We start from the raw sequence: 576716 nt of genomic DNA on the forward strand, positions 1-576716 counted from the left end.
AACTTCCAATGGTTAAAGTTATTTTCAGGAGAGTAAGAGGTAGTATGGCTGCCAAATTTACACGTGACATTGTAGTTAATTACCATTGGCACAGTGATGGTGCATGCTGTGGAAAAGAAGGGATCAAATGGGTTATTTGGCCAATTTTCATTTAGAATAAGAATACAAAGAGTACAAAGAAGATGTATTTAGCCCACAAGCCAATGTAGCTGAAGAGATTAATAGTTCTTCATTTTTGTTTGACTTTGTTTTGATGTAGGGGAAAAAGAAAACAGTAAGACAGCCCAGTCAATTTCTTATTGACAAATATCAGTTTGTACAGGTATGATGGGTTTCTCCCCGGTTGCATTAGAAACTAAAGATCTTTACTCACTCTTCCTGTGGGAGATAGTTGCACTATTCAATATTTAACACTTTACAACATTTGGCAATGTAAAAATAAGTAGTTTGGTAAATTCACAGTGTTCCCACTTCTGTCAATGTTGGATTCCACTGTAAATTCATTACTTACCACACAACCACTCAAAGAACTAAGGCCAGAAGTGCAAGTTACAGTGGAAGTTTCATCCTCAGAGGCATCTGCTATTGCTTAGTATGATCTCTTATTTCCAAAAGCAGTTTTTGTTCCATTGGCTAATTACCTTTATAATTCAAAATGTCCTTCCTGTATCTTTCAACTTAGTCTAGCTAGAACTTGTTTACTTCTTGTGTCTTTTCTGAGGGATTAAAGAGCCCTTAAGTACCTAGTATTTTCTGCCTGTGAAGGCTCTTATCCATCATAATCAAATCATCCCTTGGAGCTAAACAGATTGACCTCTTTAGGGCTGTAGTCCTAATGAAGAAAACCCCCAAACATTTCTAGGTATAAGCTCCCTTTTGAGTCTTCTCTGTACCTTCTTAATTTCTTAATAACTGTCAAGAAATGTCCTTCTCCTTTTAACACTTGTAAATTTTATATATATAGTAGGTATACAAAAATATATGATAAAACCAAAGCCATACATTATAGCCACACATTAGGAGCTGAAATGTACATAAGAACTTTTAACACATTTATGTAATCAGCAACAGCAAGAATTCTGCCTAAGTATTTTATTTTACAAACTTTTCCACATTATGATTGATAGAAATCTAGAACTGTTTTCTGACAATGCCTGATGTTAACATGGCTTTAGGTTTTACTGCCTTATGCCCTTTTGCAGGTTGTTCTGGTGAACCTGTTGATATGCATTGTGGTTTTCTACACTGTATACTATGTGGTCCTATCAGTGTGCTTTGCAGTATTCAGGTAAGATTTCCCTGTCTTTAGTCTAATATGCTGGAATACTAAAACTGGATATCATGGGTAGAGATATGCCTGTTTAAAGGGAGGATCCAGAATGGAGGCATCCTGTCCCAGTTATTCTGTGAACATATTTTTAAAATTCAGTTGAATTCTTGCACCTGAACCTTCTTTCAAATGCACAAATTGGCAAATGGAGACTCAAAATTAATATAAAATGTTCTAATATTCTTCCTTGCAGTTGCACCATGCAAATTAATGAATGGAAGAGAAAAGATGACATGAAAGCATGGAAAATAAAGATTTTATAGTCAATGAAAAAGATAAATTATATCTCCTTAGAAAGTTATTGATTAGCATGCATAGCACCAAACTTCTTAAATAAAAGTGAGCAAGGGCAAAACTGCAACTCAGAATGGGACTTAGAGAGCTTAAAAAACCCCAGAGTATTCCATCTGAGACCCTATTTTAAAACACCCATAATGTCATATAATCACGAAGACATTCCTAAAGTTCTCTGGTTAAATTTATTCATTTTGTTTTCACAGGATTAAAATGTTGGATGGTTTGGCACCTTTTGATTTTAAGACAAATCCCTCATGGATTAACCCATATTATTTAGGTAACTGAAGTTTGTTTATTTTTTTTCCCTCAGTCAAGAAAATATATTGTATGTGGATGTAAACTTGTCTTCCAATGGACAGTATTTTCAAGCTGTTTTAGTAATACCAATTATTTCTGCATTTTAACTACACTGCAATTAAATGTTTATGCATCTTGCCAGCACTTCTCATTTCTGTGCAGCTACTTAACATTCAAGTGAATTTTAGGCTTTTGTTGAGTTCTTCTTCTGATCTTGCATCATCAGAAGAAAATGTTCTACTTTTCCAGGATGCTTTATTTTCATTATAGAACAATTACCTATTCTCCATCAAGTTCCTCCACCAAGTTGTTTAATTTAATTTTTATACTGCAGCAAATTTCTTATGAATCACTGGGTCCAGATCTGAGAAACAGGTCACATTCAACTAATAGCAATTTTTCTTTGGTAATGCTTGAATACAGTGGGCATGAAAATATCAGGAATCAATGGTAGCTCAATCCCAAAACGTATCTTTATATATCCTAATACAAATTTCTGTAATTTGTCTGAAGCTCTCAAAATATATTCTTTTTCCTAAACTGTCATTCCAAAAAAATTACATGCATATGAAAAATTTTACCAGACTTCTGATCTATTTTACAGAGGCAAACCTCATAATCTGTCAGTAAAATACGTAAACCTTAAAAGTAAATTGGTTAGTTTGTAGGTTAAAAGAGTAGTAAAAATTCATGGATGTTTGTACAGTGTCAATACTGATTTCAGATGAAGAAAGAACATTCTGTTATAGCAGTGGAGAAGGAAATTAAAGCATATTCCATTGGAATTATTTTTCAGGACCCAAATGTAATTACTGTATCTCAATATGATTTTTTCCCCAAAAATTCAATCAGTTAGTTTGATGCAACATGTTTACATGCCAAAGACAGCAGCTATGTCATACCACCAATTAGTAGTCCATCCTCCTTTCTGTCCATCCATGGAAATAACATGGAAACACAGAACATAAGAGCATCTGTTTAAAATCTCAGGGCATAGAGCCCTTAGATTGTCTGAAGATGCCTGAATAATGTTGCAAGTAAGAATTTGTTTACTTAGGAGTTTCACTCATTCTTGTCAAAAACAGAATTCTCTCTTAAGATAAGTTCAAAATAAAGATGGAAATCAGCTCAGAATTGAGGTATCCTTCCTAGGCCAGTTTTGTAAAAATGTTTCCAGGGCATTTGTCTACATTAAACACACTTTCTAAATTACAAAATTAGTGGCATAATTTAAAGGGATTCTATCTTCATTAAATATAATAAACAAAAAATACAATAATGCATTGTGAAACATTAACTTTTTTAAAGTGTTATTTCTCACTTTCCTAACCACATGGGGTTTTTCCAGTTATTTTTTTCTTATTTTTCTTATGATTTTTTTAACTGCTCATTGAAAGATCTATCATACAGTGGGGAGTAATAGACTCTAAATAAAAGAATGAAACTGAAAGGCACAAAATGCTGCCAAAGTAAATTTCACTGTATAAATTGAGTGAAAAAAAAAAAAGAAATATGTTCTATCTACTGGCAGTTACAGCAAACATAGAGATTATGTTACTGCAACAGTAAGAGAAATAAATAATTCCAATAAAAATGTTACTCTTATATGCCTGTGTACTTAAAAAGTAGAACAAATTGCACTTAGATGGACAATTATGCGCATTACAAACTCCTGTTTGTGGCCTGTTGTATGTGAACTCAGGACTAAAGCTAGAGGAGACATCACATATTTTCCATTCAGCCCCTTGCTATCCCATGTAGCCACACAGCTATCAGCACTGAGGAAAGCCAGGCTCCTGCTTCTATGGCTGCTTGGCCTCTGCTCACCCTGTAGGCTCTCTGCTCACCCTGTAGGCTCTCTGCTCTATCTCCCGTTCTATGCCTTGTCTCTAAAGTGTTCTGAGATAAAGAGATATAGATACATATATTTTGGTACATACACTATATAAATATATGATGCAATGAAGGGAGGAAGCCATGAAGTTTCTTACCAAACATAACCCCTTAACCACACAATTTTGTTTTGGTTGAGAAAAAATTTACCTATGTCAGTATCAGCCAAATCTATTTGGCACCATACACAAAGAGTGTGGATGGTCCCTAAGGAAAATTTTCATCAAATTTCTCCTCTCGACTACATAAATTGGTCATAGTCCTATTACTGGTCATAATCCTATTACTACATGTTTTTACATAAAATATATGAAATTTTGAAGTCTGTAGGCAAATCAGGATACAACCCATGCAGATGTCTGTGGCAAAAAAAATTATCTTTGTAATGAAAACATAAGCATAATATTTCATAGAATCATAGAATCACAGATCCATTTAGGTTGGAAAAGACCTTTAAGATCATCAAGTCCAACCATCAATCTGGCACAACCACCATGTTGAAGCTCAGCATTAAACCATGTCCTCAAATATCATATCCACATGCTTTTTTAAACACTTCCAGGGATGGAGACTCCACCACTTCCATGGGCAGTTCCAATGTTTTAGAACATTTTCTGTGAAAAAAAATTTCCTAATACCCCAATCTAAACCTCCCCTGGTACAACTTATGGCCATTTCTGCTCCTCCTGTTGCTTGTTCATTGGGAGAAAAGACCAATCCCTGCCTGGCTAAAGCTTCCTTTCAGGCAGTTTAAGAGTAAAATAAGATCTCCCTGAGCCTCCTTTTCCCCAGGCTGAACACCCCCAGCTCCCTCAGCTGCTCCTCAAAAGGCTTGTGTTCCAGATCCTTCCACAGCTCCACTGCCCTTCTCTGCACTCTCCAGCACTTCAATGTCTGTCTTATGGTGAGGGGCCCAAAACTGAACTCAGTGATCTTGTAAGAAAATCTGCGTAACTATGTCAGGTATTTTAATTTCTTATTGCTATCATTCTGAATATGAGAAGAAGTCTTTCAAAACTGTGTTTGGTGAAAATATCCTATTTCATTTACAGTTCTTGTGATATCCTTGGAAATAACTTTCTTCATTTGTGGTCTGCTGTTTGCTCTGGTTGTGGAAGAATGGGTTTGGGATTATGCTGTAACAGTTACTATTATTCATATCATCGTAACTTCAGTTGGTAAGTAGGTTTACAGCTAAATATTTGCATAGTATCACAAGTTGAAGGACAAATCAGCTATGATTCATCTTATGTATTACTGGACTGACTTAATTTTCCTTAAATCTAAATAAATATATATCCCTATTTTCCATCCATTTGTCCCAGGCCTCTATTTAAATCCTCCTATTTAAGACTTAATTCTGGATTTGTTGCAGAATTTTAAACCACTATATTCTTATTTAAAAATCTGAGGTTTAGTTTTATTCTAACACTTCATATCCAACAAATGCAGCCTAGATACAATTTCTGCATTTGGGAGGTTTGTTTTTTTTAAACCAAGATATTAATATTTGTTCATGTCGGGACACTTGAGGAAATACTCATTAACACTTTAGCTCAATTTTGGAGTAAAAAGGAGTTTTGCTTCAGCAAAGTCATTGCAAAAATTTTAAGTTAGATCATTTGAACTAACTCAATGAGGAAAATGATACATTTTCCACTGAAACCTTTTCCCCCCTGAAACTCTTCTCCTTAAAGGAAAGGAAAAGAATTAGCTTCTGTAAATGAGTCTCATCATCACTTTTGGACAGCACCTAGTAATCTGCTCTCTCTTCTCGTGGCTAATTAGGAAATATATTTTAACTCCATCCTTGCCAGACTCCATTTTGGTGTTCTTTTCTCTGAAAACAATCAGCTTATTATGTTTATTCTGGAATTTAGAAAAAGACAAATATTTTTGACAAATTAGGACTCCCTCCCTACTGTATAGTAATTAATCTTCCATTTTCCATTGCTTCGTCCATTTGTCTTTTAGAACTTTATACAGATGGGAGATTCCCCTCTTCCCATGGCAAATTAAGCCAAAGACCGACAGAGATTTCATCTGAAAAAATTAAGCATAATTTCTCGTCTACTGAATTTGTTTTTCTGAAATTTAAACTACTGGTATTCCTCATTAATAGTTTTTGTATTTGCATGTCCATCTTCAGAGCCATCAGGGATTGGCTGTGCTGGACATGGTGGTAGCTTCCAGCAGCTTCTCACAGGAGCCATCTTTGTGACTCCCCCACTACTGAAAACTAAACCAAGCAAAACCAGCACACTGTGCCAGAGGGATAACTTGTGGTGTGCAGCCCCAGCAGGTCTGTCACACATGGCATTGCCCATTACTCACAAAATGTCAGGCAGATTCGTTTACTTGGATCACAGCAATATGTGGGCACTCTCTCAGGAAAAGTGTCCCTGTAGGGTTAAACTGTGTACAGGTAAATAATAAAAAAGGCATTTCTTCTGTACAGTGCCTAAGAGGTCCATTTAGCACAGGTTTAATAGGTTTAGACTTGCCTTCCAGTGGATCCCCCACCCAGTTAAGTTTGGTCAAGTACCTGAATGGCCAGGACCTAAGGCATTTGCCATTACAATATATGTAAAATATATAATCTTGAAACAAAACTAAGCAGACCTTTGATAACACAGTGCACTGCTTACATGTCCCCATTTTTATTGGTTAAAAATTTACATTTCTACTTTTCTTCTTCTTGCAGTTATGTCTGAATTCCCCCTGATGTTACACTGGTGGCTGGCATTGGGTATAATTACATTCTTTAAAGTTTAAGTTGCTAAAATCTGTGTAGAAAATTAGTACTTATAGTATGAATTGTTTTTATTGAATATCTGTTGCCTCACTAATTTGAGAATTGTCAACACCTAAAGAAAAAATATAGGCTTTTCATTCATACTTCTTTTAATGACACAGGTAAATAATGGTGAACTACAATTTACCTCACCTCAAAAAATCTTCTCTTTTAAGGCCAGAATGTGCTCAGCTTACATTAGTCTTGCAAACAAACAGGAGACACGACTTGAAATGTCATGATTAAGTCCTGACTAATCAAACTCTCTCAATTCAGGTGTCAAAAAGACAATTGTCCAAACTAGTCTTTCTTGATACGCTTTATAATCAATGGGAAAACCGGGTACCTTCAGAGGCAAGTTTTATAAATGTTATGTACAGGAATTTATGATAGATAAGATCAATTTCAATCATCACATTTCCTCAATGTGAATGGCAAACTTACATTTCTGAATGTTTAATTTTCTGTAAAATTAGAAGCATAGATTTTTACACGAAAAATATATTATCTTGAAAAATAGTAGTTAAGGGAAAAGGACTGGCTTCTGTTCTTCTATGATGGATAACAAGGATCAACTGCTGCAAAAAGTTCCTAAATGATGGGGAGAGACAAATAAATTCCCTATCCTACAACTGGTTTTGCATCAGCAGCTGCTGGGGCTGATATCTTTGTAAGTAGTTAAAGCTTTGGGCAAAATGTTTAAGTAGGAAGTAGGAAGGCCTTTTTTTTTTTAATTGAAGATAAAAAGAATGATGGTTTAAAATTTTATCATAAAGTTTGTATTCCACTATAACAATTAATACAAAACAGCCATATATTTTCTTTCAGGATCTGGAGTAATTTCAATGATTTGTGGAGGACAGATTTTGGCATACTACTTGTTCAAAGACAACTTCATTTACCCAATTCTAGATGATTTTTGAAAAGGAATATTAGAACTTGCCTTTATCTCTATATGAACTCTATTGTTTCATTAATCAATGCAATTAAAATGAATTGAAGTTACCAACTGTCTAATTGTAAGGTTAGTAATTCTCTTACCAGACCTGTTGTATCTTATGTTTTTTGGCAATGTCATCACTTTCAGCTTTTGTATGTACATTTTTCATTAAACAAGTAATTAGATACACTGTCTCTTTTTAAAAACCAAGAAGCCGTAAGGAGGATTAGAGCAATGACAAACATTCCGGCAAAATCCTACAAGGAAAAGGAAAACATTTATTTGAATGCAATGCTTTCAGGTTGCCTGTTATCTGTAGCATTTTATGAAATGATGACTCTAATTTAGGCTGCTATCTGACCTCTCAAAAGCACTGCAAAACTTTAAAGTCACCCTATCTGGCATAAATCACTGTAGCTTTAAAGCAGTCTTTACTGACAAACTCCTGGCAAAGAAGAATCAGGGAACAGCACATACCTCTGCATCTCATTCCATCTTAAAGCTCTCACTTAGAAGCTGACCAAGACAATGGGAGGCAGACCTGCAATCGCAAATGTTGGGTTGACCCTCTTGCTTGCAGGGATGCTACAGACAAGTGTTTTCTACAAAAGCTTCAGGCTACTCTGGTTTTTGCTAATGACCCATTTATGGTCTGGCTGTGCTGAAAGGAGGAAAGGCAAATGCTACTGTCAGGCACTTTTCTACAAATCTTTCTTCCCCACCTACCAGTGGCTGACACCAAAGTAGGGCTTTATGGGTAGTGGTAATTAAAAACAACAAACAAACCATAGTAGTGGCTTCAATTTGCTCTTTATGTCTTTAATCATAATAAATTTGTAACAGGAAAATTGTGAGATGGCAACTTAGTCTTAAATATAAAATACAGTGATTGGATTTCAACTGCAGTTTGCTTGGAAGAGCAAGACTAGATTGCTTTTTGCACAGGAGTGCTAAATGTTGCTTTTGCCTTAATCTCACTCAACAGATAATGCCTCTGAAGAATCAGTCCCCTGTTGATGTAATCAAATATCTTGATATTTATTGCAAGTTTTAATATTTTTCAATTAAGCTTCAGTACTGAAAGTACATATACAGTGAGAAACACCTTTCAGAAGACTCCCAAAAGAATGAGTTTGTTTCTCATGAATGACAGATATGTAAGTCATTTTAGAGACAACCCAAATATGTAAAACCATAGCACTGAATAGATGTAGACTTTAGAAATTTTTCAGCATAATATGCTACATAATGAAGTCAGAAAGAATAATTCTGGAGAGTGAATGAACTGACTTGCAAACCTTCAGTAACATAACTGTCCAGATAACTGATACTATAGTTTGGAAAATGTTTGGACACTTCTAGGCTTGTTTCATTTCAGAACTACAGAAATGGATGGGAAGGAAGTAAGGTCTAATGTAAATTCATACCTCTGTTCTTTACCAAGTTTGTGTGTGTAGGTAGTGTGCCATGTGGCAGAACATGAGTGGATTAGATATAAAGTTAATCCACGGGTGGAACATGTTTCTATTTTTAACTTGACAGGATTTTCCTCTACATGTGTCAGCCCAGCTGTATCTTTTAGTAGCTCTGCTGCCCAGTCTCAACATTTTTAACTTTTATTTTCTATTTAAAATCTTAAATCACTGACAAGAAATACCTTCAGACTAATATGAAGAGTGTTTTAGTCCCAGTATTTCTTCAAAGCACATACAACTAAGCCAGTAGTAGAAAACCAATCACATCAGCACCTCGGTCAAGGATTAAAAGCATTAGTCCAGCTACTAGAGGGTCATTAGGTTTCTGCATTACTTTCAGATATGGAATTGTGAGACAATTCCCAACATTATTTATTTCACATTTTTCATCACTTCTATGTTGCGCCCAATGATAAATATTACACCTAATGTTAAAGGGTAGGCAAATTTCATATTTTGCAAATAAATATTCATCATATAAACAACGTGAACTGTATCAGTGTGGGCATAACCTGCTTAGAAGCCTTCAGATATAATATTTAATGCTATGTGATTCCTAACTGAGGTACCAAAACAGTACTTTTGAATATGACAAACCTGGCTGTTTCTGGAACAAAAATAAAGTGTCCTACTAGAGCAATTTGCATGTGGCTAATTGATAACAGTCAAGTGAGTGAAGGTGGGAAAGAAGAGCTGCTGGAGGAGACAAAGTGCATTGTATGTGCTTCCCATTTATGATCTGCTGAAGACGGCAAGAAAAGAGCGCTGCAGGAAGCAGAAGGAAAATGGAGAAAACAACAACAGGGACATGTGTTTGGAAAAAGGGAACATTAAAGCAAGAAATGAGAATAGAGAAACAGACAAGATCAGTGAAAGGAGAAAAAAATCTGCAGACTGAACTTGTAGCAGTGGAGTCTCTTGACATGAGACTCGTATGCCACTTGTACGCAGCAATCTGTTTCTCTGCTGATGTACGTATGATTCTAGAACAGGTGGTCTCCACATCCATAGTTACAAGCATCATCTGTGATATTATGCTTGTCGTTTCTGCCCCAGGATTTTCAGAATTCTTTGCTCCCTGACTCAGCCAGTCACAGGAATATTGTCTAATTTAGTTGGTGTGGGTTTAGTGTTATTTAATCCCTTGTGAAACAGTCCAGCAGTCACAAGTTTGGACATTCCCAGGTATCAGTGGGGTGTAATCAGTCTAGAAAACATTGCAAGCAGATGGAGACTTCATCCACTTCCAGGCAGAGTTTGCAGGGAAGATTAGAAGCTGCAAACAGAAATCAATGGAACAGTACACAAATAGCATACCTTAAAAATACCATACCTAGAGTAATTTTAAGATTTCTTTTCAAAGGCAAGGAACTCCTTTTCATCATGTCCAGCCACCTACTGAGACAGATTATAGCTCTCAGTTCAGCCTTCTCTCTAAAGTGCTCTGCATTCATCTTTGTTCCAAATGGTGAAGTATCTTTCTTGTAACAAAAAACATGAGTGAAATGAGGGAGGTGTTTTGAGACCCTAAGCATGTATCCCTAGGCTAATGCTTAGGAAAGTGGCTAATGCCACTGCCTTCAATGTAATGTCAAAAGGCAAACCCATTAAAAAACTTGCTCTGGAACCAACAAACTAACTCAATCATGTAAAAACAGTCAAACTACAGAGTACAGGAAACATTATGATTTTTAGTTGGCATTTTTTGCAAAAATATAGGTTAAATACTTATAATTTCCTAGTGAAGTAAAGAGTTGGTTATTACAAACTAAGCCTGTCATTTTTCCAGCTCTGTAAATTGCTTGATCAACATTTCCATCTCTTTTGTATTCAAACTTTAAAAAGCAAGCAAAACAAAACCCTACAGTACTCATTATTTCTGTATTCCTAAAAATACCAACAACTGGGGCACCAATAAATACAGAAAACACAGTATGAATAATACTGGATTACCAGCAGTGTAGATGAGTCACCTGCAGTCTCCTTCATTGAATTCCTGTGGCCCACAGGCTTTTGACCGAGTAAGCTTTGTTAAACTGAGAAAAGATGTGAAAGCCTTACACATTCTTTATTTCATCATCTGGTATGCATGTTGACACACCATAAAGTTAGATCCTTGTTAATCTCCACAGGTATTTAAAGCTTTATTTAAATATTTTGTGTCTTCCAAATGTGACGTACTTGGAACACTTATTTCTTGGCTTAAGATCCTGTGTAATGATCCATCTGCTCAGTAATGTCTAATACTCTAATCTCTCTTTTTTTGTGAGCTAATCATGGCCCCAGACAGCATGTACTCTCTCATTAGATGTCAGAGAGGATAAAGGTCTTAGGAATGGTTATAAAATTTGATGGTGTAATTAATACCTTTATTATTGGCTTTAAAACTTTTAGTGGGAGGCTATGTCCCAACCTCTCCTCTGCTTAAGGAGATTGATATGGATCCCTTTACAGTTGCTCCTCAGATGCACCAGGACAATTATGCCTGTTTTGTAGGGCAAGCATGCTCTGTGATGGACTTAGGTCATGCTCCATCCATTCTCCAATTCAGGGGACAGAAGGAATACCTTGCAGTCCTCTCCCCATTCATACACTCAGGTTTTCTCTGCCAGCAAGGGTGAAGGAAGGGAAAGATATGTACTTAGGTTTTGTCCTGACATAGCATGGCATGGGCTTGGACTGGGAATTTGGGATGCAATGCTGTGACACCAATTTCCACAACGAAAACCTGAGGAAAAGCTTTGGCCTCAATCTTTTCAGGTGCCCAACTCCTAGAAAACAGTTGCACTCAGATGGAAGGATGATGGTTGAAACTGAAGCCTGTAAGGAAGAGGCAAATTACTTTACATCCTTGTTGTCATTGTCCTAAAATATAGTTAAAGCCGTATCTGTTCCTTGCATGCCGGTGAAAATAAATCCTAATAGGAGATTGTTTGCTGTGCACTTGAAAAAAGATCTGTAAAGAAAGGGCTGACTCCTGCTCCAAAGCAAAGATCCCATTATATCTATTGGAATAATACTCTAAGGGAGACCACTTCTATGTATCCAGATGCTCACTCAGAGCAACCTTGTCACCAGATTTTCAACATCCAAAGATGTGTTTTAAAAAAACCATGGGTTGTGGCAAAACGCTCAAATACATTAAGAATTACCAATTTCCTAGCACTGTTTAGAAAACTTTCAATTCAAATTACACCTAGATCAATAGCTTTCGAAATATACTGAAAAAAGAGCTTTGACTCGCTTTCTAAACCTTGATAGGGTGCCACACAAATAAGTACCATTAAAATTGACAGACAAGATCAATGTGTTTGATATTCCATGTGGTATGAACTGACAAAACTTGTGGATATCAGCAAATTCAACAGAAAAACACATTTACATCAATTCAAATGTAATATTTAAAAACAAGCTGAATTCTAAGGTATCGTTTTAACACAACTTCTCTGGAAAATTATAGCAAATCCTACGAAAGTCGGAGTATTCCTTAGTACACTCCCAGGAGAGAGAAAGGCAGGCAGTGAAAGAGTGGCAAAGGCAGATGGAAGAAGGTGTTTCAAGAATGTAACAGCTTCAATACTCAGGAAGAATGAAAGAGAACGTAAAGGATGCAAGCCGAGTTATTTACCTTGGATCAATTTTCCATTCTAATTAGAGATGTGTTGGTAGCTAGTCCTGGCAAAACTTTTTAGTAAATCAATGATACACAAAAATTTATTGTAAGATGCCCAAAACCATCAGTGCACACAGCTGACTGAGTTTCACTTGAAAAAGAAAAAGTTGAAGGGTGTCAATGTCAGTTCATTTTAGTCCCATTAGATCTCAGGTGTTCAGGTCAAACTCCCAAGGGTACCAGCAATGACAGTGGAGACATTGGATCTAAAACAGTGAACTCCCTAGATCACCTGAATTCATCAGTCAATTATTTGGTATGCTATGCTTTACAGCAGTTTTTAAAGCATCCAATCCTTGCTTTAGAAATAAATTTTATTTCCTGAACTTTTGCCATTGAAACATTTATTAAAAAATGCAAGTTGTAATTGAAAAACAACTACTGTTTTTCCATTGTCAGGAAATGAACCAACATTGTGTCTTCAAGTTTCGAGCAAATAAAGTCAGTTTTGAATAAAAATAAAATTGCATTGAACTGAAATTTTCTCACCAAAATCTGCTTAGACCAGAAGGCAATTTTTTTGGAAAAAAAAAAATCCCAAATGATAATGTTTCAGACCTTATTTGTTGTATGTATTTTTAGAATGTGTTATGTATCACTAGATAACATTTGCAGACTGTTCCAGTTGCCGAGGTAACTATGTTATTTTAATGATCAGCAGAGAGGATCATTATGTAAAACATTATGTTAATTTCAAACATGGAAAATTGATGTCTTGCTGTTACCTTGAAGCTGCACCTTTATTTTTTTTCCCCGCAAAGTGCCTTTTTCTATGAAAATTAATGGTATAGCTAAGTGCTTGAGTGTCCTTTTCAGAGTGATTCAGGTTGGCTTTGGAGGCAAAGAAAGCAAAAAAATACATTTGACAGCCAACTAATGGCAGATAAAGAAATTCAAAGCACCATATTTTTTACAGAAAGATTATAGGAAAACTAATTTCATATATTCTTAATAAACATGGACAATGGGTAGGAATTCTAGGAAAGCTTATATGTAATTTTATTTTCAACTATGAAATATATTATTGATTAGTTAAGGAAAGCAAATAGTAAAGCAAATTTAAGTACTGTTTATGATAAAGTGTATGTATTGTCCATAATACAGACCATCTGATGAAGATACTAAAAACTTGACATTAAATTTTTGCTGCTTTTATTAGATTACGTGTTTATTAGTTAACTAGATTATACCAACAGTACAAATGCCATGCACTTATGACTCTATTGCAATCACAAATGCTCTTTCTGAACCTGCAGTGAGAACCTTGCTGATGTTAGCAGTTCATGGTGCATTTCTGTTGTCAAACCCACTTTATCCATAAAAAAATTCAAAATTTTCCAAACTATGTTTCACATAAATTTCAGGGTTCATAATGACAACTGCTGCTACATAGCACACCAGCCTCACAATGGCAAATTGTCTCAGGCTACCAAATGCAAGTCAGTTTTGTCACCAGAATCTTCTTTCGCCTCTTCTCTGAAGTTCTGCCTGCAGATTGTGTTAAATTATGTACACTTCATTTTCTAGGTGAAAGTGGATGCTTTTATGTATAAGAATATGATATGCCAAAGACATCTGAGAGCTTGGATATTCTCCTGACACTTCATCATAATCACCTGAACCATTTTAGAGCCAGTGAACTCTTTTGACAATACTGAAAGTGCATTTTGATGGAGTCTATATTTATATGGACTGTACCTCTTCATTCCATGGAGCTTACTCAAATCCCTTCCCAAGGATTTCCTCTGCAGGCAAAACTCTGACTTCAAAAGGTGGTAGCTTTTTTTCAGATTCTTTAACCATAATTACACCTAATACATTGGTCTCCTGTTTTAACCTCACTACCCTGACATGCTTGCCTGGCATGCTGGGGTTTGGCAATTTGTGCACATCCCAATGAGGATTGCAAGTGGAAAATGTAAGAATGGGGAAAAAAAACGCAAACCAGAATTGTATTAAATCAACCAGATACTGTAAAAAGAACATACGATGACACAGCTAGGAATAAGCCATCTATTAGCTAATAGGATTAGGAATTAATTTCCCCCTTTCAACAGCTTACGTCTCATTTGTCCACTATGGGTGACCAAATACTTTATCCTGAAAAGCTTTGCTTTCATCCTTAGCATGGTGAATGTAGTGAGCTAAATTTTCAATCCTTGGAATTATGGAAAATTTTCTGATGGATAGCTTTCTGCTAGAAAATGCTGATTAAACAAAATCTGAAAATTCTTTTTGCAGAAATCTGTTGGCAGAATATTATCAAAATACATGTCTTACCCTTTTGACTACTGAAATATACCTGATGATGATGCAAAAATAATTGAAGTCAAACAATGGAATAAAGTGAAGCAATACTGAAACAAAACTCCTGAAGTGTATGTTTTATTTCAAATATTTTTAAAGGTCCTTTTAGAAATTGTAAAACAGACTTTTCAGGATTTTTTGTTTCATGGAAAGTTTAAATTCTTTCAGGGAAAAAAAATTGAATATGTAAGATCAATTTTTAGTCTAGCAAGGCAATTCAAATATTTTTAGGAACAAACAGTTTAAATTTTAACAGCATTTTTAGATCACTGCTACATCAGATTGTTGATCTTTCTGAAAGAAAAAATTCTTACATGGATAAATACAAGCATTAAATTAGCAAATAAATGTTACTTAATAAATTCTAGTAAGAGCTAACCAATTTAAAAAAAAATATGAAAGGGGAATCATTAAGTCCAAAAAAAAGCCAACAGTGCTAAACCTGCTAGAGATGAAACACTACCTCTGCACCACTCCACTGGTGGAGCAGAGCTGTAAATGGTGGAGAGAGTAGCACAGAGGATGAGAACAAGTTAGCAAGTGAAGGACACATATTTTGGAGCTCTAACTGACATGAGCTGAGAAATACGGGAAGTACAGAAAGAATCTATAGACAGTAAAGTAATGACCGATGAAACAACAAACTTGAAGGTGTGGGATATAAAAAAAAAAATGTACAATGAGATAAAAATATCCAAGTTGCAGTATTTACCAACAAAAAACCAAAAAACAACTCTATTTTGACTACCTGCATCATCTCTGATCTGTTTACAGAATCTGTATTCTGTCTGATGCATCAACCCCACCGCCAAAACAAAAAACACTTTTCTCACAGGAAGGATACAGTCAAGAATATGATGACAGAAATGATTAGACCACAGCAAACCACAAGAGTTACTCTATGGGACTTTTCAAGCAGTTCTTCCTAGAAAAACTGAAATAAAATTTACCATAGCCAGCTTACTTCAAGAGGGTATGGCATGTATGTATATAGACTAAATATATGTATGTATATGCATATAAATATATATAGACACACATATATGGATCAATAATAGCTTACAGGTACAACCTTCTAATTTATGTGAAACATTTAAATTGTACCTTTGTGGCACTACTTACTTCTAAGCCATCCACAGACCACAAATACTTCCTGGTGGGCTGGAAACATTTCATGTGCTGTGGCTTATTTTTGTTTATAAGTTTCAGTAGTTTGAATGTTATCTACACAGTGAAATCCTTCATTTGAGTAAGTCATTTCATCAAGCATTCTGAGTCAGAAAACATGAAACATAGTTTTGTGTGCAAGTTTTCTTCATACATGATAACGTGTGCATTATGAATGTCTTTGAATTACACTTAACACACACAACTTTTTCGAGAGTCTTGTGTTGTTCAGTGTCCAGGATGGATGCACAAGGAGGGGAAAATATAGCTGAATGGATGCTCTTAATTTGGAGTGAAGCAGAAACTAAATAAATAATATTCAAAGATTTGGAAATGTGGATTTAGTCTTCTAATCGCCTGTGCTGTGATCATCTAGGCAGATCTTCATGGCAATTTTCTCCATAGCCCAAATCAAACAGACGTGGAGATTACTTATTTGTAGTTTATACGAGGAAGTCATCCATTGTGGAGATGAAATTTCAAGAGATTCAAGAGATTCAAGAGTAATGCTTTGTATAGGTAATTTCAGTGTTTCAGTACCCTTATGGTAACAGCAATGGTGTTTCATTGCTCCCAGCCCGAATTTGTCAGCCTTCTGCTTCAGTCCTTTTGGTACTTATGTCTGGTAGATTAAAGAACTATGACAAATCCTGCTGCGTAAACGCTAACACGCCACAATCAAATCACTTCCCCGTTCTCTGCTGAGCTCAGTGGAGCGAAGACATGGGTTTTGTACGGCGAGGCAGGATGCCCAGGCCAACAACCACCCCCTTGCCCCTCGTTCGGCTCTTCCCCGCTGAGCAGCGTTTGAGAGAGGCACCGTGCGGATCTCAGCCGTGCCACACGCTGGGACGGGACAGGTTTCCCCCTCCCGCGGGGCACTGTCACCTTACTTCTCCGCCCCGCCCGTGTTCCCCGCACGCTCCCTTTCCCTTCACCCCTCGGCCCGACCGCAGCGCTGCCACGGTGTCCCCGCCACCGCTGGCGCTCAGCGGAGCGGGCAGGACCGCCCCGACGGCGGGGATTCCCCGCGCTCTGCCCTCGCCAAGACGCACCGGACACACGGCCCCGCTGCCCCTCAGCACCGTCCCGGGCCCCGCTGCCCCTCAGAGCCAGCCCCGGGCCCCATTGCCCCTCAGAGCCAGCCCCGGGCCCCGCCGCCCCTCAGCACCGCCCCGCCGCCCGACTCGGCCGCCGCTGGCGCTGCCCCCCCGGGCTGTGCGGCCGGAGCAGGGGGCGAGGTCGGGCGGTGCCGGGGGGGCACAGCCCCGCCTCTGTCCGGGCGGGCCGAGCGCTACGCTGCAGGGCGGGCGCGGCCGAGTGTCCGCGGGGTGGTGACAGCGCGGGCAGGGGACAGCTGAGGGGCGAAGCCGCTGCCGCCCGAGGGGCCGAGAGCGGTGAAGCGGCAGCGAGGAGCCGCTGACGGAGGAGTCCCCGGGTTGCGGCTCCCTCCTCTCGCGCGTCCCTCCCGGCCCCGAGGCGGCGGCGGGGAAGGTGACCCGGGAAGATGGTGACCGTGGTGACGAAGCTGGTGCACTACCTGCACCTGAGGTAAGGGCGGGCGAGCGCGGCCGCCGCGCTGCTCCTCCCGCCGGGCGCTACAGCCAGGAGGGATCGCGGCGCGGGGCGGGGGCGACTGGCAGTGGCGGGGATGTCACCGCGGTGGCAGCGTGTCCTGCCGCGGCCGGGCGCTCCCCGCCGCACTCCGTCCGCTCCGCTCCCCGGCGCGTCGGGCTCTTTGCAGCCGCTCCGCCAAGCGCGTCTTGCGGCACCGCAGGACAGCGAGGCGCGGTTGTGGAAAAAGCCCCTTCTTAGTCTAAAGTCTGAAAAGTTGGTGTCCCTACAGTGTTGTGTAGCGTAATTATAGTAGCGTGGATTAGACAAATTGCATATTTAGTCTTTTTTTTATATACAGCTCCTGTCAAGATACGTTACTAAGCCGTTTGTCCAGTACCATCTATTCTAATTAGAATTTCCCGATAAATACAAATATTTTTGCACTGAGCGGAGAGAAAGCAAAAAAGTGCTCACTCCCGATGATGTTCCGCTTGTATTTTGTTTTTAGTTTTTCTCCTGTATATGAAGATTTAATGCACATCAAAACACTTGATGAAAAACTGAAGGAAAATGTATTAAGAGTAGCAAACAGAAATTTAATTTGTGAACACAATGATATTTTAGTGCATTTCCACTGAAGGCTGTTCTGAGAGCTGATTTAATGATTTAATTTTTTCCAAGTTAGCCATAGGAATGAGTGGGGAAAAAGGGCAATCAATTGTACTGTGGCTTTTTGTTGGTATGAATTAAGACTTGATTCCTAGAAAATCTGAAGTCTATAGATATTTTTTAAACAATTATTAAAATAATAACGCTTTGACATCAATTGCATGAGAGAAGCATGTAATATCACCTGTTTTACCTCTGTTTTTTCACTAATTTAACTGCTATGATTGTTAAACTTATCCTGCAAGTCTGACCAAAATCAAAGCTCTAATTTTGTAAATTTGTGTGGTTTTAGACTGCATTACTTTGCTGGGCAAATAGAGACTCTCTTCTGTTGTTCTCTAACAGTGATTATTTGTTGAAAGGCATATTCCTGCTGGTTTTGAACCATGGCTTCATGGCTCTATTTGCTTTATAAACATCAGACTAAAAAAAAAATCTCAGCCTCAAAAAGATTATAATATAAAGGGAATTAGAAAACAACAACTAATGCAGACAGCTGAGTGAATGCAGCAAAGCAATAAAGGTATGTTCTTTACCCAACAGCAGCCTGATCACTGCCAAGTGTTTTGTAGGTATCATTGGAAAAGATGCAAAAAGGCTGGTAAGTTCAATAAACTTAAAGGATGCTCTTCTCATGCTGGATGAGCATCAAGGGATTGAGAAATAGTGAAGAGCATATCTGAAAGTTTAATAAATGCCTGGTCAGTGCCCTGGCGGAAGGCAGAATTAAAGTAATTGAGTATTGGGTGAACGAAGTCTATAAAATTAGGGAAGATGTTAAGAAGTCAATCAGTTTGCTTTTGTAGGAGAAGCAGGGCTATTGGAGATATGACTGAAAAGGGATAGAGTAAATCCAAAATTTGAAAAATGAAGGTTATTAGTCCTGAATGAACATGATTAAGGACAAATTTCCATTTGTAAATGCTAAACAAGAGGATAGCTACTTCACTGAGTATTGCTGGAGTGGTAAATAGAGGCAGTATCTGTCAGGATATAAATGAGCAACAGGTGTTCCCTAAAACCAGTACCCATCAGCAGGACAGGCAAAATTTGCATGTTTGGTCATTTTAGTGATACTGTAGGCTTAAAAAATGGATTGATTTTAGCAAGATCACGTAATACCTTATGTCCATTCATACCACGAAATCATGATCAATAGTGGATGGATGTTTCAATCAGTATCAGTCAGACATAAACAATTACTATTAGGCATTACCAGGTGCTTATTATTTGCTTCCCTTAGTAAGTGACTAGCAATATAAAAATGAATCCAGAAAACAGTAATGTAGAAATGAGTGATACATATGAAATTATCACATATTTTTGAAATTCTGTGATTTCTGGTTAAATAATTTTAGTAGGCTTCTGGATAGCCATGCAATAATATTTTTTTTTTTACTAGTCATGAGAATGGAAGTAGCTAAAAACCGATTAACAGCAAGGAATCCAAAAAAATAAGCTGTCAGACTGAGTTAAGAATATTTACGTAGCTGGTGTGCTGGGAAAAATGCTTATCCTCAGCATTATGCCTTTTTCTCACCCTAGGCAGAAATGCTAAGGGTCAGTTGTAACTCCTGTATTCCTTGTAAGTTCTTAACCACTGAGTCTGGTCCATGTTATTAATTTTAAGGTTCTGCCACAGTTAAGTGAATAAATACCATGCTAATTTATAATAAGAAAAATATATTTAATCATTAAAAATTGTACTTCATAAATTTCTAAGAATGCAGTTTGTGACAAGATTAGACTATGCCAGTAAAATAGTACACCTGGCAGCCCCAAACAATTACTATAAGATCCTTAGAGAATAGTAACTATGCCCTTAATTCAGTACTTACTGAATTAAGATTGTAGATAATTAATTCAAATCACTTTAGGACTTGCACAGTTAGCAGAAATATGGACATCATAGGAACCTGTCTTTGAATATGACACCTTGCAAAACACAGGATCCTGAAGCTACAGGGATAATATTAAAACCTTGGGCACTATATAACTATTCTAAAAAGTCCCCTTTCTGATAATGAGAAGTAAATATGCTGAAATACAATGCTCATAATGCTAGAAGAAATGATGTAGCAGTACTTGGTCTCTTATACTTACCTCAACTAATTGACCCTCATAGAGGATGGTTCTGTACCATTTAAACCACATTTAGCTGAGTCATAAATTTCTAATTAGTTTGAGTCAGACAAAAGCAGGCTCACTGAATGGGAATGGATCAGCCAAGAACTAATCGTAAAAATATGAAATTAGGTTCTCAGCAAGGCAAGATGCTTTCATATAAATATACTTTGTGTAATTATCTCTACATAAGTAAAGATAGTGTACCAAGTGAAAGCAGAGCAGTGCACCAAAAAAAAAAAAAAAGAGAGAAGTGCTTCTTGAGAACAACAAACAAAGGAGATGGCAGCAGATAGAGCAGTTCCCAATGACAACACCAGGCAGCACAAGCAAACTGAAGACAAAGATGTAGACTTATGAATGTAAGACATTCATGAGGAGAGTGAACATTCGATGATACCAAGGAGGTTTCTACAGTAAATTGTATTGCAGAAGTTCAAACTGAAGCTTGGCTGGTGTAGCTCTTGATTTTAGGAAGTGCAAATGCTTAAGTTATGTGTGTGGAAAAGTGCAGTCCCAGGCTTGAAATGCTATTTTGGAGGTTCAGTTTTTTTGTCAATTAATTATTAATTTTCACAACCTGCCTCTGAGAGTAGTCACATGAAATGCAACAAGACTTTCAGTTGAAGCAGCAATTAATAAGACTATTTTGGAGCTGTCATGAGATTCCTGCTTTTCTATATTAAATTTTTGTGTCTTTTTAAGTTGTCCAGCAAAAAAACTTCTGCTAATTCTGCCAGTTACATCTTACATCATCCCTCTGATTACACATCCCTCCCATCTTTACACTCACCAAAAGATCTCACTTAGGTTGTGAAGCTTTGGAATGTGCATGAACTTAATTATCTGCTTCTTAAAAATTCATGGTTTGGGTCTGCATCGTTTAAGATGTGGCTGATGGACTGAATCCTGCCTGAGGAACTTTCCTATCTGGCCTGGCACATTTTTCTTAAAGAAGCCTCAGTTCAAGAACTTTGGACAAAACTCTGTACTGATGCTAGTCCAACACCTCAGGATGTGGTGGTGCAAGGTTAGCTTGAGGAAGGAGCATCTTTCCTTATCATCTCTCCTGAGAGGGTGAAGAAGCAGAGGAAGGAACAGAGCTACCTCATGCTTAGAGGTCCCACAGAGGTTGAAGCTGTGGCTATTGCTGTTACAAGCACCCAGTCTGGGCCTCTTGGTTCAGCATTCCTGGCTACCATGCTAGCACACAGTGTTTCCCTGTGAAACTTTTTTCAGAAGTTTCATGTCTCTCTTAGAGCATCCTGGGGAACTGTGATGATTTTTGGGCTTGGTGCTAGTGTGGCCATCCCTGATAGTCAGGTAAAGGACACAGGGTTCTGCTGAGTGCTGCAAGTGAGGTAATAGAACACAGATATTATTTTATGACTCTTTATACTCTTGCAGTAGCATACACATGGTCTGCATGGACCATTGGCTGGTCTTTTATTCTTTCCAGCCCCTCCTCCCCCCTCAAGCCAAAGGTATACTTGTAGATGATTTTGTTTAATTTGTAAAATTACAGATTAAAACAATTATCATATTGGGACACATAGACTTGATGTTGTCAACTTCTGAAGTTCTTGACTTAATTTTCTTTTAAAAGCTTAAGATGTCCTTAACATTTTTTTTTATATTTAGCGTAGCCATTCTCTATTATTCATTATACCCTGGTGTGGGAACACAACACATAGGGATGCCAAGCTGAAAAGAACTTTCTGTCTCTCTGAGTGCTACCTTGCAGCTTATAAAACAGCCACTGTCTTTAATCCACTTCATAAACATATCAAACTTTTTTAAAGATTAGGCTGTTTGTTCTTCTTGATGGGTGTGCTGGAAACTTGCTCCTCTTGATATGTAGAAGTGAATTTCCTATTTTCTACCTACAGTTGCCAATGGAGATTTTCTACATATTTCTTTTATACTGACATTGTCTATGAAACAAAATTGATTTTCCTACCCAAGATATGTATGTTCATGAGTCCTCACAAACAGCAATTTAATTGCTGCTTCTTAGCTGCTCACGCTCAGTAGATTCTGCTCTTTTCCAAGGGATTGCCCACATTTGAACACATCTTTCTCGATTATAAGTGATTTGAAGTGACATTATAATTTTAATTAATGTGTGATCAATGCCTGTGATGATATCAAAAGTCTGCTATCTAGCCTGATACAGCTAGGTCTACACAGAACTGCCTATGCCTTTTTTATTGCTGTACAACACTGTGTTTGATGGTTGCCTTATGACCAATTAGTATCTGTCATTTCAAACTGATGAGTCCCCTGGCTTATAGCATAAAATCTAGTTATTAAGTCTGTTAAATCCATGCACTTGTGTATGATTTGTATTTTTTCAGTCCTTTCATTAATCCATTTTTCCTGTATGATATTCTGGGCTTTCTCTAAATCGATATCCTTAATTTTATAATATCAGTAAATTTCGCATGCTTCTTTCTGTACAAAAATTATGAATGAAAGTGTTAAGTAATAAGATCATTAGTAAGAGAGAACCTGGAGAGATTTTAATAGAAAGGCTCCTCCAATTCATCAGTTTGCTTTTCAGTGTAATGTATTGCTGTGTCTTTCCAGATAAGTCTTTCCCCAGTTTACAAACTTGCACTGTTCCCACTCTCCTGTTTGTTTAGTTGTGTATGTAGTTATGGTCCTTATGTGTTACAGTATCAAATGCAATACTGAAGACCACACAGGATAGGTCTCCTGCACCCCCCCCATCCTTTTCACAAGTTATTTTATTATTGAAATCTGTATTTACCTTGGTAAAGGTAAATAATACCTTGTATTTTTGCCAGTTTTCCATTTGCCTGTGTGTCTCAAAATATCCTTTCCTTTGAAACTCTTAAAATAGACTTGTACACTCTCCAGCTCAGAGTAACAGGTGTAAAGTTGCCAGTTTTTCAGTTTTTCTCTTCCTCCATTAGATTTATGTTATGTTGACATTCTCTGGTAATATGGCATCACTTGAGCTGATAGATTTTTGTAATCACTCACTATTGAATTCTTTGGGAAATTATTTCAATATCTGGGGCAGATGATTATCTATTCTGCCTGCCTTAATTTTATCGAACCTTAAAAACTTTGCTTCTGTCTTGTATACAATGTAGTGTCATCCACAGATTATCAGGAGTTGTCTGGCTTTTTGTCATTATCCTGAAAAGTATTGAGTCAGGAAGTTTTGGGGTGGCTGTGCCAACATTATCATTGATCTCAAGCTCATTCTTACTGCGCAGCAACCTCACTGCTATTTAATTTCTTTTTTTCTCTGTACTGTTGAAGAATAGTATACATAGGTATATGTATATATAGCTAGGTGTCAAGACTTGTCAACTGTCAAGAGTCAGCTTGACTTTTGGCAATTCTTACTTTATCCCTGCATTTTTGACTTTGAGACAGAGCTTTCTCATCATCCCTTGCTGCCCCTCCCTTCCCCCTCCTTTCAATTGTCAGTGATCTTTCTGGAGCTGCCAACGCTTCTCCTTCAGAAGATACTGAACATCTGAGAAGCCTGTGGCGAGGCTGTGGAACAGAGAACTCAAGGTCTTAGGCTTGGGAATCATCTATGTGTAAGCCTGAACTCTTATTTTTATTTTAAAGTGATATGCAATGAAAAAAAGCATGCAATAAGCAAAATGCTGTTTGCAACTACCTGCTATTTAAAGTCATCAATTCAGCCAATTTTGACTAAAAAGGATTCTAAAGGATTGTATTCCAGCTCTGCAAAGAAGTCATCCTCTTCCATCAGCACTTTTGGCTCAAAAAAAGGATATTTGTTCATCGCTGCTTTGAAATGGCTTAAGCCATTTTCTGACCAATCTATGATAAATGATAAATGACAAAAAAATTCTCAAAGTGAATTAAGAGTGTCAACCCAGCAGTTTCCCCTCAATTGAACTTGATCTTTGACTAAAGAAGGCTATCACCAATGTTTTGTTATCATTTAATTTCTCACCATTCCTCTCCATGTGATACCTTCTGGAAACCACACAAAGGTGGGAGGATTAGCAGACCCCGGGGAACATGCCCTGGGACACTCAACATTTCAGCTTTTCACCAGGCTTGCCAGATGCAACCAAAAGGAAGAGAGACACTTGTACTGTTTAGAGGTGGAAGGTGACCCTTGCCACTAAGGAGTGTCTCCTCTGTCTGATACTACCTGTCAAACGAGGCATGGTCTTGGCTGGGTAGCCCATGTGGTGGCTTCTCTAACTCTGGAAAGGAGATGGCTGCAGTAACTGTGAAGTTGTTTACCCTCATTGTGTTACGGAGTACAACAGTAAGTGTGGCATACACATAGACCTTCATTCCCTCACTCTTCCTGCTCAGATGCTTGTTTCCTTCAGTCCTTCCTGACATAACCTCTCAGGAAAACTGACTGCAGTAAGAATTGGAAAGCCTTATATTACCTTTTTTTTTTTCCCTGCAAGAATGATCTTAATAAATAAAATAAAATAAAATAATAAAATCAATGGGTACTTGATTTCTATCATGTAATAAGTATAAATTTTTTATCAGCCTCATTCCTCCTTTCAAAACTTCCTTCATAGTCTCTGGCCAACAGAAGGAGCCAGTGTGGCCATCAGAGTCCATCAGCTTGGAGGGAAGGATTGCATCATTTCAATAATTTTTCTTTCTGGACCACAAAGATTAAAATAAGAAGCAGAGCTGTATAAAGCAAAATTTGAGATGTCAGAGATTTAAAGCAGGAGCTTGGATACAGTGAGACTTAATAGAAAGTCAGCTAAAGAAAAAAATACAGACAAGCACATTTACTTACTAGAAGCCAGAAAGAGCTCTTAGCCACTATGTGTCCCACTGAGCTGCAGAAATTTGAATAGTTATCGGATAGAGGAATTAGAAATAAAGACATTTTGTGGAATTACTGATATGTAAGTCAAGAAGTGTCATGGCAAGAACTTGGTGACTTTGAGAAAAAACAGCATGTAATTGCAGCTGTAAAAAAAAAAAAATCTTCCTAGGGAGCATAGTAACAAATAAGATGAGGAAAGAAATGCATGCTAATGCTCATGCCATTAAAAATGTCCATCTAGATTGAAAAGCAGAATGCAAGAAAGAGCAAAAAAAGGGTCAAGAATGACATGTGGAGGCAAGCTCAACACAAGGCTGTCCAGCAAAAATGTCATGGCCATTCAATACATTTAATGGCTTTAAGAACAGAAATGCTTATACTTCGTGTCTGCTGAAAAATAAGCTTGAAGTCAAGACAAATATTATTTATGGAGCTACAATTTCTGGTTTTTTCTTCCTTGCATCCAGTCAAGTCTAAACAAAGGTATTTTTTCTTATTTTATTTGGTTCTGTTTTCAAAGTTGGAGTGTCTTTAGGTGGTGAATTGGTGAATCTCCTCATGCTCTTAGTAAAGGGATGCACTGACATCATTGACTTTATAATAACTTCTGAGGCAAAATCAAATGGCTCGGGGGTTTACACAAAGTAATGAGAGCCAGACCTACATACCCCTGTTTACATGTTTCTTTACCTTCATTTCCTTCTGCAGAATTGAGATTTCCTCTAGAAAAAATGAGAGGATCCCTCCCCCTCTCTACAGGTGCAAACCAAGCCCTGTAGTCCATTCTATAACACTGTACAATTGTTAGATTTTTCTCCAAATCCCAGGTTTGGGGACACTGCAGCAAATAGTAAGTGCAAGAGCAGAGCTGATCTATCATGTATTTTTCCTGTAGGAAATTTTAGTTCTGTGAAAAGATTTTTGGTCCTCTCTATTCTTCCCAGTAGAGAAACATATGGCCCTGCATTTGGTGGCCAGCACAGGTGACAGATTAACATGTCCAATAGATACTACATTTTGCTGTTATGACAGTAAGTGCTATTAGACCTGGGCATAATGAGACAAGAGATTTCATAGCCAGAGAAAAGCATATATTCTCTACAAGTCAGGGACATGGTATTGATTTATAATATACATATATAAGATAGAATGGTTTATATCTCCAATAATCTTTAAAGGCTGCCATCTGCCTCTAGACAAACTTAAGAAGGAAACTTAATTTGGATGAAAACCTGCTTGGATACTTAATTCAGTTAAGGGATCAATTTCTAATAAAATTGAAGGATTGGCATGTGTGATAATCCTTTGAACTACCTGCAGCAGGAAATTTGTCCTTAGCTTTTCTTCCCCACAATGCCACACTAGCTCACAGCTTTCTGGTAAGTGATATGCCCAGTAAGGTCCATAAAAGCTGGCTGAAACAAAATTGAAAGAATTTTAAAATTACTGTTGTTGTAATATTAATAACAGCAGTAAAACTCATAAAAATATAGATAATAATAATAAAAGAACATAAAAATATGTCATAGTGATATGAGGTAAGTAGATGTTTTTAAGATTCATTTAAAAATAAGAATTATGAATGCATGCACATGGACATATATTCATTAGAAATGGGATAGACAGACATGAAATGAGGACAGAACAGAGGTGTTTAAGTAAATGTCACTTTGAAATGTCTTAGTCTTTCAGACCTGTGTTTCTGCTCCCAAACAAAAGCAGTTTCCATGCAATGAAAACTGACTCCCCCTGCACTCTGTGCTCTTAGTAATTTCCCTTGAACTCTCTCACACAGCAGAGTATATGGTCCAGATCAATTTGATAAATAGGAAATCATAATGAGGTGTTTATAATAGATTTAAGTGCAGTAAAGGATGTTATGTTTTCTTTCAAGGTGTCTTTAGAGCTAATGCAGAGATACCATTTTAACATTCTGGGCTTTGCGGTGTTGTCAATTTAACGGTTTACATCAGATTTGTAAATCCTTCATGACATTTTTATTAAAGGAAATATTACTTCATCTACTACACTGCTAACAACAGCATATCATTTCCCTAGGTAAGTGAGAAGTTCAGACCGGTGTTAGAGCTTAGCTACATTAGCCATTTGTGGTGAAAGAAAAGCCTCTATTAATGCTTATGCACTAGGATTAAGATGACTCCAATGCCATAATCCTTCCTGTCAGACTATTGGAATCATGCTACCATCTGACAACAGCTGTTTCCTTCCTAATCTGATGGGAAAAAAAAAGGTGGTAGATTGTTACTTGCCATTACAAGCTTAGTCATTCCATTTTATGTTTTAGTAAATATGAACAGTGTATCATAATAAAACCCTCTTAAATGTATCCATGTGTTACACATACTATAGTCTTGTTTATTTTTGTCCACTGCTTTAGTGAGTACCCAAAGAACCAACAGACATTGTTCTGCACCAGGAGTTTATTTTTAGTTCTGTAGTTAGGAACAGCAGGATCCAAAACTTGTCATGAGGAAAAAACCCAGGCATTTGGGGCACGTAAGAAAAATGAGTAAGTATTGCATGTCGTGACACTTTGTAATCACTACTTTTGGCAGAAGGCCAAGCATGCAGTTCACACAGCCTTTTGAGATACTTGAGCTGGAAGGTCCTGCTTTGGAACTGAATATCAGGCTGACATCTCTGCATTTCCTGACAGCTGCTGCTTTCAAAACACAAAAATACATTTGCCTCACCTATTCCCTGAGCTTCAAATTGTTGGGGTACTTAGGCAAAGCTTGTAGTTCTGAAACTCACCCATGAGAATCTGGTTTGAACGCTGTTGGATCAAGGTCCCATTATAGGTGCTGGTTTGACTGGTATGCCCACATGTATTGAATACATTTGGTACTGGAGAGAAAAGCTTGCTAAATGACAAAGTGTTCCTTGAAAGTGAAGACTGAGCATTTGTATTCTTTTTTAACAAAAAATATCCTTTTGACTTTGGTGATGCACAGAATAGTGATCACTGTCAGCTGTGAAGCTGGAGAATTTAACCTGGAGATCCTGTCCTTTATGTATGTTTTTTGAGTTTAGCTTGGGAACACAATGGAATTCAGACATGGATAAAGGGGAATAAAAAAAGGGTTGCACTAAAAATCATGCAAATAATTCTGTACCTTTCAAGATTATAAACTTTATTATAATTTCAGGTGAAATCCTTTGAATAGAAAACACAGATGTCAATATTTACAAGAACAATGGAAGCTACAGAAGGCACTAGGTTTGCACCCACCATTACCCAGCACTGTGTGTATGTGTACTGTAGATCACCCCAAGGATACAAATCTGTCTAATACACAGGAAAGGGGAGAAGGATTATGTGAGTGTCAGATTAGGAACTATTATACTCTGATCCAGACAATTATTGTAAACAATCCTAATTATTGATGGCAGAAATACTCAAAGTCATCTCAGAACTTCCAGCAGCAGAAAACCCAGATTCTAGGGAAAATGGACTCATGTCCAAAATCTCCCAAAATGCACCTGCTGTAGCCCAGTAGCTGTTGAGGGAAGTGAAAAAAAACCCTGCTGTCCATTTTGCAAAACACAAAATATTTTTAGGAGCAGGATAGAAAGGAAAAATGGTCCTGCTCTCCTGTCTACTCTTCCTATCAGATATGTACTGTGAGAAACAAAATTCCTTAATGTTTGAAATTGATGAAGTTTGATTAATTTGTAATTCAGAGGATCTTTGAACCCACTCTTTATTAGCTAAGAGTAAAGCTGTGATTGTTAACTTAGCAAATCACTTGATTCTGCACTTCTCCTTTGTGTTAGCTGCATCCTTTGCATGCAAAGACAAATAGTTGGGATGAAATAAAAAAACCGTAAGCCCTAATAGATAAAATTAAATATTGCAGGTATTTTTATTACACTGCAGAATGTATGAATAGTGATCAAGTGTTTAGGAATGAAATTGAAGGAAACAAGATGTGGAATTCTCTGCTTATATTAAAGATCTGCTGTGCAAACTGTATTTAATACCATCTTCAAACAGATGAGTTCTTGGGAATATTCTCAAGGGGATTTCTTTTATTTGCACCATCTACCTTGGTTAAATCTGAAGTAAATACAGTTTATTTAAAATTCATTCTTAGGTTTCAGTCCTGCTGACTCAAACATAACACCAAAACCAAATTATCAGCAGGACAGTCTTTGGGCATCAGTATGAGCTGGATTACAAGCTCTGGGGACGGCTGTGAATGTAATTTTTCGAAGGACGTAGGACCTGATAATATATACTGGCATTTTACAGTGAGAACAGATTTTTTTTTTAGACAGTCTTCTAATCCAGAGGTGTTCTAAATATTTTTATTTTTTACTGTAGCAAAATGCATTTGACAGTTTTTATTCATTAACTCAAAATATCACTTAGAAATTCAGAGCGATGCAGATGCCTTTCTGTTTGTCCACTGACGTTCTTGATATTTACATTTCCAATCAGGGCATAAACACAACAGTTTCACTGACTAAAGTACACTGTTAAAATTTAAATGCATGTTTATTTTGTGAATACATAATTCAGTGAATTAAGATAACACTGAACATCCACTATCAGCTAGGAACTTGGCTTGCAATTTAGACAGGGCCTGTGCTCTGCAGATAAGTACGCTGTCAGTGTTACTCTGTGTTTAAAAGGTTTCAGCTACAGGGGTTAGAGTTGAAGAATTGCTTCATTTCTGCAGAGCTGGAGCAGGCCAGCCTGTACATCACAAGATCCATGGTTAGGACTGAGTTCCTGAGAATTATTTGTGACAGCTGCATGTTAAATGTGATCCAGATTTCCTTGAAAGATGATGTTTTTAAATCTAATCAGGAAATTGTATCGTCAGAAAGTTCCATAAGTTTAATGATAAATTAAATATGATGTGTTACTTTTTAAAAGTTATTTTTTAAAACAATGTATAATAAAGATCCTTTTGCTAGTATCCTATATACTGAGAAATAATTTCTATTTTTTGTCATTCACATGCACTTACAATACTTCCACTGTTGCAAGGAACAAGAATTATTTTAAATTGTGGTCTATTTGAACATAAAAGTAACTCTACTGGTTTGGACAGAAAGTCCATCTACCTGGTATCCTACTTATTTAAAAGACACCCATAAAAGAGTTTTAAAAAAGGGGCAACATTCCCAATACTTTCACCAGCTTGCAGCCATATGCTGCCAGGCAATTCCTGAGCCAGATGTTCTTTCTGTGTGTTTAGCAATAGCTCCATGGATATATATTCCACTAACATGTCTGGTCTTGCCAAGATCTTGTGTAAGGTTTTAGCTTCACCAGCATCCTGTGGCAAGCAATAATGCTGTGTAATGACACATTCTGTGAAATGCCACCCCCTTCAGTTTGCTTTGAATCAGCTTCTTCATTGTAGTCACTGTTAATTCCCCTTAGTGCAGGTGCTAGAAGAGATGGTGAGCAATCCATTGATATAACTCTTTTTTTCTCCTTGGAGGTTTGTATCTTAGTAAATTAATTCCCTTTTTTCACCTGTAGACCACCTTCTCTACTCTCTATGAGCTCTTTGTGGCTTTTTAAAATTGATCCTATAATTACAGTAGCCTGCAGTCAAATCACTAGGATTACTTGTATTAGCAAGGCATATTCAACCAAGTCCTGAATTAGAAATGGTATTTAATATTGTTTAAATCTGAATATTGTTTGAACATAAACACAGCTTCCACTGTATTTTGTTTGGATGTTTGGGACAATCAACCTCTTAACAAAAACCCTGATCTAACTGTACAATTTAGGCCAATACTTGTTTTATTAGTAATGCACATTGTTTGCTTCAGTAAGAATATGTTACTCCAAAAGAGTTTGCCATGTACTTTTATGACTTAAAAGTCTTTCTGACATACACCAAGTGTAGTGCAGTAAATGCTGCTGGGAGATTTGTAAGTATATTCCCAGTATTCTTCTGTACTTTGCAATATGTCTATAATCTGAGAATGGTACTTAATCATCTATTCCAACACTTCTGTACTTTCAGACACTAAATGTGAATAATACAAAATATAGTACACGCAGTGGGTCCTTGCAAAGCAACTGTGATGAAGCTTTATTTTAAAATTTTGCCCATGCTTTTCATTAAAGTACTTATCTGCAGCCAAGAGAATAGGAAATTAGGTTGACTAAAATAGGTACAATAGTCTGAGCTGAATAGTTAAAAGTAGGGAATTCTACTGATTAAAGCAGGGTACTTGAAACATGGTAACATCCTAAAGTTATTACTGTTTCACAGCTTGTTGGCAGCTAAAAAATTATGTACCTGCTTCAAGGGGAAAAACAACATTCTAGTTTTGCCCATGTGAATAGTACTTTAGGCAGCACTTAAGACATTTAAAACTATTATGGTTATATATTGTACTATATATTTCTCCATAGTGTTATAGCACACATTATATGTTGGGCTGATTCCTTGTGACAATATCTTCCCATGATTACTGTAATGAAATGCACATTGGATAGATAATAACCTGATGCTTTCACAAATAGATAACTCTGAAACTGGGGCTAGGAAAAGGCAAAATCTTCAGTTTGAAAACTCCTCTTATGAGCATCTGCTCTTAGAGTAATAACAATCTTTTGTAGCAATTTTGTCTTGTCTTTTAGTGATGCTCCAAAGCAACTGAATGGAAGAAATGAACAGACTTAGGGGAAAAAAAAAAAAAAGAAGAAGAAAGAATTATTTTGGCAGGCATGCAGCTTTTTCCTGCTTAACTGTTTATTCATGGCCAGGATCCCCAAAACCATCATAGAGACATGTGGTGTTTGTGCTGTTGCTTTAGTAAAACTAAAACTAATAGAAGGTTCAATGGCTGAAGAATAAATTTTCTAATTTTTTGAAGTGCTTTTTGGACTTTTACACTCCTAAAAACCAGCCCATTTCAGTGAGAAATGTGGATTTTTAGAAATAATAGCTATACTAGAAAAAGCCCTACTGTGGCTGCAATAGAAAAGCACTTCATATTGCTACAGCTACCTAAATACCTGAGCAGATATTAAATGTTACAAGTACTCTTATATTGATAAAATTTATCTACACTAGTGTGTTTTTTCTGTACCCATTCTGGAAGAGTCCAACTGGTAAAATTAAAGTGTAGAAAGCTGTAGTGAGAAACTTCCATTCCCTAATTCTTCTAATTCCTTTGGGAAGTGCTCAAAACTTGGGTACTTTTGACAAGTGCTGTGGAGGGAATAATAGTACATTAATCCTTATGTAATTTCACATAGCTGTTTCCTTCTCCTGTCTGTTTTGGGGTTTTTTTTACCCAAAAGAAAGAGTCCTCTAATTTTTTTACCATAGTGCTATTTCTTAAAAGACCTCTCTAGTACGAAGAATGAGGTTGAAATAAATCAGAAGGTGATCTAAGCAAAAAATGCAGAAAGAGAGCAGAATAAGAAAATATTAGTTGTCCCATAATTATCCCCCAATGAAAAAATCCCAACAAAGAAACCACAAGGAAAAAGCAATTTAAATACTTAAACATTGCAAATCTCTTATGAATTCAAAACCCAGAGAGCAAACAATTCACTCATGAATTTATTCATTTGTTCCTCAGAAGACAATTTACAAGTCCAAATCCAGGCTGGTGTACCATCCAGCTCCAGCGGCACCAGGAGAGGGAACTGAAGTCTTGGTAGGAGCTACCCTGGTGCTCAGCTCTCCTGCATCCCCTCAGAGAGGAGCGTAAAGGAGATCAAGTTATAAATGACTGTCTGTCATTTATAACCCCACTTCCCAAATCTTTTTCAGCCTTTGATGAAGTCAGGCTACCTTCTTCCCAAGCAGTTTTGATCTCCGCTATGGAAAGATAACTTCCTGTTCTACAATGTAGGCATTTACCATATAATTTAACAATTTGCCTTTTATCTGTTTATCAATACTTACCATCTCTGTTGCCATTAAACAATCCATGGTAATGCTTATAAGCAATTAGAAAATTTGGAGTGCTGATCATTATATATCTGCCTATACAGGCAATGAGGGAGAAAAAATTCCTTGCATAATAGTTGAGGTTTGCTTGTTTGTGGCCTGTATGCTGGTTTTGCCATGCTTCTGGTTTGTCCTTCACCTTGCGGCTTGAGAAAAGCAAAACACAAACAATATGATTTTCATGTGACTGCTACTTGATTGTCCCTAACCAGCTAAGCTAACAGAAATGTGATTTTATGGTATTTATTAATAACACTCTTATAATTCTGAGAAAATTATATGTCTCCTGGAGTGGAGGTACTTGTGTATAGTTGAAGCTTTTGTACATCAGCCAGCAGGTGATGAAAACTTCTACAGATTATTATCCCCTCATGCACTTCTGTAAGGTGTTCCAAAACAAAGGTAAAATAATTAGGTGCTAAATCCCCTCAAGAGCAGAAGAACTCCTGGAATTAGAGGTATCTTCTTCGTAATATTTTCCACCAAATTTCATTGTCATTCGTGCTCACATACAAGGTGAGTCCCCTTCTCAATGAGAATTTGTGAAATACTCAAATTACTCAAAGTGCTCACTTCTTGTATTTCAGTTTTAAAGATGGTAGATGATGTGTTTGGAAAAAGTGGTGAAACCAGAAGTTTACATAGCTGGTTTACTATACTGGGATTGTTAAAATCCATAATTACTGATAAAGACATGATAGTCTGGCTGGAAATTATGTACCCCTTCAAAAATGTTACTTTTCATTAACACAAAATGCAATCTTCAACCCTTTGCCTCTGTCTGTCTCTCATTCACAGTATATAGAGTAGTACCGCGCTGTCTTTTGTGGTCACAAAATGATGGAAAAGAGATGCTGATGATTCTTTGATATTTTAAATAATTTGTCCCATGGTAAAAGATGGATGGAGTCATCTAAATTCTGAGATGGAAATATTACTAACCAGATTATAGTGCCTTCTTCCAATTTGTTTTTTATATTTAGTAAAAAATACTCTTCTCAAAGGAGACAATTGTCCCACTCCGCTCTGCACTGGGGCAGCCTCACCTTGAGTGCTGTGCGCAGTTTCAGGCACCACAATATAAAAAAGACATTGAGTCGTTAGAGAGCATCCAAAGAAGGGCCATGAGAATGGTGAAAGGTCTTGAGGGGAAGCCACATGAGGAGCAGCTGAGGGCACTTGGTCTGTTCAGCCTGGAGAAAAGGCGACTGAGGGGAGACCTCTTTGCAGTTACAACTTCCTCATGAGAGGAAGAGGAGGGGCAGCACTGATCTCTTCTCTGTGGTGACCAGAGACAGGACCTGAGGAAATGGCCTGAAACTGAATCAGGGGAGGTTTAGATTAGGTATCCGGAAAAGGTTTTTCACTCAGAGTGTGGTTGAGCACTGAACAGCTTCCCCAGGGAAAGGGGGTGATAGTGTATAAGGGATAGTGTTCCCTGATTCTGGGAATTACTCCCTGTCCCTGAGAAAAATGCATTCTTCCACTGATGCAAGTTAGTAGCACTGCTCCCGTTGATTTTCAAGTGCCAAGATGTAACTAAGGGCAGCCAAGAGCTGCAGATGGTCTTTCTCATCAAAGGCCAAACACCAATGCAGCTGCATGTTGTTACTGCTCACTCTGACCCCACTTCCCTGTGGCAGCCATATGGCTTGGAACCATTCCCTGTGTACTCTTCCCTCTTGCAGGATACACGTGCGCATCCTCCTCTGAGAACCACACCACTTCCCCAGAATGGTTTTTTGTCATTCACTCTAGTTGTGATTTTGTTTGTGAATGTATTAATTTCTCCCAGTGAGCCCATGATTGTATTTGATAGACTGAAATATCAGGAGAGCTGATCATAGATGCCCGTAATATTTATGTTTACATATATGTACATTTGCATTGCTTTCGACATATTCATCCACATTTAAGAGTTACTTCAGCTTCTCTTTTACTTTTTTTTTTTTCCTTTCTGGACATATGGTGAACAGCATTGTACATAGTGTGAGTTATTAAATAGTAAGATATTAAAGTAAATCAAAGCAAATCTAACCACTATAACATAAATACAATATTTAGGGGTGAATATCTTCCAAGTGAACTGCAAATGTTATGCTTTTCCTGCAGAAACTACACTATAATATCCTGATGTAGGCAAATGTTCAAGTTTAGCCTTCTGTAACTCCAGCAATTGCTTCCAAAATACACAGCAGTGGTAGTATATTCTTGCCTTGTAATTCTGCAGCTTTGTCTGAACCTTGCTCTACAAACATATCACAATTTCTTTGCAAAGATGAGCAAATTAGTGCAAATTTATTACATTTAGTCAATTGTGGCTGGCACAAATGTACTCTTAGAGTACTAAGGCCTTATGGGCTACAGATTTGATGCCTTGTTTAAAACTATTTGTGACTTGTGTGTGTGGCTATGCATCAGCCTAGAGATACTCCTCATGAACTTTATAGTTATTGCTTGGTACATGGTGCTACAGAACAACTGTAATAGTGCTGTGAGTTTTTATTATTCTTGGTGTATGACTGGTATTTTTTCAGCACAAAACTTCAAATATTTATTTCTTGTACAAATTTTTCTGCGAGTATTGATGTAATTTTCCTTGCAGTTGTTATTCATGACAGTTACTTTTGAGTACCTATGAAGAGTAAATAAATAGCATCAGAAGTACTATCACAAACAATCTATCATCATTGTCAGAGCTATTTTATACAAAAGATGTAAAAAAAAAATTGATTGTATGAAATGAACCTGGTAAGCTCATGAAAAGGCAAAACAAGCAAGAATGTGGGAACTTCCTTCTTTCTGATTTGTCTGTGATACTTGCAAACATGGTTTTAAGAGATATGGTCCCATTAAGATGGTATATCTTAAACAGTAGTTGGGATCTCACGTGTAGTTAAAGTAGGGTGCCCTTCTTTTGGATTTTAATTAAATTTGTGGAAAATGCATCTCTGAGTTAATATGAACCATTTTTAAAATCCATATTGAATTCAGAAGATTGTTTCCATTCAAAATAGCAAAAATAACACTGACATCTTGAAATATTCCATATTGAGTGGCTGAATTTGCAGTGTAAAATGTGAGAGAAGGAAACACTTTTCTAAGATTTGTTTGGAATGAAAGAAGATGATGCAAAATGAATATTTTTGTCAGTAAGAAAGAACTAAGAATATTTTGCATTGTGTTAACTTGAAGTTTTATTGGGTATTCTTCAACCCTTATAGAGAAGTGGTTTTCTTTCTTACAGCCCATGACTCATGCAATTGTTCCTTTCTTTGTTCTGAAGCATTTTTCCTTGGTGCATAATGACATTTCTGGATCGCTCTGGCTTGCTCAGTTTAGGATTGTGTCACAATTTTCATGAGCTTCTCTGACTGACTAAACTCTTCTCCTTTGTGGCTGCTCTGTTTTACTTCACCAGATGTTTTTGTGCTGCAGCTTCAGCTGTGAGCAAATCTGCAGGCAACAGCAAAATTAGAAGGGTAAGGAAGAAAAGAGCTCCCAGTCAATGTGCTGACTGACTTAGGTAACGTGTGTGGGAGAGAGCATGGTTTCAGCTTTGTAGCCAGATGCAGACTGAAAAAACTATCCTGACCCTACTCAAGCCTGATCTAAAGTAGGGGGTGGGGATGGTGGTAACTGACACAGGCCCTGAACCTGAGTGATGGATGCAGCCTGTCTTTAAAGCAACAAATCATGCCATTTATTTCCAAGTGTGTTCTCTGCACGTGCTAGCACCCTCTCCATCTCTCTTGATGAAACTGCAGCTGATGAGTTCATCAGTTGTTACATCACAACTACTGGATAGAGGGGTCTACTTCCTGATCTACAGAAGAAGAGAGATGGGCTTGTTAGCTACAGGGGTCTTCTCCACTCCTGCCTCTTCAGTGGGTTTGGGGCTGGCTGCAATGTCCAAGAGAACAGAGAAATCCAGGATTTCTGGCCTTCATGACAGCACCCTCTCAACAACAAAGTGAATGTTCCCTTCCACTCAGAAGTATAGTACTGAGAAGACATGTCAGAAGGAGCTTCCTCTGTGTGCTTTGATGTCCAAGGCAGTCAGCAGGTCTGCTCCAACTGTATCAGACAATGCATCATGTTCAGATCAGTCATAGAAGGGATTATAAACACCGATGTGAGAAGCAGCCATGAGAAAAGCTGATGTTTTCCACAATACTGTGCTTGTGATCTAATCAAGAAATTATCTGTGATGTACAAAGTCCCAGTTGCTCTACAGAGTTCAGGGTCCCCATTCTTGAGCAAGATCAGTTCAAATTGAAACAGATGCAGGAAGAGTCAACAAGGAGTCAGAAGAATGGAAGATCTTTCTCCAAAAGAGAACAAAAAGCATAGTGTGTTTAAGGCAGAAAAACTTTTTTAAGGGTTATACAGCTGCCTTGTATAAATTGTGTAAAACACAATTGAACAGAAACATGAGATACCATTCACCAAAATTTTTATTTTATTCATCTTTTTTCATATTTCGATTTTCCATTTTTCAAATGCTAGTAGAGTGTATCTATCTCTGCAGTAAATGTATTCGGTGTGCATCACATTTAGGGAATGCTTTGGGAGAATTAGAACAGGCAAGGTCATTATATTCTGAAAATACAACCACATTTTCATAATTAGTGGCATATGTGAAGCAGTTGTTTATAAACTCAAAGTTGTATCAAAATTAGCTCAAGAAAAAGGGGTAATTGTGAGTTATCAATGAAAATCCCTTAGTCCCCAACATTCATGCTGACTCTCCCCTTTCCCAAAGAGGCATGAAACATCAGTTGTAGTATTCAGTTTTTCCCAAAAGTCTTATACCTCATATGGAGATGCTATAAAATGCACTGGATTTATCCTTAGTTCTCTGAGCTTGAGGATACAGAATCCATGCCATTTTATCCCTATTAAATCACACACCAAATGAAAGTAAATGTAGTGATGTAACAGGAGATCATTGGCTGCATTTTTTGGTACCTTTCAATGTAATTGAACATATGGAGAATAATCCTAATAAATAGCTAGATATTATTAGCCCTGTTATATGGATTCCCTGTTACAGGGAAAGGGAAGCAAGAATTGATATGAGGGTTGGTGCAAGGTCACGCTACAAATAGACGTGGATAAAATACCTCTACAGAAACAGATATATCTCTCTGGGTAAAATTCAGCAGCTGTCTGACCATGAGCAAAAACATAAGGCAGATGAGAACCTCAGCAGCTCAATCCCCGTGCCGTGATTTACATAAGGTAAGCAGATGGGTAGCAATAGGCGAGATCTGAATTTCTCCAGAGAAAGCATTCAAGAAAAGCCAAACAGGGTAAACTAGAACAAATTCAAGTGCTCATTAGTCTTCATTTGGATAATCTCAAAAGCAGCACTGGTAGTTACTATTTCATCTTTTACAAAGTCATGGAATTAAGTATTACCAAAGCAGCCACCAGAGTGCACCAGATGCATTTTAGAGCGACTCGCAAAAAAGCGAGCAACCTAAGAACTGTTACTCCCTTTTCTTGTGGTCTTCTTGTGGTTTTGTTATGGGAAACGAATCAGCTCTTTAAATGTGTGTGTGGAGGGCAGTGAGGAAGAAGGTGAAGACTCAGAAAACTGGGAAGGTGTCACTGCTCTTACCTGTGCCCATATCCTTGCAGTTGCTTCAGTGACAATTGTGTCTTACTAAATTCCCCCATGTATTGAACTGCTACCTGATAGTACTGGATATATTTTTTTAAGAAAAAAATCCTATGAAAATTTGAATATAGGTTACACATTAGCTTCCGGGGTGAGACAATAAGAAATGTTCACCAAGTGGTGGCTAGCAAACGTTACCAGCTTTCTGTGTACACATGTGACTTCATCCCCACCTTTGCTATTCAGGGATGTGTAAGCTGATCTGGAACACCTCCTACGTATCTGTACTGTACATTTTGAAATACTGACTACTCCACATTGTGTATGCCATATGGTGAACATTACATCTTCCATATTTTGAAGGGCAACACAAAAGCATTAAAGGTGACGCTTATCAGACAGATGTGCACATCTGCATGTGACCTACTCATGTAGTCAGCCTTTCTAGTCAGTGGAAATAAATGGGCAATTCTGGCACATGATTTGCCTTTATGTGCTAAAGTGGAGGTCTAACATAAGGCAGAAGATTTTACCCTCTAAAAGTGCATTTCTTTCACACACTCTCAATGGAATGTAAAATCAGTTGCATGGCTGTAGACATCAAGAGTTAAGTAACCTGTAATATACATTTTTCTATTTCTAGAGTTGATTATTAATAGCTGCAGAACACTTTTCACATAGGTCGTTCTTTGGATAGTGGAAGGCTGCAACACATGAAATGCAAAGCTTAATACGGGTTAGATTTCATTTTACAGTATATAAACAATGTTGCATTTCATGTCTTTTCTGGCTGCTGGCTGGGACCCTAGACACATCACTTGGACAATGCTAGCTCTGCCATTTATTTTCAATGTGAATTAGGTGAGTGAGCAGATGAGACATTTTCTGCTCAATTTAAAACCCAACTGAACAAATGCTGGAATAGATAATAGAAGGGAAAGGTTGAAACTCTCCTCAATTAAAAATATACCTTAAAAGTCCAGTTATACTTTTACTTTAGCACTGCACTCATTGTCAAAATGCTCTTGGACAGGGGGATTTACAGACCTTAGCAGGAACAAATCCATCTACTGCCACTGAAGTCAGCCTATGAATTTAAATTTATCAGCTGACTTCTTAGTATTTCCTCAAGCCAATTCTTCTCAGTGGGTCGCATTTTTACTTGCTGATAATTAACACATCATTAGGAACATGGAAGGTGAAAAATCGCCTAACACATATTTTGAAAGAATAATCATATATTTATACAAAATATGAAAATCAGTGTGATTTATTTTTTTATTTGTGAATATTTTAAAAATGAAAATAAATCTCTCTGCAGCAAAGAGTCAAAAGCATATGTTGAACACATGCATATTCAAACCCTGTAAAGCAGCGATGAAGGATGGCACTGCTGAGAAGTTCTCTTTTTAGCAGTTGTTTTGTAAAGAGAGCACTAAGCATGAGAACCCTGCATAGTGTGCTTGGCTTTGGTGACTGATTATATTGAGTGTAAAGGCAGTGCATGACATTTTAATCTAAATATTTAACCTCTGTGAAGGTGTCTTGGATTCTGTAACAAGATAGATTGATTTGTATTCTTTCTTAATAATATCCTTTTAGCACATAAACCTATATGGTTCAAATGGTGCATTCTTACCTAGTTGATTATAGAGTTATAGAATGGTTTGAGTTGGAAGTGACCTTAAAGACCATGTAGTTCCAACCCTCCTGCCATGAACAGGGATGCCACTCACTAGATCGAGTTGCTCAGGGCCCTATCCAATCTGGCCTTGAACACTTCCATAAATGGGGCATCTACAGTGTCTCTGGGCAACCTGTTCCAGTGCTTCACTACCCTCTTAGTAAAGATTTTCTTCCTAACATCTAATTTAAACCTGCCTGCTTTCTCTTTAAAACTATTGTCCCTTGTTCTGTCACTATCTGCCTATATTAAAAATCCCTCTCCCTCCTTTTTAAAAGCCTATTTAAGGTACTGGAAGGCCTCAATGAGGTCTCCTCAAAGCTTTCTTTTCTCTATGAACAACCTTATTTTTCAAATTAAGCATGCCTGGACCTTATTAAGAACAAAAATATTAATTGCAAGCTCAGGAGTTAATGATGATTTAGTCAGATTTCGGCAGAAGATATATCAGTGAAAGAAAGTAGTGATATTTGTGTCAGTTTAGAGCGACAATACATCTGTAGGTCAAAATTATCTATTTGTCTATAGTGTAACTTGGGAATAATTTAATCAAAGAAAACCAAGCTGGTGTTATGCTGTCATAACAGAACTGAGTTTGATCCTATCAAGTATAGGAAAATGTGTGTCTAGAACTAAACACCTAAATCCACTTCTATGTTTGAAGTGCATCATAATAAAGACAGAGGTAAGGAGGGAATCAATATGTCTTGTGGCTTTATCAGTAATTTAATCCCTGTTCTCATTTTTTAATATAACTTTCTTCTTTCTAGCTCCTTTTCTCACCCTCCTTGTGATATAAAAGCTTTCTTACTTCTTACTCTTCAGCTGACTGGTGCAAACTCATTCTAAATTTTGCTTTTCTTAATCTCCCCCCCCACCCCAAACAAGGCAGGTTCTTCCCCTTCTCCATTTGCAGCAAAATTGTCTTTTGAGCAGCCCCTAGTGACACCACGTTGACTACATCTTTTTTCTGCATTCTTCTTTTTACAACAGGGGTGCAGCATACTGTAGTCTGCCTTAATTATGATGTGTTTTAAGATGCTTATCAAAGAAAAAGCAGTTTACATTTTTGTTTTTATAGCACCTAATATATATTTAGTTTGGGCAAAGGGCTTTCAAAAGCATTCATTAGACATGGAATGCTCTAAATGCTTTACTTTCATTTCTGTTATATTTTAGTTATTTTTTAAAGGAAGTTTTATAACTAACTGGGGTATTTGGCATGCAACCAATTAGCCGAAGCTTTAGACATGGCCAGGTCCTAAGGACTCTGGTATTTACATTTAGTTCTTTTGGTTTAGTTTAAAAGAAAATAATTGGGTCCCTCAGAAAATAATTTTGCATTCTGCATATGCTGTTTAACAATTAACCACATATGCATTTCAAGAAAGAGCCAAAGGCACCAGCAGATAGGAGTACTAACACATTAATAGGATGTTTTCTCACCTTATGCTGATGTGTTTCTAACATGAGCAGTGAAAATGGAAGAGTCTTGTCTGTGCGTTTATGGGAGAAGTTAGGCTAATTTTTGCCTTTTGGACACAGCCTGAGATGTAGAGAAAGTGCAATATCTTTGCAGTAGGAGTACAGGGAAATCTTTTCACAGTCCTAAGTTTTGCAGTGGTTTCATGTCCTTGTTTTTGTGAATGTGTAGGCACATGCAGACAATTAGTCTCAGTGCTCTTGGTGCATACTGCTTGCTTAAACTGTTGTAGCCACAGTACTAAACCATTTCTGAAGCTGAACTGAAGCTGTTCCTTCTCTTTTACTCATTCCCTTTGGAAAAGGAGAACATCTGTGGAGGTGAGGCAGCTTTTTCCCTGTGCATTGTAAATATTAAACAATTTAAGAATTACATAGTTTAAAAATTACCTATTCCTTATTCTAATTTATATGCATACCGTATCTCTTGTTACTAATGTCTACTTTTTAATAAACTGGGTTTTTTAAATTTCATATGAAAATTTTGATTAAAAATTAGCAATACAAAAAATATTTTCGCCAAAACACCTTGGCTAGCTGCCTACAGATAAAACATCTTACACAAACCATGGAAGAGGTGGGCCTTATTGAAACACACCCCACCTTCAATAATTTATATGAATTTAAAACTAAGGCAACACTTGACCCTCAGGTATGTGAGAGCTGAAAAGGCAACTCTGTAATTCCTGGCCTATCGAACATCAGTTTTCCCATGCTTGTAATGTTGGGACTCTTAAAATTTAATGGCAACTTTACCCTTTTTAAAGAAATCAGGACTTCTTCTTTGGCACTCTGCAGAAGTCCATCATCAACAGCAAAATTCAGTTATGTCTGACTATGACCCCTCCAAAGTCACCAGCTGTAAGTATCAAGGACTCTAGAGGACAAACTGATCTTGCTCAAACATTTCCAGCAGTTCCGCCCGTTTGCCCCTCTGCTGGTACCAACTTACAGTGACCGTAGGATGAGATTTCTGTGCTGCTCCTGCTTGGCAGCTCTGTGCTGGAGAACAGCTGCACAGAAAACTGCATGGTCTATCCACAACCTTTCATAGAGTGTTCCAGTTTAGGTGTACAAGGTTTAAATGAATGAAGGTTCAGAGCTTGATACCTGTGCGCTCCGGAACACCTCACAGAGCCCAGCACTGAACTTTGCAGATGTTTAACTGCAAGCAAAGCAGTTACATGATTTGTTTTGAAAGGAAAAAAGCAACCACAATGCAATTTAGACTCATACTGAAGATGATCCATTCAGTTATAGAACAAACAGATAATAATTCAGACAAATCATATGCATATGTGAACGAGGGTACAAATTACAAACCTAAATAGCCTATGCACATTTACATGTTGCCATGGAAAAAAACAAACAGGTTTGAGTGTTGTGTTACAGGCCTTGCCTACCAATTCAAAACTAGTATCCAGGTAGTGAGTCCCATCTCATCAGAGCGTGTGCCGAGGCACAGAGAAGGCTTTGCCCACCAAAAAGGCCGACAAAATGCTGCCATGCTCTGGCTGTCACTGGTTGATAGAGCATGACTTGGGGCTTATGGCGGCTGCTTTAAGGCCCAGCAGCTCTGAGGCAGCTGCCAGCAGTGTCCTTGCTTGACGCTATGCCCTGTTGTGATTTTTATAACGACAGTTCGTCATTTGAAGAAATTAACTATTGTTTGTTTGTTTGAAAAGTTCAAGCACTCACTGAATAATGGTGCGATTCAGTGAGATGGATAACGTACAAAGCAAACGATGAACACGTTCTTTTTCTTCTTGCCGTATCGCACTTGCCACACGGAGCAGTTCGCCCGTGGCAGCTGACTCGGGGCTGAAAGGGCAGCGACTTTTCTTTAGTTGACGGGTTTCTCTGCGACACCTTCAAACAAACTCCAGCCCGCCCGGAGGACGCTGGTTTCCCACAGCCCACGGCGTGTGGAAGCGCCCGGAGCGGTACCGCGGGCGCGGCACAGGGCGGGCACCGCTCCCGGCGGCCGCTCGCTCCCGCAGTCCAGCCCGCGGGGCTCCCGAGCCGGGAGGAGGGGCACAGCCCCGCCGGGCCGCAGGAAGCGCTGCCGTCACCCGGCCCTGCCCCGCCGCGCTGCCGGCGGGAGGCTGGGCCGCGCCGGGCCGTAGCCGGGCCGCCCCGCTCCGCCTCGGTGTGTCCAGAAGGGATGCGGCGGCGAGCGCCATGAGCTGGCGGTCCGGCTCCCGCGGCGTGGTCCTCACCGCCTACCACCCCAGCGGCGGGGCCGGCGACGCCCCCGGCGGGTGAGTGGAGGTGCGGGAATGAGGGAGGGAGGGAGGACGCTGCCCGCGGCAGGTGCGCTCGGCGGGGCGGCTCCGGCTGTCGCGCCGCGGAGGAGGAGCGCAGTTGGCTCAGCGGGAACCTGTTGCGCGGGAGAAGGGCTTTTCTCAGGCCCCGGGGCTAAAGGGTTTGCCCGTTTCTGCGCCGTGTCCCGCAGCTCCCAAATGGTTTTTCCTTTGTTGGTGTGGTTGGTTGGTTGGGTTTTCTTCCACCCCTTTCTGTAATACGCTCCGCGCGTCGTGGAAACCCCAGGCGTTTTGCTGGTCCGCCGAGAGCCGGGTGCAAACAGCAGCCGCCAGCTGTTGTTAAGGCGTTTGTATCCAACAACAGTCCCGTGGCCGCCCGGGTGCGTTGTGTCGGTGTTAAGCTCGAGCTCTTCTGCTCGGTGCGGTTTTCGGCTCGGAGCGGGAAGGCTTTGTGGGTCGCAGCTGTGAGCGCTGTCCCATGGCCTCGGGGGCGCTGGATCTCAGCGTCTTTGGGATCAGGCTCTTTGTGGGATGCAGAGCATAGATTTTCCTATAACCTCCTTGTGCTTTACTACTTTGTATCTTTGTAATTTGCTGCCTTTTTTTTTTTTTTTTTTTTTTTTTTAATGCGCTTAATGGGAGGAAGGTGCAGACAAAATGTTTTAAAGCATTTGTCATTGAAACTGATAATGGGCAAGAATCCAGTTTCACATACATGAAGGCTGAGGACCTCCTAGTGCCTCACAGCACATGTTTGATATAGGCAGAAGTCACTGCTGGCTTTTCCATAGCAATGACCAGAGGCACTGCTGTGCAAAGGACCGACTTTTGTCTTTATGGCCCATTCAGTCTTGCTTCTTCTTGCTGAAACTGTCAACAAAGGTCCTATTGATAAAGACAGGACTTTTAATAATGCTGCAAAGCCATCTGAAACTGGGAAGGTATTGAAACTAGCATAGGAAGAGCATGTGTGATCAAAGAGATTATAGTCTGATTAAAATATTGAAATGAAATAGAAGGAAGTACAGTGGGTCACCTTGGACAAAAGACAACTGATGCATTATGACCTGTCACACCAGGAGTCCACAACAGAAGCAAGGACAGAACTGAGAAATGCCTCCTACCCCATGTTAGAACCGCAAAGCCATGCTGCTCTTTTTATTGATATACTTTCTTCTCCATAACTAATGTTATTTATCAGCTTCACTTGATGTCCTGATGTCCTCTTGGCTACATCTGTAAGGACTCTGCAGACCTCGCCATTTCCAATGGAATGCAAAATATGTATATTTTTGCAAGAAATCGCAAAATCCACAAACTTCTCTGTTATTGTTTGTGGTGTTTCTTTGCCTCTCATAACTTTCCTCAAACTCCCCATGGAGGAGGAGGGATAAGATAAAAAATGCTTTCCCTGCTCCGTGGAATAACTTCTGAGTAAAGATCTGTGTCTCTGTAGACTGTTAGAATCAGTTCCCCCTTTTTCACCCGTAGCTGCATGGATACATGGCTCTAAGCAGCAGACTCAGCGCCTAGAGGCCCTGGACACAAACAAAGACTTGGGGCCCTCTCTGTGTCTTAAGAAAATTGTCTCCTGTGCTAATGCCACACCATGAGGAGCAGCAGTCTCATGAGATTTCAACTCCTCTGCAGCTGCTTCTGTGGATAGCCTCCTGGGTAAACTGGGACATTGCCAAGCGAGTAATAGCAATCCTTCACAAATTTGTCTGGTTTGGGATTACGATAAGGGGAAATAAATGTGAAAAGTGGTCTCACTTCTGTAATTGTAGGAGACAAATGTGCATGTTTCATCTGTGCAGAACAGAGGATTCCCACAGTTAGTTTGCCTGAGGTCCACCCTGGCAGTATTACAGCTTTCCAGGCCATGCACATTTGACACTTAGCTCATTAAACCAAAATCCGAAAGGATACCTCTCTGGCTTTCTGCTGTGCCACTCTGTATTTGAACCTTAGGTTTGTTTCTCCTGTTTTCGTGAACTCTCAATTCCATGGTCCTGGTTGACCCGCTTGCTCCTACTGTGCATTCCCAATGTCTTCCCACTTCCGAAGTGGGAGAGACTAGGAGCGTTTTCATGGGAACAGAGAGGTAGTGGAATAGCCACTTGTTCTCTTTTGATCTTTTTAAAAATAAACAAAACTTTTCTGAAATGTTTTAACATTTCTGTAGGATTTCTCTCCCACCCGTGCCCCCGCGTTACTCTAGCTACTTTTCTTTGTCAACATTCCCAAGATGTGCAGAACTGCATTATATTAATAATGCCCAAACACATAATTCTGAAATATTTTATGGAAATAAATTCTTCCGTTGTACTCTTCACAGTGTGTAAGTGCACCAGTTCTAAAGTCCCAATTTGTATTTTGTTACTGATGTGAAATGGAGCTTATTTTGCCTTTTAAAAAAATAACAAAATGAGATCAACTTTCAATATCTAGGTTAGCATCTCTCTGCTAATTTGAAAACCTTGTGGTTTTTAACAGGAGAATACTTGGAAGCAGTGTAATACACTGCCAGCTGTAATGAAGCCGCCCTTTTGGAAAGATTAATAGAGAAACTATGTTGAATTATCTTTTTCATAGGCATTCAAAAAATGCGAGTTAGAAATTGCTTTATCTTTGGTGGGAAGTGTGGCACTGGTACATCCTGGAAAAAGCAGTATGTTGGCTGCGCTCCCAAGAAGTCACAACGTAGGAAAGAAAGGGCTATGCTTCCTATCCATTGTTTTCTTTCCTTCAGGCAGATGAGAACTCTTGCTTCGTAAGAATTACAATTTTACTGATCTAATAGATTGTTGAGCTGATTGTCTGTTCTGGGTCTTTTTGGCCCTTTAAAGGCACAATGAGCCCGTGAAATAATTACTTTTTGTAAAGGCTTACCTAATCATTGGTTTGGTAGGCTAAAATCTAGAACAGCCTCAGTGTGATTACTTCCAAGTTTGTCAATTTAGGAATATTGCCTTAACAGTGATGATGCACAATATAGCATAGTAGCTGCTGTCTTTGCCATAGAGGAGTTTATTTTGCATTTTGCTTTAAAGTAGGAGTTAAAGGATTATCTTCATATGGTGTAGATATTGGTTGTGGGTGACTTCTGTGATCTATTTAAATATTTGTCATAAGAACTTTCTCAGAGAAATCAAAAAGGCAGAATACACAGTATCAAATTCAGTTGTATTAGCTTTCTTTTCCATATTGCTTTAATTTGCTTGCTTTCCAGTTTTAACCTATTAGATTCAGTAATGCCTTATTGGCTGTCCTGCTATTTGCATTTCAGTGCCATCTCCTTTTCTTTACAATATCCAGGCATAAAATTTTAAATAATTTCTTCTTGACCTTCCCATGGAACCATTTGTTGTTATATGGGCTGTGGAAACCAAGAGTAAATCAGATAGGTTTCAGTCCAAAGCTCTGTTTTAGTGACTGACTGTAGGTATGCCACCCTCATACATGTGAAATCCAAACCTGTAAGCATAGGTTTCCAGTGCCATTTAGGTTCCTGGGGAACTTTACCCCATCTACTTTGGCAGAAAGCACCACAGGTCGTGTGCATATTTGCCAGCCGCATGTAGGTGTTTCAGATAACAACATTCTTCTCATATGGCTGTGTGGGCTTACCCTCAGGCAATCAAATGTCATCCAGAGAGTCTTCTACAGGACTGTTTCTGTCCTGAAGAGTGAGTGAATGTGTGTGTATGCAAATACATGTATGTAAAAATGTTTTTGGAATGTGATTATATGGCTGAGACCAAGCCTGGAGTATTCAGTGCATGGGGAACAGATTTATAACAAGTGAATGCATGCAGTGTGCATGCAGAACTAACTGTACTAACACACCAGTGTGTGAGGCAAATAAACTTCTGCTGCATGGCATTTTCAAGAGCCAAGCCTAAAATGCAAGCTGAGTAATAGATAAATGATTCTGCATGTGTTGGCCATTGGAAGTTGAGTTACTTTCTTCTTCATATCTCTCTCCTATTTGGGATGCTGCTATTTTGTGTTGTCTCCTGTGCTGTGCCAGCTTGGCATGTGACAGCCTCTCTGTTTCCAGTGAGTCACTGTGCTTGCTCACCAGCATGTGCACTTTTGCTGCCACTTCAGTGCACTGCATTAAACTGACACTGGAAGACCAGTTTGAATTTTGAAGCTTTGCAAGCCAGTGCCTGTTTAACTTCATATGCTTCCAAAGAGCCTGTAAAGCTTCACATTACTGATAATTTAGGAAAGACTCCAATGTTTCACAGTGCCTAGGACTGTGAAAGGAGGCTGCTCCTCCTCAGAGGCTCTGCAGTTATATGCATTCTCCTTTCTTTGCCTTATTTAAGTCTTGCATTTGGTTTGCTAGTACTCACTTGCAAAATTAGAACAATGAGTTGAGTTTCCCTGAGGTGGAACTAAACCCCGGGCCAGTTCTGGAAAAGAGTGTTGTGAGAGAGAGGATTGCTGCCACTTCAGGTCTGCTGTTTTAAATGACACCTGCTAGTCAGGGCATGCAGCCCCTGAGCTTCACTGTCCTGCTTTGTTACTGAATCCACCTAATTTTGGGAGACACCAGCTGAAGCTTGGGTCTATGTAGCAGTGAAACCAGGCAGTCTCAGCTGGTTTTGTTGTAGAGAAGTGCCCCTTTTTGTGGGTTACTGTATAAAATATTTAATTTTATGTATCTTTTTTAATATGGGCTTTACAGACGTAATAGTGGTAGCATATGTGTTCACTTTGGGGATGGGTGACAAGTGAGGGACATAAAATATTTGGGATTTTCTACAGACAACTGTGGTCTAAATCACTCACTGATCTCTGAGTAAAAACCCCAAATTATAGGTGTCCTTTGAGTGTGTAGAAATAACAAAGACTTCTGCTGTGAATTGCCCACAATATATGATTTTTTTCAAACATTGACCATAATAGACATTACAGATCACATGTACAAGTGGAGTTTATTCTTTCCTTACCAGAATAATCTGCCTCCTTCTTTGTTCAAATGTTTGTTCAGTTTAATCTGAACTCTTAATAGTTCGTCTCTGAAGCCAAGAAGAAATCTAGTAGTAAGCATGAAATCATACTTTTTTTCAAGGTCATTTTCATCTCCTTTATTTCAGAGAGAAAAGTTCTCATTCCTTTCCCCCTCTTGTCCTACCAGTGACTCACTCTTGGAATTGAAAACCAGTGAAATCCTGTATAAAGGAGTAAAGTACTGTGAGGGATACATATAATGCTCAGTGTACAAGCAGCAAACTCACAAGCTGATTACTCACAGCTGCCTTAAGTTGGTGGAGTATTTTGCAATTTCATTTGCAATCTGTTTGCGCAGAAGGGATTCCAGGTCCCCTCCATCATCACACGAATTGTTTTTCCTAGCCCCTGTAACCTTTCGTGATGCCAGTATATGGATGTCTCAGCATAGTACCTTCCATGTGTTGCTTTGCTTCTACAAAAGCAGAAAGAACTATCTGCAAAGCAAAGGTCTGTCCCACTACAAATGACTTTACAAAACCATCACAGTCTTTTTATATGGTACAGGTTTTACATGAGCACAGTCTTCATCTAAATGCATTGGGAAAATCTTTCCTGCCTTGGGTCTGCCTGCTACTTTGAACAATGTTTATTGTCCATTGCTTACCAACGTCTTCAGATAGAACTGACGGGCACCAAGGCACTAAATTGCTTTATTTAGGATTGCTTTTGTGTCTTTTGTACTTCATGCAGGTATAAATATGGAGTATGCAGCAGACCCTTAAAATGTGTTGCTTGGTTACTGATGTATTAATCCCAGTAACTCAATCTACTGACAGCAAGATGTGGTGTCCCAATATTTCCTGCTTCCTTGATTCTGGATTCCTGCTTCATGGTGTTCCCTATCCCCCAGTTTGCACCTTATTTCTTTGAATTTATCTTGCTCTTGCATTTGGCTCCTGCTATATCTTTCCAATCCATTAGAAAGCCTTCCTAGTTACCCATGGTCAGCTTTCTGTTTAATTTTATCTTATGAGAGGAGCAAATGATTCTCTTTGAGCCTTTGTTTCTACGGTCTGAAAATCCTTTTTGTGACACTTTTCTTCAGCATTTTCAGCATCTGTCTTTGCCTCTGCCATCCTGTTTTGTTTCTCCTTCACCCCCCAGCCTGATTTACATGCAGTGCTTCAGTGTCAATCTCATGAGTGTCACCTACACAGGTAAAATCACTTCCTTGCTGCTGATTACCACCGTAGCCAATTGTATACACTGCAGTCGTGCCATCTTGTTTTTCTAAGAATCCTGGTGGAACTCCCTTCAATTTGCACGTTGTTTCTGAGCCCTAGATCTGCTGAAGCTCTTTCAGTGAGGTCCTCGTTGTGCAGACATGGTCACTGATTCTTACACTTAGACATCTGTTCAGCATCTGTCAGTGTGATAAAACAACATTAATTCAACAAGCCCAGTTCAGTAGGTGACTTAGATTATGATATGTCATGGGTGTAGATTTGATTTAATGTCCTTCACTATCAGTGCAAACAGTCTATTAAGTTCTATTTTGGGTCAGACAGACCTGTGAATAGATGAAAACAAGAATAACTCTCCTCAATCAGTGGAGCTACATAGCATAAAAGAGGAAAATAAGTGCCCTCTGTATATAGGCTTTCTTTTTTGTTTTAATAACTTACAGAGTATGAGATGACATGCTTGTCTAGCTATTAGGAATGGGAAACTTAAAGGCCTTTTGAATATTTTAATTACAGGCTTTCCCTTTTTTGCTTCAGTGTGCACAAATCGGGATGATACTGAGCATAACACAATATATTACTAGATGTGCTGCTATAAGCATGTAGACTTGATGCAAAATTGGAATAGAACTGAACTTCTGATCAGCAAAGTTCCGGAGGAGCTAAGTCTGAACTCCAGCATTCTAAGTGTGGCATCAAACAAATAGTGAATTGTTTCTTTGAGTTCTTTTTCTTTGATGAGCAGAATTGTTAAACTTGGTTTTGAATAAGTCTAATGGCATTTTCGGTTTGCTGATATTGGCACTAGTTTAAAATGTTATAAACTATTATTGCCAGGATTTTACTCTTGTTTTGTAACTGTTACTCATGAAGCAGGAGCTGAAAGCTGTAAGGTTTAAAAGGTTGCTCATATATATCTGGGTAACATTTGCAGTGCCAGCACCCTTCTTTATTTTTGGTGCTTTTTTCACTGGAGTTACTAAAAGTGAACCTTCAAATTTTTTTTGTTTCTGAAATGCTACTGCTGAAGGGAGGCTGTAATTACAGTAAGTGATACAGCAAGGTTCCTGCTGTGAGCAATGTTGCAGATTCGGCTACGCATGACTCACTGACTGTCATTCCAGACTCCTCAGTAAATCTGCTTGGCCAGGGAAGAAAAATTCCCCACTCATAAGCTTTGGGTACTTGAAATGTGCCAACAGGCTATTTTGCAAGGGCTGCTGGTTTTGCAGTGAGCCCACCTCTGCCTTGGAGTCGTGATCTCAAAATAATCATGTTCAGGCACGGATTTAAATACTCATAGCCAAATAAATAGGAAAAAAAAAAAGAGGAGTTTTTTTTTTTTTAGTATTTGGATGTGTAAGAAATAGACTTTATTTTTTTCATAAGCAGAATTTTAGCCATCATTTTCTGAGGTGTGTTTGTGATGATATCCTGAGCAGCGTATGGGATGAGCACCTCTGCAGTCCCAAAAAAGCTGGAGTTATGAACGTATTCTTTGGTCATTGTTTTGTGCTTGCTCTCTTGAATTACAGCAGAATAAAAGCATGCACAGAAATAGTTACTTACCTGGTCATATTTTCATGTGAGGGTAAGCTGCTCAATATTCCCTCTTCTGTGGCTGTTCCCTGCCCTTCCTGATGCAGCATCCCAATCCTGTAAGACTAGAAATGATTTCTTGATTATTTCACATGTTTTGTTTGTCATCTTTCTACAATAGCCTTCCTTCCTGGGGAGGCTTCTTAGGCCAAAGGATGTCAATAAAAATATGTTAAAATATTTCCTCCACAGGGCTCCCAATATGCTAGGGGAGCTTAAAATGGTTTGGGGTGAAGTATTTGAAGAGGAGTAAGTCTCAGTGTTTTTAGCATACTTAGAATAGTGGTTGAAGGTACACCACACATGAGAAAGCAACAAAATAAAAATAGTGTTTTCTTCAGCAAATAAATACCTTATTGTGCATACTCAGTGCCAAACTGCAGCAGAACAGTTAACATGTTTTGCTTGATTTAGCATCAGTACAAATCTTCAATTTACAACTCCTCCAATGCTTCTTCCAGTCCAGCAGTCCATAAACCACTCAGACAGCTTTTGCTCTGGCTTTGGGAGGTCAGATATTTTGAATTCATGTCCCTATTTGAAAAACAAGAAAATAATTAGGATGATGTGTGAGAATCGTTTGCTCAGTGTTTAGCAATAAGTGCTTAGTAAAGTACATTGCTCAATTTTAAGTGTTTTTAATCAGTTGGTGGTTTTTAGCAGATTTGTATGTAATTGTCAGAACAATGGTGGGACTCAAGGGCACTGATGAAGTGTCATCTCTATCAGAAATCCTCTGCCTTTAATAAAATACAACAGCGAGGTCCAGGAGTATCCTGTATCCAGAGGTAACAGGGAGCTTTGCCCCTGGATTAAGAAGGTGGAAGGTTAGATTTTAGGTGCACAAATACAGCAGAAAGTTCTTGTAGGCTTGCAGTAGCCCAAGAATTCATGTAATACTTGTGGTTATAGCTGTAATTATGAGTCTGTGATCCCAGATACAAAGCAAGGGGCTTGGAACAATAACTAGAAGCTTTGGCTGCTGAACAGAGAGGAAGCCCTGTCAGGGCTGTCACACACACACAGCTGTGGCTCAGTGCCCTGTCACGGCAGGACACCAGAGCTATGGTTACCACAGGCCAGTAGAAAATGCTTTCTTTCTCAGCAGTTGCTAAGAGGATGAGAGATCTAACAGTTCCATAGTGTAGCTTCTGGAGCCTCACAGCCTGCTTGCCTTTGCCATAGCTAGATAAAGGGAACACTGATAATGGTGATATCACTGTGGGAGTGGTCATCCCCATCATTATAATTCCATCCAGAGTGTGGGCTTTAATGTCCTGCTAGACTCATTCGGGTGGCTTGGCTCTGTTATCTTCTCCTGAGAAGGCTGTATTTCAGATGGACTTTAGGAATATCTTCTTATTCTGTTGGAAGGAGACAATGTTTAATGAAACTTTTTCTTTCATCTCAGAGTGTCTCCTAAGGCTTGTTCTGAACCACCAGAAGACTTGATGTGGAGTGATGGTAGGTGCAGGTCATGGTCATACTAGGCTGAGATAAATGGGGACTGAAAAGAATGGGGAACACCACTGAAAGTAGTTTCTTTCCATCTCTCACTTAAACCTTCCTAATATTTTTATTACCCTGACATAGGCATTTCTGAAGTAGGTTGAGCTGGATTAACAGAAAAATCTGACTAAAAGCAATATTTTTTGCAAGTGTTGTTTTTGGGCAGATTAGTTCTGTAACCTAACTCAGCAAGTTACTGCATCAGTGATGGTGTTGGCACAAGGGGAGTGAAGGAAACTCACAGGAAAGGGGGGCTTGACAGAATCCTCTGGCAGCAGCCTGCTTCTGTGCCAGCTTAATGTGATCACTGTGGGGCTGTGATTTGACAAGCTAACTCATTTTTATGAGCCCTAGTAGTGGCTATGGCCACATTCTGTGAGAGGCTCGTCTGTTATAATTTAGCTCCATTGGTTCAGTTATTTTGAAAAGATATTTGATGGCTTAACTTCGTACTGACAGGTTTTTAGTCAGTTCAGGTACAGCTTGTCCTTTAACAACCACTCTAAAGCTGGCGTAAGCTTCATCTCCAGCTCATTTAGTCCTGACTCATGCTGTTCAGTGATTCAGTCATGTGCACAGCCTTCACCTGCAAAGGGCAGGCTGTGATGTGAGAATGGATCCTTGGAATCCAGGTGTGTTGCACTGGAGGGAACACCTGCACTGCTTGTGCAGAGCTGCTGATAACCTGCCTTCCCCTCATTGTCTGCACGTGTCACCGTGCAGCCTGCCTCACCCAAGGAAACAAAAGCCCATCTTGGATTCCCACACACTTTAATGAGGTAAATGAAAGTGCAGTTTCTGAATTAGGTTTGGTCATCCATTGATAAGCTCTTAAAAGCTTGTTGATCTGTGCCTTGTTTAAACACACCTTTCTTTGCTCTGAACTTTGCACTAGAGAGATTGCTTTGGTTTCTTAGTGCCCAAAGTAGTGCATGAAAACAGTATTGGGAACAAGAAGTATAATCAGAATAGCTCGCATAATTTCCCATAGGAAACAACACCTAACTTTTCAGTAATATTTCTGGTTTAAGAGTAAAAAAGACTAAGATATTAAATATCCAGGACATTTTACAAATATAAGTAATTGATAACATTATGTACTAATGAAAGTATCCAAGCATCTGTTCAGTGCCTGTTTTCCACTTTCTGAGGAGGGCTTTTACACTGTGATACTTGTTCTCTTTGGAGGTGAAAGCTAAGGAAGGGACTGTATTTGCTTGAGCTTCTTATTGTGGATGGTACATAAAAGAACAAACTAGCACAGAACCCTTTTTTCTCCTACTGAGTAGGAGCAGCTGATGAAAGCTTATGGGGAACGATGAGCTTCATGCTGAGAAAGCTGGTATTTGGCACTTTGGACTTGAAATTATGAAGATGTATGGCATTAAAATTAGTGTGATTTGTCACAGTGTTTTGGTTTTTGGGTCTTGCTTGAGTTTTTGAAGAGACTGTTTGTGAAAGCTTTGTCATCCTGCATTAGCGAGTATAAGGAAAACATTCACTTACATATTTTTGCTCACTGTCTGTTTGCAGAACTACTTGATACAGATCTCAGTAAACACAGACCTCAGTAGAGCTTGTTAAAATTTCTCTCCATTTAAAACACATGTATATACTTAATCTCTGACATTCAGATGAGGCATAAATTCAGTTTTGATTGCGTAACTTTGAAGAAGTTGCTAAGTGAGATCCAGTTAATTAGCAGGTGAGAGTTAACTAGGATGCAAAGATCCTGAATCTAGAGCCAGACTGTTGGTCAGCACAGGGCTGTGCATGGGATGGGATGGAACAGGATGAAACAGGGTAACAGTGCACTCAGCATAAGCAGCCTTAAGTGACAGTTTATTCAAACCTTTCAAGCTGAGTACTGTAATCTCAGCTTGTGTGTAAAAGTGTAGGAGCCTGGAGCCAGGTTCTTGGCTATCTTTTAGCAATAGGAGTGTTTCTTCCTGTATGAATGCTGGGTTTTCTCCTGGAAAACAGATTACTGGGCTGTGCTGAGTGGTGGCACATCTGCATTGCAAGTGTGGCCCAGACTGGTAGCCCAGCATCAGCATCATCTCATCAGAGAGATGTGTAGCTGTATTCATGTGAGTTTGAGCTTAGGCTGAGAAAGTTTCCCTTCATCCTGCCTTGGTCTTTAGCTTTTGGATTTTGTTTTTCCCCCCTGATATGGTAGGGTGTGGACACAGGTGCACAACCTCTGATTCTGGACAAGGTTGATGCCTTTTGTACCATACTCTGTTATGTTAGTCTCAGGTTTTTTGAGCCCATATTTCTTTCTCACCCTCCAAGTTTTGTCACATAAATATAAAAATGAATAAAGTATAAAAAATATAAAAATATTAAAAATATAATTCAATTTTGATCCAAAGGAGTTTCAATAGTTAAGATATATTTCCCCGGGTAAATTATCTTGCACAAATCATTAGGAAGAGATACTGTTCTTATTAAATGGAAGAATCAAGGTCATATCTGCTGTCCTGGTTTCAGCTGGGAGAGAGTTAATTTTCCTCTTAGTGGCTGGCACAGTACAAGAATAATGTCAATAACACACTGATATTTTAGTTGTTGCTTGGTAGTGCTTACTGTAAGTCAAGGACTTTTCAGTTTCCTGTGCTCTGCTAGCAAGCAGGTGCACAAGAAGCAGGGAGGGAGCATGGCCAGGACAGCTGACCTGAACTGGATAAAGGGATATTCCATACCATAGAGTGTCATGTTCAGTGTATAAACTGGGGGGAGTTGACCAGGAGGGGCTTATCACTGCTCAGGCATGGGCTGGGCGTTGGTCAGTGGGTGGTGATCAACTCTATTGTGCAGCACTTAAGTCTCCCACAATATTATGTGATTTTTGAAAAAAACCCAAAACAAATAAAAACTTTGTTCTTAAGACTATTTGTGATGTTGAAAGTCTGGAAATGAAAAATAACTGGACATTTTCTCACTTTACACACCGTTGTTCCTATAGTTTCACAGGCTGTTCACCTGTCACTTTCATGCAAAACTTTGAAGGTCACTTACTCAAGTAAGTTGCTCCATTATACCACCATACTGTTGACATGAGAAAGTATTCTCTGTTTCTGTTTCATAGAAACCTTACTTTTGAAGGACTCTGGAATTGCTAAACATGATTTGTACTTATCCTTTTTCTTTCTTTCTTTTTTTTTTTGTATTGCTAATTTTTTAATTGAAAGATACATTTATGCCGGTATAGTCATTGTATCATTATGGAATGATTTTCTCTCTGGTGTTAAGGACTTTTAGTCACTTACCTGTAGTTTAAGTTATAGCAAGATTCTTCTGAAAGCTGATGAAATTGATCTGAGTCAAAATATTAGTATGAATTTTTTTACTTAAGGTGGAAAATTAAAACTGTTCAGGTGAGCATACCTAAGATGCTTTTGTAAGTAGGATAAATACTTGGCACAGTAACCAGTGAGGGAATTGTAGTATTTTAAAACTTTGATTTTTATTGTTAACTATTACTTTGGTTGTGTGCCTTGTTGTTAGCTAGCCAGAGGTGATCCTTTGTCCCATTTCAAGCTTCTGCTCTCACAAGCAACCATTGCTAGTACTTTAAACAAGGAAATGACTTAAAATAACTCCCAATGTGCCTTGTCATCTTCAAGAAAAAGGCATTAATTTATTGATTTGTAAGCTGCCCTGTAGCTGACCTCACTAGCTCTGAGGTGCAGAGTGTGAGTTTCCCAGGTCTTCCTCCTTCAGCCAGGGTCTGCTGGCCTCTGATTCTTTGGTTTGATAGTTTGGAAGAAGGGCAAGATGTCTGGCATATCCAGCTGTGGCAGGCTAGTGGGCAGATGTGTCTGTCTATACACTGGTTCCCTTAAAAGATTCTTTGCAACAGGATGCATTAGGATACCTAATTACCACTGGGATTAAATGGCATTAAGGAAAAGATAATGACAAGGTCCATTCCAAGTCCTTTGTACAGTTCTGAGAATTCGAGTCTTCTGCTGTGTCAGGATTAATGAGCAATATTTTGTGGGAAGTGGCTTAACTATTCTGAGGGTGACTGTGTTCCTTTTGGATGTCGGCTGGTAGAAGAAAGCCTAGCTGTTGGCTAGAGGTGCAGTGCTGAGGTGATGCTGATGCTGTTTCCATGGATGTAGACCCATCACTGTTTCTGAACAAAGAATTATTCTCTGCTGTGGCCTCAGAGAGTTAATTTTTGCACTAGGCTGGTGGCATGATTCAGTTGTATGTTTAGTTGGCTCTGCTTGATGTTATCACATGATCCTCTGGGAGTCTTGGTAGCAATTTCCCACTTAATCTCTCCTAGTAAAGAGACACCTTTGCCCTTCCTCTGAATTGGACTGGATGTGCAACAGGCTGGCTGCCTTACTGCTTGTGCTGTGTTGGTGGAGTCTGACGGTAAGGATGGGGAGATCCCAGGGTCTGGCACGTGGTTCTTTTAGGGTGTGGGTTTAGGCTGCTCCGAGAAGTGTTGGCCTCATGTGAGGTGAGGTGGCCTGGAGCTGTCAGGCTTGGGGGCACCCCTTGGTGTACTCTGAGGTTGCACAGGTGTGAAGCTTGTGTGAACAAAGAAGGAACTGGAGCCAAAGCACTGCCCTGGCACTCTTGGTGAAGAGGCAGCTTCAGTGTATTACCTCATTGTTTAAAACAATAGTGGTAGTAAAGGTCACATTTATTCTGAGAGGGCATTGTACAAATAATTCTAACTGATTTACTTCCTAGTGAGGTGTTATGAGACAGCAAAAAAGGGGAAATTTAGTCAGTTGCCTAGAGGGCACAGTTAATGAATATATCCCTAAATTCCTCACTGGACCTTCCTGACTTTCAAAGATGAGCACCTCTGGTGAAAACACAAAACAAGGGTGGCAGAAGCTATAAAATAGACACACCAGTTTTGCATTTATAGAACTGGGAATTGAGAAAATAGTATTATTTATGTATGCAGGCATTTGTCCTTCTTTAAGAGTCTCCTTTTCATCTTTATGTTAAAATGTGTTATAAATTTCCTGTTACAGAGTTTCTGCATCAATTACTATTGCTCTGTTGACTTTCATTGTGGGTTTTAAACCCTTTTCATGCTGACAAGTGTGTGATTCCATTTCTGTGTCAGGCTGTCAGCACTTCTATAGTTCTTTACAAATTACTTTGTCCAGGTGCCTTATTTTGGCAAAGGAATTATTCTTTATCCTCTGAGATAGAATTGGCTACTTACACGATCAAATATTTCTTGTATCCACATAAACTTTTAAGATTGCAAGTGTGCATTTTCAGTGCAGACAGTATTAAAAAACAGTTTACTTTAATACCTCTGGTAGTAAGGGACTTAACTATGTCACCCTGCCTGAGCTCAGAGGATTTATTTGTCACCCAGCTCTGACCCAGAGGTGTTCAGTCCCCTCATCACCTCCCCTGCACTGTTGCTATGTACTCATTCCCTATTTATTAAGGTGTATTAGTGAGCACTTCAGTGCTGGAAAGCCAGTAGGATCCTGCCCAGAATGGGGAGGTGTCATGAGGGCTGAGGACAGGACAGGGTGGTCACACAGTGCAGCTGGGAAGTTGGGAGTGAAGGACTCATGAGGTGCCCTGCAGCTTCTGCTCTAGTTTGCCTCACACCTGGTTCCCTTTGCTATCTAGAAATTCTCTGCTCTGTGTACCAAGGTCAGGCTCATTCAGGGTGCCTTCCTTTCCTCCACCCACCCACTCCCTGCCCTTTCCCCCTGAATTGTAGGCTTAGGTCACTGTCATAATACAATGTTTTCAATTTAATTGAAATGGAGTTTTCATGTGTGACTTAATATTGCATGCAGCAAATGTTTTTTATTTTCCTGTGTACATATTATATCGTATAAGAACATATGGTATTCATTTGTAGATGTGTCTCATAATGGGAAGTACAGCTGTCTAGCATGAGGAGCTTGGTCCTGTAACTAAAAATCATGGATAGCAATGCTCAAGAGTGCTTTAACATTGCTCTTGTTCTTCTGTACACAGTGTGTATGCACATGGCAAAAGAAAATATGAATTTGTGTTTATGGAAGCATCTGCATTTAGTTTGTGCCTTCTGCATATGGTTTGTGCCTTCAGGTTTAATGTGTTGCATGTGAAGCATTGTATTTCATTTTCCTTGATTATTTCTGGGGTCTGTAATTGTACCTACTTAGTATTACAAATAGGTGCTATTTTTGCCCTGTTTATGCAAAGGAGTATGTCTGAAGTTGCAGCTGGGATAGAACCTCTATATACATGGGGAAAGTACAATGTCATTTGTACTTGCATTTTTTGCTGGCAGTTAGCCCTCAATTGAAGTGACTTGTTTGGAAATGCAGAGTAAGTGTTAGGGCTAATATTAGTGATGCAATGATTTTGAAAAGCCAAATTCATGTTGTTTGATGTAACTGATTCATATAATCAAAAATAGACTGATATCTTTTTGGAACAATAATAATGGAAAATGTAAGCAGCTCAAAAACCACATTAGGCACCTGTATGTTGACTTAGAAACCAGTTTCTTTCATGTTTGGAAGATGCTGGTAAAGAAAAGGGTGTTGCTTAGGGAGGAAAACAAAGGATTTTCCTAAATAATTTGCATTAGGAGATATGATCTAGATAATTTGTAAATCTAAAAATGGAGGGTTTTTTTTTAAAACTCATTACCTGTATTTAACATTGAAAAACCAGAATTCTTACAGTCCCCATCTGCATCCTCGTTGATGAGTACAACTTAAACTAAACTTGGTAAGAGCTCTTTTGCTTTTCTGTTTTTTTTTCCCTCATTTTACTAGTAGCACTTTTTCTTTTCAGCTACAGAGCAAGTTGTGACTGTCAGATTTCCCTTTCTGACCAGACTTGTGCACTTCCTCTTGCTGCCTTAAAATATGACAGCAGTCTTCCCTGACCATGTTAAGTTTTCATTAGCTCGCTGCCTAGGTACCCACATGGAATGGAGACTGCTTACACCAAAAAGAACCACATTCAAAAGTAAAAGAACAAAGAAATGGAATGCTGATAGTGGAAATGAGAAACAGGGACTATATGTGTGAAATCATGATCAACCAATAATAAAATACATATATGACGTGATACATATAAGATGTGTTTTTTAGGGTTTGTTTTTAATTTTGGACAGCTGTTTCTGTTAAATGATTGATATTTAATTTGTATGTTTTGTTTATTTTTTCTTTATTTCCAGTGTTTGTTTCATGTCTGTATTCCCTCTGTTGTTTGGTTTGTATTATGTCCTCTTTCCCCCCCCTGCTGCTGGAACAAAACAAAAGCTCTTTCAAATCCTTTCCCTTGAAGTTTTATTTTTGTATTCAAGTCGTGGTGCTCAGAGCTTGTGGACAGGTAGCACAGTAGTGAACCCTGTGGCAGGCCACCTTTCAAACTTGCACATGAAGACATCTGTATATTCAGACTGGTTGCTGTACATCTGCATTTTTAATTAGTAAGGGGAGGGACATATCTATGCATACAAGTACCAGTAAAGCTTTGAAGGGGCCTTGGTTGAAAAAAACCTCATGTTTTTGTTTTTCTGCTGGTGTTCAGAAAACAGAGGTGGTAACAAAGGGTGAGAGGGAAAAAGAAAATCTGTGATCCTGCGCTGCTTCCTGCTTGCTTGGTTGCCTACTGACATTTAAGAGCTACCCAAAAAATGAGGAGGGAAGGAATATATCAATGTAATTTCATTTTGCTTGGTGGGTTCTTTGCATGGTCATAGGGCACTTAAGCCTTTGGAAGTGCTCGTTAACATAGGTAACAGAGCATAGGTTAGCATAGGTCTGCAGTACTCTTACTGCAGACAGTGCAGCTGTTGCACCCCAGGAACAGGTATTTCTCAGGACTATTTGCTTAGAAGAAGGAATCTGGTGGGAAAGGAGACATTGCAAAGACTCACAGGTTTAGCAGTTGCCCTGAAAGATAAAAAGTAAGGATTGTGACTGGGTGCCTTTTTCTTTCGCTAAGGTGACAGCAGACTTTTCCGCTGCCCTCTTTGTGCGGTGGGTCTGGGGGAGGGCATGTGGTGAAAACAGCTGGATCAGGGCACATCTGCATTGCCCTTTGCTCCTGCTGTGGCATACCCTGCCTGGCTCCTGCTAGAGGAATTTATCAGAGTGGGTTTGCCTCATGTGCAGAGACATGTACAGCACTGTGTGTTAGCTCCTCTAGCAGTGGGTGAAATCCCAGCCGAGCTTTTGAAGCTGTTTGCAAATTCCACTTTTCCTTATGATGAGCTTGAACTAAACCCAGATAGTCCATTCCATGCAGCATCCTTGAGGCCTCCCTCTCTCCTATCACCGGTCTTTAAGCACCTCTCTGATGTTTTGCTTCTGAACAGACCTGTATCCCTCAGAATCCTTGAGCGCTGGCCCACCTTGCACATGCTGCTCTCCTCAGCCCTTCCTGCTTCTTCCTCTCCCTCTCTTGTCCAGCTTCTCTGAAACCACCTTTGTCTGCTTTGTCTTGCTGAGTCTTTGTTGGTGGTTTGTTTGGACAATGGAAAGACTTTCATTACAAAAGGTCTTTAGATTCCTGCATGAATTTCCTTGTTTGGGAATGCTCATAAAAATTCATTTACGATTTATTCTGAATGTAAGGATTATATTGTAATAAATTGACTGTGAATGTGTGCCAATTTCCTTCAAGCATAAACAAAATTACTTAATTGCGCTGTAAGCCTTATATTTGCAAGTAACAGGGTTATAGGCCTAACTAAGAGGTCCTTTAAAATGGTAAGAGCTAATGATTTTAGAGAACTAATTGCTTTTAAAGGCACAAAAGTAACTCCAGTATCCTTTCATGGCTGTAACTGTACAAAGTGCTCTTGGTATTTGCCAGGATATCTTAAATCAGGCTTTGTTGCCATGCTTATTTTTTTCCAGTGTGAAAAGAAAAATAAATTATTTAAATCTTTCCTCTCTGCCTCTCAATAATGGAATTACAAATACTGTATCTGTTTCACTTCCTGGTTTATTCTCTTTGATATTTGTGGAGCCTGAAGTGATCTCACCCAGGCTTTATTCCATTCTTTGGGATAAGATTAGTTTCAGTGGTTCTCTCAGAAGTATTACAGAAAAAAGTGTATTTTAAAATGTGTATTATATGCTTGAGTATTTTCCCAATAAGCAGCATGAGGGTGGTTACAGAGAACATATTTTGCATACATTTTTATCATTAATATGAATCGTAGAGAATGAAAAGAATCAAAACTGCAGAGGAAAACATCTGTGCCCATATGAAGCCAGGTGATACAGAAGGCATTTGGAAGGAATGAGAAAGGTAGGTCAGTTGACCATGGGACAGAGCCAAAAATGTGACAAAGGAGATTCAAGTGAGGCCCTTCCTTTCCTTATTTTCCTAGCTGTAGAATTTTATTTTTTTTTAATATAGCTTTAAACACAATTAGGGTTGAATATAAGGGAAATATACTGCGTGTTTGTTGAGTTTGGAAATTGACTTCTGTTTTCATGCTGTGGGACTTGGGATTCTGTGAGGTTTTTCAGCTCTTCCAAAGGTGTACATGACTTGCAAATCTGCTCCTAATGTGGTGCTACTTTTGTGATTTTACCTATACAGGTCACCCACATTCCCATGTTCCCTTGTTTTCCCTTCTGGAGGATTTTGCTCTCCCAGGAATAGCTACCTCTCTTTCTAAAGTGTATGATTTTGAACAGAAATTGATATGTATGGGGAAAAAAAACCAGGAATGTGAATCCTAAGCATCTGAGAGTCTTCATTCAAACAAGAACTAAGAAGGTCAGAATGACAGCACCTGAGACAATGTGGTCTACTTCATTTTGTCAATACAGAAGTAAAATCAAAACCAATTTCTTGTGATACTTCTTCTCAGTTTAGCTAAACTGTGGTAATTTTATTGCAAGTCTGATAATATGTTATGTCATGATATTTTTGCATTTTAAATAATCTCCAAATCTGAGTCAGTGACACTCGTATTTCTCTAAAAGAAATAAAAAGGTTTCTGCTTTTTATGGTTGGAGAATAAAGGCAGAAGCATGCAATGAGTTGAACAGCTTGGACGCTGGAATACAGCAGTCCCCCCAGTAACAAGGAAACAGAGCTGGTGCAGTCATTTTTTTTGTGGGGAGAGGCTTTATTGCTTTACTTGTCAATCCTGAATTCTTCCTCACTTTGTATGGAGTGGAACAAGGTCATGTTTTTCCTGATACAACCTGAGATGACATAGCAAATAACTCCTTTGGCAACTGTTCAAAAGTGTGTATGTTTTAGTTCTAGCATCTCTTCTGTTAATAAATCATTTCACATCATAAATCGTACATGGGGCACCAGTGATCTGTGTCAGAACCACAGAATCACAGGATGTGCTGAGTTGGAAGGGTCCCACAAGGATCATTGAGTCCAACTCCTGGCCCTGCACAGGACAGCCCAAGAGTCACACCATGTACCTGAGAGCATTTTCCAAACACTTCTTGAACCCTGTCAGGCTTGGTGCTGTGACCACTGCCCTGGGGAGCCTGTTCCCATCCCCAACCATCCTATGGGTGAAGGTCCTTTTCCTGATACCCAGCCTAAACCTCCCCTGGCAAAACTTCAGGCCATTCCCTCAGGTCCTGTCTCTGGTCACCACAGAGAAGAGATCAGTGCTGCCCCTCCTCTTCCTCTTGTGAGGAAGTTGTAACTGTGGTGAGGTCTCCCCTCAGTCTCCTCCAGTCTGAACAGACTAAATGACCTCAATCGCACCTCATATGGCTTCCCCTCAAGGCTCTTCACCATCTTCATTGCTCTCCTTTGGATGATCTCTAATAGCTTAGTATTATTCTTATGTTGCCATGACCAAAACTGCACACAATATTCAAGGTGAACTTATTATTCATTTTAGATAGACTATGTATCAGCTTACCATAATTATAATTTATCTCGTTGGAAATAGAAAATAGAGTCTTAATGACCATGTAGGAACATGACGTGCTGTTAAAGGAAATGTCGTGAAATATTTTAATCTTCTTAGAAGTGCTGCATATAGTTCAGGCAGATTAAGTTTTGGCATTGCATTTGGAATCTCCCATTTCTGGTACAGTGGATTAGAATATTAAGGGTAATAGCCTGTGCCATTGCCACAATTTCCTTCCTGTTTTCTTCAGTGACAGACTGGGGCTGGAAAAATAGTAAGGTTATGTGCATGAAGGTAAAAAAAAAAAAATCATATAAATAGTAATGAGGATGTGGCTGGAAGCAGTACTGTGTGTGTGTGTGTGTGTATGTATACATTTATATGTGTGTGTATATATATATATGTATATATACACACACTTTTTAAACTTAGAGTCTGACAACCCTAACTTTGGCCTGTTTTGTATTCGTTATTCATGGAGGGGTTTAAAATGCCTGTTGATGGGGTTTTCTGGACTTTTGGTTTTGTTTGGTTTCAGTTTCCTTTGTTGGTTTTTGTTGTTGTTGTTGTTGTTAATCTCCAGAGCAGTTTTGAGCAGGTATTAACAGCAGCTGATGGTATTACAAAAAAATCCTGAGAGACCTGATTCTCTTTGCTCAGGCTTTTTTATGCTCATTTAGAAAGTGAGTACTATTTTATACCCTCTCTGCAATCACTTTGTTCTCTTTGGAAAGAAAACAGAGCTTTACCTCAGCTTCTACTTCTCTGGCTCTTTTTTTTTTTTTGGAGCTTAAGGAGGATTTGGGGAAGTTTGATTGCAGTTGACATTCAAAATGTTCCATAAGGTCACAGAGTAGCCAAAATGAAACTATTTAATTTGGGAGAGAAGTAATGCTAAGAGTCACTTCACAAAACATACTGAAAATTGTGTGCTTCCTTACTGTTATTGCAGGAGAGTTTGCAATCAGTCATGGAAAGAGCAAATGTCACAAAAGGTAGAAAAGAAAGGATGCAGCTGTTGCAACAGATGACAAGATTTAGGAGGTGGAATAAAGAGCAGTCATACAAGCCCAGACTGAAGTTTCTCTAATGCCTTGTATAAGTTATGAAGCACTTTAAAGGTGGTAAGAAATATTTTTGCATTGTTCCAGACACCAAATGTCCAGACTTGGGTCTTGCTCAAGGGTTACCTGTTACTTGTGAAAGGTTGTGATACTGGCTTTTGTTTGATGAGAGGTTTTAACTGTCAATTAAATAGACTCTTTTTAATATGCTAAGTCTTATAAAAAGATGAAGACATTTTCATTTTCAAAAAACATTTTACCTTCATTTAGGTAGTGTCACTACTCTACGGCTTTATGCAAAATTCAGTTATTGTAGGACAACCTGCTTTGATGGGCACATCAGTTCCAATTTGATCTCTTTTTAAACAGAAGAAGACTTTGAAAAATGCTTAAAACTGCACTACAAAATGCTGGTTACTATGTGAAGGGGTGTTGTGTCAAAAGTGGCTCAAAAATTAGGTTGAAACCATTAGAATAAGTGATTTGGTAATAAAAAAGATCTACAGCTTTGCCAAGATGCCTTTCAGGTAAGCACCATGGCTATAGGACGGTCTGGCGATCACTTCCTAGGCCAGTGATCCAGCCAAGAATGGGGAGCTGAAGCCAGGCAACTGCTGTAGGCATTGGATTAGAGCTTTCTTGATTAATTCAGTTAAGAAGTTTTTGCATCTTGTGGTGCTGTGTGTGTTCTTGAAAGGAGGGGAGGGATGGGGAGAGCTTTGGGTTTAGGAGCTTGACTTATTCCCACACTTCTTGTAGCTCAGCATTCAGAATCAGAAGTGGGACAGGGGATCACACTGTTTCCTTCTCCTTATCTGTTTAGTTGTTTAGATTAGACAGGATTTAAGAATTCCTGTATTTATGTTTAAGGGCACAGCATCTCATGGATGTGATTGCTCAGTAAATTGTTTTCAAAATGAGCCACAGTACTCACAGGCATTTATTTTTGTTGTTTCAATCTAGCTAGCCTTTGTACAAATTTGCAACAATTTACACAGATTACTGTACTTTGTAACTCCTATGTCAACAAGATAATTGCTCTTTGAGAGTGCTATTTTATTTATAGCCACAGTGATGAGTCTGTCACAAACCCACAACAGCAAAGCTTCCTTTTATCTGTCTTGCAGTATGCCATGGGGTCAGATCTCAATCTTTAACACTCAGTGGTCCAGTGGTGAAAGACTCCAGAGATCTGAGAATTATTTTTGTTTCTGTCACTGATTTACACCATGAGTTTGAGCAGCAGGCTTCACCTCTCCGAGCCAATTACCCACTCCCTTTTCCCCCCCTCTTGCAGTCTTTGTGTGTTTTGTTTATCAGGTTAGCACATCTAAGCACATGTTGGTGTGATGGCCAGAATCAGTGATCCTCACTATCAGCTCAATGTATGGCTTCAATAATACTGCTAATATCTTTTATGACTCTCTTTGCATGGGCATTTCTGAAGTTGCTGCTGTATTGTAGTAGCAGTCAGATGTGGTTTTGTTATTTTGTATAACTCTAAGTAAAGTGCCAGTTTATTGCAGTGCCAGAAAATGTATCTGAAGGGCAGCGATGCTCAAGACATTGCCTGTGCAAGAATTCCAATAGCAATGGTTAATGGCTAGGATTTAAAGATGCTTTTAAGGCCAAATGTTGTATTTTCAGTGTACAGCTCAAGGATGTGTAATAGTTCAGTTTGACAAATAATTACATCACTTGATATTGAGGTTTAAGCTCAGCCAGCAATCAAGCACCACTGAGCCACTTACTCATTCCCCCATCAATGGGACTGGGGAGAGAATTAGAAGGGTAAAAGCTAGAAAATTCATGGGTTTGAGATAGAGACAGTTTAAGGGGGAAGCAAAAGCTGTGCACACAAGCAAAGCAAAACAGGAATTTAATTCCCTGTGTCCCATGGCCAGGCAGGTGTGCACATGTAACAGTTACTTGGGAAGACAAACACCATCACTCCAAGTGTCCCCCACCCCCTTCTCTTTCCTGCCCCACTTTACATACAGAGCACTTTACATACTTTACATACAGAGCACCTAACACAGAGCATGATTTCATATGGTCTGGAATATCCCTTCAGTTAGTTTGGGTCAGCTGTCCCAGCTGTGTCTCTTCCCAACTTCCCATCCACACCAACATCCCTGCCAGTGTGACAGTACAAAAAGCAGAAAAGGCCATAACACAAAAACAATAACAAAATAGCAGTGACAAAACCCTCCATGTTATCAACCCTGTGTTCAGCACAAATTCAAAACACAGCCATATCCCAGTCACCATGAAGAGAATTAACTACCCCAAACCCAGCACACTTAATAATGCAATTTTCTGTTATCAATATTGGAAATTGGCTGATAAAAATAAATGTTTGGGAAACTCTCAGTCTTGCAGAACATTGAATTAAAATCAGTTTTGTTTGGCAACTGTGGAAAAGGACCATTTCTCTTTAACCCCAAAGAACTGAATCTGAATTGAGATTGGACCCAGTAATTAAGCTGATGGCCTTTTCCCTGGTTGCTCTCATGACACTTTTTATAGGTGTGAAAGTTTTTATTCAGGAAGGATCCACGTCTGAATTTTGAACTCCAAAATTTGGCAGAAGTGGGTAAGAAAAGGATCATCCATACAGAAATTCCTAAATTACAGGCTGAAAAAGCATTTCCCTCTTCTCTCTTTCACTTGTATTTCATCCAGTGTTGCATTTTTTTTCCCAATGAGAAAATAGCAGATTACAGAAACTGGTGTCTTTTTGCTTTATGCTGGTACAGTATTTAGTAGCTGGACTTTGTCCTCTCCTAGAGTCAGTGAGCATTCCTGCAATAATCCTGTTAGGGGAACTGCACATCTCTTTTAGCAGTGTTAACAGTTGTTCAACAGTACATTTGCATTCCCTAGTTTCTATGACCATGAGTATCCTTGCACTTAGTATTTCTGCCTTTCAGTATATTTACACATCTAATACATGAATACCCATATGTATAGTACATAAGAATACCATACAGTTATGGTGCATATACAGTTATGTTTGTATAGCGATGTAAAAATATCATACTCAGATCCAAAATTAGTGGTTAGCACTACAAAAATGACAAAGGTGTTATTTTTTCTCATCATTCACTGTATTAGAACACAACACAGTCCTTCATTCTGAAATGAGAAAAATGGGATTAAGGACAAAATTTGCTTTCTGAAAAGTGAATTTATCTGAAATGCCATTGGAAGTGCACATTACTAACTGATTCATCTCTAGCTGTTGTAGTTTACACAGAACAAATAACAGTTATGAACTGCTAAAAAGTCAGTGAAACAGACGGGAGATTTAGTTTTCACAGGGAAGAAGATAAGGAATAAAGACAGCTGCACTATTATAAGGTATTTATTGATGAAATCAAAATCAGGTTGACAGAGCTTCAAAAGAAGCACATTTTTATTATAGCATAAATCAATGATTAATGTAGAAAGTCATATTTGCTTAAAGGCTGAGGAAGAACACAGTTTGTCACAAAAGAAAAGGCTGTGAAGAAAACATCAGTTCTCCTCCCTTAAGTACTTGCCACAACATGAAGCACACCAGTACTTAGTAAAATAACCCAAATATGGTTTCTTTCCTTGTAATGAATGGTGTTCATTAAAAGAACTGTTTTTAATGGCTCTTTCCTGGAAGACCTGGAGTGCTTTGTCTTGCATTCTTGATGTTGTAATAAAAAAATGCACTTCTGGTGGGTGGGACAAGAAGATTAGGTCTGGTAAGACACTACAATAGCAATACTGAAGAATGGGTTTTATACCTAGGGGCTCTGTTTTGTACTGAGATAAACAGGCAAAAATCTCATCAGCTGCAAAGGGTAGTGTCTGAGTATCAGAGGTCAGACCTGACTGTGCCATTTGAAAATGAGAGTATTGCACTGCTCCCTGTAAAGCTATTTGAAGAGTAAACTATTTACAAGTGGGTGAAAATAGATGTTAATAAGATTTTAATGGAGTTTGAGTGTGTTGTTAGTGAAGACCTTAATAAAATATGAGTTTTCTGGGGGTGAAGAAACTGCTGGTGAGTAAGCTTGCCATTTAGTCATCTGAAATGCTTGAAAATTGCTTCTGTGTGACTATGACTGTGTGCGTTCGCAGTTTCTTACATTTTCTAGGGGGAAAAAAGAGATCTCCTTTAAGATACTTGTGAAAGGCAGCTGCATTTTTCAAATTTTAAATAGATGAACTTGATACCTGAAAACAACAATGTACTGGGGAAGTAACCTATTTTCTGCAACTGCAATAATAGCTTTTTTTTTTTTTAATTTCCTACTGATAGTTTTTTGGAAAGCAGTCTTCTACAAAATTTCAAAGTTTGTAAGATGGGGCATTTGAAATACTTCAAAAATAATTTTTAATGAGTCTATAAATGTGGAATTAATTATTTTTAAAAAGATATCTCTCAGATTCCTTATAATACTATTACTAAAACAGATTGCTTTTCCCCTTCTCATCTCTCTTGTTCTTGGCCTTAACATGTTTCCACCTGTGCATTTCTATTGTGTAATATGCAATGAGTGCTTACTAAGCCAAAGTTTGGAGAAGGATTGAATTTAGTGGAAGGTCACAGCAGAAAACCCATATTCTTGCTCTTGTCAATAGATATCTAAATATAAAAATCTTAATTGGCGGCCTATTTTTCCATATGCTATGAAATTTTAAAATTATTTTTCTCATCTACACCAAGCCTGTGGTATCAAGACTGTCCTCATTATCTTCAAAAGGTCATGTTTGTGCCTTTTTGTAGGCAGGGAGAGGTTCGTATGAAAGACACAGATGAAGATGCCTGGAGCCACTGCTGTGCAGACAACGCACCAAATACTGCTTCAGTGTTACCTTTCTCTGGTGGAGGATGAAACCTTGGTGGAGAAACCTTGAACCAAGTGAAGTGAAAAAAAGATCTGATCTACTCTGTCAGCTGGAACTTTAGCAGTTGAGCCTCTCTCTGTCTTAGCCTACGAAAATGTGAATTGTCACTATGGACAAATGCAGATGGCTTTGAAAGAGTTTGCCGTCTGAACAGAAACTGGGGACCTATAGGGAGTTGGTTGAGTCTGATGAGGGAAGACAGGGACTCAGTGGGTGGAGTGGGAGTGATTTGGCACTCGGCTTGTGAGGAGCCCAAGCATTGCTGGGGCTGGGGCTGAGGCTGGCATCTGAGAATTGGCCTAAAGCAACATGGATGTTGAAGGAGAGATTCAAACCTTCACAGCAGAGTAGTGAGGTTTCTGCATGAATATTTCTTTTCAGGATCCCCTGGTCACTGATGTCCTTCTGTCTTGGAGGTCTTTCACAACAAGACGTGGCAGATCTTAGGAGTTGCAGTATTGGTTTGTTCAGGAGGGATGGAAAGGTCAGGCCATGAGGAGTCTTACAAGGAAAGCTGCTTATGTTTGGTCGAGCAGAGCAGCCCTGTGACCAGAGACTGAAGGGCAGAGTGCTGTCTCTGACAGTTAATGGAGTGTTTGTAATGTACAGCAAATGTTCACAGGACCCTGAAAATGGCCTTGAGTGCTCTGTGCTGAGTGTCAGCTGTGCAGTTCAGGACACCGGCTTCTCTTCTCAGAGGCAGAACTTAGCCTGGGGAAGGTGACAAGCCTGGCTTTTATAGAAGGATTGGGTGACCTCTGCTCAGTCAGCATGGCACAGAGCCGCGGCATATTGCAGCCTAACCCACCTCAGCCTGCCAGAGCCCCTCAAAGTGCATGCTTGTAATGCATTCAGTCTGTTAGTTTTTTTTCATGGTGTGTGGTGGTGGTTAAATTTCAGCTGAGGTGGATCGGTGAGAGCAGGTTGTTTCAAAGGTAAAAGGCCACCCAAGAGCTGCTGAGCAGCTCCACAGGGTTAAAATGAGTGATGATAAGCTGAAATACGACCTCCTTCAGGCAGCAGTTCAAGTGTGCAGAGTGTTTGTGAGAGAGACCCAGTCTGCTCTGAGCACCTCCAGCTGAAGGAGGAGGAAAGGCTGGTCAAGAGTTGGGAAGTCTGACCTGCTTTGACCACACTCATCACCCAGGTTGCCTGCTGGGGACACTTCTGTGTCTCCATGAACGTCTTTCTGCAGTGATTAGTGTTGAATTCACAAACAGCACAGGTCACACATGGGACACACCTGTCAGGAGCAGTTTAAGAACTGAGGTAGCTGCACAGAGAAATTGTATTTATTGAGTAACATGCACTACTAGCATGATGGTGTTATTGCCATTGATGCAAAAGCTAAACAGTCCTTAATGGTTTGTTTTTTTCCCCTGGGCTTTCAAGTAAGGGCAGGTTAAGCAGTGGTGTTGAGGTGTGTGTTAGCTCGGTGATTAATTGTCATTTATTAACTTGCACTTGGAACAGAGACAGGGTGGGTAGAAACTCATAGTCCTTCCATAAAGCTCTTTACTTGTAAAGGCAAAGTCCATATGGTTAGTATTTCTTATCAGAGAATCAAGCATGTATGGTGTGAAAGGATTTGTGACTTGGACACACAAGGAGTTTATTTTCAGAGAGAAAGGCAGGGCTTTTTTACCTAGGGGCAGCTAACAAGCATCAGTTGTCCTGAGATAAAATGTAAGGACAAGAGACTCTCATTTTAGTACTATGTAAACCTGCCAAGTCAGCTAGATAGGAAGGTAGGATTTAATTTACTGTGTTTACATTGTGATAAATCCACAATGTTTTGATTTTTTTTCCTTTAGGAAAAATGATTTCTTTGATTTTTTTCCTTTAGGAACAAGTGGTACTTATTAATTAACCCCAAATCATGTCTTCTTTTTTAGAATATGGTGACAAATTCAGAGGTATTGGACTCTAAATCTCTTCCTGAAATACAAAGAAGCTGCTATTTTTTAATACAGGAAGGAAGAATTTTGATATACTGTTGCGGTAGTAGAGTAACTTAGTTTAGAAAAAGATCACTGAAAATCATCATGGCAAATCTTACCTATACAAAAAGTAGGGATAACTCTGAAGTTAAATCAGGTTGCTGCTACTCATGTAATCAACTAATGCTCTGAATCAGCTTGTGGCTTGATTTGGTGTATTTGACTGTAAGGGTGACCTGTAATTTCAATGACATCATTACAACTTTTGTCCTTTTAGAGTTGAATTCTTTACTAGGTTAGTGGTCATTTTTGGCAGTGACTTAATGAGGTCAAAATGCGACCTAGAAGTTTCAGCTTATTGGGGTTTTTTTTCTAGCTGCAGCTGTACTTAAGATGAAAGATCCCTTTTGGAAGCCTTAGCAATATACATTTGGCTGGGTGAAACAAAAACTAGTAATGTCAAACTGTAAAAATGGCAAACTTTGGGTCAAAGAGGGAGCAAGATAGAAACAAGTAGTTTCTATGGTCTTTATTAAACATTTGGACTCACCAGTTTACTTCACAAACTGTAACTGCAGTAATTCTACATTGTCCTTTCCCAGCTGTAACTAAGATCATACATACCAGCATAAATATTAATAAAAAGTAAAAGAATAGAAAAGGGAAGCAGTAATTGTACTGTGAAGCTGTAAGAATTTACTCAGGCAGAAAGGCACTTTTGAAAAATTCTTTAAGTGGTGATTCTCGGAAGACACATGCCAAGAATTTCGTGGACCTGGCTGTTGAGAGTTGAGTTAAGGGTTTGTGTAATGAGGATAACTGGAACTTGGATTCATTATTTCCTTTTTTAGGACTGACTCCCGTGCTGTTCTATGTGGGACATACGTAGAGCAGAAATATTCAATTGAAAATATATTCCAGATACTAAAAGTGATTTTTAATATCTTGGTTTGCTTGTTGACAGTGGATTTGCTTTGATACTTCGACACAATTCATGTTACCTTCACACATATTATTACATCCTGTATCTGTTATGCTAACCAAGACTTTCTTTTTGATTTGTGCTCATAGCCGTCGGTCTGGACAGTATACAATGAACCATGACCATTCCAAGAAGATCCCTGATGGAGCATCATTTGACCGCTCAGGATCCCAGGACTCCTTGGATGAACTGTCTATGGATGACTACTGGAAAGAACTTGAAAACATCCATGAAACCAGAGGAAATAATCACGAAGAACGAGTAGCACTTGTAGTGAAAGAGCCAGATGGTAATGGAATCCGTTCTGTGAATGTTCATCATTGTGCTGATTTAGGGGTTTTTCTTCAAGTGTTATTTCAAGAGATGGCACCCACCTAACACAGATTAGAAAAAGGATGTCACTTTTCTGAACATCTGTTTTTAAAATTCTGTTGCCTCTGATGCATATCACCAGAAACAGGCAGTGCCCTGAAAGAGAGTTTTATCAGAGACAAGTAAAAGGCTGGTTTTCCTTTGAATGGTATTTGCAGAATATCAGAAAGGTGCCTATACTTGCAAATCACAACAGTTGAAACTTTATTTGCAGTTTACTGTTGAACTAACTTACCCTTTTGCTCTTTGTGTATGTTGTTCGTTATTGTAGCTATTGTGGATAGAAACCTCACGCTTTAGAAGACAAGCCAATGATTAACCGGTTTAAGTTTAGTGAGTAACTTTCTACACTTGTAACTATTGTGATTGCTCAGTTGTACTATTTTTGTTTCTCAGAAGCATGAATTATGGGCCACTCCTTGGGGCATGGTCTTAGAGGTTGGGCAATCTTTTTTTTTTTTTTTTTTGTCTCAGCTAGAAGAGGAATGATGTCCTTAATTCCAATTTTCTTTCAAAAATTATTTTTTAACAATGCAGCATCTGCCTCTCTCTCATTCTTACAAGAGACCCACAGTCTTAGTAAATTAAAATGGTGAACTTGGCATTTTGGTATGGCCTCCACAAGAGTGAGAAGAATGTGCTCCATGAGCTTTCAAAAGGATTTGCACTTCAGCCTCCTTAAGCATTTTGAAATGTCACTGTTCTGATGAGCATAACGACGTGGCCCCTGGAGAAAGCAGAAAGGCTCCCAACCCTTGCCACTGTGGAGCCATGGGGCTTTCAGAGCAGCAGAGCTCATTGTTCTGCAGTGCATGAGCCTCTTCTCTCACCGCAGCTCACTGATGAGGCTGTGCCTGTATGCTCTGCACCCCCAGCCCTACCATTCCCACTGGTTTTGTATCCAGCCTTCTTCCCCCAGATACTGCTGCTGGCTCTGGCATGAAGCCCGAGTGAGTCAGCACAGTTGAGTTATCAGCTCGAGCAGATGTTTCTATGCCCCACACCTTGTACAGCACCTGTCTTGGGTGTGAGTATTCCTGAGTGTGTGGGATGCTGCACCTGGCTGATGGACCTGCCTGGGCAGGGGCTGGCCTGAAACTCAGCCATGCAAAAGCAAGGCAGGGGAGAGAGGAGAGGTACCTTGCTCACAGCTGCTCTGCAGAATGGGTGTAGCCCTTCTTTCCAGCCCAGAAAATAAAACCTGAGAGTTTTGTCAGAGGCTCAGCCTTTGGCTGTGCAGCCATAGCAAAATTCATACTTAAATTTTGGTGTCTGTTTTCTGGATGCTGCTAATATTAAGGTGCCCACTTAGACATGTGCTGGACATAGTGGTAAAATGCAATCAGTAGTGAAGTTGACATGCCAGCTTTGAAGTATTTTCAGATATCTGATAAATGGAAATATTGTTTGAACATTTGAGAGGGTTGTTGGCATTCAGCACAACCTCAGCTGCTACAGACAGAACTTAGTGTTTTATAGAAAATATCATTAGGGAGATACGGATTTCAGAAGCAGAAGCTTTTGCCATCGGTGACAATATTTAATAGCTTTCTCCTCTTTCATGTGCAGTGATCTGTTAATAAAGAATACCTTATCAGCTCTAAGACTAAAACAAAAATTGTTTTGTGGCTCCAGCAGGCTGGAGACCATGTCATAAGAACTGATGAAAAAATAGCATTAAGGTGACTCCTGTAGGCTGGTTTGTCCTTCATTAAATTGAGCTAGTGGAGGGCTGTAGGATTAATGTATCAAGAAAAGTGGGCAGAACGATGTCAGTAAGGGAGCTGAAAAGATTGAGTATTGAACTAAAAATCAATGAAGCAGCAATGATCTGGCTTTCAGACTTCCCCATACAAATTTTTATCCATGTACATTTATAAAATGGTATATGATTTTATTGGAAGTGCTGTAGATTATTATAAAGATTGCCACATAGCAATCTGTATTTGATTAACTACTTTAAAAGCTTTGATATCATTTATTAAACCTTTTGAGGCTCTTTAGAAACAATAGCTTTTTTCCAAGCTGCGACAGTGTAAGTAATTCCTAATTGTGTATCCCCATAGTACTTTTCTGTGAATTATATTAACTGTATCATGCCATTAACATCCAGTGTGCTTGGCAGTACTGAAAAGCCAATGTTTATGCCTTTTTCTGTTCAACTTGCTCAGAGGGAGAACTGGAAGAAGAATGGCTGAAGGAGGCAGGTCTGTCAAATCTGTTTGGAGAGAGCTCTGGCGACTCCCTGGAAAGCATGGTGTTTTTATCCACGCTGACCCGAACCCAGAAAGCTGCAGTGGAAAAGCGAGTAGAGACTGTCACACAAACCATGAGGAAAAAAAACAAACAGCACCAGATTCCTGATGTCAGAGACATCTTCAGGCTACAAAATGACTCAAAGGGACAAGTGAGTTCCTGCCTGTTGTTTTGTTTGATTCTGGCAGAGAGGAGAGGGACATGTATGGAGGGGGGGAGAGGAGAGTGGCACTCAAAAGGGATATTTCCAGAAGATTTATGTTAAACTTTTCACTGATTTCCAAGGGAATTTTTCACTAAATTTGCAGGAATGATGTTTGTCCAGATTTGACATTGCATTAAACAGTTTTAGTATTTATAAAGAAGTATGTATGTTTGCCTCATCTTACTTGGAGATGGTGAATAAAACCACCGCTCCATGGTCAAGATATTAATCTGAATTAATTTTCGCACAGCTGCAAAACTCATGACAACAACCTTCCTAAGAGCTGCCAAAAGCCCACTTTTACCTTTGAGGGGTTACCTCTTACTGGTGCTTTTGTTTGTTTGTTTATTTTAAAAAACGGGGTGGGGGGGGGAAGGGACATCAGCCTAACCTTTTTGGTTTTGGCTAGATCTTTATGCCTGTCAGCTGGGGTCTTAAACCCCATAGTAACTCGCAGGGCCTATGTGTGTGTTAAACTGTGTCTGGGAAGTTGCTCTGACAGGCCCTTAAGGGTCCCAGTTTCCTGTCATGGGATAATGAAGAGAATTCCTCTCCCATATGCAGGAAAGGGGAAGGAGGGAAATGGAGACTATGATTAGAATTCCTTTCCCATGGAGAAGGGTATGTGTCTTGTCTGCTCCCTCAGAGCACTGAGATCTTCAGTCATAAGAATGAGAGCTGATGGAAGTGCGTGACTGGTTTACCTGACCTCAGCTCTGTCCCTTGTTCTCACTGCTGACGCTGCCATTCAGTGCAGTGGTTGTGGTGGTGGAAAGCACAGCAAATTTTGAGGGCGTTTAACTTCCTTCTTCCCTCAACAGCTTCCCCTCCTTCAGCAACTCCTTTTAAACTCAGTTGAAGTGAAATGTAGTGGGAGAAGTGGTGTATTCTGGAGGCACAGCTTCCCTTTCACTGTTCTGCTTTGCCTGTGGTTGCAGAAGAGATATTAACTCCATAAAAGCTTTCTGGGATCTGATTTGTAATTTACCTTAAAATTACAAGATCTAATAGCAGAGCAATTTAGGTAAAATACCATGTAGCTCAAAGCAGTACAGTTTCTCTTTCAAGTGTGTTATTTCGGTAAAGCACAAGAAACATTCATGTCCTGTATATAACCTTCTCACTCTAATATTTGAAAATCCTATGTCATGGAGTTTGGTAGATTTTTGTTTCTCTTAAACAACATGTTTTGGTGGTGAAGACACCACTAAGAAGTAATGCAAGCAGACAAATGATTGTAGGCATTTAAGATGTATAAAATTCCTAAGATGGTTAAAATATTTATTAAATATGGAAATATTTAGAAGAAAAGTAATTCTAAACCTGTCTCCTTGTCAGAAATAAAGTAATACAAGTACAGATCCTCAAACCTGTACTTTATTCCTTTCTCCAAAGGAAGATAATTATTCAGAAACCATTGCTTGTAGTTATTCATCAATCTGTCACCAAAAGTCTGTAGTGAAGTAGCTTCCACTACCTCCCTAGGTAACTTGTCTCAATGCTTTGTTACTCTCCCATCATTAGAAAGCTTTTTATGTAACAAAAGAGTACTGAAGCCACCTGCAGCTGTATGAAGTCATTCCAGTTGAATAATAGCCTCCAAAAATCCTGTAACCTCCCTTCATCTGGAGGAAAGCAGGAGGAAAGGTAAAACAATAATGTGGATGTTTTGCATCAACACAACAATTGTGTTGATGTTTCTCCTAAATTTCCTGCCATATTCCCAAAGAGAAGCTAGAGTTTTGATAACTTGACAACTTCCCAGTCTGCTTCTGCTGCTTTGTGAAGCAGGCAATTTTCTGGGCAATTGTGCTAACTTCTTCCTCCTCTCAAGATCCCTGATTTAGAAAAAAAGAAGTGAATATACAGAGTGTGCCAATAGGAGTGATCTTTAAAACCTGAATTTGTCTTCTCAGTAAGTATGGAGATATAAATTGCTTGAGTAAAATACAATTAGAAATAGAGAGTGCTAAACATTCATTGTTAATTTGAGTTGCCAAAAATAGAATGAAAATTATATGTGGACAAAGATGTATGTATGTATACCCATATATATGGGCATAGATTTTCTACATGTTCTGAAATATTTTTGTCTGTAGTAGGTGTCATCCAGTTCACAGAATGTGTCACATCTTGAGACTGGGTAGGGCAGCACTGTAGAAAGGAGAGGATAGTTCAAATAGTTTTCTGTTTTTCATCTCTTCAAAGTGTCCTGGTTTTGCTGTTAGAAATCTAAGCTGTAAGCACAGATATTGATGTCAGGCTGCCCTGCAAAAGGGATGGGATTGCTCTCTAGGGGAGGCAACCATGTAAGCTTTTTCAAGAGGAAGGAATTTGGTCTGAGTCAATCAAAATGTCTCCTCCAGATTCCCTTTCCAGTGCAAACTACAGCTTCGGGTCAGACTGCATTTTCTTCTTCTTCTTTACCACTCTGGAAAATAAAGTCCTTCACTTGCTTAGCCTTCTAGGAAGAAGAAGAATTGACTTGATTACTTCTTTTTTAATTACCCATTTTTCAGACTTGGCAAGGGGTTTTCTGCTGAAACACAGGGATGTGCTTTTGCATATCCCTGAATTGCAGCAGTGTCTGTTCTAATCCTGCACAGAGGCCAAGGAGTTTCTACAACCATGCACTAGTTTTTATAGGTGTGGATATTTATTGTTCCTTTCTTAGGTCTGTGATGGAAGTGAACCTTCAACTGTGAGCACAAGTGAAAACAAAAATGAAACACACGATGGAACAAAAGGTAATGCCAAATTACTCTCTATTTTATTTGCTTTTCTTTTGGTTTGTTGGTGTTCATCTACACAGGCTACTATATGGGTCCATATTTTAAGTAACTTTTCAACAAAATAAATTAAAATGAGAAACCTCTTCCAGACTGCATTTTTGATGTGTAAAAATTTACATGTGCCTGGAAGTAGTGTCCTTTGAGCCACCTGAGAAACCCTGTTTATTACTCGAGATCATCTTATAATAAAGCTATCTAGGAGATGTCTCCTCTCATAGTTTGTGCTCAGGTCTTTTCTGATCCCTAATTTATCCCTTGTGGTCTATCTCTGCTGTACAGTACAGGAGATGAAGGCCTATGCATAAACTCATCAGTGCATACAAAAGAATAAAACCAAATGGACTATGAGCAAAAAAAAAGGAGAACTGGCTGGACTATAAGCATCAAAAAAACTGTAAGAGCTGTCTATATATTTGTAGCTCAAATTAAAAGAAAAGCAGGGATTAAAGAAGAAAGGTTGTTCACCTTTTCATGGAAAATGGAAATGAAATAGCATTCTGTGCGTACAGGTTGTGTTCAATGGTGTGTTATCACACGAGAGCTGCAGTACCCATGGAAGACCCTTTCCTCTCACTGCCAGGATAGTACATCACAGAAGTCCTTAGCTGATTCCATAGTTTCTGTTTTGAGAGTATGAATTTCGATTAAAGACTTTGACAGAGCTTTCTGCTGTTCTTCAGGTCCAGTAATAAAAGTGGCTGTCCTGCATTGTGTTAGGTTTTTTCAAAGTAAGGGTTGCACTATGTCTGTTTTACCACCCTACCCACCCCTGTAGAGATCAGGTTATTCACTGGCAGCCATTTAAGCTTTAAGATGCTGAATTGTTACTCTGCTTTGTTTATATGTTGCCCTTTTTTTCTTCTGGGGAACTGGACAGTACACAGATGTTACTCTGAACCCTATACCCCCGTTAGCAGGCAGATCAAGTTACCTGTGGCAAGTTAGTTAGCTGTAATTAAGACACCAAATAAAGTTCAGTTCTAGAATACTGACCAGTAGCATTTTGAAAATATTGTTACTTTAGAATTAGACTTGGAAAACAGCAATGGACAATACAGAATGTGCATGGAAGTTGTAGTGGGAGACATGAATATAAACCAGCCCTGAATAACACCAAATCTGTGTGTTTCCAGACGTGTGTATGTCCCTCTTGCCCTCCCAGCAAACCTCACTCCAATAAGAACAGTAAAAAAATTGGGAGGACTGCCAGACTGCTGGTTCAGCACAAGGAAGGAAGAGATGCCTGGTGCTTGTGTCAATAAACTTCACTGTAGGATTCAGAGCTGGAAAATTACCAAGCAATTATTACAGAGTTTTTATCACATCTGGTTCTTTTTTTTCCTCATGGCCCTGATGAACCCTTCAGAAATGGGAAGTTCTGAAAGGCAAATCCCATATGGTAGCTTTCCTCAGCACAGATTGTGATGTGGATGGCAAATGCAGCCTGCTTGCATCCTGGTACACTCCTGCTCTAGTCAACATGCTACAGTGGGCTCTGCTCCCAAGATTTGAGCAGGAAGGAAAAATCATTTCAATTCGCAGTCAAATAATGGAAGTTTGGTGGTGTTAAAAGCACCACACCTGTTTCATTGCTGTGCTGTGATCTTTCCTCCAGAATGATGAGCAAATTAGTGTTATACAAACAGTGTATGAATTTAAGACAAAAAGTAAACAGTGCCTCATATTTCAGAGGTACTAAATATTTATGAAATCCAAATCCAAGCACATTATTTTAAAATGGAAACCTTCTTTGACACAGAAGTAGTCCCAGTTTTATATGGGGAAATATGAACATCATCTCAGACATTATTACAAAAAGCTTAAATTGAGATGCCTTAAAATTGTTATGGTAAAAACCCTCTTGGTCATACTCCAAAGATGGTAGCTCTGTTTCTAATGGGATATTTGAGTGCTGCATTCCCAACTGCTTCTGCCAGACTGAAGGTGTTAGTGGTTTGCCCTTAGAGCACACCTGGGCTGTGTGAACTCGTGCTTACTTTTCCTTTCTTACCAGTCCAACACGCCTTGTATCTTGACTAAATAATGTATGCAAACTCACAGAATAATAACTGCTTTTGTTTTGTGAAGATATGGAGTGTGTCTACAGGAAACAAAAAGAAAATTCAGAATCATGTATTAATCACTCAAAAGGCATTATCATTTTAACAATCCATGACACTCACTAAAGGCCTGCAAAGCTAGCGATATGTTCAACAGATACAAAAGAAAAGAAGTAATTTTCTTTGGAATCCTGTGAAAAGGAGTAAATAATTGTGTTGGTTGCGACCTCTCAAGAAATACAAAGGAAATAATAAAACATATGAAAAGCTAAATACTTATTAGTGTAAATAGGGGAGTAGGGGTTTACTATGACTGCAGTTGTCTTTCTGAACATAGAATTAGCTACAGGGGAAGAATAATACATGAAACCTCTGTATAAGGGCAATTTCAAAGCATAACAATGAAGGAATTGTGTTAACTGGGTGTAATATGAGGGTAAAGAGCAGTAATGTTTGCTTCTTGATAGGGGGGAAAGAAACTGAAATGTGGTTGTGTTTTTTAATTAAAGAGTTTGTTTTTGCATTTCATTTTACATGATAAATGAGGATCCTGTAGCTGAAGTAATAGTGTCAGTGAAATGATTACAGAGTTTTTTATTTTCAATTTATAGCCATGTATGTAGTAGCATTATAACAAAATGCTTTGTCAGTCAAAGAAAAAAAATCATTCTGCCCTTGCAATTGTAAATTAAGATCTGTCAGCTTAGCTCCATTGTTCTATACTCAAGATTCTCTAGCAAAACTAGGATGTAGCATGGTTGACACTTGCACTGTTCCTTGTTTTATTCCTGAAGGATTCCCATCATTTTATGTGATCTTTAAATAGCTCTGTGAACTAAGGAAAGGGTACAGAACTCATGTAAAATATGGTTTCCACTTTCTCATAGACAATATTTACATTTTTCTGTATCACACTTGCATTTCTCTCATTAAATATTGCATGTAGTTGGCAGGTTGGCAGAACACCAAGGCTACTTCCTCTTACAGCTGCTGCCTAGTTCAGGAATGTAGAACAATAGGGGCAAATCTATACAGCCAAGAAGAAACTCCCCACAACAGCAGCATTTCCAGACCTTTAAAATGTGCAGAGCAGTACTCAGACATCTGCTTTACATGACACCTTCGCATGAGCAGAGGACTGAAACTGGAGCTACTGCTTTTTTGTTTGTTAACATCAGATCCCTCCTAGGCTGGTAGGAAAGTATGTAGGTCAGGTGTAGGCTACATTAGCATGACAAAAGTTTTAGGGGACGGGAAAGTGCTTTCATTCAGGTCAGGTGCATTGAACAGTTTACATGATATATACAGATATATACACAGGGAGGCCAAGAATCGGAGTCAGGGATGAATTTGACCTTGGGTATGTTTGCCTATTGAGGACTCAGATATCCCTTTACCAAAAGGTGCAGCTCTAGTTTCAAGATCAGCTTAATCTTTAGCGGATGCCCTAGGCATTTTGGGGTCTGTGGAAAGTAAGCAGAAGCCTCTCTGGAAAAAGCAAGTGATGAGTAATACAACCGGCAGAATTTGAAAATGTTCTATTCTCCTTCTCTCAGCATTGCTTGGTTGCAGGTAGAGTCTAAGTTTTAACTCAAATCCACCTTCTCTCTCCGAAAGTGTCTCAGCTTAGGTAAGTACTTTGACATGGGAGTGGTTGTGTAAAGCACTGTGGCTTAGCAGAAAGTGGCTGTGGTGGCTTCAGCCGTTTGCATGTCTGTCAAGTCCCCTGAGTTTGGCCCTGGCTGACTGAGGTTATTTTCAGGACTTGCTCTAAGGAATGTCAGATAATAGTCTTAGTTTTGTGTTTCTCATGAGATGCAGATATAATTTAGAAAAAATTGTCAAGTTGGTGTAATTTTTTTAAACTTCCTTCTTCATACATTGTTTGGTTTGCATGCATGCGGCTCAGTTCTTTTACAGACCACTGATACTATCAGTGGAGAACAGCACTTCCCTGACTCCTCTTAATCAGCCCATCTGCAGGCCTTCCCCTTCTTTAGGATCAGCTTTTGCTGTACCTGTAACTATTTCCTGGGAACTGTTTTCTGTCTTGGCCTAGGGTAGTTATTCCAGGCCAAACAAAAATTTCCCACAGCAATGTAAAAAATTAGTTTATGATGTTACACAACATTCTTACACTGAAACACATGCACTGCTCATGGTTCTCCTTCTCAACTCATGCCCATTTCCATCCACTTTTCCTGCCCTTGTAGTATATTAGCTTTGAACAGACTGCAGTTTCCTGTGAGTAGGAGCCAGTGGCAGAATCATGGTCGTAGGACTAGGGAAGTGATTCTTCCTCTGTACTCAGCATTGGAGAGGCTACATGTCAAGTTCTGTGTCCAGTTCTGAACCCCTCAGTTCAGGAAGGGCATTGAGGGGCTGGAGCACGTCCAGAGGAAGCTAACAGAGCTGGTGAAAGGTCTACAGAGTAAGTCTTATGAGGAGAGGCTGATGGAGCTGGGGTTGTTTAGCCTGGAGAAAAGAAGGCTCAGGGGGATCTTATCAGTCCCTACAACTGCCTGAAAGGAGGCTGTAGCCAGGTGGGTGTTGGTCTATTTACCCAGGCAAACAGCAGCAGGACAGGAGGAAATGGCCTCAAGCCGTGCCAGGAGACATTTAGGTTGGACATTAAGGAGAAGTTCTTCACAGAAAGGCTGGTGAGATATTGGAGTGGACTGCCCAGGGAGGTTGTGGAGTCCCTGGAGGTGTTTAAGGAAAGACTGGACACGGCACTCAGTGCTATGGTGTAGTTGACATGGTGGTGTTTGGTCATAGGTTGGACTTCATGATCTCAAAGGTCTTTTCTAACCAAATTGATTCTGTGACTTTTTTTGTAGTACTGAAGCCTGGAAACCTTCTGTGATTCTGTACAAGGAACAAGTAATGTCTTGTACAAGGAACAAGTAATGTCTTGTACAAGGAACCTAGTCCTTGATGTATCCTTTTGGATATACATTGTTAGAGAGATGGTGGAGAGGCTGAAAACTTTCTTAGGCTTTGATGCTTTGTATTAAGTAGTGTTTTTTACAATATAATTCTCCTCTTGCTTCTTTCATGATACATTTTAACTTCAGACTAAAAGCAGTGGTTGATTTACTGTGAAACTGGGAAACTTCTTTTTCAAAAGCAGAACTACCTCTCCTTTTTTTGATTCTTCATTTCTTTAACAAAAAATGTTCTAAATTTGTCTAGTGTTTGAGTCCCTTAAGGAACAAAGAAAGAGAAGTAAGGCCATTGTTGTGTACTTAGTTCTTCCCTGTATCATTGAAACATGCCCAAACAGTTTTGAGGAATCCTCAGACTGAGGTGAGAACAGGAATGATGGAACAAAGATATGATCTGTATACTCCCTGTTATGCCCAGATGTTAATGCTTTGGATCACAGAGGGCACATTCTCTTTAGCTTTTGAAATTTTAACAGCAGAAAAAATTGCTGATTTGTTTGTAGGATGGTCCAGTCTTTGAGGTTGGAAAGTGTTTGATGGCAAGAAACTTCTGATGTCAAAGCTCTTTGGCTCTGCAAGATTCTGGAAGTCTGCTGTTTGTGGTGGATTGCTCTATCTTTTCATAATAGCTAAATAGGAGAGAAAACCCCATGCCTTGGCAAAATTATTGAAGAAAACCTACAAAAGCTGAACTCTTGTCAGTAGCTAAGTTTTCAACTGGTATAAAAACTATAGAAAACAGGGACTTTGCAACCATAAAGTCCATTGCTTGCACAGCATTTACTTCTGCTTGGTTTAAAACTTACTCTCATGCACTGAGTGGTGCTCCATTGTGCTGCTCTTGATTTTTGGCATTTTTTTAATGGTGTTTTCAGGTCCAAAGTTCAGTCTTGGAACAGATGAGCAGAATAGCCTGCTTGAAGACATGCCATCTTCAGACACTGACATCAATTTGGAGATATCATTTGCAGAGCAGGCAGCTAATCTCAAAGACAGCTCAGTAGGCAAAATGTGCAGAGGTGGAGGGGGTGACACTCTTCTTCCGGTAGGTGTTTCTTATTTATTCTGCTTTTTCTTTTTTTTAACTTTTTTTTTAACTGGAGGTACTGTCTGGGTGATATTTTTCTGATGGTGAATTAGAGTTAGAAGAACATTGTCAGATTCAGCTTTGAAGAGATAGAGCTTCTCAAGGTATCTAATTTTTGGACATAGTATGCTCAATAACATGAAAAAAACCTACATTTATGCCTGTTTATGTACTTATGTGTCTGACAAAATCCACTCTATGTGTGAGCAATAATGAACTGGTAATATTAAGCTGGAAAAGTGGCTTAGTGGTAGCTGTACATAAACTGTATCCTTGCTTCATTTGTTTACAGCCCCTTCTCCTATTATCTGAGGTGAGATGCTTTACTTCTAATAATAAGCTCAGTTGTAATTTAAAGAGGGTTAGTGGATGCCTGTAGAAACCTTGTGCAGTTGTCCAGTGCAGGTAGGTGAGGGATGAGAATGAAGAACAGAATTGTCTTTAGAAATAAGAGGTCTGAAGTCAAATGGCAGGAAATTAAGGACTAATTTGAACTCAGTTTTTCTTTCCAACTCTTAATTATAAAAGGCTCTTTCTGAATGAATCCATACAAATGTAAAAGAAAATCCTCCAAGGGATTTTGTTGTTGATCCTCAGAAGTCTTTGAGGATCTCTCTGTGCCAAACAATTTATGAACATGCAGTTACATATGACGTGTAAACTAATGACTGGTGTGAAAATTGTCTTTTTTTTTCAACGCTGTATGCAAACATGTCTGAGTAAACACAATTTCTGAAGTAATGTTTCCCAGTTCTTCAAACACTTCATTTAGATAAGGACATGTGCAGTTCTTCAAGTAGTAATTACCCCATGTATCCTAGTTTAAACATTATAAACCAGACTTTAATGGATATTTAGAGATGGATTCTAAAGTGTTTGAGTCATGTTTCTCTGATGCAGCCTATAACAAGGAGATAAAAGCTATGCTCCAACTTCTGTGTATATGCATATATATATGCATAATACATACATTATAATTATGTGAAGGATTGCTCAAAGAAATGGCTATGGGATTTCTTCTTCAGTTACAAAAGGAGCTGCAAAATGATAGGAAAAGAAAGGGAGTTACCTGTTCAAATCTACAATTATTTGTTCATCATTGACAGCTATTTTTAAACAGACATGTTTGTGCAAGTCAATGAAAGCTCACAGTGGGGAGCTGACTGCATATCTACCTCCATTTGTAAATTATGTTTAGGTTTTACTATGTGCCCTTGTAGTCATATACCATAACCAGCAATTAATCTGTGCTGTTGCTGGGTTTGTACAGGGTAAGAAAATAATTCAGGAGTATAATATGTCTTTCCAAGTGGAAAGGTTGCCTTGTCAACCTTCCTGCTTTGAGTCATGCATACTAGAAGCCTGCTGGTGAGAGATGGAGTTAGAAAGCTCAGTGAGTTGGGAAGTCCTTCTCCCTTACAACTAAATTCCTTACATTGATTCCTGACTGCAGCCTCTGTCTATCCAGTGCAGTAGAAATGAGCCATAATTAAGTATCCTCCATCCCCAAGAAGAGAACCCCTTTATTATTATTTATGTGACTGTCAAATATCTTATTTTCTGTGCATGAGTGCAAAGTGATTTATATCCTGATTGCATGTGCATAGGATTGCTCATGGACTGCCATTTCCACCACTGTAAACGGGCAAAGGATGTAGAAGGTGGAAGGGTGTGTAGGTGATTGCAAGCAGGACAAATCCAGACTCCTCTTGGAGATACCAACAAAAAGGAAAATGTTTTATGGACACAAGTGACTAATGGGGAAATTTTATTTTGCAAAGTTAAGAAATTCCCCATGAGAGCATTCCACACTGAAATGGGTTCCTGCTGGGGTTACTGGGAATTTTCAAAATTAATTTGAGCAGCACAACAAGCAACCCAATCAGACTTTGAATTTAGCCTTGCTCTGAGCAGCAATTGAATTAGATGACCTCCAGAAAACTGGGAACCTAAATCTTCCTATAATTTTAGGATCATTTGCTTTTTAACCTGTTTGGAGGATTCTCCCATGATTTAGTCTGTAACAGCAGGCTTCATGATGAAAGGTTGTACCCTGAAGGAAGCACAGCCTTTGAGCTAAGTAATTTGTCGTGACTTGGGTTATTCACCCTGCTGCAAATCTCTGCTTTTAGAATTTCAGACTGCCGAAGGACAAAACAGGTACCACAAAGATTGGTGACCTAGCCCCTCAGGACATGAAGAAAGTCTATTCTTTAGCACTGATTGAATTAACTGCTCTCTATGACATACTTGGGACAGAATTCAAGCAGCAAAAAGCTGTAAAAATCAAAACCAAAGGTAAGTTGGTGTTTTGCATTCTGAACCAATTGCATCTGTTTAATCCAACAAAACAAATGCACCCAGTTCTTTATGGTTTTCCAGCACAAAATTTGTATATAGTATATAAACAGTAACGCAAGTCCTGAGCAACATTTAATTTTACACCTTAACTCAAGGCATGCTTTAAACAAGTTCAGTGACATAATATCTCCAGCTTTTTGTCTATAGTTAAAACTCAAGACAGTCACTGAGCAGATAAACTAAGGAGTGAAACTATCTTAATAGCATGCTATGCAGCAAGAGTTGCTTCCCTGAAGTTTGTGTATGTTGATTTATTCCCAAAGAGCATGTGCATGTGCTCTTGGTGAGTATACTTTTCCTGATTTCCTGGAGGTGGCTGCTGGTCTACTTTCACAGTTGGACTCAGTGATCTTAAAGGTCTTTTTCAGCCTAAATAATTCTGTCATTCTGTGAGTCTACCTGATGTTTTTGCTTTTGTTGCCCTAGGTGGGAGATGCTGGGTGCTTTTGTTGCCTGTTTCCTATTCTGTCTGGCACAAACTTTCCTGTGCCATATAGCCTTGTCCATCCAGTATTTACTTAGGCTATAATGCAGTTGTTATGCTGAATGGCATCATATAAAGTGGAAGATTTAAACTGTTGCAAAGGAGGCAGAGACAGCTGCAACGTCACTTTATTCTGCAAGCCATTGGAGCATATGTGTGATCACAGTGCTTTTCTTGGGAGTATAGAAAACATGGAAATCAGTTTCAAGATGCTAGAGGTTTTCAGCGCTTTGTTTGGTTTTTGTATTTTTGGCTTCTGCTAAATGCTTTACAAGAGCCTGAAATGTGTTACCAGTTAATCACAAGCCTGCTTTTGCCAAAACTCTGTTGTCAAGGTTCAGTGAATGTGACAGTGCGATAGCTCACTTTAAATAATTGAAAGCAACAGAGAGCATTGAGAGATACACAGCAAGGTACAATAGATTCTTCTTCACTTTACCGTAGCAATAAATAGCTTTTTTAATGCAAAAGGCATACACAGAAACATCTACAAGACCTTGATGACTTGAATGCATTTTCTTCTTGCAAAAGTGCTTGTGCTGTCACTAATAAATAGAGACAAAGCACTTTATTCTCTTGTATTTTGGGTCTTAGTTTTAACTGCTTCTTCTTAAAAAATTAATTGTTAATTGAATTTCACTCTCAGCATTATTATCTGAATAGCAGGCATTCATAAAACATTGAATTGATTAACAACTTTTTTAAAAGGTTGAAAGGATGGGCTAGACTCATGGCAATATGTAGGAAATTGACAATGATGTCACCCTTTCTGCCGAGCAATCTGCTTTTGCAATGTACTGCCTTTGGTGCCTTGTTGCTCTGTCTGACCCTTACTCTTCACCCCTGAAGTGTTGTTTGGCCAATTGAATCATACACTGATGGGTCTGTTAGCTTTCCCCTTTGTGCTTGAGTATGTAAAGATGATGAAAACATCATTCTTCTGGGGAATGCTGTGCTGTGCCCAGCCATGCCTTTTTATTGACCTCCGGGAGTTTGTTTTTTCAACTCCATCTCAATGGAAACTTTTATTATTGACACGATCTTCAAGATAATAAAGCTATGGGGGTATGGATGTTTCCTGTATGTATGAGTCCCTTGTATTTTATAGGTAGACTTTTTATGCTGACAGAGATACAAGAACTTCTGGTTTGGCACTGAAATTGATCTTTCTTTGACACGTATATTTCCTCAAAGGCTGACAGGTTTTTTTAGTAATTGCATCTGTTCTGTGTTCAATATTGGCAGGGCATCATACCAAGCAGCAGTTTTTAACTACATGTATTGTTATATGCTGTTCCAGAAGAATTGCACATGCAGCAATTATCAGTACTTCCAACAGAGAAGTTCTGTGTCAGCAGACTTTGGGTTAGTCATTATTAGCATAGCTGTCTGGTCATCACTTGTATTCACCTGGGCCATAACACGAGAGTCCCATTTATGTGAAGACTAAGGTGGGTTTGTCATCAGGGCTAAATTAACTGCAACTGAATTCCTTTAAAAAAAGATGGAATTGGCTTAGCCCTATCATAAAAGTTAATTTCAAACCAAGAATTAACTGTACTTTTGCCTTTTTTAGAAAAAACCAAACCTTTGGCAAGTTGGTTATCTTGCTATTCTGCCAGTGCTGTATAATTCAAATGCACAGGAGTTGAAAAGCTATTATTGCCAAACACTTACAGAGAAAAGTGTTCAGAGTAACTCTGGGTGATAATTGTATTTGTCTCATTTTAGTGACCAAGTTCTGGATATTTTAGTCATGCCATTTCCACCTTAACTGTAACAACTTGCATTGAGTGATGAAGATCTGCATGGCAGGGTCATCATCACACCCATTCTGCAAACCAGAACTATGCAGATGGTTCATTTATGCTGTTCGCTTTACTGTGCTGCAGAATGTGTGGATGGAAATTTGAAGTCAAAACAGAAGACTCCTGAGGAAGAGATGATGAACCCTTTTAGGCAGAATGTTTTGTGTAATAACTTGATTGACGAAGACAGTAAAACACTTTAAACAAAAGGTCAATAGCTCTGAATGTATTGAATAGAGTTACTGCTTCAGAAATGTTGCTGCTTTGGAAATGGGTTTATGCCAGTATCACATGTACTGGAAGAGATGTGGATAATATCTCAGTTTCTTTTGCTTTATTCTTCAGACTCTGGCTTGTTTGGTGTCCCACTGTCACTTTTACTGGAACAGGATCAGAAGAAGGTCCCAGGAACCAAGATCCCACTGATTTTTCAAAAGGTAAATAGACGTGAAGAAGTTAACTTTTTGCATATGTGTAAGTGACAAAAACATAACATTTTGTCCTGTAGCATTTATTTGCTTCCTGTGGCAGTTTTCAGTATAACACTAATCCATCCAAGTTATTGTAACTTTTATTTGCAGCTTTACTTACTAATTCGGTAATTGTGATACTTTGCTTTGTATCAGACGTATTTTGAATTAAAGAAATAAACTCACAAGGCTGGTGCTTTTCCAGAAGGCTGCTTGTGTTAGTTCATGGGGGTATGCTTTGACCCATATCAGGTCATGGTAATGGGGGAGATAATTGAAAAGATGATGGAGACCCTGGATTTACTGCCCACACATAGCATGTCTCATTTCATGAGAAAAAAAAAAAACAAACCACTGTGTGTGGACCTGTCCTAACACTGACAGACTGACAGAAACTCAGTGCTCTATCATCACCATTTCAGTCTGTTTCTGGATGCGTTTGTTATTTTTTGAGAAACAGAAATCTCAAAGTAATTTTGCATCATGATCTGAAAACTACTGCTGTGTCATTCATGCCAGAAATTACTTCCTCAGGATCATAAAAACACATTTCTGGAAAATATGCTATTTACAAACTAAGAAATCAAATTGCAAACATTGATTGATCACTCTGCTATCCCAGCAACATCGAAAGTTCTACGTAAACATAATTTATAGATGTGATTTGTTTTGCAAGGTGCAGACATCATTTGGAATACAGTCTTTCTTCAAATGAGAATATGAAAATAAAAAGTTTCCCATTTCTTCTTCCTGTTCTCTACAGCATGGTCTTTCCAAGAATAGGGGATTTATATAAAGTGCAAGAAAGAGCAATTTTGTTCATTTTGCTTTTTTTATTAATTCATAAATGTACCTTGTTTATCAATGAAATGAAACAAAGCAAGGTAACAGGAAGGCTGCTTAATTAAAAATAAAAGTACGCCTAGTTTTTATTTCATTGAGGGATTTAAATTAAAAACAATGACATAATTTAGTAAGGGATTTTCCAGCTGGAAAGTCTGACCATAATACCAATGCATGTATCTCCATCAGAAATTTCTGCTGACATTAATTCTGGTCTCTAGCCTGCTAATAAAGCCATGCAAAGGAGCTCTGATAGAGATGAAGAGGGAGCAGGAGGTTGGTGGTGTGTGCCAAGGGGGCACCTGTGAGTGAGTGTTTGTGAAGGAGTCATGCCCCCAGTCCTTGCCTTCCCCAGAAGTGGTGATGATGGCAGGTCACACACTGCCCACAGCATCTTTGTGCCCAGCAGATGATGTGGGCTGTGAGTGGCAGCCACCGATCTGATGTAAGCCAGGTACAGTGTGAATTGGATGGGGCCAGTTAGCACTTTTTATTATTTTTTTTAACCATGCAAAACGCACTTGGGTGACACTTGTAGTGCTGTTTTCTAACTTCTTGGGGTTTTTTGTCTGATCTTTTTTATGGCATTTTTCTGTTACATAAATACAATGGTAGGTAAACTCCCTTTAATTTCTGTAACTAGAAAAAACACAACTGTGTTGCATAATTTTTCTTACTCAGGAGCTGATGCAGGAAGGCATGTAACAAAGGCACTGCCCTAGTTAAACATCGTGGGAACTATTTGTGCTAAAATTATGTCATCAGGTTGTGACGTTTGCAGATTTCTTTTGAATTCTCTAAAATCCATCCTTCAGTGAATACTTCCAGGCATATCTTTTAGAGAAAAAAAATGATATGGGTTTTCAGTACTTGCAAATTTATCCATGTGAAGGGTTGCAGACTTTTGAGTTTGTTAGGAGAATGTCAGAATTTGCAAATCAGAGGCTTCTTTAAAACCTAGAACTTAGTTCTCCTCTAGAGTATTTATGAGAATGTTACTTAATTATTTTTATTTGGAGACATTTTAACAACGGCAGTAATTGGGATGTAATTTTGAAGCCACAGTAATTTTTAAATAGAATTCTTTGGTCTTCAGAGGAGTCTTGAAGGAGGTAAAAACATATACAGTTTTCTTTTTTAATAAAATAGACAAACTCTTCTTTATTAGTATTCATAAAGAAAGGTAAGAACCACCTTAAAGTCTTCTTCTACAGCAACTGTAATCCATTTGCAAACTGTGTTTGGGCCTCTGCTTGTTACATATGCATATGCACAGAGAGAAATACAAGCATAAAGGCTCCAATATATGAGAACTGTCTGCCAGTAATTTTTAATTGGCATCTTTGTTCATGCCAGTTTGGTTTGTGTTTGACAGCTGATTGCCCAGATAGAAGAGACAACTCTGGAAACAGAAGGACTTCTTAGAATACCAGGAGTTGCGACAAGAGTAAAGGTAAAATATTGCATAGGTTATTAACATCCTGCAAAATGTATCTCTGCTGATTATATTTTGTCATACAAATATTTTTTGTTACACAAATATTCAAAAACAGAAAGCAAAATCTCTTTACAAAGAAAACTGAAATATATTAGCCAGAGACATGATGGTTTCACCCAGTGTAGTTTTGGGGGGAAGATTGGAGTTCAAGTTTGAAGGACAGTCAAAGCTACATTTCAAATTCAAGTTGTGCCAAAATCTCATTAATTCTTGGCAGGAGCTTTCCAGCCTTTTGCTTTTTCCCTGAACCAGCTTAATCATCTGAACAGTTCATACACGGTCTTTCCACCCCAGGAGGAAGCTTTTCTCTGGCATTGTGAGCCTTTTTTAATAGCTAGACTTAACCTGTGTTGCAGGGCAAGGCAGGCAGCATGCACTGAAGAACCTCTCACATTTATTTTTATGAACAGCAATATAAGCGCTCGGCTCACTGCGCACAATCTTGTTAGGCACGTCTGTGCACACCGACACTTCGCAGGGTGAGTGCCAATTTCATGCAGACTCTTCCCCAGCATTTGCCTTAATGCAGGGAGCTAAATACACAGTATGATTCATGCCAAGACTCAATGTGTTAAAAAGACGGTCTGAACTGGCCCGAAATTCTAAACAGAAAGGACCATTTAAGTGGATTCAGCTGTCCAAAGACGTCTGCCAGCCTCTGTTGTGTAGAACTCGGTCCAGCTGCTGGTTCATTAGGAACAACTAAAAGAAGGGAATATTATGGAAATTGGTTTTGTTTATTTACTGGTAACTAAGATACTAATTTTTTTTCAATTTTCTTCCTTTCTTTATTTTGAACTTCTCATCAGTTCTGCAAACTGGAATGATTTCTTAGTGATTTTGTTTATTTGTTTTCTCTTTGATTTTATTAGCTTAATACAATTTCCCAGGCAGTGGATCATTCATTCTTTGGCTTTCATTTATTTTTTACCTCTCTATTTGCAGGAACTACTTTAAATTAAGCAATAGTTTTGTTAGCAAATATGTTAAGTTCTTGTTCAAAAAGAAAATGTAAAAAAACCTAAAGAATTTATCATACTAAAGGACTGAAGTTTTCTCTTAATTTTCTTAAACTGGAAAAAAAAGTGTCTTTTTCTCATTATATAGTTTTATAGAAAGACATAGAAAAATACTTTGCTATCATATTCTATAGATTTTAGAGTTACTATTAAAAATGCATTGGATATACCCCATAGTCAAATACATTTAGTTTAAAATGTAAGCACTGGAGCACTAGGACACATAGTTGGAATTTCTGCCTTTGCCTCTCATATAAAATAATTGTCTCTATATGTTTAATACTGAATTTGCTGCAGTGATTTGGTCTGAATGTGGATGGAGAAGCTGATGAGCCTCAGGGGGAGAATTTTCATCTCTGTTTCTAAAGCTAGCTATTTTGATGGTCAGGAAATCATACCCACTTGACTTAAGACATCTGAGTTATGACTGTTGCACCTTTGAACCTCCAGTGGAGTCAATGGAGACAGAAGATCTCTCTGGTGGACAGTTGAGAACATCCAACTTTTATATCAAACTAAGTGTCCACATTTTCTTTGGGAATAGATTCATTTAACATTTGGACAAAGTTAAATTTAATGAGAATGGTGTCTTAAAAATGTATCTAATATCCTCTCTTCAATGTGCCCTTCTTGTCCAGATAAACAATTATTGCCATGTTTTTCCACAGCACATATTTTACAAAACAAGTCAGTGCCTCTGTCCTCTTTTTCTGTCCAGAGTAAGTGAGGCAGAAGCAGGGAGGGACCTGTGAGAGGTGCCTCAGAGCCCCTGACCCTATACTGAGGTTACTTCTCACTCCGCCAGACTAGGAAATAAGTGGGTGTGAGATCAGGACTGATGCGTAGCAGTGAATGAAGAAGGAGTTTTGCAGCCTGTTCCCATTTGTGCATCTGTGACAGCCCAGTAATGGCACTGCCATGGGAGCAGGGCAGGTGTAGTATGGTAGTGTCTGCTGCCAACAGTATCCCACCCTTTCCCAACCCCAGAGTATGACCTTCCACTGTGACTTTCAGTGCCGTTTATTCTGCTGGATAACCTCATGATCTGCAGGACAGTCCCCTTCCACGCAGGACATGTTTGATTCCCAGTGCTAGGCAAAGCTGTATGTGCCCAGCAACATGGAATTCCCTGAGGATGGCAAGGTATTCAGCTATTCAGTTACACAAATCGTTCCCTGTGTTTTAAAAAGAGAACCAGCCTCACCTTAGTGTATATTTTGATAAGAAGCTGTGTGTCAACACACATAATTGCCTTACTTGTTTATGAAAATGGCCGTGTATGCATTACAGCAAAACCCTTGGGTAGTAGTTTCAGAATTGCTCCGTATATCAGACAAGTCTTAATATTTGGGTGGAGGGGAAGTCATGACCCTTATGTGCTTGAGTACAATATCTGTTTCTTACTGTATATTCCATATGGCCCTGACTCAGGAACATGGGATTTCTTCCCATATGATTTGACTGCTGCCTATTACTGTGTGTTTGCTTGCAGTGCTTCGGATCTCAAATTTATCTTTTTTGTAGCAAAAGACCAGCAGCAGCTGGAGTTAAGTGATATTTCAGATCTCCTTTTCCTCCTCCCCTTCAAAGTGTGGAAAGTATTGCTGTGTGTGTAACGCTTGTATGACTTCCAGCAGCCAAGTAATACTGGTGCTCTCTGTATCTACTGCCTTTCAGGGTCTTTGCCAAGAACTGGAAGCAAAATTTTATGAAGGGACTTTCAACTGGGAAAACGTAAAGCAACATGATGCAGCAAGTCTTTTAAAACTCTTCATCCGTGAGCTGCCTCAGCCACTCCTCACTGTAGAATATCTCAAAGCTTTCCAAGATGTGCAGAGTGAGTAATGTCCTTTCTGTCTCTGATGAAAGAATTGATACCCATGCAGATAAGTGCCTCTTTGCTGTCATACAAATTGAGTAACAACAATATGAGTTCTCCTGTGAAAAGATAGGCATAATTTTGCTAATGTACAAATAATATCTTTCATGTAACAACTATTTTAATGGCTTACACATATAATGAAAGCATATTTTCACTTCCTAATGTTTCTGATAGTAGTTAGGAGGTATACAAAGGTTATACGGAAAATGTATATGACAGGATCAGCTTATAAATAGTGTTTGCTTCAAAGGAAAACCACAATAAAGATAAAGAGTTCTCCAGGAAATACAACAGATGATAATTTATAGTGTTTAGGGTCCTTTATGCATTTATAAAAGGAAGAGTTAGAGCAGAACAGTCAAAACTGCTGATCATCTGTGGTCCCTTGAGATCAGCAAGTTCTTGTGAAAATGTCTTCCTTGCCAACTGGTCACCAAGAGAGAAAACATAGCGACTGTAACTAAGAGAGAGTGGCTTGGTGGTAATGAATCCGGAGAGAGAACCCACATGCATTAACTCCCCAGTCAACACAGGGGGTTATTGTCCCCTTGTCTGCAGACAATGGCTCATTTCTAAGAGGGCCTTTCATATAATCACAGAATATTCTGAGTTGGAAGGGACCCACAAGGATCAACAAGTCCAGTTCTTAAATGCATGGTCCATATGGGGATCAAACCATCAACCTTGGCATTATGAGCACCATGCTTCAACCAATTGAGCTAAAGTCAGAGCCAGAGAATTCCCATGGACAGGGAGTCTTATAAATATTCTTAAAAACCACAGACTATGTCAAGTCTCCCAGCTGTGAGCTGCCTTTCAATACCATTGGGTTGGTTGGAGGAGGGGGCTGGAGCTTTGGCCTGCTACATGGTGGTGTTGATTTTGCAATACTGAGTGTCAGGTTAAAACTGGCCAGAACACTTTCAGATGGTGCTGGCAGCAAACAGGTCCACAAGGTTGTTCCATTTACTGGATAGTGATTGGAGCCAGGAGGGTTTCTGCTTGTGCTCCTGAGCTGTCTAAAAGCTTGTGTGGTTTTACTTACCCAGAAATACTCATGTGCGAGGATCCAAACCACTTTCTACATTGAACCACAGGATTTGCTTCAAAACATAGCACTTCATAGCCTCCCATTGTTAAATTGTCTGTCTTGTTGGTTACATGTAATAAGATTAGGTGGCAGAGGAAAAGGACCATCTTTGTGACAGTGATCTGTGTTTTTCATGATACTGTGACTAAGAAGTGTGGTTAGTATTAAATATTTAAGCAACATAATTTGAACAATTTAAGTGATGTAAGCAGCTAAAATTCAGTTGTTACTTAGGTGAGCAGACAAAAACTCCTGATTTAAGTAATAAATTTTAATTGGTTTGCAATTGTATTTTTGCTTACTTTCCTGGGAAAAGATTGCTTTTTGAACATTATGACATATACTGTTTTGAATTTAAACCTTACTTTTAGCGTACGTCTTTCTAAAGCAGATAGATACACTGCTCTCACTACTTGATGTTTTAAGTGGCTATACAATTTGCCACTCATTTATTCAGATCCTTAATTTTTAGTATGGTCGAAAGCAATCAGCAAGGTGGGGAATTTTTTTTATTTCATCAATGAACTTATACTTTTGTTTGGCGGCGTTTCCCGAGTTGATTTGGATGAAATGTATTTGAAATAGCAATTCATTTGGAATCCCAGTAGGATGCATGAGAACAGCCCTGTTGAATTTTCAAATAGTGTGATAAAACTGTGTTGAGCAGGCGCCTCCTTCCTCACTTGTTTTATGTATGGCCTGATGCATTAGGAATCTTCTGAGAAGACATGCCAGAGCATGTAATCTAAAGCATGACAGGAGGAAGTTTATCATAAGTGACAAATGTGAGAAAGTTGGGGCTTTCTGTACTGCCGAAACATAGGAGCTCTTCTAGGAGATGGAGGAGTGTAAGGATGCACTCAGTGTGCAGCTTGGGTGAATGATGCACCACTGAGCAATTGGTAAAAGGCAGAACCAATGTTACTTTTCTTTAATTATAGCTTGCCTCACTCTGCTGGTGATTCGTGTTAAGCTTCTCTGCTCTTGGTTTTATCTGCGCTGGTTTGCCGTCTCAGCTGCTGCTGGTTATGTTGCTGGAGACCTGCCTTACTTAGGAACATGTGGTATTCATTCTGTGTGGGTGATTTGGGAGATCATGCAACTGTGAAGGCAACCAGAGAAACTGTGAAAGCAGTGTTGAATATACCCTTTCATGTTGGGGCACAGGCTCAGAAAGGGAAGAACCGTTAGCTATTCCTTCTTGTAGCATTGCAAAATAAAGAAGAAATCACAAGGCATCTAGAAAACATTGCCAAAAGACTGCTGAGTCACACAGCAACTGAATCCTAAAAGAACATTTGGAAATGAGTATCAGAAAACCAGGATCTGCCAGTCCTTTGTCATACTATGATAATTAGCCATGTGTATGCATTCAGCATTTTGCAAGAGCTTTCAACTTTGAAATCATGCTTTTTGAAGAGTACAAATAACAATTTCAAAATACTGAGGTCCATGTGCTTTACTGGCAGATCTCCCAACAAGGAAACAGCAACTGCAAGCTTTGAATCTTTTGGTTATTCTTCTACCTGAAGCAAACAGAGACACCCTGAAGGTTAGAATTTTTAATACTATTTTCCTGCATAAATATTTTGTATGTTTCTGTGAATCCACTGTGATGAATGCTGTTGTTTTTTTAACATTAATTTTTTTTTTCAGTTCAAAGTTAATGCTGAAACTAGTAATTATTTTTTCCTCCCATATTTCGCATAACTTTGGGAGGAAAACAAAAAAACAATTTAGGGCCCTAATTCCTCCCAAATGACTTTTAAGAATGTGACTTGAAATTTTTCCAGGAGATTGCAATAGTAATCTCCCAGTAAGTAACCTTTTCTCTTAGAAGTTTTGCTCCCTTTTTTTTTTTGCAGCAGTCAGTATTTCCAGTGCAGAAAGTAAACAGTGTTAGAATACAATGAATGTGAATTTCCTTTTATGAAGTGGGTTTAGCTCTTCATTTTTATTCCTCACTTTTTTGTGTGCTATTTGTTTCTGCTCTCAATAAACTAGAAATTTACACTTCCTGTTGCTATTTGTAGCGTGTTACATGGATTGGATCTTCCAATTTGCGCTTGTCCTTTTGCAGCAGATCTTCAAATGTTTTTTTTGGAATACGCTTACTGTTAAAACTGTTACAATCAAGAATGAATGCAGGATTTGTGTAGGATGCATAACATCATCTATTGCAGGCAAAAAATCCTATTAGGTCTTATTGTTCAAACAAGACTTTATTTTTGAGTTTGTTTATTGTGTGGAGGCAGTCAAGAAGGCTCCTGAGTTGAGCTACAAATATCTGGAACTGAATTAATTGAAAATTGCCAGTTTCTAACTGGCTACCTGTCATTCACAATGCAGTGCTTTAGTCATTAATTGCTTTCCTTACAGAATTAGCCACTCCGTGTTTCCATAACCATGACAGCTGGCACTATTGTGTTCACTTTCAATTTAAGAAATGCCAACAGTAATGTCTTCACACAAGCATCTGTGGGATGCTACTTATGCACCTACAAAGGTTTTGAAAAAAATCTTACTGTGCAGGGCCTCAAGGTCACATGAATGCTTTTGCAAATGTTAGCCACAGAACCAACAAGAATGTTTTACTTCATTACTTGAAGGAAGCAAAACTTGCATTACCATTCTGTGAATAAATATATTCACACTTCTATTATTGATTGCTTTAAATGTGGTTTTATTAGGAATTAAGAGCTTTTTCAAAAAATATATAACATCACGTTTCACTCATATGTTCATTTTCAGCTCTGCACATGCTTCAGTTTTCATATGCAGAGTTGAGCTGTAATTTCTGCTCTTCTTTCAGGTACTGCTTGAATTCCTCCAAAGGGTGATTGATCACCGAGACAAAAATAAAATGACGTTAAAGAATGTTGCGATGGTGATGGCCCCAAACCTTTTCACGTTTCACGGGTTTGGCTCAAAGACTATTGAACAAAGCGAGTTTGTTATGGCAGCTGGGACAGCAAACGTCATGCGCTTTATGATTCAGTACCAAAAACTTCTCTGGACAGTAAGTGTGTTTTTAAGGGGGGGGCAGAGGATGATAAATTGCACAACAAGGTATCTGAATAGGGAAGTCATGTGAAGCTACATCCATGATATAGAGAAGGATCAGACCGATCCAGCTGGGTTCTTGCTCATAGGTGACTCTTATGGGAGCAAAACAAAAATATTACATCTCACATTAAGCTCTGATGGTCAAAGTTTTAATATTGTATGTACTACATGTGTACTCAAAAATAAGTCCTTGAGGGATATTCACATTTGATCTATCAGTATACATTGCGATGGGCAATTCTTTTTGACTTAGAGATATTACCAGGAAACACAGTATTTTAACTCATTGTCCTTTTGGGCCCAACTTAATATTATATAAAACATGTTTTGATAAAACCTGAAGTTGTGTCATGGTCTTAAGCAAACTTCTAGCTTAGACAAAGTGGACAAGTTGGAGGTTTGTTTTCCATCAGCAACTTGAAACAATTTTGACCTTTGCTGCATGTGAGGAGAAGTAATTATCACCGTTTTACACACTAAGTGTCACGTGATTTTTTTGGCAGAGAGAAATAAAAACACTGTATGATTCCACCTCTCTTCCCCTAAGAGCTTATTGCATAGAATATTGTATCACAAATTGAGTGGTTTTAAAATTGTTTCACAGTTTTATATTATTTGAATCTTCAGTTATTACTGTAAAGAAGTAGTATTTTGAGTTCTGCCTGATAATCTGGGCATTTACAAAGTTTTGGTAAGCTAGTCAGTTAAGAAAATCATGTAGTTATTTGTGCTTACTCTCTGTATTTGTCTAGATTCCGAAGTTTATTGTTAACCAAGTGAGGAAACAAAATACTGAAAGCCAGAAGAAGGAAAAAAAGGACAAAGCTATGAAGAAACTTCTGAAAAAGATGGCATATGACCGGGAAAAGCATGAGAAACAGGAGAAAACTCCTAATGATGTAAGGAAACATATGTCTGAAATGCTTTATTAATAGGACCATAATTTTTAGTGAAAAAATGGATGTAGCAGAGGGGATATGTACACTTATTTAACTGAGAAATCCAATAGATAGCAAGTTAATGTGGATTTCATAGGTTTTGGGTTACTGGCATGACACATTTAGAGGATTGTACTGTTTTTTTGTTTGTTTTCACAGATTTTCCAGAATATTTCTATTCTGAAAAATTATATCCCACAGGTTGTTTCAGTTTGGACATCTGAAATAAGTATGCATTAGATCTGTGTCTGTAGAGACAGCAAGTGTTGTGACAAGACTCAATATTACTGAACCCACATTTAGGTGTTGTGTTGCTCAGTGAAAGTCACAGCAGACCATGTGTTTACTTAAAAATTAAATATCTAGATTTCACTACTTGATATTTGGAAGTGTTTGGAAACAAATCTAGCATTAATTCTTCCATCTGCAGGAGTTCCAAAACCACTGAACTCTCAGTCTTTAGCGAGAACGTGCACAATTTGCCAAACCCAGGAAACCCCACAGGATGAAACAAACGTGAAAAACGGATAAACTGCTTCTTATGCAGCTGTTGTCCAAGTGGCTTATCCCAACTTATCCCAGTCTATATAATCCACAGTTCAGTATCTGTCCTTTAGGCAATTGGATTCGGCCAGACCCATCAGTGATGTCAAGGCATAAATTTCAGCGTGACACATTTCACACATTCTTTAAAGTACAAAAGTCCTGTGGCAATTATAGTGTTAATTTTTTCTAGAGTTCAGAAAGATTTTAGCTGAACTATTCCCACTGGCATCAAAACTTTAAAAATACATCTCATTCATGTTGAAATTGTTTATAATTTTTATAATTACAATTTTTTGAAACTTTTTAGCCTTTTGAAACTTTCATAACAATATGATACCTTAATTAGAAAGCATTTGAAGTACATTATTCCAAAGTTAGTTTAAATACACAAACGGGTAATACCAAGTACATGTATTCTGATAACATAATGGATATGTATCAGATGTGGGTGGTGTGAGAATCTCGTATTTGGGTGTTATGAAAATACCCCCTTGTGGGTTGGAGTCACAATGAAGATTCTGGTGAGGTAGAGTCATCTTGTGGTCGCTGGTAGAAATGCAGTGCTCTGAGCAGTCTGGTTTTCTTACCAAGTGTGTGTATGTTAGACTGTTACAAAATAAAGGGCTGTCGTATTCTCATAAAGGCATTTTTTAAGGTTTTCAGTCAAAACAAATAGAATGTGGCAAAGGAATATGCTGTATATCCAGAATCCGCTGGAAACTTATATTTCAGCGTTCCTACCTCATTTTGTATGCAGTATTTGCTATATATGTTTAATGTCCAAAATTAATTAATTCCCCAAGCATCACTTTGCCTTACTTTCATATCTGTCCATATTAAGGAATCTTTACACAGAATGAGTTACACACAATTTTAAAATAAAGCTAATTAAACATTGGAATCCATTTTTCTTGGTCTAATAAAAAAAGAATTCTTTTAATTCAATTCAGTTGAGTTATGATGACACTTAATGCTGCCATCCTGTGTTCAACATAGAAATAACAGCAAATACACTGAAATAAGTAAATGCGTTGCAAGTTCAGATATTGGAATTTTTTTTATAATTTGGTGCAGAGAGATGTCTTTTTAATCCACTGGGGAGTTAGGGCTGAGGTCTTTTAGAGTAAATTATGCCTTTCTAATCCACTGGGGAGCTAGAACTGAAGCTTTGTGTAATACATTCTTACTCAAATGTAAATGTAAAGTTACTATTCAATAATTTTCTTTAAGCCCTAGAATTCTGTGGGGATTTTCTTCAAAATTAAATGGCACAATTTTTTTACAAATCCTTCATGCTCATTTCAAGCATTCAGTAATTTTGGGCGCTTGAGAACATATTACTCTTAAAATCATATTCACAAATTGATAAGGCTTCATTGTGAATGACAATTTTATACATTTTTCCAAGGAAAAAACCAACTCATTCTTTAAGGAAAATTTACTTGTTTGGGGTTTTTTTCTCCCCAATTTTCAATTTATACTGCTTTATTTTAAAAATGAGGTTACTTTTCCTGTGCAGTTCCTGAAATACATTTCAGTATTAGATGGTAAGTGAGGCACCCAGACTTGTGGTGAATTCCCACTCCAGTGAAACCTGTTTGAAACTTTCAAGACCTAATTATCTTGTGTGCTGCTGAATAAAACCTAAGGAAAAGTTTCTATTTTCTAGCATTTGCTGTAGCACCCCACATGATTAGACATAGATGGACAGAGCCTGAGTCACTTCCATACTCTCCAGAAATAACTCAGGATCTGCATTCTTAATAGCAGCTCAGCTGGATAAAATTTCATCTTAGCTCTGATAAGGCCTCTCTATCAATCACATTTCCCCTTTTGAGACAGAGGTTAAATAGCATTTACTGCAAACTTCAGGTGAGATCTCTGTACAGTACTGAGAGTGGTTAATATTAGAGGGCTTGTGAGGGTTAATTGCTTTTTGGGATACCTATGCATACCTATGGCCCCAAGTCAGTGTTAGGGATTAAGTCTTTATGCTGTGTTGGGCTGAATAATGCTCTAGACAGGCAAAGAAAATGCCCTCAGGACTGGAAATTTACCTACTGCCTTTGGCCAGATTTATACCATCTGTCATTGTATTCCTCTGTATGGTGCAATTGTTCCAGAAAAGGGAGTGGTCATGTGAGCAGCACAGCGCGATGCACTGGGCTGAGCTACTGCAGGTTGGAAAAACCATTGTATCCCATGGCCCTTCTGCTTGTATGATCTGTTTGCATTTACACAGAGTAACATTCCTGACTCCTGCTGAATTTGTCACTCACTGCAGTGCCAGATTACTTACTAAAAAAAATTGCTACCTGCTAAATCCTTTCTCTTTGTATGATTTTCCAGATTTTTGTCCCAAACTAGGTGCAATATCTTGCAGTGCAAAGACAACAACTGTGGCTAGCACAGGTCTTTCCCATGAGAATTCTTTTTGTGTTTTAGAAACAAAGATAAAGTTTGGATGTTATTAAAAATAGTGTCTCAAGATTTGGACAGTGCAGGCCTGGCCAGTCAGGCCTAGGGGGAGGTTTCTGGCTGACCAATCTGGGTGACCTTTGAAAACTCTATCTATATGTTGGATTCAAACAATAAAGTACTTTTTTCTATGCCACGCTGAGAATGGGGGCTTTCCTTCTCTGCTAGCAGCTCAACAGCGACAAACAACTGCTTGGAGTTTCTTTCAGACTTTGTCTCCCATGTAGCAAGAACCTTTTGAAAATCAGTTTTGTTCTTCATAATGTTCATGCCCCATTCCTGCTCAGTATAATTTGCACATTTAATAAGTATATATAGTATTCCACTGTTAGTGAAATTATTGTGCGGTCATTTAATTTCTCTCTGCATGTAGAGTGAAAAATATTTAAGTGTGTAATGAAAAATGGAATGGAGGAAACTGGGAGAGACCCATCCCAGATTCTATAGGCAGTCAGCTGCTTTTTGTGATATATAGATTCAAATCCCTCTGAAAAGAAAGGGCTTGAAAGAAGATTAGTATCTCACTGGTGACTGCTGTGCCTGCTGCAGACTAAACGTTGTAGGGCAGTGTATTTTTCATCAATTAAGGATGTAATGTCTTCAGTTTTTTTAAGAGTGCAAGTACCTAATTCAGCGAGGGGTTGCAGTGTTTTAAATCTGACCTGAGAGGGCCTTTGAGGCAGACAAGGGAATTCGCAAACTGAGTAGTGTAGGTGATCCACTCTTCAGTGTGTTGTCAATCCTCTCACAGGTTCATGGCTTATATGTTGGGATGTGCAGCCCCTAATTTGGATGTTTTGAACTGTGCTGTGCAGAGAAAAGGTCCTTCTGTCGTTCAGCTCTTGGAGGCTTTAGGCTACATTTTCTTTCCCATCAACTTGCACAGTGTATGGGCTAGGGGATGCTCAGGTTCTGTTCTCTCTAGTTTGGCAGCATGAACGTATTGTGCAGCTGAGCATGATTTCTCCTGGAAATGCAGGTGGTGAAAGTGGCAAAATGCATTAATTAGCTGAGCTAATAATGATTCTCTGTGAATAAACAAAGTAATTATTCTCTTTGATCTCTGACCATAATGTTAGAGCTCTGTGGACATTTCTTGTTCTTTCTCTCATATACTCAAAGCAGACTGCTTTTTAAATAATTTATCATATGCCTGTTGTGTAGAAAAAAAAAAAAAAAGTTATCCAGCTGAAAGTAGGAGAAACTCCACTAAAATCAACTGAGAAAAAATTATAAAGAACTGTATACAAAAATGAAAGCTAGTTTAAATTTACCATTCTGAATTTGATGGAAGACCAGTTAGGGACATCTATAAATAATCATTTCATCCATAAAAATTTCATTTCTGTTTGACAGGATCTTAAACGTTTGGAAGGAGGCAGAAAGATTTTTAGCAGAATTTACTACCTAGCAGATGGCTACAGACACTGTTTCCATAGGTGGAGGCCCTAAAGAACAGATTTGACAAATTTAGAGATAAATCTAGGGGAAATCTCATAGAGATCTCTTGCAATCTTATGAATCTTTGATTCCACAATTACTACATAGCAAATTCTCAATATTATGATCCTTAATGCTTTAGACAGAAATAGTTATGATGTCTAGTATTTTTAAATTGATAAATAATAAGACTGGATACAAAAGTATTGTTTGGTTAAAATTGCTTACCATAACTCATCATTTGTATAGTAATGAGATTTCAGCTTTCTCAGGAAGCTGTTCTTCTGAATCTGCTCATGTTTTTACTTGTTCTATATTCATTTTACTCTGATGGTTTCAGAGAAGCTATTCTAGATCCACAGGTGCCCAGATTTATTCATTGATTATGGAAGAAGAAATGTTCAGCCTTGCAGTTGGGTAAATGGAGGGGTGTGGGTTGGGAAAGAAGAGAATGAACTGTCAACCTTGAATAATCAACCTTGAATACAGAGACTCTTACTTTCTTTTCCTATCAAAATGAGTACATTTGGGTAAATGATAATGTAATACAAATAGAAAAATTTTCAGGAACAGAAATTAGAACCTTATTCACAAATAAATTATGCCTTTTATAACTTCAAAGGTCACGAACCTGCAAGTTGAACAGAAAAGCTGTCCTTTGGAGCCCTCCTTCTCTGTAGCTAATATGGTTAATATTCATCATCAAGGATTTGTGGGTTAAAATAAAATACAAATCCATTATATAGTCAGACCTGCAGGCTGGCTAGCTGAATATATTCTGGACAATAAGAAATAGGGAGAAAAAGCTGCAGTAGTGAATATCTGGTTTTTAAAAAAATGAAATTTACAAAGAGAAAAGAAGAATCACTTAAAGTAGACTGATCTATGAATACTTTGTGTTTTCTTTCTTTTTTGGCAGGAAGTTCAGATTAAATGGAACTGGAAAGGTTTCTTCCAGAAGTTTTTGGAGAGGGTCAGTGCAGGGGCATTGCCTGGTTTTCATGCCTGCAGCAAGACTTCTCCATATCAATGTCATATGCTTCTTAAGATACCAAAGCGTGTTCTTAATACAGCATAATTGTTGTTGTTATTCTTAACATCTTTGAAAAATAATTAAACACTACTGTTCTTTTGTGCTGAAGTTCTCCCTGTTGTTAAGAAGAGCTTTGAAGGTCGGATGTAATTTACTGCACTGCTGTGTAGTTACGGTGTGTTTGTAGTGAAGTGTAGTAGATAGTGAAGTACAGAGCACTGTACTTACTTATTGCATACTGTATTTTGAGAAGCTCATCAAAGCCAGCTGCTAGCAGCTTTGTTCCAACGCTCTTATTGCTTTGCAGACTGATGTTCCTCAGGGAGTGATACGGGTGCAAGCGCCTCATCTTTCCAAAGTTTCCATGGCAATACAGCTGACAGAAGAACTGAAAGCCAGTGATATAGTAGCCAGGTTTCTCAGCCAGAAAAGGTATAAACATGTCTTTGTTTTGTTATCATTTTGGGAGAAGTGTCTCTTCATTTATTATATCAAGAAAAAAGTTTTAAAATGCTTGAAGTCCAGGTCAGTTCATGAACTTTTTGGCTGAATTTAGCCATCAAAATACACGCTTGAGGAATTAACGCTTCTGACATCATTAAAGCTCAGGAAGCCTTCAGGAATACATGAGTGCTGATAGTAAAAAATTAATTGCTATTTAATCTGATGGGTCAGGAATAGTTTTTTAATTTTCTGGGGACAAGTCAGAAGGGAACTCCAAGAAAACAAAGGATTGAAGAAAGGAGAAAGAAAATATTTTTTAAAATAATGCATTTGTATATGACAGCATAACAGGTATTGGAGTATAATGATGTGCAAATATCATGCACGTGAAATGATTTAAAAAGAAAACAACATTTTAGTCATTCAATTCCATTTAGAAAGGGAGAAATTTTAATCAGTCTTTTGAAAAAAAACAAAACACATATGTTAATCATATGTAACTATTCAGCCATAGCAATAATATTGTAACTAGTTGAGATTAAGAAGCTGCTTTTTCCTAAATGCTGTTTTTAGAGGTTTACACCATTGTCAGAAAGTTATTTTCTGGCTGGGCTTTAGCATATATTATTACAATTTAACAATGAGAATAATAGAGTCCCTTTGTAATACAGGGACTTTATTCTTCCACCGTCTGTTTTTTACTTCTTTTAGTTGCAGTACAATTAAAACCAGCAAGAATGTGGTTTCTCCCACCCAACCATAACGCTTTTTCTGAAATATGGAGTATTTGAGGGAAATACTTATTTTTGCAGCAGCGGTAAAAGAAAAATCAGAGGGTAAATATCAAGCTACTTGCTAATGACAAAGAAATTCTTCTCTAACACCGCAGTTTCTTCACATTTATCTTATTTTCCCTTTTCTGTAGTGTATTGCTCATTTGCAGGACTGTTCATTTGCACTAGTGTGCAAGGGTATTCTTGTTCACTGACTGTATCAATAAGCATACACACAAAGGAGTTGTGACAGGGACACTGCTGATCTTAATTAGCATAACTTCTCCCAGACATGTCTAGGTGGCTGATCTACAAGCTCCTTCATAATATCATCATTCATTGTGTTCTGTTCCTTACAGCGGAAATGTCCAAACACTCAAGAGAGAAGAGGTCTTCCTTTATGAAATAGGAGGAAATATTGGTAAGAGTGGCTTCTGAACAACTTCTTTTGATAGCATAAGATTCCTTGGCACATTGTCCATGGGCTTCACTGTGGCTGCATTTTTATTCATGTTCCTAGTTCTCCCTGACACTAAGGCAGACAGTTAACCTTGTGGAGAAGGCAGCAGAGATGTTGGTGTGATCATTATATTAGTAGTATCTTATCATCTGTCCCACAGGAAGTTGGCAGCTGTAACAAATGTTGCTGATATGTATGTACAGTGAATAAGCACAGAAAGGTTGGATACAAAGGTGCTTGAAGTTCATCTTATTCATCTCTTTGTATTGAGGCATAATAAGTGAACTTACAGTCCTTCGTGTTCTGCATTTGAGTGTCACTTGCAGGTTCCTGTGAGGGGAAAAAATTGCTCAGGCAGAAAGATGATTGTGTGATAAATTTTTCCAACAGTCTTTCCTGCTCTGCCTATTCCAGACCCCTTTGATTAAAGTAAATAGCAGGTCAGCAAAGTTAATGCCAAAGATAATTTTGAACACAGTTCTGAAATTTTCTTTCACAAATGCAAAAGTATTTTTGCATAAGGAATCAGTTTTTAATCACAGTATTTTTCATATACTCAGGAAAATAAAAAGAGAACTAGAAAACAGTAGTAGATTGGACTTATATTTACTTTTTCCTCAACTGTGACCTGTTATATTTATTTGAAGTTATAAAATTATGTGCAGTACTTCTGTCCTCTGCAAGTTTAAATCCCGTATGTAAATTGCTACTTGTAGCATTTTTCTTTTTTACCTAATCACTATTATAAATCAAATTTTTTTTGCACATGTATCTAAACCAAAAGACTTAATTAAAAATAGCAATTCTCTGTTTCCTGCAACAGGTATGTTTTAGTATTTTTACTCAGTCTGATGGCAAAAAAAGAGAAGAAATTGCCAAGATAGCTGGATGCCAGATAAACATATTATATGTTCTCTTGCAAATCCAGTGTGTACATACATTTCCTATGCCTGTTAAAGCAGGTTGCTATCCCAGATGTAAGACTTTCTTGAAGAAGAGGAATATCTTGTTTATTGTACAGAGGTGTAATCATTGCAAAAAAAAGAAAAAAGGGTTTTGTAACACAATTCCAGTGAAACTGGAACAACCTACTCTTACTTTAAACATGTGACAGATATTATACTTCTCGTGGAGAAAGTGCATAAGTAGTTGCAGATTTGTTTTGTTATGACATGGGTTAGAAAGCTCAGGTGTTTTTTCTGTCAGAATGGTTTATTTCCAGAGAATTTCAATTTTAATCAGTCCTTACTAGTCCTTGCTAATTCTCTCAGTTAAGGTAAGAGAACCTCACTGCCTTTAACCTGCCATACAGGTTTAAGTAAACCAGCTATCCTGACCTTTGCTGTCTGTCTCTCTGCCCCACGTGCTTGACTCACGTAGAGGGAGCCCAAAAGCAAGATGACTCAAGGAGCTCATGGCACACTCATATCCTTATGCTTATGCCCATGATTGTGACACACACAGTGCTGTGATCCTGTCCCCTAGCAGATGGAGCTGCTGAGATCTCCAGATATTTTTTGAGTACTCAGTACACTGTGGGGTTCCAGGGCACTAAATGGGACTTCTACCACTGCTTTGTGCCCAGGACTGGCTGGATAGGGACATGGCAAAGCACTATCCCCGTGCTCTCACTGCCTGAACATGCTGCATGGTGTGGAGGAGAGGGCCTAGTTCAGCAACATGGGCAGTACTGGTCACAGAGGTTTGGATTAAAATCCTGGAGAGAGCAGATGGAAGCTGCGCCTGGTTGAGCAGGGAGTCTTGCCTGCTCTGCAAAAGGAGTCCAAAGAGCTGGCAGACAAACTCAGCTGCAGCATTCCACCTGTGCTTGTGTCCTGTCAGGAGTGCAAGTACTGGAAACATCTGTCTGGCATGAGCCATCCACCCTAGCCACTGGCACAGAGGAGTAGAAGAGGGGCTGTGATGTAGAGCTGCAAATGCATGAGATAATGCTTTGCCTGTAGGGGAATGGGAAGAGTGTGCTGGATCAGCAAATGCTATTTTCATCATAGCTACTAGACATAAATTAATTGCTTGTAATGCACCAAGAACACTGTACTACTTTCCCCTGCTAGGACAGCAACTATTACAAGTGCTATGCAGAACAGCTGACTTAAGATGAGCAGGATAGGGAGTAATATCTTAGCAAGGAAAAGCCTTTCACAAACTTAGCATTTAAAAATGGGGAAATAACCTGAAATTTTAATGGGCTTCTATGAAAAGGTGAACATTTTTTTTTTATATAATCAAGAGAGGAGCAGGATATTGCTCCTGTTTTCCTAAGCCCTCACAGAGGAGAGCTCCTATCTGCATGGTCTGTGTGAAGAATCTAACCTAGAATGTGCCACAGGGGTAGAACAGCCATCCCCTCCTTCCTTCTTCCTCTTGTTCTCCTTTCTCCTTGAGGCAGACAGGAAGGGTAAGAGCACTTCCAACTTTTATTTGCATTGTCCTTTGTTAAACACCACAGAGAGACCTTGAAAATGTATGTGGAATAAAACAGTAACAGGAACTTTGAAAGTTGTTTCTCTTTCAGTACTGGTGTAACCACCTGTCCTTTCTGTTTCTAGGAGAGCGCTGCCTTGATGATGATACCTACATGAAGGACCTATACCAGCTCAACCCAAATGCTGAGTGGGTTATAAAACCTAAGCAGAACTAAGCTCACAACTAATGGCAAAACCCCCAATCAGTGGACTTACGTTGTCAGGCTGAATGTTTTGAAGGGATTGGGTGTCCTTTCAGCATTCAACCATTGTTTATATTAATGGAACTTCATCCAGTTAAAAAAAAAAAAAACAAACAAAAAAACCCAAAAACAATGGTGACCCAACAGTGATAACCAGTAAACTTTCAGTTTTACTTGCAGCAAAATTTTGGAGATAGCACAGTTTTCCCACTCATGTTTGAAATGAACATAAGTACCTTATATATTTTATATATAAGTACCTTAAATATTTTAATGGCACTAATCTACCTCCCATCTGGTAGGTCTTGTTTAAGAAGAATTTATTTTTCAAACAGGTGTTTATCCTCTTTATATTAGAGATCTACAATCTGTTTGTGTAGCATTTTGTGTTTGTATAGGTCTTTTCAATCCTAGTACAATAGAGAACCAAATCCCGATCAGCACTTCTGAATGGTACAGTATTAAAAATACCTAACCCAGTCATATGAATTTCCCAAGTAAGTGTGAATTTCACAGGAAAAAAACTGCAACGCAATATGTTTTGTCTTTGGAAATCCTAGTTTAAAGTTTGATGAAGACTATTTAAAAACAACTGTGAAAATGCTTTCTATGCAGCTTTTTTGCTAGATCTTTTAAGTAATTTTATTCTTATTCCAGTTGATTGTACTCTTGAGATTATTTTAAAAAAAGGAAAGAAAAAGCAAAGAAAGGATCATGTAACAAGGTGAGTCTTTTTAAAGCTCACTACTCTTGGCATTGTCCTTTCTGGCATATTGTCATGCACTAGAAAGACCTGCTAGGTTTTTCAGCAGTGATATGCAGCCATGTTACATACACTGATTTCAGGTTTTTTGGACATCTGATAGATTGAGTTTTGTGAACTGCCAAAACTTTTCAATTACTAGCACAATAAAAACTTTCAGGAAAAATAAGATAACTGTGGAAGGAAACTGTAGTTTAAATTTCATGGGTAGCAAACCACTAAACCTTTTACTTAAAACCAGTGTAAGGTTCTGCTGTGGATATTACTTGCCATCATCTTTTTATCTGGTCTATCCAAGACGAGGCTAGAAATCAATTTCTGATTTCCCTGATGCTGATGGATGCTGTCTAAACTACTTCAAAAATTAATAGTCCAACAGAGAACTATTGCAAATTCATCCCTTTCCCGGGAAGGACTGAAAGCTCCCCGTGGAATTCACTGATAATGAATTATAGACTGATGAGGCTTGTTGCAACACAAATAGCTGTGGCCTGGAGCTCCAAAGCCCCAGTCCCACAGCACTTTGGGCTCACTAGCTTGTGTATCACTTTACAGTTTATTTGTAAACTAGCTCAGCTGTGCTCAAGTGTTTACACCGGCGTGCTGACTACCTGAAGTAACTACTGTGAAATTGTATCCTCAGAATGAAATACTTTTTGTCAATGCACACACAGAATTATATTGACCTCATAAAGAATATTCTACATACAATCAAGGACCAAATTACATTTCTTTTTACGTGATCAAAGCTGATTAAAAGAATAGAGGACCTTTCTGCTGAGCTTTGGATATAGGTCCTGACTGTGTTAACAAAGTAACCACTGGAACTCTCCCTTTTATATACAAACATTGAAATAGAATTCTGAATGAAAAATTAAACATCTGCTGATTAGTTATCCACAGCATGTGAACAATTTTGGGACCATTTGTATTTATTGTTTCTTAGAGTCAAAGGCTGTCTTCATATGAAGAGGAAGCACTGGTTGGTTCTGAAAAGCAGGATGAGTGAAACAGGAAATTGTTCTGATGTGACTGTACTGCCCTCGATGCTCCATCTACCTGGGTGTCCCCACGTGGTATAGCACTGTGCCACTATGGGCAAATCCTCTAAGACAAATTATGTTTGTCTATAGAACAAACCACAATCCCTGTTCTTCAAATGTAAGAAATAGAGTAGCAAAACAGTACAGTGCTTAGGTAAACATTTATGAATCTAGTATAATAAATATAAAGGGGTTTTCTGACATGTAATACAAAAATGATGTGTGTTTTCATAATACATTATAGTTCTGTAAAAGATTTCTTGTTACTGGAACTCTAGGTGTTATTTTAATCAGGAGAAAAGTGCAGATGATAGGAACAGCTGTTCCTAACATTTTCAGTATAAAATTGCAACCAACCTGTGGTTATGATCTCTTAAATAACTTTGGTTTTGGTTTAGTGCCATTATGTTTTTTTAATTTAAAAACGTTCTTTTGTAATTAAATATTGTTTTTTCTGACTTCTTTTCTCATTCAAATTCTTATATTTGTGCATAAAACATACCCAAATGACACTAGGTGATGATTATTCTGTAATTTCACATTTTACATCTTTGTAGAGAACTTGTCATTTTGTGATGTCAAGAGACATTAACTTAAAGTCTTGGAGAAGTTTAGAACTTTGCTGTAATTGTAATACGCCTTTGCTAAATCTGTAGTATAGCAATTACTGGACATATGTGAAGGAACAGGAGACTTCTCAGCACTTATTGAAAATACTGCCTCTTAATTCCTCATAATTAAGTAATTAAATTAAGGTACAAGTGGGACATCCAAAACACTCAGGTAAGCTGATAAAATTTTTTTATAATTAAAAAGACAATGCTGCATTAGTTGTTTATTTGGGGTAATTTGGCAGGCCACCATTGTTTGACTGATGACTTGGGAAACACATATGCAGGGTGTTTTTCACCCAGCTGACAGATTAATGATTTGCAAGCTAAGTGTGCAACCCTGTGCAGGCAGAGGACTGGGGACTGAGGAGAGGAAGGAGTGGGGAAGTAGGCGATGGTCCCTCTTACCACTGCCTGGATGTTGTGGAGCATGTAAGGCTGCTTTTGTGCTCAAAAATCATCTGATGTATATTGGGGGAGGAAGAGGAAAGGTCCACAATTCTTGTATGGGGTGTAGACACATTCCTCACACTGCCTGTCCTTCCTCAAAGACTGCAGAGTTTGCACTCGTTCCATAGCCTCCTGTTCTTCCCCACCTTGAGTGAAGCACATGCACCATCCCTGGATCTCCATGGGTGCCAGGAGGAAAGCTGTGATCCCAAACACCTGCCCCCTGTGTGAGCAGCAGTGAGGCAGGTTTATCTCACATTGCAAGTCATCAAGCAGTGTCTGTGAGCATTCCACTGAGGTTTCAAGAAGACAGTAGGGGGGCAGGAAGATGAATGGGTCTGGATGCGTTGGAAATACTGGTTGAGTTTCTGTCAGGTCTTTCAATATGCAGTGGCATGACTGAGATGAATTCAAGGATAAGGAGATGCACTTTTTGGCAGTGAGCACCAATGAAGAAGGAAATGTTTGAGAAAGGTCTGCTTGAAACTTTTCCCAGACCATTATTTCTTTGTCAGACATTCTTAAAAGCAATAGAAGTGTCCAGTGGAACACACTCTCTTCCTAAGTACTGAATTAAATTGCAGCAGCAAGCTAACTTGGCGAAAGATTGCTAAAGGAATAATTTCCTCAGTATCACACTTAAATATACCTTAGTATTAGTTTTCTCTTGTGCTTTTATCTTTAAAAGGTTGCAGCCATTCAAAAAGTATAAAATGTGTATGTGCTAGTCTTAAAGCAATATTTATAATAATATTTTTATGTGGAGTAATGCTTTAAAGATATTCATACCACTGTGTTTATACACAGACCACATCTGAGGTAGGTAAGTACCTATCATCCCCATTTAACAGATTGGAAAAGTGTTCATAAATGGCTGGCTTGTGGCTAGAAAGGGTGAAATCAATCTGATTTGTAAAAACCAAATATGACAATCCGAAAATTGCTTTAAAAATCTACTATATTGCCAGTAACTGCAGTATAGCAATCACGAATATGGCTTCAGGGGATTCTTTTAATAAATACAATGCTGTAATTTTTAGCTGGGTTTCCAAAGGAAATTTATCTGGGGTAATCTTGCTACCTTTGTGTGTGTCTTCCCCTAATTACTTTTGAATCTGTTGGCAGACTTTAGTAATTTTTGGCAAATGCAGTGGGAGGGAAGGCATGTGTCAAAAAATAATTAAGCTTCTACGAGCTTCATAAAAGTAGGTAGTAGGAGTCCTAGGTTCAGTGGGGAAATGACAGCATAAGCTCCATTTTTATTTAGGCACCAGAACATAAGCATGAGAGAAACCATGCACATGCTCTGGCCATGGAGGAAGGCCTGTGCATGGAGCTCACAGCCAGCCAGTAGGATTTGGCATCAGGCCTTTGGAGGCCTGAGAAAGCACTTGCTTGTGTTTCCACCTGCTTTCTGAACCTCCTTGGTTGTCGTGATCTGGGTGATTGTTGCTGAAGCTGCAGTTCTCCTGGGCTGGCTTTTGGGGTGCAGCCTCTGCAACTTCTGGTTAGTACAACTCGTGGCCATAGCCTCCTTATGGACTGAGCTCCTTTCCAGCCTGAGCTGGACCTGCAGCTGAGGGCATTGACACTGGTGAAGTGGATAGTAGTACCTCTCATCTTCTGCTTGTAGGGCTGTTGGGAATTACCTTCCCCCTGGGGAATAATCTGATCTAAAACTGGGCAGTATCAAAGGATAGCCTTCACTTGCAGGTTTTAAACCATCATGGGAATGGTGGTGGAATGGAACTTGCCATTCGTGAATCATATGGAAGTGGTGGTGATAGTGATTCAAAAGCCCTGCAGATATTACCATGTCTTGATACTCCATTTTGGGATGACTGAAAGGATCCTTCATCATCCCTGTGCCACTGTAAAACTAACTAATGCTCATTTGCACTGAGAGCCGCAGTCTCTGTGTTTCACCTATCGAATGAGCTTTGCCCTGTGTGTTGCCACTGTGTGTCTGTAATGCGGTTACTCCTGACAACAAATTGTCCTGGTTGCCGTGAGCAGTCTGCTCACATGCTGTGTCGCTAGATCAGGTCTGCAGGGCAGCCAGTTCTGTGCTTCTTTCCCATGGGATTCCCATGCCTTCCGAGCGGTGACACAGCCCCCTGGTTATCTGCACACGAGGATGTGTCTGCCGCCCGCTGTCACTCACCGCCTGCCGGGCCGAGCGGAGGGTCAGTCCTACAGCACGCACTTCTCTGTTCCATGTCCCAGGGCAGCCCTCGGGGACAGAAATCCCAGGAAGCGGCTGTATCTCGGTGTCCTGGCTTTCCCCCGCTGCTCTATCCGTGTTTTCATTCCCGGGGCGGGGGCGGCGGCAGGTGGCGGTGCGGGGCTGCGCTCCGCCCTGCTCCGCTCTGTGCGGAGGGGACAGCACAAACTCCACTCTTATTTAGCACCGGAGCAGAGGCGTGAGAGAGACCGTACACACGGTCTGGCTGTGGAGGAATGCTGTGCTTGGAGCTCACAGCCAGCCAGCGGGATTTGGCAGCAGGGCGTTTGGAGCGGCGTTTGGAGCTCCGTTTGGAGAAGTGGCCGCCGTGTATTCCTGTCTGCTTTCATGCCATCCGTCCTGGCAGCTGCGCCAAGTTATGCATTCAGCTCAATGCACTTTTCTCATGCTGCGGCTCATGCAGTACATAACTGATGTATCTGAGATGGTGCTTCAGGCAGGGACAACTTTGATGTCCAGTCCTCTAGACACAGTGAAACTGTGAGTAGAGAAAGGTTTGCACAGCAGAAAATCGCAGGCTTGAGAAGATTATTGGATATCCCTTGCTGGTTATCGAGATGCAGATGTACAACACACTCCAAATGATCCAGATTAAACGAAGGAACACGTAATTGCTTAGAAACATCTGAGGTTTTCCAAACCCTGAACTGCATTGGATTAGGAATTGGAAACTGGTTTCTTGCTTATTCACTTTTCCCCCTAGTCTGAGACGAACTTTTTGTTTTAAATCTTGCCGCCTTCTGATTTTTGACTTAGTTGAAATTTATAGTATGTCTTACCTAATTTAGTTGTCTTGGTTATATTCTAATATGTTCCCACGTTGTGCTCTGTTAGTTGCAAGGCAAATGAGCTTCTGATCCCTTATTCTGGATGTTCCTCCTCTGCTACAGTCTGCCAGAAGCAGTCTTTATTCATAACTCTCCTTCAGGCTGTGCAAAGAGAGTTTCTTCCAGCAGGAACCTGAGTAGGTGCAGTAGTGCTGAGGCTGTCGTGGGGCTTTGCATGTCTGTGAAAGACAGAGCAGAGAGGTGCCCACTGAAGTATTCCAGTCTGCCTGCTGTGCATTGGCCTCATTCAGTGCAGCGTTTTCGTTCCATGACAGCAAAATCTTAGGATGCAGCCAGATGATATCCATTTGGAATACTGCTGATCTTGAAATAAGTAGGTTTTTTTTGGGTTATGATAGGACTGAAACCTTACTGTGCAACCTTGGAGTACTGGCAAAAATATCTGCTGGTGCTTTTAACATGCCATTGTGAACTGAAAAAAAAATTCCTCTCATTGCGTTTAGCATTTAGCAATGAGAGAACAGACAATTCTGATATAGTTAGAAGTTCAGTTACGTTTTTGAAAAAAGGTAGAAAAAAGATCAGAAAACATACTATGCAAAAACCTTTTAAATGGTTCAATTTTTTCTACCAAGGTGATGCGTTTTTATTTTTTATAGATCTCTGCTGAGAGGTTATCCTACTTCTTCTTACATTTTTGCCTTGGCTAGATGGTAGAAGAAAATGTGAGAGAATTACTCTGTTGATAGTTTGGGGTTTTTTACTTAATAAAAGTGTTTTTGTTGAAGTATTGTTCAGGTAATGATAAGCCATTATTTGAACATGAAATGGAGTACTTCAGAAGAGGATTCTTATTTATTCTTATTCCCTCTGAATTGAGAAAATGTTACAGCCAAGTCTGTAGACCAAATGTGTCTGTCCTTCCATGCAGAGCTTTTTCACCCAAGGTCTTCTCAGAAGAATCAGAAGAAAATGCCCACATTCCCCACTCTGGAATGAGGAGATGTTCTCCTGTAGGTGGTGTTGCTGGCACTCAAAGGCGGGCATGAGAACAGCATGAGGCTGAGCGGAGTTTTTTTCCTTTTTTTCTTTTTCTTTTTTTCTTTTTAAATTGGCTAATTTTTCTCATGTAATGCTCTTGTTGTTGGGAATAATGAAAATTATTGTGAAAGCTCAGCATAAATAGGCTTTTTCTGTACAACCACAATGTGGGTGTTTGGGGTTTGTGAATAGAATACACAGGATTGCAGTACTCTGCTTTGAATTTTTTCCAAAGAATCTCTAAGTTGCTTATATCAAATCCGCTTGGATCATTATAAAGAGGAATTGAGCAAGTACAAAAATACTTGCTAAACCAGTGAGAAACCATTGGTAAAGCTAGGAACAAAATATGTTTTTTTTCTGCCAGTACACCTGTGGCTGTGGCACAGTAAATTTTAAGAACACTTTGTTCTGGAAAAGACTAATTAGTGAATAAACTGTGCAAGTAGCTGCATAATTAGATATGCTGATAATGGCAGGGCTGGGATCCGAGGTCAGTCTATTAGGCACCATCTTACAAGTCTGTGTACTGGTGGGATGTCCTTTAGGTTACAAAATAACTTCCTGGAGATTCCTTAAGAAATACTGAGTGTGAGCAATCCTGTTTAGAATAGCTATTCTTAACTTGTCTATACCCATACTGTAGGTAATTTTAGCCCTTCTACTCTCCTAGAAGGCTCTTTAGCATTTGAGCAGTCAGTAGAAAAAGTCCACCCTTATGGTGTTTCCATCTGTGCCAGTGTGCTTCACATCCACTATGTACAGAGCAAAAGGCCAGAAATAATATTCATCTATGCAACCCCAGAAAGCATAGCTGCTCCAAACAAGTATGTTTTAAGGAGGAGCTGGTGTTCTCGAGGGATGCTCCAAAAGGCATTCCTGAGCACGGGGAGTCTTGGTCTGTATGCTTAGGAGTGTTTGCTGCTGGAAGTGTTTCTGTAGGCTGTGTTGAAGGATGACCCCCTACTTCTCCAGCATTGCTGAGTGAGTGTGAAGTGACTGCCTGTTTCTGGAGTGAAATGACCTCATGCATGCCATTAGCAGAATTGGCAGAGTGATTAGCGCTGGCTGCTTCAGCATGATGTCATTGGACTTGGAAAGCTCTGATGAAGTTTCAGCTTGTGTGTAGGCATTCGCTGTGACTTGCCACTTCACCCTCTCATCTCTAAATCAAAGTTGGAGTTCTTCGGCAAAGTGTGTGGGCTGTAAGAACGTCTGCATTTGGCCAAATTGAAGGTCTGAATAGCTTTGTTACCTGCCTATCTGTGAAGGTGGTCAGCAGAGGATGTATGAGGGAGGACTGAAGCACTGGACAAGAACAAGCACAGAACAAGTCATAATTCCCTGGTATGCTTTCTTGGTTATCTTGTCACTTCCCTGGGTTCAGTAGCCATTACAGAATCAAAGAATATCCTGACTGGGAAGGATCCATTAGGATCACCAAAGTCCAACTCCTGGCACTGCCCAGGACAGCCCCAGGAATCACACCTGAGGTTTACTCAGGTAATGAAGTTTAGTGAGGTTTACTTCCACTAATTTTTATAATTATTTTTGGATCCCTGTAAACACATTGCATTCAGTCTGTCCTACGGGAGGGAGTAGGTTTCGTGGTGTAACTAAATTGTCCCTTTGGCAGGAATTTCTTTGCCCAAGGAACAACCCTTCATGTTTATCTTTTCCATGCTGCTTATGGTTTCACAGATCCTGACTGTCCTCTCCTCTGGTCAGAGTAACAGCTCTTTTTATTGTCCTGTGTGTGGAAGCCATTGCAGAACTTTGGTCATTTTTCTTATTCTTCTTAAACCTTTTCTTACTCTGTTCTGTCTTCTCAGGTAAGGGGAAATCAGATACATACCTTGCACTTACATCTTACCAGGAGTGGGACATTAATTCTGTTTTTCTCTGTATCTTGATGACTTCTGATACTTGCTTGGTTTGTTGTTGTTGTTTTGCTGGTTTTGTGTTTTGGTGGTTTTTTGTTTTGTTTTGGCTTTTTTTTTTCTATTTTAATCACTGAGTCAACGTTTTCTTAGTTATTAATGCAGTGATCTTTCATGTCCAGTGCTAGTTCAGATTCAATCACTGTGAATGCAGTATGAGAATTTTTCTCATTTTCTCAGTTGCTGTATACTTGACGCTGAATTTCATCTGCCATTTTTTTGCCAGTCACAAGGTCAGCAGTATCATGAGGTCTATCTGAAGCTCTCTACAGTTTGTTTCTTTAAAGCCTTCAATAATTCAGTGTCAGTAACCTACCTTATCAGCTCATTGAGATCACTTGAGATCAGGTGTATGTTGAACAGCATGGGCTCAAAGTACTACACTGGTGACCTGCTTGCAACGTAGACTGTGCATTCTTTCCTTTTCTTTCTTGTCTTTTAAACTTGTTTATCCATGTGAACACCTTTTTTTGTCTCTCTTTCTTTTTCTTTTCCATGGCAACTTAATTAAGAAATTTGATGTTTATTTTTTTTTGTGTGTTTTTCTTATGCACATGCTTATAAAATTCCTCAAAAAGTCTCCAATAGGCTCATGAGTCATGACTTTATAAAAGAATTGTGTTACTTTCAGTAAGGGGTTACTACAGTTGACAATTCAGCTGTGTCATACTTGAGCTCTGTTTAATTTGTGGGTGAAGACCATCTGGTGCTGGTAATTAGCCAGTGTTATTTTTCTCAATTTGTGCTACAATGTTTTACTGAAATTCAGTGTGAGATAACTCCTCTGGAGTCACTCCTGTAAATCCTGAAGAGGTAATATATAGTCACAGAATGGCTTGGGTCAGAAGGGACCTTGAAGTTCATCAAGTTCCAACCCTCCTGTCAAGGGCAGGGATGTCACTCATTAGACCATGTTGTTCAGAGCCCCATCCAACCTGCTCTTGAACATTTCCAGGGATTGTGCATCTATAGCTTCTCTGGTCAACCTGTTCCAGTGCCTCACTACCCTCACAGTAAAGAATTTTTTTCCTAACATCTAATCTAAACCTACCCTCTTTCCATTTAAAATCATTACCCTTTGTCCTGTCACTATCTGTGTGTATAAAAAGTTCCTTTCCCTCCTTTTTTAAGTCCCCTGAGGTATTGGAAGGCCTCAGTAAGCTCTCCCTGGAGCCTGCTCCTCTTCAGGTGTAATAACCCCAGCTCTCCCAGCCTGTCTTCACTGGAGACATGCTCCAGCCCTCTGATCATTTGTGTAACTCCATGGATCCAACAGGTCCATGTCCTTCCTGTGCTGGGGGCCCAGAGCTGATGCAGCACTGCAGGTGAGGTCTCACCAGAGCAGAGCAGAGGGGCAGAATCCTCTCGCTCATCCTGCTGGCCACACTGCTTTTGATGCAGCCCAGGACACAACTGGGTTTCTGGGCTGCAAGTACACACTGTTGCAGATGATGCAACAATGTGAAAGATAGATGCAGAAAATTAATTTCGTTTTTCTGTTGTGTCTTCTTTGGTTGCTTCATTTACACCTTAATTATTGGTCCTACAGATTGCTGTCAGACCTCTTACCTACTACTGAGGAAAGAGTAACTGGTTTTATGCCAGTTTAGCACATTGTTCCTCAAAAGCCCTTCTTGGGCTGCTGTGTGCTCGCTGTAATCTTACATCAGATATGACAATGAGTGTGTGGGTTTGGTTTAATTTTTTTTAAATGTATTTCCTAGATGGACATGTCTTTAAATTGTCAAGGAATTCATTCTTTTTTTAGAATGATTGAATAACAAAAGGGTTAAATATATTAATTCAGTTAGCCTTAGTATTTCTGCCACTTGCAAACACTTTAACTGCTGACATGTCTTTGGAGTTTATTTTTTTAAATAGCTGCTTTTTCCCCCCCTTTTTATTTAGTCTCACTTAAAGAAAATGTGATTGTATGAAATGTGGGAAGGTACTTTGCTGCTCCTGCAGTTCAGTGTATCTGGGGAGTAGCAGAATGAATCTCTGCAGCATTTGCAACAAGATCCTGCATATTCCTCAGAACCAAGTCAGGAATTGCTTTGCCTCTTCTGTGCATTTTCTGAGTAATTGCTCTGCAAGGCAATTATTTATGTGTTTCAATGTGTAGCTTCATATCTTACACAGTGCATCAGCGCAGGGATATTTGGCACCCTGATTGTTCAGCTTGCAGCCTCTCTGACCTCCAGGCCTCTTTCAGGATATGACTCTAGCTGTGCTCATGGTTGGTCCCATGTACCAAATTCTTCCTCTCTCTCTGCCTAGACCTGGAGTCCAGTGGAGCTTAGCCTAGCCCAGACTCTACAGAGTCCTGGGGCCCTTGAGGAATCACTGTTACCTCTGGCTTCTAAGCTGTGCCTGGGCTGCTTTTCTGTTTTGCAGTATGCAGGGTATTTGTTTTGAGGCTGCTGCCATGATTGGCATTTTGGATATTATTTGGAGGAGCAGCAGATTTGGCCTGCTCCTTTGCACCAGTATGGTACATAGCACATAGTGAAGGGAGTTAAAGAGTGTCCAGATCCCTACTGAGTTTGCCTTTGAATGGAAATGCCTCTACTGCTACTAAATATATATTTATGTAAATTTTGCTTCAGCAGTATCAGTGGAGCTTTAATACCTTTCTATTCTCCTCTAACACCTTCCCTTTGCTCTACTCAAAGGATCTGATTGCCACATGTGGGCAGCTCTGCTTTTCTTTGCCTTTTAACTATTTTGCTTTTAAGCTTTGCTGCCATTCTCTGTTGGGCTCCTTGATGGAGTAGCTCCCACTTCACAAAGGCACATCAATTCTCTCCTGGAATTCAGGTAAAGAGAAAGTGTCTGGGGCTCTGACACCGTAGCAGCCTGACAGTTTAATGTCACGGTGTGCTTTGGTAAACCAAGGCAGGAGCATCTGTGCTCTCTAGATAGCATTTTGTAACCATTTATCATGGTTTGCAAAGTACATTTTTTTTGTTTTCTTTCCCTCCCCCCAGTTGTGCAGTTACGGTGTCTCTGGAGATGGAGGATTTTCTGGCTCAAAGGCTGTATTAGGAGTGCCAGTGGGAGTTTTGAAGCATTCACTCCTCTCACTCCAGTTTGCATTCAAGGCTCCAGGTCGCATTTGAAACAGCAGAAAACCTTCCCACCATCTCTTCCCCTGCAAAGAGCTTGCTGCAAGGGCGACTGCTTAAGATCCAAATGAGCAAGAGACTCATTCTTTTAAGGAGAATGAGCGTCTCTGAATGAGCGTTCAGTGGTGTGCCCAGGGGGGTCAGTACTGCATCCCTCCAGGGTGTGTGTGTTTTGATGGGGTACCTCAGGGCAGCATTTCAGAAACTGAGTCTCACTGGACTGTTGTCTTTCTTGTCAAGGTTTTGTTCTGACACTGGTCCTCTGCTTCTTCTCAATTTAATTATTAATTACTACTTTAAAAACCCTATTTTGATAGAATACAATGCTCTCCTCTTGAACTGTTTGAAACCAAGTGTAGGTCAAACCTAGAGATAACCTCTTTTTGTCCCTCCCATCTAGAAACACCATAATTCCTTTCCCACCTGATTCTGTTTTCTATTTTTCTTTTCCTTCCACCCCTTTTGTTGTGTTCCAGTCCATCCATGCTGTTTCAGCATCGCAGTGACCTTAAAGGCAGCCACGCCATGAGAAAGGAGGACGGGCAGCTGTTGTAACTCCACAGTTTAGCTGCCACAGACATTCAGTCCATTCAGAGACTGCAAACCATCAGCAGTCCTTTGCCTTTAAGCTTTGTCTCTTCATTCTCCTAAATGATCATCCAAAAAGCTGCTTAGAAATGTTAAACGACTGCTGTAATTACCCAGTCTTTCCTAAATCCTTTTTCATCTTTGTCACATTTGCCACAGATGCCGTTTATTTCTCAATGAAGGAGCATAGGCACAAATTATCTGTTCTTGAGCTATTAATTTATTTCTCCTCTGACCTTCTGTACCACTTTTAAGTATTTACGGTGTCAGGAATGCCTCACTGGTTTCAGCATTGCTTTTATCTGCCTTTGTCTTCATTTAATTTAATTGGTCCCCTATCAATGCACCTCCTGTCTACCCTCTGGCAAGGGCGTGTGAGAACAAGGAAAAAGTAGTTTTTAGTGTTGGATACAGATACTAATCTCAGAAGTTATGGTAATGGCCAGGTCTTCAGTGCAGAGCCCTAATTGTACCCTTTGGTTTAGTGTAAAAATTTGATTTAAATGGGAGGTGTGCAGCAATTCCAGAAGACTGAGGGCAATTTGATGCAAAATTTGAAGAGAACTATTAAATCTATTTAAAATACTATTTCTGAAGTAGATACCTCTGCAAATTTGCCCTAATAGAGCAATTCCTTGTGCCCCTTCTCCCAGGAATAGATTGTTGTTACTCCCCTTCAGAATGTCCTCAGAATGTAGCCAGCTGCCTGTGAAAACAAAGAAAGCCAACAACAAAAAAAACCCCGAAAAAGTTGACTAATCTTATGTCAGAAGAACGGAAAACATGAAGTAAGCAGAATTATTCAACCTAGTTGTCTCTGGGGCCTCACTGAAGTTTATTAAGGAGCAGAAGGGCAAGTTCTAACTTTCCTGGACCAGATTTTCTTAAGAATTTAGTATATTACCAGCTGTCTTCTTAATACTGGATGTGTCACACTGCAGACATGGTTCTGAGTGTGTAGTTTGTCCCTGTTTTCCCCAAAACTGTGATCCCACATACTTATTAAACAGTGACACCTAAACAATGAGAGGCTGATTGGCAAACAATAATTAGTCTTTGTGGTAATCAATTTATAGTAAATAACAGCTTTTCTTTTTCTCTCCCAGTATTTAGCAAATTATTTGGCATAGTTTGCTATAAAGTTTTCACAAAATAGTTTAAATTTTGTATTCACTCATTCATTTTATAGCTGTCATGTGGAAAATACTTCCTTTTTGTATTGTATTGGAATGTCTTTGGGAGCTGGAGGCAAATAACTGGTCAAGCAATTTCCAAACATAGACACTTGACCACGTTTTTAGATGGTTACTTTTTCAAAATTTCTGTGCCCTTGTCTCTAAATCTACTTGTTTATGTTTGGATTTCACATTCTAGCAGAATCTATTAAAAGCAAATCAAAGCAAAACCACCCACCTGTATTGAACAAATATCAACAGTACCCTGCAGTCCAGAAGTGTGCACTTTGAATAGCCTTGCATGGCAGAGTGAGCTTCTTGTTTTCTTTGCTCAGCACTGTAGAAAATGAGATTATGTCTCAGTTCTGTAGGTCTGAAAAAGATTTAAACAAAGATTTATGCTGTGAAGTGTAATCCAAAATGAAGTAACCTCATTCCTTGTTTTGTTACGTGAGCAGAAGGGAACATTCACTGAAACTGAACACTGAAATCAATATCAATCAAAATGAGTATTTGAACATTTATATAAATAACAAGGTCCTGATGATGTAGTAAAGTAAGGAAAATTTGAACTTGCTTATTACATGGTTTGGACTGTATGTTAGTTTGTTCAGCTGGAAGTGACAGAGGCTGACATTGGACCTTGTTTGCTTTGAGCTGAACAAGATCAGCTTCTCCACAAATCTCTCTGAAGAGGTGGAGGTTGGTGTTGTTTGTTCTGTTGGGAAGAGGCTCTCCCTGCTCACTCTGGGCCTCACAGATATATAGGGCACAGCAGGCTGACAGAAATAACTAAGAAGGAAGTAGTTTTGGGCATAATGAAAAGAGCTGGGAAAGGTGCGTATAGGTATTCATCTCTTTTTATAAACTCTCTTGTGTTATATGGATGCCCCTGATATGGATGCCTTCATCTTCCTGAAAGATGAAGTGACAAAGATTTTTTTTTTTTTTTCATAATTTCCATATCTTAGGAAAAAGTGGGATCAAGGCCAGTCTATGAGAAAGTCTGCTGTGTTGAAACTTCAGAAGAGAGCTCCTTCTCCTTGCGCAGTTGGTATTGGCTATTCTATTGCCAGAGGCATGACTGAGTCGGGTCATCCATGGGGACAGACATCCATGGGGACCCTGTCAGCCTTTGGCAGTGTCCTTAAACCTAACACGGATATGTCAGTGGCTGCCTTCTATGTGTGCCTGTAGATGGAGCCTGACTGAAATTGACAATTCATGTGTCCTAACGAGCCGCTGATGTCTCACAGTGCAAGAAGCTGATAGAAATCATAAACAGTATTGGCAGTGGTGACAGGGCAAGATTAGACCCTTTGGAGTAACACGAGCTAGGTACAGTCTTTGTACCTTTCTTGAGCTGTTGTTCTTGGAGGAATTGCTGGGGGCCAATGGAGGCACGATGGAGGCACAATGGAGGCATGGAGAACTGACAAACTCTCAAGGCTGTGGCAGAGATGGAGCCAGCATCTCTTACTCATCTCTTACTTACTTGCTATTTAGGGGGAAACATTCTGCTCCCCATCCCTGTTCCCCCTCCAGTGGTGGAGCACTGCTATTTATGAGAATGTATCAGAAGGGAAAATCATTCAAACCTTCCAATAAGAATTGTAACAACAAAATCAGTCTGTTCTTACTTCTGCATACAATTGCAGCAATATGCATGAAAGAAGGAATATTTATGAAATGCACACTGAATAGAGCTTTGTTACGTATTAGTAACACTTCCAGATCTTCATCATTAGACTAGATCAAGCTGCAATAATATAGGGGATGCCATAGATATTGTCCTTTGTACCAGTGACATGATCTTGCTGCAATTGTAGTTCAGGGTGGGTTGAATTGCAGATTTCTCATAATGAAAAAGAGTTGAGATGCAGATTGAGACACAAAACCTCTTTCTGCAAAGATTCCCAGACATCAGCTTGCTTAAAAATTAGTACAAAAGAGATAGAGAGCTACATTTATTCAGACTTTTAAAATTTCTCTTATGAATACAATATTTCCCAATGTCTGCCAACTCTGCACCTTTCATGGCCCTTTCAGATCCTTAGAAAAAAGAAAGGTTTTCTTACTTAGGAAAGTAAGAAAAAAATTCTCTTCAAGTATTTGGTACTCATTCACTCAAGGATTTGCCATTGCTTTAAAGAGACGAAAGCTGTGCTAGCCTTTAATTCTGCATCTGAGATGCCCTGACTTGCGGCATGGAACAGAGACTGTATAGTTCCAATTTTTTTGTTAATATGGAGGTTCTCACCTGGTGTCTCTGAACACCAGACTGAAAATCAACCATGGAACATCTTAAAGAAGGAATGTCAGTAAAAGGTGTTTCTGACATGATATTAAGTGGAATTACTTAAATTTAAAATGCACTGTAAGTCAAAGCCATCGAGGAGGCTCTACAGCATTCAAATGGTTTCCTTTTCTTCTCAATGTAGTTGATGCTATTCTGTTATTCTCTGTGGGTGTGGATCTGTAGAGAACTTCGTAATAACTCTTACTTCCAGCTGACAATCTGGTATGTTTATGGTACAACACTGAAGAGAGAAAGATAACCCTATTTGCTGCTCTATATGTTATTTCTATTTAAGCAATGAAATATGCAGTGTACAAATATGTAAAAATTTCTAGTGGCATCTGGCAGTTTCCAAAAAATGGGTAGGGAGACAGTTGGAAAAGAGTATAATCAAATTGTTTGTACATCTGGAGCATTTACCACAGAAGTGTTCCTGTCCTTCTCATCCTGTCACACTGTTATTTCTATAGTTAGAAATATAAAGTATACTGAAGTGAGTTTTATTTCAGTGGTATCTGACCACTCTGATTTCTCATGTGCTTGTAATGCAACTCTCTCCATATCTTTATGTGCTTTCACAGTAAGATGGCAAACAGTTTTTGTCTTCTGGCCACCATTCAAATTAAGTTTGCAATGTATTAAAAACAAAATTATTTTCACTTGCTTGAAGTAATTTCTAGAACAAGAAGTATTAAAATACATAAAAGAAGCATTGAGAGATAGTGCTTGCAGACTTACTTGCTAGTTTGTTTTCTGCTGATGAAAGAAATGGATCTTACTTGTTTTTTTTAAAATGCATTTATATTGCTTTTAGCAGGAGCAGCAGCAGTAAAAAAGCCACTACTCATTACTACCTTGTCAAGCAGAACAACTTTCTTTCTTATTAGAAAATAATCTAATTCTCTTTTACCTGAAATAACTGTATGTGAGGACTAATGAATTGTTCAAAACTTTCACTCCTGCACATATATAATCCAGAAAATAGTTTGTTATTTTCCAGCATTGTTTTCTTGGTTCTAAGGAGCCCTTCCATTGGGCTTGCGAGTATATTTTGGCAGTCTGTTTGCAGAAATATTGGAGAAATATAGCTAATATGATGATATTAATGCAAACTGACATGCACAGAAATTTATGTCAGAAAAATGAAGCAGGGGACCTTGCTGTAGGGTTATATGGCAAGCAAATCCATCTTTCAAACTGTGGCTGAATTTGCGAAGTGTGAATGGTAATTAAAGTTGGCTCACTCAGTCCCCAAAGCAGAGCACCTCAGAAGGACTTGGTTTTTCAGTAGAGCAGGCCTCAGATGAGGCCTGTTATCAACTAGTTAATCAACTATTTATTGATTAACACTTCTTGCTGTGTCCCAAGCTGGGCATCTAGAGGCAGTCACAGTCATTAGTTGTTTATGAAAAGCCTTAGCCAGTCTGGGATCCATGAATGAAATCACTGTAGATGTGCTGAATTGTGTTTCTTTGGTGACAGAGAAGGTGGAAACAGCAGAAATATTGATCATTTTGACTCTGAAAGAGGATTCTTCTCCACAATATGCTGGAATAAAGAAGTTTAATGTACGTAGAACTTTGAGCCACTCCCATGTCACCTTTATCTCCCCCGACTTCTAACCAACCAGGATAGCTTTCCAGGTGATCAGCACAGGAGACTTGCCTTTCCAGGCTGTGGGAAAGAGCAGAATTGTGCCAGTGGTGGCACCAGTAAAGGCTCTTCAGGAGGCAAGCCAATACAAGGACCTGTTGCCCTTCTTCCCCTCACACTGGTACCACCCAGTTCAAACTAGAAGAAAAAGGCTGGTCCTGAGCATCTGTGGAGGGGAGGAAATGAAGTTTCAGTTCCATCTTGTTTGTTGGGGCTTCAGCTTTGTCACAGTGCTCTTGGAGCAGTGCCAGCATTGCTGCAAGCCTGAGCAAGTTCAGAGAGGCAGAAAGGCAAGGCTTACATTCAATATATCAGACACATGATGAATTGCCTTCTCCTTCTGAAGGGGCTAAACAGTGTTTGATTTTTTATTGATAACTAGGAAGGAGAGAATGGTCCAGCAATCTCTCTTGGCAGGCGAGGGAGACCAGAGTGTTCTTCTTGCAGGTGGGCAAGACCCAAGCTGGGCAGTGCCTGCTTGCATAGTTCCATCCTAATCCAGCCTCTGATGCTTGCAGAAAAAGAAGCACTGTGACAAGCTTAACACGTGCTGAAAGTACAATAATTGTGCTTTAGTCAGCTGGCATTACTTTAAACAGTCTCTTAGAACAAAATAGGGGGATTGAATAGAGTGTCTGATAGTGAATTGCAAGAGGACAGTTTAGGAAGGCAGCAATACAATGGTTGCTACTGACTGGAGTCTTACTCACAGTGAATTAATTCCAATATATTTGCCTCTTTATTTGATTCCACAGTGTTTCCTCTAATTGCATCATTGCCTTGGAGGGACAGTAGCTCTTCATCAGCTCGTTCAAATTGGGTCTGGAGACAATGTGAAAAAATGTTGTCTCCTTTAGAGTGAAAGAAGCCAACTAGAAAAAACACCAGTTCCTTAATGCTGCTGCTCATTACCCGTGAAGAGAATGATTGTAGCTGTACTGCTACAATGGCTCACTCCCCCATGCCCTTGCCTCTCCAGTCACACTAAATGGGCTTCAAGGCAAGGGAGTGAGTGATGAATATTTATTCTGTTTATTACTTTGAAACAGTGCTAACCATAAGCAGATCAGCAAGAGACAGACTGGCAGTGTGTGTGTGTGTAACTGCTGTGAAAAATGAAGAACAGGCACCATTGCTAAATAAATTTGTTCTTGTTTGTTGCTGTAGACACGAATGCCTGGTTTTGAGGGAAGGCACATGGGGAAAGAGAGGGGTTGAATTATATTGAATTAATTTTATGTTTTAAGCCAACACTGCTATGTACTGTGCAGGTGTAAGAGGGTTTGCCGGGTATGCAGGCCTTCTTTAGAGTCACTTGGTTGGCAGCTGTCTTCCCACAACCGGAGAGGGGAACATGAGGTTATATTTAAGTTTTGTGTCATATGAGGTTACATTTTTATGAGATGTCCATGTGCTTGAAGAGCTTGTGTGGCTGATGACAGCATGGTAATGGCAGCATTGGCAGCAGTCCAGGAGGAAAAACCAGCATACACACACACATATACCCCCTTCACACACTTTCCCCCTCACTCCCACACACCCCTCCCTTGCTTTAACCTCCTGAAAATCTGCAGCTATATCATCTCTTTGATGAGATGGTGATTTTTGGAGATGTACTCAAGTATCTTATCTCATAGATGTGTCATGGCTACAGCATATTCTCCTTTAGCAATTTCCAGCCTCCCAATGTAGTTGTAGATCACACTGTACTTTAGCCCCTAATAAGCAAGGTAATGCCAATGGCATACACTCTTGAGGAGAAAAGAAAGTGGTAAGAACACTACAGCTCATTTTTGTTTTCTAGATCCATAGCACCCCCTGTGCTTCAGGTGAGTTGGCTTTGAACAGGGGACTTCTGAGAGGTAATTGGTTTTCCATAAAGGATGGAACAACAGCTGATGATGGATTTCGATAAACCTCTGACTTTACTGGAATTAAAGCAGTAACACTGCTGTGGCTTTCTTTATGGCTTTGCTGGTTCTTTACATCATTTATTTCCTTAGGATACAGCAACTTAATGCATGAAATTCCCCTAGTGCCCATCCTGTCCTAATTGCAACTGGCATATATCCAGAATTTAAAGTCTTTGAGACTGGGGTCTGTGAAAGATATGATTAATCCTGGATCTATTCCAGTGGGTATATTCTACTATACTATTTACTTGACTATGATTTCCATATAAAGAAAATGAAAAATCAGAAGAAAGCTCAGTATAGAAAAGTAGTACATTTTCTAAGAAGCCTTAACTGACTAAAGATACCAAGTCCTAGACCCAGGAACTTCCATTCACAGTATTTAGAAATCCTGTTTTCCCTCATTTACCAGAGAAGAACCTTGATGAGTGGCCTGACTAGGATTTATGTGCCATTTTTAGGCAAGGTAGACATAGTAAATATTAACTGCAAAGTTAGTAAACAAAATAAACAGGATGCGTTCAGACTTCCTAATTTTAGTGTTTAGATTTCTACAGTTTCAGTCCAGCAGACAGAATTCCCTCAGTGACTGCTGTTTGAAGAAATACTTTCATAAAAGTTTTCTCTGCTGTCACTCAAAGTTGCCTCCCCTCTTACCTCCTGTTCCCTCGCCTGCCTGCCTTGGCAGTGTCCCTTTCCTCTTTTTTTTAATCCCAGTACCTGGGTGAGGACCTGTCATACAAAATGTTGGCCACATACACAAATCTTTATAAGAAGTGTTGCCTTCTGGCAATTTTTTCTACTGCCAAGGAAGAATGTCAGTAGAAATTAATTTATTAATTAATCCTTAACAGAAATATTAAAAGCAGTAATAGTAGTTACAAAGCACTGGTAATTCCTAGACCCTTCGTGTTCTTGTCAGCTGCACTAGGGAGAGTTGAGACCCCAGGCAATATGGAATCATTTCTGTCACAGGACACCCTTCTTTTGTCATTTCTGTCTCTGTTGAGGGCCAATCTATATGGAGTTACTCAGGCATGTCTGAGGAAAATCTATCTTTGGTAGACCTGTACATAACTCTTTGACATGTTATCTTGGAAGCCACAAGAGAGTCTTGCTTTTTGGTTTTTTTGATGGAAATTAGCAGACAGGGAACTGAAGATAGAAATTTCAAAGGACAAACAAAGAAAATAGAATGGTGTTGTTGCATTGGAAAACTTAATTTCCTGGTTTTATGGGTTTGCCATAGATGAGCTCTTCATAGTCAGCCTAAATTATGACATTTGGTTGTTAACAAAAAAACAGATGAGTTAATATTCCTAAAGCATCTTAAAGACAAGTACTTCATAAATAACACTATTTTTAAACTATTTTGTATTAAAAACTTGGTGGTTGTTACCAAAATTAGTCTGCAAGTTTAAGGATTTCATTTCTGGCTATATATTTGTTTTACACATATCAGCGAAAGACGTTTGCTGTCTTACTAATTTTGATAAGACTTTTTTTCTTCATGATGACTAGATACATGAAATTTAAATTTTAGCTCTGAATGAACTTGGACATTTAACTTCCCTTGCATCATAGCTTGAAGGTGTAATCACAATAGTAACTTCTAGTGAGATTACTCAGTGTAGCAGTACTGCCCTGCAGTAATAATTCTTCAATCCCTTTTGGGTGAATCCTGATTTGGGCATCCCACATAAAGAGGCTGAACGTCCTCTTGCCAGTGTGTTCATTTTTGGTTGCTTTGCAATTGCAAATCAGTGTCCCTTTCTAAGCACTGAGTCAGAGGCAGATAAGTCTGACTCAGTTGTATTTGCACTGCTGAATTAAATATGGTGACACAATGATTTTATGACCTTTTCTGCAGCAGATCTCGTCTGCTAGCTGATTGAGATCTTTGTGGTTGAGATATTTCAGGTTGAGGTCTTTGGCCTAGCTAACATATGCATTAACAGGGATATTCAAATGTATCTTTCTCCACTGCTTCCTTTTTATTACACTGGAAAATGAGCTTTAGTTGCAGTACTTGATAAAGCTATGAATGCCTCTTGCCCTTCTGTTTAGAGGGGAAAAAACATTAGAGCCCTCAGACTGGCTAATGAAATAGAGGGAGAAACATGGTCATTAGCTGGAGTGGTGGTTGGCTCCTGAGCCAACTTTTCCTCTGTAAGGAAGCATTTGATGCTCTTAGGAGACTTGCTTATTTCAGTGGATAATGGTTCTGTTTATTGAGTTTGCGCAAATGCATTTGATTTAGTCAATTTAGGCTCTGCATTTAAGCAAATTACAACTTAGGACTCGATCAGCAAGAGGTAAATTAGTTTGAACGCATATAAAAGGATCTTGCTGAGGGTAAATTTACAGTCAAACCATTACATGGAAATCATAATGTGCAGCACACGTCAGGTTTGATAAATGAAGCAGGACTGTAAAATTGCCCTTATCTTGAAGTGTGCTTGCATTTAGCCAGCTACAGAGCTCAAGTGCTTGTTATGTCTGCTGTCTTGAACTGGCTCAAGAGAGAGAAATCTCTCCAAAGCTGGAATTACTACATTTAAAAAAGACAAGAAGAATCTTTTCAAGTATGTAAGCTACCCAGCTCTTCTTCCTCTGCTCCTTGGTCTCCTGCTCAGTGCAACACTTGCCAAGTACAGGCATGGAGTGCTGATGCCTATTAGGGAAAGGCATTATCCCAGGAGAAACCGTGTGCACAAACACAAATGGGGAATTACTGCCTAGGCCATTGCTCTGCAAATATGAGAGAGTGAACTAGGCACCCTCTTCAAGCCCTTTCTACTGAGAGGTGGAGGCTTTTGATTGTTTGGGGTTTTCTTTGCTGTGAGATTGTTTCCTCCAGAGCTAGAGCATCCACACGTGTTTCAAGACTATCCCCCGTGGTACAAGAAAAAAATTATTTTACTTTCTTAATTGCCTGAAATTAGCCATATAATAAATGGCAGAAAAATCAGGTGGACAAACAGTTTTTGATTTGTAATTCAGATTTTTTTTTTAAATTTTGAGAATATGCAATATCTAAGAAGAAAGAAACCTTGATATTCTGAAGGTGACTGATTATCTGATTATCCGTGCAAAATACTACCAGACAGAACTGTCAGTTTTTATATACCAAAAAGCAGAATATTACAAAAAGAAATGATTCATTAAAAACACCATGGAAAAGAGAAAGGCCAGATAAAGATTTTCAGTTTCAAAAATGTTTGGTGGGGGGGATAGAAGACAGTCCATGAACTAGGCAGCTAAATGGTAAACTTAATTCTCCATCTGTTCTAGTACTTTTAACAGTTTCTAAGCAGCAGCAACATCCAATGTCTTTTATGGAATCACATTTTAGAGACTTCACAACCCAACGTGCCACTGCCAGCTGGTGTTTGAAAGCACACTCCTGCTGCAGTTCAGTTTGTAAGACTGCTTGGAGGCTTAAAATAGCAGATACCTTATGGACAATGCATACAACGGTGTGCTGGTGTACTGTGGCCATGCTTGCCTCCGTCTGGCACTGAATGTGTTTGCACCTCACCAACTTGTCCTTAGAGCCACAGTATGGATGAGCGTTGAGGTTACTCTATCTCTTTAAACCTTACTTGTCAGGTTTTAAGTGGTTGTTTTGGATTATTTGGTTATTTTGGATTAAGTGGTTAAATTGGATTTTGATCACTGATGACTACTTAATCCTTCTGTAATGTAACTGGAATGCAGCGCTGCTGTCTTTACTTTGTATTTTCAAGTGTAATATCTGGATATAGGGTTCTTTCCCTCTCTGTTTTCCCTTTGTAGGATGGCCAATAGCAACTTAATAGCATAGGAAACAGCCTTGAATTTTCTGGCCCATAGTAATTTAGAAACACTGTTCAAAAATCTGCTTAGACACATAAACATTAACTGCTTGTTGAATAGTCGTAATCTTCAGGAGAGTAAACAGTCAAAAATATACAGACACAAGGAGTAGTTTTTTGGGTTTTTTTACATTCTTTCATTTACATGAGAAAAGCCAGAAGCAAACCACAGTGAGTTATTTTGTATCTGGCCCTGGTGCAGATTAATTACTCCTATCTGTAGCAACCTTCTTCTCTGCCCTGCTGTAATGACATTCCTGACCTTCTTATCTCACTGCTGTCCCTTTGGCTGCATGAATGCTACTCTCGTTCAGAGATGTGATTTCAGTGTTTTGCATGTTGTAACCTTTTCCTTCAGTGTGCACCAGCTGTATGCAGCATCAGGTGAAAGCTGGGTTTTATAATTTAGGGCAACCCACTGCTGCAAGTAGATTTTGTCTGGGGAGTTCACTCTTCTGCCCAGCTGTCCATGGCCTGGAGGAGATGCAGTAGAGCATTAACAATACCCTGGCCCTTTGACCTTGAGACTTTGCACCAGGCAGTGGTTTTGTAAGAGTAGTCAAGAAGTTACTTAGATTTTCCTACTTGCCTTAGTACCAGTGAATTCTCAACCAATCTAATCAGTTATTCAAGCCAAATTCACCCTCTTTGTTAAACCTTCTATTATTTAATGGGGAGATTTGTTCAGATTGTCAAAATGGACTGAATAGTAGCAATGATTTAGCCATTAACAGAAAGAAATGGGCTTGAGGGAATACACGTGCAAGATTTATATCTCACTTTCCTAATGCTGCAGCTCTGTGAGAAGGATGTAAGAGGTTGTGCTTGTAGCTTGGGTTTAGTGTTCAGGTGTTGTTTTTTGGGGTTTTTTTTGTGGAAAAGGAAAGGAGCTACTAATGTTTGGTATTACCTGGGTCCAGAAGTTTTTGCCTAAGCTAGGTTCTGCTGTATTCCATCAAGAGTAACTCTACTACTGGGTGCTGTAGTGCATTGCAGCAGAGCTACTAAGTCTAATTGGGAAGAAAAGTTTTAGCAGTGGCATTAAGTGAAACAGAGCACCCAGGGTGGCAGCAGGGCTGTCTGCAGCTTCTGCAGTAAATAAAGTTTGCTGCTTACTGGTGGCTGGCACAGTCAGCCTATGCAGCCCTGCTGTTCCAGTTGATGGATCAAGCTTATAATTTGAATTCTGGGGCAGTAGGGGCCAGAAGAGCTCTGGAGGTGGTATTTGCAGACACAGTGAAGGACAGCCTGTAGTTTCCTCTGGTCATTTGAAGTAGAAACTCTAGTCTGATGGGTGTATCAATAACAGTTTGACATGACATCATTTGTTTTTAAGCAGCAATATTTCTTTGCAGCTGAAGGTTTATTTTCCTCTCAACATAATTTTCCACAAGGCAGAGAAACAACAAACCAAGAAAAAAATAAGAGGAGCAGTGACTTTCCCTTAAGCAAATATAACATAAAACCAGAATCTTTAAAAAAGGAATGAAATAGAGCTGTTGCTTGAACAGGTGCTAAATAAGAAACACTAGAATAAGCTGTAATATTTGCATCTTTCCTGGATCTTCAAGTAGTTTAAACTGTTGCAAACTGTAGAGGTGTCATTCTTTGCTATCTTAGGCCAGTCTACACCTCCAGGCACCCCAGTGCTTGAGATGACTCTAACTTCATATAATTCAAAGTTGTGGAGAAAAGGACTCTCTGGTTTTTCCACCTCACCCTCTGCCTCTGGGGGTCACAGGAGTCCACGCCACCCTATGTGCTTCATTCCCTCAATGCAGAGAGATGGGCAGTTTCTCATCTCCCAGAGAGCCATTCTGTTAACATGAAACTCAGTGAAAGAGCAAGGCCTTTGGCTGTTTAAATGAAATTCATGTTGTATTGCAGTACAGAATTGTAATGAAAAAACACAGGAAATGTAGCCACTCTAGGGCCTGAACTGCCAGTCATCCTTCCTTGCTCATGCCAGCTAGAAGAACCAAAGTTGTCAAAATAAATTATGTTTAAAAGGGGAGATGTCACAGCAGATTATTCAGCTTTCCAGAAATTTTTGTAATACTATATATCATAAAAGATAGTCTTTGAAACTCTAGACACCTACTTTCATTATTATCTTCATTACAGAATGATAGATAAATGCTGGGCAGGCAGGAAGCATCTGTTTAATTTTGTACTCAAACATACTTTTAAAAAAGGTGGGGTAAAAGGAGGGGACTCTAGCATGAGGAGAGTTTTGTACAGTTCTCTTCAAAATAAGTGAAGAATCAAGTCCATAGTCAAGTGAGAACTGTAAGATAGGTGTTAGATTTGGGCTAAAGAATGATTTTGGTCATGTTGGTCCCTGTGGGAGCATTAAAAATATATGAGAGCATTGACTGCTGGAGATTTTTCCCTAGGGTTTTCTTCCTTTGCTTAAATTAGATATTTTTTCTGAAGTGCTGTCATTTTATGCTATGTTGCCCACTAAATTTGAACAGGAAAGGGTTTTTTTTGGAGTTGAAACAGATGGGTAAGTAATATTGGGAATTATCTGGGACTTCAGGTATCTGAAGAAATTATTTGTACCCTTGAGTATAAAGAATAACACCATAGAAATATATAACCTGAATAATTTGGTGTCTTGTTTCAGTTTCATGGCATGACACATCAGCTGTGTATTTAAGAAATTATTTTGAAGAAAGGTCTCTGTGTTTTTGTGTCTCTTTATGAAGCCTGAAAAGGTGACAGTGATAATCCTTTCTAAATATTTACACCTGAAGTTCACCCTATGTGTATACTCTAAGACTTGATGGATGACTGACTGATGAAAAGAACTGGTAGACTTTTGTCATTAGGAAATGCAGATGATAAAAAGAAAAAAAGGTTAAAAATCCAGTGAGGATATTTTCAGAAGAGTTTTATTTGCTTTCATAAAATCTTAGACACCTGAAAACTGCAAGGTCTTCTGAAAAGTTTAAAAACTTGTGTGTATATGGGCATTCAGAACTTTTGGTGGTTCTTCAGTAAATGTGTTCTTATGAAAGGTATGGCATACACTCTTCTTAATGGTCAGAACCAAGTCAGTGAGAAATTTAACTTGCAGGTACTAAGGAAACCCTCAGCAGACATCTAAGACTGCCCAGAAGCTGAACAAGGGAAGGCCTAGAACTGACATTCCTGCTGGTTCCTCTGAGAAAAGAGAGACAGAAGAAATGGTTTGATTTTTTTAACATTTTAAGTTTTTCTTGTGCATTCTAAAGAAAAATAGTAAGCCGGAAAAAGGTTTTCTTTATAAGCTTCTTTAAAGAGCTGAAAGTATGATTTAATAGAATGAAAAAGGAAATTATTCTTTACAAAGATTTTAAGTTGAGAATTGCTTGTATTTAAAATCAAAAACATAGTAGTTCAACATAGCAGGTGGCCCAAATGATGAGGGATTTGTCTCATTCAGAGTGATGATTCATCATAAATGCCTAAAAGTGACATCACTCAACAAGATCAGTTTTAAAACAATTTTAAAAACACCTGGATGTGAGGTTTGTCTTGGAGTTTAGCAGCAGAGTATTTAAAGTGTGAGGGGAAAAAAAAGGCAGTCAAAACTTCTGTATGCAAAATATACACCAAAATAAGGTTTAAAATAGTTGTGCCTTGTAGATGTGTATTAGTTTGCAGTCTTGAATTGGAAAGGTGTTCAAGTTGCATCGTTCCCAGCACAGTCAGCAGTGGCACAATCTCTAGCAGTTGCATATGACTCTGAGGCTCACAACCTGCTGGTTTCAGGCAATTTTGGTTGTTATCTGGAATCTGAGAAGCTATTAATCTCTAGGATGGCAAAAGGGAGTAACAAGGAGCTGGGATCATTCCCAGATGCTCTGCTGAATCTTCAAAGGCAGAAAGCTTTATTAACAGTACTTGGTGCATCCACTCACTGATCTATGAAAACAAATTAGTCAGGTTTTTCTGTTTCCTTTTAGCTTGTCTATTTGCTGAAGTAGCTGTTGTTTCAGCCTACTGAGTGTATTTCCTTTAGCAGCGGACAGCAGATGGTTGATTTTTTCCACTTGAAAGTTCAAGAAATGTAATAATGTGCATTGTTTCATTGTTTTTGCTGTGTCCCACGCATTCCTGGAAGGTCATGCAAGAGAGAAATAACAGAGCAAAGAACATAAAGGCTTCTCTTTTTCTTTTTTCCCATTCCAATACTTTTATTCAGAAACTCCAGTAATTGTTTCAAAGGCAAAGACATATTTATGTGAAAGACCATTGCTGATGCAGCACTGACCAGAGCAGTGGCAATTTCCTGCCTCTGAGGCTGGGCATGGTTTAACTCTAGGTTCAGTTGTTTAAATTTCCCTTGTGTCTTCAAGTCTGCCCCCAAAGAAACCCCCAAACTGACCCCAAAAACTTTGCAATCAAGTTTGGGTTAAGAAAGAATCCAACATGTTGAGCAGAATCTAGAGGCTAGGAAATATGCCCAGGTAGTGTAGTGGGCCAACAATTTGCTGTTGCGTGTTGTGAGAAATTTGTAACAATAACATTGTCTTGGGGCTTCATTTGTTTATATTTTTTAAGGCTTTTGGAAATACTCAACTGTATTTGAAGTGCTATGGCCTGCTTTTCTTGAGCTGCTCAAACTACCCTGAAATATTACAGGGATGAGGGTAGGCATAAAGAATAAAATGGAAACACATGAATATTTTACAGTGTGCTCGTTAGAAGCACAACCATGTAGAAGTTAAAGACAGTACATGTCCAATAATTAGGCTTTTTCAGAGACAAATGCATGCTTTACTAATTCTTAGCACTTTGAACATGGGTAACACTGCGCAGCCATTAACTGTTTTTTAACATTAAGGGCCAGCTGCAACTAAAACTAGAATACTTGCTGAAGGCAATTACTTCACAACTTCACAGGAGTTAGATGGTTTTTCTTCAGGTGTATCTGACTGATGTAGATTTCCCAAACCATTACAGTGCCAGTATACATATTTATTACCATCTCTTTAATGCACTTTCCCAGTGTAAATGTTTTTTTATTTTTTTCCTCCCATGGCATCTTAAAGAAACATTGTATGCCAAAAAGGCCTTTTGTAAAATACAAAGCACTCCTGCAAGATTGCTTGCTGGCAAGCACAAATTTTTCAGCTAGCCTATGCACCAATTTTGGAGCTGCCTTTATTTTAGTAATGTCAGAAATTCTGAAAATGTGTATTCAAGACTTTTTGTGGGCAGAACAAAATAATTTTAAAAACCTCTTTCATTTAATTGCATGGTTGTGCTACCTTACTGCCAGGGTTGTTCTGTTGTTCTTTTTCCTTTTGTGTAGATAGTGTTTTTTTACATTTGTACAGCAGCTGCATGTCCAGTTCTGCATGTCCAATCACTTTGCAAAACTACAGTTTAACAACTTGAAACGATCCACAGGAAACATAATCCACACTTCAGTGATGATTTCATAGTCTTCTAAAACAGACAAAGCACAGGGAAAATCCATAGGATTTGGCATTTCAGTGAGAATCTAGGAAGCAACTTTCCTCTCTCCATCTATATTTAAACTGCTATCCACATAGCACTATAAATTTTATTAAAGGAGGATTTGGGGTGGCTTCTGCATTCAGTATTCCTGACAAAATGACAGCACCAAGCAGAAGCAGTAGAGTTGAACTTTGGAAGCTGCTTTTACGGTACGAATTCCATTAATAGATAACACTGTGGGATCAGTGGTAGCTGTTGCACTAATAATCTATAGAATGTTCCTGCTTCACCTCTATTCTGCTCCAAGTGTCAAGATCTCATCTTCCTTTAGAAATCTGGTTTGTTATTTTTGCTATGTGTAACTTCAATATCATGTGGGAGAGAGCAGCAATGTCAAACTTTATTTATTAAGGATAATTTAAAGCTGTATTTCAAGGTAAGTAATAGAACCCGGTCCTACTCCCTCCTTTAGAGACTCAATGTACCAACACCAAAAAACTTAATCTCTGTTAAAATTCAATGCTGTTCAAATGACACAGCAGAGATTTTAGGTGCAACATATTTTCGTCAATAATGCCCAATAAATTAACTAAGTACTAACATTTTCCTTCCTGCATGTGGTTCCACAGCTATAGCATGACAGCAGCCATATAGACTACATACAATTTTTAGTTTCTCAGTGAAACTTCATGGGAAGTATTATGATCAGAAAAGTTTCCTAAAAGCTCTTGGGAGTGACCTAAGCATAATTTTTTGAAGCAACTTAATGTGCTAATGAAGGATAAAGTTGTACATGCACACAAGTGCATTGTATTTAGAATTGTTAAGGAATACAGGTTTAGAGATCTACTTCACCAAAAGCATTTAGGGAGCATTTCAAAGAGTTGGACTGGATGATCCTTGAGATATGCTGTGATTCTGTGTCCCATAAAAAAGGAACACTCAGCAAAATACGTAGTCTCACTCATCACAAGAATGATAAACCATTTCCATTTCAAGCTATAGGGAAAGAGACAAAAAACTCACTGTTCTACTCCCTCAATGAAGGGGGTGGGGGGAAGGGATTAATTAATGTATTCCTGGGAGGTACATTGAAATAGCCATTGGAATATACCACAAACACTACTCAAATACTTGCATAAAGACATTTTATTATAAATGCAATGTAGATATAGATTTTTTTTTGTTTTTTGAATCTGAGTTGCTTATATAAACAGCCCCATACTGGCTGAATGACAGTTAGTCTGCAGGGCATGACAGTGGCTGGACACCCTTCAGCTCCAAAGCTTTGCTAAAGTTAATCTCTTGAGGTTTTGCAGTACCCTTGGTGAGCTTCAGAAATCGAATACATCCTTTAAAACGGATATTAGTCGTCAGCCCAAACTGGGTCACACCATCTGAAGGAGCGAAAAAAATGAAAAAGGAATTACATTAGTTTGAGTTGATACTTAATTTTGTTCTTTGAGAGTCCTGCATGAGAACAGGTGTCCTCAACAATATATGGATGAGGGTTTTTTTGCTGTATATATTCATTATTAAAAAATTACAAACATTATGAGTAAATATGATGAACGCTCATGTCAGATAACAATCCAGACTTCTTTTCTTTTCTTTTTCCATCCTACTCTGACAGTGGCAGAAACTGAACACATATAAGCTGCCACTGTAACCCATGTATGCAGCTTGCTACCTACAAAGGGTGTACAACGCACACATGCTGGTCTGCAGATATTCAACTTCTCGAGCTATTTATCTGCAAATTAATAGTAGAAAAAAAAAATGCCAAAATGGATGCAATTCTCAGCCCTAACATCACAAGAAAGCCAGTTCCTCAGGATGGATTTCAGATGTTATTTACAGACTGGTTTTGACAGTTTTTAAGTATTCTTTTTTTCCCCTTGCTGATAATAAAGCCAGGGGTGTGAGTACATCTTTTCCACTAATGAAGGAGGGGATGGAAGTAAGGGTGGTTTGACTGGGAAGCTGAAAAGATTTATCTGAACTGCTTAAAATTTGTGGCTCAACTTGTTTCTCAGTGTTCTTCCAAGTAAAAAAGTGGCTACAGGGATGAACTTTGATACAAATCTATGTGATTGATAAGGTAAGAGTTGCAGAAGTAACTTTACACTTGTAGAGAGTGTCTGGCCATAGCATTATCCTGTTTCACAGAGGATAAGATGGCTGCAGCCATCTGTCTCTCCTTGCACAGGGAAGAGGGATACCAGGAGATGAACACTAGCTCTTATGGATACCCAGGAATCCATATTCTTGTCCACACTATGGTGGTGAAAATTTTCTCTACACGAAAATTCTCCATCAGCTAATTCTAGCTGGTTTACAACTGTTTTGCACTGTTTATGCAGCCAGGAAAACCTTCAAGAGGACTGGAAAATACAAATACTAATTTTACAAAACTCTGTGATAGTGTATTTCAAATGTGTGATGTAGCTGTCTAGGTATTGGGAATGTTAAAACAAATCCTGGATAAGCTAGACTGGACAGCAAAAGAAGAGTGATGTGTTCCTACGTGCAATAAGTTTACTAAATAATTTAATAACTTGCCATGTGGCTGAACTCACAAATGTCAGTTCAACCTGATGTAAGTTTGCACAGATTGCAGTGTTACTGTGATTTGTGTCTCTCCTCTTGATACCCAGTCCAGAATGAGATAGTAACTCCATCTGCAGTGTTTTTTCAGTGCTGGCTCATATGCTAGAATCTTGTTTTGTTATAAAAAGGCTGCCACAAAGCCGTTCTCCTTCTGCCACAAAGTTGTTGGTCTTTATCAACACTCACTGTGACTGAAGTAAAACTCTCATATCTCAGTACACAGGACAATTTTTTAAAATGTTCCAAGGCTTGGGAGAGGAGGCTTTTTGGATGCACTGTGTCACACAGAGTGGGGGAAAAGAACAACTTCCAGAAAATAATTTAGGAATTAACTAACTCAAGGGTGTCTTGCCGTGGACCTCAGTATGCACTAGAGCATACACATACTGCAAACATACTTTGCTTTTTAGTGTTCAAGCTAGAGGGAAAATTCATTATAAATGCAACAAAATTGGTACTTTGTAAAACTATTAACTGTATTTTCAGAAAGTAAACTGTTGTTGGACTTATTGACTGTCTATGAAGAGATGAATACTAGCATTCATTATCAGCTCAGTGGAAGATGAAGCCAGCTACAGAGCTCAGCCCAATTCTCAATACTGTTCAACTACCTCTGCATAAAGCAAGCTCCCTTGAGGGCTTCCAGAATACTGATTAGCAAATGCAGATTATGTTTTTTTTTCCCCTTTGAAACCCAGCAGACCACAAGCAAAGGCATTAATCAGAAAAAGATGGTGTCTTCTTACCTCTCTGTGCAAGCTGTCGTTCATTTATATTCCTCAGTTCCTCAGGTTTTACAGGCTGATTTAAACACACAGTGCCCTGCCCCCTCAAGGGAATATATACATATTTTGCTGTTCTTAAGTTAAATTTAAATATGCCAAATGCTGCTACTACTGCAACATAACTATTGTGCTATTGCTAAACAGAAAGTTTTAAGAGGGAGGCTGTGTGTGTGAGCAGCAGAAGGCAGAAAGTCTGTCTGATGCTCTGTGACAGTGCCTACATTTGAAACAGCCCAGGGGTATCTGTGAGAGTCTCTTGTTGCAGAACTTCTTGTTCTGAAATGCAGCTGAATGCAGAAATGAGCATCCATGCCAACTGATACAAACTTGGGCTGTTTTACCCATCATCTTTAGCACACTAGTCCTAATTACACTTAAGCCATCACCAAGGCAGTGTTACTGGAGCATAAGTAAAGCACAATTTGTGTGTTGCACGCTCACCAGGATAACCTCCAACAAAGAGAGGGTCGTTAGTGTCTGCAGAGGTCGAGGCTCTGTTAGGGCTGTCAGTCTCCACCTGTCTGCCATCCACAGTCAGCTCTAAGTGGTGTTTGATTTTGTTTGCAAGAACCCTGTGCCACTGTCCATCACACAGGCTGCCCGGTGCCTCAGGCTCGTAGACAGCAGAGAATCGCCCTGCACCATTGTCAACGTGAAACATCACCTGAAAAGGATGGCATAGAAGTCAGCAAGTTTATAAAACAGTTCCACAGTTCTTTTTGTTTGTTTGAGGTCAACATGGTTTGACTGTCCATACCAAAGCTCTGACACTAAACTCTGTGTGGATTGCTGTCCCTCTGGGATCTGGGCTCTATCACTGAGCTAAACACAAGTGGAAATATGCAAAATTGCTTTCTAAGTTGTCATTTTCCCTTTGTTTTGGTCTTAGTTTTAGGGTGTTTTACATACCTCCAAAAACTTTATAGTGACAGAATAATGACTGGTTTTTCAGACTGTGAACTGAAGGATATCCACAAAAGAAACTAGCATTATTAATGACAAAACCTTTCCTCAAAACTTCTTAAATGGTCACTAATTTAAGACCGGACGTTGCAGTTTGTGGGACTCAGAAGTTATGGAATCTTTTAAAATACCTTTTCAAAGTGTAAGAGCCTCTAGGTGTATGGAAAGTTGCAAGTGTTGCTCTCCTTCAAGAACCCTGATATAGTTTGGTACACCTTGAGAACAGGGTAGTAACCTTGCGTTTAAACAACCTGTGCTGTCTAAAACCAGTCTTTATGAAGAGACAAAACTGCTTTGCTACTCACTTTTCCACCTACTAATTCGATGCCAAGCCCATCCATTTTCTGGCTGCTGACTCCTAGGAGAACACCATTCATTCGTGTTGTACGGAATTCAAATTCCACAAGCAGGTCTGTTCCCACTCTGTATGCACCAACTTGGAGAGAAAAGGGGAAGCACAATAAAATGAAGCATCTAATATATTATTCCTAATAATCATCACACAAAGTGTGCTGAGAGAAAGGTGAAGTAACTAACTCAGCACTGTTAATGCACTCCTTTTCATGTGAAACCATGTAAATAACTTTTATTGAGATTATGCTTAGTGCAAGACCTGGCTAGGAAGTCATATAGTCTCTCCTTAGGTGAGATAACTAAAAATTATCAGTGGGAGTTTCAAATATTGGTCTCACTTTGGCTCCAGCCAACAGGAGTTAGGTAACACTGGGAGTTTTTGAAAGCAGAATCTCTTCTTTCTCTGCTCTTTGACTATCACCAGAATTGTTCATTACCTGTTTTGGCAAAGCCTGTTCCATCGAAGTATGTTCCTTCCTGTGCACTGACAAAGCATTTTCCAACATTGAAGCTGGAAGTTGGATTATCCAGGTTAACAGGTGATTCTGTCATTTTAAAATTCCTGATGCAGCCATCAATGCTATGGAGGACCTGCAGCCAATATTTCAAACAAAATGTAAAACTATGAGAAGCACGACTAAAGTATGCAATCAACGAGTGTATTTCCTCTGCTTTTCTGCTGGATTTATGGAGCTGAATAAAACTTGAATTTTACGTGGCTAATCCTTAATATCTGATTGTAATTGGAATCTACTCTTAGTCATACTGAGGATGAATTACATTACTTTTCAGAGATGTGATCTGAGTCATATCTATTTGGCTTAATGGAGAAGACATAAAATAATACACCGCATAATGAAACATAGCAAATTACATCAGCAATGCAGGAATTTAATGGCCTATACTTTGCCTTTTTAATTGACTAGGTTATGGGCTTTGCAAGTGGATGAAGATAGCGGATATAGCTCTCTGGGCTGCTGGTAATTTTACTAGGTGGGTTTTCTTTTTTTCTTTCCTTTAATCACTACTGTGGGCCTAATGTTGCATGGTAAGCCAGAGGTAATGCAGGTAACATCACTACTGAAATGAACAAAGCCTCTATGTAAAGGTTGTTGACTGCCCATAGTCTGATGGCTGCAGTGATCAGGGCCACTCAGCTGGCCAGAGAGGCAGCTGGAGGTGGGCAATGTGCTCAGGCAGGTGGATGTGGAGGCTCCTGTGCAGGGCAGCAAACTGCAGCTCCAGTTTGGCTTCTGCACTGGGCACACATGACTGTGACCCCCAGAGGGTGTCTGGGCACACTTGGAACAGTGGTATAAGTACCCACGATCCTGCCTGGGGCAGGACTTGCTCCTGGTGTGACCAGGGCATCCCAGTGGGACCTCTGGAAGCCACTGGCATCTCCTCCAGAGTTCTCCCTCCCTTTTCCCCTCCACGGTCTGCAGAAGCTGCATTTTGGTTCTCGGATTCAGACAGAGGCTTTGATCTTTGACTTAAAGAGTAAGGAAAATCTATCCCTGATACCAGTGGGAGAGAGGAAAATGATAGAACATGTACTTTGAGGAAGAAAAAGAAGATATATTCATAAACAGTGCAGTAGAAAGGAGGAAAATAAATATCAGTGTATAAAATTCAGCCTAGAAATATGCACATATTGTACATATGAAATACAAAAAGGATAAAGGCACACCTGCAGAGAGAAATTTTGACTCTGCACACTACCTCCTCTAACAATATTCTGACTCGTAATTGGAAAGAATTTCCAAGAATTTATTTTCTTTTAAATCAAAGCTGCATGTACTGTGAAATTATATAGCTTACTACAGCTAAATACACCTCTACAGTATTTTCATGAGAACTTGAGCAATATCAATGAATAAATTCAGTTCTGAGCTGAACAATGCTTTCTGTCAGATTCTTCATAAATAGACTTTTCTGTAATTTCAGAGTAAAAGTCACCTCCAGATCACCAAATTTTGTTTAAAAAAAGAGAAATGCCAGAAAACAAAATAAATCTTCACTGCAAGAATAAATCACAGAAATGTAAGATTTGTAGATAATTCGATAACATTCTCTAACGTTACAATTTTCTTTTCCCTACGGAAAAGCAAAGTTTTGAGTGCTTAAAATGTGACATCTGCTGAAGCTAAATAAGTGGGTATCAGTTTTCTACACTGAAAAAGAAGCCAACCCACCTATGTGAACATAATAGATTACTGTCTAAAAAGGCTAATGTGTTTTTAAAGGAAAGCCCTAACTAAGGTAACACACTCTTTCAAGTTAGTTTGCTTCAGAGCATTTACATCATGACACAAGACTGTCTCATACATCACCGTGTATCTTACTGAGAGTGACTCGAAGGCAAGCACTGGTTTTTACATGACATTTGAAGTCACAGCTTCATTAAAACCTCAAAGCAAACAAGACTGTCAGGACCTGACATGACTCTTATTGCCAGACTAAACCATTTATCTGCATGGGTTCCTTCTATTAGCTCTGAATAATAGCAATAGGTAAGGACTTAGTGTCATCTTTCTCCTCAGATTACTATTTGTAAATTGCAGATATATTTCAAAGAACGTAATTTGATACTACTAGGAATTATATGTTGTGGGTAGTTAAGTGTTGCTTTTGTTCTTCAGTGCCTCAGATTTGGTTTGGTAAATCCAAATGATCAGTAAATTTGCCTCAATTTGGGCTTTCTGCACAATCTATTATTTACTGAGAAACATGATCATACAGGTCAGTTTTCTTTATGGAATACAACTCTCAGATATAGAGTCAATCTATCTGTGAGTCAATACAGGAACTTAAGCAGGATCTAGGAATTCCTTTTCTGTATTTATTTTGTCTACCTGAAGAAGGGGACTCTTGCCTGTCCATGGACTGATATTTTCCAATCCATAAACATCTTGGTACAATTGTATTTATTCATGTGCAGCTTCTTTGGGAGTCTGTTTTGTTTCCAGATTTATGCTTTGCCTCCTTTTTATGGATTCTCTGTAACTACCCAGGATGAACCCAGACATAGCTCCTACTGACTTTTTATTTTATTGTGTGTCTGAATTGTGCTGCACTAGATGTCTAATTTGTTGTTTGCTATAATTAAATTCACTCAAGTTCTGGCTTCTGCTTTGAAAGAACCCTCTGCACAGACAGCAAAAGAAAGCATGGAAGAGGTTTTCCTCCCATTCTGGCACTAGTGTATCTCAGGAGCTTGGAAGGGCATCAGTGAGATGACTGGCATGCACTTGTGCTGATAGATGCAGTAAATGGCCTGGGTGAGAGAATACAGTGTTCCTAGTAAACTCTACAAAATTTAGGCCAAAATGATATTTATTTCTCTGGGCTCTCTGTTCATCATCTTCCATGTCAGCATGGAAGCTGGGCATTTGAACCAAACAGTGATAATTTGGTATAGGCACAATTCATTTGGAAACACAAAGAGACAACAGAATTTTCATGGTCTTTCAAAACACACTCTCTGCTCTTTTAGTAATAACACAAAATTGATTATTCAGTAAGCAGCAGTACTACTGGCTACTTTGTCCAGGGTAATTTTGGCTTCTGCTGCTCCTTGCAGGAGATTCTTTCACTGTTTATTAGCATTTGCTTCTAGATTAATTACAGCCAAGAGAAAGGGCAGGTGGTACTCAGGAACCTTTACTCTAGCTGTGCAGTGATCCAAATGGATACAAGTGTATGGAACTTTCTGCTTTTCCAAAGAGTAAATAACTGCTATTTCTATTTCTATTTTTTTTAACTTTTTTTTTATTAACTGGATTCTGAGTCAGATCTTTCCACTGAAAGAAGGTGTACCTCCACTAAGGTCCATTTTATCCATATTCTTGAGCAGTCTGAGGGAAAAGCAAGACAAAACAAAACTGGGAAAACATTGGTACAAACAAGACATACTTAAGGACTATAAGTTAACTTAAACGAAGTTGCTTACCGGACCAATTCTCCTGGTTGTGTAGTTAATGGGCAATCCTCCCACATACAGCATTCCTACCACATCCAATATATCAGCCTTCTTGGGGCTCACAGTCCTGTTTGAAACACCATCTACTATGAGGTTTCCTTCTTGCTTCACCCGCATTACTTTAATCTAGAAAGACACAAAAGTGCAATACAATTATAGATAGTTTTCTGACAACCAAGCATTTCCAGATTGTAACTAATCTTACAGTCCAAAATATATAACAATACAGGAGAAAGTAGTAGGAGTGGTTACAGAAGTACCATGGCAGCAACTATGGATAACATTTATGCAACAAAGCTCCTGAGCCAGGCTTTTTGCCAACCTCTGACAGTCTTTTAATTGCATCTGGGTAAGAAAGCATCATGGCTATTATTTATTAGAATTACTGAAAAGACTTGAGATTCCTTTAAAATGTTGCATTGTTATGCTATGGTAGGCATGGCACAGTGTTTTTTTCCCTGGAATCAGACAGCAATTTTAAGTACTGAGAACAGATAAGTACTTCAGAATAAATGCTGAATGTTATGGCACTGACTGCAAATCTTTATAGCAGCACATGTTTGCAGACAATATTGAGTTTATGATTCCACTAGCTTGGACATGCCTCAGATCATAGTTCATGCTAGAGTAAATATAATTCCAACTATGTTCTGTTGGTATTATGGCTTCTGCTCAGAAAAATGGGCTGTGAATCGCATGGAGGGAGTGCAGTTGCTGGAGAGCTGAGGAAATTCTAGGCCAGTGTCTTTCCAAAGGTTTATACTGAAATCTCTATAAATCAGTACAGTAATGGTTCTGCATAAAAAATGGATAAATGTACAATGCATCATGAATGTTAGCAGATTTCTAAACAGCACAGTAGTTGGCTCACCAGAGCAGCAAAGAGAGACAAACAGCATTTTCTGGTTTTTCTTTAGCATGGCTGCTTCTGCTCCTCTGTGACAGCTTATCTGTCATGCAGTAGGAATGACTGAATGCTGACAAGGGTGGCCTGAAGGTGAGGGCCTGAACGTGGTGTTTACAGGCAACTGTAAATGTGAGATGGATAACTACACCTTGGGCAGAAGGAAGATTAGGTGAGTGAGACAGGAACTGGGAACAGACATTCTTACAGAAGACCTAAACAAACAGCAGGATAGCAGCAACACCAAGTGGTGTTGTTCTGTAGGCCTGATGGAAATGTTTTAACCTAAATCATTCCAAATGGAGAAAAGGTTGTCACTAAAAGGGTTATTTTAAGAAGGCCCTGCTTTCTCACAAACAAAGACTGTGGTCTTTTCCTAAAAACATAGCCTTCCCTCCTCCCACTTCTCTTTTTTTTTTTGGATGCTTTTTGGGAACTGTGACTTTGTCTCCATTCTCCCCTACAGAAACAAGATGTACTACAAGGGGCTCTCTCTTCTGGAGTGCCAAGCTGTATGCCCAAAGAGCACAATCTTCCATTAAGAAATATATGCTCCATTTAGTTCTCCTAGAATAAAGAGAAAATGGCTAAAGAAGCAAAAGCATCTCTTCTGTATGTACAGAGGGAATAGCAGAAAGGGGCCTTGGTCTACTGCCAGTGCTCCTAGGCATTATATGAAAGAGATAAATGATCACTACAACTTCATTTTTTCCTCCATATGAAATACCTTGGTGTAGAGCAGTTGCTATCATCAAAAAGTTCATGACTAAAAATCTCATGAAAATAAAAATCCTGGAAAACAGAGTGGGAAAGAGGCAATTAAAGGGTAAGAGAAAATGCAATTAGATTTTTTTTTCTCATTTGGGGATGAGATGTGGATGCTGAATTTCTGAATATCTGTACAAAATTCAATGTAACTTATAGGATATAAATTCAACCCATAGTTACATGTATACTCTTCTTCTCTGTCTTTAATGGTGCCTTCTAGTATGTCACCTAATGAATACACTGTGTGTCTGTTGTCCTTGGCCCAGTAAATAGTAAATTTCATGGCTGTGATATTATTCCTTCTCTTAGCATCCAAATGCCACAGGCATTGCATATAATGCTCCCTCTCATAAAGTCACAGAAGGCACTGCCAAATACATCCATGAATATCATATTTATTCCCTACTGAATTAATAATCCAGGGAAGGTTTACTTACATGTTACTTCTTTTTTTTTCCCTTTGTTCTTAGCACTCTGGCTTAACAATGACATTATTAATGTAGAAACAACTGGTTTTAATGATGTATTCCATCATTGTGAGCTGATACTCACATGAGCCCTATTAAGCAGGAAGGAACATTTTCTGCTGTTCTTTACTATACATGGGACATATTTTAAATATGTTCAGAAATATGTGTTTCCTGAAGGATAAATTTCTGTGTACCAGTGCATCTGACACAAATTTTGCTAGATGACTTCTTTTCGCCCCAGAAAATCCTGGTTGTAAAGTTTGGCTTCTACATTTTGCAAATACCTTAAGGCAAAAGAAATCTCACTCTTAGCATTACAAATAATAATTTAGCATGAGAGACTATTATACCTGGTGCCATTGGCCATCATTTATTTTGTTGGAAATCACTGTGTTGGTGTCTCCACTCCCCAGATCATAACTGAAGTAAGGCAGACCATTCTTTATCTGGACTGTAGCAAAATCAGCATGGTTGATGCGGGCCATATAAAACAGCAAGCCAGAATCTGCTGTTGTTCGAACTTCAAATTCAATTGTAAGCCTAGAAATCAAACATACAGGAAACTGTAACAAAGGAATAGATATTTGGATCAGGTGGTAAACAAATTCACCTGCTTTACCTTTTTGTGTTTTTCTAAAAAGATTTTATACAGTTAGTCGCCAATTTTACTTGTCCATTAGCATTCAAGAAAAATAATTTGGTTATATGCAAATTGCATTTCTCACGTATCTGATCCCTGACATGTGAACATTCATTGGTTCTTTGCTGTGGAGATACAAAACTACAATCTTGGTATGGAATTTCAAGATATAATTCTCAGCTGCAGCTGTAGCAGCCAGAAAATCCCAACACTTGTAACATTCCAGCAGTGTTATCCATCATCCACACACATAATGCTCACAAAGAGAAGAGAGCTGTAGTGACAGCTGGCAAATGCTGAGTTTCTAATGAGTTGTATTGCCTGAAGACAGGTTGCAAAACTTTTAAAGACGCAGAGAGAAGAGTTTACAATGAAGATATAAAACACTTACTCTGATTTCTCCTGGGAGAAAATGAGGCTGTGTCTGAGCAAACCTGCCGACCCCTTGGACAGAATGGTTGAAAACCTTCTCTACAGCAAAGAAGCTGTGAAGAAATTACTTAGATTCTCTAATGTGAAGGTTGTACTGGCAACACATCACTAACCTTGCTCAAGCTGAGCTGCAAAGCCAGTACATGAAAGCAGCTGATAATATAAATGTGAAAAATTGTTGCATGGAAATGATCAGTCCAGGATCACTTCTAGTTTTCTAAAATTAGCATATGTGGAAATATGTGGTGCAACATCTTTATAGGAATAAGTAAGTGTGAGGCTAATGGATTTGGAAATTTTAAGCAGCAAAATTGCCTTGTGGCGTGACATGGCACATTTGTAAATGACCATGTGCCTTCAGAGCAAAAACGAACAACTAGCAAGTTCTAGCTTCACAGGTCCATTAAAAAAAGCTGTATTTTCATAAACAGTTCATAGAATTCCTTTGTATGTCAACATCCACATGTATATATTGTTATACTTTGGAGTGACAATGTCATTTTTCCTGTTCATTGTGCAAGCTCGATCTTAACGACTGGAAGAAAGGGGAAAACAGTTTTACTTATTAAAAGAAATTATCAGGTTACTGAACAAAAAACCTTTCTTCTAAGAAAGCAATCTATGGACTCAATTGCATGACCTGGTTCCATTATTCTGTTTGATTTTTTGCAAATCAGCCTGGGATCTGTGTGTGCCCAAACCTGTACAGAGAGGTAAACTGCTTTTGTGAGAGCTACTTAGGTGGACAATTCATTGCCTAGATTTTGTATTTTAATGCTTTTTTAGGTTTGCTTAATAAAATTAATTAGTCATGAGATGTGATCTTTTTTGGATTATGTCCATAGTATTAGGAGATGCCTTTGAGAGAATTAGGAGGGGCATTTTATTTTGACATTATCCCATTCAAACTCACTGCTGAAACAAACAACATACCTGTTCTTCACTTTGGTGTCATCAAATGCAACTGCAATGTGGCTGTTCCTTGAGAGACCAAACTGCTTGCCACCCTCTAAGATGGGTGGTTCTGTGTCAGCAGCACAGGAATCCTGCAAAATATACAGCAATTATACAAGCTTCATATTTTCTATCTGTCTCAGCTGTGCATATGCTGGGAGTCTTCCAACAGCTCAGAACTGAGAATATTCCACCTGGTCTAGAGACTGGCCCTGCAATTTTCCAGGGTGCTGATGTCTCATCACACCAGCTAAAGTTATAAACCAGTATGACAGGAACTTGGTGTAAAAGCAGAGCTCATTAAGCTGGCTGTAAAAGCAAATAAAGGTAATATATGAACATTGCTGCTTTCATGCTTTCACCAGTGGACATTTACAAGAGTCTTAAGTGATTTCCCGGCAGCTCAGTGTATTCTTAGCTCACATAGCTGAGTTTTACACAGTAGGATGCCCTCTTACGGAAATGAAGCCAGATTTAAGTTTTAAAGGGATGCTTTGTTGTCAACTTGAAATCTAGACACCTTAAAAATAATGAGTTAAAAGTAGTTTCAGATCCTGCAGCTGTCAATGAGTCCTTCATTTTACATCTCTATATTGTTTTACAACTTTATTCTTTGCTTAATGTGCTGTTGAAAGGCCCCCACAAACAATCAGGGAATCCAAAAAGCTGATGGATTGATGTAACAACTGTTGAACTCCCCCAGCTGTCTAATGTAGAGACATTACCCAGGCTGTAAAGAAAGAAACCCCTCCCTGTCGTTCCACTTCTATTAATCTTGAAGTGGTGCAACAATGCAAGGTAAAATATCTTCTGTCCACTACAATCTTCTCCTTTTAATTTCACCAGGTCTTTTAATCTCTGGTCCTAAAGCTCTTGTATGGGGGTGCCTGGGGCAATGCGAGACCACGGTAATTACCGGCTTCTACTCATGTCTGGCTTTCGCCTCCCACTGAGAGTATTGTGAAGAAACTACTCAAAGGATCTAACTCAACTCAATATCAGACAATACCGCTGGGAAAGAAACAAACTTTGATAGCTGCAAGCTCTGTTTTTAAGCACTGTGACTGCTATCATTTTGGATTGGTGACAGTCTCTTATTTGAGCCCTGACTCAGCATGGACCTGCAAAGCACAAGGTGGGGTGCCTTGCTGACAGAGTTCTTTCTCTGAAACATTTTGAAAATGTCATGAATTGCTTAAGCACTGAGATTTCAACGGCAAAGAGGAAATTTCTTTCCCCCCTCACTCGGTTTTTCAGTAATGTTGTATTTTTTGCTTTCACGCATCACAAAAATCTTCGTAACAGTGTAGAGCACTTCTAAAATATATTTTTCCATAATGAATGCTCTGGTTTAAATATGACAGAGTAGAACACCATGCACATCAACACAAGAACAATTGATCCATCAATATGAAATGGAGGCAGAAAACAGGGAAAATTCACCAGGACCAAGGAAGGTTATGAATGTATGATACCAGTCTTTCAGTGATCATCAAAAAGGAAATAAAAATCATATTCCCATAATGCAGGGTAAAGTTTAAAATTATTTTAAGTTTTACAGGCTTATTTAGAAGTTTAACAACTATATTAGTAACAATTTTATGTATATAATACCTTCAGTAACCTTTGGGCTTGCTAAAATTTGCAGATAGGGAATAACAACTGATACTGGAAAGAGCTGGAAAATACATTCACACACCTTTCTCTGGCACACTTTTACATTTGACATGATAAAAAGAGATATTCTGACAGTAAATTCAATCCTAGGCTGGTATATGTTAGTAAAGGGTCTGACCCTGACACAAGTTGCTCCCCAGCATCAGCAAACACTGTAGTTTTATTTCATTCCAGCAGGATGACTGTAAGAAAGGGCAAGGAGTGTGGGAGTGTGTCCAACACACCATGGTGGTTGAAATCATAGCATACACTGATTATTTACTAATAACTACTTACAACAGTAAGTATTCATTAAGCTGATGTGGAAAAGTCGGCAAAAGAAAAAGGAATCAGTAGGGAGTATTTACAAAACTTCCATATTTTAATCACAAGACCGTGTCTGCTTTTGCTTTATCTAAGGACAGCCAGCTTCACAGCTTTCACAAGACTGCACTAAATGGATCATCAGCCTGTATTAAAATTTCTCAGCTTTGTTTTTTGAGTAATGGCCTTAATATGTCCTGGCTGCCTAATAATCTCCCACATTACATGAGAGCCTGAACTCTTCAGCTGCTCTTTACTTCAGTCTTGTAAGATGTCAGGGACTTGACTGGTAGGTCAAGAAGCTCGGTGTGTATAGCAGTGGAAATGAAGAACAGAAAAGGCCATGGTGGACTGTCACACATTCTCCATATTCTTACTTGCTGTTTTAGTAACTACAAAGAAAGGAATTAGTAGGAAAAGGGAGCAGTGAAGCAGTCCCCACAGGTCACTGAGTACTGTTAATAACACAATGCAGAAACGCGCGGATCAAAAGCGGAAGATACCGTCATGGAGTCAAATGCAGCAGTAATGCTGGCGCTCTTCGTTTCAGCAGCAAGCGAGCCCTGGGAGGCAGGGAATAATGTGAGGCAGAAGCAGCAGTTACCCACTGTTGAGGAACATTATGGCATTCATAGCAAGCAGCAGCTGATGGTGGCTGGTGTATTTCCCAGCTGTCCTACTTCTGGATCTTGTGTTTAGTACAGAGTAGGTTTTTTTCTCTTTTGGGATTCAACTGCCCTCCTGTTTTACATGCAGCTGGATGCATGTAGATAAAAAAGGTCCTAAAAGGACTTAAATAGAATATAAACCTTATTTAAGCCTCTTTTGTGAAAATACTTTTTTCTGCTGTACATTTTCCATTTACAGTCCTTCTACACTGAGATTCTGTATAATTTACTGTCATATAAGTGCCATCTCATATGAGTGCTTCCTCGTTACCAGACTGTAGTTGCTTTGTTGCAACAGTCCCCTGAAAAATACTTTGAAGAATTCATTAATATGAATGTAACAACTATCAAAAAGCTTGCCTTATTTAAAGTAGTTTCAAGCATAGTAAAACATACTAAAATAGCCTTCAGCATACTAAAACAGTTTCATTATTTCCAAGAGAGAACTGGAGTGATGGTGTTTTATTTAGATTTTTATTTTGAATTCCTGTTTTAAATTATCATTGCTCCAGATTTTCATAAACAAAACTCACCTAGTTACAATGGAACTAGTTTCTGATATTAATGAGTAGATCTATTACTCTCAATTTTGCTATTTTAAAAGTTAGTGTTTATAGTCTTAGAAAGTGTGCACTTACTCTTGCATGCTCTTCTGTGTTTTTTTATTTTGTTTATAAGGTTTGATCAAGGGATACTATGACTGCATTCTTTCACAACAGTGAGTATGAAACCAGATAATCCTTTTTACCTTGTTGTTGCCTGGTTCCTTACCTTTCTGTAGTAGACTGACTGCCCTGCAAGTTTGCGTTCAGCTCCAAACAGCAAAGCTGCACTGGAGCCCTTGTGCTGCAACTACTCCACCTTGTGGGAACGAACCACAACCGCTGCCCTGGAGCACTGAGAGGCAAATGTTTGCAGCTGTGGGGCTTGGGGCACAGCAATAACTGAGATGGAGCTTGCCTCTCTTGAACCCAAGGCTCCCATTTCCATGCATGTGATGTGGAGATTTCAGTAGTGCCTGAAAAGTCCTTCTAGATAAAACTGTGCCATATATACCTGGCTAACAAAGGTGGTCATGTATCTCAAATGTAATTACAGTTCTTAACTTTCCAAAACTGTCTTTTATTGAAGTGTAAATTCTGATAATGTAAACAGGCTCCTAACAGGGGAATGTGAAATCTTTTCACACCACTTTGAAACCTCCCTGATACTGAACTACAGCATGAATAAACCTGTCAGTTGTATTCAGGTCTCAAAAATGCAAATAATTTTCCCTTCAATAATATCTTCCAGTGTATGTATTATTCATTTGAATAGTCAGATGTGTAAACATATGTTTTGTGAACAGTAAAATGTTGCATCAAGTTATGAAACTACTACACTTATGAGAAAAGAAGTCTCTTCCTTAAATTTTGTTCTATAAGACTGCTTGCCACTATCGAGCTGTTTATTTCTGGTAACAACAGTTGAGCTCAATTTAGCAGTGGCTGTGGTTTCATTTTGTAATTCTCCTGACTAAAGTTATGAAATAGCAGTGGAGGAATTGCCATATCAAATAGGCCTCCTGGTTTATCTATTTCTTCATCCTGTCACTGACATGGCTGTTATCATGCACATCAGAGAACAGCACAAGAAATATTTTAATGAAACGGATTTCCCATGGGAAAATTCCCTTCTAACCCCAAGCAGATATTGCTTGGCTTACATCCTGAAGTGTAAGGGTTTAAGGCTAAGCATGCAAGCCAAAGAATTCTAAGGCTATCTCATTTTTCAAATTACTGTTGTGATAATCCAAACAAATAATATCAACGAATTTTTCATTATCCACAGGTTTTACTGACCTGCAACAAGGTATTCCATTTACAGTATCAAGCTGAATTGTTACTATTTTTGTGGCAGAGTGCTTCATTATTCTTGATGAATAGCCTTTCAAATTTGCCTGGAAAAAGAAACTTTTCAAACTCTACCTGACTGAAGTGATTTATACTTACAAGTGCAGACAATAGAGATGGTGTTGGAGGAGGAGAAGTAGGAGGAATTCTTGGCCCTTCTTTCTCCCCATTAGTGTCTGGTTCAGGTTGGACCAGAACTGTTGCACGAGTTGGTTTATCTTCATCCTCAGGTGGCCTAACTTCTGGTTCTAGTGTGGGACATCGGCCAATGTCTGCATTTTCAAAGGACACAGGTCGAGCAAAGTCCATGGGGCTGAGAACACACAAAAAGAGTGATGTCTGTTATTAGTTTTTCTGCCTTTTTACCATCCATTTATAAAGAACAGCTATATGCTGCAGTGTAATTTCACTTCACAGGACACAAAAGCCAGGACTCATCCTTTAGAAATAGATGCAGGTACAGAAGGACACTTAAACTAGAGGCAATAATATGACCATTGGCTTTCCTTCCTCCAGGCAGTGCAGAGAGACAGGCATCCTCTTTGGCAAACATTACAGGCCTACAGAGTTTCAATGGTATTGCAGAGAAGTCCTTTTCTCTGATGTGGAGTCATAAAATCCAAATTTAGGTAATTCAGATATGTGGAAGAAAGATTTAGATGGAAACTTTCTATAGAGGTTTTATTTCATTCATCATTGCCTTTCCTTTTACTTAAATGTTCCTTTCAGATTACTGCACTTTCTACAAAGTAAATGGATTCCCATGGTGGTTCTCAGAATTTTGACTTCTCTTGGAAGTCAACCTTACCTAAAATAGTGTGTTGTAGAACACCATAAATACCTATAGCTGACACACATCTTACTGCAGTGCTACTGTTGAATTTCTCTGATTTCATGGATAAACAGACAGTATTGGCTTTTATGTAAAACAGTTAATTATTTGCATAGCCTATGAAGCATATATTATAGACAAAAAAAGGAAGGGCATATTAAGAAAACAAACAGATCATATTCTAGGATTTGCTGCCAGTATGATTCATTGCAACAATGAACTTTCTTCTGGCAACCAGGGTTGTTAACCAGATCTCATTAACCAGGCATTTGTTGGCATCATTGAGACTTACGTGGCATTAATGACAAGATTCCATATGCAGCCCTCAAATGGTGGTATGTTTCTGACAGGAGCAGTGTGAAACTGAGAAGAAGTACCCCCCACAAAGAGTTTCCTGACAGAGATGGGCTGGTCTGATGGCAACCTCTGAGTCTGGACTTTGTCTTCATCGACTTGAACAGTGAACATCCTGTGAAAAAGATTTGAAAGCAAAGAAATACATAATTTCCTCAGGTTATTGCTTCTATTGAAATCACCCCTTTTTAGGCCCCATTTGTTCCTACACCAGCTGTAACAATGAGCAACTCAAATCATGTAATTGGCAGCTCACATTAAATGCATATTAACCACTAGAGCAGTTTCAGCTGCTGCTGTGCTTCCTTGGTCATTGTTTGACAAAGCCTGGTAAAACTGTGCTGCGGAGGGGTGATAATGTCAGACTGTGGCTGCAGAGGAAGAAGTGGTTTGTGGTGTGGCAAAACTGACACGGTAAGGGATGAGCTGGCTGTACTGTGATGGTAGATATAATCAACTTCAGCTCAGCATGCAGTCACATTTTGTTTGGACTCCTAATTTCCCTGTTATCTTCTTGCTGGGGCACAACCATACACACTGCTCTGACTGTGGGATCAACTGCAGGCATACAGTACAGTTTTTAAAGATCTGGTAGCTTTTTCTGGGGAAGATGGTAGAGTAGGAAAATTGCTGATTGTTTACCAGGTACTGATACAGGTGCTATAATTCATTCCCATGGGCATTTCACATGGCACAAGCCAAAGACAAAGCAGTCCTGTGGTTACTGTTAAGGTTGAAGGGAGGAAGGTAGGAGCCTCTGAAGCACAGCACCACTACTGACCAATCAGTTTCTGGCAAATAAACTCCCTTTTGTCAACTGTAAAATTATATGGCACTCCAATATTTTTACTTAACTATAATTACAAATGCTAGCAACTGAATATTGAAAATGTTTATTGAAAAGAGGCCTGTTTTCAAATATAAAATGCTTGGCTTTGTTACTTACACACATCCTAGACAGAACTGGATAGTGACTCAAGCACTTGAATTACATAAGTGCTGTACTACACACAAATTTTCCAGTTTCCTCATAGTTTTGGATGAATTAATTTGGTCTGGAAAGAGTGAGAAATGTGAATAATTTTGGAAAGGGATCAAGAAAGTAGGTATTAAAAGACTTATCTTTCAGGACAATCCCTATGATATCTCCCAGACCCTTCAGCAGCTGAAACAGGAGGAGAGAGATTTCTCTGGAGGCAGTTCAGAGCAAAAGACTAATTTAGGTTCTATGAAGTGTCCCAGAGAGGTCACTACCCTTGTCTGCCTTCAGAAGAAATGTAGGGAAATCAGACTGTCAGGACTCGAGTTATCCACTGTGCTGCTGCATCTTAGCCATGGCTAACCATGGTAAACATTTTGGGTCCAAGCAGAAGCATGCAATTATGTACATTAGTCTTCAACAGTATTGTATTTCATTATTTTATGAAAAATTATCTCTCTGCAGAGTTTTCAGATCGTTCCTCACATTTTAAAAAATAAAGCTGGAGTTCATGATGAGCAGAGGAAGGTGATGCTGTGCTGATTTGTTGTCTTTTTCTTTTATATAACTTTTATATACTCTCTATATTCTTAGCACACATATTTGCAGCTTTTGTAACCTATTACTGTAACTTAGTTCCAGTATTTTTCTAGGCAGACAGACTAAACATAGTAAAAACCTCCCAGCTGCAGGCCTGAAGCCCCTATGCTATCTTGGTTCTCCACAGAAACCAAGGCTGAAATCAGTTCCTTGAGATGTATTTTTGTAAACAGGGTTCAAGCCTCATCCAAGGATGGAGAATCTAGAAGGTAACACAACTGGGGGGACATTCTTCATTTATTAAGTTTCTTATTGGGGAATCTTTGTCAGATGCTAATTTGCAAACTCTATAAAAATTGTATATGCATCACACATGGTGTACATCTTCAATGTTTTCCACCTTGATGAATTGTGCACTGAAGGATCCTTATTAAAAGAGGTAACCCCTTTTTATCCCCTTAATTGTGTCTGGCTCATAATTCTAGGACCAGAGAAAAAGGCCTCAAAGGGTTAATCTTAATTTATGTCTTTTCACATTCATTTCAGGTTACAGAAACTTCAGAGTTCAGGCAACTTGTTTTGTAACAAAGCTACTTTGAAAACACAGAGGTCTCATCTGAACAAGCATCATCACTGGTGCCATTGTACAGCAATTTTGCCGTGATGTACTCTCACATGTGCTCTCATAAGGTCAAGCTACTGTACTCACTATAGCACTGCATAAAAGAACTTTGTTGCTTAGAGCTTGTTATTATCATCTGCATATTTGTGTTCTGCCACAGTGACACAAAATGTATCACAAAATGCAGTCACCCATTTCCAAAATAACGTTTTCCTCCAAAGCATTTATGGTTTGACTTTGATAGTCACCAAAGTAGAGGAGACTAGTGGAGACAGTATTTATGAGAGGTTTTTTAACAATACAATTGAAATTCAGTCAGAAAATTATACACACAGGAAAGCAAATAACAGAGAGGACAGAAGGCTACCTCAGGACTAGACAGGAATGGTCTGTCAAGAAGGCTGCAGTGTTGTGGGGGTAAGAGGGTGAAGTGGATAAGTGACTTTTCTAACATGCTGGATATCACCTCTTCTTTCTGATTTCTTTTAACAGCACAGAACATTGTGCATACTGCACTAATCCAGTAAATGTCTGTACAGGATGCAGGCATTTGTAAATTCAAATATCCATAATAAACCCTGCTTGAAGCAAGGGCTAATTATGATGCCTACACACTACAGTAGTGCTGTTTCTAATCCCTTTCTGAATGAGGAAGTGTAATAAGAAATGTTTACAATGTCTGAGAAAGGGCAAACGAATTCAAGTGAAATTCAGTGTAGAACAACATTGTCTGAGAAGGTCTGCAATGGCTTTTCCAATAAGGAAAGCAGGACTGTGTGTTTTCACTGTTTTATCATATTTAGATGGCATCTTGAAAAGGCTACAGGCTGCTGTGCTGTTGCAATTTATACCATTTCAAAGTGGTGTTTTTCTACATGTCCTGAAAAGGTAATTTACTGCACTGCAGCAGAATTTCTCATCCACGGATTTTTTAATAAAATATATTTGCCAATAATCAGGAGGTTAAAGATGCCAGCTCAGACAAATGCAGGTCTCTGGAGAAACAGGCTGGTAGCCTAGCAAAGCACATAAACCTAGCTCTTCAGAACACCAGGAACTTATTTCTAAGAATTTTTGGATAATGATGGAATTGCACTGGTGTTTTTTTTTTTGTCTCAGCAGAAGCATTAACATGGCTGTCCAGAGCCATCAATACATTTGCTTTGTTGGATTAGCTGTGCTGTGTGGTCTGTAGCACTTCTAGGTGTTTGTTACCCTCGGGCTCGTTCAATCCGGATGGAATGTGCTCTGCCGTCGTGAAACTCGCCAGCCTCTGGTCGGATGGTGATTCGGTGGGGATCCCGGAGCCCAGTGGAGATGTGCACTTCCAGCCGACCTCTGTTCAGGAACACAGCATAGTAGGCCTGCAAAGTGTATGTTGGTTTGAAAAGGGAAGTTACATTTGGAAAGAAATTATTTCACTTAGTTTTACATGAGTGTGTATGTTTTGTTGTTTTACACTGGATTTTAATTTGCTCACCATAGACAAGACACTGCTGTTTTAGTTCCACTGCTATACTCTGACTCTGGCATTTTTATAATGAGAAAGGGGTAAAACAAGGTCATGCTGGAAAACATCAACAAAAGATTCAACTCTCTATCTATTTTCAGGGAAGTATGGAGACTTCTAACCTACAATTCTTCTGATTTTTGCTGTTACAAGACCTGCTCTTAAACTCATCAGGCCCTGAAGTGCATTGATCTCAGCTTGAAGTTTGTATTTGGAGGGCTGGCAAATCATGCCCATAGTTACTCCAGCACCAATATAATATTGTGGCAGATTTCAGGATCTAAACTCCAGTTACTATAGCAATAAGTGGTCATGTTCACTTCTGTGACCTGACGAGCTGGGAAATGATAAAGGAGCCCCTGCCCTGAAGTTAATGTCACACAGGTGAGCCATGACAATGTGCTGTCACCAAAGTGTGTTACTCCAGGTCACTGACAACTCTCTTCCAAAATAGGCAGAAAGGATAATAATGAAATATCATTTCCCAGAAGTCCTGAACAAAGAATGCATCAAAACAGTCTGTTTATTGCTGTTGTAGTGTGTCTGTCTGTCTGTCAGGATTTTAATCAAAATTTCATCAAGATTTGAATAATTTCGAACAGCAATCACACTTTTACCAGTCACTCAGGCACTGTGGACTTATACAGCAAATTTGTGTTTTATGAGAGAAAAGGGGAGGCAGAAGCACTCAAGTCTTAAATTCCACAGCAGTGATCCCAAACAAGAGGCTTATCGTACACTGTGTTCATCAGCTTTCTTTTTCCTTTTGGTCTCAGGGAAATTGAAATGATCATTATTTATGTCTCTATGAACGGGAGTGAGAGAGTTTCCAATCATTAATAGTGTATAAGTAGTCCTCAAAGTGAGTGAAGAACAGTATTCTCTAATATTTAGCTTTCGTTAAAAAACCCAACATGGAAGGTAACAAAAAACAATATCTGCTGCTTAGCAACGAGCAGTGGTTGCCTTACTGTAAATCTGTAAGAGAAACAATTTCTCTGAGGGAAAAAAAAATTCTGAGCTTCTATTAGATTCTTTGTCAGATAAAGGGTAACATTAGAAATGATTTATTCCCAGTTATTGAATTTTAACTTCAGCATAAACATTTGACAGTGTCTGGAAACAAACTGAGGAAATTCAGTAAAATTGTGGGTTTTCTTTATCTCTTGCCAGGTTCCTCATACCTGTCCTGTCTGTCTGCGCTTTCTCCTCAGAGGGGAAGCTTTCCTTGCAGAGTGCCTGCGCTTCCTCCTGGGGGGAACAATTGTGCCACTTGTGCCAAACAAGATGATCCCAGACTCATTCCTGGTGCTGAAGGAGAGATTGATTTCCATGCCCACGTCAAAGGAGACAGGCTGCAGTTCCACAAAACCTGGCTTGGAGAAGCTAACTGTGTGAATGTTCTGTAGGAAGGAGAGGACAGGAAAGCAGAATTAAAAGCGAGAGTATGAACGCACAGGAAGATTTCTTAACTAAAATAATAAACTGTGTAAATATAACTAGTGTGAAAAGATGGAAAGTAATAATAAACACTTAGCAATTTACTCCTCAAAGTGTTCTGCAAACACCAATTTACCTGTTTACATCTGTCATCATTTAGTATATTTGTGGAATCCTGTCTTACAGGAAGGCAAATTCCAGTTTTATGTCAATATATCCTCTTGGATTAAAAATAACTACTCAAGGTTGGTTTTTTTTTATATTAATGTTTTCCATTTAGTTGATATCGCTGAATTTTGCTTTTAAATCTATACAATAGGTAATAACCAATGTGAATGTAAACTAGATTTTATTATTTGTCAAACGTGCTGAGAAAATACTTTTCATTGATCAGTCACTATTGCTTCACTAAGCACCACTGCTTTCTTGGTTACTCAGAGTCATAAATGAAGCACTTGTTGCACATGGCCCAACTCTTTGGATATTGGTAGTCATTAACAGGATTTAAAGAGTATATTATGTCATCAAATAATAAATCAGTGCATACTCCCGAAGATTTTCTATCATTGCTGTCAACTTATGTATTCTTCCAGATGTGTAAGACTAGTCTATAGAAACAGTGACTTTTTCTAAAGTAGTGCACCATATTTTCAGTATGGTAGAATTGTTTTCAGGTCCAGACATAAAATATTATGCCAGATAAAATCATTGCTGGTGGTGCTCACCTTTCTCTGAAATCTGAGGACATTTAAACAATTGAACACACATCCAGTCTTTATCCTTTATTTTTGCTTTACTTCTTTTTAATTTTCCTACGTATCTTGTTTGTACAGTAATTTGTACAATTAGAATTTTTGTTTCCCCAACAAGAGGGTTAATCCAATTAGATTTCATACTCTGAGACCTCAACTGCTACAAAATAATGTGAAAAGCAGAATACTTTCTAAGATTCATAGCAACAGAAGAAAATTAACACAGTGATCCTTCTTTCCTGTTCCAATAAGAATCTACTATAAATCAAAACAAATATGAGCCCCTCTATCAAATTTTTTGCTGAAACCGAATCGGTAAGATTTAAAAGCTGCTTGTTTATGGTTTAGCTTTACCACAAACTTGAAATCTTAAAATATGTATCTCATAACATATCTAGTCTAATATCCTGAGTCCTACTGTTGTGTACGTTTTGCTCTGATGAAAGCAGAGGTACAACAGATAAATACAGCAAAATAGGGCCCCTGTCTTTATTTTGGCCTGGCCAAGCTCCAATTACTGTTCAAAGTAAATTTTTAATGTTTTGTAGAAAAAAAAAAAACATTTGGAGAGCATTAGGTTAACAACAACTCATTCAGATTTACTGTAGTGGTATCTGATATGGAACTCTAGATCATCCATCTGCTTGCAAAACTATCTTAAACAGTACAGATTTCCAGGGAAGAAATACAAACTATTTATTGGGAGATTGGGGTCACTGGAAGTATTTTTTTAAATACAAAGGTTTTCCTTTTCCATGGAAAATTACTACATTCTCTCCAAAATCTCAGGTCAGATTCCTTGAATTCTATATGCACTGAAAAGCTGTTAATTGCAAGCAGAAACAATTGAAAATAAATGGACCTGAGTGCATTTAAAGCTAAAATAACAACACCAATTTTGCACATTCTCAGTGATCAGTAAGAAATGTGCCTTCCACCTCAGTGGTAGCTCATGACAGTAAGTATTCATACCTGAGGTTTTACGTAGTGAATGACTTTACAATAACAATTAAAAAATATTTTAAATCCTTGGGTTTTATGTGCATAATTTTTTTTTAGTTTTTGCAATGTTGTCAGTGCCTATCCTCATTAATGTCAATAATTCCCATTTTAATCAGCTGAAACAAAGCTAAATCACTGCTAAGCAGTTCAGAAAATCCCTTTAGGGATAGGGATATCAGAAGTGGCCAGGGATACTGTGCAAGAAGTTCGGGTCTGAAAAACAGGTCTACTTGCTGATCAGACTTGTTCATCTCTCTTTCTCTTAAATGTAACTGTTTGGATTTTAAGGTTATATTCCAATCTAAGGAATATACCATATACAATTAATCTATTATGCCATAAAATCAGAAGCCCGAAAACACTGATATACATTAATGCCAAAATATGTGGAAATCAGACTAACCTCTAGCGTGCATCCTTTGGTTAGACCAACAAAATCAGGACTACTCAATATGTTATAAGGTGTCCTTGAAATTTCAATGTCTTTGAGGCAACCTGTGTATTTCTCTAAGTTCACTTCAGGCCTAAAAAACATTTAGAAGTACAATGTATTTTCAAAAATACAGTTTAGGGAGAACAGTCAGCCAGACACACATACATACACTTCAGATGCACAGATGCTTGATTTTTATTTTTATTTTAATCACACACATACACTGAAATGAATAAATGTTGCCTTCTACCGTCTATCAGCACACATTGCCCTATGCCTTGCATCACTCAAAGGTGTAACAGGAGGCTCATCTCATCTCCAATTGACAACAGTCCCCTTCTCAATTTTTTCTTTCTTTTCTTCAAGGGTTTTTGGTTAGTTGTTTGTTTTGGTTTTGGTTGTTTTGTGTTTTTCCTTTAGTAAAGGAGTGCTATCAATCACCTTTGGTGTTAAAATGCAGTGAGCTATGAAATAAGGAAGTTGTTGCTCTTTAGGCAAAGTAGAAAGATGCAAGCTAGGAAATCATAACAGTAAGGAGAGACCTTAACTGGAAGACATTTTTCATTCCTCTTTTTGCATGATAGATCCAATGAAATAGGAACTTAAACAGCATGCAAACATTTTGAATAAAGTTTTTACCAATATGCTTCAGGATGGTAATCAGGTGGTCTGATATTTATGTTATATTTCCAGTATCTTTTTAATGAAAACTGCTGCATATTTTCTTAGGACACAGCAATACAGCTGACTTTTTCAGTTAAATAAAACAAAGCACTTCGGTTTATCCAAGACAGGAAAATATTGCAACAGAATTCAAGTTCCATGTGCGACTCATCAGCTGGCTGATGAGAAGAAATGAGAATCCTGTTGAAAACAACACCAAAGCTATCATTCTTGATTGCAAAATTGTGATTTCCCAGGCCTGGGAACACCAGAGTGAGACCATAACTGCTGGTAACACCCGAACCAGGCTTGCCAGAAGAAAAGCCTTACAGTCACTTAAAAAAAAAAAAGCTGCCATTCATACCACGGAGAGTAAATCCCAACAGAAAAAAAACCCAAACCCCACTATTTAATTCACAAAAAATATTACCCATGAGTGTTTACTAGAATATCTGACTAGTATGAACAACTCAAAGAGAGAAAAATTTATTTGGGAAATAAATAAGGAGTTAAAACTGGGGTAGGGCGGGGAAAGGGAAAAGCAACAAACACTTCAGTTCCCTGGAAAGAAAGAAAATATTTTGAAGAATATTAATTACAAAATAAAACCAGTTTGCACAGATACTAATCAGCTGCATGTTTTGGCACTGAAAGCCATTTTGCATTATAGCCAACCTAGCAAGCGTGATGGCATATTAGTACCCTCTGCATAAGTTAAAGCAAGCATCTGGTTTACTAAAATGATCCATATGCTGCTTTATTTACAGTCAAGTAGCTATGGTCACCTTTCATTTTTAATTTTTTTCCCTAGCTCTTCTCCAGTTCCTTTACGGACTTATCTTCCCAGTGGAAGAACAGTTTTGCTGTTATCATTGTCAGTGGTGCCCACAGTCTCCTGTCTTTGCTATCTAGAAACCATTCTTGCTACTACCCTTTCCTGCCTTGTCCGGTGACAGACTGCCCTCATCCTGTCCTGTCACAAGCAGTTGCTGTTATCTCACAATTCCCACCCCTTATCACAGAATCACAGAATGGGTGAGGTTGGAAGGGACCACCATGGGTCGTCTGGCTCAACCTCTTTGCAAACACTGAACACTTGCTTGTTGTTTTCTTAAGACTTCCTTTTTTCCCTTCCAAAATATACCAAACAAGGCCCAAGTTCACTGAGATCTTGCATAAATCTTTGTTTGGTTTTTTGTTTTGGGGTTTTTTTTTTTTTGTTTATTTGTTCTTTTTTTGCCAAGACAGGGCCAGTTTTGAGGGAAAACAAATGACAATTTCTGGAGCTTGAGAGGAAATAATTTTTCTGAGGATTGGGGTAGGGGGGTGGGGTGAAGTTGTATTTTTCCAATTCAAGCCAGGAATTAGGCTGCAAAATACAGTGTAGTTCAGTTCATAGCTGAGCATACCAAAGCAAAAGCAATGGTTTAAATAGCTGCAAACTGAAAACACAGCCAGAAATAGGTGACCTCCCCTCTCTCCCCCTCATCCTGCTGTTATAATGAGAAGTGGCAAATTTCACAAAAACCTCCACCTTTGCTTTCATGCTCTCCTCAGTAACTCCTTCACTGCCTCGGAGCACAGCGCTCCTCACCTCACCTGGAACTACACTGCTCTTACAGCCAGAGGTTGGAGCCAAAGTCAGCATCACAGCTGGCTGGAGCTCTGCCTCCGAGGCATTGTGGTGTCACCAGCAGAACACAGCTGAAGTCAGCAGCTGCGTGAGGACAGCAGAAGTTGCTTGTGCAGGTGTGTGCACAGCGTGGATGTGCTGGCGGTGAGCACTGGGAGCAGCTTTGCTGGCTGTGGCAGGAGCAGCTTTGCTGGCTGAACTGAGAGCCCTGGCGTAGCAGCTGCTCTAAACGCTGCCCACACACTGCTGCTGAGGTGCCACCCGAGCTTGCAAGCTGCACTTACTAAACACATGCAAGTCATGCAAGTAATCTGATTGTTTTTTACCTTGCTTTCATACTGGGGTGAGAAAGAAACACAAAAAAAAAAAAAAAAAAAAGAAAACAACAAAATCGCATTAATTGTAGCAAATGATACTTCTTGTATTGTTGTTCCATGATACTCATTAGCAGATGTACACCGTTTACAAAACAACATATAATAAAAGGTGAGATTCTATGGACACTATCAGGCTGTAACAATTAAGAAGTTTACTCTGCAAACAGCTACCTTAAAATGTAATTCATCAGAGGGCTTCTATAACTTGGTACTATACTTGGTCATGACCAAAAGCAAACCATGTAAAAGAATTTGGCAGAACTGACATGACCTGATAATTACAAAGTCACGGATACCTCAGTGTCTATTGTTTGCAGTAGCTCAGCTTTGCCCTAATCCCCCTTTCACTACTTTTGATTCTAATTTACCATAACATTAATCTTGCCTCAGGCACTGATGAATCATAGCTGTAGGCAAAATGGTTACCACAGGTCAAAGTAGCTGTGGTACACTGATTTTCTGGGCAACCACAAAGGAAGTGGAAGATAATTGCTCTAGACATTTTGTTATGCACTGGTGTGATTTCAGAATTACATAATACAATGTTATATTTCATGAGTAAAATAGATCTTAGATCTTTTCAGTGCTGGGTGATTTGACATCAGAGGTCAATTATTATCCTAATAAATTAACAAATATGTCCATTCTTCTAGTTGCAGAAGAGTCTGTGTATTAAACACAACAGTTCCTTGTGCACAAGACTACTTCAAGGCTCTCATTATGCCATGTAGTTAAAGCTGACATAGATTAATGGGCTTGTTTCTGTGTTGCTCATCGGTTCATTGTAGCACAGAATTCTCTTGTTCTTGTCATTGCAAAACTGCTGAATATTCATTTAAACTTTAAGTAAGATTTTTGGTCTATTTAAAGGCATGTAACAAAGTCACTAAACCTGAGTATCCCTTATCCCATTTCTTCAGTTTGTTTAAGCTGAAGTTAACATTTACAAATATTACTATGCAATACTTAACAAATAATTAACTGGGAATTTTATTTGTGTAGGAAATTTAGGACCAGATTTCTGAAAGGAAAAGGTTGTCATATTTCATTCTACTTACATTAAATATATCAAGAGTATAGTATCATTTACTTTGAGTTCTGAATACAGGAGGACTTTTATCTAAGGAGACCAGTAACTAATATCTACAAATAATTTTAAATTATATATAAGCAAAATATTTTAATACATATTTAAAGTATACTGACACTGATTATACAAAAGCATGAATACCCATTAAGCAGTAATCCCTTGAGGAGTAGTTTGTAGGTCAATTTTTCTACTCATGCACAAAGTAAACACTTGTCCTTAATTTTGTGGAGGTATGGAGCCAATTCTCTGAATCTGCTGTCACAAATTCTATGCATCAAATAAATAAATACTTAAAAAGTGAGCTACATCATGGTTCTTGCACAGGATCAGAAAGATGTGCTGCACTGCAAATGTTACTTCCATTGTATCTGTGTAAGGTGAGCTGTGTGAAATACATAACATATGCAAATAAAGCACTATTCTGCTGTGGCAGTACAGCATACATTGGGAATTCACCCATTCGCTTACTGCAAGTGAACTTGAGGAATGAATGCAGAGAATAAGATTACACTGTATTTACATCCCCTCACCAAGGCTAAGGAAATTAGTTTGAGCCACGTTACCTTAGATTTCTCAGGGTTGGCAATCCCCCAAAATATATTTTCTCATGCCCTTTTAAGTTGAGTCCAAAGTGACTGCCTGGAGAAGTTGTTGCTATGGTCTCTTCTTCATTGGTGTCTACATCTACAATTGATATGTTGGCTAAAAGACATTTGAGATTAGTTACAAAATATCAGTCATGAGCAATGATGTCTTAACGTAAGAAACCAACAGAGAAATATTTGCAGGCTTAGCAGGTGAGGGAAGAGGCAAGGAGGGCTGTATTTTGCAATTAAGACACTGGATTTCCACATTGTCAATTATGGGCAGGGGAAGAATGCTGAATGCTGCACTTACCTCTGTTTCCATAACAACCTGAAAAGCTATGGCAATTCTGTATGCTTTATTTTTATATATTCTCTAAACCTGTTTCAATTTGATGCCTTCTTTGTGTCACTGTAATTTGGAGTTAACACTTCAGGACAAAGTCATGACAAGAGATCGTTTTACATTTAATTTGTGATCTCAGTCCAAAGACTGCCACTTGAACAGGATTTTTTAGTGTAAGAGTTTGTTAAGCATTGCCCTTATCTGCCTTAGAGACTGGTGATCAGTCACTCTAAACCATTTTCAAACCCAAAGCAGTCAGTTGCTGTCATGTCTAATCTCAGTCTGGAGTCAACGATGCACTACGTACAACCATCCTATTTAGGTGCTTGTTCCATGTATATTTTTAGTGTATGGATTAATAAAGAATATAAGGTTCAATAAAAGAGATGTGACAGTGAAAAATGCTGAGCAGGCCCCAAGATAGATAGGGATGTTCTACCATAGGGGTGAAAAGAAAGGATTTCTTTCCTTCCTTCTCTGAGAATTGAATAGGGACAGACTTTCTGCTACACTTTACCAAAACCAGATTAATTTTCCTTTAATTCCTTTACCTGTATTTTCTTTATAAACACATGATGTTCGAATGCTATTGATAAATTACAATTACAGGACACTGTATTTTATCTTAATACCTCCTGGGTTAAACATGAACTAAAATAACTGGCTAGCAGTGAGGCATTCCTCCTCTAAAGGTGCAGCAAACCTGCAAGTAAGATCTTTAAATTATTTTGGGCACTGTCTCAACTCCCAAATCTACTTCAGCCAAATAACAAGGGAGAGGGACTGTGTGTGAGGTGTGAGAGCCAGGCAGAGAGCTGGCACTGCAGAGGGCAGAGGCAGAGGAATGTGTTTAGGGGCTTGTGGTAACCCTGAAGATTCAGAATGCAGGAAAAATTCAAAATGCAAAAGCACAGAGTATGTCACAGTTGCCATAAATAAAAAATTCTACCAGCCCTATAACCAGATTACAAAACAAAAAAAGGGTTTTGCCAGCATGATAATCAGTGTTTTTTGTGATCAAATGCCACCACTTCAATTTTGTGCCAGTAACAGGTTAAAGAATTAGTAGAACTTCTGGAGATGTTCCCAGTTATTTCCATGCAGATTCAGTTTAGGGCACACATCATTAGGGAAGACAAAGTAGTGTTTCTAGGGAGATACTGCACTATCAGTACTAAAGTCACTGCTTTTTAAAGCACTTTGGTATATGCTGAGCATGAAAGGACTGTACCTCGTGAAAGTTATTTCTGGCCTAACAAAAATCACACAGGTGTGTTTCATGATTTGGAACAACACCAGGGAACTGATGAAAAGGCTTCTTTTTTCCCCACTCAGAAGAATTTTAGAATGCAATTTATGTAACCATAAAAAAGAATTATGCCTGAAAAATAGGCTACCTGTTCATAAAGGTCTGTTTGACAGTGCAATCACTCACATGCAACTCAACACACCTATAATCTAAACAAAAGGAGTTGCTAGATCACTAGAATTTATAATTCCCATAGCATCTCCCCTGTGATTAGATGGCTAGCTGTACTGCACAGGTGACTTGAAAAGTCATGGGTGCTGACACCACGGGAACTTACCTTGCTTTTGAATTCTTGACAACGTGAAAGATTTCCATCTGCCATCATTATGATTTTGGCTGCTGATAACCGAAGCTGTACCTGAACCCAGGTCGTAGCTGACTTTTATACGTCCACCACTGAGTTCTACACTCATGAAGTCCTTCTGTTAATGAAAAGGATTAGATACACTATTATGATTCTTGTTCATTTTGGTAAGTGGTATAAGACATTAAATAAACATTTTCCAATTATGGGAGAAAACGGACAATTCTTTTCAAGCTTTAAAAAAGCCCCACAACTTATGCATTTACTACTCAGGACTCCCATGTACAAAAGTCTGATGCCAAGTTCTTTTTTTCCCTTTTATTCTCTTCTGTATTGCTAATTTAGTTGGAATTTTGCCAGCATCTTAGCTGGAGTTTTGATGGGATAGTTGTACATTTATTTTCTTAGATTGAAGATAAAAGTAGATAATTACCTGAAACTAATACTCAGCCTTGAGTATATATATCTGCATTATAGTTATTTATTGCATACCTCATCTAGATCTAAACTTGCAAGGTAGAAAACAAAAATATTAAAGATGGTAAACAGGACATGTTTTACCAGATTTCCAGGGAGTAATCTATGGAAGCAACAGAGCAACACAGAGATGGAGACACAGAGAGCTATGAACTCTTGTATTTTCATCAACCACTGACACTAGTTTCCAAGCAGCAACTGGACATGGCTGAGTGGAGCAATGATATATGCTGCACTGTCTATGGAAAAAGAGCTGGCAGGATACAAAGAGCAAAACAAATAGCCCAGGGAACTGGACATTATGAAAGCCATTAAATGAGTAATGGTGGAACTATGGCCCAGCATGTAAATGTACCAGAGAAATTTTTATTATAATTTTTCTCATGGCCAGTTCCACCTTTTCTCAGGGTACAATTGAACAAACTTAGCATTCTAGTTGCTTAGGCAGGTCTATCCATGCATCATTAGAAAGAGCATCCTCAAAGTTTTTATGCACTGGGACAGTATTGTAAGAGACAAAATACATCAGGGATCAGCTGCCTGTGTTTTTCAGAATTCAAGTAAATAATTTTTTTGTAGAAAACTACATAAATTATGAATAATTATATAAAATCTAAAATAATTACATTAATTATACTTTCAATATTCAATTATAAAAGTTCATTAGAAAAACTACATAAATACTTCATTATCATAATAAAATACTAGCTTTTGCTATAGTCAGTCAGGAGGAGCACCCTCCTCCTTGATAACTCCAGCTATTTCGATAATTCTTTCCAAAATACAGGAATCTGAAATAAGACTGATTTACACACAATTTAAAAAAAAATAGTGAGTGCTCAGTAATTCTTCAAGACATCAGTGTAAACTACTGTACATAACTTCTGGCCCATATGAAAAGGCTAAGGGAAGGACTCTGTTCCTTGTCAGTCATGCAAATCAATATGGATCAGAGATGCTGAAGATGAGTTATTCAGATCTGTACAGGTGCCTTTATAAATAATTTCTGCCTGCTATCCACACACACTTGATTCTGTGTGTGAATAAAAACTTTGAACAACTTTATAACAGATGTTTCTATTCTCTGTTTTAGCTGTAAGAGGCACCATTCGTAGATCTTGGAAAAACACCATCACTATTACATCTTACGTGTTGCACCACCTCCCCTTTAATCCCACTCACGTAAAACATAAACATTTTCTTTGTATCAGTAGGATATCTACAAAAGACTTGTCTCTTCCCATATTTCCTTTGCCACCATGCTATGATATTTTAAACTATGGTTAGACAAACACAACTGAAAATGTTAACACACATAAATATTTGGGATAAAGGAAAATTAATTAATAATTTTAGAAAAGCTGGAGTTCTCCCCAGACTAACATAATGATCCCCATTCAGTAAACATTAGGTAGTCAACCTCCATGCTATAACACCATCTTCACTTGGCCAGCAGTGAAGCATCATACCAGGCAACATCACACCAGGACTGTGGTACATTAAATTACTAATTGTTTTCATGATCTGATGGTATAAGTCACTGCAAAGATGGCATGAAACCTGCAAGGAGCATAGAGGTTAGCTGGCTGTTCTTACCAAATCATCAGTAGCAAGATACATCAGCAGGGCATTTGATGAGAAGGTCCTGAACTTGAAGGTGACTGTGGAAATATTGGGGTTCCAGCGGATTGGGCGGCTCACCATGGCATAGCTGTCACCATCAAACTGCACCGTCCCTTCACTGTCTGCCACCTGTGGGCTGAAAAGGGACAATTCCAACCATTTTCCTTTGCCATGTGAAGTTAAAAGACAAAAGTGCAGGGCTAAGGAAGTGTGGGGACACCTCCTGGGAGTCTGCCTCAACTTGGTTTGATTTCTTATCAAACCTCCCACTGACAGGGACAGGATTTCCCATTCTATTTTGAGAATACAAACACCTTTCTCCTGTGGTGTCTCTGCTCACTACCCTGCTGGCTTTGGAAGCCACCTGGAGGCACTGGACTCTGCTCTATGCCACATAAGAAGTGCAGGCACCCACACCACAGCTGTCCATGAGCCACACTCAGTCCCACTGTGGTTCTCATGCTCTCTCCTGCTTTGACTGGGTGTCAGGAGCCCTTTTATCATGGCACTGTTACTCCATCTCAATTCTGAAAACTGATACTCATCTCAACTCTGACCACATTTACAACCCAGACTGGCTGCTTCCCCTCTCAGTATAACTACAATGTAACTTCTGCTGTAGCTGTGAAAATTCCTCCTGTGGAAATTCCTGCTACTTAGCACTGAATATAATGTCACTCCCTAAAGAAGTGTGAGAAACAGTCAGTTCTTTACCTACCTGACAGAACATCCTTTGCAGTCGCCTTCGATATCCCTGAAGTTCCAGAGTCCTATGGGTTTGCTGTCTAGAAAGGTTTCACCCATGCAGCCAGTGAAGGTGGTGACTCTTACAGCATCTGACTTCTGCAACAGAAAACACAAACCTCCTTAGAACTGAATTTAAAGTGAACTACCGTTTCTGAAAACATAACTGATACAAAAACCATAAAAATAATTATCATATACAATACCATATAAAATTATAAAAAACTACCCCCATAAGGTGCTTTTTAATATTTTAAATATCAAGACTAGTAATTAATCTGAGAAGCCTTCCTACAGAACAACTGATCAGTGAAAATGTTATAGGCAGAAAAAGTCCTGAAGAACAAGGAGTTGCTCTGGCATTCACTGTCAGCTTTCCTGGCTGTTCAGAGAGCTCCCTGCTCTCACCTTATCAAGGCCTAGCTCGGTTTTCATTTAACACTTTCAAGAAATTACTATGAGCAATCTTGCCCACAACACAATTAGCAAAGTGTTTCTCTTGTAATGCTCAAAACCCTGGAAACCGAGCAGACCATCCAAGCTAAAAGACTCAGAACTCCACTGTTACACCTGTAAAGTTCATCCTGAATTTTGGATGCAGAAAAAAGTACAGATGGCAAAGCAATTAAAACACATGTCTCATCAAAACTCATTAAGGTAGGGTCATGCACATATAGTAATGCTCATTAGAGCATAACATGGTACCATGATGAAGGTAGTAATAATTGACAGTACACAGAGTACTCAGCTCAAAATTATCCTTCTAAAAATACCCTGATTCATTTAAATTTCAGTTCATCAATATGAGCTGATTAAAAATCTATATACTTAGCTATTTGAGATAGACAAACACCTGCTGTTTTTACAGCAATTACAAATATTAAGATCTTGTAAGAGATCATGAAGAAGTGTAATTTGAAAATACTCAAGGAAAAGTATGACTCCAAAGACTTAATGTGCTACTGATATTTCCCAGGGTAATTGGAAAGGTTTTAATTAGCAACAAGTATGAACTTAATGTCACTTTTAAGAAATTCATAACATCTAAGTATCAAAGTCTTCTACACAAGTCAGATGAAAGATTTTTTTAAAAGCTGAAAATGGACTTTCTTTATGAAAGAAATGCAGAGATGCATGCAAAAAGGGATGTGGACAAAACCAAAGCACTCCAAACCCCAATAATATGAAAAAGCAGATTTCTGAGTAAAAGACTTAAGATATATTAGTGATCTTGATTACATGTCCAAAGCACTGCATAGTTTTAGAAAAGTCTTGGTTAAGGTCTCCATTTTGTGAGCCTTACAACTGTACCACATGATCACAGAAATTAACTGAAGTTGTATTTTAATTCAGAGACTGTATTTGAACAAAAAAAAAAAATCTGTCACTGTAAATTGCAAATATAGCAGCCATCCCAAACTTACAACAGACTGCCTTCCTACCGCTGCCCTTGTCTTTATTTACCTGGAGGAAAAAGAATTCAGGAAGATTTTCCTGACTAAGATGAAAAAATAGAGAGTTCTTCAGAAAATATTGGGACAACCCTTACTGAGGTTGAAAATAGCTTTAGAGTAAAAAAAGTTCTCTGAGTTCACTATTTGGAAAAGTCTAAATTTTAGATTCTTTTCAAATGCTAAAATATTGATCAGGATGAGAATAGTTAATTTAAATTGTTTTGTAAAGAATGACATTGGAAAATAAGTGCAAATTAGCTTTTATTGGAGAACATTTTTTAAAAAGATTTCCATCTATTCTATTTGGCATAAATCTTCTATTCATCCCATGATGTTTAGCAAGGCAAAAGAAGTCATCAGGAAAATGAACAGACAAAAAAAAGAGAAAATAGATCAGGGGTATGATGCAGATCACAGTTAAAAAGATGGGTAGTACAGGGGAGGAAACTGGAACGAAAATGAAGAAAATAAAGCAGAAACACCAAAAGTAGACTGCAAAGCAACAACAAAATTTGTCCACACAAACAGCCAGCTAACACAGTAACACCAGACAAGGCATTACCTTAATTTTTTCAGTTAAACCACCAACAAACAGCACAGCATTAACATCTACATCCAGAATGGTATATCCAGGTGGGGAGACAGCACTGAATGTGGTTGGCACAATGCTGGCTTTAGGACCGTCAAGAGCTCGCACTGATATTGTGCCATTTCTCCCAGTCCTAGAAATTTCAAAAAAATAATTTAAGCATAAAAAGTCAGTAGTCACAACAAACATAGGGAAACTCTATTTTATATGGTGCCTTTTAACAGAAGCACACATGACTGACCTGATTATGCTTCACTTTGATACAAATGAACAGATATTTATGTCTGTGTGAGTAGAAGACATGATCACAGAATGAGATTTGCTCCTCACCTGAATGTCCTTTTTGAAAAAAAATTCAGCATATATATGACATGAACCTTGCATTGACTAAAACTAAGAATGTTTATTCAATTATATTTGAACTGAAATGAAGTGATAGAGTATTTCAGTTTCCTTCACTGTGAGGCACAGAATTTGCATTTCCTGAAGTGGAATTGTCAGGTTGCTTTTCAAACAGGCAAAAACACCATTATGTTCAAGAATATTACCTCATTGTCCTCTATGAATCACATCCAATATTGATGGTAACACAACAACAGTGGACTTTGCCATTTATTAACAGTTTCTGCATCAGTTTGTTTTCTACTCCTTTGGTTATATTAATGTAGTAACTGACACAGAAGGAGTTTGCTGACATATTTTTACAACAGAAGGAACACAGTGTGGAGAGATATAATTCCTCTGAGTCTTTCAGGTGTATAGAAAGGTATTTCAAAGAAAACTTGAATGATTTGAATCCATTAAAATAATTTGCTTAATATTACTTTAGCTTACAGTGGTATGGATAGTAGCTTTCCACAGAAAGCTTACTACTTAATGGAAGTAAACTATTAAGCATTTATAATCACACCATAAATGAATGCTTCATCCCACACAAACCAGAATCAACACAGGACTGCAGGTAAATGATTGAAAGTTGCTCCCTCAGTAGTCTTGGGTGAATCCCATGCCCATGGATTTGTGTGGGTCTAAGGTGCAACTGGTTTATAGTAAAAGGTTTATTAATGTGAAGCCCTTTAAGGGATAAAAATTTTCAATGTAATAGTTCTTGAAAGACTAAAAGTTGCTAGAAACTTTTCTTAAACTGCTGAAATCTGATGCTTTCTGAAAGAAAGTTATTGACACTTTCAGTCTATGTTGTGCTGAAATCAGGATTACAGTTTAAAAACACTCAAGTGCTATAATGCAAAAGTCTCTGAGCAGACTGACACTTTTTAGGGTGTCTAATAATTCACAAATACTACAGATGTCTTTCATCTTCAAACAGACTGAAATGCTAACAATGGAGTCTCTTCTATAAATAATTCTCTCTTATTAAGGAAGGACAATGTAGCTTAAAGAAAGATCTTGGCTAACTTGACAGCAAAAAGACATTGCTATCCTGTGCATGACAAGTCATCAGGTTAGAAGATATTGTTCTAGTGATAGTCAGTTCTGTAAAACTGGATTACAGAGGATATACCAGCACTATGTGGCTGATATGCAAAAAGGCACTGATAGGGCACCAAACTGGGAGGAGCTGTTGGCTCCCTCAAGGGCAGAGAGGCCCTGTAGAGAGACCTCTACAAACTATAGGGATGGGTGATCACCAACCATACGGAATTTGACAAGGGCAAGGGCTGGGTTCTGCACTTGGGATGGAGCAGCCCTGGTTGTGTGTATAGACTGGGGAATGAGAGGCTGGAGAACAGCCCTGCAGAAAGGAACCTGGGGGTCCTGGTTGATGGCAAGTTGATCATGAGTCAGCAGTGCCCTGGCTGCCAGGAGGGCCAAACATGTCCTGGGGGGCATCAGGCACAGCATTGCCGGCCAGGCAAGGGAGGGGATTGTCCAGCTCTGCTCTGCTCTGCCCTGGGGCAGCCTCACCTTGAATATTGTGTGCAGTTTTGGGTACCACAGCATAAGATAGACATCAAGGTATTAGTATCCCAAACAGGGCCACATTCAAAGCAGGAATGGTGAAAGGTCTGGAAGGGAAGCCTAACGAGGAGCTGAGGTCACTTAGTTTGGTCAGCCTGAAGGAGACTGAGAGGAGAACTCATTTCAAATGTCAGCATACTCATGAGGGGAAATGGAGGGCCAGGCCTTGATCTATTTAGCCCTGTGATCAGTGACAGGATTTGAGAAAACAGCATGAAGCTGAGTCAGGGGAGGCTTAGGTTGGATATCAGAAAAAGGTTTTCCATCCAGAGGGTGGTTGGGCACTGGAACAGGCTCCTCAGGGAAGCAGTCACAGCACCAAGCCTGGCAGAGTTCAAGAAGCGCTTGGACAGTGCTCTCAGGCACATGGTGTGACTCCTGGGATGTTCTGTGCAGGGCCAGGAGTTGAACTCGCTGATCCTGATGGGTCCCTCCAACTCAGCATATTCTATAGTTCTGTGAGAAGTTTATGTAATGTCATGCAGTGTTTGCTCCTAAGGAGACACATGATATAAATGAGATGATTTTTGCAAGTCATCAGCATCAAATTTTAAAATACCACATAGTAAACTCTATTCCTTGACCCTTTGAAAGCACAGAAAACCTTCATTGAAAAGCATGGCTTATATTTGCTACAGTAGTTTAAGACTGAATTCTTGCTGAGCTAAACTGGATGTGTCTACTGTGAACTTGTGATTCAGGCATCTTTTGTCCTCAAAGGAAGGGCACTGCTTAAAGTCTGTCATTAACAATCAAAACAATGGTAATATTTAAATCACAGTTGATTAAAATCACAACTAATCAGGTCCTACTCCTAACTGAGGCCTGCTGAAGTCAAGTAACACTGATCTAGTGAGTCTCAAAAATATTCTCTCATCCATTTGATTCTCTCACAAAATTGACATTATTTGCATGTCGTAAATCTGCTCTAAATAATTTTGTCACGTACTGTTATGCCAGATTTTCCTTTGTTAACTGATACTTGGATTGATTGCAATTCTTGATGCCAATTAGATTTTCTTCTGTAAGCAGGTAAATAATTTTTAAGTGAATTTACTAAATTCCAAAGCATAAGGAATTAATTAAAAAAGTCCTATAGGAAAAATACCAAATTTTCTTCAATTCCATTAAAAAGAATTCAAAGTATTTCCATTATATGGAAATAATATACATTATTATAATATACTCTGAATATACAATAAAATGCAAAGGATTGGTAGGCATTAAATAAAAAAAGGTAATGAAAATTAAAAGTGTTGCTGGAAAAGCGATGCAGTAATTATCAATTTAGTCTAGCTGACTGGAAATTTTGGTGCATGTATCAACTGACCACCTCAGGTCATTACTCAACAGTCATATTTAGATTTCATTCAGAATGCTGAGTGAACTTGAGAATTTTCCAACCTCCGTGCCACAACATTTTTACGGCTCTTTGGGATCCTTGATTAAGAATGGCTATCAACCTATGGTGGGTTTAACACCATATCATTATTATTGTCAGTCCTTGTCACCACTGAAAATAATGGCAAAATTCAGCAGGGCCAGAGTTTCATCTTATATCCACATGCTAAGCAGATGCCCTGCTCCAGCTGCTCAGGTAGCTTTGTCAGGCTGGAAAAGTCTGTGGCTGGAACTGAGCAGAAATTTGGAGAAAATCTGTGAGGGAATGAAATGAGTAAAACCCTCCAACAGCTTACGAAGGGAGTTAGAGGAGAGCTATTAAATGGAGTAAAATGTTCAGAGTTGAAGACTCTTCTGTAGGATATGTGATTTGTGAAGTCTGCCTTAAGAATGCAAAATCAGTCCCAAGCTTTTCATCTTAATCCCACAAATCCAGCTAATGCCTCTGAAATGTAATTCTCCTAAACACTGCTCTGTACTTCTGATTTGTGCAGCTGTAATCATTCTAAATTGCTGATCCAGCACTCTGTTTGAAACTAATGGCATGCACATCCTATATATCCAGAACAACCAGCTAATAGGTAATGGGCTTTTGTAGGATGTGTGAATTTTATACCATGGCCTGGCTCCATATTCTGCTGAAGCAGCTTTCTTGTAAATGAAAGCCTGGCATTACTGTGTCATGAAGCTGCTTTGGTATGCATAATATGAACTGGTGGAGATTTCAACAATTTATATTGTACCCCAGTTTTTATTTTCCTAGCAGTAAGGTTTCATTAAGCCAGCTTCTGGAAACCATGCCATAATTTTATTTAATTCTCTGCTCTGAATGGCTGATTTCTGTGATTTCACTAAATTATTTAAACTGGATGCCATTTCCTCCTCTGGGAGCTATGCATGTAACCAGAATTAGAGTGCTTTGTTTTATTCCTCCTTCATTCTCTCATTCTCTAACTATGTTATCCATTCTATGTTTAATACTATGTGAAATTAACTGTAATGATGCAGGAGAAATTACTCAGCTTTCTATCAAATTACAATACAGATGATGTTATCTTAATTAGAAAGATCTATTCAAGATAAAGGCTATAAAGTTATGCAATCCTTATGCTGTGATTACTAGGCCATATGCCATGTGTTTCTATTTGAATACAAAATATAAGCTTCAACTAACAAATTCAAGATTTGAATATTTACATATCTATATTTCTAAAGTTCAAAAGAATAAAACAGCTGATCTCAAATTACAAAATATATTTTAACTTTCCGGAATATCTCCTCCTTCAATTTGCATGAACTGAATCTTTTATAAATATTTCCAGTTTGATGAGACATTTTGCCTACAGAAACGGCATTCTGAGTGAGAATCGAGATACTGTTGTGTGACAGACCATTCATTTGCAGTACTGTATCAAGACCAGAAATTCAGAAAAGCTGCTCCTCTCTAAAATTCGAGGAGAAAAGAATAGTAGTTATTCAAGTGCCAAAACCTGCAACTGATTTTAAAAGACAAGAAGACAATCAATAGAGTGATAGATAAAAAAAAGGGAATAAATATAAGCAGTGATAGATTGTTGATGCTAGAGGGGAAATATGTGATTAAAGTAAATTCCTGACACAGAAAAATTGACATTTCAATAGTAATTGTAGTGTATACACTTTTGGTACTAATGGATGCAGGTTCAAAAGATTTTGTTAAACCAGACTAGAATTTCTCATCTTAGCCATTTTTTCTAAAATCTTGGAAGTGAAATATATACTTACCTAGAGGCTTCAATCCGGTACCAAAACCCATCATCAATGGTCAGATCTGGATACTCCACCCGTCCAACTCCAGATCCCACATCCCACAGGAAGCTCACCTTGCCCTTGCGCATCTCTATGGCCAAGAAGTCAGTCTACATGCAAAATATGAAAATAGAAGTGATCTCATACTTTAATTAAGAAAGTTTTCCAGAACTTTTCACATTTCAGAAAGACTAATGAGGCATCAGAAACCCATATGTAGACAGACAGTAGAGTATTAACATTAATTCTCACATTGCTCTAAAATGAGACTCTTTTCCCTGTTTTTATTGATTGAAACAAAGAATCTAAGCCAAAGACAGCAAATTATTTCTCTCAGTGATATGCCATAAATGACTGCCAGAGTTACAGAAATATTAATATTGCAGCCATCAACAGAAGGATTTAACTTGGAGGAACACTGTGAAGCATCCATTGGATGGCAGAATGATGCTGGGATGCCATCTAGCCTTTGCATTTTGTATTAGGTAAATAAAATACATAGTTCAAAATGTTGGAAATAAAATACTTTTTCCATTTAGTGAATTATTATTGCTTATTCTAGAAGACTGTCTGCTATAGGCCTCATGGGAAACCGAATCATTCACCATTATTATGCTTGAAATTGTAGTCTTGACTTAAAATTACAATAAATAGGAGCTTTGACAGATGCAATATGATTAGCTACTTCATTCTCAAGGGAAAACCCACAACCAACTCCAAAATTACTCTGGTTGCACTGTGAATTTTAAAGCTCTAATGTAGTTCATGTACAAGCCTGCTACTTCATATCTAGTTAAAATAAAGATTTATGTAAAAAATGTGCTGGTCATATTTTAGGAATCTCTATATTAATACCAAACACAGTAAATGTCTAGATTATCTTAGACCCTCTACTACTGCTTTGAAGCCTCTAAGAGGAAAAAAGAGCCTTTCTCATCTTCTATACTTGTCAGTAGTCTGATTTGATTGAGCAACTCTGACATGAAAAGAAGGAGATAGACTCACAAACTTGGCACTTCCAAGGTAAAAAAGCAGATTGTCAGCAACTACAGTCTTCACATTGACAATGACAGTGTTGTATGTTCCCTTCTTTATTTCTGGTCTGTATGTGCGAATACAATTGCCTCCAGAGGACACGGACACTTTGATCTTAAAAAAAAAAAAAAAGCAGTGCAGAAAGAATTCAGTTAACTGCTTATTATTACAGAATTAACTATAGATGCTTCCAAATAATCATAAAACTACTTCACTTTCTTTTTTCCCTTCACATTTTTTTGTTATATGTACCAGGGAGTTGCTTGGATATGCGAAGAAGGTAAAAATGGAATTTTCTTTCTGGGGTTGCTTGTTAAAAGGAAATAACATCTCTTTCTGGCATTCTCACTTAAAGGATGAACTGTGTAGATTAAAAATAACTAGAAGATATACTGGTCTAATGCAAGTAACAGTGGAATTCTAGCAGTACAGACATTCCATAAGTAGAACACACAGCTAGGAAAATAAGCAGCTCTCCTGAAGGAATTACAGCATATTGTTGTTGGGTAGTCAGAATTATCTACTTTTCTCTTGTAATGTCCTTGATTATGCCAATTTAAGACACCTTTTCACAATTATTTTTAAACCAACACTTATGTCTATCACTGCTTTTACATAGTCCCTAATGGAGTTGGCATTCATAACTAAGTTTTATTTCCACAGATGAGTGACATATGCATTTGGTACATGTGCTGATTTCCTCAGGCTCTGAGCACAGACAAAAAACACTTTACTGTTTGCTTTCATAATGCCAGCACAGACATAATGACAGTACAATAGTGTTTCAATCCCAGCTAGACATGTTTATTCATTAGAAGAAATGTACATAATGGTATCATCTTATGCTTAGGGCAAATCTGCTAAAAAGGAGACCTATTATAGGACCAAACTCATAATTTCCTTATCTCAGAAATGCTGAGCAGTTAAATACTTCAAAGCCTTCAGAGAAAAGATGAATGTACCAAACATATCATTACTGTAGCCTGTCTTTCTCTTCTGTGCAAATTTCATCACGTATGTGGAATATACCTCTTTACCAATATCCTATTATTTCGTAGATTATTTTTACCAACTATTCTTCAACCATTTTTGAGCAAGATTTCTCAAGTACCATCTACAAGATTTTTTTCCTTTGCTGTTTAGGTCACAAGCTGAATAACCTTAGTATTAACCAGATGTTCCTCGAGTTGACAGTATTAGTGAATCAGGGAGATGGACTCCAAACTCACTAAATGGACCAGAAATATATTCTTAACTCAAGTTCAAGTCCTCAGTGCTGCTACTGGACAGAGAAAAATAAAAAATAGGGGAAAAGCAGATATACTCAGCAATTTCAGTGAGTCTGAGATGGTGTCATTCTTGAGCAATATAAGTTCTATGAAATGAAATCAGGGGCTTAATATCAGTGCTGAAGCAGAAAAATACATTTTCGTTTTCACAAAAAATCAATAATATTGTGACTCTTCTGCTGTACCATCACCTACAATACTTCTTAAAAATAACCTTTTGAGATCCATTGCTACAGATGTTATTCATTTAACAAGTGCATGCTTTAAATGAAGAAACAAGACACACAGTGAAAAATCATCAGAATATTCTTTTTATCTGAGAAATTATTCTCCCTTATTTGCTCTCTTTACACATGTTTAGAATTAGGAAGGATTCACACTGTAGAAAAGAAATAAAAAAGTAGAAAATAAAATCCCATCAATACTCAAAAGGTCATTTTTTTAAGAAATTGGACTTACCGAATTGGCTTGCTTCCGAGCTTGGTTTATCAGCTCTTTTATCTGAGAAATGTTTTTCCCTAAGTTATCCTGAAGTTCTTTGATTGGCTTGATTTTATCTAACAGACGATCTGCTTCCTTTTCTAGGTTTTTAATACTGGAATCTGCATCAGCAACTTCATAAGAAAGAACAAGGCAGAGCTTTAGAGAATAATGTCAGAGACTAACTATACAATAAACAAAATCCAAGAAAATTCTGCATACATAATGCTCAGGCGATTGTAAAGGCTACTATGAGGTACACACAGGCCAGGAAGCAACCTAAACAGAATAAGGTAATTTCAGAACATTTAGAATCAAGTTAAAGTAGCAATAAGAGCAAACACTGGTGTTAAAGCAGGATGTTGGAGATGTAACTGTGCTTCAGGTCAGAATGATAGTTATGGAAAACATTTCCTGTAGCAGAATACATTTATGAAAGAAATATTTGCTTCTTTCAAAAAAGTCCTCCAATTTTGAAGAAAAATTCTAGATTAATGAAAACTGGTTAGTTTCCATTAGTAATTCGTGAAATTACTGGGTTAAAATTAACTTGAAATGAATTCTTACACTAACTATAAAGGGCACAAATACAAAAGGGTTTTATTTTGGTCACAAGCTTAAAATTCTGTATGTTACTGAGAGCAGGTTTAAAAACAGTGGCAGTAAAATGCAAATGTTTTATTTTATTTTTTTTTTCAGATTAACTAAGTAATTTTACAAGGATATTTTTGCCTCTCTTTTTCTTTAAGCCCCAAATTCCTTTTTTGCCTCTCAACATACAACTAGTGAATACTACCCTCTCTTTGACAACTCAACAGATCTACAGATTGCAACACTTGGCTCGCATGAGGGTGTGGGTGACACTGAAAGGGACAAACATGCATTTACCAAAAAGAAGCATATTACATGAAAACAATAGTAATAATCACAGCAACAAAAATAATTCTTAGATAAAGCACGAAAAACTGCATATCTAGTTTTTTGACCCAAACATTCATACCAAAACCTTCAAGATTCTTCTTAAGGTTTCATGTAAGTTAAACTAGCGACCAAGTCACTTTATCTCAAAGTTTTCAAAAAGTAACTATTTAGCTATTTCAATGAATGTGAAACATATAGCACCATGCAGAAGCTGTGGTGGTAAGCAGTGAATCATTGTTTACTGGAAAACGCACAGTAAAAGCTGCAAGTAAGAAAAATGTACATACAGATTTCTGCAGGCAAGATATGGAGAGAAAGAAAAGAGAAAAAACAGAGGATAACATAAGAGACAGAAGATAACATACGATAATGTTTTGAAGACCTAAACAGAAATGTAAAGTAAGGGACAGCATGAGTCTATAAATAACTCTTTACCTTTTAAATATTGCATATCTATCAAAATGAGAATTCCGGGCTTGAATTCTGACATAGAAGAGAGGCTATGCCTACTTATGCATGTAGTCTAGATATGAGTGCCAGCATACTCACTTTATACATCTGGGATGGTTCACCCTACATTACTTTAATCTCATTCTGTAATCTGAGTATCCATTAACATTTGGAGAATGATGGAAGTGTACTTCTGGAGAACATCTTACAGTTTAGCTTTATCTGACATGAAACAGTTTGCAAGTGTTAAGACCACTCTTGAATGCAAACAGAATAATGGTGACTAGGGACAATCAAGAAATTAAATTTTAAATTATCACTCCTAATCTCAACTAAAATGCTAATGTACACACAGGCTCAGAATACTTGTGCTGAGACAGATGGCCTAGCAGATTCAGCAGTGCCAAGAAATGACTGCTTTAAGACTGCTTCTCTGTTATTTCTCACTACCCTGCAAGAGGTTACTCTGCAAGAGACCTTAAAGATCTGCTGGTCTTATAACCCCCTGTAATCTCACCACACTATTTCACTCAATAACTAGTTTTCATATTGTCTAAACTTGTATGGATCAGTCAGCCCAGTGGGAACTGTACTGTGGCTCACACATGTATCTCAGCTGATGAGGGATGGGGAACTTGCAGTGAGCAGGCAGTGACAAACAGCCACTGGGATTAACTTCTTTCACTAGTGCAGCAACAGTTGGAAGAGGATATTTGTCCATAGAATGAGAATGACAGCTTCCTAAACTGTACGTTTTTAGATGCCCAGCTTCATCAAGCTGACAACAATCCGAGGAGCCCAGAATAGCTGAGAAATTAGTTCTTCAGTCATTTTCCAAAGACACTCTAGTTCTGTGGCTATATACTCCTATATGATATGTACGGTCTAGCAGTCTACCATAAAATGTATTGCAATCTAGAATTCATTTTAGTCCATCCTGACCAAAGTGAAAATGCAGAAGTAATTGTCACATTTAATAACAGAATTCATGGCAAAAAAAAAAAAAAGAAAAAGGAAAAAATCAGACAAAACCCCGTTCCCAGAATCTTATTTCTTTCTTTAAGTGTCTTCAGTGTTCTACCAAAAATAGTAATGTATATGAAAGAAGTCATGCATTTCTCCCAGGACTGATTATCTGATTGACTGAAGACAGAATTAGTGCAGGGTATTTTTCTTGAATCAGACAGTGAATTGCCAGTCAGAATCTTTGATTTTTCTCCTCCTAAGTACTTTAAGAAGTAGTCTGAGGAACAAATCTATCCATTACATGTTCATCCTGCTGACATTAGCTTTTCTTCCAACTACTAGCACTAGTCTTTAAGATTTAAAATTCTTTTCACAGAATCACATGATTTTTAGGGTTTGAAGGGGTCTCTGGTCACTTTTCACATATAAGAAGCCCAGAAAATTGAAGTGATGGAGAGCCCTTTTTTCCCAGCATACTACAGTAATGCTATATAAGTGTAATTCTGGAGTGTCTCTGTTTCATTTTGAGATATGAAATGAAAACCACAAACTGAAAAAAACCCACTACCAAACAACCCAGAAAAGATCTTACTGTTCTTGATAGGATCCTTCACAACTGCATTTGTTTTGGCCACATCGTCTGTAAGTTTACTGTAATTTTTTCTCAATCCCAAGAGATTCCGATTGAGGTCTTTAATCTGGGCCAGGACGTCATTTGCAGTATCGTTGGCTTGTCTCGCTTTGTCTTTGGCTGCCTGTACCTTTATAGCTGTATCTGTAGGTAGAAAACAATAATGAAATTATCGACCAGAGCACAGAAGTAATTTTTTGAGTCAAGATATACTATACCTATGCTCCAAAAACCTCCACCCTTATTTCTGAAGTTGTGGCTCTGAAAAACCATCAAAATACAACAGTACCTCAGAAATACGACTGAATTTTTAATAACCCATTATCATTGTCAGGCCTGACAAGAGAAAGAAAAGAAAACCCTGATTGCCTTTTTTCACTTCCTTTTTTCACCATATCTGGGTAGTTATTTTTGGCATCATTATTAGAGGTCACGCACTTTTCTGGCTGAGTGAAAGTTGGAGTTACTGTGTTACTTCCCTCTATTAGTCCTACAAATTATTTTCAGCCACACTTCAATTATGCCATCCCTGCCCATGTGGGTCCTCGCCCCACATGTGATCTGTCTATCTCGTTCTGAATCTTTCTGCTTTTATCTGACTATTAGTATAGCAGGGACACAAGAATTATTAGTTTAAGCTGCTCTCTGCTTTCTTGAATCCTTGAACAAGATATATGACAGGGTCATTTTCTCCCCCTTTCTCATTTGATTATTTTCCTGTTGGACAACTAATTTACTGCATTTTCTTATCCATGCCATTTATTTGCTCTGAATTTCATTCTTGATACTCATCTGCTTATTTTTATGAGTGTCCTTGTGCCAAGAGCAAGCACCCTGTAACTCTAATCTGCCAAGAGTTTATTACATTGCTAACGATTGCATATTTCATATAACTTTTACTTGTTCCATATTTAGTATTCTGCGTCCTAAGGTTAAGAGGCCTTAGAGGTCCATTTCAGTTGACTGAGACATCTATCTGTGCACAAGAAGACAAATATCCACATCAATATCTGTGACCAAAACCCAAAATATAGTACATGATGAGCATGAAATATTAAAGAATTTATTTTGTGAATGCCTGATTTCAAGGATTATTAAATCTAAACCAAAACTTTTCAGTTAGCTGGAATCATAAAGCCACAAAAACATACAAAATGAATAGTAAGTTGTTTTTCATGCTAAGGGTTTACTTGCAGTCTGAACCTTCCAGACCATCAAAAATCAGAAGAATATAGGTTTTCTTCAGACACTTTTCTTATGGCTTAACTTCAGTTTATAAAATGCTCCTTGTAGAGATTCATAGCAAAATACGTTGAGTTAAAACTTTAAGTTTTTTAAAACATTGATTTTATCTTTCACTATCCATTATAATGAAACTGTGTTGTAGTTCCCTGTCCCTTGCTGTCACAATGCAATGTTGTTAACATCCCAGGACTCTGGGATTTTAATGAGTGATACATTTAAAAAATGAATAAAGTCTACCTAGAATGACAAAAGTGCACATGTGAAACACTGAAATATTAAAGGTAAATGACTCAAGCAATGATCCATTGGCAAAAGCAGCATGTTGCAATGCTGAGGTCAGATAATCCCCAAACTGCGGGGCAGAGCAGAGCGTTTGGGTGTTTGGTGGTGAAACCCCTGATTTGCATATCGAGGAGGACTTTAGTCACTCGAGGAGGACTAAAACAAAGTGACCTTTTTTTAGCAACAAGATGTTTTTTCCAGTCAAATAAGGAAAAAGGCTGATAACAAGCAAATCCTGTGGAGGTGGGATAATGCTTTTTATCATGCCAATATCCTACCTTACACACCTGGCTCAGGTGTGAAACTCCTTACACCAGGGGATGTACTGGGACATTCGCACATGGGCCTGAAGGTGTTCATCCCTTCTGATAAGGCTTAACTGGCACAACCATACCGGTTGGAGAAACAGCAGTTATGTCTTAGAAGGGGTTATAAACCATCAAAAACCTCAGATTCCTTTCTGTGACCTTCCACCAGAGGACAGCACATGATCCACGGTATTGCATCAAACAGCATAAAACTCCCCTCCAGGGCAGGTGCCTGGGTGTTCCCACCTGAACCTGAAGGCACCTTAATCTACTGAATTTTATGTTGTGTGGGCCTTTCCCCATCCTGGATGGATCACAACTGTGACCATCACTTTGATAAGGAACACCTAAATTGCAATAACTGTCTTGTTGATTGATCCACATGCAATGGTATCTTTCCTCCCCACTAACTACTCTTACCTTTTCTTTCTTCCTTCCTTTATTTTCCTTAAGTATTTTCTTACATGATATTTTTATACTTTTATATTGTTCTATTTCTATAGTTAATAACCAAAATGGTTATGTACCCCCCTTCTATTGAAACACAACTGTTCTGAAATAAACGTGCCATATAGATATGTATATATACATGTACATATACTTACATATACACATCTATCTGTCAATCTATTTATAAACACTGGTCATTCAGTATCATTTCACTCTAATCTGCCCCAGTGATCTATTAACAAGAACCTCAGTCACCCTTGCCTTCAGAGGTAGCTCTTAGGAGCAGAGCACTTCAGAGCCCATTGAGAAACACTTGTTTCAGTTCTAAGCAATTTACAGGCTAAAAAAGATTTACAACACCAAACAGCAGCTGGAAATGTGAGTGGGGTAGAAAGGTAAGACAAAACCCAGCAAATTTCACCCTGCTTTTTCTGTAAAGCCAGTAAGTCCTATTCTTCTTGGGTTAAATTACACTTATATAACATTTGAAATTACAGTGGCTCATTAAACAGTAGCTTCAAAAAGCTTTTTCACATATAAACAAAAGACTATTTGTCTCGGAGTGTATCATAATTGCTGATATCATAATTATTTTCTTTCAGAAACCTTCTGCAAACTGCAGAAGCATGGTACCTTTTACCATCCCAAAATTCGAACTGATATCATGTAACTGTTTTCAGTTCAGTTTTCTCTTACATTGCTCATCTTCGTCTTATAACAGCCACTGTTCAAAGTAGACCCAGTGTGGACACAGGCAAAGACTGATGAGCCAAATGCTAAGTGACAGAAAATGAAACAAAAGATCAGGACTGAGTCAAATGTTGCAACACTTTTCCAACTCACCATTTGGAATGGCTGACAGCTTTCCTAAGGTTTCATTCAAAGCTCCCAGGAGAATGGAATTCTTCTCATCAGCATCTTTCAGCCTGTTCTGTGTGCTGTCCAGATCATCACCCTTTTCTATAAAAAATGCATATGATACAGAAGCTTTAACTCTTTGTTTTCACTATCCTGTCTTTGCACATAATTTAAAATGCACCATAACAAGCAAACCATTTTTCACTGAGATATCAGACCGTGAAAATTAATCCAGCAGAACTTGTTGTGGAGTTCACCAATCATCTTCTTTGCTTTCTTTAAGTTACTTACTTCCATAGTATCTAAATGCTTGAGTTCCTTGTACTGTTGTATATTTATCATGGGTTTTTCAAAGGTGTGCAGAGGAAAGAACTCGTTACGATGTTATGATTTAGGCAAATTCACACAGTGATCCACTGATAGATTCAACAACTTTGATGTTAGCCATAGTTTTGATTCCTAGATTAAGCTACGTCTTTCTTCTTAAGGTCTTTGCCTGAGTTGAATGTGGTGTGAAAGAGACAAGATTGATTAGGCCAACTTGCTGTTACAATTACAGTGGCCAGAGCCTAGTTCTCTTGGATTCTCTCAAAGATGCTGACATAAGATCCAAGGAAAACACAACGTCATTGATTGTCAATATGAGATGAAAACACTAAGAGGTGATTATGAAATAAACAGTCTAAATTCTTTGAGAAAAGACCCATCTACTATCTAACATTCATAGTTAAGAATTTGCTCAAATCAAAGAACCAGTACAAATCAAAGGCAAAGGTGTGTCATATTTGGTACATTACAGTTGAAACTGATGTCCTCATTAACAAATCAGTTCCTATTTTTTACTTTGAATGAAAAATCACAGAGGGTCTTTTGAACAGTAGAGCAGAGCAACACAGCAACCTCAGAACTGAGATTCCAGCTAAGTCTTATGGCTATTGAAACAGACATTATTCCAAAATTCAGAAGTAAAGTTTGACACAAAGAAATGTAGTTAATGCTTAAACTACTATTGTAGTGGGCATTTTTCATTATTTCTTTGTATCAATATGAAGCTCTTTGGAACAGACAGCTGGTAATTCCTTACCTTAAAGGCATATCCTACTGGGAAACTAATTCAACATCACTGAGCCTGATAGCCGGAAGAGGAGAATAATTTGTAGAAAAGGATTTCAGGACACAAGCTATGACTGTGACCTTCAGGTATATGACAGGTTACTGAAAATAAACACCTATGTGGCTCACATTCCACAAATTCTAAAAAAGTATGGTTTCTTAAAATTAGGTGTGCAAGAAGCAATTTGTAAAGAGAAAAATCAAACAAAATTTATATTGCCTACAAGAAATTATTAATTAAAATTTCCAAGGCTATAGCAAGGCTGAAACAGCACACAGAATTTAAATGAGAGCTATACTTTTGTTGTTAGACCTTTTGAAATGACATTGAGGAAGAAATCTGTTTGCTTTATTTAAATTAGAGCAACACACAGGACTGCAGGAGTGCCTGGAGATAAGCTTCACTCCAGCAAAAGGTTCTGTAGAGGAACAGGACATTTGTGTGAACTGTGAGATGCACAGTTAACATTAGAATAAAGTTTGGAAGAATAGCATATATTACATGATAACTCATCTCCTTAAAAACAGCTTTACTTTTAAATGACAGGTTTTGTCCTCACTGCTGAATGAGGCTACTGGTAATGTGATATTGTTAAACCAGGATGAGCCCATGAGATTCTGGTCTTGTATGCTCTGAGATTTTATGTGAGTTCTCTTCTTGTTAAGTAATAATACCAACATAACTGCTTTAATTTCCGCCATTTCATTCTGAAATTACGGTCTGCCTGATAATTTCTTGGTATCTCTGGTTGGATGTTAGTGTTTATAAAGTGTGTCAATATTTCTGAGAAGTTAGACTCATTTATGGTGGTGGTGTTCTAACTCTGTAGCATACTTTTAAATTATCTCTTTTTCTTCTCTTTACTCTGCCATATCCAACATGCTAATTATCCCCTGGTTACGTTTCTGAAGAATCATGTTTCCAAACTTCTGTTTTCATCTTTGTAACCATAGCAGCAAACTGGTTTTTATGGAAATTAACAAAGGAAGTTTCCCTAAAGTTTCACTTCTAGAGAAACTGAATATTGAGATGCTACTTCTTAAATACTTTTTCTTTTAATTCCTCAAATACATTTTTACTGTGTGGGGTTTTTTAAACAACAATAATAAAGCCATAAATAAATGTTCCTACAGAGGCTCTTACACAAAGAGAAGTGAGGAGATACCATGTACCATGTCAGCTTTTCAAGGAAATTGTTCATTTTTCATAGAGATATTAAGTTTTAATTTGAAGGAACTTCTTATCTTGTAATCCAGATGGCCTCTTCACTAAGCACTGGAGTAATTTATTGCATGAATCACAAACTGAACTGACTTCATATCAGCTTTTCCACATCCTTTAATTATTAGCATTTATGAAAAAAGCTGGGGCAATGATTTGAATGCCTGAGATCCTCCAGTTAAGCACTGAAGTTAGTCAAAATACAGACAGCTACAATCTAAGTGTTTCTGAACTACTGAGCCTATCTGACTTGGAAGAGGTTAGTAGGTCTGCACTGAAAGATGCCAGCCACTGTCAACTCTCATTAAAGTGTAGGTTGAGGAGTATCATGAGAAATTTATCTCAATCCTGTTTCCACTTGATCAGCTCTGCACAGAGATGGCACAAGATGCCAATAAATGCACTGTTTGTTGTTCAAATCAGCAAAATCAGTCAAGCATTGCTGAAACTAAACCCTAAAGAGTAAGCAGGAACCTGGAGGACTTTGCATATATCAGCCTTTAGGTTTGCTGGTTTGGTTAACATGAGCAAAGATTTTCAATTTCTGTTTACATTAAACAGAGCATTACAGGATAAAGCATCATTCCTTATTCCTCTGAGTGAATAAACAGAAGTGAGTCAAATTAAAAAAAACCAAACAAACAACCCTGTGTGCATATGTTTCATCTTAAGATGAACTCAAGAATTTAGTTACTTACTGTTTATACAGAGGGATTTACAAAGAGACATGGTTTTACAAGTCTTTGCAGATGATACACATAGGTGACACTGGTTAACTGCTGATTATGTGCCAACATCATGATGGAACATATGTATCATGGAACACAGTGGAATCAGGTATCTCGTGATGGTATGGAGAATTGCAGTTTTTCCACATGAAACTCCAAGAAAACAGCAATAAGGCTATTCTACCAAATGCATGTATCCCAAAATCAGACAAAAGGTGGAAATCTACCAAGGAGCAACATCTGCATCTGTTTTTATTCACTGGAAACTGCAGAAATTAACTGACTGCTTTCTGACAACCCTTTCTGTTACCTTTGTATTACTTCTTCCAAATAGCATTCTTGCTCCCCATTGTCTTCTCATCCTATAAAGAGGAACATGGGTTGCAAGCTGAATTTTCTTTCCCCTAAACCAAGCAAGACTTAGAAACTGGCATTACTAGAGAAATGCAGCTAATTAAGTTAAACTTTTTAAAAAGAGTATTTTCAGCACTGACTGCAATAATCTGGTGAACGTCATATGCCAGGTCAGCAGAAAGAGCAAGCAGAAGAGAATACACAAACAAGGGATCTATCAGGTGAATATGTTGTCTATCAGCTGGAAAATGTTTTAGCTAAAAATATTCATGTGTTGTCAGACAAGACGAGTCCCCCTCGAGTTGTCAATTCTTAAGCAAAAGAAATTACATGAGCAGAATTTCAGTAGCCACCTGACAGCAGTCTCCAGCTGAAGAGGAGTTTATGCATCTTATTTTCACTTTTCATTGATCAGTTTTGACAAAGTCTGTATATAGTCCCAAATATACACTGGGATAAGTATATTTTTAAAACTCTAAATTCAAAATTATAAGGATGAAAAATTGCTCCTGGCAAACTGAAAAATCCCTCAAGACATAGAGAAAATGAAGCTAGAAGGCAGCAGCATTTACTCACTGGTAGCCAAAATTTCAAAATTCCATCTTAGCCACAGTACAACATACAGATTTTTCTTCTCTCACCAGGGTTATTCTTTCTAACTCCTAGCCCCGTAGAGAGAGAAATGACTAAATCTCCATTTTAATAGCTTCTGTCAGAAGCTTTGCTTTGTAAGGACTGCTTCAGCAGTCTTTGGTGGTAATATAAAACATTTTCATGATTAACAGCCATTTTATAACTCAGGTAATTGGCCACAAATCAGGTGAATGTCATAATGTAGGAAGAAAACACTCCCATCTCTATCATGGCCCAGGCGAGATTTTTGGAGTGTATATTAGTTGAGTGGCTTATGGGTCTTCATTACTTTAACTAATGTACTTCCTGTAGTGCAGACAGAGAAATTTTAAGCTAGTGATTACTTCTGTCTACCAGATCTTTACAGAGTGCCCATTAGCCATGCTGCACCTCCAGCTGAGGCTCTGAAAGGGTGGCTTTACGAGGCTTCTAAAGAAATATCCTTCTATTAGTTTGACACTGAACTCTCACTTTCTGTCATGGGAAAATCAAGACATCCAGAAGGGATTATGTTCATAATACTAATAACATTTGTTCTATGTTATTCACAACACTAATAATATCACCACTTCGGTGCAAAAGCAGAGTGGAGAATAGAAATCTGCCACTGCACTTTCTTCTTAGACATCTGCATTCTGGGTACAATGTTAACTGATCTCTATGGGTCGAGCTATGGAGCATGGACATGTTTTATTATGTGTAAAAAGGCATACCGTTCAAGTTCAGAATGTTTGTCTTTATGAAGCACTTTAAGATGTATTGGAGAGCATTAAGAAAGCTCCATGTCATTACCCTTCAGTTTGGGGCAAAAACATAGACAAAGATGTAATATGTGCATTTAAAGCACTGCTGCCTGCTTGCATTAAGTATGCTTTATGAATCTTTGGTCTGTCTGGACATTTGCTCCTGAATTATGAAACTGTTACCAACTTAAATTCTCACTGGTACCATGGAAAAATAACTTACTTTATTACAAAATTCTCTGCAGTAATGGTTGTAATGTATCTTGTCTCAGGGTTAAACTGAACAGTCTTGTGGACACAGGGAATTCATGTACATCCTCACAGACACACTGATTTAACTTGCTCTTGAAAACGGGGCACTGTGCTTTCCTCCATGGCACCTGCCTGGGGGGCACAGAGAGCTAAGGACTCCACTCCGAGGTGTCCAGTCTGCTCACTGGAACTCTGTGGCAGGGGAGAGGCAGTGAGGCCATTTTAGTGTTTTTTATACACCAGCCATGGCAAACAGCAGCAGTTTGCATTCCAGAAAGCATCCCTATTTTCTTCTACTCTCAGCCATGCTACTGAAATTGCACACTGGCCTCTTCTCATAGTCTTGTGATTTTCTCTAACATATTTCCTGAAATATGTTCCTCCAGCCCTAAATCTGTACCGAATCTGGCAGTAGAGAGTTGCAATAAAGAAGACCCTAAATATACATCCAAGATTTACAAGTAACTCAGACATGTTTCTTTCCCTCAGTTTGGCTACAAGAAAATAATGATGGTTTTCACTTTCAAACAGTGTATGACAGTGAAATGCAATTAATGACCTTATGAAGCAGTATGCTTTATGACCTTATTAAACATTATGTTTACTTGTTAACTAGTTCTGCAGTTGGAAATCCTAGAGCTGCCAAAACTAAATTAAAAATGTAGTAATAGCCAAAAGATGACTAAGCTGTATGGTTGTCCGCCTTTATGCTGCACGCTCTTCTTAATGTATCTCCCAGGAGGACAAAGAGAATTTTGTATGCAAAAACATGGAAGACAGGGCTTTGTCATGAAAATCTGTCTTGTTTATAATACAAAGTATTTTAACTAAGCTAGCAGGATGGGGAAGCTTCATGCATCATCTCTGTGACAAGTTTAAAACTTAGCCTCAAATACTTACTGTACGCGATTTTTCTGGTTCTGATGCACGAAACAAAAAACCCAAAAAAGCCCCCAAAAACCCAGTTTGATTTTTAGAACCTATGATGAACAAAACCCATCATACTGTAGCTATTTTTCCCCTTTTCTATATTTCTTCCAAGTCCTAAATCTGTTTTCTCCCACCAGTTTTCAAATGCTATCCTTCTTCCATCCTTGTGGATAACTCCAGGTTAACTCTATTATATCCTCAGCCAGTTCAATCAGACTGAACTATAATGCATTTAGTTTGAAAGAATTTTTCAAAAACTACAGTGACTGGACATAAACTTCTCAAAACATATACACTGAAATTTCAGATTACTAAAAGGATAGGATTACAGTGCACTAACTTAAAATAATCCACAAAATCATCAACTTGAACTTACTCTGTTTTGACTTAGTATTCAGATGGAAGACTTTCAAATAGTTGTACAGAGGACTCAGTTAACTGATCCTCCTCTCAGACATTACTATACCAGTGGCACAAACACTCTATGCTCCTAAATTGCTTTCTTTGTTATAGGTAAAAATAAAGTAATTAAAGCAGTAACATCTAACATTTTTCCCAAAGGCAGATGCACAAAACATAGCATTGGCCTACTCAAAAGTGGATAATTGTATCCTACTTATTTCCTCTCTGGTTTAGTAGAAATGAATTATTTTTTCAATTCCTTCCTAAGAGCACTGTGGAGAAAGAAGTATTGAGTACTGTTAAACAGATGCTTCATTAGTGCTGCAGTAAGTATTTTCTTACAGGAGCTATAAAACAATCTGTCTGGATAAAGACCCAAGAAATAAACTGGTTTTTGTTGTAATGATCATAAGACCATTTAATCACAGGCTCTGAACAAGTATTTGTCCAAAGATCATTTTGCTCCTTCTGACCAACAGCCATTCCTCACTGATGGTTATCTAAACTGTTTTCAAAGATTTTCAAAGGTCATTATCTCCCTAATCTTCTCAGTAATCAAATGCAGTACTTCTGTATTTTAATTACAATGAAGATTTGCCTAATATGTGATTGGTATCAGTGCATTTGAGATATGATAGTCCCATCTGCTTTGGAGAAACCTTGACATACTGAAGAATATTAAACCCTCTTGTTTATTTCTCTATCCACATTCTAAATCTATATTATTTCAATCTTTCTCCTCATCTCTCCTCTGCTAGATCACCAATTAGTCTTCATGGTGTTTTCAGAACTCTGCAAACCATCTCAGCCCTCATGAAGTTCAGTGCCCAACACTGTAGACAGCATCTCAGCTGAAGCACTAGAACCCCTGAACAGTGTGGAAGGATTGCTTCATGTGTTTTGGAAAGTGTGCACCTATTCATGCATTCCTCTGTGGCATCTGCCTTTACAACCTCTACCCAACAGATGATCCATGCAGCTCTTTAGTCTTGTTTTTGAGAAGTCCTACTCAGATAATTGTTCACCATTCTGCATTTCTGCAGCTCATTATTCATGTAAGACCTTCTATGTGTCTATACTGACTACTGTCCTACCTTCCCACACCATGGCATTCATCAGGAACACTCATTTCCTGATGAGAAAATACTGAGGACATGACACACACAGTCTGACCTGAATTACCAGATTTACATCTCACTGAACACCATGGCTCAAAACCTTATTTTTTTTCCCCAGCGGAAAATATTGAAGAGAAATTAGAGATGTTTTATTTTTCACTAGAAAGCCAAAGTATTTGGTTTGGAATCTACAAATCTTATTACTTAATCTGCAGTTAGACATTTATTGATGCTTTAGGAACATAGAAATCGTTTTGTGAATATGGAAGTTTTTCTCTACAGACATGCTTTGAGTCTTTTTTTTTTGTTTTCTTTTTGTTCTTTTAAAATAAATACTTAGCAATCCTTGCCCATTACTCTGTTTGTCAAACAGCTTCATTTGACCTCCTCATGGTTCCATTTTCAGGCAAAACACCTTTAGACATCTTCAAGAGGTGTATCTCTGCCTAGCATTGCAAAAACTGCTTTGTATTGACAAGAATAAAAACTTAATATTTGGTTTGATTTTGTACTAGATTTCTGCTAGAGCAAATCAGAATCAGAATTTCCATTGCCCTCTTCTCCCCACTTCCTCTTGCCCTTATTGCAGTTAGCAAGAGAAGACCTAAGCTTCCTCCTCCTCAGCCTTCTTGTAAAAAAAAATGGACAGAGAGGACAAGAATTCCTGCATAATGCCTGGACACAAAACAGGAGAATCTTCTTCACTGACACACTGTTCAATTTTAAATCAGTTAATGAATTACACTTTTCCTCCTGATATGGCTTCTTCACACCAGAAGCACAGCAGTCTCACAATGGGTTTTTTCTCTGTTTAGTGGGTCTGAATGCCATACACTGCACATACCTTTAACACCACTTTCTAACATCTTGGCTTCATTAAGGACCCTGAAGCTTTTCTGAAGAGAGCTCTTGGCGCCATCCTTCAACGATCCTTCAGGACCAGACGTCTGTAGACAAATAAGCAGTGTCAAACATACAGGAAAGTCTGAGGTCATAAAAGACAGATGAACATGATCTAAGTGAACAGTCATCTACATTTTAAATTCACATCAGTGTGCTCTGAATTACATCCCATTGCCATTTTATTGGTCTAAGGGAGCCAAAATAAAAAATTCTTTTTTTTTTCTTTTTTTTTTTTTTTAATGGGAAGTCAGATCCCCTTTGGAATACCAGAGATTAATTCAATTAAAGAGAGACAACGTTTACAGTGTTAAAGAAATGGGCTTGACTGTAAGAGAAAAACTATCCAAAACCAACAAACAAAACATATTTCAACTTAAACATGTATTTATCCTTTGAGCTACAGACAGAACACCATCCAGTACAGTATTTCTCTCTAACTGCAACTATAGAAATTTTAGAGGCCAGACTGGATCTGATGACTCTAATAATCACAACTGAGATTCATTTGTGGTTAAATTAAAGAAAATTAAAGAAAAAAAGAGTAAAGAAATAAGAAATAGAGTTTTAAAAGAAGGGCAAACTGCAGTTCATCTGAAAGAGTTTTATTACTAAGTAACCATCCTTCATCATATCATGCTACTTAAAGATCTTTCTTCTGAAAAACATCCATCTCTACCTTCAGTGCAGAGACTGATCAATAGATGGAATGATTTTTCTAAATTAGATTAGCATTTTCAGTCGGTAGGAAAAGCTCCAGGTTCTGAACCACTTACTGTTCAGTTTGTAAGACTGAACTCAGGTCACACATCATACTGAATACATTTCTTTGAGAATACTCCTGACAGCCTGATAACATTCTATATTAGTCATGGGTCATAGCCTCATAACTAGTATGTAATTAAGAAGCAGCTACTTTTCATTTTCCAGGGCAGATACATATACTCAAAAATTAACTGTGTGTCAATTAAATGACACAATTATTGCTGTTCATTATTTATGTAATGAGCAAGGCCAGAGGTGTCATTTCACATACTTCTGAAGCTCTGATATTTTTCAGTGATACTGTAAAATATATATACTTGCCATTTCTTTTAAAAAACTTAGAAATTGCTTTGGATACTTTCAAAATTCAGAACCAATTTTTCTTGGTATATGTTGCCATGTCACAGAGATATAGCTATTAAAGATTCCTTGTATTCAAATAGGATGTAAATGTAAGCTTTCACGTGCTTTTAAGAACTAAGGCACACATGATTGCCATTTTCCAAGCTCACCTGAAATATTAAGCAGTGTAGATATTCCTTTCAACAAGAATACAAACATATACATTCAAAAGATGAAGAAAATTACTTTCTTGTAGATTTTCTCTACTGCATAACAACAAGTAGCACTAGCAACAGAAAAATATAAAAAACCCCAGGAAAAAAATCAAAAAACTACCCAGTGAAGCAAAAGACTACTCCTGAAGGAAGAATGTTGGGCCAGATTTTGTGGCAGATGCACCTGTCAAACCAGATAATTTTTTAAAATTTCTTTTCCCACTAGCAACAGTACCCAGGGTATGATCACTCTGTGACCATGGACTTAAAAAATAAGGATTGTTGTTATTATTATTATATGACTAGGCATGGTTGACTGGCTGTTGAAGCAGCTTATAGTCAATTAAATGAAGTTGGAAGGACAGATTTACAATGCAAAACCAAGAAGTTCATCAAATCAGGGACAGTAATTGGACATATGCTTGCAATTAGTCAGAAACAGATTTCTGCATGAAGTAAATACTAGAAAAACCTTTTCAGAGAGAAATAAACTTGTACTGATTAAAAGCTTTATTTTATATTTTTTAAAAACAGTTTTGAAAATGAGGATTAATCAAGACATCTGATAGAAAATGTATTTTTTACTAGTTTTTCTTGTGGTTCATGAGATGTCAAGCTATGAAGCTGTCAGTAACTAAACCAAACATTTTATGATTTTGTGTAAGGTGAGCTTGTATGCTTTTGGTAAGCCTGGATTATGGTGGACCACTTTATGATTTAGTAGGATTTACAGCCAAGAGTCTTCAATGTTATTTTCTAACTTGGGACAAATACGGCAAAAAAAAAAAAAAGGATAAAAAAGAAAAACAAAAAAAGAAAAAAAAAGTGATTAAAAATAAATTTGAAAATTGCAGGGTCTCTGGAATCTAATTTGTTCTAATTCTGCCTCTTCCAGAGTGTCCATAACCTGTGGATAGTATCTTCATCTCCCTGTGCCTTTTTTTATGGCCCCTACCCTTGCCATGCAAACTCTGTGCAGTTTGAATCCCTGCTGCATCTTGTGGCAGAAGTGGGATCTCTTAATGTATCCAAACAGTGCTGTTTCAATCATGGTTTAGAGGCATAAATGCACTGGGGAAGTTTTGAGGATCACGAACTTACACAGGTACAAGGTTTTACAGGCCTTAGTGCTAATTCAGATCAGTTAAAAATAGTTCTGCCTTTTTCTTAAATTATTTTGTTTTTACATACATTTATATTGTGAAGTTTTCCATGTAAGAGTTAGGGTTACTCTCATTTCTACCAGTCCTGAAGATAGATACCAAAAATTTTATGAATGATTTGCACAACAGGACATCCTCACAAGGATGTCTAGGCAGCTTTATGCCATTCCAATGTAAGGAAATCCAGACACCCAACAGAACAGCTGGGGTACCACCTACAAAGAAAGTCAAAATCAAAGAAGGAAGCAGGACTCTAAACATTCGATGTGTCCCCTGTGCTTCCAGGTAGCAGCCTGTAAATCCTCTCTAAAAAGCCTAAGAATAATCACACTTTTTCAATATATACTGTAAAAGTATGATTCTGATCTGTGAGATGTGAGCAGAATCTGTTAACATGACTCCTTTCTAGTCAGGTACTGTCTTAGCTAAGTAATGGAATGCTGAAGCTGCCTGAATGCTAAAGATTTCTCATTTGTGATGAATTTATTTTGCTTTCAAAGGGGAGAGCAAATCCATCATAAAAAGCTCAGGAGGAATTTTTCTGTCATATTTTTAATACATTTTTTTTCAAGTCATTTATCAGACTTTCGGTAATCACTATGGATTTTAAGCATCTTTTCATTCATGCTTTTAGCGACATTAGCTTAATTTGAAAATGAAGTAATTTTCCCATTACAAACTAAAAACCAAAACCCCCCCTGAGATACCACTAAGGTTCTTGTAAATCCTTTGATCCAGTGACATACAGGATAGAACCTAAAACCAAAACCTGTCCCTACACTCCCTGGTTCATAAACCAGCTCGTTGCTGTAGGGAAACCCTTGTCCTCCTGCCCCAGCATTATACCTGGTGTGAATGGGAAAGGTGAGAATCAGGGATGCACGTGAGCTGCACCACTTTTCCCCATTATCTGCTAGCAGCTGGAGCTGGGAGTCTTTTACAGAAGACACTCATCCACAACAGCTCTCATAAAGAAGAGAACATGGCTCCATCTTTCAAAAGGAGGGGAAAGACATGAACTCTGTCTTCTACACAGGGTCCCCAGAGTAACTTCTCAGAAAGTTGGGGGACACAGTTTCTAGGGGTTTATCAGTCTGAGGGAGCTTAAATTCACAAATGCTGCTTTCTAGGAGACTGTTTGAACTACTGTGCTCCTGACAGCCGTGACTGAGGGTACATTCCTGCTCTTGTGTTGAAGCTCAGCTAAAAGCTCCTTGGGACCTCCAGAAAGTGGAACCCTGATTTACTTGGTTACCAGCTAAACATTTCACGTAGGGTGAGCAAAAATTCAACAGTCTTTTAATAAAAACAAGGAAACAGAATAGTGGAATGATGGCTGTAGTTCACGGCTGACATATTTTTAAAATCTGGTTCAAAATTCTCACATGATTATTTAAAAAATAACAGCTAAATCTATTGGTCTGAAGCAATTTGACAGTAAACCAGCAATGGCTTCTATATCAAGTCAATTACATTTAAAAGGCATCAGCTGCCTCAATTTTCTTCCTCATCAACTAGATCCCTGTTTCACATATACTGCTCAGAAAAAAACCAAGGTCCCCCTAATGAATACATGCAGTGGATATGCTGAAAACATCACCATAGTATTTTCATCTCTTTCTTTGCTACTCACTTGCTCCTATTTGCATCATATTGTCCATCTTGACCTCCATCACTTAAATTATATATCCCCTTTCTCTCTATACTATAATCACCCAGTGATATATACATTTTTGTCTCCATGCTGTAATTGCTAGCTTTGTTTCTTTACTGCTTTATGTGTCTTTTTTCCCACCTTTTCAATCCCTGAAACAGCTGCCTGTCTCATTCACTGCAAGTCACCAAAGGAGGAAAAGACAGCATGTATTAAATCCTAATAAGAAGGGGAAAAAAAATAAAAAAAGAAGGGCCAGGCCCTTATTTACTTCTGCAGTGTAATTAGGCATTCTGGTGAAACAAAGAACTATTTACAGAGAACTAGCACATCCTAATGTGTGAGGTGAATTTTTTCACCAAAAGAGAAATACAGTAATTCGTGTTATTTGAAAAACCACTGAAAATGTGAAGAGCCTAAAAATACTAAAATTTTTGTGCAGTGGCTAGATCCCTTTATCCCTCTGATGAATACATACCTTTACAGCATGTGATTGATTCTGCTGCTCTCATGATCCATTTGACTGAAGAAGCTCTCTGCAAGCTACCTTTATTTATACAGCACAAGTGCTGTAACTACAAGTTGTTTCTGTTCATCTATATGTTTCTGTATCAAACATAGATTCTGGCAATCTCATATTATACTCTCATTGCCCCATGTTTCTGTGTGCTATAAAGTGCATGTCTGTTGCTCTCTGACTAACTCCCACAAATGAGCCATTAACTCCTTTGATATTTGACATAAAAGATAATTTTGGCTATGCTCAGAATGTTTTCTGCTCACAGTATACTCATTGAGGAGCTGAGATCCTTATTATGACTCAGGCTGGAGAGCTGGCATTACCTTACAAACCTATTTTTAAAAGTTCTCTCCATTTTCTCTGAAAATTTGCATGTGCTACCTCATAGCGAGAATAAGATTTCTCTGCAAAACCTGGTAGAGTTCACAAAGTGAGTAAAACTTTCCACTCCCCTCCTACAAGTCTCCATTTCTAGAATTCTGGCCAGGTGCATGCAGTTCATCTGATGTGCAGAGAAGTGCCTCCAAGCATTTTCATGGAACTAGGTTGAAGAGTTAATTAAGGTACGGAGTTCTTTATATTTAATGAATGTATTGCGCACCTCTAAACTAGCATTATTGAATATCAAATAGCCTACACTCCTGACTCAAAGATGTTGGATTAAGCCATACACAGAGGCCAAAAGGTGGAAGACATAGGGAGGAAGGATAGTAAATACAACAGGGAATGAAAGTAAAGAACGTGCGTTAGGAACAAACAGGGATATTTTCTGAAGGTATATATAGCTCTGACAGGGGCAAAGCTTTCTGATCACAACACAAGAACATTTCATGGCAAAGGTCTTCACATAAAGTCCTAAGATAAGGTGTAGCATGCTCCACAGAAAACATAAACCTTCTCAATTTACTTGTTTTTCTTACCGCTTGCATAGCTTCATTTGCAAGAGCCTTGGCTTCCTTGGCAACTCTTTCAGCTTCGTCTGTGTTATCCTTGATGTTAGTATAAGCATTGAAAGCACGTGTGGCATTGAAAGAGAGGTTTTTGGCTTCTGTAAGGATTCTGTTGGGATGGGAAAAATAAACACACCATTAAACCTGCTATCAGAGCTCAGCAGAACAGAGTATCCTACTTTTTCAAACCCAATGGCCTGTATTTCTAGAGGCTATTTCTACAGTGTTTCTTTAGAGAGCAATGCTACGCTTCAGATTTCAGGAGATCTGGCATCATGTGTTTAATGGAATTCATATTTTATATGTGCAGAAAGACATAAAGAGCAATGTTTGCTGAAAGAGGAGGTTCTGCGAGATAAAAATAGATCAGACACTGAGAAAAGACAGCACTGTGCTTAGCGCTCTAATACACGTAACATATTCATAATGTGGGTTTCTAGGCTATGTGCTGAGCCAGGCAACTCGATGAAATTTGCCCTGTATGAACATGAAGGATCATCAAAGACATGTTTTACAGTAGAATCTCTGAACAACTAATTTCTTGGTCTGGCTGCCTAACACAGAATTGCTAGTTTTGAAGGGGATCTCAAGTCTAAACCAAATCCTAAATGCTAATTTTGCTGACCAAAATGAAAAACATAAGCAGTAATGTTCATATTGAATGCCATAAATAGATTAAAAGATAATTATAAACAGTTAATATTTGCTACTGCAGGGATAGAGCTCAGCTAACCTCTTTCCTAGGGGCATTTCTAGTCAGCAGGCTGGGGAAATAACTTTTCTTGCACTCTCTCTGTATGATATATTCAATCATTTTCTACGAAGAATTACTGCACCTACAGAGTGAACTTGAAGACAGCTATCTCAGTAGTCATTATGACCAGCGCCTATGTTGATTTTACTGAATAAAGTGTAAATGGGCTAAAATCCCCACTTGAACTGGGTAAGAATGGATCTGAACTTTTTTTGACTCTCTGGGAAATTCTCTAGCCATCCAGGTGTATGGCAATATAAGAGAGACAGGGACTCCTGCAGGACCTGTTCCAGCTTGTATAAAATAGTTATTGAGACAGTGTGTGTGGAAGAGAAGGAAATTCATCCCAGTAACTTATCTATTCTCTGGTTAACTGTGACAGCTGGGCTCCAATCCTCGCATCAATTACTTACTGATTTCTACAAAATGCCACAGGAAAGACAAAGTGGACAGAAGGTAGAGTCCCTGGACTCAACATGTAGTTAATAGAGGGAGAGAGATTCCCTTTAGGTTACTGCAGAAACTGCATGACTGAGCTGCCTCTCCATCACTCCCGGAAAATTGTATCTCCTTTCTCAAATACAGCTGGAGCTCACTAGGCTACTCTAAGTTTCTGTGATGCTCTGTTAGAGAAACATACAAACAATTTTTCTAGGTTAAATTCATGAATGGTTCTGTGTTCTATCACTCAAGAGAACATCCTCACTGTCAATCAATATACTATTTGAATCCTTAGAGGGCAACTGGAGAGAAAGGGCTCTCCCTCTGTTCCTCCTGTAAGAAGAAATAGTAATCTACAGCAAATCTAGTATTACCTGAAAGACACTCAGGTGCCAGTTGTGAAGATGGGTACAGTTTTTAATTCCTCAAATTGATAGAGACTGTATATGCCTGCAAAGTATAACTGTTTATTGTCAGTGTATGAAATAAACAGCTTTATCCTGATGTAGGATAAAGCACCATGGTATTTCTTTGTCATTTGAAGTTATGTATCTATCTGACTACATCAGAAATTTTAACTTTGAACAATCTACTTTTAGACATTATTTTTAATGTCCTTGATTCTGCATACTTTATTGTCTTTTTTGAGAAACAGAGGCCGATGTCTGGATCAGATACAGTTATACTGTTATATTGTTATAACATTTTAAACGCTACCCTAAACTCCTTAAGGAAAAGCTATCAACCTACATTAAGACAGAAGCACATACAAGCACCAATAAAAAAGTTTGATTTTGAACGGCTAAAAAGTTCTATCTCAAAACATGTCTTGCCAACATTTGATTAAGGAGGCATGATATCCTTTTTTGTCTCCATTTTCGCTCTTTCTTAGTTCCTTCATGACAACCTTCCATGTGTTTGGATATTTATATGTGGTTGCATGTCACTCCTTTTTTAGAAACAGTGTCCTTCAAATTCATTTTTATCTAGGAAACCACAGCTATCATTACTTTATGACTCCTCAAAACATATATTAGACTGGATATCTAGAGCCAGTAATTTTACAAGTATCAGAGATAATTTTCTGTCTTTTCCTCAAAATTACAGATGCTGGCAAGAAAAAACTCTGTTAAGCATCTGCTCACAGGTCCTCGGGATATTCAAGTCTTCAGGTAGACCTAAAAGATGTAAGCAGCGAAAAAGTAGTATATTGTTGATGTTTAAAAAAAAGTATCTTTTTTTTTTTTTCCATGCAGTGCTTTTATAAAATAATGTAACTCTGAAGCTATGCTGGGGACAGGTCCAACAGGCAGAATACCCATGACCTATTTCTGAGTATTATTATTGCAAATTACACTTACTATTTATGGTTTGCTCTCTTAAATGCATAGAATGCAATAAAACAAAAGATACCTGTCTCTTTCTCCCAAAAAATTCCAAAACCAACAAACCCTTGTTGTATGCTCTTTCCAGGAAACTACTTGCATGATGGGATATAAAGTATCATTCTTCTGAAAGGGCTGTAGTCATATAAATGAAGGACATTGCAATTCTCACTTATATTTAGGAATATGATAGTGGAAAACAGAAACAGAAGTTTCTGTACTTAGGTTTAAGCATTTTGGTCCAGGACATCTACTTGTTTTGGAAGAATGTTTTGAAACCAGTAGAGGAATTACTGTCCATCACTGTGGGGGATTTCTGACACCAAACAATGTAACATCACAATAATAGTCTCCTACCAAAGTAGTCATCTTAAAAAGGAAAATACTACTTGTTTTTAACAAAGGTGCATGAAAACATTCAGTGACCTCTTTAAGAAGAATTTCTATTTTTTTCACAATATAGCAGTAAGCATATAAGTTAAACTGAGCTATGAGTGCATCTGAGGGCATTTTTTGCTGTCCATGCAGCCTATAAGAATCACAAAATATTTGAAACCATTTACAAGAGATACACAAATCGACCAACTTCATAGTTGCATACTTGTGCAGATCACTGGTTATTTGTATACCCCCAGTGACAGACGTCAAAGGGAAAGAAGAGTGAACTTCAAGTTCTGTGAAGCAATTTTGCAAAGCTGCTTCATGATTTTAGTATTACCAGTGAGTGTCTGCCTTACCCATCCAGCACTGCAGAAGATTCATTCAGCTGGCCTGCATGGTTCTCAGCTTGCAACACCTTTTCTGGAAGCATCCTGTCACGAATTTCTTGCGATAAGTCATCTGTTTTATCTTTCAGCTGATCAGACATTGGCTGTATCTTATCTGCAACACCTTCTACATACTGAAAATGACAAAAGAAAAGCCTTTGAATTGCTGAATGTGAGCATTCTGTAGCCCTATTTATATATAATGGTGTTTTTCTTTTCCTGGTGAGTTATTATTTCAACTTACCCATGCATCAAAACTTCAGGGAACTAACACAGAAAGAGTAACAGGAATGGCTGTACTGGAAAGCAGAGAGGAGATAAAAAATATTCCAAGAGCTACTTGCTGCTCTTGAACTTCATAGAAACTTTTATTTTACAGTTAAGGAACTGCACAGTTTAAAAGCTTATAAACTCTGATTTGGATTTGTTTCCTAAATGTAGATGCATGCATCATTATATTAAATTGTTGCTGAGCCCTACAACAATAACTAATAAATGGCAGAAGTTTCATGTTTCAGGACCCTTTGAGTGACTACAATGTATTTTTGCTTTTTAAAGCATCTTGGTAAGAACTACAGATTTTGAAGACCTGCCATTCCTGTTCCAATAAGCTGTCTCAATATGTTTCCTTTCCCCTTTCTCCAAAGAGCATTTTCCCACTCATTATGACAAGCTTCAATGCATGTTGGAAATATCTCCAGAACCAATGATACTTCAAGATACTTTTTTTTTTTTTTGGTAGCTAAGGCACTGATCTCAAACTCTGCGGATAAAACTTTTAGGGCAGAAATTTCAAAAATATTATGCAAAATGAGAGTGCAATCCTCTCCTCTCCCTGATCTCTCTACACTTAAAATTATGGCCACAGGCAACAAATAATTTCTGAAGTTTCCCACTGATATACAGACAGAGTTTTTGTGGAGATAAATCTACATCTAGATTACAGAGTCGCAGTGAGATTGCGAATGGGTCTGCTGAAGCTGTAATTCTCAAGATAAAGTCAGTACCACAATCAGAATACCATATTTATAAATGGCAGAGTCCCTGAAACATTATGAGCTAGCTCATATGTAATCCAACAAATAATTTAAAACTCCAAGTTATTAATTTTTATATACCAGACTAGCTTTTCTGCCATACAGCAACTGAAAAAATAATTACCCCAAGTCAAATATTCCAATATTGAAAAACAAAATGAAAAATTAGGTGTTACTTCAATTATCTATTTTGTTTCCATAATGATTCTTCGTTGTACTAACTCTCAGGTAAGGATAATAAAATACTCACCTCTACACCTAGGCTGATGTTATTTGCAAGTTCATTGGCTTCATTAAGGATATCATTCCCTTCCTGAAGGGTTTTTTCAACATCCTGTCTGCCATCTTCTACAGCTTGCTTCCTTTTCTATGGGATGAGTTCACACAAAGAAAAAGACGAGTTGTTTACTAGAACAGTTCAAATGCCAGCATCTCAGAATAAGAGTGCATTTTGTCACCATGCCACAATGCCCCTTTCTGGAATTCTCTGGGCTCTCAGAGCTGAGACAGTGACAACAATAAAGCACATGTAAGGTATCTTTCCTTTGTCCTCCTATCCCCATCCTTGTATTACCCTCCCACATGGCAGGATATTTGTTCTGTAACACAGGCAATTGGGTGAGGTACTATTGCAAAATGAATCAGAAATTATAAATCCTAGCCATTACCCAGATGTGTAGGTTCCTCATTTTGTAAATCACCCTCTGACTATGAAGGAAAAAATTATAAATAGTATTCTGCTGCTTTCCTACTTTTGTCCACTGGTACTTCACTAACTGCTGAATGCAAAATAAAAGGTTTGGAGTAACCTAAGGATTCCTGCTTTTCCAACTAGTAAAACTACTGCATATTGTGGTGAGGATGGATTTCTGAATGAAGAATTGGCAATTTCCTGTGCAAGATCCATTGAGTATCCCAGATCAGTTTGATAGGAGGCCATGACAACCATGTGGGCAGGACTGCTGGAAAGGTACTCTGCCACAGTGATGCAGGGAATATTTTAAAAACTGAGAGAGCAGGTAATTTCTCCAACCTTTATCCATCCACCTTTGGGAAGAAAATGCACAGAACAGAGATCACTTAAATTTCTCAAATCACTGTATTTGCTTAATTCAATCATGCCCAGAAATCTCTGCTGAGAACAGAGGTCTCACAACTCTAACCTCATATTGTACTTCAGGTGAAAGCTCACTGAGATGCACAGTTGGAACATTTATCTTCATTAGGTTGACTCTGCTCTTTATGTCCTGGTTAAATGCTTGTTAATGTACAGTATAATATGCTCTTTAAGTCTCTGCAATATAAATTAAATCACAAGCAGACCCCTCTTCTATGAGTGAGATCATTTATAATAGCTACTAACTACAGAGGGTAGAGTCTGATTTATTACTCTGTAATATCCACATACCCCCTTCAGTTTTCTTCCCAGGGGAAGAGAGTGAGATGAAAGTGTAAGTTTTCCAGAAGCAGATATATGACAGGAAAGATTTTAACTGAACTCCTATTTAAATATTGAGCACATGATTTGAATTTTACATGACTATTTATACTGCGATGAATTTAATTTCCCTGAGAATAATAAATCCAATGTACCTTCCACAAAGCAGATGGTATTATTTCAATAAAGCTGGGGAGTAATTCTACTTTTAAAAGTCAATGCACTTCCTCATTCTGAGGAACATGTTCCCACTAAATTACATCAGATATAGTTATATTTTAATAATACTTTTATTTTGCTTGTATTTGTGTTTCAATATTTAATCATGCAAAGGTTCAATCTTGAATCAGAATTCAAGTAATCGAGGATAAAACTTGTCAGCACTCACCTCTAGAATGGTCATATTTTTTTGGTTGACTGCAGATAAATGATCAGCCTCCCAGATTTTACTTGCAGCTTCCCTTAGCAGATCTTGAGCATCATCAACTTTGCTGTGGTAGCTCGCCAGCTTGTCCCGAACCTCATTTTTGAGATCCTCATTTTTCTCACTGGGCTCACCAAATAATCTCTTCACCTTGTCCAAAAGATCTTCTGCATTCCTGCAATACATTGCCACCCTTGAAGACACTGTGTTCACACTGCCTATACCAAATAATCTGAATAGTCTCAATAATATGCAAATGAAATAGAAAAATTAAATCTCAAAGAAAATTAAATTCAATTAAGTCTCAAAGTAATTTTCGAGATGCTACATGCTTAATAAAGGGAGATGACAATTTTTAAGTCCTTTCTTAAAAGAGGTTTTTAAATTCCACTAAGATCCTATTTATGAAGCAGAAATTATTCAAATATCTTTCACTGAAGATGTTTTTTTTTTTCTCATTTTTTTCTGTAAATTTCCATTCTTGAGATCTGACTAGCAAAGTGAAGTTTTCTGAAACATTTCAACTTGTCTAAAAAATTTCCTTCACTCACATTAATGTGACATGTGGCACAAAGTGGTTTCCTACCTTGAACTGAGGAGGATTTGTAGATAGACCCAATTTCAAGCTGTCTTGAAGCAGACAACTGCTTTAGACTAGAGAGTCAAAAATCGTAAAGGCTTTCTTGTGAAATAAAAAAAAAACAAACCTGGATCCCTGGATTTATGACTTCCAGTAGTCAAAAAGTTTTGCTTATCTAAAATAAATTCTGGAATATTTTTAATGGACTTTTCTGACCCCAGTTTTAAGGGACTGGAGTCTTGTCAACTGTCTGCCTCCAATCAGCTTCACACAAGGCGACACCACTGTGTTAATCCAATGATATGTCAAGGACAGAAAACAAAAGAGGCACTTCAGGCACTTCCAAAATGATGCTTTAGAGATAAGAGAAATCTTAAGTAAACAGGAATCTGTAGGATAGATAATAACTACAGAAGAAATTTATCATATTTCCACCTAGGACAGATTAAGTCTTTCTTCCTGTTTCATTGTGTCAAAGTGTGGAAAACAAGAACTGTATTTTCTGAAAAACACTGTGGTTTGGCCTGCCTCCAGTCAGTTCCATTAGGAATCTTCTAAAAAGAAACATGTAAATAAATGCACACCAAAAAGATATAGGAAAGGAGGAAAAGATATGCTGACACTGGACATAATTTAGATGAAGGGTCTGAAGTGGAGCCAAGGAAAGCCAAATTGTTATCTTAGCTTTTGGATTTTCTGAGACAGATTGGGTCTTTTTTTCCCCATCAGTTCTGCCTTTGGTTTCGATGAAAAAAATTATTCTTATTTTGAATTCGCAACTTATGAGGACAAAATATTTAATCAAAAACTAAATCCCAATATTGACACCCTGTCACAGAAGTGTAGAAAGAAATTCAGGATTTCTCTCATACCTCCTCCATTATTCTTCTATAAGAAGCTCCTGTCTTACACTTCTGGCAAATTTTGACACCCTTATGACTCTGCAGTACTGGAGGAACAGTACAAACCAGATGGATTTCCTTTTTATTGCCTTGCCTCACAGAACAGTTCAAACTACTTATCTATCCAGTAGTCTACCTCAAAACTTCCTTGGTGCTCTACAGATAACACTTTTGTATTGATCTGTTGTGCATTTTTCCCTCTGCTCTTTCTAATGAAGTATGAGGCAATCTGTTCCATGCAATCCCTTGCTTTAGAATTTGTGTGTGGCTGGACTGCACCACATTTCTTGAAATACTCTCTTGCACATTTAAGCTGTGTTATTTTCACTGGATACCATCCTAGAAAAAGAATAAAACTATACAAAATGATTGAAGTTTTAGAAGAAACAATCACAGATCTGGTCTAACACCTGGAATGCTAGATGGTCTGGATCCTCAAAATGAGTGCAAGAGAACAAGCAAGACTAGAAATTGATGACAAAATTATTAAAACCCACCAACTGCATATTAGAGTCTAAATATGTTAGAACTGTCCTGCCAGGAGAAGAAATAAGGATTATAGTATCATGAATAGCATGGATAAGGTGATCAACTGTCTAATGTCTCTCCAAACACAAACATGAAAATGTCAGGAAGCAATGTCAAAACACAGGAGGTATATTTTCAAACACTCTATGGCTGGGTTATACAATTTATTCTCCCAGGAAACTGGATAACATAAGTTCACAGAGGCTCAAAAGCCATCAGAAAAATATGTGGAAGAAAAAGTTGCACAAAAATAAAGCTACTCAGCATACTAAACAGAAAGAGAGAATTCTGGCTCACAGCATCCCTTGATAGCAACTCAGTGGCATCTGAGAAAACATGTAGGAATGTTATAAAATAGTACAAAGTTTCTTTCATAAATATGAAAATCATGGCTGTTCAGAACAGCAACTTGTGTATTTCTCTATGTATTTCTTTTACAGAGAAATTATTGACTAATGTGCCATTTCAGTACACTAAGGCAATCAGATTACAGCCTGGATTTGAAAAGTTTGAAGGAAAATAGGGGAAAAAAACTGCATATGTAAGAGAAGCTTTGCCATCTATGAAAGCAAGGAGACTTTACTTCATTTGTCTTCTTCATTTAAGTTTTGAGAGTTTACTGAAAACAGGAGAGAATCCACTGACTCCTGTCATTCTGTTCTTGGACAAAATTCTGAAAACAGAATAAAATTCTGATAAAAGACATCTCACCAAAGCATAAGAATGATTAACTACTTCAAACTGATCACGAGGCTTGTAAGAGCCTTATTTTGTTCAAAAGTAAGTATTTCTAAATGGCTCTGTAGAGAATACATATGAGCACAGTGATCCACACACATACACATGTTCTAAGAATGATTAATTTTTCTTCATCTTTCTTCCTGGCAGAGCATATCCTTCCCACTACCTTACTACATTATTTAAACAGTTTTATAACATTTTTCTTTAAGAGGCAGTTTCACAAAACAACCTCTAGGGTCCTTTCTTGCCCACCTGTAATCCACAGTGCCTAATTTTCCTTCTGTTGAGTTCACTGCCAAAATTTCTTGGATCTCAGTGACTGCCTATAAAGAGGTAACCCTATCTTTAAAATAAACCATAAAACTTTGATTGAAATCAATGACTCTATTAATGTATCTCTTAGTATAAAATGTATTCCTTTATCTAGAAATTTAAACACTAGCTGTGGCTAGCACAGGTCTTTCCCATGAGAATTTTCTCCTGTGTTTCATAAACAAAGATAAAGTTTGGATGTTATTTAAAACAGTGTCTCGAGATTGGAACAGTTCAGGCCTGGCCAATCAGGCCTAGGGGGAGGTTTCTGACTGACCAATCTGGGTGACCTCTGAAAAGTCTATATAAGTTGGAATCAAAACAATAAAGCTCTTTTTTCTTGCCACGCTGAGAATCCGGGTCTTTTTCTCTGCTAGCGGCTCAACAGCGACAACTAGCTTTGTACATTTCAGGAAGAATGGAAGATGGAGAGAAGTTCTTTCCTTTAAAAAAGCCCTACTGCATTTTCTACTCTAGCTATTGGGCTAGAGTGGGAAATTATTTCATTCTAGCTTGACAGTTTCATGTTGGCTGTAGCATTTGAGGACTAATAACACCTTGTTTGAAGGGTCTTTCTCCAGCCTATCCTAAATTTGCAGACAGCACTTTCAAAGGTCTGGGTTAATTTTTCTCATCCCTATTTTTTCCTGGTTTATTTCTGTGTGTGACTAGAGAAGGCATAGAAGAGGCTCAGTGGAATCAGATGAAAAAGCAATAAAACTGCTCAAAAATAAGTTTGCAATATATTCTTTCTCAGGAGAACAGAAAGCAAAGCTATCAGAGTTATGGGAAGAAATACTGTACTGGCAGGATTTCCAGAAAATTATCTTGGTTTATAAAGTCTAAGATGGGCAGTGCAAATCTGATTCTATACTACTTGGAATTTTTAGCTAATCTTGTATTCTATTTACATCTCCTTAAAGTATGCACGCTCCTGATAACTGACATCTTCAGGCCTGAATAACTCCATCCCAGACAGTTTTCTGATCCATCACAACTTCAATGAACCATGTCACTGCTCTGCTGAACTCCCTGCTAGTTGTTTGCACTGATGAAGATCTAAGCAAAGCCCAGCTCTAGAAATATGCTTGGTCTTATTCCCACAGAAGTAACAGACTACCAGAACTTTAACTTCAAGCCAAGTATTTTTTCTGGATCAGATAAGTTTTCAGCATTTTGCAAAGTGCTTTAAAAACAGCTGCCAATATAATTATATATATATACAAATATTTACAAACAACTAAATAACCAAGCCCATGGCTTCTGAACTATGCCACGGAGAGGGGATATTCTGATCTGCACTATTCTAAACAGGGCAAAACACATTATTTTGAATGTCTACACTATTGAACAAACTTTGCACACAGATAATATTTTTATTAGACCAACTAGTTTTCCAGAAAAAAACCCCAGGCTTCCAGACAAAACTTTTAGTGCAAAAGCCATTAATCAGCTCTGAAGCAGAAGGTAAAAAAAAACTGATAAAAATTAGAATTCAATTAGAAATGTTGCTGGTACCTGTGGAGCAGAGAATTAGAGCAATTTCCTAGGGATTGCTTTCCACATATGTAAGCATTTCCAAAAATGCAAATGCTATATTAACAGATATGAAGTATGAGACTTTGCTTTCTTTCACATTTCTGTGAGCCTCAGCTAGAAAACTTGATTGGCAAACATGATAATTACATTTACAAGAGTCAGATATTGTCACTAGGATGTTGAAGACTGGGGTGTCTCTACTCACTTTAATTCCTCTTGAGCTATTTTTTCTGGCATACTGAGATCTCTATTTCTCATCTCTAGGAGCATTGCTTCAGCCTCGCTCTGCAGTTCTGGAAGACTCTTCTCCAAAGTCTCCTCTTGGGTTCTGAGTATCACATTCAGTTTTATAGCATCTTCATTTGCAGCTGCAGAGGACCAAAATACATTTATGTAAGGAGTTAGAAATTAGAAGAACAGAGATACTTTAAGTATCTGTCCATCAACTCTATCAGCAAGGAACACAGCTTGCACTGGTTATTTCTGCTGTGAAATATAAAGGATGGTTAATCCAATGATCAGTAACAAATGAAAAAGTCTTATATGTTTCATCAAACCTTTTATTATAGTTCACTTTTCAACACAATAATCAAAGAAGTCTTTATATCCAGTATAAGAACTACATTGCTCCCCTCCTCCTCCTCCTGAAAGTACAGGTTCACACTGAACCTTCAAAACACGCAGAAGATAATTTGCTATATTGCTTGCAGAATTAAGGGGCAGGCAGTACAAGCAATGAAAATTAGACTGAAATTACTTTTGGAGAACCTCAAAATATGTAATTTTTAGCATTCAGACTTAACAGTGCTAGGAAGAATAAACAATTGTGAAATTTTTGAATGACATGAAGCAGAAGAAGAGTGAAAGACACCCACAGCTGTCTAAACCCACTCGTGTTTAGAAGACAATATCCAGAAATGGAAAATAGGAATATATGAAGGACTGACTAAAATCTTTCTGCCATAGCACACCATAATATATAAGAATACACACTTTCAGAAGCAACTAGGTCATTTATGACTATCAGTTCCATCTTCAATTTTGAAAAGCACTGCTGCCTTTCCATAGGCACAGACCCCCCAGGTAATTGATTTGTCCAAAAAGGCACTGTTCGAAGTCACATGGGTACTTCTGAATATTTCAAAATAAATCTTTAATTAAAGAAATTAAAATCAGTCTTTCAAACTTCAAATAAATTACTATTTCATCTACACATCGCATAGGCTTAGAGCAAATTAAGAAGAAAATTCTAATCTAATGATGCCTTTGATTAGCTGGTGAGAACTGAGATTTGTAACTTTAATCATAAGTGGTTATGTGGGGGTCAGTGAGGTCTGGAAAAAGACTACACTTTGCTCAAATGGATCTTGGATCACTTCTATACGTACTATACTATGTATTATTACTAAGTTACCTCAGGCCAGGAATAGGTTTATATTAATTTTTTTTTTTTATTTCTGGAAAAAATAAATAGTGGGTAACCTCCCTGAATATTTACCTTAAAAGAGAAAACGAATATGTTATCTAAGCTTTTCTTAGGTTCAGAAAAATTCATACCTAGTTTTATCTTTCTCTTGTCCTAACCATGTTTTGTTTTGCATCTTGGTGTACTGCAAATACCAGAGTCCAGTGGTGGTAAAATGTTTGGGTGCACTGACACAGACAAATGTTAGGAAGTGCAAAGCAGGGAAATTCCATAGCTAAGAAGGAAAATTGGTTACAGGTACTTGGAAGTTCTGAAAGTCAGCAATCAGTTCAGTAGAAGTGGTCAGAGTATAATCATTAGAACAAATCACCACAAACTTCTCACTTTTAATGAGGAGTTTTGTCAGTTAGATAAAAGGTGTGAAGGAGAAGAAGGTAGCTGTGTTGTGAACCACCAGTGGCACCCAGCTGTAAAAAAAAGTTATTGGGACATTATTAGGAGAGCTGACAGGCAAGTTTTACTCCTTCTAAGAGCAAGACACTGAAGAAACCTCATTTCATGCTTTTTACCTGTGGTCAGAAAACAGGTAAAACATAATTTTAAAAGAGGAAGGGAAATTACATGAAGGTGAGTAGGAGATTTGGGAGAATACTCTTTTGTGTTATTCAGTCTAGAAAAATAGGGACCAAAGTGGAATATGATTCCTCTCTGCAAACATAGCTGGTGGAGGGGGAAGGAGAAGTACTAGGGAGAGGAAAAAAAATCTATTTGAATTAAAAAACAAGGTTTGCAAAAGAACACATGATGATAAACTAAACATGAATATTTTTTGCTAGAAATGTGAATGACTGAAATTATGATGAGTACTGAAACTATCTCCAATCCAGATTGTGTGTATTTGTGGAAACTACTTTGAAGATGAGGTTTAGAAAGTTTTTGATTGCAGGGGAGTGGACGCCTTAACCCAGAAAGTATCACTAAATCCTGTGCTCTTGGTATTTCATACATTTTACTTCTTGAAATGTTAACTTGGCCGCTAGGCAAACACATTGATTTTAAAGTCTTCGTCTATTTCTAAGATAATGCATAAATTTATTTCACCCCCTCAATGTTTTCTAACTCTGTATTTCCTACTGCTAAACCTGCTTGAGGAAATTTTTATTTGGGTTACAAACACTGGGCATAAATCTTGTAGAGTCAAAGAACTGGTTTTGCTCATCATCCCAAATTCATCCTAAAATATGAAGGACCTAGTCTTCTGTTTAAAAAAATTCTCAAAAACTTGCTCACATTTTCTTGTTGCTTTTCTCACATTTTTTTCTTATCAAAGCTACAAGTCCTAAAGATATCCTAAATTGCTGTTCAGTTCACTTCCAAAGCACGTACAGGGATGTGTTACATGAAAGGTAATATAAAATGTATTTTGTAGCACTTGGACAGATGTGGAAGTTTTCCCTTTCAATGAAATGGGTCTTCCAAACCATAGCTACTAAAATCAGTACTGCAGCAAAAATTTGGAGGAAGAGAGACCTGATAAATATTTTTCAAGCAAAAAAGCTGCCTGTATTTGCCAATTATTTTCATATTTTTCAGCCATTATCTTATTTAATAGCTGTATGCAATACATAGGTCTTGCTTCTTAAGGCCAGCAAAAATACTTTTTCTTTTAAGTATCTACTGCAGTGTAAGTGCAGTGAATCAGTCTGTGGAAGAGAGAGAGTTGGCTTAGCTCCATGCTTAGGTAGGGTTAGGAGTCACTTGCAAATTCCAAGCAGCAGATGTTCATTAACAGCAAGAAGTAATGCATTTTTGAAGTAAAGTTGGCGAATTAAGATAGAGCGTTAATGTACCAAGTGCTAAAATTACATCAAACTTTTTTACCAATACATATTTTTAACTACTTTGAAAATAAACAAAAGCTAAGCCCTGTTTGTTACTTCATCATAACAGCTGGTCAGATAACTGCAAAAATCCTGAAGGAATATGCTCAGATTTCTTTCAGTCTTTCTGCTAGTCATAATTACCAATACACTAAGTGTTTATATAAACTGCACGCACAGATTTGAAAAAAATCTGAAGACAGTTTATTGCCTTTTCTTCCCTCAAGATTTAAAGCACATGACATTTCTCAGCAAGTAAAATCTTCCTCACTGTCTCTCAGACCCTCTTCCCTCCAGTTTTCTTGAGAAACAACTTGAGTATTTTTCTTTTTCCAATACCTTCAGCAGCTTGGAGAATGCCTTTGACAAACTGTCCAAGAGATTTCGCTCTGTCATTAGTCCTCTCGGCATCCTGCCTGGTCTGCTCACCATCTGCTGTCACCTTGGTAGCCTGGCAATACAAATTCAGGAAAAATATAGTTAATGAACAGGACAAGGCTGCACTATGTTATACTCCTACTGGCTGGATCTACGTACAAAACTTTCCTCAGGCCAGAGGCAATCAATGAATTATTGATCAGATGCATGGGAAATGAAATACTCTGCTCAAGCACACAATTAAATTTTATTACCTTTTCCTTTAAATGGAAATTGGAAAGCTTTATTTTGGGTTCTTAGAACCCTACTTGTGTGCAGCAGCACACCAATGGAGACACGATGAAATTACCCACTGAATAACAATTTCTTTGCTTAAAGAAATGTTGTTTAGAACCTTTTAATAGATTCTTCAGGGAATACTTCCCATAGTTTCACAACTGTGTACTTTTCGATTGACAAAGTGCAGCAGGTATCATGACCTCTTTGCTTCTTCCCTGGAGGTATTCTCAGACAGTTCATGCCAACAAGCAAGAAGAACATTAAATCAATACATTAATTAGACCATGAAAGAGAGAGGGAAAAAAATAGTAGTTTTTTCAGGTCTAATGCTTGAAGTTGTTCATATACAACACATTGGGGTGCTCAGTAATATTTTAGCTTTGTGTTACTAAATGTTTTGTAATTGTATTAAATCACAGCAGCAGCAGGAAGACAGACATCTGCTGCAGACCTGAAAAACATGCTGAGGAAAGGAATCGTCTAAGGACATTCTACTTAGCTCCTGAGGCCCTTATTTACAAAATGGATCCTTTTTTATTACGAAGGTGAACATTTCAAGACACAGCTTGTTGAGCTGTACTGTAAAGTAAAAAAAAACCCAACAAAACAACCAACTAAAACCCTAGCTTTTTTTCTTTAGGGATTACATTCCCCAAAAATATCTCAAAATAAAAGGGCATTATGAACTTCTCAGTCTCTGTGAGATGACTAGAAGGTCAATAATTTAAAATGAGCTTAGGTTTTCCCTGACTTAAACTGCACAAATTGTTTCCCAGTTACAAAAAAACCCACACTTTTCAGTAACAGTCAAAGAGAAATAGTAGCACTTAAATGTATTTATTTTTGCCTGATTAGCTTCTAGATGGAAGCTCTCAATATACTTTAGGACAGCTGGGTTTCTGAAATGAAATCCCTGGCATTATCATCACTTACAGTTTTGGGCTACTTCAGAGTAGTTACTCTGAAAGTAATTTACACTGAAAGTAATTTATATGAAAATGGTTCAGGTAAATAAAATTATACAGGACAAATTAAGAACCCATACAGACTGGGGGGAGTTTGTTCTATTCCATCCCTCTATCAGTAGAAGAACATGTCTTTTCACACCTATACAGCTTTAATCATACTATTGATTACTTCCTCTAAGATTTACAAACCCTTTTTACCTGCCTGGATATAGAACTAAAATACTGTTACAGTGAGCCCTAAGAGGCAATTGGGACAGAAAAAATGCAAAAATTCCAAATGGTCTTGATGGACCACTGCTCTAAACCTGCTTGGCATTTCTGATGTCATTTAATTCTCCATGTAATTGAGAATACCTTATTATTTATTGTCAAACCCTCCACAAGCAGCCTTTTATTCTTTGAGTTTTATTTGCTTGGAATATTCACATTCAGTTTTATTATATTCTATAATATTTCTAAGTCCTTTGCTACAAATGGTGTTTTATAACTTACATATACCTTTCTTAGTTTTGATTACTTTTTCCACGTTCACGCTAATTCAAGTTGGCCACTTTAACCTCTCTATTTATGACTGAATAGCATGTACTACATTTTTGTGAAAATTAATCTGTCATTGAACAATTTTCATTTCCTTTCAGTGACAGTTCTCTTTAGTACTTAAATCCCATTCAGGTCCACTGAAAGCTTTCTGCATTTTGACAAAATTTGCTTTGCTGAAAAATAGGCTTTTGCTTCATTTATCTGGTCTAGCTTTAACTCTGTGAACCAAAATAAATGGCTAACATCCTTCATACTGTAGCTGGTCATTCCATGGCTAATTAAACATTTTCATTTGTTAATAAGCTCCTACTAATTTTCTACATATTCAACTTACTACAGTTCACCATTTCTATTTGGTTAGTTTCCAGCATCTCCTACCAGTTTAAACAGGCCAAACAAACTCTTTCTGTGGGAGCAATAAGGGTCAGGTGGACTGGACACAGAGCAAGGGTTTGGAATGAATCTTCAAGAAATCTGGACACAAGTAAGACTTTTTGGCATAAAGGAGATCCTTACCACGGAAATCCAGTAAAGGCAGTATTTGAGATCAGAGAATATGCTTTGGTGATGTGTACAGCTTATACTTAGTGATGGAGGTTCCATGAGAGGCTTTGTCCCAGTCTGGAGCAGCAAATTAAACTATAAGCAAATACTAGCAACTATGCACATGTTTTTATTTTGGTTTTGTTTCTATGTTTACTTAGTCTGAGGACTTAATCAAGCCTTAAGGAACTTGTCTAGATAGCAGTGTGAGGGTGTCCTACAGGAATTTCTCCACCTAGTGAGCTGGAGACCACAGAAAGAGGTGTAAACACAGACCTCACTGTACAGATGGAAGTTCTTGGCTCTCCCTCCAAATGTTTCCAGCTATTGCAAACTAAGTTGCCTCTGCTACTACTTCCAGAAATTTTCAAGTTTGAGAAATTCAGTACTTCAGGAGAAAGGTAAAAGTTTACAAAGACAAAAGAAGCATTTCAATCTAGATGAATGATTCTGATCCCTGTCTTCCTTGAAGGCTCTGAAGGTACCTAATTAGAAGGGAAGTGGGGGTTTTGACAAAATGCAGCAAACTGAAAGGAACTGAAGATCTCAGGTCTTCCTCTGGTGCTAGTTGTGGGAATGTGCATGCAAATATATGAACTTAGTGCAAGGAAGATGTGAGGATCTTCTATATGGCAAAGTAAATGAAGCACAGAATAATGTAAAAGAAGGGAAAGGAGTGCTGCACTGAAGTAAGAGATCATTGGTTGAAAAGAGACCACAGGGAAGCAAAATCCCCAAAGGTTTTGTAGTGACTAAATACTATTGTCTTGTATGTTTTATTTTTAAATCGTTAGAATTTTTTTCATGGAAATAGACTCCTCACCAATCCTCACCAGCCTTTTCCTTCATCAGTACTGGTTTCACTTTAAAAATATAGAGAGCCTACAAATGAGATACAGGGAAAGAATTTGGTATCCATGGTGGTACTACGTACTCCAAGTAGCAGCCACTATATAATCAGATGTATTTTCATTTGGAAATGAGACTTGAACACACTATATCAAGACTCACGCTTCTTTTTGGAACATTATTCTTATTTACAAACACAGAAAGGTAGGACCTGGCAACAGTTGCCAGTCCCCAAATTTAAAAACAACCCCACCCCAAAGTACTCCAAACAACTCTGTAAGGATAACTGGAAATAATATGGCTACTAAGTCATCACAGTGATGAAAAACTGAAGAAAAGGAGTGGTGACAATGTGGCCACTACAATAACTCCCCTAAGATTACACTTTTGAAATGCTTTTCCTTCCAAGAGTAGTCTACGGAAGGTCAGAATTTGCATTATTTCAGGTCATCTTTATGGGGGCAATTACAAAAGGATACCAAAAAGAGCAATATTAGAAGATGAAAAAAATTGTCTTAGCCTAAGATTTACAAATCTTAATAGAAGAAATATAATCTTCCCTACTTGTAGGGTTGACAAGGGTAAAAATTGCAGCTATACTTAAAACTCCACAGTTGCTTCTTGCAGAAAAATAAAAGATCAAATAGAAGTAGAAAAAACAAGCTTTCCCACAATGTGAGTATGTGCAGATACATATTTGTGTATGCAGACATGTGTGGGTTCCTACACAGGCAAACAAAGCACAAATCCTTTCTTACCCACTACCCAATTCAAAGTTGAATAAAATCCACACAAAGGAAACAGTTTTTCTGAGAATTTTAGTTCTGTAAACCATGTACAATTTAAAGACATGATGCTAAAACTGTATGGAGTTTATGTGATTCCCTGAGGTGTATGTTGATCAGTACAGTACTCCACAACTTTCCTTTTTGGGTCTTTCAACTCACAAACATGACTTTTGGTAGTTGACAACATGCTTTGCACAGCTTTAGTTATACTGAGGCTGGTTCGTTTCCCTCTTTTTTCTCCACTAGGTGGCGCAATTTATATTATTTTCTTAGACATTGTCTCTACTGACCAAAACAAGGTCTATATGGAAATAAAACTTTTGTAATAAAAAGAGTACATAGCACATCTCTTGAAATCCAGAAGACTCTAACTATCCTCATAAATGAAATCTAGAATAAATATATTTAACTAAATTCACACACCTCTTTAGTGTCAACTTTTCCAGATAAGCTCATTCTTAGGTGCTCTGTATGGGCATGAAAACACTTTCTCACCTTGTTAGGTGGTTTTGCAGAAAATATGTGTCAATATATTGGCCCACAAAAAGAGGTTGTTAGAGGACTTGCTGCCATTTCAAACACTGAGACTGAGAAGCATCTCATAATTCATCTATTCATTCATGTTTAATTCATACTCAGATGATTTCTGTCATTATGCAGCCTTAACCAAACCCATACACCTCAATGTGATCACAGACATACTCTTGTCAGTAGCTCATCCATTTCTGTCACCAGGGTATCCAGATTTTCTCGTGCTAGCTGAAGAAATCTCTCTGGTGCTCGCTGAGGTGAAAGTAAATGCTGTTGGGAAAGAGATGGGAGAGTGAACAATCGGTATGTAATGGATGTCAGTGCTTCCAAATACTGAAGAGAAGAAGCATCAGACATTTCCTTCTCATTACAATATGCAATCCCTTTTGTCATTGACTCGTGTCACATTCATCCAACAGGCTTTTTTCAGGAGTCTTTACAACTTTACATAACTTGTAAGTATGGTAGGGAACATGCAGTTTTTAAAATACATAACCACTTTACAGACCAGCAGCATGAAAACCATTTTATTTGTATGCAACATTGTTCTTCTATGCCTGGAGTACAACTCCTTGCACATATGTCCAGAAATCACCGCTGTAAGATTTATTTATTAAAGTAAGCAAAAATACTTTATTTATTAAAGTAAGCTGTAATACTTATTTATCAACCAAAGCAAGTCTGAAATAATTAAATCTTGAATTTTATTTCTTCCCTGAACCTACTCACAGCTGTATGGTTGAATAGATTCAAGTACAGTTGTATGCACTGAAGCTCTGTTATTTATGTATATAAATACTGGCAACATACCTTTAACTCCTGTGTCATGTTCTCAAAACCATGTAACATTTTATATGGAGCAGGCAGTGGACCACTAAGGTTAACACTCATGATCATCTGGTTTAGCCGATCCAGGTCATTGAGAAGGAGTCCTGTGCATTCATCATCACAAGCTGGGGGAAGAACAACAAAGCTGATTTCTTCCTGCTAAACATTTAAGACATATGCTTGATTTAGAAATTGTATGGCACACATACCTGTGGGAGGTGACACTAATTTCATGCATATTACCCCAAAAATGTAGTGTGAGAAAAAAATGGAAGCAACAACTAGGGAATGGGAAAGACATTATCGCTTAGGACTTGGTAATTGGGACAGTTTAACATAAAACACAAAGATCAAAATTGACAGGCTTACCTCACAAAAAGAGGAAATAATTAATGTTGTTGATTATGGACTAGCCAATATAAAATATTACACTGGACAGGCAACTCAGATGAAGTTTGAGAAAAGTGGACAGGCAATTTGGAAAATCTAATCAATGTGGTAAGAAACATACTATGCTTTCAGACATCAATACAAGAAAAAACCTTGAAAAATCTCCATATAATAGCATGGCCAAGCATACTAAACCTGAAATGCAGGCAGCTGAACGCATGCAGGTAAAAATACTGATAGTTTTCATTTAAAAATGCTTTTCTTTATTTCTTTTCACTAACCAGCTTATAAGCTATTCATGTATGCTTCTTTTCTTGCAAATATCCTTCAGGATGAAAAATATTGTTGTGTGCTGCATATATCAAAAGGAGTTTGCATTTCCCCCCCCATTACTTTCGATTAACTATCACAAGAAATTCTCATCTTGTATCATTTATGCAGCAGACAGGAGAATTCTTCATCCTTTAAAACAGAGTTGTGGGAACACCTTTCTGTTTCTCTGCAGAAAGACTCTACACAGAACTGGCAAACCCAAACATCCCAGGAGATGAAGCAAACTGTGAAACAATGAATTCACTGGTGATACTAAGAGACACAGAGAGTTGTACCTAAAGTTTTACAAGTGTGTAATTACTTATTCAGCAAAGCCAGGCACTTTAACAACTAAAAAAAACCCACTAAGCAAAGTGTATGGTTTTGTAGAAAAGTAATTTTCAAAAGAGAATTATTTCTTTTTTTTTCTCCAAAATCTATTCTTCATGCAGATTAAATCTTTTCTGCTCATTAACGTTTTCACATTTACCTAAATATGGTTCTTATTCTCTTGACTGTTCAATATAGCAAAGACAGAGTAGAGTCAAATACAGAGAAGAAAAAAAAAGAAAACTATTTCAATGCACCATGAAACTCAAGTGATGATTGAAAAGGAGACAAGGTAGATGCTGGATCAGTGTAGTAAGAAGGGGGTGCAGAAAGCTAGATACTACTGTTATTTTAAGACTTCTTTTTGCATTTTCATTGCTTCCATTTGCAGACTTCCTCCTCCTATTTCACAGTATTTTGTTACATAAACCGAACTGCACTGGAACTGCAGTCAATATCTGTGGGCATGATATATTCTGATTTATGCTTCTACATGAAATTTAACCTTCCCCCCAGCTCATTATCACCCCAGTTCTTGCCATCTGTGTGCTTGCCTTCAGCAGTCTGAGAGAATTAAATGTAAAGCAAGTTTTACAGCAAACAATGTTTTATACAACAAACACCTGTTCTGTAGCTGATCAAGATGGTAAGGAGACCTGATAATCATTTTGCAGGATGAAAATAAGTGATCTTGGACCTGAAAAGAGTTGGCCTTTATAGTTCAGTTTTTCATGTGGCTCTTTTTCTGATATATTATTTCACTTCTGAAACAAGTGAAATCTGTTCACCTTCAAAATTTTCCTAGTGGTTGGTAATAAATTGCTAAAAAATTGTTAGGTGTTAAAGACAAACACAATTCACCCCAGTGAGAAAAAAAATGAACAGCCCATGAAGAGATGAAGTATTCTCAATGAGTAAGCAATCAATAAGTGAGCGTTCAGTATAAATTAACACCTCTTGCACAATAATTAGGTTGAAAAGAGGAACTGCATCAAGTAAGACCACAGCTGAGTAGATGAGACAGGACTAAGCTACTCCAGTATGCAGTCTGTAATGTACTGTGGCTATGGGAAATATTTCAAGAACATGACTATATTTTGCAAGACTAAGTACTTCTGTGTCTATCTATAAAGCTGTCAGGATAAATTTGTGTCTAATATTAACGAATGCAGCACTAAATTCAGATCATTACAGCAGTGCAAGCATGTAAAAGGCAAATCATGCAATCAATATTACAATAGTTCAAAAAGCAATTAATGCAAATTACTGCATTTTCCATTTTCACCACACTTTTCCATGCACTCTAGGTCTCTAAGGATTTTGACTTACCTCTTGTGAGAAGCACGTCCAAAGTATGCATGCCAAAAGAAATCCCTTTAAGTTTACAGGTATCTAACAATTTATTCCATCTTACAAAGAGAGATAATGTATATTAAAAGAAACATGTCTGAGTCACAATGTGTTCCTCCAATTGAGTTATTATCTGACACAATTTTGCTTTAATACATTCATTTCTGTGAAGATTCAGAAGACTGTGTTATGACTAGGTAATTTTTGGTCTAAGGGCAACCATGCAATCTCTGATATGAAGTGGTATCCTATGATAGTCAGTGACTCCAGTATCAGCTTCTTGTTGCTTCACAATAAAGTGTTGAACTACTTTAAGCTCATTAATCTGTTGGTTATTACCTCATTTTTTCCCATTTTGGCACTAGTCTCACACCAAATAATAAAAGAGCCTTCCTGTGCCCTCCAAAATAGAACCTCAATAGAGAGCTGAAAGCTTTATCTCCCTTGCCAATGCTGTAGGTTTCAGGTAGCTTACAAAATCAGTATGTCTCCAAAATTTGGGAAAATTCATACCCAGATCAGGGTCCAAACCACCTACTCAGGTTTATTTCTGATTTTTATTATCTAGAAATCCTCACCTGTTGGTTCCAATACCCAGCTGAGTAGCTGAGTTTAAAGACTGCTTGAGTTGGGTGAAAGACAGGAGTGTGGGTCTAAACAAAACAGGAGCTCATGTATGATAAAAAGGGAGAACAAGTGATAGCTTATCAGCTCCTAGGCCAAGCAGGGATGTCCTAATTGAGCACATGCAGCCTGAGAAGCAGTTGTCCAACACAGAGGTAAATTTAAGTCTTAGAGCTGAGACACAAGGAGACACAACTAAACTCAGAATGCTGCAGAAGCTAGTCCAAGGCTTCATAGATGTGGTGTTACACACAGGATCTTTCTTTTCAGCTCACTCTGTAAAGGCTTGCAATAAGAAGTTCCCAGCTTTTGCTGAATTAAGCACTGTGTAGGAGCTGGGAGAGGCTTCATTTCACAGATTCTACAAGATCTGCCTCTGACACAGACAGCATCTCTGCCTAGTTCTGAATTTGGAAGGGCTGAGATCATGGAGTTACTCACTCTTTCAAGGAAAAATATTGATTCTGCCAGGACCAGTGGCTGGGAGCTCCCTTGTTCTTCTTGGTGTAGTACTGATTGGCAGCTGGGAAAAAACCTTCTCATTGCAAGCATCGCTCTTAAGTGCAAATACTTAAGTGCCTAAGACCTGGTATTAAAAGGATCTCATTATATAATTTTTTCCTTCTACCAATATTGAATATTTAAATTCATAAAGATGAAAGTTCATTGACTGCAGCAAGGCTGAGGGTCTTTTTATTTTTTGCCCCCATAAGACTGAGTTAAGGAAAAACTACTAACTGAATTATCTGCTTGATATCCCTGTATCATGATTGGTTCCAGTTCAGTCACATCAACTGCTTTACATTTAGGCTTTTGCTTGACCCCAAGGAACATTTGTGACAGGAGCATACGTCCAAGGAAAGGTTTTGTAGTTTGTGATGCAACAGAGCTCAAAATACTGAAGACTTTTTTTTGAACTCTCCATTGTGGTTATGACAGATACCCTGAAAGCATTCAGAAGGTGAGTTCTGACTTGCCATACAATATATATAGAGCCACACAACAATAAAGCTTTCAAGTTCTCACCAGGACCGTTTTGTTCTCTAAATACGGCACAGTAGTGAGCACAGCCAGTGTTCCAATAACATTGCAATCTAGGTTTCTTCATTTTATGTACTACAAACTCTACAGCTGAAGTGAAGTGGAATGTTACAAGGTATAACAAAAAACACACAAGAGGATTACTATTTCTAAGAAAATGCATGATTGCTACAGGCTAGATTCAAAATCTGAGAGAAGATTTGGGAGAACTTTTGTCATACCTGACAGTATACAATGATGCTAGCAGCATTATTAAAATTAGTTTGCAACCTTCACTAATTTTTTATTGGCTACTGACTTTTTCAAAAGACAAGGGAAAGTGAACTTACAAAATAAATTACTGGAGTCCAAAAACTATAAGAAAGTATTAATCAGCAGAGTATAATGAATATCTGTACAGGACAACCTAGATGGTTATTTTAGCCAGGGAAATAATCCAGCTACTAGCCATATTAATGCAAAAAAAAAAAAAAAAATTACTCTTTTTTATGATGTGTAGTAGACCATACTCTTGTATTACCTATTTTTAAAAAATCTACTTTTTGTATATAATTTTTCATTCCCTGATGGCATCCTAGAGAGAACAACATTGTTCTGTTCTAAGAATATAATGGGAATGGAATTGTGTCTGCGCCATGCACCTGTAATTATCTTACCATTGTTACTTAGCACTAAGTGAAATCTTCCCCTTTGAACACTGGCTTAAAAATATATATATTCTTTTTCTATTTTACCTGCAGATCTCTAAAATATAACTTTTATAACACAGCACTGAAAAGTGACATGCACCAAGCAACTTAAAAATGACACATTATGAAAAAAAGACAGTAAGAACCCGGTAAAACAGATTTTCAGCTATATCAGAAATAGACCACTTTAGTGAACATGCATGCTTCTTTGCTTTTCCCGCCCACCTTTTCACTGAAAATCATCACTTAAATCTTCATCAGGGCTATGTTAAAATCTACATGCTATATTTAAAGAAGAACGCATTACAGTATTTTGGCTAAATACCTCCCTAATCTGATTTAAATATGCAATATTTGGTTTTTCAGGTCATATTGTGTGGTGATCTTTTATAGAATCTGCAAAAAAAATCATTATTCAGATGGTTATTCTTTGTTCAGTATTCAAAATAAAATTCCACTTTCTTAAACATTAACTATACCATACTAACAGGACAGCTTAATCACACTATGTCTTATACTACTTGCAAATACACCTTTTCAAACATGGGTGACTATATTTGCACGCATTTTCTTTCTGTTAGACCACTTTACCACCCAGCTAGGGGTTCTTCACACTTCTGACAGGTACAATGCAACTGCAGTAGTTGAAATGTTACCGCAAATGAGAAGTAGGTACATGCATTCAGTTAATTTTAAGTATTGAATGCAAATGGAATTCTGCTCTTGACACTAATTTTCTGTACATTAAGACTACTATTGTTTTTTCTTTTAAGGTTTTGCTACAACTGAAGTTTGTCAGAAGGGAATTTACTGAGTATACTGCAATTGGCTGATATATGAAAGTAAAAATATATTGTATACAGAACCAAATTCTCAGCTGCATTAAACTCAGATTGGAACAGCTCTGAGAACAAGGAAGGAAAACTTCAAAGTTGCCCCAAAGCAGGGCAAGACCCTTATTTCTAACGGTTCTTTGACAGGACAAGGACTATTAAAGCACATTAGGGGCTGCAGCAATGAATCCCTACCAATAGCTGCATTCTGAAGCTTGTGATGTACTAGACCATGGTAACCATGGCCAAATTCCCACCAAATCTATGCTTGCCACACTCCCTTTACCACAGCCCTGTGTCCACCACAGATAGACAGGTGTTTGATCTGGATTACTTTCTACCATGTCAGGGGTATTGCACTGCACTAGGGAAGGTGGGTTTGGAGTAATATGGCTGTTGAGGAATCTTTAAACAAGAGGAAGATCACACATTAAGAGCTAATAAGCATATAAAGTGTCTACTGAAATATTAACTGCAGTTTTTGCAATTTATGACATGGTTGTTACTGATATGGCACCAACAGTAAGACTGGTCTGTGTGATAATGAGATTTAACGTACCTCCCATCTGTTCCTAAAGGTGGTTCTTATCTTTATGACTAAAGAAAAGAAATCTTCTCATTGGATTCCTCCCTTCTAGTGGTCAAATGAAATGACCATATGCACTTGCGAAAGACTATTTTTATGGTGAAAACTGATTACCTAGTTAAAGGAAAAATGTCACCAAAGATAGCCTAGATATATTTCAACACCTGCATTCCAATATGTTGCAGTTAAATCAGAGATTATAGCAAATAATATCTTTCAAAGCAAAAAGATGGAAAATTTCATTTGCCTGCAAACAGCTTTTTCCATTCACAGAGAGGATTTTTAACCTCATTATCCACACAATGAAATAGCCTGATTAACAAATTGGAAAACCATTAAAAATGATAACTTGCACTTAGCCTGTTTTGTACAATGAAACTCTGTCATCCTGGATACCCAAAAGAATTTTCAGAATACTGATAAGGTAAAAGACTAATAAAAAACCATCCTAAGTCATGCCTGAGATTGGGAAAATAGGATAATATTGGCAATAATGTAAGAGCAATTCAGGATATTGAAAAATGAAGTAATTTTCATTTAGATGCCCCTCTGAAAAACACAATCCTTATTTTAAAAAATTTTAGCTGTAACACTTATGGACTTAATTTGCAATTACAATTGTCCTTGACACATAGGCCACAAAATGGAACTCAAACCATAGTTATTTCAGCAAAGGGACTACTGACTCTACTTGCAATCGTTTGGTTGTTCAAAACAGAGCTTAAAATACTAAGTTCAGAATTAAGTCCTAAACTACATCACACTGCAGGACATTAGAAGTTTATTTTCCTTAAGCAGACTAAGCTTTTAATCAATAAATCAATGCCATATTGTTAATAATAAAGAAATAGAAGCAGGTATGTCTATATTCCCAGTAACCTATAATCTCTACCTGGGATTCAGGACTAATGGAAAAGCATTGATTTCAATAGACTTAGAAGCTTAGTTCTGCTAAGTCCTGGTGACTGTCTGAGAGCTGATCACAACCATTAGGCTGAGTGATAAAATGTTCTGTACTGTGTAGTTCCTGGCCCTATGTGCCTAATATCTTCCTCCTTAACCACTCAAAGAAGCCATGCTTTCCATTCTTGACTTACGTTGATGCCTTCAGACATCTTAAGGACTTGTTTGTTTATTTTTCCAATTTGTTTTTAAAACATTTGCAATCTGTTTTTACTGTACCATTTGATTTTAATAGTAGAGAGCTTCTGGGTATTGAAGTACAAAAGAAATGAATTCCTTAGAGAAACAAAAAGAAAAAAAAAAGTAGATGGCACCTACTTTTCTTGATGTTACATGTCTCTCACAAAGACATTCCACTCTCCATGAAAAATCTCCAGTTAAAGATAAAACATTTAAACCAGTTCACTGTGCCTTGCCAATGTATTCAAATGTGCATGGATTAATAAATAGTATATACTGTGAACTTACTGGAACTCTACCAGTATTTTACTTTAAATTCAATGACCATGGCATCAATGGGGAAAAATAATCACAATAAAGTTAGTCCCTCCACATCTGGGGGAGATGGAAAAGAGGAATATGCCTTACTTCAGTCAGGGCTGACCAAGTGTTCTAGAAAGATTTTGCTACTTTTTTTTTTGTAAGATATAAGCATACAACATTACGTGACATGAGGTTGTGGGCTCAAAAAAAGCACTGTCTAATTTAATGAAAAATAAAGTTCCAAACAAAAATACAAGATAATCACTTGGCACGTATCAAAATTGAGGGTAGGACAAAGATACCAGTACTTTAAAACATAAAATGGTGGTCTAGTTTTCTATTTTAAACAAAAGAAGTTCTCTGCTGGATATAATGTACTGTCATTCCTTACATCTTTTAAATTCCAGTGGATGGTTGTTGAACCAACATGATTGAGAAAACTTTAGTAAAAATTTGGTGTGTGCCTCATGGCATAGAGCATTGCAGTTACTGGTTAAACATTTAGGACAACACTAAAAAATTCACTAAGGCCCAATATTGTCTCAATTGCAGCAACAACCTTTAGCAAAACTACAGACTCCAAAAAGCCAAAAAGAAATCCTTCAACGGTTGTTGTCAGTTTTCAGTGACAATATTAAAAATTATGGAGAGTTTTCTTAACCTCTCAAGGCTTGTGAAAATAACTGCACCAGATGCCTAAGTAGTAAGAAACCTGGCAATTATTTTCGAAGAAACACACAACTCACTGTTACACAAGCAGGTTTGAATTTCTGAGAAATGGCAAACACAGTCAAAAGCTATCCGCAATTCCGTTAGTATACGTACAGATGCATTTCATGCTAGCACGTGCATGTCGAGGTTCACAGCCAGCACACTTCCACCCTGTGAATCCAGGCCTGCAAGTGCACTGTCCAGTGATGGGGTCACAGGGGACAGGCAGGGAACCATATGGATCACACTCACATGGCTGGCAGGACCCTCCTGGAATTTGTGGGTTTCCTGTGTAGCCAGAAGAACATCTAGACATTGTAAATAGAAAACAAGATTTGTCCAGCTGAGATGTAGTGCACAAAGAATACTTGGCATTATTTTAAATGTAATTTATATGAATATTCATGAACCATTTAAAAAAAAATAAATCTTTGTTGCTTCATGACCAAGCGAGAAATATTGCAAACTGTCCAACAAACTGACTTCTAATCAGGACACAGAACAGTCTGGATGGAGAGGGTATGCAAAAGTGATTCCACATCCTTAACAGCTTTCAGTTAACCTTCTACTACACCACAACAAAAAAATTCCTTCACTATCATTGATTGGCCTACAGATCTAGCCACTTGTGTTTTGTGTCAGACGTGAAATCTCCTGGCAGACATTTGCCAATTTTGATCACCTTAATCTCTTGGTGTTGTGATGGATGGGACAAGAGAGGCTCTTTAGGTTATTAATTCACAATTCAGCATTAAAATGTCTATATGTAACTGTCTTTCACAGCCAATGCCCATGAGGGCACAACAGTCACTAAAACAAAGGGTATGAGTGACATCAAGACACACTATTAGCATGGCAGCTAAGTTTAGATAAATTTTCTAGTTTTCATTTAACTTCTGAGCCCTCGAGGAAAATACTCCCTCACACACCAAAAACTAAGATTAGGACAATATCTGTGTTATAAATAACATTGATTATCAGTTCACAGTAGTGTACATAAAAACTGCCTATGTTGGCTGAGTTTTAACAGCATATAAATAAGAAATAAATTTTCCAAAGGCATACATTTAAATAGTAGTTAGTACACGCTTGTAGTATTGAAAAACATTTATCTTCTTCATGCCTTTTCCTCATTTTATTGTCCCTCTTTCTTATTTTCCATTCATCCTACCTTTCACAGTACTGGCCTTCATATCCAGGTGGGCAGGCAGTGCACCGGTAATCACTAGATCCTTCAGCAACACAAGTAGGGCTAAAACTAAAACAAAAGCAAATAAAGAATGTTTTTTCTACTCTATTGCATCACTTCAGTCAGCAGTGCAGAAGGGCCCAAGAAGTTCCACTCTTAATGTAAATGGCAGCACTTTCTTATCTGTTTTTAAAAACCTGGGAGAGGTCCCTCCTTTCTATCACAATTTTTGCAAATGCCTTGCTGTGATACTTGCAGTTTTGACAAAGGCTCTAAGGGCTGCATCCAAGGGGATGGAGCAAGCAATGCCCATCCTGTAGGCTTGTGTGATTGAACGGTGATGTCACTCACAGTAAACAAGAAAAGGAAGCACTGGGAAGGATGTGAAACAAAAGATTTAGAAACTGAGCTAATGAACATCCAGCCTTTTCAGTCTGGTTTAATTTTATTTTGTATGAAAGGAGATAAGCTGGGAAGAGTTTACTCGAAGTTAAGACATAAAGGGGGAAAAAGGAACCAGAGGCATAGCTGTGTGGAATCTTCCAAAAAGGCAGCATCAGATGATCTTCTCAAGGATGTATTGAAGAAAAAGGACCAGTCTATGGAGAAAAAAAATCCCTAAAAAACACCTCCTTCATGATCAGGGGAGGTCTTATTTTAATAATTGAAGACACTAGATTATCTTTACTATGTCACTTTACTACTGACCATAGTGTGCACTTAGGGGCACTGTGCAAAGTAGCATTTAGTTGAAATGTTAGTGTATCAAGTGCCTGCACTGGCAGGTAAAACAAACAAAAAGGGTAGGTAGGGGAAAAGAACAGAACTAAATGTTACGATGGTGCAAAACCTTAAAACTCTTTCAGCTCTTTGTGGAAGAACCAGAAAAGCACAGAGGTGGCTCATGGTGAGCCCAGGGCTCCTTTTTGGTACAGTACAGTCAGCATCCTCATCTAACTTGCTTATAATGCATTAAATCAATACTGCTTGAACGAGTATATAAAATTACGCCTTTGCAAAAAATGTAAACAAATTGATCTATTACTCAAAAACTCATTATCCAACACATTTTCAACTCCATAAAAATAGATCCATGCTAGGAACAATTTAATCTCTCTGTTCTTTTTTTTTCCCCAGCTCATCATGTTAGAAGCTGACTGCTGATTGTACAGCAGTGTGTATAAACACAGTATTTAAAACTTTAGTGGAGTTTTTTATGATTTCATAAATAAAAATAATTGCACTATACCATTCAAAAACACTATCATGCCAGTCATGACACAGCAAGCTAATAAGACAGCTCATTAGCTATCTGCATTTCATGTAGATGATGATTACTTGACTACCATACAATAGCTGCAGGTAAACTTTTTCTTTAATAGCATCTTGAAGAGCTTTAACTGATCTGTATAAGATGCAAATCTAAGGTCTGATACTTTCATTTTTCACCTAATACTGTAGCTTTATTGAATGTATCTATGACACTCTAGAAGTTAGGCATTTTGTCTAAGCCAATTGTTCATGCATCGTCTATCAGCACTGGAAAACGGAGATACACAGACAGACATACACACATTTGAAACATCTCCTTCTCTGCCCTCTCTCCAATGGTGTTTTCCTCTAGGTTTAACACGAGTGAGATGTACAGTCATCTGACCCTATATTTACTGTATACAGCTACCAAAGTTGTTGATGGCTGCAGCTAACAAAACCAGAAATTTCTTCCATGACATTTGGAGACATCTGAGCTAAGCTCTGTAAAACACAAGCAGTTCTGTTTGTGGACACGCTCAGATCTGACTCCTTTCTCAACAGCACTAAGAAGTTGAATGACAATCTCATGATTAAGTACATTTATTAAATTCAGACTGGGTGTTACTGTCTTATGTCCTATGAAGGTTTATGAAACAAGAGAATTTAATGATCACTTTTATGAGAGCATGACACAAAAGGCTGTGAGAACACTACAGCCATGCAGGTTGTGTGATTGAATGAGGTATGGACACTTCCTCCCTCAGGCAGCTCAGCAATTTGAGTGTGCACCTAGGATACCTAAAGGGAGCTCTTAAAAAAAGATGGAGATAACAGGGAATGGTTTAAAACTAAAAGAGGGGAGATGTAGATTAGATGTTAGGAAGAAATTCTTTACTCAGAGGGTGGTGAGACACTGGAACAGGCTGCCCAGTGAAGTGGTAGATGCCCCAACCCCTTGAAGTGTTCATGACCAGATTGGATTGGGCTTTGAGCAACCCAGTCTGGTGGAAAGTGCCACAATCCCTACGGCAGGAGGATTGGAGTTAGATGATCTTTAAGGTCTCTTCCAACCTAAACCATTCCATGATTCTGTGATTCACATACTATCCATCGTCCACACATTTCTCATCTGGAAAGCACTTCAGCAACACCCACTTCCTGAGTTTATGTTAGCTTTTAGATAAGACACTGTAATGATCTTGGGAGCACAGTGTGGAGAATATGTCTAAATTCTTGCAGCATGGTGCCATAAACACCTAGGTGCAGAGCCCTGCTCCTTTTCTGATCTGATACACGTAGTTCTGGGCAGCCAAAGGTTCCTGAGCCCCAGAAAAAAAAATTGGATGGAATATTTTCAGCACTTCATACTGCCAGTTAGTAATATAAAAAGCTTTTTCCAATATATTTGCTGATTTGCAAAGCTGAGAAGCTCAGTTGATCTTGTTCTTTGCAACCTTAATGCCCTTTTTGGATACTAATAGACAAAACACATAATTAAGTTGCAACAGAAAATTCTCATGAAATGGGTAGAAGTCTGAAAAAGTTAATTGCAGTTAAGACTGCATTATAACTTTCTGAGATAAAGGATATTTCTTTAAATACCTGAGGTTTGGAAGTATTCTTAAAAACTCTTGCTGTGTATGAAAGATCATGATGTCTTTATCTAGTAATGCTTGAGAAAGGATTTTCCTCCTTCAAAATAAACTCAAGACCAATCCAAAATGATAAAATGAAGAAGTAAAAAGAAAAAGAAAACCCCTAAATTCTCAGCTATTCTGACAGAAATCCTTACTAAAACATCCTGAAGGACAGACAAAGCACAGAAAAATAGTTTTACGGAATACTTCCAGCTTTCCAAAAGACCAGTCATGAAATACAAACCTTTTCAGAGCCCTACTACAGAATGATGCCAAATATCATTAAGAGCTTCTCAGCAAAACAACAAACAAATCTCAAGTGCTCAAGTATCATCTGTTCGGAACACATGCAGAGGAATCGTGGAAAGGCTCATTAGCATAAAGCAACCAATAAAATTTATGCTGCAATAACTATATTGCTTTTAAATTATTCTATCTTTCACAAATTGCCTAAAACTCATGTAACATTAAATAACAAATCAATAAGTTCCATAGTGGAGCAAGTAAGGCACTGTAATACATTTATACCAACATAATATATGAGCATAAGACTTTTTGCAGCTCCCTTGTGGCTATATTGTACTTGAATTCTGCTCTAGCTTCATTAATGAGAATACCTTTATAACACACAGTCATTATCTTGAGTATTGCATTTTCTAGCACTTATTAATTTATTCATCACAAATTAGCAAGGGAGCAATTTCCGACTTTTAAAGAAAGATCAATTACCAAAAGTAGATAAGAATTTTTTAGCATAGCTTCCATGAGGCAATTCTCCCATAGCCATCTGCAAAAGGACACAGGGAGCCCAGAACAAAGCTCTGGCTTGCTGGAAAGGCAATTCTGTGTCCTGAGCTTGCTTACTTACTTGTTACTAGAAATAGGCAGGGGACAAGCACAAGGCTGACAGTCATCCGGGGAGCCTTGGACAATGCCGTAAAATCCCGGTGCACACCTCTCACAGTGCTGACCAGCAGTATTGTGCTGACAATTCTGCCAGGGAAGGAGACAGAATGAAAGCTGGGTTTGGTAATTACAAGAAAGCAGACAACATTTTGTTCCCAGCCTTAGGGATTCAAACTTACTTCAATACATAATTTCTCTCTTCCTCATATGATTCTCAGTGGGAATGCTTGCTTTAAGCATCTATCAAATGCCTGCTGAGTAATATATGGGCTTAAAAGAAGAAAGAACACAGGTTTGTAGCTACCCAGATGTATCCTACAGAACTTCTTATCCCATTCATCCTTTCTTCCCTCCTTTGTTCCAGCCATTGGAGAAGAAGAAATAATTAAAATTCAGTCTTACTGTATCAGGTCATGTGTAAGAGTGGAATTGTGTTTGTCACTGCATGACCCATGGTACATTGCTTCTTTGTTTTGCAGGTGTCTAGTTTTTCTTTTTCCACAAATTCTAATTTGGGGTGAAAAAGTACTGCATAATCTGAACTCTAGAGAATCAGAACAGAAAACTTCAAAAGTTTGTTTTATGACTCTCTCTGAACTCTGACACTTAAGCTACTTGGGTAAAATAGGATTAAAATATCATCCTCTGTTTTTTCAGATTAGTAGCAAAATTTAGGAATTTTACATTAAGATCAACCTGGTGCACAAGTTCAGAAGTGTAATACCTGACAAATTGATGTTTCAGAGTCACACATAGTGCTGTGTCCATGACACTGACATACAACACAGCTGCCTAAGGTCTGAGCAGGTGTCCTTCCCACAGGTGGAGATGGAAGCCTGTAAAATCCTGGAGCGCATGACTGCAGTAAAAAAGATGCAGAAGAAAACAGATCATTACAGAGTGGACTGTGTATGGGGAGCATTGCAAGCTCATCTTTCCAATCACCAATTTTTACAAGTTGTGAAAAGACTCTGACAGGCTTCCAGCTGTGTTACAAACAATATGCAGTACTTTACAGATAACAAGAGCCAGCCCTAATTGGAAACACAGCTGAAAAATCCCTGGAGCACTGCACTGGCATCAGGCTTTTATACTACAGCTTGAGAGATCTTTCATTGAGATGCAGAACACCCTTCTGTTCTCACTGTGCATCATGTATCATTCCTTTCATTACTTAAGAAAACTGTTTGTTTTCAAAATAATTTTTTTGCATGGACAGTGGAGAGCAAGCATGATGATTCTTTTTCCTTCATCCTTGCTATGTTTTTCAGGTTCGACAAGCTATTATATGCCTACAGACTACCTGATGGATAACAAGCAGAAGTCGAATAATGAACAAGAAAATGGCTGTGTGGGGCTGCATTATTTATAGCTATATAATTTAAAGACCATAAGAGTATAGAATTCAAAATGTCTCTTCCAAAATCTCCATGTCTTGAGATTATCAGCCCCAAACCAAGTTTGTTCATCACTAAGTCTGCTCTACTGCAGCTTGGCAATAAAATTCTGGGAATAGCCCAGAAATTGCCAGCAAAGCTGACACATGCAAAATCAAACACTTGATCCTTATTTCAGGCTTATTACACAATTCTGTGGGAGTCCTGACACAGTTCTCAGAAAGCACACAGCTACGGCAGCATACAAACACAAACAGGAACATTTTGACAGCTGAGACCACTAGGGGTAAGTGCCTACAGAGAAGTCACTCGTCCCATGTATAAATCCCACCACCTAGTGGTGCCAGCAGCCTGTGAAGGCTGTCTGATGAGGTCATTTCCCACGGTTGACCACACTTTCCTGCTTTTTGGAAAGAATAGGAGTAGTACACTTTTCACAGCAACAAAATGGATGCAAAAAAACCCCCCAGCAAACCAAACAAAAAAAAAAAAAAAAGCCAGAAGAGAATCTGGAGTAAGTAATTTTTGTGACCAAAAGCAGTATTCTTCAGTGAAGTACTAGCTGACACGCTAGATTTATTCACATACCACCACTTTGACAGTTTTATAATCATTGGCAAAACCTCCAGGAGAATAAGTTATGGAAAAAGCATATACAATTATTTTCTTTAGAATCACTAAGAAATTAATCTTAACTCATTTCTGCTTTTTCCCCTTTTATTTTGACTTAGACTACATTAAGTTCTCTGAAGCATAGAAACAGTCTATCTTCTTTTTCATGGTTTGTGAAGAATTCTAACCTAAATAAATAATCTCAAATGAAAGTAATTCTGTTTCTTACTAAAATATCCTTTTTTCCTCCCCCTCTCTATCCCTGCAAGTGTATTTGTCTAAACAAGGTACAAAACACAGCTTTACATATTCTGAGTGACTTCAGAATCAAATTATAAATATATGGTACATCCTCAAATGAAACTAATATCTGGGATGTTTTTTCTGATATGCCATTGACAGTCTTATCACCTATTTTGATCGAAGCACTTCTGAGATGAAATAAGACACAGACAAAAGATAAAATAGACTATATTTTAAATTGCTAGTTTTGAAATTTTTCAGAAACAGCCATTAGGGAAATTCTTACCACTGCTTTTGCAGCCTACTACTGGACGTGAAAATAAAAAAAAAGGGGGGGGGATATAAATGTTACTTCTAGTAAAAACTGCTGTGCACAGTCTTCACAATGCTATTATATGGATAAAGCATGAAACAGATACATACACCCTGTTAGCATCTGTTTAAAAAATGCCAGGGTGTCAGATGTTTTTTCCTGCTAAAATTAAATAAAACTTCACAGAATGTACCATAACCTTCACTGAGCACACTAAAACTAAACTAAGTTATGAGCATGTGAAGATCACACAATTAAGAATGAAGTATGCAGGTTGCAATTGAGACATTTATTCAGCCCCTGGTGGGTGTGAATTAAAATAAAGTTCTAATTACATTAGAATACATTTTTCTTTGAAAATTCAATTTGCTACAGTAATTTAAAAAGAAAATCTGCACTTCTAAGCAAATGTTGGAGTCCATTAATTTCTCATGTATTTACAAAAATTCAGGTGTATTCTGACTGAAATAGTGTACAAAGAAATAGTGTGCAAAGAAAATTACTTCATTCACTTCCTTGCACACATTTCCTATGAACTCAGTGCTCCTGTTGACTCATTTGCTGCATAACACAATCATGTATAAAAGGGAGCAGAGTTCTCATAGATAATAAGGTATCTTTCCCTTCATTTACATACTCCAACTTTTCTCCCATTGCTAGTTTTGGGGAAACCCTTACAAGATCCTGCTTAGGAGGTTTGAGGCATTTGCAGAATACTTAAGGTGTTCCCTGCTACTTCCACCTAGCAATTGCAGCCAGTGAATTTAGCATTGCTAGTGCTGATTAAAAATGAAAACATGGTGTTTTGCACAGTGAAAGACTAGCAGTCTCATCATCAAGAGCACAGTCAGTCAAAAATATTAACTTCTATACTGCAGTCAATGTGTTATATCTTAAAAACTTTCTCTGGTACCTATCAGGAAATCCATTTTACAAAAAATATATACAACTCAGCTGATTCTCTAGAACACTTGGGTACTTTTGAAATGTGCAATCTTCAGCATGAAATTATAAGTAAAACAATAAGTATAGTGCATGTATAAGGAGCACCCCGCTCACTGGTGTTTCTCCTGGTGTTCAGGGAGTTAGAATTTTACTATTACAACAGTATTATACCCCTATTTGTTCAAAAAGACTTGATCTGGTAGCATCAGTCACACACTTCAGCCTCAGAGATGCTGTCCCAGTAAAGCTCACTTTCTTGTATTCTAAGTATTTGCATCATTACCATGATTTCAGTGGCATATTTGCCTATGGCAATAAAAGGGCTGAAATTCCCTGTGAGAGAAATACCTGTGATAGAAACAAGTAATTAAATTAAGTGAGAGTTGTTGCCAGTTAAATGAATAGACACTCAATTACTTTTCACACCTTGCCAATGAATGGACCAGAGAAGGCACAAAGACCTTTCCTGGGAGTTAGGTTAGTACTGTACCTCACAGGACAGACCGGAATAACCCGGTGGGCAGTCACAGTGCTCTATCAAGGAAGCCTGAGGAGCCATCCCAGACACAGAGCCAGCCTCAGCAACTTCCAGTGAGATCTCAGAAATCCTGAAAAAAAGGAGCAAACACCTCTAATGAGATTAGTCAAGCATTAACTCAAATCCAGTTACTTTGCAGTTAGCTGCCATGGGAGAAAACAGTCTCATTTGGCTGTTTGTAGCATTCTTGATCTACAGGGGACAAAAAACACTGGCTTTTGCATCTCCCAAGGAAACTAAGAAGTTAACACCACCTCTGGTCTCATTTTCTAGTTCTAGGCAACAGTATAACTAAATCTCCAGCTTGATTTAATCTCTTTCTTTAGACTCTTTTTGACCAAACTAACAAAAGTTAACATACAAAAATTCGTATCTGATTCTTCATTTGGAAGGATTTACTAGGAAATTGAAGTCACAGACTACCTAAATGCAGTTCTAATTCATGACTCTCAGGGGTATGGCAGTAAAATTGTTCTCTTAATGAGCTTTTAATGAGGCAACTATTAAAAAAATAAAATAAAATCTATTCTCAGCAACTAAAGCAACCTAGCAAGCTCTAGAACAGACTGCAAAGACATTGGACTTTTGACTTTTGAGCAAGAGTTTTAAGTTCAGCAGCCAGGTATAATTTTGTTTTTTTAGGATTATTTAGACATATAAACAAACAATTTAAAGCAAACATGAAATCCTACTACAAAAGCAACTGCTAATATCAGAAAGGGACACATTCCTAACATTTTAACTTCCCAAACATTTGTTTAATTGTATTAATAATTATAATATCCTTGCCTCCCAACCACTCCTTGCCTTTCCAACATGAATGCTGACCTACTAAATACGGTTGAGTACATCACAGACAAAGATAACATATATAACATCTAATGAAATACACTTAATCCTAGTGTTCTACAATTCTGTACTTTAAGTTTACTTCTTTAAATGGGGATTTGTTAGATTTCTTAAATGAATGCTGTGATCTGGAACACCTTTTGCCTCAGAGAAACAAAAAGTGCAGAATAGGGTAAATTTTAATGCTTCAAATATAATGGCAACCTAAGATAAAATGTCAAAGATGTTCTGACTAATTGGCTGAATAAATGTCAATAATGTGGGTAGAGCCTATTCAGTGTCTGAGCACAGTGCTAATGGAGAGGAGCTCACAGAGCTGCTCACCTCCTCCTCATGATCAGAGCCTGTTCATCAACTCCCAGACCTTGATTCCTGAGGGACTGAGTGACACTCTTCTGCTCATTGGCATACAGGCACCAATGTCAGGATGAATGGAGAAAAAGCAAATGCCCACTACTGAACTAGATGAGAGTTTTGTGACTGAGCTTACATGACCAGAACCACACCTCTTGATAACCTTGCATCACTATAAAAATTCCCAAATCAATCTAGTAACCCTGTGCTCTCTTCCTATTACCTGAAGAAAGGGGTTCAGTCAGCTAGGGAAATTGAACAAAAAAAAAACCCAAGCAAACAAAGCCAGGTCAGAACAGCAGACTGAAAATAAAGAGGCAAAACCATTCAGGTGTGATATGTCAATGTAAGGTTACATTACAATCTCTGTACATTTAAATGGGAAAAGAAAATGAAATCTTCCTCTCCATCATCCTCAAGAGTGAGGGCACAGTTGAAAAACTGTTTACTGTCACAAAGCTGTATTTAGATAACACTGCTTTCTAGGGCCACAAAGCTACCTATTGTTTGTGTGAAAATGTTACTTAAGGAAGGTCAGGGTTGGTTGATTTTTGGAAACTGTCTATTAGGCAGCAGTCAAACAACTGCTACCTGATCACAGCTGGGAATATTGAAATAATTCGCAGTGAAATTGAAAGCATACTTCAATTCAAGGAATTTATTATCACAGCCCTGTTGCAAAACAAAATCTAATAAAAGCAATGTTTCCATTTAGAGTGTTGAATGTGAAAATGAGGGCAACAAAATGAGCAATTCAGGAGAAAAATGTTTGTGTTTGGATTCTTAGCAGAAACCTCTAAATCACTAATAATGCTGCAGCTTTGAAGCAGAAACAACATTAGCATTGCTACTAACCTGTTCAGCTAATAGAATGCTAACACCCGAATGAAGCTATTTTTATGTTCCCAACTGCTGCTGCTACTTTGACTTGATTTTAAAGTGTTTTTCCTGTAGTTTATCACTTACCTGCAGCTTTTAAACTATGCAATTGAAATTAAAGCACTATTAAAACCTAAAAAAAAGTAAAACTACTTCATATATATCTTTTCCTCCTCCCATCTGCAGATTGTTTTGCTCTATATATCTTTTCCTACTATGCACAATCAGGTGGAAAGAGAAGCTTTACTAGTTTAGAACAGGGCCCTTACTTGGAAAGCACTACACACTCTATTTAAACAAATGTTTTACTGTAAGTCACTTAATTCAAACATATGTTTAAATTTGAGTACAAATATTGTTCTTTAGAGGGTTGCAGCTTATTTTTAATAAAAGCCTTCAATTCTTGTGCAAGGTAATATTCCACTAACCTTTAAAAACATTTCTGGGGATTTATTTTGTAGTCTTATGCCAAACTTCCACTGAGATCATTCAAGGTATTAACTTGAAAAAAATAATGTATTCTTGCTATATTCTACTTAAAGTCTCAGATACCATGTGATAAATGTAAACTTTTTAACTAGACAGCTCATAAAAATCCATTGTAACATAATCGCCTCCAAAATCAAATACAGAATTATATGCAAGGTTATGACTTCAGATGGAGAGTTACCAGAAAGACCAGATGAACGGTTTGCTAAGTTCTGCTGTCATAAAATGTCACATTCTGAAATACCATGCTGTAAAAATATATTCTGATTCTTTAAGTGACACCTTGCAAACCTGCCTTGGAAATGAAAAGTCTCACCCTCTTCTGCCTGCCTCATTACTGGGCAGCTTTGATAAAATAGTTGTGTGTTACAGTGTAGGTCTAGTGCAGCCACAGCAGTCACACACACACCAGAACAAAATCAGCTTTGCTTTCATAACTTTCCTTTTGATGCTCAAGCTGAGACAGTACTCAATTTTTGCTTCTACAGCTGAGCTAAGATCTCTACTGCTTAGAGGGAAGAGAGAAACATACATGAAACATGAATATGCTTCTCAAATTTTCCACATTGCATTGGAGTTACCTTCATAACTCTTTTCCTGGGAATCCCCTATGCTTGTAATACAATATCCTAAATGGAGTATGCCAAAAATAAATGAAAGCAATGCTAAACACTTACGGCATCTGCTACTAATATTTAGCATCTAGCCAGTGCAAGCTGCATGAATTTACATTTTCTGTAAATTATATACTTTAAAGAGAAACAACAGCAGCAATAACCACTGTTTTTTGTCACACAATGCCGTGACATTGCATGGTATCTGCCCCTACCTTCAAACTCCAAAGGCAAGGCTCTTAAAGACCTATTTGTACCCTAAAAATCTAGAGATAATTTTAGCCTACCACTTTTATGAGAGAATCATAAAAAAGACCTCTGGAGACCTTTGGAGTTTATCTCTGATTATTCCCATGTCCTTGCCAATAAATTTTGAATGCAAAGGATATTGTGAATTAATTAGTAAAAACTTCTCGCAATTGTCTATGTAATCTATACTAGAACTTCTTTACCCCCAGCAGTTTAACTTTCATGTCTAATGTCAACCTTTTCTGCTGAAGCTTAAGCTAAATTTTGTTTTTGACTTACCTATCATGGCAACATAGAACACATTCTTTCCTTTTTCTCTGTGACAAAATTTTGAGCATCTTAAGGCAACTGCTAGTTTCTAAACATATTTATTTCTTTACATCTTCTTGCACATGTCATATTTTCTAACCTGCAATGAGGTTCACTGATATCCTCTGAGCACTTTTATACCTTTTTTTGTGAATTCTATTAACCAGAACTTGATGCTTAGGCTTTACTAGTGTTGGGTGGAAGAAAAAGAGGTTGTTTCTTTCACATTGCAGGCCATATCTATTTATACATGCAGATAAAGAATTAGCATTTCTCAACAAGAATATTGTTATTGAATCATGTTCACCTGGTGATATGTTGTAAACAACAGACTCCTCTTTGAAGAATAGGTAACTAAGCAGGTGTTCCTTGTTGGTTCAACTGACTGCTACTTTTAGTGTAAAATCTTACAGTTGACCTTTAGATTGCAGCAAACTTTGGTACTGTTCCTGTCATGTTGGTGCCTGATGTCCACTTCAAATTTAGTGTTATCTTTACTTCCTTGCATAACTTATTAATTAATAGATGGAACAGAAATTGTTGTATCTGACCCTAATATATTCAATTTCCCACTTGCAGGAGAAAATTCCTTCATATGCTAATATTTATATTTAATTACAGCATCATGCTTTCATAAAATAGACCTTTATTCAAAAAATACACTAGGTTTGTTTCAGAATGTGTGTGGCTACATGTGTTTTCTCTTTTAGAATCTTGAAAAGAGAGATTCTACTTGGCTAGTATAATTTGAATCTTCTAGTGCATAAAACTTCCCTCTCCTGTGTCTTCCTCTGCGCCGAATGCTAATTCCTTCTGCTCCTTCTTCTCAGCAATGGCTTATAGCTGGTGTCATGAATACCAATTCTGTTGGGAATAGCTGGGTTATCTGTGACTACTGCATTTTTTCAGATCCCTGCATGAAAGAGTTACCTGCTCTGCCTCATGATATTGCCATGAGTCGCCTTGATAAGGATGTAATGAACATCATACAACACATTCATGAAGTCTTCCCGGGATACAGTTCTACTTGGTCTTGAGTCATCTCCATAATGTTTCCAGGTGAAATCTGCCTGAGACATCGTCCTGTTGGGCCCTGGGTTACCATGATAATATTCCCAGGGCACAGTGTTTCTGGGTCTTCGGTCATCACCATAGTACTCCCATTCATGCTGAAAGACAGGAAAACGAAAGACAGATTATTAACAATATTCTAAAGAACCGTATGCTTAAGTTTTGGGCTAAAAAAAGCAGATGGAAACATTACCTCTGTCATCTCTATCTCATGCCTGGTCAACTGCCCAATCAGAGGGGCAGCCATGTGCCGGACAATAATTCTCGTATTTGTGGGAGGCCCACCTCTGATGATGACTTGTGGGTAGTAGGTAGTATAACCTGTCTCTTCTCGTGCTTCAAAGTAGATGGCATATTTCAGTTTCCCTCCATAAGCAGTCAGCTGACAAAGCACAAAAAAAAACCCATTTTCAGTTAGCTAAAAAAAAATTCCTGGGAAGGAGCTAGATGTGCTCAGCACTGATGAATGCATTCATGGTAGAAAATAGCAATACATGCTTGTGGAACTATATGGGGACAAGGGCTGTGTTCAAAAACACCGATTAACAATTTGTTACAGTATTACAGTAAAACCAATGTGTTATCTATTTCTTTATATGTGCCTTGGTGTTCCCCCAAACCAAGAAATATCAAAGTGCGAAATAAATCTTCATAGAGGTGCATAACAACATCCAAAAGGAGTGTTATATATTTCAATCATTTTCTCCCATGTAATATACAAATGTCATGTATTTTTTGTTTAAAAATTAGAGAAACAAAAAATTGCAAGAGCGTTGTATTAAATTCGTGCAGCTTAATTTTTCAAATAACATTTTTATAAGAAAATTTATCCAGTAGAAGAATATAACATAGATATTCACAGATATTAACTTGTAAAACAGTTTGTGTTACTTTATGAATTTCCATAATAACAAAGCATAATTTTTAATAATTGAATAGCATTTATTTTCTTTTGAAGTAACTTGCACTGTGTGAAGACATGCTTATTGGGAGGGATAAAATGTGCTTTAAAATAGTAATATAAGACAAAAAAAAAAAAAACCAAAAAACAAACATGTCACTATTCAGTGGAATTTTAGGTTTACCTTTCGTCCCTCAAACTGCTCTGGAAGTCTCCAGTAAACAGGTTCTGACCGAAGATCCTGCATCACCTGGTCTATATTTGCTACTATTTCAGGAGGCTGGAATGCAATCCCCGAAAGAGTGCTACGCTGAAGATTTTCATCCACTAGTGGCAGAATCATTTGCTCTGGCTTCAAGGTCACCTAAGCATATTCAAAAAATTCAAGAAGAAAATTAACTCTATTTTTCCCCATGAAGTGTTAGTCTTTAAATTCTAGCTCTTAAAAAAATTACTTCTAGGTAATTTCATTTCACATCATGAGCAATTTGTCTCAAAGCAGTCTTGCTACTCCAGGTATGAACAGTGCTGATAATTACTTTCCCCTTGAGCCTTTTGCACCTTGTCCTCATGTTAACAAAGAATGTAGCAGCACTGGTTAAAATACTTTAATCAGCAAGTGATTCCACGAATTTTATCAAAGTGATTTTCCTAGTGCTATTTTAGTCTCAGGCCTCTTTTGTTCAGATTGTGAGAAATGTATCTCACGAAGAAGCAGAGTTCTCTCCACCACTTATTATACATCACCAGAGCTGTGGAACACAGTGCCCAATCCCTTGATATTTCTATGCAATATTCAAGCTAGATATCTCCAGGCAATATGCAGAGAGTGAGGCCTCAGAGAGGGCTTCTGTAACTCTAAATTCAGCTTTACTAAAAAAATACAAGGATACCATTTATATGCTTGCAATTTTCTTAGACTGGTTTACAAAGTCTCATTAGCATTATACTGAAATCATTATTTTGATCAAAAACTGTAGTGAGAGTCTTAGTAATTCTGTGCCAATGGAAGTATCTCAGGGAATGTGTGAACAGATGCAAAGAGCTGGTATCAGTACTGCTTTCTCCAAAAGAATGCAGAAGACAAAACAAATGCAGGTAGCAGTCATCCCTTCAACAAAGTGGTCATGAGATGGGAGTCAGGTAATGAGCCCTGTACTGTATCCAGGTATTTCTACTTACAGCAGCATGTATGGACTGATCAGACATGGAAACACTCCTAACATTGCCAACCCTGAGTGAGATTTACTGATTTTATATCCTAACTGTATTCTACTGTTTAATACTTGAGATATCAAGGAAAGGATCAACACATTTGAATTTCAGATAGTTCATCAGCCATGCCTTATTGTCATACACGACAGATTTGCTTGTTTAAACAAGTCTACTGTCATTTGAAGCACCTGAGAGTATCTGAAATAGCCACTAGCAGCGGGCAGAACGTCTCACTGAGTTTACAGTTCTCTATCAATTCTGAAAGAGATCAGAGTACCAAATACTAGATGAGACATGGACACACACTTCTTTACATATGAGCATAAACACAAAAGGAAATTAATAATGAGAAACAAAATAATCAGGAGGTTTAAACTGTTTCTGCTTTGTGCTGCCATAAAGGTCAAAGCACAATTATCCAGAACTGTTGCTGTTACAGAACTTGATTAAATTTTATAACTTGTCAGCCTTCTACAGCCTTTCATCTCCAGTCTCACAGCATATGATGGGCAAAACTGAAATAATGAGAAAAACTGGGTCAGATCATAATAAATCACTTCATCCACTGCAAAGGGAAAGAGGTGCTACGGGATTGAACAATGAAGGGGGGAATAAGTGCTATCCATATTATATTAAGCAAGAGAGATAAACTCGATTTCAGCCTGAAGTATCCTTATCTAACTGAGGCTTGTACATGACGAATCTGGGGCTTTGGCTGATTTGTATTAGGCAGACATTCCTTCTATGGTTGGCATTCTTTTGAGCAGAGATATCACTTACTATCACGGGGATAGAACTGGTCATTTTCCATTAGAAATCTCTCCTCCAGAAGGCAACTGAGGAGCTGGCACAACAGCAGTCTCAGTGTGTGTTTTGTGCTTGTTGTACAGATGAAATGGAGACATCCAGTCTGCCTTATTTATCAGTCCAGCATAGGTCTCAAGGCCCTCTTCCACAAACAGGTGTAAAAACTCCTTGTTTTCTCTGATGGATTATACCTTTCCATGCTTGAATTTAAAAATAGCTTCAATAAGCTATTTTTTAAAAATAAAGGAAAACCCTACGAAAACAACAAAACCAACAAGGAAAATAAACATTAACTGAACTACTGGGAATTTATGCTGGACAACAAGCATCTGTGACCCTTGAATACACCTGGGTAAACTGTGTATCATGTACAAGGGATTATGTTGCAATGCATTGGACCGCATAATTTCCCCACATGACTAACTTGCCCTTTCTTGGGGGTTTAATAGCTTTACTTTGGCTGGATGTCAGCTATCCTATCACTCATTTTCTTATCTACTTATTTCCTTTTAATGTCTTGACCCTGATTGTCTAATGGAACATATCGCTCTCACCACTCCTCAAAGCACAAGCAGGAAAGTGATTGCTTAAATGTTTGGCCATTTTCTAGCTACCTCTCAGTGCCTGACTAAAAGATGCCAGCAGGAAACAACATTATCGCATTACATGGCTCAGCAGTTTCCTACTCACCCACACGCGGATCAGCCCCCTTGCCTCGCTGCACTGTGTAGTCAGGCCAAAGCAATAGCAACTGCTGCAGCCAAGTGGGTTTCTGGCAGAGAGACCAAATGTACCAGACTTGCACCTGTCACAGTGGACACCTTCCACATTAACCTGGAATAGAGAAGATATTTTAAAAGGGAAAAAAAAACCAACCCAAAAATAAAGGCAGAATAAAATCCCGAGTTTTATTTGAAGGTAGCGATAGAAAGAGAAAATCATACTGTAACGATAATAACAGGGTGCTGAAAGAAATAATAATGAGCGTTAGGAAATATTCAAGGAACTCTCCAGCTTCTTATCACGTGTGTATGCAAACATATGTAATTAATGTAATTAAGGCATTTGCATTTGTATCCACTGAGTAGCTCTGAGCAATAAATGCTGGCTTCACACCGAAAGTTGTAAGCACAGAAAAATTAAATGGCACTTTAGGCATGACATGCTCAATAACTGATTGATAAGATAAGAAAAATAAGTTCTTCTGAAATTGCCCATGTTAATCAAGCCTTCTGTTTAATAGGAATTATCATTGACATGTTCAGATATTTAAGGTACAGCACTAAATGTTCTTGCTGAGAAACGTATTTTAATGGAAATTCTGGAGAGAAAAGCTTTCCCCTCTTCATGATTGTTTTCCACATCATTGAACAGTATTAACAAGGCTGAAATGTTTCACTGTTGTACTGTCAATGCTTTTATTTTCATTTTTCAATTAGTCCAAGTAAAAAGCTATTCCAGATAGGGCAGATACACAGTAATTTATGCAGAGCATTTTAAAACCATTTTCATACTGAGACCAAGGTATTAAAAAGAAAAAAAAACCACCAATATGAAAGCACTGGCTGGCTTTTTCTCCCCAAACACAATTTTTTTCTCTTGAGACTAGTGTGAAGAAGCCAATCCAAAAAACAAATTCAACTTTTCAAAGCTTATACAAAAAAGCAACATTATCCCTGAGGATTTACCAGTTTTAACCCTCATTTCCACATGTAACTCTATCAACAAATGTGCCTACACTGTATTTAGCTTAGATTTTGCTGCTTTTTGTCAGGGCTGACAATGGGGCTCCTGAGCCTTTGAAAGCTCATTTCTACAGCTGTAACAGCAGGTTTAAATGGGAATGATTACCATTTTGTGAAAATCTAGTTTCTTCAATATATAACTCTTTCAAAAAAGTTACACAAAAGGTTAACCAACCCTAGATTTAAATTTAATCTTAGATTTAAATTCTGTGGGGGGAAAAAAGCTTACTTAATTCAGTATTATTTGTCCATTTTCCCTCTTAATTGGTGATTTTGACTTGCTTTGAATTCTGTTTCATGTCAATTGCGCTTCTTTATCGTTTATCATCAGCTAAATATACACTTTTCGTTTGCACTCAGAGAAACATAGAAGCACCTATATTATTAGACTTAATAGCATTAACAAAGAAACACTTCTATTTTAAAATGCCATCAACCCCCACTCTTTCTACTTAGTGCTTACAAGAGCTGCAAGAAAGACAATGACCCAGAGAAGTCGCGGAGTCTCCTTTTCAGGAGATAGCAGTCCAGACACAATCCTGAGTCATGTGCTTGAGGCGATCCTGCTTGAGCAGTTGGGTTGGATTAGATGACCTCCAGTGGTCCCTTCCAGCCTGACCCATTCTGTGATTCTGTGACCTACTGGACCTAATCCAGAAATGGGGCACCAAGATGGTTAGAGGGGCTGCTGCTTATCATGTGTCAAAAGAGGCTGAAAGAATTGAGATACTTCAATTTCTCCATTTCAGAGGCTGACACATGGCAAATAGCACTGACTTTCATTCAGACAGTCCATGTGGTCAACTCACTTTAGTTTTCTTTTGGTGTCATCGTCAAATCAATCAGTATTTGGGAAATAGAACATGATGTTTTCTGTTCAAATATACCAGAAAAATGGGAGGGGGGTCAAGCAGTTTGTACAAAGAGGGTGTGAAATCTCTCCCCATCCTTGGCAGTACTGCCTCAGCAATGTATTTCACACAAGGCGCTGCACTCGATGACCTCCATAGATCACTTCCAACCTAATTTTTTCTACAGTTCTGAGTATTGAAACTCACAATTAAGTGACTGGTGCCCATTTAACAAAATAATTACCTGGCAATTGAATAATTTAAATTCATCCTTCCATTTTACTAGCTCTTTGTGTCAATACAGACCTAAAGAAGAAGAATGAATCTAAATCACAGAAAGAATCTCTAGGGCTCACTTTTATAAACCTCCTCCTAGAAGCAAGACTATCACCAATACTAGATCAGGTTACCCATGCCAGTTCTTGAAAATCTCATCGAATGGAGATGTCACATATTTCTGGATAATGTGCACCAGTGCTGTATGACTCGGATTTTTTTTTCTAACGTCCAACCCAAAATTCCCAAGCTTCCATTTGCAGCTGTTGTCCCTTGTTACATCTTCAGCCATCATCAGAAAGGACTTGATTCCATCAACTACTCTTTGAAGTGGCTATATAGGCTGTAATCACATTTCCTCTTATTAGCTTCCTTTTTCAGACTAAGAGAGTCCAGCTCTCTCAGTACATCCTCACAGATCATCTGCTGCGGGACTCTTCTCTGGATCCTCTCCAATTTCTCAGCAACACTTTCAAATCAGGTCCTAAAACTGGACACCATTTCCAAATGCAGTCTTGGAAATGCACCGACTACAGCGAGAGTAGAGCACCGATAGATAAAGCCTTTCCTCTGCTCGTCATGCTCTGTGTGATGTCCTCCTGTGCAGCTGCATTGGCCACTGTGCTCACTGCTCAGCTCACTGCATCCAGCTCAGTGGGCAGTTTGCCTTATTTACCAGGAGAGTACATGGTTGGTTTATATTGTGCTTTCCAGCAGGATTGCTGCTCAGGCTTTTTCCTCCCAAGCTGTACTGATTCTTGAGGTCATTCCACTCCAGTTAATGACCTTTCTATTTCTATTTTCCCACTTATCAGTCTTTTCAAGAACCCTCTAGACTGTAATTTTACTGTTCAGCATGTCAACCTCGACCTCCTCCAAGTCAGCAGTATTTTCAAATGTGCTGATTGTGAATTCGGTCATCTGTGTCGCTGATGAAGGTATTGGCTCTGGGATACTCTGCTTGCTGTCTACCAGCTGCATATCAAATCACTGATTACTGCCCTTGAAGCCCAACAATCCAGCCAATTCTCAAACCACCTAAGTGTGCTGTTCTTCCAAGCACAGTTCCAAATAGGAATGTTGTGGATGATCTTGCCAAGAGTCTTTGCTTTTGTGATCCTGAAGTGGATGCAGTCCACTCAGAACAGATACTACTGCAGTGATTTCCACTCATGAAATGAGGAATATTGACTCCTTCTAAGTCAATGCACTTTGAATTAGCACTGTGGCATACTGTTATTACTGATGTGTTTGTTTTTATTGTGCCCAGTATCTGAACAAGAATTGTATAATGGGGATGAACCAGCAACAGTTCTGTAAGAACAGAAAGAAATACGAAGTGGGAAGAAAAGCTTAAGAGGATGCTATCCTGGCAAATGTCAGTATGTGAAAAAGTAAATGATAAACGCATAAGTCTTTCTTTATGTGGGACTCCTCCCACAGTAGTTTGTAAATGCACTATGAAAACCAAGGAGATTGCTCTGCATGTATTGTTTGAACAATGTATGTTCAACATGCAAGTGTCAATTAATTCTGAAATAAACTTCTCAGCATTAACAAGATCAGTTTACAACCTTCATTGTCCTACCTTGCAGCTGCACTGGCCAGAATGATCAATGCATGAGCACTTCCCCTCTGTATCACAGCTCTGTGGATCAGTCCCAGCCAGGAAGCACTGACAAGCAACACAATGTGGAAAATTCCAGTAGCCCAACCTGCACTCAGTGCATTTTTCCCCAGAGAATTCAGGGCGGCAGAAGCAACAGCCTGTATTTAAGTCACACTGAGAACTTAGGGCTCCAATGAGGCTGCAGTCACAGGGCTGAAAAGGAGAGAAAGAAGGAGACAATTGCAATTGTGCTTCTGAAAAAAAACAAACCAGAAAGCAAAACAAACCAAGCCAAATCTAAAAACAAAACAACCAAAACCAAAAACCAACCAAAAAGCAATTCACCTCTTTCAAGCATCTATAAATAAAATACAGCATTGCATTTCCACTGTCTGAAAATAACACATCTAAATTATAAGGCCAATAATATATTTTTACTCAACAAGGGTCAAGAATTTACACTAAATACATTTACAACACTGGTAGGATTTTTTTAATGGATATCACTTATCACTGCCAAGTTAGGTATTGAAAACAAATAAACCTAAAAGGGTCAAGGACGTTGGAATACTTTGTGGACAAAATTAACTCAGAAACTACAAGCACTCTCAAAAAAGTATTTTGCATGTAAATTCTCTGCAGGCATGTTCAGAACACTTTCCTAAAATTGGAATTGCTCAGGAGAAATTGGTTCAATGGTTCCAGAGGAATCTAGTTCAGTGTCTATTACTCATCCATCAGACATGTAACCGTACTCTTTGTACAAACAAGACTCCTAGATGACAGTAATTTACACAGTAAGGGCTAGTGATTTAGTCATGTGATATATTTGGCAGTAAACTTGCTCACAGAGTAAGATTTGCACAGGCAAGTGAGGATAGAAATAGGTGATTTGCCAGAGTGTCTAGATACTGAATACAGATGTAAGTAGCAGTGAAAAGTGCAGACTTCCGAAGAGCAGGAGAATCCCTCAGTGCTATTACTGTGGCAGCACTGCAGTTAATACAGGACATTGGCTGTAATCACTGGTGTGACCAGAATATCATATGGAGAAGTTCAGCTTACAGAAGCAAACTCAGTGCCAGCAGTACAGGTTACCACAGTAACTGACATGGATAGACTTGCTAAAATTACAGACACACAGCTGAAAAACAGAGGAAGAAAATGTGGATTGAGTTTCTAAGCAAAACTGTTTATTACATGACTACTTAGAGCACCTTTCCTCTGATCTGAAAACAGCATTTATAAAGAAGGGGAATAGATACAGGAAATATACAGATGCAATCTTTACTGAATGCCAGAAAAACTATTTAACCACTGGTGAAATATTAATCTACTAGACTACCACCTAGCCTAAAAAATAAAACCTTCTGACAGAGAGAGCTTTATACTACAAGATATATTTGAACACAAAGCTTAAAAAGCAAATTATTCACCATTCTCTGAAATAGCTTGGTGCACAATTTGAAAACTTAAATTACAATCAGATGCTGTATTTGTTTTATGCAGTTTTCTGCAATGCTCTCTATCCCAGACTTACAACAGCCTTGGAAATGTTCTTCAAAGACTGCAAGCAGGAGATTCACATCTCACTTTGCAGAAATTAGCTGCAACATACTGAAAGAGATGTGGGCTGTTAGATCATCATTAATTTAGACGGTGCCATGGAACTGTCATACTAATGTGCTCACATAAAAGACAATCAGAGAATATACTCCAGAGCTCAAACAGAGGTCTTCAACCTCATTAGGCTGGTTTCAGAAGTCAAGAGTCTGTATCACAGCAGCACCAGAGAGGTTTCACAGGAATTTTTCATACATACAAAAAAGAAATCATTCTCATCAATTTTTTTGCAGCCTGAACTACATGACCAACAGCCTTTTAAGAACAAGTATTAATGGTGTATGACTGTGTTCTGAAAAGATACAGTTTTCTGGAGTAATTGTTGCAATACTATAAATTCCTCATCATCAATGAACACAGAAAGGAGGAAGGCAGCATTTGAACTTTGCACGATGTCCACTGTCATCAGTTTTCAACCTTAACTGAACACTGTGGGCATTAAGAACAGCTTTCATGGCCTCCTTGACATTCTGTCATTGTTTTCCTATTTCTTCCCCCTTCTCTTCAAGTATTTTAACTCTGTGTCAAATATTGGAATATGAAGGATTTTAAGGCTAATGATAAGGTTTATTTCCCCTTTAAGAACATGAGAAGAAAGCATAATTTACAGCTAAGGTGGATGCTTCTTTTCTTTTCTCCTTGCTGTCTTATATGCACAAATTGAAGCCCTTCTCAAGCAAACTTTGAGTACAAATTCCCAGTGGTGTCACCATTAGGGCCAAAGTAGATTTGTCCCCCCACGGCACTGATGATTACCTGTAAATACACATCTATATGCATCGTTCAACACTGTAGCAATCTCCTCAATCATGTTAAACACAGCTGTAACAAAATAAAACCAGGCTCAAACAGGACACTGACTCAGTGTGACAGCAGAATCAACAGGGTGTTTTGTGTTACAGGCTGCATACCTGAGAAGATCTGTAGTGCAGTAACAGTAACAGATTGCCAACATTTGCACCAGTCTGACACGAAAACTTGCAATATGGAGACAAACCATGATTTGCAAACCAAAAATTGTGCTCCAGCTATAGATTACTGTGAAAGAGGTAATGCACATAGAGAAAATAGAAATCCACTCACCTTGCAGCCAGTGACAATGTTATGACCCCAGTGATTTGGTGCACATTTGTCACACATCTCTCCAACAGTATTGGGAGGGCAGATACAGCGTCCACTGACGGGATCGCAATTATTGCCGAAACGTGCACATTCACAGGCTTCATGGGAGACAGAAAAAAATAAAGCAGAGAAAAAGTTATCCCTTTATGTGACACCTGGAGAGTAGACCCTAACAGGGTTAGGATCAGTCCTTTACTGTACAGTGAACTCTCAGTTATCTCTGGACACAGTGGGGCAGGAGAGGTAGGGTAAACCCCGAGCAACCAAAAGCAGCAGCAGAGGAACACGGGTTAACTGTGGCTGAAGTAACTGCAATGAGAACAGAATGGGAAAAATAAAGGCACCAACTGCAGAGGTGCAAAGACTTCTGAGATGGTGCACTCTTGTGACATAACCGCAGGAGTGCTGCTATACAATTCCTGGGCCCATGCTGTCTCCTCTAAGAAGCCACCTGAGTGCCTCTGAGCCATCCATGCAGGGAACTTGCAGTCTACTTAACCTCTTACACCAATCTGAGAATTACCTTCTGAAATATCTGCTGCTCTAAAGTGACTTTTCTTAAAGGGCATAAAAGGTGTTTAAGCTTCTTTTTCCCTTTTTATTGCTTCTTTATCAGCTTACATATCCTCTGCCTTGGGAGGACATCAACAAAATGATGTTTCCTCTCAATGGGAAACTGGTATTCTTTGCATTAAAGAATTTAATACTAAATGAAAAATATAATTTAGTATTTACTAAATTACAAATACTTCAGGTTTGAAAGTGCTTCCAGAAGTGGTCTTTGCTTTTAAAGGATTATTAAGCAAACAACTCACTGGCGGCAAATACAGATTTAAGGTATGTAAGTGATAAGCAGTTATGGGGAACAAGATACACAAGTGATTGGAAGAGCAGAACTGGTGCATGGTTGTTTTCACACCCACTATCCACATTACCCATGAGGACAGAAGAAAAGTGTCATAAGCAAAATGAGCCTCTCTGAGTGATAAGCTATTCCTTGGGGTGTTTAAAAGGCAATGTAACTTCATTATTGAGGGCTTCATTTTTGTTCACTGCCTTTACTGTGAAACACTTCAATTCAGATTGAAACTAGAAAACAAGGGATGTACAAAGATAGAACTCCTACCTATGGCTCAAATAAGAAGTGACCTTTATTTTTCCACACCAATGCCTTCAAGATTAGGTAATTGATGCAAAGAAGATAGCAAATTTTGCCATCATCATGCCAGGAACACAATGTGTTACATGCTACTTAAAATATTTTCATAGACTGCAGTTTGAAGGTTCAGAATACATCTCATTGGGAGACTGAGGCTTTCATACGTGACAGCTCTTCTATGGTCTTCCAGGACTTACACAAAACTGGCTTAAAATATTTTTTCTATTTTTACTTCTTAAATCATTTTTCAAAGTAATAGGGAAAAAATACAACACAACTGTTGCAAGCAAAAATGAAATAGAGATCTCTTTTGTATCTTTGCTGCTAGAATGTCAACAATTATGATGCTTTCAGGGTTTTTTAGGATTTATGGATTTATATTGCACAAAAAAATCAAATTATATTCCTTTTGAATAAATGCTAGATAAAAGAAGTCCAATATTTTATTTGATACTTAACTGTCACAATGGAATTCATTTTTCTGTATTTTTCTTTCCAGCACAATTTGATATACTTCTATTAAATTTCTGATTTCCTTTGTGATTCATAATTTAATTCTTATTTTTTGTCATTTGAAGGAATACATAAGAAGCTTACTAAAAACAAGTGTGGAAAAACCAGCACACTGAAAACAGAATTCCTCTTCATCTGTTCTATTAACTTTGGAACTTTCAAAAATCTGAATTTTTGTATTGTATGTATAGCATGTATAGCTGCATGCATAGCTGCTGCTGTTGCTTTAAACATTTGATGACCACAGGCTGATACATTTCCATTTAAAATGTTGTTTGGATCTACAGTACTTTACCATTTCATCACTGTTTCTTAAATTCTGTCATTCCGAAGTTTGGCAAGACAACAGTTAAAATTTTAATGTGCGATTTTATTAATAGCTCTCTCATTTTCTTTACCCAACTGTAGTCATCTACATTTTGTCATGTTTCACAATAGTGATGTGTTTTTAACCTGTGGCATGTCAGAATAAGCTGCTAATCATAAACACTTCTATTTTTTTCCCCTTCATGTAAGTGCTAAAGGCTTTAGGACTGCAGTTATCATTTGCATTGTCTTTCAAGCTCTCTCATCAGTAAGCCTGGGAACCAATCTGACCCTTTTCCAAGGTGGCAATGTATCTGAACTTTTCAAGACTGTCAGTGTTTTTGAACCCTTCATTCCCATCGCAGACAGTAATATAGAGCAACGTTTTCAAACATAATCTATAACCCAGACTGTTTCAAGGTTTATCCACGCTACAGGTAAAATTGAATTTTGCTGCACAAATGTGGGTCTTGAGGCCTTGATGCTCATTTCATTAAAAACAAGGAGTAAGAAAAGGCAGACAGCTAAGCTTGCTGCTTCTGCTGCCATTCTGGAAAGGAAAGGAGGAAGAACAGGTTAGCAGACACTGTGCTTTCTGCTTCTGGAAAGAATATGCTTTATATCTGAAGAATAATAGCAGCATTCTGGCATCCCAGCAGTCAGTCACACTAGACAACTAGCTACATGTCCTGTGATCACACCTAAATGAGTCTGTGAGACTTGAAAAACACAGTCCTATCAGGAAAGATGGATATTTCCCTGTGAAAACACCTATTGATTGAGTTCTTTTTGACATTGAAGTCTGTACTACTTCGAGGATAGGAAGCATTCATTTCAGTCTTTGACCTAATTTCCAAAAGGACAAAAATAAATGTAAAGAAGTGGCTGGATATAATAATGTGTAATTCTAGAGTTTCAGCATCTAAAAAAGGAGACTTTTCATGTGTTTACATAAAGGACACAGCAGATACTTTTACTTAAAGATCTTGTACACAAAAGGTACAAGTATGCAAGAAACTAAATATGACTGTACAGAAAAGGATTGTGGTAATGGCAGAGGATCAACCATATAAGGACAATGAAAAGGTTAGCAATAAAACTAGAAGCAAAGGGGGATTGTGTTTTTGTTGTTGTTTTCCTTTCACGCCCCTTCAAGTTGATGTGATTTGGCAAGAATTTTATTTAGAATTCTATGATACCCTTAACTAAATTATAGGTACTGCACAGAATTTTTTTTTGGCAGACACTACATGGAGTAAATGACATTTCTGTTCCTTCTAAATGTAGTAGATTAGCCATGAACTGCCCACAAAATAGCAGAATTTGCTTGGGTCTTTCATCCTTGCCAATCACCACCCTTGCCAACTGAATGATGTACAAGGCTATCTATGAACCCCCTAAGTGTCAGGAAAATTTGTTAGGCAATCCAAACTTAGCCAAACTAGAATCTTAGGAATAAATAAATAAGTAAACAAATAAATAAATCTGTGCTTGGGTGCAAAAAATTTACGTACGAGTACATCCTCCTTCTTCAAAGTTGTAAAATCCATGTGCACAGCGGTCACACTTCTTTCCTGTCACTCCAGGCTGGCAATAACACTGTCCCTCTCCATCGCAGTCGAAGGACTTGGAACCAAAAGAGTTGCAGTTGCAGGGAACACATCCTCTCGAAGACTGTAAGCCAAATGTTCCAGGCTGCCACAGAGCGAGGAAGAGCAGTTAGTACATGGAATGATGATCAGAGAAAAGAGGAACCTCTGAGAGTGTAGAGAGATCAGGGTTGCTCTTTATCACTGAGATACTTTTAATGGATTAAATTGTAGTGGTAAAACCCTGGAGCAAGGGCACCAAATGCCCTACACTGCTGAGAAAGAACAAAGATTTCAGCATGTTACCTGATACTGTAATGAATCTTCTGCAATGTAACACATTTCTTATGAGGCTGTGTTGCCCTAAGTACAATTCTCACTTGGAACAGAATATATGTCAGCACCATATGCACACCCTGTCTCTGGCTGTAAGGTTATGTCAGGCAGTTTGTTGCTAAGAGAGTGAATTCAAATTCATAGCTATGAATGAAGATCGATTCAACTGGAAAGCCTCTGAACAATGAGATTTTATCTCCTCTGAGCAAAGGCAATATCTGTATCCAGCAACTCGAGGACAATTCTTTAGAATGATATATAGGAATAACTTTAGAAGAACAAAGAGATAATGTATTTGTGAACAATGCAAACAAATAATGGGTATTTTTTTAAAGATAAAAACTCTGGATTAGGCCTCTGTTTCTCTTCTATTTTCTTCCTTTTCTTTTTGCAGTGATCAATATAAAGTTTCTACAGAACCAGAGTAGATGTTATCAACTATAGTAATAAATTTCCTCCTTAACTTCACCAGTGGAGTGCAAAAAGTAAAGAAGGAAAGACATGCACTCATTTGTATACTGTGATATGGACTTCTGCACGAAGCTTTCAACCAAGAGACTTCATGGGTTTCACTCAACCAATCAGTAGAGGCTCCTTGGAACAAACCATACTTCATATTCAAATTCTAAACTTGATCTTGAGCTACAGTGCTTTAAAATGGGATTACTTCTCTATCTTTTTTTCAGGCATGATGATTTTCAGAGAATACTGAAATCCAAATCATATTAATAACTTCAACTGAAATTGATATTACAACATTTAATAAGGAAATCTATTGGAGAGTTTGCTAGAAATGCCAAATGTTAAAAATGAGTTATTACAATGATCACTGCTAAAGAATATAAATGGAACAAAGTGGAAAGTATTTACTTTATAATGTTCAACTGTGTGATCCAGGCATGAGGTGTTACATTTTTACCTACTGTAAATCAGTAGATCCTCAAATCAATGGTGCTGTGCTGGCTTTGACCATGGCAGTGATTGTCGCTCTGCATTAAGCACTAGCGCTGTGTCCAGTTCTGGGCACCTCATGACAAGAAAAGGCATTGAGGTGCTGGAGTGTATCCAGAGAAGGGCAAGGAAGCTGGGGAAGGGTCTGGAGCACAGGTCCTACGAGGAGTGGCTGAGGGAGCTGGGGGTGTTAAGCCTGGAGAAAAGGAGGCTCAGGGTGACCTTATCACTCCACAACTGCCTGGAAGGAGGCTGTAGCCAGGTAAGGGTTGGCCTCTCCTCCCAGGCAACCAGCGACAGGACAAGAGGGTATAGCCTCAAGCAGTGCCAGGGGACACTCAGGTTGGACAAAAGGAACAATTTCTTCACTGAAAGGGTGGTCAGGCATTGGCTGCCCAGGGCAGTGGTGACAGTCATTCAAGAAACAACTGGATAAGACACTTAGTGCCATGGTTTAGTTGACAATGTGGTGATCAGCCAAAGCTTGGACTCGATAATCTTGGAGGTCTTTCTCAACCATAATGATTCTATGACTGCTATTTTATATGGATTTGTTCCACAGTGGAATCCCTAACCTCTTGTATCGGTGAATTCTCTGGAACTTCAGAAGCTTTCCATGGAAAAGTCCTGAAATTTGATCTCTGAGGTTAATACAGGAGTTCCCCACTCATATAGAGAATCTGCTGATAGGTATCAGAATACAAGACCACATCTATGGTCAGAATTTGGCCTGAAGAATCATATGAGCAAATGCATAAGCAAAATGCTTGATTGTATGTGTAATAAACAATTATACTGATTTTCATTTCCAAATTCTATATTGAAATGTTGCAAATTTTATGCTTCTGCCTGATAAAACAGGGTGTATCAGAGGGAAAGGGATAGTCAAACTCATTTAATAAAGCTCAAGGTTCAATAAAATGCCTGACTATCTCTAAAGATTTCTTTTACACAGGAAGAAAAACACAGAAATGTGAATATGCACAATCTCAGGACAGACATTCAGATTAATGCAGTGAAGTAACCAATGCACAGCATGCATCTCAATTCTCAATATAAAGTTTGATAGGATCTAATAAATTCTGTTTATAAGGGTGACAGTCAGAAAAAGTCTGATACTAGCACTCCACACTGCATTAAGCTGGAAAAGACCACCAGCATGCTGGGTTGCACTCTGTGAGAAGGGCTGCACACAAAGAAATTTTGATCAGACATGCAAAGTTAAAATTCTCAGCAAAGTTTGTTTACACACAGAAATTCTAAGAATCACATTTACTGAACAAGAGATAAGATCCTAGATTGCAATTAGGAAATACAGTGAATTTTCTGAATATCATCTCTGCATCAGTGTACTGTGTGGGCAACAGAGTAACCTAATGCATGTTCAATGGGAAAAAACTCATTTCTCCAAAGGAATCCATATGAATGAATGGGTTAGGGTTAACCCATGGGTCCCAGAGTCTAGCTGAGGATGAGAAATACTGCCAGGTATTTTTCAAAGAGGGCATGATATGTGTGGAAATTTTGAGTTGCAGGGAGAACAAACAAAATTCCTAAAATACTGCTCTGTTAGAAGCAGTTGTATCATAATTATTTGATTTCAGGAAATAAGTTGCTTCGTTGGTCTATGATAAGGAACAAACACTCCAGCCATTTTGGGCATTACATTCACTGGCATAACTGGCACTGCATTGAGTTTAAAATGGCTCAGATAACTGGCCATATTCACTAATGAGAACTTTTAACATGAGTTATGTTCAATATTTAAAAAAAACCACCTCTTTGCCGCTGGGACTGATCCTTCTTGCAAACTCCTTAAGCAATTAATTCTTGAATTGCTAGAAAAGGAAGTCTTCTGCTGCAAAGTCCAAGAAAATCCCACCAATTCCATTGATTTAGGTACATCTCTAATGCATTTTGTGCATACTGCCATTAATGGTGCTGCTTTGGGACTTATTCTGGTACTTGATTTCTCACCAATGCCATCACTTGCAGGATCAAGCCCTTAGGATTGGGGAAGCATCCTAAAATGCTGCTTGTCTTCCAAACCTGGCTGTTTCTTGAGAATTTCTTACATTGTACCACGGGTATTAAAAATGAAAAACCCAAGCAAACGGTGTGAGCTCCAAACACAAGCAAACAGGGGACTTCAGCCCATGCAAAGCAGAGTTTCTCATTACCAGAGCTGCAGGCCGGTAAGCACCTCGTGGGCACCCACTGGCACTGCTGGTGCCCCATCTCCGGGGGGGGACTCGAATCTGCTGACTGCTTCCTGCATTCTCTTGCAATTTAGGCACCTGTCTGCTGATTTCACAGCGTCTGCCCATGAATCCTGATTTGCAGATGCATCTTCCCAATGTGTCACACTGCAGTGACACGGATCCTAAAGCACTGCAGCCACAGGGTATACAAAACAGCTTTTCTGGGGCCCAGAAGTAGTTGGGCTTTAACAATGGAAAGTAAATGAAAAGTAAACGCTGTTAGAAAGTGAAGATAAGGAAACTACACCACATAAAAGAGTACAGGAATAAAGACAGGAGTAAACACAGAAGTAAACAAAGATTAATTCCAATTAACCACCAGTATTGTATTAATGAGCTTGAGATATTTGCTGGGTACCTTATGCAATCTGCAAATTCCACTGATACCAGCAATTTTCCTTTGAACAGACTCTTTAAATACTGTTGAAAAAGGAGTATGAGCAAATCACTTCAGAAATTACATAATTTTAAAGGGTGAAAATGATCCTTTTGATTTCTGCAGTTATTTATGGGCTTTAAATTACACACAGGTGGAGGTGTTCTGAGGACACAAGCCTAATTCATGAGTCCTTATGTTGAACTAGAGAAACATGCAGCCAGCTATAGCATATTCCTTAGCTGCCTGAAGACAACTCTGTGAAAGTTTATGAAACAATATTTCTCTGCAGTGATTTATGAGACAGGAAAACAATGTCAGGGCAAAGAACACGTTCACCAAAAAATAATACATTGTTGGGACAACACAAGAAGAAACCCTAAGAAAAAAAACATAAAAGCAGAACATTGCAGCAGAACTAAACTAGCATTCTGCTTTTTTTCTTTAAAAAAAATCAGATGCTACCAGACATTTTGCAACTTTCTTCATAGAGGGATTATCTCTCAAAGCTGCAATATTTGTAACTAATTTATTTATAACAAACATTCAGAATATAAAATGTGTATACCATGTACACATAGATACAGTGAAACTTAAAATGCATTCATTGCATGTAAACGCAATGTCTTGTGTTTTGTTCTAGAAAACCATTAGAGTACATTTAAAAAGCAACCATTTTACCTTTCTCTACATACCAAAAATCCATATATGCTCTTTAAGTGAAAAGTAAGCAACAGAATTAAAAAACCCTTTCCAGAACCAAATGATATTTAGTTACGAAAACCAGGAAAGCAAGCAGAAAGGAAATCCCTTCTCTGGTCACTCACTTTGCAGATGTCACAGCGGCGCCCGATGACGTTGGCTTTACACTCGCACTGGCCTGTCCGCGAGTCACAGATCTCTGAGAACGAGCCATTCATGTGACAGTGACAGGCTGCAAAGCAAGAAGAAGGAGATGTTAATGTGTTTCCTGAAGCTAAATCTAATAGCCAAATGTTTACAGAGCAGCTTTTGCCACCCTGTTAAACACCCAGCCTGGGTAGAGCACAGAGGTGTTGCTCCCATACACTGACACATTAACCTGCCCGTATTAATGCATTTTGCTCCAAATTATTGCAGTCAGAAATTTTGCCTCAAGTTCATTAACAGCTTGTTTTAGATGCTCCTCTCAGATCAAAGCAGGATGCTGAGGGCAGATTACAGAGACTTGGAGTGGGCAGGACTGAGAGAAAAATAGAAAAAGGGTACAGACCCGTACACAGGATGTGTACAGCATGTAGCTACAGCCAGAGGGAGGTGTAGCTACTGCTCCACATGCTGGTTCTGCTGTCCTGGAGTTCACTCCCTGTTAATGTAGTCATCAGGAAATGTTGGCAGGCTGAGAACCCAGTATAAAACTGACTCTATACAGGGGAAGTAATGCTTTCATGCCCCAGGCTGCACTGAAAAACATACCAAGGATTATCTGCTACCATGACTCTCCAGGATTTCTGTCTCAGCAACAACATCACAGTTCCCAGAGGAAATGTAACCCAACTGACCAGCCTAAGTCATCACAGTGCTCCCTTGATGATTTTAAAAGGCAATGAAAATGCTGTTTCTCGAGGGAAAAAAAGCAATGTTTCTGGCTCCTAAATTCTTACGTTTTAGGAGAAGAAAAATTTTGGGGAAGATGTCTATCACTCTTTATGTTTTTCAACCACAAGAACCTTTATGTTCTTCAGTCCTTTAGGCATGCAGATATTTGAAAAAAAAAACCAAACCCTTAGCACTCTCATTAGAGAACAGGGATATGATTGGTGTCACAAGGATTATAACCATGAGGTCACTGATTCCATCAGAATGAGCTGGCTTCTGCACATCCTTTTTTCCCTTCCAGAGAGGAATGAATCCACATCTCTATACCAATTATCAGTCTACTCTGTAAACTTGTCCTCCAGTCCACATTTTGCCTTCCTGCAGTGCCCTATCTGCATGTGACGTTTTTTTCTCAACCTGACACCTTCATTTTAAGAAACACTTAAGAGTCCCAGCAGTGAACACATGGCAGCCACATACTTGCATGTCAGAAGGTGCTATGTGAGACAAGGCAGTTATATTTTTCCTATATATAGGCTATTACAACAGGACCTTCCTCATTACTTCATTGGACTTGCTAATTTATGATTTCCAATTATAAACTGAAAGGAAGGGTGTGGGTTTTTTCTCCCTGCTTTTGAGGTATTCTGCAAAAGTTGCTTCTTTTAATGAAAGCAACTTCACAACCTGCTGTTCTGTTCATGGCATTGTTTCTCAAATGTCTGCAAAAATTCTGGAGTAAGTAACAAAAATGTGCTGGTTCTGCTGTTCATACCAGTCATGTAACACCTTCAGAGATTTTGATCTCCTTCTTGTTTGCAATATATTTTTAAAAAGTAGAAATTAAAAGACACTTCCCATGTAATTAATATTGCTTATATTTTCCTTTCACTCTCAGCTTTCAACACTAAACAAACCTGTAATTTACCTCTTTCATCCTGTATACAGCCCTCTTCATCATGATATTCATGTTTTAAAACTGCTGACACTCCAAACCATACACAGTGATGAGTATCAGATATATATATGTATGTTTTGAGTATATATCTAATTAAATGGTCAGTGGGGAAAGATGATGCTAAAGCTAAGACTCAACAAACTACAATCGTCAATGCAAATTAAAAATATTTCCCCAACCTTCTCATACAGACCTCAAAACCCAAACTCGGTCTGATTTGAATTGTTTTGCTTATCAGGCATATGACAAGATGAGAATGAGAAAGAAAACTCACACTGATTTTATAAACAGAGGAGTTTGTCCTATTTATGTTACACCTTACAAGCAGCACTCCATGGTGTCTTAACTCAGTCACAGATGACTGAGTGCAATGCAGTGGTAAGGGAGAATTTGGAATATCAGGACTGTGATTGTTTTTCTTGGTTGTAGCAGTACATACATAGAGAAGGAACATACAGTCAGGGCTATTAATCTAAAAAACTGTTACTCAATCTGATAAATTGCACTTATCTCACCTAAAGCCTTCCCATTCATTCACCTCTATGGGGAAAATTAGCTCTTGTCCAAACCTCCAAATGGTTGTTATAATACAATGCAGCCTGTTGGAGAAATCTGTCTTACTCTCTCCCAAAATGACACTGGTCAAGACCCTTCATTCTCTCAAGATTTCTATAAATATTTATGAGCCTGTATTTACGATCAAGCTACACACTTATTCTCCTACAACAGCAGTACCTATGCACTGGAACATAGGCAGATTTGAATATTTGCTTTAATTCATCTCATGACACTGAGCTCTATTACCATCAGCTCAACCTCCAGGTATTTGCTTCAGCACACTACGCTGTTTCGCTCCAAAAAACAACCTACTAGAATCAAATCAAATAAGCCTAGGACATTTGCTCATTGCTCTCAGATTTATGTTTTTGTATATATACACCAAAAAATTCTGAGATGCTGTAATGATATAAAGCTGTACTGTCATTTGAAATGGTTAACACACACAACAGCGCTGTACTGAGAAAGAGAAAGGAACATTTCAAACAATAATTTGAAAGCAAATTCATGCTTTGCAATACTCTTGGATTTGGTTTTTTAATAAGGAACAAAATTGAAAACAACAAAGTAAAGGCACAGTCCCTCTGATATTGTAGCTGCAGGGCAAACTTCATGGAAGTCTGCAAAGGAAATAAAAAATCATATGCAAAGAAGAAAACCCACATGAAAGGCAGAGAGTAGATGAATACAAGGTAACTGCAAGCACAAGGATATTAAGGGTCTCTCCTTGTCAATAATACTAACAACAAAAGCAAAGCTTGTAATTCAACATTAAACATGTATTTATTTTTAATATTTTTTAATGGTATGTTTTCCAAACTCTTCTTTATAAAATCTCTTTCTCATGGACCCGTCACTACTGTGGAAATGGTCAAAGCACCAGTCCTGTTGATGCCTCAGAAATGGTGACAAGATACTGGAAGCCATGATTTTTGAAATACACTTCTTCTGAAATGACTTTACACACTTAACATTCTAACTAATATGACATTATTCAACATGACCTACTAACTCATAGGGAGAATATATAGGATTGTCTAAACTTTTTCTGGCATTGTGTAGGTACAGAAAGCATTTACACAGTTATATGTCTTCATGGTTACCTACGACTTTGTGTATATCAGTGTTTTTGCCCATAGTTGAGAAACCTGGTGATGTTCTGCATCTTGTTGGCTCCTACACAGTCTTAGGAAGTCCAACAGAACCTAGGATTTTCACTTTTAGACTGCAAGCCGCTAACAGGGCAAGTCCTGGAAAGAGGTGCCAGTGCCTCAGACTATTTCGCTTGCAACACATTCCACAGACATGGTCCCCACATTCCTACACACAGAGCAGTAAGACAATGCCCCAGCTCTTTTACTTGCATAATTTCATCCTGCTATAACACCTCTGTACTCAGTGGAGTTACTGTTGTGTTTATTCCAATGGATCAAAGAGCAATAAATCTTTGTGACAGTGAAATAAAATGCTTGGCTCCCTCAGGACAGTTTGTAACCTTTTTATTCCACTCCTCAGAATGGGAAGGAAGGGTACGTGAACAAAGTTTTTTAAGTTAAAAGCACTTGTTCTGCATTCTGAATTGTGCCAGCAATGGCTCAGAGAGAGCCACTGCCTCCTACAGAAAGAAAGGTTCCTGTTCATCCCAAATCTTCCATCTCCTCTGAAAAATTTTTTGCAGTCACTATGAGGAATGATGTGCTGGGCCTGATACTTGAATAACATGCTACAGCTCAGCTGAGAACTGTTAGCTGAAGTGCCAGATATCTTCCTCCACAGCATTTTAGAAAAATTGTCTGGAGCTTTTGGAATCTGATTTGCAGGTGGGAGAACCTTGACCTGCAAGCAAGAGCAGCTCCTAAGTCTTACTGAGTTTATATAAGTGGGAAACAGGTTACAAATGCTGCCAGAGCCGGACCCTGAAACTGAAACATTGCTCCCTCCTTTCAATCTCACAAGTTAACAGGATTTTTCTGGATAGTTTATAGCATTTTTTTGGGAATAGTTGTCATTTATTTGTATTTATTTTTGTAGATCTGACATTTAGTATACCTTTTTCAGCCATGCAACGCTCTTTATTTTTTTCCATGTCTTTTTTCCATGCTTCAAGTACAGCTTTTTTAGTAAGTTCTTCTTTCTATTTACTTTAAAGCCTCCCTTTCCAGATGCAGATGCACAGTATCATTATTAGAGCTGTAAGTATGCTGTATTATTCTCTTGCTCACACATACAGAGGCACAGCCTCTTCTCAGGAACAAAGGTAGAGGATAGATCAATACTGTCAGGAGCTGTAAAAGTTCGTGACTTACGTTGACAGTTCCTTGCATGAAGAGCATCACCGAAATATCCATCAGCACACCTCTCACAATATTGGCCTGTTGTACCTGGCTTACATATCAGACAAGCACCAGACAAGCTGTCACAGCTGCCAGGAACGGAGAAGTCAAGGTTGTCATTACACTGGCATGGCTGGCACGATCCCCCTGGTATTAGAGGTTGTCCAAAATAGCCTTCTGCACACCTAAGGTAAAAGACATCATCAGTTAGGACACAAAACAATCCTCTCATTAGAAATATTTAATTCTGTTGCCTCCCTAATCACCAAAAATTATTTGATCTTATCTCAAGTGCATCTTAAGCATTTTTTTCTTTCTCCTTCCTTCTCTTTTTTAACAACACCGTAGATACAGCACCAGCAGAAATCCTGCCAGTTCTGCTAGTAATTAGACTTCAGTGGAAGAAAAATCTTGTCACTGGCACTGAAGGCGAGACAAGGCATAGCACAAAATTTTAGTGGCACTCTAGAGGAAGGGGGGTTGGAGACTAGATGACCTTGAAAAGTCCCTTCCAACCTATTTTATTATTATCAAATTATTTTATCACTCTATGTTAAATATACTTTGTATTTCAGCACATTATGTATAAATGCTCTGTACTCAATCACCAGCAAGCCTGATGATTTTCTCCTCTCTACCTTAAAAGCTTTAGTTTAGAAAAACACCTTTAGAATGTAATACAGACATAAATTTGTTTACCTAGTAAGATTCCCCCCTGATTTAGCCTTCCCCTGATCTACTGCATGGTCAGATTTGCTTAATTAATAGATTGCTAATCTCTGTGTATGGGTGGGTAACAAAAAGATTGCTCATTATCAGAGGAACTATGTTGGTGTGTACTGTACCTTTCATATTTTAAGAGAGTTGTTTGAAAATATCACATTATTTTCCACCTTGCCCACCTGCAATTTTCTGTGAGTATCATGTAAAGCAAGTTAGTGAATCTGACCTAACATGAGTCTGTATTTAAAGCAAATTTCCACTCATCTCACAGCCTACTTCCTATTTATATTCTGGTCTGCTTTCCCTTTCTGTTACATTTGCTCACACTTCATAGTAAGAATAACTTGTAGATAGTGAAGAAAAAGAAAAGAAAAATTGCACAGTTCTAGCTAACAAATTTTGCATCTCAGATGAACTCAAATAAGTATAAAGAAAACAGAAAGCATGTTGTATAAATTAATTTTTCCTACTATTTTAAATCAGTTTGAATGCAGTTTTAATGTACACAGATATTCTCTCTACTTTGTAGTAGTACTGGATGGCATGGTTGAACAAAGATTTTGTGTATCATCCTAACACAGGAATGCAGAGCTCCACTGTGCTTTCACTCTTGTCCCTTTCAAGTCAGGTTCACCCTTTTCCTTGCTTCCAGAGTATCTTATAAAGCTTTCAACTGGATCCTAAGTAAAGGTGTCTAAACATTTACTAAATATTATTCAATACCATTAACAAAGTTTACAAAGCTTATAAAAACTGGATAATTGAGAGAAGGGAAGAAAAAATAGTGGGAACCAATTGAACGTTTTTTTGTGATTTTACACAAAATAGGATTTTTTTCCATTCTCTCAAAATATCCACCATGCAGACCACAGATGAATAATATGTATAAATAGTCCAGTGGTTTGGGTGCATGTAGGCACTCAAGACCATGAGTAAAATCTAGCCCACTCCTGTAGCACAGTCATCTCTCAAAATTACCTCCTCATAGCAACAAGACATCAAAATATTTTCATTAGAATAATTCAAGTAGTTTATTTTCTGAACCTGCCATAAATGTACCAAGGTATTGTATTTCCTGCAAAGGAATAGGTTGTTTTTTTTTTCCTTGATGGAAGATAGCAAAAGACTATCAAAAGCAACCACAAAAGACTAATTTTTAGCTTGATTTCACCGAAATAAATTGTCTTCTTTTTCGTAATGGTATCTCAGTTACAAAGGCCAGGCATGTATCTTAACATGTAACCATTTATAGCCACATTTTATCACAACCAAAGAGTATCTGGATAATTGCTCTTACTTTAACTAAACCGTATTATATCTGAAGTTAACCCATGCTTTGCTAACTTACTACTGGTGTGTTTGTCATAAATCTGTATCTCGTGGTCCTACTCATCTATTTGACTTCACTTAATGTGTGTTTGTTTTCCTCTTTCACTTCCATTTAGGGGTTAGTTTAGTACTTAATAGCATTCTCAGAAATTTACCAAGCAGTTCGTAGAAAGAACACTCCAATGATTTGTGCAAAATGCACTGCTAATAATTTCCTTCTATTAATAGCAGGAGACCTCAATAACTCTTCGTATTCTCATCAGTTTAGACTCTGATAATTAGAAAAACCCAATAACATCACATAGCCATATTCTATTTATGCACATACATAATTTCAAATCCAATTGAAGATGAACCTGAAAGCAGGGATAAACCAGTTAAAGCTTAAAAGACAGCTGTGTACATGTATCTGTGTAAATTCTTCCTCTTTTTCTCCCACTTCTCCTGAAATTGCAGGGGAAAATTAAAAAAATCCACTTTCATTAGTTCCATCTTTATTGCCTTAAGGACATTCCTACTTCAGCTTCTTTTCTGGGGTTCAAAGCATTATATGTTTGGCAAGGTTCAGATTAAAAAACATCAATAAGTATGTGGCATGGAAAATTACTTTTAGGCATTACACAAAATACGTGTAGAAATAAATGACTGCTAACTACAACATAACACCTCTGAGATTAAAAAATAAACAAAAATAGGAGCAAAAGCATTGAAAAAAAGGTTGTTTCCATATTTTTTTCTACTCTCAAATGTAAGTGTGTCTGTGACTGACACTAGTTTTATTTAGTGTAAGTGGCACCAAATACAGGGCTACTACCTAAATATATGTGTATGAATGTGTATTGGGCTTGGTCAGTATGGAGTTAATATTACTCATAGAAGTTGTATAGTGCTTTGTATATACACATATATGCACAGAAACACAGGCCTATTTTATACATTTCTTTATATTTACTGTGAAAAAAAGCCCTTGAGACAGAGTTAATTAAGCCTGCAAATCCAAACACTTTAAAGTCTGGAAACACTATTTTTACAGAGTCTTTGAAATTTATGTGCATTCAACCTGTGTGCAAAATCAGGCAAAAGCCTATAGAGAAACAGCTTGTGAGTATGCATTGAGATATCTTAACTCAGCTGCACAGCACAGATGTTATTGTAGTGTGACCAACTATAAATCTCACATTTTCTAATGGCAGAATGTCTACCTTTGCAAGCTGCAAACAATCCTACACAACACATTTGTTCTACCAAATCTCCTGAAATGTTTGACCCTTTTCCCATCAGTCCAGCAACACAGACTTGCTGCTCTGGCACCAGGAAGAATTATATTGGCTACAGTGAGCAGCAGTTTGAAGCCACGGTACTCAGGAGAGGCTGTGGCTGGTGGCACTCTGTGCTAGATGAGGAATAGGGGAGGTGGGGGGAAGAAAGGACATGGGTCAGCTCACCCTTCTTCTTACACATGAGGCATGCTGACCTCTGATATCTCCTTCAAGGAGGAAAAGGTTGCTGGAACCATGCACATAAATCATGGAGTGCTACAGGAAAAGCTAGACTCTCACCTATTTTGCTTCTTTTCCCTAGCAAGGCTGTATTTGGAAAATGGATATCACCATCCTGTAAATGTGCTGGACTAACAAGACAATCTTTTGTCATTCTCATACATCCTTTCTATGAAGATAAGAGAATGTTCATCCTGCCTCATATGCTTTTGGAAAAGTGAGCAGTGAGCAAAGGGAAAAAAACTTATGTCTAATTTGTTAGGGAAAAACATTAAATGGGAAAGCTGGGCTCTCTCTACAATTACAGATATGTGATAACTCCCAACACAGTTTATATCTGCAATTATTTTGATGGTGTTATGAGCTGGACCCCTCAGAATATTCAGAAATTATGGCACCATTTTCCTGAACAGTTCCAGTGAGAGAAGTAGCTTTTTTTGTTTTTACATTTTACAAATCAGACATAAATATGTATCTCCCTAGGGGACAGAGGATATATTTTTAGGCCAAAGAAGTAGAGTGCTGTGCACACTCACTTCATGATACTTAGTGTGTCATGATAATTTAGCATTGTTCAGCCAATGAATCATGTGGCTCAGATCACTTGTCACTTTCTAGTTGCTAAAATGAAAGAGAATTCAACGTAAACTCTCTCAGCAATTATACAACCCCTGCTAATAGCAAAAGGCAACATGCTTTCTCCCGATCATTATTATTGACAGCTGCAGACATTTCAGAACAACTTGTTACAATTAAAAGCAAATAGTTCTGTGAGCTTTAGAATTAATGGCCTAATTTCCACTGGATTTATATCTCATGGTTACAAGGCTAAGGGCTGATTATTTGCTGCAGGATGTTGCTATTCAGCAGGGAGTAATCCCTCAGGCTACAGCGGCACTTTTTCCTTGCCCTGTGAAAGTTTTCTTATGGGCAGAACATTTAGTAATCTCTCTTGTTCTCTCTCTATCTGTTTAATCAGGTGTGAGTTCACACAGTATTCTCCCCCTTAGCTGTGACATGTCCTGATTTATTAACCTCCATTCAGCCACTTCTTTTCATAAAACCTTCGGGAACAATTATCATCTTTGAGACCTCCTACCTTCTGCCAAATTTGGTTGGAACCGACCTACAAGTTCAGATGACTTCACAGGCAGCTAGAGAGACATGCACAAAAAGATGACAGCAGCCTCATGTCCTTAAGAGATCAGGCCAAAATCCAAGCCAGCCATTTATTCAGATTCTGTCCCACTGCATCTACAGCCTGTGCTCCACTCAGAAACAGCACTTGTTGCTAATGGAAGCTGTCAATGACCCTGCATTGACAAACTGCCACCAAAGTGCTCTTGATGTGATTTATTCCTGCCGTCATTAACTTCACAGCCCACTAGCTGAAAGAAGGTGATGACTTCCCAGACAGACAGGAAAAGACAGGCAGGAATAGCAGCAGCAGGAGCAGACTCTGTGATGATGGGTTGAAACAGGTGACAGCCTGCACTCTCACTTGAGGACAGATATAGCACAACAGGGGATTTAAAAGGAAGTAGTTGTAAATTGGAAAGACGGGACTATAGGGAGATTCACAGTGTATGGTCAAGTATTCTGCTTTTCTGGTTCTCTCTTACTCTTGGTTTATTCCTACTTCTTCTCATCTCAGCCTGAATATTTTAAGTCTTCATTCAGAAGCCTTACATTTTTTCATGATTTGCCTTGAAAAATCCTTCAAGCAGCTCACAGTAGTGCCAAATGGCAAAATCCTACTAAGGAACACAAGAGCCATGTTTTCACACCTCTTAACTGTCTAGCCAGGTGTTACACAGTTATCTGGCTTCCCCAGTCCCTCCTTGAAAGGTGTCATTGGCAGGGTCACAGGGGACTGAGATGAGAGAGACAAAGCCAATAGTGAATCATCATGACCTCCAAACAACTAGCAGAGGTCCCCTGGCACAATAACTGCTCTTGAAATCTGTTCCATCCATGTGAAATCCCAAGGGACCAAAGGCATGCAGACACAGCCGTGATATCCCCTGCCTGTGTGGTCTCACCTCCTGTGGAAGGGGGTTCCTGGGAGCTTAGCACTAGCACTCACACTAGCCCTCTGTTTAATTTAAATTCTCCAAATGAACCTTAGAGCATAATGCCTTTGTAAAGCTAGCAATAGGTGCAGGAAACAGATATTGAGCTTTTCTGTGTATTTGACAAAGAGGAATTATCTTTTTTGTCATTAAAGGCTAGTTTGTTCTACTTGCTAAATGAAGACTGCAACAGCAAAAGAGAAGCAAGAAAAATGTAAAATATTCTTTAAAAAATAATTAAAATCTACAAATAACTTATTAGAAGAGCTGTATTTTCACTGCATATTAACCTCTCTAAACAAGCATCAGTAATATACTGCATATTTGATTCACCATGCTCTAAACATTCAAATGACAAAAGAGACAAAAGATTTATAAAAATCTCAGAAGAGTGACAGAAAAGCTAGAAGAAACCTTTTTAACAAAGACTCTTACTTATCAGCAAATGCTTCTTTTAAACTTTACATTTTACCATAAACCAATAAAACAAGCATGAGGAAAATACAAATGCATGGATCCAATACCAGAGGAAAATGCACAGGAATTTTTTCAGTGAGTTTCAGAACAGGAATGGGGACAAGAAGGGGCATAATAAAAAGGTAGAACAGTTCCATGTGATCAAAGCTTTGTTTCAGATCTCATATGACTAAAAGCATGGTGCCTGCTTACCTTTCACAGCGTGGTCCCACGTAGCCAGCTGGGCATTCATCACATATTAATCCACGATGTCGGTCAAAATGACATGTTGGGCTAAAGCTGTGTTGTTGATATTGAGAGAGAAGGGGGACAAGGAAGAAACATAAAGAAAAGATGGTTAGCAGCATAGCTCTCTTCCCACTGCAGAGATTGTTAATTTGCAAAACAGTGCCCAGGGAAAGTGATTCTGGTCTAGGACATGGGGCTTAAGTTAGACTCCAGCAAATTGAATTTGGAATGACTCTGCTATTTCTGCGACACTGAATATAGAGCAGCGGATGGCAGCATCCCAATAGCCTGTTATTACGGGACCTGAGCCTGCCAGCGAGTGGTCTGGATACCATTAAAAAGGCAGGAATGTACAGCTGTTTGTTTGTGCCCCCGAGGGCCTGGCAAAACAATCTATGCCATAATGTAGCCCCTATATAAATCTTTCTGAAGGACAACCGATTAAAAGCTCAGTTAACTTTGTGTAGAGTCAGCTGTGAAAGGAGCCCAGGGAACAAGAAAGGGGAGGGGCAAAATGGGAAATATCTGGTACAGCTTCCCAGAGAGCGTATTTGAGTTAATCGAGTGCCAATGACCTCAAGCAACAGGCCACACAGGCACGCTGAAGTTTAAGAATAGCTTGCAGACTAGAAAGCTTTACATCTTTGCTATGCTCTAATTATTTCTGGCTGGTTTGTTTTTTTTCCTTTTTTTTTTTTTTTTAATAAACAACGTTACTGTAGCCATTTGCAAGTTCCACCTTTCAATGCCTGTGTTTCACTTTGAACTGTGATCCTTCGCTGCTAGCATTTTGCTTTCCATAATCCTTCTCTCTTAACACACTTTTCTGAAGAAACCTCCTGACACACTAAAAGAAACTACACAGAAGAAGAAGCAATCTGTTCTCTGTAATTCTGTAATGATTATTAGAGACAGAGACATAGGAGCATCTTTACAAGGCCTCACTTAAATAATGGTAATCAATTCTGGTCAACCAAATAGAAAAATAGAAAATGGAAAAAAAAAAAAGAAATAAAAGAATGGGAATAGATGCATAGTGGGGTGACTATTCAAAGGGGGAAAACAAAACACCTGCCTGATAAAAAGGATACTAAATTATCTTCTGTAACCTAGGAAAAGAAAAGCTGAGAAGCAATGGAATTGGTCCCACAAAGACATCAGAAGGAAGGTGTATTCAAGGTAATAGTTCATATTATGATAATAACAAATACACATAATCCAGCCTTGGATATATTAAAGCAGGATATACCATGGCCGTTTCTGGAAAGTAACAAGCCCAGGGAGGACAGAAAAGCTTAATCAGCATCATTTAATGTGATTAGCTGCTGGTGACTATACCCCACTTCCAAGGAGTCATCCATCCTACAATCTGTCCTCAGTTATCTTTTATTCTGTGTTGTCCCATAAATACAAGAGATCAGTAAGAAAAATGTGGGAAGGTTAGGTCCAATAAACATAGACAGGGATTTTTCTGGAGTTTTCCTGTTTTCCATAAGGATTACGTTTGTGTTATTTTGCAATGTCATTTAGTTAATAATAGATTCACACATGGAGGAAGAGTCAAAAAATAATTGTTCATTCTATTCTTTAATAGCAATGAAAGCACACATTATCATTGAATATAATCAGCAGCACCTGGCTTACTTCAAATAAGTTCCTGCTTGTCAGTCCCAACCTCACTCTTTCCAAGAGCTTCATGGGAAACTTTGTATAGATGCTATCACAGCTCATAATAGCATTGTACAAAAGTGACTGTACCGAAGTTCCACCAAGAGCTCTGAATTCAACTGCATAAATTTTAAATATAATTATGATAATAATTATAAGGATGATAATGATGATAGTAATAATTATAATGATAATGTACTTATTATTACTAAGCAATAATGATGAACTGTAGAATTTCCATGTTTTAAGGGTTATGCTCAGACGAAGCCTCCTTGATTCTTTCTCTGACTTAATAGTTAGTCCACATCTCAACACTAAACATCAACATATTGAGAAATTCCCATCTGCCTGCTGCAAAGAAATACATGAGAGCAAGCTGAGAAGAGTTTATCTGCCTGGTTATTGCGAATCCGATTACTCACTAGGGCCAAATACTAATGAACTGTGAGTATTGATTTGTCAAAACAAGCTTAAAAAAACTGTAGTCCCCCTCTTGATTTATCATCACTCTTTAAAGTTTTCACATATGCTAACATCACTAATACAAGTCAGGACACAGGACAAGTATGCATACACAGTATGGGTATGTATGTGATAAGTCTATGCTGGGAGACAGGGCTTCCTAAAAGCTTCCTAGTAAGTTATAGAAAACATCCCCAGACAACATGTTTGTGATTTTATTTAATTCTCCAAGAAAATATTAAAATTCTGAGACCAACCCGAATGCCCAGTTCACTTGTTGAATTTACTTCTGACCTTCCCAGGCTGAGTGAGAGATCTTTTATCTCCCATTTACAGTCATAAAGCATTCCTGTCAGCGTCTTTGTTACCCATCTTAAATTTATGGCTACATCAAGAGAGGAGCAGTAATTACCCCAAACATCTATATTTGTTAGAAATTATGGAAAAAAATTCAGTGCATTTGAAACTCCTTGAGGACTATGAATGTTAGAACAGTTTAAAGAGTGATATGCTAATAGAAGACATAGGATGAAGAAGTCAAGTGTTCATTGCATAGACCATTTATAACATGGATATTGATCTCATCTGCATCACATAAGCTCATATATGGAGATATAGGCAAAAAGAAGAAAATACAACCCAGGATGTGAAAAACAAGCTTAGACAACTTAATTTTATTTTCCTGATTTGGCCACATGCCCTTTCTGACATATGGCAAGCCACTTATGACTGTTGTGCTTCAGAAGGCACATGCTTGGCTTCAATGACTGCATATGGAAACTCCTGACATCAGGAAACAGGAAAGGAAACTAGCAGCAGCTAAATCCACCGAAGTCAACTACAGAACAACACAATCACCACATCATTTCTACAATGCTTAGACCAGTTCTCCACTTTATGTGGAATTGCAAAGAAAATGAGTCAGGTGCTGTGAGAACAGTGATAGGGAACCACTATAAACTTCAGAAAGAAATGAGACACTGTAAAATATAGAACTTATTTCTTAATAGAAATATTTCTCACAGGCTCATGACATGGACAATATTCTCTATGCAACAGGAACTTAGTATCAAGCTTAGAAACCTGCAAATGTCCTGTCATGTCATGTTAGGCATTAAACACTTCTGGGATTAAAATTTGTACACAGCTATTTATAATAATTGGTACATACAATTAGTCCCTTGTTCAGTCACTCAGAAAGAACATGACACATACTACATCTGTACAGTGACATGAATTTGGCAGAAGTTTATTTTCCTCGTGAAGGAATCTGAGTTGTTTGCAAATATTATCCGCAGCATAACAAACTCACTGGCTACTAAGTAAGCAAAAGAAGTATTTTAACAGCATACAGGTAACACATTAAATCTTTAAAACCTCTTTTTTCTTCAAATGTTATACTTTGTCTAGAACTGTAATGTCATGAGAGCTTGAACTTTACAATGAGCTCTACAAAGCTAAACTTTGTAGGATTCAGGACTCACACAGTTTCACAGTTGAAAGGACACTTATTTTGTGTGTTTGTTTTGTACTTGTATGTTTCAAGAAAACTAAACATTAAAAAGGGGACTCTCAACTTCAAAAAAGGAAACTAAAGCACCTAGAACTAAGATGAATATGTAATGGAGGTCTCCAGGAATTTTGACAATCGTAACCTAAATTCAATCTATTTGACTTCATTTGTTGCACATCTATGCAAGACTGAAATGTTTTTGTGTTTTCCCTGCTTTGTCAGCACAGTGTTCTCAAACAAGAGAAAGATAATTAATTACCAAGGCAAGGAAATACCAAGTAATGAGAATGTCAGAGGAACCATGCCTGAGCAGCAGATATATAGCAAACCCATATATATATATATCTAATAAAACCAACTCAGTAACTGTGTTAACAGGAAGGCAGGCTCTCATTCTACAATCCCCTGGAATTTCCACTCATAAGTGCTTAGACTATTCCTGCTCTGATCAGTGCAATTTTATTAGGATGCAATGACACAGACAAGATTCAGAACAGTTTTATTCAGGTACATCATATAAAATACTTTTGGTGCTGTTATTTTCCAGGTACTGTCTAGGACAAAACCAATGAAAAAATGTTCAAGCCCCTTTGTCTGTCAAATTAAGCTATCAAGTAGCATAGACAAGTTTTTGTAATGAAGAAAACTTTGGTTCCTAAATCAGAATTTTGAAGAACTTTTCAGTAGTATTTTTATTTAATAAAACAAATTTAAAATAATTTTTCTGAGATACACTGACAAAATATTTTCTCTTGCAAGATCTAAGGATGAATAGAAATTCCAAACAAATCACTGAAAGTAAACTGGAAGAAAAGGAAAAGAAAAAGCAGAAAAACCCCACATGTCAAATCTGCAAATTCAGCTCCACATTCAACTTTAAAACTAGAAACTACTTCTCTTAAAATGGACAGAAAAGCAAATACTAGTTATTAATTTGAAAAGCATTGATCCAAATTCTGTGTTGTTCTTTCTAGCTTAGTCTCATCTAGCTTTTGTCCTTATCTGCCTGTTAGTAGAGTTCAGCACTCTGTACAATTGCAAAAATAAAAGTTTGTATTGCAGAATATATTATTTTATTGAAATAAAAAATATCTCAGGCATACCTGCAAAAGTATTAATTAGGAAATTATGCAATTTACTAAGCAAAAAAGTGCAATATACATTAAATATACAACTTACTTGTTAGAAGGTATATTTAGGGGGCAAGCACACAACTGACAGTCTTCTGCTGTCCCTTTGGTCGCATCACCGTAGAAGCCAGGAAGGCACCTGTCACAAAATGAACCACCTGTGTTGTGTTTGCAGTCCTAAACAGAAGACGCAAAGTACAAATTGACAATTAGACAACTTGCATATAGAAATTTACATATAAATTCACCTAGCCCATCCTCACACCAGGATTGTAACAGGGCTGCAACATATATCCTAATTTTCTGCTGCTGATTGTGAAACAGTTCTACAGGTTAGCAGCCAAAATCAGTGCTTCATGTGTTCTTGTGGATAACTCTTTCTATGTAAAACAGAAAGGACGTTTAACAGCAAACCTTTAAATTTACACCACACAACAGTTGTGTTATGTTTTAGCTTGCTTACAGTAAAGCAGCAAAAAGCAGGTTTAGTATCGCAGTGCTGTAATAGGACATATTTTGTGGAAAACTGTTTTCAGATGTTGATTCCAAAAATACAGCCCAGACTATATAATTTATAAAAAGGAATTATTACCTTTCACATGCAAGTGCATTAGTTCATTTTATAAAGTATATGGCTAGCAGTGTTTGTAAACAGTAGCAAAGCCTGAATTACTTAATTAACACTTATTTGCTAGGATAGAATCCAGCCTCTTTTTCATGAGTAGAAGCAAGGACAAGTATATTGTGTATAGGGTGCTATCCAATGGTTTGTGCTCATCTACGTGACTGGCTTTCATAACAGGAGAGAAATTAAGCTGAGCATATGAAACATGCAGTATAAAAATGGCAATACTAGATTTGCATTTTTGTATATAGCTTTTGGCTGATCTCAAATTAAACAATCTTTTAGCAGAATGGAAATCGGTCCTGTGAGAAAAGGCTTCCCATGATGACTTGTAAGAATCAAGTTTTAAAGAGTGATTACCCTTTCTATTCTTCTTCCCTCTCACCATATAGGATTTATAAATTCTAAATAATTTCACAGATTTCAAAATTGATTCAGAAAATTACTTTTCTGGCTTAATCTGTTTCTTTTCTTTCTCCCACATTGTTAGCATACCAAACTATTCCTTTCACTGCTATTTGCCACAAGATACCCAAGTGTAGTCCTCTCACAATGAAAAAACAGAGAAAGCAGCAGAAATTATTTTGGATGTTAAATGCCATATTGATGTGCTTGGTATGGACTGAAAAAAGGATTGAAAAAGCGTATGTCAACTTCAAAAGACCAAAATTAAAGCCATGAGAGAGATTTTATTTAATGAGGTGTTCTGCTGTGTTTTAGACCATGGGACAGATCAAATCTAGAATGCTTCATTCCCAGCTGCATCTTAAGAACTCTGGGGGTTTGGTTTTTCCATTTATTTTCTTGGGGCTTTTTTAAGTGTGGGCACTTTCAAACTCATGATTTAATTTAAAAATTTTCTTTAAGAAAACTTTAACATTGTTTTACTGCTTTATAAGTCATGCATACGGTACTGATTGCTCTTTAACAACCTTACTGTATGAAAGACATAATTTATCCTCAGTAAGGAAACAGACAGTATTCTAAGGAACGCTGATTCCTTCTTCAATGTTTCAGGATTGCAATGATTTGTAAAAAGCTTTTTTGCACTGCGCTCTGCATAGCCATTACTGTGCACCTGGGCAGCTGAGAAAGCACAATACCCTTTTCAGTCACGAGCACATTGGAGTCAAAAGCATCTGCCTCCAGAAATGCTGTTTGTTGTTTAAAAGGGTGCATTCTTATTGCTAGTGCACACGATCATCATATATTTGAAACAAAAGCATTAATCACAATATTATATTTTAACATAATTTGTAGATTATGCCCTACTACCAACTCATTGAAACATTTAATAAATTAAAATTGTGGCTTTAGAACAGTCAGCTGGGTAAAAGTCAACTTCCATAAGTTAATGAATCCATTTGATTGGTATTTCAAGCATTGACATTCAAAAAGAATCTACCAACCATACAAAAAAAAAGTATCCAGGAATAATATGCTTTTAAAAGAAGATGTGACAAAAATAATTTAAGTGTTTCAAAAGAAAAATCTTTTGCAATTCAACTTTTTAAAGATATCATGTCAAATTATTTGTACTTTTTCTGAAAAATAATGGATTCTTCTTTTGTGATAAGTTTAGCTTTAAATATCCTCAGACATATCTTAACGTTTTTGAAGAATATGAACAGCTTATATGTCAAGGATGTTATTAACGTGAGAGAAGCTAATACACTACTTTAAAACTTTGCATCTCGCACTGAGTGGTATTTGCAGGTTCTACTTTTTTAAAGTAAAAAACCAGAAACCTTCCATTTTGTAGAAAAACAATTCTTGTTACAAAGACCTGACCACCTTCACTTTGATGACCTTTGCCAAGGTCTCTCTGTAGGACCTCTCTGCCCTCAAGGGAATCAAGAGCTTCACCCAATTCAATAACACAGGCAAACTTATTTAGTATCCCTTTGAGTTCTGCATCCAAGTTGTTTATGAAAATATTGAAGAGCACAGGGCTGAGTGAGCCCTGTGGGACCACCCCTAGTGACAGGTCCCCAGTCTGATGTCCCCCTGTTCACCACAACCCTCTGTGCCTGACTCATGAGCCAGTTGCTCACCCATTGTATGATGTGTTTATCCAGCTGTGTGCTGGACACTTTGTCCAGAAAGGCACTGTGAGAGACAGTATGAAAAGTTTTACTGAAATCCAGAAACATTTCATCAACTGGCTGTCCTAAATCATCTAGGTAGGTTATCCTGTCATAAAAGGAAATTAAGTTTGATAAGCTGGATTTTCCCCTCATGAAGCCATTCTGGCTGTGACTGATGACTTTACCGTCTTTCAGGTGTTTTTCAATACCTCCCAGAAAAATCTTCTCCTGTAGTTTCCACATCACCCTTCCTGACCTTTTTGAAAATTTGGACATTAGCCAGCATCCTCTCAACTGGGGCCTTTCCATATTCCCAAGTATGTTCAAAAATCATTGAGAGAGGCCTCATGATATCAGCCAGCTCTTTGAGTATTGTCTGATTAATTCCATCAGGCCCCATAAGCTTATATGGATCCAGTAGACCCCACAATAGCTCAGGGTACACTGGGAGTTTATCATGCTCACAGCCATGGTCCCTCAGCTCAAGGCACTGGGATCCCTTTAGCACATCATCAATGCTGAAGACACAGGCAAAGAAAGAATTAAACATCTCTGCCTTTCCTATGTCACTGTTTGTGAGGCGAACATCCACATTCTGTAGTGGGCTGATGTGATTTCCACACTACCTTTTGCTATTAACCTATTTTAGAAACCTCCTTTTATTGCCCCCCATATTTCCATCCAGCTTAAACTCCAGTTGAGCTTTGGCTGCACACATTTTCCCCCTACAACGGCAAGCAACATTCCTCCCACATCACCTGACCATTGCATGCACCTTCCTTTTTTGCCTGATCTCCAAAAGAGGATCCCTGCTCAGCCAAGCTGTCCTTCTGCCTTGTCTGACTTCTGACATTTTGGGGTTGCCTGCTCCTGTGCCCACAGGAGGCGACGGTTAAAAAGTGACTAGTGCTGATGGTTCCCTATTTGATGTTCAAAAGCAATGAATTTAAAATTTAAATTCATTAACATTTAAAAACAAACAGAAAAAGAGAACCCTACATATACAGTACCAAATATGAGCATGCCATACTGCATGTGTTAGAGTTTATCTGAGAAATAATGATATTGTGTATCCTATTCTTTTCTCCCTGAGCCAGTTTGAATCTTACAGGACAAAGAACAAGAATTATGCAGTAGGTAGATGTGACCTGATCTGCCTGTTCTCTTCAGTGATGCATTAAACTTCATGCTAATTTGCCACGTTTACAGATCAGTACTTTAAGTACTGAAGTAGACAAGTCCTTCTAAAAATATTATCAACACTCACGAAAAAATTGTGCTTTCTTGATATCAATTGGCTGCATCTCAGTTTGAAACTTGCCAAAAGTACAGCAATGGTTTTGAACATCATCTGGTTTGAGCAATATCTAATTATAATGAGATTATTTCCTTAAAGCATGCTTAAGCCTGCAGTGTCTTAATTTCACATTAATAGGAAAACTGTACTGTTTTTTTCATGAGACTGGGCATAAAATAGATCATGATCAACTTCTCTAACCTGCTCAGTACATTATATCTGCTTTCTTTTTATTCCCGTGGAAATAGAGGTTGTTCCAATGCATTTATCTAGTGGTTTGGTAAAATCCATGCTTTTTTTCATGGATCCATAGATTTTGTGGTCAGGAAAAATTTATGTCCAAATACTTATGTATTATGCTTATGATACATAAGTACTTATACTTTCATACTTATACTTTCAAATTCTGTGTATGGTATCTCACATTATTTTGAATACATTAATTTTCAGGATCTCCTTTACCTCTAAACACCTTTCAACTTCAGTTAGACAACCTCTTTGTAATTAAAACTGTAGGATTTATTTTTGTCCAAAAGTTTATGTATGACTCAGACTTTGTTCTCTAAAAGCTTCCTTGCTAATATCCTGCAGTGTGTTTTCCACCATTTCCTACTGAGCCAGCTCTCCTTTTCTGGAAGAAACCAAATGAACTTCTTTGTGCCCAATATCAGGGAACCCTAAATACACACTGAAAACCACTCCTGAGTGAATATGAACATGGAAAGAAACATTTAGAATAGAATGTTAGTAGTGAAAATAAAACCTCATACAGGGAGTATGACAGAGTCCAAGATAGCACCTTGGGCACGCTGCTGCCCTTCCAGAGACAACCAGGGAAGCTGTTAAAGCCAGCTAAAGAGAGTAAGCCTGGGTGCCTATTTTAGTATATTCCCAAGCCGTCCAGACCAGACAATGGTATTCTGTCTTTGGAAGCATGAATAAACTCTTCAAGCATTTTCAAACTACCATAATGTCAAGATGACACAGACAATTCCCTTTCCTGGTGTTACAAATGTAATCAGGATGCTGCAGAAGCCTTACATATCTTCACTTGAGTGAGAGCCTGTACTGCATTTAGCCAGGACATATCATTTTGTTACGATGTATATGAAGATGGGTACAGACATTTTGTTGCTCTTGTAATGAACACTGTCAAAAGCAGATGTCCACCAGCACTGACACCATCTTCATCCCACATGGTATATGCTGTTTATACACAGAGGAATACAACACGAAAAGGATGCCACTGGGGACTACCCACTTAGGCAATTTGAGCATATCTTTGGGCAGGAAGATCTGCTTTCTCTGGGCTTACTAATAAGAACATAGTATCCTGCAATGAATGAAACACCTTGAAATGTGCTTGCTTTTCAGAAGGCTTAGGTTTAACCAGCCTCCTAAAGCTACTGTAAATGTGTGTGTGTGTAATAGTACAAAAGAATATTTCTGAATGTTAGAAATTGCCCTACGTACCAAAGCAGTTATGTATATTATAATAGTAACGAGGACGAGGTACCGTGCAGCTCTCTATGGCTGCTGTGGGGATCAAAGGGCTTTGCAGGTTACTGCAAGATATACGTTAAAATGAGCTTTTTATACAGGCCTGTGTCAAAGCAGATGATTTGAGCTTTTATCACGAGTCAGAAACACATTTCAGCTTCTTTTCAACTACATTTTAAAGCTAAGGAAGAGCCAAAAGAAGTATCATATCAGTAAATTAGGTGCCTAAATTGTCTGTTGTATTACTGAAAAAACACCATGAATAATAATAAAGAGGCCAAAAGGCTGTGTAAACCTCAATAGAAAGAATGCCTTTGATGTGAAACATTTCTCTTTTTCAGCTTTCAGACTTCTCTCTCTTTCACTTCAAAAGGCTTATGATCCAAATTGAATAGCAGCGTTTAATAGCCTGCATGGATACTAACCGATCTGACTTACAGTGCTTTCAAAGTTGCAAGAAAATCCAGAACTGATTTTAAGCTCCCTGTGCGCCTCTTCTCTACAGCTGATCTAGTATAAGCTACAGAAGACATAAAATACAGAGTGCTTGATAATGTGTATAGATGAAAGTGCATCTTCAGCTGGTTATTTTCCACTTCCTTGTCAGGGCTGTGTTATCTTACACCAGCACCCTTGAAACATCAGAAGGGGGAGCTCCATTGTCTGAGTCAACAGTTCACATCAGCTGAAAAGCACAAAAAGCAGTAAGCAGCTACGTGGCCTTCTCTGGCATCCAGGCTAGTGCTACAGACAAGAATAAAGACGGAAGCTGAGCAGGAGCTATAACTTGAAGACACAGAAGCCAACAACCTCAGAACTTACATCTGGCTATGTACCCCCTAAGCAAAACAGTCAACAGTTATGGCATACCTTAAACAAGATTCTTCCTCCCCTTTCTCTCCTGTTTATTTTATCCCACACTGATATTATAAAGATTATAGCTGGATAATGCGGTCATTAATGCAAAAATTTTTGTCAGGAAATGCAAATCCATATTACCCTAGTGATAAACATTTTCACTGAGTATTAAGTGAGGGATTCAAAACATGACTGTCATGTCAAGCGTTTTTCATTCTAGGTACTTCTTTGAGGCTTACAGTATAATTAAACTGAGAATAATTTTAAGCTTCTATTCATGAAAAAGCAATTTGAAACATTCACTGATCCACACATTAAGGATATCTTGTTTTGCACTGCAATGCAATTAAACATCTTCTATGAGCAAAACAGGAAGAACAGTAATAATTCTAAGTGCCAAATTATATTGGAAAAAGCCTGAATTTTCATTTTGGCATTTTTCCAGCAGGTTTTTCTTAAGAAAATAAAAGGGAACATTTAGAAACATGCACATTACAGATCCTGCTTGAAATTCTGCAGGGAAATGAGAGTATATCCCACTAAACTGGCACTGGCTTAAATTGTGCTTCTGCAGGACTAATGAAATTAGACATGTTGTTTCAAGCTTCATGCCATGTCAGACAATATAAAACTAAAAATGCCCTTGAGTCAATCAGAACAGTATATTCAGCATAATTCAACCATTCCAAAAGGCTACGGAACGGGCTGGAAACTGTGGTGTGCTGGTAGGCTTTCCATGGATAATATCATAGATTTAATTGCTGAATTAGTAGGTAGCTACATAAAATCACCCTAGACTACAAGAAGAAAAAAAATCTTATTTAGCTGAGATCATATACTCTTATTATTTTTCTGAAGCACAATTCATTAAGTGTTCCTTCAAGGTTTACTATGAATTTAGAAGGAAGACATTAACAATATCTTATCAAACTAGAACAGAATTTACAAAGTTACCTGCTACATACTATACATTGAATATACTGCAGGAGACAAATGGGAGGGGAAGATAAATCTTGCATGAAAAAGCATTCATATATTTGTTGCTTTTTGCATGCCATACCTTAATACTATTGATTCTATTTTAAAACACAGACTGTCTGTGATAAAATATTTTTTTTTATCTGTTAAAGATACCATGTCTTGCTATGAGGGGATCCTTCACTTCAACATAAAGATCTCTTCTGTTGCTCACTATTTTTTTTCTGCTTGATTATTTCAGGTCTCAGAGGTCACTAATTCAATCACACAGGTATACTGAGCTGATGTTGGCCATGTCCATTGTTTCCTGCAGTGACACTTACCAGGCATGCTCCTGTCATGTCGTCACACACGTCTGCATGACCAAAGCATGTACATGGTGCACAGACTCCACCAAAAATTGTGCCATTCACACGCCTGTGTCGAGGCCAGCATGACTGCAAGACAGGTTAGATAAAAAGTTAAACTCTTGCTTGAACAGAGGAAGGAATGGGATTTCTAAAATGATGGATTTGATGCTTGCACACACAAAAGCCATACTTGCCAAATGAATAAAAATACCAACATTTCTCTAGAAAATTCTTCTTTCTGGTGCTGTGGCTTTGCACTGACCTTAGCCTTAGCAGCAGGTGTGAGATTAGAGGAAGCCTTAACTTGATCATTCTTCTGAAATGGTAAAATAAAGCAGAGAAATGAAGAACAGAAATATGACAGCATCAAAGCAAGAGGTACAGGCTGAAAAACAGCCACAAGGTGAAATACTGAAGGGGAAAGAAGGAGAAAAAAACCCTCGAAACAAGAAAAATGTTTTCTGAGAAGTTCAGGCACAAACAGCAATTAAAATACTATTTAGTCTTGCTAGGACTCCAGCAAAAGGCTACAGTGAAACAAAGCACAGGCTGAAAAGAAGGTTACCCTTTTATTTACAAATTGTGCTCCTTAAAGGATAATAATTTCACTTTAGGAAACTGCTCTCATTTTTTAATTTTCTTTTTTAAATGTAAAATTCAAATCAATATTAAATGCATGGCCAGTTATTTTGTAGGAAAGGTGACACCATACAACTGTGATTCATCAGCAAAAATTCAGCTGCTCCCTTTGCTCATAATAAGATGTCAAGCAGCAGTCTTCCTTACTATATATCTCACAAATAGGCTTTATAGTTTTTTCAAACTATGTTTCTACAGTAAGACTGCTCATGTGATCCAAGGATTCTGCATAAGATAAAAAAGTGCATGACAGAGTTATGACCTTCAAAATCATCTGGCTAATACAAAGTTTTGCACTGACAGAATACTAAAAGTATTATTTAATAAAGAAAGTAATAAACAAAATACTTTCCCTTTCACATACACTATTCAAAAATGTAACAGACTCCTCTTAAAAAAAATTAAGATGTCCGTTTTTGTCCTGCTCTTGAAAAATATGCAAGTAATCTAAAGAATAATAGAAACAATTCTTTAAAAAACATCCCAAAATCTGACACATTAGCCTTGTTTTTTCTTCTTTACATTCTTGATTACACATTTCTAAAAAAACCCCATAAATACAAAAAATAAAAGTCCAGAGTTATAAACAGCAAAACCTAAAAACAGGTCAAAAGAAATTGCCACATTTTTTTTTCTTGTAGCATGAAATGCAAGTGTTTCTGCATAATTCTATAGACCTTTGTCTTGTTTTGATGACTGAAAATAATAGTCAGATACGCATGATATTGCACAAGACAAAGCTCCAAAAGTCACTAATTCTAAGAGTTTAGACATGGAATATCAATAGCAAGGCTTGGAAGAGAATTAAAAGATTACAGATTGAGAATTGAGATCATAAGAAATGATGCAACATTCAAAAGCCAGAAAAGTTCTTCACTATCATAGTGATGAAAGTTAAACACAACTTCTTCTGAAGCAGAAGTAAAAGAGTACAGAGAATGGGAACAAATCTGGGGGACAAGAGCAATTGTCCCTGATAGATGTGAAGATGTTAACAAAGGCAAGAAAATTCATGAGTGGAGCAAAGTAACTATCACAAATGAGTCCAACTGGTATTAGAAATTTAAAATTTCATCTGCTTTCATCTTTCATCTTTCATTAAAATTTCATCTGTGCTTATGCAATTGTGTGTTCATTTCTATGCTCAATTCTGTGTTCATATACATGCAAAAATGTAAGAATTTTATTTGGCCAGAATCTTGCTAAAAATAAATTCCAAATTTATGTAATACAACAATCTTAAAAGAGGCAGCACAATTTAAATGGGATTGGTTGCTTTTTGAAGACTGATCATGCCAAAACATTCACAGCATGAAAATAAGTAAACACTATAGTTGTTTTTAGTGCTGCAGCCATCTATGCCAGGTACCACAATGTCTTTATGCAGGAGACAAATACATACATTAATTTAAATAATGAAGAGAAAATAGAACTGAAAAACTGCACAAAATCAATAAAAATGAAACTCTGCAAGGTTGAAACTGGCAGAAATAAAATATTGGACAATCCTGAAAATAGTCAGAAGAAGAAACAAAAATGTTAACTAAAAACAAACAAATAAACAAACAAACAAGAAACCTCACCAAACCAAAACCAAAAAACTCCAAACAATAAAAAAACCAAAAACCAAAACCAAGCAAACAAAAAAAGCACCCCATATTTTCAGCTTCTCTTTCCATACTTTCTTAGCTACTATCTGTCTGGAATTCCAAAACATCACCTTTTTTTTTTCTATGGCCACTAGCATGCGCAGAAACTTTAGATTTGCTGCTATATATATGTGCTTTCTCTTGTGGAGTATGATCTTAAGTATATATCAAATTTCAGGGACTGGTTATGATCAAAGAGAAGGTTTAGCACTGAAGGACACAACGTTGGACAGACAATTTCAGCAACACCAAGACAGGAATTCTACCCAAGTCCTTCAGCTTCTACAACAAAAGTAGATATTGAAATATCTGCAATCAGGGCTTTTCCAATTGCTCTCTTGGACATCACACCTAAATCTGCACTGGGAGAATAAATGGGAAAGTGAAAAAAAGCATGAAGCACAATGACACTGCATCCAGCATTCTTCTTGATATAACTGAGCAGACAGACAGTGGTCAGACTTTAAAATTATTTCTCAGCTGAGGTAAAAACTTTTCTTCTCCAGTTATTTTTTCATCTGTACCATTTTGGAAGTGATAGGAATATCCATTAATTCCTTCAGGCCTTCTTTCTACATTAGTTTATCTAGCCCCAGCAGCAAGCAACCACATTTGGCATGAGACTAGACTCTAAGCCCTAAATATCACATATAAGCATGAAAATTTTTAAAGAAAAAGAGAGTTGACAAGCAAATGCCTAGAGTGTCCGTGTAAATGGCATACTATTTGTAGTTTTGTGAAGCAGAGCATCTTGGTGTTGGAAACTATTCCCTTAAAGGCAAAGCTTTTGAAGAATTTTTTTTGGCTCCTATTTACCCCAAGCTATGCCCACGTGAGCTAGTTAATCATACATATACTTGTATGAACACATTCTGTGTGAACTAATACATTTGTTAGGGAAGTGGGTATTTTTCTGAGCATATCTCTACATTATTATCTGTAGAATGAGCAAAATTAAGTGACACAATCCTCAGAAGAACACACATGCAATTCTCAACAACTCAAAGGCAAATGGCAAAGTCCTGGGGGAACAAAAGAGGAAACTCAACTCCATTAACTCAAATAATTCAATCTGGCTTTGTTGTGCACAGGTCAGAAAACTGCCATTTTCCTTCTAAATGTGATAGATTCATCCATTTGTAACATCAGTTAGCTGAAGAGTACAAATATTGTTTTCACTTCCTTTTTATTAACGGAAATGTCTTTTCATAAGTTAGAAATCACTACAGAGGTGTAAAACTTCAGATTTTAAATATTATCAAATATAATGATCCAACACCTGGAAATAAAGGTAACTAGTCAAGCCATGGCAAATTCCTAACAGGAATGGACAGCTCACTTACTATTTTCTACCAAGGCAGGTCCACTGTCTGCTTCCAACTATCACAGTATTAGCAAAATGGAACTAGACTGCATCATGATACTCACCTCACAGGAGGTACCAGCATAGCCTGGAGGACACTCACACAACTCCACTGAAGATGCTACTCTTCTCCCCCTTGAAGTGTGGTCAGCAGCTTCCATAACAACACTTCTTAGTCTGGATATAACAGAAATTAAACACGCAAAATAGCAAATTAGATGGGTATGTGTAGCTGAATGCAACAAACACTTTATAGTGACATACAGTGGATCGTTTCTGTTTTCCTGATTAAAAATAAGAAGGTTTTCATATTCATCTATTTCTTCCTAAACTATACGTCTATAGGCTTGTTACTATTTTTGCTCATCATGTGAGGGAGACTATGGTCAGAACACATTGATAAAAATAGATTAAAAAAGTCTCACAGCACTGTAGCAGGAGATGGAAGGCTATTCCTGGCCTGCAAGCCACATGTGCCAATTTCCATTGCAGCTGCATATAGAGCAAATTTGACACTAAGCAGAGTCCTCAAAATGCATGAACCACTAGTCCAACTTTCTAAAATATTGCATTACCATGAATTGGATATAGAGTATTTTTACTCTGGAGATTTGAACTCTGGAAAAGATGTCAGCCCTGCCCAGAAGGATTGAGGATCTATGTACTATGCATATGAAAGAAAAATGTATGTACATGAAAGAAAACCATATACCATATACCCTGGTCTCCCCAGTCCCAAAGAAAAGAAGTGCTAAACAGCTGTTGCTTAGGCAAGCTCTGATCATGATTTTTATTTCAAAAACATGGAAGTAGGATGACAGAAACCAGAAATGTATTTTGATAATCTTATAGCTATTATCAGAAAGAGATGTAGTTTACCTCAAGAGTATCCTTTTGGGAAAAAACCCTGGGATTTGGGAGTTTAATTCTTACAAGAATTTGAGGGAACATTAAGGTATTACAGAAGCTAAATGACTTCTATTTTCACCCAGTAATCTTAACAGAGTGTTTGATAAATAGAGCTACTTGAAGGGCTTGTTTTGAAGTCTTTTTCAGCAGAAAATACCTTTCTATCATGACATATATTTTGTTGTTAAAAATAATCCATTTTCTTTGGAAAACTTTAAACAAAATTTTTTTTCTCCTTCATAACAGGGCATTTATCTTTTGGCTGAAAAAAATCCTGAAAATTATTTGGATGACCTTGGACAAGAAAACATCCAAGAAAAATATTTTGTTGCTACTGCAGCAGTTGGAGGAAAACTTAAGACAGAATATTTTTCCACTTGATTTTAGGACTACTCCAAGCAAGACAGACATGAAAAGTAATGGGAAAAAAAGGGTAAGATTTCTGAAATTAAGATGGAAGCTTCAGAAAACAGAAATTTTACCACCACTGGAGTAAGACTGGACTTTGGAGAGACTACCATTGTGTATCATACAGTTATAAAATTGAATGTTATTTGGTGATAACAGAACCTCTGCAAAAGGTTCTTGAAACTCTTTTAAGAGACAGATGCTTATTCCTATTCAGATCTTCAGGAACCTATCTCTCACTTTTCAGCATATCCCCTTCGCTCCATTGCTATACATTTATTCTGCAATCAAGCATTTCAATTTTCCTTATGGTAAGGTGACCAATCTCTAGGATATTAGACATGAAATAATGATTACCAGAATAAAAAAATCTAAAATTTTAAAGGGAAAATCTGTCAATTAAGAAACAATTTTTTAATAAAAGGCCAAATTTTATTTCTCCTTTGAACTACAGCTAGTTCTCTCTCAGCACAGATCCTGGAACAAAGAGAAGCACTACCACACAGAAGCAATCCACCCAATATTATCCCACATTTGTATTCACTGAATCGCTCCAATTTTCATTACGTTCTGCTATTTGCTAAATGGGATTTTAATGTGTTTAACAGTTTTTAGCATTAACAGTTACTCAGTGAAGAAAGCTGCAGTGATTTTCTTTTCTCCCATTTTGATGTTGCAGTTTTGATTCCTCGATGCCATTCTGCATTCATTAAAATACATAATGCTGGCAGTAATGGGGCACTGGATCCTGGAGATGCATGAACAATTTGAGATTAGACATCAAGACCAAATATTTAAGCTGACTGTAACTGTCAGCAGGCAACTGTTGACTTCTAAAAACAAACAAGATTAAAAGGGAAGGGGACGTTTCAGGCAGTATCAGCATAGTTTACTGTCTGCTGTGCCAGGCATCTGAATCACATCAGCTACATAAGGCACATGAAGTAGTGACCCAATCATTGTTCATTTATCTTGAAGCCAATTCTGCATATGGAAAAAAACCCTTGGCCTCTTCTTCCCTCTTTCTCTGTGTGCCTAGCAGTGACTCTTCTATATGTGGTTGCAGGGAATCTATTCCCTTATTTCACAATTTCCAGTGCCTATCTGTATGTTTGCAACACTTACCATCAGCAACCACTCTGAATACTGAAACTGTATAAATAGTGTTGCTAAGCGTTCTTTGAAGCACAAGCTAACAGTATTAGATCAAACAAAACAGTAAAAGAGAGTTATCTTTTCCTGGCCCGTTGCTTCTACCACAGATGGACTTAACTGCAACAGTTTGGAAGATCTGTCAAATTAGAGGAGGATTAGGAATTAAATGCAGAAGCTGAGTTCAGTTTCAGACTGATTGCTGCATTTCTGTACTCTCATTTTTTATCCTACTTGATCATCTAATTGCCCACTCATGTAAGAAAGCTTCCTAATTACGCCATAGAGCAATAACAACACTGCAAGCTTAAAATGACCCAAAAAATGTACACAAAACCATGCCTGAGTCAAACCCAGCATTACTGAATTAATATTGTTTAGTGGCTACTTGAAAGCACTACAGATTAAGTAATGTTTCAAGTAGGTTAACTAAACAAGGGTTAAAAATAGAATCTTTAAATTAAAGCTCTTCCCAGCTGGAAACAACTCCATTGAATTTTTAAGTCTCTTTCTACATGACTGCAAGAAAGTTACTTTATGCCTCCATTCTGGTCTCTTTTTAAGCACAGCTTATAACAGCACCCTTGGAAATCCTTACACATGTGGTGACATTATCCATTTTGAAAACTTGCAGTATTTAAATGAACAGGTTGCTTAATATGGCAATCTCTAATTAGTATGTTGCATAATTCTGCTGGTGCTTTCAGGCAGAAATTGTCATTCATGAAGGATCTAATAACACTGTAATATTTCTGTCCCTCTGCCAGACCCTCTTAACCCTCTCAGAGGAATATCCATCTGTCCACTGCACATACCTGTTTAAAGACAATAAAATCCTACTTATAACATATCTACTTATCTATTCAGGTGTATTTCTTTTACAAAATATCTTCCTTTGGAGACATAAATGATATTCCTTAATCAGCCCTACATATCACAAAGAATATCTTCTTCATTGGGTCTACATTTTCCCTGAAGAACTAAAGGGGCAGAATATTGAGAAAAGGGTTATTTTGCATGATCTTAAGAGTTCTGAGAACATTTTTGTACCTAGCATGTTTTAGCATGAGTGAAAGTCAAAAAGAATATAAAACAGTCAGTAATGAGGCACATCCTGAAAATTAGCAATATGCCCACCCAACAGATCATAAGCTGGGCTGGATGACAGTAAATGCTGTTGCTGCTCCAACAGGTGAGTGGGAGCATGAACTGTTCTGAGAAGGCTTAACTCCACTCAGTAAATCCTACCCTACGGGGTGAAACTGTGATTCCTACAGTTAAAGATGAAGAATGAAATTCGTTTAATGGTGGTTGGAATTTCACATCTTTTCTTCTGTCATGCTAAACTGCAATGAGTATCTTGACAGCGCTCAATAAAAGGTGTTTACTTTAGATTTGTGCACATACTGACAATAATCACAGCAATACAGCAACCATTGCATTGTTCTCTGTTAAGAGACATCATAGGGACAGCTAGAAATGTACCAGCAATATAAGACCATTTCTAGCAAAAAAGATACCCTTCAAAATCACTTAAGTTCCTTCCCCTAACCCACTTTTGACTCATTGTCTTTAAGGGACCAATCTTCCTAACTCTAAAGTCACTACATATAGAAGCTGGTGGCTACCAACATGCAAAGCCGAAATTATGTGTGTTGCAGTGTCGCTGTTGAGCTGCTAGCAGAGTAAGAAGACCCAGGTTCAAAGTGTGGCATCAAGAAGAAGATTTTATTATTTAATTCCATCTTATATAGACTTTTCAAAGGTCACCCAGATTGGTCAGTTCGAAGCCTCCCCCCAGGCCTGACTGGCCAGGCCTGAACTGTCCACATCCGAGAAACTGTTTTTTATAACATCCAAACTTGATCTTTGTTTATAAAACACAGGAAGAAGAGAGAAAAGAATTCTCACAGGAAAGGTCTGTGCTAGCCACATTGCAGAGCTCTTCATAAAGAGTATTTCCAAAAAATGTTTTCAGAAAATTATCTGTAAAACACCATTAAACTTTTACAAAGGCTGAATATGAACAAGACTATGAAACAGTGAGGCACTGCACATGACCAAATGGCTAAAGCAGTAATGTGGGTGGCAGGCAGTGATGTACAGTCTTCCAAATGTGCCACAGACAGCTCTGCCATTTCTTACTTACAAGGCACATAATATAAATCGTGACAGTCCTTCATGTGTGTGCTTACCTGAGCTCTACACTGCTGCCCAGAGGGGGTGTCATCCATCCCACCTGCACTGTTCCACAGAACAGGCAGGACGGAGCCATTTCATGTCCAGCACTGCACTTTCCTCACAGATTTTAACTGCCAGGCCAAAGTGCTTTTTGTAGGAAAGCCCCTCTTCTCCTACTAGTACAAACGTAAGTACACAAACATATGTAAACATCTGATAACTGAACTTTGCGTTTCCCATAATACTTAGTAACACCTTTGGCCCAAGGAAAGTCAATCATACACATCTCCTGGCCCCCAAAAAGTCAGTCTTATCTCCTTTAAAAGACTATATTAGACAAAGCCCGTATTGTTCACCCCAAAATTGCTCCTTGACTCCTTCAGTTTGGAAAATTCTGACTAAAAGGTTTTCTTTGTTTGTTTTTTAATTTGAATGAGAAGAAAGCAGAGGACAATCACTCTGTGAGCTCCCACTAGTCTCAGCTGTAAACTGTGAATTAACAGTTTCTTATGGTCTGCTCATAGTGCCTAAGAGGTGAGATCTTGCCTGGTGTTTTGGCTCTCCTCAAACATCAGGGTGGGAAGCTGATGGGCCACGAAAGGCTTTCAAACTGGATGCAAGAAGATGCAAAGGAATACAAGGTTGATGACTAAACAAGCAAATTAGGAAGCAGTTTGGCCCAAACTCAAGTTAGTTATGATTCACAAACTTACTTACCGAAATGTAATACATACTAATTAACCACAGGAAAAGACAGAAACCGAAGAAACATAATTCTTTTTGCAGTGAAAAAATTTACACTGCCAAAGCTCAAATCAGAAAACTGCATGCTGTTGACAAAACCTGCCTTTCAATTTAGGATATATTTTAATTACCTAAGTATTCAAATGATGGTTAGTTAGATTGCTTAAGAAATTTCACAGCAGCAAAACCTGTGTCTGTGCTCTCAGCAAATAATCACTAAATGTGCTATCAGCTCCTTCCATTCCAAATTGGCTTATGCCACTGAATCAACTGATGTGTAGATTAGAGAGCATTTCAGGTTTCATGCCTTCTGAGTAAAAAACTACTATGCAATCAATTCCATTACACATTTTAAAAATATTACTTATGCCACCTAACTATTAATGTTAATCACACAGTATCAGGAGAGAGGTTGCCTTATAGCCCATCTGGAGTATTTATTCATGCACTTATGAAAATTTGAAATGCAAGATGAGCTTCACAGTTTCAACCACCCTGCAGCCACCAAAATAGAACAACTGCATCATCTCATATGTCTTTAATTTTATCAGAGGACTCAGAAGAGTTCACATTAAATCAGTGGATTTAAGCAGTCCACAGAGCATCCTGTCATAAGTCAAGGGAAACGCTTTGGGATTAGCCAGTTCTGTGTGTGGTACTGATTAAAAACATAGAAAATTCCCCTTGAGGCACTTTTCCAGCTTGGAGACTCAGGATATAATTCTCTGGTCCACTGTTAATGTGGCCCTGTATGGTCATTAAATGGGGAAAACAATATATAAGCAATATATCATCTCCTACTTGAACACGTTATTACCACAGTCCATGATTTATCATATACATGGGAATTACTGTGTTCACAAAATAAACATATTTATAGAACTGTCAGTCATGCCTTAATAACCCATGTAATTTCATTTTCTTAAGGCTGCTTCTTTCTGTTGCCTTCCTCCTCCTGCCTATCCAAAATGAAAAACATACTAACAAGAGTTTGAAAGTGTAAATGAATGCTATGGATTTCAAGATAATAAATTAGAGTGTTTTAAATTACATCAGCTTCATTCTCTGAAGAGAGAAAACAACTCTTTTGAGAAGCTGCCAGTAGCAAAGGGACCCGTTCCTCACATTCACCTGTAGATGGCATTCATCCCATTGCTGTATGTGGCTCTTATGAGGATCCTCTTTACATTTGCAAGGACAGTCATGAACTCCCTCCTGCTGACTGGAACATCGGTGCCATGCACTGAGAAAGATTCTGGTTTCAGCATAATTTCTTCCGTGTGCTCTTTAGAAGGCTGCAGGTGAATTATCCCTTTTGGAGTGCTGATTTTCAAGTCACCTCCCTAGAGAAAGCCATGAAAAGAGAGATTTAAATATGAAAAAGTAATGAAAAAAGCCCATTGGGGTACATGATTTATTGAATAATATATTTTACAAGAATAACAAATATCAGGAATAATATTCACTTTTCATAAACCTGAAGTGGGCTTGCCTGATAGAACTGAAAAGCAGTGGAAAAGAAAGTTTGGGTTATTCAGCTAAAACCTAGTGTCATGGTGTCATGGCTCTGCATGGGCAAAAGCAAATTCATACAATGCTGAGATGCACAAGACCAAATCTGCTGAAAGAATGTCAAAGTGTTACCACGAACGACCAATTATTTTATTTCTTCATTTCTCCTGATGAAGACGAAGTATTATAGTTTTCTAAGCTACTGCAATAATACCAGAGACTCCTTGAGATACTGAAGCTTTAAGTTCTCTGAAGTGAGTCCATTTTCTGACACTAGAAATTAGCTGGAAGTATGTGCATGCTTCTGTTTTGTGTCCTCAACCACCAGACTTCACACTGAACATCTGAAGCAGCAGGCCACTTTCTCTTTCTTTCTTTCTTTCTTTGGCTGAAAATACAGTCACATTACCTCTATGATGACATCAGTATGAACCATCAATTTAACTGTTTCTTCTTCTTCTTCTTCTTCTTCTGTGACATCATAAGAGACTGTAAATTTCAGATGTCCTCCAGCAGCTGCTACCTGGGAAGAAAAAAGACAGGAAAAAAATACAATTAAATAAAAGAAAGTGGACCTTAACCACTTGGGGGTAGTTTTCTCAAACATCAGTAGATTTCTAGTGTGATAAAGCCATATGCAGACCCCTGGGGATTACAGCTGTACCGATCATCCCTTGTTGCTCAACCATCTAGAAACCACACCAAGTGATTTTTATTCTATGCCTGTCGAAGGCTGCAAATTCCTTAAACCCACAGATTAACAGAGAAATCAGAAATAGATAAGAAATCTGTGCAAGTTTCCAAAAGGTACTGACATTAGATTTTCAGTATAGTTGTTTCAGTTAATGGTCCTCATTTAGGCTGGCCTCTGTATCAGCAGCCTTAGCAACCTATAGAAAATTCATTAACTTCAGTTTCATTGATGGAGCAAACTACCAAAAGAGAAAAAAAAAGGCCTGTGATGTTTTTCTTAGAATGAACTGTAACCTAAAATAAAGTAAGAATTTTCCCTCATGGGGTCAAATAAATTTACTTTAAAAGAATGTTTCAGCCCTTCTGCTCAGTTTGACCCAGCCTACAATGTGAGAAGTCAATGACCAGTCACTTCTGTCATGGCAATATATTTTTTCTATGCTCTTTTAGCTCCCAGAATCATGGCACTGACACAAGCTATTCCATTAAAAATGGAATGTAGTACGATGCAAATCAAAACTTGAATGATGGAGTTCAGCACAGAAATAGTGCTTTCTGTTAATTGATTTGAAGCAGCATTAAGTAAATCAAATCCTGCAAGAGCTGCATTTTGGGTTTTAAACGTATCTGACTCATACTTCATTGCAATGTGAGCCTCTTCTCTGAGAATATTAAAATCACAGGGATTCCTCTGCCCTTCGAGTGCATACTGCTGAGCACAGAGCAAATTTGTGAGTCTTTTACAAAGAGAAAAATCTGTTTATTCTCAAGGCCGTATTTGTTCATCATACTGGATATTTTTGCACACAGCAACAGAAAGCAGTGAAAGTCAACATCTTCATTATTTTATGATGGACCTAATCTAATGGGTGAAAAAAAAATTCCAGCATTCAAGGCCTAGAAATCAACTGATTTTGAATGATCAATAAAGGTTTATAAAACCCCTGCATCTGAGGATGTCCAGCTAATTGTTAGGTTAAAGCCAGAAAATTCCCTCCAATTCATAATGTGAATCTTGGATCACAAAATTGTAGGAACACAGAATCATAGACTATCTCAAGTTGGAAGGCACTCATACTGACTTGGTCACCCTCCTCTCGAAATATTTTAATAGTCTGATGTCCTTGAGATGCCCAAAAGTACAAACACTACTTCAGGTGAGACTGCCCCAGTGCAGAGCAGAGCAGGACAATCCCCTCCCTTGCCTGGCTGGCAATGCTGTGCCTGATGCACCCCAGGACACAGTTGGCTCTCCTGGCTGCCAGGGCATTGCTGACTCATGCTCAACTTGCCATCCACCAGGACCCCCAGATCCCTTTCCACAGCATTGCTCTCCAGCCTCTTACCTCACAATCTCTGTGTATAAGTAGGATTATCTGATCCCAGGGACAGAATCCAGCACTTGCTTTTGTTAAATTTTGCTGGTGATGTCCCAGTTCTCTAGCCTGTCCAGATCTCTCTGAAAGGCCTCTCTACCCTTGATGGAGTCTGCAGCTCCTCCTAGTTTAGTGCCCTCAGCAAACAGTGGCATCACGTTTATCTACTGAGTGTCCAAAACTGCAACTACTTTAAGCCTTGACCATAACAACATGAAAAGACTTTTTTCCTTAGATACAGCTGTTACAGCACTTTTGGTTTGCCCATGGTCAAGTCTAAGCACTGGTCAAAAAGTGCAGGAGGAATGTAGAATATTCAGATATCTAAAATGCTGCAAGAAGTACCCATAATTGCTTCCAGCTGAAGACAAATATTTTAGAAGAGTAACTTGTGTAGAATTTTATCATTTCTATTTCAAGTTCAGACTAACAACAAAGATTCAAGAAAGTGAAAATAATGGGAAAATAAAGATTAGGCAATTTCAGGCGACCCATAAAAATTATGTACCAAGACAGGTTTTATTTTTTCCCAGCTACATTACCTTTACCTTAGTATATAAAAATCCTACACAGGAATTGATAGGTCATAAAGCAGAGGAAAAAAACCCAAAAAACCCACAACAAAAGGAGAACCCTAAAGGAAAGGTGATAGTTTAGAGAAAGCAGCTAGACTGGATTAGGAACTCCTAAAATATAACCAAGAGGAAAAACAAGAGAAAAGGGGTGGTTTGCCTAGTCCAAAAATGAGAACGCTCAGAGGGAATAGGAAAATAGTTTACCAAAACACAAACTCCTGGAAAAATGAAATGGCCATTTTTATTTACCTGTAGCAACTGCAGGGAAGACATGAAGAAGATTCAGCTTGACTATACAGAAAGTTGATTGTAAGGATGGTCAAAATAGTATCAGATTACCTGAAAATGCTACTGAAGTATTTAATTAATTAGCAGCAGTTCAACATGTCAGAGATACTCTAGGTACGATGCCTAAGAGTTTGAACATGACTAAGAAGTCTCTTGAGGTCTCTGCTAGCCACTGCAGTCTGAGTTTCATTGCTGCAATTGGCAAGATTTCCATATCACAAACAGGATCATACACTGAATACAAGGTCCCCAAATGGCATTTATCATAGAGAATACCTCACAGTTCAGAATATGTATTTACCTTGTATGCTGTATAATATTAATACAGATTAGAAAAGACCTGAAACTTACATAAAACAAAAAATACTATTTCCTTCTGCCACTGTTTACAATGGTAATTTCCTTCCTCAGAATATTTAAAATACAAGTTCGTTCACAGGCATTGGAATTCAGAGGTCAATCCATGTGCTGCATATGTCATCTTGTGCAAAAAGTACCTTTCACAGAATTTTAAATACAGGGGCAATATGGAAACTGGGCACCTGTGAGATCCCTCTATTTTCACGTTTTTCTCTGTCTCACCCAAAGATTCAGTTATGCTTTAAGGATTGTGATCTGAGGCCATCAACACCAAAGAGAACAGGGTATAAAAGTTTGCCTTGCTAGTGACAAAGGCATGTATTGTTGAGACAAGAATAGCCATCTAAAAATGTCAAGGAAGTTCCACAAAATTTCCGTTGTCTCTCCCACCTATTTTGAGATTATTACATCAAATATTTCTTCCCAGCTTAGGAGGCAGAATCTATATGTTCAAGAGAGTCACAGAATCCCCAAGAAATAACAAGTGTAGGAGAGAGAAACCACAGCTATTTTAGTTCTGATCCAACAAGTTTCTGGCAGATAGTTTTTGGGCTTTTTCAATTGTTCACAGTTAACTGTACTCTACTATTATATTCCATGTTCTTAAGGATAAAACCAGAGAGCAGACAAGACATTTTTACAACACTATGACAGAGGGTCAACCAAAACTGAAGCAGAAAAGATGTGAACAAATGTTCCTGTAAACAAATGTCCATGCTCAACAGCAAGAGACCTGGAGGGTAGGAGGAAGCACACAGTATTACTTTGTGTAAAGTCTGTCCCACTAAAATTACTTTTAAAACAAGACAAGTGACAGTAAACCACAAATACTTACAGCACTGAAAACAAACAGCTTTTCTACAAACATTAGCAAGGCCATGGATGAGGAAAGCTTGCATCTCTTTGTATGGAAATCAAATTCTACAAGTCTTTCTCTGCCTGCACTTAGTGAATCTGCTGCCAATGCTTTCCCAAGGCAAGCTGTCAGGATCTCTCCTGCTAATGTCTTTGGAGAATACCTCCTTCTTACATAGATTTATATTCCATCTTATTCTTGAATTGTTGCATGAAGACTCACACTCTCCCTCTCCAATGCCTCTTGTAACTCTGCCCGTAAAGGTTTAGCACTTAGTCCACTACACTGGTGGCTGCCTCATTACTTCTGAACATCTGCCAATGTAACTTCAGAAGATTAGGAGCTATCTCCATTAAAGAGGGTGCTGACTATAATCCCGTATCTCATTAAGCTTAAAATGCTCTCCTGTCAGTTAAGAAAAGACTCAGTTTGTAATTAAGCATCTTAATATGAACTGGGGCATCTGATACGGCACTATGTGGTTACGCGTAGGCAACTGAAAGAAGTCCTCCATCCAGTCAAAGGAAAGTGGCTGCTCAGTGACCCCACCAAAGGAAAACCTTCAAATCATTCCAGTTTGTATTTATATTTAAAAAGTAACTTGGAAGACATAAAATTTAACACATTAATAAATAATTAGGCACTGAGTGTATTATTGAAATGAAACACATACACCTTGTTTGGCAGTAAAATCTATACAACAATGGATTTAACTCAGAAGGGTTTGGATGTCAGGCCTAATCCAAGAGAACACAACATCTTCAAAACTAAAATGATACTACTGCATTAAGAAGTAGACCAATACTCATGCAAGACCAGACTTTCAAAATCAGTGAAATAAAAGGCATCATAGAATCATACAATTCATTTATGTTGGAAAAAAACTCTAAGATCCTCAAGTCCAACCATTAATCCAATGTTGCCAAATCCCCCGGTAAACCACATCCTTAAGCATCAACAAATATCAACAAATTGAACTATCTTTTCCATCTTCACTCTCAGTGGTTGTAGCAGAAATAGTCACTGACATATTGTATTAGAGAAGCAAGCATTACAAAGAGAGTTAATATTTTTCTCAAACCAACATAGCTACAATACATCGATAGAGAGGTAAAAGGATTTGGAAGAACATGAATCCTGCTTGCTATTATATAATTATATGTATGGTCATACAACTAGAACCATAGCAAATTAATAAATGCTACCAGACAAATTAAAAAAAAAAAAGGAAAAATAAAGCAAAGGCTACAAACATAAATGGGCAGAACATTTCCATAGAGAATGTTAACATACATACTGCTGAATATAAAAGCAAGGAATCTCACAGCAAGCTGTTGAGAGTAACTTAAGGTTCTAAGAGATAATAATGTTTTCTTATTCTGGAAGACATTTGCCAAGCAAACAACCCCCCCATTTTTTTCCTGACACACCCATGAATGGTTTTTGCTTGCTGCCATGATTATGAGAAATTACAGATATTCAGTCAGTCTTCCAGTGGCTCTGTCACATTCCTATGGCACTATCTACCACTAGATACTACGCTTGAAGGTAATGGAATCATAACATACACAATTTAACACTCCCTACTAGCCTTGTTGAATTTCCATTAAATAAAAGAGCTGCAATAAAAGGTTGAAGCTGATTTGGACTCTTTCACCTTCACAAACTCTCTAGGTACACATTTATTTTATAGATTTTATTTTATGGATTTCAGCAAATGTAGAGATATCTGCCACTAGAACATCAGCATTAACCACGTAAAGAAAATCCTTTAAATAAAGTAAGATTTTTCCCAGTTTATGTGTGGTGGCAAAGTTAGTCCATAATTCCTTGGCACCTAAGCAGTTGTGATATGGTTTGACAAATCACTGAACAATGTACTACCTTAATTGATGGCTAAGTGCACATGTGTTCTTCTAGCTGCCCATTCAGTGTAGAAGGGAATGGACCAAGGGCTGCTTTTTCTAACTTAATTTACTTATGTACAAGGAAATATTTCACTGTTAATTCATCTTGCATCTGGATTATTATCTTCTTTATGAAAAAGTACCAGATGTAAATTTATGATATTTAATTGGATTTTGCTTATCCAGTCTTCGTGCTAGCCATAGTGTGAGGGAAGGCAGGCACTAGAAAAGAATTCTGATAGAACCATCACCAAGAATACGTCAAACCTTTCTTCATTTAGTAATAGCTCTCAGTAAAGATTGCATGTGTTAGTTCTACTCCAGATCCAATTAGAGATTAAATAGACTCTCCTCTCTTAGACAGATTGAATTTAGATAGGATATAAAAGCTCTTCTGAGGCATTAGAGCAATATTTCAGATAAAGCAGAGAGCAGAATAATCATGTTTTATTTGAATGACAGTATAGTTCTGGCTTGCTTTAAAAAAAAAAAGCCAGAGTTTTCTTTATAGAGAAGTTAAACTTTTCCCCTGAAAGAATGGATTCTCTCCCCAAGCTCTCTGCCATTTAGAGCTCCCACAACTCTATGCCAGCTTGTTCACAATCCTAGTTTCCCTGCTTAAGTACACTCAAAATTCTTCTGTAAAATTTCATGCTACAGTCTACTTAATTTCACTTTTTCAAAATACTGCTTCCAGAGAAGTAGATCAAACGAGGGAGTAAGTTTACATAAAGTAGCCTGACTGCTTGTCAGTGCTTGGTTCAATTGCTTTCCATAAGCATTTGTCTACAATATTGAACCATTCAAAGGGATGACTGAGAATTTCAAACCATTAACTGTCATCTTCAGTTTCTTGAAACAGACCACTCCGACAGCCAAGAAGATTTCCAAGTTATTCTTTCCTGGAATCTTATCCAGAATGTTATGACACAGGCTCTTTAACTTTTAGAATTTCCTCCGTTGATCCTACATTAGGGCACAGTTGAGTGAAAGATAAAGGAGTTTTATTCAATGTAGGCACTATTTAATCACACAATGTTCTGTGATGTCTAAACTATACATTAAGAAATCAAAGAGCAAAAGATAAAGCCTGCCATCACTTTACATCTTACACATACATTTATTTGCTGTATCTTGAATGATGTTTATGTAACTAAAAAAAACCCTAAAAATGATCCTTAAAACCTCATTTTATGAGACATTCTTTCTTTGTACATTGGACAATGGAACAACATATTCCCAATAAATCTAAAAATTTTAAATTTTCCCAGCAATGAAGAAAACCATAAATTCTGTGCATTTACTTTTTTTCCCCCCAGGTGAATGTTTTTTGCTTGAGAGACAAATAAAATCTGTCCAAATAGTAACCACAAGCCATAAGGAGCAACAAAAACTCTGCTAAATTGTATTTCTTCTTTTCAGATTCAAACAATGGAAACATGAGTGAAGAAAGAACACAAACAGGGGAAGACCTTAAAATCTAGTGAGTATCTCCATAATCACCCTTGAAAGTAAGCCTTGCTTTTGCTACAATATCAGTAGATCAAGTGTAATTAAACAAAGCTTTTCAATTTTTGGTCCTGGTGCCTTTCCCTTGTTGCTCCAGAAATTCAGGGCATAATTTTGGTATAGTGGTTGATAATCTCTGTCATGCTGAACATAACAATCTGATGTCTATTTCCAAGCCCTTCATAATTAAAATAGTTTGTCACAAACAATTTAGACCAATTAAAATATTACATAATTCTTTTAATTCAATGTAACTGCAATGATAGGAAACATTTAAATGGAAAATATTTTAAAAGAATCAATAAGAATCTTCTTATATTTTTCAAGATTGTATCCATAAGTTCAGCTCAGTCTGTTACTGAGATACTCTATTAAAGTTATCATTTCAAAACCCTAGCTCTCTTCCTCCTTGGATCAACTAGACTGTATTATTTGGATGTCTAAATAAAATTCAACTATTCATTGTGTTTAATATATAATGTTGAAACATCCAATTATATCACGGAACTCTAAAATGAAAAATGGAATAAATCTCAGCTCCTAAGGAAGATGGAAACTGAATAACATCAGCTCTCCTGTGAGCCCTCTGCTGCCACTCCTACTTATGTTGAGTAGTTGCTCCTTCTGAACTTAACACTGAAAAAATTAATGTAATCAGTGACTGACTGAAAAATTTGCACAGTAAGATTATATGCTGTCTCCTGAAATGTATTTATGAATGTAAACACTTACTCTACAAATTCTCAAATCTCTACTGGAATTTCCAGCTGTCATTTCCTCTCACAGAAGAAGAGAAATAGAACTCTCTGGTCAACCATTCCTGAAGTCTAAAATCGACCTTTCTCATGATTAAGCTGTTACAAAATTTAGAATATGTAATTACTGTATTACAGTTACTTAACCACAATAACCAAAGCACATAAGCTTAGTATGGTTACTCACTTTTTTCTTCTTCCTTTACTTTCCATATAATCTTGATTGTGTCCCAACCACTGTTCCCCAAGCTGCTATAACTAGATCAAGCATTCAAAAACACAAGACAGGGGCATGCTCTTCCAGTAGTGATGTGATAGCCTAATTCATGTACAATTATTGCCCATGTCTACTACTAGAAGTCTACCAATCTGGCAAAAATACACCAGGAGCTGTGACATTGTAGCACAGAAGCTACAACACATCAAGCACACACCATAGAAGGATATTTAAAGAAATTAACCTTCTATGTCATCACAGTTGCAGACATTTTTCCCTGACTGAATACAGTTAAACTGAAGGAAAAGAAAGAAAACAAAGTAAACCAACCAGCTAATACAAACTCAACAGCTGCTGCAACAGCTGTTTGGATAGCTATAAACACCAATTTAGCAGGCCAGAGTGGCTAAATGGTGTAAGTCTGGGTAAAAATACCACTTTTTATTTAACTGTGAAGATGTTTCAGACTACTAGTGATATTGCAATCAAATTCACTATTTGAGCATCAACTCTGAGACATGTTTCTAAGTAACATATCCTCATCAAATGTTTCTAAATAAAACCTGTTTACTGCTGGTCTTGTAGCTGTCAACAACCTCATAATTGAAAGTAATTCTTAATTTTACTGATTAAATGTTAGTCTCCAAGTTCCATGGTCTGTGGTTCCAAAGGGGCAAACCACAATTACAGTAGTCATACCAATAAATGCCTTCCTAAAATATTAGAATGAATGACTAATTAGAACACTTATGTCAAAGTCCACTTCCATTAAAACATAAGAACCGACCCTTCCCCTCCATTCTCTGACTGTACTCCTTCATTAATATTTTAACAAGAAAAAGAATTTGCATAATTTTGCAAAACTAAAAGCTCATATTTCTATGGCAACAAAATCCCAGCATGCAAGGATTATTAAAAAAAAAATGCAGGACTATAAAACAAGAGCAACCATTCAGGTCTAAATTAAAAGCTGTTCTTGAAAATATTTTCCTCAGCTTTGCAATGGCATTTAGGGGTATTCAATATTTGCATGTGATATTGCTGGGGACAACCCACTGTGTGATGATCTTGAAATAAAAATCAATGTATGTCTCCTAAAGTGTTTACTTGCTACTGAAAAAGCTTGAACAGTGTATGTAGCAGCAAGAAATAGTTAAATTCTATGTCTTTGTCAGAATCACAGAATCATTAACGTTGAAAAAGAACTCAAAGATAATTGAGTCAAGCCATTAACCCAGCCCACCTTGTTCACCACTAAAATGTATCTCCAAGAGCCATCAAGTGGTACAACCAACTGTTGCTAGTACAGTTCACCAAGTAAGACTGTATGTATTCTTGATTTCAGGCTTTCTTTTGTTTCCATGTTTGTAAAGCACCAAGCAAAATAGCCCAGGAATGTTATTTCTAAACTTTGCCAAAACACAAAATAGAAGAAAAACCCTTTCACTTCTAGCCAGACAAAGGTTATTTTCCTGTCTCCTTCTACTTAAATGGTTTGCAACATTACTATTGACAATATTGTACAAGAATGATGGCTGCACTAGTAATTCAAAGCAAAGTATGACATAAGAAACACTTTGGGATCCTTTAGGAAACTCAAATATATCATAATATTTCAAGCATGAAGGAGTTCTGTAACTAGAGTATCTGTTGGGCAAAATTATTCTGGCAGGAAGGATATACTGCTTTTAATAACTGCCAGAGCTACTAAGTGGGAGATTTTGAAGGAAAGAAATTGTAAATAAATCAATAGTTTGGAAAAAATCTTTCTTTTCTAAGAGAAATGCAAGGATTTGCAAAGCTCAAATATCTGCTCTTCAGAGGTGGCTTGTCATTTGATATAAGAAATGCAACAATAATATATTCTTATATAGTATTTTGCTGCGTATCATGGAGACCTCCAAGGATCACATATCAAAATAAAAGCAGTAAGAATAAACATTTTAGTATTAAAAAAAGATATAGATGTGTATAAACTTGTCTCTGTGTACTACAATTCACCAAAACTAATCATAGGAAAAAAAACCCCAGCAACTCCTTGCATTTTACTTTCATTTTTCAGGTAAAGGGGAAAAAAAAGCAGTGAATCAGAGCTCTGTGATTTTTTGTCTATTTTCAGCCAGTAAAAAACATATTTTGAATTACTTTGCCTCTGGAGCCAATGCTTTCTCATGATTAAATTCATGGCCACTTTCCTGGCTTGCTAGTTTTGCAGCCTTTCTTCTGCTAACCTTATTCATGACTAACTGACATAGTTTTGAAAAATAACTATGTTTTGTTTTAGAGAAAGAATCTTGTGTTTGATGTTAATTGAAATGAATGCTAGTTAACAGTAACTAAATGTATGTATGTATCACACAAAACCTGAATTTTAATACTGTTTTACTCAAGAAAAAAAGATATTTCAGAACAGTACAGACAGCACTTAATTAACAAATACGCTTTAAGACAGATTTTTTTTTAAAAACAGCGTAGATAAAAATCTATCATGCCATTCTTTATTGTACCCATGAAAGCAATTCTGCACTTGTTATCACCATCATGGTAATCCACAGATGATTATTACTTGAGGCAATGTGCTCATATATAGGAACACCACTCGTGCACAGACACACACACACAATGTATCATATGCACACTGTGAAAACAAAACTTGATATGCACTCATCTCTAAAGACTACAAAACTGTGCTGCTGTTTCAAAGGGTAAGGAAAAAAACTAAGTTTGTTTCAAATAATCTTAAAGAAAAAGTCCTTGCTGAAAATCTTTTCAGGTAATTTTTTGTTCCTTCAAGTTCAAAGTCTTTATCTTTCTTAGATATGATTTTCTATGAAAAATACCCTACATTTCTTCTTAGAAGGCTCAAGGAAAGATGAGCAATCAAGCTAATGAGATTGAAGAGCAAAGGAAAGACAGAAGACACGTGAACTGATGCCCAAGACTGAGAATGGAGAAATGGCATAGCTTTGTAAGTCCTCCATAAGAGAATTTATTCTTTCAACTTCAGTTTGCCTTAATGGGAGGTGACAAAAAAATCCTTCAGCCATTGCAAGGATAATGCAGCTCTATGAACACTGTGGTTTCTACCATCACATGTACTATTTTTAACATTACTTTATCATTTTTCCCCTTAAATGCAAAATATTAAAAAATATATTCTCCATATATTATCCTGCTTAGAAAAAATACATTATTCTACAGCAGACTACATAGGTTTCCACTTCTGATTATTTGTTCCTAAAGGTACAGTGCCTTCCATTTACAGACTTGAAGCAGTAACTTTTCTACCAATTATTAATTTATATAATGTATCTTTTATGGGAAAAAAAATAAGGACCTTTATATTCATGAGTTACCTCTGCTTTAAAGACAGAATGATGGAGAAAATTTTCTTTGGATGAATTAGTAACTGTCAAAAAAAGGGGGCAAGCCTAGTGCCCAAGGGTTACATGTGCTGAAAGAATCAACATCAATCTCACACTAGCATAAGCTCTATGACAGTCATATACAGAGTCCCATTTGAAGGATTCATCATCAAAAAACATTGCCGTTCCATGAGGTATTTTAACATAGAGAGTGTGATTAATATAACAAGAATTTGAATTCACACAGGTAGGGGAAAAGTTCTACTGAGATTAAATGTTCTCAATCCTGTCGGCTTCAGAGACTTAATCATGTAGATATTTTGCAATTCGTTTTTTTACAGAAAGTGCTATGTGGATATAAGTGAAAGTCACATATTTCAAAGAAAGCCTCCTATTCCCTTCACAAATTCACCTTTCAAAATGCCAGAAATTCCTTTACCTTTGGCTATAGAATATACTGCACAACAAATTGAGCATGAAAACCATGTGACAGTATTGTCCTATATACACTTGATTTTAATGTTCTGAAAATATCAGAGGCACCTAAAAAGTAATACAACACTCACAAGCTTGGGGAATAAATACTTTAAGTCTAGCTATAAAATTATACCCAATGTTACCATAATGAATGCACATGATGAACATAGAGTAGGCATCCACACATAGCAATAAAATAAAATAATGTGGAAAAAACTATTTCTATGAAAAATTATCTTCTTCATGTCCATGTTAGTCACCTAACACACCTAACTATCTTTTGTACCTCACTAGAAGATATACTTGACCTTACTAGCTAAAAGAGATCCCTTCTTCTTTTGTTGCTTTCTCTACAAATGCTGACACTTTTCAATTTAAGGGAGACACTAAAAAGAAATTCCTTACCTTACAGTACATGGGCACTGTGCATATTATATCTGGTTGCTATTACAGCTTTGATGATTGGCACTGCCCTTTCTTAAAAAGATTTCAAATTTCACTCTTTCTTAGTATGAAAAAAGGAAGAATAGATCCATCATCTTTCAGACAGTTCTCTGAATCAAATTAAACTCTGATTGGACTGAAAAATTATTAGGATGCAGAAGAGGCCATTGGCATAATTACAAGAAGAGAAAATCTACACAGAGATCCTCAAAGAGCAACCAAGTTAAAGGAAGGGAATATGATGTTTCAACAGACCACTAATTGAAAACAAAAAGTTTAGCGATGGACTGCAGTCTTTTTCTTGACCCTACCTACCCAGCACCACACCTTCCCTTCACAGAGCTGCTGCCTTTTAGATACACTAAAACATCTGCTTCAGTCCATATTAATTTTATTTATATTTATGGATATTTGTCATTAAATAATGACTCAGTTCTCCATGATTTTTCTTTATGGCTTCCTCTCTTTCGGGCTATCTCCAGTTGATAATAGAGCCCTGGACACATCAATATCCTTTTATGAGAACCAAAGAGCCTTTATGAACTTGGAAGTGCAACAATGTCTTTTGTAGAGAGGAAAGTTTAGATGGAGAACATTGAACAAGGTTTGACAGGTCAGCAGTTTCACCTTGAGAAGAAGGAGTCTATGTTTACGTGTGTGCAGGCAAATGTATGTGGTTTTATGCATAAAGCAAGCACACTGTGAGATAGCCTAAATGGAGAAGATACACAAAACCTCATATCAGGTGCTTCAGAATCTCTCAGGAAATTTCCCACTTGAATGCAATAAAAATTCTCATGTCAATTTTCTAAATAAAAAAGCACTCTAAAGTCAGGATAAACATATTTAAAATGAAACAGGTATAATAATCAAGTAATGAAACATTATTTACAAAAAAGCAGTAAAAAACAGTTTAAGATGGTTATCTATTTCTCTCAATATAAGTTCAGTTTTTAGCAACTGATTTATTCGTGTTTTTTCATTTGTATCCATGGAGAATGACATTATCTATGTGAATCGAAGCCCAGGAGAAGAATGATAAAATCACTCTGAGTTTTGGTGTTGCAAGTAATTGTTTGGAAAAAAAAAAGTAATTTCACAACCTTAAACAGTAAAATCTTGATATAGAACTTAATCATGTGCTCCATGATCTTTAAACCTTATTAACAGCATACAAATCTTGAAACTAATAAAATTTAGGATTTTTTTATTATTTATAATTTCTCACTTGGTTTCAATGGATTTTCAAAAGTTATCCTGAATTTCAACAAATAGGTTGGAAAACCTCAGCTTACTTTTATATTTTATCCAGGATACCACCTTTTGACTTCCCTTTAATGTCTTTTGAATTCTTGGTGTAACAAAAAGCTATAAAACTGAGAAAGGATCAACCCCTGGATACAGTTCATCTATAATACAAAAATACAAGGTCTTAAGAGTGTGATTAATGTGATTTATATAACTACATAAATTCTCTTTAATTGAATGTGTTCCTGCCTTCCCTGTTTCTGTTGGCAATGTATATTTTCTCCTCATTTCTAATGTAAGCCAGGCTGCTAGGTCCTAATAAACCACGTTTTGACTAACAATGTAAATTTTCTGCTTCCATCACAAACTCTTTAATATTTAGGAGGGTTTCATGCTGCCTTAGATTTAATGCAAATGGTGTAGTATGAAGCAACGATTAACTTTATAGCTCTCAGATAAAATGTGAATAAAAAAGCTATCACTTAACAATAGCTTTAAGAGAAAAAAATTATTAAACATGTTGACCTTAACTTAGTGCTGTTTAAAATACATCTTAAATGAAGACTTTGACCTACACAAAGTTATACAAGTTTCCAGAGAAAGTAAGAACACACCATAAACTCCTTTAAAAATGATCTATATTTAAATAATGCTGCTGTATCAAGTTAATCACACACAATCAGGGATTGGCGGTCTTTTGCCATAGCATCTCTTTACAGGTTGCAAGTCATTATTTTGACTCAGCAGTGTGTTCAAGACCCTATGCACTTTACTTGGTCATATGACAAATTAGCCTCTCCATTGTTGCAAAATTTCTTAAGTTTACAGTGGTTTGAAATTTAGAATGGACAGAGATTACATCTACCATTATCTTTCAGTCCTCCACTGCCATAATCTCCTTAATTAATGTATGAATTCTGTTTCTTCATCTATCTCTTCCCACCCTCCCCATAGCTGTATTGGCCTAATTATTACTGTTTCATAATCTCGTGCATTAACTACCAACTAGAGTTTAATAATTTAAGTAAATCACCTTTTATTTAACACTGTGTATTTTCTAACCCATTCAGCATTTCATTCGCTTGCCTTGACTGTAACAGAGCTACTCTCTAGCTCAGGAAATGAGTGCAAATTGCTGTATTCTGTGTTGGTGGGCAGGACAGCATTGATGTGTGTGCACATTCTTTCACTAATCCATATGCATGCAGTATTGGCTTCTGCTGGAGAGCAGCACAGACCTTTCCTCAGACTAACTGCAACTGCTGCTCTCACTTTCTCATAGATGTTTCAGAACTGATCTCCTGCTGATAGAAACTGATGTAGCTCCATGAACTTAATTGATTTCTGAAAATTTCTGCTAACAGGGAATCTGTCTTTTCCTGAAGCACCAAGTGCCAGCTAAGGTGTTGATATCTCACTTCTGAAGAGCTAAAGATAATCCTAACAATCTCTGGGGAGTGAATGAATGTCCAAGGTCATTGAACAAGAATTACCATTACTTAACACTTGAAACAATGTCTCTTTTCACTACTTTTCACAGAGAATATGTACAGTGCTGTATCCACTTAAGTCTACTAAGAATTTCATAGTCAATATATTTTATTAATCAATTCCTGAATGTCAAGCAGAGAGCAGGTAACTAAGGTCCAGATCAAAACACTTAAACTTCTCATATTAGATAAAATAAAGAAAAAAAAATGGAGTGTGAAACAACAGCGAAAAATTGATACATATTAAGCCTGCACAAATCCATACATGGAGGCCATCAGGTTTTAGTTTTAAAATGTAAGTGTGCTGTGCTTGGGAAACAAACTTAAAAAAGCACGCAGCCCCTGTGTGGCATATGTAACACACAACCTGTGTGCTCACACATCAGCCTATCCCATTGTCTCCATCATCTTCGTGGCCTGGCAACAAATTTTGTGCATAAAACTCTGCACCTTCTTGTACACCATCAAATAAGTCATCAATAGAAAAATACATATTTTTATGCATATTTGGGAAGATTGTTAAATTTCACAGTCCTGTGCAATGTACATGGAATTCCAGTGCATTCTCAACATGATTCTAAAATATTTTAGCTTAAGTTAAGAATCCTTTTTTTTCAAATGGTTTTTCATAGTGAAGTGTAACTTCAGGAGACAGTCTTCTGTACAAATAAAAGTGCTTAGAAAGACACATCAGGCCTGTCATTTGTAATATGTAGAAGCTGTATTTTGAAATATTCAGATGTGGGCAGGGCTGGTCTTAGTACATCTTCTAAGAGCTGTGAAAATTGTAAATGGTAAAAAGTTTTTGTAAATCTTGCATTTAGTTTGTAATAAAAACGTCAGATTCATGTATTCCTTTAGCATTCCAGACAGCAGCAAATGAGCCTCACAAGACTTAATTTATATGGGCTGCAACCTGAATCATCATAAGCCTCAGTTATACACTTTTCAGATCCTTCTGCAGAGAATCTAAAATCTCAAATTCTTTTCTGTTTATACTTTCCTTTAAATGTGCTTCAGGATAAATGGAATTAAAAGTACTATCATTTACTTTAGCATTATTGTGCCAAAACCCAGCAAAATACTAGATTACTGGATGAGAGGGATATCCTACAACACCTTTCACATCCAAACAATTCATATTTGGTGGGAAGTTGTAGAAGCAAGAGCAACACACAAAACCATTTACACTCAGGATGCAAAATCTATTACGTTTCTGTAACTAGGAATTTAACAAAATACGGTCATAAGAAAGCATTTCCAGAATGAAATTTCATTTTCATTCTAAAACAGTTGATTTGAGATTATTATGTAAAGTGTGCAAACATCAAGATATGCCCACTAGAAACAGAAGAAAATGTCTCAAAGACATTTTTAGTTGCAGCTTGTGCAAAACACTCAGTCTTTTTATAAGTGTACGAGAAATACGTGAAAGGCAAGGAATACAATCCATTTAAACTCCAATATATCTAAGGTCTTACTGAAGTCAGTGCAGGGAGCTGGATTTCAATAATCTGAATTGAAGCTATGGTGTCTAAGGTTACCTGAGGTAGCACTTCACAGATGTACCACAAAAAATATAATTAGAAAAGGTCAAAATATAATACATCACAAAATACAGCTTTACAAAGGCTTTAACTTTCAGCTAATTCAAATTTTTAAAATAGCTTACCCATATTAACACATTGCTTTACATCTAACAAGTTACAATGGGCTCAGTTTATTTAGATACTTTCTGTATTGATTAAAATGAACAGTAAGTGGATGGTTCTGCAACTAAAAGAACTCCTAACTTGTAGTGTGTCAGCCACACAGCCACAAGTCTTTAAAGAAAAACTAGACTTCCCCTAAGTCCATACACCATACATGTGGCACATACTGTTTCTTACTGTACTTTAGACTTTGTGGATCTATCTACGCCCACTTAGCTCCTGTGAACTCAGGCACTGGTTACTGGTATTTAAGATTTCTAGTATGATACTTAATCTCTGGAAAAGGTCATGGCACTGTATTTCACCAGAGAGTAACAGGAATGTGTGAGATTAAAATACAAAAGCTTAACACAATAGTTTACAATACAGTGATTTCCAAACAGTCAGCTGTATCTCTGTGAAATAAAGGAAGTTGCAAAAAATTTAATTTCTATAATTTTAAAGTAATTACTAGCAATTAACTGCTTCTGCGTTTGTAACTAATACAGAATCATAAAATGGTTGAGCTTGGGAGGGACCTCTGGAGATAATCTTGTCCAATCCCTAAATCCAACCAAAATTTTAGATTAATTTTTTAAAATTTAATTGATACATACATTGGCTTAGCCTTATATGGAAAGAAAGAGTCCAGCTGTGAGTATGTAAGACCTAGAAACAATGTTCTATTATACCATTCTGACCTTGAACAGTTTAGCATCCTCTGCAATACCAAACAGTATCTAACTTCAAATTGTGAGAATTCAAAAGAAGAGAGGAAAAAGATGCCAATATAACTGGATGAGTAGAAGAGGCTTTAAAAAAACCAAACAAAAAACCAACCCTATGGTCTCCTTTATTCCTCAAAAGAAGGAAGAAAAAGGAAAAAAAATGTCACATTGACACCATGAAACTACTTTGAATAGCAGTTAAGTGTACCTGAGGAGTAGCATTACATTTTAATAATAAAGCAATTTCACTTTTAAAACACTTTTTTGTTTGTTCTGGAACTATTTAGCAAATCTGAAGAAGTTTGCCTGACAGTTTCATCCAAGAAGTATTTCAGAGACTAAACTAACAAAACAGAACTTTAAAAGTTAATTCTCTTTCTTTTAATAAATACCTGACAACCAAAAATATCTGCTCCAGGTCAAATGAAACCTTTGATCTGTAATGAAATCCTTCAGTTTTTAATTTTAGCTGGATGATAATAAGTTTTTATCATGAGTTGATCCCAATAAATTCCCACTACTTTTCTCCCAGGATTTTTAATGGGCCTATGAAAGATGGATTATCCACCCAGACACACCTGAGAATGATTTCCATATTGCCAGAATCCCTGTTCTTCATTCATGGTTATAGCTTCTCACCCTTAAAATGAATGCACATGAAATATTTGCAGTGCTAATTATGACTACCCTTTTTCAGATCAAAAATCTAGCTGCAGTAGGGAAGAAGCAACTGTGAGAACATCAAGGTGCAGAATAAATATTTGAGCTAGATAATTTAAGCGGGTCCAGAACTGACTGTTAGATTGGCTACTTACCATAAATCACAGGTTGTCTTCACAATGTCTTATAATCTGCTGCTTTCTAGGAAAACAGGAGTTTCTGCTTGGTTAGGGCAGGCCCCCAGGACACTATAGAGTTTATGCTAAAGTTCAACGGAGGATATGAAAGCATTGACTATGCATCAAGACATGAACGGCTATCACAATCACACTCTTCTGGGTGGCACAAATATTTATGCAGCTTTCAGCACATTTAATTTAAATTAAATCCCACAGATGTTAAGTAACTGTTTTCCTGGAAATCTATCTAGGCACAGGATGACCTTTTTTTTTTACTCAGGGTTCTTCTCGTGTGTTTTTCCTTCAATTAAAACTACGCTCACTGAGTTATCTCCTTATTTGGATATGCTGACTCTCTATATTGCTTTTGTCTACTACATAAAGGATTTAGTAAGATTTTTTTAATCGATGTACCAGTATTAAGTTGGTGCAAAATTGTACAAAAATTAGTGAGTTGTTGCACTGAATTTTTTATATGCAGAGGTGTGAGGACTGGAAGCAGTCTACACTAGAGAGAGTTTGGGAATTCAGTTATTAATACCTAACCTAGATTATTAAAAGTTATTTCAGAAGATTTACAACACCCTGCGGATAGCAGTAGAGCTAGGACAATTATTTAATAAATGCCTCTTTCATCTGCTTAGGATCTATAAATAACAGGCTGGTCATTTGCTGCTGAGAGGTTTACAGTTGCTTAATCTTATGCAGAAAGCTAAAATACATAAATATTTATTAATAGCAATTATATTTTCCACTGGAACAATATACAGCCGTGACTGGATGGAGCAGTGACCTTTGCAATCATGAACTGATTCTAACAATGTATGCAAATTATGTGTTTTGACTTAAAGATTATAGTTTAGAAAGCTGATGTTTCATAACCTGCCACATGCAAGCATTTTAATTACTTACATATGAAGATTTCTGTCATGTGTAAACCATTATTTACAAATTATATTGACTGTAGTTTCCTTACAGCTACGTTACATGGGATGCTGTATCTTAGTTTCACTTATAACTGAAAAAAATGATAAGCTATTATTTTTGTGAACTGTCTCCTGATTGGAGATCTGGGAGTTACTGCACAAGATATCTGACTTGTCTGTACAGGCTTCTACCATAAATCTCGTATCAGAGGCACAATGAGACTTCCTGGGCTCAAGCTTCCTTTGTAGTATAAAGTAAAAGAAAAAGTGTAACTGCATAGTAAACTGTCCAGTGCAGACTGTTTAAGAAATTTCCAACATAAATTACAACCTAAGATACTTCTCATGAATAGGGCAGGATTTGGTCCTTTTTATCTAGCTTTTGTCAGCATTTTTAAGCATTTTTCTAAATGGAGTATTTTTAAGTTAAAATGGGAACTGCAGGGACCCTAGCCCAGGCTAGTATTATTTACCTCATTTAGTTTTAGAGGTGCTATTCCCAGTGTTCTCCACTGTCAGTGGAGAAGCAGAGTTTCCCTAAGTTCATGTAGAGCATAAGTCAATGCTATGAATCATCCTCTGGAGGAACTTGCCTCTCTCCTCCAGTTACATAGGGAGTCATCAAAATTGGCTTGTGAACTTAAGACAGCAGAACAGACCTAACTATTTGGCAAGATATCTGCATTTCCCATTTACGAAGTTCATTTGATAAAGTGTATGGAGAGCCAGAAAATCACAACTGTTTAAATTGTTTACAACAGTTTTCTCTAGTGATTTTCATCTTGCCAAACAATCAATGTTGTTTGAAGTTTTTGCACACTCAAGTAAATGTATTTAGACTGCAATGAGGTCTTCCTTCAGTTTCCTCTTCTCTCTGAGATCAAGTGACCTCAGCTGCTGCTCATACAGCTTCCCCTCAAAGCCCTTCACCACCTTCATTGGCCTCCTTTGGACACTTTCTAATAGCTTTACATCCTTCTTATATTGTGGCACCCAAAACTGAACAATGCTTGAGTACTCTTTAATGGTTGCTGTAATAGCATAGCATTTCAATAAAATGGCAATACCAGTGGCCTCAAAACTAGAGGATAGAGCCTAGCAATTCCTAGATTATTAAAACAGACATGTCCTTAAAGTACCCATGTGAACAATAACTCTGACAGTTTAGTTCAAAAACTACTTGGCCAACTTTTATTTTAATTTTCAGTAATCTGTGTATCTAAAACTCATTCAATCAAAGTGCCATCATATGGTTGAATAAGAAACTTTTTATGTTGAGTTTTGGCCCAAGCACCATTTTATTACCTCAGTTTCAGCCTACTGGAATGAGAAGTTCATGATGAAAATTATTATTAAATGATTAGGTCATCATTTCACTATAGGTATAGCTCTTGACTCAATAGAGTATCATTTTACAGTAAAATGAGGAAGTATATTATATTTTAAGAGCATTTAAAATTGTCCAAAGTAATAGTTCTAAGTCCTAATACACTGTGCAAGACTTTTACCAAACTAAGAAACAGGCATAAATTCGTACCATATTGTACACATGTTGATGAAGATAATATCCTGCCAAGTAGGAAAATGTCATCCTAAAATAGAAAGCCACATTTCCTCAGGATATTGATCTAGCTTAGCTGGATCCCATAAAAGACAGAAAAGTGGATAATGTAACTTCAGACATGAGAAGTTATTAAGTGAATTGGCTGTTGGAGCAGGACCTAATCCTGAGTCCCTACAACAAGAGAATTTCTCAGGTCAGATTGTTTTTATAGCTCTAATCTAATGCAGCGCATTTTTGGGAAGAAGGAGGAACTCTGAAGTGAGTAACTTGCTGTGGTGCCCGTGTCATATATTTTTGCACAGTTATTTGCTTACTTGCCTCACAAAGTCGTATTTTCTTTTGTCCAAACTCCACAATTCCCTTTGAATGTTTTTGTAAAGACTTAATTTCTAGTCAAAGTGCTTTAGCAGGAGTTTCTACTGTGAAGGGGTTTGTTTTCAAACTCGTGGTGTTTTAATACCTAAAAGGCTTAATCAGTGACTTAACAGACATATGAAACAAGATATGACTAACATTTAAAAATTCCATGAATCGTTAGACATTTATATGCTGGGTCCTTCTATACAAGAAATAGCAACAGTCACTTGGTGGGACTATGTTCACCAACCAAAAATTGGCCATCTGCAATTTGGGATGTCTAAAAGAATACAGAACACAGCACCAATGCAGAATTGCTACTGAACCAGTATACAGCTTAGAACAAAAATCACAACTCTACTTTGAAGACACACACTCTCATCCCTATGGTCCAGAGAAGGATGCTTAAGGTTTAAGACAAGACATTAGGAAATGAAGCACATCTTCTCTTTCTCATAACTGATGTTGATAGTATGCAAAATATCCTGAATTGGTGCATCTTTAAAGGAATATGGTGAGCTCTACCACAGCTGAGTGAATAAAAAGGATGAGGGCATGATCACATGTAATTTTCTACCATTAGCTGTCCCACAAAACTCACTTTCTTGGTTAGCAATAAGCAGGTTTTGTTGAATGAAGTATTCATCTCATTCCTGCAATAAAACTGGAACAGCATAAGTGGGAAAGGCATTTTTGGACCACTAATTTTCTTGCACAGACCCACTCAAGAGAAACCAGAATATGCCTTGAAAATAGTTATGCTAGTTCTTTTTTCTGTATCCTCCTATGATTCTACTTGATCTGATTTATTGCTTCCCCTTCTTCAACCTTATTTAGCTATTTTCATACTGGCTCAGATCACTTTTCAGGGCTCACTGCTTTTGACATACTCCAGCACAAAAATGTAGAATGTGATACAATCATATAAATTAGAAGAGTGATAACAATATATTGTTCCTTCATTTATTTTGATACTAACCTGAATCAAAGAGATGTTTAAAAATTATTTACACAATAATACCAAGGACATACAGATTCTAATCACTGCTAACATAACTGTTTTAAACAATTAGCAGATTATAATGTGAAGACAGAAATAACTCATCCCTGAAAAACAGACATTTAAAAGGACTTTCCTACAATATAATAACAAAATATCTTCCTTCTGATGAGTCTCAAATGCAACAGACAGGAATTTACAGCATAAACTGATTGACAAGAAGCGAACAATAGTTTGTGCTTTGACATCAAGACACACACCTACAGTTCTTTTACAAAGTAGAGGTAATTTTGCCTCCAGGCCACTTATCTGAATTGCCAGCATAAATGTTGATCTCCTAGATTTTCTTATACAAACCATTTTCCAGGGACAATTCAAAATCAAATAACAATGGCAGAGGGCAAGACACAGAGTGGGATGCCACAGAACCAGACTTGCTCTCTCAAACAAGACCTTCATTTATTGCTAGATCTTCATGTGATAAACGTTTTAATGCACAGTTAGGATGAATAAAGACCATTAAATCCAAAGACACCTTGATGAGTTCACAGATACCCAGGCTACAGGTTGCTTGAGGTTAGGAAAGCATGTGATGAAGTATCACTATATTCTTACCAGCTTCTTACGCTCCTCCCTTGTGGCACTTGCTGGCCATTGGGATTAACAGGGTGCTGGGCTGGATGGACTTTCCTCTGGTACAGTTTAGATATTGTTATATCATCAAACTTTGTCTTTTTGTAGGAAATATACCAATGGTTTATGATTCTATGCAAAGAACTGAGAAGTATAAACCTTTGTTTTGGTGCCTTATGAATGTAATAATAGCAACGTACTCAGAACGTAATGTATTACCATGTACGTCTCTGTTTTCCCTGAGGAAACAAATAAAACTACTTGGCAAGACTTGTTCTAAACCACAGTCTATGATCTCACTCTCTCAGGACAAACTCTTCTTCTCAGATATGCAGGCTGAATCCTGTTTGCAATTTTATTACAGATTGTGCTTCCATTTCTTTCAGTATTGAAATTGAAAGCTCTTCAGAGCCACTGCTGAATATACTGATTCACAGAGCACCTAATACAGATCCAGATCAAAGATCTGTAACAAGATAGCAAATATATGTTAGTACACCCAATACTGATTGAGATCAAATGAGAGAGTATTTGCCTTAGTTATCTTAAGATACAAAAAATCACCCACAAAAATGACACATACTTAAAACTAATCTTCATTTTCTTGCTAGTCGGCCAGATGAGAATTAGATCACGTGTAAGCATGGATCTACACTCTTCCTAGTTACAATCCCCTTGTGAATTCCACCTTTTCCTTTCTTCCCTCCCTAAAAACAAAGAACTCAGTGGGCTCATGTGATATTTTTAGACCAGTTGTTAATAACATAATTGTCTCAAAAGCTTGCAGCAACTTGAATTTCCCTGTGGTGAGTTGACACAAAAACGAACAAGGAATAAATAAATAAGTTGACTTATTAAAGAGAAACTACTAAAAGCCCTCATAGAGCTTACAATGATGAAGCAGCCCTATGCACAAGTGTAAGACTCTTGGTAAGTTTGAGATCAGTGAACATGCCATGTACTCATAGTTGGAGCAACCTGCTTTATGGGGTGGTTTTATCCTGGCTCCTAATGGGGTGCTGAATGCTGTCCCAAGCAGATGTACTTCTCAGGGCAGCTCAAGTCACTTAGTATTCACATTTTTGTTCACATAGGATAATAAAGCACACCAATTACAAAATGTCTGCTTAATTGCTATTGCTGTACTGCTGGGATTTCTATTCAAGATTCATTGTACACAGAAGAAAATAAACTATTTATGGCCTTTTGGGCAGTATTTGGCTTTTTTTTTTTTTGGTACTTCCTGTATTTGACATAAACCAAATATATGTATTTCTAGTGAAGTGGTTAAGAATGTTTTTGCCACATGGTCAAATTTTCCTGAAGGTCCCAGATTGCCCAAAGCACATGCACAGTTAACTAGGATGTGTACATAAATCTGTGACACTGATTACACATTTTTACCGACTGAGTTAATGAATAAAATTTAGTTTTAGTGTCCCTCCTATTACTCATTCATTTGGTATTCATTGTTTTAACACTGACCATAATGATACCCATTAGGTTTTAAAATGGGTGTCATTTATTCTGCCATAAGAATTCCATCATAATTCAGCACGACAGAAACATACTCATTATGATGGATCTTTTCATTAATAAGGTGAATTTGTATCCACATTATCCAATATAATATCTGCTGTATTCTAGCATAATTAACATCCACTTACTTTAAAGTGGTAGTCACTACCTGCCTAGAGCAAAATAAATTCTGAATTGTAAGCTAAATTCATCACATTCTTCAAGCAAAATGAAGACATTTCAGTCAATACCCAGTGTTTTCAGTGCTTTATTAAATGCTGCAGCAATAGCACATATGCTGTAGTATTTATGAAAACTGGCCTTTCACACATTCCCTTTCCTGCTGTTAACAGGCAAGAAACTCCGGGACATCATTTTCAAAGACATGGTTGACTGTAATCACTTTGCACTTATTTCTGCTGCTGTTCTGAGCATTGCAGAACAATCCCAGGTAACTAAATAGAGAACGAGAGAGTGGCTTTTCAGCTCTCTGAAGACTTAAATATTTGAATATGAAACTGAACTTACATTGTAAAAACATCAGAAGGACTTCAGTAGGTCAGATGAAAATTTCTTTAGACTGAGGTTTTCTCTCCAAACATAAGAAAAATTTCATAATGTTACTAAGGAAATAATCTGTCATCATCAACTCAAAAAGCCCTGGATGTATTCAAGCTGGCCCAAATTTTTGTATTTGAAAAATACAGTCTTCTGCTTTGTCACAGAGCAGAATATCACTACGTGTTCTAAATATCTTTTATGCATAAATGGATGTAAATTAGCAAATTTTAAATGGAAATCAAAAATAAAACATGCAAAATACATACAGGAAACCTACATAAGTATTTAAATTAGTTCTTCTCTGTTAAAAACACCAGGAATCTTTTGAAGGAAACAAAGAAATAATTTTTTTATGGATCTACTATAAGTTTTTACTTTAGCTGCTTGTCAAAAAACATTTCATACATCTATAGAACAATCGTTTTCTAAATGCAGCATTTAGCCACACAAAATACCAAAAGACAGCCTGAAAGAACTATCATGTAAAGATCTTCAGAGGAAGTCAAAGTTGCATTACATTTTAGAACATAGAATATGTGATCAGAACAAAGTTACTTCTCTGTACCATAATCTACAGATAATTGCCCAGGATTATCTTACTTCTCATAAACAAGCATATATATATATTTAAAAAAAAAAACAAACAAAACAACTTCACAGTACTGGGAAACAAAGTAGAAAAAGAAGCTAAATGATGATTCACAGAAAAAGTAGCTCAAGGTAAGTTCTTCATATTTGCCTAGAATAATGCTCTCATTGAGAGCCAAGTATATAAATGCAGACTGAAAGCACACTGGAGTCAGTAATAATATTTATAAACATATACAACTTGGGTGAAAAGCTGCTGCTTTCATTATCTTAAATAAAGAATGTGAATCTCATTACTTACTTTTTTCCCCACAAAAACTTGCGTTGAAAGTTTGGAAGCTTCTTTCGTATGTCATTTGAAGTTTGTCCATAACTTTCAGAAAAACATTAGATCTGTAACTCAGTAAATTGAATTAAGAACTGTGTTGTGTCATACATTTTCAAACAGGTTTCACGGTTTGATCAGGCCACCCCCAAATGGTGAATGCACTTCTATTCGATTCAAAATTGAGACAGTGCAGGGACAGTCAAGAGATACTCTGAGATTTGGAGACATCTTCTGCCTATCCCAAATCTTTCGGCTATCATTTATTTTCCTTGAATATTTTCTTGGATGTTTTCTTTCATGGAGCTCTGGGAAGGCCTGGTAATGAGTCTGGTTATTTATTGATAAAAATCATCTACCGGATCATCCTTATGGTGGGAATAAGAGATTTTGAATTATCGTGGAATCATTAAGGTTTAAAAAGACCACTGTGATCAAGTTAATTCATCAATGTAATGCTGCCAGGTCCATCACTAAACCACGCCTCTAATCTCCACATCTACATGTTTTTGAACACTTCCAAGGATGGTGATTACATTGCTTCCCTGGGCAGTTTGTTCCAATGCTAGACCACTCCTTCAGCAATGTAATATCTAATTTTTTCTATCACTTTCCTAATATCTAATCTAAACCTCCTTTGGCACAACTTGATGCTCTTTCCTTTTCTCCTGTTGCTTTTTACCTGGGAGAAAAGACCAATTGTCACCTGTTTACATCCTCCTTTAAGGTAGTTATAGAGAGCAGTAAGGTCCCCTAGAGCCTTTTCTCCAGGATAAACAATTCCAATTTGTTACCAAATGTTAGAACTTTTTCCCTACTGCTAAGGTCTTTTCAGAAAAAAGAAAGAAAACTGCAGTGACATATCCTCAAAGGCACACTGAAGCTCCTCAGCCAATCTCCATTAACGCTAAAGAGGCTCTGACTTCCCAAATTCTCAAAGTATCTCTTTTTGATGCTTCTAATAGAAAATTTGAGAATGTTTCATGGAAGAAGCCAAAGCAGTATTTTAATGAAGAATTTTCAGCTTTTCATAAAAGCTTGAGAGTTTTTGAGAAAAGTTGCCTTGATTATTCCTATATTTAATTTCTACATTTTTAAAATCTGATTTCATCCTTTGTGTTATACATTTATGTTTTTGTTCAACAGAAGAGATACACGTATAAAACTATTTTTATTCAAATGTATAGGTATATTTATCACATATTTGACATAAAACAAAAGACACAGAACAGTGACAAAACTGGATTTCTTTGCATCTACCTAAATTGAGCTAATACATCATCTATGAAAGAAAAGGAAAATTCACCGGGCTGCACAGCACATTAGATGAATCTCAGCAACAAAACTGTAGCAAGCTCTTTCTCAAAAGGACTTTTCATCACAGCAGACTAAACAGAATTAGCTCACACATTTAAGTAATAAGACACAGCTGACCAAACAATGTATCTATTTATTTGATTAGCTCTAAGGCATCTGTTGTTACAGATCTACTTACTAAGTTAAAAAATGCAGTTTCGGTCCACTGGTTTTATTACTTTAGACTGCTTAGGTTTATTAAGTTAGGAAATCTTTCCATATCTAATCACAACAGAATAATGATCTATTCGTTTTCTTTTTCATTTCACTTTTTAAACTTTTCCATCTGTTTTTTTAACTTCGCAAACATTTAAAATTACTAGATATATGTACAGCTCTGTATTGTTGCATTTAATTTAAAATATGTAAGAAGAAAAAGTTCTTTAATACGACAGACTTTGATCATCTGAGCTTCAAATAACTTCAAAGTAAATGAAATACTGTATTATGTTTTTTCTGGAGCACAGAAGATACAAAATTGATGGAAAACTACGGATTACTATTCACTGTATTTATACCCATTAATATTTCTGCAAACAAGATACCCAGTTCATGGCAAAGCAAACTTAGAAGTGTGTAAGTTTTTCCTTAGAAATTGCATGGTAAAGTATGTGCTGCAGTGAGGCAGAGCTCACAGGACACACCAGGAAACCTTCTGGTATGGGCCATACTGAGTAAGAGATGCATGGATGTGGAGAGGATTGCTGTACTGACTGGCTAATTGCACAGCTTAAACTCTTTAATTTAAAGGACTGTTCACTCCAGGTCACACCTTCAGAGCAGACTGGGCCCATCTTATGACTGAGATGTGGTTTAGGAATATATAAAGCCATTTCTCTTAGGCAATTCCATTAAAAAAATTAAGTCATAACCAAAATAATCTTTTAGGATGTTAAACTGAAGGGATGTATCTCTGGCACTGTTATTTTTAATTAATAAAACACACTTGAAATCCTCAACACAACAAAAAAAGCCTAGAATAAAACTGACACGGAATGTTGTTAAAATAACTGCCTTCACCGAGAAAAATGTTCCTGTCTCTAAAAAGAGTTAAACTAGACAAGGAATCAATCCAGAAGTGTCAAATATTTAATGACATTTGATATTTACAGTTTCAAAAACTTGTAATAAAATCATGAAAAAATGTTGATAATGTTACAGTTCTTCTATCTCCCCCATCTTTCTGAGGAAGTTAGCTCTGGAAAATAAAGTGATAGAGCTAAGAGGAGCAAACATACATCACACTCTGCAATCAGAAAAAAAAGGGATTACAGCATGGAGTGCTTGTGAAACTGAAAAGGTATGTAGATACCAATCAGAAATTCATCCAGCCATCTCAGAGACAGAGGTGGTACTGCACATATTGTGAGAAACATTCTAGAAAATAGAGAATGTTAAGGCAGGCCCATTAAAAACCCAAGAAAACCACAAAACAACCTCAGCAAAAATAAATCCAAATATATTCATTTGGGTAAAACAATCATCTGTCTCTACTCATGCATGCCATCTGCTCTCACTGGTGCCACTCCTGTCAATCTGAAGTTGATAGGTAAAGGCCCTATGATTCAGGGAAATTGCTGAAGTGTGTACTCAGGCTTCAGTTTGAGAGATGGGTTCATTTATCATCACAATAAGCTATTACCATTGATAGGTCACAACACATTGAAGAGACAGTCAGTCTAATTGGCTCAATTCAGTTAGGTCTGGATGTGCCTCCAGGAGATGAGCAGTGCTTTGCAGGTAGTATTCCATCATCCAACAAACCACTTGTTTAATAATTCATTGCAGTTCAGATTGGGGTTCTAGCACATGATTATCCCTTCAATATGCCAAATATTGAGGTCTTAACCCTTTTGTATCTTGGGTCCAAGAAGACAAATACAAATTCATTCTACAGTTACAGCAATCCTCACTTCTAAAAACTTACTGAATATTTAAAATTCCCACTTTCTAAAGAAATCTATTCTATTAAGATAGGGTCTCTCGCTAGAAAATAAAATCTCTTCTGCCATCATTCTCTTCTATTAAAGTTCATCTTACAGTATGCAAACTTACTAGGAATGTAAAGTAATGGATCTCATTTTACCTTCCAGAGATTTAATGAAGCAGTATGAGTCCATTCAGAGCAATCAGGTAAAGAGCAATCAGGGTAGATAAGACAGATGGAATAGTGTACATGGTACAGAGAACCTACAGGATTTAAAGGATGCTTCATACTCTGTTCAGGTATTATATTAAAGCATGATCCTCAGTATTAATATGCTTAGAATGACGACTCCATGAAAAGACAAGCTAAAACTAAGCAAATAATTCAAGCTTCTGATCACTGTTGTGCTAGTTGCTTCTCAGTTCTGGTTACCTTTTCACTATTCAATTCCTTGGCTCTATATCACAGCCATAATGATTACTGCTTCCCATAAATTAACACAAAAAAAATTTAAAAAGCATTACTTTGTGTACACTTTGAATATCAGTTCAGGTGTTCTTTCACTAATGATGTCTTAACTGAATTTATACAATTTTCAACCATTTATACCACTTTTACATCTTCTGTACTCTTGTTAGTAATGGTGCTTTGCGTATTAAAAAACTGTGACTCCTGACAATATTCTGTTTTACAAACACTCAACCTTTTTGTTAATGACAATAGATGTAAAGTGCTGTTAACCAAGTTAATTGGATTAGGTCTCCCAGATCTATGAATTGATAAAAAATTCCCATGACACCCCTACAATGAAATATGAGTCCCATAAGTTGACACACAGAGACCTCTTAATTGCATTTGTACATGGGTGATTAGGACTTGGATTTGGGCACCTGTGTTACACTTGTTTGGTTTTAAAACTTTTTAATGACACAAGGTAGATAGTCCATCAAGTTTAGGCACCAAAACTTAGTTTCTGAGGACAGACAAGTAGAAAAGCAAGTCTAATTCCTATATACAAAATAGAAACAACAGAATTTATCCATCTTGTAGAGAAGCTGCATCTAAAGACAATTTTGAGATTGCCAGATGTTACTGAGCATGTCAAACTTCAAAAACAATATTGCATAGATTGAAAGAACAACAAATGGTTTGTGCTAAAGGCTGTTTCCCTTGCGCACCATCAGAAATTCACAGTATTTCTGCCCTGCTGTATACTGCCTTTTTGATATGGAAAGCAAAATTGAACACCACAAAATTACAAAACTAAAGCTCAGTGGCATCATGCAGTGTTATTAATGAGTTATATAAATTCAACCATTTCAATTACATTCTATTTCAAGATTTTGTAAATCATTTAAATTTGAAGTAAATTGGGGGGAAGGGCAGGTAAATCAAACAGAAATAACAGCTTACTTATTCATAAAGGGAAATCTGGAAATTAAACCTAGCACTTTCTCTCTGTGGCTCTCAATATTTTCAGAATGACCTTTCACTCCTTCTCACATATAGCCTTTTGGTAACACTCCTGTGTAACCCAATATGAACTGGATATTTGGACTATAAATTCTCTCTGATTAATCTAAGTGAATAAAACTTGATTAAACACTTTATTTACAGGTACCCTGTGATCAGCAAGGATCTCTAAATATAGTTTTCAAAGCACACACTTATTTGCTGATGAAGTATTTAGCATGCAGAGAAACATATATAAGAGGAACAAGACACAAGAACAAAACCCTTCTGTATCCTCCCTTTCATAAATTTCAGTTTTCCTTTGCAATTGTTAAGTAACCACTATTCAATTTAGCTATCTCTGACTTGGGAATCATCATCACCATGGTTCTTTGCATGCTGATTAGCCCTAAGTACAAACCACCAGATATATAAATTCTTCCCAAGTCAAACCCTTTTTTTCCTTTTTCTTCTGCTTTTTCAGATCCTTCAGTATTTTAGTATTTGGGATCAAAGTAATCAGAGAGTAAGACTGTGCAAGCTGGAGAGCATATTCCCCCAATTTACTTCCTTCTTCATTATTTCCTATCACCCCTCAGTGTTCTCTCTCTAGCATTCACTTCCCTTCTTTTGTGAAAGTGCTTTATTTCCTGCTTGTTTCTCCATTTTTCAACTGCCTCTATTGATTGAAATTCTTGCCTTCAAGGCAGACTTGGGCAAGCAGGAAACACAAAGGACACTCGAGATTTATGAAATAATTTCACCAACAGTAAATTTCCTCTTTTATCTAGGGTAGTGTAAGGTGATTTTAGCACTAAGATATTAAATGTAACATGGGATACATGAAATACTGCAGCCAGTGGACTCAGCTAGGCAGAGTCTGAGCCCTGTCTCAACCCATTTCCAAGGCGCAAAGAGGCTGTAACAGTCTACTGGGCATCCTTAGTTTCCTTGTAATCACAATAATGGCTGTACTTGAACTGTCCCAACAGGCTACCCAAACATCATTAAAAGCATTAATGAGGAACAAAGTGTGCAAAATTTACTTATCTCTTGGTGGTTCTTTGCAGTCATGGGTAGCTGAGCCCCAAGTAGGAGAGTACGAATATTGTTTCACTTTGTACTGGGGATCAAGCAAAATTTGGCAAGCCACAGCTGGGAAAGAATGCAGAGACTGACCCCCATCCAGTTCATGGGGCCAAGCTAAAGAATATTTCAAGAAAAATAAAGAATCTAAACCAAATAATGCAATACAAATTAAGTAAACTTAAAGGCAGCATCAGTCAGATGTGGTTCAAATCCTTCAAATCCTTCCACAGTCCTTGTGGTTAAAAATATTTTGCTTTTCCCTTTTAGCAGATGGGTATCTACTCTGTTTGTGTCATCTTTTTCATATCTCACTCTGCCTATTATCTCAGTTTTTAGAAGTTATATCAAAATAAGTGCTAATAAAATAAATGGCACATTTGGTATAAATTGAAGACAACCTCATACTGTTGACTGAGTCTTATTACCATGGTGACTTAGTTTCAGTCAGGCCAATTTAGACTGTGATTTAAAATAAAATAAGATTATGTAGATTAGTTTAATGTTACTTGTTATAAAACAAAAAGTGTATCAATAAACTGAACCATCTTTTCTTGGAAGAATGCATTCCAATATGAAAGACAAAAGATACTGAAGTAGCTGCCTTTATTTTTTCTTTAGATTTAAATGAATCAATTTTATTTTCTGCCATGTCTTTGCTATTGACTATTTAAAAAACTCTGAAATTTGCAGCAACTCTGAGTAACTTCAGGGGAATTACACAGGACATTTTTTGCGTACTATTTGCTGCTGATGCCTATTACTGTTTCTTTTACAGATGTGGAGAACATGCACTTAACTCAACAATTTCATCCTACACATACTTACAATATATTAAGAATCATTAAATGTCCCCACAAAAATGGTTCTTCTATGTTATGCCTTACACTTGAGGACCACATTCCCTACTCTGCTCCCCATTTACTTTTGTAAGCTTGGAGATGTGCTTTATTACACACTCCAGTCTGGGACTGACATTTTCATATGCAGAGGGTATAAAAAAGGCAATTGCATAATGAAGTACTGGCATTACCATGACTGATGAAAACTCCCTCCCACTGAGAGTTGGTATTTCAAGCATTACCATGAGGTTATTAAAGGATGACCTGCTTAAACCTGGACAACCCATATGCATTAGGGAACAAAATCTACTGACGGCTTAAACTGTCCACATAACCAGCTGAAAGAAAGGGTTTTCTTACAAAGGTCACAAACAGAGCCCACCTAAGTTTCATTACTTCACTTCCCTGACAACAAAAGCAATACAGACACATGCTTTAAAAAATCAGTCTGTTGCCTGAACTTAAGATGCAGCTGAGTGCTGGAATTTTGTAGGCTAGATTAATATCATTAGGCCAAATAATTTCAAAACAAACTGATGGTAAAAATAGTAGCTTCCAAGTACAATTTAACTTGTATTTCACTCATTTATACCAAAAGATTCTATGCAAAATTGTTTTCCTTTTTGAGGCAAGCACTAAAAGTAAAGGAGCTGTGGGTCTATTTAACTCCATCATGTCCTATGAACAAGAAAATCTAAAGATCTGAAACCATGACAATACTAGATGAAGCTTTCTGAGCTTAGATGCATTCATAATTTAGCACAATTGATTCCGGCATTTTGGTTCTAGCTGATTATTGTATTATTTACACTTCTTTATGTTTTGGGTCTCAACTCCATCCCTCCCCCCTGGGATCCATAGACTGCAATTTGCTTGCATTATTTTGGCTTTTGTATAAGAATTGCCTAAGAAATGAAAACAAATGGAAGGAAATAAACATAAAAGCCATGAGGACCTAGTTTATGATTATTTTATAATTCAATATTTAATCCTATGAGGTATTCTAGACAGTCTGCAATAGATAATATGTCACAAAACAAACTGCTCACTCTATCCCAATCTAGTTTTCCACAAATAAAGTACTTTTAAAAGGCTGGCAGATTTTAAAAATTTGTATGTATGGAGTACAGGCTTATTATAGTGTCTTCATTTCTGGACTCAAAGAAACAATGACTTCTGTAATCCAACAAACAGTTATTAGCAAATAGCTAATTATAAAATAGCAGGCAAAATAAATGAAGTGACAGGGTCAAAAAGTCCCCTTCCCATTCTGTATGCACAGACTCTACATAAAACTTTCAGCTGTTGTCTTGGTTTCAACTAGAAATTAGAGAAAGAACGGTATCTACCATATGCCTGCTTTAGGTCTATGGAGTTGACAAACATGACGTCCAAGAACTTTTCAAAGAGATAACAAAGCTTAACGTTCAAACATTTGTGCTTTAATTTTCAACATCTTCTGACTTCATGAAGGACCAGCTTACATTAATCTTACTTATAGTGAATGGTATCATGCTGTACCACTAAATTAAATGATTTCTGTAAAACAGGTCTGGATTCAAGACTCTTGTCAATTCAAGTAAGCATATAGTGGTTTGGAGAAAAAGTGGTTTAGGGTTTCAATCGTGTTGTTTGCAGTTTGAGTAATGGCAGCATTAGTTACTACTCACAACCCAGATGGAAGAGTTCGAGGGGATGTATTATGTTGTGCACATTGAGACCTAAAAATGTCCAGAGATTAGAATTCTAAGACGAACTCCACCTAAGTACTGAATTAACCTGTGACTGCTGACCAAAGGCAGTAGTGCCCTCATAATCTGAAAAAGGCATGGTAAATCTCCACCTTCATATTAAAGCTGGCCCTTGGCAGAGAAAGGAAGATAAAACTTGCAGATGCAGAAAAAAAATTAGAGTATATAACCAAAGATGGATGTTTCTCATGGAATTTCACGTGGCTTCAGCTACCTCTCATGTTTGTGTCATGGATGGGTGGGAGGCGGGTTTAGATATATTGCATATCATATTTACTTTTGCCTAATTATAAGGGACTTCTACTCATCAAACAAATTATCAAATTGCTTTTTGACGAGGCATCAAAGAAGCAGATGATATGTTAGACTTCCAAAATACCACACACACCTTCTGCACTGACTTTAAACAAACAAGTGTTTCACATTATCCCGCTGAGTTGGGTATCTAATTTTTAATTAAATTTATATTTTTTTTTCAGTGCTCAGATCAAATATTATCATACTGTAACTCATAAAAATGTATACAAAATAAATAATAAAAAATAAATTCAGACAAATTCATAAAATATTTAATGTGGACACATTTAAAAGAAACTTACAGATCCGTTGTCAAAATAACTTAAGGAAATGTTAACAAAAACCAAATGGGGTTTTCAAATACCTAAAATGTAATTAGAGTTTATAGAATAATGCAATTTTTCAGATGCTAGAAGCTATAACAGAGCACAAGTTCTCATGATTGTTGCAATCGTTAGTTCAGTAGGCTATGATAAGGTAGGCAGGCAAGAATATAAACTGTTTTATGATATCTACTAAAACCTTAATACTAGCCATTTTAAATCCATTCTCTCAAATTATCCACAAGATATTTTATTTCTAGAAATTAAATTTCTCCAGATTCCTCCCAAATGTATTCTACATCAAAAAGAGTGTTCAATTTGTTCAGTTCAAATGCATATAAGGCTTTTTGAAAAATTATCTGAATTCATACAAAAAAGTTTAAGTTCTGGTAGTAGCACATATATTTAGAACACTAAAAGGGTATGGTGATGCTAAAGTAATTTGCTCATGTTTTTGACCCACTCTGACATAAACAAGAATCCTGTACCATTTTCAGCCTCTTGTTATTTATAGTGTCTCTTTTGAGACACAGTCAAAGACCTGTATCACACAGCCTGGTGTCACCCAGATTTAGATGAAAAAGAAAAAGCTGAAGGCTGCACAGGGGCATCCTTTTTATAACGTCTTTTTTCCTCCAAAAGAGGCTGTTGGAGATGCATGTAAACCAAGCAGATAGCACATATATGTCAATCAACACTGAGGAGGCATATGCAGGACATGCCAACTTCATATTAAAAGAATTGTTTGATAAAGGGTTTTTTGGGCTATATTTGAAAACAAGGAAATGCAGGATGGTTACTGCCTCTCATTACTCAATTTTACTTTGGGGAATATTATTGAAGAGCAATAATTTTAACAATACAAAGGAGAAGCAGCTTTCTGCAACACAATGTTTATAAATTACAACAGAAGTGTACCTCTTGATAAAAGACTTCCTAAATTTTTTCTATGTTTCTTAAGAGAAAAATTCTTAAAGAGTTTGCATGCTTTGAGATAGCAATTATTCTATAACTAGCAGTTATTCTCAAGAAAAAATGCTTTTATCTAGATTCAGCTATTTGGTTTTATTCAGTTTCAGCTATTTAGAGAAATGTTTTATTGAGTTTACAAATAATGACTCTCAATATTCTATTTCCATTTCCCTTTCCATAGCATAAATCATCTGGCCTAGGCATGTCATTATGACTATAGTTTACGTGATGCAACATGACAGTTAAGATGTACTGTGGTAATTTGAGTGCTTTCAGTGTTATTGTAGTATCAAAAATTTATATGGTTCAGTTATTAAGGCAAATTGCTTCATTCATACAGCGATATCTGACAGTAACCACAAAGGACCTCCAAATTACAGTGAAAAAATATCTTCCACATTCAAATAATTTGTGCATATTCCTACCATTATTTCGCTCACTGACTAGAAACAAGACGAAATTCTGTCTGGAAAAGTATCAGTTCATATTTCAGGGTAAGTTCACCAGACATGGAATATTATAGAAGAAACTCTCCCTCACCCAGCTAAGTAAGCCTGACTCTCTTTAACAATTTATAAGCCATGAACAGGATGCCCAATTCTTCGGAATGATGCCATTTAGTTTCAACATGCTCACTTACCTTCTGTCATGTTAATTTTCAGCCAACAGGAAAAAATAAATAAATAAGAGGTTGAGTAGCCTGAAGTGACTACAGAGGAAAAATGTGCTCAAATACATCAGTGTTAGTGCTTCTCCTAAGTTTTAGCATAATTGGGGTTACAGTAAATGGAAAGCTGTTAAGCTTTCTTCACATTTAAGACTCAGTCAGTGCTCAATTCTACTCTGGAAAAAATGAGATGTTCATGAAGGTATTGTAGATTTGGTACTAACCTGCAGGGCATGAATAAGTGTGTACATGCACACTTGGGTACGTGTAAACTTAAATACACGTATTAGAACTGTCACAAAGCTCACAACAGCATTTTCTGAGCTACAGGCCACAGAACTCCCCACACACAAGTTTCCTGACAAACATTAAAGTTTTGTAACACACCCCCACAACATCTGATACACAACCTGCATCTCTGAAAAGGAGATGAGGGAACTGGTTTTCAAAGCAGAGGACAAGGTGGGAAGAGAACAAGCCAAGCTGAACCACACACCAGCTAATTCCTTCAAAAACCAATGCTGAGAACTATCTGAACTTCTCCAACACCTGACAGCAGGAGACCAAAGAGTGCCCTAGGTTAAAGATACTTAGTTAATTTTCTCTACCTAACTCTTTGCCTCAAAAGGATACTCCACACAGGTGATTCCTTTCTGCTTGCAATTTTGCTGGTCAAATAGCTACCCAAATTAATCCTCCCCAGGTTCCACCCCCCTTCAAAGCCTTACCTTTTTTCTCAATAAATCAAATTAGCATTTAGGCAGGTACCAGCTGCACTTACTTTGTTGCCCAAGTAAGAACCCGGTGCACTCCAATAGTAAATCTGTGGCAACACTTTTTGCACAACCACGTTGCTGACGCTAAGCTGCTGATGCCCATCAAATCTCTTTTGTGTGGGGATAACTGTGATGAGACCTGGTAAGTCACTCAGATACCAACCATTCATGTCTTCTATCTACAATGATAGGAAAATAAATAAATAAATAAACCCCACATTACAATAAGAATCAGGACATCAATCATTTCAGAAGTCATGCTCATTCGTCCATTTTTTAAAAAACTGATTAGGTTTAATAGCAGTGCAGGAACTAAGGAAAACACAAAGCAGAAACAGCAAACATTTATTATTATATGTGACTGGGAGTTATAACTTCAGAATTTGAAGTAACTGCAAGTATTTGCATTCTGTGCTTCATGGTCCAGAGCAAGAAAGAAATTCTATCATACAAACATATGTGCAAGAATATATATAAATATTATGCAACTTCTCAGTAAATAATATCACTCACACACTGTACAGAAGATGAGCTGACAAATGGATATACATTTTCTGATTGCTGTAGGCAGGATAATTTATAATAATTTTCAATTCTAAAACTTTACAACTTACAAGTTCAAATTTACTTTTTATACTTTTATACTTTTTTGGTGATGGAAAGCACCAGAACTTCAATTTCTGAAATCCCATAACTAGAAATAAATCATCAGAGAAGAGCACGCTATTCATACAAGGATGGCTTCTGGAGCCTGGACTCAAACAGAACAATAAATGAGCTCAGCCATGGAATGGAAAATTTCCCAGTTGCTGGCATGTAAATAAGAACACTAAACATATATGATATTATTTGCAGACTTCCAGCATAACAATATGGCCAAAATCAGGAGCTAGTAGACCTGGAACACATTTTCCAAATTCGATCAACAGGCATGAATATGGAGCATACATCCATTTCAGTGGAATCAGTGTCTGAGCTTTGAGAACTAATTTACAGTTTAGAGTATATTTGCAGGCTAAAGACATTTTTCTACAGTACAAGTAAGAATAGTAGGTTCATCTCCCTCTCACATCCTTTCCTAGGAATGCAGCATACAAAAGAAATGCATTCAAAATTCCCCCTGCAAGGCATTTCTTTTTTTTACTTAAGCTGTGTGTTGTACATTCAGTGTTTTGAAATTCTTAATTATTTCAAGTCTAAAAATTTAATAATTACCTGGAAAAGAGGTTGCCCTATGGATATGGCGCATTTAACTCAGGAGTGGTTATGTATGCACAGTCCAGGACTGTGTTTATGCATATGGCTTTATTTTTTATTGTTATAGGTTCTTTTGTGCTTTTCACTGTTCTCACAGCATTTCAGAACCTTCTCACGAAGAAGCAAGATAAAGCTTAAAAGTGTTTTCTTTTGGAAAAATGAAAAATATTATAGAATTGTAGAACCTAGAGTAATAGAATAATAGCTCCAGTTGGAAGTGACCCACAAGGAACATGAAATCATGTGGGGCATAAAGAACATGCACGATTTTCTAATAAGCAGGAACCTGCTGACAATGGTCAGTGACAACACACAAAAACACAAAAGCAACGACATGTAGTAGTATGGTATGATTTTTCTTACACTTCTGTAAGTAAAGTGAGAGTGTGTGCAGATGTTTGTTTTCCCAGAGCAGAAACATTCCTCACAGCCTTCGGGATTATTTTGCTGAAGATTGAAGAAACCTGGTTTGCAATGATCACAGTTTTCTCCTTCAACATGTTCCTGAAAAGGCACATTAGAGTATTACTTCAGTTGTCATAGATGAGAATTAGAGATCTCTGGCTTTCTGCTCTTCAAGAGGATTCTAAAGACATTAATAGAAAAGACTTTCTTATTTGCAAATGTTAGTAGCAAACCCTTTACACAATAAAAGGTACTATGTGGATGCATATAAAAAACAGGAAATAAAAAGAGTTGTCATTTTTCTTCTCTATAAATGGGCATACTTTATTTCAAGGAATAATCTAATCTATATCCTTTACACTTGAGAGTTTCAGAGGGGAAGGAAGTATGGCATAATGTTACAACATAAACAACTTCAGTATTTAGGTAGGGCTGATAAAATGCATACATATCCAACTGATGCAAACTATAGGTACAGAGCAGTAGTCATACTAACCACTCAGAGTATCAGTTTTTCAGAGGTCTACAATTAATAGCCGAATTCAGGATAAATACAAGTGCTAAAAGGGCTGCACTACTTTCCATAACTACCTGTGTTTGCCAGTCATGCAGCCACATTTGCAAACTCCTCCACTGCAGAAAGACAGGCACTAAATATACATGAGCTATTCTAAACTTAGTATTTGGTAATTATATTTTTCATAGAAAGCTTATGTTTTGCATTAAATCCTACTATCTTACACTATAAATCAATTTGTCCTATAGGCAAAATTAAAGCTGGGTTTTCTACAAAGAGTGTGTTGCAGGAGGCTCACAATATGGTGCTGGCTTAGTAATCCAGTATTTTGCCCAACATAGCTCAGAAAATTCTTCTCCTTTCAGAAGTATTATGCACAGTCTCTTTAACCCTGGAGACAGCACTCTGTGGTATGCACACAGGCCCGAACCGTTGGCTCTACATCAGCACAGAATGAACACATTATAAAAAGCCTGCCTACGCTGTGTAGTCTAGGATAGCTCAAAATACACAGATCTAAAGTAAATTCACTGAAAGCCATTTGATAGCCTCCTGGTTAAGATGTAGCAAAGATGGAAAAAGCAGGACAAAGCGGGTGGTGGTATGGGGAGAAAGGATGGCACACACAAATGAGAAAATAGAGACAGTGCGTGGGAAGGGGCAAGGACAGGCAAAAAAGGGAGATACAACGAAAATGTTATATGGTTTTCACCACTAATTATACAGTAACAAAATGAGTAGCAAAATATCTTTGCTCTGTCTCTACTTCTGTGCTCTATCTATGCTCCCCTTCAATAACATCATACAGACTAGTAAACAAACCACAAATATCTTTAATACAACTCAAGGTTATCAGTCAATTACATTTAACTTCAACATCTCATTAATCTCAAGATTGGCATTTTTACACTTGCACCAGAAATGTCAGGATTAATCAATGCATGTTACTGCCACAGGTATGTCAAAATCAACTGGTTACTCATGCTTCATGTAAAAAATAATGTGGGCAAAATCTGCACACAGCAAAACTCTCACTCATTATTTAAGAAACTAGAATTATGAACACTGGTCCCAAAAGTTTCACACTGTGTTGATGTGCTTAATGAGTGCAGAGTGGGAAGGGGAAAATAAAAAGAGAGCTGCAAAGCAAAAGTATGTGTTTAAATGCAAAGTTGCCCACTCTGCAGTCACAAACGTCATCTGTGAGTAAAACCTGTAGAATTCTATTGAATAGGAAGCAAATTCAGTACAGAATAGATAAATAAAACTCAAGAGTTGAAAAGGAGATCTAACCTATCCTTCAGCAAATAAAATAATGTTTCTGCAGCCCCATGTGTTTCTCAATTTTTTCAGTCCAGTATTAAACTATTCAAAGATGAGACTTTGACCACATACCTTCAAAAAGTTGCAATAATCAGCAAAAACAGGCATTTATAGTTGCCCCCCTTTTGTATTTCAGTTTACTCTAGTTAATGTGGTAAGGATAACAATCCAATGCCCACTTAGTTGCATATTGCTGCTTACAGTTAGAACAGCTTTTCAGCAATTTCCTTACAAGAAAACTATCTTTAGCAAATTTACAGCCCATCATAGATAATTGAAAGATGTGATTAAAAGAAGGGAAGCATTTTTCCTCAGACCTGCTATTAACGAGACATCCCACTTTCTTCTTCATATGGAGCATAACTAATCTGATGATTTCAGTGTCCCTTTGACCATATTCTGCTTTGATTTGAATTGGAAGATTGCTTGTGAAAATAAATGTGTTTGTATCCATATCTCAGCTATCTACAAAAGGTACCATTTTTCTCCCACAAACACGTTAAAAGGGATTGGAGGACCACAAAGAAGACAAAAGATGAACACTGAGGGAACAGTGCACATAATGAGAACTCTCTGGGATAGGAACAATTATTTCTATTCCTTTTTTGTTCATTTTGGTCTGATTGCACTAACAGGTCAGTTTGGCTTTATGCAAATAATATCATAAGAATCATTAAGCAGTAGTTATCTGGTATTTAGCATAATACACCTTCATCAAAGCTCCATTTCAAGCCAGAACATAGCAAAAGCACCCTTTTATGGTCTTCTAGACTTGATGGCTAAGTAATTAAAAATATGATATGGATGATTTTATTTCTGACAGAGAGCACGGTACATAAAGTGAGGGTAAGGTTAATTCTCTGAGTTGATTTCAGTGCTATTCCACTGTCAAACCAGAGCTTTATGTGTCCACAGCATGAGACTGAAGCGCTTTTTGTACATTTCTGTATTTAAGGATGTCATGTAAGCGTTTTGAAATTCTCATTTGCGACTACTTCTGTTAATTAAATTTTGGAAGGAAATTCCCACAAGTACAGTGCAGAAAAATTGATACACAGTACAGTAAACTGTCCTTTGGGCATATTCATGGTCACTTACTAGATTGTGATTTAGGAAGCACAACCATTTCTAAAGGTTTCTGATAGCTAGGTATTTTATAGATGGAAGCAAGTGCCTTAAAATGTTTTTTGTTTCAATATAATATTGAGATATATTTTGATGGAGGTACACAGTGGCACACTTTGGAAAACTGTCTTAAATTTTCTTCCTAGAAATTAAGAAATACATCCTAAAGAAAGGATAGATTTTGATTTTTTAAACCTGTAAGTGATTTCTAAAGAGCCCTCCCAAAGCAGGAAAGAATGCCATATATCCTTAATAACTACTACAAAAAGGCAACTTTCTTTTTTTAATAGATCATCAGTTCACTTCATTTTCTCTTTTCGAAGTCAAACTAACAGGTTAGTTTTAGAATCCACAATACTGTAAATATATAGTTTCTGAGTAGACAAGGATAGAGTTTGAAAAAAATGATTCACAGTCTTCATAAGTATCCCTTCAAAACAGATTTCTAAGGACTTGTACAACTGGCTGCAGGCTCCTTGGTAAATATGTTGATTGCAGTGAGTTCTGAGATGACACAAGACAATCTAAGATTTTATAGGACCAAGAAGTGTTCTGTGAGAAGTGGCTAACATAGATAATAACACAGCTAGGTAGAAGAGTGGAATAATGTTGTATGATAAAGGAGCATTAACTGCAATCTTTCAGTATCATTGGTATCTTTCTATGGCTCAGAAGAATTTGACAGCCATACCTTGCAGATGCAGGGACCTATGCAGGGGTCATCATTTTCACTGCCCTCAAGGGAGCAGTTGCAGGGCAGGCACTCAGGATATCCTGTGTAACCCAAGGCACATCGATTGCAGCTTTCTCCTGCATAGCCAGTCTTGCAGTGACAGAAACCAGGCAACATATCTAGGGGAAGAGGGAGAAAAAATGCAATAGATTTAATTTGTCATTATTATTGTCAAATATGTGCGTTAAGAGTGCTCAAAGCAACACCTTTGGTAGGTTAACAAAGGGGTGTTTACTGCTGCTCACACCAGCACCTATTTAACTCAGAGTCATCTGAGGGACAGGCTAGAATGAACAATGTAAGAATAGGGCAAGTACACAGTGATTTGAATTCTGAGTTTCCAGAAATCTGTATATTAGAAATCTTGAAAATGGAAACATATCCCTACTTCCTTGCATCTAGCAGTCCCTGAAAACCTTCTCTCCATTAATTCATCTAAAGGTTTTTTAACATGCTTTTACTTTCCAAATCCATATGGCTCCCTAGCAGGGAGTTCCACATTTAGCCTTGTAGAGTGTGAAAGAAAACACTGATGTGTGTTAAATCTCTGTTTATTGCCATCTAATTGTCATATCACAGAAAAGAGCAAGCAACCACTCACTCTATCTGTGTCATCTGTGATTTCAGTATACCTCCATCATATCCTCCATGACATTTTGATTTCATTTGCCACAAACTCCTATCAATATCTCTACACAAAAACTGCTTGGTGTAGCCAAAAACCTCTGTTGTCCTTCTCTGCACTGTTTCCAGTTCTAATAAATTATTTAAGAAGGGAATGCATAGTGTAGACTGGTTTGATTGGTTTTTCTGATGATTTTTTCAGTTGTTTTTTTAAAAAACAGTGATATTTCCTAATGCCCTGTTCATGTTTTTGACTACTGCTGAGACAGAACAGAGTTGACAGACCTGAGGCACAGTCTGAGGTAATTTCAAGAGCTGTTTCACAACTAGTAGTGCCTAATCCAGGAATCACTGTAATCACTGCACAAGTAGAACTTCTTTTCTCAGTGTTCTACTTTTCCTTCATAATCGCTACAAAAATTCATCATTTATTTTATTACCCAGCCGCTAACTATCTTGAGATCCTTCTGAACATTTTGCAGTTCTTTCATTTTTCTATGCTGAAAGATTTTGTACTTGCTAACTTTGTCACCTGCCTACTCATCCCTTCTCCAGGTTAAATATGAATATTTTCAACAGTTCATATTGATCATCACTGTGAAAATGGTCCATTTATTCTTTTAACCAAGTACTAAAGCCATGAAAGAACCTTTTCTCCTTATTCTATTACACTTTCTTTTGTGGATTTTGGTAAAAGATCTTGTCAAAACCTTTTGAAAATCAAAATACAATATTAATCAAATGAGCCTTTGTTCACACATTCATTTAATCTTTCAAACAGATTCATAAGGCAGACTGTCCTTTACATAAAATCCCTGGTCTTGAGTTTTGCCCATTTTTGCCACATTTCAGAAATGATAAAAATTATTTATTGTAGTTCTAGTGATTTGCTTGGAACAGAAACCAGATCTTCTGATTCTAGTTTCCTGGTACCCTCTGTCTTTCATTTGGATTAAGAGTCTATTTAATATTCATGTCTGTTTTAAAAAATACTATAAGCTATATTTAATGCCTCAAGTTACTCAATTTTCAACTATTCAACTCTTCCTTAAGCCATGGATAAATATGCTATGTGCCTGACAATTTTTTATTCTGCATTTATCAGCTTGCCTTAAACCTGAAACTTCTGTTTGAGGCTGTTCTTCTGAATTGTCCCCATGAAAAAAGACTCCCAGGTGGGAAATTCCCTGAGCTATTCTATTCACTATTAAAAAGAACTAATATAGCTTTTCTGCTGTGTCCCTTTCTTTCTTGAGATGTCCATTTATAACTTGATTACATCTAACCCATATTTAACTCCCACTGTATTTGAATCTTTAGCACTCCGTTTGATTCTGATTTATCTGAGTAAGTACTTCTTAGCAGAATCTAAGTATTCAGCAAATTATTCCTTAAAATATGTGTATTTATTATTAAGAGTATGACTTTCTGGAATCTGTAACAGTTTATATTCTTTTCTATTATCCTCAGTTGGAAATAACTTCTGATTTTCAGTGAGTTTCTTTTTATTGTTTAAATAGATGTATCTTTTTTTTTTTTTTAGCTTAATTGCATTGCTTGAATAATTCTGAACCAGAGAAATGCATCTTCTCTGAATGTCTGACATGTAGTCTATAAACCCTAAGCTTGCCATTAGCAATCCTGGATTGTTCATTTTTATTTTCCTTTTATAGGTTTCCCTGTTTTGATTAAGTTGTTTTTCAGGGAGGCTTTCTCATTCCTACAAGAATGTTGAATTTGACTGCCCTTCAGGAGGAGAGTTTTAAAACAGTCCCTCATGCATAAATCCAGAGGTGCTTCTCCTTTTTATAGCTTCTCTAACTAGCTATTTGAAGAAGCAGCCACCTACAGGAGTTTTAAATTATATTATCTGTTAATCTATACAGAGGTGAAATTCAATCTGTCTACTCTAACCTTGCAGCCTCTTTGATCTCCTGTAGCACATCATAATGACTGTCACCTTCTTGATCTATCCTAATTATATACAGAATTTCAGTGCATGAAATTTCTGTTACTTACTGTCTCAAAGTGATGTGCTCCATGGGTTTTGATGCCTTTGGCTCAGCTGATTCTCAAATTTCTGAGTTACTCTCCTCTCAAACAGCTACCATCAAGGCCCCACAGCACAGCAGGCCACAATCTCTTGTAATCTGGGTCAATGCATCCTAACTGGACAATCTGGAACAGAGAAACTTTTGTTCCTTCCAGATGAAAATACTCAGCTATACTCCAGGGTTCAGCAGTAAAAGACATAGGCAAGTCTACTCTAGAAGTGAACCCATCTCATTTGAAAGCTTCAGGAACTCATACCTCACAAATCAAGTCTCAGCAAGCTCAAATTCAATTAAATGTCTCAGTATGGAACTCCCAAATATTCATTCAAATCTACAGTCTCTCCTCCATTGCCCACTCTGTCCCTTTATTTTTAGTTCCCCAACAAGAACCATCCCTTCTCCTCCTCTTCCTTTCTATGCAGTTAAGGAAAAGAGACCATATTGAAAACTCTACTGTTACCAGCCCAGCCTCATTCTTATACAGCATACACAGGTACGGATAACCTCAGCACACCACTTGGCAAGAGAGAGGAAGGCAGGAGACTGCTACCTGTCATATATCCTTCCAGCTCTCGTGCTTTTTGATACAGTTAGTCTGTGTACTTAATTTGGCTCCACACCTTCTTTCATTTACAGCTCTTGTGAGATCTCAGCTCTCCCTGTGTTACACAGTGTGTAAATTCCTCTGTGTCCCACTGGTAATTTTTGATGAGGCTGCTGTAGTGCATATGTAATGTATATTATGTCAACAGGCTAACCACATTCCAATTTAGGGCACATGCTTCAGGTCTGTCTCTTGTTTTTGTTATAATTAATTGCTATTTCAGAAGAAGGACATCTTTGGCTTTTGGTCGATGACTTCATAGGTCTTGTTTGAATGGGGCTTTATTTGATTAAGCTGTTATTCCTTGTTTTCTCCCTGAATATTATCAGTTTCTGTCCGGTCTTTCAGCAAAGAGAAGCTTTGAAAGTGCATTCTAGAGGATGAGTCATTTTGAAATATGAGTTTTACCAGTTAGTTTTTACTAGCCCAGCAGTCTTTCAAAACTGCACAAAAATAAATGCATTGAAAAGCATGCACCAGACCCGTAAAAAACCTGCGATCCTAGACTGGCCTCTTGTCATTTTCACTCCTGTTCAAGAGTGTATATATTTCAAAAATTATTTCATGAAAGTCAGTGGGAACGCTTGCTAAGCAAACCACTCCAAAGCCTGTATAAAGATTGAGATGTCTGGATCTTACTCAACCTAAAATGTCTGAGGAAGTTGTTCAGCAAAAATAAACATCTGTCATTGGGATTATATTGTACATAAAGAAGCAAAAGGGGTAAAAAGGCAGCATGTCCTTAAGACTGAGCCACTAAACTCTGCCAGGTTCCAAACCTCCCAGTTCTTGCAGGTGCTTAAAAGCCAAGTAAAATGGCTATTTGTTAAAATCTAGCCTTTAGAGATTGAAACAACAGTACTGATTCACTGAGAAAGCCCTAAATACTGGAATACAGAGTAGTTCTAAATGGCTGGATCTACACTTCTGTATGGAAAACTGCAATATCAGCAATGGTCAAGTTTAGCTACTATTAGGATGAATTGAACACAGGTGGAAAAGTTCAGTGTTAAAATTACTGCCTTTCAGTTACAAAACCTAGAGGCTTTGTCATCACTTTATTTTATCACCCTATGATTGATCCTAAGCTTCTCTTTTTTATATTGCTCACAAACATATGATATAGGATTGCTATAAAAGAACATTTAAAAAGCATTCTTGAAGATTCAAACAAGCTAGAATAATCATCATAACGTTTGATTTTAGAATATTGACTGAGGCACAGGAGGATAAAGTTATACTGTGCTGATCAAAATGGAAATCACAAATACTTAATATGGCTAATATACAACAACACTTCTTTCTTTCCTGAAACAATGAATGCTATATTATAAAGTGGCTTCTCTATGTCCTCCTCTTATCTAGCAAAACCTGATTATGACTACAGGATGCAGTCATTTAAATCCTCTTGATGCATTTCATCAATGCACAAGTTATTATAGTATTTGCTACAATTTCACATTTTAATTGCTGCTTACCTACTGTACTCAAGAACACAGACTGTACAGCCTCCAGCTTAATTTTACTTGAGAACTGTTCACAGTCACTCTATATCCCCAGTGATATTCCTTACTATCATATTTCCGTTTCAGTTTAATATCTTCTACTTTCTCAAAGCATTTACATAGCACATATTTTAAAAGCATATTCCCATCCTACACCAAGCAAACAATTAATCCTCAAACAACCAGCCAGCAACTCTGGAGATGCATTTCAACCCACCCAGAGTGTTCATTCTGGTTCACTGGTGAATAGATAGATTCCTTCAGACAGACCATGCTTTCCAGCTTTTCCTTTATGAACACTCACCAGTGCTTCAAATCCAACTGCTGCCCAGGGTGAGCAGTACACAGTAAAAAGAATTGTATCAGTGCACCAAATACAAATGTGAGAGGGGAAAAAAAGGATGAAGTTATCTGCTTTCAGGATAGTTTTATGCTAAAAATTATAGCAGACTCACTCTTGATTCTAAAACAACCTCCTATGTTATCATACAGATATTTTCTTAAAATAAGTATTAGAAAGGCGTTTCCTTTCAACAGGCATTATTGTGCCTTTTCTTGGTGAATAAGGCATTACAGTCACAAATATAAGACTGGTTCAAGAACTATAAACAAACATAATGTGCAAGAAGTAAACAGTTTTCCCAATGTGTTGGAGCCTTATTTAGTATAAGAACTAAAAAAAAGGCAAATAAACAGTAAGGACAAAGAGCACAGAACAAGACCATTGTATGCAAAATGGCTATGATGCCCAGATATATGTAGAGCTGGCTTATTTTTGTTGTTGTGGTCCTAAAATAGATAAATAGTAAGACAGATATCAAAATTGTCCTCTGGCCACTGTCTAGACAGTGTAAAGTGTCCACTTCTCACCAGACTTCCAAGACTGGGCAGAACACAGACAACTGGTCCCAAGAACAAAAGCATGGACGACTTTGGGGAGGGAATTCCACCTATGATGGCATTTACCTAAACAACAATTATGCCTGTCAAACATGAGAATAAATATTTTAAACACAAAGAATAAGCTCTACAGTGAATAAACCGGGAACAGAAGACATCAATGGGTTTGAAAAGGAATAAAAGAAAAAAATTACTTAGTGTGTTACAAACAGCTGATTCACCAGAGATCAAGAATACTCCAACATGCTCAAAAGCAGACCTCTAATCAATTGCAGCACTATGACTTAAGTTTCAGGAAGATGAGGAGAAGCTGGTTACAGCCAAGACAGAAGAGATGAGAGTTTTCATTTTATGAAGAGAACAAGAGAGGTCTTTGGTTCTTGGGGCTGAAGAAACTGAAGACAGGAAGCTTCTTTGAATGCCTGGGGCCAGATATGCAGGACTGGCTACTTGCACTAAAAGTAAAAGGAGGTAAAATAGAAAAAGATATTCCAATTCTGGAGATGTAATCTTCAAGATGTTAGCATGACATGTTTCTTGATTTTCTATAAAGACACGTATTCTAAAAGGGAATATGCTTTTTAATGATTCAAACAGGAGTTTAATTCTCTTCCTAGAGAGCTTCAGAAAAGATGCAAGAGAAGAATTGGCTAGAAAGAAGATCAGAGCACTAAAAAGGCAGAAGGAGTCATAGGAAGGTGTCAAAGCACGGTACCACCTTGTCAGATTCAGAAAGTGTAAGCAGATTTAGAAAGCAACTATGAGATGGTTTAGATCTGTTGAATGCTTAGAGGCATAAGACATTGTGAGAGCTCCTAAGGACACCATTACTGACAATCAAACAAGATGGAAAAATGTCTCTATCTTTTTGCTTTCCTCTTCTTGTGAGAGAGGAGCTGTCAGCCTGTTAAGTGCTGATCAGCTGCCAGGCCCCAGGAGGATGACCCACACCAGGGGCCAGCAAAAAAGGTGTGAAAAGAAAGCTGCAAAAGTGACAGGAATGAGAGACCGAGCCACTGTGTAACATGCAAGTGGGACATCACATTTTTTTGAATTAATCATTCCCCATCTCAAAATGACATTCTGAGAGGTTCCTTTGTTGCATTGTCTGTCATCTGTAACCTGTTTAATCTCACCCACAGGTTTGGTATAGGCATTGCAGAATCTTGCTGTGATTTTGCCAGCCTTGGGATTCATCCTCTTTTCTGCTCAGACTGTCTCTCACATCACTACAGGCGATACACTGCACTGGGTATCCATGGCCAGGTGCTGGCAGTGGGGAGGGGGCTGCAGGGCAGCCTCCCTGAGGAAAAGGACAGGGCTGCTCTGTGCCAGGCACAGCCATCTCCAGTAGGCCACAGAGCTAAGCCCCTCAGCCAGCCAGATCAGAGAATGGAGAAGGGGAAGGAGTGGGAGGAGAAGCTCCAGGTGCCAGATCAGATTTACCCATACAGCCCCTAGAGAAAACCCAGCTGGAGCAGATATCCACACTGCAGCCCCTGAAGGAAAAGTTGGATATTTCTTGAAGGAACTACATCCCATGGAAAATCCCAGGCAGAGAAAATTTTTCATGAAGGATGTAGGCCCTTTGGAAGCACCCACACTGGACCAGGGGAAAAGTGTGAGGAGGAAGGAGTGTCAGAGAGGAACTGTTAAGACCACTATTATTATCCCTGCTCTCCATCACCCTGCATCACTTGTGATAGTGGGGGAGGTGGCAGAAGAGGAGTCTGGAATGAAGAAGTGGGGTTGAGTCTGGGGGAAAAAAATAAGAAGCTGGGGGAAGAGGTATATTTTTAATTTTTGTCTTTGCTTATCACTACCCGAATCAATTTAAATGAGCAATAAGTTAAATTAATTTTCCCCAAGTAAAGTCTGTTTTGCTCGGGATGATAATTGGCAAGCAGTTTCCTGGTCTTTACTTCAGCCCATGAGCTGCTTCGTCTTTTGTTCTGCACCTTTCCTGCTGAGAAGGGTAGTGAAAGAGTGGCTGGGTGAGCAGCTGTAGCCTGCCAAAATAAACCCACCAGAGATACCACTGGACAGTAAATTAGTATCACTTTATTGAGCTGATACAAATATGGTTATTACAGCAGATTTTACACCTGTGTGCCCTGTCTTTGCATCTCTGCCGTGTTGCTTTTATGTTCTATTGATCTTTGTTTTAAAGGATTGCTACATCTCATCAATAGATTGCAATTAGCTCCATTTAAATATCTCTTAAGAACCGACCTTGAGTTGTATTATCTTCCTACAGTATTTTCATAAGTTTTACAATGAAAGAACGAAAAAATACGTCAATTCATTGTTTCCAAAGCCCAATGAACAGTTTATTGTCTATGTGAAGACAGCTTTACAGGGCTATGGTAAGCATCTTGCAATCCTACATGAATAATACAGAAAGCAAATAAATACCTTTCAAGAAGAATTCTTTTTCTAGATTTCAAATGGAAATATGCTTAGATAGGAAAAGATATTAAAACATCATTGATGCATGAGTCTTAATCTCTGTGGTAAAAGAAGAAAGCTCCTTGACACCAAAATTCTTCAATATTTTCCACTGGGAATATTCTTCCTAACATACCCAAATTTCCCAGCCATGAATCGAAAGAAGCCTCAGCAAATTGGGAATATGAGTTTAAAAAAAAAAATGCAGCTGGATAACTATTTGCATGAGTGAAATTAAAAGAAAAAAACCTAAAAAAAAAAACCCGCCAAAAAAGCAACAACAAACCAAAACCAAATTTTTTAGGTTTTTCTTTCTAAAGATACCAAAAATGTCATTCAGCTTTTCTTTGACCATTGCTGAACTTCATCTTTAACATCACTACATTTGAGGGATCTTACCTCCTTCTGTATGTTTCTCATCCTTGACACAAGTATCATTTAAAGACCCATTTGGATCACAGGAACATGGCTGGCATGGATCTGGGTTGTCTGGCAATACCTATAAAGATGTTAGAAGAAAAAAACCTTACCTTCAATACTTGAAAACTTTTATTTGCATCTTAAATAAAAAGTAGGAGAGAAGGGTGTGTAGGTGGCTCACACTTAAACAAAAATAAGATAGCTGATAAACTTATGTAGTCTTACCATGCAGACAAGAAGAAAAGACTTCAAATTGCATCAGAGATTGGATATTAGGAAAAATGTCTTCACAGAAAGTGTAGTCAAGCATTGGAATGAACTGCCACAAAAAGTGGAGGAATCACCATCCCTGGAGGCATTTAACAGATGTGTAGATGTGGCACTTAAGGACATTGTTTAGTGGTGGACTTGGCAGAGTTAGGTTAAGGGTTGGACTCAGTCTTAGAGGTCCTTTCCTACACAAATGATTCTAGGTTCTGTGATTCTATTAAAGTTACATTTTGGATTTTTATTTAGAAACATATAAGCAACTTAGATACAAATATGTTTTCAACTAAAAAAATAACAAAACAGGTGTAGAGATTGTAAAAGAACCATATAAAATTAAAATCAATAAATGTAATGAAGTAGATTTTAAGCATTTACTACCTAAAGTAGTATTGACAAGTAGATCAGTTGTTCTTGTCAACATAATTCAAAAAACTAACTAAAGTTAGTTATTCAGTAAGTGAGTAAAAAGGTAAGTGAAGTGAACATTAAACAATGTAACAACTTCCTTTTGTTCTACAAACGTTACCTCAACCACACTTAAACCTTAGTCTAATATCACACTAGGAATATAAATTACAAATTCTGCATGAACTAGGTACACACACATACTAGAGACACACTATAGACACGCACACACACACACACACACACATATTAAATCTCTTTCAGTTGCATGGTAACTTGATTCAGAGGAAAAAATCAAGTGAGTGCCCTGCTGCTGAAGAAATCAATTCGCAGTAGTCCTTTTCTCAAGTTCTACGGCTAAATCCAGTCTATCAGGGAAAACTTAATAACTACTATTTGCTGATGTTTTTTCTATGTTTGCGGATTGAACACCAATCAGACTAAAGGCCATCATTTACCCATCTGAAAATACACAGATGAAATATAAGCAACTTACGCACACACTAATAGTGTAGCTGTCTAAAGCACAGGAGCAACCCACAGTAACAATACATTCTAATATAAGATTCATCTTTTGACAGCTTCCACTTAGATGAAAATATGGTCTTATATGATGAAATACAAAAAGCAATTTCCACTGCATTGAAATTTAAAGACATTCATGAAACACTGTAGAATTTCAGTGGTTATTAATTCTACATTGCATTTAAAAAATAAAAATTACAGTCTGTCTTTCATCAATACCAAATACAGCACTATTTCTTTGAACTTTGATAACAAAACTTGAAATTCATTACTGAGGCAAAAGTTCTGTTTACAGGAACACATCCTCCTTTAAATTAAATTGAAATACTAGCTGGAGGCCCTGACCTCAAGTACATTCCTTCATATCAACACAATTCACTTTCCCATTTCTCTAAGCGTTAACTTTATACATTTCCAGCTGTGAAAAGCAACGGCTGCACTGTCAGATTTAGAAGTTAACCTTCACAAAATGGCAATCCAAACTCTTTTTAATAATGTAAGTTCCCCTGCTGAGGTGAAGGTTTGAACCCCAAGCTTCGAGGAGAAGGGACAGGAGAGCAGGTGCTTACCCCTTTTGGCCTGAAGTAGCCGTCCAGGCAGGTCTCGCAGTTTATGCCACTGGTGTAGCCTGTGCAATTCACACACACTCCACCCCCAATGTACTCTCCATGGATATTCAAACTCTGATTTCTCTCTGCCACATCAGGATCGTAGTAACACTCCTCAGTCTTCCCATGACAGTTGCATGCTAAAAGAGAAGGAAAGTGTTAGGAAATGCTTTCCCACTGGAGATGCCCCACTGTTACTGAGGTATTAAAAAGAGTCATCCAACATTTTATCATTAGTCCTGTTTACATTGTAACCAAAAGCACATCCAAATATTTATTTACTGCTTCATTTGTGAAAGGCAATATGGTCCTGTTACAAACACAGCCCAAAATTCTCTCTGCTGTATTTTTGCCCTCAATATTTTGTGTTGGGGAGTACGGAAGTTGACAGATGCAGTCTAATTATGATGTTCCTGGTTTGTTTTAGTTTGTTTGATTTTTCTGTCTGTTTAAATTGACATCCTAGAAACCTTTTAGTGGTTGCACACACATATGGTTCATGAAAGGGCCATCTAAGTTAAAATACAAGAGGAGCTGTAAGGAAACCAGCAGAATGGCATGAGTAAACTAAAATAACTCAAATAAAAGCTGAAAGACATCCTAAAAACATCTGACTTGCACATATGCATATAAGAACTGGGGCAGAACAAAGGGATTCCCAGTCTTAAATCTTCTTTTGATATTTATATCTGATCTCTAGACTTCAGCTCCAAATGCAGGAAAGATAATCTAATAATCTGTTTAAGTGAAAAGGAGGTAGCTCACTGTTCCTTTCTCTGTGGTATTAAAACATTCATTTCACCATAAAGAGAAATTCAAATTCACTCGTCAACAGTGTGGGGAGGCATTCTCCTTACATCTGAACCAGATCCCAGGGAACTGTTTCCACCATGACAGTACAACAATTCACTGAAAGTTGAACAGGGCACATGTCTCAAAAATTAAAACTGAAATTAAATATACCCTGATTTCATTCCATAATGCATTCCCTGTGCAGACACAGTCCCAACTAAAACAAAGACCTCGGTGACCAAAATCTACAGGACACAAATAAGCAATGGTTACTTTTAATATGGGCCTATCTGCTCCTTTTTATTTATTTTTAATCACTCACTGTAAAATTATAACTGAATTGTACAGATGAATAAACACTTACTGTAATGGAACTTAAGATTTTATTATGTTCAGAAATACAAGTGGTATGTGACCTCTGGAAGTAAGATGTTAAAGTTCAATTACAACTACCCTTACTACAATAAATCTGAAAATTAAATTCCCACACTGTGGGAAGTTGATATTTCAAGGTATGATTTCATTCCATGTTGGAAAACTAGAGACATTGCATTTTATGTTAAAAAAAAAACCCAGACAACTTGTATTTCGATCACATAAAAATATTTTTTTTCAGGAAGGATGAACATCATAACATTTAAAAGTGCCATTTATACAAAAATCATGCTGGCAAAGTTCAATATAATAAAAAATCTGTAATTTTTTTTTTACCTACCAGGATATAGCCCTGTTATCAAAACAAAACCATCATGATTATAAAAACTACACCACTAGACTTTTTTTTAATATAGTATTCCCCAAATATTACTACCTTACAATGAAATATTCTGACTTCAATAAAACAACAATTCTACATGTAATTCTTCTGCTATGTCCTTTGAGTCAGTCTAATTAAGTGAATAACATCACATCAAATGTTGTTCATAAACAAATGTGGTTAGAAACCAAATTAACTGTAAAATCATGTAGGACCCAATTTCATTTTTCAGTAGCAGTTGCAATAAATTTTCTCTTCTGTACTGCTTTCAACTTACGTTCACATTCATGCCTCTGCAGTAAAGTGCCAGCATGCCAAGGCTTTTGATGGAAACCAGGACAACACTGATCACATGTCTCTCCACATGTGTTGTGCTCACACTGACAGACGGATTTCTAATTTAAAAGAAAAACAAATATTTACACAATGTGATGATTTGAAGAATCTGTCCATGTACATAATATGCATTCCAGTTCAAATTATGAAAACATTATGAATGGCTCTACTCTGTAATTCCTTTGTTTATTCATTTCTATTCATTTATGTACCCTGCATTCACCGAGTGTTAAGAAGTTAAACAACTTCTATAGCTATATTTGAAGAAAACAGTCATGAAGCAAAGGAAGATAGTTGGCCAGATAATCTAAGGAGAATCTATTAATGCAGGAGAATTTAATTTCAACTGGATAAAGAAAGGAGGATGGGAAAATTCCTAATAAAACAAATAAGCCAAAGTACTGGTCACCCTCGGATGCAGGAAAATTGATCTGACCCCAGAAGGAGTGAGCCATTCTTCACCCTTCCCTTAGATGCAGCAATTCCGCTGCTGCAAAATGAAATAAATTCTGTTGGCCAATCCAATATAAATTGCCTTTTTTATACTTTGGAATTATTTTTTTACTGGATAAGTCAACTTATCATGTAACCTTCCACCTGTGTAACTAATTCTATGGGAGGGATAGCAGGAATGTTAAAAGTAATAATAGATGAGCACAAGTCCAGCCTTTCCATCACTTTACAGTTCTGCACAAGACCACCTCAGACCCAGCATGAAAATATTGCTCTAAGGAACACCCAAACTCCCTGAGCCACAGAAGTAGCTTGAAAAAGGTAAAAGAAACTGCAGTTTGGAGAAATGAGAAATTGCCTTCCCCATAGTTATTTAGTGAAGGGGATTTTCTGTGGTCCTTGTGAGGCCATACAAGGTCAAAGCAGCAAGCTAGAGAAACTCTATGGCTCACAGAACAAAGCATAAGTTTTGCGAAACAAGGCTAAGTTAAGGACTGCTTCAGAAAAGCATGCAGTAAATTCCTCTAAGTTTGTTCTTTGTGATGCTAAGGGAAAGATTCTTTCTGTGAGCAAGTACAGTCATAATGTTTATAGGCCTATTTTGGCATGGCTCAGTCTAAAGAATATCCCTAGAGAGCTAAGCCTCCAAATCTCTTCAGGCTTGAACTGTTTCACTTATGCTTTTTTTTATACTGGTCAGACAACAAATATATATCTGACATCCTGCAAAACAGGACACCACACTTGTCAAAATGACTTTATTTTATCTAGTAGCCAAATTATCTGAAGTATGCATTAATCACAGTACCAGCACTTATTTTCCAAGGCAGACCCAATTCTAACAGATGGCACTGAGACAATGCTGCAGTTTGATCACTAAGGCCATCAGAAACAATAGTTCAACACTTGCTGTACATATCATTACAGAAAATTCTCAGAAGGGTTAAACCAAGGAGTTTGCTCAATTTTTATAAGGATCCATAGAAATTACTTAGAACTCTAAATGCATTCTCTGTAACATTTCATCATTTCTTTAAATGATTTCCTACATAATAGCTCAATGTCACATACAAACAAGATTTTCAGTTAAATCCTATAAACCTCCTACTTAAGTGAAGAGTACTTGAAGAGATCCCAGACAGTGGCTTGTAATATTAGTAGATGGGAAATTCCATATTTGTGACAATGGGGACATAGAGTTGGGCAGTCAGTAACAAATTACATTTCTTTATCAATTATATTTGTTATATTTTTATTGTGCTGGTTACGTGCAAAAATAATTAAAAGTTGGAGGATATTATAAACAGCTCATGATTTTCTAGATTAGCTTAACTGATCATTCAATTAATATTTCCTTCATAGTCAATACACCATTTTACAGCCATCATTTGTTTGGAAGTATCAATTAAATATTTGACAATCATTTAGGGAACACCTTGATTAATATCAAGAAGGAAAAGAAAAACTGACTGTTGGTGCTCATTTCTACAGCTACATAGTGTAACCCATATTTCTATTTTTTCTAGGAAACTTTGAATATGAATTATCTGAAACCTATTCTTTCATTTCAGTAAAGCCTCTGCTGACACTGTATGAATGTTTATTATTCTGGTTGCTAGCACTGTTTCATCCCGGCACTGCTTCTGACTGTTCTAGGTGAAGAACAGATACAAATTCACAGAACTCTGAAGAATATCAATATAAGGGGTTTTTTTGCTCATGTTCCACCCTATAAATAAGGCACATTCAAAAAAAAAAATTAAAAAAGAATACATACATTGGTCATTGGATCCAGTGGACAAGCCTTCGCATGGCCTGAACATATACACATGCCTCCAACAGAGATGTCTTTTATAGAATAGTAATACTGTAAGACAAAACAGAAATTGAATTGCTAAGTGGATTCTAAAATGCAGGTGCCAAACTGCAGAATTCATTTCTGGTGACAAAACTGTCAGGTCCTGTTTTATTTCTTTTTTGATCTATTACAAATATAGCAGACAGTGTAATCCAAGCCATGTCTCGATCAACAGATTCAGGCTGAGTGAAAGAAAGGGTGTAAATTGGCACAGTTCCATTTGTTTGAAGTCACAAAAGCTATGTCAATTTATACACAGCATACAGAAACACGAGAATACGAAAAGGCTATATGCACGCTGGATAATGAAAAGTCAAATGCTATAGAATTTATTCTCTTCAGAAAATATGAAAAGGAAAAGGCATGATGATGGCAAGAAGAGAAAAGCTATAAAAAAAACCTATGAAACACCTTTGTTCACCTTAGCTCAGTCTAACTTGGGCATTCACTGCACTATGGAAAGAACTGTTTTTCACTATTGGCCTTGTGAATGATCATGGAGTAGTCTTTATTACTGATATTTAAGTACTTTTCACCTGTTTTTCTGCCATTTGACCATTTCTCTTTTTCCTTTGGTGAGGATTAAGAGCCCTAAACAGAAAGAAGGATTGAAAGATATTCATAATCTTAATATTACAACATCTGTGAAAAGTGAATCTCATCCATTTTCTTCTGTTTCAGCAAGGGTTCTGCAACATGCTAACAACGGGCTAATCAAACAAAAAATATGCTGTTTGCAAATTTTGCTATTACCATGTTCAATATCTTTATCAGATCATCAGTAAATATATCAAACAAAATGAGAACTCTTATCACTCATAGGTAACCTTCCAACACAAAGAAAATGTATAATTTGTGGCTACCCTTTTTTCCTGACAAGGATGGGAAGTTTCAGTTGCTCCTTGATCCTTTGAGGACAGCCTCGTGGAGAGATGCCACACAGAAGTTACTGTTCTTTGTTGGTTTGAGAAATCAGTGTATCGTCCTGCATTCAGTTTTCACAAGTATACAGTGATTTTTTAAGTGTGAATTCAACTTTGTATTTCTATTCACTTAGAAGCAGATTATTAAATGTACACTTTTACAGAAATACACAGTATTCATGACTAGTGAGGCTGCAATAACTGTACTCAACTGGAAGGGTTTCTGGCTTTGTAACTCAAAACAAAATGGCTTGTTCCAAACTTTCAGAAATAGCCAGCACTCTGTACTTAGGCATGGAAAGGGAAACCAGAAATGGGGAACAGAAGAAGCAAATTTTCTTAGCACTTATCCACCACTGACAAATTACATTAATTAAAGCCAAGAATAACAATATGGTCCCCTTCATAACAGGACTTATTATAGCCCCAAACCTGTAAATTAAACTTTCCAAAACAAAAATATGATGACCAACAGGAAGAGGAAGTGAGTAGAAACAAAAAAAGGCCATGGAAAAATATATATATCCCCCAAACCAGTTTCTGAGAATGCTTAGTATAAAAATCAGAGGAAGACAAGAATAACACACAGCATTTGATCAGCAGGACAACAGAGAGCTATGGCTTAGAAAGGAAACAAAGCTTGCAGAAAGAAGAGACAGGGGTGTGCACACACAAGGCACAGTGGAGTGGAGTATGGTGTGAGTTTAAATGCTGTATCCTTTCTTTTAAGCTAAAGCAAAACACAAAATGTTTACTGCTACCCTCAACCATATGAAAATATGCTAAAAGTATTGCATTCAGGCCATACTACTACTTATAGTACAATTAGAAATTCTACTTGAAGGGACTGAGTTCAAGGCATGTTAAAGGCAGCAAACGACTGAGTAGCAGAAGAGGCAAGAGACACTAACAGCCAACACTTGCCAAATACTTACATCCAAATGTCTGCAGCCAAAGAAGCTGTGTGTTTATGTTAATAACACCATTAAGTAGAAAAGGTAAAACTGTTAATTCTGCTCTAGAGAAGATACCAAAATAGAGTGAAGAGAGAATTCTCCAACACCAGGATTTTAAAAGATGACAATAGGTCATCATCATCTCCCAGAATTTCCTATGGCAAACAAAGGCAGGTGCAGCATTTACAAATGTAAGAGAACTTCTACACATGCCTTTCTCCTGTCTTGCCAGAACTTACCCTCCTTGTAACAATGGGATCAATTTCAGCTGGATCTTTGTGTGCAAACATCATTAAATCAGCATTTAGTGTTCGTATCCTCTGGAATCTCAGACGAATAAAGCGAGCAGAGGTGAACTCCAGTAATTCATGTGATGGATCATCAGCACTAGGTCGTCCATTAATTAGAGAAGTGTGAATCTGAAGAATTATTAAAGCAGTAAGGAATTAGATTACACCAATGTTGTCATAATTAGGCTAACAAATATCATTACAGCCATTGTGTGAAGGCATTTGTAAATGTACTTCCTCAGAAAGTAGATTCCCCCCAAAATATCCCATGTGTCCAAGGACCTCCGCTATGAAGGGTCTTTATAATAAAAACATTTTGAGCAAAGGAAAGTTATCAGCTACAAAAAGACTCCAGCACAAACTGCATATGTGTACCCAGGCCGTACGGGTGTCCATGCTGCAGGCAATTTATTTCTCCTCTCCTAGTCTGAAAATAGGTAATCATATAACCAATGGCCTCAGAAATTTTGAGTTAAGGGAATACATATGTGGAATGGGATTCAGAATTCAACAGGGGTCAGTTTGCACCTCTTAGAGTGAACATCATCAAAAGGCTTTTGAACTAGGTATATTTGAAAGACAGGATAAGGTAACTTTTGAAATACTGAAAACCCAATAGCTAGATGAGACAAAATCAGCATTCATAAGCACCTCTCCTTTCCCACTGTCTCTTTACACAATACATCCTCTCCTTTGAATCTTGTTCTCAGCAAGGTGAAACAATTTCCTGGGTTGCAACTGTTTTTGCCTGGTCCCTAAGGAAAGTCTTTATCACTTCTGAGAACTTTGTTTAGAATTTGTTTTTCCAAAGACATTACCCCTCTCTGCCTAGACCATAGTTTCTGTAAAGATTACCTCCCCCTTTCTCTACCTGTCCTATCCTAAAGTCTAGTAATCTTCAAGTGTGTTCTGTGGCTCCTTCATAAAGAGACTCTCTGATCCCAACTGCAGGATCAAGGGCAAAGCAACAAAACTAAGAGACCTTCCCCGCCTGTCTTTGTAGCTGATCATGGCACACACTAGCTGTAAATCAACTAAATAAAGCAGGCAGGCTGCTACAGAACTGTTCTTGGAAAAGGCCTACAAGAAGAAGCACGTCAGGTATAGCAAAATACTGTTAATGAGCACCTAGAGAGAGAGAGGAAAGAAACCATTAATTTTCCTGTATTCTCAAGTGTTAAATTTTAATTGGGGCATTTTTATTACAGACTGGTACACTGAAAGAATGTTCAGATGCTAAGCCAAATGTGCAAACCATTAGAACAAATAAGAGAATTACTTACTCTTTAAAATGAACATGTGTTACCTCATACCTCAGTGCTCTGAGTGAGAGGTCAGGCCACACAGCCATTTTCCGTCATTGAACATGGTCATATTACTGCTGTTTTAGGCAAACAGCTGCACTCCAAACACCAGCTGGCGTTCACTCAGCAGTGGTTACCTCACACTGAGGAAAGAGACTGTAAATCTACTGCTCCCAGGAAAGCAGTAGCTCTTGTTTCCTGGAGTTTTTGGAGGTGCTGGATAGACTTACTGAACAACTGCTCTCTTGCACTGGCTATGTTACACTGTCAACTAACTTATCTCAAAGGCGGGTGTCAAGAGAATGGAGCCAGACTCTTTCCAGCAGTGTCCAGCAACAAGATGAGGAGCAATGTCTCTAAACACAAGTTTCACCTCAATATAGAGGAAGAACATCTTGACACTGACAGAGCGCTGGAGTGGGCTGCTTGGGGAGGTCCTCCCTCTCTGGAGACATTTAAAACCCACTTGGATGCATTCCTGTCTCACCTGCTCTAGGTGACTGTGCCTTGGCAGGGGGGTTTGGACTAGATGATCTTCAGAGGACCCTTCCATCCCTAAGTATTCTGTGATAGTGTGATTTTTACTACCAAGAGAGAAACCCTAAACCTCATCACGACCAGTATTCTGCTTCACTGTATCTACAGGTACACCAAATCACTGGGAACCACCCTGCCAGCAGCAGCCATCAATTTTATCTTGCCTGTGTATAAATCAGCATCTCTAGGTTTCTGCCATGTTATCTCCATGAACAGGTGATATAGCTAGCTCCTTCTCAGATCATAACAATACAATCACTGAGCTCTGACTCAGTTTTGCTCCTGACTACAAGTAACTAAAGGACACAGTTGGCTGGAAACAAACAATAAAATGCTATGAAAAAGACATGGTGCAAACAAAAGATTATAATAAAAACCCCAGAGGAAGCAAGGAGGAGGTTGTGAATGAGAAATGTCTGGCTACAAATAGGACAAAACTACATGACCAGAGAACTGCTCAAGTCCCCAGTGAAAAGAAAGAGAACATGTGTGGAGAGTAATCTTCAAAAGGAACCTGAAGATGGTGGCAATAAGTCAAGTGGAAATTGATAGATCTTTCCAAAAGAAGGGAAAATTTAGTAAAAACACATGCCTAAAGACTTTTTGCATAATATTTACTTGTGAGCAAGGAAACATATTTCTTGTGAGTATTTTTTCACACAATCACTGCCTTCCTTTAAAACAGGATCCAAGAGATTTCTTTTATGCAGCCAGCAAACATAGATGGGTTATGATTTAAAGCAATAGAATACTAAACACTGAACTTTCATATTCCAGAGATAAAGAAGAAATAAATCTAAAACAGTTCCCTGCTCAACCTGATAGTACAACAGCATTGTGGCGATTAGCAGCATGGCAATCTGCCTACCTCTTCAAAAAGACAAAAATAAGGATTTTGGGTGTGGGGGAGAAAGATGCAAGTGAAATTCCATGTATCAGAAGAAGCAAGTGCCCACAGAGAGTTAAAACTATTAACCACAGACACAGCTTGACCACAAATGACACAGGTGACAAACAGCAGTCATACTTTTTGGTTATTTTAAAAACAACAAATTTAATCTTCAGACACTGATGGGGGAAAAAACACCTCCTTGGAATGATAGTTTTACAGAACCAAAATGTAAATTAACAAAATAAAACAAGAGGCATCCATTTTAGAATAGACCCACTGTTTAAAATGATCAATCTGCCAGAATTTATCTATTTAGCAAGGCTAGTCTAGTAGAGATGATGACTTCCATTTATATTTTTTAAGCTTTCTGTTTAAATGTTTCACAATTTCATTTTAAAACTACAATTAATTTATCATAATTACTGAAATGTAGCCATGTCCTGCGTGAAATGTTGCACCTGCTCAAGTATGCACACCAAAATGTCACTGAGACTAGAAAATTCAAACCAGATAGTTCTATCAAAATGAATCTGAAGTGAAAATTTTACAGTGGCAAAATTAATTACTCTAAATCATTTCTCCTCCTATAAACATCTGCAATGAAATCATTCATTTCTTCCTAGAAATATTTAGAATCAACCTGAAAACTGTCCAACCAAGTTGTTCCTACTCCTTGAAAAGAGAATAAGGAAGAAATTAGGAATACTTAAGGAACATCTGTCATTAATCACAAAAAAAAGTAAGAATCTTAATTTAAAGACATTTAAATAGGATTAAACTTGCAATATTGTCAGTGTGACTCTCCCAGTGAGACATCACTGAGTTTTTCCAGAGCACACTTACTCTTTTCATCTCCCTCCACCATCTTGCACCTGTTTGCAAGACACTGTTCCCAGGACAGCGCATTTGCAGTCAAGGCACTAACACGGCTCCTACCCCTCCAAATATTTTTGAATCAGATCTGAAAACTGTTCCAGTCAACACAATCCTCCCCATCCATCTACCACTACGCCGTAGAAGATTACCACAGTACTTCACATACAGCCCTGTAAAGATTAGCCCCATTTCTACACAGGCAGCTATGGCACTGATGGCCTGCACCAGCTGTGCATGTATTGCATTATGAGCCACTCCACAGTTCCACAGCAAAGCAAAGATCCAAAGCTGAGTCTTCCAGGAAAATATTAATTCTTTAATCCACCCACTGGGCCGCTACAGTTTGGATAATCCAAGTCCCCATGTTGGCAACAACGCCAAATTTTGTTCAGGTTTTACAGACAACTTTTATTTACCTTTTCCAAGACTGAAGGAACCATCATTTTGGATTCTAAAGAAAAGATATTCCGATTTCAACCACAGAAAACTTTCCCTAACGAGGAATTTGTCCAGGGTTATATTCCAACAAATGGAATCTTTAGGGATCTCCAACAGATGCCAGAAGAAAATGGTTATGAAGGACTGTAAGAAACAGAGGATTTAGAGACGGATCCCTATAACGCAATATCATCGCTTCCTCTGACTAATCAGTCTAAAGGCTTCCTGAGCTACAGTGTGAATCTGAGTCATGGTGTTTAATGTCTACCAACTGCCCTTTCCTGTACAATAGCTCTACTCACTTTTTCAACCATTATGCTTTTCATCACTACATACACGTGTCCCAGTGTGAGGAAATGTGCTTCTTAAAAAAAACAAACCCAGCAAAAATAACTAGCTCTGGTGGGGTTGTTTGCCAATTAGTTGTCTTTTTCCTTTTAAACCTCAAGCTCATAATTATTTGACAGTATTCTAATTTCTCATTTCAGAAAATTGTGAGCAGTCAGCATCTTTTAATTTTTAAAATTCATTATGATGATAAATCAACTTATCTGTGGAGAATGTTACAAGCTCTCTACTCGGAAGTGAATTTAGCCTAAAACTAGCCACCAGCATTCATACATAATTCTTTTTTCTTCCTACATATATTACTTTGCTTTTAGCAACACTCATTTTCATATAGTATTTTTCATGTAGTATCATAAGCTGCTAATAGAACGAATTATCTTAAATTTTGCATTACCAACAAATGCTGCTATTACACAGTTTTCTGATCTTTTAGATTGCCTGCAAGAATGCTGAACAACAGGGATACTAGCAAATATATTCAAAGGACATCTCAAGTGCATTAGAATCTCTGGACCATGTCAGAACCAAAAGACCTACCTAGCTTGGCAGTCTGCCCCATACAGCATCCAAACCAGCATGCTAACAGTAAGATGAAGGTAAGCATACAGAATACCTCCTCAGGGATTTTCCTGAACTGGAGGTAGTTTCTACACATCTGGTAAGCCTCAAAGGATTTCCATTAACTCAGTCCCACCCTAAACCCAGGTCACCTTTCAATATCTACACCCATCACTTAATAAGGACTTTCTCATCTCATTGACGTGCTATAGGGAAAGAGATCCTTCCTTTGCTTGTTTTAGACCTGCCTCAGACTAAACTCACTTAATACTTCCTAGTTCTGAAATTGGAACAAAGTAATGTATCTTTCTACCAGCTCTATTCTTCCTTCCATTTCTTTACTACTAATTAGCTTTGCACAGGTATCAGGTTTCCAGATCTGTAGTTTCCTTGGATGCCTAAGGAATGTTACTAAACAAATGGGGTTTCATTTGACACCTCACACTCCTCAGTTACTGAGAATATCTGACAGTGAGGAGTTAAACAATAACTATTATAATTCACCTATTTTAGCCTTGAGTTCTTTTTCACTATTCAATTTATCATTTTTTTCAGCATCTCTTCAGTTAACAACCTAGTTTGCAACTGCTTCTCCAACTCCTCTCCTGTAAATAATGTTTCCAGTGTAGAAAGCCTCCTGACAGTCTCTATAGAAAAAACTGATTCAAATCATTAATTTAGTTTTTCAGCGATGACCTTATCTTTCTTGAATGCTCTTTGATCATCTCTCAGCCCACCAATTCTCTGGCAGACTTCTTGAATCTGACGTGCTTGAAAAAAGGTTTATTTAAACTCAAGTCACTCAGAATCTTTTTCACATCTTTATTGCAGTTTAACATTTCATTTGCTGGAGCTTATTTTCTTACCTCTTTGCCTCATTTGCAGGAAAAGATATGATGCCCATTCACAAATAACACCAGTTAATTTTGCTATCTGTTATCTTTCCTTGGTTTATGCTTTAAACATACTGTATGATTTCTGGAATCATGCTAAAATGTAGCATGCATGTGTGTGTAATTACATAATTATTCAAGAGTTAATTAATCACACCAGGATCTGTGCTCTGTTTTTGACTAAACCATGGATTCCTTTACTTGCTGCACGAAAACATTCAGGTTTTTGAGAAATACTCTTTTGTACTACATTTTATTGTGACACCTAGAGAGTCTGCCAAAGGGTTGTAAAAGGTTGATATTATATTCTTAGCCTTCCTTCAGCAAGACCCACTCAGTTCCACACCCTTGGGCAGCTGCTGATAAAACATTAAAGCTATGCTGTCCCAGTTCAGGTGCTGAATTTTAGTTCACAGAGATCTCATGCACCATTTTATTTCTGCCAACTTCCTTGTATTATTAAATGTATAGAATTAATAAATATTACATTTATATATATAATAAAATTATATAAAATAAAATTAATAAATATTAAATCTCCTCTATAAGCCATTCAGTCATCCCCAAACAGCTTCTTGTTTCTGTCATGCCTATATTTCCAGCAACCTTTAAATGTTGGTATTAATTATCAAGGTAACCTTTCTCGGCTTCTGGATATGGATACTGGGCAGTACTTGGATACATCCATTTTTTGCTTCTGTAACAAAGACACCTGAAAGGGCTTTCAATATGCTCCAGCCAGGTGACCATCAAACTGTCCAGCCATATGACTAGAATTTCATAACACATTTCATTAGGTTTCTACCACTGATAAGTGAGTTTTTAAGAGAAGAAATAAGAACAAAGAAGAACAAAGAAACCTTTTGCCATTTTTGGCATTAGAGAAGTCTCATCTCCTGATGAGCAAGGACCCATTTAAAATTCACTTGTACTATGTCTTCAGAACAGAGGAAAGTATCACCCTGCACTCACCACATACCATGTACATGTTTATAAAATCTCCCCAAAACTTCTCAAGGCTAAGCAAACCCAGCATTCTCTGCCTCTACATATAGGACAAACACTCCAAGTCTTTAATTATTTGCCCACACATTTCCTGGACTTGCTCCAACATGTCCATGTCTCTCCTGTACTGAGGAGCCCAGAACTGGAGTCCGCTCTTCAGGTGTGCTCTCATCACCTGATGGTGAACGTCTGACTAATGCAGCCCAGGATACTCTTGGCTTTCATTGCTTGCAAGGGGGACCTTTCTGACATATGTTCCACTTGGTGTACACCCCTACTTTCACTCAGTTTCCTCCCAGTGGTACTGGGTTATGCCAGCACAGCTGGCTCACATCTCATTGAACAGAGCTCCCAGCCTGTTGTCTGCCACCAGGCACTGAATAGTTACGTAGCTGCCCATCTGCAGGGAAAGAAGGAGCCCCTTTCTCAGCGACAGAAGTCACCAGTTTGCAGTCTTCACCATTATGGGAGTCTCCATTTAGGAACCAACAGGCACAGACTCTGCCTGCCTCTTTTTTTTTTCTCACAGTTGTGGCTTCAGGCTGCAGATTCCCAGATAAAACATAGTTACTCACTTTCTTGTCACCTCTGATCCTGTGCAGTCTACTGGATGTCTACTGGCATCCTCCTGCAGTCCTTTATGTGGTGACACAAATAACCAAACACATCACACATTCTGCAGGCAAGGACACTCTCTCCCTCAACCTCAGCAAGGTCCCAGACAGTTCCTGCAGTCTCAGAGGTTAAAATCTGCATCCTGGCTCTGGAACTCAGCCTAAGCTGAGGGCTCTGCTTACTGGGGCAGTTGTGCCAACCAGTGCTGAGGACTGTGCCCAAACTGTGCCTCACCACCCCAGCTGAGCACATAAAACCACCCTTTCCTCCCCTCTTTCTGTGCATGTCTCTGGCATGAACTGATATGCAAACATGCATCACATTAGCTGCCTCTGTTGTTTTACTTAAAGCAGCAGTAAAAATGCTGCCACTTGGCATTAACGCATATTCTCAACTGCTGAGTTACTTAAAATTAACACACTTCTTACGAATTTTTAAAGAATTTTAAGTAGGTACCATGTTCTCATACAAATTTAAAATAGCCATGCATGACTCCAAGTGGTGTATTTTTCTACTTAGAGCTTTGGTGTTTGAAGCCCATTACTTTGCCAAGCAATTTGAGTGCAATCAATCTCAAGCTGTTTTAGGATATAAAAAACCCCAGCTGTGTGGCACAGAGTTTTTATGCTCACTTTCTTTTCAAGCAAACAGCATCACTAACCAGTACGATTTTCACTGATAAAAACTGGAAGACTTAATTCTTTAATAAAAAAAGAAAGCTACTTAGTGTAATTTGTTACAAGGATGGAGTGGGAACATAATCCTACAATAATTTTTGGCTAGTTGTGGTAAAGAACTCACTTTGCTGAAGTACTCAGTAGTTTATTTTGTACACCATATCAAGACTGTGGGCTTCAAGCTTGGCGCTCTGTATAAGGCAGTGGTCTGACCGTAAACTATTGTCAAGAAAGGTCAGTTTCTCACTAAAATCTAATCTCAAACAGCAGCATACAGGAAAGAAAAGTTTCTGTCCTGCACAAAAGGTCTTGCAAGTTGATCATCGGCAGTGGAGAAGACAAAAATGTCAGCATTGAAATAATCTAATGGGCAAAGTACTCCATGATTTACATTCTCAAGTTATGCAAGCACATCAAGATGAAGATGAACAATGCTGAAAATAAATTTTTCAACAGGTGATTCAGTATCTCTCATAATTCTCCTATCCAATACCAGCTTTAATTATGTTGCAAATAGCTCATTTGCAATAGATGGAAAATTACTGCTGATTAATTAATCTCTTGGTATCTTATATTTAATCCCTGAAGACAAAATTTCTGTGAGTTGTCTTAGTGCAAGACCAAATCTATCATTAGAGTTGATTTCATAACGAGAATAGTAGATGGAAGCATATGCCAGAACTCAGCATCCAATTTTTCTTCATAAATACATATTTATAATAATTGTATATGAGAAATTGTATATTTGGCAAATTTTGCTATATTTCTAATAAACATCTCACTATCTTAATAAATTAGTGGTTTAGTAAGTGAAAGCACAACTCCCTTCTGTGCCTCACTAATGAGTACAAGAGCTGCTTGAAATGCAGTGCTTAAACTTGCATTAAAATGTCAAGGGCTATGCATGTCAAATTTTATCTCAACTAATTCATTCCCCCTAAGAATACAGGCAAATGTCAGTTTAACAAACTGTTTAGCAAATACTATTGTGTCATTGACAACTATACCCTACAGCTCAAGCTAAAGAGGGCTTCATCTCTTCAGTTTTGATTAACTTGCATTTGTCATTTTTCTCTTTCCAATTTCACTCTAAACTTAACTTGCCTATTCAAGCCACTGCTTTTTTATGGCTCCTGTAATTCTAATGCTTGTCATTTTTGGACAAGAAACAATTTGTCAAAGACATCACCCTGCATACTTGTAAACAGACTGCTCATTGTCAGGGCAATAATTATTAATAAATCACAGAGTAATAAGAAATTTGATTACCTTGAAAGTGTATTTGTAATTTCAAGTTTTTATTTTCTTTTTGTAACTGTCTTACAGAGGTGGAAACATTGTACTGGGCTGTCATTTCAGCAACGGTTATGTCTACCACAATCTATAATGGACTCAGACAAGATACAAGGCCTGGAATACTGTACTTTAACACAACCATGATGGTTTGTGTTCCACTGGCTCTTCTAAGTGTACTTAGAAGTGAGACTCCATCTCTTAAAACAGCAAGAAGGTATTTTGTGCTGATGCCAATGGCAACTCTAGCTACAAAGCAGTCACGAGAATCATGTTAGTCTGAGTTCTGGTCAAGCAGTGGTGAAATACCTTGGCATTACTGGGTTAAACATGACCGTCTCTCTGCTTAAAGGATTAAATTTAGCAGCCAGTTAAACACATTCTTCAAAGTTATTAAAAAAGCACAACATTAAAATCCGAATTACACTATTTTTAAAGATAGCACTGAAGCGAAATGACATTACCTGAAAAGTATATTTTTTCTTTACTACTTTTCAAAGTAGTACACCTCTTTTTGGACAATGACCATGAATGAGACAAGTAATTTTGAATAAATAACAAAAAAAAAAGGAAGGTTATGTTTTCTTGCACATTGTAAAAAAATTATTCTGATCCTCAGATTTAACTAAAAGGCTTATAAGTATGCCAAACCAGAAAAGATTACAAAAAAAATCACCCAAACAACACCCAGCCACTTCCCTACCAAGATTTTTTTATTTCCCTTATTCATTATATGATTATCCTAAAAACTCATGGCACTTCCCACTATAGATTTTTTTTCTTGAATGAGATGCACTGTGGAGTCTGCCATGGAATAACAGACAAATTACTGGCAGTACAGAATTGTGACCAGTAGAAAGAAAATCCACAGGAACATTAAACAGCTGTAAGCAGTTGCAAACAGCTGCCAAAAACAACTGCTGATGTAAAAGAGGGAGAATGTGAGGATTTAAGCTGTCCAAACAGTAAACAAGTACATCTGCTCCTGAATATTATCATTAAATAAATTGTGGTAATATGCTTTACATTGATGCAACATTCTTGTTTTGAACCACAACTCTGAAGAATTTTGGACTGAAGCAATTTTATCAAAACTTTTTTTGGGATTTTTTGTGGTGGAAATCCATGTGTGGAAAAGTCCATTATAATTACTCTATAGTTTTGGAGTTTAAGTTCTAGCAAAACCTGTGTCATGTCATTTGGAACATGAACTGATGAATGCTTTTGAAAACCAGATGGGATCCCTGTGAATGGTAAGCATTCATTCCTTTAAAACCATTTATAAAAGAAAGAATAAAACAGGACATTCAGCTGTGGAATACAACAAACTTTGATACCTCCCCAGCTGTGAACCTGACCTGTTTAGAGTTGGGACATATTTTGCAGCAGCTACTAGAAGAAAAGTCAGGGGAGGGAAAAATCCATTCCTAAGTAGCACAAAATGAACAGTCCAGGCCAGGAATGGCATAAGGAATCTTCTGTAAAACACAGAGGATTAAATAATTATGTGCATGAAATGTACTTTTTGTTCTTTGCTCCCATCATGATTGATCGTTGGAAAGTTACAAAAATAGAAGTGCTTGCTTTAATGACAAAAACTACACTTGGCAGAGTTTTTTCAAACTCTCAATTGCTTGAATTTTTCAGATTTCATTTGTGATATATGATATAAAATAGTATGACTGATATAGTCAACTGATGTGCTGGTTTTGGCTGGGACAGAGTTAATTTTCTTCACAGTATCTTGTGCGGTGCTGTGCTTTGGATGTGTGATGAAAACAGAGTTGATAACACTGAGATATTCCAGCTACTGCTGAGCAGCGCCTGCACAGCATCAAGGCCTTTTTAGCTTCTCACCCTGCCTCCCTCGGTGAGGAGCATGGGGGTGCTTAAGGGGTCAGGAGGGGACACAGCTGGGACAGCTGACCCCAACTGACCACAGGGATATTCCCTACCATATGACAACTTGATCAGCAATAAAACCTGAGGAACAGATCTGACAAGGCCTTTAAACTGTTTTTTTAGAACTGTTCTTCCTTCAGAAGATCATCCAACTTCTCCAACAAAGAAAAGTGGGAAGCTCAAGCCACAGAATTAACCTCCTATGGACTTGCTGTCCTTGGCACTCCCATTATGACTCGATTGCCCATCAGCTTTATTATTCTGATATGCTTGAAAAAGCTTCTCTTAGGATTTTTTAGGCCTTCACCACAGTTTTTTTTTTCTTTTGGTAGGGAAGGGAAGCAGTTTGGTTCTTGACTCTTCTTTTGCCTTACTGTGATTTTACATTAATTTTCAAAATTCCTCTATTCCTTGCTTTTATGTGATGTCTTTCAGTTTCTAATGCCTATTATGTACTCAGGTATTTTATGTTGCTTTTTGGATACTCTAAAATCCATTCCATTTTTGTAAATAGCATGTATAAACACCTACATATTTAAAAAGAAAACATATAAAAATACATTTCCACCCTCAGAAATTGCTTTATCTTTTTCACTCTCTTTCAAAAATTTCTTAACAATAAATAGTGAGAATTTTATTGCCATTTTATAAAAGAGTCTTCAAATAACAATATTTTGAGCTATCCTGCCTTGCACTCTTCTCACAACATTTTGAGTTGCATCTCATATTCCTAGTTGTCCCATTAGACTGCTCCATGAAAGAACATTTAAGGGGACTCAAAAATCAGCCTTCGTGACAGTTACACAGCCTATGAGAAGATAAAATAGTTTCCTTTTTCCCTATAGTGGGTTTTTTGCCTTCATTTTTTGCTTCACAGCCCCCTTTGTTAGTCTCACCATCTTGATTAAGTAGCACTACAGTCGTAACTTTCCCACTCTTCCTTAGGCATGATATACCAATTCTTTTTGTCAGAATTCTTTGCTGAGACAATCTATTTAACCAGCTTGTCTCTACGTGGTCTTTATTCATGTGTTCTAGACTTTAGACTTCAATCAAACAATTTGATTTCTGAATAATTTTAAATTCAAGTAATTTGTCCATTGGTCCACAGTGTTTAATTGACTAACTTTCCCCCTATCGAATTTCTGTGATACTTAGCATTTAAACTGAAAATTCCAGGTAAACTATGCCATTTGGTTTTCATTTTCTTTTACATACCATTCCTTTACACTGACATGAAAGCATACCTACATTTGGTCTCAGACTGACATATGAATATGCCCCTGCTGCAATGACATTTTAGGTATTCCTTCACATAGTCCACACTGGTTTCAACAAATTCTGCCTTTAAACAAAAAATGTTTTTTAACAATCAAGCCACCCACATGGGATTTTCAGTTCCTCTAATCAAACAGAGGAAGAAAATACCTCACCAAATAGCCACAACTCTTGTTTTGCTGTCAGAACAAAATCTATTCCTGTCCAAAAATCTGCTACCAAACCCAACAAGAGATATGTGGGTCATTTCAAGTGAACACCAACTCTTAAGTGTACCATTTCCCTTTGGAATGCTAAAAGAGTATGTTGAGTTATAAACTACATTTAGAGGCATGAATCCTCCTTTTACAATTTGGAAAATCTGTCATAGAGCTATATAAAGATGTGTAACACATCTCTTTTCCGTAAGCACCGTGGTCAATAAATGATGGACACTAAAGAAAAATGTAACTAATCCAATCAATTTGACTCTTCAACATCCAGCTGAGAGACTGCTCTGTGTATTTTTGCCTATTGTAACTTCATTACTCTTTAAGTATTATGATTCATATGATTAATCAGTTTTTCTTTTTTCCAAGAAATGTTAGAAATTACAACATGAGTTTCTGCTCAGGGAAAGAAGATATGCCAAGACAGAAAAGTGGACTAACAGCACAGAAGAAACTTTCATTCCAACTTGGCCCACACAGATGTACCAACAAATATCCCATCTCTTGTTTTCACAATAATGGGAGACCACAATACTACTTATACACCAGTTTCCACAGTTGTTTCCCCTTGGCACCACAATTTAGATGTACATTACAAATTTTATATCCATTCTTTTTTTCTGTACTATTAAATATCAGAAACTCAAGTTCAGTATGAACTATCAACTTGAAAATATTACCATAAGTTTGCCTTTTCTTAGGCAAAAATTAGCAGTGAATATTACTATAATGTAATTATGAAATTACTGACGTGCAAGATTTGTTGCACAAGATTTGAATAAATTATTGCAAAGACAATTACCATCATGCATAATAAAATAATTTAAAACTGTCCTAAACAAAATTCTATGTTTTGAATACTTTCCTATGATACTGAGGACATATGTCAAATGTTTACTTTGTCTTTTCCTTTCGCATATCTTTCAATGTCTATTAAAAAAACAGGAAATGGTGATTCTATATCAGTGAGGCAATACACCATTGTGTAAACAGAATATGTAAAATGTATCCATTTATTTGGCAGTCGTTTGTTAAAGGCTTTTTTTTTTCAGATCAGATACTCAAGTTTAGTTGTACTAAGCCAAATTAAAAAAAAAAAAAAAAAAAGACAAAATCCCAAAAGTAACAATATGAACTAGACCCAAATCTTTGTCCAAACCTCTAATCTGTTTTATTTAATTTTTTTGTAAACTGTTTCTTTCAAAGTTGTTCTAAGTGGAAATTTTGGAACAGCTGAAAGCTTATGTGCCAAAATTCTTGAAGAAAATCAATATCCTAGCCCTTCTTGGTAGACACAAGTAACCTTCTCAGCTGTTATATCCTTGCAAAGCACTTGAAAAAGAAGACACACAAGCAGAAGTTATCACAATCATTTAAATGAGACCAATCATACACAAAAATATGTTATCTGAAACCATGGCTTGAGCGTAGGTCTTCCTGAAGTTGCTGTAGCCAGAAAGTGGGGATGGAAGGGGAAACAAAAAAATTAAAAGCCAAAACCAACAGGGAGAACAAAGTATGAGTAATCTAAGAGTGATAAGCAGGGACTGTCCAACCTCTGATGTGGTGCAACACTGAATAAAAGGAGACTAACAGTCTTCATGGAAGACTTGATCCAAAGGTTACTGTTGACTTGAGTGGAAAGATCTTGAATACTAAGCACAATTTATCTAAGGGACCTGTTGGCTGTCCCTACTACTAATCACTACAAAAAATGAACTGTGCATTGTAAGATGGAAAAGAAGGATGAAAAAGACCTTAAGCTGATGGGACACTTGGATTTCAGTCCAGCAAAAATCTAATTCATTATTTCTTAGAAAATGAAGCTGTGCCACCCGGTTACAGTAGCCTCACTCAAAAAATGCTAAAAACCTGGGAAGCAGAACATCTTGGATACAAGGAATGAGTTCTAATAAGATCTCCACTTGCTGAAGTTTTTTTTTGCATTCTAGGCAAAAGACTGTCCCATGTCCTCCATTCACAATTTTATGAAATTGGTTTTCATTGACTTTGCACTGAAAAAAAAATGACCAAATAAAATGCTTTCATTTTACATCACATGGAACAATTCATGTCAATCAAAAAGAAATTTCCCTTTCACTGTTTGGAAAAAATATCTGAATTACATACAGTTATTGTTATTCTCCCTCTTCGGATGTCATGCTGAAAAAAGCTGTTCACAGATTCCTATTTTGGAATTTCTGAGTCAGACTGCATTCATTAGTCTCTGCCTAATGTCTTTGTCTAAACTGTGATGCTGGAAGTAAAATCCACTTACAATTTCTGAACAATTTCATCCATTAATAATAGATGGTTACAAACTTTTTCTGTGTCATGCATTTTTTTTTTTTTTGCAATGAAAATATAGCAACAGAATACTGGTACAAGACAACAAATGCCATAACCACAAGTACCTTACTGAAGTGTACAGAAATGCAAGTCAAATATATGGAAATTTAGCAGACTCATGAGAAATGCCTAGGGTAATTGCTCCTGAGAACATAGATAATATTGGCATTACTTTTTACTATTGACACCTTTTCTACATCTTATTTGTTTGAGAAAAACCTTTCACTGTTTCTCAAAGGGAAATAAGAGTTCAGACTTTAGAAAAGTATTTTGCAATAAAGACATGATACTGGATACATGTTAGAAGCCAAGAGGATCAATCTAAAAATAGGAACTATAAAGGCAGCATCAATACTGTAATCCACAAACTCTTATGCAATTTTTTTAGAAACTGTGTAGAATTTTTATCATTAATAAATAAGAAAAAAAAAATCAACGCAAAATTTTCAGTCTGCAACTCAATACATTTGAATTTTGAGTACTTCCAAAATTTGAACCCTCTGTCCTCTTAGCATTGACATTCTCAGATTCTACATCTAGCCATGAAAAGAATAGTCTTAAAAGTCTATTTCTAAATCTCTTTTTCTTCCCTTCCTCCTCTGTGAACCACCAAGACCACACCAAAAGGACAAGCACTATGGTATGAAGAAGAGAAAACTAGCCTGTTAACATTGGGAAATAATAGAGTTCAATGTTTATGGCATCACTGTCTTGAGGCAAGCTCAGCAAAGTACTGGGACACTGGGGGAGGTTCCAAGGGAACTGAGACAAGCATTTAAAAAGGGACACAGTACAAGCATTCAAGTGCTATGGCAACAAGTGCACAAAATAAAAAAACATTACTGTCAAGGCACTTGTTTCTGTTTATTTTTCATTACACTGTTAGCACACATTTTGAATTTCCACTTGACTGAAGAAAATAGAGACTAATGAACATGCTAGTCTTTACTACCACAAAAACTATTTTTTTTTTTTTTGCCTCCCACTTACATTGCTACCATCACAAGACAGGAGCGAGATTAAGCATTTAAAGGACTAGAACTGAAGCAGGACCTTCAATGCAGTTTCATTCTCACCACTAAAATAGCAGTGATAGAGACTCATTGCAGAGCAGGAAGGAGATAGGTTACTTAATTTTACCACAACTCCCCTCCCTGTCAGTGCTCTGCTTCAGCCTTAGCCATAGAGGAGACAGGAAGAATTTTCTTGTTAAAGGCTAGCATCAGGACTCAGAGAAACTTCAACTCCATCAGTCACACAGACACCTCTTGCAAAGTCATGCAGTCTCCAATTTTCACCTTTGAACATGGAAATACCATGCAGTTTGCAAAGGAATTTAGGAGATGTGGAACTATATTTCCTCCTTAAGAACTGACCAATAGTCATTACCAATATTGTATCAGCTATCACATCGGTTACATTGGCTGCTTCACATTTTGGAAATTTGGTCCACTTGGTATACTGCAATTAGGTGTCATTTTCATTTCTACAATCAGATTACTTCCCTTCACAGATAGGGCTAATACCCTTCAATTTTTCTGTCTTTAAATGTCCAGGTAGAACATTCTCAGCACCTAAAAAAACATATGAAAGGCATCTCACACAGGAGAATCAGAGACTGTTTGTCTTACTCAGTACAAGAAAATATTTACTGAATCCTGAAATTCTACCTCTCTGCTGTCACTGTATAACCCAAACTTCTAACCAACTGCAGAAATATCCTTTGAGACAGCACATTCTGAGGATATATTCTGCCCACAAAGAGCAGGAAAGACTTTCCCAAAGAGGGAAAAACTTCTTTTCCTTGAAAGTTTATGTACCTTCCACACCACCAACAAACATTATAATTTTTTAAACTATCTTTGACAGAACACCTCTATGTGATGACAGACCAGGGAGTCAGTCAACTGGGTATTCCAATTAAGATTTTAAAAGCTGGGAATTAAATTCACAGCCTTCCACTTCATTTTTTTTACTTTCAGAAAGCCTTGCTTTAGAGAAACTCAACATTTCCCAGAATATTGGGGGGAAGGGTGGGGGGCTCTTTTTGCCTTCATAGTAAAAGGAAGTGCTTTCCTACCAGATTAGTTAAGCTTTTCTTCCATTGTCTTCATTGCATGGGACTTTCAATATCTGCTTGCACAAAGAATTACTTGATACTGAAGACACAACAAAACAAATTTTTAACCTAAATATTTATTTTCTCCTAGCCCATACGAAACACTCTAAATCAATGTATGATTGAAGAATGTTTTTTCCAATTTTACTTTTTATGAAACTATAATAGGCCAGGTAAAATGTGTAATTTTTCTATGGAAAGATACACATTTTCCTAACATGTTATAGTGATCATGTGTTGCACCTGAAGTTTTCAGAGAGACCAGCTTTGAAACAACAAGTGAGAGGGCAGATTCCCATGTATCAAAATACAAATATTCTATGTGCTAGTTCAAACAAGCATTTGCTAAGAGAAATCTTTCAGCTTCTCACAGAAAATAAAATTACAACATTGAAGGCTAATGTTCAGAGCCTTACAATCCTCTGGTCACCAATGCAAAGAGGCTGTGACACAAATTGTAGTCTAGCAGAAGAAGAAACATTTCAATAAAAAAGATGCAGACTGGATGTAAACATTAGAGGCTCCTGTGTCAGGGAAATGAAGTGAAAATCACTATGGCAACCCACTAACTTTTAGTTCTTGAACTAAAGATCATCTGAGGAAACAAAGAAGCAAAGAAATGCCACTTGTATTTCGTGTTTAAGTTAAGTTTTCATCTTAAATTAAGATGAAAATGAAATAAGCATTCTTTTTTATCTGAAAATATCAGACTCATCCCAGGTATTAATTCTTACATAAACAGGTCTTTCTTAGCCAGCGTAAAAAACAAAAAAAAAATTACTATTAAAACAAGAACATTAGTTCAGTAAAAGTTAATGACTGAACTAATCTCTCTCCCTTATTTTCTGGCATGGGGACACTGAGACAGAGGAACACTGTTTTTGTTTTGAAATAGTGTTTTCTGAAGCTTTAGCCTTTATATTTATTTGGAGACTGAAGCATCTGTATTACAAGGACAGGTGAAGGAGCTGGGCCTGCTCAGCCTCAGGAAGAGATGACTGAGAGAGGACCTTGTCAATGTATGTAATTATCTGAAGGGGGGGTGCCAAGAGGATAAACCAGGCTCTACTCAGTGGTGCTGTGCATTAGGACAAGAGGCAATGGACAAAACTGATGCACAGGAGATTCTACTTAAACACGAGGAACAATTTCTTTAGTGTGCAGTGATCATGCACTGGAACAAACTGCCCACAGAGGTTGCAGAGTCTCCCTCACTGGAGATATTCAAGCACTGTCTGGACACAATCCTGTGCCATGTGCTCTGGGATGACCCTGCTTAAGCAAGGAGGTTGGACCAGATGACCCACTGTGGTCCCTTCCATTGTAACCCACTCCATGAGTCTGTGAAACACCTATGCTAAAAGTCTACCTTTGCCAGTATGATATAGAGACACACTGTTTTTCTAGCTATCACTGATCTTAGTATGGAAACCAGAAGGCCAGGAATCTTTCTGCATTCAAGCCTTCACTTTTAGAGAAACTTCTTTGAGAGTTTCTCACTTTTGTTTGTTCAGAAGCTGTCATTATGCAATTTGCCATTAATTCATGACAATATTCAATAAAATTATCTTTTGCAAATAATTCCTGGTCTACAGGTTGCCTGTTCACATTTGACCACGTGAACTTAAACTTGTGCTTGTTACATAGATCTGAAGATAAATCACAAGGGGTGTTTGTTTGTTGTTGTCTTGTTGGTTTTGTTATTCTAGCTGTTGTTGTTTCTAATTCTGTGAGTGCCCAAAATAATATTATTGGTGCAAACAGGAATAGTATTAAATGACAAAAATATTTGGCTTAGAATGAACATTTCTGGAAATATGCTAAAGAACCAAGTCATTGACTAAAATGTTAATTGAAATTATATACAAGGAGAACATATTCTGTTTTTTCTAAGACAACAAGTTTTAACTTCAGACAGTACTGTAGATGTACACTTGACATTGGCTTGCCAATTTGGCCTTGGCTTGCCAACCATGTTTCTTGTGCACTTGATCAGGTTTCCTGTGCGTACATGAGAAGAGTGTGCCTAAATAACTCGTGGGGTTTGAAGCAAAGGCACTTTATGTACTTTTCATATCTCTGTCAGTCTTACAAGATGACTGCAATATCTGATTCACAGAACAAAATTGCTCTCCTGGAACAAAAATAAATTATATGCAGATGCAGTTCCACTGAAAGACCAGGAGCCAAATACCACCGGCAACACAATTGCAAGGAAATACGATATTGGTAAAAATGTTATTTTTCATGTTGTGTGTTTGACAAAATGTGAAAAAGAATTAACCTGGGTTAATTCTCTGTAAATGCTACATAGTTCATAATGCAGCCTTTAGCTACTCAGACAGATGAAACTAGTGGTTTACTTGTGAGAAGAGTACTGTTAAAAATGTAACATAATTAGCTCATGTGGAATGATACTCTTCCAGTCACTATAAAGGTTAATTGTGGGATTTGGTTATGAGGATAAAATAGAAACAAGAGATCTCTAAAGATGGGTTTTAGAGCATGGGAGTTTATTGTGAAGGAGCATGGGTGTGAGAGGCCTGCTAGGCTGCAAGACACAGCTCAAAGCAGGCCAGAGAGCCAAGAGAGAGAGAGAGAGGCAAAAAGAGAGAGCAAAAAGAGAGCGATTTGCCATTTACAATACAATAAATCATCTTCTGTGTTGAATACTCTAATTCTCTTTAACCAATCTGAGACAAGCTACAGACCCTACAACATTTACATACAACCTATAAGAATCATCGCATTACGACATGGGGTTATATCTTAAACCTTAAAAAACTGCTTTTTGGAATCTCTACCAGGCAGGCAGGGTCTGCTCTGACCTTTGGACCTGCCTAGGCAGAGGGCATTGTTCTATCAAGAAGGAGGATTACCTTCAGTAGGCATACCATTGTTTCCTAGTTACTCTTCAACTCAAACCTTGTCTTCATCTCAATTTTGTTTATACTTTCTATGTTCTCAGCATCTTTTGCAAGGTAATCATATCTATAAGGCTTTCCTATTTCATCTTCCCCAACAGTTAATCTTTAGGCTTTTCATTTCAAGCTGTTCTCTTTCTATTATGGCCACATCTCAGATTAATAACTGCCTGTGTGAGGTAAGATTAATTTAGGGTGGTTTATCACATGCCTTTGATAGAGTATGCCTGTATCCAACAACTTCTCTTTGCCAAGTGGAATGGGCATTCTTCCCTTCAAAGTCATCTTTGTGTTTAAACAAACCACTCATCAGATGCTAGTCATTTACTAGGTTAAAGATAGAGCATCAATTACAGGACATTAGGCCCAGCTTAAAATTATGAATTGCACATTTAAGATCAGAATTAAGTTCCACTCAATTCAGTAGGAATTAAGCCAATGTTTTAATCATGGAAATGTGCCAGCATGATGAATAAAGTTCTTTGCACTTTAGCTCAGTCAGTGAAGAACACAGAGAGTCACTGGTTTAACCAAGAGGACAGCAGACTAATGGAATCAGTATCTGTCTGTGAAAGAACTGGATAACTAAATAAATGGAACACTGTAAATTAACTTAATTATTGAAGTAATTACTTTTGCATTATATTTACAGTGCAGACATATTCTCCCAAAGAAACTGTAAAATTTCTTTGCAGGTGATAAATTGCTAACTCCTGTTCACCTCTCAAAAAGTACTCAGTTGAAACCAGTTTAAAAGTATAGCACATGTATATGTGCTATTTCTTTTAACATCATTTTATCTGCTCCTTCGAGATTTTACAATACCCCTGCAAATCATACAAGCACTAATGATACAACTACAAATACAAAATATTTGCAATTATTTTTCATAGAAATGAAAATGATTTCTCATCTGATAACTCTTGATAATCTGAGATTCTGTTAGAGTCAAGCTTATATCTTTTTAAAGTAGATATCAACAGGACATTGTCACTGAAAGCTGAATTTTTCAATTTTTGCAACTGGCATTAGAAATTTTCTGTGAACATAAACAAACTATACATATCTATATCCAGGGCTTAAAAATACCTGTATTAACAATTTTTCATGTGAATGTTGCTTTGCATTTAGGGGAACAGAAGAAATTAATTTTGTACCTCTTTATATGAAAATAAAGCAGTAAATTGTGGAACAGAAAAAAATAAGAGAACAATAAATATTCAGGCTAAAATTTCATTTGCAAAGCAAGTGTTGAAAAAATATTTTGAAAAAATATGCAGTTGGAATGTGGTACACATGGCTTTCTCTCTTCATTTTAAGTGACTGAAAATGCTGCCTTTTCAGCTACAGGGGTTACATACGCCTTGCTCTTTCAACCACAGATTATCATTCCCAAATCCACCATATCATTTCCATACCCTCTGTTAGAACAAATGACTGGTCCATGATTCATGTGCCTGGACTTATGCTAGAATAGTAGAGGCCTCTGAAAGAAGAAGGAATATCATAAACAGGGGCAGAGGGTCGGCTTTTAAGGCATAAAATTAAAATTTGACAAAAATCATTACCATTTGACATCCTCCCTAATAGACAGAGATGGAAAATGCTTCTAAAAGAAGTGTTTTAATGACTTCACTGGGTCCATGATTTTTCCAAGTGTTCTCACCTTTGCCCACATGTGACATGGGAACATATTTCAAGCACACAAAGTCATCTGACAGTACTAGTGCCTACCTAATAAACTCTTTTATCTCTTTGTTTATTTTGTAGAATATTTTTATTAGAGTGAACCTTGTATGCATTTATATAGGACCATGTAAGATGACTTTTTCAAATTTGCAAATAGATTCTCTCCCCATTTTTCCATTGTACCAAAACACTCTGTCTACTGAGGGCAGATTTGCCAATTAACCAAAGGGGTTTTTTCTGCCTGGTTACATATGGACCACCTCTTACCTCTCCATTTTCCAGAGGATGGATTTTGGAATAATAAGAAGTGCATATGACTTCATCATCTTTTATGTAGGATGGGGTTCCAGGCCGGGGATGAATGTTGTAGCGTGTCAGGCACTCGCTGTCTGTGATAGCATAATACTGCCACGGTTGATAGTCCACACCATCCAGAGAACGCTCTAATATCCAGTTCCCAGGGCGAGGGGAGTTAGCTGCTTTCACAATAACATACGCAATCTGGAAAACCTGAAAAATAGAAGAATTGTTAAAATACATGTAGATGTATAATTACAAATTCATTCTGATTTCTTAACAGCTACCAAACTAAGAACAGTAAACATGATCATGCTTGACTGGGCTTTTTTCCCCTAGAAAATCAATATGGCCTCAGATTACACTGAAATTCTAAAACTACAGAAATAAATTCTCCATTAACATTTCTGAAAAAACAAACCTAGTTGCATTAGGCCAACAGAGACTTTGCAAATAGAATTACAAAGCACTCTAAGCTTCACATAGCTTAGTAGGTAATTGCTAAGCTGCCATTTCAGCCAAATGTTTGCAAAGTTTGTTTTCAAGTATTTTCAATTTGTAGGAGTGGGATTGTTTCTTTATGCTTATTTACAGACACACACTTTCCACAATGTTTAAGAGTTGCCAAACTCTTACATCTCTATCTCTGTTAAAGAAAAACATAGTTTTAAGCTATTGAAAGGTAATCACACCATGCTGAAATCATTCTATAAAACATTCTATAAAACATTTTTGTTTCAATCACACAGCTCAGCACTGTGACCATGAAGAAGCTTTATAGGACAGAGACACATCAAATATCACTACAAACAGAATGTAAGCATATAATCAATGCTCATTATAGTCCATTTTACCTGCCTATTAAATTGATTTATCAAGGTTTATTTCTGTGTACACGCTTGCTGGAATGCAAACCACAAATACATTTACAATTGCAGAGTGACACACATTAGTGATGCAGGTCTGGTTTGATTTGCTTTTTAAACTACCGACAGCTATATATATGCTACAGAGGTAGAACTGAAGCCAAGGAAAAGAAGCAGCTATTTCTATTTCAATAGCAGAACATGCAGCAAGTTAATATTTTAAAAATGCAGTGTTGTGAGTCTGCACATGAGGATGCCAGAGGATATCACAGCAGTGTTGATTTAATACCTCGTGCTTTCAGTATCGGATAGTCTCTGCAAAGAAGATGCAAGATTCAGACTTAGTCCACACAAAATCTCTTGTGAATGCTTAGACAATCGGTAAAGCTACTGAAAGAATATCCAACAGTAAACAATGAAAGAAGCAGTAAGAAGTTTCAAACTGGGTTCTGTTAACCACCAGTATTACTGTAAAATAGAAAATGTGTTAAGTGGCAGAGTACTGCAAGTATTCCCGAACACTTGATGGTGGAGACAAAGAGAATGTTTATCTCCAGTTATCATTCCTGCCTTCTGTGCAGATGTTGAGAATGTGCAAGATGCACAAAAGCTTCAGTCAGGAAAATAAATTACTAACAGCCGAAGTTTTTCAGTGGAATATGAAGTGGGTGAGACTGTATTTATTTCAGCCTGAAGAACATGTCTGTAACTGTACATTCATGGAGGATTATTTCAATATTTTTCTTCAATAGCATAAAATAAACACTCCAGAGAATGAAAAAACCTGTGTTTCATTCCATTATTTCAACAGGAATCATACAATCACTTGTCTTGTTTCACAAATCCCCTTTTCTCTTTCAAACTCATTTACAGCTATATGCCACTGTGGCCTCAAACAATTAAAGTTTTAACTATCCTGGATCAGTGTCACTAATACTCTTTACAATGAACAGAGACAAACAAAACATTAACAAACCTCTCCAACCTGTCTCATGTCGTCATCCCCCTGCCTCCCCTGGTTAAGCTCTTTGAAACATAAGAAATACAGAATAGAGATTTCATTTCAGAGTACTTTTAAATACTTTTTATTCATTTTACATAAGCGATTTGCCTCAAGTTCTCATAATAAGACTGTTCCTTATATGTTGGATGGATAACAACTGAGGTTAAACACATTGCTAGGACTTCTACCATGGAAGATCTGTGGTTTAGGACATATCTCACAATAAATTCATAATCACAGGGTGTGGGTGTGGGTGTGTATAGTTTCCTTTTTAGAAGTCATAAATTTTCAAAACTTCATGAAAGATTCGTTGTTAAAACTGCCAAAAAAACACTTTTAGCCCTGCAAACATCTTGGATGCATTGGCTCTGCGGGGCCAAGAGGTGTAATCAACAGGATGTCTTTTCCTGTTTGCTTACTTTGAAATACTATGCTGTATAGGAGAGTGAAACTTTCTACAGTGACTTCCAATAACATTTCCTGCACATTTTGCTGAGTATTTGTTTGAAATCTTGTTTCTTGCCTTCAGATACTGCAGTGATTGACTGCAATTTATTATATACCTTTGGCTTTCATTATTTTTAGCATGCTCTGTAAATGAAACAGAAACAATAAATAAAAGAAGTGGAGAGTAAACAGCATATTGCACATCACACTGGAGTGGATATAATTTCTCTTAATCTAAATATGACAAGAACAAAAGCTTCCTAATGTAAATAAAAGAATACACATGAAGAGCTGATTTTAACTACTATTCAGCTACAGTTTTCAACCTGATCAGCTTCTGATTCAGTTGAATTCAACTTCTGCAACAGCACCAAGCTATCTGCAACCCACTAACATAACAAACATTCTCTTTTCTCTACCAAGTCTCTACTCTAACAAGTGGAACCGCAAGATTATATTGTATAAAACAAAATTGTCTCCTAGATAGGGAAACAGAGCTGGAACTAAGGACGAGTCCTTTTAAATATTGGTAGACTGTTAATGCTAACTGCAGACAAAGGAAGATGAACAAGCACATGCATCAAAAACGGGCCTGGTTGATATTATTCCTGATCTTTCTAAGGCTAGGCTGAAGACAGTACAAGGTGCTAATATGTGCCTCTTATGAATACCTTTCCTTTGGGGGGACAGCTGGACATGTAGAGCTGTAGCATGAATTGAGCAGAAACACACACTCAATTCCAGCTCAATCAGCTACACCAGGCACTACCAGCTCACCACAGTGCTACAATGCAGAGAACAAACATGTGCACTTCATGTTTTACTGTGCTTTCTCGGCAAGTTGGCAATTACACCAAAAAGGCTAAAATTAATGGCAGCTGTATGGTTATTCTCAAAGCAAACAGATGTAGTGGAAACAACACTGACTTTCCAATCAGCTGAAAACTGTCCTTCTCCAGGTATAAGAATAACTCTTCTTTTATTGTGTTTAGCAAATACAAAACCAGCAAGAACTTAGAGACATGAGAAGACTAATAAAGTCTCATGTACCACTGAATTTTGATGCATTTCTTTCCACAATCAAAAAAGTGACATTGTTCATTATTCTAAAGCCAACCTTCCCAGTACATTGTAAGAGTGAGCTTCTGTTGGGTAATCAATGGAACACACCTGGTTAACTTTACAGATAGCATCAATAAACCAACACATGTCAAGTGACAGAGTAACTGCATGATCTTAGAGCACATCTAGATTTATACAAGTCCAATACAACGTAACTTAGAGACCAAAGTTTGCTTATACAAATGTGAAAATGTAGCAATACCAAGCTGCCTAGTAGCATGAAAAAGACCATTAACACAGCTGCCAAAGCACAGCTGGTGCTTTTTTCTACTTGTTCTGCTCATGTGACCATAGCAGTATAATTATAGGAGTGGGAGGGAAATAATCTAAATAGTCCCTTAAACCTTTCCCAAATTATAGGCAACATAATCCTCAAGATGAGAAACAAAATGAGTCTTGGGTCTCATTTTCACTGGTAATTGTCTCAGCAGTGAGAACTATGAAGCACATATTGTAGGAACACTTCTGTAAGTTATAGCACTGTATCTTGTGAATGCCTCATAAGACATAGAAAAGTGCATCCTACTATACAGGGTAATTTGCTACACTAATATTATTCAGATAGAGCTGAAGTGAATCATTAATCTACATCGGGTTAGCTACTGAAGCAGGAAATCTCATTGTGTCCAGCTCCCACTTGCGCTTCTATTTAAAAAATAAATCCTTCGGTTAGAAAGCGCTCATGTAAATCAGAATATCATCCGAGAAAAAATAAGGTACCACACAATTCTACAGAAGTATTTCCATTTCATTTTCTCAACAGAAAAATTTATTAGCTCTAATGGAGGCTTCCATCAACACTCTGGTGTAAACTCCATATCTACTTATTTACCGTAGTTATGTTGCTGATTATTATTGTAGTTCAGTGGCCAAGTAAACATGATACTCTTTCATTGAGAAGAGTGCAGAACTTGGGCAAGGACTTGTTCCCTTACAGGCTGGCACAAATACTGTCAAACCATATGACCTTAACCGTGACACAGATTTATTTAACCAGTCATTTGAAAGTGCTGGTAGGGGTAGAAAAAGCACTGCAGACACTTCTTTTCCCACTGTGAGATCCACCCAGATTAGTCAAGGCTATCTCAGAACACCTTGAGGCTAAAGGGGTTATTGGCTACAAGGGTGTCCCCCTCATTAAGAGAAGCCAGGGAAAGGCTGTGCAGAATTTATTATGAGATGTGTTAAGCAGATTGTATAAATTGATGAGATTCATAATGGAACATTTAGTGGAGGGAATAGAGGTAGAGAAAGGGAAGGATCCAGGTGGATCAGTGAGGAACAAGTGTAAGACAGAGGGAAAAAGAGATGAAAGGAACCTGTTGCCTGCAACTAGCTAGCTGGTCAGCATGTTAATCCTGACCTCAATTGCTGAAGTCTGTCCGGTTTTCTCATTAAATCCTGTTTCTAAATATCTTCCATTTAGGCATGCTCTCTCTTTCTAGTGGGTATGTGTGAATAAGAGTTAACTTCAAGCTCAACTAGCCAGAAAGTAGAAGAGGCCTAAACACCAGCAGCTGGAGTGGGGTGCAAATCTCCAAGATCATCTAAGTCTAGATACTGAAGCATTACATGCCGTGGATGCATCCATAGATGTGTATGCCCCTAGAAGACCTTAATCCTGATCAGCTGGAGAGGAAGAAGAGGCTGTGCTGTGTTTGTGTTCATGTGCTTGCTCACAGGGCATTGTGGTCTATTTATGTTGCTCTGGGCAGCCATGTGTGTGTTTTACTCTCAGGAGTATAAGCTCTGCCTTGCTACAGTCTGAATATGAAGACAGAAATAGGAGCCTGAACTTCTAACACCTCAGGTTATCAACAATCAGAAATCACAGATATAAATAGATTCTCAATGTAAAAGTGTTCCTCAATCATTAACTTTTATCTTGATACTCAATATAAAAACAACTGTTATATATGCAAGACATAATGCATCTTAAATGCCACAACTGCACTGGTTTTCATTTTGGATTAGCCTCTCCTAAAGTTTTAAGACATGAAACAGATCAAATCCAACTACTCATTAATTGAAGCAGAGATTGTATGAGTTTCCAGAAACACCTCCTTGTGTTCTCAGAGGCCAATCTATGTGATCAGTAATATTTCAATTCACAGATACAGCTACAGATTATTGTTTGGGTCTATTATGTTTCAAAGAGAGTAGACAGTTTTGATGCAAGAATTTTTATACAATTGGCTATTTAAGAACAAATAACCTTCTCATTTTAATCTCACATCCAGCTCAGAGAAAAAGCCTTATTTTGAAATGGAATGGCTTTCCAAATTCCTCAAATGACCATCTAGTATGTATTTTCTATCCCTGTCCTGAGAAACAGTGGCCATGGTTTCAAATATCCTGCTCACAGTTAGAAACTCTGTAATTGAAAATGTTGGCATGGGTGGATAAAAAAATATGCTTTGCAGGATTCCACTAATATCAGCTAAGAGAGCTGAACATCTCCCCACCATGCTGCAGTCTGCCTTTAATGACAATGTTGCTCCTGTTCATCTGAGCAGCTTCCAACTGAAATGCTGCTAGCAGATGGGGAATTTGGGCTGAAATAAACATACACTCAATTCCAACATAGATTTTTTTTTTCCTAGTGTCAAAAAGCTACAAATGTCATGCAAATTAAGATGTCCACAGAGCTTCATGGGAGAAAGATTTTATCATAGCAAACCTCAAAAAGCTCTAAGGTGGGTGTCTCCAAACCAAGCCATTTCAGTTAGAAATTCATCTTTTCTAATTAGACAAAAATCATTTTTGCACACTACTCTGTCACATTCAGTTAATGCCTGCAGAACATGCGTTTCAAAAAAACCTAAAAATACCTCAACTTAGAACAAACTCAGCTTTCTCCCTTCCCTTCAAGTAACTGCTAGAGAGGTGCAAGTTCCTTTAAGAAAACTTCCTTCTCCATAATAAAAATAATTTACTAATACTTCTCAACTTTTGCTCATAAGTACAAGATGTCATTTAAAAAAAAAAAAAAGAAAGCGAAGTCTATCAAAAGTGTGCACTTTATACAATGTCAAACTGTAAAGTACTCAAGTTGTCCAGCTGTTGAATATTTGAGACACATTAAGCCAAATCGAAGGAGTCAAAACCTGAAAAGTTTCTGTCAATGTCAACTTTGTTCTTTGTAATTTTCTCTGTTGGTTTTCTCCATTACCAACTGTTCAGCTGTTTGTGAAGGCCTCAAAAAGAATAGCTGCTTTCTATTGACTATTTTTGTTGCTCATCATTGGCCTGGTGTACACCAGAATTGAGGGCTGAAGTTAATAATCTCTTTTCACAGTACTTTCAAGTAATAGCAGAAAGCAATTTCTTTTCTCTTTATTTCCTAAAGCTAATCACTTCTTTCCATGAAAAAAGACTATTTTGAGGAAAGGAAAACTGAGGAAAATGCCAGTATTCAAGCCCTTCTTAAAACCTAGACAAGAGCAGACAGAAAAGTTGGTTCCTCTATTCTGGTGCTTAAACAAGAAAAAAAAATCCTTTTTTTTCATTTTTTAGATCCAAGAACTGATGTTCAGCCTAGTTCCAAAAGCACTGAAAGTACTCCAAGTGAAACGTTCTTATTTCCTTCAATGGTGTTTCCATGCAGTGTCCTGTCACCAGCTCTCACATACTGATACCAAGTCTTTACATTTTCATGTGCCTACCACAACAGAAGCACTATTTCACAACCACCATCAGCTGCAAAAACTTGTTTTTTCAAGTAGGCTTCTTATTCATCATAAACTATTTAAAGACAACATATTTCTTCAATATCAGTAACAAAATCTGCTAAAGACTGAGAATCCTATGAACCCTTTACTTGTCACATCATAGTTCTCCCAAGCGCCACAATTTTCTTTAGAACCAAGACTACTAAGAGTACAAAATCAGAAGACAACCTCATACATGTGTCAGAATGTTTGCATCACTGGATTCAAAGGTGAATAGCTTTCTTGCTTAAAGCCAAAATTAGAAAAGTGGTATGTATACGTACTGCAGTTATCCAGGGAAAATGTAAGATAAGTAACATCAGAAAGAATATGTATAAATTCTCAACACTGTTCAAAATCTTTGTTAATGTGTATTCTGAACTGAAGTTGAAAGGATTTGCTCACTTAGAAATCCTTCTGACTAACCACAAAGGAATAAATTTATGGTCTGATTTAGTGGAGAACAAAAAAAATTGGGCAAAGTAATCCTGTGGATATTTATTGTTAAAACAACCCCTCAACCTAGCTTACAGCACTTCGTATGGCAGGTATTACAACTCATCTTTCAATACAATAATGGCTTCTTAGCATTTCAAAATGCATTGGAGACTACTTCCTCCACGTCATTTGAACCACTCATGAAATCTTTCTTTTTTTTAACACTGTGGGAAAGTCAGCATTGACTTGAGCATTTTCACTAACATTTGTTTGTTAGAACACCTAGAAGCTTAATGCAGCAGGCTCTTCTGGAGTTATGGCTGGCATACACGTTGCACTCTCGACCCTTAACAGAGGAAAAAGATAATTTGATTTTCCATTGATATCCTGAGTGATATCAATGGGGAAAATTTTATTCTGAGACAAGAAGAGAGCCCTGGATAACATCTGTTGCTTACTAGTGTGCACATATTCTCTTCTTCCCACAAATAGAAATCCAGGTGGAAAGCTACATGATACAAAGTAAATTTGCTAATAGTATATAAAACAAGTAGTTCTTAAAAATGTTTACTGTACTGTCAAAATATTGACTATGGTCCTGTTTGTTTTCATGTTGAAAAATAATTAGGTTTTCTAGGTATGTTTACTATAAATTTTTATATATATTTATATAATGGTATATTTATGTGCAATTTGCTTTCTTGTTTTTCTTTTTGAGTTTTTCAAATACTTTCATTGTAAGCTGACCTCAAGTCCAAGAGTTTTGCTTTAAAAAGAATAATTAAAAAATTAAATACGAATTATGTAAGACAATTAAAAAGTAAATAATAATTTAAAATAACATCAGAAAGATAAATTACACTTTTTTCATCCTACAGATATCTATTTAGTTCATTACCAGAAAACTGCGAAACTAAAGAACTTAAGCGAATCACTAAAATGTTCACATTCAAATCTATGAAGGTAACAAAAAAAGAAATTTAAAAAATAGTAATTATTATGACTAACACACCTGTATAAAGTTGGCTGTGGACTTTAATAAAACAAAACATCTCATTATTTTTTCTTTTTTTAGTTGATTCCACACTCACTTCCATGATTTTATTTGCATCTCATTTGGGCTGTCACTTGAACAGCTCCTCACAACTTAGGTATAACTGAGCCAGAAAACTGGACTTTGGATTTTTTTTTTTTTTCCAAGATAATTTGTTTTCTGAATTCTCAAATGTTTCATAACTTCACAAGAGAATTATTCATGTGCAAGAAATAATGAAACCAAATATTGAGGATGACAGCTCTATGTTGCAGGCATGGGCTGCAGCTCACAGATCAGTACTGCACACTTTGAGGTTCTACAATCAGTTGAAGCCAACACAGAGTGCCAGCTACTCCAGAAAGAAGTGGATCCGTTTCTGCACTGCCTCCAGAAATACATTCCTGCCTCCTCCCCCAAGCTGGCATTAAAACCTCACACTGCAGGCCAAATCAGAAAATTGATCCGGCAGAAACTGAACCCCAAAAACAAGATGAGGAGCAGTTTTGAGTGTCAAGGTACATCTGGTTTCCTGCATGGCAACACAAGTGCCAGTGCCAGAACAAGACGTACAAAAACATCTCCCTTTCACCAGCCAGGGGAAGGGGATGCGACAGGCGGAGCTGCAATCAGTGAACTGCAGCGTTATAGTCTCAACAGACTTTGGGTTTGTTCACTTTTTTTCTCTTTAGACAAACATTTTTGAAGATGGACAAAACGGACTGGCATTTGTTGGAGAAAAGTCCAAGTGTGGACTAAACTTCATTTCTGCTAAACTACTTTCTGGTTTGGGAACGAAAGAAGATTTAAGCCTTAACTTTACAAAAGCAGTTTTGAAAGCATTTTAAGCCCATAATTATTGGTAAAAGAGAGAAGGAAAATATTAATTGAATACCTAAACAAAATGTTTGCACATATATACAAATTTAATACATGAAGACCAAATGGCACTTCATTTTACTAAACTGGCTCTTATATCCTAAGACTAAACGGTATAGCTAACTTCCTCTTCATTCCTTTAGATATGCTGATATTTGATGTCAGAAATTACTCAACAGAAAGCTAGCTGTAATTTTTTTCCTGATGGAAAATGTATTTTCCATTAAAAATAAAGTATCTCCTAGTGATATGCATATCCCTATATGAGTATGCAACTAATGTGTAAAGGCTATTTTAACATGGCTTTATTGCTCAACATGTTCTGATTTCTTAGCCACTGTCTGGTGAACTGTCACAAGTTAAAATCAACAACTACAATTATGCATTAAAAGAAGCAATGTTGTGAAATACCTTATCATCCAATTTACCTCCTATTTCATTATGGCTGTAAGATTACCTTCAGGCAGTCCTTAAAGGATTAGTTGAACTGGACCTAACTGTAGGGTTCAACTGCACAGACAAACACCCAAACAATGGATTCCACTAGTTATTTGGAACCAGACTACAGGAAGATTGTTCCAGAATTCAAAAATCATGAAACAACTTTGAAATGGTCAAGACTCAAAAGCCTGGTTACTTCTTCTTTAAGAAAAAGAAATTAATCAGACAGGGATGCAGACTTGGTTAATTCATGGATTTCTGCCACCAATTTGCTGTATGATATTGTTCCTGTAATCAGATTGTCTTTGAAAGGGATAATGAAAACACAAGCAGTATCCCATTTACTAGAAACACAAAGAAATGGCCGGTCAGAAAGGGCAGCTTTACTTTTGAGATTACAAAAGTACTCCAGACTAGTGCTTCCTATAGCAATCTTCTTGTAACCTCCTCAGTCAAAGGAAGGCAGAGGGAAGAAGGCCAAAAGTGGACAGAGAAGTAGTGATGGAAGTAAGAATTTAATTCTTCATATAAACTACCATTAAAAGCAGACATCCTTCAAACTAAACATATAACAAACAGGTAGCCTATCTCAGTCTGGCCACACATCTGGGCAACGTCTTCAACACACTTCTGCAAAACAGTACTTGCCACACTTGACACTAGTCACCCTTGGCTAACTAATATTTGAACTCTGCTCTCTTTAACAGTGATGAACCTTTCTTCAAAAGACCCATGCTCCCTCAAGGAATCTGGCTAACATTGTTTATCAAGACAACTGACAGCTGGAAATGCCTCCTTCAAACAGCTCTCAACACTGCAGTCATACTGGCAAAGCTAAGAAGCAAATTACAAGCAAGGTCCCACAAACAAGGTCTCTTCATTGGAGAGTGTATTCCTCTCTCAAACTTCCCTTCTCCCCCAAAATAAGTCAGCAATATTGTTTAAAGGCATGGGGGGAATACCACCATTTTGGTGCTTGCACCATCTCATAGGCTTAACATAAAATCTGGACTCTGTTCAGACACAGAGCTTTTGAGGGTATATCCACATTAGCTTTTTAACTCAGATAAGAATCATGCTGAAGTGCACTTCCTGACAAGTGAGCTGGGTCCTCAGCACCAAACAAACAAAAGTCCTCTCCCAAGTCTGTCCTCCCTCTCTCTCATTGTGACACGCTCTTCATCACTGCAGGCAAAATGGAAATATCAATATTCAGATTTTTTTCCTCAACTGGTTTCAAATTTTACCCAAATATTCAAGTTATAGATCACATTTCCCATTATGCATAATAGTCGTCAGCATAGCAACCAATGTATAAATACAATGTGCAACCTGCACACAGGCACATGTATTTATTTGTGCTCATGGGTATTAAAGTGAATCAACTAATTAAAAAATAGTTCAAAATCAGATCAGAATCCTCCATCCAAGTTATATTTGGACAACACAGAATTACAAAATAATGAATTTAGTACCAGCCAAGTATTGCTGCTGCACTGTGTAGAAGCTTTTCAAGATGTTTCTGAGTCAAGCATTCTTCTCCCACTTGCAGCAATTCAGTTCTCTATATAGTTTAAGAAATGTCACTTTTCAAATTATAATATGTGCCATTTGAACAGTAAAGTCCATGAGTATAAACATATACATTCCAGAAAATACTGAAATACACTTCAGGAGAATTGTGACTGCATTGATTTCTACAGAGTCAGAACACAATTTTTTAAATTCCTTCCTACAGAAGAAGGGTAGAGGACGGGATGAAAAGATAAGGTGAAAGAGTTGGACGCTATCAGAGCTCAGAAAGCTTAAAACTGATGAAGTGCAAGTGTTTTAGAGACAAATAGCTACGTAGCTTAATCAGTTATTCTTGCTCTTGCAGCTTACAAGACTCTGAGGAGGATCAATTACTTTTTTTTCTTCAGATATGCATGCCTGGAAAGCATCACCTGGACACTGAACCGATCCTCCACAGTCTCAGGCAATTAAGAAATAGTTATTACATCCAGAAATTTCTGCCAGAACATTAACTTTGGGTCCACCTGAGTTCCACACATCTACAATTCACATAAAATATTCCAACATCATTTAAAAAATATGAAATGCACAGGAAAAAAAGTCTAAATCCACATAAACGTGCTCCTGGCACAAGTATTTGAACAGTATCAAGGATATTGCCAATGTCCTTGTTCCCTAGAGCAGCTGGGAATTTGTTAATAAAAGTACCCTGATGTGTGTAGAAATCAGAAACAGATGGGCTGACCACTTCACCTCAAACTGCCAACTGGTTTTCCCACAAATTTGCCAATTTTCTTTAAAGATATTCTACTAATCTTCCACATCACTGTGAAATTAAACCAGTTGAGGATTTAGGAATAGCATGAGTACAGGGAATATGTTCTCCCTGGAAGTCTAAGCATTTATGTTTTGCCAACTCCGTGCTCTGAAATTCTTGACGAGAAGGCCTATTTTTAGTCCTGCTAAACACTGCACTCACTGGACCCAAATTACCTCTGTTGCACTTGAACTGCCCAACACTCTCAAGGCAAAGTAGACAGACCATCCCCAGGCAGCAGAACTAAGAGCTGCAGAACAGCAGGCAGCTTCTCTTGGCATCTAGCACATCTGTGAACCACCCCCTTCCAAACTCACATCTACCAAGGTAGCTCAACTCGTCATTCTAACCTTCATTTAAATTCATACATGAAACTCTGAAATAAATCTGTGTTTCTGACCTCCTATGCACTTGCTGGATGAAAAGCACTGTAAAAAATAATTTCACATTTACAGGTACAAATGACGTTCCATAATTTTCTTGTGATGTAGATGAGGATCGTTATAAAGGCTCAAAAGTGGGGGAAAGTGAAGGGTTAAGATTAAATTATCAAACATGCTCAGAACCAAATAATTTCAGTTTTCAACTCATATTTTAGTAATAGATGGGGTACAAATTTCAAGCACACTTCATGTATGAAGTACTTCTAATTCACACTTCTAATGAATTAGACACCTAGCCTCAATTATAGATAAAAGCTCTTTACATGTATTAAGACAAACTTCAACTGTTGAGAGAAAACAAGAAAAAGTACTACATTTTTCCCAACAGGACTGATAGCATTTTGGCTTGTTCTAACATTACGTATATTTTACTTCTTCTAGTTTTTTAGCTATTGCTAAATAGTACACATCATTTTTATATGGCTTCCCTGCACAAAACGTAAAGAAAAAGAAAAAAGCTACTGCTCCAAAAGGCCAAGCATTATATAGATGAGGAAACTGCAATTATTTTCCTGATTTTTTCATGAAATTAGTATTGCTAAAAGCATTCCATGTACTATCATAATTACCAGTAATAACATAAAAACTAATGCATTCCTGCAATTTTCAGTCCATTACTTGTGGATTTGTCGTTTGTTATTTCTATTTCACAAAAGGAAGTTAAGCATTTTTATACTCAAAGCAAGAATTCATCAACACAAACACAGCAATTATTGAATCTCCTAAAAGCCAAAGGTAAAGAATGGAATTTCTTTTAAGTGAGGTCACAGAGATATCTGGTGACCTTCACCATTCATAGTGACTACTACACAAAACAACAGCTGAAAGAGAAATTTTATGTTCTACCAGTTCCTTTATTAGTCTATAATGCTCTATGAAATTCCTGGATAAGCAAACAAAGACTCCTAATACTTCTCAAATCCCAAACAACTCTTATTTCTTACTGAGCAGTCTAAAAGCCATGCAAATCACAGCAGACCTTTTACTACATTTTGGGGAACAATACTTGTCCTGTTCATGCAGGGTGGTGAGTATAATTGCGTGCATTCCTAGCCACATGGGTTACTCAGATCATAAAAGGTGTGCCAGATAGCATTAGTGACACAGGGTCTTATCCCACCTCTCTGACATCCACAGAAACCTCAACACTGCTTCTACTCCAGCCAATAACAAATGAATGGGCTTAAGAGAAGGTATCAGCTTTAGAGCTGCATAAGGACTGCCAAGTTCCCTTTGAACAATTAGTAACAGTACATGGGAAAGAAACAGGGTCAGACTTGATCCTTGTCTCATTTTAAAAAAATAGTAACAAAAAACCCCCAAATCCACACCACACACAGTGCAGCAATCTCAGACTGCTGTCAGCTGTCACATGAGTAAGTCTTAAATACATTAGAAAGCCCATACTTTTTCTCCAGTATCCTCACTGACCCTTTAGTTGCTAGCTTTTAGTACACAGAAAACTTAAAACTTTTGGAAGTTTACAAATTTGCTTATTTCTTACGATAATCTAGATAATGAAATAGCAGGGGGAAAAACAGGAGTTATAAAGCCATAGTTTAGCAGACCTGACCTAAACAACCACACAAGTAAAATCACTAGGGTTATGAGAAACAAGGATGGGAATTTAGTTCTACAATATAGAACTACTATTTAGAGAGCTACTCTCATATTAACAGATCACAAACAAGAGGCACAATTTTTTGCTGTAAACTCTGAAAATTTAAAAGATGTTTAAAAAAGCCCTAAACCTTTTTAATGCACAGAAACCTACTCTCAAACTGCAGTAAAAACTTTCAGCTCTCCTGTTTGAAAGAGAAATGCACACTGAATACTTTTGCATATATATAAAGCCAAAGACACAGATGCAGGATTGTTTCCGCCATTAACAATGAGGGCTCCAAAGCCAGAATGCTAATAGCCCTTCCAGGATTCAAAGGTTCTTCCAGATATAAAAACTACTGCCCTCCAAGTACTTCAGTCCTGCAGATAAAAGGCACTTAGAAGAATTTTTACCGTCACATCATTTGGCCAACGGATTTTTTTAAACACAAATAAAGGACACCAACCTAGAAAGACAAGAATTACTCTTTGTTAAAACTTTACTGAAGTTCTGTGTTCTGGACTAAGTTTGATCTCCAGCAAAATTGTGTGGATGGATACACACAGGTCTCAATGCTCTGCCTTTCATTTCTGTTTTTTTTTAAATTTCTTAACTGTACTTTATTCACGTCTCTATAGCTGATAAATAGCTACTGTCCTCTTTAAGTATGGTTACATGAGAAAGAAGGGAGATAAGGACAGACAGGTTCCAAGTGAAATCGATAAACCAATAACAATAAACTGAAATAGAAAGCTAACTTCTGAAAAAAAAATCCTAGAGGAAGCGGAATCTCTCTCCAGTGAGCCAGAAAAAGGGCCCTTTCCCTCTTTTCTTAACAGCTGGAAAACAGATTATGACACTGTTTCCCACAGCATGCTCCTGGCAAAACTGGCTTCTCCTGGCTTGGAGAGGTGAACTCCACTGGGTTATAAACTGTGTAGATGGCTGAGCCCAGAGAGTGGTGGTGAATGGAGTTACATCCAGCTGGTGATCGGTCATGAATGGTGTTCCCCAGGGCTCAGTACTGGGGCCAGTCCTGTTTAACACCTACACTGATGATCCGGACCAAGGGATCGAGTGGTCCCTTGGTCATTTCACGGATGACACCAAGTTGGGTGAGAGTGTTGGTCTGCTGGAGGGCAGGAAGGCTCTGCATAGGGACCTGAAGAGTCTGGATTGGTGGGCCAAGACCAATTGTGTGAGGCTCAACAAGGGCAAGTGCCAGGTCCTGCCCTTGGGCCACAACATCACCCTGCAGCACTACAGCCTTGAGGAAGAGTGGCTGGAAAGCCAACCGGCAGAAAAGGGGACCTTGTCACTCTCTACAACTACCTGGAAGGAGGTTGCAGCAAGGTAGGGATCAGTCTCTTCTCCTAAGGAGCAAGCAGTAGCACAAGCCTCACAGGAGGTTTAGATTCAGTGTTAGGAAAAATTTCTTCACAGAAAGGGTTCTCAAGTATTGGGACAGGTTGCCCAGGAAAGGGTGGAGTTACCCCGCCTAAAAACAGTTACAAGAGGTGCAGATGTGGCACTGGGGGACATGGTTTAGTACTGGGTTAATGGGTGGACTCTTAAAGGTCTTTTCTAACTTAAATCATTCTATATTTTCTTTGATTCAAGTTGCAAAAAAATATGGGCCAACCACAAATTACAGAAGATTTTAGGGGGGATTGTTACCTACTTCACTGAATATCAAAACTTCAAAGTGTAATAACATAAATAAATTTGGTAGCAGGTAATTGTTCTGTATTTATCTTGCCAGAGTAAAAATACAATTATTTTCCATCTTCCCTCAAATCCTTTTGCTTACATACCTAGAACATAGGTAGCATTTTCATAAGCATCAAATGACTGCATCCTGTCACCTCTGCCAAGCAAGACTCCATTAACAAAAGGCAATTTATTTAAGAAGCTCATTACGACAACTCCTCCCTTTCTCCAGGCTGTCTCTCAACATAACCCATCATCTGCACTGCTTACCTCAGCACAGCTGAACCATTTTCAGTGTATTTAAGTATTTTCAGTAATTTTTGTGTATTTAAATGTATAGTATGATGTTACTGAAACAAGAAATAATACCATTCTGAACATAAACTCTTATTCATACTATTTTTTCCCTGAAAATTTTTTCATTTGTCTTTAAAGAGCCAATCCAGGAGTTACTGTGAAAGAACCCAGTGAAAACGTGATAGTTAAAATAATTTTGTGCATGACTTCATAAAAATATATATGCGATAACTATTTTTTATTTGGCACGTTATGTGACAATGAATGGGTCAGTCATATCCATATAAGCAACAGAAAATTGTAGGAGAAACTGAGCATGTCTTCATATATGGAACCAACACAGAGCAAAAATTAAGATAATGCAGGTGATCTATCATGCAAGAAAGAAAGCCTTTCCAGAAACAAACAAATAGAAGTCTACCTGTTGGAGGTCCAGTGTAATGGTCACGTAATGATACTCAATCCCATTCTGGATACTAGGGCTTTGCCACCAAGTGTTCTTGCCATCAATTGCATTTGTTATCGGGTGTCGTTCTGTTAGAACAGCAGAAATATATAAATAAATTTCAAAATTATTAGAAGATTTAAAGGTTTTTAGATCTGAACTCTAGATTTTAAGACAATTACAGAACTAATGAGGCAGGACTTCAAAAAGGAAAAAGAATAAAGTATTTTTTTTGTGTTCTTGAGGCACCACTCATGCTTATTATTACTGCAATACTCATCTAATGTTAGTTGTTAATTTTGGTTAGGATCACAAGGAGGTCATTCGGAACATCTAAATGCAGAAGGTTCTCCTGGCGCTATGGAAAATGTAGGCACCTAAACAAAGCGAACACTTCCTGCACTCTTCCAACATTTCAAGTACTGCAAAGTCATCAAATGTTGCAACAGAAACAACAAATCAAAACCCTGATATATGGTGTGCAAGGAAAGCAGAGATTGAAGTATAATGGTACTGGCATTATTAAGACATTTCTAAGCACATATGGAAATAATTCACAAATCATTACAGAGGAAATGATTCAGAAATCATTACAGAATATATTCCTCAACTGGAAAATTTTCTGACTCACATACATGCATATAAAGAAGGTTTGTTTGGTTACAATCCATATCAAAGTCCAAGATGCATTATTTTTCATGTCTATATTTACTCTGCTGCAGTGTCCCAAATGAATCCTAAATAAAAGGGATATTAATTTATTTACAGAATTGAATTTTTCCTGAATTTCAAGATGTTCTAAATTATTGAAGTTTGCTTACTTAGTACTTTAATGTTATTTAGACTGAGAAAAATCACACTCAACATTTCCAGGTTGTTTTTTGTGGTCAATTTGTGTTTCTCTCCTGTACGAAATGGAGAATAACAAAACCACAATTTTAAAAGGTACAAGGACCTGTATTTTGAAGTCCCTAATTGTCCAGAGGAAGCCTGTGCATTATGAAGAAAATAACCCAAAGGAAATTCAAAGACAGTAAGTTTCTGTTTGCAAGACCACGAATTAGGAGAAAACCATGCCCCTCTTATTAAGGATGACTTTCTAAACTTTCTGGTTTTCTTGGTATAAAACTGGAATATGATTCATTACTAACTGGGCCTAGAATTGCAAACAATTAATTTACTTATTATTTTATATTTTACTTATTTTTTTAATTATTACTTAAATTAACCAGCCAGATTGATAGTCTTTTTATCTCTGTTTTTTTGGTATATCAACCACCTGTGGAGGACAGGAGTCCTAGCTCATTAAGGGAAGGCAGAATGCCTGAACATATTTAAAGACACAATTAAAGTGCTTTGTGGGAGTGAGTGAAGGCATAAACCTTCAATATTGAAAATGCCAAAAATTTCATTTAAATATTAGATTATTCAATGGCATTAGTGGGCAGCAACATTTGCTAATTAGAATTCCGGTACTACAACTGATAAAGCTTTCAAAATTTCCAATTAGACAGCACTGATCATTTTCTCAAATCTTGGCTTTAAAGGAATGGTAGCAAAAATCAGCTGTAAATCAAATTCAGGGTTCCTTGATGATCGTGACAGAAGCTGTCTAATTGGAAATTTTGATCTAAGTCTCTTCAGATGAAATTGATATAAAGGAAAATCATCAGAAAGAGGATTGGGAATCAACAATTAACTGTAATCACCATTATGGAAGTTTAATCATAATTAATTTGAAAATTGATTAATTGCTGGTGTGGTTTGCTTATTTAAAAGGTAAGAGGGAAAAATACAATATTTGTAAAAAGGACTGGGTTGCAAATGCAGTTCAAGGACCAATCTCCCTGATGGATGGCAAGAGGGAGAACTTAGAGAGTGAGCCCATCAAACTGTGCACTTTAATTTGGACTCACATGTGATTAACCATGGAATTTGTGCTCACTTCCTACTACAGTAATTAAGGGGAGGCACTCCAGACTCACATTCTGGGGGAATCATTTAAAGTCTGGTTAGATTACGTGGTTCTCCTATTAACAAGCCATCTCTGTTTAAATAAGGCACTTCCCTTGGCAAAATGAACATTTAAAGATCTTAAAATGAAATATGATTGTCACCAAAAGACCAGATATTATGAAGCTAGGCAGATTCAAGTTTAGAAGTGGTTAGGAACAAGGTGAAATGTGGATTAAATAATTCATATGGGTTTTTTATATACACACATATATGTGTGTATACACATATATTAGTGTACATTAGTGTACATTGTCTGATATCATAGACAAAGCAGTATCTCTGGTTTAGGCTTGATTTTTGAATTAAGCAAACTTCATATAGGGAAAAAACTTTTCTAATGTATATGTGTCTCTAAATTCCCATCTGTAAAATAGGGAAGTCTATTGCACAGTCTCTCAGCCAGTCAGAATGCTTCCAAAAATTGAATTCTTCTCTGAGTGAAACACACTGCTATCACATAATTGGACGTGTCTATTGCTAAAAAATCATATGACCTTCCCTCAGAAAGTAGCATTTCCTGCAGTTAAATAAGACATTGAAAGTAGGGAAACAATCTGGCAAAAAAAAAATAGGTTGTAACAATCTTCAGATAAATTAAGTAGTCTATACTGGGCCTGTGGCTAGCACAGGTCTTTCTCGTGAGAACATTTTGTTGTGTTTTATAAACAAAGATAAAGTTTGGATGTTTTTGCAAACAGGGTCTCGAGATTTGGGCAGTTCAGGCCTGGCCAATTAAGCCTAGGGGGAGGTTTTTGACTGACCAATCTGGGTGACCTGTGAAAAGTCTATATATATGGAAATCAAAATAATAAAGTCTTTTTTCTTGCCTGAGAACCTGGGTTTCTACTTCTCTGCTAGCGGCTCAACAGCGACATCGCCAATTATAAATACCTTAACAAGTATAAGATGATGAGCAATTCAGCAGGAAGAGAAAGCATCTGAGGTTTGTAATGGACATGTAACTGTCCTCTCAGTCTTGTTGCACCATTTGAAAGGGGAAATATCAAAGTAAAATATGTGAGCTGGAACATATGCTTATTCTGAAGCAAATCTGCATCTCTGTGTAGTGCTGGGAAGAGCTCAGGTGAATTTCAATAAATATGAAAGCCTCTAGAGAGAATTCAGAGAACTGCAATTCGCACAGTTAGAGTTCTAGAAGATAAAACCCATGAGGAGAATGACAGAAAAGATAGCTTAGTGTAGAAACTAGATAGAGCAATACCATCATACCCTCAGTTAATAAAGATACTTTTGTTAAGAAAAAGGGAATAATCCATTCCTTGTATTGACTGAATTTAGGAAATAAGTAATGTGAATTTCTGCAAGGAGATGCAGATTAGCTATCAGAAAAACACTTTTCTAATGAGTGTTTTGAGTGATGGAATGAATGAGCCACACTAGAAAGTGTGGCCATGGGAGGAAGTTTCTACGGAGAATCCAAACAAGCTTGTCTGGAAAGCTACAGCCATAGATAGCTCATCCTGTCTAGAACTAGCAGACAGATTAAATGTCACCTTTTTTTTTTTTTTAATCCTGTGGTTTTAAGCACGTGCTTAAATGTCATGAGGTATAAATGTATCTGAGCTAAGTTTTATAGGAACACAACTGGGAAAAAAAAATTGTCCTCATGCTTCTGTGTCTGTGCTTCTTCCAACATTTTAACTATTGCATTAAAAGCTGCCTTAATTATCTCTATACCCCCTACCATCTAGGCCAATGTACCCATGAAACTCTAATAATGTTAAAGCTGTTCTATCTTTCACTGCAAGGTTACGTGAAATTAAACTTGTATGACTTGACTAAGAAATTTTCTTAGTCAAAACTAAGAAATCTTCCCAACCACCAGAAATAGGCATGTCTGAAGTATATGGTAACAAATTCATACTTGAAAACTGATTTTGCTTCCAGGTAGTCTTTAAGAAAGCAATGTTAACAAAGCTTAATTTTAATATGAAAAACTAAGCATTAAACCAAGCAGTGCTCCATTACTTTATCCTATTTTTTCTGGCTCTGTGAAACTGAATTTACTGGAATTTCAGATGTTGCTTATATCGGCCAAAATGTTCAAATTCCACATGTAGGCATGCCGGTAAAAGTCAGTCATCTCTTTTTTATTCATGGTGAGTGTATATCAAAAGAATTCAACAACAGCTGTAGATACTTAATTTTTTTAAATCTGAATTTATGTGCTCTGCTTTTCAGTACTTGAATCAGAAAGTTCAGTGGGAGGAGTACCCATGTCAGATATAAATTCTGAAATACCTTTGGAAGAGATGGTTAACCTGATCTAAAACGAGACACACATTTCACAGAAATTGGGCTAGTGGACTAAAGTTTTGTTTCATGATTATCTATACCCTTTGCAAAAAAAAGTCTTTTTAAAAGAACAAAATGAAAGAGGCACACGTACGATGTGGAAGCTTGCTCCTTTGATCACAAATGCGGCACTGAGGGTGCCTTGCAGGCTGTCCAGGTACATGTTCAACGAGTTTGCAGTACATTTCTCGCCCCTTTTCTCCACAGGTAGCATTGGTTGTGATGAGAGCATTACTAGCCAGGTTCAGCACTGCAGGGAACAATCCTGCAAACAAAATAAAATAAAATCATAAACAAGAGCAACAGAGGCAAAACCAAGGTGAATTTAGCAGAATAATCATGAATGAACATAACACCTGTTACAACATTAAAGCAAAAGCCTTCATTTTCAACAGCTATGGAAGTAATAAAGAACAACTTCGGATGTGTATCCAGAATTGAGACATCAAAATAAAGCCATTATACTGATGGGTTTCTCCCCATTCTTCTAAAATTCAAATTGGTACCTTCTGGTTATATCATGAACAACAGCAGGACGCCAAAGGAGAAAGTACAGAAACATACAAAGCATCATAAAATTTTATTTTTCACAATCAAACCTTCTGTTCCTACCCAACTGGCCATTGCAACATTGTGCCCAAAGTACGTATGAAAACTTTTTATCATTCTTTCCTGCTTACACCTTACACGGAAAAGCTTTTCCTTCACAGACTGCAGCTCTTGTACTACACTGTATTACTGTTCTGCTCAGGACCTCATACACACCTTTGTCATCAGAGCAGCTGGGTAATTCATTCAGCAACATGAATAGCATATGTCCTGTTTCCCTTTCCTCAAGAAGAGAATAATATATATGACATCGTATCTTCTATGGTAGTACTGTTGTTATTTTTCCAGGTGCACATGCTGAGTGATGTATAATAATTCTCATTCAGCACAGCATTTAAGCACATCTGAGTGCTCTGCTGAGCCAAGTTATATGAAGCAGTAAGCTATAAAGATTACAAACCATATGAAGAACATTCATTAAGGCAGGTTACTTCCCTTCCCACTAAGTACTGATCAAAACCTTTGAGCCGTAATAGAATTGATCCATGGAGACAAACAGATATGATGTGTTGAATGTATACATTAGTATCCCCCACATTAAATCAATCAGTTTTGCATCTTCAAAAGCATAATTTGCCATGGCTACAGGTTAAACCAAAAAAACCCAGCCTAAACCAACCAACTAAACAAAAAAAGGGTTGATGTATGGGCACTTGGGATCACTTTTAGATTAATTTTATGACAATTTCAACTGGCCCAAAACTCACTCTTTTGCAATTCACTCAGCTTCTAACCCTATTATAGTATTATAACCTTAAAATAAAGCTTTAATAAAAACTGAATTGGTCATTATTGTACTCTGATAAAGCTCCCTTTATAATGCCACTTCTTTTTGTCCTCCACAAATGGACAACATTCTTCAACTTACTCCTTTCAGTCCTTTAACACCAGTCTCCTGCTTGTCTCTGCAATTAACCTGTGTGCCATTTAATTATCAAGCTTGGCTGGTCATGGTACAGCTGTCCTTCGACATTGCGAGTTAGTGACTCTCATGCTCACTTTAAAACCATGTGTAAATATACTGCCTGAGCAAGAGAGCCAATTAGTTACTAACCATCCAATTTGCATAGTCAATCAATATTTGAGATTTTATTGATCATGTAGCCTGCTCCTTCCGTATAGATTAAAGCTCATTTTCATCACATTTTAAAATCTATACAGTTGTTCTTGTATTTTTATTCACTGCATTCAGTGATATTTTCTGCCTTCTGTGATGGGGCCACATGGTAAAAATCTGTATAAGCATTAGCAGAGTAGATGAATTAATAGCTGTGGAACTTCTTATGTTGACTGACAGCCTCATTATTCTCTTTTTAGGCTGTACAAAGTTAATAGTGTAGAAGCCAGTAATCATTTAGTGTTAACAAAGAGTCTGGCATTTGGTTCGGAGCTAAGTATTTTAAGCCCTCAAAAGTGAACCTTGTACAAAGGACAGAATGATCCTACATGCAAAGAATTGCAGTACATGGCATCAGCAGAATAAATCCTTCAAAAAAGAGCTGAAAGAGAGGAGCCAAAAAGCCTCCAGATTCACACAGCTATAAAAATATTACCTGTTCTATGTCTATCACAAATCATATCATTGTTCTGTTTTAACTCAAACTTTAAATGTAAGACACAAAAGTAAATTAAGAGTTCTTAAGAAACTCATTTATTAGAACACAACTTCACCCTTGGGTCGTCTCTTTTATGTACACAGCAGTTTAGGTGAAGCTACTAAAACAGCCTTGCCTGTAACCGGTACAAACACAGGCAACAAAACAAGTATTGGGTGTTTCACTGAAGAGCCCACGCCAAGATGCCAGCACCTCATAGAGAAGTGCTCCACACTGAATTCCCCACACTCAGTGACAGGCAGAGAGCAAAAGATGCGCGTTACAGCCAGCACTTCACCCTTGGTACTGATTAATTTCTCAGCCCTAGGGTTTTAATAAGTTACAATTAACAACTACAAATTTAAACTTTTTCTGAACAATCTTTATTTATAAGGAACAGGGGGTTGGGCTCAATGGACCTTATGGTTCCTTTCCAACTCAAGATATTCTACGATTCTACAAAACTTCTTTGTACAGCCAAAAATAAGGCTTTGCTTTAAAAGAATATTGGATGTACAAGCCTGATGGAATGGAGAAAGCAGTATTATTCATACTGATTTCTAGTAGTTACATATAGATATATATATTTTCACAACAGAGGCATGACATTTCAGCAATACAGAAGATAAAAGCATTGTCTTGAAACTTTCATCTAGGCCTTTGGAATATGAAATAAAAATGTGTATGTTTATGATGCTAATACATCTGGTCATGTTTCTAGGATTCACATCTTAGAAATTCATCTTCCAATCATAAATGCTCAGGAAAAAAGGCAAGCTCTAGATAAGACAGTTAATTTTTTTTAGAGAATTTTGTCTTTTTTTTCATTACAATAATCATACAGAAGAAATATTTTAAAACTGGTGTACTATTTTTGTGCATCTGCAATTATATTTCCCAATAAATTTTAAAGTTTGTTATCAATCCCACCTTGAATTCTATGGGCATTCCCCTATCAAACACTTCCAAAAATACGATCTGATAAAACTACAAAGAATTCTTCTTTCTTCATTGCCAAATGCCTTTTGTAAACATTTGCTCTAGTGCAAAGACTGGATAAAATCCCTCTGAGTCACAAACACATTATCTCTATTTTGTGTAGCTCAAGTGCAAGCAGAAAAATTCTACTCCCCTCAACTGCTAGCTACATCAATCTTTCCCTCCTTTTTGTCACTGGCAAAAAACATATTAGCATTTATTTCTATCTGTTAAAAAATAACAAAATTCTAGCAATTACATGGAAGAAATAAGTAGAAAAGATTGGCTTTTTAATTCAGTAGTGGTTTGTGCAAATTGGGTTCAATTTCTGGTTTTCAAAGCACTACTGCTGTGTGAAGAAAAAAGGATATCAGATTCTACCTCTGTGAAATGGGTATGGTCATCTTTCTGTTTTACACTTTGGTTCTTATGCATGGAATATATTCCATGAAGCTTTTAGTGCATGGAAAACCAACAGAAAGTTTGTTTAGTGTTGACAGGTGATTAAAGTATGAAAGGCAAATAACACAGAAATTAATCAAATTATTTAAAGTGGTGTACAATGCACATGTAATCAAGCATGCTGCTCAAGTCACTAGAGAATTAGTGATAAGTTTAGCACATACTGTCAACAGAAATAGTTCTAGAAAAAAATGGTAAAAATGAAAAGGAGCAAATCAGCAGGATTTTCTTGCCTAACTCCTATGTACTCAAGTTATACACTGCCACTGTTCTACTTAAATATGTGTGGTATCAAGGTACTAACTACATTATCCTCGTTTTTTAATGGGTCCTGGATGAAAGCACATCTAGATATCTATCTTAAAGATAAAAATAGTGGCTGTTTGGGACCTGTGGTTTTTTTGCAGATGCCTCACAAGCCATCCCTTATCAATGCTAAAATTCTCTGGAGACACTGGCAAGCACGTAAGTTCAACACATTTAGAGTAGCAAACAGACTTTTACAAGATTCCACAAATTCATTAAAGGAAGTAAGCCATCATACATATGAAGGAATGACCTCTCATGAGGTCAGAAAGGAAAATGGCAAGTAAGAGTGGAAAACCACAGCAATCTTTGCTGAATCCTGTTTTGTTCCAACAGCTACATAAGTAACTTAGAAAAGACGATAAAAAGAATGATGACTGCTTACTAATGATAAAAATTATCCAGGAAAATTAAAATAAGGATAGACCAGAGAGTGGTAGAAAATTTTCACAGAATGTTTTGTCTAGGCAATAAAATGGCGTATGAAATCAAAGAACGGAAATTAATACATAGGGGAAAAATACAATTGCCTCTGCATTAGCTATTATCAGCCCTGAAAGAGACTTCAAAAAAAGGTATTTCAATGAAAATATTAGCTCAAGGAATAGAAACAAAATGTCATTATTGCATAAACCCATCTGTCCTGAAAACTGAAATTCTGTATGGTGTTCCTTAGCTCCCATCTCCAAAAGGACATGGTAGAGCTAAAAAAATGAAGAAAAGTGTGACAAGATCATAGCTGTGGAACAGATTCTGAATGTGGACAGAAATATGCTATGAGTTTTCTACTGGAAAACAAACTGATTGGGAAATGTATAAAATTATGTAACTGCATACAAAATCATAAATGGCTTTCATAAGTAAATATCTGGAGTGAACATGGTTAGTTATCCTTCTACCACAAACTGAAGGTGCTGAGTCAACTTATCAGACAGTTTTCTTCACTGACTGGGATTTTCTTCTTGTTTATAAATGAAACTGCTCTTCAGTATGATAGCAATTAAATTCCAGAAGAGATGAATAAATTATATAATGAAATATTTTTATTCCAAAGGCAAGAATGGATTAAAACCCAATTAGATTAATACATTGAACAAGGCCTCATCTGGGACTGTTAAACATGAATGGCTTGTGTTGTCAGTTCAGAACATCCCTAAATCACCAGCTGTTGCAGGGTTTTATCCAGGGAGACATCAATGCACTCTTTCACATTTTTCCTCAATACTGATGTTGATAGGTATCTATAGTTTTTTCTTACTAAGGCTGGCAGCATATACATCCCAACATCAAGGTCCATCCAAAATGGAACAGAAACTATAACCTTAATTTTGTGTGGTATTGCTAATGAAACTGTAATATTTTTGCCAATATTTCTTTCACCAGCCATCGTCCTCTATCCTACTTCCCATTATTACCTTGCACCCATAGAGGTCTCCTCAATGGCTACTTACTCTATGGAATAGATCTTATTCTATAGATACTCTATAGAACATTCTCTTGACCCTGGCAATTTCCTTGCAGTTTTCTGCAAAGCAGTATTACCTAATTTGTTTTCTATGCTTTCCTTATTTCACTGTATAAAGGAAAATAACAGCCCAGCTTCATGTGTTTTCTTTCATCTACTTTTCACAAGTTCCCACCAACCTTCAGCTCATATAAACTCCATGAGTATCAGTGGAATAAAACCTACCAATCTGATGCCTGGCACCCTGTCCTGTTTTGTCATGCCCTATTACCTACTTCTCTGCCAAATTGACAGATTTTCCACATGCTTTATTGCAATAGTGGAGATCAGCAGAAGCAGATGAGCTACACAAGTAGCAGGTAAAAGACATTTTCATAAAGCCTGTCAGCTGCTGAATTCGGTCTCATTCTCACTCTCATTCCCCCCCCACAAACAGCACTGTGTGATTGACCTTCAGAGCCCACTGCAAGACCTATCTGATTTCCCTAGCTGAGTGAGGATGGAGGGATTCTAGAGGGAAATCAAAGATATTAACTGCATCTCCAGCTGCCGAATGGTGATTACAGGTTCATTATGAAGTGGGGATAGTCACTGGGGTAGCCTACTTTTAAAATGTGTCAAGAAGCAGCTACAGCAAAGGAGGAGTACAGGAAACAGATAAGAATGTAAACAAAATAATTATCTTGCACATTAGTGTTCCTACCATTCGCCAGTTCTGACACATTTTTCTTTCTTTCCATCCACATAACCCATGGAGAATTCTAAATCCTGTTTCAGTCACATCACCATCTCACACCTACAGAGCAACTGGTGGGATATGTCTCACTGGAAGTACACTCTAGCATTACAATGGAAGCACAAGCAAGGACCAAAGACCAAGATTACAACCTCTGTTAGACTTCTGCTACTGCATGGAGGAAACAGCAGGCATCTAAAATGAGAAACAAGGAACCACCACAGATGATTGATAGGAGATGGAAGGCAGCAGCAGAGATATTTGCATGGAGATGAAGGAAGAAACTCTCTCAGTGGGGAAGACTGGGAAGAGAGAAGAAAATTGGAAGAAAGACCACTGCAAAGATACTCATAAAGCCTGTAAACCTTCTTCTTGACAGAAAATGACTGGCACACTAAAATTCGCATTTTCAGTATTATTTAATATCTAGATTGTGATTACACAGCGATAAGGTAAGCATCTAATTTCACCAAGAGTAAAATTAATACAAATAATTGCAGTGCCTGCACGTACAAACAAGAAGTTAGCTTTAAAAATTCCGTATTGATTTTAATAGCTTTTTTTAAGTACTTCCAATGTAGAAGACAAACTTTGGTTTACCAACTCTGCTATTTCTTTGTGTCTTATTAAAGCATCAGAACAGAGAAAATGTTTTTCTCCTTCAAAGTAAGCTCTGTTAAGACCTGCATCTTCTCTCTTCTAAACAGACCAGTATTTGGCACTGCATACTTCCTTCAATCTTCTCAAAATATCCCTAGTCTCTTCAAAGAAGCAAATAAAACAGCCTGCCTAAATATGTCTAACTTTTCAAGCCAATCTTCCTAGTCTATAGAGCACTTTGAAATGTTCGTGCAGTCAAGCAGAGCTGTTTGCCACTGAATTTGTACTAAAAAGACAAAAGAGAATATGTCAATTTCCGATGCTCTAAGAAGTGTCACTGGAAAAAGAGAGACTTGTCTGCTGCAGCGCAGAGCTATGCTAGGCTGTGGGAACACAGTGGGGAGAAAAAACTGGGACAAAACAAAACAAAATGTTGCAGCACTGAATTGCTTCCAGCTGTGCACGACAGGGAGTAACTTAATGCACTCTATCCACAATGTGGATGAATACTTTTATACAACTAGAAAATAAACCCAATTTGAAGAAATAGCTGTCCAGACACAACAGAGCATGCAGACTGAAAAAACTGACACTAGGCCCATTTGTCCAGAGGAAAATAAAATGGAAAAAAATGTTTCGGTACCCATTTATGTCAGTTGCTCCAAATCACTGTGCATTACAGTACTATTCATTAGTCAGCCTTTTTTCCTTCCAAAGGAAGTGGAAAGTAGTTTTTGATGTTTGGTGGTAGAGATGGCTTGCTTTTACTTAGAGGTGATTTTCTCTATTCATTCTGAGCAATGTTACATACCTCCTGCATATTTATCTTCAACACAAAAGACAGAGTATGAAACACTAACCTGAAGAAGCTTGATAGCAAAGCTAACTCTAATCCTTACAAAGTAACAGACACATCCAAGAAAGAATATATTGATTATCTTGTAATATTACTTTTCCACTACACAGCTCAAGGCATTGAAAATCTCTAGGGACTTTGCTTTTGATTTTAACAGCAAAACTTAGCCAATTTTACACATTGAAGACTGAATGAAAAAATTGCTACTGGCTTACCCCAATATTCTATTGTATGAAATATATAAGCATCGCCCTTGCTTTGTAATGAATTTCCTTTTTTCCCAGAGCTGTCACAAAAGGTTGTTTTGCAAAGCAGAAGAGAAAAAACACAGGTGAAGATGAAATCCTGTATCCTTGACATCCATGGCAGAACTCCCACTGAATCAAAAATCCAAAGCACAAAGACCTAATGGACATCTCATTTTCAAAGGTATTTACATGCCCAGTCTGAGTCAGACACCCACTGATTTTCAAATGTATTCCCTTGGTTTTCTGGCAAAAATTTTGAAGGGCAAAATCATAGTTGTACAAATACCTTATCTGTAGAAAGAGTACACTATGCATGAAGAAGCAAGCAGCACTGCACTCTTTACAGTTACTTCCTTTTATTTTTTAACCACATGATCTTCATTAAAATCTTTGCAATGCAGTAGTACAGTCCTGGGCAGCCAAGCAGGCCTAACAAGGAAAAGTAAAACAACCTCTGAAAGAAAATAGTGTTCTGCAAACAGGAATTCTCCTAAATCACATCTTCTGTTCTTAGCACATATCAATTTACAATTTTTCCAAACTGCAGGACATGGCTAAAAATGTCCATTTTTATTCCAACCCGCAATTGAATACCAGGGTCTCCATACTAAGAAAGACATTAGGTTTAGTTTTCCCCACTCATGCACTTCCCTCATTTGCAGAGAGGGTGAGACACACACCTGTATGATTTGTCTATCCCAGTTTCATCCCACTGAAGGAGGGAAAAAAAAAAAAAAAAGAGCATGAGAAATGGGGAAAAAAATTAAATCAGAATTTCTCAAAGGTAAGATAGAGCCTCAGAAAATGAGAGCCTCCAGATGCAATTTACTGATGACTTTGGTCTTGACGAATATTTTGCTTTATGAAAAAATGCTCTGCTGTGAATTGTCTTGGAGACTAAAGAATATGAAGCATATTACCATTTTTGCAGAAACTTCAAAATCAGTGTTCACTGAAACCACACAGAAAAGTCAGAAATAGTTACTGTGCCCTGGAGTGTCCAACACTGTCACCTTAAACAGAAAGACTGAGATGTATGCTGTGCTCTTGCGCAAGAGGTAGCAAAAGGCATGTTATGAAGGTTAATAAAAGTCATCCATCTATTCATTATCATCTAACTGACAAAAAAAATACAAACTGAGTCTAACTTTATGAAACCAAAGAGCAAATGGAAAAACTGAGGATTCAGATTAAAATAGTTTAAAGTGTTTCAACTGATGAGCTTGAATAAACATAAAGTTCATTTTTCAGTCTTTAAACTGATTTACTTCTCACTATTCTGCTATAATGCTTTACAAACACATACTGATAAGGATTATAAATTTTCAACATGTTCTGGTAAAATGTGAGATCACCAATTAGCAATTTCAATGCAGAGTTCTTAACGCTGTCTTCAGAGGATTAGAGAATCACTGGGGCTGAAAGGGCCCTCATATCAAGCCCAACCCCCTGCTCAAATAGGGTCATGAGAGCAGGTGGCCCAGGACTGTGGGGCTGAGTTTTTAGTATCCCTAAGGATGCAGGCTCCACAGCCTCTCTGGGTAATATATTCCACTGTTTGACTACACTTAGAGTAAAACAAGTGTTTTCTTCTGTTTAAATGGAATTTCCTTTACTCTGATTTGTGCACATTACCTCTGGTCCTGTCACTGGGTACCACTGAAAAAAAGTCTGGATATATCTTCTGTATCACCTCCAGACACATATTGATGTGATAAAAGACTTAATGACACATACTGATAAAATCTCCTTGACATGTCCCAAAATGAAGCAACCCCAGCCCTCTCAGCCTCTACTTATACGACAGACACTCCAATTCCTTCTTTATTTTCCCAGCCATTTCTTGGACTTGCTCCAACATGTCTATGTCTCTCTTTTACTGAGGAGCCCAGAACTGGACTCAGTTCTTCAGGTGTGCTCTCATCACTGCTGAGCTGACAGGGAATGATCACCTCCCTCAGTCTACTGTGGAAACCCTCAATAATGCACCCCATTGCTTTCTTTGCCATATTGTTGGCTGTGTTGACCTGTATTGTTGGCTCACACTCAACTTGCTCAGCAGGACACAGGTCATCCTCTGCAAAGCTGTTTTCCGGCCATTTGGCCCCAGTTTGTACTGGTGCATGGGGCTCTCCCTCCCCATATGCCAGATTTTGCGCTTCCTTTTGCTGAACTTCAAAAGGCTAGTCCATTTCTCCAGTCTCCCAATGCCCTTCTGGCACAGCCCTCTGGCATATCAGCCACTCTGTCCAATTCTACATCGCCTGACTACCTACCAAGGGTACACTCTACCCCAGCATCCAGGTCCTTAACAAAGATGTTACACGGCATTAGCCCCACTATTGACCCCCAGTGCCTGCCTAGTGGTCACTAATTACCTGCCTCCAGGTGGACTTTGTGCCACTGAGACAACCATTTGGACCTACCCATTCAGATGTTAATCCACCTTGCTGTCCACTAATCTGACCTGTATTTAATCAGCTTTTCTTTGAAGATGCTACTGAGAGAGCATCAAAAGCCTTAATAAAGCTAAGATAAATAACATCCACTCCTCTCCTTTCCTCCATGAAGTCTGCCAGCTCATCACAGAAGGCTATCAGGTTGGCTAATCACAAAATTTCCTCCAAAAATCTATGTGGTTCTAAATCCAGCATTTTAGCTACCATTCACATTTACCATTCACATATACCATTCACATTTACCATTTTATGTGCATACATTACTTAAACCCATACTACACAATACCCTATTAAAATGAGAACTAATTTTCCCTTCTCAGATTATACTGTAAGGCCACACACCTTTGATCTGTTCAATTTCAATGCATGTAAAGCAAAATTAGCAAGATCAAGGCCTTCAATGATTACAGTATCAAGGCAGAATACCAAATATATTTTTAACATCTTAGACTCCCAGCTTTCCATAGAACAGAACAGGTTACCTGCTTCATTTCCTTATAGGCAGTATTCTGAGGCACAAATTAGCTGAATAACTGAGAAATACTGCAAAAACAAAAAAAATAATTTGTGTAATAATTATATATTATAAATATATAATATGTATGATATATTTATTATATATATTACATAATTAGCATATTGATATATATTTATTATATTTAATTGAAAAATTAAATTGTGTATTTTTGTAGTAATATTACAACTATGCATTGAATCAAGAAACTGTTCAGTTACACGAGAATATAAAAGAAGATTCTGAACTTTCTTTGTCAGTTTTACTGCATTCATTTTTTCTAGTACATTGAAATATTTCTTGTGTGCCACCTAAATTTTGTTCACCCTTTGCTACAAAAGGGCTTCTAAATACATGTAAGAGTCGTAGTACTTTACATATTTGTAAATTATATCCATGTAATATATACAGATATGCAAATACAATAGACAGTATGTCTGTATCTGTAGTCACAGCAGCACATTTAAAATTCTTCCTTTTTCATGAAGAGAACACAATATGTTCATTATTTCAAAATATGTTGATATACATTTTGTAAGAAAGAATATTTAATAATATTTATCTTCTCCATGAGAAAAATAATTTCCCTGCCTTCCATATATTTTGTCCCCTTACTTGAACTGTGACTGAATGGAAAGATCAAATGAGGTCTGAGCAGATGGCTCAGCAAACCAGTGACAACATACCATAGTTTAGAATTAGACAGAAAACGTGCAACCTAGTATACAGGTTCTACTTGTAACTGCCAAAGACATCTGGCTTAGAATATAAACCAGCTTGAACATCCCTACTCATACTTGCTTCATCATTCATGAAAATTAAATTATATCAATATCTCTTAATACTTCACTGTTAAGGCTGTGCCTATCTGTATTAGTGGAAACCCTCCTTTTCTTCTTTATAAAAGTAAACTTAGGCCCATCACAGAGGTCACAACTTTACATTCCATTAAAATCTGTCAGAACTGCACAGGTGAATCCCTACACATTGCTTTAAAAACGCATGGGATGACACATCAAGGAAAGGAATTTTTTGAGTCTTCCAATAGGATTTTAACGAGCTTCAGTGGTACTACTGTCACTAACATGACATTTATTTGCATGATTAAAGGTTTTAGGAGTGGACTCACAGCTGGAAACAAACGGTTTGTTTTTCAGAAATATTAATCAAATGCAGGTCTCCTGAGTTCTCCTTTGGCTGTCCTCACTGTTCGGAAAGTTAGCAGAATGCCCCCCCCCATAGTTTTCGTGTCCCCCACATTTATGTACAACAAAAGCTTTGTATGCAGTTATTTCTGATTAACAGAAGTTGCTTTCAGTAACTCAGGTGACAGGCTGCTCCATTCATGGAGGCCTTCTACACTTTTTGATTCTGCAAGAACTGTCTCCTGACGCGAGACTTCTAGCAATAGTGCTGACAAGACATAGGTGATTGGCATCCATAAATCAAAACACATTTGAAATATCTGCAGACTTATCAAGTCGATAACATTCATGAGAGTAGCTGTAAGTGCTGTGATAATTGGCTGTAATATTTAAAACTAATTCTAGAATTTAAGTGTTCTCTGAATCAATTGGCCTGAGAAAGAGGAAGGGAGGGAAGGGTACAAAAAATCAGAGCTAAATAGGTTAGAAGAGTGACAGGTTTAACTACCTGTAACTCTGTATATTCACAACCAACAGAGCTGGCTGATAAAGGCACCTCCTAATGCTTTCCAAGTAACAGTGATACACTTGATTATCCATTCCATGGAGTCTAGTTACTAAGACATAGAATTGAAGAGAATGATTTCTTCATCAGTGAAAAACTGGAAAAAAGGAAGGAATTTAGAACAGGCACTGAGAACTGAAATAGGCTGGAAACCTAATTTTACAGATAGGTAGCAATGAAATGCAGCACTCCTTTTTTACAAAACGGGGGGAGGGGGTTTGAATCATGAGGTGGAGCAGATAGTGGGGCAGGAGAAGGTCCTTTTACAGGCAAAGCAAACAAGGGGAGAGATACAGACATTGTCAAGAGCGAAAGGGTTAAAATCAGGAAGTTCCTGAAATTAAAAAGTAGGAGAGAGACACTGTTATGAGACAAAAGGATAAAAAGACACTCAGCAGATGTATTGTTTAGACATTTGCTGAACCATAAATGCAAAGGAAAGGGTGATCAAGAGAACACCAGCTGTGGCAGCCTTTCTGCTTCTGAAACCCACAACACCTGAGGAGGTGAAGCAGCAAGACGAGGAGAGCACTCCACAATCTAAGTGTGTGAGCAGTGACACATGGAGATGCACTGTATTCCTCACATCAGGGTACAGAGAAAGAAAAGCAATAGGTGAAGTGGGAGCAGTAGAGCACAGAGGGATCTTGGGCTGAAAACAAAACAGCAATAAGCACATTTAGCAGTAACAGACAAAAAGCTGTGCAACAAAGAAAACTAAGAAATAAGTCAAAGGCTGTTCCCAAAGTGAGGAAAGATGATTGGAAACTTTTACACAATAAATTTGGGTGGGAACACATAACTCTGGTTACGAAGAATACAAAGACTGTAATCTTCTCCTTACACCCTGGGGGGGGGGGGAAAAAAGCCTCCTTCTATGAAGGACAACAGAGGCCATCACTCCAATGTCAAAAGAACAAAATTGCAAGGTAGACCTGGTATCATTTCTACAGGCACAGTGGGATAGATTGAGAATTTTCTTCAGAGTAATTTTCCATGGAAGAAGCTTCCAACTGTGCAATGGCCACTGTAGAATCAGCAAAGAACAAAATGCCTGAAGCCACATCTCTCCATTTTAAAGTTTTATTTCTAAAGTTTTGTTTGCATTTTCTTCTGAAGAAAGAACATGATTTTTATCTAATTCTATCTCTAACTAGTACAGAGTTGTATCTACAACATATCTCAGCTTTTGTCATGCACTAATAGTGTACCCTGTCCTTACAATCCCATGCCTAATTTTGAGTCAAAGAAAACTTCTTTTATATTGCTATCATAAATCTTCACACTGAAATGCCTAAAAAAGTTAGCAATCAGTACCATGTCTCTTCCTTCTTCTAGGATAACCTAATAATACAAGTGCTGTCTTTGAACCTTCATGAAATCTAACACTACACATAATCATTAATTAGACTCTGCATTCTTTGACTGTCACATAAAGGAGTTGAAAGAAGATTCTGAAAAGAATATACAAATTAATTCCCTCTGAAAGATTCATGTTTGAAATATTTTCAGTATGGGACCTTTTTCACAAAGACAGGACTATTAGAAGGTGTTAAAGTGAAGAATTAATAAGTAAGTATATTCTTATTTTAATCTACACTTTATGTGCTTCCCAAGTTTGTACTACATAGGACATCTGATAAAAGTTGGGTTGGGTATGAAGCAGCCATTTTCATGCAGTCTATCTCTTAACTCTGTAAACTTCAAACACTGATCCTTATATCTGCCTAGTGTCTTTCCATATAACTATTACTTTAAGGCAGCAGACAATTCCACTCAGCATTACCTAGCAAAAAAGATACCTTTTTCTCCTCCAAATATATTACCAGTAATCTCGGCATCTTTGCAGTTCATTCAGCACTTCCTAGACAAGGACCAAGGCAAAACCACTTAAAATTTACTCCAGTTCTCAGGCAGCACACCAGCAAGAACCAGGGAGGCTTTGAATAACAGTAGGGAGCAACACCATATTTTCTACCCTTTAAATCTTACAGCATGCTTAAATGTGTTCTTATTGATGAGGTTTTAACCATTTTTTGAAAAAATAAAATTTGTAAGACAGTGAAGATCAGTTTAATATCCTGTGACAGGAAATTTTCTTTCATTAGAAACAGAGAAGCTAACCAGTTATTGGAAAGATAACAGAAATACACATTTCAATTAATTCTTCATATTACAAAAGAACCCCTAGGGTCATCTTTAGCAAACTACTCAACTCAAATTACAACTATTCGCAAATATTCCTCAAAGATTTCTACTCAACTCTATGCCCACCTCTCATATATTCAATATTTGAGTGACAGTGCACATGGGTTGGTGGAGGGTGTTTCTGTGGTAGTAGTTTCTCTCTGTAAAGTGATATTGCTGGTCTTTATCCTTTCTTAAATAATGGTTCAATTGTACTGTCAATGCAGCTGAGACTAAATAAAAGTACCCCTGCTGTCATGTAACACAATTCCATTTTTGGCTGATTCTTATGGGATGCTCATACTTGATCCATCTTGCTCCAAGCCTTGACAAAAACATGTAATATGTCACTATTTTATCATCTTAGAGTTTTCTGTTCTTTTAATCTATCTGCATTCTAATCCTTCTTCCCTATTTTAATTGGATTGTACTGACTATTTCTATCACACAATTGATCTCAAGCAAGCAATTATACTGTATCATATGGAATTATAATCTCTACACACACACTAGATTTGAGTTTTTGTGCTCTCATCTGAAAGAAATCTAACAGAGTAATCTGCAGGATAAATAGTGTAGCTCCTGCAGAGTGATAAAACTCAAAAGACAGTCCTACAAGAACCTGAATCTCTCATTTATGGGAGACTTTGTATTAAAAAGCCGAGGCTATTTTTTTTTTTTTTTAAAGTATGGCTCTATCTACTCAGCCACCTCCACAAGATCTTATTCATAACATTCTCCTTGGAGCGCACATGGAAAGGCATTGGAGTTTCCATGTTACATGCACATTCATGACATCAATTGTGTACAGTACATACCCTTCCTATTTATCTTAAATGCTCTGATTTTAGGTGATTGTTAAACTGATGGGACTACAGATAAAGTAACTTCCAAAACAGTATTACTAAAGAATTTGACAACAGCACAAGTTCCTCGCAGTATGTTTTTAAAATCTTAACATAAGCACTATAATCTCTTCCTGACTATACCTACAACGTATTCTGTGCACATGAGGCTCAGCTTCTGACCACAGAAGCCCTCTTCCCCACTACCCACAGCTGCCATTCCTACTGGGATTCCAGTGGCCAAGGGCAGCTTCTCGTGATAGAATCACTCTGCAATTGGATGGGCAGTAACTCTGGAACAGTCTGTTTTCAAAAACAAATTCTTCTGGCATTTAGGTCTCAAGAACCCCTTCCCTAAGCTTTTGTTCAGTTCTTACCAGACTATATACCAGTACAGAATTCTTTTCCACATTGCATTTGCACTTTCTCTCTTTTTTTTTCTTTTTTTTTCTTTTTTTTTTAATGATAGAAACTACTACACTCTCAGTCTTTTTTGTCATAAAAACTTGTGGCTAGCACAGGTTTTTCCCATGAGAAATTTTCTTGTGTTTTATAAATAAAGTTTGGATGTTGTTGGAACAGTGTCCCAGAACTTGGGCAGTGCAGGCCTGGCCAATCAGGCCTGGGGGAAGGCTTCCGACCGACCAATCTGGGTGACTTTTGAGAACTCTATATATGTGATGAAATCAAAACAATAAAGGTCATTCCTTCTTGCCACTGAGAACTGGTGCCTTCATTACTCTGCTAGCTGCTCAACAGCGACAAAAACTGACACATCTGAATGACCAGATGGCTTTCCCATGGACGAGACACTGAAATAATACGGGCATAAAAATATAAAATGAAATATCCATTTCCCAAAGCCCTTCCATATGAGAAAGGAAATTTTGGCAAGTGGAATTTTTAATGAAAATGTGAATATGCAATTATGAAGAGATATGAATTATACATATGAACCAAAAATCTGTAAGATAAACCTCTGATCTGCCAATACTTAGAGAAAGAGGCTCTAAAAGTAGGGAAGCTGTGAGGTGTTCCTTCAGGTCAAAAAGATCCATTGGTTTTAATTGGAAGAACTCATACCTACCTGATGTGGATAACACAAGGTACTGGCAATGTAACAGCAAAAACTTAATATATGTTTTTCTTAACACAATTTCTATGTTACTGTTTTATTCATTTCCATTTTTACTATAAGCCTGCTTTTAAGAGCATAACATTTTTTTTCCATTAGAGCATTATGCTTGTAAACAAAGACAAAACAAAACCCATGAATTTCTTTCATGTGGCACTCCATAAAGGATGGGATTTGCTTCCCTCCGCTTCTGTCACTTTTGTGAGGTTTAAGTTAAAAGAAATGGAAATAGCTTTTAAAAAATACTCTGCCACAAAGTATACACATATGAATCAATCACAGTAATGTCTGGAAGGCAAAATATCAAAGTTCTGCTTCAAACTCTACCACTGATTTATTCCGAGACCCACATTAAACCTCTTTTTCCACATCTGTAAAACAGAGATAATACCTGCCCTGTTTTATAAAAGATATGGAAATTATGTTGGAAGGAAAAGTCTAGAGGTAAAAAAAAAAAATTAAAAATTAAATATATTTAGGTATGTACTTTTTTATCCTGAGATTGCAACATCTAAATGTATCTTTTATTATTTCTAATAAACAGGACAAAAATGTACCTTTCTTTTTTGACATAGATGATTAAGGGAGGTCAAAGGCCACCTTTTATTCTGGAAACACACTACTTATCTGTTCAGGGAAGGGCAAGCATACATACACATACACATGTAAGTAAATGAGAGTAGGCCACTCCCAGACACTTCTCATGAACCATTTGCATAAAACTAATGTTTAAACATTAAAATCTGACATCTTTCATTTTCTTTTTAAGCATAGGGAACCCTCTTTCTGTGTCTCAAACCTTAACACTGAAAAAGGTAATCCTGATTCTGATTCCCTTTGTAAAGGAACTTTAAGATCTACAGAATAATTTATTAGATATTTTACAATTCTCTTGAATTCCCTTTGTAGGGAAATTCTTACGCCAGCAGTTACACAGTTTAATAGACACTGAGACATCATGGTGATGAGTGCAGAAAAAAAAATGCTAGAAAATTTCATAAAAACTGCTAAATTAAGACAGCAAGAAAACTAATGGGAGACTCTTGCATAGTTCTGCAATCTTTCACACTCCTTTTCTATTACGTACCAGGGACATAATGTCTCTTTTCACCACCCATCACAGAACCACCTTAAATCTACATAAATAGTTCCACAATGTATTTTGATATAACTAATGCTCTGTGTGTGCTGGGGAAAGCATCAGCTACTTAACACAGTCAATCTAATACACTTAGTAACTCCAAGTATCAGGTGACAGAAGCTGACAGACCAACAGAATACAATGCTGATCAAGTTTGCTCACTACAGTTAAGCAGCAAAATGGTGTATCAGGTATTTATTTAATTCTATATTCTAACATAAATCCACTAAAAATATGTAGGTTCTGGTGCCCATTGCTCAACATTTCTTAAATGACAGAGAAGCAATGACCTCTGTGAGTAGCTAACTTTAAATACAAAAACACCTTTGTGTAAGTTGCTATATTGTGAGTTAAAGAAAAATTCTACGAGGAATTCAGATTGTGTATATATGGACATCCATGAACCCGAAGGACACTCAATCAAACCAATTCAGTTAAAACAGAATTGGGAAGAAAATATTGCATTTTGATGATTTGTCATTTTCGTACAGTCTGGCGAAGTGCACATTTAAGCTGGAAGAACAGGTCAGCATTTAGGTGTTATGGGTCAGAATTTAGGTGCTGTGTCTCAACCAGGCCTTGTTTAAAACTGGAAAAATTCTCAGGCAGAGTCTGAATTCTGTGTCTTTTGGTGACAAAAATCTTCTGATGCCAGCTAGCAGAAGTCAGATGAAGTCAAAGAGAAACATATTTTAATGCCTTCATTTGATCAGAACTGCCTAGTCCAACTATTATCCTCATTCATGCCACAGTTTACTTCTGCAAGTTTACTCTGCTTCTGCAAGGCACACACTGAGGGCATAATTAGCAATCCTTCTTGTAATGGCCTTGGCTAGTCCTCACTACTCTGATGAATTCTTTATTGACACTCATATGTGGTTCATTATATTTTGCTGACATGAGCATTTATGTAGCAGGAGTAAAAAAATCCTGGGATGTTTTCTGACTACAGAAGTAATTTTGACCTCCTAATGATGTAATTTTTTTTTCAGCGAACTGGTAAATCCCACATCCTTCTGCTTAAAGACATTATCTGCTGCTGCTTTATTTCATGTATGTGGATGTGTAAAGAATGGAAATAAATATCAAATCAATACCAAAGCATGGATGACATATTAAGATAATGAGTTACAGAAAGGGACTGAAAAATGACTGTGATGTAAATGGTTTCAGAAGCTACAGAGAGTCTTCTCAAAATGAATTTCAGACAAGTTATGTGAAAATTTCAAGGTCTTCATCAACTTGTAATTAGAAATACTACGCTGTGTCCATTTATGGAAATTGACATAGCATTTGTTTAAAAATTAGCTATATAAAATATAGCTAATTAATACATAGTAACAGAGAGTAGTTCATATAGATATAGTCATATTCAAATATACATAACTATAAATCACAGTACTAATTTGAAAACAGGGTTGTTAATAACTGTATAGACCAGCATATCTGGTAAACACTCCATATTCAAACCCAGCCTAAGATGACAGTTTATTAGAGTCTGTGGTACTTATGTGAATTAAATGTGAACTCCTTCTGATTTGAATGATGTTAAAGACAAACATTTGCATTAAAGCTAGAAGATAATGATGATCCCTTGATTAAGGAAAAAGAAAAAAGTATTTAGCAGAAGACATCCGGAGAACAAAAGTTTGAGGTAAACAATGAGTCATGAATATGCTAAGCCACAAGAACCCAGGAAGGGGCAATGGCCACAGATTCCATTTCGAGATGTTGAAATTGCAGACCAAGAAAAAACTGCTCTTGTTGAGCAGTATAGCACTGGAATAGGCTTCAAGAAAAGCAAGCACAGCGATTTCACAGCCTGTTTCTAAGATTTGGCTAGACAAAGACACAGGTAAAACTGTTTTACCCGAACAATATTCGATTCTAAAAAAGTAGTTATGTGCAGGTCATATTATGGTTTTGAATCACAGAAGCTTAGATTCCAGTGGTCCTTTTCTGCCAATATTTCTATGGTTAACATAGGTGAGAAAAAACAGAAAAATAAAGAGGAAGTATTCAAAAAAGGCTTAGGTTAGAAAACCAGCCAGCCAACAACAACCCAAAACCAACAGAAATATCCTTCCAGATCCACCTACTATCTTTTAGCTTATTTTTAATGGCTATTTTAAGCTATTTTTAATGGCCTAGTTTTAGTAAACATGACATTAAAAATATGCATAAGGATCCATCAACTCATAACTCTTTTATCCAGGTCATACATTTAGACCATTTGGACTTAAATTCTCCTGGTTTTTTGAGGGGTTGTTTATTTTTTTTTCTGAGAAATTGCCAGTATATCTCCTAAGCAGATGACTTTCTGTGATTATCAGAAAGGACACAAAATCATAGGGAAACCTCTTCTTTCTGTTTCTTCTTAGACTGAGATGCTGAAGTAGTTACTTGCTGACTGAAGTTGAAGTGATTTTTCAAAGTATCTTGTTTCAAATAATGTATTTCCTTGCTTCAAAAAAATTTATTTTAGGATTACTGCTTTACTTCATGGTTTCCAAGTTTCTCCCTCATTATGTAGCTTATATCTTTCATGAACAAAATGGTTAGTTTTATGCCAACATCAGTAATGTTTCACTTAACTGAGAAAAAGGAAGGTGGCAGCTTTGTCTCTTGGTGATCTTTTATTTTGCAAGCTTCGTGTTTCTACTCAGGTTAGCACAGTTTCACAGCTGGCTTGAATCAATATTGAGCATGTTCTGCCACTCAAAATTGCAGATTCCCCTTCTGGCCGCATCCACATGTTTTTACCATACTTTTGTCAACTGTGGAAATCGTTTGGCTGCACATTAAGCTGGAATTGCATATGCACCTGAAGAAAAAATTAGTATCTGATAAGAACAGTGACCTAACTCACAATATGACTACAAAATCTGTAACAACCACATGAAGGAAATTAAGAGAAACTCTTGTGGGACATCCATGGGAAGGGGTAGCGCCACCCCTTTCTGTAATTGTACACTGTTACAGGCAGATCAGATCAACTATGGAGCCACAGATGCTTTCCACCTCTATTTATTTGTTTATATGGTCATGAACACGTATAGTCACACACCCACTGTTGGGCACTTACTGCTAAAAAATGCAACCACCAGATCTTTAGATAGTTAAAGCCCAAAACTTGAAAAACTATTGAATTAAATTTGACTTTCCTCAGGCACAATTCCACCAGGACAACAATTCAACTGCCTGTCAGCACTAGCACACTCCCATCTATGCTTAAGCACACTCTTTTCAGAAATTTATCCATGCCTTTAGACTTGCAGTCTACAAACACATTCGTTTGTCAAGAATGGGCTTGTCATTTACCTCAGAGGGGTGGTTGACATTGCCACCCAAGCAGTGTAGCCTTGCACTCTTCCCTCTTCCTTGCTGTGACTAGAGACTCAAATCTGTGAAGCGTTTAGTAAAAATCAAGCAAGGGAAGACCACACTTAAAATGAAGATGCAACTCCAGTTTGATACAAAGTTGCTGGTTCCAAACAGAGTGAGTGTACTCTCTGTAGTCTGTCTGCAACCCCTCTACCCAAAAATCTCCAGCTTCCTTCTGTTCTCTAGTAATTTTCATAATATCCAACCACACAAATAGGAATTCAGTTAAAACTGAAGGTCTAAAAGCTGTAGAACATTATTTTGGTTCCTATACTTTTTTCTTGTTCAAAGGCAGTAGTGCAAAATGTTTTAAGACACTTGTATGGTGCACTGGACTTAGCACAAAAGAACTTTTGCTCATTTACATACAGAATAGCTACCAGAAAAAGACTAATCATATAAAAGCTGGCTAAGTCAAGGGAGTAAAAAGATAAAATTACTTTGGAGAAATACAAAAGGGGCGTGGGAATGGAAGGCAACTGATATAAAAAAATTCAAAGATTATTTTTCACATTTGAGGTCTTTTCAAACATTCCCACGGGCAAGTGACAAGGGTGAAGACCTTTAAATAAGTAACAGATTTAGTGAGTAGCTCATCATTAAAATGATAAATGAAGTTAGTTAAAGTTATTCTTAAGGAAGAGACGTTTTATGCCTAGCATTTCTAGACTTGGCTAATAAGAGAACAATTTAGTGGCAGAAGAATAAGCTATTCAAAAAGTATGTAAAATGAGCAAGAACAGATGTGGTCTTGCAGAAAACTAAATAGGCAGTCCTCAACCTCTAGCAGTACAAAAATATCCCCTTCCTACCAAAACCCATTAATAAAAAAGAAAACCAGGTACAATTTTATTAAGTCATGAGATGTGGGGCTTTTTCTACATTTTATGAACACATAACTATTAGCCACTCCAAAAAGCATAGCATGAGACCCAGCTTTGGAGTTTCCTCTAGGCAAAAAGGCTTGATTTCATTTCTTTAAGCCAAGTAGCACAACTTGCTCTTACTCAACATTTCTCTTTCAGTTCCTGCAAACATACAAAGATTCCACCAGAACCATGGCAGTTCTGACTTCGTTTGTGACCTTCTAGCAGTAACACTCATATTCAAATATTCAAAATATAAAAGAGAGAGATGATCCCTATTTACTCTCTAAGCATCTGAAAACATCTCTGAAATTGCATCACAAAGACTAACTCTGATACACAAATTATTGACCAAATAAAATCCTTATCCATGCAAGGCATAGATATAGTAAGTAATTAAACAAAACAACTGTTTTTTACTTCCATCTAGGCTGAGAACTTACATGTCAGAAAAATATTTCTTTTTGTTTGCCTTAGTGAATTCTGATTTTTCCTCACCCCCATGTGATACAGCCTTGAAGAACACATTTTGGTATATGTAAGAAGACTGCATGTATTTACCTAGGTAGCTTGGTCTGTGGCTGTATGCAGTTTCTAATTTAACATTAAAAATTATCCAGACATAACAAGACTTACATCTTTTAGACAAACTTCCTGAGTAGTTACTCGAAAACTTACTTGCTGTTATTGCCATCTTATTCGTGACTAATAAACCTGGAATAATCCTGAACAGCTGTCAGCCAACAGGTGCTACTGAGTAACATCGAAACACCATGCCATGAACTGGAATCAATTTTGTCTCCTTCACCATTACAATCAGTCAGGCAGAACAACTGCAGCATTTTTAATATTACTTTTAATATCCTGCAGAAACTTAGTTGGGAGATGAAACCTTACTGTAAAATTAACAAAGTACATCCTACAGTAATTAGAGTTAGTACAGCTATGTATTTTATCAGATTTACAGGGAAGCTACAGCAAAGGACTTCCTCTGAAGGCTGAATGCAATTGATAGGTAGTGAGATGAACACAGAACACACAAAACATTCCTGAAAATGGTGACTTGAGTTTCATTAAGTCCTGGATCATGTTCACTTGCAGTCCAAAGCCAGCTACAAATGACTCATAACTTACCATCAAATTTATTTTTTAAGTTAACTCGTTGTGCTTCAAGGTTTTCCTTGAGCTGCACTGACAGACACTGAGAAATCAAAATCCATGTAAATATCAATTCCGTATCTAACAACAAGATTTCTCATAATATTAAATATCTAATAATGCAAAACTGATGTAAAATTCTCTTAACTTCACTATTAAATTGTTCTAATTATTCTAATTCCATAAGAAATGTTGTAAACAAAAATTGGAATGCTAGCACTCAATAAAAAATAGTTACATAAAGGAATCTTTCTTTGAGCTCATGTGGAAGCTTAGAGTAGAACTCTGTTATAGCGGCTGACATGCATAATTTCCATAATAGAAGAGAGAAAGAAATTGACTTCCTAAAGGTAAGAATTCTCCTGAAACCAAAATCAGATGTAAACAAGTCTTCATTTATTTAACTGGTGCTGTGATCTTGCAAATTAAACACATTAAACCAGCAATTGTTAGATTCCTGTCAATAAAATACTATGATTAATAGAAAGTTCTGACAATTTTCATAGAATGACTTGATTTGTAATACTAATATTCAATACATTATGTGGTCAGAGCTGTTAAGGGGTGTTACACAGCCTTGTTATATCTTCGCTCTTCCCAGCTAGGCATTCTCTCAAAGGTCTTCAACCTTGTTAGCAATCAGACTTTATTGTTCAGCTTGTCAGGCATGCACTCTGTGGGGACCCAGAAACCAGTCAGTCAAGACAGCACTATAAATATGTAAATCTAAACAGTCCAACAACCCACACAAATTTTCACCCTTTTTTTTTTTTGCTAAAGCTCTAGCATTATTTTGACGAAAGGAATAGTCCAGGGAGAATAGAAATCAACCTCTTCAACTGACACACTCTCCCCTCTCTCAATGGAACTAAGAAACACATAATCAAATATGTATTTATTTTACAATTGTTTCAATATTCCAACAGGCCCAACACTACTTGTCAATTAGTGCAATTTTTCAAGTTATGAATCCTTTCCACTACATAAACATAGTTGTGCAGCTCAAAAAGTAACATCAAAGTGACTTCCCCAAATATTCAAAAAGCAAACTATATAAATACTTCTATGTCACAGTTCTAGCATAATTTTCATAGACGAATATCCGTGCTCTGTGTCTAAATCAAATTAAAATATCCCATCTCCAGATGAAGAGTGATCCAAGAGGACACCATTTTCAAATTTTCATTCTTTGTTTTCTGCATAAATCAACTCTTCAAAACTAAATTTCCACAGAAGACAGACAGGTAGAGTTATCTGCACAAACATTACGTCTTTTTCAGTTAAGCTCTGTCAATAGGCAGAATTAAATTATGACCCTCAAGAGATACCTCCTTAGCAGCTAATACAAGGAGGCTGAATCATACTATAGAGACATCTAATTCTTGCCTAAGTCAGATAAGAAAAATGCTACCATGATACCTATAGGAGAATTTCCTTCTTCTGGGATTTAACAGTAATTCACTAACAAATCTCACACTATTTATATACAAGTGTATGGCTAATCCTAATAACACCAAACAAGGTGAAACTGCAACACACACAAGCAGTGTATATTCAATGCTGCTTGAATATTTATTTTAAATATCTAATTACTTCAAGAAGTCCAAAAATTTCAAGAAAACTAGTGAAGTGTGATTCACTTTGAAAAAAAGCTGAGATTTCACATCCTGGGCCACAATATCCCAGCATCAGAGCAAGCAGGTCACCGGGGCTCTCCTGACTGGTGGCTGAAATATTTTTGCAGAACTTGCAGCTCTCCCGGGATAGGGATCAGTGATTATCTCTGTGCCTGCCTCTTCCTCCCATTCTGAGGGCCCTACTTCCCCTTCATCCTTCACTACGTGAACAGATTTTGCCTTGGACTTCTTCTTCTTCTCTGTAGGGGTGACTATAGGGCTACCAGCATGTGGTACTCCCCTGGTTCAGCTGCAGCCTGAGGGGCCACAGTGCCTGCTTTTCTGCTTTTCTCCTCTCCTGAGGGTGCTGTCTAGTGAGGAGCAGTGTCTGATAAAGACTAGCCAGGGCCCAGCAATCTGCATAACTCTGGGCCTCTCTGAAACTGCCACAGCAACGTTCTTACAAATAATCCACCACTTTATCAGGGTCCTGTAGTTGTTCAGGGGCGAACTTCCAAACTACTGGAGCAGAATAATCCTTCAAAAGCAGGCCCATTCTCTCCCGCTTTCCATAACACTCATGATTGTCCACTCTCAGGGAACATCTCTGAAAGACCCTCTTAAAAATCTCTTTTGCAACTCTAAACATGATCACACTGAGGAGACCTGGCAGACCTAGCAACAAGAACATACTTTTCTTAACATTCAAGAGAAATTCAAAATCCTCAAAACTGTTGCAAGAGGCCTGAAGGAGGAAAAGTGTGTGTAAAGCTGGGGAAAATGATCCTCTCCTGTTGCCTGCCCCCCAAGATTGATTATTAATGCTCTCCCAAACATAGAGAGAGCAACGCTGAATACACATCCCAGTGATCCCCACTGCCCTTGCTATTATCATACCATAAACTGATATCCCACACTACAGTGAAAAGCATTCTTGACCCCTCTACCTGCTCTGAAAAAGAGCTCTGTGATGGGCACATAGTGCATATACAGAAATATATACAGGTTATGTACCACACCCACATGAACAGACCAAGCAACATTGTGACCAGTGGCTTCCTACCTACTTCAACAAATGGCTGAATCAAATTTGTTTCCAATATGCTCTGGGCATGTCATTATCTGTAGTTATCTCAACCCTTCAAGCCCTACATTGGGTGCCAAATAAGGCTGTCATGGTTTAAGAGTGGTATTCTCCAATTTAGTGCTCTCACACTGCCACTGACTCCCCCTTCCCCTCCCTTTGGCAGGTGGCTGGAGAGAACTGGAGGCAAAAAAGGCAAAGATTACAGGTTGAGGTAAGAAAAATTTACTGACAACAGCAATGAGACAAGAAGCGAATCATAGGAGCAACAATAGTAATGACAGTGTACCAGAAAAGAAATGAGTCACATGGGGAACCAAAAAACAAAAAACAAACCAAAAAGAACAAACAAAAAAAGAACCCCACCCAAAAAAAAAAACAAAAAAAAACCAAAAACAAAAATAAACAATAACAGATGGCTTCCCCCATCACATTTTTTCAACCAGCAGGAAACCCTTCTCCCCAGAAGAGTCCCTTTCCCCTGCCCCCAGCCATGACTTGAGGTGTTACAGAATAACCTCTAGGGTCTAGCCATATCCCCTCCTGTCACTGCAAAAAATTAACCCACTGTCCTGCCCAGAACCAAAGGACACTTGGCTTGCATATTTGCAACTTTTTGCCTACCAGGCCTCCCTGAACTTTTTAAGGTTCTTGTCAGTCCATTTCCCCAACTTTTCAAGGTCAGCCTGTCTCTCTGAATGGCTGCACAGCTGTCTGTATCATCCACTCTGTCCAATTTTCTAACTCATTAACAATGAGTTCACAGCATTGGCTCAAATATTGCCCCTTCACTAATAATCTGCCTACAGCTTTCCTTTGAGACCAACAGTTTAATCTGTTTTCAGTCTACCTCACTGTCACTGACATAGCCTTTGTTTCGTCTGCTCATAAAAGAGGATGTTAGGGAAGACATTGAAAAAGGTCTTGCTCAAATTAAGACAAAAAATATCAACTGCTTTCCCCTCATCCACTGAAACAGATATCCTGTTGTAGGAGGCTACCAGACTGGTTAAGCATTTCTCCTTCACAAATTCATGCTGATCACTCCCAACTACTTTCTGGTCCTTTACATGTTTGGAAATGGCTTCCAACCTGGGAAATGGTTTATGCCTGAACTTCCCAGGGACTCACGTGAGACTCAACAGCCTGTGATTTCCTAGATCCTCCTCCTCATGCCTCCTGAAGACAGAAATGGTAACCAGATCTGTGGAGTATCTAATTTTTTTGGGGAGAGGAGGTGTACTACTTGATCAAAATATACAGCCCAGACTAGATATGCAGCCTGAATAGATGGCTCAGCTCTAGCATAGTAATACAGGAGTATACAGCATGTGAAACATGTAATTAACAAACTGACAGTACATGTGATCACTTCTGTAGAAGCTTTCAAGAAAATTGACCAGCTTGTCTTCTCTCTTCAAAATCATTCCTCATAAGTAACCAGAGTGACACTAATCATGTAAGCTGACAGGTGCCTGAGCATCTCCACTTCCTTGAGGCCACTGCAGTAGCAGACCATAACTACTTCTCCATGCCAGATGACATGCCAGGAACACAATACAAATATTTCAGGTTACACAGATGCTCCTTATACAATCCAAGAAATAAGAATAAAAAGTATGCAATCATATTCAGCTTTACTTTTACTCTTAAGTCATCCTGTATATTGTTGCCTGACACATACCTTTTACTTTTCTTTTATATGAAAGTTTGGATTCCTGACAGAAGTTTCTAGTAAATTTGTCTTAAGCAGCTTCAGAATTTTCCATGAGACCTGACAACATTACCTCTGTCTGCTAAGAGGTGAATAAAACCCACATAGTGTAATATATTACACTTAAATTCCATCATCTTATCCTCTAAATGACAAAAAAAATCAACTAATTATCACAGCCAATTTCACTGCCAATCTTCTCCACTCTCGTTCAAGGAAAAGAAGGAACTGATTGGATACTGCTGAAGTAATAGTTTTGTGGATAAGTGATATTCAAAGGCAAATTTACACAGATTTGTATTTGTAAACTGATCATGTTACACTGAGATCTGTAACAGACATGTAAAACTTCTCCTCTTTGTGCAGTTACATGTTATATTCAAAGCAGATCACAGGAATCTTCCTACTTCTTAGTTTAGAGGAAAAGCAAAAATCTCATGTCATGCCCTTTACTTCATGTTTTCATTGCAGCAGATGAGAAGGAAACAATAGATATTATGGTGAAACTATTTTCTCAGATTCCACAATTATTTCCACAGTTAGCTGTTCCAAGGTACCTGTGGGTTTGTGCCTGTCAAATTCTCAGGAAAGCACCTAGGGAGCTTACTGCTTTTTCCAAATGCCAGTTTCTTCCACTGCAGACACACATATGTCCTAGAAAGACTAATATCTATCCTTTCAGTTGAGTCATCCATTTGTGATAGCTGTCAAGGGCTGCCACTATCAACATACTACATGCTATTTATGAATCCCTCAATGCAAATGTCATAAGAAAAAAATTCTAATTTGTAATGCTGAGGTAATACCTCATTCTCAGGAAAGAGAAAGAAGTTTTTTATATACATCTTTCAGAAACCTGCCTTGCTAGTAATGAGCTGCTAATCTCATAACTTTTCATATGTAAAACAATAAAAGAAATAAAACTTTTTAACCAAGGAGAAATTAATTAGATGTATTTTAGCTCGCCTTTTATCACATTAGATTTATCTTCATGAGAATCAGTCAATGCCAGGGCATTGTTACCCTAACCTAACCATCTTGTTATTATAGTGTTAGATATTTAACACAGTACCTCCTACATTACAAACACATTGGTTAACTTCTGCTAGACAGTCAAGAAATACAGCTCATCCCCAGAAAAGGGCATGAGTACTTGTAATTTTTCTTGTTTGATTCTGGTAGCCACTGTCACTGACTCCAATTTGAAATACAATAAAAGGCACATATATTATGCATACATTCAATCTTCACGACTATTAGATTTCTAGGCAATGATACATTTTCAACATATGGTAAGCACACAACTTTTAAGATGAAGAAGAAACCATAAATAAAACTTTATTTTAAGATCTCTATAGAATTATGAATTGTTGGGTTGCTGGGAGGAGCAGAGCAATTATTTGCTTTGGTTTTCAATCAATGTATGCCCTCTTTTATCAAGACAGCAAGAAAGTTCTTTTGCACCAAGAGACAAGAAGTCAAGATAAGTCTAACTATATGTTATACAATTTAATAATTGAACTAAATTTCTAAACTAATATAGCACTTTTTGCTGTTTTTTCTAGATTTTTACTGAAAAAAATGCCAGAACTTCTATAACGGAAGGTATTTACATCAAATCCACAGATAAAGTTGATATACTACAAAGATTATGTTTAGAGGCTTGCAGCATTTGGGAGATGTGGCTAAAAATGTATTTCTTAAGGTGGCCAAGGTTCTCCGTTTTAGAGAGAGGTTTATATAAATTTCTGATGTTTGTAAAACATAAAAAAAAAATCTAAAGTGAACAGTAATCACCCAAGAATTTCTAAAAAAAAAAAAAATCTATCACGCTATACCGAAGAAGTCACTCATGAGATGGTGTTGACTTAATTTCCAAACAGATCTGGCAGCACCATGGGAATCTGATCCACTATAAATGCATGGAAGAAAGAAAGGGAAAGAAACGTTTCAAAAGCAATAGGGAGCAAATGGCAGCAATTGTACTTGCTAAACAGAAATACAATTCTGGATTATAGGCAGCATCTTTTAAAACAACTGTGACTTTTCAATTATTAAATTCAGATAAACCCATTAAAAATTACTCTAAACTGAGAAACTCACCTTGTTTACCCTAGGATTGCAACTCTGCTGAACTTGGACTCCTTTGAAATCAATTTCCCACTAACTTCACAGATGCCAGCACTTTTTCCCATTCATTTGCCTTTCATAATATACATAGTATGTTAAAGAATAGTTCCTGAAATATTTATGGGAGTAAATCAGGGGCCTGGTGTTGCCCTGCTGAGAGGAAGAGAAATCTGTGTATTTTAGGAAATGTTGGATTATTTTAAATACAAGTGCCCTTGTTCACATGGCCTCAAAGTTCAGCTAACCGGCAGGAAATGATGAACCCTTCTCCTCAATTAAGTAATTCTGGAAAGGTCTGTTACCACTCTGCAGGATTTCCATCAGGCCTCTTCCTCATACTGGTACCAAAAGGGAGCTTCTCTTCCAAATTCAAAAGAAACAGTGAGACACACTGACAACTCCCAGACTCACTAGCTTCTTCCCATCAGTATATCCCAAAACATACAGATTCTTCTCTTATCAAAATATTCCCACAGGATGTTAAAATGAAAGGCATCCAAAAGGGTCCATAGTAGGTCATTATAAAGTCCATAGTAGGTCATTATAAAGTCTAGAAGGGCTGTATTGCCATGTGTGCCTTAAGCATTCAGTCGCTTTTTTTCTGAAGAAACAGGTTTTGATGTAGCTAGTGACTGTGGGGAAGATATATTCCACAGCTCACAGCACCACAGGAAAAAAACAGATCCTGCAGTTAGACCAGGATTGCATTTTAAGTTCACAGTTGGTAGCTGAATGCCCTAATTCATCAGCACTGCTCCTAGTTAAAAGACATATTCAGAGAAGCAGTATGCTTACCTAGCTGGAATCAAGGACTGCTGGTGCAAAGGTGACACCTGCCAGGAAGTATAGCAGGCCAAAAATATATCCTACAATATACCCTCACACAATGGCATCCTGTGAGAGCTAAAGATACAGACCACAGAGCAGCACCACGGAGTTCCAGAAAACTTCACATTCTCACACAATATTCACTATGTGTTACTTCAAATAAGCAACAAGTTCACAACTGTTTCAATCCAAAGATCCCTTAAAACTCTTCCTACTTGGTCTATGCCTGCTGTGTGACACTCCTTCTGTAGTTGTCTTCTTCACCTTCATTTCATACAGCATTGTTTGCTAGTCTTTTCTCACACAGTGGCACTTAAATGTTTAGAAACATTCTGATATTCTGATTATTCTGCGACTAGAGAAATGGCATGGATTTATCAACAGTCACTTCCTCAAGACCATGGCTTGCATTTCATCTGATTTTTTTAAGAGACTGATATCAAAGTAATCAAAACCAGAAAATAAATAATAGGATTAAAGTTGAACATGACAACAGAAGATGTGGTAGGATTCCCAAGAAGGAAAGAATTTTTCAGCCAGAAGAGTGTAAGAAGGAAGAATAAGCAGAAGCTAAAAGTCTGCTGGTCTGAAAAGTATGAATGGCACTGAGGCACAGAGATCTGCTTCACTGTATTGCAAAAGAATTTAAGAGCCCTCTGTTAGCACAGGCACGTTAGATGTATGTGCCAGAAAATCTTGTTAATTGACTTGTCCACTCATTGATTTAGGTCTTAACAGAACTGGAACAGATTTAGGGAAGAATTTAAGGTTTAGAAAAACCACTTTGAGAATAAAACACAGTAAATGGAGACCTGCACTTTGAAACAGCACAGTTTCTCCTAACAAAATGGCTACTGTAGAAGTATCACAGCAGAAGCTTAGTCCCCCAGCTCCTGGAAGGGTAATTTATCAGTCCTTCTCCTGAGGTGAGCAGGGATTTCTTCAAGGCTTAGTGGTTACAGCAGGTTTACACAGCACATTTACAGACACCAACACACCTCATCCCAGGTGTCAATTCACAGTGTGAATCCCACCTTCTGAGTTAATACAATACTACAATAAAAAAGTAACAAACAAGCAAAAAAACAACCCCCCAAAATAGAGTATCTATTTACCTAACACCCAGTTTCCGTTCATCTCAGATATAAACCATTCTAGGACCTTTAGTATGGTGCATGTGTTTCTTGGAAACTCCCTCCAAATGTCAGAAACCTTGAAACATTTAAATACTACTGAACAGATATCTAACATTGAATAGACTTCTGAGCTAAAGATGAATTTGACTTCCCTAATTTCAGCTGCCTCCAAAGAGGAAGGCTTCTTCAAAAACACAGTCTCTCAAAATGCTATTTATTATTATCCAAAATCATGATCATTAATCCTCTGTGTCAGACCAAAGCAACACATTTCTGAGCCATATTGCTCAAGAACCGCAAACTGTACATGCAAATGATACAGGACTTGGATCCTTGAACACAGAGAAGAGTGAACACCAAAAGGAGGCATCCTTGAACACCAAAAGGATTCTGCCACTGCTTATATCCAATGCACTTTTAGGAATGCCTGAGAATACATAATGATGTTTCTCAGATGACCTCCTGCGATATCCATTTTTAACTTTATTTTTCATGTTGTTTTTAGGTTGTACTGTGGCTTGATAATAGAGTTACACCAAATATTACTTTGCAAGTGACATGTCTATAACTACAAATTCCTTTACTAGCAGCATCCAAAGAAATTATAGGGAAACTATTTTAGTTTCAGTAATCTAAAGGGAAATATGAAAGGATAAAGAAAGTAACAGCTACACAGGCTCAGAAAGCTCTGAATAAGAATATTGACCCTGTGTAAATGACCTTAAATAAGAAATTTTTAAAAAGCATTATCTGCTCACCACTCCAGATGTCTTTAAAAGATAACACTTATGAGAAAGGACTTGGTCCTGACCATGAAACTAGAGAACTTGCAGAGCCTTCAAGGCATTCCACCTGATTGCAACACTGTCACTTTTCAGTGGGTCTATATTTTACATCTGATATCTACAGACAAGAATCTAAAAAGGTATCAGTTTTTGTAACCATATCTGCACAAGCAATCGACCTATTTACATTCATAGGGATACATTTTGTATTCATGGCCATACACATATAATAGACATAAATCAAAAAAGGATGAAATAGGTTATGAATAAATGGGGTTGGTGAGGGAGGAATGAGCAGTGAGATACTTACAGGTAGTGCTCTGTGATTTACTTCAAAAGAATGAAATGTGATAGTCTGTCTTTGAAAGCCTAATAAAAACAGGTGTTTCAGACCTGCCAAGTAATTAATTTGTAGAATATGCTACACAGATGAGGAAGTGAGACAGTTTCTCAAAAACAGTGAAATATTAATACTTTTATATTTAAAATCCTGTAGTGTTTCAAACTCTACTAAAGCGAGTCTCAAAGTTCAGGAAAGCAATTTATGCTCTGTAACAGTAACATGGGCACCCCCAGCTAGCCTTGCAGAAAACTAGAACACAACAGAAAACTCATCTAAAACATGACTGGCTGCAGCGAGCGACTGGTTCTTGTGATTAAACTACAGTGTAATTTGGAAATGGAATCCAATAGCTTGAGGTTAAAACATCTTGCCCCCACCTCAAGTCTGTTTCATTTTAATTGATATGAAATAAAAAAAAGCCTGTTCAGGTCTTTCCTTACAGAAAAGCGTTAACTATATAATGCTTCCATCCCAAGGGCTGGAGGAAGGCTCTCATGTCAGAATAGGTTCCCTTCAGAAAAACAGTACAAAATAAAATGTTACAAGAAATAAACCCATGTTCAGTCTATGAAGCAGCCCTTTCTCCTGAACAAGGAAGAAAGTAGAGAGCACTGCTGAAGATGATTCTTCACTGATTTAACAGGTGAACCCAAAAGCATATTGTAAGATCTATGCCCCACAATTCTACAGCACAAGAGGAAAAACCCATAGACAAGAAGAAAATGTAGAAATTATGATGAAATTAGAAATTCATGTGTATATTTGCAGACATCTGGCACACAGAAGAGCATCTAGCATCCTTCCCCTTTGCAGCTGATTTATGCAAGAGACTTGCCCTTTTCCTTCCTTTCAGTAAGGAAATTTTGGAGTCAAAACCAATTCAGAGCCATCTGAAATTCCATTTATTATATTTTCATGTACTATGAACTTGAATCAAGAAACTGAAGAATGAATGGTCCTGTACCCCTTAAACCACAGTCTCCCAGTAGAGTTGAAGCAGATTTTGTTAATTTTGCTTTATTTTAACATTTGAATTCCACATTTGGAGACCTTGCTCTTCATTTTCTTCCTACAGGAAAACATGATCTTGGAAGAATCAGACTTACATTGCCAATTAAATGTGTGTTTGACCATTTTTTCAGTAAGCAGCCATGAGTATCTATCTAAATGTGATTCTTAGCTCCAGTAATTATGAATCTAGAACTCGGTCACAGCATTATTTACTGAATTCGAAATGACCTTAAGTATTTAGAAGTTCTTTCCATTGCATTAGCACTGATCTGTTGAGCAGGAAGACAAGTTTTAGTATGTAAGAACAGAACTGTACTGATCTAATATCAACTAAACAAATATGATAAAATTCTTTGTATTTTTCAGTAGTATGTAGAACCTACAAAATCAATAACAATTCAAACAAGTGCTTTGAATTTAACAAGAGAAAAAAATCAAGAAGCAAAAATATGCCATTTTCATTGTATCTCACTAGAGGACAGTTATTTAAAACACTGCTATTGAAGTAGAGATGTTTCTTGAAAATAAAAGCAACAAAAGAACTGAAATTAAAAACAAGGTAAAGCTTTTTGGAAGGCAAAATATTTCACAGTGAGTGACAGAGAAACCTCTAGAAAAATGGAGTTTCCTGGTCCCCTGCAACAGTTTATTGCTCTCCTAATCAAACTGAAAATTCACAATATGCCCATTCACCAAATGCTCTGAATAAGAATGTGAACAGTACAAAAATCTAACAAAATTATTTTCATTTCAGAAAGTACATGAAAACAAACTTAAGATTTCATGCTGAGATTGGACAACATTACACACCCAGGAAAAAAAAAAAAAAAAAAAGGCACAATGTCCTTTGATTACAAATAAGCACCAGGAAACTAAAATGGATACAAAAATTGAACAGAGAGATGTGGACAGAGTTTTTCAAGTTCAGAGGTACACTATCCTAATCACTTCCTGCTTTTACCTTAAGCTAACCTGCTCTATTGATAAAAGCATTTATTCACATTGCTTACTTAACTTCCTTACTTAATTAGCAACTTAATAACTGAAATATACCATGTATTTTGAATTCAAAGAAGCAATGTGTGACTCCATTCACAGCTTTCAGGTTCCAGTTCTCTTTAGAGCCAGTGGACAAAACCAGTCCCTGACCCTGTCTCTGTTCAAGAAGCCTGCAGTATGCAATCTGGAGAGGAGCCCGGTGGTTATTTCAGTCATAGTAATTACCCATCATTAAGAATTTATTCCTGTTGACAAAGGAACTTGGTTATCTCTCCCATTGTTCAATACTTTTGATTTTTTCCCCTTCTAACCACAGAATTTCATTTCTCAACCACAGAACTTTAACTCTCAAAGTATTGCCAAATCTACTTGCAAAACATGAGTAAAATGCACAAAAAAAAGTAAAGAAAATAAAAAAGCAAGCCACGAGTGGTTTTTTTTTTAATAATCACTGTAACCAAAATGCACTAAGTGAGATCAGATCAATGCAGTGGATGACTGCAATGGGCGTCATAAAACCTAATTCCAAAGCTCCTTTAAATCTATGACAGCCTTTGGATCAGGCCTAGTTAACGGCAATTAATTACCAGAGCCATCAGTTTAAAATCTTTCACTAATATTACATTTATGTTAATTAAAAAAAAAAAAAATATCCTCCCAAACAGTTTAAGACTGAATTTCTCTTTCCCATTTGCATCCTTGGGAGCCCTAAAAACAACATCCACTATAGCCCTGAAAAGAAGAAATGTTGTGGTCTTGCAGGTGTATGAAAACGCAGTTTAAGGCCCTTAGAGACAACAGGCGATACAAGGAAAAATTTTTTTTAAAACAGGAAGACTGAAGTGACTGTCTAAAGCGAAGCACATGTGCAATAACCAGAGAGCAATAGTGCAGATGGCCGTGACACTGTTTACATGAAATCTGATTACTTCCCTGATTTTTGGCACAGCATATAAAGAAGCTTGTTTTTCCCCTACATGTGTAATGCCTTTACCAGATACATTCAAGAGCTCAACAAACATATGCTTCCTATGCTTCACCTAATACAACCCGCTGTCCCTTGGGATAAGGTCTTATGGGGAAACAAAAAGTCAAGGAACATTCAAATTGAGAAATTCATCCAAAATACAGGTGCTAACAGGCTTCAAAAGGAAACCACAGAAGCATTCAGCATAGTATGAGGGTTATTAGGACAAGATCAGCTGGAACAGCATTTCCAGGCAAATGTTTGCTATGACTAAAATCAAATTATTTTCCTCATTTTTTCCAAACTAATTCTTTATGATACAGAGTAGTAAAATTAACTACTCTGTTACTGTTCTTTGTTACCTTCTCCTGGAAAATGGAGTATGACAGTATGTAGTTATTTTAATAAAAAAAAAAGAGACCATAGGAAGTACAGTCATATTAGTCACTTTAAATAACCATTTTATTAATTACAGTATGTTGAAGTAGACTCGTAATAGCTATTAGAACTCATAATTTCTTGTAAGGCTTACCCTTTGCCTAAGAAAATAAAGTATTATCTGGAAGGTCGCTTTTCATATTTGGTTGTTTTGGTTTCTTGTTGATATTCTATGGTTTGTATCAGAAAATGGGCAAACTGTCTTGGTCTAAAAAAAACAACACAAAGAGTGTCAAAAGCCAGAAGCATAGAAAGTAATTAAAACATTGAAGACAAGACTTTTTGCCAAAGTCTCCAGCTCTGAGAAAAGCTAAGCCCCAGGAAGAAACAGCACCACATAGGCCACAGGATAGAAAGTGTAAGTACTCAAATCAGCATTCCCCATTTTGAACTATGCAGAGCAGGAATAATTTGTCTGACAGACAGGCAGAGAGTACTGCTCCTGAACACATGGGTTTGTAGCTTAAAACCTAGGGGTGAAGCTTTGTTGACCATCTTGCCTTTGACCAGATTTGCTGCAGGCAGGCTCTAAATCCTGAGATACGACATTCATTATTCTGCAGTGAGGCAGAACGGCAGCACAAGGGCAGTTTCTCACATATTGCACAGCCCTGGACAACATTAAAAGACACTAACAATAAAAAGTGAAGTAAAATAAAAAAGTGTTCTCTTGTGTCACTACTTCTCCCATGGCTGCAACAGAATAGGCTGCATCAGAACACATGGTTATTCATAGCTACTAACAGGGTAAAACAAAATACGTGTTTTGCCACCCACCAGAGAGCCCAGATGTTTTCTGTCAAGCTAGCTGGACAACAACATTCTAATGTAACTTTCTCTTACAAGAAGAAAGTTACTGTGTTCTTTGAAAAAGTTCAGCTCTCCTGGGACCTTTGATTTTAGTGGGATCTTCTTAGTAATTGTTTTAATACTCATATCCCGTGGTATTCTGCAGATTCATTACTTCCTTTCACCTTACAGCAAAATTCTTCAGGATGATCCTCCAGAACACCATGCAGATTTCTTTTCATGCTGTGCAAGAAGCAAAAAACCTCCCTTGCCTCGACACCAACTTCACCTGCTTCTAAGTATACGAAAAGGTGCTCATGAGAATATGCTGCTGGTCAGAATTTTAAGAACACTCACATGAATTCACCTGGGAAAGTCATAAGATTGCGCAGCTTCAAATTTATTGCAAATTTAACATGAAAATGGAAAGGCTTTTCCATCTTACTGCATAGAACTCAGACATTCATGACAGTAGACTTTTATGTCTATTGTGTCATGTTATGTCTCCATGTATTAGAGACAGAAGATTCTAGACAACAAAATGTCAAGATGGGAGGTGAACACCAGGACCCCATTCTAGATGAAACTCTAATTTGTTTCCTCACCTTGCTGCTTAGAACAGACCATCCCAACCAAGATTTTGGAATTACTTACACCATTCTCACTAATTTTCCTAAAGTTTTTTGAGAGCTTGAATGCTCTGAAGTGGTATGTTGTACATTATCAGCAAGTCCTGATCTTTCTAAATGCATAATCAGTGGCAGACACACAGCAGAGCACTCCACCAGTATGCATTAAAGAAAAAAACAACTGACCAAACCAAAGTCCAGCCATCTACCTAGCACCACCACCATATTCACCATCAAGATACGCACTCAAAACACAATCATGATCAGATCGCAAATGCAAACACAGTTGAACCATGAATCTGGGGACAGAAAAGTCTTCATCAGCTCCTCAGGTAGATAAAAATATAAATCTATAACTCATAAAATTACAATGAAAGGTTTCACAGAATTACATCTTAAGCTATGAATCACTGGCTATGATTTAAAAACTCTTGCAAACAGATATGGAATAGAAACAGAGGAGTAAAGACTTACCATGAACAGATCACTAGGTGAAATGCTACATATTGAAGAAAAATGATGACCCAAAGAAATGACACAGCTCAGCTCTACAGAGCAACTCAAAGACTCCACAGAATAATGCAAAGACCACAGGACAAACATGGTGCTCACACTGTTGCAGCACCATCATTCAAAGACCCAAGAAATTCTGCCCTACAGACGCAGTGTGGAATCAGTCCAGTCCTTTATGAGTTTATATAATTCTGCATTCTTATTCTGACCTATTATTTACTCTGTGCATAAAACCTTGCCTCTGCCATAAAATTTCAAATTTCAGTCTTCCACATTTTCTATTTATGGCTCTGTTCTTCACACATTCAGGTGTTTTTAATGTTCTGTACTGCAGCGCTTGCAAACAGTTGAGTATCCAGTAGAAGATTGACGCTGCACACCTATTTTGAGACAATAATTTTGTTAGACATTAAAATAATTAGCTTTATGACATTTAGTCTCTTTTGAAACCTACCTTGAGCATTAACAAAAAAAAAAGCACTGAAGTAGAAGATGCCACTATGAAAGAAATAAACGCAAAGATTTTTTCCAGATGAAGAAAGGACACAGGAATAGTCTTGCTTCTAGGACTGCATATAACTATTAATGAGTTTTCAGTGTGCAGACATAGTCCTCAGAGAACCTTTCATAAGCTGTTCCCCAGCTGGGGGATGCTTGACAGTGCAGCTCCACAGGGAGCCTCTATAAATACACCAAGGCCAAAAGAAATTGTGAGGATGAATAGCTTGCCCTTCATATAATTTACATGCTCAAAGTCACAAAACACTTTGCATATATCAGTAAGGCTCATGGCCTTAACTTATGATTTCCTATGCAATAAGGGAACGGCATCTCTTTTCTTGAATTTGAATCAAGGAAAATAAAAACAGTGTAAGGTAATTTATGGTACGCCTGCATGCACAAGGCCACCGAGGACTACCAGAGCTTTGCCCTGCTTAAACTACCTCAGTTATCAGTAGCAGTGCAGTTGTACTGAGTTGTCCCATAATCTGAAAACACTGCTGCCAATAGCTGAGCTGGTTGGTTTTCTCCATATTAAACAGCCATTTTTAAACACAGTTTCAACAACACAGAACTATACCAAGCCCGTAACAGCTAATGAAAACATCCCTGTGTTCCTCAGAGGCTTTGGCTGAAATTCACTGCTGAAAAGTAAATAAAACATGAACTTACTGTCCCTAGAATTTGCCAACAAAGAAATGGAGACAATATATTTAGATTATAAATAACTACTAGAAGCATCAGAATCAATCAAAGTCTAAGAAACAGACAATGTAGGAACTGGGAAAGACACAAGGTTAATCCTAGAAAGGCTGAGGGAATTACCATCAGGGATTTCTGAAACTTCTTTTCTGTATGGTTCCTGTCACAAATGAAAGGAAAATTTATCTGGGTAACAGTACTGCTTTACATTTTTTATAAGCGTAAACTAAGAAACATTAATACATAATTAATGGCACATTTTATTTATTTATGCAGCCATGAACCTAAAAGAAACATGTAGAAATCTATGACTGAGTCTCAGGGATAGCTTTTGGGAAGGTACCTAAATTTTCTAAGAGACTGAAGTCTCTTACCACAGAAATTTGATAGCAATTGCTCCTGGTACAGGCATCAGGCATAATAGGTCTATATCTCATTCACACTTTCAGTACTACTGAACCTTAAATGAACATTTAGAAAACTTTTGGAAATCAACTAGACCAAAATAAACTACTAAGAGCTACATAAAATGTATATAGCCTATACAGTAACACTAAACAGAGGACAGCTTATCTATGTCTAAAAATGAAGCTTTAATTGCATTGTTTCCTGGATAGAAAAGATCTCATTAAAAAAATATGATGTATTATGAGAATTGCAAAATTATAAAATAATAATAATAAAACAACTGACACTGGAATTAATTTTTAAGCGATAGGGAGCTGTCAGCTTTAAGCTAAATTTAAGATTTGATACTAGTGTAAAACTAGAACAGAAGTATAAGCCTGTTTTATTGGTTATAGAAACATACTTGTGTGCAACTGGACACTGTGTAGAACTTGATCTTGAGAAAAAGCAATTGCAGATATGAAAAGCAGAAAAAATAAATTTCATGCGACTGTTTTACGGGACTTAGAGAGAACAAATTCCACTACAGAGTGTCAGTTTTACCCTTTAATGTCCCTTTTTAGGAGTAATTAAAAATTACTATCAAAGAACGCTGCCTGGCCAAATCCTAAATCAAATTTACTACACAAATGGACAGTAACAGTCCTCACAAGACTAGCATTTGCCAGCATTAATCAGTTCACCTGGAATCCGAAATGATAATTTCTTTCTTACGGATACTTTTGGGTCTGGGGCTCAGTAAAAGGAAGAACCCTATACACAGGAAGGAACATGGTCAGACACTGACTCAGGTACAGCTCAGGTTATTTCAGTACTGTCTTCAATCAGACACATTTAACTATCACCTACTAACAGCATTAATAAGAAAAAACTGTGGTTGCCGCTGAGACTGCAAACTAAATGAATTCCTGATGCAGCATGACTGATATCAGCCTAGTTCTATCAGGATTACTGCATAGCCTCAGCTAGTTTTTTACTTCTGTAGTTTATCAGCAGTGTACAGGAATTGGCTTTAAATCCAAACACTTAATGCTTGCTTCATTTCCACTGAAGGCAATGAAATTTAGCCTATGTTTAAAGTAAAGTGTACACTTGGATACAGTGATGAAAAGTGACCTAAATCACTTTACTGCAGTAATTGGACCAGTATCTGAAAAGTCTTCAACTAATGTCGAGCCATGATCATAGTTTTTTCTTTCCTCAAATCCTAGCAAGTAATTTCTTTATACACTCAGTAAGAGCAGCTGGAGATTTTCACCCCAGAAAAGCCTTTGTGTAAGGTGTTTTGTGTAAAATAAAATGCCAGTCACCAGGGCATTTTGGCTTGAGACAGCTCCTCAAAGTGCACACTGAGGTGACTCTGAAGCACCTGTAAAGGAAAGCAAGAATGCCCAACTTCTGGATCTTCACTGTAAGTGTGGCCTGTTTGCAACATCAGGATTAATGGAGCTTAGAGCAAGAAGAAAAGCAAATATTTTAGAGTTAAAAAATGACATATGTATGAGGTATAAGCAGGCTGGGAGAGCATATAAGTAATTTTATAATATCTGATTCACTATATGTATCAAAAGGAAAGAAAAATGTGCAGTTCCTCCAATTGCAAGGCAACATCATATGCAGCAGCCACAAAAAAAAAAAAAAAGGCAGTTCCGGAATACCAGAATACTTCCCTTACCATTCCATGCTGGGCCTTAAACTGCACTTATGAATAAAAGCATCAGGTTTTTGGGTCCTTTGTAAGTACACACAAAGTAATGTGGTAAGAGGATTGGACTGTCAACGCTGCTCTTTCATATCTGCTTTTAATTATATATATTTACTGGTTTGTTTACCTGGATAAATTCAAACTAGCTACTAAAAATATTATTTGAAAAAATCAAAATAAACCAACTCAACTATTCTGATCCAACAAAACAGCTGTTAATATTTAGGACTAATTAAAAAATGCTGTGTCTTATACTGAATTTAATTCTTTGGCATAGTCATCTAACATGAGGATCATTTGAACTCTAATATAGCTATATGAATTTGAATAGAAGTTTCTTACCCCAACTTGGGGATTTTTTTGAATGTCACTTGCCCCCACTTGGGGATTTTTTTGAATGTCACTAGAACAAGAGTCCTCTAAATTCTGCAAACACATAACAAGAACGACAACCAAGGAAGTATGCTGACATCATCTGGCATAAGAATCCCAGATTAGGGATCACAATATTTCATTTGGAAGCAGCATTTGCTTTTGTGCTTGGTAGGTAAGAACATAGTGAATGATCAATAGCATAGAATAATTTTTGCAAACGTTTATTTTTCACACAGTATCCATGTTAACTAAATGGACCCCTGCTGACCCAAGTGCAGGCTATCAAAATATTAGGAGGCTGGAACAGAATTCTTTTTTTAGTCATGCCTAATCTTCACAAGCATTACATTTTTCTCAGGAAAAGAATCTTCTTTCCTTTCATCAAGCTCTAAGGTTCTCAGTTTCTCATACCCAAGATTACAAATAATATCTCTAATATCTCAACAGTCAAATACCCCTACAGCTTTTTGGGAAGTGTTCTTCTGTGTCAGCATACAGTCCTGCCCTTTTGTTACAATGGCCAGACTTAAATGATTTCACACTTCCTCCCCTTAGAATAGTAATTGACCATCTTCTAATTAAAGGTCACCACAATGCCACAAGGGAAAAGGAAGGTGGATGAAATATAGAAGCCATTTGTTTGCATGTATTTCTTGCTAAATGCAAAAATTTAATTTCAGAGAAAAATCATGATGGCACAAAAAATACTCAAATTACTTTACTTGTTGCCAAATTCTAAAAGCGACTGAGTGTACCTATTGTTCCTTTTTGGAAAATGTTGATTGTTGTTGCTAACTAAATATTCATTTAGTGTACTGGTAAGTGTCTTATCTGGTTTTATGGACTCTTATATTAAGTCTAACTTGGTGTTTTTAACAGCTTTCTTACTCTCTCTCAAAGTGATACCAGAAAGATGTAAGACAGGTAACAATTTTAAAAGGTGATCATTATATTTTTTTAAGATAAGAGGAGCTATTAATCATTCTGAGAAGAAAATGTCTACTTTCTTACTTTCCTCTTCCCATTCACACACACCCTGTGCATTTTGCTAAGTAAACTATTCTGCTTCTATAGCAAGAACATAGCATAGATCATCAAAGTAGCCTCAGTAAAGCTGTTACAATAAGCTGAATTAATTATAATATGCAAAATCTCTGTTCAGAATTAGATTCTGTTTTGCTGTGGTTCAAGCAAGAACAGAACAATAATCATAATCTTGTTCCCTCAAGGAATTATGGAGTTCTACCATAGCAAGAACTCCACTACTCATTTTTACTTTTTTTTTTTTCCTATAATGATGTCATATTCTCTTATACAAATCCTTTAAGTCAGAGACTATGAACAATGTAGAAATAAACTAAGATTTTTATGCTTTGGATTAAAATTTTAGTAGAAATTTCTGCATGTCAAAACACTTCTTCGAAAACAAGTTTGAAAAAGATAAATTGTTTTGTCAGTGTTAATGATTACTTTCCCAAAGTATAGCTCTATCTTAACAGAGACCTACACAGGACATGCCTTTGATGCCATATTGAAAAGATAACGAGATATCACCTCGTTCATGTGTACTTCTATTTATCTGTGCACACGTTAATAAGCTGAAAAGAGAGCAGTTAAAGTTTGCTAGCAAAAATTTCTGAAGATTCCAGCTGTGGTTTCCTGTATTGGGAGAAAAGATTGTACTCCAAATGTCTCGTGGGCACAGAACACTAATGGAAAATTTTTGCTTAAAACCTTTTTGTAACTCCATTTACTGGCTGGAGGTAACACCTTTCACAGCCTGACTTGGTAGGGGATTCTCACTTCCTTTAATTATGTCATACTTTAGTACTAAATACTATTATAGACAGTATTATCAAGAGAACGCGCAATCATGAAGACGGAAAATAGTCACTTTTGCGTTCAAGACAGGGCACAAATGGAAAGCAGTAAGACAAAAGACCACATCTGAGGATTAAAAGAAGCCTGGAAAAATCTTACACTTTCGTAATACCCAGTAATAAAAAACAAACAGGATGTGACAAAGAAACAGAAGATTGTATTGCAAACAGACGAATGTGGTTAGCTCATAACCCTTTTCTGAAGATCTAAACTCTAGTCTCCAGCTTTTAAATGCTCATTTGCAGTGTTACATATTCCATATGCTGGGGAAGGGAGGTGGTTTTGATAGGAGAAAGCCATAGTGGCAAAAATGGCTACAAAGACTAGAGAGTGATTATACAACTGATGTGTCAACACTGTACATGAAAACTCAACTTGAATAATTCTAAAATACTTAAAAGGAATTCATAGTAAGCCTTTACCAGTTTAGGTTGATACAAGTATCCTGAAGATTCACATTTATACCTCCTTTTGCTTATTAACTGTAATAACACATACATATAATTTAGCGACTCCAGTAAAAACTTGGATTTGGCATTCCTTTAGAATGGAAGAAATTTTCAAGTGGGTTTATTTATATTAGAGGCAAACATTATTCTATATACTATTAATTCATCTTTTAACTGTCAATTATCAAAAATCTGAACAAAACAAAAATTATTAAAAACAGCTGTGAACTGAACCACCCTGGATTTAGCTATTTGTGATCTGAAATCCTTACACACACAAAAAAAAAAATAAACTGAATGTGTTATTTCTTCTTTATACCTTCCTATTTCTGACACCCATCTGAAAATTAAAAATACCTGGGGCTTACCTAAATTAGACTAATTGATATTGAACTTAAACCACTCCAGTGGATTGTGTTCTGTGAAGCTCTGTACCTTGATATATTCAACATTCTAATAATGAACTTTCCAAAGCCTCATATTGATAGCATTTCAGTGAATTTTTTGTAAATCAAAATATAATCATTTAACTGTTATTTTTATTCTTGCCTTTAAGCCAAGGGCTGCTAATAATTTGCAGACTTCTCAGCAACACTGAAAGCAGACCTGGATTAAACAGGCAAGCATTATGACCCTACTGAACTGTGGAAGTGAGACGTAAGTTGCTGCTTTATTAATGCTTTGAAGAGGTATTATTTTGTCATCATCATCATTTTATTTATTTGATATGTTCCATGAACAGACTAAAATATTTCTATCAGTATCTCCCTGGAAATCCTATCCAGTTAACAGAGTTAGCAACAAACACTCAAGATAAAGCAGTTTTAACCTTTAATCTTCAGTGATTCATTGCACGGCCTTGAAGAACTGACAAAGTATGATCTTTAAAACTGACCACATAACTTAACTTCTCTTGCAGAATTTAGCTATCTTATCTAAAGACAGTAATTTCATAATTCATATGGATTCTGCAAAATCCAAAATGTGTAACATCTTGAGACTCTGCAAAGAGAGTCTAGATGTACTCACATATTCTGGGCATCTCCCTGTATAGATTTTCTGTAAAATACATTTGAAAGAAGGTATTTTAATGTAACAAATCTAACGTAAGATTACTTTTTAAGAATTCAGATATTAAGCCAAAATGTTTTTCCTCATTCAGTACAGGATTTCTCCATACTCTCGAAGTTTAATTAGCAGATCTCCCACTTCAACAGCACAGGTGTGAGTGGCGCGAGTTTGGCTTTGCTTCAGCAGGAGCCACAGTAACATGAATGGGAAAACGTCATTTTTGTAAGGGTGTCAGGTCATTTTGTGCAACTTATGTCCCCTACATTATTTGTACGGCATGATAAAGCTTAAACCAGAGCCTCTTTCTCCCCACTCTTCTCTTACCTCCTTTGGAAGATCCTTATGTTTTCATTCCAGGCCTAGTTTGACAGAATAAGTAGATATTCTGAACGTGATGCTCTTCACTTTTGTAATGCTATCCAAATTTCATATTGCATTTAACCATGGCATTTCATACACATATAAATTCATGATTTTGTTCTTTATGGTATTTACGCTTTGTTTGCATTTCAGCAGTCACTGTGGACGAGATTACTTCTGCAGCATTTTAACATTAGCAAATGCATATATGATTATTTTTCATTATTTGCCTCTTCTGAAATACAGTAACATTCTGGCTAACAAAGGAAAAAAAAAAAAAAAACAACTGAAGTATGAGCCAGACAGGGGAGTAACTTTAAAAATTAATTATGTGAATGACACTTCTCTTCCACCTTTTAAATAAGAAACAACGAACAGCCAAATTATGCAATCAATCAAAAACTAGTTAAACAACACACTACTTCATAATTAAGTAAGAAAATCAGAATAAAGGAGGGAGAGAGGCTCTGTATAGCTTCAGTGTGATACCTGTAAAACCACAGAAAAACACTGAAAGGAAAATAGGCTGGAAAGAGTCCAAATTAAAAGGTTAAAAGTACCCTGATCTATAACCAGATCACAGAACATCCTAAATTGAAAGGAATCTTCAAGGAACATCTGGTCCAACTCCTGATTACACACAAGGCAACTGAAAAGTTAAACCACATCCTAGGGAGCTTGTTCCTAGGGACAATGACCACTTCCCTAGGGTTGCTTGACCAACCTCTCAGTGAAGAACTCCCCTAATACCCAATCAGAACTTCCCCTGACACAGCTTTAAACTATTTCCTTACGCCCTAAGCCATTCCCTTGCAACCTAACTAAAAGAATGGGCAGTTTTCCAGGGTGCATTTGAGAGAGAAGGTAGTGACACTCATCCTCACACCAAATTAGCAGCCCCACCTTGAAGGCATAGGTAGTTTTGCAAGTATTTTAAGTAAGCTGCATATGCTTCACTTGAGTTTGTGTAACTGGTTCAAAAAACGAATTGGGATAAATGAAGCAGCCAGATTAAAAAACACAACATTTTCTCTAGAGTTAGAAAAAAATATATAAGAAGAAAAGAAAGATCACAGAAATCTGCCTATGTCTAGTTTCATGTATTTCATAGAAGACAACAGATATCCCTCCTGTAACCATCTATCTGCCTTACTGAACATAAACAAGGGAATTCAGGGGAAAAAAATCTATTCAATTCTGACTTAGAGAAAATAAAAAAACTCACACAACATGCTATTGTTATAGAATACATATCCCACTGAGTTAATCTAACTCAAGTTTCTATTTGCATAAATACACTTGCATTTCACCAGCAATTTTCCTGTATATCAGAAAAAGAACAGAGATATCAGAATTATAAATAATTCATAGTAAATTGCTAAACAACAGCTGAATGACAGATTCACCATCTTTCAGCTGCAATACAAATAACTGGTATTTGTATAAAAGCTCTAAGTTTGATTCAATTCAGCTTAGGCTCCTGTTTACAAGAACTTCTGGCACAGTAGGATTACTTTGCAGAAGGACAAGCAGATCAAATCTCACAATGGAATTCTCATAACTGATGTCTACAACAGACACCCTAGCCTAATTTATCTTCCTTTAGCCCTTATCATTCACCAATCTTCACAGAATCTCAGGACCCATCAAGATCATCAAGACCATTTCCTGCCACTGCACACCACATGACTGAGAATATTGTCACTTCTTGACTTCTGTCAGGCTGGTGCTGTGACTGCTTCCCTGGGGAGCCTGTTCCCAGTGCCCAACCACCCTCTGGGTAAAGAACATTTTCCCAATATCCCATCTAAACCTCCCCTGATACAATTTCAGGCCATTCCCTCAGGTCCTGTCACTGGTCCCCAGAGAGAAGAGATCAGTGCTGCCCCTCCTCTTCCCCTCTCGAGGAAGCCGCAGACTGCAATGAGGTCTCCCTTCAGTCTCCTCCAGACTGAACAGACCAAGTGACCTCAGCCACTCCTCGTATGTCCTCCAGACCATTCACCATCCTCATGGCCCTGCTTGGGACACTGTCTAATAGTTTAATGTCTTTCTTATATAGTGGCACCCAAAACTGCTCCCAGCACTCAAGGCAAGGCCCCAGTGCAGAGCAGAGCAGGACAATCCCCTCTCTTGCCTGGCTGGCGATGCCGTGCCTGATGCCCCCCAGGACATGGTTAGCCCTCCTGGCTGCCAAGGTACTGCTCTCCAGTACCTCATTTCCCCATCTGTCCATACATCCAGGGTTGCCACATCCCAGGTGCAGAATCTGGCCTTTCCCTTGTTGATATTCTTATGGTTGGTGATTGGCCAGCCCTGTAATCCATCGAGGTCTCTCTGTAGGGCCTCTCTGCCCTGGAGGGAGTCAACAGTTCCAAGACCTCAGTTTTGTATCACCTGTGAGTTTAGTTAGTATCCCTACAAGTCCTGTATCCAAGTGATTTATGAAGATTATGAAAAGCACAGGACAGAGGATGGAGCCCTGTGGAACCACCCCTAGTGACAGGTCCCCAGTCTGATGTCCCCCTGTTCACCACAACCCTCTGTGCCTGACTCATGAGCCAGTTGCTCACCCATTGTATGATGTGTTTATCCAGCAGTGTGCTGGACACTTTGTCCAGAAAGGCACTGTGAGAGACAGTATTGAAAGCTTTGCTGAAATCCAGAAAGATTACATCAACTGGCTGCCCTTGATCACCTAGGTGGCTTACCTTATCATAAAAGGAAATCAGGTTTGATAAGCAGGACTTTCCTCTCATGATCAAATCTCTCACTGGAATTTTGTGTTGCACAAATTTCACGATAAGCGAACGCAACCCGTTTTAAATTATTTTGACAGCTTGCTTGAAAACAAAAAAACACCACACTTTTCAAAAGCTCTAACGTTTTTCTAAAGATAGCACTTTCAAATTTGTGTATGCTTGACTTAGAAAAACAAATCCTAAATGCATACCTAAATTTCATGAACAAAAACAGTCTGCCTGAAATTTTTCTGACTTGAAATTTATTCAGTACTTTTTTCTTAAGAATATTTGGAAAATTTTACAGAATTGAACATTTTTTGCAAATTCTGTTCTCGTGTTACAGATAAAAGGCATTCTTTAAAAAGTTTTCCCAAAAAGTCTGAAAGGGCAGTGATATTACCTTCGTAAGTAAATATATACACAGAGTAAAAAGCACTTAAGAAGATTAAAGAATCCCATAAAGACAGACCCAAAAAAATCAATATTTAAGTTACAGGGGAAAAAAAAGAGCCATTCAGAATTATCTCTTGATTGTCTCCTCAGAAGCAATGTAATTTCCATTAATTCATCTAGACAATACCAAAATTAGATGACAGACTAAGGCCAAGTCCTAAACTTTAAGGCACTGAGAACCCATTTTCATCCAGTCTGGTCACATGCAGTGCCCAGCCTATGGATTTTCACAAAGAAATTCCTATATTACATTACTTAGCTGAACTAGGAATATTTTTCCAACAAAAATCTAATTATGACTAGTCTCTTACCTTGCCCTAAAATATTTCAAAAGTAGGACCTTATGTCTGCTGAACTAATTATCTAAATAATTTTGATATTTTATTAATTCTTTTACTTAAAAATGCCATAAGTATTGAAATTATGCACATAAATTAAAAACCTTTAAAACAACAATATATAAAAATTTCATTTTAGCCAAAGATATAAGGACAATCTTTTAATGTGGAAAAAAGTCACTGAAAAATCAATTCACACAATTTTAGTCAAAAATCTCTTGAAGATGCCATTACTAGAACAAGACAACATCTTTACAAAAAAAATAAAAAATAATGCTAATACCAGTGCAATAACATCTGCCTACTCTTCCTTTGGTTTTCCCCTGAAGTACTGCAGAAACATTACTGCGCTTTTAGCCGCCAAGGTGCACGACGGACACTTGCCCATACGTAGTACTGAAATTCTTTGCTGCATGAATTCAGATCTCTGAAGGGGTCTGCACAGCACATATTTATCTATGATTTATACCATTTGGTCATAAACTTATATCCTAGTCAAGTGAGATTATGATACCATGCAACCTGTATTGTGCTGTAAAGTTCTGTCTGATTTTGATTATTTTAATGATGGGTTAACCAGCGTTTATCATATCTGTAATGTACACTGGAAACAAATTCAGGTTTTCCTGCAGATGTCTTACAATGTTGTTGAACAATCTCAGAACTAGAAAAGATCTTTTGGACCTGGCTATAACCTCATTACCTGATTTTCTGTTTACCATCTCATTGGGGTATCACTTACTAAAATTGTGATACACTGGTCTTTGCAGAGTACCAGTTTTAATGAGGTTAGACTGATCAAAGAAAGCTAAATAATTTAGAGCACTAAATATGTCAACGTTTTTAAAATGTATCACCTAACAAACATTTTATTACAGTTGTTTCATGAATCTATTTTCCACCACTGGATTTCTTGTTGGCTAATTTCTTCCTAACTAATCCTAAAAGTATCATGCACCTTGATTGTCTCTGGTTATCACTCTTCTCCAGGATTTTTCTTTGGATTAGTATAATGCTAATCTGCCTACCACTATCTGAAGCATCTTGCTTCTACTTTCCAAATGTTGCTTTTTCCTTTTTAAAGACCTTCAAGTTTGTCTAATATTGCAATGTTCTAAAAATAGTTTTATTATTTCCTTATCAAATGGTTGTGCGGATGTTTTCCTGTCTCAAAGAGTTCTTACTGTCCTTATCCAAAATACCAAAAGATTATTAGTTTCTCCACAGATTTATTTAGCTTTTAGATATCTAACCATAAATCTTAATTCCTACCAGTTATCTTTTTTTTTTAGTATGTATTCTTTTGTTTATATTGCCATTTTTATTTCTCTTAACTTGGTTTTTTAAAAACTTTGAGATTAACTTTTCCATTTCAAGAACTATGCCTTTTCAAGTATCTAATGAGGTTTTCTTTGAAATAACACCCAGTCATATACATTGCAGTGGTGCTTTTTAAACATTTTTTCCCATATAATTTCACAAGGATAAAATCTGAATTCATTAGAATTATTTACTTCACTATTGTGAGAGATTGGAAGTGAGAAATGCTGGTTTTTCTATTAGAAATACTGACTGTACAGTATATCTTTATAAAGTAGCACTAGACAAATCAGGCAAGGTGAAGTTTTTTTCAGCTACTACAAATATAATGGGAATGTGACTCTGGCATCACTAAACTGAAGGCAAACATAGATGCCTTCTACATGAAAATATGAGCTTGGGATTTTGTTTTCACTGGATTCTGAATCCAGAGAAAAATAAACATATAATAGGAGAATGTAAGGAGACAAAACTGTTTTTAGAAAGGGTAATCTGAGAAGTGGCAACAACAAGGCAGAGACAAATATTCTGAAGTCTCATTTACTAAATGTTTTCCCTCGTATCACTTACCCAGTCTCTTCATCTTCTCCATTACTTTACGTATCAGGTGAAAACTTGGTTATATCTTTTAAAACAAAAACAAAAATAACCAAGAAACTAATTACATGCTCTGAAGTGGTCCTGTGATACAACTTGTGTAAATTAATCACAAAGCATGGAGCTCTTTCTGAATGGAGCTAACTAGCCATAGTTAGAGTCAATTAGCCATAGAAGGCATTCCCAACCACTTCGTGGTGATCACCCAACTCTGCCACTTGCAAGTTCACCAGCAAAAAGGGATCTCTGAGTATAGCCCATAGTAGTGCAACCATGATGATGATGATGATGATGATGGCAATTCAGAGTAAGTAGATTCCTATACTAAAACTGAAATCAGTAAAAAATAGTGTCTGAGAGAGCTGCCTACTCACTTAGTATTTGTTCTATACACCATGTTTGTTTTTAAGATTTTGTTCTTTTGCTTTTTTGTTGAGATGGATTGAGCAAAACATATTCCCAGCAAGTTCAGCCCTGCTGATTCCTGCTGGATTTACACAGAAATATTATATAACCATAAATTCCCAAAGTTGCTTTCTTCTGGATAGAAAGATTTAGCACATCATTTACAATGTTTTTTCCCAAGTTATGCAATACACAAGAACTCCAAAGTGCAATGGAAGAATGTACAATCACAGACTGATTTTCATGCCTTCACATCATTTAGCTGTATATTAGAGTAAGTGCTGGTATTTTTTTAATGTTTGTCAATGCCTTTATTTTCTAACAGTGAAAACAGCAGCCATTTTTCATAGTGACAATTAGGGAAAAGTGTCACTCCAAAGCACAGGTCTTCTTTCCAAATGAAGCTTTTGATGTCTCCTACAGCTATTATTGTCAATATACCATTGCTTCAAAAATACTTCTTTAACACAATTCTGTGTTCTTGAGTAATTAGAATACATTACTACAGTGGACAGTAGGACAAGTTTTTTAATTCAGATGAGTGGTAACAACACTGCTTTATGCATTAATGACCTCCTCAAATAAGCAAATGCAATACAAAATTAGAAAATAAGCCTGAAGGAATGGCATAGTTTAAGATAAGAGCCCACTCAATGCAATATTGTATATATTCTGCTTTAAAGAAGGAAAACGTAACAAAAATTGGCATGGGTAACAAACCTTATATTCTTTTGAATTATTGAAGTTTTAAGAGATTTCAATTTCTTTTTTATAGTTTTGCACTTCTAGCCAGCTATAACTGAAAAGAAGTACATACAATCTGAGTGTCCATTAAGCTTTTAAAGTGGAGTAAATAAAAGAACTCTGCACTAAAAAAGCAATTTTACAAAAAGGAGTTACAAGGCAAAAATAATTTAGTTTGATGGATACTCAGAAAAGAGACTATAGATAAAATAGATGTAATAAGAAACTTAGATTAATGTGTTTAATAGGAGTGGTTTTAAAAATTAAAACTGTAACAAAATGTTAATGGGCATATGGTAGTGGTACTTACAGTGGTAAATCTTTTGAGAAAAACCTGACACTCCTATGAAAAACAGATCGAAGTACTAGCCCACAATTTTATAAAATAGCAATAAAGCAGAGAACTGAATTCCAGACCCCCCAGAAGTGGAAGTCTGCAGAAGGTCCGACCCTTATCGCAACTCAGGCCCAACAAGAGTCATCTTTATCGGCCTAATTGTTGTTTTTTTATTAGTAAAATTAGTCAGCTAAAACTTTGACATTCCTGCCAGAAGCTCTCATAAGCCAGAGGAGCACAGCATCATGGCGTCTTTTTTGTCTAAGGTTCCATGGCTCCCAGAAAAGCTAAGAAAGCTAAAAAAGGGCATCCATCAAGGTGTACAAAATGACTACAAGAGACTGCAGACTGTAAAAGCACTTTGCAAAGATGAGAAAAGCATGAAGGGACCTGAATATCTGCTCTTCCCTGTGAGCCTGCCTCTATGAAGAGTTAAGAGGGATGGGAAATTCCCCTTCCCACAGCCTTACCCTACACACAGGTATGAAACCAAAAAAGGAGATGAATATATTGAACCTCTTCAGACTCTAGAATCCCTTCTTTCCCAGACAAGTGGAGAAGGAGCTGCTGTGGCATGTGTTATGAAAACACAAACTGATTGTATCCAAAAGGTATGCTTTATTCCATAGAAGATTCTGAAAATTAAGCAACTGAAAACTTACCTTCTTCATCATTCCCCTACACCATCTGCTCTGTATCTCATCCTTTGATGCAACAAGTACCCCACAGGCTAATTAGGGTGCTTAGAGATCCAATTTAATCATGTATGCTTTCACAGCATCCTGAAGGCACCCAGAAACATTTGATTTTGTAAATTACCAGCCACACTTATCGCCATTTGAGTGGTTTACAGCCCTATGGCCCAGAGCTAGTAGCTAGGCCAAATATTGATACATGGCACCTGGACTATCTCATTTCTCGGTTACGATACTTCTTCCTATTTTATTTTAGAGCACTGCTCATTTGCATGAAGCACACAATAGTAATCAAAAATAACATCCAGTTTAAATATAGAATGTGACCCTCAGGTCACCAAGCTCACAGACAAAAGAAATACAAAAAATTCCCTTGATAAGACTGCCCCATAGATGGCCACATGGCTTCCTTCCTCTCTGCCTTCTAGTTCCAAGTCCCAAACAAGGGTGCAACTCCCTTTTCCTCTAGAAGTCCTATCAAACTCCTTCCAAACTCTAACAGCCCTTGCTGAAACCCTTAATTTTTTTTTTGTTTAATATTTCTGCTATGCAACAGTCAGAGCACTGCAATTTTTCTTTATTGAAGAAATCTTCTTGAGCCTAGTGCCATGACAGGCTTCTAATACAGACTTATGATTTCACACTAACAGGGCAGAGCCACAAGAAGGTGGTGAGGCAGTTATATAAAATTATGTTAATATAATGCAGCCCACAACTCCACAATGTATTTTTCATCGGCAAATTCAAATTTTGTTTTCTTTATAGGCTACCCTTATACATTTCCAGAACTTCAGACAAACTGTTGGATAGATGGAAAGTAGGGAAAACAGATGACAAAAACTTAGGATGTAGAATATTCTCAAGGCAGGTATAAAGGCTCTTACAAGTACATGCTGCTGAATTACTGAGTATCAGAAGCTTCACTTACTGCATCTTCTCCACTGGCACAATCTGGATCATTCACATAGCTAAATAGTCCTGAATCAGCTGAGTTTGGCTCAACTTCAAAATTTAGGAAAAACAGGAAAAAGAGCCTAGCACAACTGAAAGACTGGCAGTGCAAAAAGTAAACACTTCTCTGTGCGTCTCTGTCTCTTTCTGGTATGGGTTAGTGTAATTGTATAGAATGAAATCCACGCTACCATGTAACAATTTGTCCCTTATTCAAGCCTGTGTAAGCATATAACAGCATCTGAAAAAAAAACCAAAACCAAAAAACAACCTTAAAACAGAAGATAAAAAAACTTATGAAAAATGAATGATGTTCACAAGGCTGGTTATAAAATTGATGAAGCTCTCCACAGAGTTTGCAAAGTGATAGGGTAGCTTGGGATCCCCTGGGATCTCTGCGTTCTCACAAGATAACAAGTTTTGTGAGAACATAAGCCTTTATTATTTGTACAAACTGTTTATAACAAAGTAAGAAAAAAATTAACTGGTATAATACATACATATAAAGACAACTGCAAATCCACTCTTTTGCTCCATTGCAAAAGGATATTTTATGACACCTGAGGACATTGTAACCACAGATTTATTGATTCTGAGGAACCATTAATTATGCAAAATTAATAATTCATATTATTCAAAGGTAAATTCAAGAAGATATGGCCAATAGCTTCCTCGAAGGTAGAATGGCTGACATTAGCTGCAAAATGGGCAGACAACTTGCAATTGCCAGAAAATAATTTCTGTACCAGAGTATTAACTTTTACTGTACCACTTTATAGATCAATTCTTTCTAGGGAAAGCATCTTGTTGCTTTCTTGTCCGAACAGTTCACTCATTCGTCTGTTTTTCTCACTTTATGTTTACAATTACAAAGTGTTTCCCTTCTAGCTTTTAGGTGTGTGCTGGTCGTTTGTGTTACTAAAGAAATGCATAGAATTTTCTTATTAAACGTAGAATTAATTTGTCTCATTTCACTCAAAGTAGAAACAGTGTATTCCTCCATTTTTCAGGTTCAATTCATTTTTTCCTTTTATGCATCCCTTTCCTTCTTCATGCCTACTTTCTTTATGACATTTTTTCTGACAGGAACTACTTTAGACATTTTGTCTAGATTGCTCAGTCAGTACTGTCGACTTTTCTTTGTCTTTTTTAGGCTTCACACTCTCACTTAATTTAAAGCTCACACCTAAAGGTGACAATTCCAAGACGCATTTAATATAAAACCTAAGAAAACCTTCATTTCTAAGACAAACCAGATGAGAAGAGTATGGACTGAAAACCATTATTTTGAGATCTGACCTGTGGAGTTGTGCAATAAAAAGACAGTTGATCTGCAATCTTCCGTCATGCCTCTCTTCTAGTAATTTATGAAGCAAAAAGAGGTATTTCTGTTTAGGTATGAAGTACCTTAAAACATGGAATTCCCTCTTTCCAGCATACATAAAATCCATTGAATGAGAGACAAAGATTATATGCACTGGCAAAGATCCAAGATTAAGAAAAGAAAAAATTCTTCATAGGAACCATGCACATCTTCATAGTAAGATGACCAGGTTCTTTGAAAGACACATTAGAATTCTTCATGTCTACACTGCTGTGGATCACACTAAAATATCGCATGGGGGAAAAAAATGTAGACAGAATTGGAAAGAAACACAAATTATTACAGTTAAATCTGGACAAATTTGAGGCTTTTCTGTCAATATAATCTTCCTAAATATACTCGGATGGAATTCAATCAATAATGGTTCTACTTTCTTCTTTAAATTGATTCTTAAATAATCCTTTTTTCTCATCTAAATGACTGGATGGAATCTGATAGTAAGATGTTCTTCATTTATGCATTTTTCTTCTGTTGCTTAGAAATTGATTCCTGCTTTTCAGTACAAGACCAAAAATATTGGCAATCATAATAAGCTTTAGTAAAGACTTAGACATACAGTAGTACACAAATCTTTCCAACCTACTTGCAATACTTGAGCTTTGCATGCTCCAGCAGCTTTGCCAACAGTTTGTCAACATTCTTGTAATCATTACTATTCTTGATTTATTTCACAGAAATTAGTTATTTTATGATCTAAGATTTATTTCTGTTCCTCTGTCTTTTGCAATATACAAACATACAGTATGTAATACAGCAGACACTGAATACCTTCCTGGTCTGTTCAGGGTTCATATGTAGGCATCCTCTGTGACCAAAAGAGAGATCTCATTTGCTAGTTCATCTGTGAGCTTGCCACATGCACAGAACTACCACAATGGCAGCACCTTGCACTCAAAAATGTTGGTACAGTTGTGGTGACCACCTTTTATATTCCACAATTCAAGCCTGAAGTCTTGGAAATGCAGGAAAAGGAAAACCAAAACTATATTTCGTCTTGAAGTATGTTCTGCTCATCAGACCCAAAAGGATCTATGTGAATTCTGCAGTCTGACTCACTGTAAAGGCACATGGAGTCCTATGGGATGTGAAAGTGGAAGGCAAAGGCAGTCCAAAGGAAATGTTAAGGTCCTGTTCTCATTTTAGTGAGCATCCCTATATTTTTCATTACAGAATCAGTGAATAAAATATACAAAATATATAACTGCATTTTAAAAGTACAAGAAGCAAGGAATAGATATGAGATACAGCCTGTTTGCCAGATGAAGGGCCTTACCAGTAGAGACATCATCCAGTTTTCCCAAAAACACTTGTACTCATCACCTGACTGGTAATCTGGCTTTAACAGGAAAGGTGTTACTTAACCCCACCATCTTTGTATACTGATGCACAGAACATCCTCTTTGGAGATGAAACATCTCTGACTGAACAGAGATAGAAGCTCAGCCCTCACATGAGAAGTGAGAGACCTATTTCATAAAAAGCAGACACTGCCAGAGACCTCCTCTAACAGCTGACATTTGGAAGAATGGCTGCATATGGTAACTTCATCCTAAAGAACAATACAGACACAACAAATTAGAATCTTTAAATCTGGAATCTTTAGATCTGGACTGCAAGTCAGTACCTCCATGTGCTAAAAAGATACTGAAATAATTTCATTTTTCAGCACTGTGCCTTTTCATATTCATTTAGGATTCTGTCTTCCACTCTCACATTTTCCCCCTGTATCCTTTCCTGTACTACAAAGAAGTCAACCTTCAAGGTAGTGGCGGGAAAGATCATTCAGATTACACCAGAAGATGCAGAATGATTACCTCCCTTCATCCATTGCTAAGAGAAGTCACTATCAGTCACTACGTTTTAACCCAATTTAAACATAAACCTTTATTATTCGTGATAGTATTAAAGTGCTGAAGGTATTTGGTGAATACTTAGTGCATTCTAGTTACCTAAGTCTGGTGGTTTTTTTTTTTTTAATTATGATATTGAACGTGTTAGGGTAAATTGAAGATTAAAATTATGTTTGTCAGCCAGTTTGCTCAAGGATGTAATATGTGCAGCTCTTCACCATGAAAAATGAGAATTATTTTTTCTACTCTTTTGTAAATTTCCATCTCTTCCCTTACACATTTCATCACCCATACAATAATGATTTTCTCTGTGTAGCATTCCTAAACACCAGCAGATCCCTCAATAATTGCACGATGCCAAACAATTAACATTTCAGAACATTTCAAACTAGAAGACCTTTTCACCGCAAGGCCACTGACTGTGATATGCAAATGCCACACAAAAATCACTTGAAATGCTTCCGAATAGTAAATGAAATATTTTACTCAGGTGGCATTTGATTGAAATTTGCACTTACAGATACCACTATATGAGCTGATGCTTTCAGTGCCTCATTTGTGCCTTTAAGTTATACTGGATAAGCAGTTATACTGGATAAGCAAAACCACAGCTTGTAATCTACACAGATATGGCACAATCCTTACACATACTTTCCATAATGCACAGCAGCTTCTGTGGGGTTGGTGAAGATAGAATGAAAAATGGGAGTTAAAATGAATAATACATCAGTCCTCCAGCATAAGTATGAAAGTGACGTTTTGAGTCAAGGTGAAGTCAGGAGGTGAGGAAAGTGAAATACAGACACTTGGCTTGTTTGCTGCAAAGCTTCAATTATTCCACTTGCACATTTAAGCAAGTTACTTCATCTACAAGATGTGACAAACTCTGCAACTGTAGAACAGAAAGACCTCATATAACACTGACTGGCTGTTAGAAACATTTTCCTTCCAACAGCAAATATATGCCTGTATTTAGAAAAATTATTAAAAGGAAGTAACACAATGAAATTCTTGTAGAAATACATGGAAAAATTATATTACTCACAACACCTGAAATTAAAAAAACTACATAGATCACATTTTAATATAAATGGCATGAAGTTATATATTGGATGGTAGGTAGATGATAGCCTGGACTACTAGCCCTGATAAATAACCTCAAAATATGTATATACTTCTTCCGTTGAATTGTACTTCAGAGTGACTGTACCTCCCAATAATAACCCTCCAAAGGCACAATCTGGCAGTGAACAGAAATGTGGCTAGCACAGGTCTTTCCCATGAGAATTCCTTTTGTGTTTTATAAATAAAGTTTGGATGTTATTGAAAACAGTGTCCCAAGATTTGGACGGTGCAGGCCTGGCCAATCAGGCCTAGGGGGAGGTTTCTGACTGACCAATCTGGGTGACCTTTGAAAACTCTATATATATGATGAAATCAAAACAATAAAGGTGTTTTCCTTCTTGCCACTGAGAACTGGGTTCTTTTCTCTGCTAGCGGCTCAACAGCGACACAGAAACACTGCAGCTTCAAGAATTTCTGTACTTCATACGTAAAGTATAATACATCATAGCAAAGTAATAGTATTAGAGAATAAAGATATTGTTCGAAGATGTGAATCGTGCTGCAAGGCAATAGGATTTTAAGAAAAAACGTTCAAATCACAAATTTCAAAATTACAATCTTTTGATTAAAGCTATTCAAAATCAAGACTAAAATATAAGCGTATTTTTAGAACTAAACAGAAAAGCTAAGGACATATCTGTTTGTGAAAACTAAGTGTTGTTAAAAATATATTCCAAGTAAACTGTCATTTCCATCTGCACTTAAACCATTGTAAACTGGCAGAAAGGAAATTTATATGTTTGTGAACTGGGCCATGCAAAGGTTTCTTGAGTCCTTCCATTCATCTTGACCCTACTTCTCAGAAGAGAACAACTGCTTTTCAACTCTGTATGTGCCTATCACCATCTTCTGCCTCAGGCAGGAAAATAAATTCAAGTTCCTCCTTTTCTAGGAGATCCCAAAATTTTAAACACAATTGTTCTTACTTGCTCTTTTATTCAGAAGAGTTACCAGTGAGACAAGGCAGCCAGCATTTGTGTCTCTGTTTCTCTCATGACTGAACAGCAGACCCCTTTTACTGACTCTATTTCCATTCCAACAAACACACAATATTTAGGAGGTCAGATTTTATCTTCTTGCCTGGATAAAAATATTCTAGCTTACTAAGGAAGGCCCACATGCTGACACATAAGTGACTCCAATTTAATTAAATGATTGTGTGGTGCTTAAATGGGATTTAGGTAGTCATAGGATCAGTTTTGAGTCTGCAAAGCAGCAAAATGGCACCTTGACACTGGTCTGTAAGCTGCCAGCTGCTGGTCAAAGCAATCAGCATTCCAAACTGCACTATAAGCAGAACTAAAAAATGTATGATATTTTAAGCATACCTGCTTTGGGTTAGTTACCTGGCTGCTTGGTATTGATCGAGTAACACAGCTTCAATGCACCAATTCATAACAAGACAAGCACAAAATCAAAGATCTTGAATTTCAGCCTTTTAACTGTTCATGCTTTTTTTCTCCTGCACCTTCACAATCTATGTAATACTGGCGTAAAAAGTGTCAGTCTTTAAAATATTCTAATGTCACTACTACTTAATGTAAACCACCAGTAATTCTCTGAGTACTTGACACTTAAAGGAACTGCTCAAAAAATAGATTAGGCTTTAACTAACACATTTTCTGTTTTAATTTAGTTTGCTTAATAGATAAAGTATCTCCACTGTTCCTTGAATACAGAGCTTTATAGATGTATTATACTTGAGCAGATAGTCTCTATATAGATTACTACGTAATTGTATAAATATACATTTATATATTTACTTAAAAATAACGTTTGCATAAAACATCACAACTTTTAAGACAATCCATAGAACACTGAATCCACTGTCAGAATACTGCTTGTGCATGCATCCGGTTGCAAATGACCATGCCTAGTTTAAGCCAGAGCTGTCACGTATCAGAACAACAGCCAAGCTATCTTTCATAAAGGAGTACCACTGAGACCTCATGGAGAGAAATACACTTTATGTATACTTTCACAACATGCCTGCACTTACTACCACTCAAATACAGGAAGGAAGGAAAGAGTTATTTGTACTCTATTGAATTGTTGACTTTGTCAAATGCAGCTTAACCTCGGTGGAGTTCAGCTATAATGTTCAATACTTCATTGACTGTAATTGCAGTCATTCCATGCTCCCAAAAAGCCAGTTTATGTAACATCACAGGTAGCTCAATATTCTCCATGACAAAGTCTAGCTATTCCAATCTAAATTATTATGTGAGTTTTAAAGCCTGAATATTTTTTACTTTATGAATATATATGTCTTTGCAGAGACCAAAGAAAAATATTTATCCTGTTTTTTTAATATGGAGTTGAGTGTTTTGTATTTTAAAAAAAGCTTGTGAGAGTACCTTAGATACAGACAAAATATATGGGACATCCCAAACAGCACATATAGCAATAGCACCCAGAGGAAAAATAATCACATATATCTGACACTTAAATGCCGAGACAGATCTACAACATGCAATAAAGGTAACTTCTGTCCATAATAGACTTGTGTCATTATTCACAAGCCTATAAGACGATTTTTAAGTTCATGTTCCCAAAATTTTTACTTCTCCACCAAACTACAGCTATTCATCTCTTTAAAGATCCTGCCTCCCCTATCCGCCTCACAACCCCAAGCTGCAAGTAATTTCTCATGTTTTTCTGAAACAAGTTCGGCATCAAAGGAAGATGGCTATTAGCAAGTCCTGTACCAAGGGAAGGTGGCTATTAGCAGATCACAATGTCACTTCATGAGAATTTACTGGGGTTTCAAAAAACTTCTCATTACAGCCTGCAGAAACTTAAAACTTCTTTCCCTGAGTCTTTTAATGAGAGAAAGGTATTATTAAGGTACCTTCTTTTCATAGCTAAACAAAGACTTGGGAACCCAAAAAGCTCATTTATTTTTCCCTATATGAAGTAGTTGGTCTATTTAATGATCTCATCCCTTCCTGTAAGTCTCATATAGCTCAACCTTAAGTACTGATCTACTACAGTATCAGACAAACTTAGACCAAACTGCTTTGGCTTTGGATATGGGGAGCTTCCACACTAAGAATGACATTCATTTAAATGGATGTGGAATAATGAATCGAATCCTAATTCAAGCTTTCAAAAGTTTGAGGATTAGTAATGCAGACTTACCAGACTCTTCAATTACTTTTAATACCTAACACTGGAGACTCTGGATGATACCATAAAGCCAGATCTCTGTCTGACCTGTACAGGAAAACTTACATTAAGAATCTGAGGTGTTAGGGTTGAATAGTATGTATTTCTATTAACTGCATTTGTTTACATTGCATTTCCACTTAAAACTGAGCAGTAAAATTTTACATGTCTATTAAGCACTGTCCAGTCATAATTTTATTTAGACTGTTACATAACAAAGAATCCACTGTTGGCTGACAAGCTTCAATGCAAAACACATGAGGAAGAGGAAAGGAAAGAGGAAACAGGAAAAAAAGGGAGAGAGAGGAAGAGACAAGCGGGGATGAGTGAAAATTAGAGAAAGGCAAAGAGAAGGCAAGTGAAGACAAGAGAAGTGACCTTTGTCCTTGTACTAAGGAACAGGAATGCTCCTGATCTTGGAGAAGGAGGAAAGCACTTATCTCCATTTATCTTATATGGTCAACTTCTATGTTTGAAGGCTTGGTAACACAGATGACCAAAATGGTCTCAGATAGAACAACAGACACTCCAAAATGGAAGCTTTATGAGAAAATTTAATTGAGGGTTCTGTAACTTACTTTCTCCTCCTCATTCCCTGTTGATACCAACATCCAAAGAAGCTCTTACACTTGTATAACAGTACCTTTGCAAAATGCTGTGCCCTGTATCTGACAGAGTCCAGCAGAATAGAAAGCTTGAAACCAGACCCATGGTTACATGGATTTGCCTTATAGCATAATCTTGACAAATCTTTCCTAATTCACTACCTAATCTGTAGGGAAGTCAGTGTAACATCCTAGTTCCTTCTACTGTCTCCCTGTTTCGCACTCTGGTTTTCAAGGAATGAAATATCTAGCTTAGTGAACACTCTGGGCTTACAAAGTAAGACTTATGGTTCCCTGGACCTCATCTTTGAATACATAATGTAGGATTTATGTAACAAATAATTTTCAAGTCACTTTCAGATAGTAGAGGAGGGGAAAAGAGCATCATGGGGGAAAAAAGAAGAGAAAATTACAGCAATATAAAAAAGATGCAAGCAGCATTAGTTTTTCATGCTTTGCTGTAAGAAAATAAGTTGCAAGGCCAAAATCTAATATCTTTTTAGAAAATACAACACAAGTCAAAGGATTAAGGGTAAAATCCTCTTGAGTTTGATTTCCAATGCTCGCATAATAGACAGACTGTCTTCACCTGTTATTTCCTTCATCCAAACAAGGAAACACCACAGTAGACCAGTACCTGAAGGACTCCAAGGCCATTACTATTGCATCTAAGCCTGAATTTTTCTTCTTTGCGAAAGAAAATCATACCTGTTTTCAAAACTCTAAGCCTAACTACATTTGGATGTAAGCTAAGGCTTACCTCTTTCCTGAAAAGAGATCACATTAGAAAGTCAGATCCAGAAATTCAGCAGGCTTCCAAAATCTTGAAACAGCATCCAAGCTCTCAAGAGTCCAAATAGTAAATCAGGTGTCCACAATGGCTCATCATGCCCACTAGGATCAATAATTTTTTTTCTAAATAGAGCTGGGGCTCTTTCACCTAATTAAAAACTATTCAATTCTAATAGAAGGCTTTAAAAACCAAGTATCTGGAGTTCATCTGGCTTTAATACATTTATTAAAGGTGTACACAGAGTTCTCTGCTCATCAGGTAACTTTATATGTGTTCCATACTCTGCGGAGAGTTTAAGGAAAGGCACCACAAACACTGCCTCCCCCAACCGCTCCTCTCTCTTTTCAACCTCTCCTCTCTCTTTTCAACCTCTTTCTCAAACCTCTACAAGCCAAAACTTGAAGCATGCTGAAAAAGCATTAAAATTGTGTTAGCCCACTTGCCACATGTGCTGTAGGAACACTCCACAGTGTACATAACCTCAACATTTACCTCTGGGTCATACTAATTGCAATTTATATACTCAAATGGATAAGCAGACTTCCCAGCAACAGTTGTTTGTCATGTCTGATGCTATTGAGACAAAGAATCTTCTGTTGGCTCAGCTTTAGATTAGAAAGTACATGAAAATCTCAAAGGAAAACTACATTATATTTGATTTACTCAAGTTCAGTGACAAGATTGCCAAGTTCCTTTCAAATAGAAATACACAAATCTAATGAAGTAGTAAACATGAACCACACCTATTCTCTGAAAGTAATGGAAATCACACAGCTGCTTCTTTCACAACAATATTTGGGTTTTGCCATGCTACACAAAAGAAACACAACATTTCCATGTTACAACAGAAACTCACGTTTTCAAAAATTCTGATCGTATCCCATGGCCTTGGAGATATGAGAATTTAAGAAACTGAAGAAACTTTACCTCTTTTTTTCAGAAAACTTTATGCCATGTGGCAACACACCCTTGTTAAAAATTAGTCTTTACAAGGAACCTATTAGGTCTTACATACCCTCCCTGCTCCCCAAAAACCTATGAAGAGAAAATTCCACTGGGAGAGGAGGGAAAAGAAAAACATGGGAATAGCCATGAAAAGTTACCTATTGGTGATATATGTTTTAGTAGATTTGGTTTATACCCCAGTTCTTGCAAATTTGGATGCTTTAAGGCTAGTCTTATAATAGTACAGAAAATCTCAATTTTAAGACATCAATGCTTAGCATTAGGTACTATCTTTGCCTTAAAATACAGAAGCAAAGTTCCAGATATGATTCTGCTTTCTTGGACTAATTTATTTTTCAGAAAGATAGAAATTAACTTAGTTGGAAAAAACCTAATCAGTAAACTTTACACTATAACACTGGAAAATCTCTTTCTGCCATTGTGAGTTCCTAGGCATGAGGTTCTCACTACATCAAATCTGCAATGTTCATATGCTTTCTTCCCTGACATTGTAATCCTGATGTATGGAATATTTTACAGTCCTCAGTTTCCTGATGGGTATGCAGAATTTTCTGCACTATCTAGACAGAGCAAAGTAAATTATTACAGGATGAAAACTAATTTTGACACTGTTCCGCTACGAGAGGAAGAAGGGTCTCCTGCTCTTATCTTCTCTTGGTTTTACAAAAGTCACAATCATACTTATTTCTTGAATTCAACTTACATGAATTTCAAAATGAAAGCTGGAAATATGCTTCCTTTTCCTTTCATAATAGCAATCCTTAACTACTAGCACTAAACCATAACTACAGCTTCAAATAATATTTTTCTGATGCAATTTCTTCACAGAAAAGCTGAGCTATAAAGCAAATTAAAACCACGTCTTTTGAACTCTCACAAATAAGCTGTGTAATAAAATGGCTACAGAAGACATTGGTAGTTGGTTTCTATTACCAGTTTTGCCACTGCAAACTTTAGTTCTGTATCTTTAGCATGTTGCATGTTTGCCTGCAGTACTTGTAGCAAGATATAAACAAAATAGTAATACTCAAAAATGACAGCATAAAGAAAAGCTAGTGTTGAGTTTTTCAGAGTAGGTCTCAGCTTCTGACTTGATCCAGTTCTGGCTATTTCAACTTCACTCTTAATAATACTAGAAGTATGGCTCACTTTCTAAGACTTCAGTTACTGCCACCTCCACCAAGTGGCACATGATTCGTGAATTTTGACATTCTTCCACGTCTCATAAGGCTTCAGAAATACATCCTTGAAAGTGACCAAATACCTTCAGTACACAGGACTGATCCATAATTGCCCAAAAGGATTTAAATACATGCTTTTCAACTCCTAGGACACGAGCCCAAATTCCAAACTACTTGAGAAGGACAGGGAAGGAGTAGGTATTTTTACACTTCTTACTCAACCTGTTCTCCTGAATTACTGAATATTAATATTTAAACATATGATGGAAGTCTGCTTAGACAGGAAAAAAGAAATGAAAGGTACCAGCGCTTGGTATTTTTATTCACAAATTCTACTTAGCACTCAAGGCAGCAAAAAAATTCATTTTATTTGTTCATACTAAATTTTGCTGTTGGAGTTTAACCCTTCATACTTAATCTATTGTGTATAATTTCAACTAAATTTTAAAAAACTTACTTTGAGGAAGTCAAATCACAATAATTTCATCACTATGGTGAAAAGTTTTACAGCCACTGAAGAAATATGAAAGCAGTTAGTTACCCTGAAGATGCTGCTTAAAATTAAAGTATTTCTACACATAAATGTAGCATAAAATGATATATAACTGCACTTGAACTAAACAGTCATGTAAACAGTAATTGCTACCCATTTCAAAGCTAGTCTACACACAAAACTGAATAAAATAATGTTTTTTCTTTTGTGATAGAGAACAGTTAATCACAGATTACAGGACAAATAGGAGTAACAGAGAGCATCCATTTATAACAGAGGTTGATTTTGGATCCAAGCTTGTTTTATCTGGCATATCAGCAATACTACAGGAAACCACACTCAGATTAGCATGCATAAGGTTGAAAGATTCACAGCGTTATCAGATTTCCCATGCAGCATGCTGTTGCTCTGGGCAGCATTCTAACACTGGTAACAAATTCCAGATGCAAATCTAGGGCATTATTTTTTAACCTTTATTTAAATTTATAACTTCCTCTTTATGTTGTTCAAATATCAAGTTTACAAGAGTTTGCTATCAAAGGCAAAAAAATAGACTGTGACCTGATTTAGAAGGCCACTAAACTTCTGTGTACTTCATGCATTACTTATCCTTCTGGAGTCTGACTCTGCAAACACTAAGCATTTCTCTAAAACAATAACCGGATAATTTTCAAAAATCCCATACTGAGCATGCAAGTGTTTGTAGAACAAGAACATTGACGGTGTACCAGTTTCAAATAAAGGACAGTACCTCTGTCTATCTACATAATTCTTTCTATGGCCAGCTTCATCATCTCTCCACACCACTGAGGATTGCCTTGATACAAATACCACATTTTAAAACCACATACTCACCATGTTGCTATTTTTCTACTCAGCAGATACATGTGGGGCTAATAATCCATATTCACCATTTCTAAAAGAACAATATATGTGAAATATACATATCTGTGAATCATGGCGTCCATTGCTTAAAAAAACACCAGCCAGAAGGGTTTCCTGGAATATTGTGCTGGAATACTCCTATTTGGGAAGGAAACCACACCCCAGATTCTCACAAGCAGATCAATCACAGATTTTAAGGAAAACAATAATCATGCATCACACATTTCAAATAACTGAATGCAACAGTAGACCATGCAGTGCCATAAAACATCCACCTTCAGAAATGTTGCTATTTTTCAAAAGTACATTCTGACAAGACTGCCTCTTCCTTTGCAAAAACAGAACCAAAACCAAAACAAAACAAAAACAAACAAACCAAAAATTAAAAACAAACCCTGCCACTTCTGAGGAAGACAAAGGTTGATGCACAAATTAATGTTTTTCTCAGACAACAACATATTTCCAAGAGAAGAACTACTTCTGTTTCCAGGTCTATTAAAAATAATCCTCTTGAGCCTTTTCTGTGAGTCTGAAAACTGACCAACAAACACACTATTCAAGGTGTGTGCACCTCATCTCTCCCTTCTGGGTGTTGTACCAAGTAAGCTGTCAGATCCAAGGATGAGTTTGTCTGTGGGCAGAAGACACGAAGCTACTAGATTTAAAAATGCTACTAGAATACTAAAATTAATTCAGTATTCCATTATACATCCACTATATCAAAAGCACAATGCACTTATCTATATAGCAGTGCACAGACCTTATTTAAGAATGTGGAAAGAACAGCTTAGATCACCTTCCAAGTACTCATCTATCTTAGACAGATACAAATAATTTCAATTTAATGGCAGTTATGCAGAAACATTCCACAGAGAAAGGGGATTAAGAATAATACTGGAACACAAAAAGGCTTCTTACAAGGGTGGGAAATACAATCTGTCTCAAGTCAAGAATGTTCTTAAGAACACTATTTAAAAAAGCAAAGTGCCTCAGAATAGCTACAATCTACTTATTTGTTTCTCCTTACAGTCTCTATTGCCACAGCTAGGTCATGTCTAAAGGCCATCTGTCCGTTTTCAACTACATGGTCTTTACCTCAGTCCTATACCCATAATCTAACATCGAAAGTACAGATTCACTCAACATTGTTCCCAAATTCTGAAAGCCCTACATAATTAATTTGGTTGGAATTTTAATGCATCTCGGCAATATTCAGTAATTCTAAACATTATATATGTTGCATCCTAGGTAAAGCAACATACATTGTGATGAAGCTTAAATTCTCTGATGTATAGTACAACACACTAGGGACAAAAATTGAGTTAAGATTTTAGTAAGAGAGAACATCCATTAACTGGAGATAAAATTGGTTAAAATTTTGGGGTTTATTTTAGAAGAAAGCTGCAGAGATATTCAGGAAGCAAAGGGCTTGTGTGTGCCTGCCAATTTAAAAACAAATAAATTTACAGCAAATATACTCATTCACTTTCATGCTAATTATATTTCCTAGTGGAAACTAAGGCTGAGAAGTATCATATCTTAAAATCTCTTTAGGTCCAATAACACTAAATACACTCTTACACATTAAATCCACCTTAAAATCTAATCAAGGTGTCAGATACAATTAGCTCTGCTAATAAAAATTAATCTGAATTCTTCTAGAATAAGCTTCTAAAACCTTGAGCTTACTTCTTAAGATACTTTATCCAATAAAGGCTGAATCCTTTGCTGAAGTGTCTTTGCACTGATAAAAATTACAATAACTATTTGTACATAAATTATATAACTATTTGGAATTACCCTTTGTCAGGTTTTTCATAAAACATAGATACACTCGTAAGTGCATATGTAGGCGTGATTAATGTTTATGAAACAGAACAGTGGGATTCCAGAAGTACCATATGATGACATGTCAATATTTTGATCCTCACAGACTTAGAACAGCTGTTTCTTCAGCCCAGCTGATACACTGAAAACATCTCAAATTTGACACAGATAAGTTTAACTCCTAACAAAAGAGACTACTATGGATCTGTATATTTATTTTTAAAGAGCTTCCCCTGCATACCATGTCCAGGATTAGTTTATCTTAAATCTTTTGTTTATTGTTAAGGTACTGCTGTAGAGTCAAAGGAGCTGATCCAAAGATAGAAACACAGCCTCTTTAAACACTAAATGCTTCTTAATAGCCCTCTGTAGCCACTCACTCCCTAGTTTTCAACTACAGCTAATACCTCAGTTTAACAATTCATTCTGACACCCCTGGGACCCTCTGGCCCCTCTTGTTCTTCCAGACATTGTAGAAATAAACAGCTTACACACAAATACGTTCAGCAGAACAGTAAGAGAGAACAAAATGTTATGTTCTGTATTGTATGCTGCCTCTGTCATGACTTGGAGTTGAATTCTTGCCACGAGGAAGCCAGTAAGAATTTCACTGTAACTTCAAACACACCTAACTTTCCACTACAATGAGTACATATCACAAAATTTTACTTAGATATTTCAACTAACAGCCATAAAGGAAAACAAGGTAGTGACTGAGAGAAAATTATTTTGTTCAACTCTCTGTGGATTTGGGTTAACAGGAAAACGTAAATTCAGTTCCACTTCTAGAAAATAATTGTGCAGGAACTGTCATACTGTAGATAGATGCTACATTTTTAAACTAATTCAGGAGTGATTTAAAGGTCTGCTATGCAGACTATAATGGCTTTTTAACACAAAATTTAATAATAACTTGAGTTTATTAAACCGATTGAGGAAACTAATTTCATCTCATTCTAGATTATCTTAATAATGTTGACTCACTTTGAAACTAAATGATATATTACAAAGATACTTAGATCAATTAATGGATTCATTCATCAGTGGATTTGCAGATAATTGGAAGTATTTATTTTCATACCTTTCAGCCAAATTTCCTTTTAATTCCTAGAAACAACTCTATACCACGGGACAAGACTAGCCTAAGAGAGTGCCTGCCCTTCATGTTCAAAGTCATGCACCTGAGCAGTATAAGGGCTCCTACAGTCACATTTGACCCAGGGGGTCTGTCAAGTAATCTTAGGCACACATTGCTCAGCCACTCAGCTTCTTTGGCACAAAATTGATAGAGCCCATGTAACAGCTACTGGGAAGAAAAACTCTCTGTTGCCTAACAGCAACATCAGTGCTGTTCAGCCTGGAGAAAGGAACTTTGTGAGGAGACCTCAAAGGAACCTTCCAGTATCTGAAAGGGGCCTACAGGGAAGCCAGGGATGGACTCTTCATCAGGAAGCATACGGACAGGACAAAGAGTAATGGGTTTAACCAAAAAGGAAAAATTCAGTTTACGTATACAAAAGGAATTCTTTACTGTGAGGTTGGTGAGGCACTGGAACAGGTTGTCCAGAGAAACTGTGGATGCCCCATATCCCTGTCAGTGTTTAAGTCCAGTCTGGATGGAGCAATGAGCAGCCTGGTCCGGTGGGAAGTGTCCCTGCCCATGGAACAAGATGATCTTTAAGGTACTTCCAACCCAAGCCATTCTGTGATTCTATAAAATAAAGACTCATAATAGCAGAGGAAGAAAGGCAGTGAAGTCCATATTATGCATGTTACAGTAGGAGTTGTTTTCACTTTGCAACAACTTAAACCTATTTAAGCTTTACTCTTCCTAAATTTTTCAAACAACCTGTTCAGTGACACTTTCAGTGCTATACTTCTTCAGGTTTCCAGGCATAAGTCTTTCCATGAAAATATTTACAAATAAAACTAAGGAAAAATGAGAATGAGAATTTCTTGCATGAAAAATGTGCAACTGGCTTGTTTCACAAATACACAGAACTGAGGTGGATGATTAAAGCACAGTCTGCATTCAAACTACAACACATTTCACCATTTTTGAAGCAGACTGCCTACAAATTATCCCATCTTCCACAGAGGTGGTGAGATACACGTGAAAATTGATGGTCTATAAATGATTGTAGAACTGGAATTCCTGATCACTCATACCAGCTTACAGTTAGATAACGCAGAACACTTGTGACTTACTGGATCTTTGATAACTGAGTTGCAAGAAACTGGCTGAACCCTGTTCAGCTGAATGCTGCATTTTCTCATGTCAAATGGAGAGCAGACCACTACAAGAATTACAGAAAGTTACTGAATAGCTTCCAACATAAAAAATGTTCACATCTATCAATTCAATTTAAGACTACCTCCATCCCAGACAGGCAAATATCTTGTCAAAAGCTTTACGAATTTTCCCGCAAACTGGGTTCTTCCCTTTTTTTCTGAGATATCAAAGTTTATGATACTCAGACATATTCTCAACTCCTTGTCTGAAAACCCAGGTCTACTATATCAGCCCTTATTCATATGCCTAATACAAATTCTTTGACAGTTCATCCATATAATATAAAAGACCACTCTGGATATTGCCAACACATTTATTCATGTCTTTACTAATTCTATACTTTACAGTGTCTACAAATGTGTTCAGTTCTAACTCTACAGTTACAAGTTTGCCATGGAAGGCCTTTTTAAATATTAGCATCATATTTGCTGGCTTCCATTTCTCCTCTAATGAGGCTGTTCATATAATCTGTTGAACAATCAATTCTATAATGCCATTACTTTATCAGCATTTCCACACCAAATTCTTTACAACCTTCCATATGCCCCGAATTCAAATACCTATTTCTCATAGAGCTATTGAGCTCAAAGCACTCCTCAGCCTTAATTAACTTGTATCAAGGCTAATTTCACAAACGTTTTCATGCTAACAACAAATCTTGTATCCCAAGTTGATAACTGCATAAATCAGCATTTCTATCCTCCTGTATCTGCCATTGAGATCAAAACTCCAAGGATATTATCTATGTTTTCTATAATGCTAAACACAATCAGAAATTACTGTGCACCTTTCTTTACTTTGCTCATCACCACAATTTTTCTCATCAACTACTTCATACATGTGATCCAGTACCATACCACATTCTGCCTATATGGCACTTATATCTTAGTCTTAAGGAGCTTGGAATATAAAGACAAGATTTCATATCAGCAAAGGTTAATTCCTGAAGCAAAAAGCTTCACTTCTTAGCAGTCATCTCACAGAATTATTTTTATTTGTATTCTTACAGACAGGCATAAATAGTCTTCTCTCCAAAAAAATTTTCCTGAAAAAGTACGCTGTGTTCCTAAGTGCTTTTTAAAATGAGTACTGACAAGCTATACACGTTTCTGTAATCTTACATGTGTCTGTAAGCCATGTGTTCAAATGAAAAGTCACAAATTACTAAAATAAAACCTGGATTTTATAGATAATGAAAAACAGAAACACTGTGCAAAAACTATACACACAGTTTTACACTCTGTCCAAAGTAATACAGTAAACCAAGCACTGATCTCTCTCTTACTTGTGACATACATGCAATTTTATTATTTTGAGTGATATTATGGGACTTAATTGAGATGCAGGCAAAAAGCAGACTGCCAGAACAAGTAGCTACATAAAAACCTCTGAATCACAGAAATTTTAAATATATATTTTGGGACAAATCTGTATTGCAAGTGGAAGCAAAGTACTGTACAAGCAGCCTTCAGACATGTTATTATCATGATGAACCAATACATTAGAATGAGCTGTATCCATTGATTCCTTTAGATATTATCATTTAAGAAATACAGCCCAGTTTGAAATCATGAGTGTAACAACCCTGACCAAAGGATAAGGTTTATCCTCAATGAACAGCCAAATGACTCATTCTAACCACTTGAGTTCCACTTTATCCGTGTGGGACAGTGTCTCATTTCCCCAGGCACTGACTCAAGCTCTTGATGCAGATGATGAAGATTATTTTTATTGTTGCTTTCCCCATCAGTTTTACATGCCACAAAAGTTCTTTCACCAATTAAACTATAAGCTTCAAAGTCACTTTTAAATAACTCCTACCAGTATGGCAAGCAGATTCAGTAGTTCTTTCCCTTTAGTTAGCAAGCTATGAAGTTGATACATGGATTTAACTATTAATTTTTCTAGAAAATTACTGTTTTACTCTCTATGTCAAAGCTGCAGTGGGGCGAAGAAGCCAAAGCAGCATGCATAATCAGTGATTATGGGGCATGCATGTAAGGCTTCCCACCTACTCTGAATTTAGAAAATATTTGCCGTATTTACTACATAAGCATACCAAAAGTGACACTTGCAGACCATAAACTCAAATACCACACAACCTTAATACAATGGAACTAATTTAGAAGGCTGTGTCCAGCTGTAGAAAGACACTGTGTTTAACATAATAATTCAGTGTGCATATTACAAATATATATTTCAATTAAATGTGTGTGGGGTTTTCCCATAGTAAAGAAAACCTTTTTGTGTCAGGGTTCAATCATCTTTAAAAAGGAATGATTTACAGAAAATAATCTCCAATTGTACAGAGATCAAAAACCAATGAGAAATGCACTCTGTTTTATGTCATGAACTACATGTGGGAATTCTTATATTCACAATTGGGGTGTTGCTACAATTGCCATAAAAGTTGAATATAAAACTTATCCATAGGGATGAAATAGTATCAAGAATTGTTTCTTCAGGTAATAGTAAATAATTCGGTAGCGTCAATGATGGCTTAAAGTTAAATGTAAGAAATGTACTTGTGATGGTCTGCAATCATCTTTTTGTTGACGTGACAAAAAATGCATGCACAATTCACACATTAAATTATATGTTCAAGTGCACCATATCCCAATCACCAGCTCTGGGATCTGCACAAATATATATGTTCTGTTACTGGTGGTTTCACATACCAAATTCAAAAGCCCTGTATGTTTTACCAAGTTACTTGGTACTCTTCAAAAGGCATGGGTTTTTTCTTGTTCTGGAGAGCTCTGTGGCTTTCAGAGGAATTCAGACTACTCATGTTACCACCATTGCAGAGGTGTTCAGAAAATGCACAGCCACACAGTATTTTGTCATACATACTTAGAAATATAGTAATATGTAAAAATAATGCTATTTGTTCCTTCTCCCAGTCTAAATGTTATTCAGCAACAAATGTATAGCAGTAGTTCTGCATTCCCAGTGCAGGATAAACTCCAGGAAAGTTAATAAAATGCAATTCTTTACAGTAGATATCACTCACACTTTTCTGTAGAACAGAATTACAAGCTGCTGAGCAGCTGGCAAAAAGGGAGTAATAAATTGCCACATTCAGCATCTCCCATCAAAACCTAAAGACACTCTGAGTGAAAGTGGCACCAAAAACTCTCAGGGTTCATCTAAGGAGTGGGTGTGTATGTAGAACACCAAACTAAATCCTAAACCAACTCTCACTATCGCTGGAAATGTGCAGAAAAACACTGCCTCTGATTTCTTTTTCTTGCACCTCTAAGCGCCTGATTGCCAATCCCCAGCATTGCTCCATTTTCCTGCAGCAGTGGGAAATACATTACAGTATGTTTACAGGCATTCATCCTTCTAATTCTTTCTAACTGACTTCAAGGAGTACCCCCACTTATTGGGGCAGGTGAACAATGACAAGATATAGTAATTTGCTATTAAATAAAATGATATAGCTATAAATTTTATATATTATTTTGTTCACTTTTAAGTAATTTTCTTTTCTTATTACATCTTAAATCCATGAATTATGACAGTGGTACATACACATGTCAGTTGGGACAGAACAAGGCATTGTAATGGTATTTGGATAATCCACTCTGCAGGAATGTTCATTATTCTTTCTGAGCTTTCACAAGAGTTCCCTGGCATAATACTGCTACAGCTGCTTTACAGTCTAATGTTATTACAAGGTCTGATTCAAAGATAATGTCTGCTAGAGGAATCTGGCAGGGAGCAAGAGTCCTATGAAAATCCTTGTGACGCTAAGGTGTAACTAATGGAGACTGAACTGCTGAAAAAAATGTGAGTGGTAACAGTTATTTGTTTTGAGTGTTGCAAGAATCCCGAGGGATCTTTGTTATTTGTCAGTACAAAAATCACAGAAATCCAAGTTATTTTTTCTGGAAATCTATAATTTTTCTAATAAAAAATAATCATAAAAAAGGTCTAATTTCAACCTTACCCACAGTACAGAAGTGATCCAAAAATCGATTTTCTTCAGTACCTCTCTTATCTACATTTTTGGATTGAAGAAAACATGAAAACTGCAGAAAAACAGAAACTAGGAATTGGCTATCAACTACAGTAGCTGGTAAAAGAGAATAAATAACATGTAGTCATCAGCAGGAGCCAGCTCATGAAATAGCTTTATTGGCAAACACAAAGAATTCTCTTTCCTATTTCAAACACATGGATGGAATCAATATAAAGTTTAACAAACATACTATAATGGTCTGTATTTACGTCTGCAAGCAAGATTTAGTCTGAATTATTGCTAGTATAGCCTGAGTTGCTAGTGTGTGACATATGAGCTCACATATTCTAGACAGAACTCTCAGGAGAAAAATATCCAGTAATTAAGGAGTTATTATCTATGAAAAAAAGTTGGGAAAGAAAAGGAGATAATTAAGTATGCACACTGGTTGACATTTGCATGTATTTCTGTCCTATCACCATTCCTGACCTGTAAATATGAGGAGCCTGGACTTTGGGGGAGGGGCGGGGAGAAGAAAAGGAAAATAAAAGAAAAATCCACCCTGCACCAGGAATTCATGCTGCCTTTTATTCCAAAATACTATAGTCTCAAAAAACTGTCAGTCCAAGTAGCTGGATAAGAAATTAGAACATGTGTGGGTGGATTCCTTCCTCCAGCCTGAATTAATTAAAAGTGATTGTTTGCTGTATTATTTTAAAGCGGATTTTTGGAACAGGTTAAAGAACCACTGTTCTGACTTTAGTATTTCAAGTGTAATAAGAATGACTCATGCAAAAAACTCTCAGGAAAAATTAATATAAAGGAGGTTAAATATAAAGTGTGTTTTATCATCTTATGTTCTTATTTGTTGCTTGGAGAAATTCACACATTCTTGTACAAGGCCTACCTCAGTCAGTGTGGCTGTGGTTATTTCTAGTTAAAGACAGTACACAAAAAACTCCCATATTCATGTCTCCAGTCAGTCTGGGCAATTTTACCTATTTCTAATATCTTAGGCTGGCCCTTTACTATGTTTTCCTTTCTCACATTCTTAACCTGAAACACCTATTAATTCCCTCTGTTTTCTCTTTCTCAGCCAGTTATTAAACTGTAAGAAAGTTATATGGACAAAGGCTTTGAAGTTAAAAGCAATCACAACATATATTTGAGATCAGCATCTCCCACAATTGTGGGGCTGGTTAATCCCTACTGATCAGGCAGCAGTAAAAACTGCTAAAAGAGTTGCTAGAACCTATTACTGTCTTGTATGCATATATTTAAATAAATAGTAATAAAAAAGGAACAGAAATCGTGATTTCCAAATCCCCAAAAATTTATCTGCCAAAACACTAAACAGTATACATACTGACCGTGAAAAGGTAACATGCAGAATGTACTATAGTGCAGTACACCTTCAGTGAACAAGGCTTGTTACTTATTATAAAATTCTGAAGCTTGATTAAAGAATTCCTTTAAAAAAAAAAATACACAGAATTTTACACAGTCTAAGATGCCAGCCCTCCACAATGGACATATTTTCCTTCATATTTTTGAAGCCAGAGTTCTACACATGTTGACTTACACAGACTGAATGGGTAAGGTAATGGCTAAATTCTACCAGTCTTCTCACAGAAGATAAAGTACTTTGGGACTCTCTCTCTTAAACGGCCATTGGTTTTCAGTGATTATATCTTAAAGATTTTTGCATTATTTTCATGTTTGTTGATATTGGGTAACAGATTCAAAATTTATTTAGGTGAGAACAAGCTGATAATCATCTAAGCCTTGTTTTCTCAGGAAAGTAGAATCAAAACCCACCAACTAAATCTTATACAAGCTCTGTATATAAATAAAGCCAGCAGAATGTTTTGAATGTTTAAATGCCATCAGCCATGACGGAAAGGCTCTCCATTACAAGATTCGAGCTAGGTGGTATTGGTTAGTTTTTAAATTGACCTTACTCCAAATAAATCACTATGAAGAAATAGGAAATTTGACCTTTGCTTTAACAGATTACATTAAAAAAGCATTTGGGGCATTTTTTGTCTCACGAAAGAGAGAATCTAAGTCTACACAACATGCTGCATTTTTAGGATCCACGATATCACAATTAGGTCCTATTAGCCTTATCTCCTGACTTTTCAGAGTATAGGGTACAGTATATATACAGGTATGTACGTGGGAAAGAATCCTGTAAGTCCTCATTGCCATGACATAGCACAGAGGATACAGTTTTGAACTAAACTCTCTGGAAACTTGTTTAAAAAACGTACACCTACAGAGAGACTTAAAAATATTGACCTGCCTGACACCATCCACTGGTGTGCCTAACAGACTGGCACTAGTCATATCCTGCTGATGTTCATCTCTCATTTCGCTTTTGAGTGAGAAATCTCACTCTGACTATGCAAGCATCCTATATACATCACCTCTTGGAGTCAACTTACACTTCCTTCCACACATGCTGAAATCACCTGTACTCCATGAATTATCTCCATTGATGTCAGCAGCTGACATTACAGATCAAGTTACTGTGCACTGTATGCTCCTTAGCCCTGTCCCTACTATTCACACCTTTCACAGATACATAGCTTCTGTTCTGTCTCATAACAGATATTGAGATTCTTTAATAAATGCATGAATTCAAGATCAAAAGAAGTTTTACGTTACTTTCTAAATTTCTGCTATTTTGGTTCTCTCACATTCCACATGGAATAGGATGAACCAAGGTTCAAGATTCAAAGGAACATTATATAGCACTTCAGTAAGTTTACTGTAACTGCAAGTTATGTACGCCTCTAAGAAACACTGTTGTAGAATTCAAATACCTTTTTGGTTCTGATTCTTCCATTTTCTGAGAAATTGCACTGGTTTCAGTTTGGGTGGAGTTAATTTTCTTCACAGCGGCTCATATGGGGATGTGTTTTGGATTTGTGTTGAACACAGGGATGACAATATAGAGATGTTTTTGTTATTGCTGAGCAGGGCTTACACAGAGCCAAGGTTTTTCTGCTTTTTGTACTGCCATGCTGGTGAGGAGGCCAGAGGTGTAAGGGGAATTGGGAGGAGGCACAGCTGGGACAGTTGACCCCAAATAACCAAAGCGATATTCCATACCATATGACATCATGCTCAGTATATAATGTGGGAGGAAGAAGGAGGAAGGGTGAGATATTTGGAATGATGATGTTTGTCTTCCCAAGTCACTGTTATACGTGATGAGGCCCTGCTCTCCTGGGGATGGCTGAACACCTGCCTGCCCACAGGAAGTAGTGAATTAATTCCTTGTTTTGCTTTGTTTGCCTGCACAGCTTTTACTTTACCTATTAAACTCTCTTTATATCAATCCATGAGTTTCCTAGCTTCTACCCATCTGATTTTGTCCCCAGTCCTGCTGTTGAAGGAATGAGTAAGGGGCTGTGTGGTACTTGGTCAGTGGCTGGGGTTAAACCATAACAGAAATTTTACATGACTGTTTAGTGTTCAAACAACAAAAGAATAGATAATAAGAGTAGCTGGGGAAAAAAAAAAACCAGCTTGAAATTAACTCCAGATTTCTGACCACAGTAAGTCTTCTAACAATTTAAAAAGGAAAAAAAATTAACCACAAGAACAGAAACAAAAAAAGAAATACAGACTGTTCCCATCTTTGAGGTGCAAAATGTTCTTGAACTGTTCTATTCTAAAAAACAACATGGGAATTCATTGTCATGTCTCAAATACTGTTTTTCAAAGTGTTGCAGCTCTGTTACATAATTTTCTCCACAGACATCCAACTGGTGCTAACAATTAGTGAGCAATACTTAGCATCCAACCTTATGGTTATTACCAAATAACACTTAAGTGGAAAAACAAAAGCTGTAAGTCTAAAGATATAAACCATGGGTGCAGTAACATTCTTGTACACGTTAAAAATCCCCCAGGACTTCAGTGAAGTCAGACTTTTCAAACATTTTGCATTACTGAGGAGATCATTACCTCTTTGTCTGTAGTGGGCAACACAGTGACATCTACATAGTGCTAGCACCTCCTAGCAGCTGCAACAGATCTTAAAAAGAAATTTAGAAGACAGTAAATGGCAAAAAAAATTGGCAGGCCAGGACTTGAATTCAACTGTTAAGTTCAGAAGGTCCCATCACCACATTACCATTTAATTAAAAGTCCTAGAATTCCTCACTGAATTACCAGAACTCAGCTACAACATAACAACAGTGATGCAGCAGATGAACGCCGAACACATCCACTTCTAATTTAAAAGGAAAATGATGAACATATTCTTTCACTTCTGAGGTTAAAGAAAACCATGATACTGCATAAACAAAAGGACATTCTCCGAAAGTGTGTCTGTGTGTATATAAGAGAGAGAATAGTAAAAGAAATCAAAACAATATTAGCCAAAAAATTAATTTGGGGAAGAAAAAAAAAAGAAAGAAAAAAACCAGCAAAAAGAAAATACATGATGTACTGCATGTCTGTATTTTAAATGCTCTACTTTTAAAATCCCAGTCTTCAGTGTTTCCCAATAAGTCATCATCTAAACACAGTCTAATTCTGGATGAGTTTTTATCTACACAGATACTTGATCAATTGTTGTTTATTCTCACACAGTAAGATTCGTATCAAGGAGTCAGCTGCTTGAGACACTTTTTCTCATGAAATGTCAGTGCATCGTGTTTTCCAAAGTAAATCCTAAACCGTAAAAATTCCTAATCCATAATGTTCAGCCTATAATGTGACATAAGGGTCAAAGTGAAGATAGCTGTTAATCCAGGGGCTTTAATTAATTTTATTCTGACACACCCACTGTATCTTCTTACTGAATTCATTTCAGCAAGGCTAAAAATGTTAAGAGCAGAAAATGCAAGCACCAGAAGGAGTACTGTGGGCTGAAGAATGTTTTAAGGATTTCCTATGAGAGCTGAGAAATTGACTAAAGTTTATTTCTTCCATACCTGCACAACACCCTTTTTGATCTTTCCACAAAACACTAACTGAAATAGCAAACAAACAAAAAACCTTGCAGTGTCAACACACCTAAACTCTTTATAATGCATGATAATGTTATGTCTAAGACATTTACTACCCATGCAGGATACAATTGATTCCGTTCCCATTCCAGTCGTGGTTAGCTTTTAACACCGAGAAAAGCCTTGTGGCGGGCTAAGTGCATCAAATTGCCACCTGAAGTAAAAGCAGTGCAGGCAGCCCACACGTGTTTCAGCACAGCCTGCCAAGCTTCCCCTGTCACAGCGATGCCAACAGACGGGCACATCGCGGCGGCAGCAGGGCTGCCGGCACATCAGCCCGGAACGCCTGTGTGACGCTTCGGGGAGCAGGTCACATCCTCCAGCCGTCCCTCACCTACACTGTCCCCTGCGCGTCTGGTGACAGCGCAGCCCATCTGTGCTGCTCCGAACCGGGTCATTGAGCGTGTGTGAGGGACCGGGAATTGCCCGGGAGGCGGGATGTGCCGGGGCCGCAGCGCAGCTCCCGCAGCCGCCCCTCCTCGGCCCGGCCACCGAGGTGCCAGCGGTGCTGCCGCCCGCCCAGTCCCCTCTGCAGGCTGGGGGTCACTTGCCACGCTCGGTCCCTGTCCTCTCGTCCCTCCCGTCACCACAAGGACTCCCCAGCTGGTGGCAAGGTCGCCTCCCCCTCCGCGTCCTGCGCGGTCCCGGCCGGGCGGGCGAGGCGCGGGCTCCCCGCTCCCCTGTACCTCTTTGCGGCGGCGGCGGCGACGGCGACTGGCCCCGGCTGCCGAGCGCCGCCAGCAGCAGGAGCAGCGGCAAACTTTCCCGAGCCATGGCTCCCGGACAGCCCACTCGTCCCGCCGCGGGACGGCCAGGCGAGTGAGCCGCAGCCGCCAGCAGAGGAGAGGAGACCCCGGTGCCCCGGGCCGGGAGTAGAGCAGGACACACCCCTGCCCCCCACGCACACTCCCCGCCCCGCCGCGGCTCCGCGGGCAGCTGAGGAGCGAGCGGGGCTGGTGGGCAGCGAGAGGCAAGGGCACGGCTCGGGAGGAGCGTCCCTGAGGCGCCGGGAGTCCTGAGGAGCCGTGAGGAGCAATGGTGGGGCGCCAGGCGGGCGGCACGTGCCTGCCTGCCGACGGCTGCTCCCGCCAGCCGGGAGGCGTTCTGGCCTGGAAGTGTGCTCGCCGTTTAAATTGGCCTTCGTCGGGTTATCCGGCAGAGGAAGAAAAATACCTATGCTGTGGCGGGGGGAAAAATATAGCTTTCTGAGAAGGTACTTGGGAAGCGAGGATCGCGACGGAGTCAAGCACGTTTTTCCTGCTGCGCCTGAGAGTAGTATGTCAGCGCTAGCCAGGTGTGACAGAGAAAAAAATCCGTATTACTGCATAAAGGAGAAATTAACATTGCATTAAAATAAAATGTGGATTAAAAACTATTATATGGTTCTGCTGGGAAAAAAAAATTGTTTAAAAAATGTCCATAAAAACCAGGTTTCCTCATTTAACAGCGAGGCTTCCAACCTGAGTATGAGCACACTGAGAAAGGACATCACGGACTGTTAAAAGGAGTGAGCTGGAGAACCCAGATTGTGCTGGCAACCCGGTTCTGACTTGGATGGTGATGGCTGCATCTTCCCAAGTCTTGTACACCTGCACTTCAAATTGAGCTTTCCTTGTAATTCACATTGAGATTACGCTCTTATATGTATTTCCCAACATAAATCGGTGTGCTCATTGCCGTAGCTAACAATGAGCAAGGCTGGGCATAAGCATGCCTTTGGCGCATTGTCTATTTCAGTTCTCAAACCACGGCATTTTCTATTGGTAAATTTGCCTGTCACTCCAAACCCAGCATTTGAGGAATGCAAAATTTTGCACATGATAGACTATTGCATTCAGCCGCACAGCCTATTTGTTTCTCTCCCTGTCATCCCTCTCCAAACAGACTTGTTCTATCGCTTCAGAGAGACTGCTCACTTCTGAGGTTTCACCTCGAATGGCCTGAGCTCCTTTGCTGGGAGTCCTGTTGCTGGACACTCTTTGCTTCTGTGGCCTTTGGGAAACTGCTCCACCAGCACAGGACAGCAACAATAATGCTCTTGTATGGCTCGGTTATTTGCCACTCGTAAGTCAATGGAAAATACTCCAGTCCTCTTGCCAAGAGATGATGCATGTGTGGTCTGCTGCACTTCTTACAGAGAAACACAAGTTCAAGGATCATCTTGATGGTTTTCATCATGTCAGCTATTTGCTTTGCTGTGGAATGATGCATAATCAGGGAACTGGGAGGGACAGAAAGAGACGTGGTGGTTATGAGTCCATCCACAGTTTTATCACTATCACTGTTTAGTCCATGAAGTGTTTCCCTACAGGCAGTAACAGTCACTACTTTCTTCAGTCTGCTTCTCCCTTTGCAATTCCCTTCATGCAAAAGTTCTGACTGCAAGGAATTGTGTATATGTGCAAGAGGAATAATCTAGTGAATTGTTAAGTACAAATAAAGTAAAAATGCTCCACCCCAAGTATATATCAGTAACTTGGAAAATTTAGTGCTAGTTTCATAGCTAGGGATCTGATTGCATCGACATTGGTTTCATTCTAATAACATATTTATTGGTTGAATTTGGTCAAGCATAGTGGCAGCTGCTGCATAAGCTATACTAGCATGAGTTGTATACTCCTCCAGCTGGAGAAATTCCTTCCAGGGCTCCAAAAGCTTCAAGTGCTGCAGATGAGTTTGAGATAATACTCCAGAAGCAGATTGTAGAAACTGAAAGTGAGACCTGAAAGAGAGAACTTCTGCTGCTTTGTGTAAAGGTCTCATCAGATCCAAGGTATCTGCAAAATATTTCCATGACTTGTGATCTCCATGAATTCTAGATCAATGGTAGATTGGTTGTAGGGGGGGTCCCTACTTCCCCAAATATCAATATTACACCAATGGTACAACAGATTATTTACCTGGGCTTTTATTTGAATCAGTTTTTCCACTCTTGAGCCTGTGTAGTCTTTAATGTGAGTATATGTCATGAAAACTCAGCCTAGTTTCAGTTTAGCAGCACTGCTGGCATACCCAGGTACCTCATCACCTGTCAGAGCCAATGCTGACTAACTGTGCACCAGAGATACAAACTTTTAATGGTTTGGGGACACCAAGAGGCAAGATGCACCAAGAAGATCTGCTGACTTATTCAAGGATTTTTCACATCTGAACCACAGGAAATAATTTTATACTGTAAAATGTCAAGCTATATCAATAAGCAGCAAGAGGGGGCTACTCCAGAAAGAAGCAAGTCAGAAGATGAAGTGATACCACTGTGGCAGGCAGGGCAATGGCCTCCCACAGTCTCCAAATGCAAAAGGAGCAGATCTGGGGATGATAACAAGGATCAAACAAAATTACAGATCTCCAGACAGGTTCACAGTGGGGAGATGGATCTGAGGTCAAGTCTGCAAATCAGGGTCAGGATCAGTAAGGTGCAAAGCCAGGCACAAGTGTAGCTGCAGTATAAAACAGGCTGTGACTGGGGCAGGGGATTGTATTTAAATGTGGCATCTACTCCTTAGATGCAGGGAGAAACCAACAAAGTTTCTCCAAGCTCTTCCTCACACATCAAATGTGTCACCACTGCCTGACAGAAGGTTCTGACATGGCTGTGCCTGGTCAGAAGTGGCCTTGAGCACAGGCAGCCAAACCCATGGAAGTCAGAAGTTGCAGAGCCTGTAGCTGCACTCAAGGCCATGGCAAGCTAGGTAAGAATCTTTTTGGCTAAAGCAGTGGCTAAAGGGGCATTAATGATCGTCAGTACTGAGGATGGAACGGCTGGGTTGGGAGGATGTGAGTAAAATCAGATAAGGACCCATCTGGGAACTGATATTACTTTATATTTTCATGACTTTTGCATTAAAGAGAGGGGCTTTTAAATTAATTCTGCTGATAAAATAAGACTGGGGAGGACCAATGTATATTTTCTAAATTTATGCATTTATGTATACATCTATACGGCGTGAGTTCATACAATTTTTATTCTCAATGACTCAAGCATAAAAAATTAGAATATTCTAAATACTATAAGATCCTGGGTCATGCCAGTGCAGTAACTATCAGTAACAGTTTCTTATGAGAATGATCAATAAAGAATGTAATATCCCCAAACTCCTGGGTGGAAGTCAGTGAGTCACAAGGCAGTTTTGAGTCACCAGAATGATGCAGCTATGAAATAAGTAAGTAGAGCCTAGGACACATAAAGCCTAGCATCAGGGAGAATATTTCCAGTGAAGATACGAAAATTAATGCTGTTGCATCCCACCTAGGATATCACAGGGAATTACGATCATGCATGTTCAAGAAGAATTTATTCAGACTTAAACAGAGCAGAGGCCTCTGGGGAAGGGAGAGCTTATCTGAGACACATAGATTAGAAGGGTTTGATTTGTTTAACCTAGGAAAATAAGATGTGAGACAGTTCTAAGTGTAACAGGGATGTTAATGGATGCAATTGTCATAAAGGGAAAAGAGCATAAGCAAGATACAGATCAGTATAGGCTGGAAAACGGAAGATAGTTTCTAATCATAAGGTGTGGAAACAGCTTTCTGTTAGGAGAGCAGAGGGGGAAAAATAATTGATTTAAAGGTAGACCTTGGCAGATTTATAAAAGTAATTCCATGACAAACTTGCCTGCAAAAGGCAGGAGGAATTGATTTGATAACCTGTGCGACCCTGTCCTGTGTCTTTAAGTGGACTGCAATCAAAGGATAAAGAAAATAAACATTAAAAACAAGCTTTAAAGGATAAAGAGAAGATTCAGATACAGCACTTAGGATGAGTTGAAATATGTCAACCTCAAGAATCAAAGAATTAACCCATTTTAGGGGCAAGGTGAGACAGTCTGTGATTGAGACCCAAGTCTGAAGGAACCAGGATGTCCTCATGCCAGGGTTGTGATCACCCAAAGCAGGTGTTAGGGAAGGGGCTGGCAAAAGAGATGTTAAAGACAGACAAAGTATAAAGAAATGAGATATGTGACTAGGAATCAGTATCAAAGCAGACAGCAGCATTAAAGATCAAAGTAGACAAAGGACACATGAAGAAAAGAACGAATCTAACACTGATAGAAAACTATTCTTGTGAAGCCCTCGGTTGCCAGGGTCACCGAGTATTGTCAGTTTAAAAGCTGATGCAGATAACTGCAGGTCAGAAAGCAATCCTGTAAAATTAAGGGGGAAAGAAAGGAAAAATAATCAAAAGATCAGGGGGAGGATAGGGTAGGCCTGGGCCTAGGTAATAAAGAGAGGGTAACTATAATTTGGCAAGACTGTGAAGAGAGGATGACAGCAACAGCAGTCACTGCATGCTGAGGAGGCTAGAGTCAAGAGCAGAGTCATTACAGTTTGATGAGCTACACATGGCCTCAGGATGGAGCTCATTTCAGAATAGATCTCATTTTGTTTCAACCACTCCATTTTGCCTTGCTCACCACCCCTGTAATTAGTCATACTAATTAGTATACCCAACCCACTTACTGTCATTATTTATCATTAACTCTTATAAAAGCTAAATGCTCATCTGTTATTACCTCAGTATTTGTACTTACACATAAGGAACAGACAGGAGTCATGGTCTTGCCTGATAGTGGATTCTGTGGGCCATTTGGAAGTGCCACTTATTTCTGGTCTTGACTTCTAATAACTTTCTTTATGCCTATGCTGCTATTTGAAGTGGCTTTTGTTTTAATTTTGATCTTGTGAAAATAGAAGAGCAATGTCAGTGACATTATGTTAGTTTATGTTTAGCTAAGAATATGAAGCAGAAAAAAAATAGAATTTCTCAGCCCGTAATTAATTTTTACAACCAAAGTCTTTATGTACTCTTCATAAATAATATACCTGTTGCAAAGCCTTTTGTAGCTCTATTTTCAGAGAATCAGATAGCTGCCAATAAACACTTACTGATTTTAATAGCTACTCATTACAAAGAAACGAGAACTTAGTCTGAAATGACACATAATGGTTTCAGTTTTAGAATGCTTTTAAAAATACTTTCTATCATTCATTTATTTAGGAGGTCTGTTGCATGTGAGAAACTGTCAAAATTGTTAGATCAAATTAATAAGAAAAGTTAACATCTACTAATTTTGCCCTGAAGTATAACTTTGCCTGTCATGGAATGGAAATGAAGATTATTTGGCTGAATCATCACTGTGGGTTTTATGTTTCCCTGCCAGCCATTAATGAATTGTAAAAAATAAAAATTAAATAATAATAATAAAACACTAGATTAAACCAGTTCTGCGGAATTAAATTGACTTGCCTTTCTAAAAATGGATATTACTGCAAAACATGCAGATAGGGAGAGAAACAGATGGGCGATATCTGACAAATAAAATTTCCAGATACTGCCCCATCTGTTTCCTTCTACACAGTTCAGCTATAAGCTTTTTAGCATTATAGGGTTGCTTAGGTGATATTCCTCTTTGCAATGACGTCACAGCCAGGGACTAGCAAAAGCAGGTTGGTTCAGTAATCTGAGAATAAGGATCAGTTCACTAGATGGTTACCAATTTATATCCTCAAATGTACAGGCATTAAATTTCCCTCTTTTATAATGGAAAAACTTTATATTAAAAAAAAAAATTAGTAAACTCTTTGGCTTGTTTTTGAAATTGTTTTCCAGAAATAATAAGATCAGCAATGTTAGAGAAAAAAAGAAATCTAAGTGTACAGAAAACATTGCTTTACAAGTGTGGCAAAAGAGATGTATTTGTAAGTACATTGGAGACGTTAGATCATTGTCAGTTAAGATGTGAGCTGTTCCTGTTGATCTCCTCTAGATTTGAAGACCATATTACTTTATCTGGTAAAATCTAAAATTTTGGTTTCTCTGCGTAAGTTTTGTTATGTTTTCTTCACTTCCTGATACTTTTGTAAACAAAGTTTTTTGTTCCTTTCTAAGACTCTGATGCCTTAATTTATGAAAGAAACAGGTGTCAGGAATATTGCTATATTTTAAAAGACCAGAAATCATCTGGGAAGTGCCATACCCCTAAGGGAGACAACCATACAGGACTATCCAAATGGCAACACAATCCCCCACTCCTCCCATACACCTCCCATACACCTGGGTAAGCCTGGAGACATCTGAAACAATGAGTAAGTGTTAGAATCAATGTAGTCAGCTACATGGTCACAGTGCACACACATCATTGCATCTTACTGAGCTGGCTGTACTGTGGTGTGATAAGGAAAAATCTCTGGCATGTTTCTGGATCAGAGCCTTTGGAACTCTTTATCATAGGGTAATTGAAGCTGCTAACAATTTTGTCTTAGAATAGAGAACTAACTAGAAAGCAAATTTTCAGAAAAGGAAGGTAGGAAGAAGGAAGGCAGGAACTGAGGAAGGAAACAAACATTAAATTTCTTATCTATTGTTGAGTTTTTCTTGGCTGATTTAGTCCAAAACAGAAAGGACCAAGCAAGAGATCTTCATTAAAGACTTCTTCCATGCAGCTGCTCTGCAAAGTGACAGATGGTTAGTGTATTCTGCCTTATTTCGATGAAAAGTCGATTGGTACACTTTGTTCATTAGGAAAACCTAGAGAATTTTGTAAAAGACCAGTGAAGGTCACACATTTGTCAAATTACATATTTGTATACATGATCAAAAGTGAACTGCTTCATTTAAGCTGTAGCATAATCTTCCAATCAATGAAGAAACCTCCAGATCTCATCTGTGTCCTTAAAATTGGGTTCTTAGAAATAGTTGCAGACTCTAAGTTTTAGGTCTTATTTCTGAAGTGAAAAAAAAGTGAAAATCTGGAAACTGAAAATATATAAAAAAAAATTTTGATTGCAATGTCTTCTTTGAGAGAATAGTATATAGTGTAGTATTTAGCAAAAGGCCCTGTGTACATCTACAAAAACATCTGTTTAAGGGTCAAGTTCTGTATTGATAGAATACATTCCCTTTAGCAATCTTAAAATGTAAAATTTAGGGATGTCTCTAATGTGCATGTACATACTCAAAGAGAAATTGTGGCTTTGTGCCATCAGGAATTTTCTTATTCTATGACATCATAAAACTTTTGATAAAAAATTTTAAATGGCCAGATTAGACAAGCATCTTTCATTTAAATAAATATCCAATTACACAATCTTTATTAATAGGCATACTGTATTACTGTTGGCTGGATGATTATTTTAGTCAAATAAAATTAGTCTATGGCATGAACTCTAAAAGCATTCCTTCATGATATACCTGCCCATCAGTTAGGCTGCAGAGCTATGTACACAATACAAAAGTGTATTTTATATGTTCTGGGCACACAGAATAATACCACTTCTGCACAGAACCAATAAAACCTAGGAGGAAAGAGGCATATGAAAAGTAACTCTGTTAATGAAACAGTTGATCTTGTTCTATATTTATAGGCAAGAAACAGAATATTTTTCAGATACTTCTCGTCAAGCTTTAACTTGACAGCTTGACTACAATAAACAAGACACATTCCTAGATTCATTTTGTGTGAGGCTGGTGACTGGATGGTCAGAACAGAAGGCTCTTCTCCTCAGTCCAACTTTGTAGACTTTTAGAACTTGCTCTGAAATCTGCTTCTTCATTAAATAAATAAGGAAAAGAATGAGAAAAAATGTGATTTGCACTTGACTTGACTTAGACAATAGAGTTCTGAATATTTTATATGAGACATGGGGTTTTTTGTTGTCTTTTTAGGTTTTTATCCCAAAGATGTTGAGACAGCATTATTTGATTTGTCTGCCATGTACTGTTGGTTTGTGGAGGGTTCATTTGCACATGCATTTGTTTCACTTTTAGGCACTTCAGGTCTTATTTGTTTACAGATAGTAAGGAATGGTTTGACACATTGTATGCACTGGGCAGCTGAGGTACTTTTTACTACTCTTTGCTGTTATTTGTTGTTGGATGTAAAATGCCTTCTTTTGAAAAGCCTTTTGACATTATCTCCTGCAGGAATCGCACTGGGAACCTGAAGACATATGAGCTGGATGAATCAAGTGTTAGATAGGCTGAGAATTAGCTGGACTGCCAGGCTCAAAATGTCATAATCGATGCCATGGCAACCAAAGGGTATCCAGTAGCAAAATGGCCTAAAGGACCTCTGAACATCTCATGCAACCAACATTTCTGCCTGTGATTTTTGTGTGTGTATGGCATATTTGCTGTTGCTCAAAGAGCATGATTCTTTCCTTTATTAATAGTGAATGATCTTATAAGAAAAACAGTAGATTCTCATAGATTGAAAGACATAGAAAAAATACTTTTCCTTGTATATTGCATCTTTTATGTGCTGTAGTGCAAACCATTCCCTTTATGACTAGTTTTCAAACTTGTATCTTACATCTTCTTATCCAATTACTGCATTTATAAGATACTTGTTTTTACAAATGGATAATGAGGTATTTGACTGTGTGCTGGTTTTGGAATATTAAACTCAATAAAGTCTTAAAATACATATGAAATTAATATTAAAACCATGCATTATGTTTTAATAACATTAAATAGAACATTAAAATAACAATATTAAATGTGTACATATAAATATGCTTCTAAAAGTTGGTATATATGGTTTTAATTTTCTACTGATATACTCATGTATATACATACCCATTTGCCAGATATTAAATACTGCTTTTCAAGGAAAGCCACATTTATCCATGTAAATGAATGGTATATATCTCTCATAAACACTCTCCATAGTATCAGATTTTTAGTAATACCATTGTTACAAAATCTGCCTAAGTGAAATTGGGAAAAAAACCTTGAAGTTGTTTGAAGATTACTTGTTATTTTAGGCTTTAGGAAACTGATAATTAGTACAGGCAGCTCCATATTTTTGTTTTGTTCTACCATAAATTTAAGAAAATCTCACAGGGTACTTGTCAAGATTATTCTATTGTTTATGAAAAATACTTAAGAGTCTCCTAGTTCAGATTATTAAAGATATATAAACAAAAAAATTGAATATGTTAAAACATAAATTAAATTCTGTCTCAAATCTCCAAGAGGAGATTACTGACCCCTTACTGCTATGGCAGAGGATACTGAAGTAACGTATTGGATGTCATGTAGGATATGCATACATACACAATGCAACTCTGCCAAGTCAGTTCAGTTTCCTGATCTTCAGGTTAACATAAAATGGGTTCACACCCCAAAATGGACTAAATCAGTTAATTTCCAGGACAGCTGGGAATTACCAGCATGAATCCTCCCCCATCCCAAGAATTTGGCTGCCTGGACTCAGGAGCAACTGTGATACATTGATGCTCTTCAGGAGATATATGAGAAGCTGTTTTGGGGAGGCTTCCCCTTATCCTCCTGGGACCAGAACATAAGCTCAGGCTGTCATCCTGGTTCTGTGCCTGAGTCACGCTGCAAGTATGGTTGTTCATACCTCCCTGGTTCTGACTCCAATCCACACACTTGGCTTTCTGACCTGCTCCCTGACTTGTCTGGGTGTTACAGAGCTCTCTCTCCTGCCACTGTGTCCTGCTGGAATGGATGTGGATAACTTGGTACAGAGAGCATTTTCCAGCATGATGATTGAAGACAATGGAATAAAAGGTACAGCTTTAATGAGAGACAGCCTTGACCTTGTAAACCTTATCAACAAAGAAGGGCAAGATCAGCAGGGTTAAGATAAGCAGGAGGTAGGAAAAAAGAAGGAAATAAAAGACCTGAATTCTGGCAAATCACATTAACAGCTGAGATTTTGGAAGTATTTTTAAATATATGTGTTTGCAATTATAGTAGTTTATTTCAAAGTATATTGTATGTGTTTGCCAAATGCTATCACTATCCAGTGCTGCATTCATCTAGTGCAGTCTATGCTAGCTTTAACTTTCAGTAAGGGCTCTTCAGACAGCCTGAACATTACTCAAAGTCTGAAAATATTGCTTTTTTTTTTCTTTGAAGGTTCACTTCCTGGAGGCAACTGATTTCCTGTGCATATCAACTTCATTTTAAAACAAAATGAGAATTTACAGGCATATTGATTGCAGAGGGGAACTTGATCTAAGTGCTTGATTTGAAAGAATAAATAAAATGTAAATAACACATTAAAACTATATTGGATTTTTATAAGTTTGAAATTTGTTGGTGAATGCTCAGTGCTTATAATTGTCAGTACCAAGTTGAGCCTTTTTTTTCCGTCAAAATATATTAGGATTTGGGGACAGGGATTAGATTTGAAAGAATAAGAAAAACTACCCTTCAGATGTCCAAATATTTCTGTTTAAAAATGTGTTCTCACCTTGCATTAAAAAGAATTGAGTGAGGATCAGAGATTAACTGGGAAGACATTCAACATAACTTCTTTCTCCCTTGTGCAGTAACCAGGAGAGCTTCTCCCAGCTCTTCCCAACCCAAGGTTACATGCCTGCACCAGGTCAGAGGTAGCCTTGACAGCCCACTGGCTAGGAGGGTGTGTGACAGGCTGCATGCAGAGCCTTGACAAGGACTGAAAAAAGAAACTGCTTTGTTCTGTGAGGTAAATGTAGTCTACCTGTGTGTCTGTACAATTAACTAGTTTCAGGGCTTTCTTTGCTGTGGTTTGACGTTGAGATTTTTTGGGATGTTTTGTGTCTTGTGAATAAATACTCTTGGTCTCTATTGCAGTGTCACAGCAGAAATCACACAGGTTTTGCAAAGGGTAGCAAAAAAACCCTTTTTGATTTGTTACTATCAATAAAGGAAATAATAAGTCTAAGGAAAAAGTATACGTAGATGTCTGCCACATTTATCTATTCCACAGATATTCTGGAATTACAAACTAAGGTTAGTACTGCTGTCACCTGAAAACATCAGGACTTTTTAAATCTGTAGTCATGGGATCCAGTAGCCTGAATTGTTGATAAAACAGATGAAAGCAAATCAGAATGAAATTAGCACTGTCAACAATTGAGGAAATGGGTCTTTTTTATCCCTGTGCTAGAAGTGAACCTGATTCTGAAAAATTCTTTTAGCAGGATTAGCATGAACAACATTGAAGATTATAATCAGAATGAATGAAATAATGATTTTTTTTTCTTACCTCATAAATGACAAAGAAAAAATGCAGTTTAGAAAGTACATTTATGAAAGTTTCATCTTCTGAGTAGCAAGCAAGGATTACTTTGGCAAGCTGTGTAGGCATTTATATCTGAAAAGCAAATGGAATTTAATTATTTTGACAAATCACTGTAGTTTTCAAGATTCATCACTCATGAAGAAAAATTAATATGTTTAATAAGTGATCATTCTTTTTCCAGCCTAGTAATTCCAAACTTTTGAATGCTATTTTCTTAATTCTAGTTAGCATATTAAGCATGGAATTATATAATTTTAAATATATCATTTGACTGCAGTGGTTTATTTAGGAAATGTATTGCAGTACTGGTCCAAGCAAAAAGTGCTTCATCTCTGCTACCAGGTATTAGTCTGCACAGTCTCAGTTGTATTTCCAAGCCACATGAATTCCCTCATCTTTTTGATGCATTTCACCCCAGTTTCTGTCACACTGAGCTCCTATCTCACCTTCCATTGTGACACAGCCTGCTCTTGGTTCTTGCCAAAAGTTCTTGTCCAAACGCTGGTATACTTTATAACTAGATTTTGGCTTTTGAACAATCACAACACACAGATCCATACCTACATTTACAGTTTTCTCCTGGATCTGTTCCAACGGCTGCCCTAACAAGAAAATTTTTGGGACCTCACGGCTTCAATCATATCTATACTTGGAATTTCTGGGGCATCTCTGAATATCATACCTCATGTGACTTCACAGTCGTGGTTGAGAGGAACTCAAGCATTCATGTTTACTCATAGTACAGTTTCATCTTCCGGATTCTGGGATGAACCACAGTAAGCTATCAGTTTCGATATATCGAAGCCCCCCGTCCAGGACTTAACACTAGGTGTGGGTATTTCTGGTCCATTTGAAACCTAAGACAACATTATCAGGTTCCAGTGGGGAAACATGCCCAGCTGTTCTCAGCTTTAAGCAGATACACATTCCTTCCAACATCCATGGAAAAAAATCCCCGCCTTATATAAGGAACCAAAAGAAGAGACAGCTGCTCACTGTACTTTAGGGTCTCTCAGTTACATCTCATCAGCATTAGGCACATCAACCATGTTTATGATGCCCAATATTTTTGAAATGCCAAACAGACTACCCTATTGTATTGATAACTCATTGCATGACAGTTCTAATCTCCATTGCCAGCATTGATACGTATTTGCCATTGTGAACCTTTAAATTGTTAAAGTCCACCAGGGCTGCTTGTCACACTGGTTTGATGATGTGTCCTTTACACCCTAAAGAAAGCAAATGAGGAATCTCACTCACACAGTTGCAGTAAGAATTAACGTTTCCTAGATCTTTGCCTACCTGATGCTGTGTTAATACCCCTTGTGGATCTGGTTCCATGAGAAAAAAATTGTCTGTTGTATCATCTGCAGTTACACTGATTCTACTTGTCCTGATTTATGCTAGAGTCTTCCTCTTAACATCTTTTTCCTTGGTCTGTCCAGCCTGGAGAAGGGGAGACTGAGGGGAGACTTCACTGCAGTTACAACTTCCTTGTGAGGGGAAGGGGAGGGGCAGGCACTGATCTCTTCTCTGTGGTCACCACTGACAGCACCCTAGGAAATGGCCTGAAGTTGTGTCAGGGAAGGTTTAGGCTGGACATTAGAAAAAGGTTTTTCACACAGAGGGTGGTTGGGCACTGGAACAGGCTTCCCAAGGAAGTGCTCACAGCACCAGCATGACAGAGTTCAGAAAGTGTTTGGACAATGCTCTCAGGCACATGGTGTGACTCTTATGGAATCCCATGCAGGGCCAGGTGTTAGCCTTGTGGGTCCCTTCTAACTTGACATTTTTTATTATTTGGTCATTTGGTGATTCCTATCCCTCTTCCAGTCCTTTATCACTCATTTCCTGAAGGTGCCATATTTCTTTATTTCTTCTCCTCATTACAGGCAGAAATTTTACTTGGCTGGCTAGAGTAGGGAAAGAACACTTCTTGTATCCCAAATGGTAACTTTCTGCTTTACTCTCACTTGTAAAATAAGTTTCACAGCACCAAGCCCAAAGCCCCTCTCCCATCCGTATGTAGCATCCTGCTGTGGTGTGTGCCCAGTCCTTTTAGAGAAGCTCAGGTCCTGTGAGAGCTGAATGAAAAATGTCATTCTATTCAGTGCCTAACATAAGGCATGGTGGGTGGCTGCCCACACATGCAACAAGTACAAAAATCTGTCTGCAGGATGCTTCCTACACATTTCCCAGTCTTCCCTTGCTCCCCTGATACCATCCTGAACCTGGAGCCTAGAGTCAGGACATATTACCCCACCTTTTGCTCTTTTATCATCTTCTCTGAGGTCTCTACTTCTAGACTAAAACTACTAGAATGTGCAGGAAGCTGTGGAAGACCTCTCTTCTTGCAGGGGCTACACAAGGAGGAGAAACAGAGAGATGGGCTTTGAGGCATCAGTGCATCAAGAACAGACTTAGGTTCTCTTTCTCCCTTCAAGTAATGTTTTGTTTTATAGTACCTTTCTACATAAGCACAGAACAAAATCTCTTTCCCTACGGAAGTTGTCTCCTGAGAACTAGTCACTTTCCATACCAGTCTAGGCATGTGATTTGGAAAAAGAGACAGCAACTCAAGATACAGCAGTGGTGCCTCACTGTCTCTCAGGGGCCCACTGATGGACTGGGAACATTTGCCTGCCTGAAAGCTCAATTTCAGGCTGGTGACATTTGTCCTTAATGGATATTAGCAGAGCAACAATGCTGGAAAGATTTCTGGATGTCTCTTTGATGGTGAATTACTTTTGGTGATTGAAGGCTTGAGGAATTCAGTTCCTTGCTCCTCTACCTTTTCTTTTGATTTTTTTCTGGGATGGTCTGGCACTTTTACACAACATGCCAAGAAAGTCACTTACCTTACAGAGAAAGGAACAGGTTGAAGAAATACAGGTTTCCAAGACAGAAGACAGCTTCATTAAGGACTGTGAAAAAAGGTCAGAAACATCTCTCATGTCTAAACAGAGGGTTCAGCTTTCTGTGCAGATCCATGATAGGTGTCAACCAGTCCTGACCATGCTTGTGGGCTGGTATTTTAAGCAAAAATCAGAAGTGAGTCTTTCCTTCTCTGGGATAGAAATGCAGCTCTACATTAGCCTATGTAGCATCAGCTCATATAACTTCTTCAGGAAAAAGAAAATCAGCTCATTTTGTGCAATAAGAAAATCTCAGTGGCACAAGAATGAACAACCACAAACCAGTTATATATAAGAATATTACTTTTTAACTAACTTCCATATTGTTTCCATATGTTGAATGAACTAAATCATTCTAGGATTTGTTTACCATGATCCAGTTTTCTTTAGACATAGTACTGTAAAGGGAATATTGATCCTTCAGAAAAGTTTCTAGCCCTTTTACTTGTAATGATAGAATTTAAAATATGTGTACTATCAAATCACTAGATTTAAGGAAATGAGCAGCTGAACTTTCCTTCCATATCAAGATACAATTAACTTTACCTTTGTGTCAAGATACATTGTGCAATACACACAACATTGTGTGAAGTTAGAAATATCTCTGGACGCATCTTATTGCTAACCCCTAGCTCTCTTCTGGAAAATGACCTTTAGCCAGGTCTGTTCATAATGAGTGCTATAGGTGCACAAGACTTGCAAAGAGGTGAATAGTGAGAGCAGAACACACAGAGATTGATAGAGAGGGTAAAAATTTTTGCTTTACAATCCATCTCAGAAGGACAAAATTGACTCTAAAGCAAACAGACATTGTATGACCTATACCAACACAACTGTTTTTAGTAAAAATAAATATTCTCCTGGTCTCTGCCTAGGAAATGAAAGTTGGGTTGCTTTCAGTAGTTTATTGTGGAAAACCATGATACAGATAGTAATGCTAATTACACTGTGCTGTGGCTTTATTACCTTAAATCAACAGCAATTAACAACTTTTTATTATAGATTTTCTGTATATGCCAAGAGTTATTATTACAAATCTGAGAAATAGAGAGTATCTGCCAGACAAAACACCGTCTCAATAGGTAATTTTTTCCCATTCCTCTGGTTTACATGGAACGTTGTGTGAAACACAGTATTGCTTTTCAACCCTTTTTCTCTTGGTTGCAGCTAACAATCTCAGGTTGGGAGAAGTCATGATAATAATTTTTAAGGGTATCACAGAGTGCCAAGTGCTCATTGGTCCTTAATTCTCCTCTCCTCTCCTCTCCTCTCCTCTCCTCTCCTCTCCTCTCCTCTCCTCTCCTCTCCTCTCCTCTCCTCTCCTCTCCTCTCCTCGCATGCATTTCCTACTGTTTAACTTTGCCTATCACTATCAGCAAACATATGGGGGAGGTATATAATTCACAAATTCAGTCTGCTCTAACTATGGTAATAACAGTTGAAGTTCTTGATGGTCTGGACATGTATAAGTCAATGGGCCTTCATGGGTGCACCCATGATGCTGAGGGAGTTGGCTGATGTCATTGCAAGGCCACTCTAGATAAACTTTGATCAATCATGGCAACTGCAAGAAGTACCTGAAAACTGCAGGAAAGCAAATGTTCCTCTTACCTTGATGAAGGGCAACCTCAACCAATCTGTAATTCTGTAGGTCTTCTCACGAGAGTAATTTAGACAAGAAACCTTGGAAGCTTGAAATCAAATTTGAGTAGTTTAAGAAACGAATTACATGAGAAATTTGTCCTCAATAGGACAATCGTAGAACTGGTGATAGAAGTCTCTCGTTCATATGTGTCCTACTTTAAAGGTACCCTTAAAAATTCAGTATTACTTGTCATTAAAAATACGTACTGATAGAGGTAAAAATGAGATATTTTAAATATTATAAAATTACTCATGTTGTTTAATCATGCAATGATATGTGTGCTATGCATAATTTAGGTTGCTTTTTTTACTTAAAATAATGAGCTAGGTATTTTACACACAAAACCACAAGAAATCTTCCCCATAATCAAACCACTATGTCAACTCTCGTTGCATTTAATGAGCTGGTTCACTTACAGCAGTATCCGTTTGGTTTTTTTTCTGGCTAGGTGTGTAATATAAGAGATCTCTATAACAAAGAAAGCGCTGCAGGAGCTGGGCAAATGTGAGCTTCAGCAGAGACTCACAGACACACTGTTTTTTCCATTCTCAGTGCTAACTTCTACTGCTATCCCCTCTCTACCCTGCTCAGATTCATAGTCTATTCAGCTCCCTTCTGTGAATTTGGACTTAGCATCAGGATGTTGTACCTAACGCCTTCATGAGTCTTAATTATTTTATCATCTTATGGACTGACTCGCAGAAGTGAAAAGTCATGTGCTTGTGACTCAAAGGGAACTGTTCATGAGGGTCTGCGATTTGGCAAGAAGCACTCAGTAATTCTGAGTTTAAAATATGAATGACTTCTTTATACACAATCTTAGAAGTAACAATAAATGTATTGTATTGCTATTCCAGTGTATTGTAACACAGGCTGTGCACCAGCTGTTCTTGTTTACAACATGAGAAAACCTTTCATCATAAAGGCTCTTGTTTAAACAGAAAGCATGCTATATATTCTGATCATGCTACAAGCATGTAATTCTTATGAAGAATTATATGATCTAAACATATATTGGATGATTATTTTGATCTAATTAGGTTGAGGTTGAGCAAACCTTGATCTTTCATCTTATCTTTTCCATATATATCTGTACATGGAGGTATATATACAGATTTAACTAGGAAATAGCATGTTTATTATTATGCTTGCTCTACTAAACAGGTATTAAGGTGCTAATGTAGAATTAATTGGTTTGGTTTAATTAACTGAGTTAATTTGCATCTTCTTCTGTTTTCTCAAAATCGGCCTATTTTTTAATCTAAAAGACTGTGTTGACATATGCAATATGTAGAGTGCCCTTCTATTTATGTAATACTGATAATAAGCCACCACACAATTCCTCTTAAATTCTCAGTAATGAAGTGCTGGCATGTGTCTGATTTTTCTCCACATGGTTTTAACGAAGAGCTTTTCAGTTTTACTGGTACATAATTAGAATATATGCATAAATCCCACTCTATTGCTCCAATGTAATTAAAGATCTTTCTTCAAGAAGAAAATTATAAAGCTTTTCTAAGTAGAGTTGCTGAAACCTGAAATCCTTGACTAAATGCATTTTTATGCATGAATCAATCTTCTGAAATAGTTCTGAAAACAATTAATAATGGTCTGCTTAAGAGAAAGCATCTCAGTTGTTTAATGTGGGTGAGAGGTTTCTCAACATTTCCTTCTGCACAACTTTCATAACAGTGTTAAAAAGAGCAGAATGTTCAGGCATTCAGATCAAATAGAAGATACAAAACTCCTTTTGTGCTAATTAGCTTAAATAAAACTCCTTTCAGGTAAAGTTATTTACATATCTGGATGTCTTATAGTATATACACCAGTAAAGTATAAAGTGGCAGATTCACTCTTATTCAAAAAAATAGACATTATAGAACTATGTAAGTAATAATAATTTACTTTAAAAGTTAAATTATTTCAACTTTACCTCCTTTTGCCCAGGGTGCAGCAGAGGCAGCTAACAGCCATAACACTTTGCACATCTATTTCTGGGCTTCTTTTTTTGTCTGGGTTGCTTGGAGGATTTCCAGGAATTTGTCTAAGAATTTTGAGGTGTCTACTGCTGCTGGAAAAGTGTGAGTACTAGAGGCTTTTGCACCTAGCAAACTCAGTTTGTAAAAGTATCTGCTAGTCTTTCCTGCTCAAAAGGCACTTAGAGCTTTTGTCTGCTACTGACTCCAGGTTTTGGAGTGTCAAACACCCACTGAGCTGTCAAGTGACCTACCTACCACACCTACAGTTCATCAAGTAGTAGCTGATAGGCACCTTGTTTTATGCGGAAGAGTTATGGAAAGGCGCTAGAAAGCTGCTTAAAACAACATGGATCTGGTATATCAGCTTGGGCATGTGCCACAAGACACAGACCCTGTCATCAGCTGGAGCAGCTAATGGTACAGCAGAGGCCTTCGCTCAGATCTCTGAAGGGCAGATGTGGCCATCCAGGTCTGGCGCTACAGGCAGCACCTGGTGCCTCTCCTTGGGCCAGAGCAGGAGAAGATGGTGTCCTTGCCTGCAGGGGATGTGCTCTGGCTCAGAACCTGCCTTGCCAACAGGAGAAGGCAAGCAGAGTGTGTAGTGTCAGAGCATGTGAAAAAGATTGACAGGATCTTCACAGTGGTCCTGCAGAGACAAAGGCTCAAATCATCCATTGCACAAGAGAAGCAGAAGCCTGCATGTTTTCTAGCTGTTCGCTTATCACCAGCATTCTTATGGAAGCTTTTCTTGCTGCCCTGGATGTCCCTGACTGGATTTATTTCTATCAAAGCTTTAACTTTCCTAACCAGATCCCTGACTGTTTGGGCAATATCTCTGTCCAGGTTACCTGTCCTTGCTTACACCCTCTGTAGGCTTCCTTTTTTGTGCTTGTTTTTGTCCAGGAGCTTCTTGTTCATCCACTCAGGCCTCCTGATGTTGTTTTTTTTTTTCTTGGCTTTGTCTTTGTTGGGATGCATTGTTTCCAAGTTTGGATGAGGTGATCCTTGAAGATTAACCAGCTTTCTTGGGCCCCTCCTCCCTCCAAGGTTTTATCCCATGATACTCTACCAACCAGATCCCTGAAGAGACCAAAGTCTGCTTTCCTGAAGTCCAGGATATTGAGCTTGCTGTGCACTATCCTCACTGCCCCAAGGACTCCAAACTCCACCATTTCATGATCTCTGCAGCCAAGACCGCCCCTGGGCTTCACATTTTCCACTAGCCCCTCCTTTTAGTGTCTCCACAATGCCAGTAAGATCACTGCCCTGCAGATGTGTGCACATCTCTAACTGCTCTTGTTTATGCCCCATGCTATGTGCCTCTGCATAGAGGCATTTAAGTCCCTCATGAAGCTGACTTACCAGCTAGAGTAGCTGAAATTCCTTTGTGATGCTTTTTGGGTGCTCTCCTACTGACATGATCACTCTCCAGGTGCTGGACATCTCTTACTGGCACCAAACTGGTAGGAATTGAATGGATTGACATTCCTCTTCCCTGGCAACTTTAAAGTGTTTCTAAGATTTTGTTTCATATAGGGAATTTTAGTTTTAATTATTATATTATCCTATTATGAAAAAAATATTTCCTCTCTCATGTTCCCTTACCAGCAGCTGCACAAAATAAGAAATTATCATGAAGATTTCATATGGTTACTCTTCAAGCACAGAGACTTGAATGATCCCATATTTGGTATTTATTTTAAATCAGAAATGCTTTTTGGAATTGGACACTGTCTCTTCCCAAAGGAACAGTGGTTTTAAAAAAATAATTAAAAGATTAAAAGACAAGATAAAAAAGAAATAAAATACCTTGGTTTTGAAGTGAGTTCTTGAAGAAAGATCCTTGCTAAAAGGGAAAAACAGTAGAGATAAACTGCCTATGAAGCCTGATGAATGTCTAACCTAGGGAGTAGGGAACAGCAGTTTTATAGTCAGGAACAGCAGAGGTTCTATTCAGCTGTTTTCTGCTTCTTTTGTTTCTCTGTAAAAGAAAACCTGTAAAAGTTTCTATTGTTTTGATTTAATTATTCCATACTGCTTATTCAAATCTGTAAGTGCTGATATTTAATCTCAGTTGCAAAATACAAGCAAGTTTAGCACCTCAGAGCATCTCTTGACGTGCCACAGAAAAGGACAACAATATATTTTGCCGTTCTTTTTTTTCACTGATGGATGTCTGTGTTGTGAGCCTATGTTATTTTAGTATTTATCCACATATTTGAAATTTGTATTAAAAAAAAAGTAAAAGACTGTGAAGAAAGTCCCAAATCATCCTTCAAAGTCTAAAATGTATCTCAAGGATGAGAGTAAAATATTTGGTTTCCAAATGACTGTAAGCATCACAACACAAAGAAATCATATCTGTAATTGCAGCTACTCCTAAAAGTAATGGTCTCTATGGATAACACAAAATGAAATGCACAGACAGATGATAATAATGCTAGGCATATAAGTTATACCTGTATCTTCCTTTATAGGATTCCTTGAAGACAATACCTATAATGAAGAAATAAAATAAGTGAAGAAACTTCCTGTAAAGAATGAATACTTGACTAAAGAGGCTATAGATGAGCACAGAGGGAGCAGAACATGCTGATGAAGCAATGCATTTGGACCTGGGAGACTACGAATAAACACAAAAAATTGCAGCTCTGGTGAAAACACATTTTCTTTCCTGAAGACTAAGTAAAAAATCTATTATGCTGTGGCACATACGTACAAAAATATCTAGCATGGCTTTCATGTTGTACATCTTAGTTATTTCTAAAGAAGTGGAAATGATAATTTTATGTGCTATGTAAAGAATTGCTTATGTCCACTGCTCTTCATTGTCATGACAATTCTATTTCTCCACAACTTTTTCAACTTGAATTGTAGCCGTCAACTTCACCTATTACTTGTAGATGTGCTTTATTGCTTTCCTATCCTTCTCCCTTAAGAGGCAGATTGCTTCATCTGGATGTTACATTTCCAGTTAGTAAACTCTTGATCTTCAAATCTTCGCAGTTCACAAGGAAGCGGAGCAGGATATTAGTATCTATCCACTGCTCACTTACCTACTTCATGGAATTTTTTCAGACATGGCAGACTGTTTATTAGTTGTAGTGTGTGCTATTAATATCTGGCTTGCTGGATTAAGGGACAATATGTTGTGACTGACAGCTCTTTTACCATACCATCTAAAATTAGACCATAAATACATATTTATTTTTGTAAAACTATCATTTAAACTTAGCAGAACAAGAACAAAACTGAATTAACATACCTTCTACTATTGTCACTGAAGTTTAAGTTTAAATCTGTACTATTTTATCAGCCCAGTAAAAGAATTTTTCCATTCAATCACTGTGTAGGTACAGTTTCTACAGGTGCTGTGTGACAAACAGACAGATATTCCCCAGAACCTGAGATCCTTTCCCAGTTCAATAAAACGGGTGCACCTCTACAGAAGGCTGTATATGTTTACAAACTAAGCCTGAAAAGGTAATGCTGAAGAGCTGTAAATGATATTTATGGTTTGCTATTGTAATCTTAATTTAGCTCCTTTATGCATCATTACAATAGCAATTTACCACATAATCACATATTTTCACCCCATTTTATCCTGTGCTCAAGGGATAGTCTCCACATAGCAGACAGTTATTCAGAATCACTTTTCAGTTCACATTCTTGGAATCAAGAATCATGAAGTTCCTACTATCTATAAGGTGACAATTTAAGAAATGTAAGCGTCCAACTTCCTAGATCCATGACAGCAAATTACTTCCAAACAAATTAAGTTTAAAATATTTCCCTTATTGCTTTAGAAAATGAGTGAATCTTTTTCTACTATAACATTTATCAATAGGGTTAATTATTTTAATTTACATCTATTTACATGTCTGAACAAAAGCACAGATTGTTGGCAAAAAATTGCCAAATTTATTGATTAATTTGAAAGCCAGATTAAATCAGTGTCTGGTGAGAGCAGTAAGATGGGCTACTTTGCAGCAGCAGTTACAAATTAAAACAATCATTCAGGAAATGCATGGGATTCAGTTCACCTGCCTTCACATGACTACAGTACAGGCAGATACAGAACTCTAAACTAGTAATTCAGGATTTCCCTTATATACAGAGGGACAAAATGTCCAATTTCATGCCACCAACCAACTTCAGGTGCCAACATTAAGCTGAGACAAACAATTCTTTAGAAACATCTCTTTTATTCTACTGTTAATACGAAAGGGCCCTAAATGGGTAGCTCAGAAAATTTCTCTGCTGCTCAGAGGAATCCCATCCATATTAACTTATGTAAAAACCATGGTGCAACTCACCAGGCTGTAACTGAAGTGTTGCAGACAGAAAAATACATTTCTGAATTAGCTACCAGGCTACCTTATCTCTTCTGGATATCATCAGCCATCTTAGCTCCATAATGCTAATCCATTCCAAGATAATGGTGATTTTTCTTCCATGAACAAGCCAATGGGAAGATAAAAACCTTGAGACATTTAAGGACTACATGATGATACATATATACAGATGGTCTGAATAAAGGTCAATGCCTACTTCTGGCATGTGCATCTCTTGTGAGCTTGATTTGTAGCAAAATATTCCTTGAGGGTCATCCGTGGGATATGTTTAAATAGCCACTTCTGATGAAGTATCTTTCTGTCATTTTCCCCGGCATTTTCTCTGATCCTCACAAATCGCATTTCTTTTTCCAGCAGAATATGCTTAACTGTGAAAATTGCCAGAACTGATTCTCTTTCCCTCTAATGCAAGAAATAAAAAGAATATTAGCATGTAGGAACTTTGAGAAACTCAGAAAAGAATCCAAAATTCTGGTTATACATGAAGATTTTGTGCCATGTCTTAGGAAACATTCTATGTAAATTAACAAAAATCTTCATACTATGACATCCTGTCCTTGAACACTTGATTTTTCCAGTTTCCCTTTTGTCTCTATGCATGTTCTTCTCTTACACCATGCAGACCTATGTTTCTTACAATCTTCATTCTGACTGTTTTCCTTCTTTTTCCACTATGGCCTTCATTCCTTCCGTGTCCCTCAGGCTTTGAGTAGTGCCTTCTCTTTCTATCTAACAAGAGCGGTCCTCTACAAGTTATGGCTCATGTCCAGATTTTTCCAAGAAACTTTCCAGTACTCTTCTGTTCAGTGTTAACCACTCCATTCTTTCCCTTTTGTTTTAAATTGGCATCACAATAATTCTTTTCTGTCTGGATTGTAGTTTATCTTCTTAGGGGAGGGATGTTATCTTTCATATTCCTCTAAAGTGCCACATGCATTTACATTCATATACTTATATATATTTGCATGCTTGAACATATATTTACATAACTATTTAAAGAGTTGTCAGATTAATATGCATAGAGAAGGCCAAAATATAAAAAATCCCTATGAAAGCATACAAATAAACATAAGGGAATGCTTAGAAACCTTTCTGAATACATGCAATCAATTACTAATGTTATTTTTCATCATGTGTTGCGCTTTCTCTGTGTCTGCTTCCCAAATTTATATAATTGGCAGAAACACCTGGAGAAGATTAATTTTGCTAAGAAACCTGAGCATTCAAAGAAGCATCAGTTAAAAGTGTGAGAAAAAAAAGTTGTAAATATTTATGTTAGCGATTCATAGTACCAAAAATTAAATTCTTATTTTACTACAAAAAAATTCCTCATCTCAGCCACCATTAACCTTCACCGCACAAAAGATGGATGGATAGTCTGTGATTTTTTTCTGGATATGCTTGTCAAACTGAACAGTGTTTTGTTTCAGTTTTTTGGGGTTTTTTTTCATTTTGCACTGTCATCTCTATTTTAGTTTAAAGTGATTCAGCCATCACCAAAAGCTGGACTAGTATGTTTAAAGAGTTTCTTTACCTAAAAGGTCGCTATTGAGCTTCTGGGATAGTCAGAATGTACCTAATCTGTGTAACGTGGGCACTCAACTGTTAACCTGCATTCCTGGTTGCTCCATCATACAGCCTCAGAGTTCTGTGGGAATACACCCACCACAGCTTTGCCTGGCTGATATTTTCATGCTCTTGTACCCAGGTTTATACATAGGCCTAATCCATTGACATGGAAAGACTGAAAAAGCCCTGCAGTTGCAAACTGATTCCGTTGTGGGAAGTTGTAGCAGTGCATCTCCTCTGAGCATTTATTCTAGAGAAAACGTCTCCACACCTAGAAGTGCTGTGTTTGCCCCAGCTAGCCTCAGGACTAACAGTGGTGACTAATTAAGATACCTTTTTTTGTGGAGGGAGATCTTCTGCCTTGTGAAAGGGTATGCTAAGCAGCAACAACATTCTTACTACCCCAATACTTGAACCAAACCCATGTCCCACAGCAAAAGTGAGATTATAAAGATTCAGCATTAAATAAATGCACTGCTATGTAGGATAAAAGCATGCAGGGCTGAAGAACTATTTTGTTGATCTACTTTTCATTGCTGCCCTGAAACACTCTTCTTGATGGGTAAAACTGAAGGGTCCTACTGTCAAACAAATTTTTAATAAAACCATGGCAAACACAAGTGGCAACTCTGAAGACCTTATTTCCCTGGGCATAAGCAACTGCACTACAAAATTCTATTGACCAAGAAAGATGTCTTTTGCAAGCCTGTTCATGCGCTCCTCCTGTTCCTGAAATTCAGCTCTGTCAAGTTTATGATTCACAGCTACAGTCTGCTGCTTTCCAAGGAAATTTGAATCTCAGTTTAGGTACTGAAATAGAAATAGGTGAATAGGTGCCAAAGACAATGATAACCATACTTACGGGCCTACCATAAATCAGGAAGTTTTTCCTAAGACAAGACATAATGTTAAATTAACTTAAAATATTGACTTGTGTGGATAAAGAACATCTGTAGAAAGAATGTCTAGCAGAATTACTTGATGGGAAAAGTAAAGACCCTTTCAGCTGAGTCCAGTTCTCATTTGTTGCCTTCACTGCTTATTTCTGATGGCTTGGAACTAGCACAATAAATACAAAATTCAATGCTGTCATCTAGACAGCAGTTTTTAATGCAATAATAAAACCGGGCTTGATATATCTTCCTGTGTTCATAATTTATGTCAGTGAAAGAGCCAGCAAATGTACAGTGATGTAACTAAGAGCATCATTTGCCCTCCTAACTGGAAAAATCAAAGCTGCAGGGAATATATAAGATGAAAACCCCATGCCCAGTAGACAAAGAAGGATGGACTCCCAGATTGCCATGTCTCTGTCTGTCTCTGTCCATCTTCACTTGTTAAACTGTATACCTTTCATAAAAAAGCTGTCTCCTACTAGTTGATTTTTAGGCACTTAATCCAAAGGTGGCTGCTAGGATCTCTAAGCAGCCTTAAACATAGATAATAACAAATACTGTACAATGATGACTGGTGGTGTCCTGTGCCGTGCTGTATGTCAGAGATTAATAATGATATTTCATTGAAACAAGTAGTCTGAACAGTGTACCAAGTTTGGGATAGCTAACATAAATATTGTATTAAAATTTGGGTATGTTTTGAAACTTACAGACTTACTTGCCTTTCTATTTGGCAGACAGTAGGGATGCAGTGAGTTTAGGCCAGCTAAAAGATATTTTTTCTAAATAGATTTTACATTACTTTTGAAGTTCTTTTGTGTAACCATAAATAAACTTTTTTTTTTTCTGACTTCTGGATGTGACGCATGTGGCAGATAAGAGATCTAAAAATGGGATTCTTTCCAGTGCTATAAGAGGGCCTTGGATAAAACTGGTCAGTTCTCTCTGTACAATCAAAAGAAATGAGATATCCAAAAACATCTCTCTGTTTCTAAACTTGCTAACACTTCCCTTGATTTGGATAGCTTCATGAAATCCTAGCTAATCTACAAGTAAAAACAACAGCAACAACAACAAAAACCCTTAAATAAAGAAAAAATAAAACAAAGAAAAACAAACAGCCCCCCGCACCAAATAGCCCTCATTGCTGTCTCAATAAATTTTTATATAGAAAATAAAGATTCTACAAACTCCAGAAAAATAATGACATGTCTTATGTTATACATGATTTGTAGCAATCAACATTTACATTTGATGTAATTCAATTCCTCAGGATGTTAAAATGGTTCTTATCTGATTTTAATTGCCAAAAATGGCTTTTAAAATGCTAATTATCTGTCCCATGGCTTCATGCCTTTCACATTAGATAAAGCCAATGACAACAAAATGGTTCTGTCCAAAAATGTAAACATCTACAGAAGTAATGCTTCAGAACTAACTGAAATTATGTAATAATGTTTGGCACTTCCCATGGTTCCATTTGTGTATCTCAGACCATTCTGTATATATTAGGAAAAATAACCATGCAATTTCTAACATTATTTTTTTCACTTCATAGATACTGTTGCAATGTTTACTTAATTTGAGCAGTATCTACACCTATCAGAGAGCATTTCTCTCAGAAATCTTTCTGAAGCTTCCCAGTGGAGTAGTTTCCATTTACAAGGAGAGCTAAACTAAGGTCAAAATTTCCTGTAAAAAACACTGTTGTATTTTCAAGTACCTTCCAGGTCACCCCAGAAGACCATGATATGTTTGTGAGATGTCTAGCAACACTCACTTCAGTCCTCAGAATTACCAGCATATGGATATTTTGACAAGCAAGAGACAGTTTTCATTCAGTTCAGGTCAGAAATCAACAGATTTCACAAGGTGTAAAAGAATACTCTAGAGCATTGAGTGATAAACCCATGGACTTGGCATATACAAGTGTCAGTGACAAGGCTTGAACAAGGCAGGAACAGGAACCTAATCCCATACTAGTAGCATCTCTGAAATATTTTTATTTTTTAGAACAGGTGATTAAACCTTGGAGAGTTTCAGAATACTAGTTTTCTGCTAAACACAAGAGAAACTTCAGTGTCTGATTGTAAAAGACAGAACAGGTTTATTTAATCCTGAGCACAGAAGAAAAAGGAGACAGCAAGGCCTGCATGATTAATTTTGGAAATGATCAAGTCCTGAGAGTTACTGATGAGACTGCAGGTCATATATACATACAATATGGCAGAAAACTCACTGGTTCAGAATTCTTATTCAGAAATATAAACTTCTAAATTTGTTCGAGAATTCCTGAGGTTTCTTCTAACAGGAAGGGCATGCTAGGTCAAGCAAGGATTGTCACTGCTCTCACATGCTCCAAGGTCCCCATGACGACCTTTTATAAGTGAACAATTTTTCAGCATGATCAGCAGTGTTGTACCAGTTATTCAGAATGTAGATATTGTTAATGTAGAAAAACGTAGCTGTTAAAACTCAGTATTCTTCGGAAAGATAGAGAGAAGAGAAATGCAGGGCAGGTATAGCAAATAAAAAAGGGAAATGGGCATAAATAAACCTAAAATGGTGTAACCCAATTCTTTCTCTTTTTACCTTCCTTCACATATTGAATGGGCCATGCCAGGAAGGAAGAGGTTACTTTTGTAAATACTATTTTTAGGAATTTACAATGTGAATAATCATTATATATCATTCACATCCATAAGGTAAATGTATTATCATACCTCTGGGTCTTTCCCCTAACTGTTGCTGATAACAGTGAACTATAGTTACAAACAAGCTAGTTTTCTTTTTCTTGCTACTTTAAGCTCTGTTAAGAACATTTTTAAAGTTCTACTGACCTCTGTAGACACTAAAACAGCAGAAAATTCTCACATCTGGAAAACTTGTTTACATGCATTTTCTTAGCAGTCAGTCCATCAGCTCTAGTTTTTAATGAAGCAGGGTTTTTTTTTTCCTTTTGGCAGAACTATTTATTTGTATTAGAAACATGCATAATTTCCAGGAAAAGATTCTTGCAGCCACCTGTAGATGCTTCATGAATGAGTGATCTACATGGATGCCATAGGTAAAAAGAAAAGCAATTTGAATTGTAAATTGAAGCTTGCAGAAATCTCACTGCATACTGCTCTGGGCAGTACGTTTAAGACCCTGGAGACATTTCCTTAGCTGCCATTTGAAACAGGCACAAATAAATGAACCAAGGACAACAAACTCCATTAATCACAGCTGCACTGTCAAGGCTAACCTACCAAAAGGAGTGACAATGTACAACTGCTGAAAAAATAAAGACATGTAATGAAAGATATTGCTTTTATGTTTGGTATTGAGGATGGCTCACCTGAAGCAGACTTTTTCATCTCTCTTCAACTGCTTTAGGGAAACACCATCTCTCTTTTCGGGACTGGTGAGATGGGACAGCTGCCTAGACACTGATGAAGAGCATGTGAATTTTGCTAGAAGAGATGAACTGAACAGAGCTCACAGCGAGAACAGTGAAGAGCCAGATGGACCCCTGAGATTTGAGCTTGATGTTTGTCACCAGGATCCAGAATACAAGTCCTCAGCTCCCTTGCCACATGCCCAGGTCAAACTGATCACCAGCTGGGAAGCAGGATGGAATGTAACAAATGCCATTCAGGTAACCTTTTATTTCCACACTTATTCCACTCATCATTTGAAAAATCTGGTCATCACTTAGCCTGCTGTATTTTACTTAGCTGTGCCATCATTTTGCGTATTCTAAAAGGTTTCTATGAATTTATTACTCACATATTTGAATCTTTCTGCATAAGATTAGCACTCTGGTAAAACAGAGTTCCAAAGGGAAAAATGATACATATGTTATCTGAAGTTTAAAAGGTGTTTAAATTAGGTGAAATTGAAAAGGTGGTGATTGCACCTGTTTTGGAAGTGCAGACATTATCTTTAATCAGCTTATTTGAATTCAGTGACAGAGATGTTTGATAGAAATGTGAGGTAAACATCTAATAAAAAGAGGATGGTGAGAGCCAGACTGACGTCAGACATAAATTTACTGACATGTAAGTTAAACTAGAAATAAATTGAAGCACGAAGCACAAGAAGTGTAATAATACTTGTCAGTGTTAAAGAAAATAGTTAGGTTGAATAGACTGAAAGCATTTGGTCCCAGCATTCTGTGTGGAATTTGAGTATCTTTCCAAATCCTTAAATTTAGCATTAAATTTTTCAGAATATTTTTCTCACTTTTCATGATTCATTTCCTTACATAATTCTATCATTACCACTAACTTTCTGTCTGACATGGTAAGAAGAAAGCAGCATCCAGAGACACATCTAGTCCCAGTAACTGTTGCTTAAACACTTTTTTATGCCACTTTAATTATAGAAAAATAATCTTTCCAGTATCACACAAGTCTGACTATGCTGATGAACGTTTGTTTACATACCCAGTTCATCCCTCAGCTCTACAAAGGAGGAGAAAAAGGACATATTGCTAACCCTGGTGTATTTTCAAACATGAGCACCACCACATGAGAGCCAGTGCAATAACAGGGCACAGTAGCATATCATGCTCTGAAAGTGTTCAGCTGTGAATAAAAGTGTGAAGTCCTAAAATACCCCAACTGCATTCTAGTAACACATTTTATCTTCAGTCTCCCTCAGCAACATCTAGTCAGGACAGGAGTCTGGGATGAGAGCCCATTGTCTCTGTGAGTTTTGCATTTGATTTCACCATAGCCAAGACTTCATTCTGGAAGTCAGTTTTGTCAATATTTTCTGTATGACCTTTTGGCAAATCACATTCTCTAACTCACTGTTTTCCTTTTGGAAAAACAAAAATAATAATGCCTCTGTAAATACACCAAAGTGCCAAAAAGCCCCTACATATTTTTGTGTACTAAATTACTGTTAATTATTAGTATTATAGCTTTTGGTTAAAAGACTGATAACACATTTTAAAACACAATCAAATATGTCGTTGCCTATTTAAAATCAGGACAAATTCAAGATAAATTATCCAATCAGACCAGTAATTATGATCTTAGTCAAAACTCTCAGCATGCAGAGTGTTGCCTACCACAGCACTCATTTGGTCAAATATTTTATAAGCTGGCATTAAAAGAGCAGTTGGCTACAGCTGTATTGAGGTTTGCTCCTAAAGCAGGCTGTAGGTTGCAAAGTCTGGAAACTGCAGTTTCCTTAGTAGTATAACCAAAGCACCCTAATGACACGTTACTAAACTGTGTGCATGTATGTGAATCTGCATACACATATTTATGTTTTTCCTATTTCCCAATGCCCTGGACTGGGAGCAAATAATTTGGTTTAGAAACAAAGGTAGAGAGCAGAGAAAGGGAAGGGGAAAGGCAGGAGAGGAGAGAGGGGAGAATATTGAATGGGCATCTGTCAGTAGAAAACAACAGTTTGAAAAAATTTCTATGAATAGCTTTGAAGAGAAAGTCAGAGGTGTGAACAGAATGACTAAAACAATACAAACGTTCTTGACTGGTGAAGACAATCTATGATAAAATGACAGTTGTTTTGCCCTACCCAGAGGAAAGGGCAGAAGTGTTTTGCATGGCAATTAGAGATAAACATTTCAGCAGAATTTTGAAGTGTTCTAAACAGTTATTCCAGTGAATACAATTAGTCTAAAAGCAAAATTATTTCACAGTGCAGATTTATTAGGGGAACGATTAAATCTTTGGTCTCTGAAATGAAATAGAAGGGTTTTCTCAGTGTTTTAAATATAAGTATTTTCAAACAAACAAGAAGAGATTTTTATTTTGTTCTTAACCTGAACTGAAAAAAAATATACACTTTTTTTGCTGATACTGTATGTGTAAATGATTGCTTCAGACATTTAAGTTTCCAGGGAAATATGTTCCATATTCCAGCACTGCACAGGCAAATCAAAACCTGTGTTCAGTTAATCTGGGTAAGGACAGAGACCATAAAGCTGAGTTAATTCAAATGGGAAAATGTACAGCATCATCTGGCAGAGTGATGCAAGTTGCATTTGTTTGTATGTAGCAGTAAAAGGCCAAAATTTTTTGTAATGACTTGTACAGTGGTGCTGGATAGATAAGCAAAGCAATAGTCACAAAGAAGGTAGTTAAATTCTAATGGTACAGTATTTCACAGCAGAATCAAAGGACAATAAAGACTATTTGCCAGTCACATGTAGTTGGACTTTTGCAAACATTATGGAGAAAGCCAAACTAAAAGAAAATGGCATTCAGTCTATGGTGTCATGGAGGGGCTCAAGAGAATGGAGAAAAAACAACAGGGAAGAGAAGTAAAATAATGGAAAGTTAAATAATGTTAATCTCACCTATAATTTATACCTGTGTAATTTATAACTGTAATTTATACCATTGTGACTCAATCTCCACTTAGAACTTGGGAGGACCTAACAGTGAAAAAAATAAACCACTTCACCAGAAATCTTCAAGTGGCTTTCAGTACTATGATGCCTGAACAATCTCTAAAATACAGGGTAATATAATTACACAATTTTCCTCTGAATATTTGGTAGAACATGGTATATCAACTCTGTCTGGAAAGCAGCCCAGCAGAAAAGGACCAAGGGGTGCTGGTCAACAGCAGCGGAACATGAGCCAGGGTGTGGCCTGGTGGCCAAGAAGGTCAATGGCATCCTGGCCTGGATCAGCAATAGTGTGGTCAGCAGGACCAGGGCAGTGATTGTCCCAATGTACCCGGCACTGTGGGGGCCACACCTCAAATCCTGTGTTCATTTTTGGGCCCCTCAGTACCAGACTGACATTGGGGTGCTGGAGCATGTCCAGAGAAGGGCAATGGAGATGGGGAAGGGTCTGGAGCACAAGTCCTAGGAGAGGCAGCTGAGGGAGCTGGGGTTGTTCAGCTTGGAGAAGAGGAGGCTCAGAGTCCTTATCACTTTCTACAACTGCCTGAAAGTTAGTGGTGGCCAGATGTGGGTCAGCCTCTTCACCCAGGCAACCAGTGACAGAATGAGACAGTGACAGCATAGCCTCAAGCTGTGCCAGGGGAGGTTCAGGTTGAACATTAGGAATTATTTTTTCACTGAATTTCACTGAAGCATTGGAACAGACTGCCCAGGCAGGTGATGGAGTCACCATCCCTAGAGGTGTTCAAGAAATGACTGGATGTGGCACTTAGTGACATGGTCTAGTCGACAAGGTGGTGATTGATGATCTTAGAGGTCTTTTCCAACTGAAATGATTTTGTGATTCTGTGAGGTCATACTGAATGTTCTCTTTGATTCAATGCATGTAATATGTAATGTTGCCAACATTCATATCCTTCCTTTTGCAAAAAATTAGGTTGTACAAAGATTGGAAATACCTGCAGCAGGGGAAATTTTCTAGTTCCATCATCTGAGTAACACAATAGGGTGCTTGACTACTGTGAGTACTTCTAGGAATAAGAATAATTAAATTATTATTATTAATCATTATTTTAAAATGTGTCAATAATAAATTAGCAATTATTTCAGTAGTAATCATAACTATTCTCATTATATTTATATTCTGTATATTGTACATTAGTTTAGAAAATACTCAAGACTTCAATAGTCATAATTTTAAAACTTGAATGTCCATATATTTTTCCCTGTGTGCCTTTATAGCCAAATTTCTGTACTGGGTTCCAATTTGGTTAATTTTAACTTAGATAACTTCAACTCCAGTACTTAACTGGAAAACACACTGATGCTGAGGAATGGAATTAACAGACATGCCTCCAAAGATATAAAGGCAAACATCTAAGGGGTGTCTAAACATCCCTCACATTAAGCTTTACTGACACAAAATGTAAGCAATTTCTAAATATAAATAGGTACATGGTTGTGTGCTTATAAAGCAGGTCATTAGCTGTAGAACAATTTAAATCCTCTCATCCTGAAGCTTAAATAATTTAATCATGTTTGGCAAAACAGCCACTTGGATTTTAACTGCAGTACTTGATTTTAGGTATTTATTTTCCAGATGTGAGAATGAGGTTTAATCCTTTCTTGAGCACAAAGCAGTAACTTCCTTGAATTATACATTGTATATTGAGGCTGAAAACATATGAATTGAAGCAAAAGTCATACTCCAAACTAAATTACAGACATCTGAGAGAAACTAACTTCTGCATTTCATATCAAGATGTGGTACTGAGAATTGAAGGGAGATGCCCAACGCTGATATGTAAGCTAGGATCAGAAAGTAATTCAAGTTTCCAAATGAAACGTCAAAAAATGACAGCACAAAATAAAATTCCAAGATAGTAGGACCATTGTGGTGCACATAAACATGCCAAATAGTGAGTATGATTCTAGCTGAAATGCAGTACTGGCAAATTTATTTTTCCAAGGTTTGTAACCACAAACTCTTATAGCCCGAACTGCAGATCCAAAAAAAACCTGGTGAGAGCCACTTAAATTCAGATCAGTTTTTTCTATGGTAGATGTCATCATTATGCAATGCAATTGATAAAAGATGTATTTTAGGGAAGAAAGCTCTGTAACTAATGTTTGTGCCCTGGTTTTCCCTTCTGAGTTTCTTTTGAGGGGAAAAACGATTCCAGACATACATTACTGCTTTGTATAACCTTTTATTTCAGCTCAGACCCTACAGTAGGCTTCTTTTGTGCACATATTAATATCGTACAGAGAAAGCTGCATTCAGGATATATATCTTCTCTATTCCCAACCCTATTTCTTATCACAAAAGCTTTTTATCAAAAATGTGTTATCCTGCAACAAAGAAGTAACATCTAATTCACAGAAATCTCTTTATTTGACATGTAAGCACTGTGCAGCAGACTGATTTTGAGTTAACTAACTGCCTCTGCCATAAATCTGATTAGACAATGCACTTTATCAGTCTGCTTTTTCTTTGGTCAGCTGCAAACACTAAAAAATATTATGAGGCCAGAATTCCTAAACAAAGAGTGGTGGCTCATCTACAGTTGTTCCAGGATTTATTATTCTCATTGATTTAAGTTACTGTTTTGCAGGTTTTGAGTTTTATGTTGTTCATCACATTATTTGGGCAATGACAGGTGGAGGGAGTGTTGAGTGGATTTGCATCAGCATATTCTACTGTAGCTGTTATGGAAACGTTAGGAGTGTCAAATCAGTTTTCCATAGCCCTTCCAAGTCAGATTTTCCGTCAAGTAGAAACTGTGATATAACATAACAAGTCCACTAAATTAATGCTTGGACATACAGATAGTCCCAACATATGGACTATGGTTCAGAAAACACCATACTAGCTCTTGAAGCCCAGGAAAAAGTACATGGGTTACACAAGCAACCAAAGTATTGTAATTCTTTAAGCCATCTAGGTGTTAAAATGGCATATTAAAATATCTTTAGAAGTTAAAGCCCTTTGGAATATGCTTGTCCTCACCATGTGTTCAAAACTGCATTTCTTAACAGATGAGTTACAAGAGAGTTACAAGATATGTCTCTCTCTGTCTCCTTCATAAATGATTCTAATAGCCTCTGTGGTTTGGCTATGACTGATATACTTTACAATGGAATTTATTATATTGATCTATTTTAAGCTAATTAACATACAAAATTTTTATGTCTGAGATGAGATGGAAACAATCCAAAGTATAATACCCAAAAACCCATGGAATTTAACATGCAACCTCAACCTTAAATCTGAATATGTTGATTACATTGAGTGTAAGATAGATATATTTTAAAATATTTATTTTTAACCAATACCTTATTTTATATCTTAAACTGATTTTTACCTGGATTTTACAGACATGCATGTCTAGTGTTACATTCTTTTGATAATAGTAGCCAGAAACGCTGCTTGGCTGTAAGAAATATAAATAATTATGTTCAGAACCTCGAATTATAACCTTACATTTCAAGAAAGTACTTATTTGAAGCTTGATTTTTAACAATGTCAGTTCTCTATCATTTCCAACAATTTTAGCAGAAACTCTTCTTGCCTTGTATTTTGAAATCTGTATATTTCAGCATCTAAATTTCAAAGCCACTGTATTAACTTGACTTTACAAGAAACAGCAGCTATGTCACTGCAATGCATAGTATACTTATCCTGGCATTGATGTTCAATTTGTCACAGTCTGGTAAAAAAAGTGTTGGAGAATGTGCAAGTGACTATTTCTTGTGAGTGAAGACTTCTCGTTGACTGTTCAGCTGTCATATATGGTTGAAAATTGTTTCATCTGGAAATTCTACTACTATTAATCTTTTCGAACAGCTTTTTATCAATGTGAGTCCTCCTACACGAAGTAGCTGGTAACAGAAATTGTGTGCATATAAAAGGACAAAAGAACTAGCAAGTAATCATACAGCTGTGTGGCAAGTAAACTGGGAGAGACCAGCTCAACTTTTCTCTTTACAGTGGTGCTTTCTGGCAAATAATAAACATGGACTTTTGCATTAATCGGAATTTGCAAGTTGTTTTAGCATGCTGCCATATTCAGCCAAGTTCATACCAAGTTCAGCCTGCCAACAGATGTCCTTAGTGAAGACATAGAGTCATAGAATCACAGAAGATCTCGAGATAAATAGACCCATCATTGCTTCCAACATCTTGCTCCAGGACCTGCAAGGTGCAGTGCATTGTCCTGCCTCCAACATTGACACAATTCCTTGGGTGGATGCCCTGGAGGAATCTGTCAGTATTTGAACTATTTTATATCTCACTCAGCTTAAGTACTTCTCCATCCAAGAGCTTTAAACCCTGACATTATTCAAAGGCCAGCCACTATCAGTGGTGTTGCTGCAGCTTAATAGACAGTGTGTCAAGTGACAGAGTATGATTTACATGCTCATTTACAAATATTTGCCAAATGGGTGTGTTCATTTCCATTTCTCCCAGAACACATATCAAATAAATGGTACATTTAAGTACCTCAGGGTCCTAAGTTACAATATAGATGTATTTAGTATTCTATTACCACCAGCTGTGGGGCATTAGCTGTTATCACCTGCTATGACTCACCCCTGGTAACAGACAATGGGCCATCAGGGACCCACCACATGACTCATGGATTTATCCTATTGTGAGATGCTCCACCTAGGAGGGAGGAGCCAATCATTCCCACCTGGATATAACCTTGGTTCTTGAGCAGCACAGGCAGCCCTGTCTACTGGGTTCCCAGAGGACAAGAGCTATCACTGGACTGTCAGGGGGAGACCAGACCTTCCTTAGGATCACTGCTTCAACCTAACTCCCTCACTTGGACTGCTACCACCATCCTGACTAACAGGGTGTCAGGTTGTATCTGACTTTGTCAGTGTTTTTTCTTGTATTATTGCACTTATTTTTAATTTTCCTGTTAAATTATAATTTTGACCTGCAATCTTCCACTGGTTTGTTTTCAAACTAATGCACTCAGAAACCTGAACATTGCACCTCCTTCTCCCAGGCCTCTTTTTTTTTTTTTTTTTTTGTTTCATATTAGGAAACCTTCTAAGCACCCAGGAGATGGCCTGCTCTGGTGGTATTCATGGCTTAAAAAAGCTTTTGCATTGGTACACAGATAACTTAGAAGCACACACACACTACACCACACCACTCCACTCTTTTTACTTTTTGTTGCAAGAATTTTTTGTAAGTCTTACCTGAATTAATGCATAGGGTCACGATCAGCTTCCTGTGCTCTGTACTGCTGTCCCTAACCAGGCACACGACTAATGTTGACTGTCTCTCCTGAATGTCTGCCTTGTGCCTTCCTCCCCGAGGTCATCGCTTGCACCAGACTCTTGGGGCTCCTAAACACACAGCTGATAGACACCAACAACATCCTTCCCTGCCTGTGGGAGTGTGGGACTGAAGCAGAGTGTTTTCCTGGGCTGGTTCAAGTTCACGTCTTATTTAAATCCCTCTGCTGCACACATAAAATATTGGTCTGTCTTTTCAGCAGTCAGTCAAGAAGCTAAACAGAGCTCCTTGTTTTCTATCCAGTGTCTGTCCACACCAGAATTCCTTTGCTCCCTGTGTCCTTGCTACCACGCAGGCCTATCATCTGGCATCATCTTTCAGTCAGGCCTCTTTCTAGATCATCACATTCAGATTACATCCATGTCCTGCTTATTTTTACTGTAAAACCTCACTAATACATAGTCTGGTTTACCAATCCACAAGGCTAAAACTGATCTGAGCACCAATAAAGCCCCACCAGGTCACAGTAACACACTTTTCCCTAACCTTTCCAAGCTCACCCCATGCAAACCTACATGGAAAGCTGGTGCAGTTCCATAGCTCATGAGGTCACCAGCTCTTGCAAGCCCCTCTTCAATCATGAAATCAAATGCAAACTGCTCATCTTTTCTATAATAATCTACCATGTTTCTTCCTGGATCTATTGATTCTGGTCTCTTCTTCCAGTTACAATTGCCATTTTCAATTTGTTATATATTTAAACAAGCATTCCTATGAACTGATATGAAGATATTCCTCTGATACTCTTAGAAATGTCCTTTTGATGAAAAGTGCACAATTATAAGCTACACTGAAACCACTATTTGCTCTCTTGACTCACAGCATCTGGTATTGACTCAAGATTTCATTGACTCCCTTCTCTGCCTGTATTTGTTTCATGCTATCTTACTCCTAGATTTTAAATACTTTGGAAAAGAGACCATCCCTTTGTGCTTTGTTTGCACATTGCTTTGCACAGTGGGATTACATTCAAGGACTTCCAGGTGCTCCAATAATGAAAGCAATTTTGAAAGTAAGTCTCAAAATGTTTCCTATTTTACAGAAACTCTTTGCAAAATAATGATTGTTTAAATGTAGACTGTGATAAATCAGCTTGACATTTGATTCAGTTTCCTCTCTTTTTTCTGTAAGAAATTGATTCTCCTTGCTGTTGAAGCTTGTTGTAGAGACAGAGCACAAGATAAATCAGCAGAAGAATTTGATGAGAGTACCTTTCGAATATTCAGCCATTAAAATGGGCATTCCATCTTAAAAATCCAGATAGCCAAGAAAGAAAATGACAGCAACATGGTATCAAAGATAAATGGATAGTGGCATTATGAAAATTATACTCTTTGAAACAATAAATGTTACAAAAAACAAAGGGAGTAACTGTCAGCTGCTTGAAAGCAAAGATCCCTTTATTCCATGGGAGAACCCAATGTGCCACAACTTGTTGCAGAACAAGGATCTCTGGCTCCCTCAGGTGAAGGGAATTGCTGATGTACTTTCCTACTATACTAAAATCAAATTAATCTACCATACTTTTTGGTGTCATCAATCCCCAAGAGCATTTTAACAAGCTGAATTCAACAGATGGTGTAATTTCTCCTTCTCTTTTTAAATTTGTGGCAGGTCACATGGTATTTAAATACACTGTTATTAGGCAACTTTGAATTTCTCTGTTATATTTTGTTACTTCATTGTTGTGATATTACATTTGACAGTGAACTTTCAAAACAAAGCCCAAATTACCTATTATAATTATTCACCAACTTTCTGTCACTGAGATAATTTGCTCCTCTCTGTAGCATATGCAATTGACCAGCTATCACTACTGAAAAACACTCTTCTTAAAAATATTCTTTTTGTCCCTATTCTTAAGCTCATGAGGTAGGTAACCTCAGAAAATTTGCTTTAATAAATGGTATTTAGACATTTAACTCCTCTCAGAATAACATTCCTCCCAAGTCAGCTAGAACAGAGTGACAGGCAGCAGAAAGTAAAATATTATGTCAGATGGTATTCCTTTCCTGTTTTTTTTTCTGAACTTTCTTCACTTTCATTAGCAAATTTTCAGAACGGAGCTCATTTTTTTTATGAAGTAAAAGAGTGAGCCCTAGGGCTCGTCAAGGAATAAAAGCTGACAAGTTCAGCACTTGCAAGGGAATATGAGAATTTAATGCTGAAAGTAAAGAAGATCTGAATTATTATTATAATATGCTGGTAGAATCAGAAATAGTGATGTTTCTCTAGCAGACTTTCCACATGGTAAAGCTTCTTCCACACAATTCATAGATGGTTAATCTACAGTTTACTTCAGTGTACATAATCCCTGACAGCAGTAGATTCATTAAAATTGTACAAGCTCTGTCAGAATGAGCAAATGGAGCTATTTGAGAGAATAAAAACCATAAACAATTATTATACACAGTATTGAATAACATATTTTAACCTAGTTTTAGTACAGTAAGCTGTATAAAGCTTTTTACCCCTAAAGCTAAATAAAAAAATTTGTCTTCTATTTGCATATCTTCTCCCTCTTCTCCCCACATATACCATGTTTCTTGGAAGGCAATGTTTCTCTGTGTTCTTGGCCAGTGGCACCAGTTTTGCCATATGTACAATGCTGTGTTACTAAATAGCTACCAAAAAAATGAAATTTAATATTTACTTCTCAAAAATGTAAACATATGAGTCAAAGTGAGGAAACATTCACTTCAGCTCATACAACACAGACTGCTATCCATTTCAATTTCTCTCAGTCCATTTCTTGAATTGACACAAATAACAGCAGTAGTAGATTGTTTTGTAGTCTACAACAAAAGTTTTTTTTGTTGTTTTATGATATCAGTATCAATGGCAGTTTCAGGCCTTTTCCTTTATTCTACCTGAGTATTTCTATTCATTATGGGTTTTATTGCTATTTTCCCATCCAGAATCATGTTTGATTCAGGCTAGTTCTTCCCTGATAAGCAGAGAACTTTTTTCTTTTCAGTTTTAAAACTCATTCTAATTTAACTATTTCAGACTAAATCTGGCTATTCCAGAAATTATGAATAACTTTACTGAAACTTGAAAAAATGTGGATATAAGAATTATGTGCAATATAGACTCAATATATCTTATTTTTATAAGGAATTTTTTTCTTTTGTTTATAAGAAGTTATCTATTTTTTTCTGTTATGATGACTGTTATTGCTCTCATTTCACTGTCACTCTAGAAGTTGGCACTGAAGTTCATTCTACCTCACTACATTTTGAACCCATTCTCTTGTCTTATTGTCGGCATGACTTCTGCAGCTCCAAATGACATCTCCTCAACCACCTTCCCTTAAGGGACTTGAAAATTCCCTTCTAAGATTTAATTGGAATCTGGAGTTTAAAATGTGTTCTCCCCTCCTGCCCTTGTTGCCTTTACTTGCCTGCTGTTTTCTTTCACTTTGGCTGGAAAGCCAACTGCTCTCAGACAGGGATCTTTCTTTAACATTTTTTGTTGTTGACATGTCAGGATAAAGATAAAATACCTGCACAAAACTGTAGGCTTACCTCTGCTCCTTGGATAGGATTTCAGAGACTTTTTACTATGTTCTAAATTGTGAGGAGCTGCCATTCCACCCCTGAAGGTTTCTTTTCCTAATCAGAAAGGATAATCAGCTGCATAATGTATACTTTCCCTCTAGCGTTCCCCTACTCCTGTCCTATGCTTAGAGTTAGGTATTTTTCATATCCAGTTATTTTTCCTCACAGCTTCTTGCCCATCATATTCTCCTACCTCTTGTTTATGCCTCATATGGTTCCTAGCGTTATAGTGTTCTGCAGTTTGTCTAATTGGACTTTTCCCCCTCTTCCTGCCTCTCCTGGTGCCATCATGATCCCAAGTTACCCAGCTTCTTGCTCTTCCTTTGTTCTTCCAGGAAATGCCACCATCTCGTGGCCTTTGTAAAGGAATTCACCTGACTCTACAGGTGACAGAGAGTGACACAGGAATCTCTGATGGAGATTCACAAACACTAAAATAAGTGCCCTACGTTATTGGAATGAGTAGTCATCTGGTGATCCTTATTTCTATCCATCCTTTCTGGATTTACTAGATTCCTTCCAACTCAGATACTCTGTGATTCTATGATTAGCTTTACATTTTGCTGTGTTTAGGTAGGAGAGGTTAGGAATCCCATTCCTAATGAGAGTGCATCAAAGCAAGGTAGATTTGTCATGTGTCTCTTCTGCTACTGTGTGCACTCATTCAGTGAATGTCTATTTTCGATAGAAGCTGGGTGAAATTAGCCCAATTCATAGATGCTAAAAAGTGATAATTTCCTTGGATACCAAAGAGAGTAAAAAAAGTAGTCACTTTAGTAACTTCAGCTACAGCCACTGAGTTTTCACCTAAAATTCATTAATTACACCTCGTGAATAAATTTTGATTTTGCTAAAAAACTAAAATGTAAGAAATGGAAGTTATTTAGGAAAAAGGAACATAAACTAAATGCAGCCTTGAAATCAGTTTCTCAAATATGAAATCAATTTCTCAAGTATGAAATCACTACAGATCTCAGCATCAAAGTATGAGCAAAGGAGAGATCCAACTGAGGTGAGAAGTTTTCTCTGCACTATCAGAATGACTCAGGTTAAGAAAAAAGAACAAGACTCTTTTTTAAAATATACAAACATTTATGGCAATTACTTAGATAATTTTCTTTTAATAATGAAAGAAGTGATTTATTTCAATCCACACAGACAGTTTTTTTGTATCTAAAAGTTAAGAATAAACCTGAGATCCTCATCAAAGGTCAAAAATAATCAAGGTCCCCAGTTTGTTCCCTCAGCTTTTGTCTTTCCAATGCAAATGCAGACTAAGAAAATAAATGAAAAAAAAAAAGAGGAAAGTAAAACAGAGAACACAGATAAAGAATAAAGGAGTATTACTTCTATCTCCAGTCCTATTTTTCATAGGCCAATAGAGATCAAGGACCACTGTACAACAGTCTGTACAACAAAATGGGGAATACGTCCTCAAGTACTAATACTTCAAGTATTTTACATCTAGAGACCTTAAAAAGAAATTTTCAGTGTACATTTTATATGTCATATGCCTGGTTTCACAAGGCATAACCATATCCTTTTTTTTTTTTTTAACTTAAACAAGAGCTTACCAAGCATTGCTTTTATAATGAGTGCTCAGAGCATGCCATAAAACCCAGTCACATTTCTTTTCTGACCGTTATTTTTTCTCTTTTTTATTAATTATGCACATTTGGGAATGTTTGTCTAATCTACTTGAAATCAGGGGAATTATTCTACCTTGTTAAACTCTAAGAGTGATGTAATCTTTTATGTCATTATAGGACAGAGACATCTCCATTATCAGAATTCATTTGCAACCTCAGCTTTACCTGTATCTGTGCATGATAAATTATCAAGCAGTAAAATCAGTTGCTGCTTCTTTTATCCTAAAGTTAGAAGCCTCCAGGGGTGCCACTGAAGTTTAAGTGAGGCTAAGAGAGGAAAAGCAGTAGAAATTTGTTGTCTATACCCAGCCTAACAGCAAACTAGCAGTTTTTTCTCAGGTATTCCAGAGGAATATAGTATGATACTCTGTATCATTTTACTGATTTCTGGAGACCAAGCATAATAGTATATCAGTATTTATGTCTTTCATCCAGACTATTAACTACATTCTCCCCAGGCAGTGCTTTAAGATAAATTTCCCCTTTATATACTGAACTCTAGGGGTCATTATAGCTTGAGTAAGATTCCACCTAAATTTGGTGGTTAGGTCTGTGCTGAGGAAAGAACAGGATAATATCAGCCAGGGGAGGATTCAGTCACCTTTAATTCTGCACAAAGTCATGACAAATCCTATGCAAGTGTTCAGAAAATATAACTCAGCTTCTAGAAGAAGTAACCTCTCTTCCTTTTCAACTCTCAGAGGTGCATAAGGTTTTTTTCCAATGCAAAGTTCTGTTATTTTCTTCCATTTCCTCTTCAGCATTACTTGCTACAAGTGACAAGAACCGTGACTTGTTCCATACAGGCAGCATTCAAGAAAAACTCCTAACAAGCCAAATGCTTTCTCACAGCCTGAGTTTGAACTTTCTAGGAATTTTAATTCTTCCTTTTGTTATGTCAGTGCACACTCAAAGTTATTTGATTTCCCACTGCTTTGGTTTGCTTGAAGTCTCCCAAAGTCCCCCTCTGCCTCTCTTCAAGCTCTTTGGACCATATGTTCATGGAACTCAATTGCATGTTGCTGTAGTGGATGCTTGGATTACTTGCCTGCCTTCAGGTGAAATCCTCAGCTATAATGAGAGAAATAGGTAAGGGAGTCCATGTTGCTTGCCACTACTAACTTTCTGAATAATGTTTGTTTTAGTTTTAACTGCCTTGCTTTTTTTTTCTCTTTTTCCTCTGTGCTATGTAAGACATAATAAAAGCCCTCATTCTTTTATGAAAGCCTGCTGTCTCCTTTGGGACCAAGAAAAATAATGTTTTCTTAAAAAGTAATTTGCTTGGGAGATTTTCTTTGTGTGATTCAGTGCATCCTTGCGGAGAGCTTTGGATTTATGCAAACTAACATTTTCCACCAAACCATGAGGAATTAAGCATCAAGCCTATATTTAAACCAATAGCAGAACCAATGGGATCAGCTGACACATTTAATAGCAGCAGCAATTTCTTTTTTTTCTTATTTTTTGCCTTGTTTTCCCAGACATTTTCTTTCCTCTTTTCATTTTTCTTATCTTTAGGAGATTCTTAAGACTAATATGGCCACTAAAAGGAGAAAAAACATCAGTGGCTTCTGTCAGTCAAATGGACACATATATTTTGCTGTGCAGACCATGCAGCTTCTTTACCTGCTTAACTTATCACAGTATCTTCTGAGCAGTCTATATCTGCCTTATCATCTGCTTATGGTACCTGAAGGATGGACAGGTAAGCACTTCTAGAGTTTCTGCCAGTGTATAAGGCAATTGAACACATTAATCACAGGATAAACACCTTAGTCACTGAAACAGGCTGGCACTGGCAGAGAGAAGGAATAAGAAAAATCAGGAAAAACAAGATTGCTGGGGTCTAATTCAACCATCCCTGAAGTTAAAGGAAGATTTTTCACTGACATTAGAGGAGATGGATCTGCTGCTAAGGTCAGACAGGCCATAGACAATATTTGAAGTTTTCCACAGAACAGCTCATAGTATTTTTGAATTTAAACTCAGCTGAGCTGTGAACAAACTGTGAACCGAGTGGGAAAGTAGATGAATTCTTTTCCTGACATCTGTAGAACAGTGCCAGGGGTTTGGGTAGCCAGCCAGGGAAATGGAAATTCTTACTGCTGGGAAAGTAATAGGATGTAATTGATATTGCAGATAGATGATGGGATGATCTATGCACCTGGAATTTAAAAATAATTAGATAAAGCATGTTTACCTAAAAAGAACAGGCAAAAGAAATGAGGGTGGCACTCTATGTTAGAGAGATGATTATCTATGTTAGAGCTATTGTCTGGAAAGAAAAATTGTACTGTTCTTAGTGACTTCAGTTTTAAAGACCAATGGTAGATGTTATATGCAGTATGTAGTAAAACATCATTGAAGTTTCTAAAAATTATAGATGATAATTATCTAACACAAAGGGTATTGAACCTAGCATAGGATAATTCTGTTTTGAGCCTCATTACATTGGATAAAGATTAACAAATTGGAGGATCTAATTACATTAATTATGGGAAAACAGAGGACAGTAATATATCTACTTGGTACTTCAAAAGGGAATTTTTCAAACCTGGTGAAAATTATGACAGATAAATGATTAGGAAAAATAAATACAGATAGCACATTGTGAAAGCAATTTTAAAGTTGTTTAACAAGAATTTAAGAGATGTTTGAAGCCACACCTCTTAATTAAGAAATAGTACACCAATGTATTAAAACCCCTTCTACTTCAGGAGTGAAGTGGATGTATCAATTAAAATTTAAAAAAAATCAAAAGGGAGAAATAAAAGGTGAGAGTAATAATTATATATTATTAACAGTAGCAAAGAGAGGAAAAAATACATCTCCCAGGAATTAGGCCAATAAGAAAACAATTTTTAGGACTTAGGAAAAGAAGAGGCTAGGTTTAGTGTAAAAATTTGAAACAGAAATACTAATTGTGGAAAAATTAAGTATAAATGGAAACAGTCTATGTGACTGTGTATGCTTGTCTGAAAGTACCAGCAAAAACAGCAGAACAAAGTTAAAAGGAAAGGTATGTGTTAACTACTACAGAGCAGAATATAAGTGATTTCATTTAAAATGAGAGGTAGAAAAACTCACCTAGAGGTGTTAAGGGAACCAAGTAAAAGGCAGTGTTTATAAAACATGCTGGTATATGATAAACAACACATTGTGAAAGTCAAGGATTTTGCCTTATATTTATGAAGAATGAGACAAAATAATGAGGCAAAATATCTAAAACTGCATCTATTCCAAAAGAGTATAGAAGGTAAATCAAAAATCTGTTTGTCATGACTATTCAAGATGAACACCAGAGACATAATGAGCACTGGACTGACAGCATCCCTTATGGCCTTTGGTGTACATGAATGATCCTGGCCTAGTCACTGAGACACAGACACCGGAATATGGGGATGTATGAATGGGTAAAATTAATTTAAAGATTTTCTAATGTCCGATCCCTTCATCTTCTGAGATCTCTCACCGAGTTTTGCAACACTGATGTCCTACTTACTAGACAGACGTTCTAAAACTGTTCTTACCTCTGAAAAATAGATGCAGCTGTTCATAAGTAGTTCCTGTAGAGAACCAGGAGGATGTGCTCATAGAACAGGAGAAGAGTCTTTCCATTTTGTAATTTTTCAGGATGGGCTTTATGCCATTCTGCATCAGACATTAAACAGTTATGTCTCAGTGTTTCTACACTCTGTGTCCATTCTCAGCATGGACCTCTCTGAAAGGAAATTCATCTCAGCTTTGCTAATGATCCTAATATCTTAAGATAGGTGTGAATTTTAAATTGATGTGCCTAATTTCCCCAGCTTAGACTTGGACAATTAACTATGAGATCACCCCAGCTGTTATTTAAAATGGACATTAAAATGCATCTCAATAGTATTTTGAAGGCAGAATACCCAGCAAGGTTTCGCTTGGGAGACATAACAAAAGATACATCTGACCAGGTAAAATTCTTATTCACTTGCTACTATGTGTGGAATTTTCAGGAGATTGTGGATATCATCCCAATATTTTACAAGCCACATAAATTCTGACTAGTGAAACCTGGCAACAATTCTAAGAAAAATAATGTAATTGTTAATACAGGTTTTAATTGATAGAGAATAAAAAGCTAGAAATATAATTAGTGTCAATCTTTACGTTTCTGGAGAAAGAGTTCTTACAGTCCTTATTAAACACACTTCAAATAATTCTTTTATGACATTGTAATTTAGGCAGTGAAAGATAAATAATATATTTACACTTTTAAAAGGAATTTTGACACATTAATACACAACATGCTGATTTAAAAATTAGTGCAACCACAGAGTACGTCTTAAATGGATTAACAACTGCCTAAGTGATAGGTTCCAAAAAAGTAACTGTCAGTGTGGATCTATTGCCAAAGGAATGAGTTTCTGGCAGCATTTAGGAGGTTACCTGGTAGAATAATCAGCATCTGGTCCAGTTTTATTCAATGTAGTCAACAGTGGTTTGGTAGAAGATACAAAATCACTGATGATCACAGTGATGGCTGAGAAAGGAAGAAGACCAACAAGCAAGTAGCTTTCTTATCATAGCATGAGATTAAGGGATTTTCTATGCTTTTTAATTTATTACTGGTAAAGATCCTTTTTTGTATCAATTTGCTGTACCACAGCAAACAAGGCTTGCATCTGTTTGGGAAAATTATTTATTTCAAATAGTAACAAATGTTAAACAACATAATTAAATATTTTTTGGAATTGTACTGAAAAGAAGGAATCTTGAATTTATCTCTCTACTCTTCCAAGAAGATTTAAGTAGGACACTCTGGTATAGTTTTTATGTCTAAATGTCTATGTTTTATGTGTTTTTATGTTTTTATGCCATGTTCATGCAAGGAATCAAATGCATAGTTGGGGAAACTAGTCAGACTCAAATGAACCATTCCAGTGGAGTAACTACAGATGGTGAAAAAGGCAATCTGAGCTAATTCTGCAGTCTGGCATATCAGCATGTATTCTGCATGTAGGAGACTTGTCCTGATGAAATAATTTTCAGTTAAATTCTTCTTCATTTCTTAATTTTTCTTTATGATTAAGTCATAAAGTGAAATAATTTTTTTTTTTTTTTTTAGCATTGCTTTTCACTCCATTTAATTGCATTGTCTTGGTATGCCTCAACTCTGACCGTGATTTGATCTTCTTTACTTTTTAATTACTATTCAAATTGCTTTGTTTTTCAGGTTAAAACAACCTATAAACCAAAATATTTTACTTGGGCCTAAAAGCTTTAAAACTGAATATTAAGGAATTTTGATATTCTTCTCAGAGTGCTTTGTCCATGCTTGTTTTCAATGTTTTTAAACACATTTTATTCCTTGGAGAGGTGCTTGCCCTGAGGTGAAGGTGTATGGTATCAGTGGGATAGCAGAAAGCCCATTTTTTGTATTCAGCACCGATCCATATGTCAGACATTTTTAAGTAAGAAGCCAGCCTTGCTGGTGTGGAAATATACACATGTAGTTCAAATACTGTAGTGAAATCATCAACAATGTGTTTTAATGTGGAGTTGTAATTTGGAACTCCTGTTCTGCTTGTTTTTTTGCAAAACTAGTTGGAGGTGGATTGATGATTCCTGGTGACACCTGTCATACCTGGGTGCTTCTGCTAGGGGGTATTCTGACAAAGCAAAGTGTTGCTAGCTGATTCTGATTTCTTACATGCACTTTCCTGTCTCATCCTTGCTATTCTTCAAAGGCTGGTCACCTCAGTCCTTTCTCCTGCCTTGGCCCAGCTGCCTATGGCTAAGTCAGCTCTGGATGTTTCACAAGGACCTCCACCCAGACACACTGACTGACAAAGAACAAGCCACTTCCATCCTCAGTCTAGGGTGGAAATACCCAAGTCTTGCAAACGTCTGGGGAAGATGCAGCCTTCTGGGCAAGTTTGGGCTCCCTTCCCACCCAGGGTGGATGGAGTGATGGTAAATAACACAACCATGCAAGAGGCTCCGTGACAGAAGATTGTTTCAAAAACTCCATCTCCTCTGTCCCCAGATGTGTGAGTGCTTTTTCCCTGTGATATTCTATTCCATAAATGGATCACCTTAAACCAGCATATTTAGAGCCAACACATTTGACTTTGCTCTAGAACAGCTGGAAATAAAACCACTCAGACTAGAACACTTCCCAGACAGAATGCTGAAACTTAAGAGTTATGAGGCAATTTAGGGAACAGTTCCTTTTTCTGCTCATTTTTAACTGATGCCTCACAGCTAAGGTTGTCTATGCCATAATTTGGACATGAGAACACAGGATCAGAAGGTGCAGGTGCTGGGGCCACACTGGACAAAATGTACAGTGACAAATGGTGCAAGAATTACCTGAGTCCCTTTCCACTAGCAAGGAATCAGTGAAATATTGTCATGCTCTATCTGCATTCTCTCTGCACTCTTCATGAAAGAGGCACAAAAGGCACCTTCATCAACAACCATGAAAGGATTTCTTTATGGAGGAGGAATTTTCCATATTAAAGTCACTTTTCCACATAGAATTTGTTGAGCAGCTGCAAGCCAGAGAATACAGACTGATGCCTGTACCTGTTACATCACACTGACAGGAAAATAGTAATTTATTAAAGATACCTTTTTCTTTGCTAAGCTATTTAAACTTGATTATGGTCAGGAAATCATCCTAACAGAAAGTATTTCTTTGGAAGGGTGAGAAAGCAGAGCAAATACAAAATGTGTTTTGAAGTCTGGAACAGTCACAATTGTTCTTTGAGTCCTTGTGATGATCACAAATATTTTTCATTATTTTGTAGAAATTTGACAATTATTGTTATTAGTTTTTTATTTTAAATAGAAAAAAATCTGGAAAGGCAGAAAAATAACTGTCCTTTGACCACAGACATAGTTACTGTATTGGCATGTTCAGTGTTCTCTTATTTCTCTCTACTAACCACGCTTTCTGTACCCAAAAAGCTGTAGAACCAGTTATGGTGCAAATGTTTGCTTTCTGTTAGCAATTGAGAGCTGGGGTTTACAAACTCTGGAAAAAAAAGTTGTCAAAGATATCAGATGAAAGGAAAACCTAGGGTTTCTGTAGAAATGTTCAATTCAGAAATTCTAAACTCAGGAATAGACAACTACTGATACATAATTTTAAGAAAAAAATACATAGGCAAAAATGGGTTTGTTGAATAAGGTCTAAATTAAAAAAATGAAAAAAAAATCAACCCAAAAAACCCTGCCCCTATCATCCTGTGGTCTGTGTTAGGTACTGAATTAAATTATTTGTTATAAACAACAGCAAGGAGATGTTAAAGGTCAAAATTATGTTATGCTCTGATTGACCTAACAATTAAGCATGGAAAAGCAAACACCTGTGGGGAGGACTGTGAATGGCTGTGATAACATCTCTCAAAGTCTTCTGCTTTGCTTTAGGCTGAAGTTGGTCCTCTTAACAGAGTAAATTCAGCAGGGGAGAAAGCATTGTGTGGGTAAGGCCTGTGCTGACACTTACCTGCAGTTTAATTATACAGTGATCCTTTGGGTCAGCAGATACCATTTGAACTCCCAGTTGCAGATTAGGCAGCAAAATAATAACGTTGTGAGTATGGAAAAAATGAGATAAGCTTGGTAGAAACTGCAAGGAACTGAGAAAACATCATTGTTCTTATGTTAATATGGAAGACAACTCTGTGGCTTTATCTTTGTGATTTTTTCATAGACTTGGTTTATTTGTGATGCTCTTAAACTCAATCTGTTATGTAAATGTTCTCCAAGGATCCTTTTCATAGGACAGAAACCAAATTCAGTTCTTTAGGCAGCTATCTAACTTTCCAGTCACTGAAAGCCGTGATTAAAAATGGCATAATATCAAAAGCTACTGTTACATGTGTGCTACCTGCAGGCTGGATGCAGCCAGATATGTGGTCTTTTAAGGAAACTGGACAGCTTGATGGCAAAAATAGTAGAATTTTGAACACTTATGTTAAGTTCATGTGCAAAAGAAATGCTAATTACACTTCAAGGTAATTGGGTCACGAGACCTGTATTAGAATGGAGACATTGAGTGGAGAGATTTTGGTGACTAAGTATCACAAGCTGTGTAGCTGAATGTGCCAGCTCCTAAATGAAATGGCAGCTGTGACTTATACAAAACCAATGCTGTAAATGAAGCTATGGAAAACAACCAAAATAAGGTATCTGGTCAATGACTTGATTATTATTTCAGTAATAATAACTGAGGTAGTTCTGTTTCAACACATAAAGGATAGACCTTTCTAACTGAAATATATTAGTGCATGTATTTAATATAATACTTCCAGCTCTAATTCAGCTGAAAGCAAAGATACCTGCATCTAGAGCGAACACTGGTGAATTAGGCAATACTGCCCTTTCATATGATAGGTACTCTATTTTTCTCATTGACTTAGAGAAAGAACATTGCTCTAATTTAAGGACTTCTTTCTTTGTTGGTTGATGCTCACCCCACAATCTGCCCCAAAAGAACTGCTATTTTGTGGCTGGAAGAGGAAAAGAATACTTTTAATATGTTGATGATTATTTAGTGTTTTGAAAAATAGCTCTCTTCAGAGCCCTCCTTACGGATCAGGCTTGGAAATACTTAAATCACTTAGAAGTGGCATGCCAGGCATAAGCCCTACAAAGCTGAGACAGGCACCTGCCTTCTTGATAAGCTCCATCAGAGATGGGCTCCTCGACTGCCTTCACAGAAACTGTCTGATGGGCATAAAACCTGATGGAGTTGATGGAATACCAAAGGCAGAAGTATGCCTGAAACTCTGGTCCCCCACATGGCCTCTTGGTCATGGTTGTGAGTGGTAAAGTCTAAGAGTTATACTATTAAACTCACCTCTGAAAGTCAACAGCACTTCTCACATAGGAAGTGAGAGAAGAGTGGATCTCCCCTTCTGTGAGGGGCTCACAGGTCTTGCAGAGCAGGTAGGGTTGGCTCAGGTTTGGTCAGGAATAGAGTCTACATGGGTTGGGTCTAAACTAACTCCTTCTGTCAGGCAAGAATAAAAAAACAGGAGCACAAATAGTCAGATTTCATCATGTCATGGGTGCAGTAAGAAATATTGAAGTAAAAATTCCTGCAGAACTAGTTGTATTTCTGCAGAACTGTGTTTTGTTTCCTCCTTACCTTTCTTTAGGTGTCATGAATAAAAATGCCTGACCAGTCTGACTCATGTGCAATTTCTAATTTCAGTTTTGTAGCATAAAAAATGTCACATCTTTCTTAAATGGATCTTTTTATTAATAACTGCTGTTCAAGGGTTTTGTTGGTTTAGTGCTGATGGAAATGAAACCATGTAAAGTGTAATTAGTCCCTTAATATAGAGAAAAAAGAGGAGAAAAAGACAAGGTACTCAGAGTATTCTGTGAAAAGAAAGTTCCTTCTTTTTTTTTTTTACCAGATAAAACAAGTAAAACTATGTTCTTTTAAAAAACTGTTTAGTGAAAGAAAAGTTTTCTATATGTTTTGCATGTGTTTTTAAGCATTTAAATAAGTTTGCACAGTCTGGAATCTCAGCAGTGAGAAAAATCACTTTAGCAGTGGACTTAGCAAGAGCAAAGGCCACATGAAGCAAACAGGAGCTGTGGAGGAAGCACAAGCATAGTCTGCTGCACTCTAATGCCATTTTCTCTCCAGAGGTCTGTTAAAAATTTTTAGACTGAGGAGAATTGTCATTACTGAATCCGTCTACATTGCTGTTTTTAATTGGAGTGAAACTTGTACAGATGATGCTAGAGATGCTTAATTTTACTGATATTGAACCTGTTTAATATGCACGTTGACTGAATAACTAACTTTGAAGCTTCTAAAATGTGCTTCTAATCACATCAGTGTTAAACATTAACTAGAAAGCTGACTATCAGTCACATTCTCATTTTCCCAGCTTATCGTTATGTGTGTGTTGATACAAGTAGTTACTTTTGCTGGTAATTTCATTTATCATAAATAAACACATTTCCCGTGATTGTCACTTACTTAGCAGAATGTACCAGTACTTATACCATGCAGCTGGGTGAAAGCAATGTTCAGTGGAGGACAGGTTTGGGGATGCATCTTCTAGGAAACATTTTGCCTCAGGGATTTTGTGCTATCTTTTCTCTCTCTTTTTTCCTCTTCAGGGAATATTTGTCCTAGGATTGCCGTATGCTGTCCTCCACAGTGGATACAGTGGTCTACTTCTTATTGTCTTGGCTGCAGCATTATGCTGTTACACAGGCAAAATTCTAATTGCATGCTTGTATGAAGAAAATGAAGATGGGCAACTGATAAGAGTGAGAGACACTTATGAAGATATCGCAAATGCCTGCTGCAAAAATCTGTCTCCCAATCTAGGTGGCATGGTTGTCAATGTGACCCAAGTGGTGGAACTGATCATGACGTGTATTTTGTATCTGATTGTTAGTGGGAACTTGCTGTCACATAGTTTTCCATATGTACCAGTGACTGAGAAAACTTGGTCTGTAATTGCATTTGTCACTCTGTTGCCTTGTGTATTTATCAGAACTCTCAAAATTGTTTCCAAACTCAGCCAGCTTTGTTCTTTGGTTCATTTTGTTATCATCCTTGTAGTGATAACTTACTGTCTCACACAAATGCATCAGTGGTCCTGGGCAAAATTCAGACTCTCCCTTGAGTTTGAGGACTTCTTGGTCTCTGTAGGGGTGATCATTTTCAGTTACACTTCACAAATATTTCTGCCCACACTTGAGGGTAACATGAAAAACCCAGGGGAATTTAGGTGTATGCTAAATTGGACTCACTTTTTTGCCTGTATCTTGAAAACAACCTTTGCACTGACTGCTTTCTTGACCTGGGGTGAAAAGACAAAGGAAGTTATTACTGACAACCTGCCATCATTTCTTGAAACCCTAGTGAATTTATGTCTCTTAACCAAGGCTCTTCTTTCTTACCCTTTGCCCTTTTTTGCAGCCACAGAAATTGTATATTCTTGTATTTCTAAAGGCAACCATTCCAATTACAGATCTCCACTACTTGCTCTGACTGTAAGGGGCTCATTTCTCTTGTTAACTCTGTTGATGGCCATGTTCACACCACATTTTGCCCTGTTGATGGGTTTGTCAGGCAGTGTAACAGGTGCTGCTATGACTTTTCTGCTTCCTTCTCTCTTCCATTTAAAACTTAAATGGAAAACACTATCCTTCTTAGAGAAATGTGCAGATATCTCTGTTTTTATTTTGGGCCTCCTTTGTAGCCTTGCAGGCATAGTTTGCTCAATAAAAGGGCTTCTTGATGTATTTGGAGGAGTGTGAAAGATTTCATGAGAGCCAAATGAGGACAAAATCACACAAATGCTTTTACTCTGTTTGTCAGTATATATGAGATTTTGTCACTAGGTAGAATTAAGCATGTGCTTAAATGTTTGCAGATTCAAGACTTCAATTGGAAAATTATGTGGCTCTATGCAAGCTGGAAAATAACATTCATAGCCAAAAAGTACAAAACTAGGCCTCTTTAAAACCTAAAGAAAAAAGAAGGTGTTCAAGATGATTTAGCATAAAAATTATTGTAAGTAATCCTGTATGGTTTTAGTCATACATGACATGCACGTCCTGAAATTACTGCTGCAATTTAACCAGAATTCTTCATAGCATTAGATACTGTTCAGTCTCAAAGCTATCAAAGCTAGCTTAGAGGATATGAGTTAGAGCGATCTATTATTGAAAATGGATGAAATATTATTTCGCCTCATTGGCAGACTGCGATTCAACATGTGAACAGAACAAATCAGTGGATTTTGGTTTTTATGTAAGACAAATTCTACTACTTGTTTTTTAAATGAATAGGCAAAAAGAGAGCTCAGTTTAGAACAGCTTTGAAAGGCTGCTTTTATCACAACTTCAAATGGGAATACAGTCAGAGTAAAAGGGGCATTCTAGAAGTTCAAAGCCATGGAAAAGAGAACTTTTTCTGAAATAAGCTATAGCCAGTGACTGCAGCTTTTCTGCGAGTTGAACTCCTCAGATTCATGTCTCTGCAATGCAGCTACTCTGTTAGTTGGGTTACTAGAAGTCTCGCTGGTAGCATGCAAAAGTTAACATGCAGTTCACTTTCCCTCTTAGGCAGGAAATTTCTTTGATCTGTGTATTTTATCGAGTTCTATTAAAAGCTCAATGGAGTAAATCAAGTTCAATAAACAGACACTCACTTAACTTCCTGTACAATTTGGTAGATCTTTAGCTTTTAAAGATATTGGCTTAATAAAAAGATCAGCACTGCAATGTATTTCACATTAGTGATAAAACATTATGACAAGAAGCAATCTAATCAGAGTGCTCTAATGAATACATATCATCTTATCGTACTAAATCTCTGTTGTAATACATAATTAAAGTAATTATTTCAAAGAAGAAAGTGTGCATTTTTGTTATGAACAATTTCACACAACCTTGTAGTGCGTCATATGGAAAAGTCTTTGCACGTCAATGTAAGACTGGGTGACAAAGAGCCCAGTAGTATCTGCTTAACTGAGCTATTTTTGCTATGTAGTGTCTCAGCATTGCTTCTGTCCTGCTTGAGCAGCAGGTGCCTCTCGAGGCTAATTTGCTGAATGATAAATAGCATGCAACTAAACTGAAGAGAGGAGCTCTGGAAAGCCTTGTATGTCACCCTGTTCCTTTCTTGTCTGCTAATGTATGCTTGTCAGGTGGAATAGTGATGTAAAGTTTATTAAAACAGATTAATTGCATTACTATAACATTATCAAGAAAACTGTGGAAATAACTAGTCTCTTAGAATTTTATTACCTGTTCGATGCAATGGGTCAAATTCTGCACTCAAATCCACAACAATTTTAATGATATAAAAATTATATAAACACTCAAGAACAGCATTTGTTTTGTTTATCCTGTATAAATCTCTGAGAACAGAGGAAGGCTGTCCAAAGAGTTTTGTAAAAATTCTTTCAGTTACTTTGCTTAAGAACGCTCCAAAAAAAGATCTCTTTTCCCATCTTCTACTTTTATTTAATGTGTTTTGTCTCTAACTCTTTGGAAAATCCTGGGATTGCCTCAGTGCATCTGCTGTTCGGAAAAGCTTGAAAACTGAGAAAAGCAATTTGTTTGTGTGACAGTTTTATGAATTCTCTAGGTCATCACTGTGATTCAAAACTGGCTTTAGTTGTACTTTCTTCTCTTTACCTTTTCAAGGAGTCAATGCCTAGTCCTTTCAAGCCAAAGATGGTCATTCCCCACTTAATCATGCTCCCTCTCATGTAAGATCTTTCCTACAAGGATAAATGTGTCCTGCTTTATAAAATATGTACTATTATTTTCCTTATTTAATCATTTATGCAATTTCTGTTAACATCAGGGAACAGCAAGGGCTATGATTAACAAGTTGATTCAACTGCAAATGCACAAAAGTGAAAGTCATCCAAGTGCAAGGCCTCGAGAAGTCTCTTAAAAAAGCCACTAGATTAAGAGAGAAAGCATAGTTCAAGACCATTTGTGGCCAACACTCAGCAATTTTGACATGTGCCATTGTTGTGGGACACAGAAGATGTATGAGCTTTGCTTTAAAGCCATACTCAGATATCTTGATGAGAAACTGTCCTCTGGGGTCAAGATTAAGGTGAACCTCCCAGCTTGGAAAGGCAGAGATGCATATACACACCCTACAGACAAAGCCTGAATGTGGTGCTCAGCACATGATAAAGACAAATATTCATGATGTAAGGCTAACTCACTAGATTTCATTTCCTAAAACATACAATTGCATATTTTTAGGTATAATCTTATTTCTGAACATTTTCCAAGGGCAAAATTCTATTAATAGGATACATAAAATATTTGCAACTTTCTATATTGGACATTAAAATATCATCTATAGAATATGTTTAGACAATCTGGAAAGGGGATGTTGCTATAAATTACAAACCAGGAGGACCTGCATTTATCTAAGTGATGACTACTTGGAATTTTTGTCACTAAATTTATACTACTAATCAGTAAAATCACTGAAGCTAGGAAAGTAAAAGACTGGCTAAATATTAATGCATTATTTTGGCCACTCCTGGATTATTCATTGTAATATGGTGGTGCTTTATCAAAATTAATTCTGAAAGCAAACAACCGACAGTAGTGAACATGAAGAAAATGCTATGGAACAAATTATGTGTTGAAATAAAGCATTTTCAAACACTCTTGCTTAATTTGTTCTGCCAGTAGAAGTATAAGTAAAGGAACTTTTTTCCTTTCAATAACAACAACAAAGGCATTGCCTGAAATGCTTCTTCCATTTTCTAGGGAGCACCAAACACTGCATTCCTAGTTCTGACTGTAGTCATGAAGATTTAAGTCAATCAGATTACCCTCAAATTAAAATATAGGCACAACTAAGTTATCTTAGGAACTTCAAGTGTTTATTTATGAAGGCTTTTCAAAGCTTAAATCTGAAATTAGACTGAAAATCTTGCTCTGCTGACTCAGTGGGAGAATAGTAATTTATTTAAGTGGAACGATGCTCTAACCCCTATAGTCCATTACCAATAAGTAATTTACTTTTATACCCTAGTTTGGTCATCACTTTACTTCATCACTGTAGTTCATTTTCCACATTATTCCACCTCTTCTCTTTTTCCAGCAGTGAGATAAATATTTTTCCTGCCAATGCTACTAAAATGTTACAGAGATGTCAGAAGAACTATTGAAAAAAATATTGAGGCTAACACTATTTCATTAACTCTTCATCCTTGATTGCTCACTTTATTTTTATTTTGTGAATTCTGAACTACATGTACAAAATGCATGTCACGGTAACTGGTTACTCGGAAAAAGTGATTGTATAAAAATAGAAAAAATAAGATGTCCTGCAAATGCTCCATTAAGTCAAGTTACAATTTTCAGTACTTCTTTTCAAAACTACTACATTTTAAAAACTGATAGCTGATTTCTAGAAATAATTTATCCAGTTCTTCTGCATTATTAATAACTATCTAGATGATATATTGGTCTTGGAAAATATTCATCTTCTAAAATGGAGCAGAAAAAGAAATATATCTTAAAAATATTTTTATAGTATTCTGAGATTTAGTTGTCCCAAGAGCTTATATGGGATATAAAATGTTGGAAAATTTATTGTGTTCTTTAGTTGTTGACAATGAATATAAGAATACACAGTCTAAAACCCATCTAAATATTTTTGTTCTTAGCACAAGTATTTGTCAAGCAGTTGACATACTGAAGTTAACTGTTCTTCATTCTTCCACAGTGTCATTACCTTGATGTGGTCACCCCTCAGGTGTCTAATAGATTTGTCTTCACACTGCCTCTTGGAGGGGTGGGAGTTCCAAGAACTTCATTTTACAGTTTTGAAATGAATGCTCAGAGCAGAGAAGAACCCAAGAGGGAATCCCAAGGAATCTCTAGGTCAATACTTTTTATTATACCATGCCTTCATGGTGATCCTGACAGTCACCAGTTCTTTTTTTTTTTTTTATTCATTTTTCTCTCATTCATCCTTCATTTTATCTCCTTTGTCAGTTTGTGCCAGGATAACATGAAGGTATATAGCACAGCAAGCAGCCCATTATGCAGCATAAATATTTAACTGAAAGATGCCTTTCTAATTGTTTCTTCTTTTAAGACAGAAATATAACATTAAATAGCTAAATAATTATATAGACAGGGATGCAGCATATGGGAGAGAGAAATTAAAGGCAGAGTAAATGCAACACAAAAGGCAAAAGGGGGGATGAGGGAAAAATGTGAGGGGCTGGAAGAGGAAAACTGAAAACTGGCAAAAGTTTGAGGAGAAGAAATGTCACAGAAATTAAAAAGCTCAGAAGGAGACAAGGGGAAGGTAAAATGGGGGGATTCATTTAATGTATGATTTAATATCCTCTATAAACATTTTCTACAGTTTTGCACAAGCACTAATTCAGGCTATTCCAGTTAATATAAGTCAATATATTCTGTGTGTGAATGTTTTTAATTTCTTTCACTTCTCCAAACCTCTCATGAATTCAAAGCATTTAAAATAAAATCATTCTCATTTGAGTGAAATTACCTCTATGTTTAATGTGCTCTGTTACCCAAAGGAATTTGAAAACATGCTAAATAAATAGTGTTTTAAACAAATTCTCTTCCTTTGTGTGTCTTTTTCTATTCCTCTTCTTGACTTCTACTGCAGCAATGATTCAGAGATATGCACTGCTTCTAAGCATTTAATGCCTTGCAGCCCCAAAGCCAGTGCAAAAAAGATCTTAAAATGAAGGAAAGGTTTTTCACAATGACCAATACAGAGGCTTTTGCACTTCAGGCCGGAAACAAAGCTAATATCCCAGCAGAATTCTCTGTCTGGAAATGGCTTAAGTTGACTTATGTGCCTGATAGCAAATTCCAGTGAAGAAGTAGCTGGGAAAAGCTGACATTGAGGTGGCACTGAATTGTACCCCTGTTGCTCCTCGAGTGACTCAACATGTAAAATGCAAATTGTACCAGCATATAAAATAAAGTATGCTTGTGAGCTCCTTCATGCTCACAATAGGACCTAATTAGAAATTTCCCCCAAAATCAGGAATGTGTGGGAGCCGGATCCAGTTCCCTTCAGAGAGTATGTAATACACCAATGGGAGATCAGGCTGTCTTTGGAAGCAACATGACTGCTGATCCAAATTCTGCATGGATGCTTCAAAGTTTTTGCTCCTACATTAAGAAGAGTTTTAGTATATGCTTTCTGTGCTAAAGTGCTAATGATGGCACAAAGAATTATAAAAAAATCAAGGATTTATTATTATCTAATCAAATAAATCAATGGGAAAGAGGGTGGAATAAAGGTCTTGAGGAACAAATTTGAAAGTGACTGGAGAAACAAAGAAGGGGAAGAAAAGATTGAGTGCAGTAGAAATTAAATTGAAAGGTATAAGGTTAATCTTAATTTCACTCTGTGCAAAATTGAACATAATTTAAATCATAGCTAAAATTTAAGGATTTCATCAAGCTTATCTTTTACCCTGATATTCTGGCTTCGGTGATAAATTAAAAAAGAACTGTGTTCAATTATCATTGTTCTTGTTTCATGGGCTACCATCTACAATGCTATTTACTCTTCCTACACAAGGCTCTTGACACCCATAAAATTGTTCCTACTCAAGGTGGAAAACAAAGCAAAAATAAAACAAAAAAGACAACAAAAATGGTAATTAGCAATGAATGCTGAGTGTAGCCTACCTTAGGCCAGGAACCCAGGGAACATCTGATGTAAAGCAGCATCAACAGGTGGCCATATTGTTAGCACTTTAGCAATGATAATAATTTGCATTAATAATGTAATGAGCAAAGATGGGGTGAAGGCAGAAGGATTATAGGAGAGCACTCAGCATGCATAAGCCATGCTACATCTACCAAATTCCCAGTGCAGCTGCTTCAGGGATGCTAAGCCTCCTGCAGACAGCTGCATCCCCCTGTTGCCATCTGTGGCTTGCATCTCTGCTGTTACTACTGCTGGCAACTTGCACAGTTGCAAAGGCCTAACCCTCCATCAGCAGAAAATATCTGCTCCCACACCTTCTTCAAGGGAGCATGGCTGCCACCTGATCCATAGGATACAAGGGCTTTCCTGAGATTTAATCAGCTGTTAACTAATTCTAGGAGTGATGGCTACAGAGAGGAATGTCTTGCCAGCTGAAACGTCAGATGGGAACATAGGGTAGGTATTAAGTTATCAGTTTTATTAGATGACACTAATCTCATTGGTATAGACTTGCTAATTACACTTCAGGAGAAAGTTTTATTACAAATGGCCTGATAGGAATCTGAAATAGGTCGAATTTTAAACATGGGTCAATGTAAAGGATCCAAATCAAAGTGGGTCACTTGACTTCCAAATTAATTCCAAATTAACATAGTGAAATAGATCAGAAACAGACAATTTATAAACACATTTTCCTTCCTTCAGTCTTGCCCTCTGTCCCTTAGGACTCACAGTTAGAGACTAACTGTGCTGCTGTTTCCCCTTGCTCCCTAGGAAAAGAATTTTCCATCACTATTAAGGCCCAGTGTGATGTCTGCTCCCTGTTCTTCTTGAACAGAGCCTCATTCTCCCCTTGTGCTCTTTGCCACTTCCTCTCTCACCTGCACATCATGAGCAGCTCACCTCTGCGCTTTCAGCACCTTTCAGGAAACAAACCTCTTCCCCCAACCTCCACAGGCTGCTCTTGGGCTGGTGCAGCAGCCAGGGCAAGGGAAACATAGGCAGGAAGCCTCTCTCCTAGAACAGTGGTGCTGATTCAATGTGCTGCTTTTACATGATAATCCACAAACGTGGATCTAAACTCAGGGGCTGGCTAACAGAGGTGGTCATTTGAATTTAAAAAAAAATAAAATAAAAGGGATGTTCCCATAATCTTTCTAACTGTATCAGTCACACACCTTGCTATTGCAGGCCCAAACATAATACTCCAGAAATGAAAGTAATGCAAAACAAGGTACTACCTTGTTCTAGGCACGACCTAGAATAAAATATATCTGCTTTTCTTACTGAGCTTGACAGTTTGCACATCACAGTGACTCTGCACATGAAGCATGAGAGACCATCAGGCCCTACAATACAAAGGAGTTGAGCATTGTGCTCTCAAAATCTGTTAAGCAACCAAATAAAAATTTTGAAAATCAACATCATGGAAGTCTTGTTATTAATCTTACCATAATACAGGCATACAGAGTGCTCCAGGCCAGAGTATATGTCTCAACTGGGTCTGGAGTGCAGCACAGCTGTTCCCAGAGCCCTGGAGCAGCAGCAAACAGGACAAGAGGACACAGATTGCAGGGGTTTTGAGAGTCCTTAAGCCCACAGATCTCAAACCATGAAGGGCTGGATCAGAAGTCCTAAAGAAGTCTTATACTCCTAGGATGGACAATAAGAGCAGCTCTGAAGGACACTTCTTAAATAAATGTCTAAAGCAAAGCATTATCCCTGACTGTTTTCCATCCAGGCTTAACTAAAAGATCCAACACCTCGATTATGCCTCACGGCTACAGTCTAAGACTTACTTGCAGGCCTAACCTGTTTACCTCCCTGGGACCTTGATTTTCAATTATGCTTCTATTTTAACTCCAGAAGCTGGAAATGTGTTTATTTGACAAGACCCTCAGCTGAAGCAAATGCAACACCTCACTTGCTGTTCTGTCAATGCAGCATTTTAGCCTAAGGCCTGATTAGGATTCATTTAGGGTGATTGGACGTGGTAAGCTCCTGGAATAGTGCTAAGCCAGTATAATTGGAAGAGGTCTTAGAAGAGATCCAGCTTCTTAATGACATATGGTCAAAAGGTTACTTTGAAAACCTAGAGGTCTTTCTGACTTCATATTCCAGGACTGCAGTTTCTTCTGGACTGAACCCGGGAATGTGGTTCTGAGACTTTCTTCTAAAAAAAGAAGAAAAGAAGAAAAGCTCTTGAATTCTGACTTTGTATGATAGAATAGTGTATTGGAGCAATGAAAATAGCATTTTAATGCCTGGGACCACTGTATTTTATTGCTTAATGTTATTAAAGCTACTGATAAAAGATTGCTATATATCAATCGTTAATTTCTAATACATAACATATTATACCTAAGAAACACAATTTCATTTACCATTGAACTGAAACAATCTTAGAATATATAAGGTAAAGCACAGAATAAAATTGGATAAGACAAAATCGGTTAAGAAAAAATAATTTTATGTCTTCCTGAAAACAGATACCATTGATATTGCAGGGAGAGGCAGTTGTAAATGAGAATTACTAATATAGATCACATTTAAAGGTATGATTAAATCACAATATGGTCAGAATCATTCTTTTATGCGAGAATGGCTATGTACAGCTTCATCTAGTTAGAAATTATAGACCTAAGTTATATTTATTTCACTGAAGATTTCTCCCCTAAATTAGATAGCAGAAGCAGAGAGCTCTGGGCGAGATAGGTACAACAAATCCATAAACCAAGACAGAGGTCTTTGAGAAAATACGGAGTTTCCCTGACTACAGTATAAATCATAATCTTTGAAAACCTTAGCTTTATGGAAAAATACTATTTCATTTCTTTTCATATAAGAAGTCTATAATGTATTCTCCTTTAAAGCTCTTGACAAAAACAGTTGACAAAATCATCCAGAGCTGTTTTATGATGCAGCCTACTGCATGAAAGGCAAAATAGAGAGCAATCTGCTGTTTTAATTACATGCTCAAAGCAAATGCAATATCTGCAGCTTTAATAAACATTGACCCTTTAACTGAATGTGCCCTACAAACACATTAATGCCCGTCTGGGAAATAATCCAATGAAATAATCCAATCATACCAACAGAGAACGACTGTTAGATTGGCAAGTGAGGGCTCATACACTCTGGTCTGTAGCAGGATGGTCTCTATTAGCTTGTTGCCAGAGCTGTGTATCTTCCATAGAATTTTTCATCTTTATAAGCAACTTGAAAATCCAGTTGACATTAAATGAGTCAAACTACCACCACTGTGAAATTAAAACCTCTTAGGTACACAGATATTAGTAGTAAGATAAAAAAGTAAACTCAATTTCTCTTTGCTAGCTTCACCCCTTGCTTCACAGAGGTGCTTTTTTTCCCCAGCAAGAAGAAGCTGATGTTGCTACTGTTGGCCTCCTGGAGTCTGGCGTATATGGGCTGTGGTACAGAGAGAAAAATTAATTCTATTGAGGAGACTCTTCAGAAAATTGATTGAATCCAGAAAATCACCCAACTGCCTGGAAGGACCCAGTTTAGTCTCAGAAACAAACGCTATCTGCTTATCACCTTTGAGACTCAGGAAACATGGTATGCAACAAATAGAAAGGAAAATTTTCTCCCTGTTACCACACTGATGTTTACTGTCACCAGTTATGCCTAAATTACAATGAAAGATTCAAAACTATCCAATTTTGGTATTGTAATGGCTAATAAAGTCATAGAACTGTCTAGTGTCTCACAGCTAGGTAAAATCTCTCTGAACCAGTGTGGTCCAGCCAACTGATATTTATTATTATATTAATTTAGAGCCACTGCACTCTGATAGTTATCAGGAAATTTTGAAGTGTGGAGAAGGAGTGTCATAAATACAAAGCTGACAAAAAAATAAGAAAAAAAAGAGAGGAACAGGTAAGTGGTAAGTGAGTGATTGGCCCAAGACTGGGGAAAGAAAGTTTGTCTTTCTGTTACCTCCCCAGATATCCTATTCATTCTGCCTAAAATGTCATGATTTTAAATTGCATGTATAGGTCCTTAGCTATTGGTTAATGCAATGGGTTTTTTAAAAAATTTATTGTCTCCAAAGGAAAAAACTGAGATCAGGCTCCAGCTATTTGATTCATCACGTTTTGGGGCTGCTAGCAAAGTTTCCATTCATTTTTTGTTTGTTTGAATGTTGATTTTAGAAACCAAGAAAGCATTTAGTTAATTCCTCGAAGGAATTAATGAAAGGTGTTAAGCTAAGGTGTTGAGCGACCAGCAGAAGCTAATAGCTTGTATTCATTTCCAACCTTAAAAAGCAAGAGTTTTCATGCAAGTGAAATACTCATCAGCAAAGTACAAACTGTAAATGAGCATTTTATTCCTACTACCTTTGTCTGCAACTGTCGAAAATGTCCACACTGAAGACACGAGACCCTCTTTCCAAATAAAAATTCTAATTTGACAACAGAATTGCATTGATAAATCACTTTTCTTTTGGAAATCATAACTGTGTAATGTTTAGTTACTAAGAATTAAAGGAGACCTAATTTTGCTGTATGTTGAAAAACAAAACAACCATAGGAAAGCTTTAAAATTTTTTACTTCTTTTTTATTTTTCACCTTCGCTCAAATGATTCCTTTAGGATATTTTGGAATATTTTATTTTTGCACTATCCCAATTACACAGAATTTCACACACAACTTCCTCAAAGGCACATTGTTGTGTGCAATTACTAGAAATCAGGAATTTATTACTTCAGACCAGCACTTTTTTTTTATTTCCTCAGTGTCTGTTGAAGTAATTTGCCTTCTTAGGAGACCAAATACTAGCAGTAGCCATGCCACTCCCTTCAGACCTAAAACCTAGCCACATTTATGCCTAAGACAAACAGAAGGTAGATTCTGACTGAGTCTGCACACATAACTGGGCATAAGAGACTTCAGAAATCAACCTAGATAGCACTTATAATCTTGTATGGGACATTCCTATGCAAATGATGGACTGTAAGTATAGCTTACAGTGTGAGATCAAAAGTCCATCCGGAAGTGTAACACTTCTCTGTCAGTGGCCAAATACAGATATCTTGGTAATGGTGTAAAAACAAAGCCAGAATATGCCAACACTTCTCTATAAAACTTTTTCAGTCTCCAACGATTAGCAATTTAGAAAATTCCTGAAGGAGAGATACTATCTTTATTTGTGTTTTATCTGGTGAATTTTTCTTCTGTTAATTAGCTTTCTGAACAGCTGTACAATTTTAATATCAAAATATCCTGTGGGAAAGAGTTCCACAGTATAATGAATTTTGTTCATTTTCAACCTACATCTCAAAAATATCATTTGAACTCTTACTTACTTTTGTAGCAAAATAAGTATTATTGACTGTCTTGTCCAGGCCATGCTAGCTGTACAAAATTAATGTAGCTGAACATTCCTAAACAGTTTAGTTGCACCTCTTATGGAGGCTATTTAATCTCTGATCACTGTTATTGTCCTTCCTTGAACCTTTTTCTAGTTCAGCCCTGTCCCTTCTGGGCATGAGAGATAGGACGGAAGACCAGAAGCCTAACACAGTATTTTAAAAGTGGTCATAACCTGACATGCTGTTTTGTTCTCTATTTGAGTAGTAATCTTTTCCTGCTCCTTTACTGGTAGCATTTCTCCTGCTGTGGTGGCCCAAGGATATATCAAAGCAAGCAACTTGAAATGGAGGTAATACGTTTATCAGAACAAACGAAAAAAGAAAAAAAGATACTTTGGAATGTGTTTCTCAAAAGGTCTCATATGCTGAAGAACAAGTGTAATACCTAAAAATTGTTTTATTCTGTAGTTGCTTCTTTGGCTTTTACTGAACACGAAACTGACATTTTCACAGAAATATGTGTTACATATACAAGACCTTTTTTTTGTTGAGCTGCAGCAAGAAGTACAGAGTTTATGACTCTGCATGTAAGTTAGGATTATTTTTTCTACATTGTGTGTTACTTCCCAGAAACCAAAATCGTAGGATGATAGAATCATTAAATATGCTGAGTTGAAAGGGATCCATCAGGATCATTGAATCCAACTCCTGGCCCTGACACGACATTTCAAGAGTCACACCATGTGCCTGAGAGCATTGTCCAAATGCTTTCTGAACTCTGTCAGGCTTGGTGCTGTGACCACTTTCCTGGGGAGCCTGTTCCAGTGCCCAGCCACCCTTAAGATGGAAAAGCTTTTCCTGATATCCAATCTAAACCTCCCCAGAGAGCACCAGAGAGAAGACATCAGTGTTTGCCCCTTCTCTTCCCCTCACAAGGAAGCTGAAGACCACAATGAGATCTCTCCTCAGTCTTCTCTCCTCTAAGCTGAACAGACCAAGTGGCCTCAGTGTCTTTCGTACAGCTTCCCTTCCAGAACCTTCACTATCATGGTTGACCTCTTTTGGACACTCTGTCTATTAATGTCTTCTTCTTTATTGTGGCACCCAAAGCTGCCCCCAGCACTCAAGGTGAGGCTGCCCCAGTGCAGAGCAGAGCAGGACAATCCCCTCCCTTGACCGGCTGGTGATGCTGTGCCTGATGCCCCCCAGGATACAGCTGTCCCTCCTGGCTGCCAGGGCACTGCTTACTCATGTTCAATCTGCCACTAACCAGGACCCCCAGGTCCCTTTCCATGGGGCTCCTGTCCAGCCCCTCATTCCCCAGTCTGTACACACACCCAGGGCTGCCCCATCTCAGGTGCAGAATCCAGCACTTGCCCTTGTTAAACTTCATATGGTTGGTGACTGTCCATTTCGCTAATTTGTCAAAGTTTCTCTGTGGGGTGTCTCTGCCTTCAAGGGAGTCAATGGCTCCTCACAATCTAGTGTCCTCAGCAAGCTTACTTAGTATTCCTTTGGGAATAACTGGCCTGCAGCCTCAGAATCCCTAAGTGAAATGCTTGCAAAAAGTTATTGTCAGGATCGCCATCTTCCATCTCTTTCGTATAGAGGTGGTTTTCAGGCAGATAGGAGTTCAGCTATATTTCATCTTCAATTTCCTTTAGATCTCCTGGGTAAATACCATATGGTCCTGGCAGTTTGCTCCCTGAGGGAAAGTGTAGTGCTGACTTGCCAGCTGGGGTTAAACCACCACAATTTGTTTTACAACCTCCTCCACAGACAGTTCAGTTTAAAAGAGATCTTCAGACTAGTCCTAGTAAAGGTGACTTCTGTAGTGTGAATTTCTTAGATCTTCCAGCTGAGGAAACGTGCAAGAATCCCTTTGGGTTTTCTGCTGTAACTCCTCCTCTCATAGATATGTCAATTGACTTTAATGACTCCAAGGGAGGCTTCCCATGCCACAGGGCTTTGAGGAAGAGTTTGTTTTAGTTTTATGAGTTTAGCAAATAGTCCCTAAAACCTTCATTGTTGGCCTGTGGTTTGTGTCATTATGTTTAATTTTCCACTTTTCAGGTTTCCTTCCCTTTCACTTGCTTGGACATGCTTCGGATTTTTAAGGATATTTTCTTACCTTTTTCAGCATTTCTTTTTCTTGTTTTATGTCCAAGTCAAGATTCTAAAACTACTTACTTAGGTGGAAAAAACAGAGATGTGCTTTTTATATATCATTCTTTCTAAAAAATCTTTTAATTCCCCCAAAAACATATAATTGTTTCTTTTGTTGTCTTTCTTTACTACTTTTTAAAGATGTTTTACTAATAATGATAATGTTTTATTAGTTGTTTTCCTTTTTTGTCATGTCATATACTCACAGTCATTTTGTTTATTTTTCTGCTCATTCTTTACTGCCCTCTGAAAATTTCTTGCTCATAATTTGGTATAAATTGCTGCATTTCTTTACCCTTTGACTTTTTTATTTTCTGTTGGCTGAAATCTATGGAGTACATTTTTAGGTTCAACTATGTCACATGCTGACTGCAATTGCCTGAAGTCAGATAATTGTGATTAACATGCAACCATTAATGCATCAGAAACAGAATGTGCCATGTAAGCAAGAATTTTTCTGAGCTGATGCACAGAGTTAAAGTATATGCTGCGATCTACACACTTAAATGAAAATCGATAGATAGCTATGACATGAAAATACCTCGGGGAGATTCAGGTTCTACTGAGAGCATTCTCTTGGGAGTGATGCAAGCATTTCAGACACGAACAAAAGCCATTGATTGAGAGCTGAAGAGAAACAGAATTCCAGAAGTTCTCCGTAGGAGGCTTATTCTGTTCTGTATCCTTAGCACCCTACAGATAAGCATCAGGAGAGTTTAATGTTTCTCTTCAATTCGCTTAGCCACAGAGATGAAGTGCTGTCCTAAGGAAACATGTATGAAATGCCCGGCCTTAGATGACTCACATACTTAGAAGACCTATAGATCTTGCCTTTATCAGAGACACAGAAAACAAATTTTCAAAGGATGGAGTGTCTGAGATGACTGATGTAATGAATTACCTAATCAATTTTCTGCTGAAGGACAAGGCAATTTCCTGTCTAGACTATATTGTAGAAGTGCTTGATACTAATTTTCAGCAAGCAAAAGAATAGCTGTCTGTGACTATTTTCTGATCACACAAAGCCTGCAGAAAACGCTGCTGCAAGTTTTTAAAAGTAATACTGAGCTGACTAAAAGGCAGGATACACAATAAAACCTAACATCCTGCTCTCTGCAGTGTTTCGCTTGAGAGCCGGCAATGTTTATTTCCAACTTACCAATTGAAAAAATTGTGATACTAAAGCCAACCTTGCCTCAGGTCCTCTCTTACAATCTCAAGGCTGCATGACTGAACTGTGATATTCTCCTATCTGTTATACCAAATTAATAGAACTATTTGTGAAATAAAATGCTTTCTGAAAGTAAAAGTATCACAGTTTGACTGATATGTTACTTCCCCTGCTCAGCCATTTTTGTCTCTATTAAACTACAATTCAAAGTACAAATTAAAACAATTCTTTTTGTTTCTGAATTGAATTTGTCTCATTAAATGTACCATTACCTTGCAAATAATTTAATTTCTTTGATTATTTGTCACACACTTGTTGTTGCTGTATAATTTTTACTGAGTTCTTGCTATATCTCTGTTACAGAGGAATCACCTCTTTAATGTTGGGGTTAGTAATTCCTTGAAACAATTAATTCTTAATTGCAGCACTTCCATGTATTTTTATTCATCACATATATTCAGCTAATGGCATAACAGAAAAATATGGCTTTAAATTACAAAGCTGACTTAGGAGCCCTGTGGTCTTGCTTAAGGACATGCATACTTGTCATGGTTGCACCATACTTTATTTTATTCTGACATCAGGAGCTGATTTCAATCTATCAATATAATAAAAGAAGAAAATTTTCAGAGGAAAAGCCAAAAGAGAAATATTTGCCATCAATTCAAGGCTGAAGTACTGAGCAGTAGAAATGTTCTGAAATTACTTTTAAATGTTGACAGTATCCAATACCTAGAAATAGATGCTAAATGCTTTTTAAATTAATCACACTACAAAGTAGGTGGGGTTTTTTGGGGGGTGGACAGGGGGAGGATAGGAATTGGGTTGTTTTGTTTGGGGAATTTTTTCATAAAAACACAAAGACAGAAACAACCTAGGCTGGAAGGGGCATGTGGGAGTCATCTTCTCCAGTCTCGTGCTCAAAGCAGATCAAGCTCAGGAGTCAGGTCCAAAGTGGATCAGCCTTTGTCTTCTCTGCATCCTGAGGCTGAGGTACTCAGAGCTTCACTGCATCTGCCCTTCTGGCCTCCCACCTCAGTCCCCTAAAGGCAGAGTCTGGAGCAGTGAAACACCAAGCTGGGGACCATTAATGGAGGAAGAAGGATCAGACAGGATGGCAGATCCCACATACTTCTGCAGTCCTGGGTACCACAATCTTTGTCTCAGGAGCCAAGGAAACCTCCTCCAGAGCTGCTTCAGAGCTCTCTTGGACATCCTTCCCACAACATAAAAGGTCGTAATGTGACGAGCGGCGAAAGGAAACTCACGGCAGTCTCAATGTGAGATATAAAGCAAGCTTCATTCTATTTCACCAAACGAGAAACATATACTGTTACAGATGTAACTAATTATAGTTACACACGTATCTGCAGTCTGTTCTCACATAATCAGGGTTTTTCCTGGTGATTCTCTTATTCTTTTCTCATAACACTTCTGACTCCCTATCTTTTCTCATATTTTTTTCATAGCCTAGAAACACACAGCTGTGTTCCCAGGTTTTAGCTTCTCATGACACTTTACTAGGATTTTTACTGAGGCCTGCCTATGCTGAGGCTTTGCTCAGGCCTGCTCAACTAACACAAATTTTGCTGGAAAACTGTTTTCCAACAGTAATGAGGTCACTGCACTATCTTAGGGATCTCTTTTTCTAGCAAGTTACTTAACACAGCATTGGATATCCTTTGATAAGCAAACTTCATATGAGATAAACCAAGAGTTTTATAATATCTGAACTTCATTTCTGTAGGAGGTTTCTTTCTGGTGATTCAGTAGGTTGTGCATTTCAGCTTGTATTTCCTTGCCTTTGCAATAGGTTAATTCCACAATTACAGAAAAGGAATTTCCACATCATTGTAGGGCCAGGAAAAGAAAAGAATATAGAAAGAAAAGGTCGCGTGTTCACAAAGGTTTTGAAATTCTATCCTGAATTTATGGTTATTGCTATGGCCCTGTAGAAAATCTGAAAGACTTTTGCATCACAAAAGGTGGAGTTATTTGAGCTAGTCTGTAGTCACTAGAGTATATAAAGCACTTTACATGCCTAAGATAGAAACAGTAATACACTTAACAGTATTGAGCAAGTTTTTGGCATTGAACAAATACAGATCTTATTCCTGACATGTTTAATCAGTCCTATTCAGAAAAAAACCTATATTTTAACTTTAGGTACAGCTGTGCTAGAATAAAAATATATATGGACTTCAGGATTTAAGCCTGTGTTAATGAACAGATTAAATATCCACTCTGGAGCTACTGAGAGTACTAGGACAAAGCTGTAAGACTGGTAGCTCTCTACTCTCTCAGCACGAGCAAAGAAAGTGGATTTCTGACTGTAACAGTATTTTCAGCAGCACTAAAGATCAAGTTAAATGAGTATTTGAGATTTTTCAAACTTAATTACTATGTTTTATGATGACAGAAGGAGTAACATAGGCTGTCAGCATACATCTTGAAATTAAATCTGCTTGCTATGTAAAATAATACCCTTCCAGTTCCATGGCACTACTGTGGACTTCCTGAAATGAGATACGAAGGAGTAGCACAGTTAATCAAATTATGATGTCAGAATATGATTAGCTTCTTTTTCAGAAGAGGTGAGTTGAAGACTCAAACTTTTAACACCACTTTCCTAGTGAAAATTGTTTCTCAGTTATAACCTTCCTGTTAAAGAGTCAGATCACACTAAAGAAGCACCTATACACCTCTTGCCTTTGTACCACAGGTGCAGGAACACTGGTTGCTTAGTGCCAGAATGAGTGTGACTGAAAGTCCCTGTGGAGCTAAAGCTCAACTATGGTCAATTAGTACTGCTCAGATTTCTACCCATCTTCAGGCCAAATCCATTCAAGGCAAATTAATTCAAAATTTTAGAGTTTATTCGCTTCCAAGCCTCTCAAATATATCAAAATGCCTGCCTACTAATGCAGGGGTGACACAGCCATTTTAAAATGAGCACAAGAACACTTCACATGCTGAACAGAGGTGTTAAAAATATGGTGTTGTGTAGACAGCAGGCAAATTAATTGGCAAGTCAATACCAGTGACATCTTTGCATTTAGCACATCCACACCCTGACTGGGCTTGGATGCAGTACGAGGGCAGCTCCAGCATTCCAGTGGCAATGGTATATTTCTCAGGTTATGATCATAAGAAAAGGCTAAATTCTCCTTTGTCTTGTGCTCTATGCAGTCATTTAAATCTGATGGATTGAGGACAAACATGAATCAGAGCAGCAGTGGTGCAAGTACACATAGTTACATTGGAGCTGGGCACTGGCTAGGTTCTCATCAGCTGGACCACCTCAAGAAGCTGCCTCCCCTTCCTCTCCAGGCACTTGGTCCCAACCCCTTGACTCCTCCAGCACCAAGCTGGTATAAATATTTCTTCATCCATTCATAGATCCAGCTCAGATTCCAACTGAAAAAATAGGCTTTTGATGATGGGGTGGGATACTTTTTTTAATGCAGGTCAGTACCCCATATGGTTCACAGGTAGAGCTGTGTAGACCCAAGAGTTGGTACAGGAGCTGAGGCAGTAGCACTTCTGCCAACCTCAAATCACTGCCTGAAGGACAGTGTCTTGTTCCAGTAAAAGGTGCATCCAATAGCCAGACACCAATTACAGAAAAACCTGACAAAACTGGAATTACCTATGACATTTCCCATAACAGCAGAGAAAATTACTGGCATCTCTCAGCTCAGGCAGTGGTTTTGTGGTTGGTATCACTGGACTCCACACCTCCAGGCCTGCGTTCCTGCAGGCTGGCATCACTGAACTTACATCCACAGGTGGAAGTCTTGTAAAACTGCCTCGGGAGAGTAAGCATTCATCACACAGACACAGACACACACACATACACCTGCATGCTTCCCACAAGAGAATAAAGCTGTACAAAACCTCTTTGAGGTCTGGGAGGCTCTATAAGAATGTTGGCAAAATGTTTCAAAACAAGCCTCAGTCACTTTAGCCTTTGTATTCTAACTGACTGGTTGCAAAATTTTGGATTGCTAAAGGAGGAAATGCATAGCAAATATTCGTTGCCAAAAGCCAATGGAATGATCACACTTGACTGCCATTTCTCTGACTGCATCATGTTTTACATCCTCTCTGCATGAAACAGTAGCAGCACATTAGGTATATTACAACATCTGCCTTCAGTAAGAGGGAATACACTCTTGTATTGCATAGAAAAAGTCTATGAATGAAGCTGATACAATTAACATCCAGTATGAAGACACCACCTACTAAATAAATAAAAACAGAAACTAAGGAGTAACCAGTGCATTACTGTGTACACCAATCTTTTCAGCCATCAGTATTTGTTTTATACTGGACTAGTTATTTTTCTCTTCTGTGTTAGCACAATTCTGCATCTTTTTCAGACACAAAGCTATATGCAGACATGTACATTTCATCCTGATGCCAGTATAGATGATATTGGATGATACCAGTATAGACAGCAGTAGATGATATCTCTGGACCAGATCAGAAGCTGAAGGAAATTGGCTTCAAAGTATCCCTGACAGTTTATACCAGCTGAGAAACAAGATTGCTCTCTCTGTGAAATGGAGTTTCAAAGACACATCAGAGCACTTTTATAAAACGGCCTCAGTTTCTGCAGCATAGAATTATCTTTATACTTCCCATCTCTCCAATAGGTGGTTTTCGACTTTTTCTTTCATTTATTCTAACAGTTAGTTTTGTTGATCTTTTTCTCTTCAATTTTTTTGTGGTATGAAGTTGAATTTGACTTACCATGTTAGGGTTTGTTTGGGCACTTAGAAATAGATATAAAAATTTATCTAGACTTCTGCAAACAACACACACATACCTAGAATGTACACACATGCTCCTTATAGCCTACAGGATCATTGTACATCCCAAATGGTTGTTAACAACTGTCATACATTGAACGTGAAATTACTTTAATGCCAAAACCACCTGCATATCTGAAAAACTTCTCTAATGTTCAGGATCTAACCAGGACTCATAGTCTCAAAACCTCTACCAAGTGGACCACTTACTTGTAGGATTTTTTAAAAATAACTCATTATCTCAGGAAATTGACACATTTGATTCAACACCTTCTCAATTAGAGTTTTCAGACCTCCAACTCTCACCACTTGGGGAAACATTCTGAGCAGGATAGAGAGCCTGGAGGGTGCAGCTGTGATGGCTGTGTGTCCTCTGCACTGCTGATGGAAGTGGGGCACTGTGCAAAGGAGCACTTGGTTCCTCTGGGGCTGGGGCCAGATGAGAGATAAAGACATACAACAGCAGGAGAGGATCCAGGGGAGTTCCTTCCTTTCTGAATCAGTGATTCTGCCTTTTGTGGGAGACTCCTGGCCTGCCAGAGCTACCTCAAGACAAACTTTGACCTGGAGCCTGGCTCAGTCTGCATGGCACAGGTCATGGATGCTCCAGAGCAGACGTACACGACTCTGCAATACTTCCAGCTCTAACACAAAGACAGAAAGACACACTACATCATGTACCTTAAAGACTAAGATGCAGTCTGCACAGGAATTTTTCTGAAACAAAATTTTTCAACTCGAACTTTCTCATTTGAGTCTTATTCACTTTGCATAGCTATCTCCATCCATTATCCAGATAAATCCACATAACAGGAATCTGAAAGGCTTGTTTTATGGTATAGATGCAAGATTATTCTTTGTCCATTGCACAAAGTTTTACTATCCTTGGTACTACATTTAAAAAAAAAATTAGTTTTTTTACTCTTTATTGACCTGTGCTTGTTTGTCATGGGTTTTCGACAGGACATTGCCATGAGGATGCACGGAAAGAGGGCAACCAGGCTCTAAGCTTAAAGTTGCAAAAAGTATTTTAATTACTTAACAGAGTTGGAGGATAAATGCAGGCAAAAATAAACTTTTTATACAGTTTTGGTTCACTCCCCCCTCCCTCTTAAGAACTTATAGTATTTTCTATCTTTTTTTTTTTACAGTCAACAAGCCGGGTGGGGGGGGGCAGGGTGTGGGGTCTTTTTTTAGTTCACAGAGCAGATTTTTAAATTTACTCATCAGTACAATATTTCTACTACAAATATTCTTTATTTCTACTTGTTTCTCTCTCTCTCCAGACAGTTTTTTTTCTGCTCTCACCCCCACTCTCTTAAGAAGCAGTTTCTGCACTCACCCCCCCCTTTCTTTGTTTGTAAACTAGCAACACAGACAGGGGGCAGGTTGAGGGGTTTTCTGGTTAGTCTAATTAGGGAAAAGAGGTTTTCTACTTAGCCAGGGGGTCCTTCCCACGAGAGACAGTTCTTTGAGAACTTCTTTGGCATGGGTCTAATCTCACGAGCAACATCCCGCTCAAAATTTTGCCGCAACATGAGTTCTTTTGTCCATAGGGTGCTGTGCAGACTCTCCCGAGCTGAGGCCAGGCTGCTTCCATGCCAGGAACAAGGCCCTTCTCTCCTTTGCAAGGCCTTTTGCGGTTTTAACTCTTAGATGAGACTCCTACTGGTTCACAGTCTTTTCTAGGCATCCACCTGCTCTTCTGGCATGGGCTGTCGGTGAATTTCGGCACTCCTGTGGACTCCATGGGCTGCAGGGGGACCTCCTGCCCCCCCCGCCATGGCCTTCACCACGGCTAGCAGAGGCTTTTCAGCTCTGGTGCCTGGAGCACCTCCCCCCCCATCTTCTTCACTGACTTTCGCATCTTCATGCTGTTTTCCCTCACATATTTTTACTTCCACCTCCTCCTCCTCCAACTACAAAGAAGTGAAAGAAGTGCATGCCTGCTTTGTTTTGATTTCTTCTTAAATATGTTTTCACAGAGGCGTAACCAGCACCTCCAATTGGCCCAAACTTGGCCAGCAGCATGTCCATCACTTTCAGAGCCATCAGAGATTGGCTCTGCTGGACTTGATGTAAAAACTTCCAGAACTTTCACTCAGGACACACAGGAGCCATCTTTGTGCCACTCCCCACCCTTCAGACACCTCTCCAGGCCTACTACAACAGCTTCTGAGGGGTCCAAATTTTTCTTAGATGTTAAAAACACTTCACTGATATTTTGGGCTAATCAAAACTACAGCATTGTTACACAAGAGAGACATTTCTCAAACACAATTAATTACATACCAAAATCCTTTTGATTTCTGGATTCTTGACAAAATGTTTTAAATTCTTTCAAATACTGAAGTTCTCCAAAGTGCTTGAGCACACACTGAACCTTAAGCATGCTCTCAAGGCAACCTCTCTTCAGAAGGATTCTTAAGAAGCATGGCTTAAGTACATGTTAACAACCGGTTTACTGACAAGAGGATATAATCCATTAGATCCCATCCTGCTCTGGCTGAGGCAGTAAAAAAGGATCATCAAAAGTAGCGACTATTGAATTAGTCTGTTAACCTCAGTGCTTTGAAACTAATCAGGGAAAAATTCTGATTTTACAGTAACTCTTCAGAAACTCATAAAACTTTTTCCTTACATGTTAAAATACAAGGTATCTTATATTACGAAAAATAATTTGTACCTTCATTTTCTTGAATACAATTTCATTTTAAAAAAGAAAAAAAAAACCCAACAATCTACAAGGAAATTTCTTGCCTTTAAGAGGTATAAAGCCTCTTAAAATAATTAATAATATCAATTTATATCTTCTTTGTCGAGCAAACATATTGAAACAAACTGTGCCATGACCTGTTTGAAACAGAATAATTAATCCCAGGTACATTGGCTGAGATCACCAATGTAAACTATTCTGATGGTACAACACCATTCATGACTTGAGTACATTTAAAGCGTCTAATAAATAAATTGGGTGTTAGACTAATTAATACTTGTGAAGTGCCCTGACTGCCTAAGACGAAATCTGTCAAAAGTGCATGTTTTTTTCTTATTATTTTAAACAATAAAAAGCAAAGAAATGTACAGAATTGCAAATAACTGCTTGTTAATCAAGAGATTTAATTAAAGAAAAATAATAGGAATTTTCTGCACTATGTCTGCAAATATCTGCAGAAGAAGCAAATGTTTAGGGTTTCATGCACAGTTATTGATCTCTGACTGGTACTTGCCAAGCAAGGCTGGAAGATAAGCTCAGAGAGGAGGTGTGCAGGGAGGAGGCTGCTGTCCTGATATGCAGTGCTGAGCCTGGATCCTGTGCCACGGACTATGATGTGTCACGGACTCCTTGCTCAACTCTCACTTCTCCTCAGCTACAGCCTATTTTTCATAGCAGGTGTAAGAGGTTCTAAGTCTGGTCTATTAAAATTAAGAGACTCATGTTCATTTATGAATGTGCTCCTTTCACCACTGGGTAAATATATCTGTTTAATGTATAGAATATAGAGTTATTTAATGTTTGTCTATGGCCACATCCAAAGAACCATTTGTTAGTCTGCTCAATGCATTCTGTTCTAGTTTATAACAAATCAGGTCTTCTCTGCAGAACATGTCTATTTTCCCTCTCCCTCCACACTCATTTCAAGGTTCAGACATTAGGCTTTGCCTGAGAGTGAGACTGTGCACATACTTTTACTGAAAAGCTAATGGACCATCACATCCTATTGTGTAATTTTCTCACCATTCTTTGAATTCTTCAGGATGAAGGTGAGGATGGCTGTAAAGCAGTCTGCCTGTAAACCTGCAGTCTATCTCAAAAGGGACCATCTGTGCACCTGGATTTCAAGACAAATGCTTTTATTTTCAGTTTGTAAGTTCTTCCAGACTATATTGAAGATCTAGCACTAAAACTTCAACACTGGCTCTCCGTGAGCTACACCATATGTGCTTTGGCAACCTGTGCCTGACATCACATATCACTGGTGTGATCTGTGTTTTTACTGAGATGTGTATGAGATGCAATGGAGATTGTAACCAGAGAGAAAGGAAACCTTGCTTTTGCCCACCACTATTACACATGGTCTTCCAAAAATGGTGCAGGTTATTATACTGAGTTTAAATTCTTAGAGGTTTTTTTTCTAGTGCAGTCTGCTAGACAATACACAGTTTTCCTGCTCTGGGCACAATCTACCTCTAGTCTGAGGAAGATTCAAATAAAGGTAGCCATTCCTAATATTCACTGTAGAATGGGGAGAAAAGGTCTACAACTATTTTTCTCAAAATACCACAGATATCTTTTTATCTCTTTGTACCTCTGTTAGTTAGGAAGAGGGAAGACTCTGGCAAGCTAATGTGCTATGGCCTGCAAAGTATTTACTGCCTGTACAAAAAAATTCCCACAGGGAAAGTTCAGGCTTTCAAGAAGAAATCCTGCAGGAAATAGCTCCTTATCCAGCCACAAGCACCACTCACAAAGTGAGGCTCTATTTCTAAAAGGATCCAACAGTACAGAGAAATTTATCTTTCTCAGACATTTTCTTACCTCTTACTGTTTTCTGCAGATCTGTGCAATTTTTAGTGTATCTGTGGGTTAAAAGAATCTTGGCACTTGCTGTATCAACAACCGAACTCTCAAGCTTCAGCTCTGTTATCTAAAACCCATTTTCTAACTGTAACCTCACTATTTATATATATATTGATCCTATATGGGAAGAAAAATGGCCAGTGCAGTTTCAAATGGTGCGAGTGATCCTTTCTTTGATAGATTAGTCAACAGAATAATAGATTGCAATGTGGGATTTTTTTTTTCCCCGTGGGTTAATTTTGCTCAGTTGTGTTCAATATTATTAGAATTGTTACCACTGCACCTGATGTATGGCCTGTGATATCTCTCTAGCAGAGTGCCTGTCATGTGTGTACGTGTGCATGAGGACTAGATGTTTTATCTACTGTCTCAAATCAGCTTAAAAAATATGTGTGGAGCACTGCTTTCCTTGCAGCTGAATTGACCACAGACTCTTATTTAGTCCTGAAATATTTAGAAAGGTGAAGTCAATAGAAACTTTAACCTTCTGTATTTAAGAATCTTGATTTCCCAGGCCCTTTGCTTATTAACTTGGTTTAAAATGTAGGACTGCCATCTTAACCATGCTGCAATGCTGCTGTTGAGATTACATGAGGGTTTGGTGAGCACAAGACTTGTCCCAAAAATCTTTCAGCAGCCTATAGCTCTAGTAAAACAAACTTCAGCAGTGACTTTCTACCATTATGTAGGAAGCATGCTGTCTCTTGTGTGTTTTATTGAAATAATTTGCAACCCAAATTATCTTCTCACACAGAACTTTGTCGCTACCTTTCTTGTGCCTTCTCTTGTCAGCCCTTGTTTTTCCTCACAGTAGTGGAACACAACTTATATTTTTTTAACAGTTCAAGTATTTCAGAGATGAGATGTGCTTCAGCTTTTGAGTGGGAAATTAATTAATTAGGTATATTTTGCTTTTTGATGGAACATTGCTTTTTAATCTGTTTTTATGTCCGTATTTTAGACCTTCATCTATCTTGTAATCTATTGATTGGGGCTGCCACTTTAGTTCAACTAAGGATGCCCAAGGATACCAGTTAGTTCAACATTTAGGCATTAAGATCATTAACATTCTCTCAAACTATGCTCTTAAAGTCTTTGGCAAAACTCTTTGTTTACCACTAAACTAAGTAGAGTCTGAAAGTTGGATGTTCCCTGTCCCTAATTAAGGCTTTTACAGATAATGTGTTTTCTGGAACTGGGTCTAATGCAAGTAAAAGGCAAAGAAGTGACAGAGTGATCCCTCTAATTACATCATTAGCACAGTCAGAGTGTTTACCTGGAAGGTAGGCACAGGCCAGGGTACAATCTTGACCTGCATGGAGAATTGGCAGCTATGACCACACTTGGCAACACCAGGATATGCACCACACCCCTGGCAGTAAGGGAAGAAGATATTTCCCACTACTGGCTCCTCCCCTGGCAGCCCAGTAAGTCAACACACTTAAGAGGCACAGGAACCTTTCATTCTTTCTTGGCTGTTGGAATCTTTATTTATCATTAATCATATTTTTCACTAGGTTATAGGAGTTTGGGTGTCTCCAGCTCTCTTATTTGAAGATTTCTTCTTGTGCACAGATATGGAAATGTGGTGAATCAGAGAGCATTCTGCCCAATAAAATGCCCATAGACCTCCTAGTCTTGGGAAGCTTCCAGACGCTCTTTGGGTTGCCCTATAGCCTGAGGTTAACACATTTATTTGAGAAACTGAAACCACCTTCAAATTCGTGCTTCAGCTCAGGTAAATGACTGATTTGTACTTTGCAGGATGCCCCCACGATCTGTGCTCATCAAGTCCCTCTGTGAGTAGGGCTCTCAATCTCACAATTCTCTGTTGTGTTAAAAGTCACTGAAAATTACAGACTTCAAATTTCTCCAGGAAGTTATGAGATGTTTTGGATGTCATGTTGCTCATCATGAGCAAAACCTTTGGGACCCAAAACAGAGTAGCAATAAAAAAGATGTTTTATGTTCCACATTCTCCAATAAAAACAAGGTAATATCTGCTCTGGAAGGAAGGATTCAGAGAAGTAACCTGAGACCCTTTACTCAGGAGTACAGGCAGAGAGCAGCAGCGCTTTGGTAAGGTCCAATTTAAGATTGCAGAGCAGTCTCACCACTGCAGCAGTGCCCAGTGTAAATAAGCTTCTTGAGAGAGGACGGGTGAGGCCACAAGAATAAACACCTTCTGTCTCTCCAAAAGCCAGTTTACAAACTCTTTGGGGATCGTGGAATCCTTGAAGGTGCACTACACTCCTGATCTGTGGAAAGCCTCAATGGAATATATTTGAGTCATGACTGGACTAAATTTCTCTCTGTTGCTTTCACTGTATGATTCTGTCTCAAATGTAATTAATGAGAAAATGACCTATAATCCTTCTCTCTTCTGTATGTCTGGGATAATATCCAGGCCTATTTCCTTTAGCAAATAACTTTACAGAGGGAGTTCAACTTCCCTGTTTTCCAGATTAACTCAGGTTAATTAATAACAAATTCTTAGTCATTAAACTAGGGATAATTTCTCAGGGAAAAATCCCCTTTGGTTTCATCTCATTCTTTTATCATAGTCCAAAGAGAATTTTCATTTCATAATGACAAACCCCAAACAATTCTCTTTTGATTAAAACAAAAAAACCCCTTGTCATACTTATTCTCATACTTCTGCCATTCCTGCAAAGATCTGCAGGTACCAAAAACAGCCCCCAGATCAGCTTCAGTCCCAAGAAACAAACTGAAATTTGCCCTTTTCACCTCCCCCTTCTCTCTTTCCACAGACTGAGGACTAACTTTATCTGTCTTTTTGGAGCAACCTGTGAGTCAGGTGTTGAGATCTGAATCTAGATCTTGTATTCAGAAACAACCATTTATGGGAACCAGAACGTTTCATTTCAAAACACATATTTTGCCTTACAATACTTTTGGAGGACCACAGTCAAGGAACACTTTTGGAGTACTTCAAGTGAGTAGAAGGGTCTCAAGTTGCTTAAATTGTGATTTCACTTCAATAGATTCAGCGATACTATGGCAGCAACTGACAATCTAGGTATCTAACCTGTCTAGATATAACACAGACAAGGTCACATTAATTAGCAAGGTAAACAGTGAATTTGACATACTAGAGGGCCTGCAAAAGTATTAATGACTAAAAGATGCCAGTCTTAGTTCAAGTAACTCCAGTTCCAGGAATCTCCAGTAACAGGGGTATGACTGTACATGTGATGGGTAAAACTGTGTTTGTGAAGAAGGATCATAAATCTTATGTTAAAGCAGTCTGTTTCCCACCACAGCGCACCTTAATGTTCATGCAAAACAGAGCCCTGTTCCTAATGGCTCTATCCACAAAAAAAAATTCAATCACTTTGTGTTGATTGCTTGCTCCGGATACCAAAATTCCCTTTAAAAAGGGGTAGTTAAGGCTTTCAATTTTTGTGTTTCCTGTCAAGGCACTGAGGGAGGTGAGTGAGGTTTGGGACTGCAAATACTTTCAGCCTTCTCAAAGCTTGTTACATAGGAAGTGAGGCAATGCACAGGGCAGAGTACTTTGTACTCCTGGCAGCAATATCTTTCCTTGTTTAAAGCTGCCTTGTTTGCAGAAGGGTTACGCATGGGTGTACATGAAAGCAACCAATGCTGTTGTTTGCAAGTTTCCCTAAATACATTAACCTTGCCTTGGAATAGGGCAGGGATTTAGTTTAATGGTTACAGCAGGAGCAATGCGATTCTTGAATTGAACTCTTGCTTACATAAATATTTAACTTTGAGGAAGGCTAAAATTCAGAGAGAGATATTGCTTTTTTCCCCTTGTTTTAATTGCTATCATCCTCCTCTCCCAAGATACTTGAAGGTTGTAACGAGAAATATTTAGATCCCTCTTTCCATATTCATTGAATATACTGATATTATATTTTATTAAAGAGTCTCAAATAGCTTACATCCTCTTCTTAATAACCCTATGCATTACAAGCTTCTGTTTCCTCAAGCTACAGACAAATCCTATTACAGGGAGTAGATTAAACTGGGCCTTGACAGATCTTTGCAATTCACTGACAAAAAAGGACAAGTTGTCTTACTAATAAGACGACATCGTGATCACACTAATATTATGCATCTCAGTGCTCTCAGATGCAAAAACTTTTATGCAAACCCCCTCCAGCAGGCACATTACCCAAATAAAAACCAAGCAATTTTCTTCTAACAATTAGCTAAACTATCTAGTAGAAAGAATTACTTCAGTTTCTTATTGTACACGAAGGAGCCATCAGTCAACAGCTGCATGCTTGATCATGCCCTCTGGCTCCACATCCGCAAGGGACCCAGCTCATCCAGATTTTCCTCTGCCACTATGAATGATGTGTATACTGTTGTGTACAAACATGAGCCCAGAACAGAGGGCAGAGGCAGGGCTGAAGGGAGAGAGCACAAAGGACGTTTTGTTTTACTTTCTCTTAAGCTCCACAGTGTATCAGAGGATGGACCTCTGGTGATGAATGCAAAGGAAGAGAATCACAGTGCACAGAAAAAAACAGTTGTACCTTTTAAAATGCTCTGAGCTCTCTAATAATCCCTTGTTTACAAGGATTTTAACCAACATTTTTTTAAAATCAACAGAAACCAACGTGAGTGATCTGGTGCTTGCAGGCAAATTTTAAAAGTGGCCACGTGATTCCTTTGAATTATTTTGATGTGTGCAAGGATAAAGGAAATTGGTGGCACCACCAAGAGAGTAGCAGACCAGATTTCCGGGCAGCGGTCTGAGAAGAGCCTCTGGTAAAAGTTCTGTTATCCAGGATTTCACATTTCTGGAGAACACCCATGACAATTAGTAATCTTTGATTCCTTGGATATCACTGCAGAAAAGTTAATAAAACCATAAATAGGATGTACTTCTGAGATTCTGGTCACACTTTCTTTATGTTGCTGTTAACTGAACAGGGCAGCATATTCACACAGATGGAGTTATTTCAGTCAGGGATTGCGGATGGATGGAAATTAAAGGCATAGTAATGATCCTTCTCCATCAGTATTGCATCCATAAGCCCATTCCTTCAGAACGATTTGAGATGAGTTATAGGTCTCAGGTACTTTTTCTGTGGAGTCCCCAGGATACCCAAGAAATCTCATTTCTCCAGGCAATCAGAATGTGCAGCTGAAAGAAGAATCTACTTCTTTTTGAGCCACAATAAGTTTAAAATCTCTATTAAGTTATCTACTGCTGTACCTTTCTAGAGTTACAAAATGATACAGTGGTCATAACACTTTCTTTACAGACTTACAGTGTACACTGTGCAATGAAGACAGATAGAACTGCATCATGATAAATATGAGAGAGAAAAAAAAAGTTTAAAAATTTAACATAAATAAAAATTACCGTGTTCAACAAGTAGGGCTGAATCTCCACACAGGAGTATAGATCCATTTCTTCTGTTCCTTTTGATAGCTGTTTGGTTTAGTTTTGCAATAGACTGGCAGAAAAATGATCATGTTCAAGTGTTAGTTCAATAAAATTTGGGGCAGATATATAAAATCTGAAACATATATACGCAGCAGTAAATCATCCTGTTGCCAGATCCATATAGTTGTATGCAAACTCATCATGTTTAGCTAATTATAATTATGTTTACAATTTAACACTGGCAGTATCTTAGGTTTGTTATTCTCCCCCTCATGTTAATCATACTTGAGTACAGCTGACTTGAGTTTGGTCCAATAATTTTTGCCCGAGATCTTTCTGCACACTTTTTTTTTAATAAAACATCATATGAAAAAGTCAGGAATTCAAAGTCATGGTTCCCATGGCAACATTAAGTCTCTCACGTTGCATTGTACATGCACTAAAAATAAATATGTAATGAAGTACTGTATTTTGTATGTCAAGGGGAGCAAGTGAGTAAGGCTAAGTGTGAGGTCCTGAATGCGGGCCAGGGCAATCCCAAATACAGGCTGGGCACAGAACGGACTGAGAGCAATTCTGAGAAGGACTTGGGATGTTGGTTGATGAGAAGCTCGATATGAGCTGGCAATGAGAGCTTGCAGCCCTGAAAGCCAATTGTGTCCTGGGCAGCATTAAAACATGTGTGAAAGGAGGTGATTTTCCCGCTCTGCTCTGCCCTCGTTAGACCTCACACGGAGTATTGCATCCATCTCTGGTGCTCACAACATAACAAGGACATGGACCTGTTGGAGCAGGTCTAAACAAGGGCCATAAAGATGATCTGAGGATGCAGCATATCTCCTCCAAAACAGGCTGAAAGAGTTGGGTTTTTTCAGCCTGGAGAAGAGAAGGCTTTGGGGAGACTGTACAGAGGCCTTCCAGTACCTACAAGAGAGCTGGAGAGGAACAATTTACAGGGGAGTGTAGTGATAGGACAGGGAATAATGGCTTCAAACTGAAAAAGGGTAGGTTTAGATTAGATATTAGGAAGAAATTCTTTCCTGTGAGGGTGGTGAGGCAATGGAACAGGTTGCCCAGAGAAGCTGTGGATGCCCAATCCCTGTAAGTGTTCAAGGCTAGGCTGGATGGAACTTTGAGTAACCTGGTGTAGTGGGAGGTGTCCCTGCATATGCTGGGGGGTTGGAATGAGATGAACTCTAAGGTCTCTTTCAACTAAAAGCATTCTATGATTCTGTGAAGTGGCTGCAGCTTTCATTTTACTTGACTGGGTTTTACAGATTTAGGTTCTCAGCCCCAATATTGCAGAAATGTGATTTTTCCACTGACACAGATCTATAACATGCAGCATCTATTTACAGCAAGCACATACAATCTGCCGGATGGGCAGCACTGATTTACACCAGCTGAGCTTGGGGCCATCTGTGCATGTACATTTGGGGGTGTGCTGAGTCTGCAAAGGGATAGGGACAGCACGTTCCTGTGCAGCACAGAGACATTCTGAGGAGTTCCCTTACATCTTCAGCAGTGCCAGAAAGAGGGGGCAGGGGCACCACAGACCTTACCCAACCTGTCACTGACATATCATCACAAATACCAGCAGGAGCAGCAACACACTGATAGGCCAACCTGCTTTTCTCTACAACTTGCAGCCCCTTGGCAGTTTGAATGTATTTCTAGATTGAAAAATATATTAAAAAAGTAATTATAAACTCAATACAAATCAAGACCTACAGAGTCTGGAAGTGCAAAATAAGGAATAGCAATATAAGCAAAGAGCTCACCTTCATATTAGGAAAGGAAGAAGCGTTCTGTATATACTTCTTGTCTTCAAAGGAACTTAAATACAATCAAGAACTTGTGGGCACAGAGAAATCTGCTGCCAAGATACATTTCCGCTCCACAGAAGGCAGAAATCAGAACCCAAACTACATAAGCAGTTTCAGTATTTCTGTTATATGCAAGGCATGATAACTTTTATATGAAGGTATCCTCAAAATCATCTCTGTCTCTGATGTTCAATCACTGAGACAGTATTTCCTTTTACCTCCAGAACATGTTTGGACATGTTTGGTGTCCTTCATCTTAGACCATCTCATCTTTCAAGGAGGGGCTGTTTTCTCATGTGCTGAGGATGCAGCTTGAAATACCACATGGATCTAGCTCATGGCAAGTCTCTGGAATGCTGTAATGCTACTTATGCATCCCATAAACCACACTAATACAGTTTTGTTCAACTTCCAGTTACTAAATAAAGAGTAACTGTGGCAAGAGGTGAGCATAGCTAAAAAAACAAATAACTCTTTGGGTTTGAGGTTGGTTTCTGTTTGTTTTATTTCAATGATCCTAAAAAACATCATGCAAAGAAAGACATAAAAACATGCATGATGTAAATGCTTGCAATAAGGATCATAGACAGTAGGCAGAAAAACAGGATATGTTTGTTTGTGGGTAAGGACAGGGAGGCAGTATCTCTTGCACCTTTTCATGCATTTTGGAAAAATGCAATCCATACATACCCCTAACTTTCCTAATACTCATATTTTATTAAATTAATTTAATGTAATAACTGTATCTTAAAAATATGATTCCAGTCCTGCAGGGTAGAAGCACTTTCTGCACATTTCCATGTGAACGATATGGTGTTTGGACTTAGTTAAGTACATTTTGATCTGAAAGTAGGTGTGAGTCCATTTGCTACAACTCTAACGTGAAACAAGGGATATCTCCTACATGTTTAATGTCCAGATTATTTAGAGGCCTCTGAATTTGCGAATGTGTGAAATTCAGATGCGTGAAATCTTTTGCTATGAGTCATCAGAAAAGAGAACTGACTTTAGAGCTCTTCGTGATGCGTGTTTGTGCTAATGATGATGGGCGAGCCTCTCCCAAAATGTTGTGTTGAAATGACACAATTGTGAAACAACACATCAACAGAAAAAAAAGAAAATCTTGAAATGTTGTGACCGGCTCAACTTCTCACCTTCTTCTGCAGTAATTCTAACAGTACTTTCTGTAATACAGTAATTCTCAGCATAAACTCATCAGTTTTGGAAAATACATGAATTTTCACAGTCTGTCAGTTAATTTACTTAGTTAAGAATTTTCTCCCTTCTGTGAAACCACTGAATTCAGTGGCCAGGTTTATGCAACAGTAAATATTCAGTGAAAGGTGTGTCTCTGTGTTGGGGGGCATGTCTATTGTTTCTTTACCTAACGGGCCAAAAATTAGGTGTTTTTTCACAGAAAACACACACCAAATATTTTGCACAGTGACATTCTATGTAACAAGCTCTACTGGTATAGCTGAAGTTTTACTGATGACTGGCATAAGTTTTCAGGAAAAATAGTGCTACACTGGCCCCCCAGGAGTGTGTGTGTACCTCAAATGAACTCAGATGTAGAAACGTTTTCCCTTTTCCAAAGAGAAAACTGTGATGGCAGCTGGATAGCAGAGCTGTTTCACACAGATGTTATTGAAATCAGGGTTTGCATCCTAAATGCAAATCAACATATGGCATACTAGGTACAATTTTATTTTCCTATCTTTACTGCTACTGTCTAAAGTTATTTATTGCTGGCAAGACTGAAAGAGGAACAAGCTAGAAAGTATTCCACAGCAACTGCTGTGTAAAACACAGGGATACACTTCCAAATGGATGAAGTATTTTAAGATACCCCTGGTGTTCTACAAGTCTAGTGACATGGGCCACAGGTTCCTGCTTCACCTGCTTCCCTGAAAACTTGGTCTGCTTCAGGTAACTATCAGAGAAGACTTACCTGCACATACTGCAGTGAAGCACAGAACACAGTTATCTTCTGTTCCTGTTTGGCAGCCAATAGTGAGAAGTGGTGATGTCTTTCAGCTCCAGTTAGCTATGTCCTGACAGAAGTCCATGCAAGTGGTCACTTCAGGAAAACAAAACTCCAAAAAAATGAATTTTTTTGTTGATCTGTTGGATTATTTTAGCTGTACAACTCCTATCAGACTAACTGTAGGTGCAAATTCAGTGTAATTAGACACATTTTAACACTCCCCACCTAATGCTTTTATCCCCTCTGGACCAAGTATATTCTCAGTTAGGGGAAAACACAAACACAAAAGCTTATGCAGTTAGGATGTTTCTGTGGGTTGAGGCAGTGCGAACACTTGACACACAGAGCCAGGTTTCTGACAGGACTAATCAGTCAGAACATGGCTTGCGATTCCCTTGATTAACCATAAACAAAATGCTGTTTTAACAAACTTTGCACAGTACTTTAGAAGGGCAATTCTTCATCCAGTACTCCCCCATCACTACAGTGTTGACCTCAGCTATAGGGCATTCACACTTTCCACATGTCCTGTTCCATCCTAAAGTACTCTGCCATCAGATACCTTTTCAATCGTTTGCCTTTCTGTTTATCCCAGGTGAACTTCTCCAGATTTTGCCCCTTGGGAGTTATTTCATTCCTCTCTTCCTTGCTCTGAGGCCCACAGTCCTTACTGGACATCGAGCTCCAGTGTAGAAAAAAGCAAGAGGCTGTTGATCTGCCTTCATCTTCCTGCACCCTTTCCAACTTCTGCTCTTGGCTACCATTGCATTGTCTTCCAATCCTCTGGAAAAACTGGTAAGCTTTTTTCTTTTCTTTCGATTCTCAAGTGGTTGTCCATTTATTTACAATCTCCAGGAGACTCTTGCTCAATCTCTCACTCCCAATATAATTCCTAATAAGAAAATGTGGGTATGAGAACACACACTTATTAATTCACTGATGCTTGTCCACTTTTAATTCTTCTTTCTTTCTGTATATCTAACTCTCTCTCATTTCTCTGTAGTTCCTGGGGAATATCTCATTTTTCATGAGATCCATGCCACGAACTACTTACTTCAGTTCAGATCATCTGATTCTTGCTAATTACTTCAGGGAAAATGATCATGTAAGAAACACCTGGAAAGAAGTACAGATGAACTACTGGACCCCAAATGAATATTTCAGAATGTTATAATTGAGCAATGTACATTTGTGACATATCAAATCTAGTAATTATGTAAGTGCCAAAGTTAGATCTTTTTACATAAAAAAGGCTACAAATGTTATACTTGTTTCATTTAAAAGTACTTGAGGAAATACATGTTCTTTGAACTGAATACGGAGAATGAGAAACTTCTGAGGAAGAGGTAAGTTACAGAAACAAAATTCCAGTATTGAGAATTACCTGCTGTTACAGAGATTCAAACTGGAGTAATGAGGTCATTAATTTTATCTTTCTTTAGTTTCTATGCTTTGTGGGTTTGGTTTTTTATCCATATTTGCACAGTACCTACCTGTAAGTGGGTGCTTCTATAAAAACAGTTCACTGTTAATAATGGATATCTGAGGTGAGGCTAATGTAGAGAGAAGAAATTACAAACAACTCAAGCAGCTAATATGTTGACTATTAATTAACATGAGTGATTCATTCAGTGTTGTATCTGGACATAAAACCAGACTGAAAGATGAAAGGGCAATTTAGAAAAAGACTATAACTTACACAGTTATCAGCTACACTATCTGAGACCTCGAATACTGGCCTAATTACAGCTCATCTGAAAGGTATCAGGGCCTTATCCTCTACAGGAGGCATTAATAGAAAATTACTTGCTTTTCAAAGCCAGTAAGCCCATCTGCAGGTCCCATATCAGCTCCCGCCAGACATATATCTTTTTACACATGGGTGGTCTGTCATATGATGATTGACTCAATCTTGACAAGAAAAAGGACAGAAAAATTATCACTTTGTGCAGATATGACCACTTGTGACTTTGGCAGGTGAATCGGTACAGATTGCCCAACACCAACTTAATTGCAAAAGATAACATTTTCCTCAGTTCTTCCATTTTCATAGGCACCAGCCAACACACTTATCCTTTCTGTGTTAACTAATCCCCTCTCAGATTATGACTGCTGCCATATTTTATCCATTGGGACCAGCCATAGGTAGCACTAATATTCAGTGGCACTGAAGCTCCTGAGCATTCCTTTGCATAGCAAAGCAGTGCTGAGTAGCACTCTGCTACACAAATGCAGCTGCTTGCAGCTAAGGAATTTCTCATTGTCAGCAAGTAAATCACATTTCCACCCTTATACTGAGGTGATATGTATGTGTGTATGTTCAAAGGCAAATGAAAAACTGTTCTGCCAGGATACTGACACCCTGGATTAGGAGCTGAAACAGTGATGAGCAGGTGGTTTGAATATCAAGATTTTACCCAGCTTAAAAAAAGAGCTTTTGTCCAGGATTAGGATGCTAACAGAATTACGTAGGATGATAGTCCCTTGGACCATGGCATCCAAGCCTATTGTGAAGTGAGTCTCTAGGATATTCAAATCACATCAAATGGTAATTTTGGTATTTTTCATCCCCTCCCCAAAGGCTGGCCATTGACCATTTGATTGTGGTTCTTAGTTGAGGTGTTGTGGCTGGTCACAAGGATTATTTCTAAGCTTGCTCATCTTGATTCTCTTTCAAAAGAAAAAAATCTGTTCTTGCCTTACGGCCACAGAATTCATCGGAAACCAAAAGCAGGAGGTACTGCTATTACAAACAGGACCAATGCTTACTCACATTTATTTACAAAACAGATACTTGCCAAAAGTAAGGCACAAGAAGGAACACAAACACCTAGTTACAAGATCAGTCTCTAGGCTATGTTTTAAAATAACCTTTCAGTGCATTTGAATGTCACTGAAGCAGAAAAAAAAGAAATCACTGAGTACAACCTCACTTGAATAGTAAAGGACTGGCAGATGTGGAATCTGAGTATTATAAGTACTAAGCAGAAACAGTAAGTCTCTCAGTGTGGGACACTTTCTTGTTTGTGTTAATTATATTAATTAGAATTAGAACTTCACCACTCCAATTTCTTGCAGCTGTGTGGTGCTAGCCGCTATTGTTAGCACTCATGACAAATATTCCAACAGAGGGCACCAAGAAAATTACTTACAATCTGAACACCCACACAATCCTGTCACATTGGAAAGACTGCAGACAGCATAACTAATAAAGTTATTGTGCTATTTTGAAAGAATAATAGCATGTTTGAAGAGACCATATTAACCCTGTTGTAAAGTATTGATTGCACTCTATAGTAAAGGAAATGAAACAACAAAGACATAGTGTTTTAATTCTTTCCTGTTTGCTCTTGCTAGTTTTATTCTTTTTCAATTTACACCTATATTTCAGAACAGAGAATGTATCACCTGTGGTTCACAAAGGCAGTTTTATTTTCATAGACACTTTTTCAGTACCTTGATGTTTTTAGGATTATAGTTCAATTCAAGCAAGTGGTTGCAAATATGAAAGAAATTCCCATCTAAAACTCTGAATCCTGTTTATCATGTTTTCTTCTCTGTAAATAAAAAAAGTCAATAAAAATGTCATAGTATATCAGTTGATTGGTTCTGGACATTTCAATTTAGACATGTTACCAAAAAGAAGGTATAATTATCATTTCAGTCTCTAATGAAATGCTCTAATTTCATATCAGTGCATTACAAACAAGCAAAGCAAGCAGTATCTTTTGCAACAATTTGCTGTTGTTTTGAAAGTGCATCTGGTTGCCTGCATCTAAAATACAATGCCACAGTACAAAACTGTGATAGATGAAGCTGAGGCAAATATTCAGGATTATTTTAAGATTTAACATTTTCACAGCATTTAAAGCACTGGTCCTCTCACTAGAATATTCAGATTCAGTTACCTCTACTAGATTTGTTTAAACCTGATAAAAGCTATTTTCTTATTCTGTGCTAAACTGTAAATTTAAAAGCAAGAAGACAACTGAATTAGCAGAGAATTATGGACAATACAAACACCATCTTTCATAAACACCAATACACAAAAATCAGTTATCACTCTGTCATATTGTAAATGAACACCATTTGTAATCAGTCTCTGAGGTGATTTCATAGATATAAAAATCACTTCACTTTTTTTTATCTCCTCAAATGGTTCTTTTAAGAGCATGATTCCTGTAATTGCATTTCCTTCCTTTTCTATGAGAGTATCTGTAAAGACATTTGGCATCTCATCAGCAAAAACAGCAGATGGAGAAAGGCCTTCCTACGTGCTCTGTCAAGGGAATTGCAAGTTTAGGTGGGGTTTTAATAGACATCAAGGATTTAGTGACATGCCAAAGATTGCATGCCTTCACTGTGCTTATTATTTGTGCCTTTCTCTTTTAATAGAAATGAAAACAATTACTGTGCAGAAAACATTTAGCTTCTCTCTGAGAGTATCATACCATATGGTATGGGGGATGTATAGCTGACAAAATGAATGTAAAAATGAAGCACATACACTTCAGATGATGCTAGTTGAACTAAATTTATGCTTGAAATTTTAACTGAACTGATAGAAAAGTTTACAAATAGCAAAAAACTTCCTATGCTAAAAGCACTTCAAATAAAACATTAAAATACTTGTGAGTTTGGCTTTATTTAAAAATGGCCTTGGGGACCAAAGAACATTTAAACAGACAACTAAGTAAGCACTGTAATTATAAGAATGAAAATCAACAGAGTTTTTCCAAATAGCAGTCTTGTTATCACATGATAGCACATGAAATTGCAAACAGAGCACACACTTTTCTCAGTTACTGGGAAAAGAGATTTTTCTGATAGGACATGATGCTCATAGATGAGGCATGAAGATATTTCTACTGGCCACTCAAGGAGGGAAAAAAACCCCTCTTTTGGTAGGAGAGAAAATTCACGGATTATATGTTGCATATTTCCGAGGGAGACATTAAAAAACCTGTACCTGATTACTTAAATCCTTTGAAAATTTACTGAAAAAAATCCCCAAACTATCCTGAATTTGCATATTCTGTGAATAAATAATATGCTCCCAGAAAGTTCATTAGTGCTCTCAAAATCCTACAGGACATGAAGTAAGTGTCAAAATTCTCCCTCAGGCACATATGTGAAATGCTTGGGCTTTTACAGATTCTAGAGCTGGATGAAAAGATTTTGTAAAGTGCCTTCAGAAGCCTAAACTCTTTCAGTCTTTCATGGCTTGAGTTCCCTCCTTGTCCTATAGAACAGAGAGAATTTCTTTCATGGCCTAGAATTCAGTGAGGAAATACAGAAATAAGAGAGCTCAGCATTAGGTAGACCTCCATTGACATGGTGACAATATTCACATCCTTGCAGCAAATGTTATTTGTAGAAAGTGGGAAAACAGAAAGGAAAAAAAGAAGATTAAATAAGATTTTGAGATTTTTGGGAACAGCATAGCATTGGAATATTAGTTACAGTGTTATAAAAGTACGGGAGAGTTGTACCAAGAACACTGCAGCTGCAGCAAGATCTCTTGAATCAGGTTTCAGACAGGTCAGTATCTGGGTGCACAGGGGTGAAACATAAGCTATTAATTGCAATATTAATCATATATTACCACTGTAGTATTGAAAGGAAGCACTTCACTGCATTTTCACGAAGACCAAATGTCAGTAATTTCTGCAGCTGCTAAATTCCTTGCACCAAGCAGCTATAGAACCTTATTTTCAGGGGGAAAGAAATAAAGGTATATTTCAACTGGGTTGCCTGAGTACTAAGTATAGTGTTTTCTGAGTACTGAGCATAGGCATAGGACACAAAGAAAGGTCTTGAGGAGTTTCTCTGGTCACTTTTCCTCTGCATGTGTTTTTCTGACTTTTCTTTATCTTTGATCACAAGATTATTCCTGCTTCAAAATCATCCTCTCCCTCACCAATGCCTGCTGTCCAAGGACAGCTGCATGCCCAGCTAATGTGCTCCTTTTACTGCCCCCATCACAGAATGATGATTTAATTTTGGCTTCATTGAAATAGGAATGTGCTAAGAAACCAGTAATTTATGTTTCTGGTGTACCACTTCCAAAAATGGTACTAAAGCATTTTAAGATCTATAAACCTCCTAAACTACACCTTTGAAAACCATTTGCAATGATCAGTGTGCAAATAATATATTCATGTATTCAGGATGCTCAGCCCATATACTGGTTTGAAAACAAACCAGTAAAAAATCACAAGTCAATATTGAAATTTAAAAAAAAAAAGTGAAATAATACAAGGAAAAGCACTGACAAAGTCAGATACAACCTAATACCCTGTTAGGGTGGTGGTAGCAGTCCAACTGAAGTAGTTCAGTTGAAGCAGTGATCCTGTGAAGGTCTGGTCTCCAGCTGAAGGTCCAGTGGTAGCTCTCGTCCTCTGGGAACCCAGTAGACAGGGCTAGCTCAGGCAGTTCCAAGGCCAGGTTATGTCCAGGTGGGAACACCTGGCTCCTCCCTCCTGGGCAGAGCATCCCACCATGGGATAAGTCCATGAGTCACACAGTGGGTCCCTGATGGCCCATTGCCTGTCATCCGGATTGGGTCATTAGCAGGTGATAGCAGCTAATGGCCCACGGCTGGTGGTAATAGTATACTTAAATACATCTATATTGTAACCTAGGACAGCCCACTACTCCTGAACTCACTCAATTTTATAGTCATGAAGGAAGAGTCCCAAAAAACTCATGGTACATCCCTCCCCATCAGTTTCCAAGAAGCACCAAAACACAGAAATGAATGTGATCAGCCCCATGTATCATCGGCCAAGATGGCTTTCCCTATACAAACAAATGCAGGAAACAACCTCTCTTTTCCTTTGTAACGAGGGACACTAAGAGTAGCTGAAAGGCTCAGGTGATTGGATACAAGACATTGAGGCGTTTGTCTATGAAATACAGTTCAAATTCAGACCAGAAATCTGATGTTCTCAGACATCCAGATCACAGAAACTGCCATTGCTGTGGTGGATAGCTTTGGCAAAGACAAAGGGTTGCATAACCTGAATAACTAAAGCAACCTCTAGCATCCTGGGTATTTCCCTGGCCATGCTGAGAAGAGCTGAAATATATTGGTAAGATATCTCATGGAAAGTTGCATTTTTGTTAGTTGCGCTGTATCGGTACTGGGGATAAACAGAGGGCTTTCAGTCTCCCAGGGCTGTCAATCTGTCATCTTACACACACAGAGAGAACAGGTTTTGCCTTTTAAAAGAAAGAACACTGTGAACAGAAACTCATCATTAATCAAGGCTTATTTCTCCATGTGAAGAAAAAAAAGCAAAGTCAAGTCACCATCTCCACATTTGGAACTCTATTCCACTTCACAAGCTGTGGATAAAGAATATAAAGTAGAACCAGAAAGTTTGTCCTTAGAGAGAGGAAAAAGAAACACTTAGGTCTCTGTGTGGGATATGCTGGTCTGTGGAAGTTGAATAAACTTGTACAATACACAATACGATGACTCACAGTGCTTGATGGAAGAGCACTGTATGCTATCCATCAAACATTTGCTTCAAGACAATCCAGGAAACTTTGAACACAGCAGGATGAGTAGATCACAAACTTCTCTGTAATCCCTGCATGCTGCTAGGCACTCTACCTGCCTTACAGCAACAGTGGTTATAAAAAACCCTCCGTGTGCTAACCTGAAATAAATTAATGAGACTGCTTATAATTTATGACTGGATAGGTAGGCTTCCACTTTGTGATCCCAAAGACTTGTTGGAGTACTCATTGTAGGCATAAGCCAATAGAATAACCTATCTCCTCCAGGCATTAGAAATGCAGATTTCATTGTAAATCAGGCATGACTCCAATCCCTGACAGTTGATGATTAAAAAATTACAGTAAAAATAATTTTAACTTAAGTGCTTGCTAACAATATATTCTTCATAATTTTATTACTGACAACCCTCTCTGAAATCTAC

The 576716-nt window shown here is 37.6% G+C and overlaps 3 protein-coding genes and 1 pseudogene across 10 annotated transcripts in view; 3 read left to right on the forward strand and 1 right to left on the reverse strand.

The window, feature by feature from the left end:
- The window catches only part of TMEM244 (transmembrane protein 244), an 8488-nt gene extending 954 nt beyond the window's left edge, over positions 1-7534 (forward strand). Inside the window, exons 2-6 of the mRNA XM_085057402.1 lie at positions 1203-1288; positions 1831-1904; positions 4870-4995; positions 6522-6566; positions 7422-7534. Of these exons, the coding sequence (XP_084913528.1) occupies positions 1203-1288; positions 1831-1904; positions 4870-4995; positions 6522-6566; positions 7422-7534 (444 nt within the window). The remainder of the gene's footprint in view (positions 1-1202; positions 1289-1830; positions 1905-4869; positions 4996-6521; positions 6567-7421) is intronic.
- A 36630-nt stretch (positions 7535-44164) lies between these two features.
- On the forward strand, positions 44165-112731 carry ARHGAP18 (Rho GTPase activating protein 18). Of its 2 annotated transcripts, none has more exons than XM_085055975.1 (15): positions 44165-44365; positions 73515-73714; positions 75969-76204; positions 78933-79005; positions 84934-85103; positions 87278-87443; positions 90144-90235; positions 92487-92564; positions 95306-95465; positions 98070-98152; positions 99413-99619; positions 100419-100565; positions 106409-106533; positions 107678-107739; positions 110349-112731. In XM_085055975.1, exons 1-15 carry the CDS (start codon positions 44286-44288, stop codon positions 110438-110440), a joined length of 1971 nt encoding a protein of 656 aa, XP_084912101.1. In that variant the 5' UTR covers positions 44165-44285; the 3' UTR covers positions 110441-112731. The 2 variants fall into 2 exon arrangements, with proteins under 2 accessions (XP_084912101.1, XP_084912102.1); XM_085055976.1 differs by lacking the exon at positions 44165-44365 and adding an exon at positions 58064-58080.
- Positions 112732-140546: 27815 nt separating this feature from the next.
- LAMA2 (laminin subunit alpha 2) lies at positions 140547-482833 on the reverse strand. Of its 7 annotated transcripts, none has more exons than XM_085055980.1 (66): positions 482654-482833; positions 402226-402396; positions 397776-397888; positions 381001-381243; positions 358777-358956; positions 356578-356667; positions 354289-354406; positions 352424-352602; positions 350634-350733; positions 342058-342218; positions 338360-338500; positions 336745-336918; positions 299410-299523; positions 298620-298831; positions 292160-292271; positions 288417-288530; positions 280798-280925; positions 275940-276026; positions 269621-269832; positions 265048-265154; positions 263764-264027; positions 260222-260402; positions 256691-256827; positions 253964-254197; positions 250194-250337; positions 247666-247845; positions 246774-246962; positions 246440-246678; positions 241719-241836; positions 238443-238577; positions 237681-237805; positions 233904-233990; positions 232985-233040; positions 224403-224545; positions 223764-223862; positions 219056-219167; positions 215616-215778; positions 210773-210983; positions 209197-209313; positions 207880-208043; positions 204533-204671; positions 198898-199000; positions 190544-190660; positions 187377-187559; positions 184427-184581; positions 182649-182792; positions 181620-181753; positions 176448-176607; positions 174406-174530; positions 173661-173823; positions 171561-171705; positions 169608-169746; positions 167904-167915; positions 165252-165372; positions 162839-163057; positions 161360-161508; positions 157942-158118; positions 156917-157130; positions 154761-154820; positions 152257-152369; positions 150602-150791; positions 148080-148235; positions 144565-144718; positions 144079-144209; positions 143252-143474; positions 140547-140812 (listed from the first exon to the last, which is right to left on the reverse strand). In XM_085055980.1, exons 1-66 carry the CDS (start codon positions 482739-482741, stop codon positions 140655-140657), a joined length of 9726 nt encoding a protein of 3241 aa, XP_084912106.1. In that variant the 5' UTR covers positions 482742-482833; the 3' UTR covers positions 140547-140654. The 7 variants fall into 7 exon arrangements, with proteins under 7 accessions (XP_084912106.1, XP_084912103.1, XP_084912104.1 ...); XM_085055977.1 differs by having other exon boundaries at positions 232847-233040; XM_085055978.1 differs by lacking the exon at positions 167904-167915 and having other exon boundaries at positions 232847-233040.
- A 27871-nt stretch (positions 482834-510704) lies between these two features.
- LOC146439817 (vesicular inhibitory amino acid transporter pseudogene) lies at positions 510705-535676 on the forward strand (annotated as a pseudogene).
- The last annotated feature ends 41040 nt before the right edge of the window (positions 535677-576716 follow it).

Source organism: Lichenostomus cassidix, chromosome 3 (assembly GCF_008360975.1).
Source record: "Lichenostomus cassidix isolate B80296 chromosome 3, HeHo_3.0, whole genome shotgun sequence".
Lineage (NCBI taxonomy): Eukaryota > Metazoa > Chordata > Aves > Passeriformes > Meliphagidae > Lichenostomus > Lichenostomus cassidix.

Excerpts from the sequence above, each read along its gene's own strand:
- ARHGAP18 (XM_085055975.1), top strand. The coding sequence starts at position 44,286 with ATGAGCTGGCGGTCCGGCTCCCGCGGCGTGGTCCTCACCGCCTACCAC. Across the intron at positions 73,715-75,968 it reads TGTAGTGAAAGAGCCAGATG|AGGGAGAACTGGAAGAAGAA; the intron begins GTAATGGAATCC and ends CAACTTGCTCAG. Across the intron at positions 79,006-84,933 it reads AACACACGATGGAACAAAAG|GTCCAAAGTTCAGTCTTGGA; the intron begins GTAATGCCAAAT and ends TGGTGTTTTCAG.
- LAMA2 (XM_085055977.1), bottom strand. The coding sequence starts at position 482,741 with ATGGCTCGGGAAAGTTTGCCGCTGCTCCTGCTGCTGGCGGCGCTCGGC. Across the intron at positions 288,531-292,159 it reads ATGCTGGTACCTCCTGTGAG|TCATGCTGGCCTCGACACAG; the intron begins GTGAGTATCATG and ends CCTGTCTTGCAG. Across the intron at positions 208,044-209,196 it reads ACATCAGCCTAGGTGTAGAG|TATGTAGAAGGTGTTGCAGA; the intron begins GTGAGTATTTTA and ends TGTCATTTTCAG.